The 522,220-nt window shown below is 40.9% G+C and overlaps 32 protein-coding genes and 1 non-coding gene across 40 annotated transcripts in view; 20 read left to right on the top strand and 13 right to left on the bottom strand.

The window, feature by feature from the left end:
* Positions 1 to 1,217: 1,217 nt before the first annotated feature.
* Positions 1,218 to 9,192, bottom strand: LOC139209582 (protein-glutamine gamma-glutamyltransferase 2-like). Its single transcript, XM_070839352.1, has 15 exons — positions 9,103 to 9,192; positions 8,616 to 8,801; positions 8,104 to 8,337; positions 7,816 to 7,934; positions 7,563 to 7,691; positions 6,863 to 7,031; positions 6,461 to 6,593; positions 6,183 to 6,286; positions 5,406 to 5,494; positions 4,911 to 5,064; positions 4,523 to 4,611; positions 4,169 to 4,352; positions 3,912 to 4,072; positions 2,456 to 2,592; positions 1,218 to 2,102 (listed from the first exon to the last, which is right to left on the bottom strand). Exons 1-15 carry the CDS (start codon positions 9,110 to 9,112, stop codon positions 1,955 to 1,957), a joined length of 2,046 nt encoding a protein of 681 aa, XP_070695453.1. The 5' UTR covers positions 9,113 to 9,192; the 3' UTR covers positions 1,218 to 1,954.
* Positions 9,193 to 11,719: 2,527 nt separating this feature from the next.
* Positions 11,720 to 34,909, bottom strand: LOC139209852 (pleckstrin homology domain-containing family G member 4B-like). The gene is made up of 24 exons (XM_070839725.1): positions 34,824 to 34,909; positions 25,416 to 25,613; positions 23,024 to 25,277; positions 22,734 to 22,928; positions 22,357 to 22,477; positions 22,125 to 22,218; positions 21,755 to 21,841; positions 21,264 to 21,380; positions 21,042 to 21,140; positions 20,618 to 20,769; positions 20,029 to 20,167; positions 19,245 to 19,367; positions 18,953 to 19,150; positions 18,125 to 18,786; positions 17,519 to 17,971; positions 16,440 to 16,689; positions 15,909 to 15,998; positions 15,410 to 15,736; positions 15,146 to 15,316; positions 14,856 to 15,033; positions 13,633 to 13,749; positions 12,670 to 12,954; positions 12,132 to 12,373; positions 11,720 to 11,819 (listed from the first exon to the last, which is right to left on the bottom strand). The coding sequence occupies exons 1-24, from the start codon at positions 34,824 to 34,826 to the stop codon at positions 11,781 to 11,783; spliced, it is 6,594 nt and encodes a 2,197-aa protein (XP_070695826.1). The 5' UTR covers positions 34,827 to 34,909; the 3' UTR covers positions 11,720 to 11,780.
* Positions 34,910 to 51,011: 16,102 nt separating this feature from the next.
* On the bottom strand, positions 51,012 to 69,482 carry LOC139209343 (kinesin heavy chain-like). The gene is made up of 29 exons (XM_070838993.1): positions 69,354 to 69,482; positions 65,434 to 65,521; positions 65,274 to 65,347; positions 64,730 to 64,834; positions 64,559 to 64,607; positions 64,394 to 64,449; positions 64,146 to 64,233; positions 60,621 to 60,745; positions 60,352 to 60,456; positions 59,604 to 59,752; positions 59,192 to 59,340; positions 58,854 to 59,032; positions 58,485 to 58,553; positions 58,082 to 58,288; positions 57,256 to 57,402; positions 56,890 to 57,078; positions 56,646 to 56,763; positions 56,368 to 56,429; positions 55,984 to 56,093; positions 55,656 to 55,757; positions 55,296 to 55,356; positions 55,113 to 55,184; positions 54,452 to 54,556; positions 53,768 to 53,984; positions 53,484 to 53,658; positions 53,184 to 53,263; positions 52,357 to 52,396; positions 51,971 to 52,056; positions 51,012 to 51,220 (listed from the first exon to the last, which is right to left on the bottom strand). Exons 1-28 carry the CDS (start codon positions 69,480 to 69,482, stop codon positions 51,978 to 51,980), a joined length of 3,129 nt encoding a protein of 1,042 aa, XP_070695094.1. The 3' UTR covers positions 51,012 to 51,220; positions 51,971 to 51,977.
* A 1,649-nt stretch (positions 69,483 to 71,131) lies between these two features.
* Positions 71,132 to 85,885, bottom strand: mbd6 (methyl-CpG binding domain protein 6). The gene is made up of 13 exons (XM_070839209.1): positions 85,707 to 85,885; positions 84,555 to 84,779; positions 83,729 to 83,868; positions 82,471 to 82,573; positions 81,739 to 81,910; positions 78,226 to 80,607; positions 76,788 to 77,800; positions 76,277 to 76,385; positions 75,993 to 76,138; positions 74,617 to 75,378; positions 74,374 to 74,426; positions 74,072 to 74,138; positions 71,132 to 72,958 (listed from the first exon to the last, which is right to left on the bottom strand). Exons 3-13 carry the CDS (start codon positions 83,842 to 83,844, stop codon positions 72,887 to 72,889), a joined length of 4,995 nt encoding a protein of 1,664 aa, XP_070695310.1. The 5' UTR covers positions 83,845 to 83,868; positions 84,555 to 84,779; positions 85,707 to 85,885; the 3' UTR covers positions 71,132 to 72,886.
* A 2,147-nt stretch (positions 85,886 to 88,032) lies between these two features.
* stac3 (SH3 and cysteine rich domain 3) lies at positions 88,033 to 93,942 on the top strand. Of its 2 annotated transcripts, none has more exons than XM_070839210.1 (13): positions 88,033 to 88,284; positions 89,222 to 89,262; positions 89,809 to 89,887; positions 90,451 to 90,604; positions 90,725 to 90,822; positions 90,971 to 91,031; positions 91,178 to 91,275; positions 91,481 to 91,550; positions 91,905 to 91,954; positions 92,080 to 92,162; positions 92,352 to 92,403; positions 92,560 to 92,697; positions 92,863 to 93,942. In XM_070839210.1, exons 2-13 carry the CDS (start codon positions 89,255 to 89,257, stop codon positions 92,968 to 92,970), a joined length of 999 nt encoding a protein of 332 aa, XP_070695311.1. In that variant the 5' UTR covers positions 88,033 to 88,284; positions 89,222 to 89,254; the 3' UTR covers positions 92,971 to 93,942. The 2 variants fall into 2 exon arrangements, with proteins under 2 accessions (XP_070695311.1, XP_070695312.1); XM_070839211.1 differs by having other exon boundaries at positions 88,275 to 88,357.
* Positions 93,943 to 96,377: 2,435 nt separating this feature from the next.
* Positions 96,378 to 96,493, bottom strand: LOC139210392 (U5 spliceosomal RNA). Its single transcript, XR_011585250.1, has one exon. It is a non-coding gene; the product is annotated as a U5 spliceosomal RNA (small nuclear RNA).
* Positions 96,494 to 100,611: 4,118 nt separating this feature from the next.
* LOC139210122 (neurexophilin-2-like) lies at positions 100,612 to 105,063 on the top strand. The gene is made up of 2 exons (XM_070840099.1): positions 100,612 to 100,689; positions 104,221 to 105,063. The coding sequence occupies exons 1-2, from the start codon at positions 100,612 to 100,614 to the stop codon at positions 105,061 to 105,063; spliced, it is 921 nt and encodes a 306-aa protein (XP_070696200.1).
* A 632-nt stretch (positions 105,064 to 105,695) lies between these two features.
* LOC139209361 (serine hydroxymethyltransferase, mitochondrial-like) lies at positions 105,696 to 114,525 on the top strand. Its single transcript, XM_070839022.1, has 12 exons — positions 105,696 to 105,770; positions 106,886 to 107,080; positions 110,108 to 110,187; positions 110,806 to 111,006; positions 111,482 to 111,563; positions 111,672 to 111,794; positions 112,042 to 112,181; positions 112,395 to 112,557; positions 112,751 to 112,850; positions 113,305 to 113,460; positions 113,777 to 113,884; positions 114,263 to 114,525. Exons 1-12 carry the CDS (start codon positions 105,738 to 105,740, stop codon positions 114,388 to 114,390), a joined length of 1,509 nt encoding a protein of 502 aa, XP_070695123.1. The 5' UTR covers positions 105,696 to 105,737; the 3' UTR covers positions 114,391 to 114,525.
* Positions 114,526 to 118,437: 3,912 nt separating this feature from the next.
* Positions 118,438 to 124,732, bottom strand: ndufa4l2a (NDUFA4 mitochondrial complex associated like 2a). The gene is made up of 4 exons (XM_070840225.1): positions 124,563 to 124,732; positions 119,703 to 119,788; positions 118,923 to 118,983; positions 118,438 to 118,758 (listed from the first exon to the last, which is right to left on the bottom strand). Exons 1-4 carry the CDS (start codon positions 124,605 to 124,607, stop codon positions 118,702 to 118,704), a joined length of 249 nt encoding a protein of 82 aa, XP_070696326.1. The 5' UTR covers positions 124,608 to 124,732; the 3' UTR covers positions 118,438 to 118,701.
* A 4,658-nt stretch (positions 124,733 to 129,390) lies between these two features.
* On the bottom strand, positions 129,391 to 134,244 carry actr5 (actin related protein 5). The gene is made up of 9 exons (XM_070839840.1): positions 133,861 to 134,244; positions 132,942 to 133,180; positions 132,627 to 132,796; positions 132,202 to 132,419; positions 131,887 to 132,051; positions 131,380 to 131,484; positions 131,015 to 131,154; positions 130,754 to 130,886; positions 129,391 to 129,905 (listed from the first exon to the last, which is right to left on the bottom strand). The coding sequence occupies exons 1-9, from the start codon at positions 134,242 to 134,244 to the stop codon at positions 129,573 to 129,575; spliced, it is 1,887 nt and encodes a 628-aa protein (XP_070695941.1). The 3' UTR covers positions 129,391 to 129,572.
* Positions 134,245 to 142,638: 8,394 nt separating this feature from the next.
* On the top strand, positions 142,639 to 144,961 carry LOC139210302 (vesicular inhibitory amino acid transporter-like). Its single transcript, XM_070840324.1, has 2 exons — positions 142,639 to 143,019; positions 143,774 to 144,961. The coding sequence occupies exons 1-2, from the start codon at positions 142,639 to 142,641 to the stop codon at positions 144,959 to 144,961; spliced, it is 1,569 nt and encodes a 522-aa protein (XP_070696425.1).
* A 1,641-nt stretch (positions 144,962 to 146,602) lies between these two features.
* bpifcl (BPI fold containing family C, like) lies at positions 146,603 to 153,197 on the top strand. The gene is made up of 16 exons (XM_070839489.1): positions 146,603 to 146,670; positions 146,771 to 146,902; positions 147,087 to 147,192; positions 147,425 to 147,556; positions 148,446 to 148,601; positions 148,688 to 148,751; positions 149,112 to 149,172; positions 149,325 to 149,416; positions 149,686 to 149,862; positions 150,034 to 150,093; positions 151,037 to 151,204; positions 151,749 to 151,816; positions 151,899 to 151,941; positions 152,020 to 152,080; positions 152,667 to 152,743; positions 152,828 to 153,197. Exons 2-16 carry the CDS (start codon positions 146,797 to 146,799, stop codon positions 152,882 to 152,884), a joined length of 1,428 nt encoding a protein of 475 aa, XP_070695590.1. The 5' UTR covers positions 146,603 to 146,670; positions 146,771 to 146,796; the 3' UTR covers positions 152,885 to 153,197.
* A 656-nt stretch (positions 153,198 to 153,853) lies between these two features.
* On the bottom strand, positions 153,854 to 158,531 carry LOC139210124 (PRELI domain containing protein 3B-like). The gene is made up of 6 exons (XM_070840101.1): positions 158,434 to 158,531; positions 157,093 to 157,261; positions 156,822 to 156,911; positions 156,375 to 156,445; positions 156,182 to 156,284; positions 153,854 to 156,073 (listed from the first exon to the last, which is right to left on the bottom strand). The coding sequence occupies exons 1-6, from the start codon at positions 158,463 to 158,465 to the stop codon at positions 155,957 to 155,959; spliced, it is 582 nt and encodes a 193-aa protein (XP_070696202.1). The 5' UTR covers positions 158,466 to 158,531; the 3' UTR covers positions 153,854 to 155,956.
* A 557-nt stretch (positions 158,532 to 159,088) lies between these two features.
* On the top strand, positions 159,089 to 160,713 carry atp5f1e (ATP synthase F1 subunit epsilon). The gene is made up of 3 exons (XM_070839914.1): positions 159,089 to 159,196; positions 159,566 to 159,693; positions 160,527 to 160,713. Coding segments are annotated over exons 1-3 (162 nt in total). The 5' UTR covers positions 159,089 to 159,164; the 3' UTR covers positions 160,529 to 160,713.
* An 864-nt stretch (positions 160,714 to 161,577) lies between these two features.
* On the bottom strand, positions 161,578 to 192,720 carry LOC139209360 (piezo-type mechanosensitive ion channel component 2). Its single transcript, XM_070839021.1, has 56 exons — positions 192,657 to 192,720; positions 190,353 to 190,448; positions 187,096 to 187,197; positions 186,800 to 186,845; positions 186,303 to 186,462; positions 185,998 to 186,211; positions 185,674 to 185,887; positions 185,266 to 185,437; positions 184,531 to 184,629; positions 184,267 to 184,308; positions 184,034 to 184,160; positions 183,722 to 183,876; positions 182,505 to 182,771; positions 181,540 to 181,648; positions 181,224 to 181,345; positions 180,719 to 180,778; positions 179,818 to 179,966; positions 179,240 to 179,404; positions 178,975 to 179,016; positions 178,236 to 178,268; positions 177,858 to 177,970; positions 177,550 to 177,725; positions 177,215 to 177,391; positions 176,845 to 177,009; positions 176,278 to 176,478; positions 175,989 to 176,193; positions 175,408 to 175,509; positions 175,143 to 175,308; positions 173,933 to 174,176; positions 173,705 to 173,801; positions 173,023 to 173,182; positions 172,294 to 172,383; positions 172,104 to 172,192; positions 171,422 to 171,487; positions 171,069 to 171,181; positions 170,775 to 170,895; positions 170,622 to 170,696; positions 170,266 to 170,432; positions 169,123 to 169,322; positions 168,824 to 168,985; positions 168,312 to 168,632; positions 167,925 to 168,183; positions 167,551 to 167,739; positions 167,225 to 167,432; positions 166,770 to 166,902; positions 165,873 to 166,020; positions 165,565 to 165,779; positions 165,234 to 165,392; positions 164,982 to 165,129; positions 164,531 to 164,719; positions 164,306 to 164,398; positions 163,879 to 164,048; positions 163,462 to 163,578; positions 163,073 to 163,152; positions 162,672 to 162,897; positions 161,578 to 161,833 (listed from the first exon to the last, which is right to left on the bottom strand). The coding sequence occupies exons 1-56, from the start codon at positions 192,718 to 192,720 to the stop codon at positions 161,578 to 161,580; spliced, it is 8,238 nt and encodes a 2,745-aa protein (XP_070695122.1).
* Positions 192,721 to 199,838: 7,118 nt separating this feature from the next.
* On the top strand, positions 199,839 to 227,007 carry gnas (GNAS complex locus). The gene is made up of 12 exons (XM_070839025.1): positions 199,839 to 200,202; positions 205,423 to 205,495; positions 209,710 to 209,764; positions 209,879 to 209,998; positions 214,393 to 214,490; positions 219,481 to 219,535; positions 220,048 to 220,121; positions 220,304 to 220,362; positions 220,466 to 220,586; positions 221,787 to 221,917; positions 222,725 to 222,792; positions 224,397 to 227,007. Exons 1-12 carry the CDS (start codon positions 200,064 to 200,066, stop codon positions 224,541 to 224,543), a joined length of 1,140 nt encoding a protein of 379 aa, XP_070695126.1. The 5' UTR covers positions 199,839 to 200,063; the 3' UTR covers positions 224,544 to 227,007.
* Positions 227,008 to 229,633: 2,626 nt separating this feature from the next.
* Positions 229,634 to 236,366, top strand: LOC139209364 (vesicle-associated membrane protein-associated protein B/C-like). Of its 2 annotated transcripts, none has more exons than XM_070839027.1 (6): positions 229,634 to 229,913; positions 231,188 to 231,340; positions 232,412 to 232,515; positions 233,143 to 233,223; positions 234,182 to 234,313; positions 235,072 to 236,366. In XM_070839027.1, exons 1-6 carry the CDS (start codon positions 229,856 to 229,858, stop codon positions 235,243 to 235,245), a joined length of 702 nt encoding a protein of 233 aa, XP_070695128.1. In that variant the 5' UTR covers positions 229,634 to 229,855; the 3' UTR covers positions 235,246 to 236,366. The 2 variants fall into 2 exon arrangements, with proteins under 2 accessions (XP_070695128.1, XP_070695127.1); XM_070839026.1 differs by having other exon boundaries at positions 234,131 to 234,313.
* Positions 236,367 to 239,614: 3,248 nt separating this feature from the next.
* On the top strand, positions 239,615 to 246,456 carry LOC139209365 (charged multivesicular body protein 4b). Its single transcript, XM_070839028.1, has 5 exons — positions 239,615 to 239,938; positions 241,714 to 241,891; positions 242,382 to 242,496; positions 243,729 to 243,855; positions 245,075 to 246,456. The coding sequence occupies exons 1-5, from the start codon at positions 239,755 to 239,757 to the stop codon at positions 245,137 to 245,139; spliced, it is 669 nt and encodes a 222-aa protein (XP_070695129.1). The 5' UTR covers positions 239,615 to 239,754; the 3' UTR covers positions 245,140 to 246,456.
* An 827-nt stretch (positions 246,457 to 247,283) lies between these two features.
* eif2s2 (eukaryotic translation initiation factor 2, subunit 2 beta) lies at positions 247,284 to 253,726 on the top strand. The gene is made up of 9 exons (XM_070839982.1): positions 247,284 to 247,384; positions 249,006 to 249,189; positions 249,314 to 249,414; positions 249,638 to 249,767; positions 249,853 to 249,953; positions 250,929 to 251,077; positions 251,198 to 251,254; positions 251,423 to 251,508; positions 252,408 to 253,726. Exons 1-9 carry the CDS (start codon positions 247,370 to 247,372, stop codon positions 252,581 to 252,583), a joined length of 999 nt encoding a protein of 332 aa, XP_070696083.1. The 5' UTR covers positions 247,284 to 247,369; the 3' UTR covers positions 252,584 to 253,726.
* A 983-nt stretch (positions 253,727 to 254,709) lies between these two features.
* Positions 254,710 to 259,675, top strand: LOC139209362 (serine/arginine-rich splicing factor 6-like). Its single transcript, XM_070839023.1, has 6 exons — positions 254,710 to 254,909; positions 255,300 to 255,460; positions 257,118 to 257,236; positions 257,322 to 257,524; positions 257,679 to 257,756; positions 257,970 to 259,675. The coding sequence occupies exons 1-6, from the start codon at positions 254,803 to 254,805 to the stop codon at positions 258,463 to 258,465; spliced, it is 1,164 nt and encodes a 387-aa protein (XP_070695124.1). The 5' UTR covers positions 254,710 to 254,802; the 3' UTR covers positions 258,466 to 259,675.
* Positions 259,676 to 261,312: 1,637 nt separating this feature from the next.
* Positions 261,313 to 276,052, top strand: l3mbtl1 (L3MBTL histone methyl-lysine binding protein 1). The gene is made up of 21 exons (XM_070839811.1): positions 261,313 to 261,478; positions 263,389 to 263,576; positions 264,946 to 265,075; positions 266,509 to 266,671; positions 267,817 to 267,955; positions 268,153 to 268,201; positions 268,482 to 268,570; positions 269,565 to 269,669; positions 269,841 to 269,976; positions 270,564 to 270,655; positions 270,969 to 271,120; positions 271,491 to 271,567; positions 271,909 to 271,994; positions 272,940 to 273,050; positions 273,319 to 273,460; positions 273,868 to 273,970; positions 274,092 to 274,280; positions 274,355 to 274,404; positions 274,936 to 275,093; positions 275,194 to 275,256; positions 275,918 to 276,052. The coding sequence occupies exons 1-21, from the start codon at positions 261,313 to 261,315 to the stop codon at positions 276,050 to 276,052; spliced, it is 2,523 nt and encodes an 840-aa protein (XP_070695912.1).
* Positions 276,053 to 278,750: 2,698 nt separating this feature from the next.
* Positions 278,751 to 289,947, top strand: sgk2a (serum/glucocorticoid regulated kinase 2a). Of its 3 annotated transcripts, none has more exons than XM_070839170.1 (14): positions 278,751 to 278,873; positions 280,575 to 280,642; positions 280,838 to 280,905; positions 281,674 to 281,732; positions 282,038 to 282,095; positions 282,844 to 282,927; positions 284,764 to 284,895; positions 286,056 to 286,168; positions 286,347 to 286,383; positions 286,517 to 286,603; positions 287,230 to 287,325; positions 287,964 to 288,119; positions 288,553 to 288,642; positions 289,411 to 289,947. In XM_070839170.1, the coding sequence occupies exons 3-14, from the start codon at positions 280,885 to 280,887 to the stop codon at positions 289,564 to 289,566; spliced, it is 1,089 nt and encodes a 362-aa protein (XP_070695271.1). In that variant the 5' UTR covers positions 278,751 to 278,873; positions 280,575 to 280,642; positions 280,838 to 280,884; the 3' UTR covers positions 289,567 to 289,947. The 3 variants fall into 3 exon arrangements, with proteins under 3 accessions (XP_070695271.1, XP_070695269.1, XP_070695270.1); XM_070839168.1 differs by having other exon boundaries at positions 278,752 to 278,873; positions 281,671 to 281,732; XM_070839169.1 differs by lacking the exon at positions 280,575 to 280,642 and having other exon boundaries at positions 278,752 to 278,873; positions 281,671 to 281,732.
* A 5,701-nt stretch (positions 289,948 to 295,648) lies between these two features.
* mybl2a (v-myb avian myeloblastosis viral oncogene homolog-like 2a) lies at positions 295,649 to 303,163 on the top strand. Of its 4 annotated transcripts, none has more exons than XM_070840171.1 (13): positions 295,649 to 295,884; positions 296,093 to 296,148; positions 297,494 to 297,593; positions 297,848 to 297,919; positions 298,124 to 298,216; positions 298,338 to 298,558; positions 298,732 to 298,852; positions 299,152 to 299,205; positions 299,470 to 299,708; positions 300,006 to 300,708; positions 301,037 to 301,279; positions 301,430 to 301,630; positions 301,869 to 303,163. In XM_070840171.1, the coding sequence occupies exons 3-13, from the start codon at positions 297,495 to 297,497 to the stop codon at positions 302,469 to 302,471; spliced, it is 2,649 nt and encodes an 882-aa protein (XP_070696272.1). In that variant the 5' UTR covers positions 295,649 to 295,884; positions 296,093 to 296,148; position 297,494; the 3' UTR covers positions 302,472 to 303,163. The 4 variants fall into 4 exon arrangements, with proteins under 4 accessions (XP_070696272.1, XP_070696270.1, XP_070696271.1 ...); XM_070840169.1 differs by having other exon boundaries at positions 296,093 to 296,152; XM_070840170.1 differs by lacking the exon at positions 296,093 to 296,148.
* A 762-nt stretch (positions 303,164 to 303,925) lies between these two features.
* Positions 303,926 to 306,456, top strand: nsun5 (NOP2/Sun RNA methyltransferase 5). The gene is made up of 4 exons (XM_070839680.1): positions 303,926 to 305,040; positions 305,125 to 305,335; positions 305,646 to 305,810; positions 306,157 to 306,456. The coding sequence occupies exons 1-4, from the start codon at positions 304,116 to 304,118 to the stop codon at positions 306,353 to 306,355; spliced, it is 1,500 nt and encodes a 499-aa protein (XP_070695781.1). The 5' UTR covers positions 303,926 to 304,115; the 3' UTR covers positions 306,356 to 306,456.
* Positions 306,457 to 306,840: 384 nt separating this feature from the next.
* On the top strand, positions 306,841 to 311,380 carry LOC139209982 (uncharacterized). The gene is made up of 7 exons (XM_070839923.1): positions 306,841 to 306,986; positions 307,449 to 307,549; positions 308,600 to 308,680; positions 309,374 to 309,521; positions 310,052 to 310,131; positions 310,233 to 310,326; positions 310,856 to 311,380. Exons 1-7 carry the CDS (start codon positions 306,881 to 306,883, stop codon positions 311,263 to 311,265), a joined length of 1,020 nt encoding a protein of 339 aa, XP_070696024.1. The 5' UTR covers positions 306,841 to 306,880; the 3' UTR covers positions 311,266 to 311,380.
* A 4,375-nt stretch (positions 311,381 to 315,755) lies between these two features.
* On the bottom strand, positions 315,756 to 330,589 carry LOC139209761 (transketolase-like). The gene is made up of 14 exons (XM_070839613.1): positions 330,483 to 330,589; positions 328,255 to 328,372; positions 327,400 to 327,513; positions 326,342 to 326,439; positions 323,356 to 323,547; positions 322,809 to 322,927; positions 321,772 to 321,968; positions 321,467 to 321,631; positions 320,466 to 320,622; positions 319,690 to 319,820; positions 319,185 to 319,268; positions 319,004 to 319,097; positions 318,766 to 318,888; positions 315,756 to 316,501 (listed from the first exon to the last, which is right to left on the bottom strand). The coding sequence occupies exons 1-14, from the start codon at positions 330,587 to 330,589 to the stop codon at positions 316,314 to 316,316; spliced, it is 1,887 nt and encodes a 628-aa protein (XP_070695714.1). The 3' UTR covers positions 315,756 to 316,313.
* Positions 330,590 to 332,672: 2,083 nt separating this feature from the next.
* On the bottom strand, positions 332,673 to 342,293 carry dcp1a (decapping mRNA 1A). Its single transcript, XM_070840255.1, has 9 exons — positions 342,154 to 342,293; positions 341,766 to 341,806; positions 340,913 to 341,040; positions 338,903 to 338,969; positions 338,654 to 338,792; positions 338,019 to 338,099; positions 336,472 to 337,089; positions 336,080 to 336,301; positions 332,673 to 335,184 (listed from the first exon to the last, which is right to left on the bottom strand). The coding sequence occupies exons 1-9, from the start codon at positions 342,283 to 342,285 to the stop codon at positions 335,104 to 335,106; spliced, it is 1,509 nt and encodes a 502-aa protein (XP_070696356.1). The 5' UTR covers positions 342,286 to 342,293; the 3' UTR covers positions 332,673 to 335,103.
* Positions 342,294 to 343,544: 1,251 nt separating this feature from the next.
* cacna1db (calcium channel, voltage-dependent, L type, alpha 1D subunit, b) lies at positions 343,545 to 420,185 on the top strand. Its single transcript, XM_070839846.1, has 51 exons — positions 343,545 to 343,578; positions 346,435 to 346,906; positions 347,447 to 347,552; positions 377,417 to 377,556; positions 378,085 to 378,227; positions 380,053 to 380,205; positions 381,810 to 382,006; positions 383,785 to 383,888; positions 384,246 to 384,415; positions 388,008 to 388,082; positions 389,659 to 389,743; positions 390,516 to 390,676; positions 390,807 to 391,032; positions 391,301 to 391,508; positions 391,983 to 392,103; positions 392,306 to 392,420; positions 392,571 to 392,631; positions 392,740 to 392,800; positions 393,599 to 393,746; positions 393,923 to 394,052; positions 394,741 to 394,800; positions 394,887 to 394,946; positions 396,354 to 396,460; positions 396,644 to 396,731; positions 396,901 to 397,008; positions 397,152 to 397,204; positions 397,303 to 397,449; positions 397,648 to 397,849; positions 398,011 to 398,169; positions 398,603 to 398,713; positions 399,204 to 399,281; positions 399,973 to 400,056; positions 402,856 to 402,897; positions 403,705 to 403,833; positions 404,296 to 404,361; positions 404,553 to 404,644; positions 404,766 to 404,925; positions 405,053 to 405,180; positions 405,416 to 405,512; positions 405,613 to 405,715; positions 406,323 to 406,424; positions 412,176 to 412,312; positions 414,363 to 414,473; positions 415,151 to 415,602; positions 417,035 to 417,061; positions 417,330 to 417,470; positions 418,240 to 418,388; positions 418,665 to 418,777; positions 418,919 to 419,053; positions 419,315 to 419,500; positions 419,880 to 420,185. The coding sequence occupies exons 1-51, from the start codon at positions 343,545 to 343,547 to the stop codon at positions 420,183 to 420,185; spliced, it is 6,843 nt and encodes a 2,280-aa protein (XP_070695947.1).
* A 5,698-nt stretch (positions 420,186 to 425,883) lies between these two features.
* On the bottom strand, positions 425,884 to 433,871 carry chdh (choline dehydrogenase). Its single transcript, XM_070839576.1, has 10 exons — positions 433,791 to 433,871; positions 432,050 to 432,503; positions 431,129 to 431,359; positions 430,321 to 430,487; positions 430,013 to 430,164; positions 429,444 to 429,573; positions 428,549 to 428,683; positions 428,016 to 428,158; positions 426,906 to 427,008; positions 425,884 to 426,572 (listed from the first exon to the last, which is right to left on the bottom strand). The coding sequence occupies exons 2-10, from the start codon at positions 432,481 to 432,483 to the stop codon at positions 426,154 to 426,156; spliced, it is 1,914 nt and encodes a 637-aa protein (XP_070695677.1). The 5' UTR covers positions 432,484 to 432,503; positions 433,791 to 433,871; the 3' UTR covers positions 425,884 to 426,153.
* Positions 433,872 to 434,005: 134 nt separating this feature from the next.
* On the top strand, positions 434,006 to 438,627 carry LOC139209979 (interleukin-17 receptor B). The gene is made up of 8 exons (XM_070839920.1): positions 434,006 to 434,097; positions 434,199 to 434,223; positions 434,744 to 434,857; positions 435,062 to 435,174; positions 435,294 to 435,426; positions 435,870 to 436,016; positions 436,536 to 436,810; positions 436,958 to 438,627. Exons 1-8 carry the CDS (start codon positions 434,032 to 434,034, stop codon positions 437,390 to 437,392), a joined length of 1,308 nt encoding a protein of 435 aa, XP_070696021.1. The 5' UTR covers positions 434,006 to 434,031; the 3' UTR covers positions 437,393 to 438,627.
* Positions 438,628 to 439,098: 471 nt separating this feature from the next.
* On the top strand, positions 439,099 to 444,101 carry actr8 (actin related protein 8). The gene is made up of 13 exons (XM_070840122.1): positions 439,099 to 439,256; positions 440,216 to 440,386; positions 440,505 to 440,615; positions 440,839 to 440,943; positions 441,094 to 441,267; positions 441,685 to 441,778; positions 441,925 to 442,057; positions 442,204 to 442,357; positions 442,550 to 442,645; positions 442,805 to 442,945; positions 443,052 to 443,361; positions 443,465 to 443,628; positions 443,810 to 444,101. The coding sequence occupies exons 1-13, from the start codon at positions 439,122 to 439,124 to the stop codon at positions 443,951 to 443,953; spliced, it is 1,932 nt and encodes a 643-aa protein (XP_070696223.1). The 5' UTR covers positions 439,099 to 439,121; the 3' UTR covers positions 443,954 to 444,101.
* Positions 444,102 to 444,936: 835 nt separating this feature from the next.
* Positions 444,937 to 446,635, bottom strand: selenok (selenoprotein K). Its single transcript, XM_070840123.1, has 4 exons — positions 446,563 to 446,635; positions 445,981 to 446,071; positions 445,335 to 445,409; positions 444,937 to 445,036 (listed from the first exon to the last, which is right to left on the bottom strand). The coding sequence occupies exons 1-4, from the start codon at positions 446,579 to 446,581 to the stop codon at positions 444,937 to 444,939; spliced, it is 285 nt and encodes a 94-aa protein (XP_070696224.1). The 5' UTR covers positions 446,582 to 446,635.
* Positions 446,636 to 502,693: 56,058 nt separating this feature from the next.
* The window catches only part of sema3bl (sema domain, immunoglobulin domain (Ig), short basic domain, secreted, (semaphorin) 3bl), a 63,005-nt gene continuing 43,478 nt past the window's right edge, over positions 502,694 to 522,220 (top strand). Inside the window, exons 1-2 of the mRNA XM_070839046.1 lie at positions 502,694 to 502,799; positions 519,160 to 519,320. Of these exons, the coding sequence (XP_070695147.1) occupies positions 502,694 to 502,799; positions 519,160 to 519,320 (267 nt within the window). The remainder of the gene's footprint in view (positions 502,800 to 519,159; positions 519,321 to 522,220) is intronic.

Here is a 522,220-nt window from a genome sequence, read left to right as displayed (position 1 = left end):
CATAAGGCTCAGTATTAAAGGATAACTGTGGCATTTTTAAACCTGGGCTCCCCCCCTTTTTTTTAAAACATATTTTTGGTTCGAGGTGACTCATTCAGTAACTAAAGACAAAATTTGGAAAATAAAATTTTAGGTGATGTACAAAAACATTTGGAAGCGGTCCAGTAGATCGCCGTCACCAGTAACCAGGCTGTTTAAGTGCTTGTTTTCACCACTGACAGGCTCAGATTGTTATTCAAAGTGTCTGACAACATTACAGAGAGGATCCCTGTAAGATCCTGGTTGTTGAACCAAAAATAGCCATTATATCCCTCAGGTCAAAGCTACCAGACTCCATTGAAAAAAAACAGCAATTTTACCCACGAATTACTGGTCTATCGTTGTCTTCATCGTTTTGTTTGTGTTATTGTGTGACTTTGGTGTTTTAAAGGGTTAGTTTGGACACAATAACACAAATAAACTAACTGACTGAGGCTGCTGTAAGTAAACCAAGGAAGGAAAGGAAAAATTACCAATGTTGTCAATGGAGTCTGGTGTGTTTAAATAGATACAGCAGCTCCAAAACGTTTTGTACCAATCAAACCCCATAATATGTTAAAATGTTTAAAAACATGAGTAGTACTTTATCGGGCTTTACTCACAAGAACTGCACCATGTTTTCCCTACACGAACATGCACATTCACAAATCACAGACACAGACTGAAAAAAAAAGAGATCTTACCTTAACTTTTAAGTAGATCTCACTCTGTTGGCTGTGTTGGTTCCTCAGATCTATAAGATTTCCTTCCTGTTGTTTTGTCCTCGTTTTTCACGTCATGTCCTGAAGTGAACGTTGTAATTTAACGCTGTGATTTAACAAACAAACAATCTGAGAAAAAATTCAAATCGCGTCTAAAACTTTCTGCAGCAGCTGCACACCGGTGAACTCAGACTTTTGACCTTCACTCCGGATGCAGCAGCCTCCTCTTCCTCAGTTTTAGCAGCACGAGTTTAAACACTAGAGGCTGATTTAGGGACCATCAATAAATTACTGTTTAATTGACGCAAACAATGTTTTTTTCAGTACCTTCATGCTTACTTGATAATATTGGTGAAAAAATTCTACTAAATTCTGGTATTTCATGTAGCACATTTATTTTTTCTTGGTAAAGTGTAATTTATTTTAATAGATTTTTTAATGAAAAATTCAATTTTTTTCTGGACTTCAATGCTTCTTCTAATTGATATTTTTTATGTAACATGTATGTTTTTTCAATAGCATTGATATAATGTGAGTCAGCGACTTTATATCAATACCAGAAATGAAACTTGCCGAATATGACACACCTTTTCACACTGTTTCAGTGCTTCTCACTGGCCCTGCTTTGTACTTTCTGTAGGCAGTTTTGGTGCATTATTGTCCTGTCCCTTTGATGATGCTGATATTGTGTAAAAAGATAAATGTGAAATTAATGTTTTTCCAAAATGAAAAAAAAAAAAAAAGAAAGACGAAGAAAAAGAAAAAAGACACATTTGTCATGAATTTTCAATAAAATAGAAGAAGTGCTGAAATCCAACACATGGCCCGTTTAGTTTAGTTTAGTTTAATCCAAATTTATTTTCCCGTGAATGGGATTTTTTAGTGGCTTTATTGTCACATTTAAATGTAATTAAATCAAAATGCATACACCCTTATTACTCATTCAAGTAAAATAAGTATGTGTTTGTTAGTATCTTTTTCTCTTGCAACCAATAATAGCACTGTGGCGATACATAATGGTTAGTGGATGTGGATCATTGTGATTTATAGTAAATTTACTTAAAAACATGAATGTGGATTGCGTAATAGTATAGTATATTCTATTAAAAACATGTATAGAAATAACAAGTGCATTAAAAAAGTCCTGTCATATCCGCCTGCTGCAGTCCAATTAAACAACAAAATACAAAAGCAGTCACTGTTGTTAGATGGGCTCATTTCTTCACAACAACATTGATGGAGCTCTTGATGTTCTTGAGTTTGTCGCTGTCAAAGTTCACCAGCAGCATGCTGGAGCCGACACTGGAGGGACTGAACTCAACACCTGCCTTGGCTTCCTGTCCGGGGCCCACAGCTCCGATCCTGCAATATATCAAGAGCATCATCAGCCAAAAACATCAGAGATGAGGCTTCTGTTTTAGAACTGTAAATAGCATTTATCAATTTATAGAAATAGAAATTATTGAGTAGCTGTGGCAGGGAAAAGGTCATTGGGATTTCAGGTGCGTTTAAGCTTTGAATGGCTTTTCCATAAACTTTCATCACAATCAATTACAGTTCAAACACCATCCTGGATATGAAACTAAATGAACTGTTGTTAAAATTGGGTGACAAGTCAAACCACATAAGAGACAAGAGAAGGAAATCATAGAAATGCTAAACTAAATAACTAACGCATAGATGTACTGATAACAGTTGGGATGGAGATGACGTACTTTGCTGTTATGGGTTTGCCGTCAGTGAGGCCGACCCCCTCTACGGTGTAGCTGCAGTCCTGCAGCGGCTCTGGTAAAGGGTTCACCAAGGTCAGCTCTGCTGCCACAGACTGGTTCACCGTGACTTCTCCCACCAGCTGCACATAAACAGGTTTCATCATGTGACAGGCTTTATAATGTAATTTTTATATATATGAAACAAGAATAATGTCATTACAAACCTGTAAAATTAGATAAAGGATGCAAATTATCAAATAAAGTAAACATTTCAAACATGTAACACTGTTGGGGCACATCATGGTTCAACCCAGAAAAATTAAAGTTTGGGTATTTTAGTTATTATTAGATATGTATGTATGTATGTATATTTGGATTAATTGTTTATTTGCTGTAATTCTCCTTTTGAACACTTGCTTATGTATGGGTTTATTTGGTGAGCTCACCAGTACGGGTTCATGTGACTATGCAGCCATGTCCACATGGTTATTTGTTTGTTGAATTATTATCGGAAGAAACACTATATTGCAAACTACAGAAATTGTTTGTAATGGAGTTCATACATCTATTAGTTTCTACCCAGTTTAGCGATCACTCAGTTGGTTGCACACAGTAAAACTCTCCACAGAAACGTTTTCGTAAAGAACATAAGGACATTGTTCATCTCTCCTTTCTGCAATTTTGACAGAATTTTGGAAAGAGAAAAAAAATGCTTTTACCTTTCATTTACTTTTCCATTACAAACTTTTTAATGCCATTTTTTGTCTTGGACGCACAAACAGATAACTGTTTGATTTAATGCACTTCCCAAATATTTACGTGCTAAATCTCACTTTTTGCATCGTCACCAAAGCGTTCAAAAAGTCTGACAATGATATATTAGATATATTAGCAGACATGTAAACAAACATTTTTCGTTATGTAGAGACAGACAGACAAATGCTGTTTCTAAATTTCATTATACTATAAATGGTATGTTGTGTCCCTGTCTCTCAACTCATCTGGCGGTCCAGTTAAAACATCTCTTAAATGACATTCTTCTGTCTTCATTTATTCATGTTTGCACTGATACAACATTTATTTCAGCGGATAACATAGAACATATCTAACAATATAAATGTGTTTATATTTCCCCCCATGTATATGTTTCTATTTTTTATGCTTACTCTACTCTAAACTGTACATATTTTTTATATCTCCTCCTGTTTATATCACTGTCCACTAGTTTATTATTTACTGATTGATTGTACTGTACTGAACGCTCTATTTTTGTTACCCACTGCTGCTGTAATGCTGTAAATTTCGCCATTGTGGAACTAATAAATGAATATCTTATTTTACCTTATGTGGAGTGATTTCTTGCTACTTGACTTCTGTTTCAACCAGGATGTAAAAATGTAGCACTAAAGGACGTTTATTGCTCATGAATACATTTCTTTCACCTGCCCATTGCCCATACCTCGACCTCTATATCTGGCTCGTCCAGCACAATGGTCTTCTCAGCCTTATGGTAATGTGTGATCTGCTTGTCAATGGTGATGGCTGACAGCTGGATCAGCCTGTCAGGGGTGATCACGGATCCATAACGGTTATACTCCAGCCTGAGGGGTAGGCGCTTCTCTGAAATACAAAGCACATTGAATTCATACTAATTAGGTTATTAAAACTATTTCTCTGCGATTTCAGCAGCTGAGTATAATTGAGACCAGAGCTAACCTCCTCCAGAGGGCACCTCCACTTTGTCTGAGAAGAATCCACAGCTGTCCCCTTGCTTTCCATTGTAACCAACAGCTCTGGCAAAGAACAGGAAGGAGCAGGTCCTTGTCTCCATGCAGTTGTTAGTGAGGATGGCAGCCACCTCAAAGTCTGAACCCACGATCATGTTATCAGCCAGCTTGATCTTAATGCAGAATTAAAAGAAGATTTGTTTATTTCAACTCACGGACAATATTTAAACCCATTATCTAATCCCAGTGTATCTAATTCCTTTCGGTGTGTTCTCTTTTATAGCTCGAACAAGTACTCCCTTAAGTCCTTTCCCCCTGTATATGTGTGTGAATAAACACACACCTTGATATGGAGCCCTGGTTCTTCTCCTCGCTGCTGCAGCTTATTGTGGTGTTGGGCCTTCTCATACACCTGCCTCTCCTCCTTGGAGCCTGAAAACCATCAAAATCACATACAACATAATGTTTAAGCTCCTGTGTTAAAATACAGACAGTCCCGTTTAAAGCCTTTGTGATACAAATTTGATTGACACTGATCCACGTAAGAAGACCACATCTTTAGATTGAGATAATCCATGTCCATGTTTATACAGTGTATGTATGTAGATGAATGTAACACCTGCACACTGACACCAAAACACAAATCTGTTTAAATGAACATTAAAGATCCAACTAGGATTCATTTAAATGCATTTACATAAGTTTGTGAAGTGGTTTGGTTTCTGCAGTACCTTCTGGGTATTTGTACTGGTGTGTGATGTCGTGTCTCTCATCTGAGCCCACAGCTTTGGTGCTGATGAAGCGTCCAACAGACTTAGTTGATCCACTGAACTTGACAAACTTTCCATTTGACAGGCGCACCAAGTCCACAACATCTGCATTAACCTGACATGAAATACTATTATATTACTATTATACTACTATATTATCATAACAACATTTCAGTCAAAAGTCATCATGCCGTAAGAAAAACAGACATGACAAGCACTGGAACAGCAGAAAGAGACGATTTTACACATATGCACAAACACAGAAGTAAACACTATTAAAATATGTGTCAAAATGCAAAATGAATCCGTCTCTATTTGGTGGTTTAGTTTGACTCCTTGAAACTCTGACATGGATGCTAATGAAAACTACTGCAATCAGGGTGAACACAGTCTAGCATATGTACTCTTTCTGTGATATCTTCCTTAAAATGAGACACTAAAAGGTTAAAAACTCACCTCAGCAAAAATAAAGGGGGCGTCATACTTCTTGGTCAGCTCTCCTTCCTTGATGGCACTCAGTGATGCCGGCCCGCAACAGAAAATACCTGACAGCATCACAAGCCCAGAGACGGGGTGCAAAATAAGATAAAATAAAATAAAATACAACATTCATTCTAAATATTTTTGGTCATGAGTAATATATCACTTCCAGAGCGAATGGGCAGGTCAGGTATTTAAAAACTACAACTGTTGTACCCAAAATTATGTAAACATCTGTAGTAGTAAAAGGCTTATATAAAATTATAATTACATAAAATTATAAAACACTGCGGCAAAGTTGAGCTATATCAAGTGAATGCCAGCAATGAGCATTTGGCAACAAAAGAAGTTTACATGACAACATGCTTTTCAAAAAACAGGTCTCCAAAAATGCCAAATTATGTGTGTCAAGTGTATCAGTAAAAACTGAAGTGTTAGATGTTGGGTGGTGCATGTAACACTTTTTCTACTCTCAAGATGAGTCATGAGAAAATGCCAAGCAGCTGCCACAAGTTCATGAAAGGCCATAACCATACATGAAACCTGTGAATGTTGTCGCAGGCACAAACTAACCACCGTGGTTAAACTGTGACTGTTACAGTTACAGTCTGTACTCATGAGGTGTTTACATTCATGCTGCAGAGGCATCTATAAAATAGTTCCCAGCCTTACATGTATCGCTTACTCATGGAAAACCAAACTCTTTGAAGGGTTTGGGGGGACAAACAACAGGACATTCAAATGAAAGTTTACCTTCACTTGTCTCCTGTGGGGTCGGGTCACTGGTTTGCCACCCATTAAACTCAGACCCCAAGTCAGGACGAGCCATCCAGCTGTCCACCCAAACATGGAAGTTCCTGGTAAAATGAATCAAAAAAAGGACAATAACCATTTTGCTTCAATCAATAAAATAATGAAGAAATAAGGTTCATGTTGGAATAATACAAGATGTAACAAATGATGTATTTAAAAAGACAACTGTGCTTATGCATATAGTTTATGTAGTAACCTGGTAATAATGACACACTCACCATATTGAATCACCCTCAGAGATTCTATTCCCCTCTTCATCATACAGGTTTTCTATCATCAGGTTGGCATCAGTGTCGTGAGCCGATCCAAAGTTAGTAACCACTCGACACGGGATGCCCAGAGCACGGGACACTGGAGGAGGAAGGAGAGCCACATTTGATCACACTGGCTAACTAAAGCACATGTTTGAGATAACGTCTGTCATCAAAGACTAACAATAAAGACGTCACATAGTCATAGTCATGAGATTAGAAGCTAAATTTAGGGTTTTGATAAAAAGGTTGGAGGAGGACAGAGGAATATAACTGGGAGGAAGATGACAGATGGCGAGTTTTAAAAGAGAAATGCACCAGTAAATTTACATAGAATTGACTCTCATGCACTCCATACTGAGCTCCAACCTGTGCATGCCACAGCAGCAAAGACCCAACACTGGCCGTAGCAGACGGGCCCACTTTCTGCCCACTGGCGCAAAATGTCCCCGCTGCCGATCCACATCCCTGGATGAACCCCGTTTGAAAACTCATCCCAGCTTCCCACCAGCACACCACTGTCATCATTACTGTTGATCTGAGGGCAGAGAGAGAGAGAGAATTCTGTCGGCAACACAAATACATCTTACATAGTCAGGAGGAAATACGAGTTATAATTAGTGTATAAATTTAGGGTGAGAAAGAGAGTCATTTATAACAATATGTCTGAAATGTTGGATTTGCATGAGTGCATCCTCAGTATGTCCTATAACCAGCAGTGACAACTACTGGCCCAGTAGAAATAGCCCTGGATTTCTCGTTAAGCTATTTTGACCTGCAGCAGGAAAAAAGTGCTGGCACATTTTCTGCTTGGCTCTGCCACCTGCTTGGATTCAGGGCCCCATATGTTAAAAGCTCTTGTCTTTCCAGCATCTTGCTACCACAAAAGTTGCCTGGGAAGAAGAGAAAGCTTCAGAGGAATGAGAGAGGTTGCCCTGCTGAACAATATAACACTCAGAATGTGAAGGCATAAGCAGAGGGGTATCCCGGTGCACCATGGTAATTGCTGCCCGCAGAGCTAAAATATCAACTGTTCACAGGCTTAAACAAAGCCTGGACACAGACCTACCATGGCACTCAGCACTCTGGTCACGTAGATGGGATTTCTCCGGCCAGAGCAGTCCTTGTCGGCATCAGACACAAACTTGGGGTTCATATCCAGGATCTTCAGACAGATGTCCAGTATCCCTGATTCAAACTGCAGACAGACAAACAAACAGAGAAGAGAGAAAGGCATCAGTGGAGCAGCATGTAAAGATTTTCAGTCACAGTGACGAAGCATGTAGGGATTAGTTAAGTTAAATGTTTGACATTTAGTGTACCTGTCCGAAGTTCCAGGGTGTCCCTTTGATTCGTTTATATGTTCCTCTGTAGACAAGGCCATGCTGTGCTAAAACGTACTCCTGCCTCTTTGTCTCACTGCGCATGTAAACAGCATCTCCTGTGAGTGAGCGCAGCAGCAACACACAACACATTCAGACCAGCATCCTACAGAACATCCCAAAACTGGTAACATCTAGAAATTTCATGGTTGTTGTGGCAGGTGGAATATGAATTATTTTACTTTTTATACTTAAATTGGGTTGTGCAAATTAATAATTTGTACTCACTGGAGCACCAAGCATTAAAGAGCAAGGTGAACTGTCCCAAACTGGTCTTCTGCCCATCCTGGTCCAGAGTCAGAGAATAAACCCCTATGGGCGCGTTGGCCGAGGAGCTGATGGATACAAACACTCTGTTCCCAGAGGGGTCATTAGTGGCAGATGCGCTCCACTCAGCGTCCACTGTGGAGTCACTTAGACCAAAGCAAACCTTCGTGTCTGATTCTTTTCTGGGTAATGGACCTGGAGAGACAGAGACAAATATGAGTATCAAATCTAAATCCAGATGAGAGAAACACAAATCCTTGTGCACACACTGGTGATGCACTCATGCTTATGCAATCCCTCCAAACATTTCTGTCCCCTTGAGCTGCTGTAACAGCAAACTTTCCCCACTGAGGGATCAATAAACATTATCTTATCTTATCTTTCTTACACACATTATGTGTGATGTGTGTGTTATGTTTCTATATATATGTGACACATACATAAACATGCTAACTTTATCACTAGGAGCTCACCAGTTTCAACGATGAGGGTGAAGCTTATTTCACTCGGTTTGAATTCTTTGCTGCCAGATTTCAGCTGTAAAATTATTTTGAAGGGCTGTCCCCTTCTGACAATCAAACGCTCCTCTCCATACAGCTCTGTATGATGGCTGCTGCTGTTGCTCTTAATGTCCAGATCACAGCACTCAATGTCCAGGACTGCATGTAGGAGATGGAAACACAGACCATTTATCACATTCGTTTCAAAACAATTTGACTTGGTAACTTCCTTGATCCTCGTCTCAAATTTTCTTTACTGGCGACAAATCACGGATCTAATGTCATGCACCATTCCTGCTCATCACATTTCACAGCTGACTCTCAACATGATACTTCTTCAAAACAGTCTGACTCTGTAAAGTCCCACAGAGAGAAACTGCTCCTTCACTTGAAGAAAATACACTCGACAAAAGACATTTAAACCTCTGTTCTACAATATGACACAAAAAACGTTACTTACCGTTACTCATGTCTGCAGTGCAAGTTCTTCTCCTTTAACTTCTGTGTGCAGAGGTAGACTTCAGCTGCAGCCTGTGCTTATTGGTCAATGACTCGCAGTGTGAGGGTCGTTCACACTGGGAGGGATATTTGTAGCTTGTGAAACCTGATCTTGACAAACCCATCTCTCTCTTCGTTACATCACTAATTCTGTTTTTAGTGAGCCAAATAGGCCCTCCTGCTTTTTTCTTCTTCAAATTGTTCACGTTCTTCAAATGGTCTTTTATTGGGAAAGGTTTCTGCTAGAAACAAAAGCTTTGAACTCAAACACCATAAAATCATGTTACCAAAACTGGTCCTTAGATTTTAAATTTGTAATGCACAATTTGTATTGTGCATTACATTTTGTGTATGTGTCTCTTTGTCACATAATAAATATACAACTAACATTAAACTATCTACATGTAGCAGATGCTTTATAGCATAAATTAAAAATACAAACTGAAAAGTTATATTCATAAATTATTTATTTAGCTGCAACATTCTGTATATTGATATATCACACATATCAATTCAACATAAACAACATATCATAGTTCAAAATAAATCAAAAACTGATCAATTAACTTACATAAAGAACACAAGAGATTATACATACAGTGAAAATTGTTACGCAACTATGCAGTTTTTTCTTTTGTAAGGCAGTTAAATACTTCACACACTTTCACTCTGGAAGCTGTAAGTAGTTCATAAAACTGTAGTGTAGCCAAACTGTTTGCTATAGGCTGAGCAGTCTATGAAAGTCTACGTTTGACCACACAGTGTACTGATTAAAAATGCATTTCTAGCCGTGATGAATACCTCTGAAACAGAAATTAAAGAACTGAAAAAAGCTTTCTACTACAATGCTACTGCACAGGGCAATTACAGCTTTTGCAATAAGTGTCTGCAGTCCTGCTGAGGAGTCATTGTGTCTGTGGAATAAAGAAGTGAAGCATCAACACAGTCTGGTGCCATATCCTCATTTTACTGCAATCTGTCTGGTCAATGTAGCACTGAGTTCAGAGGTAAGAAACCATACAAAATGAAAATTCAGTCTTCTCTTACAAGAAAGAAAGAAAGAAACAACCACGCTGACCCCACATTATGGGAATATTCTAATAAGTGAATGAATGAACACATTAACGAAGGAAAAAGTTTAGAAGAGGAAAAGTAAGCAATAAAAAAGTGATAGAAAACAGAACAAAACAGAACATGGATCTGCCATGTCATAAAAAGTTAGTGGCTTTAAAAGAAAATAAACAAAGGTCGTCATTGTGACCTCAAATTTTTCAAGATCCCGTCATGATTTGTTTAGTCACACAGACAATACAATCACAGAGCAACACTTTTCATCAATAACTTGGTAAGAAAATAAAAATGCATTAAAAGGCATTTAAAATAACCTGAAAAATACTTTTCTGTAATGGTCATGTTCATAAGAGTGAAGCTGGACCATCGATCAGTATTGAACCACTAGTGGACCCTAAATAACAGTAAGTGGTTTGTGCCTGTGAGCTTGTAGTCACATACTGTGTCTGTTAGTATGCAGCAGCTGTGTCATTACGATTATGAAAACAACCCTTTTCTCTCTGTAATAAATGCATGGGTTACAGAGTAATTCAGTAATCCAAATGTGAGAATGCACAAGTGGTCTGTCCCTTCTGATAAATTATTAAATACAGGACTACTGTAAGAATCAGACAGATAAAAACAAACACCAGCAGTATAAAAATACCCCAAAAGAAATAAAATGGAACCCTTAACGTGTAGGAAAAAAGAAATATCCCTATACATTACTATATATTCATCACTACAACATTGTATAATTTTAGTATTTTCATATCTGCACTTGTCCACATGTTTCTCCATTTATGGTCACCAACATTCAGTGTGGTTCTCTAGCTAGTCTGGGCTTAAGGCCAGCAGATACCTCTGGAGCTCTGGACTCCTAGATTCCTCTTGTAATCCTGTAACCAAACAATGTAGTCCAGATCTCAAGAGAATAATGATACACCATGATACACCACTACTTGGTTCACTACAGATGCTGGTCCGGTGTGTTTGTTCCACAGAAGCTGATGTTTAGTTCTGTATTAATATAAAAGCGTGGTTGGGGATGAAGATGATTCTGCTAAAAGGACCAAAACACATACTGAGAGTTTTTGGGTTGAGTGAAATACGACCAAACCACATCACCCCTGTAGTCTCTTTCTAGCATGTTTGTTAGCAGCCCATGTCTGGATGTGAGAACAACCTCATCTAAACGACTGACATAAATCATTTCATATTTCATCATTAAGAACAAAACCTTGTCACCAGACAAAGCCGACTGCCTTGTGACTGTGTAATCACACAAAATATAATAAAAATTTCTGTCTGCATGTCGGCCAGAAGATCTCCAACAGGACTGAACAGCTTCAGTAGACCCACGATCTGCAACGATATTTAAGGCACAAATTGTCCTTAATACAGCAGCAGCAGCAGCGGCAACAACAACAACAACTAAGATTATAATAATAATATTAATAATAATAACAATAACAATAATAATTGTTCCACTTTTTACAGGGAAACATTCAAAATTAAGGTTATTATAGAATAAGCCATATATCTTCAGTTTAACTGTATGTTAATTTACCTTCTGCAGGGAATCCAGGGTTAAACTTCTGTTGATTTTCCGATTATAATGTCATCACCCTGCAATGCAAGATGTCAAATATTATACTATACTTCAATAAAATGGTTAAAAAAACACAACCTCATTGCATAAATTCTTGGTTCATGGTACCGACTCTTTATACTGATAGAATACTGATAGAATTTAGGATTTTATTTGACAATAACACACATCCAGACCTTTTACAAACCTTGAAAACTGCTATGATTCAAGAACCATGACACCAGTTTGAGTGCTGACCCATTGGCATGTATCATATGTATGAGCTGAGAGTGAGCTCATACATATGATACATGCATACAGTCCAGCAGGTCACACTATTACACCTTCACCTGTACCTGAGAATTGGCCAGGTGTGGTGGTTTGGGGCCGACATCTGGTTTCTTTCTGGTAACCGCTGGAGAACCGTTTCTCCTCAGGCTGGGGGTCCGACTAAGTGGTGGATGGTGCTTTGAACTCTGGGATACAAACGAGGAGGAGTCGTCCACTACCTCTCCACCAATGGCAGACAGGCAGCTGCGGTCCAAGCTGCTGAAGAGGTTGCTGCATTCCCCAGATGATTCTGTGGTGTCCACTAAAGCAGGAACACAACAAAAAGACAAAATGTGTTACATCATATGTCATACATACAAAAAATTGGTTCAAATTCCATAATGTGAATAAATCCTTGAAGAAAACATGATAACATCATTCATATCGGAAGTAATGTGAGCATTACTGTCTGCTGCAGTGACATTCTCGATGTTACCACCAGATGAAGCCAAAAATTGTCAAATCTGCACTGGCTTTAAAAAAAAAAACCTTTTCATTGGATTTGAGTGGATTTCCCTGAGAGAGGTCAACAGCAAACAGACCTAAAAACAAACTCACACAGAGGATGAGGAGTTTTCCATTGTTCACAGTTACAGTGAAGATGATGCTGGTGAAGATGATGATTGTTGAGTTCATTTTCAGTTACAGCCTCAGGTGAGGAGCACATGGCGGGGCCGGCCTCCACCCCCTGCGACTGGTTCCCGGGATAACCGGCAGGGGGCAGCGAGCCGCGGCCAGAGGAGGAAGACGATTGGCTGATGGTGGTGGAGGCGGTGCTGCCAGAGCCGATGGAGTGTGGTCGTGGATATTCTAAGCCCCTGTGTGAACAACACGCCACAGGGACTGACGACAGACATAGATAGTTGTCGTCAATGAGAACATAATGGGTTGGGTCAGTGAGCAGTGAGGGCACGAGCATGACTGATGCAGTTACTGCAGAATTTATTTAGCTTTGTGATATTTAGTGACTGTGTTAGCATACAAAATGTAAAAGATGGAGAATAAATACATGAATAAATAAATAATAAATATGTACAACTGGAGACATGGAGTTTGTAGCCATGCTAGTGAGGCTGTGTCTTGGCACAGCAGTGTTTTAAGCTAAATGCTAACATGTTGAATGTTAACATATGTTAATCATTTTAGTTTAGCATGTCAGCATGCTAGGATTCACTATAAAAAACAGCAGGTACAGATGAGGATTTGTATTAGTTTTGTGGGTATTTGGTCATGAAAGAGATTTTAACCTTTTGATGACACTTAGTGAAAAGTGAGGTTTTCAACAAAGTTATTGCAATTATTCCTGAGGGGGTCATGGATGGATTGAGATGAAATTTGGTCCTGACATATTTCACTAAAAACCAAAAATGTGAACCACATACTGACACTGTAATGAATAAAGTGGTTCTGTGCTTGGTTTAAAGTGTACAATTACAACGTATGTCTTAGCTAGTCTGAAGATGTTCAGAAACTTCACAAAGCTCTGTTTAAAGATTCACTTTGCGCGTGCTGCTGACTTACTTCTCCCAGGCAGGACACAGTTGACGGCTCGGTCACAGATGGCAGCATCACTGGGCTGAATGTCCATGAAGGGTTTGCGGCCCATTCCCATGAAGACTCTCTCCTGCATACGAAGCTCTGGAACATATAATATATTCACAACATATTGTTTAAAATCTGTAAAGCACTTTGTAAACTCTATTCTCACTGAAGTGCACCACAAATAGGATATGTTATAAATATGATATCAAGAGACAGGATTTTTTTCGCTATTTACAAGTGAGAGACTATGTTCGGAGGAAAACGTCAATACTTGCAGATCAATCTATCTCTGACTTTGAAAGACAGTTATTTTTGCCCAGGTTTAAGACAACAGTTATTTTTCTCTATAAAGTCCTCCTACACTTTACTAAAAGAACATGCCAGCACCAGCACTATTCATTTAAGAGGGCTATGGGAGGAAGAATTGGAGATGGAAATAAAGGATGAGGATTGGGACAATATCTGGAGAAATGCAAACTCTTTAAGTGTTTGTAATCGGGTAAAAGCTTTACAACTTAAAATCTTACATCGAGCGCATATTTCCCCCTCTCAACGTCACAAATTTAATCCAGACCTTTCTCCGTTATGCCCCAAGTGTAAAATTGAAGTGGGCACTCTTACTCATTGCTACTGGTCCTGTAGAAAAATACAATACTTTTGGTATGTCGTGAAATGTGAACTGGATAAAATATTCTCAGTTTCTGTTACTACAGAATGTAACCCATTGACCATGTTGCTTGGAATAACAGATGTCAATATCACTGGAAAACATGAAAGGCAACTCTATAGGATGCTTACATTTTGTGCAAGGAAATGTATTCTTCTGAACTGGATTACGGACAAAGTACCATCTAAAACCCAGTGGCATCGGACAGTATTTGAATTTGTGTCCTTGGATTATTTAACCAGCAAGTTACACAGCAGAGATCGTGTGTTTCACAAAACATGGAACCCTTTTATGTCATATATTGGTCTGGACATTTTTGCTATCTTGCATGGAGGTGTAATGTGAACTTATTTATATGACGATATTACAGCCTTATATTGACTGACTCTGTGTTGTCCACCTGTTTTTGATCTGAGCCAGAATGTTCTGTTTTCTTTGTTTTGTTCTTTTTCTTTTCTATAAACAAAAAACCAATAAACATATATTGAAAAAAAAAAAAAAATAGGATATATTGTTGTGTTGTTGTTGCTGCGACCTCTACTGTGAGCAGCCTGATCCCACAGAATCCTCTCCAGGTCGGTGGTCCAGGCTTTCTTCACCTCCATGCTGGAGGCCTTCAGCGTGTACGTGTCCTCACTTTTTCTCCTGCGGTACCAAATCTCGAAACACAAACTGCTCAGACTTGAGTTGTGGGTCATCCCGAGGTCGCTCGTCTGGGAGAGAACACAAAGATGGAAATAATCATATGTGGCTAAAATCGACCCGTGGAAAAAAAACATAGTGTATTCACTGACAGCCACTTCATAAACATGGCTGTGTGCAGACCTTAAATGACTGCTTGTAGATGTAAACATCGTTGCCAACATCCGTCTTCTTGGTCTTGCTGAAGAGGACGAGATCTTCAAAGAGGAAGATACGGCGGACACATTTCTTCTTCCTAAAGAAAACTGTGAACTCGTCCTGGCGAACCAGCTGCCCCTGCTCTTTTAAATTCACCTGATAGAGCAGAGAGAAGCACAGCTGAGCGACTGTTAATCTCATTTAACTACTGTGTGTCAGGTATAACGTATCCATCATTAAAGATCTTACATCACACTCCTGGATGGCGTCCATGGTGAGCAAATCATTGCCGTGACGCATCTGAAACCGAACCAGGTCTGCAGCAGCTTGGATCTCAGCTCTCTCCCGCTCCCTCTCATTGCTCGTCAGATCAGGCACAAATGCACCTGGGCCACACACACTCTGTGCACACACACTAGATGCGAGCAGTGTATCCTGGATCATGTCCTTTGGCCTGTATGAGCCAGCCAGAGACAGCATGTCCTGCAGCAGGAGGCTGTACTTGCTGATCCTCTGGATGGGCCTCAGCAGGTAGGATGAAAGGTCCATCATGTCCCCCAGCTCCTGCTGCTTCTTCTGCAGTTGGAGACAAAGTGAAACTATAAAGCTGAGAAGGTAAAGCTTGGCAGTAATACTCGCAGGGTTAGGACTGTGATGACTACTGCAGCCAATCAAACTATGTCCTCAGACGGAAATTTCCGTGGCTGTGAACACAAAACATTTGATATGACAGGACACATAAACTGACCTTGAAGATGTCATGTCGACGGTGTAGGATCAGGGCATCTGACTGAGGTTTGTTCTTGCTGTACAGAGCGTACAGGCCAAAACTCTCACTCTGTGGAAAGAGCCCAAGTTAAACCATATTAGAAAATGTTATTAATAAGCAAACTTTAACTCTTTATATCCACATATCTCCAATAATAACACAATAATATTATTAATCTGTCATGATCATATGAGTAACTTTTGTTACTGTACACATCCACCTCTGGTCTCCTCACATCCGGAGAAGCAGAGTGGGACTATTTAGAGTTCTGTATATAACAAGTAGACAATTTTCCATCACTAATCATAATTTTTAAGAATTATATCAATTATACAGTAACAATACAAATACAAATAACATTCAGATATAAGCTAAGATAGAAAATAAACATTTTGCTTCACATGAACAAAATATTTCAAACATTTTATACAAACATGATGTCTGATTCTGATTCTGATTCTGATACTTCATATATAATTCTATTCATTACATTATACAGTCACTACTCACATGTCTGAGGAAGCAGCGGGCCACCATGGCGGGCTCTCTCTGGCAGGCCTCCAGCTCTGGCAGGAAGTAGTGGCTGTGGAAGTCGTAAAGCTTCTCCAGGTTGCCGAAGATGACGCCTCGCTTGCCCCTGAGGTCCTGGGGGATGTCTGGTCTGTCCAGCAGGGGGAGGTAGTGGGTCAGGATGTAGCCCAGTGAGCGGACGTACTCCCTCTCTGTGATCACCAGCTCCTCCAGGACACGCTGCAGCCTCCTGGTGACACACACACACACACACACACACACACACACACACTGTTACTGTTACTTAGTACTCTACAGAACATAAATGCACTTCAATTCTATTAGCTAGTTGTATTTGTATTTAATCTCTACATCTTTTGAATGCCTAATTGGTGGCTGCATCTGTGATACTAGGAATACTAGGTTCAGGGTAGACTTGGGCAGTTACAAAGCTTTTATACTGTTATCACTCTCCACCATGTTACTATGTGTTCTATTTTTTCATTTGGCTTTTTTCATTTGCTGAATAATGCTGAATTGCTTGATTTCCTGTTGTGCTGTACTTGTTTATTGAATAGTTAGAGTGACATCAGCAGTTTGTCTTTTGAATCATACTGAGCTTACTGAGTCTTAAGTAAGTCTGGGCAGCTGTATTGTGTCCTAAAAAACATGTACAATAACTGGGTTGCATTCAGGATCAACAGATTCTCATTATTAAAGGATGCAAATCCAGGATCCAAAGAATGTGATTGGGAGATTCCCTGTTATTACTGAGCCCATTAACTTTCCAATGAGACACGTAGATCTCATAATTAACAGTTACTGTAAGGGAAAAGACGGTCTGAATCTGGTAGGCCTGTTCAGAAATCCATTATGAGTGAAGAGAATCAGAAGAAACAATACCTGTAGTGCTTCATTGTAAGCTTAGAGACAGAAAAGAGTGCATGAAATCTCATTAAGACTCACAAGACTAGTAAAATTAAAGGCATGTTACTGATTTATCTTAAAATGTCTGATAGTTTCGATTTTTTTTTAATTCAGTCTTGCAAGCAAATTTCACCCGCATGTAGTGAACTTACAGGGCATTGCTGGCCCTCTCCTGAGGACTTGCCAAACAAAACGCCCCCTCATATCCCCCGACAGGCAGACTGGAGTGTTTGCAGCATAAAGTCCCATCACCCCCTGTGGCTCCCCGGTCACTCATACAGGAGCTCTCTGAGCAGAAGCTCCCGTGGCGGGAGATCTGGAACTTCTGAGCCTCCTGGAGGATCCGACAAGACGGCTGACCGTGGTGGGAGCAGGATGACGGGGGTCGAACTTGCTGCTCTGGCGGAGAGGATGACCCCGCCGTCCCCACTGCTGTGGCGCACGACTCCTGGCTCACTGACCTCACTCCAAGACTTCGTCCCCATGGAAACCACTGACAGCCGACAGTGTGGGACTGAGACAGAGCTGCGGCATCTCTCTCACTCCTCGCTCTGCTCGTCTGTCTCCTCCTCGTCTCTCTGTCAATTCTCCTTCCTGACCTATTGTCAAACAAAGCAAAAGCACCAATACAGAGTCGGAATCTGTAAGGGGTCTCAAGAACAAGGCTTAAGATGAAGGAGATCAAGCCTTTGCTGTTAGGCTTGATAATAACTGTCCAACATTTGTTGAGTGAAAGGATAAATGGACCAACAAATTACCTGTGGGGTGACTGTGGAGTGGCCTTTGACCCCTGGCTGGTTCCAGTACCCTGATCCTCAGGTTTGTCAGTGATGTTGCAGCAGGCCACTGATGTTGAATTAGTGTTGTTGTTGCCCAGCATCGGTCTTCTTTTCCCTAAATCCACCGCTCCTGATATGATGCCCTCCCACTGTGGGTGCCGAGGCCCAGGCGTCGATTGCACCACCAGACTCTGGCCACCAGGGGTCGGTGTCTGAACATTAGTGCTCACCACGTCAACATAATGACGCTCACAGTAGCTGCTGGTATCTGGTTGTTGGTGGGACATCTCATCCACAGCCTGCATCCTCTCCTGAAGCTGCTGCCTGGCCTCCTGGCATCTCAGCCAGGCTACGTTCCAGACCCGCATCCCCCTGGAGCCCCGCAGGGCGCTGGCCTGGGCCTTAACCTCCTGAAATCTCTCTGGGCTGAACTGGAGGAACCTGTCATGGAAAGTCTGGATGATGGAGCTGTCACTGGCTGACAGTAAAGCACTGGTGCTGGCTGGGCCTGAGCTGGAGTCTTGGTTTTGACTGTTTGTTTGACTGACAGGTGCAGTAGACTGGTTATGGTCTTGCATTGTGTGGATTCTGGATTGACTCTCGTCCAGGTGTTCAATGCATTCGCTGGCCAGAGCTGTCGCCTGTTTACAGATTGGAGAGAGTTTTTTTTAGTGCATGCTGTTATTTTTGTTTTACAAACTTACATCATTTTGAGTGCAGGGTGTATAGTTAATAAAAATGCGTAAGAGCACTAGTTGAATACTGATCTTGAATTTTTTCATGTGTGAATACTGATTTCACACCAACCTGCTCACAAAAATCACACACATTGACCATGATCTGGAGCTCCCTGCCACACGCCTCTGCTCTGCACAGAAAGTCCTCCAGGCCTATCTTGAAGGTGTTGACTAAAGTCCCAAACTCCTCCGTCTCTGGATAGGAGAGCCCACACTGCTGGAGTCGCTCTGCCTCTGACACTAAGGTCATGGCATGGTGCCTTCGGTCCTGCAGGATGAGGAGGAGCGACAGAGAGGGATTCAGATGGGGTGGAACTCAAACACAGAGGCGGAATGACAGCCACAAGAAAACATAGACTGACATTAGCTTCAATAAGGAAGCCAGTGAAGCTGTTGAGGACGTGCTCCATTCTGTCTCCAGAGTCCTCAACTGATTCAGCCTCTAGCAGGTGGCGCTCTCCCTCTGTAAGAAACCACTGTTGCATCTGCAGAGACAACAGATGTAAAACAATATTGTGTTTGTTAGTATGCAAATGTATGCATTTAACCCTTTAACGTCCTCACCAAGAAAAAAGCAATGAAAAAGTTTATTCTTTATATATTTTATTTCCTTGGGGCACTAATTACAAAAATCAATGTTTTTTTATGAACAGACCCCACATTTTTTTAAATATTGGCCTCTACCAAACGGTTGAGATGTCGTAAGTAAAACATGTTTTCAATAAGATATAGTGAGTCAAAATGTGCTCTACCATATGGTTGAGCAGAAGGTTAAAGGGTTAAGGATCTGTTATACATGTTCAGATTCATTTCTTTTTATAGTCCTGTATCTAATGTTACTTATTTCATGTCGTATTTTATATACAGTCTCCCACTTTGTTTTAAGTCACTATGTTAGATATCTTATACGCGTATGCACGAGTACCAGTGTGCTCAAGTGAGATAAGTTTGACTGCATGTGTTTGTGGTTGTTGCACTCTTAATGTAGCTTATACTGTAGAGAGTGTGTGAGGTGAATGGGCTGGGCTTTCATTAACTCAGGGACTGTAAGGTCTATTACTGTCCATTGGGTCCATTTCTGTAATTAGGGAGTTCATTCAACTCAACATCAGTAGACAGATTTAATGGTGAACTATTCTAATTCACCTGCATGAAGTGTCCCTCCATCTCTCTGAGTTGCAGAAGATACTCCAGGTGTTCCAGTGACATGTTGGACCTCTGCACGAGGACATGAGCCTGCTCCTCCACGTGGTTGTACAGGCTGGTCACAGAGTCCACTGCATCACTGCATGTAAGAAAAAGACAGGTCATTGGTTTACAAGATACAATTAATAACTGGAGGGAGATTTGACCAGAGGATGGATAGAGTGTAGGCCCATACAAGGTCTGTAAACAACTGGGTTAAGAAAGTTAACTGTGGCACAGAAACATTTAACTACTCTTTTGCTCCACTTTAGCTTTTCACCTTGTGCACAAAGTCAGATGTTGTTATAACTATATTTCAAAAATATGATGGTGTGTCCTCCTCACTTGGACAACAGGCTACTACTGGAACATTTATTTCTGCCTGTGTGTATCTGAAATCACCTGCTACTACTACTACTGCTACAAATAACGAGGCCAAAATAATAACGTTTGTCAATGGACTGTTAATTTAGGTGTGCTGGTTGGTTTAGAGCCAGCATCTACATCTAAATATAACTTGTGAGAGGAGAGGAGAGGATTCTGTATTTGCCTGAGGTCCTCGTAGTGGGGGTATTTGAGGTCACTCTCCTTCCTCAGCCTAGCCAGGATGGCCCCGCCCTCCCTTTGCAGGCTGACCAATCGGCTGTCCTCCAGTACATCCCTCATCAGAGTCCTCTGGTCCATCATGCACTGCTGCACAGTCTGGAAGACAAAATTTTAAATTATACAATAACTTTGTCATATTTTGGGAGGATAATCATGAAAGATTTTCTATCGTTTTCCATGTGCATTCATCAATACTTTTATATCACTACAGATGATATTATCCTCTTAACACACACCGTATGTACTGTTTTGTACATACAGTACGCAGTACATTTACAGTATTGTATGTAGTAAAGACACAGTTACATAACTCAGGATAAATCCAACTTTCAAGGCCCAAATAACAACATGGGAAAGAACTACAGTACCTGCACAGTGCCTGTCCTGTGGGGCTCCTCTAACTTGCAGATGGCCCTCAGAAGAAGGCTGGACGCAACATGAAGATCAGACACAAATGGGAAGAGTTTCTAGAAAGACGTGGACATGAGCAAATCATAAGGAGCAAAGAAACAACTAGTGCACTACCTGAGGGACAGGAAGAGGAAGAGAGAGAGAGAGAGACAGGTAAGGCACCGATGTGACTGTCTCACCTGGTGCAGCTCAATCCAGTCACAGTGGCTGTGAGACAGTGTGCCATCCAGACGGGAGCTCAGCTGACTCATCTCCACCAGCTTGAACAAGGCTTTCAACGATGTCACCACGTCAGTCTGTTTTGAGGTAACAAGAGTCAAAGTAAGACACATTTTCGGAGCAACACGGTGAACAACAGGAAGATTGTTACATCATCATTTTTGGTTACATAATCCTCTCTGCATCAGTTGCGTATGGATTGCTATTACTAAACATATTATACATTTTCATGGTAATCCATGCGTCCTCAACATATTTCAGTCTGGACCAAAGTCATGAGCCAACCAGGCAGCAAAGCCGTCACTAGAGCCATGGTTAAAAACACACTTTGATTAAAGTCAATGAAGCTTATATCCTCCACAGATGAATTACCATTTATAGGAAACCAAACAGGGGTGTTATATACATGTAGTGTTATATAATATGGACTGTAAAGAGTAAAACAGTGGACCTGGATGCCGGGACAGCGCTCTGGACGATGGCTGCTCTCCTTGTCCACCAGCAGCACGAAACTATTCACTGCCTGGGGAATCTGCTCCTGCAACAGTTTTTCACGCCATAATAAGTAAAAACCATCCTATATATTATACATTATATTGTAGCTTTATCGGCAAATAAAAAAACACATCACAGATAACTAATTAATAAACTGGAGGACATCTGCGTATGCTGTCTATGCTCAAGAGCTGATACATTATTCATTGACATTTCACTCAGAATTCATCGTCTGTGAACAACAGCCAGGAATAAACACCCAAACAACAGTTAACTCTGATCTGATGCAGTCTGCTGTAAAGCATAGGTTTCTGGGCTTCTTATACCTGAAACGTCATCAAGGCCTTATAGAGCTGTGGTGGAGGATTGGTCTTCCTTGCATCGAACACGAGCGTCATACCAGCTTCTCTGATTTCTCTCCTGGATACAGAGATGAAAAGACAGATTACTACACAGATGTGACCACAATTAAACAGACCATGAAGACGCTAAGACGTCTTTCCAGTATAACTTTAAATCTACAGCTTCCAGTCTGACTGACTGGCGTACAGATGTTACCTGATAATAGAGTGGAAGTAGAGCAGCATCTGGAAGAGCTCCTGGCTTGTTACAGCTGACCTCCATCCCTGATGGTCCCCATAGAGCTCTACTATTGCCCTGCCTGTCCTGTCTCTGCCACCTGAAGGAAAGATTAGTCAAAATATTAAGCACAAGTTTCAGTAAAATCAGTGTTCTGTATGTTTAGAACTAGATAGTTTTCATTGTTTTCAAAGCACTGCGAACAAAAGGCTAATTTCTTTAATTATTTGATATGTTGTGCTTTTAAGAATTCAGAAGAGCTCTGCTTATATAAAGCTTCCGAACAATATATGTGGGTTATTGTGATTATCGTGGTTGTTCTTTAGTGTTATTTACTGTGTCTCATGCCACCTTACCTGTGAGCGATGCTACTCCTAAATAGAGGGGGTGGTCTCTGGGGTCTGGGGATCCCAGAGGAAGGTGGTCTGGTCTGGGACGAGCAGACGCAGGCTGGGGGATCTTCTGTGTCTCTGCTGCTGGAGGCTCTGACAGGTTCTCAGTCTGATGGCCATTTCTACTGGTTATGGACGTACTGCAAGGCTGAGTGCCTTCTGTCAAAAGTGGATACATTTTGTTGTAGGGAAGCTGATATAATAAAACCTTCATGCCTAAGAATAGATTATGTAACAAAAGCATTACTCTGTACCTGGAATAGCCATCTTCCTCCTGTTGATCTTGGGTGAAACCAGTCGAAAAGCTGTGCTGTTTTTACATTTGACCACATGCAGCTGGGGAATCTCTGCACGGGAGTTAATATTTTCTCTTCTCCGAACATTTTGACCTTCAACAATGACCAACTCACACTTCTCTGAGGTGTCCACAACAGCTGTGGAGAGGGATGAACACCTTCCATCCGACACAGATTCCCGTCTGTCCTGTGGTCCTACAGGAGACTTAAAAATGTTTGTACTCACTCCTGTGGAGTTGGTTCTCCTTTGTAGCATTTCATGAGGTTTGAGGGTCATGTGCATCGATGACATTTCATTTGAATCTTGACTTGGTAATCTGTGGTGTCTGGCAGAGATCACATCTGAGTGTTTAGGATCATCCAAGTTTGACAAAGCTCTATTAGCGTCTATCCTCATTCCTGCTGTTAAATCAGTCCCATTCATTTTGTGCGAATTGCCATATGTTTGGGCAGAGTGAGCATCCCTTGGTTCCCTAAATGGGAGAGTGGTCCTTTCAGTTGTCCCACTTAATTTTAAAGCATTGGCTCCCCTATAATCCATACAGGGGGCAGTGTTTGTATCTCCTGGTTTCCAATATGGAACAGTGTTCTTTTCTCCTGACTCCTTACAGATGGCGCCACTGGCAGAAGAATGAGTCTGATGTTGCGTCCCAGGATCAAACCACATTTCTTGAACATTACACCATGGATTCCCTGTTTCAGTCTGTGGTGGTCTGGCAGCACATTGAGAGAAATCACCATCCTCATCCACCACAGCTAATATGTTTCTCCTCTCTTTCTCTTGTCCGAAGGCGACAGGGTTTTGTATAGCAGCCTGATAGGAGTCCCTGTATCGACACCTCAGCTCCTGAGCTCTGGAAACCTTCCCGCCTTGTCTTCGCTTCATGCACGGGGTGCAGGGTTTCTCTGAAAACCGGACAGTGCGGACACACTGAGAAGGTTCTAGGGAGTCCGGGTGAGGGTGATGAGATTGGAAATGGTGGAGAGCAGATTGAGGTCCTGCTTCTGCTGACATGTTGGGGCTTATTGATACAGCGGCCTCTGATCTTGAATGTGTTTGTGGTTTTGCAGGTAACTGCACCTGTGGTTGTGCTTGAGGTGGTATCTGTGTGTTTGGCTGCCTTTGTGTTTGCCAGTACGACTCCATTTGGGCATGTGGTTGCTTTTGTCTGTGAGGATATCTTTGCATTTGTGGTTGAACTTGTGTGTGTTGCTGCATATGCACTTGTTCTTCAGCTGCTGACTGGGTCCTACCAAAAAGCATAGCTGCCTGCAGAATATCAATATATTCCCCTTCTGCAGCAGCGTGGCCTGCAGGACGACTCCTGTTCGTATCTTTAATGTTTGTATCTTTGTGTTTATCTTTCCCTATATTTTCAGAAACAACTACACCCTTATCCTCACCTTTGCATGTATTTGTGTTGCCCGTTTTTGTAGCTGTATTTAGATCTGTCCCAGTAAAGCAGTTGTCCCACGTATTAGGAGACACCCAGCCAACAGGCTTAGGCTCAGGTTCAGTCTCTTTTGCTTTGACCAGCCTAGATGAAGAAGCAGTCCTAGTATCCACCAGACAGAGCGACACAGCAATGCCGTGCTTCGCTGGACATATTCTGGTCTCCACAGAGAAGGCAGAGGGATGTGAAGAAGATGCTAAAATTGAATTTTGAATGGTTACAGGATATTGTTTGGGTTCAGATTCCTTTGAAGGAGAAAGAGGAAATGGATGATTTGAGGAAGAATTCTCAGGAAAACGAGAAAGAGGAGAAGGATGAGGAAGTGGTAAAGGAGGATTTGATGAAGGAGCAGAGGCCATACTACTCCCAGCACACGATGGCACATCCACAAAATCAGGCACGGCCACCCGCTCCCATGGTAACCTCACCACGCCCTGCTCAGTGGCGAGCAGGCATTGGCTGAGAGCCGTTCCATGGCGACCCTGGTTGATCTCCTCTAACCAGTCACTGCTGAATATACAAGGATAGGAAGTTTCAGGTATCGGCGTCTCCTCCACTACCTCCACACTAAGCCCCTCCTCTTCCAGGAGGCTGCAGACCAGGATGCGAGCCGATTGGTCGCAGAATGGTGCCACCTGAAGGTAAAAGTCGCCAGGCTGAAGTAGCAGGGGGTTGATAGGAGCGAGGTGGATGACAACTTGGTCATGCAAACACAGAGGCCAGCCCTCACACAGGAAAAGTACATCAGAGAACTGAGCCTGAAAAGGGATAAGAACAATGACAGTATAGGGTTTCAGAAGTATATCAACGTTTTACATATTGACAAATGTAGAGAAAATGTCTCTTTAGACTCACACACTTAACATGACACTGTGATATACAAGGCAGTGACTTACACATGCAGCCTGCTGCACAGTGTCTAGGATGTGCGTGGCTGGGACCAGAAAGTCCAGCAGGCATCGCAGGGCGTCTCCCTGATAACGACTGTCAATGATTTGGAAGAGCTGGCTGAGAAGAGTGGGGGCAGTGGCCTCGAAGGGCGGGTACAGTGCTGACAGCAGGTTCTGGATCGAGCCCTCCAGGGAGTCAAGGTTCTGGAAACACGAAAGAGAGTAAAGTAGAGGTTTGGGAAAAGCTTTACTTGAGGTTTTTCTGGTTCATTATCAGTCCCAACTACTTCAGTTACAAGGTAGGCAGACCGTGATCTGAGGACGCTTTATAGACGTGTGTGACTTCTCATTTGTATCATGACTAAAGAAGAAGATGATGATATGAAACGAGCCACTGCACTCATCCACAATTCAAAAAGCAAATGATGAAGCTCTATTATTACCCACAGTAAGTGGTTTGCTTTTATGCATTTTGAATTAAATGTTTATACTGAATCCCTGCTAGGGCTGCAACTAACAGATTCTGTTTTCGATTAATCAATTAGTATATTACCGATTATTATAAAGAAAATTGCGACAATTGCCCATTATAATTTCCAAAAGCAGACGGAACACCCTTTAGATTGGTTGTTTTGCTTGACTAAAAGTCCAAAACCTTGAGATGTTTCATTTACAACCATCAGAGAAAAGCAGAAGCTGGGACAAACAAATGTTAAGCATTTTTTTTTGATAAATGAATTATTAAAATGGTTGATTAATTTTCTGGCATTCGATTTATTGAGTCTCCTCTATTGACATTATAACTCTAATTTATGTGAATTAGGAAGGCTAACAAAAACCATTGAATCCCCTGTAAGGTACAGTAATGTTAAACAACACAAAAACCTGGAGTGACTTTCATCTCTCTGGCGTCTCAAAGTAAATTACATGGGCCTCGTCCTCAACCTCATGACCTGAGAGAATATCTACACAAACTGAAACACTCTGTACTCATCATTAAACATATAGTCTGCCAGCCTGACAGCAAACATCCAAGTAAACACAATGTGTGATGGCTGGTCTCATGGCTAGCAAGCTTCCTGGTTTATGGTTTCACATTCCCTTTGACCTGAACTCATGGCCCACTACCCACTTTTAGGTCCTGCTTTATTTAGCCCAGCAAAGGCCACGGCAGCAGACCTCGGGGGTTATTGTATGTACATGCATGGCTGCTGCTCTGTGGGGAGATATATGGCATCAGGAAGGGTGATGTGTGAATGTTACTGCCCTTTTTTCCCTCAGGCATGTGTTCAGTGTCGTTTACTGTGCGAGACTGCATCAACATCAGCATGGGAGAAAGAAACAGCAAAGATACATGAAAATGCTTCTTAGCCCCCAAAAACTTCCTGTATTCAGTATAATGAATCATTTAGGTTGGAGGAATAGTTCGACATCGTGGGAAAAACATTTGTTCACCTTCTGGTGGACAGTTAAATGAGAAGATCGAAACCAGTCTAATATCTGTTAAAATCATCCTACTGAACTCAAAGGCTTCCAGTCGTGGTGATGAAGAAAGGCAGAAATGAATGTAGGGAGATGGAAACAGAGAAGGGTGTTTTCGGGTGTGACGAATTATATCTCCTCAGACTACTACAGGCACACTGCCTCTGCAAATCTGCTATCTGTTGTGCATCTCTTTCTCTGCACTTCTGAAAAAGGGAAAATGTAGCACTCTGTCTTCAAATGGCCTTAAGACTTGCAGATTCGGCACCTTCTCATTGAATTCTCTTCCCTATTCTGTGTAGACATGTCTGTAGTTTCTTATATATGTGCCTCTGCCTGTTCTCATGTTTGTCTCTTAAGCAACAATGGCCATGCACCCTCTCTGTCTTATCCTCTTACATTATGATCTACAAATGCTAGACTCTCAGCCCCCACAGCTCCAGAAACAACAGCGTGACTCAGAGCTTTCTGGTCAGCCCTGCCACACCCCGCTGGGACAAAACACAGTTGATGGTCATCGTGATAACATGAAGGAGAAGGAGGAGGAGGAGGAGTGCAGCAGTAATAGAGGCAATGGTAGTGGCTATCAGACAAGAGAGGGATGAGAATGGTGGCAGGCTCAGAAGCACAATATGTACTTTAAGTGAATTCATTTCACAGCTCATAAAATCTAAATCAAATGCTTACTCATCCTGAAGACTATGAGCACCTCCCTCATCAATCAAATAACGTCAGTGAGTTTCTTTGCCTCGTTGTCGGTGAGGGAGGTCTGGGATTCTTGGCAAAGGGCATCTTGGAAATTGCTGAAAATTAAATGAGTGTGACCTTAAAGAAGATACCGAAGCAGTGATGTTGGGTTGGGACTTCTGGCAACGCTGATAAATGAATAAACATGTAAAGGCTAGAAAGCCTTTGGAGTGCTTATAAAATGAGGGTGAATTTAAACTTGGATTGTACACTGTAAGTCAGCTGTGAGAAGCGAGACACATCACCAGTTACTGTATGTCTGTTTACACGAATACATATATAATGTTTCCTGCACAAATTTCCTGCTTTCTTGAGTGTGTGTGTGTGTGTTTTTCTGGTTCATGTGTTTATCTGTGTGTCTGTCTCCAGTCTGTGGGGTGTACGTGGGCTGTGGGGACCTGTCTTTCTGCCTGAGCCGACATACTGTTGCTGCAGATTCACACGGCTCTATATAAACACTCAGATCTCTCTCACTCAGCCACTGAAATAAATGGCGACGCTCACATTACTGTGGATAAGATGTCCCAGTAGGGGAGCCGAAGACAGTTTGAATATCTCTGTCCAGTATCATTATGACACAGAAATAGTCTTTGCACATTCCTGACGTCAAGCATGTTCCTGCCTGGACAAGAACAAAATATTAAACAATGAAAAAAGGGAGAGCATGCAGGGTGACTTCATACATTCCTGATACAGTATGTCTTTGACTATTACATCATATTTATAATGTGTTTTGGACATTTTGTCTTTTTTATTTGCTAGTATCTCTTACAGAGACAGGAAATGTGGGGAGAGAGAGAGATGATGACATGCAGCAAAGGTCCACGGCCCGATTTGAATGGAGGATGTTGAGATGACACAGTGTCTCCGTGAAACCAGGCCACCAGGATGACCCCCACTGTGCCACGGGGCTGCGACTGGATTTTAAAGGTCCCATATTCTGCTCATTTTAAGATTCATACTTGTATTTGGAGGTCCTGCTAAAACAGGTTTGTGTGGTTTAATGTTCAAAAAACAATATTTTTCTCCTACAGACAGGAGGATCTATTTTTCTCTGTTTTTCTATATTTCCATTCTCCTTCTGCTGCAGCTGTTTACAACCTCAGTCTGAACGCTCCGTTTTAGAGGAACAGAAACAATTTGCCGCTTCGCTCTCGCCTTCAACTTGCTCAAAGATGGAGCTGGAGAAATGAGAGAGGATGATCTTTTCTGATAATTTTGCAGTCTCAAGGCACAACGAAGACACATTCATGTTGAGAAGACATTAAAACGTGCATTTTGCATAGTATGGGACCATTAACTATCAACAAATAGCTTCCAAAACAATTCATGAATTTCAATCTTGGTAATGCAGAAAAATGTCATCCTGGAAAGACTGAAGAATTGGAAAGAATATTGTATTAAAAAGAGAGAAACTACTCTGTATTAGGTGTTTTTAAGAGTTTAGAAATAGAAAAACAAACAAACTGGATAATTATTGAAAGTATTTGGTTTCAAATATAACAGTTTTCATGTACACTATCCTCATTAGCAAATTCATTTTGACTTTACCTCTTACTATTTACAGAACTACTGTATCGTACCTCCCCTCAGTTTATGAGTCCAATGAAGTATCCTCACAAACATTCACTTTGTGTGTTTTTATGCTTACAAAATGCCTGAGAAATATGCAAAGTACAATAAGCACAACTGATCTGATTTGGCCAAGCTTCAAAGTCTCTCAATAAGCATGAAAAGAATCCATTTCCTGTGTTTACGTCTGCAGTTTTTCATCATTAAAAAAAGAGAAAAAAAGAGCTGATCTACACAGATTCCCTACTGGATCACACAAACTACTTCAGATGATTTTCTTGCTGAAAGACGAGCTGACGGACAGACAAGTATCTAGGCGAGGAAGGAGTTATCTCTCCCCAATTCATTATCACCACGTCTGCAAGCGTTCTCAAATTATCTTCCAGACAATCTTGACTTTTCAGGAACTTAATCAATTATTTTATTCTTTATTCTTCATTAGACATGGGCACAAGAATTTAAGTGAAGCAATCTTTTGGTAATGTAGATCTTAAATCGCAGGCTCTCTCTAAGAATGCTCCAAGATGTACAACAATATAAATAAGAGAAGAATATAACATGTATAAAATAAAATAGAATAGAGTATAAAATACTCTGTGGTAAGAAGGTTGTGTAGGAACGTATGTACACAATGAGAACTGAATGAAACAATGACGAACAAAAGTGAAAAAATATATAAAGGGAGATACAAAGGTAAGTGCAGCATGTGTCAGTAGAACACACTTTGAACAGTCTATGTTTTTGGGGTGACAATATAATAATATATTCTTTTCGTTCGGATTTTGTTAAAATTAAATGCATCTGCTAGGTTCCTATTGACTCCAGGGGCACTGCTCTGTATCCGACCTCTGACCTTCCCGTCGGGGGAGGGAAAAGAAAAGAAAGATTTCTTATAATATTTAAGTTTCTACTACCATTCTGGTCAGTTTACGTGACCATAAAAATGTACAAGTTTCCAGAGTCAAACTTTCCATCTCACTATTCTCAAGTGTAAGTGCACTCTTTTTCAGTCATCGCTATGTGCCGTTCTGAGATTTCCTCTCTCCAAACCACAGCTTAACATGTTTGCTTTGACGCTGAACTATTCCACTAAAACTCCTTCCCCTCAATTTACTGAGTGTTGTCATTCCAGCCACTGCTAAACACAAATGCCAGTAGAAAAGGCAGTCCCATTTATTTCAGCGCACCTAAGAAGCGCTCTGAAATAAATTAGATCTGTATACTATAGAATACAAATCTCTGCTCTACTCAGGTTTATAGTGATAAATAGTGATAAAGAGTCTCATTGTTAAAACAGACAGATGCCTGTAGAAGTTGAGATTCTTGAGCGACATGTCAAAACTATTCACATTTTCGAATCACATCTGCAAATCTGTGATTATAACTTTAAGCATTATTTTGAGCAACTAAAACGGTTATTCTAAAATTGCCTTTATTCAGTCATTTTCTTCACTGTAAACCTGTTAAAAACCACTCAGGTTTTTGGTCCTGGTCTGTATTTGCCACTTGGTTCATACTTAATACTTAAAAAGCCACTGAATGCCATTTATTAATCTTGACGATGTGGCCACATAACAAGAAAAGCAGGTTTTTGAGTCATGTGAGTGCAGATTACCTTCTTCATTTTTCTATGTAGTGGTTTAAAAGTTTTGTGTTAAATTATTTTGGCATATAACTGAAATGTACAACAAATCGACTGTATATGAAAACTAAAAATGTGAGTTACTAGATGTTTTTCCTTGTGGTATATTCAGTTTTTTCAAATCCTTCCTGTTTTACAATTTGTGGGATTTTGACACTTCTTGTAAAACTAAATCATCCCAGAGAGACTTTTTGCATCCACACTCAGCAGGAAGGACTCACATCTACGTCACGGCTCTCTGATGAGCTGCTGTTCTCAGCCTGCTGCTCTGTCGAGCCATTCTCTAAAAATGACAACTTTCTGAATGTGACCAGGAAACACCGATAGTGACAGACAATCTTAACTATTTCGTAATTTGAGGAAAATTCAATTGTGCAGATTAGGGCGGAGTTGCGCTGTGACAAACCACAGAATCATGGATAGCACAGGAGTGCCTCACACCAGACGATGAAGAGTCTCATTGTTAAAACAGACAGACGCTTGTAGTTGAGATTCTTTAATGGTGAAGAAGCAACACGTCAAAACTATTCACCACATTTTCAGACGTTTTTCCTTCAGTTACGAATCCCTCAAGCATCATTTTAAGACACTACAAATAAATTCAAATGACTAATCAGCAACATGGAAACAATCGATTCTACGACTTTGTTAATGTTTATGTCTTTTTTGTGTCTAAGGACCTGTTTTAAAAGGATATGGTTCATTGCAGTTTACCATTCAGTGTTGTTAAATGTCTATTGCTTTTTAGTTCATTGAATTCTTATCTTAAAATAACCTTTATTCTATCTTTTTCTTCACTGTTGCTATAGAAAATATTATAGTTTGACATTACAAATGAGCATTAATCTGATTAAATTAGGACAACGTCCTTGCTTCATCAATTTTGCTTTGAATTTTCATAAATTCAACCAATTTTTTGGATGTTTAATGCTACTTTCTTGGCTCATTGGATTGCTGCTGTCTTATTCAGCAGCCCACACAGAGATTTGAGATGAAAATACACACAATATTAGATCTTTTCAGGTTGCCCAAAACATCCGGTGCTTCTTTTGAGCATTTTTGTGAGTAAATAATTTACTATTCCATGCTATTTACAGCTTGAAATCTGCAGCAGGAAAAGATATTGCTCAGAGAAAAGGTACCGCATTCCTTTTTTTTGTTGAGGGGAGCTTTACTTAGAAAATGGATGCACCTAATAGATACAACGGTGTACCTTTTAGTCTAAAAGCTGCACCTTTACACTAAAAGGTACAAAGAGAGTTGCTCTCTCTATTTTTCTAGTATAACATCTTGCGGCTCTCTACCTCAACACCTGAGCAAAGACACAAACCAACTTATACTGAGGTTGGACATAAATATAGGCTGAGTAGAGCTACTGTACATGACCACTGAGGCACCGAAACGGCCAGACGGTATATTTAGTAGCTTCACAGGGATCAGCAAATCGAAGCTTGCGGAAGGCAAACACTAATCATGATGGCCTTGATCAGCAGGACGGTTTGAAGGTGGCTGTAAAGTGGCAGTCAGGAGGCAGCGAGGCCTGTGTTTAAGTCGTTAAAAACACGTCAGGGAATTATGAATGAGCCGAGATTTTAAGCACGTCTTTAAACTCATCGTGAGTGAGTTGACGTGCCTGCACTGTATGCATGTGTGTGTGAGTATGTGTGTGTGCGTGAGTATGAGGCGTGTTATTATATCAAAGTGTGGCTTAGCTTTCACTGACACACTCATCTCATCTGTAATTAGCCCACAGCTGTGCTTAATGTAACTCACACCGGCAGATTTCATAACAAACAACCAGAAACTATCACTTAGATACAGGAAAACACAGATGAACTACATCAGGTCTTTAAATGTATCACGTTGAATCCTAAAAATGTGCAGACACATACAGATCAAATTATGATTGCACTAATTGGGCCTTTATATATCATAAAATTTTATCCGATGTTTGATTTGTTCATATGATGAGCAGCTCTGCAAAAACCTTGGCCAGTAAAGATGATTAGAAAACCTGAATCTCAAAACTAGGCAGGGAAACCATCAGCGTATACTTTGCACAGAAAGTAAAAATGAACACTTTGCAGTTGTCCAGAGCCATCGGAGTTCGACACTTTGAAGAGCTCCCACATCAGCTCAGTCAACGCATCAACTCAAAGCTACTGTCACTGAATATACAAATATGTCGCTGAAACCAGATGCTGCCTAGTTCCAAGCCAACGCAGCATAAAGGAGCGGGCTCTAGGTGAAGGTGAGGTGATGATTTGTAGTTTTGCAAACCGAGCTGTTGAGCTGACTGTTGTGTATTTCCATTGAATCACCCGGACGGGACAAGACGTCTTTCTGCTGAGAGAAAAAGGATGCTCTGTGTAACCTGGTCAACACAGGAACAAATACCCAAACATTGAGGTCACTCCCAAAACAGGAATAGTCGGGTTAATGAACCCTGGCTTCAACGACATGGCAAATATGCAGGAAACAGGGCGAGAAAAAAGCAGTACACACAGACACAGGCACACACACACACACATTCAGTATCCTGCCAAATCAAACCTACAGGAGAGCTGGGCGGGCATTTTTAAAATTCAGCTCCCTACATAACATCCTCCCAGTCGGTGAGTGCCAGACAAAATCTACTTTATGTACAACCAGACACACCCTCTCTGCAGCCGCGGAAGGCACAACAACACATAAAAAACACACACATTCAGAAATGTCCACATCAGGACGAGCAGGCTGAGACCCTCAACAGGCCAAAACAGAGGAAAGCGTTGAGCTCTCAAAATTCAAATTCATCCATCCGACAACACTGATCACCTCCCTGTTGCTGTACGAAAGTTTTTCATCACACCAGGTCTGTTTTAGCTCCTGCATGACTAACATGCCAGTAAATGGGGATCCAGGAAGGAGGCAGATACAGTGGCTGGTTTGTGAAATCTGCCGTAACCTGAGACCTTCACCTTGAGTCAAAACACTCCAGCAGCCAGTGTCAGCTATGGGAGCTATGCTGTACGTTGCACACAGTCAGAGAACATACATGTTTTAACATAAAAGGCCTTGACGTAAATTACTGTAGTACTATTTAAAAAGGAGACGGTGCTGTAACTGTCATGTCATACATGTTACAAGGAAATTCTACGTCAATGAATCATTTAAGATTTGTTAAAAGAGACAGTTTGAGTATTATAAGATATTTACGATTGCTATTAATACTATTAATAACTGATTAACCATTTATCAGAAAATAGTGAAAAACACACTTTATATTTTCTCTGAGTGCGAGGTGGTGTCTTTAAATTATCTGTTAGGTCCAACCAACAGTTAAAAACCCAAAGATATTTAACATCAAAACAGAGAAAAGCAGCAAATTTGAGTCTTGAGTGAACTAACGTTCAGCATTTTTTCTTGATAGATGACAAAGAATTATTCATTTAACAAAATTGTTGTCAATTAGTTTTCAGTGGATACATTTATCCATTAATCAACTTGTTGCTTCAACACTAAAGATGTTATTTCTGACTTTTGAGTCACCTTGCATAGTATGAGTAACAACAAGCACCTTGTTCTCTGCTGTCATATGACAGGAAAATTATGGATTATGTGTTGAGCACAGAGAAGCTGAAACTCCCCCGGATAGCCAACACCTTTAGACTGGTTGGTATAATACTGTAATACAAATAGAAGCTCTGCCAAAACTTTATATTAGCAAAATAAAACAGCTTGTATCCTGTTAGTAACAGCCTCTGTACAACAATAGCCAGAGGGGAGAAAAGATTTAAGAGTCAATCAGTTCTGCAATGCTCCTTGGTAACTGCACATTCTCACAGAGTAGTAAAGTTAAATTATGATTCATGGGTGACAGTTATCACATCATAACCCAAAGAAAAAAGACAAACTCCTGCCCTCACTCTGATCAAAGACTGAGTAGGATGAGAGTAAAAGCATCTCACAGGAAAAACAGATCATATTACCATATTCCTTTCTGCAAGCGGTCATTCCCAGTCATCACAACAGCGGCAATCTCTGAAATAATCCAAACGGAGAAACAATAATCTACAGAGCTGCTGCTCCTGCTGGGTGGCTGTCGGACCAAAATGAAATCCATTCTGCCCAGACACTCGTTCACAGCTGAGTGAGTGAGGACAACCTTAAGCCAGCTGGATGAGCATTCGTCAAGTCCTCAGCCGCACTGAGTCTTTGGTTTGTCTTGTTTCCTCTACCTCTCTCTCCCCCTCTCTCTGCTTTCTGTCTCTGTCTCTCTGTGTTTAATCTCTGCCTCTCGCAGCACCTCAAGAGCCGGGCGCTATGTTTGACCGAGAGAGGCAGCGTGACCAAACATGAGGAGAGGTTAGAGGGGGAGGGAGGGAGGGAGGGAGAAACGAGCCTTGCAGTAAATCCAAGTAAATGCAAGTGCAAATTCTTAGGTTTTTCTCTGTGGCATCTTCTTACACTCACACATACACACACAAACACACACTTCACAGGCTCAATAACACCGTCATAATTAACCTATAATGACAACAAGGAACAACAAGTCTCTGCCAGCCAACACAAAATTATACACTGATTCAGACAGTGTGTGTGCGCTTGTGTTACTCATGTTGTGGGGATATAAATCTGGTCAAACTGTCACATTATGAAAACATCTGGTGACAAAAAACTGTTCCCCACAAGGTCAAGCATTATATTTTAGAGTGCCCTCAGGTTTGTCAGGTAGTGCTTATGGTTATTTTTTGAATTTATCTAAGCTGATGTAATGTCCTGCGACAAAAGTTACAAAAACAAGTTTGTGTGTGTGTGTGTGTGTGTGTGTGTGTTTGTCAAACCTAAGAGAGATGAAGAGTAAGACAGAGGGACCTGAAAGTAGGCAACTAATGCAAGCAATTTTGTTTTCGTTTGATTTTTGAAATTGCGCTTGTGACGATGACATGCATTTGTATTTCTTAGTTCAAAACACAAACATTAACCCACATATAGTTAAAGCTTATCAAAAAGCAAAGCTACAGACTTTCAGTGTTGTCAAATAAATCCATTGGCTTTGTTTTGATGAGAAGAGTTGAAATGCCCACATTGGATACGTAGAGGTGAGAGTAAAAATGTTAAAATACATGTATGTCATGAGTCAAGCTTTTTAATATTTATTTCTTTATGTTGATGGACTCACTGAAGGTTTTGGTAAATTATAATTATATACTACAGACTGGTCATAAAGTACATTTAAAGTAAAATTAGACACTCTTATATTTTACTTTCATGCTCAATTTTACTTTATTTTCTTTGTATTTTCTACTAATTTCGTAATCAGTACAATGTGTTGCACTGTTTGGGCACGTATTAGACCAAGAACCACATTTCACTATTATTCCCAAACTCTTTAATCATGAGGGAATCAGTCAGCTTCCCAGAGGGCTAACAAGCTAAAAGGATCAAAGCTGCAGCAGCACAGTTACAGATTGTTTGAAATGCTTAATGTGGTCACAGAGGCAGCAAAACCACCATCCACCACTGCTTCATTCATCAGGTCACAAGACAAACAAACAGAACGTGGATCTGACAATGGCAGAAAGTGAAAAGTGAAAAGAGAGAAGAATCCATTAATTCAAAATTTCATATTATTCAGACATGAACTGCTCAAATACAGATAAAAGACAAACAGAATACGAACATCAGAAGAAGCACTTGAGCCAAAAAAAACACGAAAACATGAACCAAAAGCAAAACTGCTTCACTATATGATCATATTTGTTATGGAGACCTGAAGATCTTCGTCCTGACCAAAGTTTTGAGATATTTTGGTGGCTGGAGCTGAAACTAGAGAGCAGACAGAAAAGTACATGACTAGAGGAGGAGGAGAGGTGAAGACGTGCGAGGGGAAGAAAAAGTGTTCAAGCGGAAGAGGCTGACACATGATACTGACAGAAGCAGTTGTGAAAAAGCAGCCAGAATATCTTGGCTCTGTACGTTTGACCTGTTCATGTCAAAGTGGAGACAAAATCTCTCTCTCTCTCTCTCTCTCTCTCTCTCTCTCTCTCTCTCTCTCTGATGCAGGCAGAATCCACGCAGCTAAAGAGATTTTTCACCTCTCAGCTCAGTTTGTCAAAACAGCTGTAATAATGACATATTTCATCACCTGGTAAAGTTGATGTGGTGAAACAGTCGTCTAATTACACATTCAGCAGTTATGGAGCAGCATTAGAATTCGTTTGGACTCGTGTTTCTTGCCACCTGGTGAATTGCTTTTTCACTCTTTCCTATTAGCTCAGGTTTTGATCTCCACCAGCTCCCGGAAGAAATATGTGACTTTAGTTGCTAAATGCATCACCATTCACCAGCTAGTCCCTAACCTTGTCTACCATTTGGTGCCAAGCAGGTAGCGTGCAGTGGGCTGCTGCTGAAAACAAAGCTATGAGAGCGGTGAGAGTGAAACAAAACTGTGAAGCTAAAGGGAAGTAAAACCAAAACAATGAGCTGAAAGATGCCGAGACGCTCAGTAGAGCTGGTGGAAGCTGATTCCATGCTACTATAGTATGTATGCTTTCATCGTACATTACAATACTTGCATTTAGTATATCAGAAATCCATGTACGTCTACTAAAGAAACCACAGACAGCAGATTGTTTGTCCAAACATTAAACCCTTTTTGTCTGTAATTAGTTTTAATGCAGACTACTGTAAGAAGACTCCTCTGTTTTTTTGTGCATTGCATTGTAGAAGTACAGTGACCATCAATGGTGCACTTAAAAATCAATACACATACTGACATCTTTGATCCCTTTCCAGTATAAAACACAATATATTAAAAACTGGGTAATTATTAGCATTCAGAACCGAGTTATGTTTATTGAAGTTATTTTAAGCTCTTACAAGGGGCAGCAGGTGGTGCGGTGGTTAGCACTGTTGGCTCACCACAGACACTGCAACTACAGACCTACCTCACTGCACAGTTCACTTTATAACCTGGCCAGCTGCATTTTGCACACGTGCTTATTTATCATATTTATTCTATAGGGTTTTTGTTTCTTTTATAGTGCTCTTGTGTGTTTTCTAATGCACTTGTTTATAGTTTATTCATTGAGGCATTGACAACAACTTTAACTATTGAAACAAGTGCTTTTGTCTGTGCTATGGCTGCAACTAACAGCAATTGTCTATCAATCTGTCCATTGCTGTATATTTATGATTAACCAACTGTTAGGCTTCTGCATTGAAAATAGTGAAACATGGCAGTCACAGGTTTGCTTGTGTTGTCCGACCAACAGTCCAAAACCCAAAGACATTCAATTTTCCGTTACATAAAACAGAGAAAAACTACAAAACCTCACGTTTATTTTTCACGATTTATTTTAACTTGATAAATGGTTTTGAAAAAATTCCCATTAATTGATTTTTGGAACTGACACTAATGGGTACCGAAACGAGGGTTATCACATCACCATATTAAACGACACCTCTCCCTAACTGTGTGCAGGTGACGGCTGATATGATGCACCGATAAGATCAGTTGTAAATCAGCGATTTCTTACGAACAAAACAACTTATTCATCATACTGTATCTGAGACTAGCGTGCCCTCTGCCTCGACTTCTGCAGTTGAGAACAAGCCTGAAGACAAACGTGTGTTGTTGTTGTTGTTGTCATACTGGAGCTATCATTGTTGTCCTCATGTTCCTCCCCCTTCACTCTGCCTCCCCCTCTCCTCCGCCCCCCCTCTCTGGAGCTCCCCCAGGCTCTGTTAATGCACTGACTCTACTGGGTGGCGAGGCAAATGTGCAGAAGTCACAAAGGGACATAGAAAGAGTGGCAGGGAGGGGGAGTGTGCATGTGTGTGTGTGTGTGTGTGTGTGTGTGTGTGTGTGTGTGTGTGTGTGTGTGACAGCATGTCTCTGGTATTAGGTTTGAGTAGTGCAAGCGTGTCCTCGCCAGAGGAGAGATGCTGTTGATTCAACTGGTTGCAGCTAAGGCCTTGTCGCCCTTGTCCTCATCGCTCTGTCTCTCTCTCTCTCTCAAAATCCCTTTCTTACCCAGGCTCGCTCTCCCTCCCCCTCTCTCCATTTCACTCATACATATTATAAACAGGACATTTCACTTAATCCCAAATCTCTGCCCCTCCTCCTTTGCTTCTTTGTCAGGTCATCGTTCTGAATTACAATCTGCACAATACCAGCTTGCCTGGTTAAAAATAAATGTTTAACAAAAATAAATCCAATCCAAAGACTGTGTGTGTGTGTGTGTGTGTGTGTGTGTGTGTGTGTGTGTGTGTGTGTGAGTGTCCTTGGAATCGGACTATTCACCCTCACAGAGGATGACAACCACTCCACTGTATCACACATGGAGGTGGCTATATGAGGTGCAGACGAGGATCTTAATTCAGGCCTCTAAATTTCTCCAAATCAGAGTTTTACAGTCAGATTGGAGATACCTTGCAAATGACAAGCAATTCAGACATTTAAACTTGACTAGAAAACCAGGGTGAAGTTTAGGAAAATCATTGTTACTTAAATGGTCAAAATCTAAGAGCTGAGTCTGAAATAATTTTGTTTTGTGAGTGTTACAAATTTCCGGCACTCACTGCACTGCAAGGGAAACCCGCAATTTAGCCTGTCATGTTGTGGTCTGGATAGTTTGAATGCCAAACATTTCTTGGTTTCTCAAATTTCTTTGTCTGAAGTGGAGATTTAAAAAAAACATCTTTGTTTCGTCTCGCAGCCGTAATATACAATTTAATAATAAAATTATATATTTTGGTTTTGGAGTATTGGTTGGATCAAACAGGCAAATCAATGAGGCCACCTTGTCTTTAGGAAAATGTGATGCAAAACAAATAATCAAAAAATGCATGAACTTTGCCCTGCTGGTTTTTGCATTTGCAATCATACTTAATCTACAACAGACCTACTAAATCTTGATGGATGTTAATATGGTTAACATTAAACAGGAGTTTAAGAGGTGTTATATGATTATGTGGCCAAAAGTCTGCCTATTCTCAGCAGAGTTAAATATTCTACATTCATTTACTCTTCATTTGGCAGACTTAAACCTTATATTTATACTAAGCTTGGAAAATGTTGCCTGGGTTTTCAAGGCTAACTGTTGACATGGGATAAAACACCCATTTTTGGGTAGTATTTGGTTTGAATCAGTGATGGACAGTCAGTCATCTTTCTATTTATCCTCACTGTGAATGTCTGTGCAACACTAACCGCTCAGGACACATAAAAACAACCAATAAAACAGGCCTGTCACTCTGAATATAACACTGGCTTTACTGCATTTGGAAGCAGTGCCATCAATGTTAGACGGTGTTACAGAGGATTTAAAAAGGTGTGTGTGTGTGTGTTTGGTGTACTTTGATACAAAAGTCTTAATGGAACAGTGTGTTTAGAAGCTGCTAATCCCTGCCAGTGATGGAAACAAACGCACCTCGAGCCTTGGCCTTCTATTTTTGCCTCCAGCATCCTCAGCACTTCAAGCATGCATCGTCCCGAACTCTGGCTTAGGCAGCTAGCACCTCATTACCATTCTGTATAGCAGTTAACATAGCTGAGGATGCATTTCCTCCAGTGGGAGTCAGAGCAGGCTGTTCATGTAATTGACAGTTTTATGAGTAACTGGCTGCTTCAGTGTTTCTTTAAGTTTCTATGGAGTCCTTCGGATGCAGCATGTTTCTAGTGGTAAACAAAACCGGTATATTGTCAGAAAGCTATTGAATCAAGTTTATACATTCCCATTCCCAGGTCAGTAATACAATAATGATAATAATAAAATGTATTTATAGCCAAACTCATCAGTGATGCCACTGAAATTACAATCCTGATATTTTTAAGACTTTGATGGTACAAATATATATATATTTATATTGGTGCATTTATGCATAAGAAGCACTTACTATACACTAACCAATATTTTATGAATTCAATAAAAAGTATTATTTTATAAGAACATCTGACTATTATGAGCTACCCTGTCAAATTTCTAGAAAAAAATTTAAATTGAACTGTAGTTGCTAATTTCATATGTGCGTTACTAATACATTTTGCTATAACTAACTTTTATCTAACCTCTGGATGAAGATAAAGATCAAGTTTTATTCTCACAGATCTCATTGAACAGCTCAGCGTCTGCTGGTGGAGAACAGCTGTGACCCAATCTTGGCAAACTGCAAGTTATCTGGTTCATGGTGTCTTGTTTGCTTTTGCAGCCATGGATCTATTTTCTGCCCAGATTTATGGTATACAGTGTTGGACAAAACTGGGAAGCATCATTAGATACAGGACTACTACCATATCAGTAAAGCTGGAAGCTCAAATCAGTAACCTGGTGCAGACACGGTCAAACCATCTGGAGAACAGAAAAGAATAGTAAAGATTTCAAAAGAAATTGGCTCTAACTCGATCTGAAAATACAGATCGCATGCCTTTCATTACTGGCTGTTTATGTGACTCCTGATCTGTAATCAGAGGTCAGTGGACAAGGAAAAAAAACTGGCGAACAACCCTTTGGTTTCTCTGCTGCAGGGGTGCACTTAACTGTATCCACATTGGTTTTCAACCCAGCAGCACCACAGCTGGACCAACGTCAGGCCAATGTGTGTGTGTGTGTGTGTGTGTGTGTGTGTGTGTGTGTGTGTGTGTGTGTGTGTGCGTGTGTATGCGTGCGCGCGTGCCTTTAAGATGCAGTACCAGTAATAACCACTAGATGCTGGCTCCAAAAAGATCACTGTTTGGAGGTCAAAGGTCAAATTATATTTCTATAATATAGTTCCTTGGTCCCCTTTTTCTATTTTTGTGGGGTTTTCTGCAGTTTTAGAGTAACTGCTCCATCAAGGCTTTAAGGGGAGCATATTTTGGTGTGTCTTTATATTGACTGACAGGCGTCCGAACTCTCAGTTGTGGTGACCACCAGCTGCTCGTCCCACCTCACCTCCACTCAGCCTCCACACTGTTCCACTTCAGTCAAATTTCCAGCTCCAAATGAGTAAATCCCACTCCTGTCCGGTAACACTGTAAGTGTGCTGGTGAAGAACCCACTGTAGGCACATACTGACCCACTTTGCAAAGGTGCAGACAGTAGCAGGAATGTTGTCATTACAGTCGTGACGCCCATGTGACACACAAAACTGTTCAGTATTCCATTGGGTGCTAATATTAAACCACACCAACGCTAACCCCTGTATGGGCACAACAGAGAGAGAGCCACTGAAAAACTCAGTCGAGGTCTTCTAACAGACTGGCCCAGGAGATCTAGGCCGTGTGATCCAACACTTGCTTCACAGCGACAGCTCAGGGCTGAGAGAGACAAATTGACCCAGTGGGGGAGTGAAGGAGAGGCGTCTATTTTGGCCGCCCAACCGACTGTGTGACCCCTCACAAGCATCCTCTGGAGCTGACCCTGTCGGTCATAAATCACCATGAGCTGTTTGGGTCACTCAGACTGAGCTGTGAGGCTGACTGGAATTTTTTTAAACATATTGTCCTCACAGAGATGTGTGTGCGTGTGTGTGTGTGTGTGTGTGTGTGTGTGTGTGTGTGTGACTGACTGACTGAAATATGACACCTACAGTAGCCAGATGGACAAACAAAACAGACAGATAACCTACAGTGACCAAGAAGGCCATAAATTTTGTAAAACAGTGAGCATACAAGTGAAGATATGTCTGTTCCTATTGTTATTCCTCTGTGCTACGGTAAATTAATGACGACCTAACTATGATCTTCCCTTAAGAAGTAGTCCGTCTGTTGCAGTGACCCAGATCTGGCCTGCTGGTGAGGTCTTATGGACCTTTATGTTAGACTCATGCAGTGCATTTTCCTTAAGCTGCTTCTAATGCCATGACTCCCATATGATTCATGAGCAGCCCTGGCCTTGAATGTCAAGTCACAGCAGGCCTGGAGAAAAAGCTGTTAATCACATCACCAACAAACTGCAGTGGTGCGGATGCACATTTTCCTGCAGTGCATTTTTCTTTAATTTCTGTAAATATACAAGACTTAAAGTTTACAGCCATGCTAGAGGCTCTGTGAGAGTGTACTTTGGTACAGCAGTGCTTTGAGCTAAATGCTAACAATCAACTATCAACTAAACTAACTAGCAGCATGCTAACATGCGCACAACGACAATGCTTATATGCTAATGTTTAGCATATTCAACTGTGTCCTGATAATTGTGCTGGATGAAAAATCTGAGCACCACCAAAGTTATTACAATTCATCCTGACAGACACATGAATGTCGTGGAGACCCGTCCAATGGTTGTGACGACATTTCACTCAAAAAACAAAACCAGAGACCATGAATTCCTGAACAAAATTTCATGGCAATTCATCCAGTAGTTGTTGGGATATTTCAGTCTGGACCAAAGTTGCAGACACATCAAGCATTAGACAAGTCATTTCCATCCGTCGAGCCTTGCTGCTAATTAGCTGAGACACACTCAGTGAGGCTGTGCACAGCTTCTACTGCTGAAGTTCATCTCACTCTTATCACACAAGTCTGGCTTGACTTAGAGTAATAAACAAGATGGTGAAATTGGTGTGATTATGGACATTCCTCCAGCCTAAACCCCAGAGGGAGGAAACAGCCTTTGCTAAGACGTCTTGACAGGAGGAGAATTGTTTTAAACTGGAAATAATCTGCCACTCCTTGTAGACAGCGGGTTACAGATTTTTTAGCCTCTTTGGGTCTCGAGAAAATCTGCCTCTTACTTAGAGGTAAACCTCACCTCTCTGCTAAGATGAGGGATGTTAATGAAATACTGTTTGGAGACCAGGTTCTGTTTTATACTGCGGATATCAAGCTGTCAATATTAGATACTATATACTATGAGTGACCATCACTGTTGGTGGTCTGCCCTGCAAAGTTGGGGCCACTTTCCCATGCTCCTCTCACTCTAGACGAGAACACACACACACACACACACACACACATCTAAAGTCTATAATTTATCTTAGGGAAGCCGTTCAAAGATCAGAAATAGCATAAAAACCTCAAAATATAGGTTCCTAACATTTTTCTCCGCTCTAAGTATTCACAGCAAATCCTCTCTCACAGTTTTCACTGAAGAGGAAATCTTCTCAAACTCTCAAGTCAAAAAAAGATTCCTGGAGATCATCCTAATGATTTTTTAGCCTTGGTGAAAAAAGAACCCTATTATGACCCTTTGACATCCCTTATATTGAATATCACCAATCAAACTACATGAGAGTCATGTGTCCTGCTTCTATATACACATCTAAGTACCTTGTTTTAGAGAAATAACTGCTGACATACGACAGGAAAATATTTAATGTATTTTTGGACAAATTCTGGACAATAAATGTCAAGAAGTCACACACGTACACACACAGGAGACAGGTGATGCTGACCTAATGGAAACAGACTCAAACCCTTGAGGTAAAAGCAGGGTGGTAAGCACTGGCCGGTTGGGGGGCTTAAAACAGGCCCCGAGAACAGCATCTAGAGGCCAACAAGTACACCTGCACTCAGAGTAGACAAACAAACCTCTCCAGCAGCTGGTTAAACAACACACACACAAAAACCTCCAGTCTCTTATTTATAACCTTGCCCACACAGCAGAGAAGAAGCCCCGGAGTGGAGAAGACGCAGCCACGCAGACAGACAGTAACAGCTGGTTACAGGAGTGAAGCTGCAGGGTTCAGGTCACACAGGAGGAACACTGAACATTAGGTTTGGAATAACATGGACAGAGCAGTTTAGGTTTTTCCATTCCTGGTTATCTATCAAGTACTTCTTCGACTTATTGTGTAGAAATCTAAAAATGACGAATGTCCGGCACAAGTTTCCAGAGCGCAGAGTTAATAAAACATATGGAGCGTTATCAAAACTCAAAAATGCAATGTATTCAGTTTACAATTTAAATATATTTCTTTTAGAATAAGAAAATGAATTTCTCGTAGTTGTGAAGTTGAAACTAAAAATTCTTCAGTTCAATTCAGCTGATGTGCAACTGAAACAATTAACAGATCTACCTTAATCAAATATGTTGATAATAAGTGAAGATAAAATGTGCATCACTTAATCTTCTGTCAGTTAATTAATCTAATTCAATTAATTGATCCATGACTACTTATCTTCTTTATATCAAGGGGATTATGATATTTAAGTAAGAAAATCTATAAATAAATAAACAGAAAATACAAATTAAATTGGAAATATTCCCTCTGGTGTTCATTTAACTGTAAGTTATATAAGCAACTTATTTTAAAGTTGAGTGTTATGTTGCATCTGTAGGCTTCACAAACTCATGAACATCAAGCAGGAGAAAAAAGACGTAAAACAGTCTGATGAAACATGCAATTGTGTCTAAAACAGCAAAAGCTTGCAGAGGTTTGGGTTTAAGAGTAAGTGGAATAACTGGAGGTGCAGTGATGATTATCAGATATCAGCCCTTTGAAGAGGAGTCACATCTTCAATCAGGACAACTTTGATTCAGATGAGTGACACTCGAGCACAGTGTGAGTGTGTGAGTGTGTGTGTGTGTGTGTCACCACATCATCAGTCTTACATTTATGTAACTGACCTCCAGCAGAGCAAATAGTTGGGAAGATTATCACCTCCTCGTTGGCTCCTGGTTAAAAGAATATCTGCATGGATTAATTAATCCTCTTGATATCGATTCTATTGGTGGATTGAAACGCGATCCTCTGGGTGCTGATGTGCGTTTGGAAAAGACGACATAAATTAAGACACACTATTAATTAAGATACCCTCTGGCGTACAGACCTGTAGGTGATATGATGTAGCAGTGTTGTGTTAGAAGCCATAAGGACATTTGGCTGCATTATGTTGTTAGTTTGGATCTGATAATATTGATTAAAACAAATCAAATAAAGCCACAGTTAAATAAAGGTTGTGCTTTTTATCCAATGACAAAAGGAAGACATTCATTCATAATCATGAAGTGGACTTTAGAGGCTTGTGCAGCCTCTGTTTCAGCACTGTGTCAGTATAAACACTACAGGCCTCTTTTCTACAGTTGTGTAGTGATCTGGGCACATTTACGCACAGAATTTCCCATCATGACATTATAAATCCACCAATCTGTGACCTGCACATTAAAATCGGTTTCGTTCTGCGACAAAATCTTAATTTCAGCTTCACACCATCATGATACAACGCGTTTAATTGAAGCATTAGTTTGACAACTCTGTCTGTGGTTTCACACGTTAAGAAGAACTGCAGTTGATCGGTTGTGCCCTTTAACAGATTCACGCACCATCAGGACATCCCTGACAAACTTCATGAGTGGGTGCTCTCTACCTTGCGTGTCGCTCCTCGTGTCCACGCTGCAGCGGCGCTGCCGTCTGTCCGTGTCCGTGTGTCCACCTGGAGGTGTGGAGGGTCTCCTGTGGAGCCCCGTTGGCTCGGCGGTGCCGCGTGCTCCCGGTGCTGCAGAGTGTCCGGTGTCTGATCCACGGGGCCGCGGGAGCGCGCAGCGGGGATGCGCGCGGAGTGAGTGGAAATCAATGGGCAGCTTCTAGAGGGTGGTGGAGAAAACTAAGCAGGGGGATAATAAAAAAAAAAAAAAAACACTCACATCTCTGGGATACTGCGCATCACGTGTCCACCAGACATTATAGACCCCTATAGAAGGATCAATGACACAATCAATTACACTTTACATTGCAGCTTTGATACACACTTACTAAAGAATTTCACCTGGTTATGATCCTACATTGGTGACTTGATGTTTTCTTTTCTTTTTTCTGCTTTGTGGTATGAACTGTATCTATACAAAATTATACAAAATACAAATAATAATACATCTAAATAATATTAAAAATCTAATGTTAAAAACAAGTAGAGAAGATAATAACTGATAATTCAAACATTAGAGCACATTTTTCAGATCACATATTAACAGTGTAGATTAAGTCTCTGATCTATCCCAGTCTGTAGCATCTCTCTCTCTCTCTCTCTCTCTCACACACACACACACACACACACACACACACTCACCACATTACAGCGTGATGACACTTGACATGCCACTGCTGTTTACATCACTGCTTCCTTTCTCGTGGGAACGATGAGGAGCAGCTTATTATGATTTAAGAGGGCACAGAGGAGGCTCCTTTGCAGACAGACATTTTCATCACTTCAGCAGGATTTGAGAGATGTGTATGTGGTGATAATGTTCATTAATGTACTATTACTGCACATCTTTAATAATGCAACAGTGCAGTGATTAGTGTGTTCAACATTCCCGTCAGAGACTTTCAGGGCTTTAATTCCCACTCTCCAGCATAGGCTTGTTAAGCAAACTGTCTATTTGTTTGAAATATAGAGTAAAATGCTTCTCCATTATCAAGTGAAATAAACCCACTGTGGTGGTTAAATGGCTTAAAGAGTCGGCCAACAGTGCACCATGACACCCTGACGTCTCCACACAGTTATACTGTCTGTGGGCAAATAGGAGATACAACATCTGCACAGCACTGTTTGATTCTGTTCTTGATTTCTTTATCATCCGAAGCTAACTTGCTTTTCATGTCATATTTTTTCGTTCCTTGCATAACATAGTTTGAAAATTCATTTCCTGTTTAGGTCAGAGGCTGCAATAACAACAGAGAGCACCCAACATACCAGCAGGAACAGACAGCAATCAAATGATAGTTTTAGAGGAGCTGCAGTTAAAAATACAACTAGAAAACCAACAGCTGGAGCGTATTAAAGTGGAGATATTTTAAAAGTTCAACTCTACATGTAGATGAAAAAACTCTATAAAGGGTGTGTTGTGCTTCTTTTAAATGCCTTTATTCCATCTGTAGGTTGAGCTGAAAGCAGTTTTAACTGGACTGAAAAATGAGATCAGCTAATAAAGAGACTTCACATTCAAATAAATCAGTATCAATACAATTTTATTTTCCAGCCACTAGATGGAGCCAATTTCAGCCTCTTTGTTAAACCATTCACTTTTCTCTGTTTTCTGAAACATCAACTATGACATTGAAACAATCCTTTGGACCCAAATGACTCCCTTCCACAAACTCCTTTCTACAAGTTTATTGAACTTTTTACTACAACACAATGGTTCACATACAATACAGCATAGTGATGAGTCTATATATACAGAAAGTTTTGCACGGTGATTCTTCACATAATCATGTTGACGCTACAGTATAGGCATACAGAAATAAATAAAACAAACATTTCTCTGAACAAAGTTAGCGTGTACCTTTCTTTTGCATTTTTACTATGTCATGGCACGCTAGTTTACTTACAAGATTAACAATATATAGCACATGTATTTTAGATATGTTGAAATCAGACAGTGGGACAGCAGGTGACAATATAGTACACATTCCCCCCTCCTTCAAATTCATTGATTATATCTAAAACATGATGTCAAATAGAGGGTCTGCTTGGACACATACAGTAGGGTCTGACCAGGTGAGGCAGAGGGATTTTTCTATTTTGGATGATATGTGCTAGAATGGAGATGTTTTACATTTCCGCTTTAAATGATTTTATTTGTTTACTATTCAATGCACCATCCTGTTCATCTGCTAAGCCTCAGAGAACACACACTGACCTGACTGTTCATCAGCGATCACATGGATTTAAGTCTATGAGGAAGACAGTGGTGGCTGTGGCTGTGAGTGTGAAGCCCTGAGATGTTGTTAATGCCAGTAAGAGTGTGAGACGGAGCGGTGACGTCATGAATGAGGATCAGACGACCGGGGAGGGTCACTCACTGTACATACAGGGGTCCAGTTTGGACTAATTTACGTGTAGAACAAGTCCAGTCATGCCATGTAATACACTGCACTTTACATAAGGGAACATTTTTCAATACAAAATAGAAGATTTTGTTATGCAGATACTAATAGATACTCAATGATACTTTAAATAGCTGTTGTCGTGTGTGTTGCCTCTAAGAACGACACACGTCTGGTCTGTAATTCAGTGACTCAGCTCAGTCCAAACACATCTATGTCTTCGTCACACTGCTTTCCTCTATCCTGATTGGCTGGTCAGGATTTTCTAACGGAGGAGTAACAGCACGACCTGACAACCAGCTACAACAACAAGCTTCAGTCGAACAATACGACTACCTCAGACTGGTGGCTGCTCAGCTGGGCACTCGCTTGCAGACACTCCCTAATCAGTGGACTGAATCACTGAATAACTTCTATACAGTCTTAAAGAGGTTAAAATCAAAGTTTTAAAATTAAAATGAACACAGGGGAAATATGTCAATATATATAACAATATACGGTCAGAATTCCAGCCTTATAGGTGCCAAATAGGAAAATGCACCTGAACGTTTAGGCAAATATTTGAATCAATGTCCGTTTCTTTTGACAGTGAACGTGACACTGTCTGACCAGCACTGATCCTGTCATATGATGGAGAAGGAATCTGTGCATGAACAAGGTTGGGTTGTAACGGATTACGTATAATCTGGATTATGTAATCATCTATCCATCCATTGTCTATACTGCTTATCGTTAAGGGTCGCAGGGCTGGACCCAATCCCAGCTGACAGTGGGCGAGAGGAGGGGTACACCCAGAACTGGTTGCCAGCCTATCACATAGAGACAGACAACCATTCACACTCACACCTATGGGCCATTTAGAGTTACCAATTAACCTGCATGTCTTTGGATTGTGGGAGGAAGCCGGAGAACCGTAGAGAACCCACGTAAGCACGGGGAAAAGATGCTGCCCATTATGTAATCAAACTACAGATAGTAAGTAACAATTATCAGCCCAAATAACATTTGGGAAAAAAGTGCAATTAGATTATAGTTTTAAATTGTCGAGGATTAATTGATTACATTTATGAATATGCCTTTAAAATACAGGCTATTTTAAATTTGATCATTTGAAATTAACATTTAAATGACTAATGAACTCAAATTTTTGTGGCTGCGTCCATTACTTTAGTAAAAGGTGCAATACTTTCAATGTTTGATTTTGAAGTAATCCAGAATTTTTCAGATTACATTAAATTTTTTTGTTACTCAATAAATTACATTACTAATTACCAAAGTCACCACCTATTTTGTATTCAGTGACTGATTACATGTCAAAGTAATCTGACCCAACCCTGTGTATGAATGAGCTTCAGGAGAATGTAACTACTGCTCTGATTAGAGCATTTAAATCTACTTGCAGCTATTTTTGTACTAAAGTTGTAACTTTCTCCAGAAACACTAAGATCTGCTCTGATCTTGAGTTGGAAAGGAGATGATATCTTAGTCTACTACAATAAATGTATAACGAGTAGGTCTAGAGGTAGTAATTACAAATGTATGCACATGACAGCGTGTTAGTTTAATGATGAGAAATCAGCTCTTGTTAAGGCTCGGTATGAAGACTCACCAGGTGTGGGCGCAATGCATGACGGAGCCACATTAAATGGATCTGAAATGTACAATGGCGTCATACAGCTGCAACATCAAAGTATCAAAGCAATTACAAAAGGTTTCCTCGATTCAGACTGAAAGTCAGGGCTGATTTTCCGATCTCATGTCCTCTTCTATTAAATTAAAACCAGACCCAGATGTGTTATTGTTGTTTATCCAGTGTTTAAGCCACATTAACACAACAGCCCAGTTTTAGTTTAAAATAGAAAATCTAAAGCATTAAGATCAGGATTAAGGGAAACCAGCTCTCTCTTTTTTTTTCCCTGTGTGTGTGTGTGTGTGTGTGACATCTGTCGAAGTCGATCAGACGGTTCTCTCGCAGCATACCGGCTCCTGACTGGAATCAGGATGCATGCAAAGATTTGAAAGCTAACCCGCTAAGCGACATGCATGCAGAGTGTGGGTCTTCTGTTACAAGCTGGCATTACACACTATACTCTTATTTACGACAGAGAAAAAGGTCATGTCTGCCCACAGTATGTCATCTACATGATGCCCTTAAGAAGATGTGTGCAGGGGACGGTGAAGGCTGTGCATTCACACAAACAGTTGCTGGTCAAAAACCTCTACTGGAGTATACAGCACTATTATTTACAACATGTGTGTACTAAGTAATCAGGGATGGGGCCCAGGTTCAGTTCAACCACCTCAGGAGGTAATCAGCATCAGTGGGATCTGGTGACAAATTGATTGATTGAGAGATCACAGCGGAAATTCTGTATTTAAAAAAAAAAAAAAAAGAAGCTGATTCTGTTTTAATTTGCTTCCTGCGCTGATTGAACTGAAAGAGACTGGACCCCAAACCTGAGGGTGAGAGAGTTCACCATAGGAGCAGGTGGGGCTTCATCTAGTTAGAAGACTACAGGGGCTACAGATCTTCATCATCCTCATCGGTGATGCAGTGGCGGGACGGGGAGAGACAGGCTGCATGCAGATGGGAGGCGAGGGTCCTTGGACAGGTACAGTGTTTGGTCATCTTCTGGAGAGAGACAACAAAAGAAAGTGATTGCCTGAGAAATACAGAATTCTGTTAAAAGTTCTTTTCAAAGATTATACATTAATGATTATTAAAGATTATATATGACCTTTCTGTTTTTTCTCATTAAAGGATCATACAAGTGGTTTTGTTTATTTTAACTAATCAAACTGATATACTTTTCATTTATTGACATCCATTTTCCAAAGGATACCATAAGCCTGTACACTGTACACCCAATTTTCTTCCAGACAGCCACTGGTTTCCAGTTCATGGCAATGTGTTAGGAAAGTGAAGTTTCAGTTCTCCCCCCCCCCCCCCCCCCCCCCCCCCCCACCCACACACTCCATCTTGCATGGCAGTTTTTATTTATTTATTTATGTGTTTCAAATTTGTGTTACCACTTCAGTTACAAAAAATATTTCCCCCAATTCTCTGATATAAAATTTAGAGAACAATGAGCTAACTTGGACACCGTGAAAAGGATCATGTGATTTTTGTTCTTTTTGTTTATATACGATTTTGCTGATGAGCTGCCTCAGGTGCAAAATGAATGCGAAAAGAGAAAGAGATATTTCAAAATAGTCCCTTAACAAGATAAGATAAATTAAAATCGTAAGCTTCAACTCTGTGAGTTCATTTTCATAATGCACTCAGACAAGTTCAAAGACAGACTTTGGCCTGAAATGTTCTCAGCATTTGTATTGTGTGTGTGTGTGTGTGTGTATGAGTCAGTGCACTTATGATAATTACCATGGCATTAACTTGCAGTGGTTTCCTGCTGAATGACGTAGTGCCTGTTTGAATCATCCACCTCACTGCCACAGTGAACATCGCTCCTGTTAATTTAGATACACAAACACAAACAGTCAGACAAACAACAGCATAATCAGAATTATTTACTGTACATCACTCGTACTAGAAACCACATTTAATAACGGCCCCATAATGTGTAGGAGCCATAATGACAAGAAAACTAACAACAATATGAAAAGAATCCCAATTCAAAGGCTCCAACACAAATGTATTCATTCTTCCTTTATCTTACAGAACTAAAAATACTGTTCAATGTTTAACATGGATTTATCCTCATCTAGTCTTACTGCTGTTTTACTGTGAACTGAAACTGAAATCCTCACCTGTTGTCATTAATGTCTCTCGTTTCACTGATGCTGTTACCTGTTGGTAACAAAACAATAGTGTAATTTCATTGATTTGATAGAAGAGGAAGAATTAATTTGTTAATCCTGTTTTTTCACTCCATTGTACACTTTTACACACACACGCACACACACACACAGGCCCAAAATACAGATGCACATACACAGGACCAAGAGACAAACAACTGTGGGGAGAGACGGTAGAGTGATGTGCTACCACATAACGGCTCCCCCGGAGCAGTTAGAGGTTCGGTGCCTTGCTGAAGGGCACCTTAGCGGTACCCAGGAGGTGAACTGGATGAGCATGAGCAATATTAATACAACTTTTACTTTATTTAAACTCATTATTAATCAATCAATTAATTGACCCTATATATATATATATATATATATATATATATATATATACATATATATATAAAATTGATGCTCATGTTTTTATTGTCTTTTAAATGCATTTTCTCTTAAGCTTTAACTTTTTATTTGCTTGTGCTGGTTTTTATCTTTTACATGCAATTATCAAATAATGTTTCTGTCTTGTTTTTATTGCGTTTCATGTCCCTGCAAGGCACTTTGAATTGCGCTGTCTGAATGGTGCTATATAAATATATTTTCCTTGCCTTTGCCTCGCTTTTAATATAATAATGTATCTGCATTGATATAAAAACAGTTCCTGACAAACAATAACTATCAAGGTTCTCATGATAAAAACAGATTTGATGCTAAACTATGTTAACACGTGCACACACATACACACAGACATTCACTGTACGTGAATATTAGTTTGTGTGTGCTCTTGTACATACCATTGTCAATGTTGAGTGGGTAGGACTCCAGTGTGTCTCCATTATATCTGCCTGCTCTGTAGCCCAGTGCTGTGGAAACTCTGTGTAAAACATCACAGAGGACACAGAAAACAAACACAGCGATAGTTAATATCAAAAAGAGACACTTGACAGTAGAAGGTTATAGTCAAATGTTTGGATGAATGGAAACAACACAGAATGATCAATCTTATTAGTGCAGACTCTTCTGGACAGAAGTATCAGTGACTATGGACAGACCTGACTTTAAAAAAAAAGTTGGAAGAGAAGATTTAATCTCACGTGTTGTTCTGGACAGAGTTGGGGTTGCAGTTGACGCCTGCGGAGGTCGGCTGTGTCAGGCTGCTCTGGAAGAGGGCGTTGCTGTAGGTGTTGGCTTGTTCAGCGGTGCGGAGGTAAGTGTAGAACGGGTTGGTGGGAGAGCAGACGGGCAGCTGCTTCGGTCTCACTGGCTTGGCTGTTGGGTTGATAAAGTTACTGTTACTGCAGCCCAAAGACGTTAAACAAAAGAAAAAGCCAGTTTAAAATATCAGAATTGCTGTAATGATTAATTTTCCGTGCTGTACCGATCTGTGCAGCGTGGGGGCGCCTCATGGTGCTCTTTGCCCTCATGGCGTCCTTGATGCGGTCAACCTCCTGCTGGTAGCGCCTGCGGTCTATCATGGCACCCTCCTTAGCATCCCTCAGTGCAGTCTCCAGGGCCTTAACTCTCTCAGCAGTAGACCGAAGACGTTTTTCCAGCTTTGGAAGCTCACAACGCAGATCTGCATTGTCACGAACCAGCTGGAGGCGAAGGGAGAGAGAGAAGGAGGGGTGAGAGATGGCAGAGTGGAAAATTAGGATAGTTTTAAAATTACTCCAAGAGGTAAAAATACACAAAAGCCACTCAATGACAGGAATATGATGCAATATAATTTGGTCGCTTCCAATTTGCTCTTCACCTCCACCTAGAAGAAAGACATTTAGGGGAGCAAGCTGCAAAATGTCTTTATGTCAAAAACAATCTGTGGAGTTTCACCATACGGTAATTACTCTACTTATGGTGTGTTCAAAATGTCAACAGACCATTTTTCTGGTGTGAGGGGAAGTGTACTTTGTGCAAGAAACAGTAAACATCCCCCCAAAATGGCTGCATGTCGTAGAATGAAAATGCCAGAATTACTCTCCTGATCTAATACAATCTAAACTGCAGACTGTGGTTACATTACCAAAAGCTGCAGTTCCTCTCATTCTTTCTGTGTGTTTCTCACCTGTTTGTGAACCTTTGTAAGTTGGTCCAGGTTATTCTCAAGAAAGGAAATCTTCTGCTTCTGGGTGCAAGACCCCCCGCTATCATCAGGTTCCATTTCGGAACTCTGCAGAGAGGACGATGAAGAGGGACAGAGAGAAAATAAATAGAAAGCAAAGTAGAGGAAGAGGTTTTTTTCTATTGTCGCCTGGCAAAAAATTACTGTGACACCTGATGGGGGCTGCCGGAAGTGTTTTTAAATTCCAGTGACTCACTGATTACCACGAGAAGACCTGTGACTTCTACTTTTAAAATTCACTTTGGAGCCTTTGTGGAGCACAACCATCCACATGTCACTTACAATCAATATACAGTACAATGTGCCGAAAAGGAAAAATACAAGAGTTGTTCATCCATTATTTTTCATATTGACATGTGACCTCCATGCAAGGCCTTTCTGTTGGATCTTTAATCCATGAGTCTACACAAAAAGTGAATTTCTTGTGTCACATATATTATATCAAAAGGTCAAGGGGATTAGAGGGATGGGGGATGTTGTTGCTATTCCTGCTGAGATTTATCAGGGTATTCAGGTCACAGATTCATTAATATCCCCCTTAACATGATTAAAAAACAAAATTTCCTAAGGAACTGCCTTCTCTCATCATCTTTGAGCTGCTTACTTTTTTAACCCGCGACGTGAGGTCTTGAACAAACAGCTTGCGCAGGTTGTGGAGGGTCTGGAGTTCGCGGGCCTGGAGGACAGACAGATGGAGGTTAGGAAGACATGTCTGGATACAAAAGAAAGGAGAGCTGAGACACAGCATGGGACAATGTTTCATTATAGTGGTGAATGTTTTACTCACGACAGTCTCCTCCAGACCCTTCAAGTCCTGTTTGGTCTGTTCGTGGCGCTCATGCAAGAATCTGACAGAAACAGCAAAAAACAAATAATATAATATTTCTGTGTACTTCAGGGCAATGTAATATCACTGTTGTTGTTTAGAGTGCCCTCTGCTGGTAGGGAAGGGAGACTGGACTCTATCAAATCTATCCTCGTTCTTATATTCTCCATTCAAATGACGATAAAAACACCACCAGAAATCATCAACTTGGGAAGTTGGGATGACATTTTCATCCTACACATGAAGTATTTTACAGTGAGGCCTTTGTTTCAACCACACGGAGAAGTTGAGTGTGAGGAAATGGACCTCCCGAACACTTACGAGAGCTCCTCCAGGCGCTCGCTCTTGGTGCTGTCCTGACTCTTCAGGCGTTCATAGTCAGCACGAACCTGAGCCAGCTCCAGCTCCAGCTTGGAGTTACGACTGGAGGTGTGAAATAACAGCACACATGTTCCCGAAAGAGAAAGACAAAGAGAAAGAGAAAGGGAAGAGTTTAGATTTAAATTAATATACCGCATAAGTGTTTATGTAACCGATTACAGAACACAGTATGAAAACAGGCATGCATATAATGACTGATAATAACAAATCATAGTATCTACAGTTTCTTTGTGTAATTAGAAAGAACAAATTAAGATGAGTCACGGACTCAGTGAGCTCATCAATGATCCTCTGCTTCTCATTGATCTCATCCCGCAGACGGGCCAGCTGCTTGTGATGGAGGCCACGGTGAGACTCCCCCTGCTGACGAATTGTCTTCTGGAAATTAAAAGAGCAAAAGTACAACGTCTCTCCAAAGATGCCGTCTTCAACAGTGACAACTAACATAAGTAAATAAATACATTTAAAACAAAATGAGGGCTCAGGTCATCATGCAGCACCATAGAGTGTAAAAATACAGATCTGGAATGAAATGGAGCAAAAGAGTGAGATCTAAATAATGAGTGCTTTGCTTCTGTCCTGTTCAGGGGTGACAGGACGCCCATCAGAACACTCAGATGTCAGGCTTGTAATGAATAATAATAAAAATTACCTTCACATTTCCATCCTCAATCTCACCCTTCTCTCCCTCCTTCTCCTCAAGCATGGAGTTATCTGGTAGAAGACAAAGAGGAGGATAGCATTCACCACAGAGCAAACACCTAACAACACCTTCAGAATACCTAAGAATTTCTTTAAAATAGGTTTATGTTGTGTGAAGAGGATAGATCATCTCCTACTTCCTTTGGTTTGCACATTAATTCAGTAACTGTGCTAATAATTCTGCAGCACTATTTTGGTGTATGTGTACACATGTGGTGTGTGTGTTACCCCGATCCTGCAGCTTAGCCAGCTCTTCGCTCAGGGAGTCGTGGCTCTCTTCCAGCAGCCTCTTCTTCTGCTCCACGCTCTGCATGTACTCCGTCAGAGAGCGAATCTTGGCCTCATGCTGGGACATTTTAAAAAGACATAAAAACCCAGCCATGAGAAACTACAATAAGTGATTAATTCACGCAGCCTTCCTTCAGTTCCACCTCTTCCCCTCCCATTCTGTTCCTCTGCCTCCGTCCCACACCTGAGAGATGAGGAGCTGGCAGGAGGAGAGCTCCCTCCCGGTTTCCTCCATCTTGCGGTGGCACTCCAGCTGCATGTTCTCCAGCTGGCGGCAGCGCTTCACCATGCTCTTCACCTCCGACTTGATCTTGCTGATGTAGAGGCGAGCCACTGTGAACTCCTCCTCAATCGCACCGCTGATCTCCACCGGCTGAGGATTGGAGAACAAAATTATTTTCACTTCCACAATTTCCCCGCCAGTAGTGAGCACCAGAACAGGATATAGAGGAAACTCAATGAGATCACACACTGAGTTGTTTAGTGAACCTACCAAATGTGTACAGTTTGACCTCTAATTCAAACCACAATACAGTGATTCAGCTCTTACCAGCTTGATCTCCCCGTTGCCCACGATGGTGCTGAACTCGCTGAGGTCCCTCATCAGACCATTGAGGACGTCAGCGATGCGTTTCCTCTGCTGACCGCTCACTTCCTGCATACGAGACAGCTCTGCCTCCAGCTCCATCAGACTGGCCTGTTACAGACAGAAAGAGAAAAAGAGATGCAGTGAGGGTTTACAACCATTTTCCAACAGAAAGCATCCTGAGACCACATACCTCTGTTTAATGTACATCCAGAAACCAGGAGATCCACACATTTTTAAAACATATAGTTTATAAGTATGAGTCACTCAAAAAAAGGGAACGGAGGCTTTGTTGTTGGAGGTCATTATGGTCAAGATCTAAAACCTGTCCAGGAACATTAGGACGAGAAACAAGAATGAATTGTCGAAAACATGAGTCGAAACTGAGTTAGCCTAAATGATCAGGATGCTAACACCACCTATAGGTGAAATGCCATAAGTAATAAGTTTCATTTAAATGGCAAAGTTGTTGTGGTGATTTCTTTTAGGTCCTGGGAGAAGAAATTGACCACCAATTACGAGACAATGACATTCAGTCATGTCAGTGTTTATGTATCACAATAAACATAATAGGACTGACAACGTCCTTAGAAGAGGCAATAAGCTAAACACCAGTGTGAAAAGGATTTAACACTTTTTCTCCATGCAATTGCCTTATAATTCCTGCAGTATTTTCCACTCATTGTCTCTGTAGAGCAGCGAGTGAGTGAGTCCTTCTGTTCCACCTCCTGTCTCTGATTCATCTCTCCATCCGTCAATCTCACACTCACACCATTCCTTTGAAACGTACCATTTTCTGGGACAGTTGGTCAGCCAGCAGCTGGTTCTGCAGGCCTTTCTCCTCCACCTCTTGGCTCTTCTGGTCGTAGTTGATGGCCAGCTCCTCCAGAGCCTGCAGCACCTCCTTCACCTCAGCCTTGGCACAGTCGCTCTCCACCTGCAGCCTGCCAAGTTCAGCCTGGACCTTGTCCCCATCGCCCTTAGATGAGGCCAGGAGCTGGAGGGAGGAGAGAAAACAGCAGGAGAGAGTGGGACAGGTTCAGTTAAGACATTTTGGTTTTAAAAATGACAACATTTTATCCTGTCAAAAATTCTTTAAGGGGCTGTTTAAAAGCTGGAGCTTGATTATAAGCTTATATTAACATAGTCTGTGTGCATACAGTGTGCATTTGTGTGACTTTTTGTGTACTGACCTCATCCTGGTCCAGCATCTGCTGCTTCAGTTTCTCAACCAACTGACACTGCAGGTTGATCTCATCATCCTGCATAAACATGACAGTATGATGAACACCAACTTCATTACAATCCAGACTCATCACTTCAAAGTGTGGATGAAAGTTGTGTAGGCTGGATTTATAAATGGGTTTTCCGTTTATAAATCCATAATTACATATCAGTGTATAACATTTTGCAAGTGTTAAATACTGAGAAGGACACTAGAAATATCCCTATATATCTTTGATTATAAAAACAACATCTGCATTTACACGTTATATATATATATATGGAGGTGGAATTAAAGTGGAGCAGAAGTAGAAGTGTTTGTGTTTTTGTGTCTGGACCTTGTCATCCAGCTGCTTGTACAGCTTGCGTATCTCCTCCTCGTACTTCTGACGCTCCTCCTCAGAAATGCGGACCACAATGGAGGAGGTGTCATTGTCCAAAATGGGGCGCTCCTCCACAGGCTCGATACGGGTCACTATGTCGGACGTGGTACGCTCAGTCTCAGGCACGTCCTCTCCTAAGGGGAGGGGCGATGGGTCAAAGAGGACAGAGACACAAATACATGAGAATAATACGGTTTTGTTTGTATTGTAAGCGCAGAAGAGTTTAAGTTATACAGCTGAAACAAAGCTCCTGCTGGAAGTCAGTCAGTCAGAAATCATTTAATGTGTCTCACCATTTCTCCAGCGGTTGACCTCAGCCTCCAGCCTCTGGATGGTCTCCTTCAGGGTCTTGTTCTTCTCCTTCTCCTTCTCGTACTTCCTCTTCCACTGCTCCGCCGTCAGCTCCAGGTTGACAGAGGCGGTGTTCCTGATGGTCTTGGCACTGTGACAGAAGCAGACAAAGAGAAAGAGAAAGACACAGGGGGAAATGTGAATTAGCTTTCTAGGCGATTAAAGAAAGGACTGATGATGTCAATGGCATAAATATAATAATTTTGTTCCCTGCTAAAAATGTGGAAGCATGTGAAAAAGCTGAAAACGTATTTAGGTTTTTTTGGTTTTCATTCTCAGTGTAGCGGTTGATATTTTTTAAAAAGTATTATTTCTTTCCAAAGAGGCCTTGGCTGTATCCACAGATGTATCTACCGTTGTCCAAACATCAGAGTCGACTTGGTCTCAGCCTCGTTGTAGCTGGATGGAGAGCAACAGATGAACATGGTGGTGCGACAGTTCCCACCGAGGGAGTCCTGCAGGATGCGGGTCATTTTGCTGTCACGGTACGGCACGTGAGTTTTCTGCAAGAAAGAGAAAAGGAGGAGAGAGGAAGGAAAGACGGAGGGAGGGAAGATGAAAGAAGGAAGGAGCACAGACAAGAGGATAATTAAAGAGGAAGAGAGAGGGAAAATCAAGTTTAAGAGAGTGGAAAAGAATGAAAGAAATGCCAAATATCCTGATTTTCTCACTTTTGTGCCATGTTCAGCAAACAGGATTTTCATTTCTCTATTTTGGATTCTAACAAACCCAAAATCTGCTGTCAAAAGTGTCAGATTGATTGTGCTGCATCAAACTAATCTTATAATTGGCAGGGAGAGGTTTGGCATTTCACTGCCAAACCTGTTGAGTTGGCAGAAAGAAAAGAAGGTTGCGGGTACTGGGCAGGATGCATTTCATTAACAAGTCGACAGGACGGTCTGACGGTGGCAACACATCAGTGTTAGTGAAGCCTAAGTTGTGTAAAGCATGAGTAAGCTTCATACTATTTTGCTGATCTACTCACTTTGATCCAAATCTATATGTCTGCCAATGCATTTGACTGTAAATCTTGAGGCACAGAGTCTCAATTGTTCCTGTACTGTTCAAACAAAAAGAGGAAGGTAGGGTGAATGTGGCTCACCGTGCCCTCAGCCAAGGCAGAGATGACATTGCCCAGAGCAGAAAGAGACTTGTTGATGTTTTTAGCTTCATCCAGGACGGCTCCTGCAGCTCCAGTCTTACTGACCTGGAATAAAGAAAGAGGCAGAGCAAGTGAAGACAAACGTGTGCGATGAACAGCTGAAGAAAAGCGCAGAAACAATCATTATGAAGTGATTCATTTGAAGCAGCCGAAGAGCAGGCAGGGAGCCGGTGATTTAAAAACAATCTTTCTTCCTCAATGTCTCCTACCTTCTCACTGCCAGCCAGATCCACAAGGTACAGTTTTCCACAGAGTTTCTGCTCAGTCTCTACATGCTCCTGCTTGATGTTGATCAGGAAGATACTGTGGCTGCGGGAACTGTGTTCATTCATGTCTGCACGGAGACAGAAGCAACATAGCAGTCAGGGGAAGACAAAAAGCAAAGAGGTTTCCCTGCAGCCCTAAAACTTCTGATACAAAATTCTTCAAAACTGGTGCTTAAATCCTTTTTGGTGGGATAAAGAACCCACAAATGAGATCTGATCAAATTTTTTAAATCATGTCATGCTTTTATTTTCTTACAAAAGTTGCAGGTGTACCAGGAACAGATTATTTTTACTACTGACGTCAAAATGAAAAAGAGTAGACTATGACAAACCATGTCTGGTCGTGGTAATTTTGACCTTGTTATTAAAAACATACAAATTATTATTCACATTTCTTTGCAGTTCTTAGGATCATGTCCACTTTAATGCAGTGAGACTACTGACAGATTAATTTGCCATTCGTTTGTGCATTTGCATCTTCCATGTCTCTGTTTTGTCACCCAGAGCAAGTCATTACTGCATCAGAATGATATCATCATTTCACAGAGTGCAGATCTCTTCATCGGACCTCCTCACAGATGGTGAGTTCAGGTTTCTCTGCAGATGATATCTGAGGGCATCAGCTCGGTGTCTGCAGAGCGTCACCCCCATTAATCTGCTATCAGCACGCAGCCCTGCAGCACAGTGAGTCAGCAGGCCTCAACCAGGAAAAGACTGTGCTGCTCGGGAGCGCAGCCCTAAGCAAATCTGATCTGCTGCTGCTGACACTCAGTCGATTTTCAAAGCTAGATTGTTGTATTTGATTGTTGATCATATTATTACAATTTCTCTGGTGTGGAGACTTTTATGGGTTATTTCTAAATGTCTTTTTTTAAAAGAGATTCTTCAAAAGAAATTTGTCTTGGCATCCAGTCAACATACATCATCTCCGTTACAAGTAGATAAAATCCATAAAATACAAAGCCCACACATTTTTTTAGCTCATACTTTCTATTCATGGCTGTTATACAACCCCATTACAATAACGCTGTTTACTTAGAGTCTTAACACATAGGCAGCAATGAATATTTATAATGATTTTACATGCAAAGAAGGACCTTGTATGCTCTGCCAAAGCACAAGCTACAGCTCAGTGTGAAGAGCATGAGTTGCGTCAGACAGTATTTTATTGTCCTGCTCGGGGAGAGACCACTCATAGATCTGCTCAGTGGATGGATGAATTAAACACCCATGTTCCTTTATAGTGGTCTGTGCCAGACGAGCAACCTTTGCTTTCATCTTTACAGACAAGCAGCACTCAAAACTCTCACAGCCAATAACTCAACGGCTGGGTAAGTGCCTGCATGTCTGCATAGAAAATCCATCCATCCATCCATTATCTATACCACTTATCTGTCAGGGTCGTGGGGGGGCTGGAGCCAATCCCAGCTGACTTTGGGCAAATAATTTTATTCAAATTCTGCTGAGCATAAATATTTATCATTGATATGAGCATTTTGGTTTTGTCCAACTTACGTAAGAGACAAAAAGCTTTGGAGAGAATATAAACCACTATAATTAAGCCCCAAGGTGCATACACATCTTTTATCATATATAAATCAAGATTAAGCATCTTTCTGCCTCTCAACTCTTCATAACTACATATATAAGCGAGCTATATTCGTGTGTATAACAAAGTTAAACGCATTTTGAACAGCACTGGAGAATGATAACTGAGGTTAAGATGTTGTCTGTTTTTGGTCTTCAGCTTGAAATTATTTAAAAGTGATAAAATAAGTTTTGAATTTTTGCTCTTTTTTCATTTCTTTTTCCATCATTCTTACACCATCTGGTGTATCTAATCTAGTGTATTTTGAATGTGAGTGTCTCTCTGACGAGTAATTCATCTCTCTGGCTTATTACTTGCATGCTGGGGTCAGATTATCATTGTCAGGAAGCTGCAGTGATTCAGTTTAAGGTGATTAACGACTCGTCGCAGGGAATGTCAATGTACGAGCCATTCAGCATTTGGAACTGCAGCTCAAAATGTAATTTGCAAAATGCCCTGACATGATGAATTAACTGCACCAGATAAATAGCATTTGAATTACTCTACTATTGAGAGTCCACGATATGCTGTGTTGATTTGATGGTGGTGTTGACTCATGTTGCTCAATTTTATGTTTTTCAGGGTGAATTTTACTTTTTTCACTGGATTAATATCATTATAGAAATGAATGTATTTAACATCAATAAGATAGCCACATACTTAGATGACTGCTTTAATCAGTAATTTATTAGAGTTTCTAGTATTGTAATATATTGTTCAATTTACCTCTAACATAGTGTCAGTCACATTGATCCTCTTAAATAAGAATGCATACAGGTCTAATCGCTTTACAGAAAATGGCAAAATAAAATCACTGATTTCTTGAAAATGTCACAGAAAGTCTTATGTATGGACGAAAAAACACACAGAGGCACAAAATGCATTAACCCTGAAGACGGGACAACTAGACAGGTTGAGATTTATTACAGTGAAGCAGTCCTGGTGTTTTTGTTGAGCACTGAATCCCAAAGCTCATCTGGTCTTAACTTCAGTCGACTTCAGCTCAGCCCTGTGAGTCAGCATAAGACTCCACAGAACAAGTAACTGACTAAACTTCAGTCAGCCGGGTACCATAATTGTTAAAAATAATCAGAAATAATTAATTATTAAAAACAATAAGTTATGAAGGGTAATCTGGTCATTTTTGGCAGTTTTTTTCACACTGCAAAGACATCTTGCACAATGAAGCTAAGGTATCACTCTGACCAGTAAACCTGCAGTGTTGGAGCCATTAGTCAGATAATATTACTGGACCTTCGGGCAGTGAGTCAGCAGCACAGGTGCTGGAATCACAGATCTGAGAGCCGTTATTTCTTGTGTTTTGAAGGTTTTGCGACATCAAATTAAAGATAAGCATACTGAATACTGTAATAAACTGCAGATAGAAACCATCTTATTAGACGCGCAAGGAGTAGGAGCTGTTTGTGTTTGTTACTAGGAATGACTTAAATGAGATAATGGCTCCGGGCAGAGACGCTGTGACCACACGAAAAAACTGTCCATTGCTGCCAATTACTGTACAGTGAATTCCATCTGACAGGATCCTGTTTCTTTTCTCTATAAGAATGAATGAAGCTTGAACATTATAGTGGGCTGTCACACGAAGATTACATAACAAGACACAATAACAGGCCACATGACTTCAGCTGTCACATCACGCGTCAGTAACGAGATGTGAGCGCTGCTGCCGGCACTGAAGAGGAGCTAGATCTCGTGCTCAAACATGGACGCAGAGGAAGAAGAGAACTTACTTTGTTCTCAAGATGGAGGACTGCAAAATGCTCCACTGTAAGCATTAATATATGTGCATGTATTTGTGCTGTGATGTGCCTACTGTATAGCCTGTGTTGGAAAAACAATATCATAAGATAAAGACTCACTGGTCACAGCAACATGGCGGTTAGCTTTGCCCTCGTCGATCACATCCATAACCTCATCTGGGCTGGAGACAAAACGCTCAGTGCATCCCTGCAGGGGGGGGGGGCAAGAACAAACGAGAGGAGAGGAAATGAGAGGAGAGAACAAAAGAGAAACAGAATATTAGACAGGCTTAGTGCCGTGAATGTGATGCAGCACACAGACAGATTTTCTCCTAAAAAAAGACGACACAGAAAACACGTTCACAAACCTTGACATATGGCACCCTGTTCTTATCCTCGTGGACAGACAGGTTGGTCTTTGTCACTGAAAGCAGGGAAACATTTTAAATGAGTGCTTTTAAACATTTTAGAGCAAAGTACGACAAATCAAAATACTGCCGCAGGTGATTCATGCAGAGCTCATTTGCACTAACCATCCAGAAGATCACGGATTTTGTCCATGTAGATTTCAAAGTATGAAACCTGGACGAGAGAGAAAAAAAATGGGGAATCAAATTATCTCTGTTTCAGTAAAACTAAATGCTTTAAGAAGAAACATATCACATCTCAGCACAATAACACGTGTGACTCATCAAATAAAGCACCTTGATGTGGAATTCAAGGTTTTCATCCATGGCAAAGATGTGGTTGAAAATGTCCTCAGCGATGCGAGGAATGATACCCATCTGGTGAGGGTCGTGCAGCTTGCCCTGAAACAGGAAGTCACAGATAGGTAAGGTATAACTAGGAGTGAGATGGTGATGGCTGTCCAGGGTCAGAGGTTAATGGAGACTTCATGCAATCATGCCTTTCAATTCTCATAACATGTCTGTTAAATTGAATCTGAGGACAGGAAACGCTATCCTGGTAGAACCAAGAGAAGTAGAAAAAGAAGGGAGACAGACTGGTGGTGCAGTTTCTAGTGACATTAACATGAATCTTAGAAATGCAAATCATGACATTCTGCTTTCTTGATTAATTGTTTTGACCAAAAAAAAATAAAAAATCCCCAAAATAACCACTGAATCTATGAAAAACTTAACCATGGTTGAACACATTGGAACTAGCGGTATACAGCTTTCTAAATCGGACTGGTTGGATGATATTGATGTTCACTTATTCAGCACTTTAATGCTCTGAATACTGTACCTCCATGGTGTGTGTCTTTCCGGAGGAGGTTTGTCCATATGCGAAGATAGTGCCATTGTATCCATAGAGGACATCTATGAGAAAAACAGAACAACAAATGAGAACACAGCACATGCATGTCTAATGTCAGACATATCTCAACGTGACTAATCGTCCATACCTTTGACAATCTGCTTGGCACAGGTGTTGTACACCTGCTCCTGGGTGGTGTTGGTCGGAAAGACCCGATCAAACGAGAAGTTCTTCCCCTGTGAGCAAAAAAAATAAGAGATATAAGATTGTTTATCTCCAAATTCTAATATTTTCCTGTTATGTGGTAGGAGTCGTTTTTTCTTGTAGCCAGACATCAGTCTCAGCTTTGGGAGATAATGTCAGCCCTGTGAGGTGGTCACAGCGCCGGACTGAGGTATCTGATTTGACCTCAGTTTGCATGTTCACTCACACATGTAAAATGAGTGTGCACCGTTTTAAACCTTTAAATGTCAAAACACACATTCATTTTACAGTCCTACAGAAACATATTGCTTGTTGTCGTGTGAAAACTTCTAAATGCCAATTCTGATGGCATGTAGTTACATATTATTCACATAAAAAAAAAACCGAAATGCTATCTTTGCAGTTTTTTGCATTTTTGTGGCTGGTTTGTACAACGCTGCTTTTTTCTCCCCAACAGCAAGTAGACATCAAAAGAAGATGATATCAGCAGAGAGTGAGAAAGCCAGCTCTGCAGTACTTCTTTTTCCCAGCTAGTCAGAGCCATATTTCATGCAGGACCTGGCATCTTCAGATAACAGAACCAGGCTGTTAAAAAAACTGCTCTTTTTCCATTGCTGGTGTTATATCTAACATGGGAACAAAGTCATATGAAAGGCAATGCGGGCCTTTCATTAACAGCTCTGTATACAGCTATTAATGCTATTAGCAGCTTTTCTGCAGCACCCCCGGGTGCAGCTCATCAGTCTTTACAAGCTTCTGTTACTCCAGCATCTGTAAATATATAAATGTGGCTCGTCTCATTCTCACATGCTTTCTGTTCATATTCTAAGATAAATTCATATCTATTGCTTTACTGGATTCAAAGATTTGAACAATTGTTTTGTTAGTATGTTAGAACTACATCTCCCATGAGGCTGTGACAGTGTACCAAGATTCATGTTGTGGTTGTTTTTGCTGAATGCTAAAATAATAAGACATTTATCTTTGTTAAAGTCATATTTTGATTTTGAATATTTTGATTAACATGAAGCTACAGCCTGAAGACCGTTAGCTTAGCTTAGCTTAGCTTAGCTTAGCAACAAAGGCTGGAAACAGGGAAACAGCTGCCAAACAACACCTCTAAAGCTCAGTACTTCAATCAATAATTAATTCAATCTAGTTTGGTTAATATGCACAAAAGCTGAGGTGTAAAAATGAAAAGTTGTGCTTTTAAGGAGGTTGTGTGCCAGACTATTTCTGTCTGTCTGTCTTTGTGCTAAGCTAATTAGCTCCTCATTTAGCTACCTTTGTGCTTTGTAAGCTAGCTAAAGTTTCTCGACAAGAGCGTGATTAAGCAGTTTTCCCAACATGTTGAAACAGTCCTATAAATGATAAATGCTCATATTTACTGTCCAGTAAAGCTGTAAATACCCATTTGTGTAGAGTTTGAATGAAGACTCAGCTGATTAAATGAACACCTGATAAAAAAAATACATTAATTTACAGATGTTAGTCTATCTAGTTTATAAAAAAAGAATTTCAATAGTATATATATAATCTTGCATGAGACTTGTGCAAACTACAAGGAAGTAGGTCAACGAATACAAAAAAATAAAACTCTTGCACTGTTTACAGAATTTTAATTACTGCAAAGCTCAGTAGAAAATGAAAGAGGACTAAAATACACACTGATGTCTGCTTTCTTTCTGTAACAGCATTTTATTTTTTGGGCCACTTCTAATCAAATGGTGGAGGATAACTGATCAGGAATGTATTTTGTTCATTTCAAAATTTGTCCCCAACATAAACCAGGTCCTTGACAAAAGAAAAAACCTTTGTTGGGTGACACATAGACGAGTGACTCAGCCCTGACAACTCTTACTGCAGGAACCAGGTTATAAACCCCTGAATGTCACCGTCCCATCTGATACAGAGGCCACAATGCAACACAATAACGTGAGCTGCCAGAACACGAGGCGTATTAAATGTCATTAACAAATTGACTCATCTGCAGACCGCCCCCATGACGGAGTGATTTACCAGAGAGAGACATCCACTCCCAGGACGAGGGAGGCACAAAAAGAGACATAAAAATGGAGATGGATGCGCAAAGGAGAGACAAGGGTGAGGGAGAAAGACGGCGCTGCAAAATAGAGAGAGAAGGATGAGGGAAAAAAACAGGGAAACATTCAAAGAGTCAAAGAGAGACAGGCAGACAGACAGATGGAGCCAAAGACAAGAGAAAGCAGGTCAGTGAATGATGCACGAGCTCACTGGATGATTATTGATCCTCTCTTTAGGCAATTAGAGAGATCAGTTTCTAGCTCTACTGTCCAGCGTCATGCTGAGAGGAGGGAGGAAGGTCAGGTCGAGATGTTTCCATTACCTCTGGAGAAAGTTTCAGCGTGACTCCTCCCTTTGCATCAGCCAGAGGTGAACCACAGCTAACTATTTCTCTACTTTCAGAACTCATGTACTCTTTAACGTTTCTTTTAACGTTCCTCAGACATGAGTTACTTGGCCGAAAATAAAACACCAAAGAAGCCCATCCGACATATACGAGCAACTGAAACTGATAAAATCACGACAGTTCTGCAGAGCCACAGTTCATATGAATAGTTGAATAGTTCATATGAATGTGTGAACACTCCCAATAATTCAATGAAACTGATCAATAAGCCTATAGCGTTTGGCCCTCACACTGGTAATGTTTGGAATGATTTGGGTTTCCAGCGACAGGATCAATGTCAATGAATTTCACTGAATTTCTAGAGTAAATGTGAACTACAAGAATGATCAAATCAGTCTCAAGTCTCAAAGACTTCTATGCAGCAAAATCATCAAACCTGTTTTGTCGATATTAAAGTACTAAAATGGCACAACTGTATTTAAAAAAGAACAATAACAACAATAAGGCAAACACTGCCCTAAAAAAACTGAAAAAATTCCTTAATTCCATAAAATTCTTAAGATAATTTGATCTGTTTTAGAAAACAATGAAATAAGGCTACACTGGAAGCTTTTTTCTCCTGGAATAATATTTCTATGATTCAGTTATACCCAAAAATGTAATAAGATGCTAATTCAAACTAATGAAAACGTCTTTTTTTTGTTAAAAATCTAATTCAGTGAGGATACGCTCTCCTGCAATTAAAAATTAGAATTAAAAGAGACTCAATTAGGTATTTTGTTGCATAGCATTGGTGTGCTTACACACATAACGTAAACAAAACACAAGTACAGCATCTTCAGATTTTGCTCCACCAGCCCCCAAATCTCCAAACATATACATCCACCACAAACACCATCACCAGACTTCACCCCTGCACCACAATATCTGAATATATAATGCTGAGTAATGAGCCCAGCCCACCCTGGCAGCATTAAGGAAAGGTTAATGAGTCTAATTAACCAGCCAGGATTAATGAATCTACGTCATACACCTATATTTGACTGTGACGAGTGTATTAGTTGTGTATTACTATTACTAAACTATGGGGTTATATTGGGGATAAAGACCTACATACAGAAATAAAGCACCTCCCAGTTGTAAATGTTATGTTACTGCCTCTCTGTCTTCAGAAAAGTGTTTAATGACTGCCAGGCTGGCCATGTTTCATTCATAGGCTTCACAGTGCAGACCACATCAGCTGATGCAGGAGGCCAGTTTGCGCACTTTAACATCACCACATGTATCAAATGTGTTTTGTAGCTTTCAGGGACAGACAGATTTTTTATTTATTTTTTTTTTTTGGGTGGTAAGGTGTGATATTTCCCTGAGCTGCACCGACCATCATGTTTTCCCACCACCCAAACAGATGGGTCGAGCTGATGATTTATTGATGAAGGGCCTGGGTGCACAACAAAGCGCCTCCCTTCACTTACCCCGACGATGACAGAGTCGTCTCCTTGGAATTTGGGGATGAACTGGTCTCCGCGTATTATCTCCGACTGGTTCAGGGGGCGAAAGCGACACAGCACTTTTATGTTGCACTCCGCTGGGACATCGGCCATTGCGCAGATTGGAGGAGCAGGAAGGATGCTGCTTTATGTTGCTGAGGCTGGATGAAGGGGCGACGAGGGGCCTGATCTGACCGTCAGAATAAACGACGAGGGATGCGCTGTGGCTTCGTCCTTCTTCGCCGGGAGGACCGTGGAGAGGCTGCTCGCTTTTATCCTGACAAACTGAGGCAGGCTGCAGTTTATTTATGCGCAGCTGGACTGTGCTTCCTTGTCGCAGTGAGGCGCGCAGGCTAAATTAGATGTCAAAGCGCAAAACGATCCCCTACATCATTAAAACAGCCCACTAGGATGATGCTCGGTTTCCTGTACAGGTTTACTTGACGCTGCGTCTCTCTCGTGTGTTTCTTCTTTTCCCTTTCGGGTGCGGCGGCGGAGGATGCGCGTCTGGCCGGTTGAAGGTGAGATGCTGCTGGAAGGGCAGTGAGGTAAAGCTGCTCTTATTCGGCCGGCTTTGGTCGCCACAGCGCCCCCTATCGGTGGATACGGGAAGGGCGTGGTCTGCATCCGTCTCTTTAAAGTGGTACCCATCAGCTCAGCATCCTCACAGGCAGGCGGAAACAGGCTGCAGCGTCACATCCGAGCAAAGCAACGAAGGGAAACATCACTGCTGTCTGATGCAGTGACTAGTCATCACAGGCTTTTGGCTCCTCTCCGATGCATGACTGTGTTTCTTGAAAGGCATAAGGAACCACCAGCCTTGCAGTTATTGATCAAAAGATGAGTTTGGGCCTTTGATTCATATTATTGACTATAATATGAGTTAAGGCCTCACCTTGACGGAGCATTACAGTGTCTTCTGACTCTGGGATGATGCAGCACAATGTTAAAACTGACAAATCATCATCGGGCCTGTTTAGAGAAAATACACATTGTACTTATTTAGAGGGAACACTAAACAATACTCACCTAATTTGACTAATAAAAATATCAAACAAAATTCTGGGAATGTATCTGATGTATCAAATTAACTAAAACAGAATTGTGGGAAAAATTTTAAACTTAAGGAAAATAGTTCAGTGTAAAACATGACCATTCTTACAATGTCAAAAGATCCTAAAAATCCCAGATCAGATCTGGAACCACGATTAAAATCAGGAAAATGTATCAAAGGCCTAATATTGATCATATTTCCAATTAAATCAGTTTTTAAGACATCTTGATAAAAGACAAATACACTGCCTACATTAACAGGGTATAAACACAACTTCCTTCACTGAGGTGCTAAACTGGTATTTTGCTCCCTAAAAGCCAATAACTCTGCTCTAATAATACCTTTAACCATGTTTTCAGAAGATTACCTGTCCATGGATTTTATTGTTGGCAGGGAGACGGACCCAACACTAACCACACCTGTTAACAGGGTGGATCTCAGTGAAACTACAAAGAACTTTTGTTACTGTAACTCAGTTCTTTTGAATAGGTTCTCCTCTTTTTGAATGAGTAAATTTACAGTAGTTTAACCAGGGTGCGGGTTTAATACTTCTTTTTAAAGTTATCAAACAAATGTCTTGATTCTTTTTGTTCTGAAAGCTAACGACGTTACGCTCACGTTCAATACAATCCTTATTTATCCATGTGTGACTTAAAACCAAACCTCTAAACTGCCACACAAAGGTGCAAACAGAAATCAACACAAGGTACATTTTTTGTAAATAGTTTAATATTAAATAAAAAAGACTCCCATATAAAAAAGAAAGCTACAGTCCACAATTTAATCGTATTTTTAAACATAAGTATTGAAAGCAAGGGGTAGAATGAGAAAAATACTTAATTACAATTCTCAGAAAAATTCACAATTCATTGTTTTCTCTCTTGTCTCTTTCTCTAACAATATAAAATCAAAATAAAACACATTAACTGTACATATGTACAAATCTCCAAGTGTAGAAATTGCATAATCTGCTTTCTTTTTCACTTTTCTTTATTCTTTTTTTTTTCTTCTTTTTTTTTTGTTAAATACAGCTAGAGATGCCAGTACTCTTGGGGCGGGGCAGTGTGTGGAGGAGAGCTCAAACAGTGATATGAGGAGACAGAGGGAGGATATTACTCCAAATCCACAGTAACACACGGACTCAACAGATGCATGTAAGACATCATCGCTCTCTGGGTTTAACTTTTCCAGCCATTCGTTCAACCAATCAAAAGGACATACTGTACTGTACTTACTGTAAATTGCTGCAAACCTTTAATTTCAAAAGTCAATACTTTTTTCCCCAGATACTTCCAGAAAGTTTGAGTGGGCGTAAAGTCAACAGATATTTAACAGTCTTTGTCAAACCACAGCTAATCGCAATTCTTCATAGCAACAAAGGACACAGCATGTTAAACTTAAGTGGCTTTCAAAAATCTGACAAATTATGCTTGAAGGTTGTTTTTTTGTTTTTTGTTTCAGATTTGTAGTGGACCTGGTGTACATTAGAAACTGGACGTTGTCAGATTCACTTATTTTTCTGCTCTTACACTGGCGCGTTGTGACGTGATTCAAAGAGTTGTACAAAAGAGCTTCACTTTAAATGAAAGTTTTCTCAGTTCATAAAATTATTAGTGATGTACAAACCATTAAGGAACACCTCACAGGACATGTGGAGTCATGATAACAAGTTATTAGAGCGTGAAGAAACCTGATACGGTGAACCACATTACTTCCTGGGCTTGTCCCACATAAAGGTTATTTCGTACTGTGAATGAAAATAACTCAAGTCTGTTCCTTCTTATATTCTCTTGCAGCGCTCTCTGAAACCGCTGCAAAGAGCCCTTTATCAGACAGACAGACGGACAGAGAGGGTGTCGTTTAATAAAATGAAAATAACTAACGGTCGGACAGTGAGGGGCTCAGCTATAGCACTGTTGTCCAACACACACACTCGGACACATAAAAAGACACTCACATCCACACACGTACAGACACACGTTCAAAAGAGAGCATCGTTCAAGTAGATGGGCTTTATCCTGACTCACAGTTACACACTGATGAGAAGAAAACAGTACTTTGTTTTTTTTTGTGTTTTGTCATTGATATAATTCTAACACCGAGCATAATTAACAGATCTCTGATCACAATGTCAAGCAACCATTATTTTGTGAACTAGACCTAAGAGAAGACCTAAGAGTGAAAAAGTATCCACAAAATTTGTCTTTTTTTTTTTCTCACTTTTTATAAATTAACTTTTCAGACTAGATCTCTCTCCTATGTGTTTTTTTACATAGTGGTTGCCATAACAATGGTTGACATGACAACGGCATAATATTAGTGCAGTTGAATTTAAAAAAAAAAATAGAAAGGTCTTAACAGTGGTGATGATGGTGGAGAGATGGAGGGGTGGGGTGGGGGGGGAGAGAGGCGTCTGGCCGCCTTTGATTGGTGGACCGCTCTGACTTACAGCTCCCTCCACCAATCACTGCCTCTGAGACCTGGCACCTCGCCGCCTCCTGCCGCGGACCGACCTCTCAGGCTTCAGCAGTGCTGTCTGGAACGAGAGACATTACAGTCACATCAGCCTCATCTCTTTTCCAGCCTCTCAGTGGTGGAGTGATTTCACCACCGCAGTCGGAACTGAATTATTCCCTGATTACCACCAAGAAGCAAACAGACTCTTCCCATCCAGCATTTGTTTTCACCTTTCAGAGGATTTTTTTTGTTTGAATAAAAATGATTAAAAGTACTTGACCTCAAAAACAACAGGAAATAGACTATAATTTCACAGAAAGGCCCCATTGATGGATATTTATAAAGATCAAGAATAAACTTTGAACCTCAATGAGAAACCTTATAACAGTTTTCATGTTTTATCTTCTGAAAAGATTCTCTATAAATCAGTCTGATTCGCTGTGATGTTGCTGCACCTCGGGGTGATTAACTTAAAACACTTTTATTCACTGTTAAGACACAATTATGACATAAACTATCAGACAGGATTAGACTAACTTGTAGCTCTTGGTACTCTACAGCAATACTAGCAGCTCTGTGAGATTGTACTGAGCTAAATGCAAACATCAGCATGCCAACAGGCTCACAATAACAATGTTAACATGCTGATGCTACACAGGCATGTTTACCATGTTCACTATCTTAGTATAGCCTGTTAGCAGGCAAACATTTTCTAATTCCTCCTACAAACAATAGAGCTGAGGCTGATGGAAACTGCTTCAGTTTTGCAGGCATTTGGTCATAAACCAGAGTATTGGAAAATGTCATTTTTGACCTGATGATGGCGCTAGATGAGAAGTTAAGGGATCACCAAAGTGATAACAATCAATTCTGGCAGGGAACATACATTTCTTCAAATGTCACGATAATTCACTAAATGGTTCTGGAGGCATTTCACTCAAAACTATAAATATGAACCTCCAGGTAGAGCTGGAGGAAAAGCCAGAGGATCAGCTGCCAGCATGGCAAAAAAATTCCAAGCTGCTGGAGAGTAACAGCAGCACATGAAAACAGGCTGTGCTTTGAAGTAAGAGGTTTGTAAATGTCTGAGTCAAAACAGTTCAATGGTACTCATGAAAGGTAATAAACAACCAGTGCTGCTGATAATTAAACCAACAGATCTGTGAGTCACTGAGGGGGAGCTGGTTCTTACCGTAGCCTTGGATTCTTCTAGTGCTGTAGCATCCATGTCTCTGAAATCTTCTAACACATTCTGTAGCCTAATACAAAAAAAGGGAAGAAACACCTTAATATTCAATACAGCACGCTGCAGTCAAATAAGCCTGATAGGTCAGTTGTTATGAAAGATCAGAAAAGGCAGGTTTAGTGCATTAATGGATTACTGTGCAAGGTCTTATGACGGAGCCACTTTGACTTTTACTGGAAATTGATTTTTCCAGGTGATTCCCTGCCTACAGCATGTGGGAGAAATTAACTGCTGACAAGACGACTTACGTTTGTTTCCTTTTCCTTCCTCTTCTGGCTACACCTGCTGCTCCTGCTTGATCCTGGGGAGGTAGAGTCAGGAAATCACATTAAAAAGCATCATGATGAAATTAACTACAGGTATCAGGGGCATACAAATGCAGCCATTCAAGTCAATCACATTCCTCTTTGGTCGCAGCAGGATGATTATACGGTTTCCCTTTGTGATATGAAACTTTGCCTTTAAGGCTGAAGGTAACAGGAGACACTCACCCTTCCCTGTTCGGTGTGCAGCAATGTCCCAGCTGTCTCCTCATTAGGCCTCCCACTGCATCCATCCCTGGGACTGAGGTACCCTACATGGGGAAGATGCCCCTGCCTATCCACCCCTGCTTCCACATATGGGCACACAGCCGCAGCAGGCCCAGTACAGTCTGTCTTAGCCTCTTCCAAGTATATGGGTGGCAGAGGAGGCTCTGGGTGAGTATGTCCTTCTACCATTACTGGTTTCCTTTGCAAGGGTGACGTAGACCCATCCTCAGTGGGCTTGGGCGTTCCCTGGGCTGGGGAATGGGCTGCCGCTTCCAGGCTGAGTCGGGATAAGTCTGGGTTACGGAGGGAACAGGCCCGACGTGGGCTAAGGGAGACTGGGGCACTTGCCTGGGGTAGAGTTGGGACAGAGGTGGACGGGGTATGGTGCTCCACTGGGAAAGAAACCGGCGGTAAGGCACAGAAGGGTGACGTGGGGTCAGATGGCCCCAAGTGGGCCCTGTCTTCCTGCTCTTTAGCACTGACTTGAAGGAAGGAGGTATAAATCGTGTCCATGAAAGACGTGTAAGGATCGATAACAGACCTGCCCTCAGACACTCGCTGTGGGGGTGGAGTGGGTTCTTGGGCAGGGGCAAGGGCTGGAGCAGGACTGGGAACCACTTCCGGAGCGGTCTGACTAGCTGGAATGTCTTCCTGTGGGGCAGGGCTTTGTGTCTCCTGCAATGAGACTGGCTTCTCTCCTTCTGAGTGTGGTGCAAGGTTTAGCTGGAGGAAAAAAATTAAAAAGTGGAGGCAATCAATAAAAGTCAAAAATCCCACAGAAAATGTTAGAAAATTAACGATGTGTTTTCTCGTTGATGCAAAAGGATCCAAAAGCAAGTGAAAAAAAGAACATTATGGCTCAGATCCTAATTCTTCAGAATAAGGTTTCTGCTGATTTAGACCCCAACCTGATAGTCAGATTCACCTAAATGATTAAATATGTATGTGAGACATTAAAATAACAGCTGCTGATGTGTAATGATCCACTGGACAGGACATCTCACTCTGTTGGACAAACAAACTGCCGTTACACAGCAGTGTAACACAGCTCTTCCCTCGCAAAGTGTCTTTGACTGAGTGAAGACACGGGTTGCAGACAACACTTTAAAAAAAAAAGTTAGCTATCGTCAGGTTTGGTAAAGAACAAACATACATTTGCAACAGCTGATATGACTATGATGTGCTGCCAGCAACATTTGCTATTTTAATCAGCTAAAGCGAGAGTCAGCTGCAACCTGAATGTTTGTAAATTGTTATTTGCCAACAAATACATCCACATATTCTTAATTTATACAGTGGATATGCTTTATCCACAATGTTACATGCCAGTTCACTACCTGTATGTTGTTGAGCAAGTTGATGGCTCCATCAGGACCGTGCAGCAGAGGCATGCCCAAAGCGGAGGTCTGGACTGGGGGTAGGAGGATGGAACCTGCTCCAATTCCCAACATGCTATGGAGGCCTGCGATGCCAGAAAGATCTCCTACAAAGACACATTTAGCATAACTGTTATAATGGCTGAGTTTTAATACTGAGAATAGTTGGTCAGTTTTGCTGGTATCATTTCATTTATTGCCAACATAATACATTTTATCTTAGGAAAGAAGTACTCCGGATTCACCTAGTACAGCGTGGTTAAGCAAAGTGGGCAGTAGCTGTTGGAGGATGGGGTTGTCCTTGCCTTGGAGAGAAAGGGGGATGAGGGTGTCAACACCAGCATCAGTAGATACCTGGGGAGTAGAGTAGAGAACTGGATTTAAGTTTCAGAAATGATCATTGAAACTAAACGATCAAAGAAAAAAAGGCAGCAATGGAACTGGACATACAGAGTACAGAGAGACAAGACTCTGTATTTTAATTTTAAGTGAAAATTAATCTCTCCAAAAACATATGCATTCACACCTGAACTAAATCAAGATAGACAGCTGGAATCACCCCCAACAAACTATGTAGTTTGATGGCTTCATCTGAAATAGTTGAGACTGCACTCATATTTTAGGAAAACCGTTGAGGAAAATAACAACTAACGCAGGAGAAGATAATGACGCAGTTGAGGAAGTGAGCCTACAGATTATTCTAGGGAAAATAGGAAGAGCTAAGAGGAAATAGCTATAGGAGACAGGGGAGCCTACCTGAGGTTGGGTATGTTGGGTTTGCTGGGCAGGAGCTAAATGGGTGTGGGGAGGCGGGTGGAGCTCAGCAGAGCTCAGGGCAGCAGTGAGCAAGGCAGGGCTGAGGGGCAGGAAGGCTGCAGGGGGAGGAGGAAGAGCGGCAGGAAGGAGCAGAGACTGCAGGGCTTGGATAGAGCCCTCAGCTCCTGGAGGAATGGGGAGAAGGCCCTGGGCAACCTCCAAGAGCCCTGGGCCCGAAAGGGTTGATGGGTCCAGGAGGCCGGAGGTCTTATCCAGGGTGAGGCCCTCCAGTGTGGTGGGGATCTGCTGTGGTTGCTGGAGAGGAACTTCCAAGCTGACCTGACTCAACTGACTCAGCCCAGACAGAGGTAACAAATGTGTCTGCTGTTGCCCGAGCAACAAGGATGCCATGAGAAGAGCCTGAAGGCTAGGTTTTTCTGTTAGCCCTAAATCAGCTTCAGTTCCTGGGGTAGGGGTTGAGGCTGCAGCTGGGAGAGGGTTCAGCGGACCCAAAAGGTTCAGTGGCAGCTCCCCATGAGCACCACTCAACAAGGGCAACAAGGGAAAGAGAGGATTGTTGTTTATATGTTGTTGCTTCTGTTGTTGATCCTGGTTTTGCTGCTGTTGCTCTTGCAGCAGTAACTGTTGATGCTCCGATTGCTGCTGCTCTGAAAGATTATGTGGTGGTTGTGGTGTAGCATTGGCAGGGGGCATCTGTGCATGCTGCCCTCCCAACCACACTCCCCCAAGGGGCAATGAAGCCAGTACTGTCGGGTCTAGGAGGGATGGTAGCCCTCCCGTGGATGACAACAGCTGAAGCAGCTGCTCTTGGTTCATGAAGGGGAAAGCCTCTGCCAGAGGTAAGGGAGTGGTTGAGTCGCTCACAGCTGAAGGTGTATGAGGACTGGGGTTATCGCCAAGACGAGAGGGGACAGTGGGCCCAGGGCTGGTGGCTGCTGGAGGTTTGGTCATTATGGAGAACTTCGAGTACACACATCTTGGCTCCTCTGGCACTGTGGGAGAGACAAGAATCATTCACATCTGTTCGGGCTGACACAATCAGTAAACAAATTTTAAACAAGGGTCTTCAGCTGGGCTGTTTTCAGGGTTTCACATAGGTACGTGCAAAACAGGGTTAAATTTAAAAGCTATGACAGCCTAACACCCTAAAGGGAACAATCATGAGAAAACATTTGCACTTCTTGCCCTCAACCATCCTAAAATACAATCGTCTGTAAAGTCTGATTTAAAAAGGCAGAGATCATGACCGCACTTAGCTCATATTAAATCAGACTTAAGTTTGTAACAGAATAGTTCATATGGGTACATTTTCAGCATAATGCAAAGCTCTAGAAACCATATTACTTCAATATGCATTTAAAAGTTATGGTTATATCTTACAGATGAACGACAACTTCAGACTGAAAAATATCCTCACCTGCAGAGGGATTTTCTTGGGAAGACATCACAACATCAGTGGTACGATCGGAGGAGCAGCCGTCCCCCTGGGGCACAGTGGAAGATGCTGCTAAAAGGGCCAAGACATGGTTGCTAAGATCGAGAGGCTTCGGGGAGCTGGAAATCGCCATAGAAACACTGCCTTGAGAATGACTCAGGTCCACTGATGTAGATATGCTGTTACTACCAATCTCTGTCACCACGGCGTCCTGTGGCGAGGCTTCCTGCAATGGTGCCTGGGAAGCAGAGTCTATTGTAGGAATGTGATTCTCAGTTTGTTGATGCTTGTCTGAGGGCATATGCTGAGACGGGCTGGTGTCGTTGTGTAAAGCTAAATTTGAGTTGAGAACTGTAGAAGGAGAATGTCTTTGTAGAGGACTTGATTTATTAAACTGAGGATGTGAGGGAGACTGCACTGATCTGAACTGAGAGTGGGAGGGGGGAGAAAGCGGCTGTGAAATCGAGGGTAGAGCATTAGTGTTACTGGTTTGGCACGGTGACGGAGTCTGTGAGTGCCTGACGTTAGAATGAGGGGTGGGAGAAGAGGGTGACAGTTTGGGGCTCTGTTTATTAGTGTGTCTACCTCCTTCAACAGACGCAGATTCTGACTGAGCTGGAGCAGAGTTGGATGTGGAGGCTGTTGCCTGTGCATTCTGCACACTGAGCAGGTGTAACAGAGCAGAAAGAGGCTGGGTTGGAGGATCCAAGCCAAGAGGACATGGTGTCGGGCCTGTAGTGAAATCCAGAGCCTCATTTTGTCTAGAAGGCCTGGAAAGGTGTGCTATCTGTCGAGGAGCAAGGGGCCTCGTCGTTTGCCCGGGGAGGAGATGATGGTTTTCTAATATGACAGCATTCTGGTTCTGCACAGCTGAGGTAGAGGAAGAGTGCAAGGGGGAGGGCAAGGAAGAGGAAGAGCAGGATAGGTTGATAACTGTAGCAGAAATGGCGTCTCCTGGTGGGGTCTTCAGCGGCCCATTAGCCAGCTGTTGGGGGTCTCTGAGCATGCTGAGCACTGTGGGAGATCGTCGCTGCCTTTTCCTGTGTGATGCATTGCGCTCTGCTGTTGGAGGCAGGTGGGGCAAGGAGGAAGCCAGGGACTGGGCCAGAGGGTGGGATGGAGGAAAAAGGACGGAGGAGGCTGCTGCAAGGGAGGGAGGGTGGCTGTTATGTAAAGTGCTGTTTGTTACCTTTGATGACTGTTGCTGCTGTGCCTCTTTCAAGACCTCCAGAGAAGAGGGCAAGCTCACCATGTTGCTAGCCACATTTGAGCTCTGGCCCTGGGTTATCTGGCTAGCCAGTTGAGCCTTGGCAGCCGCAGACAGCAGGCTACTCGCAGGGAAAGAAGCTGGATGTGGCAGCCTGCTCTGATGGCTGTGGTGGTGGTTCAGAAATGGCCCCAGAGGTAAACTAGAAGGCCCTGCAGAGTTCAACCCAAAACTTGGTGGTCCTGAGTTGGGAGTTTGACTCATTGTACTCTTTGAGGGCTTCGAGGAGAGAGCAAGAGGGTTGCTACTGCTTTGGTTGGTCAGTAAGGAGGGGTTAGTAGGGTTAAGGAGGTGGTTATTATTAGTGCTGCTGTTGCCTGAGTTCTTAAACTGCTCCAAGATGTCTTCCAGCTTGTATTTGGGGAAGTGGGGGCTGGGGTTTGGAGAGCTACTGGACAGAGGGGAGTGTGGAGAGGAAGAGGTGGATTTCCTCCTCTGAGTTAAGTTACTTCCCATCAGTCCGCCTGCTGATGTAGAGCCTCCTCCCTGATCCGAGAGAGGGGAAGGAGAGGCTGAAGGGTGGCGCGACCGCTGGTGAGGAGACACACAGTTCATGGTTTGGACAGAGGGAGAGAGGGAGGGAGACGGAGAGAGGGGGGAGCCTCCCACAATGACACCATGAGGATGATGAGCTTGAGTCTGTGGTCCTCTTCCTCCTCCACCCATGGTCATGGGGGAAGAGGGAGGAGCTGAAGAGAGGGGCCCTAGCCGAGGAGAACCTGGAGCCTCTGGGGTTTTGGGAGTTCTTTGACCTTGACTGACGTTCTGGGGTGTGGGGGTGCGGGGTGACCTTTGGGCAGCGCTGTACGCTGCGAATGAGGAGCTGGAGGAAGAGCAGGAGGAAGCAGGGATGGTAGAAGGATGGTGAAGCCTTCTCAAAGCCTCTAGGGGATGGTGAGAGTTTGCGCCTGTGTGAAGGACTGGGGAAGAACCATTGTAAGGGTAAATAAACTGGTGGGAGGCTTTGGGGCTGGCAGAGGGGTTTGGGTGGATGTTGCTGTGGGGTCGTGCTGGGAGTGAATGGAGTTTTGGATGATAAATGCCATGGTCCTCTTCTTCCCGCTTTGGATCACGGCTGTCCACTCCACTGCTCATCTCTGAAAGCAGACACACACACAAAACTACTTACTAAACTGTTGTTGCTTTATTATGACAGAATTAAGTGCTCCTATAAAAAGGTCTTGTGTGAAATCTAATAATATAAACTAATTAGCCTACTGGGAATGAAAATTCTGCCATATTTGAGTGCACAGGAGGAGCATTATGATTTTGAGGCATGAGGTGACTTGTGGTGTATAATCTTTCGGCCATGCTTAGGCCAAAGGACCCTCTCACGAAAATACTACCAAGCATGAGCAAGGAAGCTGAAACCTTCTACTTCTATTGGCTATTAGTTTTAGAAAATATGCTGCATCTGTGGAAGATGAATGCATATCAAAGAAAGTAACTAGGAATGTTACTAATTCACTGTTTACCAACAATAAGAATTTTGACCAATTAATATCACTGTGTATGTCAGTGCTTATACAATGTTCTGCTACACTGACCAGCACTCGTTTTTCAATCCCACACCCTCCTGCTCCCTCAAGATTTCCGACCATCATTGCCTTCTCTGACAGACAGCCCATCCCATTCCCTCCCTGTGGCAATTCTACACATTTAGCTGTTTTATGCCGTTTGTTTGCGGTAGTGGGAACTAAAAGTGTGTCTAAACATGGATAAGGATCATGATACGGTTTCTCTGACAGCCAATGTTGAGGGAAGAGAGCGAGGGAGAAACTAAATAGAAACATCTGATTATGCATTTTTGAAGTATATGGCTGACTGGAAGACGTGGTCTTGTTATGCCCAATAATAAACCTCAAACTTTCATAAATTAAATTTCAGCTTTATTTCTTCCCAACATGATGATGATGACGATAGTGACAAAGTGCTCCCACACACAGAGCACATTTGTGTTTGATCCTGCAGAGATCACAGTCCCTCTGCAGTCCTCTACATGAGGTTAGTACTGCGCACAAAGCACGCTCAACTCCAATATCAAAAGATTTGGTGGAAAAAGATTCCGTTACAATCTAAAAGACATGAACTGGAGACAACTTCCAGAGAGACTCCATCCCACTAAATTAAAATAAAAGTTTCCAACATGATGCCGATCAGCATCTGTTTAGTAAATCTGGATAGTCCACAGGTACAGGAATAGTATGCCTCATTGCTTCAGAATTTACCTGGATGATGAAGGTTGGCAAAGGGCAGCTGTGATGCCTGCATACTCCGACACAGAGCCGCCATCGCTACCACTTTCCTGCGGTGGTTACACAGTTTGGTCATGTCCTGCTCTGCTTTGCCTAATGGCTGGCTGTGCTGCTCCACCTTCACTCCCACAATGAAGTTGAAAACCTGCAGGACACCAGATAAAAGAGGATTAGGCAGAACTCTTTGCATAACAGTTCATCAAATTTAGGACAGTTATGGGCACCAGCAGGGGTATTTTACACTGATAATCTCCACAGTCACATAAGGATCACAGCTTACGGCAGACTGTGTGCACTCATATTTTTATGAAGAAAAAGGCAAGTTATGATTCCACACAGTCAGATAAACATCTTTCAAGAAGTTAATCATAGATAATTAATTCACCTCATGAGGATGTCACATGCCTGCATCTCCTTCATAATAGAAACATTCCAGAACTGCCAAGAATTCAAATTTCTTTATGCGGACTCAATGCCTGATGTTAGAAGCTATTTGAAATCTTTTTTCCCCAACATGATGACAACATCAAGGTCAGTGATGTCATTGCCATGCTGTTAAAGTATGTGTGTAAGTGCACATCCAAGTGTTCCCAGTTACTAAATCTGAAAACTAAAAAGACCAGATAATGAGGATGTGCTGTATATACTGTATGTGTTGCCAACCTATATCACACACGCGATTTAAAACTTATAGACTGACTTCACCTTGTGGATGATGAGTGGACACTCAAGTCCACATTTGCAGGTGCCATCGGTCAACAGGTAGGTCTTGACCTCGTCCAGAGAGGACAGGGCAGTGCCACTGGGACTACAGAAGGAAGGAAGGGACAAACTGTAACAGCAAACTCAAGGCAAACTGAAATAATTTGACCAAAGATACATTTAGAGCATGTTAAATGTTTTTCATACATGTTATATGAGCATTGTTTGAGGCAATGAAGACTGTCATTGTTAATGATTGCCTCACTGTAATTGGTGGGAATATGAATAATAAAGAATTTGAATCCTGAAGATATCCACAAGTAAAATCTCAATGAGATTTGAGAATTTGAAGACCTCATAACAATTGGGTTTTATGTGGCTGCTTTGCAAAATCCTGCTGTGTAGAGAAATCCCATTTTAGCCCAAATGATTACTAATGTAGATTTAAAAAAAGAAATAAAACAAAAACATATAAAACCCTCTTAGATTTAGGAAATCTTAATAAAGAACAGATTCTCTAATACAGTCCCAAAACTTTCAACATGCATAAAGTAGAAAAAAAAAAAAAAGAGTGAACAACAAGTCAAGTAAAAAGAACAGATTCTGCAAAGCCCGCATGATATTTGTGGTGATTGAAAATTAGACTCAGCATACTTATATTATTGCTTAGGAGTTAATTTTAATATGATCTCAGCTTCCTGTCAACTCCTTTTAATGGCTTGTTGAAGAATCTGTTACTTGGCCTGCTAGTTAAAGTCAGTGACTTAACCGGTCATAAATCTAAGGTAGCCTGTGAATGAGTAAGCTGCTGTTACATTTTAATGTCAAGCTCATTGCTTCTTACAGAGCAGTCAAGCTTCTTTCCATTTGATTGGCCTGAAAATTACTCTTAACTTTCTCCTAATTTTTTTTTTACACACTCTCAGTATGACTGTTAGGTGGAATATCTGTACTAAAATTAAAATATGCTATTCTGCTCTGAGCCAAGAAAAATAAGGAAAACGGAATTCATCATTGGAAACAAAAAGATACTGCATCTTTATTCAAATTTCTAGAGCAAATCTGCAGAGGCCACACATTTTTCTGGGTAATATCCGTCTAAATATGTTGACAAAACCAGCAGAATAAATGATTCAGCTCATATATACAAAGTCATAGATGTATACATTGATATACCTTCACATCAACATCCTTTGTCCACATATAAATAAACATCAGCAATAAGTTTGTATATGCTTTCTGTTAAACTGAACCAACCCACCTGACATAGATCACCTGCCCGCCCTCCACTCTCCTCTGCCAGCCGATGGGGACGTGTATTGCAGTGGTGTGGACCCCATCCTTGTCTCCACTTACAGTCTCACTGCCTCCCATCATTTTGTAGCTGCGACCTGCCAGCACCTTGGAAAAGCAGCAAAGTGTTAATAAATATTTTTTAGTCTGTATTACATTTGATTGGCAATTTGAATGACATTTTACAAAACATTTAAAATAGTTAAGTTTATTTTTATGGCCCAAAATCTGCAAGGGCCCAGATGAACTTCTTTTTAATATGTATGTGTACGTGTAACTATAGTTTGCTGCATGTATCAGTTTGTTGTGTCTCTGTGAGTCACTAAATAAGTAAACACATGTGTGCATAAAATGGATGAACGAATGTCTCTGAAGGGAAGTCTTCAGGATATCAAAGATCTAATTAAAGCAACCTGCATGCCAAATATGTGGGCCACATTCATCCGATTACACAATACCAAATGTTAACGTCAGACGTGGCACCATGATGACATCAGCCTTGGTTTAAAGAATTGAATATATACAATGTTTCAATGTCACTTCATGAGAATTTACTTTCCAGCTGTCTTCCACCTCCCAAAAAAAGGCCTGGCCAAGTGCCAAACATTTACTTTCTTTATGTCAGTGCTCTTGACAATGCAGGCCTCTAGAGAATGTACTCTCTGACCTTTAAAACCCAAAATATGATGTGAACTTCTCGCCAGTAGGTGTGGCCACAGCAAAAGAAAAAAGGTTTTGTTTTACTGTCAAGGTAAAATCATAAAAATGTAACGACTGAGGCACATTTTGCATACCTTGTCATCTTTGGGAAGCCAGGATCTGTTTTGGCTAAGGTATCCACTGTCCAATGTACATGCTGGTGGGTGAGAAGCACACAGACTGCCAGTAAAACCTGACTTGATGCCTAAACACCTGGACTTTCCTCAGCTATGAGGCAGATCCTCAACTTAGAGGATGACTCCTGCAGATGTATTTGTTCAGTTCACATCAGAGTAGGGTCTTGGATGAAGATGGACAGCCTGTAAAGAAAGGTGGAGGCGGATTATGTAATCTGACAGGGTTAACAACTCATGCGAGGTTATATACGATTTCCTGCAACTAATGTGATCAAAGCCCACTTGAAAAAATGATTACTCTCTCAAAAAGGATACAACTTCAGAGCATGCCGTGGCTACTTTGAAGTGGGAGGGTGTGTTAGAATAGGCCCACGGTTCACTGGATGTTTAGCCACAATATAAACTGCTACCTTTCCAACAAGCAACTTACAAGCTAACAAGCAAGCAACCTGAAAGGAGCTTGAAATAAAATCCTGATGCAAGTCGTAGTTGAGCTACAGTCGACATCTCTGCAGTGTGCAGACATGGAACAATATCTCACCAACTACACGGCTGATACACGGCAGGCTAGCAGCTAGGCTAACAGCTAAGCTAGCAAGCTACTTTGTACTATGTTGTCGTGACAGCTGTCAGGCGCACAAAACACTCCCGATGCAAAACTCTTGCGTGTTAGCTACGGTAACAAGAAACGAGCAGGACACAATGCTGCTTCGACAGTCGATCACCAGGTTGCACTAAGTTACTGTCAGCCGCTAGCTAACGTTAGTGTTAGCGGGACCTATCGACCTTTCTCTGCGTCAGGCTCTCCGTGTTGGCGAAGTTTGGGAGTCTTCGCTTTTCTGGCTCGCGGGAGAATCAAGAGTTAGCTAGCTAGCTAACGGACAAGCCAGAGAATGTTTTGAAAACCGCTGATAGTTTAATAAATACCCGTAAAATAAACAATACCGTTATTCAAACCATGCATCAGCACGATCAATCAGCTCTCGGCGTTTGTGCAGCGTCTGCCAGTCCGTTTTAAAAACAAAGGGCAATAACGCTTCATTTTACTGCGCCTGGGATCTCGGGGCTAACGCTAGCAGCTAGGCTAGCAGAGCTAACTGACTGATTTACTTGATTCTGTGGTGTCCCAACAAGACTGAAGGATGTCCCGCTCCCGGCGCACTGTTATCCAGCCGTGGCTCTGCTCTCCGCTCTGCTAAACCGTGTGGCGTTCACATGTATTCCGAAAACCATCACGATCCATGTAATCCCAAATTCACAGTTTCCCACTGTTTTTTTTTCTTACAGATTCCGAGCAAAAAAAATAATGGAGTTTTCTGTCGGGCATGCGCAGTGGGCGCTCAGGGAGTATTGTACCCGACATGCAACGGGACCTTTGTAGTGCTCCAGACAGACATCAGTGCGGAGCTCCTTGATAGAGGACATGATAATAACAAGAGTAACAGGCCCGGGATGCATGTCTGCACCTCACTATCAGGGAGTAATGTCTGCATTGAGATTAACCCCAGATAACACATCATTTATCAAAACACATGCATTAAGTCTGACACATTACCACTTATATAATACATGAGATGTATCTATTTATTATTTATATCCTATACTGCTTCTCCCTTTCAGTCCTCGTTAGCCCCAGATGATTCTTACCTGCCTATCTTAATGTTTTATAGATAGAAATGTCTGTTACAGCACTAAAGTAATTGCCTTGTTTGTATGTGTTTGGTTCTTGTATAAACACACATCAGAGACTCTGTCTGACTGAATTAGACAATGTAGTAAAGCGGGCAACTGTTCTGGGGCTTAAAGGTCCCGGTTTACTGTATTACTGTGGTGGTAACTAGATTAATTACAAATTTGCTCGGTAATACTGTATGCATCATTAAAAAACAGCAAACAAAAAAGACTAGGGTGTTAAAGTGACACCTCAATTATTACATAAACTAAAATGTAGCCTTCATTAATTCAATTTATGCTGAGCTTACATGGTGCAAATTCCCAACCATATGTGTGTCTTATTAAATAACCAAATTACCATTGCTAACAAATACATACACAATGGACAGAAAACGAGGAAAAGAGGTGGTCAGTGGAGGCCTGCAGCTGGTTTTGTTGACCTGATGATGATACAGCTCTAGCACCACCACCAGGTCAAACCTTCAATTCTCAGGAGCACCATTAGTTTAGTAAGTGAACATTTGCAGCGCACAGTCAAGCTAGTAATGTGAAAAAGAAAAAATGATTTTAGTGCCTTTGTGATCCACCTCCTAAAACCACCATCAGGGTCACTGTGACTTTGGTCAACTATTCTGTCATCTACCCACAGCGACTCCTCCTATTAGAGTAACACGAGTGTGAATCTATACATATCTAATGCCAGGTCTGCAACAATTAGTGTTTAAGAGTTTTAGAGAAATTACAAAAGACTGTAAAAACTCTCCTTCTGTCACCAAAAAGACAATTAAAACATTTCATATTTGATTTACTCATTTACCTTTTCTTTCTTTTTTTCCTTATTTAATAGTTGTTTTTTTTTTCAGAAATAGAAAAAAAAAACAAATAATGTCAATACTGACATACCAGTGAAGTTGGTTACAAAAGATTTTTTAAAAAAGTGAACAAAAAATAGTAAAATTGTAATGGAGAAACTATATATACATAAATCTAACAGATACGAAGAAATCGTGGTTATAGTTGTAGGAAATTAAGATTCATAATATTGAGGCACTTTAAGACATGGCATGTGTGTTGTTAGTGGAACCCCTCAAAGAAAACTTTATCCTCTCTAATTTAATGAAGAACAGTAAATCATGAATCCATTGTGTAAAACTGGGTTCAAATTTATTTCTCCCCTTAAAAGAAGAAACATACCACCTGCCTGTTTTTATTCACCTTTTCATTATGTCTTCGCCATATCTCTATACATGATGGCGTAAATGCGGTTTCATTAAATTACATTTTAAGATTTTTAGTCTAAAAAATACCACAAGCAGATTTAATACAAGTCTAATGAGTGAGTAATTATATGTAAACTCAGCAGCAGATGTTAACACCCACTAAATAACCAGCTACAATACTGAAGACCTCTGAAATGTAGCTGTAGACCTGCTTACAATGAAGCACAACCATAATAATTAATATACATACATTTAGTGCAGCATGAACATGAATTATCAGATAAAATGTTTAATAAAAAGGTGACACACAGGTTTGTGCACTTTTCTTAGTATCCAAGGGACAAACGGACAAGGACAGTGTGACTGTGTGTGTGTGTGTGTGCTTCCGCTGTCTGTGAACAAGTGGGACAGGGGGGAAGAGATGTGTATATGTGTGTGTAACGAAGACAGAGGGAGGGAAAGTATCTGATTTCCCCTCGTCATCGTCACCAAGTCTGAGGTGCCCAGCTGTTGCAAACAGTCAGCTTGACGTGTGTGTTGAGCCTAGCACGCACACAAACACACATACAAATACACACACAAAATCATAGATAAGTTCACAAATACAGACATACGCTCACAACCGGGCACTTTGGAACTCACCTAAAGAGACAATAGAGGGGGTAAAGAGAGGGCCCAGACTGTGCGAGTGTTGACCCAGAATCCTGAGGGCCTGAAGTGAGGAAGCAGGCTGGTCGGCTGGTTTGTTAGACTCAGATCCACTGGCCGTACAACGCTCCAGTCATCGGCAGCAGGTGAGTTCAGAGATTTCACTCACATGCTGGATTTTGTTGTCTCTCCTCTGATCTGCGTGATTTTTGACAAGAGGTACGTTCCAGTTTAAGTTTGAAGCTTTGAGTTATTCCACAACAAAACATAATGTCTGCATGAGGAAACCATGTCAGTTCACCAAATTTAATTTCCGTTACGCAGCCACATAAAGCTATAAAATACTGGCTGAATAACTGACATATTGAAAATGTTTTTACCAATTAAAAGACTGATTTTTATTGCGGTTACACCGTCTAAAATTTTGCTCTTCTCTTCCTGACTGGCCCAAATTTAGCTGTGATGAGATTGAATTTCACAACCCTAGAATAGTTTGGGTCAAGTGCACTCCTAAAGTATTTGTGTGTGTGTGTGTGTGTGTGTGTGTGTGTGTGTGTGTGCGCACGAGTAGCTACATGTAACTTTTTTTGTTAAGTGTTCATACAGACACAAGAATATATCCTGTACTTTTGTTTGTGTTGCCACATCTTAAACATGTGGTTGTGCTCATGTCGTTTCCACATCACAAATATCCGAATGTAATTCTGCTGTGTATGTTTTTTTTTAGTCCTTGTCCTCTCATAGAAGATAAATGATGCTAAAGCACTGAGCCAAAACCTAGTAAATACATTCTGACAGGATGTTTTTTGAAGCCCAACATACATACATGACAAATATCTAAATATCATCTAATTCAATCAGGTCTGTTGTTAGGAAAACTTAGAAATATGCTCATATGGATTGTGGTTCTTTTTTAAACACTGTATTTGATATTTGAGGTTTAAGAGACACAACATGAGATGAAACCCTCGAAATGTATCCTGATAATATAATTTGCATATAATTCGCATTCCTTCACATCATAATTATTGACTTCAGGTAAAACTAATTAAAATACATATATCTATGTGTGTATCTTTGTAGGTGGGGCAGCATTGATATTATCCACTAAACACCATGGACCAGTAAGTATATTTATTGAAATCAGTTCAATTACCTCTGCAATACCAATATGTTGCTTGCCCTGCATTCCCTGCCTGCACCCTCTTCACCTTCTCCTCAAGCCTCCATTCAAATTCTAGCGAGCTAAATGCTGCAACAGAGCAGACTGACATGCAACAAAAGCCTCCTAACCAATGTAGTTTCCATCCATGTCTATATTCAATTATGATAAAGCAGCTCATGTTCATCAGAGAAAACGTGTCATAGCAGTCTCCCAGAATAAATAATCAACACTCAACTATTTTGAGGTGGAATGGCAATTTGATATCAGCACAAAGCATGTCAGCTACATCAGGCCACTCCATGAGTTTATCCTGTTTCAACCTCATAACCCTCAATGTTTACGTTCACCTGTCCTGTTTAAGTGTTACATGCTCACCCACTGGAAAACACGAGGTCAACTTTGAAAATAAAAGTTTCAAGAGACAAACTTTTTGCATGAAAGTGATAGCTGTGTGATTTGATCTTACTGACTTTGTCTTTTCTTTGTGTGTGTGTGTGTGCGTCAGGGAGGATGACAAAAACTCTGTGGATATTCATGACAACCCCCCAGCTCCTGAAAACGTAGTGAAAGAGGACGGAGAAACTGTGAGTGACAGGACCATGTCAACCCCCCCCCACCCCCACCCCCACCCCCCACCCCCCACTGTTAGCAGTGCCATTCCTGGGCTGTTTAAAATAGCCACCAGCTAGGACAGGAACACATGGCAGCGTCAATTGGAAAAATATGTGCCTTGACTTTAGCGTTTCTGTCTTTTATCGTCAGTGGGATAAAGTAACAGTGCTGGATGATCTGTGATCACTGCAGGTTTTAATAAAGTGACTCTTTAGATGCTAAAAAAACAGAAGATGGATCAGAACAACTAAACGCAAATCTTGTCAAACATCAACATCAAATGATGAAAATTAGATTCAAAAAGATGTCATACAAATTGGTACTTAAATACTATCTGTTTTTAATGACCATGATGAAATGTAGGCAATTTAGGCCAGCAGTTTAAGATTCTAACAGTGCTTTATAAACATTCAGTCATTCATATGACTGTAGTCCACGTTATAAAGTTCTTTACCCCCTGCAGGCAGTGCTTCCCTGCACGTTGCCCACGTATTGTGGTTCTTAAAAGACTGAGATCTGCCCTTTATATGTCCAGGTCTATTTCATATATGAGGAGGAGGTAGAGGTGGAGGAGAAGGAACCGGAACCTCCACCGCCTGTTGTCCGAGTCAACGACAAACCCCACAAGTTCAAGGACCACTACTGCAAGAAACCCAAGTTCTGTGACGTCTGCGCTCGCATGATAGTCCGTATGTGTCGGAAACGATGCGAGATGTCAAGAAAACATGCACAAACGTCAGCAACATTATGTTATCTTTCAATCTTGGTTTGTGACTGACCCAACTGCTGCTCCTTTGTTTGTTTTTCAGTGAACAACAAGTTTGCTCTGAGGTGTAAAAACTGCAAGACCAACATCCACCATTCATGTCAGTCCTACGTCGAGTTCCAGAGGTGCTTTGGCAAAATTGTGAGTCCTCTTCTTTCTGCAACAATAAACAACAATACAGTACATTAGGCCACTGAAGTGTATACAGATCCCCACTCGTGAGACAGATATTCAGAACTAAAATGGTCGGAGAAACTGAGGCATGATATTCTCTATTTGTTTCCTGTAGCCACCTGGCTTCAGAAGGGCCTACAGCTCCCCCCTGTACGGCAGCGACCAACCAGATCCCAGTGAGTCCCCTGAGTGATGATATGTCCTGTTTGCATCTAGGTTTCTTAACCTTTTTATCTATCAATTTATTGTCTCTGAAAGAATGCAGCCTATTTGTGAAAATGTATAATTGAATTATCTGGCAAACTACTGCGTCCTTACCCAGACAACCCAAACCGGAACGACCCAGTCTTTGATACCCTGCGGGTCGGTGTCATCATGGCGAACAAGGAGCGCAAAAAGAATGAAAATGACAAGAAAAATGTGAGCCTACATTGCACTTTTAATCAAGCTGTAAAGCCTGAAAGACGTCTTTCACTCATTCATTAAATTCTGCCTGAATACCTGTAGAGGAAACTGTTCAAGCATGAATCCTGACGTCACAACATTAAAGCAAGCACAATGTTTTGCAAGGACATGAAATATGAAATTTGCATACAGATTTGATTTAACAAAGTTTTTCCACTAGATGATGATGATGATGGAGGAAGAAGAAGAGGAGAACCAACAGCCCAAAGAGAATGAGGAGGGAGGAGAAGGTACAAAGGAATCCTTATGATGCTTAGATGTTCTCTGTGGTATATATACTATATTTACTAAACTAGTTGTCGTCCTAAAAATAAGAATTTGTGCATATTTCTATACCCAACATGGAATTAACCAAAATTAAAACACTTCAGAAAACGACATTGAAAAATCAATGAAATGACAAACACTGAATGAAAAGAAAAGACATAAAAAAGTCACAAAAGCAGCAGAGATTCTACATACCGGAGTAGTGATGATAACATGAGATGATTTGTTTTTAGTTCCATTTTTCAAGGTACTGGATTTAAATCCTTCATCAAAGGTAAGAAACTCAGTGATGACTCTGATGTCTGATGTCCACACAGGGAAGCCTGATGATAAGAAGGACAAGGGAGGAGACAAAGCAGATGACAAGGTAAGAAAAAAGTTCAAGAAATACCTTTGCACACAGTCTGCAACTGCCCCGTTGCACCTGCTATAATACTGCATTTTATGCATCAGCTGTCACATTCAGTAGCGTCTGTGCTGTTTTGTCAACAGAGTAAGGGCACATTCTCCCATTCCCACTATTACATGGCTCTCTACCGCTTCAAGGCCATAGAGAAAGACGACCTCGACTTCCAGTATGTTTGAAAGACACAAATAATTACCTACATGCACTAATTACATACAGTATAAAGCATGTATTTGTTTATTTATTCAGTTAAACCTACCTTATGTTATACTAAGTGAGCACTGCATTGTTTGATTCAGAAAAGTTGAAAAAAGGCAGTGATTATGGAGGTTGACCCGTGCATGTGTTTGTGTGATAGCCCTGGTGATCGGATCACAGTGCTGGATGACTCCAATGAAGAGTGGTGGAGGGTGAGTTTAACTTCATAATGTGTTAAATCATTTAGCTTTTGTTGATTCTTATATGTTTGTTTGCAGGAAACCTGTGTCAGTTGTGTCCTTTTCTGTTCTCGTTCTCTAAAGTTTCTGTGAGGAATGAACTCAGTCTGTTCACACTCTTTTTTTCAGGGAAAGATGGGGGAGAAGACCGGCTACTTTCCCACCAACTACCTCATAAAAGTGCGCGCAGCAGAAAGAGCTTTCAAAGTGACACGCTCCTTTGTTGGGAATAGAGAGATGGGACAAATCACACTGAAGAAAGATCAGGTAACTACACTAATGTGTGTGAATGTCATCTCTCACATCAGGTTTTGCACGGTTGTACCCTCAGTATATTAAGGATTGGTGGTGTTTCAATCACTCTGTAGAGGCCTTAGTGAGAATGCATCGTGTTGACACTGATAGTTGTGCTGATGTCACTCTGCGTTTCAGATTGTGGTGAAGAAAGGAGATGAGAAAGGCGGTTACTTGAAGGTCAGCACTGGACGCAAGCTGGGCTACTTCCCTGCTGATCTGCTGGAGGAGCTCACTGTGACATAAAAACCACGACCAGCAATGAAAAAGCCTGCAAGAAGGCACTGAGTGGGAAAAAAACTAAATTCATTCATCATGTCAGTCACAGCAGAGAAACTTTAGCTGTGATGTGTTTTACACAAGGTGAAGCATGAGAAAAGATTATGGACATTAATGATTTGAATGTCTGAGGAACTATTTCAATCATACGTACATAAATAAGTTGGTAAGAAACAACTGGGTGATGTTCTGGCTTTGCTGTGAATAGCACGGTAATACAAATAGTCAGATGCTTTAAGTTACTACCTGCTGATTATAGCTAGCTTTGAGGAGAGTTAGAGAAAACCTTGAGAGCTTTGCATAAGGTCATAAATCAGTTCGTCAATTGATATGAAGGCAGACAATTAACAAAGGCTTGATAAAAGATTCACACGAACACCAACATGTTTCTGAATCGCTGTGACGACACAGTTTTGAAATAAGTGGACAATGGGAGCTCCTGTTACATCTCACAGCAGAGTTAAAGTGTATCCACAACAAAGCCTCTGAATGCCAGATAAATGGTAATAATAGGTGGCAAATGGGAAACTGATAGTAAATCAAAATGCAAACATAAGGAAGCACACATTAAACTTTCGGATATTTTTACTGGACTATATTGTTAAAAACATGAATCTTGATATTAATATATCTGTAATGATCACTGTCTAATAAAACATCTAATGACTAACATTGCAAGGCTGCAAGGCTCTCTGGGTCCCTTAGAGATATGTAAATATAGGTTTCAAAGCCATTTTAATAGGAACATAGCTTTATATTAACAAAGGAAGTACACAGTGCAAAGAAAATATCCTAGATTGGGCTTTTACTTCATATCATGCGGCCCTGACAAGCTGAAGAAAAGCTATGTGAAAATGTTTGCACTAATTGCTGCTGATAAAAATGACCCACGGCTTTCAGTATAAATGTTTCAGATATTAAACCTGAAGTGCACTTAAACTGTGTGTGAAACGTTCTTTAAAAAGGCATCATTGTATTTATAACAAAAAGGGAGACACACAGAGATGCACAGGGGCCTGACTTGACGGGGTTTAATGCACTGAGCAATATTTACAGTACAGCACCACTTAGTACTGTTGTTGTTTAATTATTCACGATCAAAACTGGAGTTAAACTTCACATTAAGTTCAAGTTCCTGTGTTCATGTTGAGACTGGCAGCTGCAATCCAGTTTCAAATCGAGGTTGAAATTGGAGTGATGTTATCACCGCTGGGAGGAAAGAAGTGTAATGCAAAATCTTCTCTATTTTATTGCAAAACAACTATCAAAATGTACAAATTAAAATATAAGAGGCTACACGGTGTGGTGAGACGGTGGTGAGACTTCAGTGCCCTCAGGGTCAATTAAAATACTTTGGGGAGCATGTAGAAGATCATTTTCTCTTCATATTCTAGAGACACTTCACATAGACACGTTCGCCACCTTGTTGGCTGCTGGTGTCGTCTGATTCTAGCACCACACCTGACTGATGAAGAGCCAGTGTCACTTGCTGATGGCTCACTTTCCTGCTCCAACAACTCCTCAACCTCCACTGCCACAGCAGCTTTCAACCTTTCAAAACCCAGCTTGGTGAGCAGGGCCATGGGCATGATCTTGAATCTGGGGTCCAGCGTGGCTTTAATGCAGCTGTTCATGGGCGTTTCAAACTCATGTTGACAGTGTACCTCGAGGTGACGGCAGCAAGCCGACTAGCTGGCTGGTCTCTGACTGATCACTCACATCCTAATTTCTTACTATTTTTACTTTAGCTTTTACTCTTTGGTAAAGCTGTGGTACAATTTTATTGCTGAGGTGAATCCCTGCAGGAAGTGTGTAAGTGTGAGATGCCACCACATTCATAAGTTTAGAGAAGCCTTCTCCACAAATGAACATGGCAAAAGATCCATGCAAATCATTTTGCCTACACTTTCAGTTATTGTCTCATTCATCAGTTATTTTGGTTGATCAAGTGCTTCAGATTGGGGATTCGGGCAAACACGTGGTGCAAAGGGTAGTAAGGCAGAAAGAGAAGGGGTTGATTGTGGCCTCCTCCCACTCACAGTGCTGTGGATGCATATGGTTGTGCACAGTACTGGTGGTTGCATGTCCTGAATCCTTGCCTCTGCTCACAACTCTCTTGCATATGTTGGTCACATCATCATCACAGGAGGTAAAATAATACCTCCTTTGCTGGTAGTGTGTCACCCACTTGTTGCAGATCACTGGCAGCAGCATCGTCACAGCCTTCAAACTTTACAGTCTCACCTGCATCCTTGACTGATCTAAATTGTCTGCAATTGTCTATCTTATTGTCTGCAACAATAACCAGCAGTTATTCATATTTTCATATATCTAAACATTCATATTTATCACACGGACCTTTCTCAGCCGGGTGGACACACACACAAGCTCTTCCTCTGATCCCTGTGTATCAGCCGTGTGAGCGCTCCTCCTCTATCGCCTGCTGCTGCACTGGACGAAAGGCGGCGGTGCGACTGTGAGTGATGTTCACATTGAATCTGTGAACACAATGAAAAGTGACTTCTGTCTTTCTGCCAGAGACTCAATGTTCTGGTATTTAAACTGAGTTCGACATTTTGTTTTTCTTTCCTCCGTTTTGCTTCTTCTTCTTCTTTTCCTCTATTCTTCCTCCTGAGTGTTCCTGCAGATTTTGCTCCACTGGTGTATTACCGCCCCTCAAAGGCGTCCTGACGAAGTGCAGCTGCCTCCGTGTTTCACATGTCTAATTCTTCTGAAGTTACTTTAGGACCTTTTTTTCAGGGCAGACATTTTGATATGCACAGGCGTGATCAATAACATTAACGACGGCTGTATTCAGTTTAGGAGAACCACTCCCAGGGTTTGTTATCATACACACTCACTTACAGGAAAGGCTTCTTAATGTGCTTTTCCTGCAACAAACTATCTGCTGTGAAAAAGGCCTATTAAAGCACCTTTTTTTTTTTTTTTTTTAATCTTGGCGATTCACAAAACTAAGTCCTCAGCTAGTGCAGGTTTCTGCTGCCCCGGAAATGAGATGATGCAGTTAGTTCTTAAATAACGTTTTAAATACTTGATTATTTGTTATTGAAGACTGAAGCAGGATAGTTCAAGGTAATTAAAAAAGAGAGATGCAAACGTGTCACTGAAACTGAAAGTTTGAGTGTCTGCAAGCGAGAATTCACCTTATATAAATGTATGAAGAATGAATCACTACAGTGTGAAAGTGTCTCATAAGACGTTAATAAGTATAAAGTTATTCACTTAAGTATAATGTACTTCTGTTCTGAATACATGCTCAACACATTTAAGAATAATGCCATGTTAAAGAAGTATGACAGTATTGATCAAAGAGTAAATTCATTTGAATGATTTGATATTGAACAGAGAAAGGAAGCCCCGCAGTGAAGCAGGGCATCAAAAAATTAGTTGAAACTCTTGTTGTTCCTCTCCACGGAAATCTTTAGTAAAAGGCGAAAGATTTATACGATCTGAAGAGAAACAAGAGTGTACTGACCCTACAGAGGTAGAGAGGCCGAAGCCATTCTCCGCCACACGATCCTCACTTACGTTTCACTGTGTAAAAGTACCATTAATGGAGTTTGTTAGAATTTAGAAACACAAACCATCTACAATGAACAAATCAAATAGCCGCACTGAAACGACATGTGAGAGAGATAAACGCAAACAGTTTAACTTTTAACTGTCGTAACTGCGCGATGCATTGTGGGAACATGGCGAAAATAAACACGCCTCCATTTTTTGAAAAATCGTCTCTAAAATTGAAAAAAACACATTTCTTACTTTTTCCAAACGATCGCATGGCTCTTCGATACACTCAAGGGTGTGAAATGTTTTAACCATAAACTGAGTGGTGTTGCTGTTCGTTTGTTTTTACGTATCTACTCGTACGCATGCGCAGAGAGGACTAGAGATTGAGTTTCAGGCGAGGTGGCAGTGTAAAGGCATCAGTAATGTGAGAGGACCCGGTATTTATCTGTCACGTAAAGTGGTGGAGGTACTTTATAGCAACATGTTTTATCAACATGTTTACAGCAACAGTTTTTTACGTGTTCTTCTAGTCTTTAATGTAGCAATAGTGTCCATATGCATTAGTGTTTATATGCTGTACATAGTATGTTCTATTGTATATATATATATATTTCTCCTCCTCTTTTTTCCTCCTCTTTTCTCCCCAAGCCAGTTTTTGTTCTTGAGTACTTGAAATCTGGTATTTGCACAAGATATTTTTTTTATTTTTTGATATTGTATACTAGTCTTATGTTATATTATTCTATTTTAGATTGTGCATATTCTATATTTTCCCCTTTTTTACTACTGTTTTTGTGCCTTAAGTGTTGGTTGTCTTCTGGTGGCTGTTTGTTGTCTTGTGGGGTGTCTGTCTGTATTGCTGCCGTAACATAGCAATTTCCTGTGAAGGATTAATAAAGGAACTATTCTATTGTATTTACTTACAAACAAATGCAGTTACAATGAGCTCAAACTTAAACATTGTACAACAGCAGAATGCGACGTACATATTAATGCAACACTGTATTATTATTGATCCAAAAATATCATATATGATTGTAAACCAGTGACAGGAACCATTTCTCTACAGAAGGAGTATCTTTACTTTTGCTACTGTCAGTACATTTTAATGATAATACTCATACAGTTTTACGAAAGGATTTGAATGCATGACTTTAATGTAGGAGCCATTTATGTTTATGGTTGGCATGTTACAATATTTTCCTTTTAATACTTGCTGCATTATTATTTTGGACACTGGGTGGCGGTAATTAGATGCACATGGCTGTATATGTAGGGGCAAGGGTCACAGGAAGAAGAGGGCCTGGACACAGGGCACACCGTTCTCACTTTTGTATAATGGACATTTTTTTTCATCTTGTGCTCTTATGCTGAGCAAAAAACTGATTTTCCAGACATTGATAGCAGATTAGTTTTGCGGCTTATTGAACAGGTTGAACAATGATAAACATACATCCAATTCTGTAGCTGCAGCGTTTCTTTGTTCCTGACTGGCTGGCTGGCTTTATGTTTATCATTGTTCAACCTATTCAATTTTTTTTTTGAACACTCTCACCCCACCTGTGCAGTAATGGCAAAAAGAAAGAACATTGGAAAAACAGGAGAAAATTTCCATTGCATTTCACTTATACTGGAGTATTTTCACAGTGTTGTATTGTTACTTATTGCTAAGTAAAATCTTATCTGAATTCTTCCTCCACCCCTGCATTTCCATTAAACACTGAAACTGTCCTTCCCTAGCACACTAGGCCTGGAGGTGGTGCAGTTTGTTAGGTCTTCCTCTAGCAGTGTAACTCAACCACTGTCTCCTGTGCACAACCTAAACCTGTGCACCCTTAATACAGCTGTCTCACAAGACATATACAGCAAAAATAATAATTTGCTTTATGAATGTTACGCAGGGTTAATTATTGCTTTTCAGACTAGCAGCCATCCACAGTGAGAGTTATTTATCACAAAACTTCACCATGTAATGTTCAAGTCCAGTCTATGACCTGTAATTTCCAATAGATTGAGTTATTATAATAGTTATTAACTTATTATCATTCTTTTTATTATACTATTCTTATAACACATCCAAGGTAAGACTCTGAACACCAGTTGTTAGCATCCCACAGGAGAGGGATGCTAACAAAGTGCCTGCAGCTAGCTAACAACATTAGATTTCAGCATGTCAAGTGATTATTTTAGCGCCCAATGTCTCCCAGAGAGGAAAAACTACACCGACAACCTCAATATTGTCCCATGTTTATCACAGATTATCCCACTGAATGGCAACGAGTGAATACGTTTCTGTCTCTCATACTGTAACGTTATCATTTTCCTTATCTACTGAAAAGAATAAGAAAGCAAAAGTAGCATCAGTTAACTGGCTCAGAACAAAAGTATTTCACCATGTTAGCGCTAAAGTCTGTAATAATCACTTCAAAACAGCAACATTTACCTCCGAATCAGTACAGAGATTAGCTAGTTAGCTAGCTAACAACATCACTAATAGACACTAATAATTATATAATTATACGCACCTTGTATTTATAGTCAGTACACAAGCCACACTTTGTATGTACAGTGAGTATGTTTTTAAAATGTTAGCATGAATATGATGATCTGCCTCTGGTTACTCTCAAGTCTGTAACATTAGACACTCATGTCTTCTTAAAAGCTCATTTTGCTCATATAAACTTAGTTCTGGTACTTAACCCTGTTCGTAGTGCAGTCAACCCGCCTCAAAGCAGCTTTTAGGCGTTTTTACTCTGTTGTTTGTTTGCAACCAACAACAGACGAGGATGTTCTGGCAATTCAAAGTCAACACAGAGCAAAGTTTTCCCCTCAAGCTTTGGTAGGACCTTGATTTGCTGGGTCTATAATTAAGCTAGTTAGCTTTACAGCTAACGCACTAGCCTATCAATTTAATTATACCTTAAAATAACTTTATGTGTCTCAGACGAGCCCCAAATTCACACCTAGAAGACAAACTTTGAAAACATCAGCAGATACTACTGGAGATATTTCAGACAGCATATCCCCATATAAAAAATGTTATGACCTTACCTCATTTTGAAAAGCTGTCCACAATATCCAACAGACTGTCCTCTTCTGCTGGCGAAACAAAAGGTCCCCAAAATGTCCAGAAAAACTAAAATAATACAACCTGTTTTCAAAAAGGCGAGTCTTCACTCAGTGTAACTATCAAAGATGGCGGCCTTCATCTCTGGATACAATTATGAGATTTAAAAAGAAAAAATCAATGTAATCATACATTTGAATGATTTTCTCACAGGGAATGACAGGATAGGTTTTCCTCAAAGTAGTGGTGTAATTTGAAGACTCTCCTGAGGGTTTAACGATGTTATATTATTACATTTTGAGGCATGCTAATAAGCTAGCAGCTATCTTTAAGTGTTATGGCTCTTCCACGTTTTAAGTATTTAGGCAGAGTCTCATTCTTTAGTAAAGACAGCTTGTCTGGTTGGTTTGTACTCGGGGTGATTTGTCGGCTTGAAATTCCGCTGATAGGCTGAGGCAGTGGCAGATTTTCACCAGACTTGTCAGTGATTTTTACATTTCCCGGAGAGAGCCCTTGTCATTTTGTCAGCCTCCCTGTGGCTAAAGTATGCGGGGACAGCGGGGAGGGCTGTCAAACTGTGCCCGCCTGAGAGCGCCTTTCCCCGGGTTGATGAGCCATAATAAGGGCCGGCCAGGTGGTGAAAATGAGCAGGGAGGCAAGTGAGGTGTGTGTGTGTGTGTGTGTGTGTGTGTGTGGTAGAGAGAGGAAGACAAGATACTTAGAGAGAGAGAGAGAGAGAGAGAGAGAGAGTGTGTGTGTGTGTGTGTGTGGGGTAGAGAGAGGAAGACAAGATATTTAGGGTGTGTGTGTGAGAGAGAGAGAGAGAGAGAGAGGGGTAGTGGGGGGAGAGAGGGAGAGCAGAGCCGTGTATTCACTCCATATCTTGGGGATTTTTGAGTCTCTTACTGCGGAATGTCTTCTCCACTTTTGAAGTGAATGTAAGCTTTGACTCAGTAAACCAGCACTTATTCAGCCGGGCAGATTTCCTCCGAGACCCCCCAGATCTCTGGATGGAGAGACGCTGCTGCAAAATGAGGGCGCTGTGTTTGAACTTTGCCATCACCTGTCTGTGGCTTCTCCCTTCAACGGTGAGTGAGACCAGCCGCCCTTTGCATTGCTCCCGAGGACGCGTAGCTCGTTATTAAGGCAAGATGTTGCTGCAGTGGCAATGGGTAGTGTTGCTCCTCTGCACATTTACTTAAATGCACTGCTAATGTGTGCAACAAATAGGTCAAAATGTATTTCTCCCCAAGGAATTCATCCCATGCTCCGATTGTGCCACTGTTCATCATATTGCAGCATTGTTGCACAATCAAGCAGTGGTCTTGTTTTTTTTTATTTCAACTGTTTCCAATGTTTTTTGTTTTGTTTTTAAAGGAGGGGTGTGTTGGGTTTATGTGTGACAGAGGGAATCTACCAACATCATTAATTTTGAAAGATTTTAAGGTATTTTGCCACAAAACTCTCATACTCTCAAACTCAGAAATTATTCATAGCTCAAAATAGAATCAGTTTTATGGATGGCATTTTTAGAGGATAAGAGGTAAGTTGACATGGTGGCGTTGAGCAAAGGTGAGAACTACAGTTAATTGACAGGTGCTCAGGTGTGACTCCAGTGGGAATTTTATTGGCTCTTGCTTGAGATCCCACTTGGATTTCTGCTGGTTTGAGATGCAACTTTTCATATCTTGAAAATATTCCATCCATTGAGAGCTGCTGTTTTATCCAAGGAGTGACATTTGATTTGCCTGATTTGGTTTTGCATCTCATGATGTGAGACTGTCCCACGACTTGATCAAACTCTTCTATTAGATGGTGAAGTTCAGCCAAAATGGATACGAACCATCCTCAGAGTTTTAATTTGTTCCAGTCCTGTGGTCTGTAATTCCCTTTCAGGCGTTATTGTAATTGAATCTGCTCCCTTGTCTTTAATTTAACTTCCTTAACTTTGCTGCATGAGCAGCCAGCTGCAGCACCTGCAACTTTAACACTGAAGTTGTCTAATTTTGTGCTTTATTACTTGAATTAAATGATTGCACAGTCTTTGTGAGTTTGAAGAAGTTTTATGACCACAGGGTTTAGGAAACATTGTCATTTCCTTTTTCTGTTTAATCGTGGAAAACTGACACATGACGGACCTTTCAGCCAATGGCAGGAATGTTTCCTCTGTCCTCAAAATGCAATTGCTGCTATTTTTTTTTTTTGCCTCAGCAGGTGCTTTTGCACAGGTGTTTTTGCACAGGTGTTTTGCTTGCATCCACTCCACCGCTGTTGCTCAGTTGCAGTTTCTGTGCTGGCATCTTGACACGGAGCCAATGACACGGCTGTCACACAGTGGGCTCCAATTAGGGGAGGTGAGAACAGCACATGGCTGGAAATTTAGACTTGTAACAATGGGCACAGCTGGAGCTCACTTGGTTACCGCAGAGATTGGCACACACAGGGCTGGGGTGGTTAGGGGTGACATGAATCCCACTTGTTGGTGAGAAATAATGATATCCTACGAGCTGTTTATTCAAAAATCAGGGGGAGAATAGCCCTAAACCTGCTTCTGCCTTCTACACATTATAAAATAGAACTCAAATCCTAAACTTAACTTTTTGCCCAACTCATGTCTCATGATTCACTTGGTCCTATTAGTTTTTACACTTAACTCGCAGAGTCTTGTTAACATTCGTCTTTTATGTCTGTAGACTTGTTAAATTCAAATACACCACAGTCTGGCTTTGTCGACTGCAGTGAATCTCAGAAATGTCACTCACACAAACAGCCTCACTAATGACTGGATTTATCTGGACTGGAGCATTTTAATAGACACGACAGCGGGCGGCTGCCGGGCTTATAATAAGCTGCTTCATTAATCTGAGAATCCACTTCATTGTCACACTCACTGTTTTTACGTAGTGCTATTTTGTAACCAAGAGGGACGGTCAGGTGGAATTAACTATATTTGTGTGCATTACTGATGTATTCTGTTCTGTGAGAGCTATTAAAACCAAAGTATTACTGATGTCACCACAACAAAAACAACTACTACAACTTGTCACGTTATTTGAACAATTTAAGCAACAAAGGCCGTCCTTTCTATGCACATATTATAAAGTTTGTTTGTCTACATTTAGTGTTTCTTAGAGGAATAAATTATTATATTTGGTAGGCAATTTGTTTTGAGGGAAAGCAGCATGTGGCTTTTGCAAATAATCTACAAACTCCTCACCCATAGCAAGCTTAAATATATGTGTGTGTGATGCCTTTATGCAGTGTATGTACATAAATATGAGGGACAGTAATTGGAAGGAGGAGAACGTGTGTGGAGATGGAGAAATACAATGATACAGTGAGTGAATAAAACATGAACTGCGCTTCGTATGAAATAATAACCTGGCAAGGTGAATCCAGGTGAAGGCTTAATCTCTTATTAATTTCAAGTACGTAATCCAAATCAATTTAATAATGGAAACTGAGATATGGAAGTCGATGACGAGGAGGGAGGTAAAAAGGAGAAAGAGGGATTTTTGGTCTTTTTGAGACAGGAACTAAAAGATTTTCAGCCCTTTCATGCGTCTTGTACTGTAAATATATATTTTATTTTATCGATTCTCTGCAGTATATTCCACCACGGCCTGTGCTTTGACCATGTTCCTCTCTCTTCCAAGCATATTGATTAATAAGCCCATAGATTCAGTCCATTATCAAGGTCGCACTGAAAGAGGAATGGGAGTTTGAACAAGGGAGCGAGAGTGAGCGTGAGGGAGGGCAGCCAAATTAAAACTTGTTAATGGCAATACAAATGCTCCTTGTCACTGTAGTCCTTGCCTGAAGGAGCTGACCTATTGATCACAGTCAATTTCAAGTTGCTCTCATTCAGAGGACCAGACACATCAAAGCGTAATTATTTAAATTGATTATCTGCTAGCTTACACTGTAGCTACAGTGAAACTGTCCTTCATCTGTAGTCGTCCTGGTGGTTTAAAGGCCTTCCTCTCCTGCGTCTTTCCCGTCACCTTCTACGTAGTTGGCAGTTATTGATTGAAGAGTTTCCTGCTCTGTCAGAGAGTTGATATCAGTGTGAATGAGCTCTTAATAACTGTCTACAAATATTAAAGTACCTGACAAATGTGGAATTATATAAACGCAGCTCTCGTGTTGCTCTCAGTTATAAAAAGCTGTGGACTGTTAACATGACCAATGACGCTGCACCTGGCTCTCTGTGAATTACCTGGACATATCAAACCTCATACTCTGTTTAAAATGGATGATACGAATTATGCTCTGGATAATCCAAAGAACAAATGGTCAGTGTTTTTCTAATATAGACTGTTTCTCTGGCAGATCCAGAGTAACAAAGCTACTGTTTCTGGAGGTACAATGTTTTGTGTCAATGTAATTTTTAAATGCTGTCAGCACCACAAAACAAAGTCCATTTTCCTACATTGTTTTTATGTAGAAGATGAAATCTCAAAAAGAGATATCTCCAAACTTGAAAATAAAACCATCAGCAGGGATACAGGTAAGTGATAGAATGTGCTCTTTATTAATTTGGGTGAACTTACTCTTTTAGAAAAAATGGAGCAAGAGAGTTTTTGAGCCGTCCTTAATTAACGTTTTGTTGTCCACAGGTTCAGGAAACAGCCAGGCCCTTGAACTTTCAGAGCCAGCAGTGGAGAGCGGAGGAAGGAGGAAGAGGAGACGCTGTGGGAGCTGCTTTGAAGGTTAAACATATCTCCAAAGACTTACAGATCATCTCCACCAAACACAAAACGCCTGCTTACGGCTCCCTCGGCCCGTACGGATGGCCTCAGAACTTCTCCCAAGCCCTGGATCAGTATCTGTACCGCCCCCCTCCCAAATCCAAACCTCCCGCAAAAACATCCCCAAAGGCCAAGAAGATCCTCGGCTGGGGCGATTTTTACTTCAACGTGAAAACAGTGAAGTTCAGCCTCCTGGTGACGGGGAAAATCGTGGACCACATCAACGGCACGTTCAGCGTCTACTTCCGCCACAACTCGTCCCGTCTGGGGAACATTTCCGTCAGCATCGTCCCACCCTCCAAAGCTGTGGGATGGGAGGTTTTGGATCCGGCGGTTCAGAGTGTTCACACCAAAAATGCCGTCCTGGTTCCAGATCTGACGCCCCAGTTCCAGAGCCCGCCTCAGTCCACCAGCCCGACCCCTCCAGACCCGCAGAAGCAGCAGCAGGACATGATGATGGTGACTGAACTCAACTGCCGGATCGAATACCAGAGAACCAACCGGTCCAAGAAGACCAAGCCCTGCATGTATGACCCGGGGCAGACCTGCTACTCAGAAAACACTCAGTCCCAGGCTGCCTGGATCTGCGCTAAACCCTTCAAGGTTATATGCATCTTCATTGCCTTCACCGGCACCGATTACAGGCTGGTGCAGAAAGTCTGCCCAGACCACAACTTTCAGACGGAGCAGAACCAGCAGCACTTCGGATGACGGGTTGTGAGCCGCAGAAACGGAGAAATAAAACACAGACTTTTCATACATCCTCCAAAATCATGTGTTCAGTTTTCATAATAGGTTCAAGATCGACTGTTTTTATACGGCGTTAAACACACATTTCCAACATGTCACTGAATGCCGTTTGAGCCAAAAGTTGTGTTAATGTATTACGAGCTGCACTTGTTAATGATGAGATCTATAACGTGACCATTCTGTTGTCTGAAACTACACTCGCCTGCCATAAGCGCCACATCATCTTTTAAAGAAGTAGTGACTTGACCCATGATGTTTCTTTCTGTTTTATGAAGTTTGTTGTATGAATATGCATCAATAGAAGTGAGGACTTTAAATCCAAAGTTGATTTTGAAAAATGTGATTTCTTAGCTCATTAATAATACAAAAAGACACATCTTTACAATCCTCTGTAATAACATGCACTGACTTCAAGTGCTTTTTTGCTACAGAATTAATTCCTTGCCTGTTTATTGTACAGTGACTATGGTTCCTTCTTTAAAGAACTGAGATGAAACAGTTGATTTACTGCTGTTGTCCCTTTTATCAGTGACACAAAGTCCGCATGTCCTTGGCTTCGCTCCAGTACTGATTTTACTTTCACCCTTTGCACCTTGAAAAGTTTTCTGGTTTCCCAGCCCTCGGTGGTCACAAACATGCTTTCTCTGTCATTACGGCAAACACTACGGGTGAGTTCATTTGTTTTTGTAGTTAATTTGTTATGTGATTTTTAAAAAATATATAAACACAAATCCACGTGTATCTGCACCCCTCTTAAGAGTAATTGTAACTTACTCACTTTTTACTGCAAACTGGGTCAGCCTGTCACCCCAGGTCACCTCAAACAGAAAACAGAAACATCTGGTTTTTAGATTCAAATTGCATGTACGACTTTGTATTTCCAATTTTTCAGTCCAGTTGCATAAGTGTCACCACGTTTGTCTGATAACTGTGATTATCTCAGGTCATCAGAGGAGAAAAGAGCGCTACTGTTTGTCCCAGAATATGTTTTGTTGTTGAGGGAAAATCGACTGTACACCCTTTATGCAAGACTAGGCTATACTCAAGGCTTAGAAAACATAATGAACACAAAAGATGAAAGGAGGCTTGCTTCAACATTTATTTATGCTTGAACAATAATCTGTCTATTAGGCCAAAGTAACACATAGTTACATAACTATCATACACCTACAAGCTGCCTTCAACAAACAAGACCCTGATAAATAAGTCACTGCGTGTGTGGCCAGCCCTCATTACACTTTTCATGTCCAAGGTTTTCCATAACTGCTCCACTGAATAACACGTTTGCTTTTTCACTGCCTTTTATTTAATGGATTGTTTAGAACATCAAAAGACACATTATTCTAACTCCCTTGTTTCCGAACCCCCGGTGCAAAGTATTACAATTTTGAGTGATGAAAGTGTTTTACACTGGCTCACTCTTCCTGAGGTTTTCAAAAGACACCAAAGGAGCAATCTTGGACAACAACAGCTAAAAAAAGAGCCCCCCAGAAACTTTTTTTTAAACTCTATACACAGTTTATAGCACAATGGAGAGTTGCATCAAATCCTGTGACTCAGTATTTGTCTCCTCATTAAGGTTTTATTAACTACACTGTGTTGTTCAATAGAACAGACTCATAAGAAATACAGCAGCATCTCTCCAAGGTCTTCCCACACGACTTCCATATTTTCTTGCATATTATTTGCATTGACAGAAAACAGTTTTACAACTTTTGTTTAAAAAGTGGATGCTTTGTTGTTGACTGAAATGATTCTTTTGTGTTCATCCACCTCCGTGCAGCCCCTCTTCCTCAGGGTGTCAGGATGTTTGGGCCGAGAGGGGCAGGTCACAGCGGAGTCGCGCAGGCGGGACCTCAGCAGCACTGGCAGGTGGACGGGACAGGAGAGCCTGGCTGAGGACGACTCGGAGATGTGGAGCCTCCTGCAGCAGGAGAAGGACAGACAGTGTCGGGGACTGGAGCTCATCGCATCAGAGGTGAGACACATATGAAGAGGAGAGAGACGGACGCAGTGGAGAAGAGATGTGTTTCATGATCAGTTTAATTCACATTCATTTATACTTTTCTTTTAATATTTGTCACATTTATTACTAACTCTTGGTACATTTGTTAGCTTAGTTACATTTAGACTCTTTGGTCTCACCAGTGAAGCTTATTCACTCTGAAAATTAAAATTAAAAGAAAGGTGTTGGGCAATTGTAAGTAATAAAACAATAATGGAGAGTCAGAGTCGGATCCCTTGGATTATTTTTATCCAGCCCGGATATAGTACACACACAGGACAACAGACCTCAGATTAATTTTAAAGGTCCCATATTATGCAAGGTGCACTGTTAAAGTTCTTTTCAGAATAAATGTGTGTCGCCAGTGTATCTGCAGATTGCCAAACTTTCTCTTTTGCAGCTGCTCCATCTTTGAGTAAATGTGTGTGAAAACATGCGATCTAGATTTGGCTCCCCTTATGATGTCATAAGGCGATCTGTTGATCATGTGACCTCCTCCAGTCCTCCCGCAGGCCAACTGTCCCCGTCCACTGAAAATCTCCTGAATCCACCTCACTGTCCTTCATTGTTTTTCCTCACTAACTCCCTGTAACATGAAGATGCGGCAGCGAAGCAGCTGATTGATAAACATTAAACCATGTACACCTGCCCTAGTGGGACCTCCAAATATAAGTATGAGTTTTAGATGCACAATGCAACAAGATTTATCACCCTAAAGAAATGACTCAGGAAAAGCGTTTGTTTGCCGTCACTGAATGGATAAACTCTGGATGTTCAACCCAGCTTTTAATGCATGTTTTATGAAGGAATAAATATATTTCATTATATTACAGTTTATACCGTGGTCTGGGTGAATATTTGATTCTGAATCTTGGTAGCATTACGTTACCTTTCTGGCTAACAGTTGAGCCAAATTGATCTATGAACTGAGCGGAGTTTCTTCTTTGGCAAATGACCATGGTATAAGTGGGATAATGCCTTTCAGAGTTTCCATTATCAGGAATCAATTTAGTCCGTGGAGGCAGAGAACTGTCTGATGCGCAGCGGAGGGCTTTATCGTTGTGCATTATCCTTTATATATAGCATAGTCAGAGAGCCACTGTACTGTTATAGTATGTTTACACTGCTGTCCCTTTTCTTCAAGCGACCACACGGAGGGAAAAAAAGCTTACAAAGTTGCACTAGACGCTTTACAACCTCTTCTATGTATAATCTTCATTGTAAAGACACCATTCAGATGCAGGTTGTATGTAAACTGTGATGACCCATGACCACCAGGCTAGTGAAGGGGATCAAAAGCGACTGTTCAAATGTTTATTCAGTGTCTTGCGTCATAGAGTCTGTGTGAAAGCGGTACAGGAAAAAAAACAGGTGCGTTTTGACACATAAACGCTGCCTCACCTGCTTCTTCCATTCATATTGTTGGTGTTTGAAGTTGTGCCTGAACATAAATTCACAGCAGGGCGATGCATGTCATTCTGCAAACAGATTTTAATTGTCAGGCAAGGTGGAAATTGGTCTTGGCTCTTTGTGCTGACACATTTCATGGGAGACCTTCACAGATCGCTCACAGTCAAAGAATATATTTAAATATCAAAACCATCTTTGCAGTGAGTAAAGACAGTATGTGCAAATGAAGAGCCAAACAGTGAGCCTCAAGGCTCAGTTCATTACCTGCATGGTGTTGGGTCTGCTTTGTATCTTCTGCAGGATATTAACTGTTCAGGCTGTGACTACAGGCGATTAGGAGAAATTGTTCTTTGTGCTGTCTTATAGACAGAGGCGTTGATGACAGTATGTGAGACAGAAAGCAAGAAAAACAGCTTAAACTCCAGAGCAGTGTAATCACAAGTCACCAGAGTTATAGTGTTGTAGGATTTGTTGGAACTGTTTTCTTCAGAGATCTCACTCAGATTTCCTTCACATTTTCTCCCTTGCAAGTCACTGATTTGATCTAAGTGGAAGCTGTGGGAAAAGAAACGAGCTTTCATTCTCCTATTCTCCAGCAATTATGAATCCACAGCACCATCAGTCACAATGGCATCTGAAAGATTTTCATCTTCGTGTGCATGTGCTGTCAGTCGCCGCTGAAGGCTGATTCCCAATGGAGACCCCTTTGTTTTTTTTTTTCTCCAGGAACGTAGTCAAATGATCCCATTAGGTTCCCCCACTGATTTCTACCATTGATCTCCACATTTTAAGTTGAGACAGAGGAGGAGGGGCGATCGTTTATGCGTGTGTGTGTTTGTGTGTGTGTGTGTGTGTGTGTGTGGAGATAGTGTTTTGAAATGTCATAGAGAGAGATTTGTGTCACATGGGGGACTGGTTTTAAATCCCACTGGAATGATTGAGGGATCCCTGAGCAGTGACAGGTTTGGTATAATAACAAGGCAGAGGGGGCGGCTGAGGAGGACAGGGAGAGAGAGAGAAGATGAGCAGAAGTAAGAGTGAGAGGAGGCTGAGACAGGGAGAAAAAATTAATTCACAGTTCATTTCCTTTTCTGCAGCTCCATCTCTCCTCTGACTCTCAAGTGTCTTTGGGAGACTTGACACTGTGCTGAACCTCACAGGGATCCAGTATTAGATTTCTATAGTTATTCCTTCATTTGATTATAGCACCTCTAACATTTTAATATTTTTTGATGATTTAATTCATTTTTGCAGCCTCCTGAAAAGGCTGTGATGACCCTTTTGTAAGATTTAACTTTAATTTGATTATCCTTCTCTGACTGTGAAACTAGTCTTATTGTTTTTGTATAATTTGTTGTTGCAAGAGAAATTAAATGCTGTACTGAGTAACTCAAGTTCAGACTGTGGGCGTTCTGTGTAGCTGGGTCTTGCTAAAAAAAAAAAAAAGAGCAGATGTGTTCAGTCGCCTTTTTCCAGGTAAATAAAGGTTATATTTGGATGGTGACAGTGTTCTGAATGTATGAGCATGATAAAAAAAAATGTACCGTGTGTGGCTCTGCATTGTGACACTGTGTTTGTTTGTCCTGTCAGAACTTCTGCAGCCGTGCAGCTCTTGAGGCCCAGGGATCCTGTCTGAACAACAAATACTCTGAGGGATACCCGGGACAAAGGTAGCTACACCGATACTCCACTCTCCAGAATATACTGTTATGCCTGCAGAACTCTGACACATTTTCACAACTGCAATTCTGTGAAATTTAATTTTTAAAAGTGAGGGAAGAAGGCTTGAGATAACAGTGATGGCCATCTAGAATGTATATGATGTAATTCAGCATAAGATGATACAATACTGTACAATATAATACACTATTATATGATACGACGTGAACCGATACATTACGATACGATGCGATACGACACGACACAATATGGCACAATACGATACAACACGAACACTGCGGTACAATGACAATTTGATATGATATAATATGATGTCATACGATACAATACAAAATGCTATGGTACAATGACAATAAGATAAGATACAATACAACATGATGAAATACTATATGACATGACACCATAGTGTAATATGAAATGATACAATACAAGTCATATGATATTATACATTACAATGTGATTTGATCCAATACAATACGATACGATTAGATACAGTATAAAACAATACAAAACGATAGAATACGATATGATACAATATAACATGAAACAATGACTATGACTGCATATGTTATGGTCTTAATCACCGCCTTCTGTCGTTTTATCGTCAGGTATTATGGTGGTGCAGAGATCGTAGACCAGATTGAGCTGCTGTGTCAGAAACGAGCGCTCACCGTCTTCGGTCTGGACCCAAATCTGTGGGGCGTCAACGTCCAGCCATACTCCGGATCCCCCGCTAACTTTGCAGCCTACACATCCGTACTGCAGCCTCATGACCGCATCATGGGCCTGGATCTGCCCGACGGAGGACAGTGAGAGAACATGTTCAAGCCAGAAACACTTATTTAATCTGTACAGAAAAAGATGTAATAAGTAATTTTTATGATTCTTACAGGGTATTGTTTTACATACTAATAATGCAACTATTAACTATCAACTATTAAATATACCTATTACCTATATACCTATACCTATATAAACCTTATTCACTGCATTTAGATTTGACTTGTTATTGCATTATCTGACAGTTATTGCAGTTATGTAACATTAGGAGCATCTAGTATTTACATGACCAGATGAATTCAGGATCAGGCTACAGCAACTGAAGAGTATCTGTAGATCAGAGGAAGGAGGCAGGGAGAAGAAGGTTTTTGAAGCACCAAAACTACTGAAGTCAGTCTCACAGAAAAACTTGCATAACCCCTCACCTGCTGAATGTCTGGCATGCACACTCTGCTAAAATTTAATTTCAAAACCTACTTTTTTCTTTATTCCACCACATTTCAGCCTCACCCACGGCTACATGACAGACACCAAGAGAATCTCAGCCACCTCCATCTACTTTGAATCGATGCCTTACAAGCTGGATGTGAGTAATTCGGTTGAGTCACTAAAGAGAGACTTGCTCCAGCTGTTTATTATGAGGTGCTTTTGACCAGTGTCTTCCCTCTCTCTCTGTCTACCTGTGTCATCTCAGCCCAAAACTGGCCTGATAGATTATGACGAGCTGGAGAAGACGGCCCGACTCTTTAGACCCAGACTCATTATTGCAGGAACCAGCGCCTACGCTCGCCTCATCGACTACTCCCGCATGAAGAAGGTACTTCTATTGTCAGGAATCGTGTCCATTATGTTGTATTCTAAAGAGGTAGTGGTACAAGTAGTGGTAAAAAGCATTTTCATAGACCTTAATTGTATCAAGAAGCCATTTATTAAGTTCCTAAAACAAGAATAGCAACAAAAATAGGAAACACAAACAGGAAAAAACAAGTTAAAAAGTGATCAATGAGTATGTACAATAAGATTATAAAAATTACACTCATTGTGTTGTGCTGTGTGTGTTTCAGCTGTGTGTGGAGCTTAATGCCTACCTGCTTGCAGACATGGCTCATATCAGCGGCCTGGTGGCAGCAGCAGCTGTTCCCTCTCCTTTCCAGCATGCTGACCTGGTCACCTCCACTACCCATAAGTCCCTGCGTGGAGCAAGGTGAGGGCCTGGAGGTTGTGTGCAGATCATTTTTTGTCAAAGAATAAGAAATAACAGAAAAAATACAGTTTAATGTCTTCAATAAAGTGTGGTGTTACATGAAACTATTGTACAATGCAACATGCACATGATAAGCCATGCAAAAAAAAAGTTAAAAAAAAAGATTAAAAGGACATTTCAAAGTACATTTGGCTTCGTGGCTTCACTCTGCAGAGCTGGGCTTATCTTCTACCGGAGAGGTGTGCGGTCTGTGGATAAGAAAGGTCGGGAGGTGACCTATGACCTCCAGGACAGGGTGAACTTTGCTGTGTTCCCATCACTTCAGGGAGGACCCCACAACCACGCCATTGCTGGGGTGGCCGTCGCCCTCAAACAGGTCCAGATATCAACTTTAATTACTGACATCCAACAATAGCCAACAAAAACAAACAAGAGAGAGAAAATCCTTTGGGAAAACAGTCCGCAGAACATTTTGAACACCAGCTTAATTTCAGTAACTCATGTATTAAACATCTGGAGTGTCCTGATATGGTCTCTCTCTTTACACAGCATCATTTCTGTCTCTGCAGGCTTCCACTCCCATGTTCAAACAGTACATCGCTCAAGTGCTGCTGAATGCCAAGTCCATGGCTAACGCTCTGCTGAAGAAAGGCTTCACCCTGGTGTCAGGTACTGAGGGAGCTGTTTTATGATAAAGATGCATTTGTAAAAAAAAACACATATACATATACATTAGTTATTTATTTATGTTTCTGTGTTTTTTTCACTGACTGTGGAATTAGATTCAGCATCTAAAGGAATATTGCATTTCTACCACTCAAAGTACCTGATGCAATTGCTTTTGGGTTGTTTCTTTTTCTTTTTTTGCTCCAACCTAATTTGCATTCTGTTTTCATGACTTTGGAAAAGTTCACTTTACCTTCACTTGACTTCAGTTGAATGGAGGGAAAAAAAAGCCAATATTAAGAGGAACTGTCTGCATGAAGGTTTGAGTGGAGAGTAAAGGGAAATGCCAATTTATCTCACCGTCAGACACATTTTCCCACCAAGCTGCTCTGAAATTAATTCTACCAAAAAGTCAAACAAACAGCAAACCTCCTCCTCCTCCTCCTCCTCCTCTCAGGTGGAACTGACAACCACCTGGTCTTGGTTGACCTTCGTCCTCGCGGGATGGATGGGGCTCGAGCCGAGAGGGTCCTGGAGCTGGTGTCCATCACCGCCAACAAGAACACCTGCCCCGGAGACAAAAGCGCTCTGACTCCTGGAGGACTCAGGCTCGGTAGCCAAATTATTTCAAGCTTGAGTGGGATGTGCCGGTTAACTGATTATTTTTGAGAGCTGCAGAAGTGAAGGTTGTTTGGGCAGAATCTGTCAACCAGCCATCCTGCTCATATGCCTCTGGACCCTTTCTTCTCTCTCCGTGTGATGTGTCTCTGTTTGCCTTCGTCTGCCTGTATGTCTGTCGGCCTGTCAGTCAGTCTGTCTGTCAGCTTGTGTCTCTCACCAGTCTAAATCTCCTTATTGAATTTATCAACAGTGATCACCCTCACACTGCCATCATTTTAATTCTTACCTTCCTTTTTTATGTCTTTCAGGAACTCCGGCTCTGACATCCCGACAGTTCAAGGAGGCAGACTTTGAAAAGGTTGTGGGGTTTATTGATGAAGGGATTCAGATCGCACTGGATGTGAAGAAGAAGACCGGTGAGAGAGGAAGAAGTTTCTCTGTTTTGAGTTGACATCTGATTTATCCAGTTTGGGGCTGTATAAGCTAGTCGACCCGCTGTGGGGAAATACTGTTTGTTGAGAGGGCTTTCTAATTCTTTATGACCAAGATTAAGTATTGATCATGTGTTTAAAACATGACAATATGAGTGCATCAAAGGAAATTTTTACATTTTAAAAAAATGTTTATTCATACAAATAAACACTCAGTTTTCAGTTCATTGACACACTGAGTTAAAGTTACTGCAGCCTAATATAACTCAATAACCTAATATTTATGTTTAGAAGATATTTTTAGGCAGATTTATAAAATTAAAACCTCACACTTGCTGTTTTGATTCTTCTGTCCCTCAACAGGAAATCTGGCCACCTTCAAGTCCTTCCTGCTGGAGGACTCAGAGACAGTGTCGCGCATCGCTGAGCTCCGCCAGCGGGTGGAGCTATTCGCCAGGCCCTTCCCCATGCCTGGATTCACTGACCACTAACCTTTTCTCCAGAAACGAAATGTGGAAATGGGTCTGATCACGTATAATACCACACACAGAGAGGCGGTTTCCCCACCACATCATGGACATATCCTTTATCCCTTACAACTCCTTTAATCTAATAGATTCTCTCTGTTTTTTAATTAATGTTGTCATGGAAATAAACATCGTTTCAAACCACCATCAGGCTCATGTCTGCTTGGTCAGTCAGCGATAACATCTGCACACAGTCACATTTCCAAATTCACTAATGACACTATATTTGCAAAATAACATTAAAAATGTACTTTAAGTCAAGGCTCCCTATGTAACATCTATAAACACTATATAAGCATTGAATAAATGGTGTATAAGACACTACAAAGTAGCTGTAATCACCTATAAGTCTTAATAATGTATTTGTCAGGAACTATAACTCCTCCTGTGTGGCACCCCTAACTGGAGGCTGGTGTATAAACAGATAATAAATGGCAATATAGTAAAACACAGTTATAATCTCATGTCTTCATTAGAGAAGTTCGACTTGTTGACAGATATTGTACACTAATAAATACTTTAAAATGTTCTTACAACTGCGTACATCTACATTCTGGTGTGATATTAGCATTCATTAAAGGTTTATTTACAGCTTATGTCAAAGTTTAACCTAAATGTGTTATGCTCTGTATGAAGTGATACCACATTTAATGGGATGATGTTGAATTATCAGAACTGTGTCACATTAGCAGGTTTCAGTGTATTAGCAGCCCAGTTTATTAAGCTTCAACAATGTATCACAGTTCTGTGCAAAATTCCTGGGAAATTATGTTTGAACATACTAGATGATGTAAAATAATTAGTTTTATGATGAGGTTAATAATGATTTACAAAATATTGCACAGTCACATGCATTATCTTGCAGTTACCAGCCTACATCAACAGCTGCTGCTCTTATACGTCTTCTCCTTCTCAGACAGGACTGTTCTTTCCTGCCCTAAACCGAGAAGCACCGTGAGCGTTTTAGGTATTTGGCTTTTTGTCACTAAGCTCTTTTAAGAGCCCTTATCAACGTCAGGATTTGTCCCAGGCCCTGGGAAACTCACAGCAGCTGTGCTGGGAATTGAACACATGCTCAACTAACACCCACTAAACCACAAACCAAGAGGGGGAAACAGTTTAACAGCACACAGTGTTTTTGGTATAACACACTAATGTCACCGTGTATATCTTCATTTTGATTTTGATTTGAATTTGAATTGTTAAGGAGTTGTGAAGAATGTGCAATGTAAATACAATAGATCCTTATTGCAATAAAAACTCATGTTGAATGTTTAATTTTGTTGAAACTTGTTTGCGCACACATGCGTTTGTGAGAGTTATGTTCACAGTCGAAAGAGGGAGGAGACTGCAGAGTTTATAAACACTGATCCATGTTGAGCTGCTGGCATTTCCTCTGGTCATTTCCTCTCATTGTCAACATCAGAGAACGGTCCAGAAAAAGAAAAAGAGAAGCTGATCTGCAGACAGTGACAGAGACCTGACAGGGAGACAGTCAAAACCAGAGCTGCACAAAACCCATTTGATGTGTTTTCAGTGGGCATCAGGCGCCCGATTTGTCTAATGTAGACGTCTTATCTCCACTGGACAGCTGGTATTGTTTTATATGTGAGCGAATTCTTTCATGACTTCCATTGAGATGAACTTCTCTGCATGACGACTAATAACCAGCCTTTATCTGTCATGAACAAACAGAAACAAGCAGGAGGTCGAGGTGGCGCCATCATCACTCAGCTCAGTTTGCTGAAGCTCACACTTCCTTTAATACCAGTTTTGTCTTTGTGATACTGCCTCTTTATGTCAACCCCACATATTACATAATGCAAATGAATACAGACAGTTCATTATATCCATGAGAAGATGAGAGCGTTATGTAACACCAGCGTCCTTCACTGTCCTCACAAAGCCTTCACAACATTTCTATTTATTTCTTTATTTAACGTTCCTCTCCTACTGTTTCTCAAATTGCTGCAGTCAGATCTTCAGACTTCCAGACAGGCAGAAAAAGAGACGGCCTCCTCTTTCTCTCACTTTGGAATATAATTATGAACTTTGTCATGAATTTATTTTGATGTATTTATTTCTTATTCAGAAAAGAGAGCGTCCTCTGAAGTCTTTTGTAAAGCAGCACTGAACAAGCTTTGCACCATGAAACGCTGCTGTTGCACCACTGGAGCGCTTGTATTTATTTCACTGAAGAACTGAATGGACTTTTGCTTTGTGTCAGATGTCTTTGTGTCCCGCTCAACTTCTAATTTTTCGGTTGAAGGTTATTGCTGCGGTGTCTGCCAGAGGAATGTGTCCCCTCCGCAGAGACCGGCCAGCTGAATCACAGGTCAAATGTCACAGAAGCTCTCAGCTCTGTGGTCACAAAAACACACACAAGCAGACACACACGCAGCATCACAACACAAATAAGGACTCATCCGCTGTGACTGTTTCTCATGACCTGACAACTCCTTTGACGCACTGCGTGTGTTAGTGTGTGTGCGTGTACGAGGGAGAGTTTAAAAGCTTTTAAATATCCTTTTGGGAAATCATAAGATCCCTCATGTTCCATCATTCTAGGTCTCTATCCCCACAACAATCCCTGTGGTGTTTAAAAGTAGGATAATCTTTTGATGTTCGCTCTTCATTCTCCTCTTTTCATTCGCTCTTTCTTGTTGCCTTGCGTGGAGGAAATGAGATGAAGACGAGCTCAGAGCGCGGAGAGAGGATGAAACATGAGTCTCACCTTCACCGAACAAAGCCAAGATCCTGTAAAAGTTTAAGGATTTGTTTTTAATTTATTCTTAAGGTGTAACAAGGGCGCTGCTGAGGAATTTATGAAATACTGTATGTTGGTACAATGGGTGTAGCCTCAAAAAAAGACAATATGTGTCATCCAGGCACAAGCTAGGGATTTACTAATGTCACCAGAGAGCTCCTGGAAATGCATATTTATTCTACACATCACTCCCCTTACAGTATATTCATAGTATTTATCATCTTTAAAAGATTAAAGCAAGACTGGAGGAAGAGGAGGTGAATATGAAGCCAGCATCTTCCTAGAAAACACTGTCTGATTTAGATGTTAAAGTCAGTCAGAGAGAGAGTCAGTACGCAGTTTACTCTGTGTATGTGCTTATGTTTGCAGTGTGTGTGTGCGTGTTCGCGCGCTTGTGTGTGTGTGTGTGTGTGTGTGCATACTGTGCTCTGCTGTCTTACATCAACGCCATACTGGGGGACTGCTCAGCATCCTGCCACTGCTGTAGTTGATCAAAGCCTCAGGGCTGCTGTCACACACACACTGATTCTTACAGACACACACACAGACACACACACAGACACACACAGACACACACACAGACACAGACACACTAAAAGTGGTCATGGAAGCAGTAATCAGGCTGCATAGAGACAACTGCACTGCCAACAGATGGATTTGTTCCATCAGAGTTCCTCATTGTGTATTTTTATCTTAGGATGTGGAAAACGATCTTTATCTGACTCAGATCCATGCAGGTGTTCAAAGAAAGTCACCTGTCTGCCTGTCTGCCTGCCTGTCTGTCTGTCTGCCTGTGGGTGAGACGCTGCAGAACAAACACTCTCTCAAACATGGATCAAACTGTTTATTTATTGAAACAATCCGCCCAGTTTATTCATCGTTGACTGATGAATTTAGTGACTAAACCTACAATCATGAACCGAAGCAGAAATACATGCAGTAGATTTTCAGCTGCAGAAGAAGACGACATTTTGTTAATTTTAACCATCAGACACAGAAAATAAACCCCGAAGAAGGACAGCAAAGTGTCTTTTGGATGTTTGCCATACAGTTTTAGATTTTAAAATGTATTTTTTACTCTGTTCCAGGCAGCTATTTGTCTCCATTTATGTCTATGTATTGTAAAAATCAATTAGCAGACTCCTGAATCTGCTACAAGTCTTGAGAGTGTCGTAGTTGATTTTCACATCTTACTGAAGTGAACAGAAACCTGAAACATTCGAGATGATACATTTAAATTTCTAAAACACAGCAGGATGGTGAACAAAAATGATGTATGACTGTAGTAATACATTCAATTAGCTGGTGCTTTAACAAGTAATATAAAGAAACCAAATCTCGTTGCTTTCTCCACAGTTCATCAATATACAAGTGAAAGGGACCAGGAAGGTTCAGACAAAAGGAGACCGTTTGCATATGAGTGTCACGCAGTGCGGACATCAATAGGTAGAGGAAGGAGTGAATCTGACCCCAGATCAGGTTTTTGTGAGAGAAGGCCAGTGGGAGATTCAGAACTCAGGTCCCTCCTTCTTCAGGTTTTTGTAGTTTGTGCCGATGGCCACAAACTGGGAAAGAAGAAGAAGAAAACTGAACTGAATAGAAGCTTGATGCTGATTTTCTGTATAAATCTCATATGAAAACAGAGATGCATTCATTAAATTACAGTGAAAATGTCATCCCAGTTTCCTAACACCGAATACTTGTGTGCATGTGTGATGTGCTGCTTCACCTTGAGCTGGTATGTGGGGTCAAGATTATTCCACGGCTCAGGGTTTTTGCTTTTGTTCCAACTAAACACACAAACAGATACAGACAGAAGTGGGAAAAGTCCGACCTTAAAATATAAATCTTAAATTTCAGACAAGCCAGTCATAAGTCATAAGTGATCTGATACCCCTGGGAGCTGCTTTATTTCATCCCTGCTTTGAAGATGATGAAAGACCTACAAAGAGGCAGGACCGTGCACCATCCTTTTACCTCTTAGCTGTGTCTGCTGTTGTCGGAGTATCATTAAGGGTAAATCAACAGTTTGGATGACAGCAGAAGGAGAGGAAGTCCAGGCAAGAGGCGGTTCGAGGGGGAAATGAAAGCAAACAGGGGATCCCTGTCGTCAGTAACAATCATGAAACAGATCTCTGCTTAATTAGAGTTTAAAAAGCCTTCATCTGCCCTCCAAATGCCTCGTTAAACTTTTAGTAAATATGCGTTTAAGGATGAAATTATAAAAGGAAGGAAGTCTGCCTTTAATTAGTCTAAAATCCATCATTTCCTGTAGGGGGGCATTGATTCTTCTCTGGTAATTGCAGTTTGAATAATATGAAAAACTGAACTAAGCAGATGTCTATATCAGAGAAAACACACCTGTTAACAAGCTAATAAGCAGATTCCTTGTGCAAATTGATGCATTTGATTAGAAAATGATGATGAAAGTAGGTTTTTTGTAGTACCAAATATGATACAGATATATCTCATATCATCAGAGGTCAAAGGGAAATGCGAGAGTCCTTACATGACATGGGGTCCTCTGGCCAACCGGATCAGATACAGAGATGCCCCACCTATTCCCAAACATATGAAGAAGAACTGGGAGATGAGCTGAAGACACACAGAGAAAAATAATCCAAAAATTAGTCCTCTTCAAAGTTATTTTATTTAAGAGTGTCTCTGAAATTGATTGGTGATTCTGTGCTTGACAACACACCCTGATGTTTCACAATAAGACTCTAAGACACTGTGTGAGAGCGCTTGACAGTATTATTCTGTTGCCTATAGTGCAAATAATGTTTCTGGCTCATAGAGAAGTTAAAACTGTCAGCAGGAAAACATCTTTTTGACTGACTTGACTGACTGGGGCCTGCAGGATCAGAACGACAGACAGCTGAGACTCGAGTCAATCCTAAATATAGGCCTACTCAGGATTCAAATTCTGGCTTATAGTACAGAAGAAGTACTTCAGTGTCAGTGTTTACTGATGTATTGTTCTGAGAGAAGCTCTTCAGTGTTTTAAGTTGTATAATTAGCTCACATCACCAGCAGGTGATTAGCCAAACTTGGCATAAAGACTGGAAGCAAGCGTTGGCCTGGTTTATCCCCAATGTCACCTGTTAAATTCACATAATTAACACGTTGTTTCTTGTTTCTTGTTTCTTGTTTTCTTGTGTCTTGCATGGTCTTAGCATCCAGGACGTCACTGTGTAAAAGTTGCGGCTTTTGGACCGAGTCAAGCTCGGTAGTTCCCTGCTTCTAGTTTTTATGCTAAGCTAGGCTAATTACTAGTTCCAGCTTAATACAGTATTAAGTCTATAGATATGAGAGAATCAATCTTGTGAAGCTTATATCTAAAAAAAATGTCTAAAATATATCCATAAAATTTACTATTGAATATAATATAAATACTATAAATGTATTTGAGCAAAAATGTAAACTGCCATGTCTCAGTACAGTTAACTAGCTGATCTCCACCTCCCAAATATGGCGGCTGTGCAGACCCACGCACCAACGCCATATATATGTTTCTATATCTATGCTCTGCAGCACAGCTGGATAAAGGAGGCTATTTTTGTTCAATAAAGGAGAGGAAGTTTTTTCTTTTCCACAGAAAGAGCAATAAACTCAGGAAAGTTGATGATACACACTTCACAGGGATGTTTTGCAAACCACCATGAAAAAAAAAGATGAATGCACAGGGGACTGTCATATCCAGTGTTGATTTAGAAAATATCTTGGGATTATTTTAATGAAGTTGGTCATTATTCTGCTACCAGCACCTGGTTTCTGTCGGGTGCTCTTTTGCTAGTTGCAGCTTGTCTGTTCTGCTGCTGACGTTCTTTTGTCGTCACCACGACGTCACAAGTCACATTTTAAAGGCAGTATAATGGTCAAGGTTCACGTAAAATGAGGTAAAATCTGTTATAAATACTATAGTAATCTCAGCATACTCAGTATACATGGGTGTATACTTCAGTGCTAGAGAACAATAACAGATAGAACAAAGACAGTTAGGACAAACACAGTAAAGTGACTGTAGTTTGAAGCTGAGTAAAGCAAAATGCGATGAATCAATGTGCTGCTAATATATATGTGTGTGTGTATTATTGGTTGAATTAATTAATTGCTGTCCTCAACCTTTATTGGAAGCATATTTAACTCACTGCATATCTGTGTACCAACATGCACAATGAGGACAGGAGAGTTAAAGTCCACCACTTGTGCGCTTGAAAACATTAAGAAAAGCCTGATTTGCTGGTCATAAGAACCAAAGTTATGCTTGCAGAGGAATAAGCCTGCATGCAGCAGGGTGTTGAGCAGCTGTTATCACGATGGAGAGCAGTAACTCTTTTTCTACGTTGCATCAGCCTCCATTAGTTTCAACCTCATGACTCCTGACACTATGTTAGCGGAGTGTCTCAGTGAATATGCAAATATAAAAGCACCCTCTCAGATTAAAAAAGGGAAGATGCAGCATTTTTTTTTTCGAAGTCAACCCACTTATTAAACTGTGAGAAACTCTCCTAAAATCACATACCAACCACCAACAGTAACACCAGGAGAAATATTAACTCTTTCCCAGTTCTTATTAGTGATTTTAAATTACAGGCTACTACTATTATACATGCATACGTACAGACTATAGGCCTATGTGGTCGGAAATGTCTCTGCTAAAGTGTTTGACCTTTGCTGCAGGCTGCAGGCTGCTGTTGGACCAAACACACAATTTATTTGAAACTTCCTGCCTACAGATTATAGCAGCAGTAACAGTGCTGGTCTGATTAACTACTGGCCTGCTTTTACTCAGTCAACCTTGATGAACCTGCTGTATGTACAGTTTATACATACATATATGTGTGTGTGTGTGTGTGTGTGTGTGCGTGTGTGTGTGTGTGTGTGTGTGCGTGTGGGTGGTGGAAACTAACTAAAAGCTAATTTACGTACACTTTTAAACTCATTTAATTCTTCTTTATTCTTCTACTCCACTACATTTCAAAGTAATATACTGTGCTTTTTACTCCACTACAGATATCTGACAGCAGTAGTTACCAGTTACATTTCAGATTAAGATTTCACAGAAAAAACAAACAGCATAATTAATGCTTTTAAAATACACATCACTTCAGCATTTAAATAACTGTTTGAGCCCCAAAAAGGTTAAATCAATCAATATTTCACAAAGAAGGCAAACTGATTATGAATTTGTGTTGTGGAAATGTTTGTTTTCTTATTTCCTCTTCCAACGTGACCCTTTAGATTTATGTTGTGACCCTTCGGAGGAGCCTGACCCAAAGGTTGGGAACCACTGGACAAGAACAGTAAAATGGTTCTTAAGCATGAATGCATCAATGTTAACAATCTAAACTTATAATATACAATGTAATATATAATAATGTATCAGTCAGCATCAGTCATATTGCTGATTATACTACTTTTATGTTTTCACTATTAAGCATGACTTTTATCGTAAATGTTTTACTTGTACTTTGACGAGCCCATCGACCGTTTACCAAACTTAAAAACACTTTTCACTGTCAGGTTCTGATCTACAGCAACACGACTGAACGATCATCACGTCTGCCTGTCAAACTCTTCATGTGCCCGCCTGACTCTGTGTTTCCATCTGCTCAGCTGTCTCACTCCCAGTCAGACTTCTTCTCACACCTTTTGTCTGTCGATGCCTGTCTATTGTGTGACTCTGTCTATCTGTGCACACTGAAAACAGTCAATTATTCTAATCACTGCTTACTTTATGAGGAATTCTGCTGTATTTGAAAGTAACTAAGTACATTTACCCAAGTAGTTTACTTAAGCACAGTTTACAGTATTAAGGTAACCTGTGCATTATTTGAGTATTTTACTTTGAATATCTTACTTTATACTTCCACTGCACTACAGTTCTTTGACAGTGATAGTAACTACTTACTTTGCAAATTTAAGTTTCACATGCAAAACACATGATGGGCTTGCTTATTTAATACAATTATAAGTATTTAAAATTAGCTTCACCAACACAAACACTTTTACTTTTCATACTTTAAGTACATTTTGCTTAGACTCTTTCTTCAGTGACACTTTGCAAGACTTTTGAAAAACTTTTAGTTGTAGCAGATCACAACATTTTGAGCACTACTCAATTATCTAAATGTACCATTTCTGTCTTAGAGTGCTGTCTGTCTACTATCTACTGTCTGCCCATCTGTCTGGCTGAATGTCTCTGTCTTAGACTCCCTCCAACAGCCTGTCTGTCTCTCCATCTGTCTGTCAGACTGTTGTAATTTGATCTAGGAGGCTTGTAGAGTCTCACAGGGATTTGCTCCCTGCAGCTTCTCGCTCTCTCTCTCTCTCAGCCTGCCTGTCTGTCTCTCAGCTTGTCTATCTGTCTGTCTGTCTGTCTGTCTGTCTGTCTGTCTGTCAGGATGATAAACCATATCAAGGAGCTCTGGTAGAGTCTCATAGGGATTTCCTCCCTGCAGCTTCTCTCTCTCTCTTTCTCTCTCTCCAGGGAGTCCGATGATATGAAGTTAAAACTCTGTCACTTCGCTCTCTGACAGCAGAGCCGGTTAAAAGCGCAGAAATAATCCCGTCCCCTGTAGGAACAACTCATATTTTTAAATGTATTTTATTCCCACTACTCAGATCCCCAGATGCTTGTATGTTGTCTGTTTAGATTTAGGAGGCGTGTAAAGGTCAGGAGTATGTTTTAAGCACATCTCTCTTGATTTTGAATGATCAACTGGAGCAATATAATCCACTGAATTAGAGTTAAAATAAGATTAGATGAGACAAAACTGGACTCCTGATCTCCTGCTTTGACTAATTCACCAGCACTCTACAATCATCGAGTGGTCTTATTGCCTAAAACCAGAACTTAATCAATAGTTAAGTCTAACTTTTTAGTATGCAGTATGTTAGGCTAAATTCTTTTTTCTTTAAATTGTCCGTAGGGATATTCGATGAATCAAGGCTGATGTGATACTACTCATATTATGGTGACATCATAAAACGCAGAAATATATATATACGTACATTACAGTGCATTTACATTGACATTAATGTGGTGTTAATGTTGAATAATGTGCTTTGGTTTTGCAGAATAAATAAATATTTAAAAAAAAGAAGAAGAAGAAAGAAGAACTTTATAGGACTTTTTTTCTGACTCACTATTACAGACATTGGAGCTGTCCAAATGCTGACTCCACTATGTGAAGCACGTCTACATTTGAATGATTTACATGTTAAGTTTCTACAAGCAAAACCAAGCAAAATGAATAATGAAAAGAGTTTGTTGTTCATCTCAGTTCAAACATTTTGGATATGAAAACAGGTTGCTGCCACTGACATTTAAGAACCAAAAAAGAAACAAACAAAGATTACTTACGCCAGGGTGCCTCTTAGCATGCTCCATTGCTCTCCGAAATATCATAGCTTCAGTTTAAAGAAATTTAGGAGCAATGCAAGAAATGAAATTATTCGGAGTCAGTGTTTCAGGCCCCTTGTTATGAACAAACAAAGGGTTTGCTCAGCCGTGCACAGACAGGACCTGTTGCTTTCTGCATGCGGAGAGAGGAGGGGATGAGGAGGAGGAGAAAGTGGTCGTTCACATTAGATTACAGCTACTTCTGCTCCCTCATTGGGGGTGATTACACTGTGTAACAGTTTGTACTCAAATGATAAGGTTTCCTCCTTGACTGTGTTGGTTAAATATCCAGTTCAGAGACATTTAATGCTCATATCAGGGCGTTCAATCAGACCACATTGTGTAAGCTCCTGCAGAGAGCTGAGAGCCTGCAGTTTGAAGACATTTCGGCCCTTCGGGAGCCGACTGGAGGAAACGGAAAAGCATACAAACACTGTGTCCTCTTTAAGGCCATCTGGGAATATTGTGTCTATGGACCACTTGAGTTGCCCAAATCATCCCAAAAAACACACCAGCAAAATGAAGATCCTCATCTGAAAGAATCAAATCTGATAACTAAAGAAAACATGAAAAAATAAATAATCTTTTTGAGTTTTCGGGCGTTGCACGGGATGTTTTTTCCCCTTTTTTAACAGCTCGGTTTTTATCCTTGTTGCACAATCTCTCTCTTAAGAAATACGTATTTAAACTAAACCAACAGAGGTGCAGACAATGTTTTTCTGCAATAAAAGATTTACATTTTATAGTTTTTGTGCTGGATTGGATACTGGTTGATTACTGTCAATAGGAAACACACAGATGTACATTATTCTCATGTTAAAACACATTTCCCCTCATTCATTGAACTGCATCTCTGATTCATTGCACTCCAGTTTAATTTGGAAGTTAAAACGAACACAACTCAATAACCTCACTTTCAACTTCACAGCCCTCTCATTACCTCCCAGGAACCAAACGTGTGTCCTCATGTAATAAAGCAGCACTGTTAGGGTCACATGATCTTTCTAAGAAAAACACGCATCCTTTTTACATTCAGCTTTCAGGAGGCTTCTTGCACATGAAAATATGTATGAAATATCATCCTATTATGACCAAATGACTAAATGATTATTTGCAAAACTAGTGCGAGGAGGTTTTTCATCAGGCAGCACAGATTCATTTTAATGACCTCATCAGCATCAGACGAGGTGTCTGCAGACGGTAATTAGTCCCAGTGTTACAGGGCCATAGTTCTACCAACCTGTCAGTGCAATATGGGTGTGTGTGTGTGTGTGTGTGTGTGTGTGGTAGTCAGATCTTTTGCAAATGAGCTGCTGGAACTGTCTTGTAAGTCCACCATGATCGAGACTCACTTACATGGAGAGGTACTCTGGTTGGACAACAGCCAACATTTCTGCTGAAGAAAACCGAAGACGTGAGAAAAGTGGGAAATGATTTCACATACAAAATCTATGATCAGTAAAATATATATGTTGTTTTGGATTAAAAGACCCAAAAGTTATTCTAAATTAGCTCCACTTTCACCAGCACCAACAATTAAAATACTGCTTACATTCTAATAATAATAAGCACTTTCAATGTTAACGTTTGATACTTCAGTCGTACATTGTTGATAAAAGTTCTGCACTTTTACATTTTCAAAATGCAGAACTTTTACTAGTAAATGAGTAGTATTACAGTCTGATATCGCTACTTTAACTGAAGTAAATTATATGAAACCTTCCTCCATCACTGCTGGCTTTAGGCTGCATTATCGCACAGCAATAGCACAAACTGAAAGTTGCATCAAGCATTTTTTTTGTCTAGAATCGTATGGGCACCATGACAGGCACCTCCCCGCTGTGCAGGAGCCCTGATCAACCGGGAGTCGCTAAAAACAAGGACATGATCCCTCACAGGCTTCCCACCCTCAAAAACAAACCATCTATGTTCACGGTGGTCTGCAAAATGTTGAGGACACACAGGAAGCACTGAGGGAAATAGCTGGGTTGTCTGCAACTAAGTTTCTGTTGGACTTCAACTTGTCTTCACCTTATGTAACAATACCAACAGGACGTTCTGTGAACAGGCTTATTTTAAACTCCGTAACCATCAAGACTGAAAAAAAAAAAGGATCATATTGTTGCTACCAGAATTATTTAGAATTTATGACAGGCTCAAGTTTCACATAGGAAAAATAAAATAAAATAAGATTGTCCAACTATTAATAGACCTCATTGTGCATCTGTCACACCTCCAGCTCTGGTCCTTATTTTCTCCCCTCACACAGGACTGTGTGACACGAGCTCAGTCCTGCCTGCTCGTCCCGCTGACCTGCAAATCAGCAGCTCACGGATAAATCCTCCTAATTGGACACTAGCCAACACTATTGTACCGACAGGCTCCAACACAACACAGCACTTGTTAATAAAAACACACAAGATCTTCATGGTCTACCTACAGCATCTCTTGAGTTGTAGAGAATTAATTCAGAAACCCCACCTGATGAAGGCCTTTGTAGGTGCCAGCAGTAAATTTGACTTGTAGATCGCTGACTATGGCAAGGTGGTGACAGTGAACACAACACAGAGCAAGAGGGAGGTGAGAACAGGTATGAACATGGAAAAAAAGTGGGCCCCATCCATCACATCTGTTTTTCTTGTTGAATTTGAGCTATGACAAATCATGAAGAGGAGCCAGGCCACTATCATCACAGCTCATGACCACATAGTACCATTAATATCAAACATGGCTTTCAGAAACGTCCCATATTCTGCTCTTTTTCAAGTTCATGTGTCATGATGCCATTGGGCCCAAATAGACGTTTTTCCATAGACTTGCATTGTGAAAGAGACGCCAGTAATTCCGCAAATAATTTTTTTTGAGATCACAACCCCCCAAGAAATGACTAATTTCACCATCAGAATTTGATCCATTCAGTCCAATGACATTTGGGAAGTCTAGAAGAGCAGCATGATTAAATCATTGTATTTGCATTCATTATAGCAGAGGCCTGGTCGGTTTGACCGTGGACCCAACACTGAGGAGGATCTGGGCACTTTTATACCTGGGAAGTTGAACTTTTTTGACTTCATGCGCCACTGAGCAACTTTCATAGGAATTAACGGAGCTCCGCCTCCAACACTGCACCCTGTTGTCTTTATACATCCATGGTGGACTGACAGTGGACAGACGGTCAGCTGAAGGGTTGGAGGAGGTCACATGGTCAACAGATCCCCTTATGACATCATAAAGGGAACCAAATCTATCTGTGTTTTCACAAACATTTACTGAAAGATGGAGCTGAGGGAGGACGGTCTTTTCTCTGAGGACCTCTGAACACACCGGGGACACACATATATGTTAAAAAGTGCATTTTGCATAATGTGGGACATTTGAAAACTAAGCCCTCGGGGGTTCTTCGCCTCCTTGGTTACACCTTATAGCAAACCAAAAGCAACATAATGGCAGCCCCATTAGCCAAACCCAATGACTATGTATGGAAATGAAAAGGTTTATTCATTATCTTTTTTTGAGTTGCACCTGCAGTTTCCTAAATATCATTAAGAAAGCCTTACTGAAATGCTGTGTAGCCATAGAAATAAATCCTGTTTACTTGTTTTCCCTTTTTAATCCCTCTTGCTAAAGTCGAGCCAATCACTCTTCAGTCGCAGGCCTGTTTGGGCTCTGATTAGCCCCACTCTGCCCTGCTGTGGAAGCTGTGGAAACCAGCGTGGTGTGTTTGTGTCTGCTGCTGCTGCTTGAGGAGAAGCAGAACAGGCTGACAGAGCGTTTGAACCTTGTGCTGTTGTATAGTTCAACACCAAATAATACTATTAGATCACAGAGGTCTGCTTGGTTAATAATGTGGACCAACCAATGAAGGTATGCCAGTATAGAGGTCAGTCTAATTATATTATATTACAGATTTGCTATTGAATTGAAGTGAATATGCTGATTAAAACATGAGCTCAGTTGCTGCTGTAAGGTCTGAAAAAAGAACTAATTTTGAGTTATTCTGCGCCATCTAGTGGTGTGATACTGTAGTGCAACACCTGATCATATGTTCTGTATGTCGGTTCAACAAAACTGCAGGAAATTTGGGAATAAATTACTGTGACTGCTGCCTCTGTTTATTTATTACATTTATTTGTGTCGTTGGTGTGGTATTTGTGGTTGAACAGTCCGGTAAGTTAAGAGTGGAGCCACACAGTCTCTTGACCTCTTTGGAAAAGGACAATTTTTCTGCACCACAAATTACTTTGTGTCAAAGTAAACAGTTGAACTTTACAGAATGGTCTCGTGTTTTTTTGTGCCAGTTATGACGAGTGGAATCATTAAAGCATCAAGCTAAGGATTCATTCATTGAAAAAACCTACCAAAAACAATATTTCTCACTCGTCTCTGGTGTAATTTGAGATTTGTCCTCATGTGACTGCATGTTTTTGGATTATCCAGAATGAAGTGATAATAATTTATATCATTGCCAATCATTTTTTAGATTAATAACTAATCTTCCAGGCAGTCGGCAGATGATAGAAAATGGACGATTAGACTTATTGGGCCAATTTGACCTATCAAGCAAAAATATCAAACTGTCTCCAATTGCTGCTTCTTAAATGTGAGAATTTGTTTCATATCACTGTAAGTTAAATATCATTAGGGTGATACTTGAACTGTTGGTCAGACAAAAACACTTCTTCTTAACTTGTTATTAAATAAAAAGCAAACAGCTGTTTTAATCAGTGAAAATATTTTTTTAAAAAACATACAAATAACAAATTCTATGTATTTACAAAGTAATACATTCAATATTTCCACCAGACCTTTTAAGATCATTAATTAGGCGACCATTTCAATATGAATGATCTGAGCGAAACAAAAATAAAACAAAACTGTGTTTCCACAGCAGTTCCAGTCACAAAGTCACACTGAAGGCCACAGGAGGCCTAAACCAGGACGACGGAGACTCGTGACATCTGAGACCCCAGTTTAGGAGGTAACCATAGAAACATCAGCTGCAGCGGAAGAACAGGAGGATGCCAGGGCAGACGTAACCGTGGTGACGGCAGAAGAAACACCTGTTGAGGTCTGTGTGGTAACAGAGGGCTCAGTGGGGCGAGCAGGAGCTGGTTTGGCGATTTTCATGGGAATGAAGACGTTAGAGGCACAGTGCTCGCTCAGGTACTCGCCCCCTTTCTCCTCGTACTCCTGTCGGCTGATCCATCCCTCCGCTGCTCCTCCCTCTCCTTCAGGGGGATGCGTCAGGGCCCAGTCTCTTGCTCCGTGCCAGGCGTCCAGGGCGAGCTGCGATGCCATCGTCACCTGGGAAGGAGTCAGTCAGAGGTCATAGTTCTGGATTATCTACATCAGTGGTTCTCAACCTTTTTGGTATCGAGAACCCCAAAATCAATACCCATTTATACATGACTGAGTATAAAATAGAGACAACGAAGGATGTTAAGTCTAATTCTATTACTGACTCTGGTTTGTTTGTTGGTGTGTCTGAAAAAGGCAATAAACTCTTTAAACTTTTTGCACCTGATTCCTCCCATCTCCAAAAGGAGATGTGTGTGTTTTCATGACTCCAAGATTTATTAAGAGAAGCATTTTCATTTTAGTGTTGGTTTGGGCCTATTTCTGGCTCAGGCCATGGACCTATATTTGATAAAACATCTAAGGGATCTCTGTCTGATGAGATTAAGTTATTTCATAACTGTCATAACAGTGAAGAGTGTGAAACCTACGAGCAGAACAGTTGTTCTTATATATTCACTCACTGGACGAACTTCTAGTCAATTAAATAACAGTGAAATTAAAATATTCTACAAATTTCTGGGGGCTCCCTGGAACCCACTGAAGGACTTTCGGAGATCTCCAGACTCCAGTTTAAAAGCCACTGATCTAAACCACCATCTGAGGTCTTTTTACTTCACTTCCTTTTCATTCCTCTTATTCTCTCTCTCTTACATGTAAAACAGTATATGTACTACATATGGATCTACAGTTTTAACGAACTGTGGCTGAATAGCTGAGTCATTGTGGAATAACATCCACGTCATTTAGGAACAATAATGGATCATTTATGTTCTGTGCTCTGGTTTGGCTCTCCAGTCAGTGTGTGATGATTAATGAAATTCATGATATTTTAAACAGGATGTAGGCCCTTGTACCTTAAAGTGTGACTGGAAAGGCCTCATAGCCAGCAGTTCTCTCTCCACCCTCTCCTTCATCCCCGGGTACTGCATGTTCCCCCCTGTCAGGAACACATTGCTCACCAGCGCCCCCTGCTGCTCCGGAGTGTACCTGCACATGAGAGACACTGATTCGTGAGTCTCACATTTCATTTTCTACTACGACAACAACTAAAGTTAATATGAATGAAATGTTTAAGATGCTAAAAGTGATTCATATGCATGTTTGCCTTTCTTTACCTGGCCAGGACGTACTGCAGCGTCTCCATCAGTCCCATCTGGTCCTCTCCGGTCGGCGATGGCTGGAACAGGATCTCCGGACACCGCAGACGCTCCGTCCCTACAAACAGCTGGTGGTACTCCGCCATGTTGAACACAGGCTGGAGACAAGATCACAGTTATTCTTCGCTGACAATAATGTGTGACACAAAACGTTTCTGCTTGTGGGCAAAGTTAGCTAGTTTCATTAGAAAAGCATGACACAGGACAAAAAGTTTTCTCACGCATCCCGCCACATATTACACTGGCAGATAATTGCCTGCACAGGTTTAATGAGGATCTAAATATCAGTCTGGGGTGTTCCAGTGTCTCCAGCGTGCCACTACCTGAACCACATTAGTAGGTTTTTCTGGCAGCGTGTCCTCGGGGAAGTCAGGATCCATCAGCGCCACTCCGTCTCCCTCGTCCATCGGCTGCTCCAGCTCAGACACCTGGCAGAGAGCAACAGAACAGCCTCAGGCTTCATGTCAGCTACAGCAGATCGGCTGCAGCAAACAAGAGCGGATCCTGTAGAGCCCCGCAGCACATTTGCAATAATGGCAAGAAGACCTCATTAATTAGTGGCTCCTAAGTTGATCAGCTACTGCCATTAGTTTTGTGGAGAATACAGTTTAGTTTGACAACTTTGCTTCCCTGTTACTAAACTGACGTATATACCGAACTTATAGCCAAGTTCTAGCGTTCATTAATAAAATACTAGAGCATGTATTTTTTGTTTTTAACTTCACCACTGTTCATTTGTTTCTTTGGGTTGCCTAATATAAACTACTAAAACCATAACTAATTAGGTTTCCCAACTCTGTGTTCCTTTTATTTGGTGAAGTAACACACACCTCCATCTTTCCCTCTGCTCCGTCGCTGTGCAGCAGTTTCTGTCTGCCCTGCTCCACAGCCAGCTGCAGCTTGTTGATGTACGACTGCAGCTCCTCGGCCGAGTCCATGTTGAGCTCCACCAGGCTCTTATGAAACTGATCCACCAGGCCGTCCTCCAGCAGCTCCTGCACACATTAAAACTCCACGGTCACATCAGACATCCAATCAGAAATGTGGTCAGAGCTTCTTTGGGCCTCTTTCCTACTGTATATCATATACTTGCACATATAAATGCCATTTATATATAGAATAAACTGGTATAATAGGTCCCTTACCTGTACAGACAGAAGTCTGTCTAGCCGCTCTTGGTCCTGCAGGAGCTTTTCCTCCCGTCGGCGAGCGTTGATCTCCTGAAGCCGTCGCAGCTGCTGAGCTCGCCTCTCCTGCCTCTCCTCCACGCTCACACAGCCGCCCGGTGCCTTCCCGGAAAAGGGAAGCTGCATACGGTGAACCTCCCGCTCATAAAACTCTGGGCTGCGCCACTTTTCCAGCTCTGTGGAGAACACAATATAGAGGGAATGGAAAGTAAGTTAAGAAGAAGGGATCTGAATACATCTCCATGCTGCTGTAGCTCTTTCAGTCTAGGACCACCTGCCACAAGCTGTGTGGCAGGCTGTTCATGTTTGATATATTCAACGTGCCCAGAGAAGCTCTACGTAAACCAATATAGTGTATATTTGTTTGCACTGACGTACTACACCTTCATGATAATCCACAGCGGTGTAACTGTGTTCGTGCAGCAGCTCCTCCACACGGCTGAGTGTGATGGCGGCAACGTGGCCAGGGTACTTGAGCTGGAGGAGGCGCTGCAGGTAGGACGCTGCCTGACTCCCAGCCACGTTCACACGCTTACAGTTCACTGCATCGAACCTCAAATCAAACACCATTTTAATGTTAGACTCTATAGAACAAACTGTGCACAAAAGGGAGTCACACAGAGATATAATGCAAGTAAGATTGTATGAAATGAACTTCGAAGAGTAAATACAGCACAGAAGCAGCTGTGAATGCTCACCTGCCGTTGATGACCGGCAGGATGTGTGAACAGTGGTATCCTGAGGACAGAACGATGCCCGTGTGCGGTGGCTGAATGTTCCTCTGAAGGTTATTGTGGTAGAAACTGTACAAGCTGTCCACGCCGTAGGAGACGTACGGGACGCGGTAGCACTCGAACAGCAACTCTGACATCATCTGCCGACAGTGCAGCGGGTTGCAGGGCGCCTCTGTCAGCACAACGGGGTGTGTCACGCTGCCCTGCAGTGGCATGGGGAAAGTAATACTGACTGACCATCTGGTTATCGTGATGAGTTAGTTTGATGCTGCATATTAAACAGAAATGGCAAAATAATACCAGTCTGCATTACAGTGATGCCTAAAAAACATTTAATGATGATTCCTGTGGTGGCTACAGACACAAAACCCTTTGCCCCCTAAAATATCGTTTTTGTATTCTTAGTATGAGTTCATATATTTACAGATTTTTTTAGTATTATCATGATTGCTCAGGCATTTTGGCTTCTCCAATTAAAAATATGGTGGCTTTCCTTTCAACAGTAACACAGTCTATCATTAATGGTATTTTAACGTACTTTTATGTTTTGTGTGCACTTTCTGTATTTCATTGCGCTTTGTTTTTTGTGCATTTATTCATAAGTGTAGAGATGGAATCAACAATATGCCAAATAGCCTTTTAACAAACATGTAATTTTCCCACTCTTTTTTGAAAGACATTAGGTTCTGGGAAACTGTGATGGGCATAGTTTTAAAACTATTTTCTGACATAATATAGAGTAAACAATTAATGACTTTAATATGATCTTCACGAATACATTTTACTAATAACTGGGAATTATGTCTGTGTCTAAAAAATAAATGGCATTGCTAAATAAGTGCACAGAGCAGGGATGTGTGTGTCACTGACTGTCCCCACAGACCTCTGAGGGGATGCCCAGGTGTGTGAACACATAGTCGAAGATCAGCTCCTGGATCTCGAAGTTGACCACCACGTTCCGGTCAAACTGGCTCTTCAGCAGCCACCGCAGCGGCTCCAGGTTGGGGATGTCGTTACCGATCTGGGTCTCGCTCCGGGCGGCCCCTCTGCTGCGCGCCGCCACCGACCTGAACACCAGCCGCGGGGAGGCAAACTCCGCGGCCGGGGCCGCCCAGCCGGCCCGGGTCTGGAAGGAGCCGTTATCTATCACTACCGGGGTCGCTGCGGGGCTCCCACACTGGGCCGGGAGCTCAAAAACCGGGTCGGGAGATGTTTTACAGTCCTGAAATGAGAAAATCTGGTAGACCGATTCCTGTTTGGCGGCCATTTTGGAAATACGTCACCGTAAATATCAGCCGTGTGGAGGCCTTGAGTCTCTCACTTAAGGTTCCGCTTTAGATAACAAATAATATAAAAATATCCTGAATAAATCTAAAATAAAATCAAGTAAACTAAAAATGATTTGTTTTTACTGTTTCAATGGATTTACTGGTTTTGTTTATTTTACTTCAGCTTTTTTTTTTACTTAACAGCAATCTATCTATCTATCTATCTATCTATCTATCTATCTATCTATCTATCTATCTATCTATCTATCTATCTATCTGTCTATCTATCTATCTATCTATCTATCTATCTACAAATCCAAATGTGGCAGACACGAGTTGTCCACATTTTATGAATTATTTTTTCATCTTCAGCTAAACATTCTCTGTTCATCAGTGCACACAAACAGTGGTGTTTCTCTACTGGTTCTTCAGCTTAGTTTAGTTTGGTTGAATAAAGGTTTTCATTAGACAAAGATGCTATGTGGCACCTTAAAAGATATATAACACCAAAAGTGGTGCTATTTAGCATTTTAGCTGTTTAATATTATTTTTGTTTAGTGTGTAATGTTCGCTAGTCTGTTTGTTCGCTTACACTTCTTGTTTATTTCAGTGAACTTTGTAAAGCGCTGTGAGACAACTCTGTTGTGATATTGGGCTATACAAAATAAATTGTTTTGGGTTGGATACTCATACAGTGTGTATCCACATATACAATAAATGTTGGATTTTTAAAAATATGCCTATATTTGACCACCAGGGGTCGTACTACACTCTATGTTGGCATAAATTCCTGCAGGATCAGACATATTGATTCATCCTTGGTGGATTATTGGCAAACTCTCGGATGGGGCCTGTTTATTATTTAAGTTACACTGTATATAAGCATCATAAATGTGTAGCTCCTGATAAAATATTTCAAGAATTTTGCTGCTGTGTAGAAAATTGAAATAGCCTTTTACAGACGCTAGGAATTTGACTGTACCTCTTAAATTTCACTGACTCATTGTTTAGCTTGTGAACACACACTTTGTTCCTCAGCCCAAAGAGCTTGATTTTAAATTGTAGCAGAGCCTTCAGAGTTTTCCTCTGCTGGAATGATGATGTTCTAAAATGTATTTACGCAGCCATTTCCTATATGTAACCAAACTAAAAGAGCTGTTTTAAGTCTTACTGTCATTTCTTTATCGTCACTCATCACCTCAGATTTGGGCTGAACTGAATATATTCGCTAATATTGGATGATCCCAGTTTGACGCTACGTTTAAACCGTGTGAAGAGACATGTTTTCCCTCAGGCCCTGAGATCCCTCATCTCTTTCTGTCTGCCATCCTGTTACTCTCAGTTGACCGAGTGAAGCCTCAGCTGGTGATGTGGGACACCTGCACATGAGAGCGACTGTACGTCCCAGCTGGCTTCAGTTCAGAAACATTCAGGCAATAAAAACACGTACATGTGGGGAAATCTCACATCCTGAATTGTGTGAACTTTTACCCATGTGGCTCTCCCTTTCTGTTGTCACTGGAACAATTTCCATAAATAGGTAGATGAATGACTGTCACTGCAGGATTTCATTCATACCCTCACTCACCAATCCATTAATTAACCTTTACTATGTATTTAAGGAAAAGTTAACCTACATTATTTTCACATCACAGAAGTTTTAAATTCTTTATGTGACCTCATTTCTGTGAATCAGGCACCAACTGCATTTGTTATTTCTTTTTTTAACAGAATATATAAAAATATATTGTGGTTGAAATACCATAATTAAAATAGATTGGACACAAACTTGCACTGGTAATTTCTGTACATAAAGAATGTTTTTATAGTCACATATAATGATATAATTGTTCAGCCATTCACAATGTCTTTTTCAGGATTGAATGTTTCACTCACTCTGCAATATTGAAATATGGCAGCATGTCCTATACATTTGGGTACATTTAATTTCTGCTGCTCTAATCCCTGATTTGATTTAATTTGGGTTTATGATATTGTCATTGTTGTGAGTCTTAGACAGAAGAATATGCAATTTAACAGCAGAGAAAGTGTGTTTTCTGGATTGAGTGCATTTATTTCATGGAAAATGCAATGGAGGAAGGATGGACAGTGTGCATGTGTGTGTGTGTGTGTGTGTGTGGGAGGGGTGCTACTGTATGAAGCTTGATGGTGTGCCACTGAAGCACAAGCACAGTTCACTGCTCAGGCACAAAGCTCTAAGTGACTGCCGTCCCCCTCCTCCTGATGCTAATAAGCAGATCTGGGTCAGCTCACCCTCTCAAACACACACGCACACACACACACACATCATTACATACCTACTGGTAAGACACACACACGCACACAAACACACACATATCTGCATATAACCACCCACACACACGCACGCACATACGGTCACAAACTCATACAAATACACCCCCATCTCTCCTCTTAAACACACACACACACACAGACTTGGGCATCCATTCCTCCCAGGATGCAAGACGTGACATTGTGTCGCTGTCCGTGCACGATGCTCGCAGCCCTCTGCTTGTTGTGCTTGTCATCCAAGCAGCGGTGATGAGGCGCAGAGGAACTAATAGGCTACAAGCACTCTGGGACTGGCACGCGTGATGCCAAGCAGCCTCCATTTTGTGGAGGAGTAAAGTAGCTGTTGTTTCCCACTGTCAGGGAGGGGAAGGAGGGGGAAAGAAAGATAGAGTCAGTCACGTTTAGTTTTTATGAGCAGTAGAATGATAGTGTCTTAAATCATCTTTAGTTTTTCTTTTTTCAATTATTTATTTTGATTTTATTCTTGGGCAGTTCACATGGACTGTGATGTGAAATCCTAAATATGCTGCATTCACAGTATATTTAGGATTTCTAAATGATAATGCACTAATTACATCATTTACTTATCCTATTTTTTGTTTATTAAAACATTTTTGATTTTTTTTAAACCTTATTTATGCCCTTTTAGTATTTCTATAGTATCTCTTCACTTCTCTTTTTGACTTAGAAACATGTTCACTGATTTCTTAGTGAGAATATTGTCGCTCCGAGGGGGAAAAAACATCTGTCAGTCATGATTATGACTCACAGCATTCCAGAATGCTTCCCATTCCGTTGTAATAACATCAGTATGTATTCTAGAATCTGATTATGTTTACATTGTATGTTTAGCTGTCTTATGTCATTATGATGTCAGAACCAGACCAATTAAATTTTTTGGAATAACCATAACTGCAGTACAAAATTTGTGCGAATTAACAAATTATCCTGTGAAGGTGGACGTGCCTGAAATAGACAAAGAAAAGAGGTAGTAAAAGAAATATCTGTGCATGTGTGTGTGTGTGTGTGTGTGTGTGTGTGTGTGAGTGAAGGAATGACGGACGGAGGAAGAGAGCCCAGTTTATGTAATGACCCTGACTCTGAGCACTTCTGATATATCAGAGCCACACTGCAGACAAAACCCCCTGCAACCTCCATGACTCTCCTCCACACCCTGTCACGCCTGCACACACACACACACACACACACACACACACGTTATTCCTCTTTGAGACACTGTACACATACATACACTCTATCTCTTTGTCTTTCTCTCACATACAGAAACACACACACACACACACACACACACAGAGTCTGTCACTATCGCTCTCTTCACTCTCTGGCCCTGTAAGCCCAGCAGATCTTTTTGGGCCATGGAGTGATTAATGTGTTTGTGCACCTGTCACTATTCATGCCTTCATATGTGTGTGTGTGTGTGTGTGTGTGTGTGGTAGGAATATTTCTAAAAAACAAATATTCAAATGTATTTGTGTGTGTGTGTGTGTGTGTGTGTGTATATTTCATGTTAGCAATATGTCTTGTTTAGTGGATATGATGAATATGATGTCTGTTTCGATATATTCATTATTGTCTTTAGAAAACAAGAACTGATTGGTTGATTGGACCTCTGGTCAGGTTGACGTTGGGTGGAGCCATGCCAGCTAATTGTCCAATCACAGCTACAGCGACCAGGCAGGCCGGGCCTGTTCGGCTTTTCCTGCACACACTAATGTGCATAATCTTTACTTGCTTTGAAAGACATTGGAGGGTTGATTCTTTGAGCCTGTACAAAACCAAGACACAACAGCAGGGGTGTAAAGGATGACTTAAACTATGTGTTTATGCTAAAGTCTATAACATTAGTTGAGTATACTGATTTTGAGGTTAATTTACAGGTTGTATTAAAAAAAGGCACCATTCAGTACTGGGATAATGCACCCCATGGGAGAATAATGATAGCTGCTTTGACCTGCTCTTCTTTATGAGGTTAATTAAAAGTCCTTTTGATCATTTAGTGGAGGCCACGCCCATTTCCACCATAACAGATGTTAACCTTTTTATTTTTATTCTTTTAATAAATAGTTTTTCACCACTCCTACACTTTTTTATCTAATCTTCACCACATATCCCACGGTAAGTGTCTGAAACATATTCTAATGAGACGTGAAAAAAAAAAAAATCATTTGGTTGTGTTTGTGCCATCTTGGTTTCCTCATCACTGTCAGCTTTTTTCACAGTAGACATTTGTAACAGTAAGAAAAGCATTACTGATGGCTCTGCTCTAGTCAAGTGTCCCAGTAAGCCATGACGGTGTAACAGTGTGCCAATATGCACAGTAACGGGACCCTGAAACTGAAGCAGCTAAATGGGATGCAGCCGTACTTATTTCCCAATTGACCCTTGTGTTTTTTTGTCACAAATGAAAACATTGCTGTGACAAAAAATGATTTATTTGCAGGCATTTCAAATTCAGCAGACATGTGCATGTATTAATCAGATTCTGTTTAACCTATTGGTGGTGGAGCAACAACATGATACATTTGAATGACCATAAATCAGTGGCCAGGTGTCTGACTCACCTGTGGCCTCATTCTCTACAATTCATCCTTGTCCAAAGCCCTAATATTCACAGTGTTTGGCTATTCTCCAAACACCAGGGACACCATCAGAAAATTATAATTTCCTGATGTACATCTGGGTGGAGAATTTTGATTTTCTATCACAAAAAAATAAATCTACACTCCCTTGGTGGAGGCAAGTGTTACACCTGACTATTATTTTCCTTTTTCTTTATAGGTTTAGGATTGTCTTAAATGTTAATCTTAATTTTTTTTTTCTTCCATCTGGGCTTCCAGACACAAAAGAAATCCAAACCTGTGCTGAAAAAAAAATCTCTTTTCTGTAAAATCTCAACACACACACACACACACACACACACACACACACACACACACACACACTGTCCAATTACTGTGGCCATGGTAACTATCAGAGATTATTGCTTCCAGTCAGCACTGCACGGCTGTTAGACGAGGCTATAAGCCCCTCCGTATCTCAGGCCTACACACACACACACACACACACACACTCTCACTGTGTTTGCAGGTCTACGCTCCCCTCTCTGAGTGTCTCTATCTTGCTGTCTCGCTCTCTCTCGCACACACACACACACACACACACACGTCGAGCCTGAATTAATCCGTCTCTTTGTAGCCTTAGAAGCTAAATTGGTCGCCCCAGCAACCAATCTTAAAGCCCTTTCAAAGAAAAAAGCACACTGAAAATCCATTTTGTCACGAGGAAGTGGTTTAGAAATTCATCTATCGTGCTGCAGAGAATTTATTGCGACCTGCTGTATTTTCCCCAATTATATTCCACGTGCAATTATTTGTGTGATCGTGCTTTGTGTTTCTGCAGCATTATTATTATTATTATTTTTTACCTATGCTGCTTTATTCTATATTTCTACACAGATGTAGAAGCAGTGTCGTTTTTGCAGATTTAGGGTGAGGCAGCGTGTGTGTGTGTGTGTGTGTGTGTGTGTGTGTGTGTGTGTGTGTGTGCGCGTGTGTGTGTGACATTTGCAGCCGATCCTGTGTCCCGGCGTTTGCCCGAGGATCGTGTGCATGTGATGGGGGAGGGAGAGATGCCTCAAGGACTCTCCCTGTTTCCTCACTGCCCTACACACACACACACACACACACACACACACACACACACACACATACCCCCAGACATGAATGACACACACTCACTAACAAACACTATGTTGGCCTGAACACAAATAGCAGCTGGCAAAGCAGCCCAAGCCGAGCATGAAAATATGCGGAACTTTCTCTGTCCTCTGGCTGCTTTCTAAATTTAGACCTCCTCCTCGTCCGTGTTGCGTTTTTGTCTCACAAAGCTTCTCGTAAAATATTGTCTCGCATCTCTCAATGATTTTATTCTGTTAGAAAAAATAAATCTCAATTTGTTTGCTGTTCTTAATTAACAGACATTTGCAGTGTTTCGGGTTTTTTTTTTTGGAATAACTGAGAGAAATGCTTTGATTTTTTTTTAAGCCTTTCTGCCACATTTCTGCACGCAGGCTGCAAAAATTTGATGACAGTTTTGCTCAGCCGTGTCACAGCAGATTACGGTGGCAAAGACGAGGTGCTTCGTATTCCCGAGGATTAGAGCTGAGGTGGAGAAGAAATAACCCCCCACCCACCCTATGATTTTTTGTCCTCTGTGCATGTTTAATAAACGCATCCCAATAAAAGACGACAGTTAATACAGCTGTGTTAAATGGCCGGACTCTTTTTTTTTTGTCTTTAATTGTGTGTGAAAGAAAAAAAAAACGTGAGGATGAGTGTGTTTTTTCTTTCTCTGTGTGTTGCAGGAGCTGTCCGTGGTGCTGTCGGTGCTCTGCAGCGGTCCAGCTGCAGGATGTTCATCATATCAGCAACGAGTTGCTTCGGTTCACAGCCCGCTGAACATGCTCATCTGGAGACAAGCTGTGAAATGAGCAGGAAACCTAAAGTCTGCAGACGCGTGTATTCATGGGAAATTCAAACAGGAAGACGAACAATTAAATGATTTTAGATTTTATATGGAAATACCTGAATAGTCTTTTTGATAAATATATAATATAATAATGAAAAAACGTGATTGGAAAATGCCTTAAATATATTCTGATAGCAAATACGCCGTGTGTCTGATTTAAAAACACAATTTCATCATTTCTAAGATAAAGTTAAGGCCTTTACAGAAAATAACCAAGAGATGAGACTGTGACTGCGCTTCTCAGAGCAGAATATTAAGGATATATTCATACATTTAAGATTCATTTCTCATGTCGAAATAAAGCAAAATAAAACTGAGCAGGTCAGCTGTTGAAATTGTTTCTAACGAAAAAAAGAGATAGGCCAATCCTTGTACTACTTTATATGTTTCATTTACATGTGGAGCTGATTGCAGATCAGTGTAAGATGATTTATTTTAGGTCAGTAGCTGTACACAGGTCTGCTCCTGTTGGACACTCAGACTGAGTGCTGACGGCAGCACCAGCGGACCTGTTGGAGCAGGTGAAGAGTTTGAGCTCCGCGTTCATCCGTCCGAGTCCCACTGTGACAGTAACGAGCCTTTAGAGAGTCAGAGAGTTAACCCCTCTGTCTGCCTGTCTGTCTGCCTGTCTGTCTGTCTGCCTGTCTGTCTGCCTGTCTGTCTGTCTGTCTGTCTGTCTCTCTCTCCTCTCGCTCTCTCTCTTTCTCTGTCTCCCCCTCTCTCTCTCTCTCTCTCCTCTCCCTCTCCCTCTCTCTCTCTCCTCTCTCCCTCTCTCTCTCTCCTCTCCCTCTCCTTCTCTCTCTCTCTCTCCTCTCCCTCTCTCTCTCTCCCTCTCTCTCTCTCTCCTCTCCCTCTCCCTCTCTCTCTCTCCCTCTCTCCCTCCCTCTCTCTCTCCCTCTCCCTCTCTCTCTCCCTCTCTCTCTCTCTCTCTCTCTCTCTCTCTCCCTCTCCCTCCCTCTCTCTCTCTCTCTCTCTCTCTCTCTGTCTCCTCTCCCTCTCGCTCCCTCTCCCTCTCTCTCTCTCTCTCTCTCTCTCTCCTCTCCATCTCTCTCTCTCTCTCTCTGACATTCTAAGCGGACACGTGCGCGCTCCTCGCGCTCTCTCCTCTCCTTTGGTGACGCACTCAGAGATTCCATCGCTCGTGCCGTCACCACCCGGACCCCCAGCTGAGACCCGCTCGGAAAAACTGCTTCAAAAAAAAATGCTAAATTGTCTTTTTTAACGACAAATGAGGACATATTTTGGTTTTCGCCTGTGTTTAGGGCCGTTTCTTCGCGGGGGCAGATACCACGGAGGGTTCGGGGTGTTTCTGAGGGGGTACTATGGATGAGCAAGTGAGGAAAAGCGGCTGAGGAAACGGGTAGGCTGCCGTCAGAGGGCTGGTCAGCTCACAGACACATCTAAGAGGCAACAGGCATGAATTTACAGTAGCAGATCAACAAGCAAATACATCACCCTGCATGCACCTGCCTCTCTGCTTTTTACTCGGTAATATCACTTCCAGCTGAAGAACGCATTTTATTCGGATAAAGATGGCTCACTTAATACGACACAAGCTCACCAACAAGCTGACCAATGCGGCCCACACGGTGTCCAACAAATCTCAGGCCAAGGTCAGCGGGGTGTTCGCCCGGCTGGGCTTCCAGGCCGCGACGGACGAGGAGGGCTTGGGATTCGCCGAGTGCGACGACTTGGACTATGACTACAGGCAAGGGATGCAGATGGACGTCCTTCAGGGAGAAGACGAGGGGGGAACCGTAGAGGGAGAGGGGGGGCTGGAGGGAGACAGCCACTACCAGAGGGACGGCACCGGCCGGAGGCCCTCGTCCCTGAAGACGGCAGGCTCTCTGGAGGAGGATAAACCCAGAATCACCACATGGGAGGCGGGCTGGAACGTCACCAACGCCATCCAGGTACCACCACCACTAAAAAAGAGCACATGCTGCATGGATCGGGCCTGCAGCTGGACAAAAAGTCACCTTGAAGATTTTCATTTTTTGATTTTAAAGATTTATGCAAGCAGAAAGAGAGTGATGTGGGGAAAATTCCACACATCAGAATAAAGCAGATTAAAGTAGATTAAAATGATTTTTTCGTTAAATGCAGCCTGATTGAAGTGCTAAATTATAATAAATAAGTGCAGGCTTCAATTTAACATTTAATTCACGGTTTGTGGGTGAATTCAGAGCAGTGATTGGGTTTTAGAATTTATTTATTCAAATCTTTTTATCAGTGGAGCTGCAGGCAGGGCCTGTTTGACTTCGATAGCCCCGAGGCTGAATGGCACCCACGTGCTTATCGGCGTCTCCATCAAATTGAAATTGAATTAAAATGAATTTGAAAATTCGTTTTTAAATGGTCGTTTTTTTTAAAGCCTTTAATTCAATGCAGCGTGCAGCCGATGGAAAGGCCTGGTTCTTCCAGGGCGAGCACGAATGAGAAAACAACTGTGTGATGCAGACATCGGAAATGAATCAGCTGCGATGAATTACACATTTTCTCCCGTGCCTTGTTATTTTAATGCACACAATGTGATTTTTATTTGTCACTGTTATTATGTAAGATGTGAGCTGTGTGAGCCAGTCATCGCATGCCTGGGCTGGCTCGGCCTGTCACTGCGATGTGGGCCTCGTCCATTACCACTCATCTGCGCTTCTCTGTCTGCAGGGCATGTTCGTCCTCGGCCTGCCGTACGCCATCCTCCACGGCGGATACCTCGGTCTCTTCCTCATTATCTTCGCGGCTGTGGTGTGCTGCTACACCGGAAAAATCCTCATCGCGTGTCTGTACGAGGAGAACGAGGACGGCATAAAAGTGCGCGTGAGGGACTCCTACGTGGACATCGCCAATGCCTGCTGCATGCCCCGCTTCCCGGCGCTGGGGGGGCACGTGGTGAACGTGGCTCAGATTATCGAGCTGGTCATGACCTGTATTCTTTACGTGGTGGTCAGCGGCAACCTGATGTACAACAGCTTCCCGGGGTTCCCCGTCTCCCAGAAAGCCTGGTCCGTGGTGGCCACGGTCGCGCTCCTGCCGTGCGCGTTCCTGAAGAACCTCAAGGCCGTGTCCAAGTTCAGCCTGCTGTGCACTGTGGCGCACTGCATCATCAACGTCCTCGTGATCGCCTACTGCCTCTCCAGGGCGCGCGAGTGGGCCTGGGAGAAGGTCAAGTTTTATATCGATGTGAAGAAATTCCCCATTTCGATCGGCATCATCGTGTTCAGCTACACCTCCCAGATCTTCCTCCCCTCCCTGGAGGGAAACATGCAGAAGCCCAGCGAGTTCCACTGCATGATGGAGTGGTCTCACATCGCAGCCTGCGTCCTCAAGGGCCTCTTCGCCCTGGTGGCCTACTTGACTTGGGCAGACGCCACCAAAGAGGTCATCACGGATAACCTGCCTTCAACCATCCGGGCTGTGGTGAACCTCTTCCTCGTGGCCAAGGCGCTGTTGTCCTACCCGCTGCCGTTCTTTGCCGCAGTCGAGGTCCTGGAGAAATCCTTTTTCCAGGACGGCGGCAGAGCCATCTTCCCAGACTGCTACGGCCCCAACGGGCAGTTGAAATCCTGGGGTCTGGGCCTCCGGATCGCCCTGGTAGTCTTCACCCTGCTCATGGCCGTCTTCGTCCCCCATTTCGCCCTCCTTATGGGTTTAACTGGGAGCCTCACCGGCGCCGGCCTGTGCTTCCTCCTGCCGAGCCTCTTCCACCTGAAGCTGCAGTGGAGGAATCTGCTGTGGCACCACGTCTTCTTCGACGTTGCCATTTTCGTTATTGGAGGCATATGCGCCATATCTGGCTTCATTCACTCTATTGAAGGTCTCATAGAGGCGTTCAAGTACAATATCCACGACTGAGAGCTGCAGAGATGACCTTTATTGAATGGCGATGTCCTGAAATGCCGCACTCCTGCAGGCTGTCATGACTCAGACCTTATCAAAACATCATGTTGACCACTTGACATAGAAGCTCGTCAGGAGGATTGTTTATGTGAAATGTACATCTTTTTATTTTGCCTTCGTGATAATGTGCAATAATAAACTCTACAATCATAGTGTAAAGTAGTCTACTCATTCCAGAAAACATGTTTTATTAACTGGACAGAGGAACACAACCTCCGCATGACAGGGGGCGATTAAACATGCGGGCATTAACTCGCCTGTCCAGGTATCAGTCTTCATGCAAACTTGTCAAAGATCCAGTGAAAATGTCCGCCATGGGTCTAACTGTGAGTGTGTACGTGTTTATATCCGGGGAATGAAATATGTGAAAAACAATGGAGTGAATATGTTATTATTGGTTTTTGAGCTGCTAGATATACCATTAATCCCACTGAAGAGAAAATATGAGACCAAGGCACCCATCAGATCAGATGGTGCTCTTTGAATTATAATAAACCACGAATAACTTATGTGTAGTTGTTTGAACAGAATTATTCTTTTTTTCAGTTTGTTTCGTTTTGTGTTTTATTTTCCATCTTATGCCTATAGTAGTCCTCATTGGCTCGTTTGTTTTCTTGGTGTTTCAAGTGTCATTCTGGATGAAAAGTGAACTCAAAGTGCAAGCAAGTGGGTCCTAATTGTGTTATATGAAAACAATGTCTGTCTGCTAATATTCTCTTCCTATTGAACTTGTTAATTGTGATTTAATGGAACTTATCATGGTGTGTGAGACAAAGAGTAGCCTATTTGTTGAATTAAGAGATAAATAAATCAAATATTTTATGGCTGGTGATTCTAATGTTTCCTTGTACTGTAGATACAACTTTTTTACTTTCTCTTTGATTTCAATTTTTTATCTGTTGCTCTTCCTCTTCAAAAAGGTCGATCAGGCTTCCTCTTTCTTTAAATAACATTCAAGACAAGACTGTGGTTTGCAGCTATGATGCATGTCTGATGGCATGCAGGTAGACTTGAAGGTTTAAATGATATCTGACAGGATGCAGAAGCCTCCAAACCAGACTGTAAACCAGACTGTAAACCAGATTGGCACCTTCAAACCAACTCACCTCTGATTTGAGAAAACACAAAACAGGATCACAGTATTTTTAGCCGAGATTTCACATCACTTTTTTGTAGTTTTTTTTTAGAAATGTTAAAAGCCAGTGGTTGCTTGGCTAAAATATTACAGACTATAAAGCAGAATATAAAACTCAGCAGGAGATCATTTACATCAAATGTTACATGTTAGTCGACCATGACCAGGCTCTTATTCTAAAAAGGAGGATGTTCAAAACGTTTCTGATAAAGATGGACTTAGATGAGCCCTCCTTCAAAAACACTGATCATTGCCATTGTGCTTTATTCATATAAATGTGTATGAATATTTCTTTCCACTGTTTAGCTCTTACAGAACTGATTTTCACACACACACACACACACACACACACACACACACACACACACACACACACAGCAGTGCAGCAGCCCCCTCCCTGTCTAGTGTCAGTTTCACTTCTCAGTAAATGAGGAAGAAAAAAGCTGACTGACTGAAAGTCAGAGTAAACGGTGAACACCAGGAACTGGCTTTAAACTCGGCAAACACATTTAATTCTGCAGGAATTCGGGTATGCGACGTAATATCACCCAACAGGTCCGCCCTGAATAGCACATTTGATTTTTTTAGGATTGATGTTTCATGTTAAAAATGGTTCTTGGACTGTGCAGCAGCTGTTTAAACACCGCAGGAGAACATGCTGCCATCCGGGATAGTGGTGCTGCTGCTGTTCCTCGTCGCTGACACCTGTGGAGAAAATCCTGCAATACAGCTCATCCTGAACAACAAGGGACTTCAGTACGGTAAGGCAGTGTCAGTCAATCACTTCATTTAAACACAGATGAATGACTTCACAGCGCATTGGGTCGCGTTGTAGCAGCAGGAGCTTTTCTCAAAGAACCCCAACAAACTGGAAAGACAGAATTCATCTGTGACTTTTTTTTTTTTTTTATAAATAAAACTTCATACATGTGCTGTTTGTCCCAGGAAAACATGTCGGTGCAGGATGGATTCAGGACAAGTTGGAGCTCGTCACCCTCCCTGACATCAGCGGTGACACCATGTTTGGCACCTTACACTACACACTAACAGGGTTTGGTGATCTTGAATGTCTTTTTTTTTTTTTTTTGCTTCCAACTTAGCCACTAAGTTTACATTCCTGGTTTAAGAATACCTGATCCTGTTGCTGTCCTGTTATATGGTGTGAAAACCGTTTGCAGAGTATATGGATATCCATGATTTATGTCTTTAGACCTATTGACATCAGTCAGATCTGTGCCCTCACTCCTGTTTACCCCTGTCTTTGCTCTCCACATGTGCACTAGCATCAACATAACAAAGTGTGACTTCCCAGAGCCCTCTGTTCAGTTCTACCAGGACGCCACAGGATTCAAGACCTCCGTCTCAGGCTTCAATATTGCAGTAACCGGAGGGTGGATGGCACGCCTTGGCTTAATGTGAGTTTTCCCAAATCTCTGCCCTACATGCAAACGCCTCCATCGTGAAGCCAGTAGGCCCACAGCTGCTCGGTTTGTGGTGACATTTCTCAGGTTTCTCAAGACTTTTACCACATTATAGAAGTGTATGTAAAGAGTGATGCATGTACATGTAAATCATTTAAATGAGTAAATTCTGCTCTTCAGTTTGAAATGTTGAAAGAGAAATGAATCCATAATGAGGAAGCGACATTAAGGCTCAAGTTCAAAAGAGCCTTTTTTGTTTTTAGTTCATCAGAGGCATTTTAGAAAAGGAAATGTCTCATGTTCCTGTTTCCAACGCTGCATTGTTTTATGTCCTGTGCTTTAGTGTCACACTGGTGACCTCCTGATCTTCCCTTTAGTGTCATCACATCACTTTGAGTATTAGTGTGTGAAGACACTTTCATCTAGTTAGTAAATGTTGAGTGTGAAAGTTACAGCTAACTGGGGATATTAATGGGGATATTAGTGGAGGTCTGCAGTCTGTACTCCACTCAGATGTTTTTTAACATGCCATTTATATCAAAGTATAAAGAAAGTGACCGGGAATCTGTCTATGAACCACATGACTATGATTATTAATATTATTAGTTCACTTTTTTCAGACTCCAGATTTATTATTTGGTCACTAATGCTTGGATTGTTAGCAAACTAATGAGCCAATAATGATACATTGCCATTTAAATGTGCAAGGAAAGGAAAACAAAGAATAAAAACTGAATATATTGCTTTAATGATTAAGATTATTATTTACGCTACATAAACACAGACTGCAGAGGCCTGGTGTGGCTCTGCAGGTGTCTGTTGCATGAATGAATGCTGACCAACACCAGCGTGCACTGGCTTTGTTTGTACTGTGTTTTTTCAGACATGACAGGGGATCATTCGACATGGCTATATTTAAAGTGGACGTGACGTCTGTAATGGGGCTGGGGGAAGATCCTGACAGGCATCTGTCCGTCACCGATGTCAGCTGTGAAGCTCATGTTGGAGATGTGGACGTACAGTTTCATGGTGGAGCCAGGTATGGTAGAGCAGAGGGAGGGAGAGCGATGGGAGGGGCGACACTGATGATGAAGATATGAGCTCTGCATTTTCATTTGTCAACAGTTGGATCTTCAAGATTTTTGTGAACCACATTAAGGGGCGTATCAGAGGTGTAATAGAGGACAAAGTGAGTGTTTCTCTTTGTGTTTGTCACACATATAAGATAAGATAAGAGATAAGACGCAAGAGAGACTATATTTATCCCACACCGGGGAAATTCACTTGTTACGGCAGCAGAGGAGACAGAAAGGGTGCAGAAACAAAGTGTCAGTAACAGAAGTAGTGCAAAAACAAGGGATATAACAAATATAAACTACAACTATGAAAATATAGAAATAAAATATATACATGTGTGTATTGCACAGGATTTTGCACAGTAGCAAAGTGTAGGCTGGTCTGTATGATCATCACATGACACTCAGGTGAAACCTTCTGTAAGGATTTTCAGTGGGGAGCACTGCAGGATGTTTGTCTTGTTTCCTCATAGATCTGCCCCTATGTGGAGGAGTCCATTGGAAACCTGGAGCACCACCTACAGGCCGTGAATGGTATTGCAGCAGGCTACATCTTCTTAAAGACCATATAATTACCAAAGAAATGTACACCTTGATACCAGTTACCCAACAGTGACTTTACGTTTCAGTTGAATAAGAGTCAGGACAAAATAATTCAGTCTTCAAATGATTTCTTGTCTCATCAGTGTCCTTTGATGTGAATCAAGACGTTACTCTTGACCTCCCTCTCACCGGCTCACCTGTCGTTAACGTTTCGTGTCTGAATCTGGGTCTTAAGGTAAAGATTCACACATACGAGTAGTTTCAGGTAAACTACTATCATAATGTGGATGTCCACAGACTTTTGGCCACATCATTTCAGCCAGTTCTTCAAAATATATTATATATATATTCAAAATAATATAATATAAGCACACACCTGTAGATATACTGTATGTCCCACATGGTCTGGCAACTATAATTTATAATGAGTGCTTGTGCAAAAAATCTAACAACAAATAAGTGATCAATAGCTGTGATTGATCCCACACCTCTCTTTCTTTAAAGGGACAGTTCTACAGTATTAAAAATCATTCAGACCCTCCATTCAAGGCCCAGCCGTTCACCGTGCCCGAGCAGCCGGGCTACATGTTGTCAATGGGCCTGTCTGAATTCACCCTGAACTCTGCCCTGTATGGATACTACTCAGCCGGACTGTTTCAGGCCCTCATCAATGACAGCATGGTAAGAGCACCTGACAAGATGCATGGACGGACGGATGGAGAGGACCAAAGATAGACAGTTTAAGTTCGGTTTAAGGTCTCGGACAGCTGTTACATCAGAACAATCCATTCATTTATGTAACGCATTGATCAGGATGTCTGTGGTTAAAAGATTGTTCTTTCTTCATCTCAGATCCCTCCAAGCTTGCCTGTGCACCTAAATACCAGCTCAATGGGGCCTTTCGTTCCTCAGGTAAGCTTCACCTGTATCTGGGTTACATTTGGCAACACTGAAGTGTTTAATTAACTCACTGTATGGATGTTTTTATGCCTGCATGCACCTACTGTAGTATCACAGATATGAGGTCAAGAAAACAGCCTTTAAAAGGAGCATTTCTCTAAAAATGCTTGGGAAGAACCAGACTGCATGATGGTATTGTGATTCACACTGCAGTGTTTGATCTTCTGAACGTCTTTAATGTCAAAAAATATCCGAGTCAGGCCACAGCAAATATATAAGTAGATTTTTTAGCCTCAGTTTTCTTTACCTCAGCTGCTCTTGAACTTTCTTTTCCGAGAGCAATGAGATACCCAGAGCATCAAGGTGAAAAGGACGTCACAGGGCAGCCGTGCTCACGTGATGCCGACACACATAATCACAATATGAAGTCATGACATGGGGATACAAACACTGTATACAGATGTGGGACCTCTTTTAACTGAAGTCAGGAAGATATGAAAAGTTGAAATGTTGGAGCCAACTCAAGTAATTAGAAAAAATGTGCCTCTTTGAAAAAGATTGCAAGGAAAACAAAGAGTAGTGGCGTGTTTTTCTATGAGGACAACTTCAGCTTGGACTGGCGAAGGCTCATTTTGATAAACACACTCACCAGGTTAGTTATACTCACACTGCCAAGTATACTCTGGCAAACAGCACTGATACACATGTTCATAAACATATACAACATGACAGCCTTATAGACAGTTAAAATACATAGCAGACAGTATGTGTCTGTTTGATATAAAATCACAAAGTGGATCAGATTCCAACACAGACAAGAAAACATGAGGATCTAATTTTAAATGATCAATTTAAAGTTGTTGTCTTAATCCTATTTTCCTTTTCATGTCCCTAAAGTTGCCAAAATATCCCAGAATTCACCATGTTCACCATCCACTGTTTTCCCTCTCTGCAGCTTCCCAAGATGTTTCCAGATCTGCTGATGAATCTGCAGGTTTATGCCACAGAGGTTCCACTGTTTTCCCTCCAGCCTGGTGCTGTTGGACTGAGCGTCCAGGGCACAGTCAAGGCCTCCGCCATCCAGAAAAATGCAACCGAGACCCCCCTGTTCCAGCTCAATGTTGTGAGTACTTCTGTTTTCTGGCCTGTCAACATAACCCAGAGTGAATCCATGCAAGGTTTTGTGTCTTTTTCCTCTTTCTTTCCTTTTATCTTCTCTTTATATCAACAACACAGCATAGCAGTTATACTTTGGATATTTACAGCAGTACATTCACAGCCTGTTGCTTCACAGCATGGTGCTGTAATTGTGCCTCAATCCTGAGCAGCCCATGAGGTACTTGGAGCACAGAAAAGTAATACTTTACTAATAATAGAAATTATAATTTGAGCAAACAAAACTGCAGCCAAAATGAACTCGTGCAGCTGTTTGTGTCTCCTGTGTTGTGGACAAGGTTCATAGTAGATACATACTATAAACTACAGCTAAAAGGATTTGTCAGTATAAGAATGAGTTAATCAAGTTAATGGACAACTATTTTGATTATTGATTAATAGTTTTAAGTCCTTTATCAAGCATAAATACAAGACAAACAGGTATATACAAATCACAGGTTAATCTTAAATAATCATTGGCTTCAGCTGTAATTCAATCTTCTGTCTGTCAGGACTCAAAGTTCAGCGGTAAAGTGTGGATTGCTGCTGGAAGACTGAAGGGCTCGATGGCGATGAACAAGTGAGCATCACCGTGTTTTAAAACACACACCTGAGTCCACAAACGCAAGCTTAAAGTAATGATTCTGCTTTCCTTCAAACAGTCTCTCAGTGACGCTGCAGGGGAGTGAAGTGGGACCAGTTAAGGTACATAAACTACATCACTTTTTATATATAATCATTTATATTACAGAGCTGTAAAGAATCACACGTTTCTATTTGCAGACTGAGGCTATAGAACAATTCATGAAGATAGGAGCGACGGCAGTCATGATTAAAGTGAACGGTGAGTCTCAGTTACATCTTTTTGTGTTCAGTTTTTACTTCATGGCTGTAAGAAAATGAAAGATTAGGATCTTATATATAGTCGTACTCCAAACACAGATCTGTCTGCTCGAGGACATTTGGACAAATTGGCAGAGTAGGAAATGTGTCTCATTTTATTTTTCCACCCTTTGGAAGTTTTTCTAGAAAAATAATACCAACCTTAACAGTAAAGTAGAGCAACATACAAAGCATTTTTCCTTCAGCATATGACCACAGAATAAGGCAAAGCAAGTGGAATTTGTACAGCAGATTTCAACAAAAAAGCTATTCAAAGTGCCTCACATAAAACATTAAAATCATTGATAATGTGCAGAAGAGATACACTATAAAAGGACATTTAAATATGATGAAATAGCAGAGACAATAGAAAATGAAATAAGAGGTATTAAATTACTCTAATTAAAGTTACAATGCAGTGCAGCAGATGAATAAAAGAATTTGATTCAATGAAACAGACCTGTCTTCAGGCTTGATTTATGAGATACAGGAAGGTAACAAGATGAAGATAAGATAAGATGATGTTGAGATGTACTTTTCTGCTTCAGAGAAACTGGGAGATGGTGTGGCTTTACCCCGAATGAAACAAGCACAGCTGGTCAACACAGTTCTGCAGGTGGAGGAGGTCGGTGTTGGTAAAACATGTATGTTTGACTTGTAGAGGAGCAAAGACTGTCGTCAGGCTGACTGTTGTCTTTATTCCTAACAGGGATTCATAGCCATGTCCTCAGATGCTCAGGTGTTTCTGGCAGACATCTTCAACTGACAAACTGGACTGTTTAACGTGGACGCTCTTCTGCTGCTTCTCACTTCATATTCTCAAACTTAACCCGGCAAACAAACTGGATTTATTGATATATGACAAAAGCACCAGTGTGTTTAAAAGCTAAAAGCAACATCTGCCCCAGTCTGGACTGTAAATCACCAAGCATCGCTTCACAGAACATAATCAGTATTTCTGTTTTCATGATCTTCACAAACCCACAGTGGTTCTGCAGTTCAACATGTTTATGAATGTGGAGGTTTGCAGGCTAAAATCTCATCTTTTTACACAAAATGCTGTATGAAAATTAAATATATTTTTAAATGCATTCAAACTGTCTCATTAATATAAAGGTGGTAAGACGTAGCTGAGTAAATGGCTGTAGGACTTTTCTTTTTTTATTTAAAAAAAAAAAAAATCTCAGCACGCTGCGTGCCACTATTTATACTACTGCTAGAAGGATTACATTTAAAAAAATATATACGCAAATATATAAAAATCCAAAGAGATGGAGGGGAAGAGGACTTATCTTAGACAGTTATAGGGGGACCTGATTTAATCTTTTACTCAACACCGTCTCTGGCTGAGGAATATAACCATCTTGATTTATCTACAGTAATAATCTACTTTAATGGTATTAGATAAATGAAACATACATTTGTTGTTTGGTTCTGATTAATTTCATATATATTTACCTGTTATGTGCAGTTGACATGAGTCCTGAGTCATAGTAGACTGTCAGGAGCCAAGCCATTTTTTAAAATTTTTTTTTAAATGAAAGCCAAAAACATGGAGGCAAAAACACTTATATGAAACACCAGAGGCAACACTATGACAAACACTTCACATTAATAAAAATAATATTGATTGAGCTTAACGCTTCTCTTTGAACATCGGTCGATTACGAGGGAGAATAAACCTCAAGAGTTCAAGTGGAAGTCGAGACATTTCAGTGAAAACGTCAGCACCATGTTCATGAAACAATGACATCTCTTTATTTTGAAACATTTCAGTGTGCACTCTTTAGACTCTGTTACATGTTCACATTCTTGGAATGTAACACCACCAAAAATATAAATACAAGCCTATTTACAGCCACTGTTCCTAAAATGTTCCCCGTAGAAAAATGACACACGTCAGTCATGAGAGGAGACACTGTGAGGACACCGATTGGCCGACGGGTCAGTGAGGCAGCAGACTGGACTTCAAACAGAACGGTCCTGAGGCGGAACGACACATGATCAGATGGAGCAACAGATAGTCGGTTATGAACAAGGTTTTAAAGAGAAACCTCAGCTGAACTGGAAGCAGGTGTTGAAAAGATCTGAGACCACAATAGCAGAGCAAGACACTGACTGGGGAGCATCTTGGAAGACTTGTAACACTAAAATAGCTTCAGCTGTGCCACAAACCCCTTTAATGTAAACTTTTATTTGTAGAGCTGTCCTTATTAAAATGTCTACAGTCACCTTCATCTCAATGTGGTCTTAATGAAAGAAGCAAACAGGGAAACAAAGGTCAACTATGTAGCACCTGAGAATCTGCGGTAAGATAAGAGAGAAATGGAGTATAAAAACACCACGAGCCAACAGCTTTTAAAACTGATCAATTTAACAGCCTATGTTAATGTTCACTGATACACATCTACTATAAATAACATCTATAGACAGTGTGAAGCATAGGGTGGGTTTGCTCATGATCATAAATAATGTTTGGAAGTGTCCTGGAGTATTAAATCAGTACAGTTATTTCAGTATTCACATTAAAAGTTGGCACACTCAGTGACCTGAACGTAACCCTGTTGAGCTCCCCTGACGACGTTCACGACGAGCGCTCACGCACTCGTCTTGCAGCTCCGCAAGTGCCGATTACGTCCTGCCACTTCAAGTGCATTTAAGTACAAATGCTGAAAATAAGTTACACATTCAAGTATGCACATTCCGATACTGTAACGCTGACAAATACACAGTGTAAGAGGAAATACTAACAAAGACGAGAGAGACTTTGTTGCCCAGAACGAGACCAGAGTGACCCTAAAAAAAAAAAACAACCAGTCCACCCTGCAGACGTCTTCAGACAGACCCTAACTTCTTCAAAAGGTAAGTTAAGCAAAACACGGCATCTCAAACTTTGTTTAAATGCTTTGAGACTTAAGTCTTGTAAAAAACCTTCTCATCACCACCCTCAGCTCAACTCTGTATTCTGGACTGAAAAAAACTCACTCAGAAAACTGGTAGACTTCAGTCTGATGGCACAAGACTTTTAAAAAATCTAAAAATCTAAGTGTACCGGACCTGCGAGCACACCGACAAACTGGCTTTCCTGTTTGGCCTCCGCACGCAGATCTGCATCCTCTGAGCTCACTGCTCAGACTGTCTTCAGCTAGCTACAGATCCATGTGTGATAAAAAAAAAAAAAAAATCTCTGTCCAGGAGGAGAAATAAAAAAAAAAAAAACTCACAGGACAGAGGGGAATAGAAGCCTGGAGCTTCGATATTTCCGTGTCTTTTCTAAGTTGTTACAGCCGGTTTGTTCTGGTGGGCTGTTGGTGTTCAGATGTTTTGGTCAGTTCTGCTGTAAGATCAGCCGGTCCAGAAAAAGTTAGTGAAGGTGGCTTCATTTCAGCTGTTAGCAGTAGTCAATAAAAAGGAGAACGTTAGAGAGAGATGAGACATATAACATGAAGGGGAGAAAGACAGAAAAGAGGACATAGATGAAATGTGGAGGCACAGTGTGAATTTAAAAAAAAAAAAAAAAAGAGCTTTAACATCACAAGACAAAGTCCTATGAGCTTCAAGTGCAGTCCAATTCAACCCTGTTTGCTTTTGTCTGTCATTATTTTCAACTGTCATCAGCTCAACACTCCCCGTCACTCCCCGCGGCGGTGACTTTCAAACTCGCCGGCGCAAACTGCTGAGGCGGGGAGTTCTTGTGACATTCACACACAGACAAACATACGCAGGGCCAAAGGATGGGGCTGTGGTTAATAGGCTGTGCTGGCAGGTGAGGTGAGAGAAAATGTCCGAGAGATCCATCGGTTCATGATGGTGGAGGACGCAGCGGGGAAGGCCGGGATCATTTGTCTGCTACAGCTGCTGCCATGGGAACACGTATAGTACCGCGAGCGGTTGCCGCCAACTCTTCGATTTCTGTGTTTAATCGTCTGATGACCCACTCCATCGCCTCCCGACCCTGAGACACAGAAAGGAAGAGCGTTACAAAACATACCTCGCAGTGACTGGTGGTTATGTTTATACATTATCATGACGACTTATTGGGAGGTTTTAAAGATGGCGTCACCTTCCCGGCGTTGACGGAGATGGTCTTGGCCATGAGACCCTCGAGGTAGCTGCTCAGACTGATACCTTTCACACTGATCAGAGCCTCCTGCGTCAGCACCGTCCTGAGCACATGATCACACGCACAAAACGGTCACAAACACACTGAAACAACCCACACAGTGTAGAAGAAGAAGAATTATTGAGTCATTTACTTTTCAGGATCCTGCGGATGTGGCTTGTATGTCAACTTCTCGTCCACAGATACCAGGTTGGTGAAGGAGATCTGGATGGACGAAACAAACTAGGCATTAGTCTTTTTCACATGCAATATTTAAATGTATTTCAGTTCATTTACAGCAGCTACAGTGTGGAGCAGAGCCATAGTGACTGATCCTCTTGCTATAAAAAGACCTTTCTCATGGTGAACATGTAACAGCAGGAAAAACACAGGAATAAATAAAGCAATTCACCGTCACTCCTGGCATGACATTGATCAAAATTAGATCAGGATGCAATAAGTCTTCAACGTGGCTATGACTACTTAATGAAAGTCAAGAGTCAAGGATGAAGGAGGAAACGAATACGGTTTAGAGGGACTTAATTTAGACGTTTCTTAATGACACATATAATCAACAATAATCTGTATTAGTGCCACTTACATTTGTAGATTTCAGTTCAAAGGTCTTCTCTTTGGGGTCGACCACTGAATGTTCCTGAACGTAAGTGCATGTCCTTGTTACTCCAATGATCTGCCGGAAAAGGACACAACTCAGGTTTGGTAGATAGATAGATAGATAGATAGATAGATAGATAGATAGATACTTTCGTCAGTCAGAGAGGCTGCTCTCATCCGCTTCCTACTCCCCAATACTAGCTGTCAAAATTAAAGCATCATTGCAGCTCCAGAGTTTCTCTCATCATCGGACTTACAGACTTGGCCATGGCGGGGAGCCCCCACTCAGTGCTGAGCAGTCTGGTGCTGTGTAACCGCCCCTCTGTGTCCACGCGTCTGTCCAGGACATCCACACCAAACACACCGGGGTTCATGGGGTTGGGGTATTTCTGCATCGCCGCCTTGGTCACCGTCTCCCATGGATGGCTGTTAAAAACAATATCAAAACATTAGAAACCGCAAATTTCTAAAGGTTAAAATATGATGTGTCAGTGCCTTCGTTGTTTTTATATGGAATTTCCTTAAAATCAAATGCATTCAGCACTTTTCAGCACTGATGCAGGTAAAAACAGCAGGAACAGTAAACACAGCTGGTTGCAGAGGAGGAATATAATTTGGTATTTTAGTAGAAAATGTGTCAAACTTGTTGTGTATGTTGATCTGTGTAGAGGTACAACAACATCTCTCATGGTTGGTAGACTTCGTTCATTGGATTTCACAAGGTTAATTTAAATGATCAATGGAAAAAAAAGGCGAAAATGATCAGACATCCGTTTCCTAAACACGTCCTGATTAGATCTGATATTGTCAATAAGAAGCACTGGAGCAGAATCAAAATGGAGGAATGACCAGTAAATATGTGAGGACTGTCGGCCACAGACAGGCAGGAGGAGGAACGCCCCCTCGGGACTGTCAACACCATAGATCCATCTAGAAAATACTGGAAATACACTAAATGACCCCGACTACTAATACACACTATTCCTGTCTGATGATGAGTAGATACATCCAGGAAATAGACGCGTCCTTGTGTTTTCATCTCAGTGACTCTGGACAGACCGTTATGTAACACTCACGATGGCGGTACATTGTGTCAAATTCGCGAGATTAATTCAGGACACATTTCAAACACGGGAATCCCTTCATTTTATATTAACTTGTAGCTGAAACTGAACTGCAATAACCTTTAAAAGTGACACTGACGTAAACGGCTAACTAAGGTTACAGCATCTGACAGCCAGAGTTAGCTTAGAGGCTAACAGGAAAAAGCAAGTTAACTCAGCTACAAGTTAACTCAGCCAGCAAAGTGTTTACTTCTAGCGCATTAAGTCCAACAAATACTATTTAACCAAATAGTTAAGAAGAATTGAGGTCACATTTATTAAATGCGGTGATTAGACGGACGACAAAGCGGTTATGTAAGTTACCGGTAGGCTCTTTGTGCTAAGTTACCTAACTTACAGTACGGGCAACGCTAGCTGCTAAGGAGGCTAGCAGCTGTGCTCCGGACACTGTGAAAAACTAGTTAAAGGCGAAGAAACCGGTCACTTAACAGACACATTTGTATGAGACATCTTCATGGTGAGAACAATACTCACTTAAAAATGTGCTCTGACGCCCAGATCTTCATTTTATCAGGTCTTTCTGTCAGGGCTCGGGGAGCCGGCGACTAATGTCAGCGTGATCAACGTGAGGAAGGAGGAGGGGGCCGAAGGAGAGAGCGCTTATGCGGCCTCAGCCGTGGAGACGCCCCCCGGTGGTAGAACCGGACATCCAGAACAACTCATTGATATCATACATTTAATTCCTCAGATATTTTACTTAAGTTAAATTGTAGAACCACACTACAGAAACACTGTATTACAAGAAAAAATCCGCAAGTAAAAATACAAAAGTATTAACACCAAAATATATGTAAAGCAATAAGAGCACCCACGTACAACGGCCGATTTGAGAAAAATGTATTATTAATCAATTTATTTTAATTACTGATGCATGCGCATTAGTGTAATGTTGCAGCTGGCAAAGGCTTACTTCCGGTTATATGACTTTCCAATCAATAATCTACAACATTTTTTCAGTTTTAACCTGTAATGCTACATAATAATGTATTTTTGATTATATTTCGTATTATTATCCAAATATTTTGTTGCACTTCTGAATCATTTTATTTTCTTCTCACTTAAATGTGGGGGCGGGACAAGTGGCCGTCAGAGCTGTCAATCATCACCGAGAACTGTTCTTATTGGGTGAGGGAAAGACCAGCGTTGCTGAAAATACGTCATCACGCACCAACACGACCTGTCCTTGAAGCCACAAAACAGGCAAGATGGTCGCTTATTGGAGACAGGCAGGCTTAAGGTAAGAAATATATATATATATAAATGTTTATCTGCAGTGGTGGCCAGTGCTGACCATGTAATTTTATTACACTTATTTGTTATTATTACTAAATACTTTCTCTCAGTCCTTGTTGTTATTCTGTTAACGAAGTCCTTCTGAGAGCTAGCTAGCTAGCTAGTTAGCTAACTATGAAGCTAGCTTTTTTTCCACCCATGCGTTTAATTTACGGCACTAACGTTGGCTAATTGCCGTGCAAGATGTGACTTTTTCCGTTAATGCTCCAGTTACGTTATTCATCAACATTAAAATCGCATGTTTTTCTTGAGCGATCAGTGTCGGTACCCGTTGCCCTTCATCGTGCGGCTAACAAGTGTGTCCTCTCTGCAGCTACATCCGCTTCTCAGCTATCTGCGCTAGCGCGGTTCGGGCTGCGATGAAGCCGCAGTTCAAAGTAGAGGCAATGAAGGCCGCAGAGTCCAACGTCAAAGTCCTCAAACCCAAAACAGCAGCATCATGTAAGTTAATTACACACTACAATTAACCAGCGCAGAGGAAATGAAGAGATTGTGATGTATTGTGTGCACATGAGTCCATTACGGCTCCTGACAGGCTGTGCAGGTCAAGGAGAGGCAGCAGTGACATTGAGTGGAGACAGGTTTTCATTTCACACACAGTGGTGGAAGAATTCACACACGTTAGATAGTCCTGCATCCTAAATTTTATAAGAGTTGTCAAAAGTGAAATTACTAGTTGTATTGTTTATAGTTGATGCACCGTCATTCATCAACAAATGCATCGTACCAGAGTTTTCTGGTGACAAGGTTGGAATGAAATCTTGCACACCCACAGCTGTCTTCGGTACATGGTTACCTGTCATTGGTCTGCCCAGACTTCATTCATTCATTCATTCATTCATTCAGTGTACTCTGGTTAAATTATACTTTTTCCATATGTAGTGAACAATATTCAGCAGACCTCTTTGTTAGTTTTTGAGCAGCCTCTCACAAAATTTCTTAACCAAACGATTCAGTGTAGAATCACATCAGCAAGCTGAATTTTCTGAACGTGAGGGGATTCCAGTAGTCGGTCGCATTAGATTTGTCCTTCTCATACTCAAATTGTCCAACGGCCATCGTCCATATCAGAGAGGTGATGTTTTATGGTGCTGCACCTCAGGGTGTGTCTGCCCATTACTGCTCTTAAATTATTTTTTCACCGCTTCTGTGCAAGTTGAAAGTGTTCACTGTTCAACTAGACTAACCTACAGTCACAGATAATAGTTATTCTTTTGTTCCGCATGGGATGCAAAACATAATGTTTCAAATCTTCTGTCTTGTTCTCTGTCCAGGATTGGAGACCGTGATGTAGATAGTTTTACCCTGAGATGTGAGATCCAGTCACTGTCCTGTACGGAGAAGGGGAAAAAAAGATGGATGACCTCAAGACAACCTGTGGGAGATTGGGAACCTTCATGAAATTGCTCTTTCTTCCTTTTCATTTGTAATTAAAATTGTATTAAAGATATCGGGACTACATTGTGCCTCCTTGTGTTCTTGCCTTGTTGGTGATAATGGTATCAGACACTGAAACATTTTTCTCTGTAAGAATTTATTTGGTATAAATAAATAAATCAGTGCACTAAGTTTACAGTCATATACAGAAAGATGGTATCTACAGAGGTATGTGTGTGTGTTGATCCAAGAATATGTCAATTGTTTGTTGATGGAGTAGCATGTGTGTAATGCACTCCAGTGAAAACCTGAGTCCAAAATCATTAGAAGTGCATGCTTTTTCCATTGGGCTCAAAATCAAATAAGCCAAATCAAATAACTGACAGGCACCTTTTGATTCATTTAACTGTAGTTCAGATTAATTCACATTATGATTTAGTACCTTCTATATTATTCTAACATGTTACTGTTGATTTTCTGTCCTGTATTTAGTCATTTGAAGACATTTTGTTTTTTGTCAGGAATTAACGTGTCAGTAATCAAGCAAATCTCAGATGAGTGAAACTTGAATGAGTGACCTTTGAAACTAAATTCAAACTGTTTTTGACAGTATGAACACTATGTAACGGTATCATGAAAACCATTTGAGTCATCTTTATACAAGTGCAGATTTGGTTTAGAAAAAAATTCAATGAGGGTCAGAGACAGACTCAAAATCTTGCTCAGGGGCACTTCAGCAGGGTTCTTGGTTACAGCTGGATCACATGTTCCTCCTGCTGCTCCATTTACCAAAACTGACTGCTTGAAATCAGAATGAAATGACAACTGAACCACATTTTATTTGCTCTAATACTTCCATTTGGATTGAAGGGACTTCGGCGTGGACTCATCCACAGATGGCGTTTCACCGATGAGGTTCCATACTAACAGATGGTGTGCTACCAAATCCTAGCTGTCATTCTTCTCTCTGGTCATCTTGATCATGGTCTCCGGCGATCTGTACAGGAAAATGAGTTTCTCAAACAGCGTCTCCTCCAGCTCCATCTCTCCCGTCTCCCGGACCACGAAAATGTCCGTGCAGAGCTTCAGGACCCGGTCCACACACGGCAGCTCCTCGAACATGATGGACCTGGAGATCCCATTGAAGAACTCTCTAACAAACTTTCCGATGACTAGCACCACTGACATGTACAGGCCGACGATGCTGTGGTGAACAGAAGAGGAGCAGAGGGAAATAAGTATCTGTCATTAAAGGATAACTCAGACAATTTTAACCTGGGCTCTATTTTTACATATTTTGGGTTCAAAATAACTGACTAGTAGCCATGAAAAGTGCTCGTTCTTGCCACTCACAGGAAGATTGCTATTCAGAGTGTCTGACAACATGACAGAGAGGATCCCTACAGAGATAGACCTGTAAGATCTTTAATCAAAGAACCTCACACAGCCGTGACATCACTCAGTTTATAGCAACCAGACTCCATTGACAAAAATAGTAATTTTACATGGGAGTTGCAGGTCTACCGCTGTCTGGATCAGTTAACTTTGTTTGTGTTACTGTGTAACTTTGGTGTTTTAAAGGGTTAGTTCAGATACAACACAATGTTTGTGTAACACACAATAACAAACAAACTAACCCATTGAAACAGCAGTAGACCAGCCATTCCTGTGTTCTCTGAGGTAAAATCACTTCAATTTGTCAATGGAATCTGGTGGCTTTGAATAGCACAATACAGTGGCTGTTTCTGGTAAAACAAAGAGGATCTTACAGGTCTGTCTCTGCAGAGATTATTTCTGTAATGTTGTCAGACACTTTTAAGAACAACCACAAGGATTACATTGCAGCCATTACAGCCCGTTCTTGGCTGCTGGCAGAGGCGCTCTGATGGACCCTTTCCAAAAATTTTGCAGCCTGGAGTGTGAAATGCCACTTTAAAATGAAATAATAAAGGGAAGCTGGGCTTGAAGGAATGAAGCAGACACTTCCACAATCATGAGAGGGACTTTCTGACAACATGAGGGTGAGATGTCTTGTTACCTACCCGTGTCCAGCCAGAAAGCCCAGACTGGAGGGGCTGACTTTATCACTGATCACCACTATCTCTATGCTTTGACACTCGCGGTCGGAGGAGGTGACTAGTATGGAGCATTCCTCCACCACCCACCACTGGTCTGCATCTGCCTCTGATGTCCCAAGTACCTGCTGAAGTTTGACCGACATGGGCTTGAAGAAAGCCAGCGCCTGGAGCTCTGGGCGGTCAGAGTGCTCTGAGGGAAGACATGCTGGAGTTAAAGTGCATGTTTTTAACCAGAGATCAGTACAAGACTGGTTTCTTATCCTTTATTGAGCCCAGAAACCAAAATGTGGCCTGATATACCCAAACAGAAAGAGAGCACACAGAGTTGAATCTGTATGGTCAACGTATAATAAACCATAACTAACCTACGTTCATCCTGGTCGCCATTTTGGACTCCGGCCCTTTGGGACCTCTGAGAAACTTGGGCAGCAGAGAATGAATGATCCTACAGGGCAGAATAACACAGTTTAACACATTCTGAGCTCAAGTCATAACAGAGAAAATACTTACTGATGTTGCTGAAGCAGTAAAAGTGTTAAAAAACAGCAGATAACATACAGCATTTCAACTCATTTAGTGCCATACTTATTAACGGATTTTTAGGTATGAATTGGTCTTAATCATAGTCATCACTAATATGTTTGTTTGATGTAACTGAGCCAGTAAGTCTGAAAACTGCATTTCAACACCTGAAGAAGACAAACAGTGACAGTACAGCCAAGTAAAAGCCAACTGTCTGTTGACTGAGACTCACACAGGTTTGCTGCTGTTGCCTTTGAGCATGTTCACTATCCCTTCCATCAAGGCCTTGTCCTCAAACTTCACAGTGTGCTCTCCCACTGTCTCTGCGTTCATTGATATGGACGCGTTCCTGAGAAGAGCAGGAGAGGAGCGTTTGGTTTGGTTGATGTTACGATCATATACAATCCCACTGCTCTAAAACAAGAGGAGAAAATCTTACTTCTCTTTTATTGACTACTTGACTACAAACTCAGGAGGTTTTCAGTGGACGTCAGTCTGCTGAAGGGCTGGACATCATAAAATGGGCCAAATCTAAATGGCATTAAAACCTTAAAACCAAATCTTACCTGCCCTTTAAAACCCAAATTTGTTTTCATAACTATACAAACACACACTCAGACACAGTGCAAGCAGGGACACACACACTGACCTGAGCAGCGTCCAGCGTAGGGTCATGTATATATGAGAGGAGTTGCTGAGCTCCTGTATCATGGCCTTTCGACTGGCCGGGCTGATGCTCCACAGCAGACTGGCATCACTCTTGATCTTAGCAGCCACAATGTCGTCCGCCCCGTAGTTCATTATGAACTGCATAGCAGACTGAGAGAGAGAAGGGGGCTTAGATTTAGTCACCACAGTGCTCTGAAATTAATTCAATCCTCATTCACATGAACAGGAGTGCTGCCCTGCAGTTAAGATTTAAAAGCCAGAAGTTACATGATACAAGACATTTGCACCATTTGTATCATCTACATATGTGATGCTCCCCCTCATGGCTGTGAGCATACACAGTAGATACACTATACAATTACATTAATAATTGAATGAATAAATGAATAAAACAAAGTGCGTCTCACTGGGTTAGTTGCGTAGACTCTGGTGAGTCTGTTGAAATCAGCCTCCTTGTACGGGATCAAGTTCTGCTCCTGGGCGCTCATGGTGAACAGAGGCTGTGGAAACACAATCAGACACACTGAAGAGTTAAAGCACACTGACGGACAATGACCTATGCCTGAACTACACAGCTGGACAAACAGCTAAAGTTGAAAGTTAGTGCTAAGTTTACGTGTTTCCATCCTGACCTCATATCCTGCGATGCTGAGCTGGATGGAGACGTCCACCGGCTGGTTGGTCACTCCGGCCGCTGACTGGACAAGAGACATGAAGAGGAGCGGGAACCAGATGATGCTGATAAGAGCGAAGATGATGAATCCTCCCATCCCGTACTTCACCACCTTCTTCTTCTTCTGCCCTGGAGGGTGGGGGTATTTCTGGAAGAATTACAATCAAATTACTGTAGTTCTCACCAATCATTGTTCAGTCTACGAGAAAAAAGAGAAACGCCACAATTTATAAGGAACAACCCTGCTGATATAAATCTTATGGTCATTTTAAAGCACAAGGCAGGGAATCATGTATTCAACACACCTTCCGGGTTGTTTAATAACTTTGAGTGTGTGTGGTGTTGTAGTAACAGCCGTCTATACATAATGACGATGGTGAGTAGTACATGTACTGCAAGTAATCAATTACTTTCTCTGACTCCCTCCAGCACTTGAGGACAAATATGTTAGCATAGATGTCTTCAACACAAATCCAACTGGACAGAGACAGAGTGGTGTCGGTCCAAACCCAATCCATCACCGCCCTCAACTCCGTCAGGAAGGGAACCATACGGAACCTAGAGGAGGAAGAACGTGAAGAAATTGGGACATTTATGTCGTTTATCTAAAATGTGCTTTACAAACTATTTTTAAACAAATCACAAACACTCTCAACACTTACCCTTGGAAGAGGAAGAGGTTCAGGTAGTTGTAGTTCTTGGTGAGGAAGTTACCCAGGATGCGGTTTGGGTAGCCACACTTGATCTGGTAAGCAGACAGGCCGAAGTAGATACACTTTACAAAGTACCAGAGCTGTGCAATAGGGTTCCTATTAAACCTCCTGTGGATCAAAACAAGCAGCAGACAACAAAAAATATCTAAGATTAATTTTTGTTTTTTTTAATGCGTCTTTTTCCTTTCTACGATTTTTAAATCAAAAATTCAAATTCTACAAGTAGAGCCTCGAGGAGGTGGATTTAGGGATCAGTTGAATAATAAATTCAGTTGATGACCTCTCTGTGACCCCGGGGAGGATGAAGAACATCCAGAAGTGTATGCCAAATACCAGCACCACCTGGAAAACACACTTTCCCAGCAGGGACTTCTTCAGGTAGAGGGCACGGTCCACTATCATGGTGCCAAACTGCATGAGCAGCATGACCAGGAAGGCCTCAGGAACCTGGTCCTCCGACAAAGACTCCGTGATGTCGGCCACTGCAGAGTATTTCTACAGAAAGACAAATATCAGCCGGAGTGTGTCAAACTGTGCGTGATGTATATTATATGTGAGGGTTTGATGAGAGGCAGGGCAGACTCTTACCCCAAAAGCCCAGTACCCATAAATAGTGACGATGAAGTTGACCACATCGATGACGAACATGAGGGCGTAGACGTCACACACAGGACTGTATTCTGGGTGGATGATGTCGTAGAAAAACTGCCTTATGGGTAAGTAAATGTGAAGGGCTCTGTAGGAAAAAGAATAAACAGCGTCAGAACACACTTTACTACAAGATGTCAGAGCCACAAACTCTGTGTCATGTCTCCTGTTTCCTTAACAGACAGACAAACTGGTGTCAGTGCTACAATACTGATTGATTAGCTGGAATCTGATGTGTTTTTAATGAACAAAATGCATAAATATGCCGACCTCCTGGTTTTAAATCAAAGTTACATTATGCAAAACTAAATCCCTCTTTTCTGCATAAATCTACAGCTGTGATTAATTAATGGTTACTGGTGACATAAAGATTACAGACCATCAAACATGATGTCCAACAGGTTTTATATGTTGCATGTTGTTCTCCATCTCTACTGTTGACTTTCTAATAAAGGCATAAAATACCCCAAATAATGTTGATAAGGAGTAATTAATTATTTAGATTATTTTGTGATTTATTTCTAATGTCAAAATAAATGAAGTTCAATCTTACTGACACCTGTCAGATCAAACTAAAAAAAGAAACATATAATTGAAAAATGTTACGGCTTTAGTCTAGCTAAACACATTACAACCTTTTCACTGTGTCGAGCTTGAATTAGATTTTAGTCTTAAGTTAACACTGTGATAATTGTTGTATATATTAGCTTTGTTAATAACACCCACCCCTAAATTAGAAAATGTGTCTCAAAATGGTGTCTAGTCCTGCCTGAGAACAGACAGAGTAGTCGATGCTGATTTAAGACATCAAATGTGGACCTAAACAGAACAACGCACACTTCTATGATGGCAGCTTTGGCCTGCAGCATCCTCTCTCTGATCTGCTGTCGGATCCTCTGCTTCCTGGTCAGCGGAGCCTTGTGTCGCTGATGTCTCTTCTTCTTGCTGCGCTGCTTCTTGGGCTTCACCTCTCCAGTAAAAAAAAAAAAATGCAACGAGAAATAGAGTAATGTTAGACATAAATTGTCTCAGAAACAACAGTCAGATTTAGATTTAAAAAGTCCAGTCTAACTCCTGGCAACAAGCCAAAACCTTGTTTCGTGTTGACTTTTGTAGTTTTAACCTCCAACAATTTAATCCTCCATTTTGTAAATCCAACAGCAAACTGCCCGGTGCAGCTTTTGAATTTATCATGTATCATGTTATTTGGATATGACATGACCAATATATGAGGATATGAGATTTTGGTCAGAACTGGATCAAAATATCTCAAACTTCTTCTGAATATTCACCTTCAGATTCTACTGAGTTGCCTTTTCTTCGTCTGCAGAACATGGAGGTGGTGGAGGCCTGGAGAGGGAGGAACTTCAGCCGCCGTTGAGGTTTGTCTTTGCCGCCCGTCTTGTCTCCTCCTGTCATCTTCTTCTTATCCACTTTCTTCTTCATCTTCTTGAAAAAATCAGGCATCTCGACCTCCTTGTTGTCCCACAGCCCGTGGCACTGTACAGTCATGGACACAAACAGAATTTGACTAAGGTGTCCGTGGTGTCTTGTAAGACGTACAGCAGCAGATTACTTTTTGAGCAGATGAATTTCGGTGGTTCTGTTTCATGGTTACCTTGAGAATAGACCGGTGAAAGAACAGAGCGAGCAGCTGAATGAGGTCAAAGAGGACGTAGCCGTCTTTCTTCTCCACCCCGATGATGTTGGGCAGGGCGAAGGGCCGCTCGGCGTTGATGCCTCGGTAAGCAGACGTGGTCCAGGGGAAGAAACCAAACTGGAAAAAGTACTTCACCACAACAGTCAGCTGAGAGAAACAGAGACGAGTGTTAAACATGTTTCAGCTTAAATGATGGATATTATCACCAAATAAGACACAGTGAGAAATGTCAGTCCTTATATCAAACATCAGATAATGTTCTTTTCTCTGTGCTTTATGTTCACATATGAAATATTATGTGAAACCTGCCACACGATGTCGAAACCACTTACCTCTGTGTAGATTATGGCGGTCATCCAGAAGCGTTTGGTGGGCCGGGGCACAGACAGCATGGCCCAGAGGAAGATGAGGATGGGCAGGATGAGGGAGAGGAACGAAGCCGACACGATGTGGTTTAGGATGATGACAAAGTAGCACAGCATTTCTGATTTGGACACCATGGTGTTATAGAGGGCAAACAGCAGTTTCAGTGGACTCGGCAAAATCATGAAGAATTTATCGGAGTCTGAGATCTCGTCGTTTTCAAACATGCTACAGAAATGGACAGAGGGAAGGCAGGAAAAGAGAAGGAGTCAGATGTTAGAAAGTCATAATGTCACACAGCAGCTTGCCTCTCTAATCTTGTTTTTGTGAGGAATAACTTTGTTGTGACGACTGACTTGTTAAGCAGCAGCTCACTGGCAGTGAGGTTCCTCGTTTCCTCACTCAGAGGTCTGGGAGATCCTGCGCAGTCGAGGCTCTTCTCCCCATCGCTCTCCCTGAAGCTTAACGAGGTGCATTCTGGGTAATCACCACATTCATCTTCATCTCTCCGCTGCGTTTCCTCGTTCATCTCCTCATGATCCTCCTCTCTGTGTTCCTGTTCCTCCTCTTCCTCCGCCTCTCCTTGTTCTTGTTCACATTTCGCCTCACCCTTCGTGTCCTCCTCATCGTCCTCTTTTTGTTCGTGGTCTTCCTTTTGAAGGTCGCCATCTTCACAGCTTTTAAAGACACGTATAGAGACGGGGGGTAACTTTGCACAACAAATAAAATAAAATATTATCATATTATTATCAAAAACAAACAGCTTCTGTCGGTGTGGTGATATACTGTGATCCAGTCCTGGATTCTCTCCACAACCCGATAGCAAATCTGTACATGTTCTTTTTATAAATAAAGATTTCTCCCTCACCTTGGTGAAAGTTCATCAATCTCAACGGAGGTCAAGTCGACGTTGGCTGTTCTCAGGAGCCTCCGTCTGAGCTTTTCAGCAGCAGGAGACACAGCGAGAGGCTCATCCAGCTCTTCCTGGGTCGGCTGCCGGGAACCGAGCATCGTCTCATCTGTCATACAGCTGAAGGTGAGGAGGAGAGAGACAGCAGGTGAGCTCTGGCACTGAGCGTCGGCGGTTCTAACTTCACACATACAGCACATGCACGCACACATAGGAAGAAGGTAAGAGGATGAGAACATTATAGTTCAGTAACCAGCCTGGAAATGCTGCTGCCCCAGGACAACTTGGAGGCTTGGTTCTTCAGCTTAGCATAGGCGTGGTGTGAGGAGGAGACAGCGGGCGGGGAGGACGGGGGAGGCAGGGGCTCGTCGAGGTCATCTTGAGATGAAAGTGTGTTCTGACGGGACATCCAGTTTTCATAAAACTGCTTCACACTCTCCTGGCTCACGTCTTTGCCCTGCACAGTGAGGGATGGTATGTACGTGGATGTGGGAACAATATACTGTACTACATGTTTGTGTTTAGGATCACACGATGTAAATACACTCTGTCATTTACTACTTGTGTTTTAAGTGGCTGGACTTGACTGATTTGGCTTTTGAAAGGTGACATATTTTTAAACAGAACCTGCAGACAGTACATATTGTTCGAAGTACATCATACAAATCTTAAAGACTTAGTGTCTTATATTTCAATTCAAAATTTAGTTGGTCTTGTTTATAGTATAAATGTTTTATCTACTACTTCCTAAGGAAGATCCTTTGACTTAATTTGAGTAAATGTCACTTGTCTTGATCACCTGTCTTGACTTTGTCCTTATTTGAGTCATTTTTAACTAGACCCAAGGGACATGTCTGTAAAACATCCACACAAGGCTTAACTAGATTATCTGAAATGAATGTTTTTTTAAAATCTTATCTTAATGCTATAATGCCAATAGTCTTATTTTAAGACATCTTATCATGTAAAATTCACTTCATGAACTGGCAGCCAAATGTGTTTGTTTAAAGCACAAACATGCTCAGATCAAGTTTGGCCTTAAATTTAACAGCAGTTAAATGCAGTGAACAGACAGAGCCTCACTTTCCTTTTAGTTTTGTAGCCTCTTTAGCCAACCGAATATTTATAGTTATTCATCAAAATGATACTGGAAAACAAACTTTGACTAGGTCTGGAAAAAAAAGTGCTGTTACTTTTCAGTTTCTATATATTAGCTGATATCAGTTTGTCACAAAGATACATTAAAGTCATAATGAAACAAAAATGTTTGCTGGGGTTGAATTTACTTACTGTCATATTCAATACACCACATCACATTAATCAGATATGGAAGGATTTAAGGTTTTTTTTTTTAAATGTTGCACCTCACCAATCATCAGTTTTGAATCCTTTCCTCTCACCTTCTTCTGCTGCTGGCTGAGTAACGCTCGCTCGAAGCGCAGCACCTTGGAAATGTCCAGGTTGTCTTTGCAGAACGAGTTCAGACCCTCCGTCATGTCGTCGAGAAGGGACTGAAAGAACACCAAGCTGAACTTCAAGGTGCTCACAACACGCTGCAGAATGTTTTCTGTAAGAGGGCGAGTGCAGAAGTGAGTTAACTCAAGCGTGGATGTGTCCGAATATTAGAGGTTTTGCTCCTGAGTTTCAGATTTTCACTGCTGTTTGTTAATATTACAACAACAACAAACAGAAAGTGAGAAGGCCGTAGAATCCAGTGGTTTATAGTAAAGTGTAATGCATTGAACAGTTCGTTTACCTTTTTCCTCCTCTCCCTCCTCCTCCACAGTGCTTTCATCCAGTTCATCCTCACTAGAGTCCGTTCTGTCAATGCCTGGAAAAAAGATCATACAGTTTAGACTGATGTGATTGAAATTAGAGTGATTATACATTAACATCACATGTCTCTCACCCTGCTGTTTCTGCAGCTCTCTCTTTGCTCTCTTCTTTTCCTCTTTCTTTATTTGTTTCTTGTCTTTCTTGAGGTCTTTCAGAGCTGATTTAGGGCTGGTGACCCAGGCGTTGTAGGCCAGCTGAGGTATCAAACACAGCAGATACACATATCAATTGATGTGTGAAGAAAGCGATATCCAATGTACTGATATCAAATTGTCTTTGTTCGCTTTTAAAGGAGCAAGAAAGTGTTACATGTGACCCTTTCATTCGACATCGGTTATTGTGCTTCAGGAGTTTTTCTTGTTCTCACCTGGAAAGCAGATTTCTTCTTTGTTGGTTGCTCTTCTTCTTTCTTTTCGGCCACCTCCTCCTCTTCCTCCTCACTGTCACTCTCAAACAGGTGGTAGCCACAGTTGTTTTCCACTGCATAAAACAGAGCAGTGCCAAAACTAAATCAAACTGCATCTGCTCAAGTACAGCAACTCAGTGGGCAACGACAGAAGGCTGTATTTACTGTTTTAATGTATAACCTGGAATACAAACGTCTCTCTTGTAGGAAGCACTAATTAAAGGAATAAAAAATAAATCTTCTTGGTTGCTTGTTTTCTTCCTTTGACCTTTGAGCACAGAGCAGCGTTTAGGTCGTGTGATGTTACTGCTCACCTCCAGGCTGAGACACCCACGGCTTCCACCATTTTCCTGCATCTCTCTTCGCCTTCTCCTCATCGCCTGGAAAACAAAGAGCTATCAGTTTAGTTATCTCTGATATTTCCTGGTCTTCTCTCTTCTAATAATGGAGAAGTAAAAAAAAAAAAGTTAACACTCACACAAGTACAAACAGTGCATGATAAAACTGGATCATACAACCCATGCTGACAGAACATAATCATTCGTCATTACAGAAAAATGAATTTAGCTTAAATGTACAAGGATAGGAACATGAGGTGTTTTATCAAAAATATAAGATCTCTCTTGTATGAAAAGAGTTATTAGACATGCCTATAAAATTGTGACTGCCTGCTCACTCTTTGCTGGGTTGTTACAGAAATAGAAAATAGATTCATTTGCCTTCAGGATTACAATTTTCACATTACAAGGAATTTACCTTGGTATATTGGTGCATAATCAAGAAATAATAATAATAACTAACATAAGATCTAAAATAGAGATATTTACGATGCAGAATGTGAGAAAAAAATTATCATAAAAATATGTGCAACATAGCGGTTTTTAAAATGAAAGAACTTGACAGTTTGTGCAGGAAACCAGAGATAAAGTGGTGCAGTGAGCATGGACAAACCAATAAAAGGTACCTAGTATTATAGTCAAATGAGTCAAATATTACCCAGTGTCACCTGCTGCTGATCAGCAGGAAGAGCTGGTTTGTCTGCTGCTGCAGGTTGACTCTTCTGTTTAGATTTGATCTTCTCCATCCTACAGAAAGAGGGTGGAAATGCATGTTAGCAATAAATGGGAGACTGAGAGGGGAAACTCTGCTGGACATGTACTTTATGCTGACTCTACACGTGTCTTACTGTTTCTTCAGAGTCTCGACAGATTTCTTCTCCATCTCCAGTCGGGCTGCTATCAGCTTCTTCACTTTGGCCTCAAACAGCTCAGCACCCCTTAGATGAAGAGAGAGACAGAGGAAAAGACCTGTTTGTGCTGTTTGTTCACTCACTTTTAGATTTTGACATATATTCTTTTTCATTGTCTGGTGCTTTGTAAAACACTTTCTGCTTTCTTTGGGGTCTCTCTACTACTGTACTGTAACACTTTTTTCCTAGTTTCCTAATTGTCAAGCTGTGTCCTGGAAGTTTATTAATTTAAAAAAAAAAAAAATCAGATAATTTATTTCCAAACTAATTGCTAGCATAACCTAAAGAATCTTTTAGTCAGTTCGCAGCAAGTCAGCCAAACATGTCAAACTGTGTATGGAGTATGGAAATGGAGTGCATGCTTCATACATAAATAAAGTTTCCAATAATACATTGATAGTAAATGAATATTTACTGTGTTTAAATTCAGCTTCTTCTTACTATTTTCCTTATAATTAGTACCAAATTAAGTAGCCAAAATACTTAATTAGTCCATTTGGTTTCCGTTTATGAACTACATACAGAGAAGTTAAGTTCGGTTTAGTTTATTTAGCCAAATTTAAGTCTCAGTTCAAACATTTACTCCTGGCTATCACAGCAGAGTTCACTTGTGCTGCTTTAAAAGTATGTGAACAGCAGGTGGTTGAGCGTGTGTGGAGTTCGGACCTGGAGGCCAATATCTTAGAAGACTTGAGGTCAGACACCACGTAGAGGAAGTAGTAGCTGAGGAAGACCCTCCTCTGTGCCAGGAGGACGGTGAAACAGATTGCATCCCAGACGATGCCGGCCTCGCCCTCCGGCAGCTCACACTCATCGTCAGGAGCAGCTGAAACACAGACGGGAGAGAAGAAACATGTTATACTCTGTTTAAACAATCAACTGATAACTCAACTAACATCAACTGTTAAGGGACATCAACAGACGCTTGATAAAGTCTCATGACTTCAGTCTAAAATGAACTCTAACACTATATGTAAACATATGACATCATGTTGGAAAATATATTGTGAAAAGGTATTCTTAATTGTTGTTGCTAAAATGTTAAAAAGAAAAAGACATGTATATTACTATATACATGTGTTTAGCATATAGTTTAATGTATGAATGTATGAATATACAGTGTGTGGTACTAAAATAGCAAATTCAAAGTGATACTGTGTAAAACTGTGACACTATTCATGTGATACAAATTACAAAAGCACAGCAAAAATACAAAGTTTATATACAGAAGATGTTTTAAGATCAACAATTTTTTACTAAATCATTTATTTCTAATTATTTATGTCTAACACACACACAAGAATGTACTGAGATTTAAGATTTATCATCATCAGTTACAGACACTTACGGACGTCGTAGCCTTTGATGGTGCAGAACATGCTGAAGGCCTGAATTAACCAGCAGCCGTTCTTCAACAGGCTGTCCAGGTAGGCACAAGAGCCGAGCTGCTCACCATAAACACAGAAATAGAAAGAGAGAGAGAGGCCTGAACTGACAGCATTGACTGCTAGAAAAGCCAAACACATTAACTGGTGTGTGCACAGCTACAGAGCCTCTTTACTGCGTGGTAACTCACTGACAGCAGGTTCTTCATGGCGATCACAAAGCAGGTGTATCCAATGAGCCTGTCCCACAGTCGCAGGATGTATCGGACAGGCTGCATCAACACGCTGCCTCCAAACAGCATGAAGTAGAAACAGGCCACCAGGTAGCCCAGACAGAAGATGTTGACCCGTGTGGTGCCGGTGATGAAGATGAGGCACAGCACCAGCCAGAAGAAATAGCTGAACACAAACACCTTCACCATGTCAAGGTAGCACCTGAGGAGCAGACAGAGGTGGACGTTTTAGCACTGAAAAAAAGAGGAATGTGACAGAAAAAATATGCTGCCAGAACTGATGAAAACAGAAAAGAGTCCTGAATTATTGTGAAAAACATTTACAGCTTCCAATAATTACGTCAGATTACATCTTTCTCTGTAATCACAGAAAGAGATGTAAAGAGGGGAGAGGAAAATGCTGTAAGTTAACAGTTCAGCTTTTTTGAATCAAATGCCACCAGCAGCATATCGACATATATCAAAGGTATAAATGTTGAAAATGTATTTTCTATTACAAATTAAATGTAGCATAAAGACAGGGTGCAGGGGAACAAACTAGTTTTAAAAGAGAATTGGAATTGGAAAAAAGCGTAACACCCACAAGTTATTACAAGGGGTTACAGTAACTATTTCTTGTAGTCATTATGCAATAGACCAAACTGATCCATTGTTACGACCAAAAGCACACACAGGGGGATGGACTCAAAAGCTCGACACAAGGCAAAACATTTATTGATAAAAACAATCTACTGTCAAATTCAAACACCAACTTCATCAACTTGTGATTTGTGTTATTTCAGTAAAATATTTTCCGTCAGCAGCAGGGTGGAAAATCTGATGAGGTTTTGCAGCACAAAGTCGAATGATGCCCATAATTGAAGGCACTAGTCTATCATGGAAATGGGAGCTGTCCATTAGTGCTTATACAGCAGTTTCAGTTTACCAGAACAGCTTTCCTGACTTTGAGTTTGATCTGCCTCGACCCATTAATGCTCCTAAAACAACCACAAACCAGCGTGGTCGGCTCCCAATCTTCTACCTACAGCTCAACAGAGCAAGAAGCTGTTTGAAGAGATTAACTAAATGCTGGATTATGAAGCTAGTTCCTCTTCCTCCTTACATATGTACATACATCAAACATTTAACTAAATAAAAAGATCTGAAGCGCGAGGCTGGTATTTCTGACCTGCAGTGAAGGAAGTTATCGACAGGTATGAACTGGTTGAAGGAGCAAGGGTCCAGACTACGACTGATCTCCACGTTGTCTCCAGCCAGCAGTCGCACCGCCGCCCGGTTCTCCTCCTCAAACACCTGCCACTGCAGAGACGAGCAGAGCAACAGGAGGTGGTCATCTGCAGAGAGCAGGAGAGAGAGGAGACATGCGGGTTAAAGACTGATGAAGAAAAGAGAAGAGAAGAGAAGAGAAGAGAAGAGAAGAGAAATAAACTCACAGAATATGAATGAGGGATTGGGTGCCATGGCAAAGTCAGGCAGGTAAAACCACTTAATAACATTAGAAGTCAAAGGTTGAATTGCAGTTCTCCAGGGGTAATCTGATAAGAAAAGAGAGCACAAAGTAGAAAGCACAGAATGAGATTTATATGTACAACGTTTGCAAACAGTAATATTTTTAATGTCTTATCAAACAACACTGAATTAAGATTTTTGTGGCGTTAATGTAATTTGGTCCCATACTTTTCGTACCCATATATTATAGGTATTAGGATCCTCCCACCCAGACCCTCAGGTCTTACTCCCAGTAGAGCTTCTGCAGCATCTTGTGGGATATCTCATTGGAACACCACGTGAAGGACATTACCTTGGACTTTTCACTATTTTCTGACATTTTATAGACTAAACAATTAATGGATTAATCGAGGCAATAATCATCACATTAATCTATAATAAAAATTGGTTGCAGCCCCACTATTAGCTGACAATTAATTGCCAATTATGTTGCGATTTAATAATATATAATTACATCGGTAGTTTATTTATACAAAAATATCAGTGATTCTTAAAAAGTCCATACCAGCACAGAAAGCAGGAGGGATGCCAATGCAGAACAGGTACTGCAGCACCATGAGCCCTGCAGTAAAGCAACAATATTTAGGCCACACCTCCCCGATAGCCTTCCTGCGACGCCGGGACAGGACAAACATTAAGGCGCAGGAATGGAGCAGGGCATAGAAATCCATCCGCTGACCGATCACGTTGACCGCCACGATTAAACTGATCTAAGAAGAAGTGAGTGCATGTTAGGAAGTCAGCGTCAGACATGTTAAAACGTAGACAAACACACTTCAGCCACTAAAAAGTACCTCCAGTCCAAATTTGTAGAAGAAGAAGTTGATGAAGTACTTGATGCAGGGCAGGATGCCGTGATCCAGGTGCTGCCTCGTGATGCCCTGAAAGATGATGCTGAAGGGCGGGGCCTTCAGGTTGTTATGGAGACGGAAGTAGAGCTGGTGCCGGTGGACAGTCGCCTCGAACACCAGCAATCCCAAGACCATGAGATGGTTCTACAACACAGAAAACAGTCTGTAGAGAAGAGCTGATCTGGGACACAATCCTAAGGTGGGTCTGTAGTAGGTCAGTGAGCAAGTTAGCAATTTTTTTCATATGTCTCTGGGGTCTGAATTGCTTGATTCAGGACCTGTGAGATCTTCAGCGTCTTTCTTTTTCTGGATTTAAAAAGCTGTTAAAAGGATTTCAACTACAGTTTTATTAGAAGTAACTGCATAGTTGAGTGAGTTAGAGCCTAAAACTGGTTGAGTTGACTTGATATTATATGATCGAATGCAAAAGCAGTTTTGTTGGATGGTTGTGATTTCATAGAGATGTCAAAGATATCATGTTTTTAGACTTTGGCAGGTGTGTCCTCATACCCTGAGACAAGGGAGGATCCTCCCCTCACATTTAAGCAGCGCTCCGCACCAGTAGACAGGGTCTACAGGCTCGATGTAGAGAATAGACCTCCTGAGCAGCTCCATCATGTTCCCCCTCAGCTCTGCTACATCTTCCAAGCCCGTGCTGTTGGAAGGTATCAGGCCCTGAGATACAAACGACAATAATGCGGAAATAGGAAGTTGTGTGAGCTATCTCCAAGAAATGCTTATGGCTGATAATAAAGGATGACGTCTGGATGACATGACAAAAGCTTTTAAGGGTTTGTCCAAATAGATATTAAAGTTGATCCCACTAAAGACGGACTATATACGTTTTAGATACGTGTTACATACAGTTGTGGACACTCACAGTTGTGCAGTTGGAGGAGTAATCGAGTGGTTTGATGACTTTGAGCTGGTAAAACATTTTGCACACCACCATGACGCAGGCCCACACAGCAGAGGTGCTGGATGCCAAAGGTCGCATCCGTGGAAATGGGAGTGCAAACACCCACAGAACCAGGAAGAGCCAGTTCATGAGAGCAACCTGTGAAAATCATAATGTTTCACTTTTTATTTCCTGGAGTACGTGAGTGAGCACAGACCTCCACATTTAATCGGAGTGAAATAATCATTGATTAAAGTGGTTCTTTCCACAGAATACAACAAAAAAAAGGTATTAATGGCACAGATTGAACTTCCCACCTCTTGCAGTGACACCCAGATGATGCCAGACGACACGATTTTGAGGCTGTGGAGCTCCAGCAGTCTCCAGCTCTGCTCCTGGAGCCTGTGGACAGCTGACAGAGCCTGAATGAGCAGCAGGCTCGCCCGATCCACAATCACAGTCCACTTGTCCTCAGGACTGCTGAGGTCAGACTCTAGGAGGCAGGGAAGGTTGCAAGAGTAGGGAAGGACATCACACTCAATTTGAACATCATATCCACACACACACACACACGTATTTGTATGCATATGATGGGTGAGAATGATGGATCTTAAGCTGTAGTTACTCTCTCCTGTGTTCTCCTCCTGCTCCTCAGCTCCTTGCTCAGAGGAGCTTTGCAGTCCAACGCTGTCAAGAGTCTCCTGACTTTTCGCGTTTCCCATTTGCTCCTTCACAAGCCTGGAGGACACCAGGAAATATTCTAAATGTTTATACATTTACTGGAAAGAAGGAGTCCTGTATGACGTTCAGGACCAGATTTACAGGTTAACATGTATCCTCACATTGGCTGTCACAAGGATTTTGTTTTCAATTCCCTTCTCCAAAACACACAAAGTATGTATGAATGTGAACCATATTCCAAATAAGTTATTAAATGTACTGTAGACATACACTGGCCTGTTAAACTAAACAACCAGAATCAAGAATTGAACAACAGTCTTACCTTTTCTGAAACTTTTCAATGTTTTCTTTAATGCTGGGAATCAAAACAAAGAGAGTATTACTGATATAGTAAAGTATAGTATTACTGCAAAGGGCACAGAAAGAAAGATCAATAATCATGTCACGTTCACCTTTCTAATTAACATAAGCAGGATTTACTGTTCTCCTTATGAGATTCACAGGCAATACATTTCCACCAAATGTGGCCAACTCTCCCCGGTTCAAACAATGATTTTTATCCACAGGCAATACATTCACAGTTAATTGCAGAGTTTGTACAAAGCCTTGAGAGTCTGGAAAATGCCTAATTTTAACCATAATTTTTAGGTTAAAAATATGTTTGAATTTGAACATATATTCCTAAAAAAGTGTTTAATTTTCAACACCATGTGGTAATTTATCGAAACAATCACTCATGTAAACCAAAAACCTTTTAATTTTTCTTTGGATAATATTATTGCCATCTCACAATCGATAATGATCCTCGTAAAAACATAAGAACAGAAATTAAAGAGACACTATACATTGATTGCTGTGGGCATAAAGGAATTCTTTAAACTATATTTTAGCAGTTGCATTTGTAGTAACGATTTAGATGTGATGATAAAGGCTTTGACAGTCTGGATTTTTGGTTAAGGTACCTTGAAAGTGCTTGAAAATGTATGAACTCTGTAATTGAAACGCCTTAAATATGAGTGCAACAAAACATTGATGGATGGGGGAGTAAATACAACTCTTACATTTCAGATATCACACCGACTGAACTCCTGAGCTCTTCCGCTCTGCGTGGAGAGAAAGACGTATTAGACAAATGAGGCAAACTGAGAAATGCAACACGTTTAGCTGTCGTTAAAGTACATACAAAAACAACAGTACATGCTTGTTTTAACGTTGAAGAAAAAAAGGCACTTCCATTCATTAGTGGCACTGGCTTACACGAAACAGGCACTATTTTATTTGAGTAGGACATTCTCTCCCTTCCTCCACATATTCTTGCTGTCTCACCTGGAGCCCTGTCTGACTGGTACGTTGTCGAGGTCGGTGAGAGTCAGGAAGTCTGAGTTGAAGTAGTGCAGTTGGAGGATACAAGCCAGTAGGAAGGCTGCAGGAAGGAGGATACGTGCAAACAGCTCCACTGTGTCGAACTGCTCCAAACCCAGATCACGAAGACTGAAAAGTCAGACAAGTGCGATGACATGATGACTAAAACTACAGCACACGATCCACTAACTACTTAACCTTAGATATCCTTCATGTTTGCACTAATGTTGCAGAGCAGATTTCAGGTACTATGCACCTTTCGAATGGAATAAAGTGCAAGCTGCTCTAAAACTTGAGTTTTGACAGCCTTATTATGTTTTCTATGATTCTTGTAACTGTTTCATCTAACTATTTCCCTAACTCTGTCTGTTTTGTGTTTTTATGAATGCTGCTTGTTCTCAGGTCAATTTTGCAAAATAGATCTTTATCTCACTGAGACCGCCTGATTAAATAAAGATTAAATAAAATAAATAAATACATAAAAACACTAAATTCCCCATCAAACACAATTAATTTTGTTGTGTAGACACACAGAAACTCACCCTTCCTCCGACATGCCCATGATCTGTCTGAACAGCCCAGACACACTTCTGAACTGGTACATGTAGATGACTATCAACACCACCATGGAGTAACCGACCACCACCGCCCAGAACGTCTTCAGGAGCCGACGCCACACATCGTAACGGATCTGAGGAAGAGGGAAAACAGACGGAGTGACATGGTACCTGTACTCCAAAGCTAAAGATCTTGATGTCATTATTGACCCGAATAGACAGTGACAGGAAACAAAAGGACTCAGCCTTAATGGTACACAGTCTACCAGGTGAGCAACTGGGACGCCCGCTAAGTTCCATCTATACATCGGTGATAACAGCGTTGCCTGTATCCTTTAATCACAGTACGTAAAACACAAAGGTTTGTTGCTGATGTCGACCAAACAGACAAATGGTGGTGTCTTGTCTTATGTCACTTCCGCACCCATTAAGCTTTCCTGTAAGTGTCTACCGTGTTTCTAAAAGGTCAGCAGAAACATGAGATGAGGGAGGGAAAAAAGGAAAAACAGCAGCAAAAAATGGCTCAGTACGTGTTTATGAGTCATAATCAATACTTTTAACTGTAAAATTGTATGGATGAGCATAATATATTATGTTTGTGTGTGCGTTCACAGAGTTTATATAAAAGCTGGAACCATTCTGAATGTTTTTATGCACAAACAGCTGAATAGTACCAACTATTAAAGCAGATGCCCTTGATACTTACTGGCAATCACAATACCCAATTTCCATCCATCATCTACTCTTTTATGTGTAAAGTTATACAAATGTACAACAAATGTGAAAAGCTTAAAACAATGCAGGGTGTCCTATAAGTTACCGCTTCACTGGAGAAGCTGAATAACTGAATAAATGTCGGCTGTATATCACCAGTCAGATCACTAACCTGGTAAAGGACAACACAGAAGAGGAAGAGGACAATGTAGAGGATCTTGTAGACAACAACCTAAGCAAGAGAAACGTGGGTGAAAGTGGGTAAATTTGATGCACAGCTATTTTTTATTTGCTGGACATGCAGGAAATCTGCAGAAGATTACACCAACATTAAGGTGTCCAAAATACAACATGCCGTAATGAAGCAGAAACAAAAAACATTTTGGTTGCTTCATTCTTGGTTCACAGATGTATTTACATATATAGAGAATATATTTATCACTTTCCTAATTGAATAGATTATAGAGTGTATCTATCTACATGCTTTTACTGCCGACCTCAGCAGAATAATTCAAGCGTGGACCTTAAATTATGCTATTTCTGCATTTCTATAATAGTAAATTTCACTGTACTGGACTACAAGCCCTCATTACTGCTATGAGATTTCCTCCAAAAACCATCCCAGAATCATGAACAGGACTTGCTTAGTTTTTTTTTTAAAGTCTGTTGATAGATACCTTTCCAGAGAAGCTGATGACAAAGAACATGGAGCAGCAGCAGAGGATCCAGTATTTGACCAGCACCCCTTTCACCCCTGAGATCAGCATCGCTACCAGAGGTGAAGGCTGATTTTCCTCCGCTGATATGGAGGAAACCAATAAGAGAAGGATGGAGAGGAAAGAAGTGAAAGACGAAAGGAGAATAAGATGAAAAGAAGAGGAAGGGAATAGAGGGAGAGCAGGGGCGGACATTTTTAACTTCTCATCAACTCAGTCATATGGCCCTGGCTACATGTGACGTCCTACTTTACGCCAAACTAAACCTTATTCTTACGTGGCACGACTTTGACTTCATCTAAAAGTTCCTCCTTCAAGCGCTGCTCCTCCTGTCTCTCTTTCAGCTGCTGACGAAACATCAACCAAAAGCTGAAGGTGTAGAAAGCCTGCAGCACACACAGTGTATCATGAGTACAACATGCAACGTGTAGTTTGTGTAACAACTAGTGAGCAAAAAAAGTTCTTCCTGTCCCGTCTGCTTTAAAGGTCCTGAGAACTAATTGGCTATTATTATACTATTATTTGATCAAGGGACTGAGTGGGATGTATGTTTGTGCTGACACACCTACACAGTCCAGATAAAACAGATTAGTCGTGTTAAACTATTAGTAGTTTATAGTTCTGAAGGAAGTAGTCAGATCCTTTACTTAAATAAACTACACCTACCTCTATTGTACATACCGTTGTTAAAGAGTTCTATACTGTTTATATTGTCCTGTTCTTTTCCTATTGTTGTAGTTTATTTCTATTATTCTCCTCACTGTACATAGAGAGTCAAGTTTCACTGAGTCAAATTCCTTGTTTGCCTGTTCAAACTTGGCCAATAAAGCTGATTCTGATTCTGATAAAATTAGTAATATCACACTTTAAAAATACTCCTACAGGTAAAAGTCCTGCATTAAAAGTGTTGTAAGTATGTAAGTATATTGAGGAAAACGTATCAAAAGTTAGTAGAAAATCAATGCAAATGCAGTTGAGGAAGAAGGTAGGCTACTCAAATTGTCAAGGAATGTTTTTGCGACAGTGAATCTGGTGTGACATGTTTTACGGCAGTGGTGTTACGACAACGGTGCGGGGTTAGGTTTGGTGGTTTTTTTGGTGGAGACCATGGTTAAGGAAATGTCGCAAAGAACAAAAACTTCAAATTAGTACATTACAGTACACACATAAAATAAGCGTTTATGTGCTCTTATGTGAGAAGTGTACGTGAGTTTTCTCAGTAAGAAGAACAGAGTACCTCACCTTCGCTCCCAGGTGGACACAGGGCGCAGGGTGGTAGCTGCTCAGGTCGAAGTCCCCTATGACTGCCGGGGGCAGGCCGGGGTACAGCTCGGCTCGGCTCAGCCGCAGGCCGCTGATGTAGCCCAGCACCAGCAGCACGGTGCCGTACAGAGCCAGGAACGGGGCGGACATCATGGCGTAGCGGCGCCGGTCTCTCATCATCCAAATTATACATGACCACACCAGCAGGGCGAAAGTCAGCCAGCTGTTGTAGGTGATACTCCACACCTAATAACACATATTGATAATATGATTGATGATATGGTGACATTTTAAAGCCAAACAGCCGTTGGCTAATGTCTTTATCATCACACGGAAATTGCAAACAGTAAAGGTTACGTTAGCTAGCTAGCTAGCTAACGTTACTAGCTAATGTTCTTACGATTTTTACCCCCACTAGTGTACTTTTTTTACACCTAATTTATTGGATTTTTGTTTAGATGATATCAACTGATTAGCTAAATTAGCATGTCAAAATAACAATTACATTGTTTTAAAGCTGCTCAACTGCTAACGTTGCTAATCCTACCATAATGTGTTGAATTAGCCGAGATAGCTTAGCTAACATTTGCACACTCAAAACATACATTCATGACTGAAAACAGTGTTTTATAGTTAACTGTTACCAATTAATCAATCAGTCAGTCAAAGAAAAAGAAAAAAAGAATCACCAACTACTGTGATTATTGTTTTTTTGTTTTTTTTGTCTTGTCATTTATCAATAACTTTTTAATCTTTCTACTCTTGTATCACACTGTGAGCTGAATATCTTCCGGGTTTTGGACTGTTGTTCAGACAAATTTATTAATTTGAAGACATCATCTTGAGCTCTGGGACATTGTATCACCATTATCATTATAAAAGATAATTGATAAATAATTGGCAGATCAGTCAATAATGAAAACAGTCACCTAAATGTATAAACCAATTTAGCCACACCATACAGCGGTCTAAGGTATTGCAGTATGTGCTGCTTTTTTAATAGTATTTTTTATTTGTCTGAATCCTCCTTTAAAAATAATATTATCTTATCGGGATTTGCTTGTAACATGACTGAGCTAACCACCTGAACCAAAATTTCCCTCTCAGATACTCCTCTCCTGTCGACTAGTGATGGTTGATAAAAGACTCTCCCCGCGAACTCAAAACCTTCATCCATCAGTGCGAGTGTAGTTTACCATCATGATGATGAGGGCGCTGACATAGCTGTGTTTTTGCACCAGCTGGCCAAAGATGACGAGGCCACTCGGGCCCGAGGCAGGAGTTGAGATCTCCTCAGGAGTCCTCAGGTCCTCTTCGCTCATCTCCCCCACTTCTCCCTCACTTTCTGTCTCTAGCACAAGGGAGGGAAAAAGTTCAGGATGAAAAAAAAGACTTAGACCCACAAGAAAACGCCACCTAAAGTAGCTCTGTACGAATTAATGAAAGCAGTGAAGTCATTGTTGCTGAGGTCATGTATTTAGACATTTGAGTGTAATGATAATAATTACCATGTGATGGTGAGTCTTTGCCTTCATACTGTGGTGGAGGGTAACAGTTTGTGTATCCTGCCCCTCCCAATAGAGATCCCAGCTCGTTTCTGTCTGGCCAGGAGCTCCCCGTCATCAAAATCATTGGCTAAAAAAAGAGAGAGCATCTCACTGTAAATTTAGACCAGTATTCTCATGTCTCATCTCATTATCAGTCATCCTTGAAAACAATATTGAGCATTAAAATGACTAACCTCATCAGGTAGATAGGTTTCATCATCCGTGCTGCTTAAAAGCTGCAAAGAGAGAGAATCTTAGGTTGCTTATGTGTTTGAAATATTGTAGGATACCAGTTTTGACATGCTGACTTGTGTAGACTATAAATGAAATAACTTCTGTGTCTAAATTTTATTGAGCTGATACTATTATCCAAATTAGCTAGCAATGAGCACAACATGTAGAACTATTCCTGTGTCCCAATAATACAATTAAGGACAAAATGATGTTTTCTAGGTTACCTCGTGCTTATCTCCTGTGACGTAGAGGACCCTGGAGAAACTTGGAGGAGCCTCTGGACTGTCTACTGGACTCTCAGACTCATCACCATCGACAGTATCCTGAGAAACATAACAAGTAAGCTAAGATCACCTGAGTAGTGTGTGAATTTTATGTGCCTGCATGTTCAGTGTGTAGAACTATTGATAGTGGTAGAAGTAGTAGCAATAAAAGCAGCAGCAGGAGTAGCAGTAGAAGTCACACAATAGTTGTAGTAAATTTTCCACTTGTCTAAGTGGTAGTAGCAGTGGCAGTAGTAGTAAAATATGCATTAGCTACACGACTGGAAATTAGCCTCCTTCACGTTAGGACAAAAAATGCTTCAGTGGACCTTTCTGATTTCCTACACATCTATAAAAAATATTAAAAGAATTTTAAATTTCAGCATGTGGGTTCTGCAGGGTTATGTATTTATTGTGTGACCCCCTCCACTCACTCATGAATAAGAAAATATTTGGAAAATCTGTCACATTGAGAAGGCAGCCCAGCAGTGGATCCTGGAGCAGAGGCTGCAGTTTCATGGTATCAGTAAACGTAGCTACAAGTAGCAGCAGCGTTTCATATTTTCACTAGTCGCTGCAACACTATTAGTATTATAGTATAAGTGATAGCAAAAATTATAGCAGCAGCAGTAGATTAGTGACTACCCCATGTACGTATAACCCTATGTATGTGTAGTTCCCCTAAAACATACACACACAAACCTCCTCCGTGATGTGGACCCATTTGTGCAGCAGAGCCACCAGTGTGTAGTAGAGCAGGAGTAGAACCAGAGGGTTGATGAAGTCAGGCCAGCTGACATGTGGGTGCAGGCCGAGAGTGTGCCGGTCTGAACTGTTGGTTCTGATCACTCCCGTCATACCAAACAGCCTGGGACAGGCCGAGAGGAAGGAGTGTGGGAGGAAGACAGAAAAGGGAGGTTGAGGGGGAGAGGGAAACAAGAATAAATATGACCTTGTATATAGTGAAACCTTAAAGATAGTGCACAGGTCTTGGGGTGGCATAAGACTGACACCAACATGAAATTGCTAATGGCTGATGTTTAATAAAAGCACCAGATTAGTCTATTATATTGGTCTAATCCTACTTTCTAATCATTCCTGTACCTGGCATAGACATCCTCTGGTGGCACCAGCTGCTGGGACAGGGGCAGCTGGTAGAGGTACAGCGCCAGCAGGTGTCCGCCGCTGAAGATAGTCATCATCACACACAGGGAGCTGAAGAGCAACATACTGATGGAGCGGCTGAACACCCACCACCAAACCAGCCCGATAAACACCCCGAAATACACACCTGAGGTGAGGGAAGGCAGCGTGATACCTGTACACACATATGCACAATATGACAAGCCAAAAGAAAAAAAAAAGTTAAATAGAGAAAACTTATCAACATTTTAAAACATTACACACACAGCAGCTGCTGTATTGTACCTGCGAGCCCCAGCAGTAAAGCCACCACCACTTTCCCTGCTGTGTTCATGATTGCTGACAGCAGCAGCCTCAGGCCTGCTGCAAACACTATCAGCTTCTGGACAAACTGTGGCGGGCCCGACTGAACCGGCGCCGTAGTAATATCTGAGCTGTCAAAGGACGAGCCCTCTGTGTCACTTCCTTCCTCAGATTCTGATTCAGAGGTTTCCACTTCCTGCCAGACCCAAGAAACATTCAGACTGATATAACTGTTCATTCATAGCGTAATGTAAAGTTATGACAGTTGACTAGTGCGCAATGGTTACCTCAGGGTCGGACGGCGGTATTCCGTTTTCATGGAGATTGATTTGGGGCAGGGGGCGCAGTAGCTTTCTGCACAGCCTCAGTACAAAGAGGGAGGAGAAGAGGAGGCCCACGTCTGGGGCCAGGAGACGCACAATGTTCCCAGGGTCAACCGAGCTGAATCTGGACACGCACAACACACACACACACACACACATACGTCAAGGGTTTGATCTCCGCTGATCTCCAATCATACCAGACAGGTATGAAAATCAATTTCCTGACACTTATTATGGTAATAAAGATGTAGCTGCTATTTGTCAGCATTACTTTATCGGTAAAAGATGTTTCAAGTTTCAGTAAGTTGATTTTTATACTGAACGGAAGTCAGCTGAACTAGGTTATCTAGAACGTAGGACAGCATACTCAAATGTTTAGTAGTAATCTAGTTTTTGGACATAAGATTGCATAAACACTGATATGTTCCTCGAGACTATGAATGTTAAATATGCTCCCATACCTTACAATGCCCAAATGGTACAGGACATCTTCCCAGTGGCCGCTAACTGTTAAAAAAAAACCACAGCAATCAAGTTAGGAACAAAGCTGTTTTTCTTCTTTCTGAAAGTTTTCATTTTTACGTGACAAATGTGATTTGTTAGACATTAGAATATACTGCATGTATTCGCTTGTCATTTTCCACAATCAATTCAACTACTTTTTCTATTCTATTCTAAGTCAACTCACATCACTGGTGACATTTTAGATTAAAAAAACACTTTGTTATTCTGAGAAACGTCTTGAGTTTGTCATTACCATGCAGAGGGATGTAGGCGAAGGGGATCTGCATGAAGCACTGCAGGGTCAGTAGGGTCAGACTGGTACAGATGATCACTAGCAAGAACTGACCCGTTTTACCTGAATAGATCACCAAATCAGGAGGAAAAAAGTCTTTGATCAGAGCAAATTATATTAATGCAGTAATCACAATGTGCTAGGGTAGACGTACACTGTATGTCAAAGGAACATCCTATGAGCTGAAAATGATCAACTAATGTTATCTCTAAATCGGAGCACACTTTTGAGTTGGACTGAATAATAAGTATTTTAAGCATTTCAAAAGTTGTCACTGTGACACATGCGTGTGGTCTCCTATTCTACTCAGTGATACTGTACACACACACACACACACACACACACACACACACACACACACACACACACACACACAGCACTGTAACTGATGGACCTGGTACTGTCAGTATTTTAAATTGAAGTGGTTGTTTTCTCTTTGTGAGCTCTCTTATTGATCAGTAAGCCAGCCAAAGTGAGGTATGTGGTTCTGGGTATCAAGTGTGCTCTAGTTTTGCAGGTTGAGTGTTCAACCTGAAGCTTCTTGCAAAGATGCTGCTTCTTTAAAATGTTTTTTTAAGGGTCACTCAATGATCCTGAAATGTCAGACATGATGCTCAGACACACTCACACAAAAACAGGTACTGAATGTTAGCTGATTGTTGTAGCAACTGCTGAGGCGTCTATCATGCAGTTCTTCTAGTGGCCACTAGAGTGTCCTGGACACTGTGTGCAGCAGTGACTGCATGGAAACAAACACATCACTTCAACATTTGATGCAGCAGCCTCACTGTTTATGGCGAGACACAGCAGGGGAAATATTGTTTGAGATTTTGGGGTATTTGCCTTCATAACATGTCTTCTTTCAGAAGTTGAAGTGGAAAGAAAATGTCCAAGATACATATTTAGGTGTTTCTTTTACTACTCTGTACATTAATCCTAAATTCATATCTGTAAACGTAATTTTCTCTAAATTAGTTTTTTCCTGTTGTGTTCCTAATAACTTGTAATAATAACTAATAACTCATATTAGTTTATTTGTGGCTGTTGAGAATGTCTTGTGATTTATAGAAGTATCCCTCCGTAAAAGCACTTGGCTCAATGCATCAACAAACTGAAACAAGTATTTTTAACCACGCTTATGCAAATTAGTGTATATTTGTTTAGACAATGCATCATTTGCATATTTAAACATACAATTTTAGAAAACTTCTAACAAATAATAAATGTCTTGATTTTAGTTATCAACTGTGGACGTTTCATAGTGATATCTATTATCTATTCTCTATAATCTATTATTAGTAACTTGTTGGTAGGCAGGCTTACAGGCTAATAAGCCTACAAAGTCAGTGCTAACATGTTGATGTTAAGCAGGATTAGTTTAATGTAGTTTCTAAGTTTGATGTTTTAGCACTTTAACATTTTCTTATGATACTTATAGTTATAGAAAGTTAGTTTTAGTTAAGTAGAATCCATGGTTCACAAAGAACCACATGATTGTATCATTGTATCACACCTGACCTTGGTGAGTGTTGCCCTCAACTCCTGATAATTTGGTTGATTTTATCATTACTCCTGTAGAGGAAGTACATAGAAACCTAGTTCTGCATATATTAAAGTTATATACTTTACTTGCTTGGTCTTTACGAGCAAAGACAGTCCTTTACTTACTGAGAACGTAGGAAGGACTTCACACAAACTTTGTCATGGATTTGTGAATGGCTGGTGCAACCCAGTCCATAAGTGTTATATTTTAGTCTTTAAAACAACTACCCAGTGTATATGTAACGTTAAACCTTAAAATTTGATTTTGTGAAAATAATAAACAAGATCAGTCTTTGATACACTGCACCCATTCAGACAAAACAACAACAAGTGTGTGAGGAAGCAGAAGCAAAAAATCAGTTTCATTAATGATGATAATGAAATACTGGAAACTGGAATCAGTATAATGAATCTGTTAGGTTTCAAACAACTGCACCAGTTCATAATCACAGTTTAGAGTTTGACAGGGAAGCATTAATAGCTGATGTGGTTCAACTTTAGCTGAACCAGCAAATGTGCTGTTGATGTTCGGGATTTTTACTAAAAGCTTTGTTTCACTTAAACCTCTCTGCTTCCCAATAAGGGAGTTACACACACACACACACACACACACACTCATATAGGTGGATACACAAAAACCCATGCAAATGCACACAGGATGTACACACACGCTTGACCACTTAGTCCAAGGAGAGCAAGCTCATATTAGGGAGATGAAGATAACTGGGATCTATGAAGCTTTCAGAGAAAGGCTGAAAGGCAAACCGATTTTAGATGGTGAAATGTAAAGTGTAAGACAGAAAGAAAGAAAAAAATGCTGTCAAAATGCTGACATCACATCTTTTAATTCCTCACTGTAATTACCAGGCTATGTATAATTGATTTGACCGTTCCAACCGCATCCCCTTTACAAAGTACTTTGAGGGAGGGGCACCAATACTTTAATTCATCTGAATGCAATGATCGATGCAGAGAAAGCACACACTCATACACACACACAACACACTTTTTGTCTTACTCAATACAATATCTCCTTTATTTCCACTACTCTCACTCTTTGGGTTCACATCAAACTTTTATAGAACTGTCCTCCTTTGTGAAGTAATGAAAGGGCAGCAAGATAACACACGTTCGGTGAATTTGGGTGTTTCTACAGGTTGTGTGCATACAGAGCTCATGTGTGCATACATGCATGTAACCTTCACCCATCAGATCCAAAAACTGGCAACAGTGGAAGAAAAATGCAAAGATAATGCACTTGGCTCAATTTTCACCACTACGTTCACAGTTCATTGAAGTTACCATATTAAAAATCTATTCAAATTAGTTTTCAGTGGGTTTTATGGACACAGATGCACAACCCTGAATCACAGGAAATCTTACTATATATAATTTATATATAAATAAATATATATAAGATTAATGCTTTTGTTCTATTCTGCCTTATTAATTAAGGGAATTACCACTGCCCTCTATTTGAATGAGAATTATTAGTTACACGGAGGAATTATCTCATTTTATTTTGATCATTAGAAATTGGAGACGCAGAGTGACTGAAACTTGGAATTAAAACATCAACTGAATTCCAGCCCAAAAGATGTAGAAGTTCATCAAGCCTTTTACATTTTGTTACAGGGTCAGAGCAAAAAATAAACATAAAATCATAAATCTCTCACCTTTCATGGTGACCAGAGTGGGGTTCGGCAGCAGCGGCAAGGTGAGCAAGAACAGGAAATACACCACTGACAGGCCATTGTAGCGGAACGAAGAAGCTGAGGTGCAGAGGAAATAGCACACAATAACTTCTTTATATATGATAAATTTGGTCTTTATTAATTCACTTTTCAGAGAAAACTGAATTTTGTATTTGTTATCTATTCTATACATCACAAAAAAGCCACATAATCATTCAAATAAACTGTAATGGAAAACAAAAAAAGCAAGAGACCTGTGTAGGTTTAACCTGCCTCCTGCCTAATTTTGAATGTTTTACTGTAAATTAATAAAAATACATGTTAAAATGAAATTACCACAACTCATCCAAGCCACAAAGTGCTGTGTCATAATATTTAAACTGAAAAACATGGAGGGACTTTTCAGATGTTTATTAGTTAGTTTTCAGTTTAAATTCAGCATTTTTAAAATTTTAGATGTTTTAAATGTGAGCAACTTAATGTAATCCAGCCTCTATTTGGCAATGAGCGGTTGGTGTGTTTAAAAGTTAACAGAAAACCCTCACACTGTTTTTATCGTAAATACAGTAAGGTAAAGGAAAATTATCTATCTATTTAATCATTAGATGACAGGAACTTGGAACTTGTCGGACTTATCTAAAAACATTTCCCCCATCAGCAAATCAAATACAACATCTTTTAACACTTAAACAAAACTTCCATCACCGACTACAATTAATATGAGCAGCATGAACTTGTGAGGTTAAGGTTGCAGCACATAGTGATACAAACATAAAACCTCACATAGTATTTAAGACAACAGTACACTATTCAAATCACAGTAGATACAAAAGTACGGCTCACTTAAGGTCATTAAGTGAGGTCATTGTTCTCTGTCTCAGTCCTGAACAGACACACTGCCTCTTCTGATCACAAGATATGAATGCACCTGAAAACATTATTATTCCCGGAGACTGAACCAGTGTTGCTCGATATTATTCTGCAAAAGGCACACATTCACTAGCTTTTACTACAAAAACTCCAATTCATCAATACACCACCACCAATTCTATGAATGGCTCCCTACCACATGAACTAAGGTCTACTACGGCAGTGTCTTCTTTCAAAAACAGACCAAAAACATATCGCTAGCTTTTAGTTAGGTTTAAGTGTGGTTAACAGGGTTATTGCCATTTTTGATAATAATGATAATAACAGTCCCTTCTTATCTTATTCCATTTTGATTGCAATATCTTCTCATATGTTCTTATCTTATATGTTTTTGTCATGCCTGATCTTTGCCTATTTTTTGACACACATTACTACATCTGTTCTTTGAAATGTGCTGTACAAATAAACTTGACTTGATCTCAAATGTCACCTGTTTAAACCAAGGAGAGAAATCATTATTATCAATATATTGGTATTAAAGCAATGCTGATACCAAACAGAAATAAAAGCCACCACATATCAGTTAATGTACAGAAGAAACGGTAGTGGTCAAATATATAAAAGGTCTACAGGTATTCAGACCTCAGCTGCTGTCTATTTAGAATATAAAACATTTTAAAATCAAGCTGTAGCGACTACTGGAGTTAAGAGGCTGAGGTTGGGCTGTTTGCTGCTTGTCCGACACGCTTTCAAAAAGGATTCACTGAGATAAAAAATAAGTTTAACAAAGTTTATTAAAGAAATAGAGCAACTTATTATAACATGCATAAAATATTAACAACAATCACGGCCATCAGGCTGATAAAAACAACAAAAAATATGCCGACCCAGCAACGCTCTTCTCTCTTTGTTACCCATGGCGCCGTGCAGGTGAAGGGATGAATATAATAATGAGCTGTCCCTGACCATATCTGTGTGACCTAATTATCACCATGATTGCGAGATACCAAATAATATGAATTCATTCATTCATGGCTCCAACACAAGCATTTTCTCAAGTATTTTGAGCGTCAATAGAAACAGGCCAACCAGATTAAGAGGTACTATAATATACAAACACGTGTTATGTGGATTATTTTCTCTTATGTCTTTTTTCTCCTGAGCAGTTTTAGCTGTATGCAAAAAAAAGTCCAATACAGCTTATTTGATTTTGTAGGATTCATCAGCAAGCAGCATCTCCATTTCACACATGATCTCTACTCTGGTCTGAACCAGCGGCAGTGATACCATTTGTACATTTATTGTACACATGAACACATTTCCTCTCTAACTGAACTCTGGAGAGGTACACACCATAAATGTATTTTCTGTCACCAAAAAAAACACATACGAATAAAATAATCAAACTCAACTCACCAGCCAGCAGGAGCAGTGGTAGTAATAAGTTATAGAGCATCCCAACCACGAGGTCCCCTGCCATTTCTCCTTCTCTGTGTCAGAGACACCCACACAGCTCCTGTAGATGCTACCACCCTCTAGATTTCCACACAAATCGGTAAATGTCTTAATGGCAAAGTGGAGGGAAACCTGCTCACACATTTGTCAGGAGAACATTTATGGAGCCTCTGTCAAAGCATCCTCCAATACAGCCGTGAAAACACAGGAAACATTTCAGTTTGAGTCCCAACACGACAGACCAGTCCAGTGAGAAGCAGCACTGAGAAGAAAATTAGAGTAGAGAGATCGGAGAATCTTGATTTAAAACTGTGTGAAGATAGTGACTCCCTCTGCTTTTTGCTTCTGTCACACCCTCCTTTCCCCTCTCTCACCCCCCTCTCTCTCTCTCTCTCTCTCTCTCTCTCTCTCTCTCAGACATAATGGGTTGTATCCCATCACCTCTGTTACTATGCTCATATTGAGGCTAATCTCACTCAGGAGAATATCCACTATCATTACATGACTGAACAACATGATTCCATTAATACATAAAACCAGCCCAACAGACAGCAACAGCAGAGAGAAACTGACTTTTCACACACAGTATTATGACAGCTTTGGCAGGGATTGCTCTTAAAAGTCTTTTTTGAGAGTAGCGTATGTTTCTGCATGTACATTCTTTGCATCCGTTCACATAATATGTGGAACCCACAGTGTATTTTTTGGTTTTGGTTCTGAAACCCAGACAGATACTCATACATCACTGTGTTTGTTTCCATACAGGCGCGTTAGGCTGGCTCATCATATTTGCACTATGGGGTTGAGGGAAGTGTATCTAATATTCATGGCTGTGAGGCCATTAAGAGCTGGTGTGACTACAGAGGAATGATCAATGCAAGGACTGAGACTGGCAAAAACTTGTAACTTTACTCCAAAATGAACGACATTGCTGCTGAGTCTGTGTCTGTACAAGACAGGACAGTGGCAGAAGTTTAAACAAGTTTTGATTAATAGCTATTTCGGGCAGTGAATTTAAGCATTGGATGATGTAAAGTCTATCATTTTTAAGATAAGGAACTGCTGATTAATCTGCGTTGTAGTGTTTAGTGTTACTGTAATTACAGAGTTTGGGGCACATTGGTACAGGGTGAGTGTGGAACAGTACAATACAAGACCAAACACTGCTGAGAAGAAGCTATCAATCAGGTGTAGTGAGGTGCATTGCATCCTCCCTATTTTTTTTATGTGAAGCACTTAATGAAGATGATTTAAAAAAAACACAACTTAATCTTATTTTTTTAATTCTCTATTTTCTTTAGTGATTCTTTTCACTAAAGTTTGAATTCAAACTCATTCAGTGTTTCAGTAAAGTGTCGCAGGTCTAACCAGCTGAATTGCTAGTATGAATATTTACTGTATAAGCTTCGATAAAGTACAGGAATATTTCTCTGCAGAAATAACACTTGGAATTTACTTAGCCATGATCGACTGAAGAATAATGAGAAACTATTATGATAATCAATTAATCCTCAAGTATTGAAGCATAAACACCAAACTTTGCAAAGTTTCAGCCTGTTCTGTATGAGGATTTTCTGCTTTTCTTTAGTCTCGTGATGGAATATTGAATATTTTGGATTTTGGAGTATTCTTTGAAAAAAACAAGCTATTTGGTGACATCACCTTGGGTTTTAGGCAATGATGATGGTCATTTTTCACTATTTTCTGACATTTTATAGACCAAATGATGAATCAATTAATTGTAAAAATAATCAGCAAGTTAATTGATCATGAAAATAAGTGCTTGTCACAAGTCTAACTTGTGACAACTATATTTGGTAATAAACTATTTTGTGAACAGAGCGGTGTTGAAAAGAAGCTACTTTGCGTTTACACAGCTCAAACCAGATAAGAGGAAAACCAGATAAGAGGAAAGGAGGGGGCAAAGAAACAAGCTTCAGTTGTTTTCTTCACAGCAGTTTGACAAAATACTCAGAATACCATAACATCTGATTTATTAATCTCCATTTAATCACCTTAATACTCAAATAATCCAGACGATCCTAACCTTGTTAACTAAGACCAAACTAAACTAATAAATTCCTTGTGTGTGTTTGTCTGTAGATTATCACAGATGAGGCTCCTCTGTGGGCAGATAAACCCTCTGACTCAATGAGAGGAAAACACACACTCAATTACTCCTCAGCAGTAAATCTAAATTGATTATGATGAGAATGAGTGCTGAGTCGGCAGCTAACAATTCATGACAGTGCAGTTAAAAAGAGCTGCTAGCAGACGTGCTGGAAAAGGGTCCTGGGGAGTGACGGATGGAAAGAAAGTGTGTTTGTGTGTGTTTGGCTATTTATGGGACCAAAGGTCGAAATATGGCGGAAAATACTTTTTGGGAAGTTCTCACTTATCTCAGGTCTGGTTTAGTTTTAAGATCAAAATTAGGTGTAGATGTAGGTTACAATGAGTCAACGCTTTTAGGAAGTGAGGTGTTTACCTCTGAATGTAATCAGCTTTATTTAAGCAAAAACTGGCACACAGATGTACAATTGGGACATTTTTGCTCATTTTTAGTGCCCTGGTTTTGATGAGTGCTGAGTCTTATTATCTGTTGCCGGTAACAGTCTCACATCAGCTCCTCTAACATTTACAAACAGTTTGGTCATTTTCCAGCCTTCATCACTGTTGCACTTCTCACCAAACTGTGTCCAAACTGTCAACACAACACACTCACAGTATGCAAATTTAAGTATGTGCACTGTTAGCATGCAAATGGTGACGAGTGAAAAGTCTGAGAATTCAAAGGGCACAGAAGAAAAGGGGGAAGAGCAGTGGCTAGTGTGTGGAAATTTACATTCAAATGCATGTTTTGTCTTAGCTTTATCAGTTTCGTGATAAAGTGTGTGTTTACCACAACAAAAAGCTACATAGGAAACAACAAAGTCCTGCAAAGGGGCACTGTAATTTGTAGTTTCACGTGGTATGCTGAATCTACTAATAATACAGACCATAGACTGTTTATATAAGCACAGTGACATGCAGCAACTAATGTTTACAAAGCAAGCACAGAAGTGGAGGACTGTTGATGGGAAGACAATTAACACCAAATCTGATTCAAATCTTGAAGTTATGAGTTAAAGAAAGGTTATTAGGTCTATTTGTGTGTTATATCAGTCTGTCCATTAATAATTCCTTTGTATAGTGGATGTACAGAATTCATAGACTGCATGGTGTGAAAACTAAACTGGAGAAAGGAGGCGAGGCAGTAATGTGTTTCATGATGAACAGATGGGAGGCTCCTCCCTAGAGATTTGGACCGATGTGGCCACAGAGCACCAGGTCAGCACAACGCTCACTACCAAAACCCACCGCAAAACCCAGAGGACTGGCAGCCGGGGCGTTCAAACACAGAGCTTTTAGTCCGCTCACAGATGCATTTCACTGTTAATGTTCCCAGGCGACACCATGCTAAGCTGGGCCTGTGTATCTGTGAGGAGTGTGAAGGTTTAGCTGCAGGATGTTGGGTTTTTTCATAAATCATAAAAGTGACGGAAACACATCAGCTACTTTTCACTGGAGGAAAAGTGATGCATTATGGTTTACAGAAAATTTTGTTTCCCTCAAGAAACAGCAGATTTGTCTGTAAATTAAGGCATATTGTTTTTGTTTAACAAGCGTCCACTTAATTGCTTAAATATCACATGTACACTGATATGGGCATAGCACTGCTGAGTAATTGTTTTGTGGTGGTAGTGAAAGGCTAAACGGTATCATATACAATCAATCTACATAATAACAACATGGCAGGAATGAAAGATAAGTTGGTATAAGTTATGCATTAGCCGATCATGTATTACTTAATGATCAATTTCATTTCATTCACGGCAGAACATTTAAGACTATTTAAACTACATGTTTAAAAGCCAATCAGGTTGTACTTTATTAATTACAACCTTATACATATTCCTTAAAATATGAAATTGATATACAGTTATTTGGGTTGACTTGACAGCAAAGAATTAAAACCCAAAGTCTGGTACTCAGAGTTAGAAGACTGCTGCCACCTAGTGTTTAATAGACCCAACAGCAGTAGAGCCGACAGCCTGCCCCTGTTACTATTATGATCCTTTTATTTAATAGCATAATGAATTACATAATTATTTTGAGCCCAGAAAATCTACTGAAGCCCCTTTAATATTTACATGTGCATTTTATTGCTTCATAAGATAATCTTAGTATTTTAACAGTGTTATGTTTAGATATGTTACATTTTGAAAACAGTTATGCATTTGTTCATTTAAATTACAATATTGCCTCCTATAGGACCTGAGGGAACATAAACTTAAACAGTTTAAGGCCGGTATACATGAGAACTGTTAGATTAACCCCCTGATACTTTGTGATATATAGAAACATCAAGAACAACAAACAAACAAGGTGTAGTAATTCAAACTTCTGACCTTTGCCCCAGTCTTCAGTGTCAACAGTTTCTGTTATTTTAGCATGCGCCGTGATGCCTTTAAGTGCCCATACAACATGAAGCTCCTAGATTCAGCTTCTTAGTGAGCGAAGTTTAAAGACATGCAGGTTAGATGAACTGTAAACTTGTGAAGTACACACCTTGGAGGACTAGGTGGATATGTGTTTATCTGATTGTGCTGCCCTGTGATAGACGGGCCCTGGGTGGAGTGAAGGAAAGATGGATGGACGGATGCTGAAACGTGGCCCCATGATATTTACCCATGTGTCCTGTTACTAGTTTAGACATAAACGACACCAACTTCTGCCCCAAGGTTTGTTTTAAAAGTATCTGTGATTAATGTGATGTAATAATAATAATAATTCATGTAGCACTTTTTGAAAACAAAGTTACAAAGTGTTTTACATGGTTAAAAAAACAGTCCAGGAAACAAGATTAATTAAATCAGACGCAACAAAAATGAAACAATAAGATATTCTATAATGAAAATAAGAGGAGCAACAGTAATGAAAGACCCATTAGAAATGAAACAGAGGCTGCAGCATTAAAAAAAAGCTCTTTATTAAAAAAGAAAAGTTTTAAGTCTAACTGTCAAATGAATTATCATTAATGTTAATGTTCATTAATGTTGTATTATGATATGGTGTATAAAATACGCTTCAAGCAAACATAAGTATTGCTACCATAACTGGAATTCACATTGTACATTGTACATCACATTATATCAGTGATCTTTATAAACACAGCAAAACAGACTTGTGCTTTAAATCACGATCACTTGGGAAATACAGAAGAACATTTATCACCAGTAAGTTACCACGTTATTGTATAACATATAATATATAATATATCATATTTAGCCATGCATTTAAGTGTGTAAAGGTATGTTAGATAATGAAAAAGATACATTTGTCACCATTAAGTTGCTACATTATTATATAATATAGAATATCTAGTCATGTGTTTAAGTATGTAAAGTCATAAATATGTGTAGTTTATGTTTCTGTGTTTATTGGGATGGGTGTTGGAGGGCCGTCCTGTGTGACAGGCAATGTACCCGGCTGTGGGAGCCCCTGGCCGGGCGGCTCCTGTCCGTGTCCCCCTCCCTCCGGACCGTGCGCGGTGGTTTCCTTTGAAGAGGGCGCCGTTTTCTCCGCAGCGCCGCGCCGCTGACGCCGCTCCGCGCCCGGGCCACGTGACGACGCGAGGCGGCCTCTCCTCTCCTCCTCTCTCGGTCTTTCCTTCCCAGGGTTCAATGAGCGCCGTGTGGCCCCACCCCGTCTCTCTTCAGCGCTGTCTATCTCCTCAATGTAGGCTACTATTCTCGGAGAGAGAGAAAGCGAGAGAGAGAGAGAGAAAGGGAGAAAATAATAACCTCCAAGAATTGGTTATTCCTGTCTTTCACCTTCCACGACCAGCGGCCAGGAGGGGAGCGGCCTTCGCGGTGGGAATGTGCTGCTACAACAACCCCGCGTCCTATTTTTTGTGAATGTTAATGCACATGTAGTCTCAAGCCTTTAGCCTATTTACTCACCTCGGATTCAAGAGGAATATATATATGAATATAGGTGTATGTTTGTGTGAGAGTGTGTATGTGTGTGTACACATATTTAGGCCTTATGTAGGCTATAAAAACTGAGCCTGGCAGCGGGGGTTGCTTTTTCACCTGCAAGAAACGTGGATACATTTCGAGGGATTTTCACATCTTGGTCACGTTTTCTTTTTTCTTTTTTTCCCCTCTTTTTTAAAATATATTTTTTCTTGAGGGGATTCATCGGAGCCGAGCTGGGATTTTTTTTAGTTTTTTTTTTTTAAAGAAAGTGTATCGGTGCGCAGTTTTGGAGGCTCGGTGGTGATGTGAGGGGCTGATAACACATTTCAGCAACAAAAGCGAGGGGCAGGGAGAGAGAGAAGGCCCTTTGGAGGAGAAAACACAGCAAGGAACAGCCATCACAAATAAGGAGGACAAATCGGGGGGATATCGGATCGTGTCGGAGTCGGAGGAGGTGGGGGATCCAGCCGAAAAGACAACCGCAGTGAGTTTGGAGCTGTTTTGGGTTGATTTGATGCAGCGAGTGAAAAGGAGCCGGATGACGACGGAAGCGGCGAGAATATCACACATGTAGCTCGTTTGGGTGTAAATATTATTTGGCTTCCTCCTGACCTGCTGGGCCCCCCGACGAAGACAGCCTTCGGGGAGACGGAGGAATAGATAGAGACTGTAAGTGTTCACCTATGGAAGTGTTTATCATGAAAGGAGACGTGGAAACGAGCCGCGCCACAGCACGGGCGAGGTTTTCGGACACGCCGAGTTCGGCTCCTTGTCACGGGCAGCAGTGAGACGCAAGACCCGGGCTTTTGGAGATGCAAATTAGGCTGTTTATTCTGCCTCCGTTTGAGGTGAAACCCAGATTTTTGGTGTCCTAACAGACATTGTGGATTACAGCTCTTATCGCTACGCAGCTGGCCGGGTGGAGAAGAAGGAGAGAGAGAAACAAAACAAAAACTACACTGCATGTGAAGGAGGAAAAAGCCCGAGCAGGATTCAGCAAACGGAGAAGGCGGCCTCGGTGTCGTCAGCAACAGTATCCTGCCCTTTCTCTGACAGCAAAATACGCGTTATGGACACATAATTTCTACGGGGCTGCACCACGGACAGTTTTTGGAGCAGGCCGGGGACGTTAAAGGGTGTGAATGTGGGTGACATTGCTGCCAAATCCGCATGTCAAAGGAGGGATCTAGACTAGTTTAGTTTATTTATTTATTTTTCTTTCTACATACACCCTCTCCACCTCCACTTCGTCTTCTTCTTCTTCTTCTTCTTCAACCACCACCACCTCCTCCTCCTCCTCCTCCTCCTCCTCCCCTGGACCCCCTTTTTTCTTTTTTCTTGCGGGAAGATGGGTTGTTTGAGCAACAGTAAGACCGAAGACCAGAGAAATGAGGAGAAGGCACAAAGAGAAGCAAACAAAAAGATAGAGAAGCAGCTCCAAAAAGACAAACAGATATACAGAGCAACACACAGACTACTACTTTTAGGTGAGTTTTTTTATTTATTTATTTTTTATTTTATTTACAATTTTTGTTTTCTATGCTGGCTGCTTTACAGGCATGTCCTCAGTCTGCACAGTTGAGGCTCTGCTTCCTCCCTGCATAACCTTCTGGGATGTTGTTTTGGGAAACATTGTCAACAGTGTGACTTTGCCATTGCATAAGGCTAAAAATGCAGCACTGTGCTGGGTTTTCAGCATATTGCTGTCAAATTGACAGTCCACCACTAACAACAGCACAACACGCTGAAGGCAGAGTCCATAGGTTGGTTTGAGAGTATACAGTGATGTAGGGGTAAATATATAAAGAGGGTAAACTACTGTCAGTGGTCATCACAGGATAAACAACCACTCACATCAATCGAAACTGATTTTTATTGTGATTTAAAGTCTTTTTTAACAGAACATGGCCATTTGCAGCAGTAGAAGTTTGGGGCTACATAGCATGCTAACACAGTATTCATTTTAGTCTTGATCATGCATGTAGGCCTGAAAAGTTGGCTTGACTAACACTAGTTTGACATTACATGCACATTTGTGGATGTGAGGCCCAAACAGTGTCTGAAGATGATGTGAATGTAAGAAAAAAAAAAACACACTGAAACCTACTCAATGGAGAAACGAGCATGTGTGAGACTCAACATGTGGTTGTGTGTGTCAGTGAAGTGAAGGTGGGCTGGGTCTCCGCATTACATAAGAGACAAATAAGAGCGTCTAACTTTCCCTGCCGTGCTCTCCTCTGTACCCTCCTCGTATGTCCATTCGCTGGCTTACCACTTCTAGGAAGCTGTGGTGTTCTTTGTAAAAATCATAATATCTGATTACAGAAATGCCAGTGAGGGTGTGTATTGTACGACACGCCTGTATTTATGTTGGGGAGGAAGTTGTGGTGACTTTAGGAAAGCAGAAGGACAGGACCCACATGAAAACCAAAACAAAGATGTCTGCTGTAAAGTTAGCTGCCTTTCCATTATATGATTTATTAGTTTGACTTTATCGCAGACCTGTTGACCTGCAGGCTGTTATTTGCGATTCTGCATTTTTTGGAGGATATGTTTAAACAGTGAACAAAGCCAAATGAAGCATGAAAGGGTCACTCTCATTTCAAACCAAGTGCAGCTGGAAAAAGGTATGCTAAGCTTTGTGCTTGTTTTCTATCCATGTTAGGAAAAGATTGTGTCTGAAGTTGTACAATCCATATTATTACTATAAAGAATCCTGCGAAGCTGGTGAATGTTACAACCAGGAACCAAAACGTTCAACATTTGTGATGTCAATCTTTGTGTTAAGTGCAGGTCACACACAAATGTTGCAATGGCCATCTGTTTGCAAAACTCTTAGCAGGCTGGAGATGTTGATCACTGGATTATGTCACTCAGTAAACCTGTAACCTGCAGCAAGACAGCACTGATCACTGAATTAACTAGATCACCTAATTCATGTGTGAATGGGTCTGTGAACCATGTTAGCACAGTGTGTTTCACTTTGAACGCTGACACCTACGAGACAAAGTGTGGGCCGTATTGAGCGGTAGAAGTTTTTTAAAGTTGATAAAGTAACATTTTTACAGACTTGACCCTCTACAGTGAAGATATGATGAACTTCAGGAAGCATTATTTTAACCAAAATGTATTTACTATTTATCAGTGTAACATTTCTGAAATTAACTAAAACAAATAAACAACCTAAACTTATGCTTCTGCACCATGCATGAGGATACTTGGTGGATCCTATAAACCTCCCAGACTTCCTATTGCATTAATCCAACAAATGACACACAAATCCAGGTATAGCAAAAAAAAAAATGACAAGACAATAATCTTAAAAGGATTTAATGACCATGGGTTTGGCAAAAAAACAAAGCACAATTTGTAAGAGCAATTTATTTATCTTTATTTTTAACTAATATGACCCAAGATTCATTCAAACTTTTTATTAGCTGCAAAAATGCATGTTACAGAAATCCACGGACGAAGGGAACTTGTTGCCAAATCATTGCTCGTATTTGAATGAGTGTGCAATACTAATGCAAAATCACCACAATATTTTCAAATCGAAGGCGTGATGGGGTGTGCACAAAGTTCTGCAAATGTACTTCTACAGGTATTTAGCTGCAGTAAATGTAAAACTGACAAACCGCATTGTATCCTACCTCAGAGATCGTTGTAGTTTACATCTGTGTATGCATTACATTAGCCACTTTTGTCCGTGTATTTCATTGTCTCGGGTTCGGATTGTATAGATTTACAAATTTGTCATTCAGCCTCTGCCGTAGGTCCCTCGGAGCAGACTAGATCTACCAGCAGCCATGCTAGCTGTTTACATGATAACACTTGAGATTTCTGATATCTGTTTCATATTGTCTCTCCCCAAACTACTTTCATTGACTCGTCGATCATAGTATCATCCCCAACTTACTCTTCTCCTGACCGCTGAATCTTGTCCGATCAGAGTTGCACACACTTTTGACATTTTTGGTTCCTTACAAAAGTCTCCCAGCATGAGTTCATTAATGTACTTTTACAACATAAGCATTTAATTTATGTTATTTTGGAGATATGACTGAGATAGAGTTAATATTTCCTGTTGTATGTGCCACTGATGGCCAGGATCTTCAAAATTTGTGCATCAGTGTTTAATGCTGACTTAACAGACTGATTCAACAACTTTGCATGAATAAAAAAAGTATTTAGAAGGGAGAATGTATAATCTAGCCCAGTAATTAATAAATAGGACTAAGAATCTGGTGAAACCTTTAGTGCCAATTTGTTGTACTTACCAGTTGTCAATGCTTTGTACTATGGATACAGTTGTACTAGTTCTCAAAAAGATTCAGGTTCAATACCACACTTGACTGGGTGTATTTTTTCCAAAAATACTTGTGTACTAGAAACCAAAATAGTTTCTCCAACACCCCAAAATCACCACTACATGTCCATGACTATTTAATGTAGTTGTTTTGAAAGATGTTATAGCATTTCTGCTTCATCAGACAATGTGGAGTGGGAAGAGACGGGGAGATGGGAGAGAAAGAGGAGAGGAGACATTGTGACATGAGGTCATCAGTCAGATTTGAGAGCATGATGTTACGAGTTCATGGTATGTGCTGTAGCTTGCTGAGCCACCAAAATGCCCAAGTACCAGACTCTTCTGTGGCCTGTCTGATAATGTGCCTGGCCACCACAAGGAGGTGTCATTGGTGGGAAACGCTGGCTACAACATTCTAAGGTCCCAAACTTATGCAAACTGTCAGTCAGACCACTTTACGTGAGGACTGTCATTAGATGGGATCTCCAACATAGCCAAGTATAAAGTCTCACCCATGTCTTCTCATTAAAGATATTATTCGATAGAACTGTCAGTACAAACATTTATCACTACTACCAAAATTACTAAAAGCTCATGAAGGGCTTCAGCTCACCTCTGAGGAACTTTAACCACAGCATGTCCCTCCGAACACGTCCACTTAGTCACACACTGAAGCTGAAATGTTTTTACAGGTTCAGGTAGACACAACCAACACAGTCTGGAAATGAGACACCCGGGCGTATGTGTATTATGTGCGATAGTTTAGACAAACTGCTTTGAAAATAGGAAACATTTCTAATTTTACTTTTAATTTCTTGTTTTACTTAACAGGGACACTACATTAATACATAAATCAGCCTCATCCCTGGAGCTGTTAAAGGCCATTTTCCATCTGTTTACCCTGGACAGATGTTAGATAATTGAAGAATTGTATAAAAGAATTGTACAAAGCTTCACCTTCTGACTTTTAATGACTTCACATGGTTCACATGGTGTGCACAAAGTGTTTGGATCTCTTGCTTAAGGCATGAAATTAAGTTAATACAGGGAAAGTTGTTATTTTGTGATCTTAAAGATTATATAGTGTTAATTCCTGATCTTCATTTCATTTGTAAAGATAAAGTAAAGAAGAGGAGACAGCTGAATGAGGGTCTGAGACGGGAAAGGCGTCGCTCTGTGTGAAAGAGCTGAGACTTTGAAATGTTGAACTTGAAGCCGTTCACTCCTCATGCAGTTGTACAGAGTACAGGTGTGGCTTTACAGAGCAACATATGTGAGTTTCATTTTGACAGCAGATGCACACAGGCCATCCAGGGGCCTGCAGCGTACAGATGACTGGACAGCAACACAAAATGCAACCAGTCTCTCATGTCTTTTAGCAGCATCAGTTAAATCATTCGTGCAGCTTTACTGCTTGTTGACAGCAAAATACCACAGACGAGCACAGAGATCACATTTTCCTCACAGGACATAAAGGCATATGATGAGACTCTGAAGTAGTTGTTTATTAGAGGGAAGTTGTTGCGTCAGTGGAGGGATGGGACTCAAAAATGTGAAGAGGGCAGCATTTGGTAAAGTGTGAGGTTAAAAAGGCAGGGCCCTGAAATGGATGACAGGCAGTATATTCTAGACTAAAGTGAATTTGGCGAGGTGTCAGACTGCGGTTAAATACAGCTTAACACCTAGAAATGTGCACCAGCTCTGTGCATTTAGAGGAGTTTGTTTTAATGGTTTGAGTTTCAAATATAAACTTAAACTAGTATAACTAGTACAACAAACAAAAATACACATCGCGTCAAATACAGGCGCATCATGTCTTGTCCACAATTGTTTATTGGAGGTGATCACCATGGCAGTGGGAACATTATTAAAAGTTTGAATGACCCATTATAACAGCCAAATAGAAGGCTTTGTTTGGAGTGTGTTGCCTGTTTTGTTTTTTTTTTTTAACTTAATGCTATAACACCTACGTTTGAAAGTAAATGTGGAAAAGAGCTTTTTATGGAAAAGTCTAAAGGCAGTTATGTTTAAGTCTAAAAATGTAATATTGTGATTGTGATCGCAGTATCCAGTGGAATTACCCAGTTTATTATTTCGGCCATGACCATGCAGCACTGTCCTTGCCTCTACTCCCAGTTTTCCCAAATAAAGTCATAGTCATGGCTGAAATTTGCTGTTGAAACAGTTAAAGAAGTTCCACACTAAAATACTTTTAGTCGGGTAGATTTTACCCAAAAACAGGAAAAAGAGCTACTGTACAGATACTGTGAAGTTGCATTTCAGACAAATGTGTAAGGTCTATATCCCAACACTGTGTGTGTGTGTGTGTCTTGTGGTCTTGTTTCACATGTCAACAGATCCGTAATATCTCTCTCTCTCTCTCTCTCTCTCTCTCTCTCAGGAGCTGGAGAGTCAGGAAAGAGCACGATAGTCAAGCAGATGAGGATCCTTCATGTCAACGGCTTCAATGCAGAGTAAGTATGATATGAGGAAATAAGCATATATCCAAAGTCGGTTTAGGCAGCGTGTGCTGAGAGCACCAGACGACACTGACAGTACTGCCATTCTGGTTCTGCACCCTGTCCTCTGAATCTTCACGTCCTCTCAGACCCTTACAGACACCAACATTTTGTGATCCTCATCATTTCATGGACTCTGGAATTGGCATTATTACTTCAGTGAAGCTGCCCCGAAAAGTCTAACGTGGTTAACCGGGGCAGATTCCATGATGCCTCATTTCAAAGCAACACATGATAAACAACTTTCTCTGTAAGACTTGTGTCCTTAACAACATATCCAAGCTGATAACAAACACAGGGATGCTTTTGTCTTCCTTCTATTATTTTCATCTTGTTGCGGCTCTTTCATTGGTCAGCTTCACGTGTCGTGTCTTCACCAGTGGCCGATGTCCACTTGAATGCAAATAACTGGGTAATATGTTGTTAGCTATAGCTGCTTTTTGGATCAAACAGTGCTGGTCAGCCAAAGTAATACGAATTTAGTCTAAAATAATTTGGCTAAGTATTCTCCCACCAGAGAAAGACCTGTGTGTTTTCATGTATCCAGTGCTTTTATTTTGAAAGGATATGTGGTAGTCTGGTCTGACTGCTTTACAAAAACGGAAGTTCAACCTTCTGCAAAAGAATCTCAAGCCTGGAGCTTTGAAGTTATATATGTATAATAGGTCAACATTGGCAAGTAGAGATGACACCTGATCATTCTGAACCAAAGGGACTAGTGAGCTAACGTGCCTGCTGCTAGCTGGCTAGCAGCTCCATATCAAGTGAATATAGATGCTAACTAACGAAGTCAATGCTGTCTAACCTCATTAAGGACAATATTGAATACTGAATTATAATATATAAATATTTGTATAGTTTTCAAACATTTAGCTCCATGGTGTCAGGAATTATATCTCCCTGTTAGCTTTGTTGAAGGCATGCAAAGCCTTATGGGAACTGTAGTTGTAAATGCTAAAGATTGTTTATGTATCTTTTTTTAAAATAACAATGTTTAGTAATGTTTAGTAGATGACCATTCAGTTCAGTGAAGAACTGAGAGTCATGTCGCAAAGTTTCCGAAAAATCAGCCTAACAAAGCTTTACAAATACGTTGTGTCACAGAGTTGTGCCCATGTCAGTAGAAGACACACAGCATCTGCCCTGTATTCTCTAAGGTAAACGTTCTTCTGCTTTTGCGGGTGTAAATTTTATCGATTTGTCGATTTGGTTTTGGCATTCTTTCATTTTCAGTTCCTTAATTTAGTATCTAGACACACAAGTTTCTTTTTCTTGCTTTTTGGTTTGTGGATCACATCCTTGACTTGTGCTTGTTTCGATAAGCAAAATGGAAACTTTCATCTGTTTGTGTGTGTGTTTTCTGTGTGTCGGTGACTTGGAATGTATTGGTCTGGTGGTTGTGATAGGGATGGAAGCATCTTTGCAAGGTTCGACTAGAAAATCAGCACCTAAGGCGGACAAGAGCGTATGACCCAGCGTGTGACTCCACAACACTAAAGTGTGTGTGTGTGTGTGTGTGTGTGAGTGTGTGTGCTAATATACTGTATGTGTGTGGTTTAAAGGAGGGGGGGGCACAAATCTGTGACATTGCTTGGGTCCTGTTTACTAAGCCATACATGGCTCCCTTCCTCCTGGTTTCTTTATGTATAGCAGTACTGGAGTCCTCCCATACAGGTTGCTCCATGTGTTTGACTGCTTTATTTTAAATGTGCAGTCAGATGTCGTCTTTTAAGTATCTAATCAGTGAACCAAAACAACGGTCTTGCAGGCCAGTTGCTTGTGGGTCTCCACATGACAAGCATAGTAATGTGTTTTAATAAGCCTGGTTCCTGAGGCAGGACATAAATTTACTGATTTGGGGCTGAAAGGGTTCAATAACGCCTGTGATGAAAGAGTTTGGGTGAATGGATTGAGTGTTGTGGTAACCTAAAGGTCAGAGTAATTGGCTTGTGACCGGAAGACTGCTGGTTCCAATTGCTGGCCTGATTTGGAAAAGAAATGAATGAGTGACTCAGATCTCTTTTTTTTTTCTTCTCAACTATGACTGAGCTACCCTTGGGCAAGGCATGGAACCGCCAGCCTCATCACTGGAGCCGTTAAGTGGCCAACAGCTAACTGCAGATGTGTGGGACAGTTGTTAATTTGTCATCTGACTGTTAATTCTCTCTATTTATTCAACTTAACATATCGCTAGATGTCGTCACTGTAACGTTGTTGTGTCATGTTTTCTTGTCTTCTTCCCCTAACCACACACAGGCATGCAGTCGTACTCCCAACATGAACAGCGCGCGCACACACACACACACACCACCATGTGATTTTTAATGACTATCAGGTTGAAAATGTAAACAAGGCCTTCTCAATCTCCCTCCTAACCCAATAAACTCTGTCTTACCCCTCTTTTCTCTCTCTTTCTCTGGAGTTTCTTGGTGCACAGTGACCTCACAGGTTTCTCAGGCTCTGTTACCATTTGTCAATGAGTTTCACACAAATTGTATGCAAGTTGGCGTGTGTTATTCAGCCCAATACATACCAGAATTTTAGTGGGAATGTAAGAACACATGATTTAATTCAAGCCTCTCTGAGCAGGAATTATGAACCAAACACGTCAAAAATTGTGGATTTTGTTTGAAGCTTTCCTTACTTGTCAAAGGGACAGTTTCTAATAATTTTTTTTAACTTTTTTTTTAAGTTCATAATATTGATGCTTCTGCAAGAGACCAAGTGTTTGGCCAACATATGCTTTTAATAGCATTGCAAAAGCATGGTGACTAGGCCCCAGAAAGTGTCCGCTCCTGCGTATGTATTTTGTATAAGAGCTTGTGTGTAGTTTGAGTTGTAGCGTGGTGTGAGAGAACACCCTCTCAGTATTGACCTGTTCGTGTTCAGTTGGATGTAAATTTAAGATCCTATGTGCTTCCTGTGATATTCACCTGTGTCTTAGCTGAAGTTAGCGCCTCTTGCTATTGAGCAAATATGCATTTTGACACACAGTTTCTACTGTTTTTGACTGCAGGTGGTGACATATCTGTATGTCCAAACTGGTATTGCAATTACTGTCCGTGTGTGTGTATATATGAGGCATAAATTAGCATGTGTAGAAGTAGTGGGTGCGTTTGTGAGTTAAAAACCACTTCTGTTATGGTGCTTGACTTCTAAAAATGTGATGCATCATGCAGCCCTGACCTGGACTGTTACACTAATAGATTATATAATAGGTTTTACATATTGGGTGACATTGTGAAGGATTTGTCTTGCTTTTGTTTTTGGTAACCAAATGAGTTGAACTCTAAAATGTAAATTGCACTGGTCTAAAGAAACCGATGAACCTTTGCATCGATTTGGTCTAGTGCAGCAGCGTTCCCAGTTCAAAAGTAAAACTGGTACAGACCGAAGAGGTCCATCTCACCCTTTGTCACTGACAAAGAACTATTGTAAACACAATGCGTTGTTGTCCTGGCAGGCTCAAGGTGAAAGATAGGCTAACTGGCTCTCTGGTTTCCGTTATTAGAAACATTTCTGTCACAGAGAGTCCAGCCGTCTTATACAAACAGCTATCCTTCACAGCAGACAGACATAATTCCTCTACCGTGCGTGCCTATGAAGGTCTGTTTACCCTGTCGAGATCAAAAATAAACTTAGTTTAGCACACCGTAGTGCACCATGTCACGGTAACATGGAACACTCTCCCTGTACTTCAGTAAAACTTCACTAATGATGATAATAATGATAATAATTCCTAACAAAATCATATTTTGTGCTCAAAAAAGGGCTGTACCATATATGATAGCTAGTTTTCTGTGATGAATGTCAAAGTGCTCAGTTTTAGTTTCAGTTGTGCCTCCTATTTTTGACCAACAATTAGATGCTGAGTGGAAGTTACAGACATTTCATGTAATTCATTACAATTACACACATTTGGACCATTTTACATTTGGACGTAATCGTATGTCAAATTATTTTATATTTCAATGTGTTTTTATTATCAAATACATTTTAATGTCTAATGTTTGTATTATAATTATTGTAGTTGTCTGTCCAGTCATGATATAAAAGTACCATTGCATTGCTTTCTTTCTTTGTATTTCTTATTCTTTTCGTTATGTTACTGCCATACAGCAATGATAATCCCTAGCATGATTGTCACTGAACCTGTTTGTCTGTTTCAGAGAGAAGAAGCAGAAAATTCAGGACATCAAGAATAATATTAAAGAAGCTATTGAGGTGAGTGTCTCTCATCATTGTTGTTTATAGTAGAGGAAATCACCAAAACTGCTTTAGATCTTCTCTCTCTCTCTCTCTCTTTTTCACACTTTAAACATTTTGTTTTTGTGACAGACCATAGTAACAGCTATGAGCACCCTGACTCCGCCGGTGCAGCTGGCATGCCCACAGAACCGGTACCGGATCGAATACATTCTCAACCTTGTCAACCAGAAGGACTTTGAGTTTCCATCTGTGAGTAGTGCAGTACCAGACACCTCCCACACCCACACCCTTTTCATTTCAAACCTCCAAACACGAGGCTAGATGTCTATTGGTTTAATAAGCTGTCTGATCACCATCACACTCGCCTCGTTTGACTGGTGTAACGCTGTGGTCGATATAATAGATTTACAACAGGTGCAGGTATCCTCAGCTGTGTGTTCGTGTCAGTGGATGATAGCAGGTAATAGTCCCAACATCCCAGGTGATAATCCCTTGACACGGGTAGCAAACGCTGAGGTTTACTAATGACCTGATGGGTAATGCCTGTGTTGGTTCAGTATTCTCAGTGGGACATTCCCATTAACTAATTGTCCAAGCCAAGAGACTAAACCTGGAAGTGTGGGAGTCTCACTGTTCGTCAGCCTGTGGGCCAGGCTTAATTTACTTCTCAGTCCATTTTTCAGCGATTGGAATTCATTTAGTTTGGTTTTAATTCAAAAGTCATTGAATTTGTGAACACCCAGTTCAGCCTATCTTAGTCTGATAAATGCACTTGCACATTGATCTTTTATTTTCACTTATGTATTTGTTATATTTACTTCTTTTTAACATAATATGCCTTTTGATGTTTGATGCTGTTGGACAGCTATGGATTGGCCACTGTTATTAATTCTTGTGTATGCCGTTCTAACATATTTGTCGTATTCATATTTTTGGACTGGATTTTGTGTGTGTCGGTGAATTGTTTGTGAAATTTGAATTTGTCTGTGTAACACTTTGTTGTGGGAAACTTGACAAGTGGCAGCTGAGCAGTGTTACGTTCATAACTTTTTTTTTAAAGAACAGTTAAATCTGTGCTTGAACTACATGTCCACATGATGCCCATTTTAATTTTAGATTTGTTTTGTAATCTGATGTTCACACTGCTGATAGGAAATCGACTTTCATATCACTACAAACGAATGGAAGCAATGACCTCACATATGAAATCTCACATATTCAAAAGTCAGACAAAAAAAACTCCAGATGCTGTACTCAGTAGTAAATGAACTCAAACACATGAAAACACTAGACTGGTCCTTTTAATGCTTTGGGGCACAGAGTTCATGTTAATAGCATCCATGTGTTATGGGAAGACGAGTGTTTTGACTTGCCTGCTAATTAATGCATTCATTGGCGTAATGACCCAATTAGCACAACTGCTTGTGTTTAATGTATGATGGTGATTATGGAGGAACATTAGGCAGCTAAAGCGCCTCTTGTTTCTTTCCATACAGTTAAAGATGACGACCTTCAGCAATCAGGGTCAGCTGTCCTACCAACGAGCACACGTGCACACACACACACACACACACACACACACACACACACACACACACACACACACACACACACACACACACACACACACACAGCCCTGCTGAAGTGTCCTTGAGCAAGACACTTGTTTCTTACCAGGTAAAGAGGACCAGGAAGCATTACAACAGCAGTGTTCATACAAAGTCTTGAAAGTTTGGAAATAGCTTAATTGTAACAGTTATGTTTTCAAGGTTTGCTTGAATTCGAATTTACATCTTGAAAAATGCTTGATTTTCAACAGAATCAGGTGTTTCATCCATACAATCACTCATGTGAACCAAAAAATCTTTTAATATTTGAAATCCTATCGTCATATTTGTTGTTTCCTGGCGTCTCACACCAGATGATAATCCTTATCATAACATGCAATTAAAATGAATATGAAAAGCTGGTAAAATAAAGATTTTGAATCTCTAAACTGTATTTTTCCCACAATTTAGATTTTTTCTTTTTTTTTTTAATTTTTGGTTTAGGTACATTGAAAATACTTGAATTTTCCCCTTAAAATGCTATAAAAACCCTGCATCAAGAAAGGAAGAGTGAGATGTTTTTGTTTTATTGTTTTCTTGAAGCACATGACTGATAATAAAAGAGCTCTCTGTTTGTAAACACATGATGAGTTTAGTCTCATGGAGATCTGCATGATGAAAGGATTTTTATTACATGTCAGGGATGATGAGGCTGACAAGATTCCCTCCGCCAAGAGGTCGTAGACGTTGAAATTAATTACACTTTTTCCATTTTTAGTGGTTATTTGAAGCAACTGAGGCTGACAAGGATGTAGAACTGCAGCGATAAGTTGAATCAGTTGGTTAATCAACACAAAATGAACTACTTAAGTGATACTTGTTTTTGTTTTTTTAAATATGTATTTATTCATTTTGGAGGCACAGTGAAATACAGTCCCACTGTCAATCCCACCTGTGGTCCTATGTTAAATTTCTACCAATGCAATTAAGAGAAAAAAAGAAAAATACATGTATATATTCATGTACAAAAATATTAAATAACCATAATTTCCTTCTTAACATATTAGTCAACTTAATCATAATGTAAAACGGTAACAGAGAGGAAAATTAGACTTATACAACCAACCATACACAGTTTTATTATAATGGAGTGGATTATATACAGAGGTTATCTTTTAGGTTGCCTTCACCTTCATTTTCACTTCCAAATAACTCTTGGATTTTGTTAACTACAGAAGTAAATAAGAGCCAGGTTGAGAAAAAAACCCTTTTTCAGAAAAGCACATGTATGTTGAAGTCGAGTGGCTATCTTCACCAGAAACATTAATTTATTTATTCATATGGTGGCACAAAGCTTATTCAGAGTGGTTTTTAGGATGTGAGCGGACAGCAAACCAAGGTCTTACTCAACAACAACATTAAGACACATCAGCCGTTTTTCAGGAATCAAATCCATGGGTTTTCCTATGCTGGACGCTCTCTTTAACCACTGAATTACCCTGCTGCTCCAGGAATTCCACTCACGCTGAGCTGTTGGGAAGCAATTATTTGTTTGCAGTTGGTGTTTGGCTTTACTTGTTTGGTTGGTTAACTTGTTTATGACGAGCACAGCATAGTTTCCAAGTTATGAAACGGGATGGCGAAAGTGTATTCTGCCTTTCATAGGGATCTGCATGAGAGGTGGAGGGACAGCGTTGATACCAGTTGTGTGTGCACACATCCTCACTTCCAGTCAGGACTGTGACATAGTAAATTTATCCGGTTGTATAATTAAAAGTGTGTGTTTGTTTGTGTGTAACAGGTGTCAGTGTTTTGCCACTTTGGAAAAAGGAAGTAGTCTGTGTTTGATCTGAATTACGACAGTTCACGGATAGATCAACCACAGAGTTCCTGCTAATTCACTTAAACAGCCCCACAAATGCAAAACACACTGCTGGGTCATTCAAGCTCAGCCACATCTGATCTGTATCTGCGCTTTTTACATCAACATATCAGGAACTAATGATTATTAACACTTAACTAGGCTACTGATCTACAATCAAAAACAAAGAAAAGCAGCAAATCCTCGTGTTTGAGAAACTAGCAAATGTTTTGCAACTTTGTTTGATAAATGGCCCAAATGTTAAATCATCTATATGGAAACACTCGATTTATTCATGGATTAATCGACTAATCTTTTCATTATTAATTCATTGAGTTCAGGTTTAATACACACAATGAGCAATAAACATGCTTATTGCTGTCCATTGATGCTAACTCATTGCCATGGAGGAGGTTTTGACTTGTAGTTGTGAGGTTGTTGAGTAAGGTAATATGTGCTGTATTATTGAAAAGCCAAGGTCTCAACTCAAAGTTTGTGGATTGATAAAGTTAATCTAAGTGAAATTACATTGCATAAATGCTCCAAACTTATGGCCCAAAGAACTCCTTCTGTTATCCAGGACTTGGTATCAAACTCTTTTAACCCTTTTATTTCTGACACATATGTTGTCATATGTGGCACATAGTGTGCACATACTGTGTCGTTGTAAGTTACCAGCTTGTGTACAGTTTCAGGAACTTTCCGACATCCTTGTTGTTGAGCCAGTACAAAGAATGCATGGAGAAGTGGTTAATTCATGCTGAGTCCCAGCATGAGAGTGAGTCCGTCTATAGAGTCTGGATATAGCGAGGTGTCTCTCTTTCCCTCCACCACTATTTACCTTTACAGACATGTACACAGGCATCGCCCAGGCACAGCGTACACTGCATGTGGTGTCAACAAAAACGCTGAGCGCCCGTGCCCTCAGACACACAACCCTGTCCTCTCTTCACTCTTTTGTCGTATCTTTTGTCATATTTGGTGTAAGATGCACAGTAAATAATGCAGAAAGTCTCCTGCTTGCAGAACATTTTCCATCTTTAATTCAGCAGATGAACTGTTGGTTGACACTTTTTAATCAAGCAAAGGACACAGAATTTTGTACTCAGAAAGTGTGTAATCAAACATTTCCATTAGATTCGACTAAATAAATTACTCCAGTTATCCTAATGAGCAGAGGTGAGGATAGTCTTTTTCTGTCATTCAAGCATCTCTGTTCCCTCATTTCTCCGCAGGAGTTTTACGAGCATGCAAAGACACTGTGGCAGGACGAGGGGGTCCGGGCGTGCTACGAGAGATCCAACGAGTACCAGCTAATTGACTGCGCTCAATAGTAAGTAACCATCTGCCGGCCCAGATTCGTGGTGACATTATCTCTAATAAGCTAATAATGTGGCATACCAGGTTATCAGCAGCACCAGTACAATATACTGTCATACAACACAACAGCTTTGCAAAGTACTAGTGTATTTGTGAAGCTTGTAACATTTAGTTTTTATTGGCACTGTGTGCGATAGGTGTTCAACTTTTCTTCATTTAGTAATTTGCTGATCATTTTATCAAGTTATTAATGTATTGTTTTGTCTACACTTGAGTTGGTTTGTTTTGATTCATTCTGCCAGATTACACAGTCACATGGGCTTAAGCAGTGTTTCTTTTGTAACAAGAGGCCTCCTCTCTTTCCTCTCCTCACCTGTCCCTCTCTGATTCCTCCTGCTCTCTTCCATCACTGTTCAAACCACTTTTCCTCTCTGTCTATCAAGGTACACCAACAGTTACATGAATTAATATAGTTATTTTTCAGTGACGGAGATAACTGTTATTTAACAAGCTAGGTTAGCGCACCCTCAGCCTAACTGCACCTGTGTAGCCTGTGGTTGTGAGTCTCTTTCGGTGTGTGAGAGAAGCACCAGCACGTTGCTGCAGCCATAAGGTGTGGACGTAAGCTCAGGTTGCAGTACAATAGTTACTGAGAGGCTTATGGTGTGTTTGCTGCCACAGAAGAGAAATAAAAGTCAGTGAAAAAACTTTTCAATGATTGTGACAAGTTAGTTACCAGCTTAAAAAGTTAATTAAAATAGCCTAAAGCCAGAAGTCCTTGATCTGTGAAAGTAACGTACAGTATAGAATCACTTAAATTTAGGCTACATAAGTTTATTTGTCTTGATATTATACACATATGCACATATGTAGATACTCTGGCTACCTAAATGCCTGTTTTGTTTACCCATCTCTTCTGCTTTTCCTTTACTTTGGAAAATACCAGAGTAAACTGATTTTTCTTCAAATTTTCTTAAATTAGAGCCATTGTGAACCAACTAGATTCTTTAATGCATGTATGAGGGGCAGGAATAAGTCTTCCCAGGTGAGTCACCAAGGTGTTGGATTAGATGATCATGGAGAATTAGTTTGCCATGGCGGCAAAAGGCTAAAATACTACTAGAGGAAACACTTGGGTTACGACATCCTGGTGGTTCTGTGGTGTTGGAGTATTTGCATTCCAGCACAAACACATACCACAGAGTATGCTCTATGTTTATATATTTTGTGATAGGATAATTCTTTAAATTACTCAAACTGCAGCCATCACACCCATCCTGACTCCAGGCTCTTTCACTTTATCTAACCTTGATGGACTTCATGTCACAGACTGGGTTTTCCATTCTTGAATATCGTCTGGCTATCACATGTCAGCATCCCTATGTGTCCTTACATCCATGAAATCCTGCATTTTAGGGTTTTTCCTGTGGTTAAAAAAGGACAACTGAGGACAGCAGGGTCTCCTCAGGGAAATAGGTCAGCATGGGTTTGGTGTCTGAGGTTTTCCCTCACATGTCAGCACCTGATTGTGACCGACTGGCTGTATGTCTCCACTGTACTTTTCCCAACTCCTAAAAATTCAGGTTTTCTTATTTCCTGGCACTACGACGTGCTGCAAAGCGATTGTATGACTTGATCATCAATTAATGTAGTTACAAGATAATAGTCTGAATAATCCCCTCAGCTGTGATGCTGATGTGATGCAGTACCTCAGGTCAGTTTCCCTGAAGCTTAATAAGCCTAATGTTATATTTTATAAAAATGTAGGAGTTTCCTCTGGCATTAGTGGAGGCTGTCATTAGTTCAGGCAAGGCGGTGTGCCCTCATTTAACAGTAGAAAACACCGCCTGAAACTCAGGACCAGATTTTACCATGTCTGTGTTATTGCTGTTTGTAAACAATAAAACAACTTAATGAAAAAGGAAAAATCATCCTACAGGTTGAATGGATGCTCAGACATGCCCGGTGTAAACTTTAGACAGCTTTACTGTAATGAGTCGTGTATCTGTCAAGATGTATTCTTAGAAGTACAAGTTCATGTACAGTGATAAAGATGCCGTAGAATTTGGCTCCTCGGAAACGTGTAGTGGCAGCTGTAGGACATCACCACAAGGTTTGAGCTCATCAGGTAACATTGGAGAAATTACTGGAGCCTTCATGTATACAAAACAGATGTTATTCCATCTATGCTGGCGTACAGTGAAAATTGATTCAGATCAGATAGTTCAGTCTAGAAGTTCTTTGTTTTATTTTTTTTCTTTAGGTATAAACTGAGAGATGGATGTTAAATCAATGGACACATAGCTCCAACATTAGCAGCATCTTTGCTTTTCCATCCAGTGTTTTGCACCAAATTAGTTTGCGTCAGTAGATATTTTTGGATGTTTTCGTCTGTGGACATTTGGAGAAATCTCCAAATCTCCTGCAGGGCCAAACATTTGTGAGTCTCAGACGGCTCTTATGTCTCTGTTATGTGCAACAGCCATTGAACTGTTTCTTAGTAGATGAACATGTTCTGCATCTCTTACTCAAATTATGTCAGAGTTTCAAAAATGTGCAGCTGACAGTATGTTGTGCCCTCTGATTATCCAAGCTCAGCACTGCCACCTGTCTTTAAGACTTTTGTTTTTTTACCTCTTCACCAAGCAGCTTTCCTCATTTATATCAGCCTTTTCATTCTCATATCTGAATGATACAGATGTATTTATGTAAGAATTCTCAGGGGCGTCTTCAGTTTGTTTTTAACACCTCAGAGTGGATTGCAGTTGTCTAGTTATCATCTCCTAAGCAAACGTAGATAAAAGCATAGAGAGGTGAAAAATAATAGTGAAATAGTTTTCATGTAACAGCAGCAGTTTGCAGTGTTTAGGAGCAAACATGGCTGAGGCTGAGTCATCCACAGATCAGAGGATGTTTAAAGGAGGAGAAGGGGTGATGTGTGAGGAGGATGCGTTCGCTGCTCAGCTGTAGACTACGAGCTTGTAGCCTGAACTGCTTTTTACTAGTAAAACTTTCGGTGAATATAACATGCTTTTTAAATTCGGCACTTAATGTCGGTTTGGTGTTTTAAAAATATACACAAGGAGAAATTAACCACCCTGTTTCTCCCTCAGGTGGTGGAGATGGTACAGTCCACTCTTTTGTTTCCTCCCTCTTCTCAGTCACACATCCAGCACGAAAACACGAGTTCATCCCGTTCCTGTTTTCTTGCGTTCATCTGTCATCCTTCACTCCATCTCCATTTGTCTGTCTGTCCCTCTGTCTGCCTGTCTTCTTTCTGGAGCTACTCCAGCCGCACTAGATTGGGAGCTGATAGACTATTAATAGCGCCTGTGGTTGGGTCTCCATGGAAACCGTGCTGGAGGCCAGGGCGCTGGGGAGCTATTTTTGAAATCTGCTCTGTAATGTCAGACAGACGCCACTACGCTCTCACTCTCCGTCTCTCTCTCTCTGCTTCTGTTTCTTCTCCTCTTTCACGTTCACTTTCACGTGCACTCCCATCCCTCATTTTCTCCATCTCTGCATGTGCACCATCACTCTCTCCTTCAGTTTCCTAGTTTTTCAGGAAAACACTGATTTGTGGCAAAGAAACCCTCTTGGCTGCTCTGACATGAGAGGCTCCTGTTACCTTGTTCTCCAGTAGTGCTGAGTGTGATTTAGTCACGTGTCTGTTTAGTGGATGTATATGATGTATGTTTAGTTTATTAGGATGCCAACTAACTAACTAATTAAACCAGCACAGGGCAGCTTAGCGAATTCATAGCTATGCACAGTAACTTTATGAACCAGATTAATCTTGCACACCCAGAGGATACTTTATTAAAATTATATTTACAACACTAAATTGCACATATCAAGATTATTTTAACCAGCCTGTGATGTTTTAGGATATTTAGAGGTGAAACAGGAAATAGAGCTAATGTTAGTGAGTTCATCTTTCTCTGGACATGAAGACAATTTGTATTTTGCTTCACAAACCTTAGTTAGTCTGTGACAGAGTTTAAAAAAGGGTCACTAAAGTTTTTGCTTGGTTGAGAACTTGATAAAGGTCATTTTTAGATGATAACACGTGAATGTCTCACTCACGTTCGGGGTTTCAAACTTTTATCTCTGCCGACCAACTGTGGACTGAGCCGATTGTGACTGCATCAAATCACACTATAGCACTCCACCATCTCTGTATTAAGATATATATGGATAGTTTTCTGATCAGATTATCAGAATGTTTGAGAGTGAATGTGTTTGTTTTGCACAGGAACTGTTTGTGTGAGCCAGTTTGATTTTGTAGAAATCATGAGGGTGACAAATGTTCACCCACATGTATATTATATTTAGTCTCTTCCAGGAGATTAGAGATCATGGCAGATGCGGCAGGTGGCCCACCTTCTCCCACTTGATAACTGCATATCAATAAAACCGTTTTGCCAGTAGAAAATATAGCACTGAATAACATCAATAAATGAATAACAAGCCCTGAAACTTGAAACAAGCAATATTTAGACATAAATGAAAAAATTGTCTGGGTTTTTTTGGACGCATTTATCCTCTGCTTTTTTTGTCGATCACTTCTAGGTGCGTTTATTTCCTTCTGGTACACGTGCTGATATATGGTGACGTCTTCGACTTAGCTATTGAATGAACTGGGAGGATGCCACTGCCTTGAAGGTCCCCTGCCAAGAAAAACACAATATCACTTATGAATAAGTCACATTGTCAGAAGTTTGTGTTAAAGGTCTTTCCGTGCCATGTGGAACCCACGAGGGAAAACAACTGCTCTAGTTCATGATATCTCGGCTGGGGTGTTTTATACGAGTGGAACTTTTACTCAAACACACATGATGCCTTTTACATGTTGGAACAGCAGGTTTCAAAGCAGGTTCACACTGTTCATTTAGTGTCTTGGTAGTGATTGTGGTGCCTGAACACATCTGTGCTTTAACAATGAAGCCACCATCTGATCAGTAACAACAGTTTTCTCTCTTGTTGTTCTCTTTTCTCTTCAGCTTTCTAGACAAGATCGACATTGTGAAACAGAGTGACTACACTCCGACAGATCAGGTAGGTGAATCTGTGCCACCACAAGGTTATTTACCACATTATCTACACTTCATTATACATGGATTTCTACTTTTCTCATGGAGGTTTTTCAAGGATGAAGTGTGTTTAATAAGTGTGACCTATATTAAACATTAATAAGCAGTCTATTAGTGTTTGGCATCCCTAATGACCCTAAATTTAAGTTTAATAGTGCACACCCATTTGAGAGTAAGAAGGAGCAGTGACAGAAGTCTTCTTCACACTCTTATTTATTTGCACTTTTAAAATCGGGCATAATTTTCCAAACAAAAGTGGACCATATATAGTTGTTTTACCCAGGTTGTCCTATGAAAGCCAAGAAATGGGGGCAGAAAATAAAAACATCTCGTGTCCCAGTTTCTCCAAGTTTTTCACCTGATCTAGAAAAAATAAGTCCAGAACACAGAGGCAGTTTGTAGAGTGTGCAGTGTCATCATTCAAAATCCTGTGTCTTTATGACCTTTTTGTAACAGTTTTCTGTTATTTTTAACCAGGATTTGCTGCGGTGCAGAGTACTGACTTCAGGAATCTTCGAGACAAGATTCCAAGTGGACAAAGTTAATTTCCAGTGAGTGAAAACATTAAAGAGAAAGGAAGTGAAATTACAGTGTATATTAAATTACTCATAGCCTCAGTATTTATCTCGTGCTATGACTCCGGATATAAACAGACAAACTTGGAGTCTAAGATGTACAGAGTCTCCACATGATGGCAGTATTTCACCTAATGTCTCTTGTTCGATTTACACAGTATGTTCGATGTTGGTGGTCAAAGAGACGAACGCCGGAAATGGATTCAGTGCTTTAACGGTAAGTTAGTTCTGCTTCCTCTCACGTCCCTCAGCTCACATCTTTTATCTCACTGCGTCCGATTTGATTCATCCCTGTATCTCCGCCCCTCTCTCGTCCTCAGACGTAACGGCCATCATCTTCGTGGTGGCCAGTAGCAGCTACAACATGGTGATCAGAGAGGACAATCAGACCAACCGTTTACAGGAGGCCCTCAACCTCTTCAAGAACATCTGGAACAACAGGTGAAGAGAGACTGCGTCTGTCTGTCGGAGTAAAGATGGCGGAAAATGGGCCTCTGTAAATGTGTGATTACATGGGTTCACAATGTTCCGCAATGACAAGGAACTCTGTCAGTAGTATTCAAAATAGGAAATCCTTCTCTGATTATTTATTCAGTTTTTGGCTTCTTGTAGCTGCGGTCAGATAATGTTGAAACTTTTTACGAGCTGGCTTGCTTTCTCTATGAATGATTGCATAACCAACTGTGGTGGTTCCCTGTAAACAAACACAGCGTAACACAAATGAAGGATAGACCACGTACTGTATTTACATCCTCCAGTATGTGAGATAATTGAAGTTGCAGAACGGCGGAAAAGCACAAAGATATTTGGCAGCATGTCTCACATCATAGCAGACATGGTGGCCACTGAGTTTAAAGCCTCTGTTAAGATGTAATTGTCCCAGTCGTGGACCAGTCATAGACTAGAACAAATACGTCACAGACCGCCATTTTAGAAGCCTCGAGTTTAGCATTTTGGCTGTAGCCATCTTAGTTCTGAAACCGGAAGAGAGATTTAGAGAGTTAGTTTTAGGCATGACCTGCCTCTGATTGGTTAGTCACAAGGTAGTCCCGCCTTAAAACACACCCCACTTTATCATCTGTTTTACTCTAAATGAGACCATAAATTACTAAATGAACATCATGCTGTGTTGAAGAAGACTTAAAACTAGCGAGGTAATAAATCAAGTGAGAAGTAGGGTCATTTTCTCATAGACTTCCATCCATAATTTCTTGTTGGAGCCAGTGGAGTTGCCCCCTGCTGGCCATGAGAAAGAATGCAGGTTTAAGGCACTGAAGCATTGGCTCCACTTATCAGGCCCACAAGTCAAACCCGCTTCTTTTATACAGTCTGCAGTTTTAGTATTGAGTCCACAACGTGAAAATTTACTCCGTTCGTTATGTTGCAGGTTTCAGTTGTAGAAATTTTCTGAACTGTTTAGAATTTTCAGGTTACTAGTTTTTTTGCAGTTTGGGACACTTGTTGGGATAATTAGTATTTCCACTTCATATGCCATTTGTTGCTAGAGCTGTCTCACCTACTTATTGTAGTAATCTGACCAACTCTAAGCAGTGATTCCTTCTTGTTTCTCTCTTCACACTCAGACACACAGTCTGATGGTTCATTGTGTGACGCTGATTCAAAGTGTTTTGTTCCCTTCAGGTGGCTGCGGACCATTTCTGTCATCTTGTTCCTAAATAAACAGGACCTGCTGGCAGAGAAGGTGCTGGCAGGAAAATCCAAAATCGAGGAATACTTTCCTGAATTTGCTCGCTACACCACACCTGATGATGGTGAGCAGTTTCATCAACTTACAGACACGTTTGACCTCATACGGCCATTTATTTACACAAGAGGATGTGAATGTAGTTCAGAAATCCACCATTAATTCTCAGGAACACTGTCCATATTAGTAGCTGTACAAATACAGCTGGTCTTTTTCAGCTTGTAAATATTATCTTTAGAAAGAGCGCCTTTATTTTAGGAAATAATCTAATCATTGTTTGTAAAGTAGGGTGACCAGACACCCCAAACTGCCTCAAAGAGTCCCAGCTGGAAACTGGCCTCTGAAAAATACCACGATGTCCCAGTTTTCCACCACCTGTGCCAAATATGTCCCAGTTTTTAAAAATCCCTTGCTTGTCACTGTAAAAGTTTTCTAAGCATGCAGGAACATCCCAGGACTTTCACAGGGATACACCAAGACATGCAGTGTTATTTCTGCTTTTAGTGTAAAGTCACTTTTTTCCTATCAAGCTCTTCATTACAACAGCTGTATAAATACATGCACAAACTCTCTGCTTGCTAATCCCTTTAGCATTCCTTGCTAAAAAGCTGCATGTAGTGTCTTTGACCACAAGAGGTCATCCTTGACGTACACCTGTGAGCTCGTCCTGTTCACACACTTGATCACAACGATGAAGAAAATTATTTTATCAACTGTAAACGTAATTACTCACATCATAATGTGTGACTCCTTACTCATAAATGCCAATAAAAGACCCTGGTCATTGTATGATCTGTTCATGTTTGAATCGTCCCCGCCTGAAAATATTAGTCATTAGTTGTTTGGTCTCATGTCCCTCTCTCCCCTCTTCCAGCAACACCAGAGCCTGGAGAAGACCCACGTGTTACAAGGGCAAAGTACTTCATCAGAGATGAATTCCTGGTAAGTACTTCTGTGCTTTATAATATGCAGAATTTAAAGGGTAAGTCTGTAAATAGTCTCTGTTGTTGTTTTTGTTAACAAATCCTGTGATAAGACCAGAGCCAACAATGAAAACTGATACCAATAACGAGTATTGTCTGATACAGTTTATTTTTCTGTCATACACATTGTTGTCCAAAAACTATTAAAACACACAGATGAGCCACTGACTGGGTGATGTGTTCCTTCAGTCCTTCCTTAATGCGTTTTAATCCACCGCTTTAAGAAGTTATTTGGCCTTTTTCTAAAAAAATAAAAGCATATATTTTTGTTAAGAGTGCTCTGATCAGGATTTTTGTGGCCGATCACTAGAAGCAGTATACACAGATACTGATCACTTAGTCTATTTGAAGCCTTCTATTTATTGTGTAGCATTATTTGTTTTGTTTATAAGAGATGAGCAAGTATCGTGACTGATACATGAACCGTTTTTTTTATTGGCAGGCACCATGTGCAACATATTAGGCACATAACTTCAACCATAAGATGAGATAAGACAGACTTTATTTATCCCACACTGGGGAAACAGCAACAGAGGAGACAGTGAAAGACAGTAAAAGAATTAGTGCAAAAACAAGAGGTATAACAAAATATAGAAATCAATGCAAATATAAAGATATGACAGAAAAAATAGTATAATTATATTAATTATAATATGATTGGAGCCTGTGTTTGGTTAGTGGGAGCGACTTAGAGAAAAGCAAATACAACTTTTGTGCAGCATAAAAGATTAGACCAATGGGAGAATGTGTAAGAAGAACTATTCTGTTCATAGATTTCACTCTTCACAGCTAGTCTGCTGGTCTACACTGACCACTTAATGACTAAGTATTATCAGACATCTTATCAAATATGGGTTCACAAGCTGAAGTGTATCAGTTTGAGGTCCTTGACACAAAATAGGTTGAGAACCACTGATTTAGGCCAAAGCCAGATATGCATGCAGTATGACTTTGGGGAGCCTGCTAGTGTTATCAGAAATATTGATTGTTCAAGACATATCGATGCTGAATTGAAACGTCCTCAGCACTCATTTGTCTGCTTTCTCGCTCGCTGTTTAATTTGCTCGCAGACACACACACACAGCAAAGAGAATAATGTGTGAATGAAGTTTTCTCACCTCTGATCGAGGACTGTAGCGATGGTATACAGGCGCTCAGATTCACTGTCACAGAATGGTGGTGTTTAATTATTTTTGGTTGTGTGCCCTCACGAGGGATTTCCTTGGAACACACCTCGCAAATTGCAAATGTATCTTTGTCAGACACCTGGTAGAAACACCTTACCGGTGAAACCATTTTAGCAGCATGTAGAGAAATTGTCTCGCATGATTACATCATCTGATCAGCCATTACAGAGGCCACAGATCAAACTATGTAGACCAAATATCGGCCAATTGACCGGAGTGCCTTCGTATTTATGACTTTACATTGGCTTTCCGTTAAAAACTAAAAATTGGAGAAACCTTTGCCAGAAAAAAACAGAACAGTTGATCAGCAACTGTTCTAGTTTATAAGATACATATAGTGAAATATTTTTTCACCTTTTCCTTTTTCCATCTCCAGAGGATCAGCACAGCAAGCGGGGACGGGAGGCACTACTGTTACCCGCACTTCACCTGCGCCGTCGACACGGAAAACATCCGCCGCGTCTTCAACGACTGTCGAGACATCATCCAGAGGATGCACCTGCGGCAGTACGAGCTGTTGTGATGGGAGAGGAAAGGTGTTCGGCCAAAAACACATCGGACTATGAAAAACCCTGAACCCTGAGTCTCTGAACTCCTCTCTTCCACTGAAGTGTGTGAGCTCTTGTGAAGAAACGGGGGCCAAAACACACACACACACACGCACGTACACACACACACACACGTACACACTCATAGTAAACACACCCTGAACTTCCCCTAATGCAAACTCCCACAATAGACAGAGCTATTTTAATGGAAGGGTTTGAGGGGCTATAACACGTAAACGGACTCTGATCTCCGCCTTCAGCCATACTCCCAGCTCTTCACCTCTTGACATCATATATCGTCCCCATACACGTTACCTTCGCCTCTCTAGAAACCCCTGAGTGGCCCAGTCTGGACTGTATTTGCTGCAGCGAGGAGGGTTTGAGCCGGGATGAAAACTTATGCCGGGATGAGAGCTACTAAAGAGAGAAAACAAACTGTTGAATTACTGCGAACAGAGAATAAACATGCCACAATAGATCAGCTGAACACTGTATCTAACAAAAACATAAGCACTGTGCTCAGGACTTGACTCAAACTGTGTACACCAATCCTTCCTATCTCTTACACACATCCATAAATCCAACCACAGGATCTGCTTGCACACACAAACGTATCACACCTGCTTTCTACTGGACCGCACAGCCGGGGTGGATCCGGAAAAACATACCAATCTACCGACAAGCCACGCTGAGTTGTCGGCTCCGCGCTTTGAGATTAAACAGACTGAGCGACTGGCTGCGCGGCCAAGCCCCGAGGAGCAGCGTTACCACGGACTAACCGGACCAGGGGGGTGTTGTGATCAGTCAGGCTGCGGGGACGGGCGTGGGGGGGTTCACAAAGGACAGGACAGGACAGAGCCGGCTACGATGTGTGACTCTGATGGAGTCTAGACATGTTTGACTGGGGAAAGGCGGCCACAGTCCCTCGGCCTCTCCACAGAACTGTTTTGCCACCTGACTTTGCCTTGTTGGTAGTGGAGCAAAACGTGAGGAGGATATATTGAGTTTAAAACAAAAAGAAACAACAAAAAAAAATGCCAACTTTTATGGAACTTAACTAACGGAGGGCAGAAAGCATCCTTCTACAGTACAGTTACCATATAAGTTAAAGAGAACTCTCATCTTGTCATGATTGACCCTGTTTTACTGTCTCCACAGCTGTTTTTGTCTGTGTAGACTTTTGTGCCATTGTGCCCTGTGCGCTCTCTTTCTTTATCTTTACTCTTTCTGTCTCTGTCATTCTCTCCTCTCTTCACCCCTCGTTCTCGCTCTCCTATGACGATTTCACTCACTCTCCACCGTCACTCCCCCTCCTCCTCCCCATCGCCACCGTCCCCATCTGCACTTTTACCTTCCTGGCAGTGCTCTTCTGTTTTTAAGAGAAAATAAAATACGATAATCCTGGAATATTAAAAAAAAAAAAAAAAAAAGAAAGAAAGAAGATGACGACAACAAACGGACACTAATTTTCGTTTTTACTCGTGGTCAAACAGCCTGCTCGCACCTCCCTCTGTCATCCCTCCATCTTTCCTCCTCCCTCCCAGACCTCCTGCTCCTTTGTACGTCTGTCTTTACTTTACTGCTGAACTATTATTCTTGTACAGACTGTAAAATGTATTATTTTGTACAACTTTATTGAAAAAAATAACTTTTAGAAGATCCCTGTGCCTTGATCACGACTGTACGTGTGTAATGAGCTAAAGTGGGTGTCATACTTGCGCTGTATAGCTTGGCCAATCCCCCCCTAACTCCCCGCCTCCCTCGCCACTTCCTTCTCTCTCTCTCTCTTTCTTTATCCCTCTCTCTGTCTCTTGCTCTCTCTCTCTCTCTCTCTCTCCTCGGTCCTCTCTCACTCTCTCTCTCTCTCTCCTCGGGGACAGAGGACAACCATTCGTAGCTTTTGTAGTTTTATTTCTCTCCCCTATCCTCCCATTCTCTTTATGATTTAAATGTCTATTTTTGGATCCATATACCCCAAAAAGATAAATATATGAAATGTATATGGGTTTTAAAAAAAGTATTTTATTAGAATCAAATGAACCTTGACAAATTGTACACTTGATAGTGTGCGTATTGCTATAACTTAAATCCTTTCAACTGAAGTTGTGTTCAGGTTTCTTTTGTTTTCTTACGTTGACATCTGCAAAGGACATTTTGAAGGGTTAAGATGAGATGACAGATGCAAAACATTGCTTGTTTCTACATATCTTATTCTTTTGCTAAAAAAGGCCAAAAAATGACAAAAAAGAAAGTAATTTCAGTTTATTTTCTGATGAGGGGGGAGGAGGGTCTCTCCTTCCCAGCCTTGCACAGCAGAGGCGGCCTGTACAGTATTAGCATCTCTCTCATTTCAGTGCCCTAGTCTTCATTTAATGTGTACATCAAATATGGGTCTCTACTTTCTGAACAGAAGCTCTAAGAAATAAAGGTTTTTTTGGTGCAGACACCAACAGGTCTGTCATTACACATATACAAGCACTCACAGGCAACACATCTTTGTCACATGAGCTGCATTTTTGCAGATCTTATCCCAAAATTTTCATCAGCCAGAGCGGCGGTTGTAAATCCACACCAGAGGAAGTGGAGTTTCCTGTTCGTTTACCAGTCGTTTCCTCTTCAGATACGCAGTCTGTATTTACTGGGAAGACCATGACGAGTGTGAAGTTTCTAACACAGTGCCCGCTGGTTTTGAAGCTCAACAATGTGGAAATTCAGGTTGAATGTGAAATAACAAACTCACCTCACCACCCGTAGAAGTGTAACTGATGTGCCTTTGTCCTACAGTTAGTCCCTAAAGGTAGAAACATACTAAATATTTATATTATTTGTTTTCTGGGAAATTCATAAGTGTGTTTTCATGTTCTGGCTGTGTTGCCATAACTGCAGCGAGACATGAATGAGTCATTCTACCCAAATTCGGCAATAATTGACTCAGCCCCTGTAGTTTGTGTTAACCCCAGACCAACAAACACACAGTGAGTTAACCCCATAGTTCAGTCACAATCTGTTCTATGCCTCCAACGCAAGACAAAACTTCACTGACCCCAAGAGGAACTCGTTGTGCCTGAGAAGCTCCATATACTTGGTGGATATACAAGTCTGTAATTTATAAACGTTCACCTTTTACTAAAATGTTCTACTTAACCTTAACCTCAAACGCTGCGCGCGGCCAAACAATCGGTGTTCCTGTCCTACCAACTTCACTTTCAGCTGATGTGGAGGTGAATGATGACCCATGTGGAGTGTGACGGGATCAAGATTAGCAAGTGAAGGCAGCAGCGTTATTTTCTCTAAGCTGGAGAAGTTTGTAGTCCAAAGTCAGTGAAGCTGAACTGTGACCTGGAAGCAGTGGAAATGCACGACATAACTATAACTGATATCTATCGGTGTATTTGATATGAATAAACATCCTATTATTTACTGCTGATGCAACACTCATTACAGATGTAGTTGATTCATTATTGTTTAAGGCGTCAGCAGCATGTATAGTAAATATGAAATTCATCAGACATTCCTGACTCTAATGAGGCAGCGCCAAAGGGACTAAAGAATGAAAACACTGTGGGAAACAGAAGTCAACATAAACTGGCACAAAACAATATATGTGGTTAAATTCACACCTGTGGAAATTCCACAAAACTGCTGTTTTTGTTTAGAAACTGGAAAAAGGTTTAATTCTGGTGATTCTGAAAGTAATCCTGAATCATGACTTCTGTGTAGGAGTCTAAAGAAACTAACCCACAGCACATTTTGTACACTGACTCAGCTCTGTCATGATTCCTGTGATTGTTGGGAAGATGGCGTTAGCAAGAGTTGCTCCATTAAAAACAAACATGGATGCATAAATATAAAGAATAAAAAATGGGTTTCAAGGTATCATTCATGTCTCGAAGCAACTAGTAACGACATTTTGGGGGAAATTTGGGGGCAACAATCAAAAACCCATAAATAGTGGATATTTTTGAGATGATTCCAGTATTTGTTAGACTCTAAATTTTAGGCCAACAAAATAAATAAAGGCATGAACAAAGAGTTACTATATGCAAGTGTTGAGTTAGAATTTAATATGACCATAGAATGTTTCAGGCCTTCTCAAATAAAGTTACTCTCTCCTCATGAGAGTGAACAGAATATGTCAATCTGACCTCCATAGACGTGGCTTCTCCTGTATTGTTTAGTGAAGCAGATAGACAGAATGTACCAGACAGACCTTGATTGTAGTGCTTTTGTTGTGCAAAACATATTCTGAAGTTAGATTATAGATACACGCCTTGCAACCAACATCCAACTGTTAGATTACCATAACATCACTACAGGAACGTGCTCTCTGTGACGCACCAACCTAAACAGTTAATCAGAAATGGTTACGTACTTTATGATATCCAACAAGCATTTAAACATGAGATGTTTGGAAACGAAACAGAAACAGAAACAGAAACAGGACAGGACACACCAGAGGGACACACACACGAGAGGGGGCTCCTCTGACCGGCCCCTCGGGGTCCGTCATGAGCCCAGCGCTGCGAGTACTTTACCTGTGACCAGAATAAACTGCTTGTGAGACCAGACTGAAAACCTCCGTTGAGTTCTTGAGCTGTCAATATAAGAACCGGACGAAAAAAACATCTAACACAAGGGTGCATGTTACTATAGAGCCTTGCAGTGTGGAGAAGGCTTTGACATGTCAGGAAATCAAGTTTACAAAAAAAACCCACATTGAGCCTGATGGTGCATTTAGGGGATAGCTATGAGCTCGGCATTTCTATAACATATTTACGACCCGTGATTCATAGTCTTCCGTATTTTATCTTTGTAATATTTTAAAGTGCCAACATATCTCTGTCTTAATAATGTAGCTATCAACTGTAAATTAAGTTTTCTTCGTGATAGATTATGTGTGTAAATATAAAATTTAGCGTTGAAATCATACTTTCTATGGTTAAAACAGGGGAATTTTCTTTTTGTAACGGTCAGGAACACCACATGACAGCCCCACCGGTCCCGCCCCTCGCATGACGTCGCCGCCTTCCTTCCCGTCTCTCCCTCCGCTGCTAGCACAGTTAGCATTAGCAAGTTAGCCTCCAGCAGCTGTCGGTGGCAGTCAGTCCGTCAGTCAGTCCGTGTGGTGGTGCATTTGTAATCATCCTCCTCCTTCCCTCCTGTAGTAAAGGAAAAAAACCGTGGACGGCCGGGTTGTTTCTTCGAGATCCAGCTGCTTCACCTCTCCGGGCTACCTGCGGTAAAATACAGTTGTCCTCGCCGTCACGACAGGAAGAAGCCCCGGGACATGGCCAGAGCGGAACAAGTCCTGGTGCTAGAGCCACAACACGAACTGAAATTCAGAGGTAACGGTGGAGCAGAGGGCAGGGCCGGGGGGCTAGCTGGCTAACCAAGACGCCCTTAATGATATCTGCTGTATTGATTCCCTCATTAACCAGCTAACGTATGCTCATGTGTCGTTGTCTGTTGTTGCTAAATTAGACGGATGTAGCGAGCTGTAGTGAACATCCAGTGTACGACAGCAGAGGCGATGACAGGTGAACAGTGTGCGACGATGCTAGCTAGCTAGCATTCAGCTAACCTAGCTAGCAAGGCAAACTAGCTAGCTGTCATTGCAGCGTCAGGGCAGGCCCGCTGTCCCATTTCTCCAATTCACTCATCTGCTCCCTGTGTTTTATTCTCCTTTGCCCTCTGACAACATCTGAAAGTGAAACAGTGAGGTGTGATCTAATACTTTCCCTTTCTCTCGGTGTTGTTGCAAACAACCGGCTGCCTGGAAGTGACTATTCTAGCATTTTCCACGATCAGGGTGTCATTGCTTCGCCTTATTACCAAGCTTGTTTCACAATATTATAAGCTAGCAGGCTGCGATTGAGAGATTTGTCGTTTACTCTCACTGTGCAACCCGAATTCCTTTCCAGCTTTTCTACGTCCAGGCACAATCATTGTGTAAATGCAGACTGAGCTGGTGTGCCAGGGATAATGGCTATATTCTGGGTTAATTACCTCTGGGTGTGATATTGCTGTAGAAGTGATGGCCGAAGGTGATGGGATCAGCCTGTAGTGGGCTGGTGTCTGATTGATTATTGCAGAGCTTTGAATCCAAAGATAAGCCAGGAGAAGATACATACGCCCACTCAGGTACTGATGCACTGTGTGTCTTATTAGCACAGGGAGGTTGTCCAACACACATTTCCAAAAAACATGGTGCAGTTGTCACAAGAGATTGAACATGACAGCCTGGAGTCATTGAATGTGGGTAGGCTGTATTATAAAGGTGATCTACATGCTTCACTAGCACCAAGACAATATTGGCACATGTATGTCACAAAGATGCCCATCTAGTAAGTAAGCATCCAGTTTTTGGTCGAGGGCGGGGCATGAATAATAAAGTGAACACTTGCGCACTTTGCAGCTCTTTCCACTGTTTCAATGTTTAATGTGAAAATGTTTGGAGCAGGCCCCGTGGAGTCCCTCACACACACTACTCCAACATCAATCCTTGCAGAGACGCACTGTGTGTATGCACTCAATCAAACAAGTTGAAATGTCAACTCACGTGTTAAGATTCACACACACGCTTAAAGTCACTGTACTGTTTCTCTGTGTCCTCCTCCAGGTCCGTTTACAGATGTCGTCACTGCCACTCTGAAGCTCACCAACCCCACAGATAGAAATGTGTGTTTCAAAGTCAAGACAACCGCGCCTCGCAGATACTGTGTGCGCCCCAACAGTGGCATCATTGACTCTGGAACCTCCATTAATGTTTCTGGTTTGTACAAATGTTTTGCATCCTTTGGCGACATAGAGAGCTGGGTGACACAGATACAATCAGAAATCTTTATTTTTGACTTAGTGCCTTAACAATGTGATGTAGTTGCTTTCAGACAATATGTCTGATTTAGAGGGGGAAAAAATCACTACAATTGTGGCTCTAATGGCCGAGACATTTATTGATCATTTCAGCCAGCAGCAACACTAAAATATGTTCAGAAAATTGTATCATTTTACTTTAATGCAGGCTGTAACACAAGGAGAAGACAGTGTTAAAGCTACATCAACCCATTACAATAATCAGAATCCTATATGAAATCTAGTTTCACATGACGAAATTGACGTAATTCCAGAAATAGAACAAGAAATGCTTAAGTACCAGCCAGCATGTCTAGTGTTTCAGCACCAAAATAAGTCTTCCAGTCTCAGTTCTAACGGCCATTATGTTCACACAGCACTGAGGCTAAAAGTGTTGTTGGGAACTCACCAGGAGGCATGTCTGTAAAATCTTTGGGTAACTAATCGCACAAAAAGATGGAGAAAATACCCACACAGTGTTATTATGTCCCTAATGGTTGTAGAATAAAAGAAGAATGGGGAGCAACAGAATTATAGTTGGATTCGTATATCTAATCATTAAATCAAATAAATAATCACACCTATTATGACAATATGAAATCAAACACCATGAGAATTGGTATTTGTGTTGAAGTTAAAATGATCTATTACGTATATCAGTTTGTTAATATTTATTTATGCCACATACCACACACCAGGTGATTTCTGGTGGAAGCCTTCACATCTCAGTAAGGTCATGTGGGGCAGGAACACGTGAAGGCTTTAAAAGACATCAATAGACTGAATTTCTATCATTCATTACTACCAGAATCATTGTGTCCTTCAGTGATCTGCTCAGTTCATGAGAAGTGGGACCCAGTGGAGCCCAAACCATAAACCTTACTGACTCATTCGTTTGCAGGTTGTGTAATAATTGTTATGAAGCAATTCAGGAAGTTAGTTTTTCACTAATGTTCTGGCTTTCCATTCTGTTCTTTGTTTTTGTCCACAGTTATGCTACAGCCTTTTGACTACGACCCCAATGAAAAGAGTAAACACAAATTCATGGTGCAGTCCATGCTGGCTCCATACGACATGACTGACATGGAAGGAGTTGTGAGTACAAGTACAGCAGTAAACATGGTTTATACTCTCATCGAGCACAAGAATATACAGGGTGGCTATGGGTCCTTAAAAAGCCTTAAAATGTCTTAAATTCACATTTACAAATAATAAAAGTTAATGTATTAAATAATCTCAAATTAATGTCTGCAACTCTGCCTGTAGCGTTCTTTAACTGAACCAGTTATTGTTGTTTTGCTTCTTCTAGTTTTGAACTGACAGCATGTATTTGTACAACTAGAATTTCATTTTTATTCCAAAATTGGCCTTAAATTCAATTAAAGTGTGGTATTAAGTCTTGTAGACACCCTGGTACATAAGGATTTAGTCTTTAGATTATATGACTGTTGACCCTGAGTTTTTCTCACTGTAGGCAGCTGAACGTCCACACAACATCCAGCTGAACTCTTGAATATTGCATTTAACATCTGTCTGTGTCAGTGTGCACAAACTATTCTGAAACATGGGACTTACATTTATAATGCACGTCCCAAATCCTGGAAATTGTAATTACACCAACGACAAACCGATCTGAAGCTAAAGGACTCTGCATTAACGTTAACTGTGTTTTCTTCTCGTCTCGTCTCGTCTCTTGTTCTCTTTTGATGTTCTCGTCCACAGTGGAAGGAGGCAAAGCCTGAAGAGCTGATGGATTCAAAGTTGAGATGTGCATTTGAGATGCCTCTAGAAAATGACAAAACTGTAAGTCTGCCTCTTTGGTTTAAGTGCGTTTGTCGTGCTGCTCTAAGCGTTCAGTCTTTAATGGCACGTTTCCACTAGTACCTACTCAGCTCAGCTCGACTCGACTTGACTCGGTGTGGTTGCGTTTCCACTAGCGATAGTATCTGGTACCAGGTATTATTTTAGTACCTCCTCTGCCGGGGTTCCAAGCGAGCTGAGTCGAGCTGACAATGCGACGTCACCAGACTGCAGGCCACTGATTGGCCAGGGAGCGGCATCACTTGATGAGTCACGAGAGCGACTCGTTCACAAGAATCAAACCCGCCGTTTTTAAAACCCTGGAAACAGCAACCGGGCGTTTTTATTATTTCTGTGAACGACGTAAACGGCTACACACAAACCAAACACTCCATGTCCTTAGTTGTGTTGTGTTTGTGCCGTATACAAATTACCTGCCTTGCTATGACGACCCCGCCCACTTTGAGGTGGTACGCTACTGTAATGGTAATGCAACCAAACCGAGTCGAGTCAAGTAGAGCTGAGTAGGTACGAGTGGAAACGCGCCACAAGTGTCGGGTGTAGAGGCACCAAAAAGTCACTTTTCCCCATCAGATCTACAAATGTTGCACCATGTTTTCAGAGATTGGAATAAATGCAGACTTATAACAGGCATTTATATCGTAAAGAATAAAATCACCCTGAAACATTCACATTGCATGTTTCCTTAGTTTATTTTTCCTTTATTCTCAGTATTTTCTCCTGTCCATCAGCAACACATCACTGTATCACCCATTACATGCTTATTTATTCATTTATGACTTTATTGTACTCTCATCTCACTCCCTGCCATGTCTCTGCATGTCTCCTCACCCCCTTCCTTCCTCTCCCTCTACTCTCACCCCGCCGCCCTCACCCCCTCTCTCCACAGCATGAGAGTGAAAGCAACAAAACTGTGTCTCCCTCTGCCTCCTCTGTTAAGACTGAGCTCTCCGCAATGCCCAAGTCAGCCAGCGCCTCGCTGGATGACGGAGAGGTGAAGAAGATCATGGAGGAGTGCAAGCGGCTGCAGATGGAGGTGCAGAGGCTACGGGAAGAAAACAAACAAATCAGGGTGAGACGCACAAAAACTAGAAAAAAAGACCGTTGTGTTCTCCACCCAAGCTCGTCCTCTGTCATACACAAGAAGTTTCAAAAGTTCTCAAAAGTGTTGTCTGAAATAAAATGACAGGGCGAATGATTTTGAAAATGTATATTATTTTAATGACGACCGTGACAAAACTCCAAGCAAACATTTATTTAGTAGGAGACCTACCCAGAAAACTGAACAGCTGTCCCAAGTTTTCCTAAAATTATCCCAATCATTGCCTGAGTTAAAAGCTGCACATATCAGGTGGCATTATATAGCTTTTCAAAATATTAGAAATGAAAGTCTCCCTGTTGTTATGCTTGTGATATCTTGAAAGCTGTAACAAATGTAGCACCTGTAGCAGGAGGGACTTTGCCTCTCTATTCATTTATTACAGGTTCCAAACAGGCAAAGTTATCACTCAAACAAATATGGCAGGAAAATCGTTGCTTGTCTATTGACGTGTCAGCCAATAGTAAGTTAAAATTTGTGGTGGGATCCTTTTATGAAAGATGTGCAGTGATTGGAAACATTTACAGGTAAAGAGTGAATTTCTCTCTGGTGGTTAAACTATGTAATGATGACACTGTTTCTTCTTGCATATACATAAACCCATAAAAGCACAACAATCACTGACAAACAGTAAAAGTGAGTCTTAAGAGGATACTGAGTGAGGCATTTGATTGAATGACCTCAATCAAATTATATCGACTGTGTCTCTGGTCCTCATCTCTTCTTCGCAGGAGGACGACGGGCTGCGGAAGAGGAAGGTGACCTCAGTGGCCGCTTCTCACTCTTCTTCCTCCTCCGCCATGGCGACCTCGGCCATGAGGGACGAAGGCCTAAGCACCCGCGTCCTGGCGCTCTGCGTGCTCTTCTTTGTCATTGGAGTCATCATTGGCAAGCTGGCCCTGTAGAGACACAGACAGACAGAGCACAGTGACAGACGGGTGGACGGACGGATGGCGTGCTCGGGAGGACACGTGTCAGTGACGGCAACGGGGATGTCTTCTGGGTTCATGTTGATTTCTCTTTCTTTTTTTTCTTTTTTTTTTTAAACATTTAAGGCAATATCGTGATGGTTTGTCTGGATGGAAAATAATTTAATGTGTAAAAAGAAAACGAAAGAAGGCGATCCCAAGTTACACAGTGAGTGCGAGCGTCTTTGTCAAAGTTCTTGCCTTGTTATTTCTTTTTTTTTTTTTTTTGTTTGTGAAATAATCACCACCTCTGATCTGTTCTTTCCGTCCATCCCTCCTTCCCAAATGATCTTCCGCAACTTGCACAGGTTATCAGTTAGTGGTGTGTGTGTGTGTGTGTGTGTGTGTGTGTAAGTGGCTTCACACTGGCTGAATGTCTGAAGTCTTTCATTGATTCTTTATTGATTCTTAAGTCTTCATCTTCCTCGCCCACGTTGTCTATAAGAAAGATCTAACGCTCCTCTTCTGATAATCTCTCTTCCACTTATTACTGATAATCTGCTCAGAGAGGTGAACACAAGTGATCAGTGAAAGACTTTTCTAGACTCAAACTGTATTGTCTTCTAAACAGTGTGTGGTGAAAATGTGAGCCAGTAGAAGTCGTGTGTGTGTGTGTTCTTGATTTTCGCCTCCTGCAGGAGGGCTGACGTGACTGCGTGTGGATGTTTTTATGTGAGGAGACCACAAACGGTGAAATCACAGGCTGTTTCAGAGCAACGGAAGAGGGCTGGTTTGAAAAGAAAACTGTCATCTGAACATATTTCCTGTATACCACAACAACAACACAAAAATGGGGGCGTTTGTTGAAAATCACATTAAAATTTTTGATCAGTTTAGCTGCTGACCAGACCCAAAGAATCAGTAGATATTAAATAAATCTAAATTTGAGTCTTTGTTTAAAATAACTCAGTAAAATCCGGATCATGGTGAACTGATGCTGCTCAGTGATCTAGTTGTAGCTGTCATTTAGTCCCAGACATCAGATTTTCTAAGTAAACACCTAAAGTTTCTTGATAAATCCTCAGGTTGAGAGAGAGGCACTGAACTAAAAAAAAATACTCCCCCCTTAAAGCCGTGACCTTGTCATGTAAAGCCAACTCTGACATTTTCAATCTATAACACACAGTATGTAACAGTAGTTTTGGCCACCTTGTTTAATTTTGCCCATGGAGTATTGTATTTGCGTCCTGTAGTGTATTACAGCAGATGTTTGCTTTTTTTTTTTCTTATATTATCATGTAGCCACGATGCTTCTGTTGTTTATAATATTCAAATGCACTATACTCAAGTGTCCACTCTGCAGTCTGCATGAAATGACCTGGATTTATTATGATTATTATTATTTTTTTTGAGTGTTGAAGTTATATTAGCAAAACAAAAAAAATGACTGTCTTCTCAAAGGGACCATCTCGAGTCTGGTTTTATCAGTTTGTGTGTGTTTTTGTTTCCCTTCGATTATCTTTTTCTTTTGTTTCCTGTCGGGCTCTGGTGGTTGTGAGATGACTGAGACAACACAGCTGTATTATCTCAACTATCACGTGACCATCTAGGCAGGTTGTTTAAAAAAAAAAAAAAAAAAGAAGGAAAGGAAAGGAAAAGAATAAATATCTGAGTTTTTCGTTGCCTGAGGGAGCTCGGGGAGCAGAGAAGTGGGAGTGTGGGCGGCTGGGAGGAGGACTGACCTGTGAATACACACTACATTAAAGAAGGAAAAGAAAAAAAAAAGGCATCAGCGCTTCAGACCACACATGCAAAGATACAGTCACACAACAATGTAACCACACAGTAATTGGATACTCTTTTGTATGTACATAAAAATAAAAAAAAGACTTCTAACAGATAACTGGCAAAGTTATTAACATACTGTAGTAAAGGAAGAAAATAATTGAACAACCACCATGGATCATGTAGCATCATAATGAATTAAAATACATAAACCCCCAACTGTCTGCCTCTGTGAGAAGTTTATGGTTTTTTTCTCGTTTAGTTTTCAGTCTTTGAAACAAGACTATTAAGTGTGTGTCAGTGTGTGTGTGTGTGTGTGTAGGAGTATATTTAAAAAAAACTCCTGGGTGCAGAAACACGAAGCCAGTGCTCTTATTTAGGGGGTTACTCAGCGGCAGAGGAAAAAAACACTAAACTGCTTTTAATAGATTAAAGGAGCACTCCACTGATTTTACACATAATGATCTGTTTAAGCACACGTCCTGTGAAAACATTTGTAAAATGGCTTCTGTGGCTCTGGAGGGGGCTTATCACAGTCTTCATTATCTTCAGTCATCATGATCAGGGGCCAGTGAGAGGTCTCAAGGATACGAACATTTAACAGGTACAGAAGGTCTGAAGGAATTAATGATATTAGTCGTGGTGATTATAGGATGCAGAGATTTGGGAATATGACCCATAATAGGGACTAAAAGTCAGGATGTAATTAGATGATCCTTCTTTATATAAACTCTCTGTTGCAAGTGACCCAACTTTATTTATAAATGATATTATAAACTGTTGGAGTTCCCCTTTAAAACTAGGCTTAAAGGAAGTAATTTGAGTGATTTGATTTGAGTCTAAAAAATTATTTCCCAAACAATTGAATTCTATAACAGTCACATCTACTCCCTCTCTTCAAGTCAGGCTTCAAGTCTCCACATCACACTAGTTTAAGATGAGTATTGGACCATGATTGGCTTTCAAACCAGCTGTAATGCCACAAATCCAGCTCGTATGTACACGTTTCATACATCAACGAATGTGAAAACAACTTCCAATCATCAAACTCCGCACATACGTACGTCATTCTGCACAGTGATGCTCAGACATTCAAGTGAAGTAACAGTAAGCAAAACATGTTTTTGAGTGTAGGGACAGTGGGGGACTTAAGTGCTTCACAGGGTAACTATAAACACAGACATAAAACACAATGACAGCATAAAACAGGATAATTACAAAAACAGAAAAGAATTAAACAAAGGCCGGACTAAACAAATGGGTCTTTAGCTTCTTTTTAAAAGTGTCCACAGATCTGAAGTCCAAAGGGAGAGAGCTCCAAAGTTTAGGAGCCATGACCACAAAAAACACTGCCTCCTTTTGAAGAAAACTAAACTTAACACATTGGACCAAAACCAATGTTTCCAAATTTTCATTCATGCATGTAAAGGCTAAATAAATAAATCCAATGTTCTTGCCTACATGCATACTTCAAGGTTTCAGAAAGAGCATTTTTCTGTGACGCATGCCTGGATTTGTAGATGTTGTCATGAAGAGACAGACATGCATAGTTGTGAGCTGAATGAGCAGCGACAGAACCAGCTCTGTAGAAAACAAGCCTTGTGGTATGTTTGCCTTTGTGTGCCTGGATACGTCGTCTCGGACAGGTGATGGAAAACACCTGCCAACCACCTGACGTCAGAGGTTTTGGGTGCGGCTGTCAGGTTCACCTGGAGCCCAGCAGGACATCAGTGCACCTGCAGGACACTGTTAAGATGTTGAGATGACACTGTTCAGTCTCATCAGAGATATTCTTCATTGAATTAAATTTTTTACAAGCCCGAGAGCAACACGCACACAGAAAGTATCATGATACCGTGACTTTTAGGGCTCCAGTTGTCCAGAAGATGGTGACAGAAAGCAGCAAGGAGCACTTTTTTTTTTATTACTGAAGAAAACAAAAATACAAAATATATAAACCAATCAGCTGATTATCAGTACATTTTGAAAGTGTAACAAAAGATAATGAAGTAATATGAACTGAAACACAATAAGGCAACAACCTATAGAAGTATAGGAATAATATAAACATTAAAATATGACACCAGTAAAGATGAAGACATCTTAGATAGAGGCAAGATTAAACAGGAATTTAAAACATAGCAGTGTGTATTCACTTTTTTTGTATTTTATATTCAACAAGAAAAACATTCAAACATTGAAAAAGGACATAGAAAACCTTGCCTCACCCATGTGAAACTGACCAGTGACAAGAATAAGGTTAATCACGGAGCAAAAAGGCCTGTAATTACATTCAAATTTAGTAATAATTCCTTTTGGCATAATTGTCACATCATGTTATGTGTCTTTTTACACACAAACCTCCTTTCCAAAACACAGACGTGGAGCAAAATAGATGTAGAAATGTCTCACAGAAGGTGCAACTAACATCAGTGTCAGTAAAGTTGGAAAATATTGCGTTATATGTGTAAATGTTATGCTGTATTTTAAAATTAATTTCTCTGATCTTGCTGAGCAACTAGAAACACCCCCGTCACCGGGCAACATGACGTCATTGGGCCTTATCCAGGAAGTAGAAAAACATCAACAATCCCTCCAGGTTCCCGGATAGGGCGAAGTGTCAGTGTAGCCTAGCACCGAGGTAGCTGAGCTTGATTTTCTCGGGTATTTCGCAGATTTGTTTTTATTTTTTTATAATTAGTGTGTTGTAGCATCCCAGATATGTCGTTGTTTGGTAAGATATTTGGAGGAGGAGGAAAAGGGGGAAAGGGACCGAGCCCACAGGAGGCGATCCAGAAACTCCGAGAGACGGAGGAGATGCTAACGAAGAAACAGGAATTTCTAGAGAAAAAGATCGAGCAGGAACTGCAAATCGCCAAGAAAAACGGCACGAAAAACAAAAGAGGTGAGATATCAGGGCGTGTTTCCGCGTAGTTTTCACTCTTTCTCCTCGTATCGCCTGGTCAACAACCGGGAGCTAAATGTTAGCATGTTAGCTAAGTTGGCTAACTTTCCCGAGCTGTCATAACTGTTGGCAGCCTCACCTACCATCGTTATTACGGCCGTGGTGGCCACCAGAGATATGTGGACGTTTTAGCGAGTGTGTGTGAGGTTTCTCTTCTTTTCACTGAGGTAAAGCTAGCCTCGACTTTGCCCACCATATGGCTGGTGCGGGTGTTTTCGTCTGGTTGATCAGTGGCCATTTTAACAGACGAAAGACTTAATTAAAGGTGTGGCAAACGAAACGGCCACAGGACGAAATGCTGCTGCAGAGAGAGTGACAACAAGGATATTTACTGTGTGTGTCGGGACGTGGGTTGAGGACTGGAGTGGCTCCTGTTAAAAGGACGTGATATCAGTGTGAGAGAGGTGGGCGTGTTTGCACCTTGGTCAAAAGTTCAGAGGCTCCTACAGCTGCCTGATAGATTATTATATGAGTTAATAATGTCAGAAAACAAATGCAACGACCCATAAACTTAAAGCTGTTTACCACCAGTAATGCTGTGCAATACTGGATCAAAAATATGCCATCAATCAGAAGACTAGCACTGATAGAGGAGGCATGGCACAGGCATTGTAAGGATAAAGGTGTGGTCAGACACCTGTTAGTTGTTCTCATTGATGTCAAGTGCGTTTGACATCAACTGGAGCAAAGAAGCCAAGCTGTAATGTCTTTATCCGAGTGTGAGGATGACATCGGAGGAAAGAGCAGCAAAAATGTAAGTGAAATGGATGCAGATGATGGGTTGTGTGCAAGTGGACATTTTGGACAGATGATGGTGTTAGAGTAAAAAATCAAGAGGTCCTCTGGGACCATGAGTATCCATAGTGTATAATGTGGATGTCTGGGCAGTAGTTTTGAAGACTGCTTGTCATGCATGAAAGTGTTGATTAAAGGTAAAACTTTGACCTGACAGCGCAGCTTTACTATGGGTCACCAAATCAGTTGTGATCATCTTCTGCTGAGCACAAATATCCAAACCAGATTTCAGTGGCTGTTGAGATAAGTTGCTCTCGACTAATGTGTTGGACAAAGTGAAAAATTGATGGGCATGACTGACTAATGGATTTATGTCACCACAAGTGAGGCAAACAATATCTTTGTTGTTACAATGATAGGATATAAATCTATATTGCCCTGCCCCACCTTAAACTTTAGGTTATCCATTAAATGACGATCGGTACTTGGCTTGAATGCTTTGCGTACATTGCCCTTACTGTAATAATTTCCTTCTTTGACTTCACAAAGGTTGACAGAATGAGTCAACTCTGACAGCTTCCCTGATCCTTATCTGGTGTGAGTTAGTGGCTGTCGTCATGTGACTACTGTGGCTGATTCATGTCTACTTTCCAGCTTTTCCATCTCATCAGCCAAGTGTCACCAGCCATGTCTAATTTTCCACCTTGTTGATCTTACTGTCACTAATAGGGCAGATTGATGTGTTAGGATTCCACTCAGTGGTGGATTACTGTAATTTCACAGACTTAAAGATGCATGGCTGACTAACACTGCATATATTTAACCACTTATTCAGACTCTTGTCCCTGTTTGAGGGCAAAACTATCACCATGATGCACAGTTTTCCTTCTCTGTCACTGAATCGCATTTCTACGAAATCAGACTTTTGTTTTGTAATACTCCATTCATCCTCTCTCTCCTCTCTGTGTCGCTCTCCTCAGCGGCTCTGCAGGCTTTGAAAAGAAAGAAGCGGTATGAGAAGCAGCTCGCCCAGATCGACGGCACGCTGTCGACCATTGAGTTCCAGAGAGAGGCTCTGGAGAACGCCAACACCAACACTGAAGTGCTCAAGAACATGGGCTTTGCTGCCAAGGCCATGAAGTCTGCCCATGAAAACATGTAAGAGCAGGGACCCAGTCACTGATTAAGCTCTTTGTAATTCAGACTGAAATGAAGCCTGTTTTTAAAAAATATCAAATTTGTCACCTCTTAATTGCCTTCATTTGACTCTAGGCAGAGTAAAAAAACAGTCCAGTGCTCTAAATCAATAGAAAGCAGCAGAGGAATCAAGAGGAATATGTTTTGCTCATAACAAAATACAGAGGATTTGACCCATATGCAGTAATACCTCCCTAATCCAAACCCATCAGCACCAGGTGTTATTTGAATTAGCGACAAGCTCAAATGACAGAAAAAATAATACAAAGAATATTTACCAAAAGTAAATGTGTATTTATATATATATATATATTTCCCTGCAAAAATACTCATAATTTATATATTTAATGGCCAATATCAGTAGTTGTACATGTGACGTACGTGTGTGTAGGTAAATGTTGGTTAAAAGGTATAATAGTGAAATCTGCTCTACTCCTTTTTCTCATTTTAGGGACATTGACAAGGTGGACGACCTAATGCAGGACATTACAGAGCAGCAGGAGCTGGCCCAGGAAATCTCTGACGCCATCTCTAAACCCGTTGGCTTTGGAGAGGAGTTTGATGAGGTGGGCGACGCTTATCAGATGTTTAATCTTTACATGAACGAAGTTTCTCTTTTAAGTTTTTATCGTGTGAAATAATGTGACAAAAATAAAAGAGTGACACAGGAGAGAAACAAGAAACATAATGCACAAACAAACAGACAAAAATACAGCGCAGTTGCAGCGTCTATGTGATGATAGAGATCAGATTAGATGAGGGTATTTGTGGGTAATGGTGTGTGTGCAATGTGTGGATGTTTGTCTGAGAGTAAGTGAAATCCAAGTTTATTGATCCCGGAGGCGTAAATGTAAGAAGTAAGGAGTGTGGTTTATGTGGCGGGGAGAAATATGGTGTTTCATTATTATTATTATTATTATTATTAATAATGACAATAATATGACAATAGTTTTATAATCATCTTTGTATTCATTGAAATAAGAAATAATAATATCTGACGCAACAATTGACATTTGGCTACATCCACACGGGGCCATCAGAGGGGCGAGCAAAGGGAAGTTTCTTTTTGAGATTGTCTAAATGCGCAGTGTGATTCTGAACTGATTCCTACTTTAAAGCGGCTGGCTGTGTATGTATGTATGTATGTATGTATGCTCGGGACGGATTTATTTTAAGATTTACGTATTGATTATTACAAACCTTTCCCACGTATTACCCAGAAATATTATTATTGGTCCTTCAGTACACATTTTTTGTGTTTAACATACAGTAATGTATGGTGGGCCAATGATAATACAGAATTAGTCCAGAAGAGGAAAGTCCAGATCCTTCTTGATGCTACCCATTGTTGTTTTGTCACCCACCAGGATAAACACAGCTTGTTGACCTTTGTGTCTCTTGCGTCATCGCTCTGGCATTAAGGCTGCTGAATCAGCTGTATTTTTGAATTGTCTTATTCACAGACCAACCTCACCACAATGGATAGTATGCAGTCCTCCTGGCATAATACAGCAGAAAGAATGAATACGCTCTTTCTCAAATTCTCAGTCAACTGACTTGAAATATTTTAATTCAACTCTCAGCAGGACGATTCACTTACCAAGTGTTCAGACACACAAGATTAGGACCAGATTATACCACCCCGCACTAATATATACTTATATAAAAATATAGAATAGCACATTTTATGTAATCTTTATGGTCTTTTTTTGGTTTTTTTTTTAGGATCAGGCGTTGGTGCTGCGTGCATTAGTGTGTGTTTATCCTCATTTTAAGTGTTGGTCGCTGTCTTTCTCAGGATGAGCTGCTGGCGGAGCTGGATGAGCTGGAACAGGAGGAGCTGGACAAAAACCTGCTGGAGATCGGGGGACCAGAGAACGTCCCCCTCCCCAACGTGCCTTCTACTTCATTACCTTCCAGACCTGGTAAGAGCCTTTTGGAAAACTCATACAACATCTCTGTGAGCCTGACTGTGGCATCTTTTGTTCTTAATTGAAGAAATAATTAAGCATTAGGACTATTTTTCTTCGCTGTGCACAGTTGCCCGGTAACCAGTGGAGACTCTAGGAAGTTATAGATCTGATACATAATCCTCTATTAAACTGCAAGTTGTTTTTATTCTGCTGCATTAGTATCGATTAAACCAAATAGATTCATCACGTGTAAATTAGAAGTGCTGGATTAATAGTCTTAACGTCAAAATAAGGTCATTGACGTCCGTTTGTTGCCTTATATTTGCACCAATTTCAGAGCGATAACAGTGATTAATGTTTGTTGTGGCTGATATCGACACGATAACAGATTTTATTTTTCTAATACAACATCAATATTTCAAGTGCCTTCACTGTCCGTAGAATAAAGAATACATTTATTTATCATAAACTTGTTTCTAATAACATTAGCTATGAACTACATACTTTCAAGGACTTTTTTTTCCTGTTTGCATTCTCACCACCAAAAAGAAGGCTGAGGTCACATGACCCGCCGGCTGTTGTCATGCTTTAACAAGTCAAAATCGCGCTGTATTTCCCCCGTCACATATACGCCCAGTAAAGTCCGGACTTTACTGTTGTTACGTTCCCTCACGTTTTCTTTCATTTTTATTTTGTTACAAGCTGATGTTTGTGCTTTCTGTTCACACTGTTAATGTTTTTAAACATACAGTAACTTAACATGCTACTTTATAGTTACCTAAAGTTATTGAACTCCACTGTTTAGACAGGCTACAATCCTTTTAGAATAAACTGGTTAACAATCCCGAGACATCGTTCTCCTCTGTCCTCCTTCTGCGTCTGCTGATGTGAACAGGCACCGACACAGAGAGCAGAGCAGAGGAGGATCGTCTTTCTCATCGGCCAATAATACACTAGTCACCCATCTATCCTGCAACCGAAGTACAGACCGCAAAGTGGTATCAGTCTTCTTATCTAGCTCACCAGCAAAAAGCAAGCAAGGGTGTATCTCAAAATGTTGACACTTTTGCTTTAAACTCAGCTCTTAAAGTAGAAATCTGTCAGTCCAGAGTTCCCAGGCTCTGATCTTGGTTCAGGATGACGTCTGGAAACCAGCTGAATTCAGCTTAACATATTTGTACGGTTCATTCATTCATTCATTCTTTTATTTCTGTCTTTTTCGCCCTCAAAGCCAAGAAAGAGGAGGAGGAGGACGACATGGAGGATCTGCAGCGCTGGGCGATGGAAGCCATGTAAACACTGCATCAACCACATCATACCTGCATCAGAGAGGGAAAAGGAAGGAGCAATGATGGAATGAATGGACTGACCGGATGTTGCGTATGAGTGTTTTTGTGTGTCTGAGGAGAGCTGACCGTCTTCTTCATATAACACTGCGAAAAAGCAAAAATGCTGTAGTCTTTCTCTTCCCGACCCTTTCACGAATATAGAGACCCCTGGGTGCCAGTCAGGGGCTTTTATATTGAAGCTCTATCACTGAAAGTCACCTAATACGTTCTCCTAGAATATCCTCAATTTTAATACTATACTAGCACTTGGTGGCCCTTGTATTGGGTAGGGCTATCCCAGCGCCCACTGAGTTCATATTGACGTGTAATATTATGAGCTCTATGGTGCAATAAAGGAGTTGTTGTCAGATTGGCGTTACAGTCTGTGTGGCGTTGTTAACGTCACTTGATGACAGGGGAGTTTTCGTGGGAGCTCAATCCTCGAAGATCTGTTTCCGACTCACATATTTACCTGTACTTGTGGCGTTAAACTCGCTGGATGTTTGTTTTTTGAATCTTCTTGACAAAAATAACAATCGTTTGCTCTCTTGTTTCTTTTTTTTTTGTTTGTTTTTTTGTTTTTTTTTTGGTTAACTGCTCTTGAAAATAGGAGAACAGCTGAGCATGAGCTGGGTGAAGAAGCTATGAGCTGTGTGTTTGCCAGGATCTGAACCTGCTCTTTTGTTTCAGGCTGCGTGCTTTGTCCCCCCCCCCCTTCGCCTCCTGTCGCCACTTCAGCGACGTCCCCCCCTCCCTCAAAGGCGTTCTCACCAGTGGTTCTTGTTATTTGGTGTAAATATCCCAAATGTGTCTTTTTATATACGTATTTCTGCCGTCACCGAGGTTCTGTTGAGGCTGTGTGAAGCATGCAACAAAGGGGAAATCACAATACAGATCACAATGCACGGCTAGAGAGAGAGAGATGTTAAACCTAACACTTTCATCCTGCTCTGTCTGTCTCAGTCCTTCTCATAAGGGTTTTTGTTTCAAATTGTATAATGTTAAAAAAAAACAATAATAATAATAAACTATGTCACTTATTAACTGCATTTTGAAGGAGCTGGTGGCTTATAAAAGATTAGATTACAGTCAATCTACAACATCAGCGTGTTGGAATTTAAAGAGTTAATTCCTTTAGTTTTTCAAAGTCATGATGTACATTTTTTACATAGAAAGAAAAAAAACATAACACAAGGATGGGTGGACAAGCATGTTTGCATTTCTATGTTTTATTTATCCAGATGAGAATATTATTTGCAAAATCATTAAAGGTTTTCAATTCTTTTATTGTAGTGGAGGCTTTATCTTTTCACTTGGTCATCGTGTGATATCATAATATTCAGTGTCTTTGTTTATCAACTACTTTTCAGCCATGCTGGACACTGCTGTAATATGATGAGTGAATGGCACAGCAGGCGAGGTGTCCAGCTGCCTGAAACCCAAAGATATTGAGCTTACTATCAAATATGTAGTATTTTAGCTTGAAAACTGACTTAAATTAATTTTATTCTTTTGGCTGATCAACTAATCAATTAATAGGCAAATCATTTTATTTCAAATTAACACAGCAAGACACAAAAAGATGAAGGCCATCTTCACACGTTTTGGACACTAGCATTTTCCGATAACTCTCAACATGAGTAAATACGGTGTTAAGTAGTTCACTAAAATTAGCAGTGACTATATTTGTCCTGGCAGTGCAGGATTTAGATTCAGACCTTTTCCAATGCCTTTTGATTTGATCATAGTGTTTATATGTTGTGTAACACACTGTTTCTCCATCACCAGGTGATAATTTAACTTCTGACTCAGTTATAGTTTGCTCAAAATGTTATTAACACACCTTCATATTCTTATCAGACAGACAGGAGGAAAATCAGGAGAAAATAGCAGAAAAAATGTGATTATCCTGAACATTTAGCTGATATATATGCACAATAGTAGAAACGATCCGTTAGTTTAATAGTGTGCCTCAGTAACTATATGTAAACATTTAGCAACAGTTTTGGTTTTGTACTTGCTTTTGAACACACCTCAACTGGGATGCGCCGTCGCGAAGCAATGACGTCAGGATCAGGCGACTTCACGCATGCGTACAGCGGATCTATCGCTGATGCAAGACATCTTCGGCGCAGCAGTGTGGGGCAGCTCGAGGAACGAAAAGTAGCCAGATTTCGGTCACTTTTAAGCCCACAAACATGTCAGGAGACGAGGTGAGTCATCTCGGGTTATCCACTGTCTGGTCTATGCCGATGCGTAGACTTGTTGGGGTAAATTAGGGGAATTATCGGGTGATTTCGGTGTTGAGGATGACTTTGGGCCTTGGCACTGCTGCTCCCCGCCTTGTCCGCACCAGCTCTCACATGGCTGCAGGCGAGCTAACAGCGGCCCGAAACGACCGGAAAAGATCCACCACACCGCTGTATCACGGTCTATCACACCGTGCAGAGTATTAATACTCACACCGGCTCACCAATCCGCCCTGTCACGGCCGCTGGATAGCTCGAAAAGAGTGGTGAAGTTAGCTAGCTAGCTAGCATTAGCTGGCCGTTAACTAAGCTGCGGCGTTAGCGGTTGACGTTTGTGTTCCCAACCAGAAACAAAAAGCTACCGAGGTTCAACTGTTAGCTCGGTTTAGCCCGCAAGGACTGCTGGCTTTACTTTAGGGCAGAAATAACCCTTACAATCATATTAGTCAATGGGATCAAAATTGCACTGTAAACGTGTCTAACTCAATTCAAAGCTGTGGCTACAATTTATGGTCGGCAGTCAGCAGTTTTCGTCTGTATCGAAGGTTTTTTAAATTTTCCTCCATTGTCATTAGAAGCTAGTGTCTATGACATTGCAGTAAGGTGCATTCACAGTGTGTCATTCAGCTACAGCTGTTACAGAGTGATTGCATCTGTTCATCTGAGATAACGTTCACATTCAAGATCTATATTCATGATATAAATTGTATTATACAGTTGTCTCACGCAATACTCGTTTCTGAGTGGCTGGCAGGTGTCTGTTGTGGGGCTCCAACTTGATTATTTACATTATCGATTCATCGGTTATTTTCTTGATCATTTTTACTCCATAATATCATAGATTATCAGTGAAAAATGTCAAGACTACAGGTCGACATATTCAGGTTGCTTGTTTAGTCCGATAAACAGTTTAAAACCTGAATATATGTGCAATCATTCACAATAGGATGAAATAGTTTTTGCTTAACATTACATGAACGGACTAATCTTGCAAATTAATTGAGTTTTCTAACTTTCTGTTAGAGGACAGTTGGTACTGGTCAGCGGTTCAGTCACTTTTTTTCCCTTCTAAAAACTGCAGGATGCTACAGTATCTGCACTTAACTTTTATTTAATGTTACCAGCTGGACTTTTGTTGGTCAAACAATCCATGGGTTCAATTTGATGACAGACACGCTGAAAGTGTTAACTAACCTTGGTATGAGGATGAAAACACAGTCTGAGGTGACCTGATGTAATGAAAATAATCAAACCAGTAGAGGAGATGTTCCTCCCCTCTGCCTCATCTTGTACACATCATCCAGTAACTGATAGAAACACAGTGAAAATGATCTGCATTGACCTTATGCAACTTATTTGAAGACATTTTAATGAAAACTAAGTTTTAATATGCTAACACCCATGAAAAACATCAATAATCACATACGTCAAAGCTAGAAAAAGATTTTATTAGTTGCTAAGTGATAAAGATGAACAACCACTCACTCTCACTGTGACCATAACTTTACTGCAGTTGCCAGAGGTATCGGTGTTTAAACCATCACTTGTAAAACGTAATTTCCTCTGTTCTTTTCTTCTCCTTCAGATGATTTTCGATCCCAACATGACCAAGAAGAAGAAGAAAAAGAAGAAGCCCTTCATGCTGGATGAGGACGGAGGAGACGGAGTGGGAGGAGAAGAGGCTAAAGAGGTGGAGGCGAAGGAGGCCGAGCCAGAAGCTGGAGACGACAAGGAGTTTGATCTAGACGAAGATGAAGGCAGGAAGAAAGGTTGGAATGAATACAGAGATGCTAGTGTGCATATTGTTCTTGACGGATGTTATACTGTACATTTAACCTGCCAGCCTGGTTGAAGCTGGAATTAAGGTGGGTTTGTTTGTTTCATCTTCTCTAGAGCCGTCGGATGATTTGAACGACCTGAACTTCTTCAACCAGAAGAAAAAGAAGAAGAAACCCAAGAAAGTATTTGATAATGAAATCGAGGAGGGACTCAAGGTCAGTCACTGCCAAACCACAACCATTTTTTTCTTTCTGTCATCTTTTCAGCACCTGTAGTCTATGTCACCCTCTGTCTCTGATCATTTTACATCAGAACTCACCGTGCAACTTCTACCACTGCTTTCCCTGTCACTCTTATCTTTTCTTGTGTTAACCACATGCACACAGACATTGCTCACCATCTCCTCGCTGAATTCCTCTTCTCATTGGTCCAAATCAGGAGCTGAAAATTGAAGGCGAGCAGACAGAGGCTCTGGAGGAGGACAACCTGGACCTGATGCTTCCTGCCAAAAAGAAGAAGTCAAAGAAAGTGGAATTCGATGAGGGAGAGATGCTGGAGAAGGATGACGGTAAGAATAAACCACCTCATTTTGTAAAGTAGAGAGCTCAAAGAAGGCACGTGTCTGATAATATGTTTGCATGACGTGTTTCCAGCATTGGAGGACGACGAGGGGAAGAATAACGATGGAATCTCATTTAGCTCATCCACAGGACCGGCCTGGGCCGGCTCTGAAAGAGATTACACTTATGAAGAGGTAAGAGAGCTATAAACACACAGAAACAGTCAAGACGGCGCCATAAACCGACAACCGATTCTACATGAGGAGCGACGGCTTGTTTATGTTCAGGGAAATTTGATGGTGTAAAATTAAAAAATTCTGTGATTCAGAGGAGGAGCCTTTACATCCACCCACATGTCACGCTTCCATGTTGTGTATTCACAAGTGGGAAAAGAAAGTTGCTACATAGAAGAATGTAGCACGGGGAGAAAAAAAGAGGAAGGTATCTCAGTTCTCACTGTCTATATCCTGGAACAGACACAAGACTCTTGTGTCGCCTACTAAGTTGTGCTGTTACACAACGTTTCAAAGTGTGGGAAGAGTGTGATCAATGCTGGGCACACGAATGATGCACAAATCTTTAGATATGTACATTTATGTCAGTGGAAAAAAATATCCATAACTCTGCTTGGATATCACAGAAAAAAGAACCTGCTGGGAACCATCACTTTACATCATTTTGAAGACTTCTTCAGTATCAAAGTACTCCAGGGCTCGTTGTCTGTGCACGCATTGGTACGCTACAAACAGAAACTGTTAATAGTTAATTCAGCATAATATTAATGGCCAAAATGTAACCAGCACAGGCTAAAAAACAAAGAGGGCTCAAGTTGTAGCACACAGCTAATTCACTGACTTCATGGAAACAATGCAATTTTTGTTTACATCCACCACAATAATCTACTAAATAGAAGGACGCCAAAGAATAATAGGAGTTGCAAATCCTTCCATATGAACTTTTAATACTTATATTTCTTGACGTTGCAAAGGCTCAGAATGTCCCATCGACATGGTTGTATTCTTGGGATACGGACACACTCATCCATCCATTTTCAATACAGATATTTAACATGTAGACAAAGAAAGCCATCAATTTAGATTTTTTTTAAAGGTTTAATCCTGATGTAAGTGCAGTTCTTGTCGTAACTCCTTGCGCCATCTCTGTCTCAGCTCCTGAACCGAGTCTTTAACATCATGAGAGAGAAGAACCCGGACATGGTGGCCGGAGAGAAGAGGAAGTTTGTGATGAAGCCTCCTCAAGTGGTTCGAGTTGGAACTAAGAAAACCTCCTTCGTCAACTTCACAGACATCTGCAAACTGTGAGCCTCGTGCACACTGACCTCTCACCCCGTTTTTCTGTCCATCCCGCTTCAACTTGATACTCGCCTTAAGTTCTAAAGTGTCGTCTACAAACTGACCTTTCATGTGCTTCATCACAGGTTGCATCGTCAGCCGAAACATCTCCTCGCTTTCCTGTTGGCTGAACTGGGAACAAGGTATGTTTCTGTAATCACACTAATGAATTTCATGAATGTACATTTGTGGGAGTTTGTGTAAATTCTAAGCAGCTCTAGCTGTCAAATAAAAGTAAAGTAAAGAAACATTTGTGTGTGCACTGAATGTTTGCTTTATGTTTTTGTTTTGCTCCCTTTTTCTGTTAACAGCGGTTCTATAGACGGAAATAACCAGCTCGTCATCAAAGGCAGATTTCAACAGAAACAGATAGAAAACGTGTTGAGAAGATATATCAGTAAGTAGCAGTTTAACCTTTTATGGTGTATTTATAGTAGACAGAAGCCTAATTTGCCTTTTGTCAAATTAAGACTGAATTAGTCTGTTTTCTGCCATATTCACTCAGTGTCTGTATTCAGCTTTGATTATGAATTTAATTACATTTTATTTTAAGAGTGATTTATTGAAAGCACACTTACAATCTGGACTGGTATCAAGTTTTTATTAAAGGAATTCATACATCATACAAATATGCAACAATACTTTAATTCTGAAACTAAGAGGAAACTGATGTAAACAGATAAAAATCTAATTGAAATGATTCGTTTTCTCATACTTTTTTTTTTACTTGTTTTGATAAAGAACGCAATGATATATACGTTAAAGTTAGAGCTACCATTTAACAAAATAGACATTGATCACAACTATCCAGACTACATCATTCAAGTCTGCACTCGGTCTCGTTCATTCTACAAATCTGAAAATGAACAAACCTAGGGGTGTAGATTTAGGAAAAAAAAGTTTCCAGACCTCTGCAGCTCGCTCCGCCTCTCTGCTTGAGGATAGCAGCTTGTTTTAGTTGGTCAAGCTGCTCCAAGCGTAGCACAGCTGAACCTCTGGCTGGGATTTAAGTTGCATTGTGGCGCCAGGTTTTTACATGGAAGAGGAATAAGATTAAGAAGATGACCGTTGTTCTGCTGCACTGTTTTTTTAAACTGTTCGTCGTGAGACTAACGATGTTAAAGAGCGTGGTTCTCATCCAGTGGAGTACTTTGTCTGTCAACTCTGATATCCTCATTTAATTTATGAGTTGCACACCTTGTACTATGTAACTGAGAACAAAAGAACTCCTGTAGCAGTCCATGGTTAACTGCTGTGTGTACCGCTGTGCTAACGGCTGTCTTCTCACCCCTGCAGAGGAATACGTGACGTGTCACACCTGCCGCTCCCCAGAGACCATCCTGCAGAAGGACACTCGCCTCTATTTCCTGCAGTGTGAAACGTGCCACTCCCGCTGCTCCGTCGCCAGCATCAAGACCGGCTTCCAGGCTGTGACGGGCAAGAGGGCGCAGCTCCGCGCCAAAGCCAACTAAAGACCACCGAAACTGGGCTCCCCCTCTGCTTTCGGCCTCCCCTTTTCCCCTCAGAAGGGCCGAAGCTGGGGTCGGACGCCCCCTTGATTCGCTAAAAGGACTCTCTGTCTCGAACTGCGGGAGGGTTTGGCTGTTGTTTAGTTGTGTCGTGGCCTGACCAGGCAGGGAGTGAGAGAGTATCTAAAGCTGAAAGATGGGCTTCGGGCACTGTAAGCAGATGAAGTGTACCACATACACTGGTGGATGCATTTGATTTGATGTCTGGCTGATGAACCCTCCACCTCCATAGGTTTTTTTCATTTGCTGTGATTCTTGATTCCTGCAAGGAGACTTTGATTTAATATGGCTTGAATGCTTCCTCTTTCATTCTTCTCCCACCTTACATACACCAGACATGAATACTTTTTTGAATAAGGAATGCATTTCTCCACGCAGCCAAATTGTTAAGCTAAGTTGATTCACAATAACAGAGCTTAGTTGTTTATTCTTGAATTCCTCTTTAACTGAAGCTGTGATCTTGTTTCTGGTCTGGCCCAAAATCACATCCTGTCAGTCCAGAATTTTCTTCCCTAACTTTTCAAAGAAAAAGATTCAACATCACCATTGAAAGATCACATCACTCTGTGACGGGTGCCTAACACACCTCCACAAAGTCAAACAGTTAGGGGCTGATAAAGGGCAGGGCGCCTCCTCACTGAAGACTTTAATAGAGAAGGTTGTGTGTGAGACCGACATGGAAATTATACAGTGTGTTTGTGAGTGCTTTTATGGCATTAATGAGCAGTTGTATAGTTTATTTCTTCCTTTGACATCTGGAGTGAGGACCAACACGTTTTATCAAACACTTGATTAGAAGGACGTGAAAATGAATAATATTCTTTTTGTCAAGAAGAGCAGGTTTCTTGAACTAATGCCAGTCCACGAACACAGACACCAGCTGCTTCCCCCTAAAAACAGCTTCTGAGCGGGCACCTCAGATCAGTCTAGCCAGGCTAGGAGGAGTTTCAGTGCAATGAACGATGATACTGAATACATGATATTGGTTCTGTTCTTGTTTGAGAAGAGTGTGGATAAGAAGGTCTCGCTTGAATCATTTTAAAACCTGGTTTTTACAAAAATAAAATATTCTACTCTCTCTCTCCATTACTGCTCTCTCTGTGCTTACATCCACGCTGCCTCAATTTCTTTAGTACAGAAAGATAATTGAATCTCAATCTAGTATACCTTTTTATGCTTCTTGTTGATTATACTATTGTAACTATGAATTGCTAAGGAAATCTAATCATAGTGAGCTGAAAGGGTTTGCTCTTTGTGGTCAATGATTGCTGATTACCCAGCAGCAGGTCTGTTTCTCACTTCACAGCTCTTGGATGCCTCAGATCTTAACATGGATGCAATGTCGCTGCCTCTCCGTGTCTGCTGACACTTAATACTATATATATATATATATAGGTTACATCTACCACAAAGTGGTAGAGACACTGAGTAGCTTCATTGTGTGTAACTTTGGACCTCTCATTTTAGCTTGTATTTTTTAGACTTTAACGGTTGTACTTGACACTCAAATGGATCATATTTTACATGCAAAGCTCGAATACAATACAGTATTGTGCTAAATGCATAGTACCAGTCTGTGTCTACTACTAAGTACAACACAGAAATAGTGCAGAAATAGTGCAGAAATAATGCTCATTAAACTAAATCAAACACTAAAACCAGTAGCTTGTCCACTTGAATCACCTGCTAGCGTTTATAAAAATAATAATCTTTTTAAACTGTTTTCAGCAAAGTATTTTGCTGGATACATGACTTATTTTCAGTCACATTTTCCTCATGTGAGAAAATAGAAGATAAACAGACATTTTTTCCCCACACTTTTTATTGAAGAAAACAAAATATAAACTTTCAGCTGATAAACATTCAGAATGCGTAGCAAAATATAAAAAGTCATGAACTGAAATTCAACCAAATATATATAACCAAAACATAAAAATGATATAAATGATAATTCTGATATTATAAATCATAAAATAATAATGAGCGGGGGCATTTATTTTGAAGGTCAGTGCCGGAAGTGTCCCATCGTTAGCTGGGCGTTGATTGGCTGGTTTGACGCCGCTCGCTGGTAGAGAAGCACGTAGCCTTAACTGCCGCTCCACTGGTAGCAGCGATCAGTCCGGTAACGGCCCGGTGAGAAGAGCAACGCCAGGAGAGAAACCATGCCTCGTGTTTATATTGGACGATTGAGCTATCATGTCCGCGAAAAAGACATCCAGCGCTTTTTCAGCGGATACGGAAAGCTTATGGAAGTCGACTTGAAAAACGGGTGAGTTGAAGCTATCGTTTGCTAGCTCGCATCGATGCTAACTATTAATGTTAACGTCGCCAGAGAATGCACAGCATCGTTTCCCGCTTTTAAACAAAATATGTTTATCTCTGCAGTCAAGTCAGCTTTTAACGCTGACCCTGTGAGTTTGTTTTAATTTAGTATTACATTTATTACTTTTCTTCCCAACTTCTCGTCTTGCTTGTGTGGCAAATGTCGCATGGCCAACATGGCGTCTTTGTGTTTGCTACAACGAGGAGCTAGCAGGCCATGCTAACGACGGCTAGCTAGTTCACTGTGAATGAGCACACCGCTCTGCATGAATGGAGCTCGATTAAGTACTTTATCATGTGATTTATGTGAATTTAAATGCCGCCTTTCTCCCTCCAGCTATGGATTCGTGGAGTTTGAGGATAACCGGGACGCTGATGACGCGGTGTACGAGCTGAACGGGAAGGAGCTGTGCGGGGAGCGGGTGATCGTCGAGCATGCCCGCGGGCCGCGGCGAGATCGAGATGGCTACGGTGGGGGTTACGGGGGAGGTGGGCGCAGTAAGTGCCGTTTATTACAAGATACCCCCTCTTCCCCTTCCCCTTGGAGTGAGGTGTCGATGTGGATTGCACACAGAGCGGGTTTCTTTCATATTGCTGCTAATTAACTTAGAATAAGTTTGGTTTTCAGGCACACTGTAGTGGGTCATAAAAGTCTTGAACTCCTTGCTAATTTGTTACGTTGCCTCAAGTTTATTATGGCTCTATGCATGATAGTACTGATAGTTTTAATAACACAAGTAATGGTTTTAGGCTTTTATGATCTTATTAAGTAGCACGACCACATGGAGAAGTTCCTATGTAACCAGGACTGGTCATTGTTCTTGTTCAGGGAATCCAGTTTAACCTTTCTATGTGTACGATCTCATCCTACTGATCAGTTGTTCTCAGTTACGACCAGCAAGGGTTGGTGGCCTACAGGTTGTTGCTCCTCCCTAGTGATCACAGCCCCTCCTTGATTGGTCTGTGGTTCAGTATCAGGAAGGAATGACAATCTGCAAGCCAGAGCCCTCAAATAGCAGAACACAAGACTCTAGGTTGTTGAGTTGGTTTTAGCTAAAATAATCTGAGAGCAGGGCTTTCTTATCACGGATTGCAAAGTTCTCTTGGATAATTGTTAACTCGGTGAGCCATGTTTTGAGAGTGTGAATTTTCAAATTAGTTTGCACCACAGAAGCAAGCTATTCACAAATGATGACCACAAACTTAGTTAGTGTAGTTCTAGCTTAAGCATTAGGACTAGACTAACATTTTCATGTGAAATGTGTATTTTATTTTTATTTTTTTTACGTTGGTATATATTTTTATATTCAACATTAACAAAAGTCCTTGATGTTTCAATTTGAAAGAGTCCAGTTGCGGGCTGAGGCTGAGAGTCCATTGAGGCTAAAGATGACTGGCTAAGATGACTGCCTGTCCCGTTTGGCCTTGGCTTTCACCTTACAATGTGTGTGTGACCTTTGCCCCCCCTTGATCCTTGGCTGACCTAACCGGAAGCCATGATGACAGCAGCCTTTTGCCAATAGACCAGGGGCGATGGTGAGGATTGCCATTGGTTTCTATGTTGACAGCAAACATAAGTGGAGCGGCTCTAGTAAAGAACTTGCAATCAAAAGAAATGTTGTAAGTGAGAGAACTGGAAAACAAAATTTCAGACTGACATCCGACAAATACTAAAAGATTGGTGTATGTTTCTTTACACCATTTTCAGTTAATTTGACTGAACAGTGGCCTGGACAGCAACCTATGCGGATACCTCCTTTTTGTTTTTGTTGCAGGGTTCAGAGGTCTTGAAAGAACATCACTGTTCATTTGTTTATGCAGCTAAAGCATCACAGTGTGATGTACGGCAGTAAGATGGGCTTTGCATTGCTGGAAACAGATGCAGTGGTGTTCTTTGCACCACAGAACAACTCCAAAATGCTGAGCAGTACAGACAATACACAGAGCCCATGCAGTGGCTTGTAGATCACTTATCTGAAGCTTTGTGTTTGAAAATGGGATCAGAGGGACTCCTTTCTTTAAGTTCAAATTTATACCCCCTTGGACTTTTATCTGGCACATCACTGCCTTGTGTAATAACCCAGGTCAGTAGCTCTTTGTGTCAAGGCCATTTTAGTTGTTTCTAACTTTTTTTCATGTGCTGTTGTTTTTAAAGGTAGTGGCTACAGCAGCCGGAGCCGAACTGGCAGGGATAAGTATGGACCTCCAGTCCGTACTGAGTACCGCCTCGTCGTGGAGAACTTGTCCAGCCGCTGCAGTTGGCAGGACCTCAAGGTACTTGTCCAAACACAAACCATAGTTTTTCCAGTTTAGACAGAACTTTAGACAGGTTTTTCTCACCGCACTTTGCGTCCTCCAGGACTTCATGCGTCAGGCAGGAGAGGTGACTTATGCAGATGCCCACAAGGAACGCACAAACGAGGGAGTGATCGAGTTTCGGTCCCACTCGGACATGAAGAGGGCTATAGAAAAACTGGATGGCACAGACATCAACGGACGGAAGATTCGTCTGGTGGAGGACAGGTCTCGCAAGCGAAGGTCTTACTCTGGCAGCCGTTCCAGGTGGGACTTGTCATGTCTTTTATGAGCTTTGTAGGAGAGAAACTCTCTCCTACAAAGCTCCTCTTTCATTACTTATTGCTAACAAAGTGGTAACACTGTCTTGTACAATACCTGGCTGTACTTTTGGATTTGACCATTGTGCTGTCATCTTCAGATCTCGCAGTCGCCGTCGCTCCCGCAGCAGGAGCCGCAGAAGCAGGAGCTCCAGGAGTCGCTCCAGATCCCGTTCCAGGTGAGATTGGGTATATTATCTTTTGGAGCTGTGTGTAACAAAAAGCAATTTCCCCCTGGGGATTATTAAAGTAATTCTGATTTTATATATATATTTGGGGAAAAAACAACTTGGATTTAAACAGGTTGGGGGTCTAGTTTAGGTAAACGAGGTATAATGGTAACATTTCATTAACTTGTTTTGACATTGGTGCATTTCTTCTATTCCTTACAGGTCTCGTTCCCGCAGCAACAAGAGGCGTCATTCCCGCTCCAGATCTGGAAGGAAGTCTCGCTCCAAGTCAGGAGACAGCAAATCACGTTCTCGCAACCGCAGGTCCCGTTCTCGCTCCCGCAAATCAAAGTCTCGCTCCCGTTCCCGCAAATCTCGCTCCCGCTCAGTTGACCGGAAATCCAAGTCCCGTTCAAAGAGCCGTTCAAAGGTGAAGTCTGAGCGGGATTCTCGCAGTCGGTCTAAGGAGATGTCTGTTGGCAAGAAGTCCCGCAGTCGTTCAGCTTCCCCGGTGGAGAACGGGAAGGAGGAGCGCTCTGCCAAATCTGCCTCCCGCTCCCCTTCCCCACAGGAGGATGACCGCCGCTCCAAGTCGCGGGAAAAGCGGTCAGCCTCCCGCTCAAAGTCTCGCTCCATGTCGAGGGAAAAGCAGTCAGCCTCCCGCTCAAAGTCTCGCTCACGGTCTCGTTCACGATCTAGATCAGCTTCTCAGGATTAGGGACGTTAGTAAACGGAGGCGTCTCTCTCATCGTTGAGCTCGACCCCTGTGCTGTACATAACGAGCAGTGTTGTCATACTTGCTTATGCTTCCTGACTTCTACTTTTCTCCTTCAAGTGTGCACTTGTCCTAAACATGTCTTAGATGCTGTTTTATCAGAGGATGCACCACATCTGCTGGGATATGTTTTGGAATCCCTTTTGTTCTCGACTAGAAAAAAAATCTGCAACCTGAAGTGGTTTAAGTCGGTCTCAAAAGTTTCAACTGGTTAATTAGGTTTGTTACACTGGCCAGTTGAATTAAAAGCTGTTCAGTAGAAGGTTGTCCATCACAATTGAATCATGCCTTTTCTTTGTTCGCAGCAAATCTTGTTCTGTTTTTAATTTGATAGTTTCCTAGTGTCGTCAGTGTCCTCAGTCCTAAAGTGTGGAGCATCCAAGAGGCATTGTTTGATCTCCACACTCATTCAAACTGCATGATTGTGGGAGAAAAGTAGCATTTGGTTACAGCATTGGGGCAGTTTTCCCCTTTTGAGCTGCAGTCTCAATTATTGCTTTCTCAAGGAATCAGTCGTTCTCAGTGTCGCAGCACAAAACTGAGATGCAAGAACTTGAACTGCATATTTACAGGAAAATGGCGAGGGTTTGTATTTCACGTTTGAACAACTACATCGTAGGTGGACTATTGTGATCCCTTTTTAAACTCTTGTACATAGACTGATCAGCATCGCACTGATTTACTCTGTTGCTACCGATGTTTTGTAACCTTGAGCGGGTAATCTGTCAAAGGCCTCTTTACTTTCTGGGTTTTGGTTTGGCTTGAGCTTCAATGCCTCAAATGCAGTGTCCAATTTTTTTTTTTTTTTTTTTCTGCTCTTGATCTGATTGCTGCCCTGATACATTTCATTTTCAATTTGTACTTCATCTTCTGTTTTCCTGCGGGTTTAATCCAGGGGTTGAGGCTTTCGTCAAGCCTCTGCTTATTTAAAGTGTGCAGCTCGTGCTGGAGTATCTGTATGGGAAGAGTACATCAGTTTCAGATATCTAAAGGGGCTGCTTGCGGGTTTATGAACACGAACATCATGCACCCCTTTTTCTCTTTTCTGGAACAGATTCTTTTTTTTTTTTTTTCCTCCATGCGATTGAGATCTAACAGAAAATGTCTCTTTTGTTTTTTATTGTATGTTCAATTAAAGATCTTATTAAAATTCTTTGCCTTGTTATGTGCGCTTTGTGTCAGGATAACAAAAACCTTGATTGCAGTCAAGACATGACCTAAATCCCGCTAATTATATAATAAATCCTATTTCATTGAGGAGGGGGGGCAAACGGAGCAGCATCAGCGTTTCTCTGCAGCCGTTTCTTAAATTTGAAGCGGAAAAAAAACCCAACGCAGCAGCTGCTTTTGAGCTGCCCCCGGATGAATCGATAGTCCACTACATTATTTTCACATATCGACCATTGCTGAAAGTGGAGCGACTGCGCTGGAAGTCTTTTGGTGTTTCATTATAAGCGGCGAGCGGTGACTATACTGGAGGGGGGCTTGCGCATGCGCAATCGGAGCCCCGGAGCCGCAGGAGATCAGAGCTGGTGAGACAAATTTCAGTTCCGAATTGATCCGCAACCACCAATTTATTTCATATTTATATATTTCCTCTAATGGTAGCGGACGGGGGCATCTGTAAACCGCCTGGCTTTAAAGAGAGAAGTGTTAGTATGTGGGGTTTTCTTTATCTGAAGCGTTTTGGCGTAATGGATAGTATCAATCACAAAAGCTTTTCGGCTTAAAAATATCTTTATTTGACAATGGCACGTGTTTAATTAACCTAATCGAGTCAAATAGTTTAAAATAATGGAGGCGGTGGCGCCGATGTTACTAAAATATCAAACATGCTTGACGTTGTTGTGAGATGAAAATGTTGCTCATTCATTTGAGGTGCTGCCGGAATGGGTGACAGGGTTCATTTTTCACTAAATGGGATTTTCACAGGATTTGAGACAGTGCTTTTACACATTTTTTTTGCCTCTAGGATTTCAGATGCTCCGCCATTTTAACTGAAATGTTGTATTTTGCGTGTGTGTGTGTGTGTTGTGTGTATTTGGAAGCTTATGCGTGAAAATCATGGCTTTTTTTTATTGGAGGTAATGGATGGCTGTTAAAAAGTCACACGGGGTCATAGCTGTTGATGGAGGAAGACATGTCTGCTCTGCCTTTATTCTGCAAAATGGCAGTCTTGTTTTATTTTTATTTATGTTGGGGGGGGGAATATCAAATAAAAAGTCTTCCTCCTGTAGTTTTACATTCAGTGAATCTTAATCCATCTGTTTCAGAGCCATTTTAGGAAAATTTAGAGGCAGGAAATGTATCTAACTGGAAAAAAAGAGTCTCTGGTCACATAATGTGAACATGATGGTTTTATATTATACATTTAACACCAAAGTGTGCTCACATGTATTTTCCTGCTTTTATGGATACTTTTCTCTGTATTTTATTATAATCCTCATGATTAATTTATAAAATGGTACACTTAACGGCTGCAGGACAGAGGAGCTATAATAACTGGAGATTTTTAGTCATGTCAGTTTTATTTTTATATATAAAAATCATAATTACAATCTGTCCGACATGCAGCACCCTCTATCCTTAGACCCTTGTTCAGATAAGGAGAAACTCCACAAAAACCTTTAAATGGAGAAAAATAACACCTCCTCCAGGGCAGGTTTATATCAGACCTGGACCACAAACACATGCTGGCTAGTGCTGTAAACCTGTCACCAGAAAACATTGCTTTGTTCTCCCCACTCATCCTTCCTGCCTTCCAGCGCTCCGGAGTACAGGGACACCGTTATGAGTGCCAAAGGGAATATGGAGCCTCCACCCAAAGACCCCGATCACGCCCCTTTGGACCCGTCCTCCTCGTCCCCCAGCGAGGCCGTCCTCATCTGTGGGAGCGAGGCTGTGTCCAAGAAGGCTCGGCCCCAGGCCCACACCACCACGGCTTTCCTCCTACCAGGTGAGCTTAGGCACCGCTCAATAGCACAAACATTTATCTTTTCTCATTTCTTGGTTATGTATCTGTGACGATGCTTCGTACATGTATTGCACCAGATGTAGCTAAAAGTTCATTTTTATCTGTAGTGCCTGGGTGGAGGCCGCTAATGCCACGAAGGTTGCAGAGATAAAAGATCAGTAGTAGTAAATCAAAACGTTACACAGTTTTACACAATAAAACACCATCTGAAAAACTAAGAAACAAACCACTAGTGAAAAAAACACCTCAAAATAACCACAGCTGAACAATACTTAAGTCCCTCTAAGGAGCAAATCATCCCAACACCATTAGAAACAGACATCCGTACAAGAAAGTACCAACGAAACACTGAGCACCAATGCCGACCACATCCAGTGCCTTTTGTTTGTCAGTGTCTGTGTGTCTTCAGATCTAATATCCAGTCAGCAACTAAGCATTTAAGCATTCAGACATGGTAAAGACGACGGTCCTGAAGTTCAAAACGAGCATCAGAATGAGGAAGATGGATGACTTTAGTGTCTTTGAATGCAGCATGGTTGTTGAAGCCAGACGGGCTGGTATGAGTGCAAGCTGCTGATCTTCTGGGATTTTTACACACTAGAGTTTACAAAGAATTGTTGAAGAGGAGAAATTATCCAGTGATCTCTGGGTGGAAATGCCTTGTGGTTGGCGAGATTAGAGGAGAGTGGCCAGACTGGAAGATAGAAAAGGCAACAATAACTCAAATACCTGTTTGTTAGTTCACACGCCGAACCTCGAAGCAGCAGCAGAAAACCACACCGGCCACTTTATCAGGTCACATTACAGACACCGACACAATCCTAAATCCCACATAAAGGATCCTTATAAAATATGTAAATTGTCTAAAATAGAGCCAACTGATCGTGCAAAGTCAGGATATTTCAAAAGGGTCAGGTAAATTTCCTTTAGAGATAATAAACTGAAATGCCAACGATGCAACGTGACGAGCTGGTGCCTTTAGTGTTATTTAAGACGCTACATGTGGCATCAGTAAAATTTGTTGGCACTAAAGCTGTAACTAATAGTTGAAAAATCGTTTAATCGAGCAACAGGAGAATAATGAGCAAATATTTTGATAATTGATGAGTCGTCGAATCATTTTTGAAGCAAAAAAAGTGAATATAAAATAAGTGAAAATAACAGTAAACTGAATATTCTGGGTTTTGGACTTTTGGCTGGACCAAACAAGACATGTGAAGACATCAGCTCAGGTTCTCCATTTTTGACATTTCCTATATAAAACGATAAATCGATTGATGAATTGAGCATTAGTTACAGCTGTACTTAGAGCAGTCACTGTCCCTCCGCTCTGCCCTCATATGTTCCTGTGGCTGAGGACGACCTCCTTTAGCACCGTATTGTGGTTTTTTATCACTATTATTCCTGCTGGCATGATACACTGTGTATGTAAAATTCAGTGTGGAGGGCGTTAGTGGCTGTTACAATTACTCTGTGTCTCAATATTTACATAATCATTATTTATTGATGTGAAAGTGCAGCACGTACGCGCCACCTTTAAAATGTGATGCTGGCTCCACATTGTTCTGCTGGCTGTGAGTCAGTATTCAGATGTGATGATGATCCTGTCGTTCTATTGCCTATTGGCCTGATTAACATGGCAATAAAGTGTTTAACTGGAACGTCCAACTTAAAGTTAAGTCTGATTAATAACTTAAGTTTGAAACTGAAAAAAGTCTGTAATATTAATAACAATAATAATAATCGATTATCATATTTGGTTTTCTTTTGCGGTTTATGTTGAGTTAAACAAAATCAAATCAAATGATTAATTAAAATGAAAGCATGAGTTTATCTCTCTTGGGTTAGCTCTGGCAGACCGTTACTGAGTTTCAAGGCGTCTCTCTCCTCAGCTCCTGCTACCAGCCATCAGAAGATAGAGGTCACTCCTGCTGTTGCCATGGGAGACCCGGGGAAAGGAGGCAGGGCCAATGAGGCGGTCACGCCCACCCTGACAGCGCAGGTGGGCGGGGCTTGTAGCATCGTCCACGTCTTGGAGTGGAAGGAGGGGATGGCCATCCTGCCCAGCAGCAACCTCAAGGTAAAGTGATCTTACTGACTTCAACATGTGCCCTGAAGAAGATTTGTTCTTATAGGTGTAGCAGCCCGAAACAATACTTTTGTCTCACTCACGTCTCTCTTTTTAATAGGATAGCAAAGGTAAGTCCTGCCCATAGACTGCCTCTGATTGGCCTGGCCCTGATATTCTTCCCCTAACCTGCCTAAACCTGACCAATCAGAGCTCTCCATGCTTAAACCTAACCAATCAGTGGTTTGATGGGTGAGACTTTCCTTCGCTTGATTGAATGATTTTTCAGTCAAGTAGAAGTAAAATAATTTAGCTTCAAGCTATTTTTCTGGTGATTGTTTTCACCTTAAAGAGCTTTATAAATTGTCCTGGTGGCTCACTTGGTAGAGTGAGCCACATCACTGGAAACCTCTGTTGACAAGATGAACTGCAGCAACATAACATAACGAGGTGTCAGGCATCAGTCAAACACCAGCAATAAAAAATGTAAGTAATTAAAATAAAATTAATGAGTTCACAGATTCCCCAATGAAAGACACTTTAGATCAATTAGGCAGTCAATTCATCTGTGATAACTGATACATACATGAGTTCATTTATCCATTAGAATACTAAATATAAATGTCAAATGTTTGTTTCATATTTTAGTAACTGTGTCTGGTATTTGGACTGCTGGTCACTTATATAAACTAGTAAATGCTGTGTTTATCATGTGTCACGACCTTTGACATTTTATAGAATAAACATTCAATTGAATAATCAGTCAAGACTCTGATGTACATGTCTGTATAATATATTTTGAGGTGGTTCCATCTAATCTGACAGATCATCGATCTTTAAAGCTTAAGCTGAGTTTTCTCTTTCTGCGCTCAATGATTTACCAACTAACACATGGAAACAATGTGATACCTGTTACATCTTGGACTGAACGTAAGGGAGGACATTTTTTTCTTTTTACAAAAATGCCATTAACAATGTGAATACTTACAGCTTTGTTGCTGATTGGCGTAAACCCAGCCCCAGTGCATTCAATTATTTTCTGGATTGTGAATTGAGCTTGTGATCAGAAAACACTGCTCTGAGTTAGTATGAAGGAGGCCACAGTAACAAAGCCAAAGTACCGGACAAACTAAATGTGATGCACATTTTCTCACGTTAAAAAGAGGGCATGTTCATCACAATAATATCTCATGAAAATCTTGAATCATTAAAAGTATCACATGTGTTTGTGAACTGGAGCAGGCCAGGAACATGGCAACAGCAGGCAACTTGTTTTGAGGAGAAAAAGGGTTGGATGGTAAAACATCAAAACACATTTTAACAGATGGATCCGTCTGTGTGTGTGTGTGTGTGTGTGTGTGTGTGTGTGTGTGTGTTGTAGTTCTGCGTGAGTGACGTCGGTACACTGAGCACACTCATCACCCCAGGGACCACCAGCAGCACCACTGAAGCAGCAGCCGGGACTTCTGGGAGATCCGCTGACGCAGAGAGTGCTCCAGCAGACAAGCCAGGTAGAGTCATGTTACATAAGGCTGAGGAAACATCAGCGACTGAACACAAAATACTGCAGCTCAGTGGAAACATTCTCACACTGAAAACATTTCTGAACCAGTAGATGCCATTTTTAAAGGGTAACTCTGGTATTTTTAAACCGGGGCCCAGCTTTTACATAATTTGGCTTTGAAATGACTGGAAGATACAAAAACATGTTATGATCCTGTAGATCACCTCCATCAGCAGCTGAGAACAGGCAGCGAACAAGCGACAATGCCTGCAATGTACTCCCATATCAGAGTACGTCCACTAAAAATTCTTGTTTTTGTGTCTGATGACATTATAGAAATGATCCCTACAGAGATAAGATCCTTTTTTGTTGAACCAGAAACAGATGTTGTATCACGCTGTTCAAACCCACCAGACTCCATTGACAAAAACAGCAATTTTACGCCTCAGAACACAGGAGTGACTGGTGTACTGCTGCCTTGATCATTTAGTTTGTCTTTCTGTTGTTGGCTATTTGTGTTGCGTGTTACACAAATAATGTGTTGGATTCAAACTGATTATCTAAAACACTAAGTCACAAAGAAACTAACTGATTAAAGCAGCTGTAAAGTTATCGGCCAACCACTCCTGTGTTCTGTGAGGTAAAATTACTGTTGTTGTCTGTTGAATCTGGTGGGTTTGGATAATGTGATAAGATGGCTATTTTTATTTAAACAAAAATGATCTTACAGGTCTGTCTCTCTAGGGGTTGCTCTGTTATGTTGTCAGATAACAAGCTGTGCCTGTCAGTGGCAAAAACAAGCACTTTTAGAGGACGTACAAACAAGCACACCTGGTAAACGTACTTGTATGGCTGGTAGATACAAAAACTTTTGGAACATTTCGTACCCAAAATTTGTCAAAGTAGGGCTCATGTTTAAAAATACCAAAGTTATCCTTAACAAATACACCGAAATACTACTTTGCTTTGGGTTAAGATGCCCCATGTGTGTGGCTCCTATATTATAGCACATATTTGATAATAAAGCTTTTGTATATCATGAATACAAAATCGGAGTGTATTTGCTCATGTTGCAGGTGCCATGCTGGTGGCGCACTCTTACTGTCTATACACAGCTGCTCTGTTATTTGAAGTATCTTACAGCATGCCCTTTTCAATGATCACTAGTGTGTGTTAAGCTGAAATGAGCAATAATTACATCAGCTGCAGCAGAGCTCCTCTCGACAAGTGAAGCGAGTGCAGCTGCAAAAATATCAAGCCGGCATCAACTGGAGAAATCAAGCAGCTGAAAAATGGATACATGTCATCAATAAGCAAATAAAGGAAATAAAAATAAACCAAAGGCAGTGGAGAGCAGCAGAGGATATGATTTACATCTGAAATTTTAACGCATCATCGCAGTTCACCTTTTAATAACTTTTCTCGTTCTCTACACGTCAGATGTTATGGCTCCGGTCATCTCTGTCAGAGGTGCAGCTGCAGAGCCAGAGAGGTTTACGCCCATCAAACCTGAAGTCCAAGTTGGACCAGGACAACAGAGCCATGATCCCAGAGCTCAGAGGACCTACACAGAGGAGCTGCGCAGAGAGCCAATCACTGACAAGTATGTTGATAATGGCTGCAACTCTATAAACTCACGTGGACACTAACACAGTAATTAAAGCACAAGGACCTTTACGGTGTGATGGTGGCTGTGTAGACCAGTGGTTTCAGTGGTTCCAGTCCTGTCAGACGAACTCAAGTACCCCTTAACTGACACCACTCGTCATTTTCCAATGTTCATTTGAACATATTAAACTGGGTTTAGCCAGTAATGATAAAGAAGTGGATATTGATATAATACTTTTCAATTGGCAAATGTTAAGGATGGTTTGGTCAAGTTTGCATTCACACAAAACAACCACTTGGAGAGGCAGATTAAGATGCATGTTTCAACCTTTTATCCGACATGTTTAGGTAACTGTTTCATTTCCTCATCTTGCCTCCTAAAAGCGCTCTTAAGATCTCATTCAAGCACTCTTAATCTCAATTTTTGGTATTCAGGTGTTATTTTTGTTTAAATCAAATTGTTAACTCTATGTTGTTTTTTAATTAGGATGCACATTTTTCCATGTACCCCCCGGCACTTGTACTATAACATAAAGGTCACTAGTCCATTGAGTTTTTACTCAATGAGTGAATTTTACCAACACACCCACCAAACAGAAACAACTGCACTCAAAGTGTAATTGCAGAACGTGTGAAATGCATTACAGACTCATCCCGGCTCTGATTGGTTGTTTTTCTTCAGGCGTGGTGGATATTTGGAAATTCCATTAGATGCATTAGGAGACGCCAGAGAAACCTAATTTTTTTTCACAAACTGCCTTTCTCATGTTCTAGTGTCAGGATATAGGGACAGTTTTATGATAAGTTATTTTTGTAAAAGTTACCAGGTGAACCTATGAGATGAAACAGAACCAGGAACCAAAGCTGTGAACAAAAGTTCAAAACATTTTCACTCTGAGTGAATTCATAATGCATTGAATGTTTGGGGCTGCAGTCTTAGATGTGCCGCCTGTTTGCACTAACTGATTAACTACAATCTCATATTCCTGTGTTTGAATAAGAGCAACAACCTCACAAACTATGACTGCACCGGAGGTTGTCTAAAGGCATTCTGGGAAAACAAACAAAACTAAATAATAAATAAGGAACCAAGATTATAGTGACTATAGGGACACCGTTTCTGTCCTCTCTGCACCACAGGAGGACTGCCGGGGTAGAGAAGGTGCCAGCAGGCGGGAGGGTCTCCTCCCTTAACCCTGATCACCTGAAACCCATGAGGAAGAGGAAGAGGAAGGAATACCTGAGTCCCTCTGAGGAAGACTCTGACATCGAAGGCACGGTGGGACAGCATCGTTATTTCCATTTTACATCCAGAGATAAATTAACAGATGCTCTCATGTCTGATGAGATTAGTCAGATGCGTGCAAATGTGTTTTGAGTGACGCGGCTGATAAAGCTACAGATAGTACAAAATGTTTGTTTGTTTACCCAGAATCCGCTCTAATTCAGTGACTACATTGTCCTTTTCTATTACAGGATGAGAAAATGGATGACTCCAAAGCAGACTGCAGACAGATCAGAGGAGGTTGGGCTAATTCCCAGTTTTTCACATTTGTCTTACTAGTGTCTCACGTCATCTTTCATCCTTTTGTTTTTAGCTTGTTTTCTCAGTTGTTTGCTGTACAGTACATCTGTACTGTGTCAGCTGATGCAATTCCACTCAACAGCACCACATATTATGGCCTGAACATTAACATTTTACTTTACATGAACATTTACACTCAGAACCTTTGTGTAAACTTGCAGGCAACTTTTTCAAGCAACTAAATGTTTGATTTGTATTTTTTTTTTTTGTGTGTGTGAAGCTGGAGACAGTAAGACAGAGCAGTGGACATGGGCTCTGTATGCGGAGGAAAGTAAAGCTGTTCTTGCACCCAACAAGCTTTTCCAAGAGGTAAGTTTGACTTTAATATTCAGCCTGTAGTGATGTTTTACTATTTTTTTTTACTACACAGGGACAAATCTATCACCCTGAGCAAAAAATAGTGCAGAACTATCAAAAGGAGATAATGAAAAATGTACATTTACCTGTGAGAAAGTGATGTGTGCAGGGGAAGGCATACTTTAATATTTCTATTCTGTTACAGAAGACGTTGAGTGAGTTCAAGTGTGGTTTCATTTTAAAGTTATTAATTTCTCTAATAATCTAAACATTTTTGCTACATCAGCTTTGTCTTGAAGAAACTTTCGGTTCTGGTCAGAAATAGAATAAAAATAAAAACATAAGTAGTATGAGTGATAAAAACACTGCAGTCTCCACTTGTTTATTACCTGTGTTTGTATCATTTCGTTTTCATTCATTTTCGTTTTTTGTCCTGATTCAATTTCCAGAGTTATAAAAGTTTTGTTTTCTATTTTAGTTTTTTATTATATTTCATTTAAAGTTTTTGTGTTCAATTCAGTTTAATTTCAGTAACTTTTCAGAGTGGGTTTGCTGGTTTCAGCATTTTTATTGTTTAGAAATGTTTTTTATGGTAATATTGTATAGGGGGTATTTGTCAGGGGCAAGATTTAAGTTCAGAATTGGTACAACAGTGTAAATACACTTTGTGAAGGCAGTAGACATCCCAGTCTCTATAAAAAGATGCACCAGTGCCTCCTCATGTGAGCTGTGTGGACGAATTTGACCAAACTGACAAAGACTACTAAAACTATAGACATTTCCTGTATATTTTTACACAATATTATTTCAGTTATTTTGGGTTTTTTTTTCTAAAGTCTTGTTTCTATTTTTATTTCAGTTTAGTTAAAAAGTTTTTTCACACCAAGTTTAAATTTTTTTAATTGTAGTTTCAGTTAACTATAAAAACCTGGCCTATTTCCTGCCACTTCATTTGATCTTAATCTCAGTAGTCTGAAATATTTGCCCTTTCATCCCATGCGTCCAGTCCCAGCGAGTGCCAACAGTGAAGAACGGCTTCAAACAGGGGATGAAGCTGGAGGGTATCGACCCGCAGCATCCGTCCATGTACTTCGTCCTCACTGTGGCCGAGGTGAGCCAGACGTCCATTAACACTGTCGGTGGATCTTAATGGCTGCGCTGATTATTCATAATTAAAAATCACCATTCACTCACAGGCCGCTTTGCATGCAGGATGAGTTCAGCCGGGTGTCGCCGTCTCCAGCCTGCTTTTATTTCTCTAATGTACCATGTCGTCACTCAGGTCTGCGGTTACCGGCTGCGGCTCCATTTTGACGGCTACTCTGACTGCCACGACTTCTGGGTGAATGCCAACTCCCCCGACATCCACGCTGCAGGCTGGTGTGAGAGCACAGGACACAAGCTGCACACTCCCAAAGGTCAGAGATGACAACACTCTGGACTCCATTAAAGGCCGAAAGGCAAATAGAATTAAATTAGACGATAAAAGGACAAAAAAAAATGTATCTTACCTTTCACAGGATAAATTAATAATAGTTTAACGTTTTGGGAAATAGACACGTTCACTGTCTTTTCAAGGGTTACATGAGAAGATCGATACCACTGTCGTGTCTGTACAGTGAATATTAAAGCTAACCCCAGCAGTCAGTTAGCTTAGCTTAGCATAAGCTTAGCATAAGCTTAGCTAGTTTGGCTGCTTCCAAAGGTGAGAAAAATCAACTGGCACCTCTAAAAGTCACAAATTAGCACACAGGCTAACTGTTTTCACCTGTTTCCAGTCTTTATGCTAAGCTAGGCTAACCATCTCCTAGCTGTAGCTTCATATTTAACATGCAGATATTTATATATATATATATAAAATATATAATATAAGTGGTATCAATCCTCTTTTGGCAAGAAAGAAAAGAGAAAAGGCATATTTCTTAAAATGTTGAAATGCCTTGAAATGTTGTGTTTACTATAAATCTTTTTTAACCCTCTCTCTGTATTTCTGTCATTGCTGCAGGTTGTAAAGAGGAAGAGTTTACCTGGACCAACTACCTGAGAATGACTAAAGCACAAGTGGCTCCCAAAGAGCTCTTTGCCAGTCCTGGGAGGGTAACTGCCACTATATAATATACGGTAGTTGTATTATCTACAAGCATGAATGGATGAGGTGAATGATTTAGGGTTGCCAGCTCAAATGAGAAGCAGTTATAATAAAAGCAGTTTCTTTTAAACGTCTCTCTCAGAAAACATTCAGACTTTGAGTAGATAGACAGTCAAAGACCAGAATTGCCAAAATAGAAATTGTGATGATGTCCATAAGTATTTATAGCTGCTACCTGCATTAATTTATCAAAGTCAGGCCTGATGTCCTGTCTGATATTTGTTTTTTATGTCATTTCTAATTTTTCCACTTTCTGTGTAGACCGATGTGAAGTGCGGTTTCGATATAGGAATGAAGCTGGAGGCTGTCGACCGCATGAACCCCTCCCTCATCTGTGTAGCAACCGTCACCGACGTGGTGGATGACCGTTTCCTGGTTCATTTTGACAACTGGGATGACACATACGACTACTGGTGAGCCTCAAAAACACTGTGTGGGCTCTGAGAAATGATCTAGAATAAATATGATACTGAGCAGCTGTGGAGAGACTGGTGACTTTGTAAGAAGGAATAGATTGAGAATCATGAAAAGAGTTTGTCTTTCATTTAGTTAAAAAAATGGTGACATTGTGTGGTTTCCAACAGCTCTAAAACTTTATTATTATTAGTTTTTGAAGCTGCTGGTCCAAGACTGGCTAACTTCAGACACACACCTTTTTCTTCAAACTGCAGCATTGCTCGTTTATTATCTTTCATATTATCTCTACCGTTATTGATTTTGCCGTAAATTCTCAGAATTTTCTGTTATAGCTGAACGATGGATGTTGTTTGTCGAAATATGCAGGTGTGATTCCAGCAGTCCGTACATTCACCCTATTGGTTGGTGCCAGGAGAGGAACCTCCCGCTCACACCTCCTCAAGGTGACCAGCGTGTTCCCTGTTAATCATTAATTGAATCATGTTCATAGTCATACTGCGGGTCATTAACTTTAAAAACAACTCTTCCCAACTCTCCCTCTTGTTCTACTGTTCCCTTCAGCTCTATTTAAGAGAACATTTACAGTGTGCACAATATAGTATATACATGTCAATGATGTTTTCCATGTGATTTACAGCATTTACTTTAAGACAATCATAGAAATGATCAAATAAGGGGGACCTGTGAGGGAGCCAAGCAGAAAGGTGCAAGGTGGCATGTAGGGGATGAATGTGTTTGTTTGTATTTACTGACTGATATGAATTTATTTTATGTGTTGCACCAGATTACCCAGACCAGGGCAAGTTCTCCTGGTCTCATTACTTGGAGGAGACTGGTGCCAAGGCAGTGGCCGCTGACGCCTTTAAAGTGGTGAGAACAAAGAATAAATGTACTATTTTTGATTCACTTCACAGCATGATATGAAATGACTGCACTTGGGGCTCTAGTTTATCTGTGCTGTAGTTCTGTGATATTGGCTGGAGGAAAACAGCAGCGACGGCGCAGACAAAGCCAGAGTTCAGTGGCTGAAAATGTCAGCATTATTAAAAATGATCAGATGGTTTGTTACAGTTCCTGACATGTCAGTAACTTACAATATTTCATCAGAGCTGCTGGATCTTTTAAGAGTTACTTAAACGATTTAAAACCTGGTTTGTATCATTACACTGTGGGTGGTGTAACTTTCCCCCGTGTCGCCTGCAGCATGCGCTTGTTGTTTCTTGTCATGTCTCTCTAGGGATGTTATTCAATTCATATCATGTTATTCATATTCAATATCTGACTTATCAGTGATAGTAACAGTAATAATTTTATCATGAAATCAGTTATTTAATCAATCAAAAGCCCTAAAGCTGGTAAATGCAGACAACACGCTGGATGATGAGCAGAGAGCTGCATTTGGTACATTAGGCACAGTTTAGTTGTGACTTTTATATATAACAGATGCTAATGCATATGTTCAATTCAACTGGCTTTATTATCATGACTGCTCTGGAAACAACATTGCCAAAGCATCAAAAAAACAAAATGAAATAAAAAGCAAACTAATGTGAACAGTACACAACATTATGAACATTAATATGACATTAATATGCATAATATTACATATACAGTATATACAGCAGGTCCTATATTTATATATCCCATGTTTATCCTGATGCTGATTGAATTTCCTGTCATCCCTCATGGTATAAAGACATAGCAATTAAATATTGAAATGAGGCTTTACGGTAAGCATGTCTGAAATGTTTGGTTGTTTAACTGAATGCATAAGTTAGTGTGTTTTTCCCATCACCTTCTGCTCTGTCTCTCCAGCGTGCTCCTCACAGCTTCCAGCCTCAGATGAAACTGGAGGCCGTAGACAAGAGAAGTCCTGGTCTGATCAGAGTGGCTACAGTGGAGGAGGTCGACACTCATCGCATTAAGGTAATAAAACACATATGTGTGTGTGTGTGTGAGAGTGTGAGTGTGTGTGTAAAATGTCTGAGGTAATGAGGGTTATGATCTTGAATGTGTGTGAAATTGTTTCTCCGGCTCCCTCGGGTCCATTAAACAAGAGTCAAATGGGGTCTCTGGCTAATATTACGTGAATTATTGAATATAAATCATCTCTGGACCCATTATACATGATGTGTGCATTGAATGTGTACAGTATTTTTTATGTGTTATAGCTCCATCTCTGTTCCTCCTCCAGGTCCATTATGACGGCTGGAGTCATGTCTACGATGAGTGGATGGACTCAGATCACCCTGACATCCACCCAGCGGGATGGTGTGAGGCGACCGGTCACCCGCTCAAAGTTCCCCCGCGGGACACCAAAATACTGCAGCCACACGGTAGCAACCAACACTCCCCTCTGCCTGTACTTCGGTCAAAAGTTTTCTTCCAAATTCAAATCAAATTTCTGTATTTTTAGACCTGTTTGTTAGCAGGTAAATTCTGTGAATACACCAATTTATTTCACTGTTAAAACTATCTTGCCATTGATTTATAAATTCCACCATTTACTCCACTGCCACTATTGAACGTTTTATTCATTCATTTATCTTGTTATTTATAATCATTTTTTAGATGTAGATGTGTGTATTTTGGGATTAACATTAAGTTTTCACATGCTTTATTAATTCCTCTATTTTCTGCCAGTTTCTCCAAACTATATTTCATGTTCGCTGCTGATGGACAGTATATGTGCTGTATCACAGTGTACTGCTGTAAAAATGTTCTGTCATTTGATTGTATGTAGGTGTGAGGGAGCCCCCTGCTACTGGACAGTCCACCTACTCCTCCTCTGTTCCCTGTAAACCCATCAGCCACCCCAGAGCCAACAAGTACAGCTTCCACAACAGGTCAGCACTGAGCTCGGTCAGGTTATCAAGTCATTTAATGGAGGCTTTATTCATCAGGGTCAAACATCTGGATCTTAACACCTTCGTAAAATGCACTGCCCGGGCTGTGTCCTTGAAACAGGAAGTGTCCAACTCCTGGTTGTGATGGCTCAGGCCATGTGACCGGTCGTTTCACTGCCCATCACTGCATATCCGGCTGCCCATTGGCTGAGCGTAACCAGGGCAGGTTGAAGGCCGAGCTGTCAGACTCCGAGTGCAAGAGGAGCCTCTTCTTCGGCCAGAGGACCAAGAAAACCCATTACCGTGGCAGGTAAAAAGTGTGTGTGTGTGTGTGAACATGCATGTTTTCTTTTGTTTCACATTAATCTTTTCGGCTGTTTTCAGGATTGGTCGTCCTCCGAAATACAGGAAGAACCAGCAGAGAGACTACCAAAGTGAGTTTTCTAGATTACCTCATATATACATATTACATATCCAACTTTTATTGACAGGAGTGTGAGCCTGTCAAACCTGTAGCCTTATGCTGCCTTAAGGATCTTCTTATGGATTTCACTGGAAGTGCTGTCATGTCACCTGCAGGTGTGAACAAAGTACGACCACTAAAAGTTACTGTTTTTGCCACAGACTGACTCAGATTGTTATTTTAAACCGTTATATTGCGCTACTCAGACTCCAGTGACAAAAAGTGTAATTTTACGTCACAGAACACAGGAGCGGCTGGTCTACTGCTGCCTCGATTGATTAGATTGTCTTAGCAATCTACTTGTCTTAGTGGAGAAACCCCAGGTCTCCCAATAAGCCAGGCCATCTAAATCAAATATGACCATCAGTTATTTACATCTTCCTGCTACGATGTGTCAAAATGTCTGCTGTGAAAAAGTCATGTCAGCCGTTTCAGTGTGAAAAGTTTATTAATCCACAACAGTTGAACCTAAGCATGTTTCTGTGTGTGTATTTGTCCACAGACATGTCCTCGGAGGGTGTGTACCCGTCACTGTTCATGTCGGCTCTGAGCAATCAGTCAGACAGGACTCTGTCTTTGTGCTGGGAGCAGCACTGTAAGCTGCTGCCCGGCGTTCAGGGCATTCATGCCAGCCAGGTAGCGGCATGGAGCGTCGAAGAGGTGAACAAACCTTATTACTGACTTACATATTTATTTATTCTCTTTATCCTGCTTTTCTGACTATTTCGATTGTCTGTAATCTGATGCGTTTGTATGACAGGTCTTCAGGTTTGTCCAGAATCTGATCGGCTGTGAAGAACAGGCTCGTCTCTTCAAAGAAGAGGTGAGACCACCAAGTGTATGTGAATGAAATATTTGATTTATTCACACATTTGATCTCTCTCTAGACAGTCCTTTGCAGTCTTTACTGTCATGTCACTCTGAAGATGTGAGAAAACAGTCTGTTAACCTCTGCCCCTCTGTATTTTCGACTTAAACATTGTAATTTTACCTCTTTTTTTACTTTTACAGATGAAATTACAAGTTACTCCATACAAAACATTGTTAAATAATAACTTCTGTGACCTGATTGAGGCCCCTTGTCACATATCAGACGTCTATGTCTAGACGTGTTAGCAATTCCACTTAAGAGACAATTCCCTTGTTTCTTCTTGTGCCAAATAATAAGAATTATCCTCCATTTATCACAACACAAAATGGTATTCTTCCTCTTTCTTCTTTGTCTTCCAACCGTTGCACTCCACTGCTACTATATTACTGCCACTCTAACATAAAAACGTGAAAGTCCTTTGTTTGTCCGTTCTGGGCTGCTGTAGAAACATGATGATGGAACATGGCGGACTCCATGTTTCAGTTTAAGTTTAATAAAAACTATTATCTGCAGTAAAATCTGGCCTCCCTCCTTCGAGTGCTCATGGCAGACAAAACAAACCTTTTCCTCGCGCCCAGTTACATCACCACTGTTGTGTCTGCGTCTCCCCCAGATGATTGACGGGGAGGCCTTCCTGCTGCTGACCCAGACCGACATTGTGAAGATCATGAGCATCAAGCTAGGCCCCGCCCTCAAGATCTCCAACGCCATTCTCATGTTCAAGAACACAGACGAGGGACTCAAGTGATCCCGTCCTCACTCAACGGGGGCGCTGAGCCGTCGATCATCATGTGCCAAATTCATTCTGTTGCAGGGAAAAGACCCTGACCCCAATTTCATGTGTTTGGTGTCCTGTACCCATCAGAGAGAGGGAGGGAGGGAGGGAAGGGGGGATGGGGGGTGGGGGGAGGTCTGATCAGGGTAAACTGGGGAAAAAAAGGAGAGGCTGGAAGAAGAAGATATTTTTTGGGAATAACGGAGTAAAGATGATGGACAAATTGGTGTGGAGGGTGGATAGAAGGAGGCTGAAGAAGGGGGAACATCACAAGTTACAGTTTGATGTCAACAGTCAACAAAAGCAAAACAGTGGCAGGCAAAAGCCCCGACATGGCCGGAGAAATCATCAAAATAGGGTAAAATGCTGAAACTAATGCACCAATATCAATCGAGGAAAATATGCGATTTAACTAAAAGGGAAGAGAGGGGGGTGGGGGCTAAAAAGTAAGAGGGGTTAAATGCAGTAGACAAGGCTGGTCAGTGAGGCTCCTACAAGCCTCACATTTTGTGCAATAAAACATTTGAGACAGAAGTACTGTATTCAGTAAGAGTTAATATTACAGTTCCTTTATGTTAGCAGACTAATTCTTATCACTGTAACAGAAAAAAAGTTTAAAAAAATTGAAGTTATAAGCTGCTGTTTTGGTCCAGATTGTTGGGAAAAGGTTTAGCTTTGTGGCAGATAAAACAGAGAGAAAGCCTATGCTCAGTTTTCAGATTATTTTGAAGTGTTGGTTAATTGTATTCATTGCCTGGAAGTTCTCTGCACTGTGTTCACTGCACCGTTAATGTGAGAACTCAGATGAAGCAGGAGCTGTACTTTAAAATGTTACCCTCTTATATAGAATCTGAGTCAGAGAACAGAAACAATATGGTGTTTTGCGCTTTTATATCTATATGCAAAAGATCTGAAATTATTATTTTTGCAGTTCTTAATACACGAGAAGGACAGTTTGCATTAGTGTTTTAGCACAACTGTGAAACCCAAATGATTTACCCACTTTTGGTCACTAGAGAGTGCAAAAATCCACATTTTAGCACTATAAACATGGATTTGGTGTCTAGTCTCTCTGCAGTTTACATGTGATGGAAACTCCAGAGAGTGTTCTTCAAAATGTTTACATTTTGTGTCAGAATTGGTGAAAAAATACAGTTTGGATTTGAAATTGTGAGATAAAAATTATTTTCTGGACTGATTTAAGGGCTCTTGGAAACGTACTTCTTTGTGTGTCTCTCTGGTGGGATTTGTGCGTGTGTGTGTGTGTGTGTGTGCGTATGTGTGTGTGTGCGTGCGAGCGTGTTTGTGTGTGCGTCAAGATAATCTTGGGTCACAAACATCATTCAATCCATACGAATTAATAAACGTCCAAAGCCGTCTTGTCTGATTAAAACCGCTGCCTCTTGTCTTATTTGAGGGTTCACACACTCACTCACACACACACACACATACATACACACACACACACTGCATCCTGTGCTTGTGCAGGTGTGTCGTGTGTTTGACTATTGACTATAAACTTACTTTGCTTATATCTCACCCCCTGTTGACCGTCAGCAGTCAGCTGTGGTGGTGACAACTCCTTTCACGCCTTTTCTGCTTTTGCTGCTTATCTTGAAAACAGCTGAAAACCTGCTTCTGCAGCCAGAAAGCCAAACGAAGCAGTTGACTGTTGGCTGATAAATATTTCATGCAAGACGGAACAGCAGGTCAAAATAAAAGCATGCTGATATGCAGGACTGAAAATGTCCTCCTTCTCTCCAAAAGAGTGGTTTACCTGTTGTTTCTTCTAAAAGAATCAAGCCAAGCATTTAAAAGCATTTATTATTAATTATCATTCATCTGCTGGAGGGGTGGGAAAGTTTATATGGTCACTTTAAAATGATCTGAAGATGTATACGTAGGAGATAATTTTGTTACACAACTAGTTTGAAAGCCAGTTATAGATTAATATGTAATTTACACAAGTTTGAAATTAAAAACTGAAACTTTCAGCAGTTAAACTTATGAAATGAAAAATATTTACTCATTCACAGCTTTTTTTTAATGAGGCAAAGGGAGATTTTAAGTATTTTCAATCAGTTAAAACCACCATTATTCAAGCAAGTGTACTTTAATATATTTTATAACATGTCTGGAGGCGTGTCTTCAAGTAAAATTACTCCAGTAACAGGAAAGAGTCTAATTAAGTAGAAGATTAAATACATAGAAATGGTTTTATAAAAACAGGTTACATGTGTATTATGTTGATCCAAGAATTAGATGTGAAGATCGATACTGTGCTCCTGACTGTGCAGGAAACAAGTAGCCAAGCATTTAAAAACATTTATTACTAACTCTAATGTTCACTAAATAAGCTGTATCGTGCTTGTTTGAAGTGACAACAACTACTTATTCTGTTTTATTCCTCTGTGCAAAAGATACAATTTCTACAAAAACTTCCTAATTTCTTTTCATCTAATCATAGATGAAAGTTAAAAATCAAAATGTCTGCTTATTTTATTTTGAAAGTGAAGAGCAGAGCCAGGAAGTTAAATTCTTTTGCAGTTTGGACAGCCAATCCTCCACACACACACACACACACACAGTCTGTGTCTGAGGCCATGCTCCGCCTCATGCTGAAGCTCAGGGAGTTTTCATCAATGATTCATTCTCCTGAGGTCGACCTTCCCTCATGTGTAAAATAAAAATAAAGAGCTGACCTCAGAGCAGCTCCAGCCTCCTGCAGTTCTGCTGTCAGTCTCCTCAGTGTCCTGATCAGAGCGCACTCACCCTCCTCATCCTCCACTTACAGGTGAGCAAACCAGACTGATTTCACACCGATAACCAGGCTTATCTGTTTATTCTTAAATTACACGGATCATTTTCTATTCTGGGGGATGAAATGTGACTCTGAGATATTTGCAGTTCTCACTTTTCTCCTCATCAGTGCTGCTCTTAGAAGGTTCAGATAATCAGCTTATGGTATAAAGACAATATTTGATTTATTCCAACTTGGGCCTGATATCTGTGATACTTATTGAGTTTATAGTGCCCCCAGGTTACTGATCTCCTCCTGATATCTCTAACGCCTCTGCACACTTTAGGCTGTGATAAGTTCTTGCAGGATTGTGGTCATATTTTTTTGGTCTCTGACTCTTTGCTGCTTAAAATTCAAAACAGCTTAACATTTGTTTCCTCTGGTCATATCAGAAGGCTCTTTAGTTACTAAACAATCTAGCTCTGTTTGATTGTTGGTCTCACATAGGACTTATTTTGAGAATATTCTTCAAAAAGCCTAAAGGATTGTGTTTCAAGTTAATGAAAGAGACCTTCTCTTGTCTGAAGCACTGTGGCTCATTGCTGGATTTCAGGGTGATTTGGTGATTCAGAGAATAAACCTTTTGAATGGAGAGCAGGACATTTTCCCTGAATGTTGTTATGAAAATGGCAGTGTGACTTGCCAGTAAAAGATTATTATGATTTAAAAAAATCAAATGAATATATATATAATTGTGAAGAGCTTCATCATTTTAACCTGCAGACTCCCTCTGTGTCTTTCTTTATTAATAATGATTTGCTGTGACGTCTCGTTTTAATTTACCTCGACTTCAGTCTATTCAGGTGGTGTATTTTATTTCTTTTTATCTTGCAGTAAAACTGTTAAAGTGTGAGTACTTTGCATATGTATCACATTTTTGCTGATTGAATTACGTGTAATTTGAGTCCATCTTTGTTTCCTATTTCGTTTGTTAGTCAAGTGTTTCCTGCCAAGAACACTGTTAAACATGGATACAACTTTTTTTTTTAAATTTGATCATATAAATGTTGCACGGCAGACTGTAAGGCCTTACTTCATGGGGTATTTTCTTAGGAAACAGAAAGAAGTCGGCACTAACATGTAGATTAATTTACATTAGAGACACATTGAAAACACAAGAAATCAAGTGTGATTAAGCTTTTTTGCCCAGGAGTTATATTTGTTTTTAAAATCTGCTATTTTAACATTAAGTTCCTCATGAGATTAGTGTGTGTGATCTTTTCTTGCTTTATGTAATCTTTAATCTTTAAATCTTCAATCTTTAATTGCTGCAGGATATCGTTGTTGGTCCAGCTGGATTGATTTAATCCAGTCTTGAGCATCAAGACTTTATAAAATTACAGTAAATGTAATCTGATGAAAAAGAAACTGACAGTAAACTTAAATGTCAAATGTCACAACTGTCGTCTTCATGCCTACAAATAGAGAGACAGACATGGAGGCGAGAATAACTGGGACTGATGTTTCATGTGTGCGTGTGTGTGTGTGTGTGTGCGTGTGTGTGGGTATGAAAGACCTTGGTTCATCCTGTATGTTTTTACAGATATGTGAATGACACATCAATATTTACCGTGTAAACGTGTTCTCTGATACAGTCCTGCACACGCACGCACACACACACACACACACACACACACACACACACACACACAAAATATAGACACAATGTCCTTCATTGTGTTTCTGTTGTTCCAGCATCTCTTCCTCCTTACAAACCAGAACTACCAGCTCCTCTGGATCCTCGGGCAGGTTGTCAGACTGAGGTCAGCAGCTGATTAGGAAATACACACGCAGACACACACACACACACACACACACACACACACACACATACACACACACACACACACACACACACACGCTGACCCTTAACTCCTCCTCTTCTCCTCTCCTCCTCTCCTCCTCTCTTCTCCTCTCCTCCTCTCCTCTCCTCCTTTCCTCCTCTCCTCCTCTCACAGCTCGGTCACACACTGATGCTCGTCCTCCAGTGGGAGTGGAATGGATAATGGCCATGGCAAACTGTAATGTGAGTCTATTTCAGCCTTTCTCACTCTTCTATGGCTGCCTGATGCTTTTTCTTCGTCTCATTTTAACCATGTGACAGTGGATCTGCCCACAGCCCCGTTTAAATTCCATTTGTAAGAAAAGGTTGTTTGTTTAACACATGTCTGTGAGCAAACTCTTATTAGCAGTATGCATCTCCACCACAGCCAGTGGGATCGAGTTAGGAACTTAAGTGATATATCAAACAGATGGGATATTTTTATTGGATGGTCAGTAATCTAACAGTAATCATAAAATATGACTCTGATCCTCATGTTTTTGTCTTAAGGTTGGATGTTCTTCTCATTTTCATTTCCACTGTTCCCATGTTACCAGATTATCAATGACTGTTTTTCTCTCAGCTCCGTAAAACCAGTTTAACTGAGGCCAAGTTCACACAACGAGAAGAGATTTTCACAGTTTGATTTTCCTGCAAAGGTTAAACTGATATTTAACCTGCTTAGACTTCTCCCCATATGATCATTGTAATGCTCAATATTGTTGTTTTCCTACCAAAACAGGGGATTTCAAGGATTACCTTTTAAAATCAGTGCAGACACGATGTCACATTTTCACCTGAAAATACCATCCATGACTAAATCTGCTTTACTGTGAACAAGGCCTCTGTTGAGCGATGCTGACGCTGAACTTTTTAAATATCACTTATTCATGGCTTATGTGTGTAATCAGGCAAATAAATATTGTTTTGTGTACTTCTCTGTCTTTTTTGTGTTTATTTGTCCTGCAGCAGCGGTCCCCATCCTCCTCTCCTCATGATGATGTCAACCTGGGACCTTCAGCAAACCCACAGTCAGTAGATCTCTTTCATCTCACACACAGAGGAGGTTTTTCTTCGCTAAGCTGAAAATCTAGAAAAAGGTGCAGCTAAAAGTGTATTTTCGGTGGCTTGGATCTGATATTTTCAGAACATCTTACGACTTAATTCAGTATAAGTCCCCTAAACAGCAGCTTTAATAAATCTTTATACTATACTCTGTACTGTTTGTAGTTTTGCTGTCGACCATTTGTAAGCTATTGCTTCAAAGGGTTATTGCATAATTTTGTCTCCCAAACAGCACAATACATTTAATAGATTACTCTGTGTCTTATTTCAGTGCCAGGCCCACTGACTTTGACTTCCTGGCCGTCATTGGCAAGGGGACCTTTGGAAAGGTGACATAGAAACAATTACTTATTTATCCATCTGTCTGTTTATTGTTGAATCCAACATGTGGTTTTTTTCTTTCAGCAGTTTCCTTATTGTAACTCGTTCAGGTCGCATACTGTCCAGCAGGGACCTCTCAGTGAAAGTGGTTTAAATGAGTCTGTGTGATATGAGGGGCTGCTATCGTATGACCGACCCTGATTATTATAGATTTGTGTAGATCGCTCTCTGTGGATCCAGTGAGCAGTATTTTTATTGTCCAGACCTTGTTAGACAGAAGAGAAGGAATAAGATAGTGAGCTGTTGCTGACCTTGCAGACAGGGTCAGAGAGAGTCTACCTGCTGACTGCTGTCTGATCAAAATGTGCTGCCTGCTTCATGAATTATTAACTTTACAGTCCACCGAAGCCTCTTAAGGTTACCTGAACATCATGCAGTCAATGGAACAGCAACGTACTAGAGAACAAAACGCCAGCAGAGGCCTGTTTAACATAAATTATACAATAAACTCTTAATGTGATTACTGTCTCTTGTCTGCAAGATTGTATTTCTACATAAAAGTCCTGTTGAGACCTTTTTTTTTTTTGTATCAACACACTTCTCAGATTTCTCAGTATCATCTGTTTCCACAGATCACATATCTGTGTTGTGCGCTGTTCTCAGAGGGGTTTCATGTAATGTCCTGACAGCAGTGTGTCGAGATGGTGGCGCTGACTGTTTACCAAGCAAACTGCTAACAAACAAACCTTCATGCAGGTCCTGCTCGCCAAGCTCAAAGCCGACAACAAATTCTACGCCGTCAAAGTGCTGCAGAAGAAAGTCATCCTGAAGAAAAAAGAGGTATTAAAGTTTTTGATGGTCCATTTTTAATGACAGCTGCTCCTCCTTGGCTTCATCATTTTCCTCTACGAAGACTGTTATGAGCCACACTAACACAAACCAAACCTCAATCAAGCTCTAGTGGTTGAAACTTTAATCTGAACACGATGAAGGAGAGTTTTGAGTTTCACAGACACAGGCATGACCCAAAAATCTAACTTTTTATTTAAATCCCCTCATAGCAAAATATTTTAATAACTGCAAATAAAATGCTGTGTTTATTAAGGGATTTAGCAGACATCATCTTTAGAGAAACACAGTACATGTAAATTTAAACTACACAGTACTCTGATGTGCCAAACAGAAGCAGATGAAGGTGGAAAATATCTCAAAGCAAGCCAAGTGGAAAATGTGCGCAAGTATCTCTGAGTGTTATTAGTAAACAGCGTTTTGACCCAGCAACACGATCTGAATCTTATCTAATCTACAGGTTGTTCTGTACAAAGGACAGATTTTACAACTCCCAGAAAATAAACCACTTCTGTGTTTATGTGACAACACTATGAAACTATCCGATCAAACACGCCTTGTGTGTGTGCTTCTGCTGAAGTGGAAGTGTTAAGTGGTGTTTTATGGAAGAGACCATTTTATTATCACATTAGATACTCTGAAACTTTCTGAAACTTCACTGTGGGTGTAGTTTCTCACCTCCTTCTGTTATTATCCATCGAGTTGCATGGCATTACTCACCAGCTAATAATTATTAGAATTAAGACAAGCATTTAGACACACTAAAACTCTCAGACAAATGTTTTCAACTATGATAGTGGTGAACATGTTACCTCTGAACCAAAAATTTATAAAAATAAAAAAAGTTTTTGGAAAAAGTTTTTATGTAGTGTGGATCCTCCTCATTTGTGTTGCCCAATTTTATCACATCATTATTTTAATTTATATCTTAAATTATAAATAATTATATATAAATTACAGTGTTTTCACAGAAAGTGATACTAAGTAATGATTTTTTTTCTTTCAAAAACCTAGAAATAAAAATAGAAATAAAATAATATTAACTGGACACATGAGAGTGTGCACATCTCTTCTCACACAGCCTGGAGGGGATGCCACCATGGAGAGAGACAGACGTAGTTTTCTCTTCAGGTCATCCTCTTCAATACCTCTTTGTCTCCTCTTCCTCCCCACAGACTCCCTCGTGATTCGACTCGTCTCCTCTCATTTCCCTTGTGACTCTCCGACTCCTCTAAAAAACGTCTTTACACCGCCTTCTCACTACATCTTACTTCTTACTTACACTGTCTTTTTTTTTTTCGTGGGCTTTTCGCCTTTATTTGACAGAGAAAAGAAATAGATGAGAGAAAAGGATGGAATTGAACAGGTGATGGCATGTGCTGTAACCACTTGGTTCATTTCACTCCAGATAAACAGAGGACACACAGATTTTGCATTTTCTTTATCTATATTAGATACAGAAAGAAACAAGGAAAGACAAGGAGCACGCAGCATCAAAACAACTCTGTGAACTGCAGGTAGCGTCGGGAAAGATCCAGGAAATCAACGATAGAAAGGAAATCAAAAAATTCCTGAACACTTCCTCTCTTTTACTCATTGTTTATTGCTCCTGGGACCCACAGTTTGAATGTATTCTGTGAAAACAACACGTCCATATGCACATGCCTCATTTTCACCACATAAAAGGCCTCATTTACGGTTGTTTAGTTACCTTAAATTAAAGTTTCTTTGCTTGTGTCAGTGTCCGAATAGACCAGCCCTCCAAGCGGACCCCTCTCTCCCCCACACTACCTGTTTGTGATTTATTTTTCTCTTTTCTTTCTTTAGCAAAAGAACATAATGGCAGAGAGAAATGTGCTGCTGAAGAGTCTGAAACATCCATTTCTGGTCCGGCTCCACTACTCCTTCCAGACCCCAGAGAAGCTCTACTTTGTCCTTGACTATGTGAATGGGGGAGAGGTATGTGTCTTCAACTAAATCAATAAATAACTTAACAGAGATACATGTTTTGAAGGCATAAAGGTGATGTGTTGTTTTGGTGGATATTGTTGAGGCCTTTCTGGACAGACTGGAGCTGTCAGGACACATTTAGTGGCCAAATTAAAGGCGCAACACTCAACATCAATAACTTGCAACCATGGCAACTTTTAGATAGTAGATGTTTCCTACAATAAAGACTATTGTCAGTGCGATTACGACCTTGTAGACATAATAACGGGTGTGTGTTTTTACTGCACATAATAACATCCTGGTAGACAGGAAGCAACAGGATTTGTTATTAAAAGCAATACTGCTTTCATCAGACCTGTCACTAAATCTCTCACTTATGCTCTCATTTGTGTCCGTGAATAATTGTACCAGACTGCCATTAATAATTGGACAGAGCCAGGCTGGATGTTTCCCTTTGCTTCCTGTCTTTATATTTACACAGGCTGACTAGCTGTAGCTTTATATTTACGCACAGATATGAGGGTGATATCAATCCTCTCGTCTAACTCTTGACAAGAAAAAAAAGAGGCTTATTTCCCACAGTATCAAGCTATTGCTTTACACAAAAACACCACACATCTCCAAGCAATATCAACACAATGAATAGTATTTGATTTTATGGATTTTGCCAGGGTTGTAAAGGTTTTTAAGACTGTCGTAGTCAGTCTATGCTGCGAATGAACTGAACTAAACACTTGTTTAAACATCATATGATTTCCTTGCCGTTCAACTGGGACACAGTAGGCTGTAACAAAGTCCTAATAAGTAATCCTTTATTTGCGCATGCCAAATGAATTCAGGCACAGCTTGTCGTGTGCAGCCAGCAGACCTGTTTCCAAACTTTAAATTTTACCCCAGACCCTCCTTGAAAAAATATATATATATTTTTAAAAATATTTTATTTATCATGTTTTGTGTGTAACCATTGGAACCACTGGTCTCTGGAAAATAACCCCCCTTTTATTCTGTCACTTTGTCTCTTCATCCTTCAATTATCTCAATTATCTATTATTTTTATTATTACTTTTCTAACAACCCTGTTTTAATGTCCTTTTAATTTTTCCCTCCACTCTTTTGATGCTCTCTCCATCCATCCTCTAATCTTTCTCTCCTTTTCTGTCTTTCTGTAGTTGTTCTTCCACCTGCAAAGAGAGAGGTGTTTCTCTGAACCCAGAGCGAGGTTCTACACAGCCGAGGTAGCAAGCGCTATCGGCTATCTTCACTCTCTTAACATCGTTTACAGGTCAGACGGACAGACTCACACTTAAACACACACTTTTATTTATTAAAATACCCTCTGATTTGACCTGGATCATAATCTATTCTACCTTATCTGCAGAGACTTGGGGTTTTTACTGTAAAACACGAACTGTTTATTTTACTTTCTCTCATGATAATCTGATCGTTCTTGTCTGTTTCAGAGATCTGAAGCCTGAGAATATTCTCTTAGACTGTCAGGTGAGACAAGTTTGATTCTGTAAACTTCAGCTCCTCCTGTTTTAGTCTCTATTGTGGTCATTGTAATTATACTTAAGTAACTGAAACTTAAATACACAACATATACATTCCTGCTTGTATTTTGTGTGTGCAGGGCCATGTGGTGCTGACAGATTTTGGGCTGTGCAAAGAAGGTGTCGAGCCGGAGGGAACTACGTCGACGTTCTGTGGGACTCCAGAAGTGAGCAAGAAAATATACTTAAGAACTGTGAAAAGGACTTTACATTACTGAACTAAAAAGTGGTTTGTAGACAACAGTTTTGAAGCCTTGAGTTTGGCATTTTAGTCGTCGCCATCTTGGTTTTGGAGCCAGAAGTGATGTCTGGTCACCACTTGGTTTGTCACAAGGTAGTCCTGCCCTAAAGCATACCCCGCTAAATGGGACCATAATTTACTAAATGAACAGCACGCTGTATTGAAGAAGACTTGAAAGTACCGACAAACTCATCAGGAAACTGTTTACTGAGGTAATACATCTTGTGAGAAGTGAGGTCATTTTCTTATAGACTTCCATTCATTCTGACTTCTTTTTGCAACCAGAGGAGTTGCCATTTGTTATGTCCACTTCTTTTATACAAATGTCACAACAGAAAAACCATCATGATACATCCTAAGTCAGTTTTTATCCCCTCAGTCTATCTATAGGCGAGGTAGGTTTTTTTTTTTTACGTGTCCGTGCCCAGGGGCCCATTGTCCCATAATCCACCTCTGGTGACGTAAATATCAACCTTCTTACTGAGTACGAAGTGTTGACCGGCAGGATTTGCCTGTGACGTCTACGGTCTTTGTCCGTCTCTCTGTCTGCAGTACTTGGCACCAGAGGTTCTTCGTAAGGAACCATATGACCGAACAGTGGACTGGTGGTGTCTGGGAGCAGTGCTCTATGAGATGATCTACAGCCTGGTATGTGAACATCTTCATATCAGACGACACTACTGTGTATCCTGTTTTCACCAAAAGATATCAAACAGATTCAGCCTCAAGGGATCATGAATGTTCTTTTATGGCAATGTGCCTCTCACATGTTGAATATGCTGTGTTTATTTTACATTTATGTATTTGTTTATGAATTGATGATCTTAAGAACAGTGAACATACATTTTCTGCTTTATTACAAATGGACACATCTGAAGAAACCTCAGAAGGTTTCAGGATTCACATCATTTAAAAACACAACATGTTATGACGTGAAATGAAGAAGAAATGTTTAAGATTCTGCACTATGTCTAGTAATCAGTTTTAAGCAAATTTGAGGCCAACTCCTTTTGTACAAAAGGGGAAATAGATCAAATCCACCTTTGAGATGGGACTCAAATCTGAACTTTTGTACAAGGGAGCTAGGTTGGTCAGTGTCATACATTTGCATACATGCTTATAACGTCTTGCTTTTCTAATGCTCCTGAATCCTAAAACTTTCTGATTATGTCCAGGTTTACATGCAAATATTAGAGATTTTCAATCTGGTCTCACACTTTTGAAAGCCACTGTGAGTTAAATTTCACTGCATCATTTCATAATAATAATGTTTCCCTCCGCTTCAGCCTCCTTTCTACAGCCGTGACGTTGGTGAAATGTATGATGGGATCCTCCACAAGCCGCTACTGCTGCCTCCAGGGAAGTCTGATGCCGTCAGCTCTCTGCTGGTGGGTCTTCTGCAGAAGGACCAGCACAGACGCCTCGGGGCCATCGCCGACTTTGTGAGTGTGTTATGTTAAAAACAAGGTCTCCCAACTGCTGCTACACACTGAAACAGATGGTTTCCCAGACAAGAAATAAGCCTAGTCTTAGACAAAAGATGTTTTTCAAAGGACTACTTCATTAAATCTTGCTTTATGCGAAGATTAGGCTTATTCCATGTTTCGGAAACTAGCCCCTAAGAATATAAAACATCTTCAAAGGGGTTTGGACCATTTCTGAGAACAGATCCGTCTACAGCCTCTCTGAGACAATTTAAACGATGATCAAAATGACACCACCTTCATGCTTTCTCTCATAGTTTAAAACAGCATAATAATCATACAAACCTCTGTTGGAGTGCTAGTTTATCCTCGTAATTCTTGATAAGAGGGAAGAAAATCTCAGTGACGATACACAGTGCACATCTATGACCTCTCCTTCTTTCACTTATAGTTAGAAATAAAGAACCACATCTTCTTCTCTCCAATCAACTGGGACGACCTTTACCACAAGAGAATCACTCCTCCTTACAACCCCAACGTGGTGAGTTCTTTCAGGCTGTCTGTGATCTGTAACCACTCATGTCTCTTAAGCTTTTACACATCAAGTGTATTCATAAGTGTATTCTGTCGTTTGTCACCTTGCATGTGCCCATTATTTATCTTCTGTTGAAGTTTTGTCACCCACAACACTTTTTTCCAGTGAAATCCAGCCAATAAAACTCCCCCAGAAACACTGAATTCTCTCTAAATCTCAGGCACTTTACACATTTTCTTGAATCCCTTTATCTTCCCTCCCAGGCGACAACAGTTCAACCTATTTCTAATGTTATTTATTCTAATTTTAATCCTTTGACTTGTTAATTTTTTCAAAATTTGTCCCTCACTTCTTGTGATCTTACTCATAAAGGCCTTACAGAGACGTATTTACAGTTTTAAGATGAAGGCTTGAAATATTTTCTTTGTTGTTCAGCCATAGAGGTTTCTAAGAGGTTTTTGTGTGTATTTTTCGTATTCATTTAAAACGAGGATGACCTTCACATATGCTTTGTATTTGGAAAGCACCTAACTCTTGGCTTAGTCACTATTAAATACAGGACCATGGCAACAGAACATATTTGCTCCTAAATCAGTGTGCACAATATGTGAACCTGTATGTAACCATAGCAAAAATACTAATATTTGAATACAGACTACTTTTTTTTGTCTCTTAAGTTACCATGGAATAAAAATCATTCATCCTTGTCCATTATTTTCATACATAGAGACACCTTGTATTTTGTAACTTCACATAAATTGTTTCATCTTTCAGAGAGGCCCAGCCGACACTCAGCATATTGATCCAGAGTTCACCAGAGAAATGGTTCCTAACTCGGTGAGCCGGACCCCAGAGTTCAACGCCAGCACCAGCTCCAACAACGCCTTCAACGGGTTCTCCTTTGTGGCCACAGAGGACAGCTTTCTGTGAGGCAGGAGTTCACTGTGTGAACACGGTGACTGATTCAATGCAGCGATCACACCTCTTCTGAGTTAAAATCTCATGAAAATAAGAGCTCCACGTGTGCCGTTGCAGAAATCAAACACAGGTCTGTGTTTAGAGACACGGCGAGGATAGCGGCATGAACGTGTTACCAAATATAGAGAGCTTCAAGACAAATAGGAGCATCTCTAAGTGCAAATTACCTTTATTCCATTCCTGTGCACTGGAATCAGGAGCACAGCTGGATTTACACAAAATACTATTTTATGCACAGACATTATCAAACTATATTGTGTCTGACTCAAGCATAATCTCTGGGCACAAACACAAACAAGCTTTTTTGTGTTTTTGCAATTTTTTTGGTAACGACAGGTGTTGGCACAAAAAAGACCAAACCATAAAAGACTTTACACCTGCAGGAAAAAAGAGCCTTTAGTATTGTCTGTCTCACTGATCTTATTTTAACAGAAAACAGAGTGAATGGACAGATTTCTTAAGTAAACAAGAAGATAATAACCTCCTTTGAAAGAGGGAAAACATCTCACATACATCCACCAGACACAAAAACCTACTGCTTTAACAGTGCAGTGTGAGTTGCCTCTACTGGCTGACAGATTTCAGGTAAACTGCTGCTTTTCTGGCACAAAGACAGATTCATTCCTGCAGCATCAGTCTCCAAAACTGCACTTTAAACTAAAACAAGGTGGTCCCAGTGCTTCCAATGAAAGAGACTCTTCATTAAAGACTAAAAGGAAAAACATATCGATAAAAACAGCTAAAGATAGTATTAACAGTAATATAATGTATCACATTCACAACAGTGGCCTTTATGGAAATGATGCCAAAATGATGCACTGATGGTAAAAAAATGCTCGGCCACAGAGCAGTGTGCACATTATGTTTATTCTGCTGACTGTAGTTTTGTCTGTAACTGGGAAACTTTGTTTGTCTGGAGATTATTTTAGCCTGTAGATAGCAGACAGTGACACTGATTAGTTTCATGACTCATGCTAAAGTTCAGTTAATGTCATAATGAAAATACTGTCTGAAACAATTGTAAATACACCTTAGCAGCTTTGCATAATGAATATGTACTGTAGTAACGTGATTATATCAGTGTAAACCATGAAGTTCCTCTCTGCCTTAGAAATGAAACTGATGGTGCTTAATGTTGGCAGTGATGGGTTCTGTTGGTTTTGTTTTTTCAAAGTTTTAAATTCACAAAATACTGTATCAGGTACATTTCTATGAAGCCAAAGACACTGTATGGGAAATAACTGTTTATTTCCTTGAATTTTAATGTCTTCTAAATGGTCTAAATCATTAAGCAGCTAATGGAAAACGACTGCTGCTCGGACCCAGCTTGTTTGCCGTTTGCCCTGTAGCCGTGTGCGCCAGGCTGATCTCTGACTGATCCTGTTAACAGAGAAACTGATGTTAAAGACTGACGGCTCACTCTGCCAGCAGCAGCGTCATACTGGACTGAACGGGCAACCGAGCAAAAACGTCTGTGTGTGCGTGTGTGTACATAGAAAACGTTATAATAAATCAAACAGCTGTCAAAACATGTACATGTTCCTTTGGATGAGCCATTAAGCATGTGTGCATAACAGAGAGAGTGTTTCTGGACATCAGCCAATCAGTGACCAGCTTGTATGTATGTGTGTATGTTGCATCAAATCACTCCATCCTAGTGGTGACCTGAGTGTTGGGAAGGTCACTTTTCAAATGTTACAGGTTACAGATTCTCAGCTAAATATGTAATAAGAAATATAATTACGTGAATTACTACATCAGAGTAATGTAATTTATTATATCCGGTTACTCTCTGATTACTTTTATAACAAATGTTTTTAGATTAGATTAGATTAGATTAGATTAGCCTTTATTCATCCCACGGTGGGGAAATTCACAGTGTCAGCAGCAGCAGTTCACGCATACACATACACACACACTGGATAAAAGTATAAAGATATATAGAAATATAAAAAAATAAAAGATATAAAAAAGGAGAATATATATATATATATATATATATATACAGTATATACAAAAAGCAGTGTACATTGCATGATAAAAAAGGCTATTGCACATGATTTGGTTATAAAAATAAAAAAATAAAAAAGGAAATATTGCACTTTTTGTTTTTTCTTCATGATGGTCTACTGAGAGCAGGCTAGATTGTAAAGTCTGACAGCAGCAGGGAGGAAGGACCGGCGATGCCTTTCCTTGACTCATGGTGGGTGACGAAGCCTGTCACTGATGGAGCTTTCCAGGGCTCTTACAGTCTCATGTAGGGGGTGGGAGACATTGTCCATAATCGATGACAGCTTCGCCACCATCCTCCTGTCACCCACCACCTCCACAGGATCGAGGCTGCAGCCCAGGACAGAGCTGGCTGAGTATTGACAGTCCAGTCCAGCTTCTTGTTCAGATGAACAGCCAGGTACTTGTAAGAGTCCACAATCTCTATATCCGTTCCTTATCTGTTTTTAAAGGGGCTGGTGGCATGGCAGACTGCTTAGTAAGTTACAATTTTTCCTGTTGTTCTGATCCTTTTCCCTGTCGCCATTACCTCACCTGTGAGCGCTCTAATGCAGATAAAGACATTGAGAGCAGTTTAGCTTGTGGTTTATTGAAGAAAATGAACATACTTTTTAATGCTTTAGTGTCAGTATTTCTTTGTTCCTGTTTGTCTATCAGTCACTCCCATCCCTGCCCCTACACACACACACACACACACACACACACACACACACACACTGTTCAATACCCCCAATTTTGTTAAAGCCTGAATACACAGTTTGCAACGGTTAATTGTGGTTTAAATTTCACTGTAATATGTTTGGAAGAGTTTGATCAATAAAGTTGAGAAGATATACACTTTATTTATCAAGAATAAATCACATTGTCACAATCGTTTCATGAGAAGAGGTAAAAAACATTTTATTCCAACTTTATGGGCAACAGTGTGTATATAAACTCTGATTTAATTGGCAGATGAGAGGCGGTGCAAAGCACACACTGCCAAATGAATGCAGCCTCAATGTCTGCAGGCAGAGACAGCTCCGTGTGAGCCACCTTAACCCTCACGGCGTTATTGATAACAGTATATAAAGTAGTTTGAATCAATTCCACCATGATCAACTAAACACAAATTCTGCAGTGCACCAACAGTAATGCACAACGATAATCTAAAAATATACCGTAACATGTAACACTGTGAAAGACGTCTATTGACGCAATGGTCATCCAACCATGTAATGTGTGTGTGTGTGTGTGTGTGTGTTACCAAGGCTGTCATAACACTGAATTCATCCGTGGATGGCACCAACAGAATTTAGAGGGATTACTGAGCCCAAAACAAACAAATACACACTGAACAGATAACAGTGTTGTTGATTTTATGTAAAAGAAAACAGCAGCTCAACACTTTGATGCTTACACAGGTGTGTGTGTGTGTGTGTGACGTATTTACAGCATCTTTCGGCATGGGATAATGATAATGTAGCTAAATCTGTGTCAGCAATGTGTGCCTGTGCTTTAATTCAAAAACAACGTCTGGGCACTACTACGTACAATTTCAAAACACATTTTAACTTGAACAAAGTTTCTGAACAGACGAAACAGGAAAGTGACACTCAGGTCAGATTCAGACAGTGAATATTGTGCAACTTGAGGAACGTGCAGACTAGAGCACACAATCGCTCAAAGTCCTTTTGGCACCAAACCTGAGTCATTACACAAACACACACATTGAGTTTTCACACTCCAGCTCTGCACGTATCATATTATTAACGCCTGTCATCACTCATAAGTGTTTGCCTGCTCTGATTCATCAGCAAGGAACACAGCAGCTCAAACACTTCAAAACCACAATAAACAAACTATCTCACATCTATTGGATACATGACAGATCATAGTGACTTATAGCCAAATGCTTCTGTATGAAAAAGTGAACTAAAGTTTAAATGTTGTCCAAAACAACACAAACTAAGAGCTTAAACATTATCAATAGTGTGGACCAACAATATTTCAACATTGAAAAATGTTGTATCGAATATATCTGGAATAAATACGAGAGAAAAATACATGAAAAGGTGAAAGACAGAGTCCACTGAGGGTTGCACAGAGGAATTAAATTTTAAATTCAAAAATCAAAATCAAAACTCCCTCTTTGAGACAGGAGGATGTGACTGACAACATCCTGTATGTCTGAACATATGCACAGAGCTATTTCTTTCCTATTGTTAGTCTCCAATATGTTGTATGTGTTTATTGTTCTGTGATAAAATCTAGATAGTAATGACATGAGTGAGTAAAAAAATCAAAAAGTAAATAAATGAATGATATAAACACAGCAAGGCAATGATCAGAGGTGGTTGTATCAGAGGTGATAATAGTGAAACAAATAAAATAAATTAAAATTAAGAAGTAAAATAGTTTAAAAGAGCAAAGGGATAATTCTTGGAAAATGTTCTTTCATTCAATATATGAAAGAGTCTATAATTTTATTATTATATTACATATTATTGGTTTGCCTTCTTTTTTATCATGGCTGTTTTGTCTCTACCTCATCACAGTAATTTATCTGTTTCTATCACTTCTCCTCTATGTTGTATTTCTGCACAAACTCAGTTAACCAAATAAAAACTCTACTGCAGCTGACATCTTAACCAGCAGAGATGCATTCAATAAAGTGATCAACAAGTTGAACAAACTTGATCGCCTGTGGGAAGAAACAGACAGGTAAGGAGATGGATCTTTCTTAACTGCTCAGTATTAGTGTACAACTGCCCCACTTAGTGGCAACAATGAGAAACACAACATGTGATCAGGGCGGCTGACTCATGGAAGGATTTTAATGCCAAACGACACAAACAAAAGTCAAGGATGTGTAGTACACACACACGCAGAACTGTGTGCAGCAGACATACATTGTCATGACCATTATGTGGACAACAGAAGTGAACTCGTTTTGGATAAAGATGACAGCTTTAATGTGACGTTAAGGTGCAATTGTTGTGTCAGGTATATATGTGGAAAGTGGTCATAAATGTGTGTTGGAGATATATTGTCAGGAGCCAACGGTTGCCTAGCAACACTGCTGAGGAGAGCAGGAGTGATGCTGAAACAGTCGAAGTACAGGAGACTGGAGCTTAAATCTATGACCACATTAACAGTGCGCACAGGCATGGAAAAACATGCCACAGTACGGACACTGAGCCAGGCCTACATGTGAGAATATAAATGAGTATATAAAAAGAAATACAGTTATGCTTATATAAGATCAGATTAAAACTATCACGACTTTGTTGTTATTATGGCACTGTGTTGTTGTTATAGTAACTTCAGCGTCACCATTGATGAAAATATGGTAACAATTCAATGTTACAGTGTTTAAAAACAGATACAAGCTATTTTACATATGTTTTATTCATTTTTCTTCAACCGAAGTCTGTGTGTGTGTGTGTTAAACCTGAAACCAAACACTTTTAAAATTTGGAAAAACAACCAAATCTACCGCACAATTAACATATGCCAATACATAATGTGTCTAAAGGTGAGTTCACAGGCATCTCTGAATACCCATTTAAGGGCTTGACGATTTAAAAAAAATATGTACTATTGCACAATAATAACAAGACAAACCTTGTTCACAAGGAACCTGAAGTCAGAGGAAAAGCATCTGTCTCAGTGAAGACATTAATCAAGCATCTGTTATAGCCTCCAACAAGAGACCTTCATTAAAATTCAAAATAAGGTTAAATGGGTTTGAGCAATGGTTAGCTGCTAACAGTTAGCCTAGCTGCAATACATTTGTCAAGAGTTTAATTAACTTAAATGTTTCTGATGCTGAACTAGTCCTGCACATACACACCAGTGAGTGCAGCGTTCGTGAATGTTCCCCCAAACTTGTTATTTAATAACATTTGTTGATGTTGGTGTTAAAAAATAAAATGGCTGACAGCAGAGCGACCAGCAGCCGTTAGCCGTTAGCCGTTAGCGGCGTCGGTTAAAACCGTCACTCTCAGTGGTCGTTTCCGGGGAGTGTGTGTGTGTAGCCCTGTGGCCGTGGTGCTCCTGAACAGACCGCTGGTGTGCAGCTCCCGGGTGAATTTCCACCGCTACGGAGAGTTCCTCCACCGTCTCTGGCATAAGACATTCAACACAGGTCTAATTCAGCTTATGCTAGCCGAGCCCTCATCTCGGCCTGAGCGGACCGTTTGTCCCGGTAACGTTAGCGGTTGAACGGCTGCGGTTAGCCTCCAGAGATCAGAGAGACAGAGGAGGGATGTCCCGTGGGTAAGTGTGGGAAACAATAGCAGTACTGGATGTTTCCTTGTTTAAAAACACGTTTCGTATTATCGCTGTGAGAATTAAACTATAATGGTCGTTACAGCTGTGAATGAAGTGGTTTCTCTCCTATTTCTGTGTGTATCACTGTGAAAGTGAGACGGCCATTGCTTCCTCCTCATGTTAAAAGAGCCGCTGTTCTCTTGTCTCATGGCAGTGAGCTGGAAAAGCTGGACCCGGCTGTTTTCCAGAAGCAGTTGCATAATCTGCCGTGTAGGTAGGCTGTGTTCTCCCACTGCCATGCCAGCTAGCTTGAAACCGTCTCTGTTTCAATCATTAGCGTCAAAATAACACCAACACCGATTTGAATATTGTAAGGTGGGCAGGCAACATACACACGCCACTAGAGGCGCTTTACTGTCTGAACTTATAGTCAACGTTTCCTCAGGCGTGTTCGTTGGTTCCTGCTAGCAAAGTTAGCTAGCCTGAAGTTACAGTCCAGTTTGAATGTAAGTTAGTTCGTTTGTTTCTCAGTTTTGACTAATTAACCGCATTAAATTTGTCTTGAGAGTTGCCCAGTACTGTTTTAGATATATAGCTGAACGCTTCTAATTCGTGTCGAGGTGAATAGTTTAGTTTGCAGCAGCTAATGTTAGCCACTAAGCTATTTTAGCTATTCTGTGGACAGTTAAGCTAACGTTAGCTCTTGCTGTGTAGCACAAGAGACATGCTAGTTGAATAGGCTGTGCACACAGACCGTGTGAAGTGAAATACACAGGCTTTGTACACAAGGAAACGGTTACAAGCTAGCTAAGTGACAGTGGAGTTATATTTTGTTTATCCTTTATCTTGAACATGCAGTTGTTATGGTCTTACTAGCTGTGCGCAAAACAGCTGTGGCAACTTTGTTCCCCATGGCTTCAACAGGTACCAAGTTAAAAGGCAGGAGAGTAAAATTGGACTTCATTTGTTTCTAATAGTAAAAGAATAGAAACACAACTCTCAGTATACTGCAAGCTACAGCATATTTAATTAAAAATATAGTTAAATTCATACCTCTGAACTGAATATTATCATCATTGTAAAGATAGTGTTTATGGCAGACATGCTGTGTACGATTGCATTAGATTTTACTATACCCTATGTATCAGTCGATATTTGTGCACTTCAGTCTCGGTACCCTCTGCATTTCTTTTGCTTGTCCATAGATATTGATGCTAACATGCAGGTGATTTAAAATGCCAGCAGTGACAGCATTAGCTAGCAGTGTCTCAATCTTGGTCACGTTAAATGTAGCAGAGTAATATAAGTAATATAAAACTAAAGAGTAATATGCTTGCTGATGTTTTAAGGGGATAACTAAATGTGGCTTAGACATGTCTTTGCATCTATGCAATAAGAAATGAAAGACATTTAATTTAAATTATTAAAAATCACATTCTAATACTCAACAGCACGATTATAGAGTGCATATCAACCCCAATATATGTTCAATCAACACTATGTTTTGTGTGCCAAGTGCTCTAATTACTATCTAGCCTGTCCTCTCACTGTTTATATTCCCTATATGTTTAAATCCAGTGATATGTGTTTATTCTAATCATCTGTGTGGTTGCAGCATGGAAGAAGAAGGGGATGGTACTCTGTGCATTGATACTGACTCAGACACAGAGAAGCTGGATGGTACTCAGTGTAAAGTCAAATGGACTCGGGAAGAGGTAAGTGAAGACAAAACTGTCAACTGATTTGTATTTTTGAGACATTACACCCACTATAATTTCAAGTTTTTTATGTCATTGTCTAAAGTGTAATTCTGCACATGATTCTTGTTAAAAAATTATGTTCTGTTGAATGGCTGGTTCATTAGCTAATTTCACAAGTAACGGTTTTCCTGATATGTTTTACCTGAAAGCTGACCTTAAAGCTCACATAAAACCATACTGTTTCTGAACCTGTTTTTTGTTGTATGCAGGATGAAAATCTCAAAATCCTCATCACCAACTTTGGGAAAAAAAATTGGAAAACCATTGCCAGTTTTCTACCAGTAAGTACTAAGCAGGAGCAAAATCAGTCGAGTTAAGGCCTTTACACACTAGGGCCGACTCGTTAGAAATTTGGCCAACACAAATGTTGGCATAGCAGTGGAATAATCAAAAATACTAAGTGTAGTGGCCTGTTTTAAAAAAAAAAAAAAAAAAAAAAAAACAGAAACAAACAACACAAAAACTCTCTCTGATTGCTCTGATAGGGTCGGTCTGAATTCCAGTGTATGCACCGCTGGAAAAAGCACCTGGATCCTGACATAGTTAAGGGCTACTGGTCCAGAGACGAAGATGAAAAGGTGGAACAGTTACACAGAACATCTGATACTGATTTACTTTAAATGGAGTTTGTAGTTTATCCAGTATTGACCTGTCTCCTCTTGAATTCTTGTGTTTATGTATGTGTTTGCTCTGACACAGATAGTAGAGCTGGTGGCCAAGTACGGCACCAAGCACTGGTCTTTGATTGCCATGCACCTGAAGGGACGGGTGGGGAAACAGTGTCGTGAGCGCTGGCACAACCACCTCAACCCACTGGTGAAAAAGAGCTCCTGGACCAAGGAAGAAGACCTCATCATCTACAAAGCCCACTCCATTTTGGGGAACCGGTGGGCTGAGATCGCCAAGCTGCTTCCTGGAAGGTTGGTCGGTCAGCGTTGATTGATTTACTGAAATTTACCTAGTTGGATGACAGGCAGTCAAAAGCATCATTTGGTTGTTCTTAAAATAAGGGGGTGAATTTAACGACATATCAACCTGCTTTGGTCGGGGACGACAGAGAGACTTTAAAGTACATTTTTGATTCCTTTTGCAGGACAGACAATTCTGTGAAAAATCACTGGAATGCTACTATCAAACGTAAAGCAGAGTTGGGCTTGTACAAAGACGATGCTGACAGCATTTCCCTTGATATTCAACAGTTTGTAGAAGGAGAGGTACAGTATTTACTGAGTTTTAGCACACACAGTGTACGGCTCATTGTTTTCAGCTTTTACAGATTCTTTCAGATGTTCATTCAGATGTTTTTTTTTCTCAAAGATTTCTCAGTGAGCAAATTTGAAAAGATTATAAATAAATGAATAAATGCTTGATAGACATTAACATACCATCTAATCATTATGTGGGCTGTTGGTTAGACTGAAAAAAAGAAAAGCTTTGGTGCTGATTATAATATTATTATGATAATATTTGGCAGCAAAACACCATTGTGCACTGACATTATATGTTGTTTCAGGTTGACTTCAAGTGTGACGTCGTATTAGACTCTGAACCAGTAACCCCTAAAGTGGTAAGCTTGCTATAAATTTTCTCTTATGATTCAGATGTTTTAAATCTTTTACCCAAGGAGACACTTAAATTTTTCAGAGCTACATCAGTCAGATTACCAGTAGGGACCTCCCTAAGTTAATGTAATAATCATCAGTGTCATTTGGTTTTTAGAGGTGGTCTTGGATGCAAAACCATCAGTGAAATCGTCCTAAATGTTTTTATATTTTCCTCCATGATGTTTCTGGCTGGCAATTTGGTTTCATGCTCCTATTCTTTGCTGCAGGTCAGGCTGGAGAGTGACAAAAAGCAGAAGGAACATCAGAAAGTCAAGCAGAAGACTGCAGTTCCGCCTCCACAGACTTCAGCATCCTGGAGAGAGTTCTCCTCCCCAAGTCCCTCCTTGCCCCCTAGTTCGAGTTCCAGTCCCAGCTCCAGCTCAGGTGCTGCAACGGCGCCGGTGGAGCAGAAAAAGTTTGCAGATGCAACACTGAGGATGATTGCTGAAGATATGCTGCCACTCAGGTGAGATGTACTGTTAGTATCCTTGTTAGTTTGTTGTGCAAAGTTGTCAAAATGCCTAACTTTATTAATCCCAAAGTCAAAGATATGCTCTCATGAGTATTTCGTCCCTAGGTAATGTCTTTGAAGCAACTATTTTTGTGAATTTGTCAATTTACTGCAGTACAAAGCTAGTTGTCTATTTTGTATGCCTTTCAATGGACATCCAAATAGACATCCAGTCACCAGTGTAAATCATACACGCACACACACCATTTGAAAATACACAACACTAATGTACCTTCACTTTGTTCCCCACAGTTTTGTTGAAGGAGCAGGCTTCAGGTCATTCATGAGCACCATCAGCCCTGAATACCACAAGCTTTCCCAGCGTACCATGTGTCTACAACTCTATGATGATGTGGAGAGAACCGTCAAGCCTCAGCTCATCCGTGACCTTAAAGCCTGTCTTGCCAAAACCAAAGATGGTGAGAGTGCCATTCATGTCACCTTTGACCTCTGGGCCGGGAATCAATCCCATCCAGTGGAGGACCCCATCTGCATTGTGCAGCTCCACTTTATCAGTGATTCCTGGCAGATCCGCCGTCCCATTGTGGCCTTCCGTCACCTCACTCACAGAAACCTCATCACTGCCGTGGCCAGGGAGCTTGAGGGTGTGCTGTTGAGCTACGGCCTCTTTCCCCACAGCATCGGCTACGTGCTCGCCAACCAGGCCAAAGAAGTTGTGGCTGGGAACAACTTGTTCTGCGACTACAAGATCATGTGCTCCTCCAACAGGGGAGAACCGGATGGAGATGAGATGGTGGCATTTCTGTCAGACCAGATGTCTGACTCGGAGTCCCCCTTTTCAGAGCTGCAGATTGGGACCAGGACCAGCTGTGTGGCCAACACATTGCAGTTTGTGATTAAGGAGGCACTGAAGAACTCCAGGGTTGTGGAAAACCTGCTCTCGCAGGTCCACAACGTAGTGGCTTTTTTTAGAAACAGCGCCTATTGGAGCGAGGTAGGAGAGACAGAATTAAACAGATTTTTTTTAAGTGTATAATCCAGGTCAGCAACTCTGTTTTCTATTACAGATTTGATTTTACATCCAAAGTGTCTCATTCTTCTTATGACTTCATTAGATCTTCTTATTGACCCTTTCAAATTCAGTGTCCTGAAACATCAAGATTTGGTCAGAATGTTTTATGATAAAGTGTCCAAGCTTCCACATGAGAGAAATGTGCCTATTTTTCATGTGCAGGCACACACCAGACTGTATTAAGAGGAGATTCATTGAGATCAGAGATTTGTTTCCTGACTGGACAATTTCATTTCATTTTCTCATTTAGGTTTTGTTGAAAGAGTGCAACGTGTCGCTGTGCCCCTCCTCCAGCAACTGTCGCTGGAACTCCATGATTCTGTCTTTACGCCGTATGGTGCAGGAGTCCGCCTGGAGCGCCATCATGACTCTCCTCGCTCAGGCTCGAATAGAGGCTAACGATACAGCCAGTGCCCCGCCTTTGGTCATGGTCAAGAGGGAACAAGTGATTGACATCCTGGGTCTCCTCGAGCCCTTTGGGGAGGCCTTGCAGGTAAAGGAGAAAGTTTCTGAGTTGTGCTTCATGTATTATGAATGTAGCAGATTATAGTGTTTTTTTAAAAAAATCACATGTAAGACTCTTAAATATTACATTACTCGGGGATAAAAGAAGTATGGAAAAGTATTTCCTTCTTGTGTCCAGGTCCTGCAAGGAAATGGAGTGACCATCTCATTCATCATACCTTCCCTCATTGGCCTTGATAAGACCCTGGAGAGCCTCGTCACCAACTACGCCCACTTCAGCAAGGCTCTGCGCACAGGACTCCACACACACTTCCAGTCACTGATTCACCAGAAGGACATGATTCTAGCGGCTGTGCTCGACCCCAGGATCAAACTGCAGGTACTGAATTCTGACAGAAGCACTGCTGTTACTACTTTGCCATTTTGCAACCACAGCACAAATTAACTGTTACGTTGGGGTGCAGATTTGCATTAAATGATATCTTATACCCATTTTAATATTCTCTGTTTATATTGAGCTCTGTTACATATTTATGAATGCAATAAAGATAATACATATCATACCTACCTATACTCAGAATCACAATTCTCACCCTGGTTTGCTTTTTTCCCCCCAGCCGTTTTCTGATTCAAAACTGGAGGACCAATCAGGCATCCTAACATTCCCATCAAAGTGTCAGGCTCGCACCATTGTGGAGGCCACCTTAGGAAGCATGGAGGCCTCAGCATCTCCCTCTGTAGAGGCAGATAAAGAACAGACAAGTGAGGAGTTGAAATATGAGCAGGAAGATGAAGAGGAGGCCCAAACCAACATGTTAATGGAGACATCTGGCGGCAGCTCAGACGACGACACCTGCGACAGGGTCAGCGGAAATGACCTCAAGCGCAAGTCCATCTTTAACTTCCTCCAGCCGCCTGCAAAGACCATGAAGATGTCAGAGCTTGACACCTACCTATCAGAGCCACTGTTGGAGAGCAGCTCCAGTTTGTTGTACTGGAAATCTGCTACTCGGTTTCCCCAGCTCCAGGCCATCGCCAAGAAGCTGCTGGCAGTCCCGGCCACCTCAGGGGGCTTCGACCGGCTGTGTCCGATGGCAGCGTGTATAGTGAAAGCCAAGAGGAACCGCCTGCCACCTCACACCACAGAGAGACTGCTTCTATACAAAAACTCTTTAAAGACAAAGACTGGTAAAAAGCCCAGCGGGGTGGTTAAACACTGATGACAATTGGGTCTGTTCCATCCTCCATCCAAAGAACCTCCACACCTGCTTCTGCTTACTTCTCATATAGGATTTAACAGAAACTCTGCACCATAAATTGTGCTTGCACACCACTCAATTATGTTTCTTCACAAGCATCATGTTGTAGTGAACAGCAACAAAATAATCAAAGTTACATTGAAAATTGGGGAAATCTACTCAATATCTCAACAAGATGCTGCACAGTGGCTGAACTGCATTCCAAGAACAATATATAATAAATATCAGCATAAATAAAGCATAGCATAATTCAACACTGTGAAAATCTAATCTGAAAGTGTGAATTAAGATTCCTTTAAAAATGAAGTCCAGGGAAGTGAACAGGAACTTGACGTCACTCATTCAGACTTCAAACTAAAACGAGCTCCTCTGACGGCGACGTGCTGCTGCCTTCTTGCAGACAAAGGTCAAAGTCATCATGCGTAGGAATTATGTGTTTCTGTTGATGCAGAAATCAGACATTTATTGCTGTGCTGCTTGGCAGGTAAATTGCAATGAGTCCACAGATTCAGTGCCTGAAAAGTTTTAGTAAAACTTGGAGTTCCAGAAAGCTTACCGTCAGTTTCTGTAAGCTACTTTTTTTTCCCTTTCTTGTAATTTATTTGTTTTGTATACAGACAGACTGTGCATTAAAATTGAATTAGACTTTTCAACTCTTTGCAGAAGCCATGCTTATTTTATCAGTCTTTTTTTACAATTTTTAATTGGTCAGTGATGCTTTAAAGTTGTGGCAACGAACCTCAAGAGCCTTGATGACTTAACTGAATTGTTATGACAGATGGGAGTTGGTGTTGATGGGTTGAAGGTCTTTCTGTGCCATTCACCAGGTAGGCTTTTAAACAAACTTGAAGTTCATATTGAATGACCGCTAACTGATTTTATTACAGTGATGATTACTCATATTATGGAAATAAATGCCAGCATGAACTTGAATCTTCTGACCTCCTGTGTCTCCACATGGAAATATCCAGAATGTACTTCTATTAAAGAATAAAAACTGTTTCTCTACAGCTTCCACCTGTTCAAATCAATTTCTGAATACAACTAATACTGTAGTCAGGTGGGAACAGTAAGTGACTAAAGGGTGGAAGGATGGCCAATTAAGCATACAGAGTGATTTATCCTGAGAGCTCCAGACAAACGATTAGGAAAAATAAAATGAAAATAAATCAAAGACTTATTTTGATACAAGACATATCAGACATTAATTAAGTATTTGACTGAAATGCCAAACATTTGCGTGGTGTTACTGTAATGTTTTCGTTCATACACCTGTATGATGTGTCTTAAGGAGACTTTTAAGTGAAAAGTGCTTCCGTATTATTTCTCAGTGCTCATCAGTGATTGGCTGGACAGACCGTTACGTCAGAGGAAAACAATGCGTCAGCTTCTACTTCCGGAGTCACGACCCCTCCTCTGCCATGTGCAATGGTGGAAAAGTAACCATGAAGCTGCTTTAATGGAAACCTAAATAAGAAAACTAACGCCGCTCAGAGAGGAAGAAGCTTCGACAGGTTGAGGAATGTGTCAGACCAGCTGTCACAACTAAATCATAAAGTAGTGAAGTAGTCCGGCAGGTTACCTAGCTAAACGTTAGCTTTCGCTATGGCTCTGTACTTAAAAGCAGCTGAGATCCTGGAGAACGCCGAGAAGAAGCAGGGCGCTTTGAAAACTCTGGTTTACGACAGCAAATTTGCGAACATCAAGCAGCTGTTTGCTCTGGTTTGTGAGACTCAGAAGTTTTCTTCCATCCTGGAGGAGATCATTGAGTCCGCCAAGCTGCTCAAACAGACCAAGCTGAGGATGCCCCTGGCCAAGGTGCTGGTGTACGACCTGCTCATTGGCCGGGGAGTGAAGTGCGGCGGCTCCTGGAAGACCATGATGCAGAAGCACCGGCCCAGGCTGCAGGCGGTGCTGGCCCGCATGAAGGTGAAGCAGAAGGTCACCAAGAATGAAGACCTACTCCCGGCCAGCGTCAAGCGGCCCACCGGGGACTCGCTGCCCAGGTATGTGCGTGTGAACACCCTGAAGACCACCGTGGAGGATGCTGTGGACTACCTGAAGAGGGATGGCTTCCCCTACCTGGGACAGGCCTGCAGGCTAGATGACTTCACCCTGAAGGGGAAAGTCTTTGTCAAGGACCTGCATCTGCCTGAGCTGCTGGTCTTCTCTCCTAAAACTGACTTCCATGACCACTTCCTGTACAAAGCCGGCCACATCATCCTGCAGGACAAAGCCAGCTGCCTCCCCGCCTACCTCCTCAACCCCACACCCGGTAGCCATGTCATCGACGCCTGCGCCGCCCCCGGTAACAAAACCAGCCACCTGGCAGCCATCATGAAGAACAAGGGCAAGCTGTTTGCTTTTGATCTGGATGCCAAGCGTCTGGCCACCATGTCGACTCTCCTGCTCCGAGCTGGGGTCACCTGCCAGCAGCTGGCCAACCAGGACTTCCTGAAGGTGGACCCTGACAGCCCAGTGTATAAAGATGTAGAGTATGTCCTGCTGGATCCATCCTGCAGCGGATCAGGTAGGTGAAGTCACCAGAAACCAGAACACAAGTGTGTCTATACAGGATTAAACATAACTCCTATAATCTTTGTGTGGGGCTCAGGTATGGTGTGTCTCCGGGATGGTGCGTCCTCTGCTGACCAGGAGAATATTCAGGCCCGTCTGGCCTCCTTGGCCTCCTTCCAGCTGCGGTGCCTGAACCACGCCCTCAGGTTCCCTCGTCTGAAGCGCCTGGCCTACTCCACCTGCTCCATCCACAGCCAGGAGAACGAGGAAGTCGTAGCGGCCTGTCTGCAGCAGAACCCCGGCTTCAGGTAGCAACAACCCACTTTCTCAAACTCAAAAAAAAACTTGATGATGTGCATGTGATGAGCATGTGCGCTTCCTGCTATTCTCTTACATTGGCTGTCTGGGTCATGCATCTTGGAGCGTTTGCATCCATCCCTTGATTTAAATTTCTTTTCAGACTCTCTGCTTTGCCTTTCAATATAATTCTGAGTGGAACAGTGGGCCAGAGTGAAGATGTGGAATCAGATATCAGTCTGTGAACGTGTGGATTTTACTGTTGGACTTGATAAAAATCAGTGTTCAGCTCCCTGAATGCGTCTGCGTTTCCTCCTCCAGGTTGGTTCCCCTGCTGGCTCAGTGGCCTGAACGAGGCCTGGAGCCGCTCACTCAGTGTCTGCGTGCCAGCACCACCAAGACCCGCACGCACGGCTTCTTCGTGGCTCTGCTGGAGAAACACAGTGAGGCTGGGCAAACGACGCAGGAGCCAGCGGTGCAGATAAGGTAAATACTGGGGTGACTTATAAAGTTTTGATATATAATAAAACAGTATGCAAAGTTATCAATCCTATTGAATGTATTAAATAAAGTTTGAAATCTTATTGAATGTGTCTTTTAAAAAAAAAAAAAAAAAAATGTTTTTGTAAAATCTTGAGCTTGAAATGGAATTTGGGATATTGTTCATTAATTCAAAGGTTCCCACACAGCACTAGTCTTCTGCCACAGGACTGTAGTTGACAAATATAGCAAAACTTTATGAGAATATTTTACAGGTTGTAATGCAGACAAGCAGTCGTTTAATTTTGAAATTAGATGAGCAGTTTGACTTTTGCCGTCTGCTCTGTCGCAGCAAGCCGGAGGCGACGCCACGCGACCCGTCCTCCTGTGAGAAGAGACCTGCAGCCTCTGAAGACGAGTCTGAAGCCTCAGAGACGGAGGACACACCAGCGCCTGCACCAGGACAGTCTGATGGTACTCCAGGCAAGAAGAGGAAGAGGAGGAAGAAGAAGAAGAAGAAGAAGACTGCAGCAGCAACAACAGTGGAGTGATAATATTAAAACTTGGTCTGCTTACTGCATGTTGTCTGGAGGGACCGGTTTGTAATATGGAGGAATGTATCTGAAAAGTAAAGATTATTAATTTTTTTTTACTCTATTGAGTCTCTGTGCGTCTTTATTGCCAGATGTTCTCTTGGTTTCTGTTCTGTCCAGAGAAGTGACAGGTTTTGTCCAGCAGGGGGCAGCAAACCAGCAGCCAACCTGCCGAAGAAGAAGTTTACATCCGGCCAAACAGAGCTGCTTATTGGTTGGCGTTTGTGACACGCTTATGCAAAACATTTTGTAACTGTGTTTTGGAGACCCGGTGGTTTATGTGTGTGTGTTGTCCAAAACGTAAAGTAAGTAAATGTCACTGTTCATATCCTGCAGCAGTAAACAGATTAATGCATCGAGTTGATCGACAGTTCTGCACTGATGCGACTAGAAGAATAAACTGTTTTTGCTCTTCATCAACCATGCAGGAAGGACAGTCACTGTGTGGCTGTGATCAAACCAAACTCCGGTCCTGAAAGCAGGATGGTGCCCAAAGTGAGGCTGTCCGGAGGTCTGGAGGTGTGCCGCGTCCTGAACGGGATGTGGCAGGTGTCCGGGGCGCACGGAGCGGTGGATAAAGCCAAAGCAGGTAAACACTGACCCAGATATCATGGAGATATGGCAGATTGTGCCAGTTCATAAAAGCAGTCGTGAAAACACAGGTGGCTGTTGGGAAAGTGGTGGATAATTAGGCTACACTCAGTCTGTCCACAGTTTATTTGTTGTCAAAGCAGATCAACTACAAATACGCTCTCAGGGCGTCATGGTTTTAATCTTAGTTGCAGCAGTATGGGGTTAAACTGTGTCTCACGTTGTAACAGAAGACTGAGAAAGTTTGAGCAATTAAAGGAAAATGTAAAAAGTGCTCAAATGTAGATGAAAACAGATTCTGTAAATAATTTGTTAATGTTTGTGATGCAGCATTGTGAAAACTACCCTCTTAAACTACCTGTTGCATAGCCTAACTGTACTCCAAATAATAATAATAATGATAATAATAATGATTAGAATAAACCATTTTACCTCAAGTGTTTCCTTCCTGTCTCTCCAGTTGAAGACATGCAGGCCTACGTAGACGCTGGTCTGACCACATTTGATATGGCAGACATTTATGGGCCTGCAGAGGAAATATTTGGACTCTTCAACAGCCAGGTACTCAAAACACACACGCACAAACACACACACACACACACGTTTAAAGACAGGACTTCTCTCACCAGATGTGATTAGATAAACTCACTCATGCATGCAGTGTTACCTGTTTTCAGTGCTTGACTTCATCATCAGGGGTGTAATGACACGACTGAAGGGGCGACAATATGGCAAAATGTTGCAGTAACAATCAGATGAAAGCTTTTAAACCGGTAATTTTGTTATTACAACCAGATAAGCCGAAGGTTAATTGTAATTTAGACGCCTTTTTGAAGAATGTACTTAATTTGGTTAGTATTTGTTATACTTCAGCCATGCTGTCGTTTTCCTATTACTGTATGTTCTCTGCTTGTGCTCCATACCATGTGATCATCCTGAGTCACATAAAAATAAATGACATAAAAGACTTTATTTAGTTTTTTACTGAAGCACACACTTGTCATTCATACTGTATTTTTGCTGTAAGCTCAGTCCTGCCAGTTATTGATTCTTTTTTTTCTGTGATCTCCACAGAGCTGCAGATACTCGACACACACATTAAGAAATGCTCTTGCACACACAAGTATTCACAGTAGCTAATGCTTTGTCTGCATGTCTTGTACACTCTCACACACACACACACACACACACACACACACACACAAACATGCCCGTGCACTCAGAGGGGTCCCAGTGTGGCTCCGATCAGAGCTGCAGCGGCTGATGTGCTGTGACAGTCTAATGGTATCGACCATGGTTTCAGCCGTTCACCTGGAATAATGTGCAGAGACACAGAGAGCTCTTCTCCTATAAAACCTCTTTTTACTCCCTGTTTCACATTTTATATATTGTTACAGATGCTTTTCAGGCTGTTATAATTAAACAACACACATTTCTTAGTACTGCAGCCCTTTAAAATTGCTTTTCACTATTGTTGGCAGCGAAAAACAGTAAAAAACTATGCAGTAGTTAATAATTTACAAGATATTTAGCATGATAATATTAGACTATAAATGGAAGCTACAGAGACAAGACATAGCTCAATTCAAATTTTCTTTGTCTGATCTGTAGCTGAAGTCCTCTGGGAATGACCCGCCTGCTCTGCAGAGTCTGACCAAATATGTGCCAAGACCAGGACCAATGGACCGCAAGGTGAGCCACTGACAACTCTGTCGACGCGCTCACCCTCCGTCTGTCGTGTTTTATAGTGAGAATAGTTTTATCCACTAGAGAGCAGTGTGTCTCTTTTATAAAGACCTGGAAGGTCTTCTTACTGGTCCACTGAACTAATGTAAAACCACACAGAAAAGCCTTTGTCCGTGTTGAGTCCTCTTCAATGATTCCCTCTAGGTCCTTTGTTTTACGAGGTCCTTACGTTACGGAAGTATCAACTTTAGATTTATTCATGGTTGTATGTGTACTAAAACATGATTGTTAGGAAAACGCAGTATCCACGCAATATGTTGCAGTTGAAAACAATTTAGAGGATTTATTTGCACCATTGCATGCAAATAAATAAACTGTAAACAAAGAGAGCACACACAAGTTGATTTTTCAACAGTGAAAAGTCCTGATTAGCATATAAGCAATAACAACAATAGAAATACAGAACCTAAAAGATTAATTACCATCAGCTGATATATCTGTATTAGATTTTAAACAAAGATTGATATCAGCCTCTAAAGTCCAGTATCGGTCTGTGCTGTGGTATTGTCTCACACTGTATGTTCGTGTTGATGGATGCAGACAGACAGAATCTGGACCTTCCCGGCAGAATGAAACTCTGCTCATTACATTTTATATGAGTAGAAACAGGTGCTAAAGTGTCTCACTGTGTGTGTGCAGGTGGTGGAGAAGGCGCTGCAGCGCTCCATGACCCGGATGCAGGTGGACAGTCTGGACTGTGTTCAGTTCCACTGGTGGGACTACAGAGACAAAAGATACCTGGACGCACTGGGACACCTGTCCGACCTGCAGCAGGAGGGACTCATACGTACGTAAGAAGAGACAACAATAGCAGAACATACCTGGATACTTTTTATACACGCAAAAATATTTAAGTCTGACCGATATATCATCATAGATATCAGTATTCGTACAGTATGATGGCAAATTGCAAAATACTAATGTTTTATAGGCTGCATTTGATGTAGATTTCAGTTGAAATGGTAATTTGACAAAATAACATTAACCCAAAGTCCACTTACTAACTTTTTTTTTAGGATCTTTCAAATGCATCTTATGGTCTTCATCAGCTCCTGGAGTTTTTATTAATCTTAACACAAAACCAAAAGTTTGATGAATTTCTTTAAAACTTATTATTTGATTATTTTAGCTCTACAATATCAACATTTTCTTTTTTAAAAATTGGGCTCTAGCGCTGATCACACATGGGTAAGGCAGTATAGTATGTCTATTTCTGGTTGCTCTCTCCTGTTAAACAGAGATCATTCCAGAGATCATTCTTTTTAAAATTTTGAGAAGACTTCAAGGTCTCACCCGTTTTTCCCCTTTTCCCCTCAGGAGAGCTCGCCCTCACTAACTTTGACACACAGAGGCTGCAGGAGATCACCGACAGAGGCATCCGCATCTCCAGTAACCAGGTATCACTTCTACCATCCGTCAGACTGTCAGGGTTTCTCTCTCCTGCTCCGTCAGCGTGTCTGTTAACCATATTTTTGTATTTTATGTATCTGTCGTGCAGGTTCAGTACTCTGTGATCGATCACCGACCTGCAGTGAAGATGGAGCAGTTCTGTTTGGCTAACAACATTCTGCTCCTCACTTATGGCACTCTGGGTGAGAGACAACACACGTCTTTAAATCCAGTCATGATATATATATATATATATATATATATATTTTATCATTTGCAGTACTTAAACGCATCATTCCAGTGGAGAGTTACAAAGCTGTACATTTTTAATGATAGAAGCAGCACATTTTCCATCATGGTGTAAGGATGTAAAATGGTGGTTTTCTAAAATGGAGTCAGTTGTCGTGATGACACATCCTCTGCCCTCCGCCTCCATCACCTTCTCTCCTTCCTCTCTGCATCACGTCCTCCTCCTGACCTCAATGGTCTTCATCTCTACCCTATTTTTTTTCTCCACTGCTTCTCCCCTCCCTTCTCATGTTTTCTCGCTACCTTCTCACGCTTCACCCCCTTCCTCCTCTCCGCTCCATCTCCTTATTCCTGTCACCTCGTCTTCCCACTCCTCCCTCCACGCCATCCTGTAATTCCTCCTCTTATCCTCTCTCGCCAACCTCCCCGACTGCTTTAACTCCTCCATCCCTCTTTTTTTTCTCCGTCACTGTCCTCTCTTAGCTGGTGGTCTGCTCTCAGAGCGTTATCTGGGGAAGGTGGAGCCTCATTCCAAGGCGGAGCTCTACACCGCCTCCCTCTCTAAGTACAAGAACATGATCGACTCTTGGGGTGGCTGGAGCCTTTTCCAGGACCTCCTTGTCACCTTGGAGATGGCTGCCAAGAGACATGACTGCTCAGTGGCCAGCGTGGCAACACGTTACGTGCTGGATCGCCCTGCAGTGGGCGGGGTCATCGTAGGCTGTCGGCTGGGCGTTGCAGGGGCGGGGCAACACATCAGCGACAGTCTGCGTAGCTGCAGCCCTGACCTGAAGCTGACGGCAGAAGATCTCGACGCCATAGAAGCAGTGACGCGCCGCTCCAGGGACCTCGTGGCGCTCATCGGGGACTGCGGTGATGAGTACAGGAGCTAAAGGGGGGGCATTAACTGAGGGGATGTGACAGATGGGGTGAGGAGTAAGAGAGGAGAAACATCTCAAGACAAAACAACCCCATACTGGAAAAAAATAAAATACAACTGCTGATCAATTCAATCCTCCATTAAACTATATGCCACTTTTGCTGATTTTGATCCGTAGTTATATGGATATATAATAATTTAGTTTCTGTGCACAAAGACTGAAGCTGCTTTTTTGTTTTATGCATTATAAAGGCCATCCAGTAAGGTTTTAACTCCCCTCTTCCTTTTTAGACGGCCTCTGAGGATTATGTGCTTCAATACAAGGTGCAGTTATTTTACCATCTGAATATTTGATGCCATTGAACACTTTTCTCCTACAGCGCATGCTCACACTGCCTAAGTGGCTTTTAATGTGGGAGAGAAGCTTCTCATTCAGGCTTGAATACAGTTGCACTGAGAGGCACAAACACACAGTATTAAGTGTTTACATTCAAGAGTCTTTTTAGTCTTTAAATTACAGAATTAGGATAATTAAGCATCTCTTCCTTAGTTGTTCAAACTATCATTTTAATAATATATTTTTATGTGCATAATACAGAGTTATATCAGGTTAATAATGGGATTCTGAACTAGTGTTTCTGCTGGTAAAGGTAAATAAATTTCTTAGCAGTACTTACCAGTACAGTAGTGCTTAATTTAAGGATCATTTCACCTAAATCATTAAACACATTTTCTCACAAAACAGTATCTAACCATGCAGATGGTTCACAGCGAGCTCTGGATTATCCTGACTAAATTGGAAAGAGGCATAATTTTTTTTTTTTTGGAGAATCAGAAATTCAAATCTGAATGCTCCTGTATTGTCTCTGTATCGCTTTGGTCCCAAATGTGGATGTTTCTCAAAATGTATATATATATTTTTATTGTAATTTAGGGGCACTGACCCATTAAAATGATACAATGAGACAATGTACTGTACATTGATATTCCTTTGTGTCTGAGAAACTGGCCATGAGGTAGACAGTTAGCGCGTGTGTGTGTGTGTGTCCGGGGGGGGTGGGGGCTCAGTGACTTGGAAGGAAGTGGGGAACCCTGTAGCACTGTCTGACCCTATATGCATGACGACAAAGTACATACACACACAAATGCTGATGAAATGTTAGACTTCAATCATCCTTTAAAATTTCACTTAAATGCTAGAAGCGTGTCCTGCCCTGTATGAATGGTGAGGAGGTGTGACGGCCTGGACTGTGCGTGTTCTTGCGGTTTCAGTGGATGAGCGCTTAATAAGTGTTTATCATGTACAGGCTGTATGTATTTAAAGCATCTGTGAGTTTTGAAGGTGCTGAAGTGGCAGCAATTTAGTTTGACAGGAGGTGTGTGAGCCACCCCACATGTGTTCATATGTACGTGTGTGTGTGTGTCTGTGCATTAGTGGAGAAGAATCCATACGACAGATTGACAGATATAAGGACAGATGCTTAGACGGCTGTCGGGCCGAAACGCCCAGCCTGTCGGCGCTCCCAGCACCTACAGCATGAACCGTACGAACATACACACACAATCTGTCAGGCCATTTTACTTTCCTCCTTCACGCACAGCTGACACGCTCGTCCACCTCAAAGACCAGACAGACTCCTGCTGCGCTATAGGAGCGAGGTCAAAGGTCGTCCCAAACATCACATCCAATCTTCTGTGGTCCTTCTCACCAGCTGGAGTTCAGTCAGTACAGTGTACAGAGGACTGTGAGGCACAACAGGACAGCACTGTTAGTTACAAACAAACACACATTTAGAAACAATTTAAAACAACTACTTACACTTGACTGAAGCTTTGTGCAGCATCAGTAGAGTTTTTTCAACTTCTGCATAAAAAAACAATTAAAAAAATCAGCAAGAATTCTCAAATCAACAAGGAGATGACAGAAAAAAGAAGTCTGCTGACCTGAGAATAAACATTGGTTAAATGCTAAAACTGATCATTTACTTCAGTTAAAGTAGTTAAGAGAGTGCATGAATATTTTATCAGTGCAAAGATTACATATTCCCACCTTCATATTTGGAAGTAAAATATGAAATCATTTCCATGCACTGGGTTTATGAAATCTCTCTGGAAAATCTGGAAATATATTAAAAAAAAAAATCTAAAGTTGATCTTGAGCTTTGAAGATAGAAGGGTTTGACAACAACTAAAGACAAGTTAGCAATTATACAGGAAAACTACATCAAAGTGAAATCAAATTGTAATTTTGGTAGGAGTTTTTTTTGCATTTGTATCCGTAAAATATAGTATCACTTTCAATGTATTTAAATTATTGTATTGACAGGTCATAAATGTTGACTTTGAGTTATTGCTGAACCCTAAATCTGAATCTCGGGCAGAAATATTAAAATAATTCCGTAGATCACCCGTATACCTTCTCTCACGTCTCATATGCTCACACACGTACACATGCTGCAGCCCGTGTGAATCTTTCAATAGGCTTTTCAATTATTAACACACATTAAATATGCACACCACTTGGTGGATGTGGGCCTGTAGGAGCCTACAGACTCCTGCCAGTCGCCAGGGCACTTAAACCAAACCAATACACAGACTGCATAAGGTGGGGCTGAGCTCTACATACACAACTGTACATGCTTACATAAGAGGACATCAAAGTCTAAAGGGAGTCATTTTCTGCTGAGTGCTAGTCCCTAAAGATCGGACAGGGATGTCTTCAGGATTTCTGCTCCTGAATGGAAAACCTGATTTAAAGCTAAAGGACCAATTATTCGTCGATCCAGACTGAAGTGTGCTCTGAAAATCACTATTGTTTCATTTTCATTGAGTCAGTCATTTTGTACGATTACAAGTCAAATATTGGGGGACAGTTATCTTATTTAGTATTAAAAAATCAGCAATCATTTCCTGATGGTGGCAGTGATTTGATGTTCTCTGATTGAAACTGGATGATTAGACAGGACATGACAGAGAGACTGTTAAAGCAGCATTTTACATTTTTAAAGGACAAATACCACTCTTCCTCTTAGAAATGAAAGCTTGAATATATATATATATAAATATATAAATTAAAGTTAAATAAATAATGGCACGGTTAAGTCATGCAAGTCATGAGACATTGTGACAGTGAGTGGTCATGAACACCACCAGCCACCATTATTTTATAATTTACAGAATGCTAACAAGGCTAATTTGATGTGTCAATACTAATATCAGCAAAACTAATTACAGCAATTAGCCATAGCCAGTTAGCATTCATACTGTTAGCACAGTAACATGCTAATGCTTTACCTGCTAGACTATGCTGTGTTACATGCTGAAGATAATTAGCATGTTGACGAGAACAGTTAGCATGGCGATAAGAAAATGGTCTTTTTACTTTGAGGTAAATTGCGATGAACTCAAGTTTTCAGTAGGTGTGAATTTGGACTTGGCGATGCCACTAGAGTAAACCATTGAACAGTTTTTCTCCACTTTTGTGATCACGATTTTTTGTGCAGGGCTGAAATGGTTAGCACTATGTAAAACAGCACTTCCGTATTGTGAGCCCAGCATGACCAGCTTAGTCTTTTCATCGCAATCAACTCAACCACGATGGCTTGTGCTTACTGGTCTGCTGGTTTTCTTTTCTAGAAAGCAACGAGTTAAACAACATCTTTTTATTAGCATTAGCATATTAAGTTATCACGGGCACTTCAGGTAGTTTTAGCCACAGGCTTGTTAGCAGGCCTGCTAGCACTACTGCAGTCACCCCTCATAAGGTCTCACAAGACTGGGCCAGTGGTGCTAGAAGGTCTGCTAACAAGCCTGGAGCTGGAGTGCCTGTGATATCTAATGTGGTCTGCAACAGCGGATTAGCCATTACGATGGCTTGTGTTGGCTAAACTGGAAATGCTAAACTAGGCTAGATTAAGCTAACAAGGATAACCCCAACACCGAGATCTGTTTCAAATAGACACATCAAGTCTAATGTGACTTTATAAAGCTGGATAGACTGAGCAGCTTAAAGTGAACACCGGTAAAGTGCCAGTGAAACATTGAAAGAATCAGTGAACGAACAGATTAAAACAGACAAAAGAGGGAGGGAGGCACTAAATTAAGATCATGGCTGGCGTGGTTTCAAGAGTCTTCACCGTTTTGGAGCAGAGAATACTGCTTGTTTTTTTTCACAATTTTGAAACCTAATTTAATATAGTTTGTGATATTTTTGATCATTCAAATTTGGCTCAGTAGTTAATACACATTTTTCTGTGACAGACTCAGAGCTAATATTTATAATTGCTTTATATGGACTTTAATAAATCCTGGCCCACTGTCATGAAAAACACACAGTTTCCCAGGATGTGATGTGTGCTAATATGAACAAAAAACAAATACAGCAGCTTCTAGATAATGTCTCGCTCACTGTGACAATTGACCCTTGACCCATGCAACCACAAGCCACAAGAAAGACCTCAGACACAAGTGTTGTGAAGAAACCATCCCTTTATTGGTGTGAAGCAGTCCCATCCAAGTCGGGATCAAGAGGGTTAAAAACAGTCAGTGCTCAAACAGACCAAACCAGAGTTTCTCAACTCCCTGCTGGATCTAGTGGGGATTTACAAAGTCGTACCGGGTGCAGACGTACGAAACGCCGCGCCGAAGTAGTGAGAGGGGTTCCACAGAAAATATAAAAAGACTTCACTTTACTCCAAACCACGTTCACTGCTTTTACTGAAACACTACAGCAGTACCAGAACTTTCTCTGGGAGGTAGGAAGGGTTAGAGGGTGGATGTGTGTTGGTGTGTGTGAAGGGGAGGAGTGTGTTTACTGAACTCACAAACTGATGGGGGCAAAAATCTGGGGTCTCTAAACCACATTGATGACAGTTAAAGAGAAAAATGTTATTTTTTTCAAACGAATGCTTCAGATTGTTTTATGAGGAGGAGGGCGCGAGTGGGCCAGAAGTGCTTCCCCTCCTGTGTTGGTTTATTTGTTTGCCGTCTCCATGGTGATCACCGGATAACCACGGAGTCCTTTACCATAGTGTTTCCGCTGCAGTCACTGCTGCAACGTTCTTACTTGGCGTTGGCGGAGTTGCTGAGCACCTTACGGACCGCCTGAGTGATGGCGTCGCGGTCGATGCCAAAGACCCGGAGCAGCTCTTGGGGCTTGCCGCTGCGGGGCACCTGGGAAACTGCCAGGCGGTGGACGGTGAAGCCGGTCTCGTTCACGACCGCCGAGCACACCGCCTCACCGAGACCACCTGAGGAATCAGAGTACAGAGCAGTCAGGACTATTGATTAAAGGGTCAGTTCACCCAAAATCACGCACACATGAATCTGAATATTTGGAGACATTTATACTTTTATTCTTAAATTCCTTTTGATTTCCACCCTCCTGTCACATTAGATCTCGTCACACCTCTGTGGGCGACGTAGCTCTGCATCGATGTGATGTGGACTGACAGGACAGACACCGCCCTCCCTTGACTTTCTCACTCCTCCTCTGTTTCACTTTCACCGCCTTAAGCCTCTGTCTTTTTTTTTTTTTTTTTTACTTCAAACTGTCTCATACATGCTGAAGAATGAAATGAGAAAAAGTGAAGGTAATTATATGTTCTTGGTCCTTCACTTTTCCCTCTATATTTTTCTCAGCTCTTAATCAGCTGCTGTGCAACTTCGATCTATGGTTTCTATTGGATCTATTCATATCGGAAAAATGACAAAATAATACCTAAAAATGGCTGCATGTATAAGATGAGATAAGATTTCTTCATTAGTCTCCCGGTGGGGAAATTTACAGTGTTACAGCAGCAAAAGTGAGTAACAACAATGTTAAATAAAACAATATATAATCAACTAGTGGACATGAGGAGATATAAAAAATATGACATATGAAATATATGACAGTTTCTTAGATTGTGTGTGTGTGTTGTTGGAATATAGAAGTGTAAAAGGTGGTATGATGGCTCTGGAGAAAGTTCGGAAAAGTTAAATTCCTTGAAATGACATGTTTTGTTATATGTGAAGGTTTAAAATTTGAGCTAGGTTTTACTTATGAGTGTAATTTCTCATGGGGGACTTGTTTAAATGTCTTTTCTGAAAAATGGCACTGTGGTTTTCTGTTCATATTCTCACACAATCTGGCGCCCTTTATTTTACTAGAGAGTAAAACCTGAACGTAATCAGAATTTTATGAAAGATTAAAGACGGATTATGTTGTAAATATTCATCTAAAGCCCCCGGGAGGTTTTGACATCTCCTCTGTGGCTCCATTTGTGACTCAATTCATATTCAATAATATTAAATAATCTTGACTAAAATAACAATATAAAATTTTACTATCCAAATACTATGGGGGAAAAAAACAGTATTATATTTATGTTATGTTTCATACACCACATACGTTTCCATGTTCATGGGCAGCTTTCCTTTTACATCTGCAGCCTTCACATTCATGGACAAATCCTGCAGAGCTTTTATATTTTCACACATGTAATTACCAACTCATGTGAATCTGGTGTGAATACAGGTGTGTGTTTGTGTCTATCAAGGCAAACAGACAGACGCGATCTCAACCGGCAGGAAAGCAGCGACATGCGCGTCGACAAAAACGAACATAAAAGGAGAGAGAAGGGGGGAGAGAGAGAAAGCAAATTCTGGACACTCGTTTTTGTCCTGCTGGTCCTGTATGTAGGTCAGGGAGGGCCCACAAGCTGCAGCTGAAATTAAGAAACACTGACAGGCTCTCCCAGCTCCTCCTCTTCCACCCTCACGCGCCTCCCCCCCCTCCACTACGTTTCTTTTAAAATCTATTTCACCTTTTCTACACCCTCCATCTCTCTCTTCACACCCACACCCTTCACCCAAATTCTCTGACACGTAACAGCATCCCTATACTTTTGTCCTCTTCCTCTCTCTCCTCCCTGCTCAGACTCCAGCCTCCTCAGAGCTTCTCTATCTGCAGACGGACCTTTGTCCTCTGCTGCTGCGGGCATTTTTATTCATGAGTTGATACACAAGCAGCACAAACACGCAAGCAGCTGCATAATAATCCTAATGTGTGCTCGTTATAGCTCTCCTGTTAATACCACAGACTCCACACAGATGTGACCTGATTTTAACTGGGCATGATCATAAAATCCAGTACATTTATGCAGCACAGTTGCACTTTATATCACTCTGTATTATTTGGACCTGTAGCAAAGTACACTGTTTTTACTACAGACTGATTACAGAACATTATTGTATGTAACATGTTGCAATGTTCTGTGTCCAGAAATTGAATTTTTGGTGAATTGAGATTATTTATTTAATTTATCATTTTTTACCATGCATTTCTGGCCTTGTGATGTGTTGTGATGTGATAATAGTTTATTTATCAGTGGAGCAGTAGGAGTCAAAATAATAAGAAATCTTACTTTCAGGAATATACAGTAGGAAACAAATAGGGGTTAAAATAATATTGTTTTTTTTTTCATAATTTGTTTTCCTTTTTGGAGGTTATTTGTGATTCCAGTCTCATCACCTTCATAGTAGTGGTCCTCCACTGTGATGATGCGTCCTCTGGTGGCCCTGGCGTTGTCGATGATGGTCTTGGAGTCCAGGGGTTTGATGGTGAATGGGTCAATCACACGGATGTTAATTCTTTCTAAAGGGTGGAGAGAGGAAGGTGGAGGATGCGTCTCAGTCTCAGTCTCACTGACGGTTTACATTTAAGACAGTGTACAGTTATGCTGTTTCCTATTTCTTGTTTTCTTTTGTACCTTTCTTCAGCTGCTCAGCAGCAGCGAGAGCCTCGTGGAGGGTCACTCCTGCTCCAATCACAGTCACATGGTCGTCATTGGTTTTGTACACAACCTGAGTGGGAAGGGAAGTTATACTCTACAACTATACTTTTGGGAGTTTAGATCATACAATAAAATGGGGGATCGTGGTGGGACAAACCTTAGCCTGACCAACATGGAAGTCCTCATTGCAGTTGTAGATGATATTGTTCTCTGGGCGGCTTGTTCGGATGAAACATAATCCCTGAAACGAACCAGAAGTAACCTAAATGAATCTTAAACACAATAAAATTCAAGATTTTTATTGTCACTCCGATTGTATCAGTACAGTTATGTGAAACTCTTTGGCAACGAGCTCTGTTACACAAGGATGTATATACAGAGAAAAAAAACGTGTGTACTATATATAGATATATAAAGATCTATATAGAGAGCATATAAATATAAAACAAAACATAACATACAAGTAAATAAAACACAAGACAGAATATGACAGCAATGGGAGGTATAAATGCAATAAAGCTACATATATGTATTAATGTCCTATAAATATAAAGATATTGTGTTTATGTAGTGAATAACTGTGCAAGATCAGATCCAGTACAATTCAATATGATATCTAGCTTTCACTCTGCTCTAAACCTGTAAAAGCTGACTCTTGGTACCTTTGTGTTGGCGGCCAGCTCCACAGCTTTCTCAGTGGAGACACCGTCGCTGGGGTAGAAGACGGTTGCCGTGGGAATGGCTCTAAACATGGCCAGATCCTCCAGACCCATCTGAGAGGGTCCGTCCTCACCTAAACAAGGCACACACATCAGCACCAAATAGGCAGAGGTCAGGTACAGTAACACTCACAGTGTCTGCTGAAGACTGGAAAATAAATTCTGGTAGACTGGCATACACTCTCCAGGGTGGAGAGGTGGGCATGTAGTGTAGGAGGCGGAGGAGGTGATAGAGAATCAGGCTGCTCTGTCATCACCTCCATAACACAAGAGAGCGCCGATACTGATGCTGAAGATGGTTACAGTGACGGCCATAATGAGTGCAGCTGCTTTAGTCTAAGGGTGATAGCTGTGATAATTTGGAAGCCCAGTAGAGCATCTCATTTCAATATTGACAGAGTGTGTGAATTAGTAATACGCTATAATATCAGTTACAGAGGTTAGAGAACACGATCGCTCCACTGTCTAAAAGCTTCAAGGCAGCACAGCTTATAACAGCAGCAAAATGTTGATTACCCTACTTTGTACTCGTAAAATCATCATAATAATGTCATTATAGTATCCTCATACTCATAAAATACCATCTACTGTTAGCATAAATACATTGTATAGCAACGATAAATCAGAGGGGGTAAAAGGACTTTTAAATGAACCACTTAAAGGTCAAAGGTCAGTTTTTTTTCACATCATGATCAGTGAAACGAGAGGCAGGAACTGACCTATGGAGACACCACAGTGGGAGCCGCAGAGGTTGATGTTGCTGTCAGAGATGGCGGCCATGCGGAGCTGGTCATAGGCCCGGGTGAAGAACGTGGCGAAGGTGCTGGCGAACACCACGTTACGGTCCCGCACAGCGCAGCCAATCGCCACGCTCACCTGCACGAGAGAGGAGAATGAAAGAGAGAAGGCTTATGTGTGTTTTCATTTCTTCATCGAGGAAAGAAGCAGGTAAAGTGGGATGAACACTGGTGTCAGACGCCTTCAGCTTTGTACGGATGTTGAGCAGAATTTAGTTTATGTTTATGCTTTTTTTTTTCCCCAATCACAGAGAAGACTGCAGAGAAAGGAAACATAATCTGAAGTTAAGATATTGCATCCGTAGCTCATTAGTGACACTTGGCACATTTATACAGCTATTAGTTTCTGTTAGTCATCAAAATGTAGCAACTACAGCTCATTTTACTGCTCTTCATACTGCAGCTTTGAACTAAATCGTCAATATTGAGACATTTTATCATTCTACTACTAGCAAGAGAATGATAAAGCTCCCGTACGCTGTCCTGTTTATTAAAAAAAAAAAAACAACAGCCTTTGGTCCCTAGACACTTTCTCCTACACAGTCTACAAGAAACTGTCAAATTGTTCTACTACTGTAATGGACTGTAAAACCTAAACACCTCAATATTTTAATAAAGTTCAAAGAATTCTCTTGTAGTTTGTACTTTGTTGTTCAGTCTACCACTTTGATCCAGGCTGAAATATCCCAACTATTTGTGGACAAGCTGTCATAAACATAAGCATAAACATGAAAAGATTTTTATGCTCACAACACTCACAACTGCAACAACACCTGAAGTCAGTTGTGACACAGCCGAGGAATAAAGATCAGAGGGAAATATTTATATTATATTTATGTAAATACTTTAACCTGTTTTAGCGACACTTATCTTAACAGTTTGGGTTGTGGCATCTAACCGGAGAGTCAACATCTCTGTCTTACCATGTTCTGCTCTGCGATGTAGCACTCCACGTAGCGGTTGGGGTGTTCGTTCTTAAAGAGCTCGGAGAAGGTGGAGTTCTTGGTGTCTCCGTCCAGAGCCACCACCTGGTCATTGTAACGGCCCAGCTTGGCCAGAGCCATGCCGTACGCCTTCCTCGTAGCCATCTGATAACGTATATAATAGATTATATTATAATTTTTCCATTTAGTCAGATTCATTTATTTATCACATCCGATTTAAAAACCCAAATGATTGAGAATTTAAGATTATTCAGAACATCTGCGGTCCTCTGCCCTGATCATACCTTGTCTCCAGGTTTGTAGCTGGGTGCGCTCGGCATGCGGATGTTGCGGAGGCTGACAGGTGACGTGTCCTCATTGGGCGGAGCAGGATACAGGCGCTTGCTACAGCTGATGATGCGGCTCTGCAGATCCTTGATCACGCCGTCAGCCATGTCTTTGGGCAGGGGTTTACCATGCCAGCCCATCTTATCCTCAGCCGCTGAAAGACACACATAAACTATAAAGTACACACTCAACAAAGCAAAGTCCCCCCCTGACATCCTTGCATACTTATCTCCCCCACATTCATGCATGTGCAACTGCAAACGCACGTAAAATAAACCGTGGCCAGGTGTCGCCCTCATAACAGTCGTCCACTTCAGTGAGTCACAACAGGCGAGTTAAAAGGGTCAGAAGGTTAGAAACAAGGGGCCGCAGGCTTATCACAACACTCACGACTTCTCATGTATGCAAAGACATGCTCCTCTCTTAGACACAACCTCACACAGACACACTCCTTGCTGTTATAACAACCTCTCTTTGTGTCCCCTTTGCTCTCAGAAACACACGTGGTCACACACACTCCCCCTCACCGTTATCACAACACGAGCACAATGGGCTGTTGCTGCGAGTCTATCCTACACATTCTGAGGGATTGTTGAGCTGCGGCAGCTAAAGCACTAAAGCGCTGCCTGGATTACGGCGAGTTAGGGCCCCTCTGCACTGACGGTGTGTCCCCGGGGCAGTTAAGAAAACTTCTGACAAATATTATCCTCAGTTCTCTTGTCACCATTTTACCTCGTCATCATTTAGAAACAGGTTTGTGGAGCAGGTTAGCAATAAAGGCTCGATGTCATGGTGGTGGAACATGGTGTGCTGTAATTACTTTGATTTTGTTCTATTGAAATATGTCACTCAGAGTTTGATATCCAAATCTGATGAGACATCTAGACACTAGCGTCATTGCACACATAACATGTTAGACTTTTACTTACACATTACAAGATAAAACTGTACCTCACACACTGTGTATCGCTGTGTGTGTGACTGATTATTGTACCTGGGACACCCTTGCCCTTGATAGTCTTGGCGATGATGGCAAGTGGCTGGTGGCGGGGCTGACTCAGCACCTTACACAGCTCCTCCACACTGTGGCCGTCCACGATGATGGCATGCCAGCTGGGAAAAACAGAGGAGATCATACATCAAATACAGTGTGTCGCTATGATTTCTGGGCTCCTGAATAAATCTAACACTGACCGCTGTGTTTTTTTTGATTGATTGATTAGTCACTTGGTCTATTAAACAGTCAGTAAATAGTGAGAAATGCCCATCTCAATTTCCCACCGAGCACAAAATTCTTCATCTGAAAAATGGCTTGTTTTGTCCAACCATCAATTTAAAACACACACACAGACAGATTCACTGATCAAAGTTAATGTTGATTAATTATCTTGATATTTATTACTTGAGTAATTGTCTAATAATTTCAGCCCTAAAGGACAAACACTGTGTGATTCAGATGCACAAATACTTTTAATTTACCATCACATCTCCCATCCACCCTCCTGCGCACACTGCCACCCTCTGACTCTCCCCCCGCTCACCCAAATGCCTCACAGCGTCGCTGGTACTTCTCCACGTGGTGCTGCAGTGGAGCCGGGTCGCTCTGACCCAGACGGTTGATGTCCAAGATGGCCACCAGGTTATCCAGCTGGTAGTATGAGGCAAAAGCCATGGCCTCCCACACTGAGCCCTCGGACAGCTCTCCATCACCCAGCAGGCAGAACACCCGATAGCTACAGACAGAGAGAGAGGTTTCATGGTTTTATGTATATTTAGAGCTCATACAGACAGATTGTTAGAAAGACGGGAATAAATAGTGGAGAGAGGTAATTTTTTTTCCATCCTCTGATTCCTCCTGCAGGGCTCAGTGTGACAGCTGACCCTCACACTTCAACACACACACAAACAGACACACAAACACACCCCCCACCCCCTGCTGTGCTCTGATCATCCTCACTCGTTGCCCTCACGGCATAACGACTCCTGACAGCTTTCCGGTCAAATAGACACATTCTCATTAAAGCTGGAAGATAGGCCGAGACGTGCCGCATTACACCACGCATTCCAACCCCGAGTGCAAAGACAAAACACACGGCACAGAGAGAAAAGGGAGGAGGAGGAAGGGAAGAAAGAGAAGAGAGGAATTCCACTGAGGTGGAGATGGAGAGAGGGAAAGAAAAGAGGTAGAGAGATTACAGAGAATACTCAAGTTCATTATGAATGCATTCACCCGTGTGTTCGTCTAAAGAAACAAAAGAGTCAAGAGGGAAACGCTCCTGTTTGTTTGCTGATAATTATCAAGGAATTATTCAGTCCCAGCAATGTTCTGTAATCATTTTTAGTTGCTTTCAGATCACTTTACTTTTTTTTTTTTTAGGACCTACAATATAAAAACACCCTAAAAGTCACAGTGGAAAACGACAAAGTTCAGGTAATATTCAGGTTTGATGTATAGAAACTGGCATTTCTACCATGTCACATTTTTACTAAGATATGGAAAACCTGCGTTACATTTTCACATGCATATGAACAGTCACTGTTTTCAACAACTGAGGTGTCAGAGGTCAAAGTTGCAGGTTGATTAACTGTTCTACCAAAGATGATGCTATAATGGTAGATCAAGATCAAGGTCAAGAATAAAGTGATGCTACTGAGAAACACACACACACAGACACACAGACCTCTGAAGGGCATCCAGTACAACTATAGCAGGTCAAAGGAGTAAAGTAATCCCTCAGGAGGTGAGAGGAGTGTGCGTATGTGTTTCTGTGTGTTCTCTTTCATCCTGTCTTTGCAGAGTGAGAATAACTGATCACGACAAGGTGATATGTCTCCTTGAAAACAGCTCAAACCTGCCCAACTGGCACTCACACACAGATTTTGTGTCACCCACCCCATCACACCTTCACCCTGCAAGACCAAACCAAGCAAGAAGAAACTTCCAGTCAATACACTCCTCGATGAGTTGCACCATCTCTCGAGTTTGGTGCGAAACCTGGACGAGCAAGAGGAGGAACGCTGCATGCGTTTGATCCAATAATCTCATATTTACAACTGCAGATCGTTGAACCAGAGTCACATAAGCATGAAGCAATTTACACTGTCAAGTGCTCATTTTCATGATAAGTTTATTTGATGGGTTCATTCATGTATCATATTTTAATAAAACACCCTCAGAGAAGCTGTTTGGTTGTTTGTAGGATCCATTTCCTGCTACATTTTGAAAAGAAACAACATGAAATTAAATCCCATTAAACTCTGCAGTACCTTAACACACTTGCTGATCCTGTGGTGGGAGTTATATTATGTGTGTGTCCACAAGGGGTTGACATAGATGCCATTCAGCAGTTTTACTCTTAGATTATGTTATAAAAGCAGTGATGCAGCCTTTCAACTGAGCCGTTGTGTTGCAGCAAATTAGCTCGACAAGCTGCAGGGGAAAGGCATGCACGGCTGGCATGCAGCCTGCACAACCACATGCATGGTGTATACAGCATGATCTACTGTGGTGTATGCATAGTTGCAGCAGAAGCACAGCATGGGATTTAGCCACTTTTTGCAGGGAAGATGAGGGTAAAGGGTGAAGCAGAGAAACGAGGGGGAACTGTGCATGTGTGATTATTAGAGCAGAAACAATTGAGTGCACACAGACTGCAGAGTGAGAGATATCAAGAGCAGCCAACTCAGGCTGCAAGTACGGCATTCCCTGACCGCCTGTTTTAGTCTGTCGTGTGTAAAAAAAAAAAAAACTAAATTGCTTTTGAGACCGTCTCCCTACCTGTTCTGTCTACAGTGAAATGTGTAAAATGTGTTCCTGAAATTCGGCTCAGCTGTGTTTGTGTCCTATCCATGTTCTATGAAAATGTGAGTGGAATGTGTTTGATAGCAGGAAACAACGATCTCGCTCTTTCCATTGTAGGCTGAGCACCACATGGCTCTTTCGAGATCACACTAGAACAAAGGAAACACACGAGGACCGATCTGCAGCCCTACTAACATTCAGCTGAGTTGTGGATGACCACTGTGCATTTCAGGCCTGTTTACCTATTGTGTTGAAAATGTGTTTCAAACCGTTACCACTAAATATCAAAGAAACAGCTGCAGAAATATGCACAAAAAAAAACCTCAATCTCTGAATTTGAAATTCATTTTTGTGAAATTTCTTTTATTGCTAGATTTCCTCCTGGATTCATTTCTGATCTCAGATTAGTGAGCAGATGCCCTCATTCAAGGTAGAACTGATCAGAGGTCAGCTCTCGTGCCTCTCTGAGCGGCTGCCTAAATGTCAGCCCAGACCACCCCTGTCAGGTACGGTTTGATGCAAAGCTGCAGGCTGAAATGTCACATGTCAGCATGGCTCGCTGCAGCGTACATTATGTCATGCATAATTTCATACCGTCTACCTTAATATGTGCAGATGCAAACTGGGCTGCTGTGCGTGTCGGAGAGCCTCCGTGTGAGGTCGTTTTCTTTTCCAGGACAATGTGTGTGCGCACGGGTGTCTGTGTGTGTTTTTGTGTATGTTACCTGGCCTTGTCAAAGTATTTTCCAGTGTAGGCCATTCCACAGGCAGCTCCCAGCCCCTGACCCAGAGATCCAGTGGCCACATCCACAAACTGCTGCTTCTGTTAGCATGCACACACACACAAAACATGCATCTTACTCCACAGACTGCAGGAGAGTCAAGTTTGCAAACAAGGAAAGCATGAAACACAGCAGATGAATTGTGGATGCAAAAAAAGAATGAAATAAATAAGTGCACACAGTGAGCACAGTGTGTTATTAATGTCTGCAGCAGAGGAGAAAGGAGACGAGGACGGAGCATCTCTGTCACACAAGAACATCTTTGTCTCTATGTCCCTGCCTGCATACAGTTTGTCTGTTATCTGTGTCAGTGTGTTCATGTATTTAGCTTGCAAACCCCTGAGATGGTCTCAACCCCCCAGTTTGAAAACTCATTGTGTCTGTATTTTTTAGTGCAATGTGAGAAACATTCTGTTTTTGGCAGGAAGAATGAAGCTATATAAACTGCTGAAGGGGACATTTTAAAAGGCTGCACATTTGAAAGCTTCATGTATGGCTACATCCAGTGACATATATTTCCTTGGTCATGTCCTATAAATATTTTAAGATTCTTAGACGCTGTCAAAAGGTTTGCCAAAGGACCCAAATAAGCTTCAAGCAAGCAGAGTTTGACACAAGACTACAGGCAGGAGGGTCATCCAAAAAAAGAAGTCAAACCTGACCTTAAGCGCAAAACGTTTGCAGTATCATCATTTCAGTTGATACAAGATATCATGAAACAGCTCATGTACAGTTTCAGAGTCAAATCAGAAAGATTCTGATGTAATAAACCCACGTGGTTGCAGAGCAGGCTATGAGCAATGCCTCAGTGCTCATTTACTACTACATAATAATTCATATTTACATGTCCATGTCCATCTATTTACTGTCAAAATACCAGTAAAATACCACAGATTAACAGAATACTTGTTTAAGGGTGTTAATATATTCATATGTATTGGTGGGTTGGGATGAATGGCTTTCAGCCCCAGAACCTCCTGCAGGTCCGAACACCACCTCACCGGCACTGGGTGTCCCTCCAGGATGGAGTCCACCTTGCGGAGGTTGAGGAGCTCGTTCTCCTTCAGGTAGCCGGTCTCCGCCCACGCGGCGTACAGCACAGGGGCAGCATGACCCTAAGGAGGCAGAGGTGAACAATCGAAGCTTAGCGTGAAAGATCACATACTGTATAAGTGATTTGCTGGTGGAGGAGCTACAGCTGCTAGCACAGTCTATAAAACTCTCACCAATCTTAAGGAGGTATAAGATACTGTTTTTAGGTCTCAAATTTATATTTCTCTTCCTCTGGTGGTACAAAGTTTTTATTTTATTGTGAAGTGTATGTGCGTCAAATGAGGCATGACATTTGACACATCCCAGTCTTGGATTTGCCACTGGCACCTTATGGACATCAAATGTTTAATAACACAGTTAAACAAAGGTGAAGAATTCAATACGATCACAGGTTGTGTCGTAACCCTGAAAAAAGAAGTGAGTTTATTAATACAGTTGCAGAGAAAGCTGAATAAAAAAAAAAATACACACAACCACACAGTTCAGACCTGCACAGAGTAACCCCCCCCCCCCCCAACCCCAACCCCCACCACACACACAATTTCACACATTAATGCACTACTCATTACTCTCTTTCCGCCTGTCTGCGTGGTGTGTTGGAGCTGCTTAATTCAACTTTCTAGTAAAGTTTGAAACTTGTTTCGCAACTCATTTATCAGAACCTGGTAGCAGGAAATCCATCAACTGCACAACTTTAATTCTAATTTAGTCTTAAAGTAATAACAGCACTACATTAATAAGTAGATCTGCTGTTGTGTCTGTGCATGCATCAGAATATAACAGCTGTGAGATGTGTGCGTTACCTTAGAGAGGATGAAGCGGTCGTTGTTGGGGTTACGGGGTTCTTCAGGTCGGTACTTCATGGTATGAAAGAACAGCACAGACATGATCTCTGCCACGCTGCAACATGATGTGGGATGACTGCAATGAAATGACGGCGAGAGAGGAGTTAGACACACAGTAATCAAATTAAAAATGTGATGCGTTTAGATCTAAAAGCACGTTCAGAGCGTTCTGCGCACACACAGATGAAGAAGTTAGAGAGACAAAGTGGAGCCAGACTCTGCCACCTTCAATATGGGTTAATTCATGCCGGTCCAAATGTAGTCAGAGGGTTATGTAAGACAGTCAGTGCAGAGAACAGACCAACTTCATCAGGGTCAGACAGTCACTAAGTACATATTCAGTACTCCCTCTCAAACACACACACACACACACACACACACAAAGAAGTGCAGATGTGTATGGAGGATCTCCCTTTCACTCCCTCTCATACATGTAGTCACATGGTACAAAGACATCGTTCAATGTGTGGTCCCAAACTGTTAAAGTCAAGACGATTTCACACAAAAATAGGTTGTGATGAGGTTTTATGGCTTCTCTTCATTTCCAAACCACATGCCGATAATACCTCAATCAGGCCTCCTCCATGAGGGCCTCTTTCTTACTCTCCTGCAAAGGAAAATGTGATCAAACAATCAAAACGACCAAAAGCAAAAACAAGTAGGAGATGATGAATAAGCATGAAGTTATGTGGGATGAACGGTGCTCTATGAAAGTGTGGCTGATGTTTTGTTTACGGATGATTTTGTCCCCTCTGGCTATCATAAAAGAGTGGAATTATTAAAACCCTGGGATTAACAGAAAAATGTGGGAGCAGTCTGTTTATTCAGCGCACGTTTCAGCTTCACACACCAACTGTCCGACATCTCAACACACCTCAGATCAGAGCTTTTCTTGTTCATTTCATTGACAAATTAAAAGAAATACAGATGAGAATTAATGGATGTCCAGAAAGAAGAAAAAATTAATAATTCAAATGTATTTCGTGTTAGAATTTTAATGTAATACGAGTTTATAAAGGCTTTTTCTACACAGCACACATTATTCTGCATTTGGTTTATGTTTGGAGGTTCAAATGGTAATTGTATTGCTTAATGGATAATAGGAGCAGTATGTGCTTCAGGTTTCAGTCCCCTCATTCATGCAACTGTTCACTGGCAGCAGTGAAGAAAAACAAATAACTCTAATGCCAAGGGAAGCAAAACAAAAGGTGATTTATAGGCTATAGAACATGTCTAATGTAACTACTCTAGCCTGCTAAGTGTGTAAACTGTGTGTAGCCTTTGGCAAGTGGGATAGCTGGAAAATGCAGTCTGTCGTTCTCTATAACACCAAAAACGTTCCTGCGCGTTTGTCAATACGAGTTTTATTTTGAAATTCCTCACCGGATGTATTTTTCCCCCTATCTATTTATAAATACTTGACGTTTGTCCAGGACAGGCTGCACTGGCGCACGCAGGCACGGCGGCGCGGCAGAGGCGCGTCCGTGCGTCCTCGGTTCCATCCCGCCACGCTACACGGGATCATGCGCCGATCCGGTCTGTGCTGGTCCTCTGTTACATAACCGATCACAGAGTCCGCATGAGGTTAAAGGGGAGCGGAAAACTGATGCACTTGCACCATTCCGGATCCGACACAATTTAATAAATGGTTTATGACTTTATTTGTGCAAAGCGAACAGTTAATGAAACTGCACTGAGCTCCGTTCCTCTCAGACACTTAACACGCTCCTAAACTGAAATCCAGATGCCAAAATGACAAATAAATGAACTCTGACCCTCTAAACCTAACAAGTCCCCTCTCTGGAGAAGTGCGTAATTTGCGCATAACGCATGTTGGCACAGAAGAGAGCAGTTAGATAAGAGAAGAGATGAGAAAAGAAAAAAATCTAAATTTAAAGTTTACTCCTTCAGTTTTGATGCACCAAACACAAATATTTTGATAACTGCAATATAATGAACCCATTCACTAGTTTTATTCTGCTGGTCTGCTGCAGAGTTATTAGAAAAATCATCTTCCATCCTCACAAATTCAAGCCCGCGTTTCTACTTTATAATGATACAAATCAATTTTCCTTTAGGCTCGAATTTCACAGTAACTGGTCCAGGACAGTAACTCGTTTTTTCCCCTCTGTCGAACTACTTTATCTCTCCAGCTCGGTGTCATCCCTCCATATTCCTCCTCTTACCCGCTGCCCGCTGCAGTTGTCGCCTTGATGGAGTTGATCCGGAGCCGGGTGGCGATGTTCCTGAGCGCCTGCACCGTCTGCTGGTCCGGTTTATGGTAGTCCTCCATCTGGCCGATGCACCGAAGAAGAGCACACACACCCACACACAAGCCGGTTAAATGGAGTGAAGAGTTAAAAGTCCCCGGTCTGCTGTCCCGAGAATAAAGGCGATGAGTGTGCAGCGCACGATGGCAGGGGTTAAAAAGAGACGGTGCTGTTGAACCTGACAGAGACACAGAGGGAGGGAGGGATGGAGGGGGCGTGTTTGCGAGCAAAGCCTGCGAATATGGCTAATCTGAGGCTGAAAGGAACCCACAGTTACTCCAAACTGTCACGCATGAACACAGCCAATAGTAGGAGGGCTTTGGGCTCGAGACCAAGGCCACACGCACAGTCGCACACGCAGCTGCACTCTCTGGTCAGGTTGAACCTCAGCAGCTCCACGTTGCACCTGCTGACGTTTTTCACGGCAGGGAAACAAATGTGTGCAGAGATGTGACCATTTCAGGATGAATTCATTATAAACAATAACAAATTAAACCAAAGTAACAGATTGCAACTAAATTCAGATCATTTCCCCTGTATTTTAGTTCATCCTCACATTAAACACATTTCTCCTGTTGCCTACCTCCATCACCACATGTGACCACATATATAAATAAAACCTGTAGGCTTTCCATGCGGCTGTAAGGATGTTAAACTGATATAAATCTGTACCAATGTCACCAAGACGCCTCCTCTACACTTAATACACACAAAATTATATTTATAAAAAGGGGAGGCTGGGGGTTTTCACCCTGTCCACCATTACATAGTAGGTTTTTTTTTTTACAATTTAAGGACGATCAAAAGGCATCTTCAGAACAAAACTCAAATCTGCGCTTTTTCAAATGTATTCTGGTGTGACTGACATGAAAGACCAAAGAACAGACATACACATCAGGACACAGATGAGTGTAGTTTCTTAAACAGTTAAGTGTACCTGTCCTGCAAAGCTACATCGTTTAGATGGAGCCAGGACAGGAAGGATGTCGTGCAAAAGGAAGGATCCCATTGACAGTAATCTTTCCTTAATGACATTTTCTACTGAGGCTGACCCGATTAGCAGCAGTACAAATCAACTTCAACTGCAACAAGCACTTTCAGTACCTGTCATTTACCCTCTGACTGACAGACGGTGGTGGATAGAGTTTTATATTCCAAATAGTCATCTTTCCTCTCTGCTGCAAGTTTGATTTCACACATATAAAAAGGTTAATTCTAGGAGATGAACCTTTTCTCTTGTGACTTTGAGAAATCTAAAGGCTTCGGGAGGTTAACTTCCACATTTGACCAGCAGGGGCCTTTGGGAGGGAGGCTCAAAGGGGAAATGATTAAATTCTCCTGCCCCGTCTCGTTATTTAAGATCTCCCTGCTGAGAGACATTAGTTATGTCACTTTAACCCAAAACCACTTCCAGATCAAGTTCTGATGGAAGAAATCCTTCCTTGGGCCTGAAACCAACTGATTACAATTTAATGCTGACAGAGTCAGAGACACAGGCTGTTGAGTCCAACAGATTAACAGTGAACACTTGGTGCCATCTGGTGGCCAAACTGCAACAAATCTGCTCCTGTAATTCTGAAAACGAAGGAAATGTCACACATTGACGAAACATAAACAAACACACACGACAGTATCATGTTGTTAGAGTTTCTCTAAATTCATGCGGGCAGATGATCTTCAAAGCTCAGCCTGTGGGCCAATATTAGCCTTCATTAACATCTTGTGTGGCCCTGAACATGACATGAAATGCATTCATTATGTTTTAGTCACCCACGGTCCATCCCAGTACTTTCACTTAAACAGCCTGCATAATAATATACTCCTCTGCTACTGCGTCAAACCAGTAACTTTATAAATAATTGGTTTTTAAATTATTTTTGTGACCATTTTTTTCCCCTCTACTGCCGTCAATCAAAATGGTCAGGAATAAAAAGCGAATAAGGAACTTTCTGTAGAAAATGCCAATTGAGTCACAAAACACACAAAAGTAAAAAAAAAATAAAATAAAATACCATTCTCATTTAATCCTTAAATCTTATTTTCACAGCTGATAGAAACACAGCAGCTCCTCCCAGCAGCAAACAAAAACAGACAACCCTATTTTCAAATCTTTAATATCACAAAATAGTCATAATAAACCAAATTATGCACAGTGACAACAATCTTAGAAAATTAATGTAATTTGCAAAGACTTTCCCCCAAATCAGATCTCTGGCCAATAAGATAAATTATACCAAAGCATAAAATAACCTTAAAATCTTAAATATGTGACCGGGATTAAAAAACTCTTCATTTCAATCATTCTTCCTGTGCGCGTTTATTTAACCAACACATGCCAGAAGTGTTGGCAAGATGACCTCTGAAATGAAGCAAAGTGTACAAATGATTTGCTTTGCTCCCTGACGGACACAACCTTTTTGCTTGATAAATCAAAATTTTGGCAAAATTAAAAATAAGAAATAAAAATGATTGACAGCTCACGTGAATCTTGAATTGAACTTAAATATGCAAAACAGAAAAGAAAAACAAGACTGGCACATACTTTGAGTAAACATCAAATACATTCAAAGATGCTAAGTTGTGGTATCACAATCAAGAGAGGCAGGAATTCATGTCACTGCTTCTGTCATTATTGATCACGTGATTTCCTGCATGATCCACAAGTGACATGAACATTTTTCGAGCCGCCATCTCTGCAATTCATGTTGTTTACAAAACACGAAGAACATCTAGCGCCAACGTTTATGTCCATCTGGAATGACTTGGTACACTGACTGCTCAGAGAACTATAGCGTCTGCATTTTAACATGTGGAAAAGCAGCCTGATCATCCATGAGAGTCAAACATCACTGCACGTCCGTAACAAAATCTCACAACTTACATTATGCTTTTATATTATTTTTAGACTGTTTTAATGGCTTTCTGTGCACTTATTCATAACCTGATGCCACATCATTGACTTTTTTTTTCTCTAGATGTTTAAAAGCTTTTCAAATAATTGAAATTTTTGATGTACATTTAATCAATTTGATCATCAACAGCCATTCAGGTCTGCAGGGTTTACGCTTCTGTGCTGCAGTAGCATTTTACTGCAAAAAAACAAAAACAAAAACCCACCAAATTACCACAAAAGCAACATTTTGTCTGTAAGTCTTTGTGACTTGAGACTCAAAAGTTACCTGGCAAAATAAATTTAAAGACAGGAATGGAGGTAGCTTATATTTTTTCATCATTAGTTTGGATCACTGGTATGAACTGATGCCATCAAAAGCACATCAGCCATCAGTTCCCCCTTACTTTTTTTAATAATCCAAAAAGAATTGCAATTTTTTGTTTTTTTGCTCAAATCTAAATTATAGATAAGTTGCAGAACCAGACCCCAGAGGTTCAGATAAAGCTCAGCTCTACTGTACCATCCTAACATATCCCAAAATGCTGGTATCCCTAAAGACATTGCGACTGTCGTCTACTGCGAGCTCGGCTGGTGGAGGAGAGAAGAAAACAAGGACGAAGAGGAAAACAAAGAGAGAAAGACCAAGCAGAAATACAGGAGACGGGAAAGTGGCGCAGGAGCCGGTTTGTGCATTCATCTGTGTCTTTATGAACACGTCATAGTCTCTAAATAAAGTTTAAAAAAAAGCAGGCGAGAGGAACTGACTCTTAGTTTGAGCTCTAAGCTGCAAGTGCTTCTTCAAACAATAAGGGAGGTTCTTTATCCTCCTTGGACAAAGGTTGAAAAAATTCCTCAACGATCTCATTAAGAGACACTGACAAACACAAAATGCCACAAAAACTGTAACGGCTGTTCGGTGGCTCTGTGGTGTTTCCAAAAATATACAGACCTCAGCATTACTTGGAGGGAGAGGGTTCAATAAGTGAAGAGAGAATAATGAGCAGTCCCTTTTTTAATGCTGCCGTGGGACAGTTTTTATCTGCAAAGACCCTAAAAACAGTTCTGAGGCCTTTTTCTTAATAAGCAGGTGGAGTGGGAGTGTGTGATCAATGTTCCCGTACTCTTGCACTGCAAGAACTCCAAAGACGTGAGATGAGCAAGAGAAGCAGCGTCTGCAGTTCCCATAATAATGTTCAAGCTGCAAGATCGTCCGAGATCACAGAAGCTCCGCTCTGGTCCCGCCCTCAAGTGAATCAAACTAGCAACAGCCAAACTTAACCAGTATGAGGCCGACGGTTTCATCATATTTCTGAAGTAAAACTGAAAACTCGAGGCCGCACTGCAAAGTTTTGTCTCATCCTTCTCTCCTGTGGTAGTTCTGGTTTGCCATAAGCAGACAAAAAGTTGATCCAAGGTAACACAAGTATCCAGGACAGGATCTGTGTTCAGGTGAGAACTCAAAAAACAAGTTCTGAGTCCGGGATTATGGGGTTAAATGGCGCAGTGCATGCTAGAACAACCCTCAGAACACAGACTAGTCTTGAAGAGCTGTGGTGTAGAGTGTGTCAAAAACCTGTTTTAACTCCCCTTAACGTCTGGATGTTTCACAGGTTACAAAGTACCGGTGGCGATGGCTGAAGTCCACTATGGCTTCATGTTGCTAAAGTCCTTGGACAAACTCTGCAGGTAAGCATCATGAATGGCGCTGAGGAAGTCCGAGTCGTTCTAGATGGGGAGGAAACAAACGAGAGAGGAGTCAACAAAGTCCACCTGAAAGTGTGCGTCTCAGACTTTTCACTGGGATTCAACCTCTTAAGTGGATCATTTATTCTGATTGAAACGCTCAAAACTCAACAGGAGCATCTCCTCTCAGAATCGGGTTCTCTTTTACTCTGGATTACTCACACAACACAGTGTCAATTGAGTTGAGTCAAATGAGTTCCACTGAAACCACTCTGACTCTGATGTAAGTGCATGAAATGAATGAATGAGAAGGGAAAATGCAGATACGGGAGGAGACGTGAAAACTTTGGAAAATTGGTCTCCAACAGTAGATCTGTTGTACTTGAGCTTTACAATGTAACCACCATGAAACGATCAGCAAATAAAGCTTTATTTCTCTCCTATACTCACATTGTCACTCTCTAGCTCTCTCTCACCCCGTATGTGATCTCTCTTTATGCTTTCATATTTTTATTAATTAGTTGGGAAGACGAAAACAAAAAACTAACATTGTTTTATGATTTAACAACATCAAGAAATGTCTGTCCCTCCCTCCCAACATTGACACTAGTCACTGTACACAAGCTATACTTGCAACCTGAAGTGTATTTGACTGATCATCAACTGTTGGTGCCTAAAACCAGGAGGTAAATTTAGTCTCTGGTACTTCTGACTGAAGGGCAGTTTTAATTCTTAAGTTCCTCAAAAGGTTCTTGGCTCTCTGAGGAAGATCCTGTGGTGAAAACAACCTTTAATTTAACCAACACTACCTGCTTACTAAGCAGGTAGCTTCATTTTTAAATTTTAACAGTATGGCAATGGAGAACAGCTAGCTTAGGTGTTTACTACTCCTGCCTGCCAGCTATACTGCTTTCATGTCTTTACACCCCCGGTGTACCTTAATGAGGTGTATCAGAGTCTCCTGTAGTTGTGTTTTGCTGCAGGTCACTTGTGGAGGCTCCACAGCTCCTACAGAGGTGGAGGTGGCCTCGGAGAGGGCAGGAGGGACCACTGATGCTGCTGCTGTTGTCATATTGATGGACTGCTGGAAGGCGCTGGGGGAGAGGAGAACAGAAACCGCCGACCCTGGAACAGCAAGAGCTGGACTCATGGGTACAGCCTGAGAACAGAAAAGGAAAGACGAAGTGAGACAAAGAAGAAACGACACTAGAATGACCAACATGCTGGATCATAATCTAATCTGTTGTGGCAGAACTGTGAAAGAAAAGACACCGCTGAGGTCGTGAACAGATCCACAAAAACAGCTGCCGAGAAAAGTGTTGAACTCACAGACATCGGTTTGATCAAGTTTGGAGGCTGAGAGAAAACATCCATCTCCTTGCTGTGCTGGAGAAGAGGTTTCCCCATGGGGTCTTGGAAGCTATGGGGTGGGAACAGCGTGCTTGGCAGGAAGTTGGGTGCAAGGATTGGTTTGTGGATGTCCGAATTTACAGATGGCACTGTTGCTTTGAGTGTGCTGAGTATCTCCTGTCCCAAATAGGTTGTAGGAGCTGCTGACGATGCTGCAGGTCCAGCGGGAGGAGCCCGAGGCTCTGAGCCAGCTGGAGGCATCATGAGAGGGGAGACTGAGCACCGAGGTTGGGGGTCTGACCTGGGGCCTACTGACTGGAATACAGGGCTAGGGTGTAGCGCGTACGGAGCTGGGAGCAGGCCAGGGGTTTGGTGTCGCAGGTTTGACCCAGGGTCTGGGGCTGCAAGATGGGGAGGGAGAAGTGGGTTTTGGTGGGGTGGAGTGGGATAAGACTGGTTCTGGAGATAAGCAGTGGACGGGTCACCGGAAGCAGTGGTGGTACGCTGTGCAGGCATGGTGGGTAGAGAGGGGTCCTTAGGGAGAGACGAGCCAAAAAGTTCCTCAACTGTGATCTGCTTCACCATTGTATGAGAGCTCTGGTGGGTCAAAAGAAGAAATCTGTGAGCTGGGTGGAAATCAAAACACATAAGAGCACATACAAGCAGCACTTCAATCAGCAGAAAAATCACTAAAGCAGTTTCTTAAATGTGGGGATTTCCTGCTTTTCTCTCTTTGATATTACTGTAAATAGAGTATCCCTTGCTCTGCAATATGAAGACGCCATAATGGACTCTGGGAACTTGTGATGGGCATTGTTCAGTGTTTTCTGATACTTGTATACATATATACAACAATTAATTGACTCATCAGAAAAAGGACCACAAAGGGGCGGCACGGTGGTTAGCACTGTTCCCTCAAATCTGCCAGCCGGCAATAATGTGGTTTGCAATTTGAACCTGGTGCCTTTCTGTGTGGAGTTTGCATGTTCTACCAGTGTTTGCGTGGGGTTTCTGTGGGTACTCCAGCCTCCTCCCACAAAGAGATGCAGGTTAGGTTAATTGATGGCTCTAAATTGCCCGTAGGTGTGAGTGTGAATGGCTGGCACCAGTCCAGGGTGTACTCTGAACCAATGGAAACCCAACTTTAAAGTAGGTAAAATCAGCATTGTCTGTAAAAATGAACACAAGTAGTATGCCCATATATTGGATTCTTAAACTCCGACTCATAAACCCTGGAGGTGTAACAACTTGCACCAGTGGCAGTGACATGGACTGGATGACTGCATTTGGCTGCCTGTTTGAAACATAACCAACATTATTAGCAGCTGCCAAATGTTTAACCATATATGAGGCGACAATGACACCTGAGGTACAAAACCTGCAGCTTGTCTTAGTTCTCCTCCGCAGTCTCTGCATGTAGGAGTTAACAGAATGACAGTGCTCTCAAAATATAATGATGTAGATGAATGAATTAATGTCAGACCATAAAAGACTTTTTTGCATACATGTTTGTGTAATGTATGTACCTTCTCAGGTTGTGGTGTGCTGGGGCTGACAGCTGCTTTCATGTTGGACTCTGGAGACACATCTGTTTCACCTGCCTGAGCCTGCATCTCACACGCGAGCGTGCGCACACACACACACACACACACACACACAGAAATTACAGTTCATTTTCAATTCATCAAGCCGAGCCAGAAGATAAATATATAGACTAAATGCAGGGGTTCAGGAACTGGAATAAACATAAATTCTGACTTTGCCTCTAGATGCTTAACCAGACGCCCCCACACTTGAAATAATCCCGGATTTAGTGACACTGTAATCTCAGACATGCATGTGTATGACTCATGAGTGCATATCTGAGTCAGACCTGTGAAAGTGTTTCATTCAATGTTTGTGAGGTTTGGATGGACTAAAAATAAAAGATAAAAGACAAAAAACATTCTGAATTTCTTCCTGTTGGTTGTTGGACTTGGCTGTTGGCTTTGAACAGCCTGTGTAAATTCATGTTTTTGTACGTGCTATCAGCAATGAAAAGAAATGGTCTCATACAGGTAACAAATACCAATAATTCTTAAAAAAGCAAAACATATTTGCTCATCTAAGAACATAAAAACATGTTATGTTTGCATCTGCATGTGTGTGTCTGTCTCCTCACTCTCTGGTATTCCTCCTTGGCTTTGCTGAGCAGTTCCAGGATGTCAATGGGGCGTGGTTCTGCCACACCATTAGTCCTCCGTGGCTCTGCCCTGTCTGGCGACTCCCTGTGGACGTGGTCTGCTTCTTGTTTCACAATCCTGAGCGAAGAGTTAAAGCGTGAGATGTGGACACAAATACTGTTAGGATGAGTTAGAAGCAGCTCTTCTTTCATCACAAGTACAGTATATACACATGTTGAGATATTTACTTGACCATCAGCTGAGCAATGCGTTGACAGTCCTTCTTGTCATAGAACCAAATACTGTAGATACCCACTGCAAGAAAAAAACAAATCCATATATTTAAATTTCTTTGGAATCATTTAGTCTACAGAGATTTGTAAAAACCACCTGCCAAGGTGCTGCATGATGCTGTTTAATTGATTAGGTTAAAAGAAGTAATCATAGCATAGTACAAAAAACAAAATCAATCAATGCAGCTATAGCGCAGAGTGTCTGTGCTCATTGGAATCACAGTATGTCCTGCCCCAGAAGAAACTGAAAGGAGAAAATTTTCAATCCCTCCTTGATAATCAAGTAGCTGTTTAACATTTAATTGTGAAATGCTGAAAGTACGAGATGCTTTTTGATTGAAGTAATAAATAATAACAATAATAGGTTATGGTCAAGAAGCCGACTACTTATTGCACAAGAAAATGTAAACAAAAAACAAACTATTTATCAGCAGTTATTACTAAATCAATAGCCACTGACTTTCCTTGTGTGTCATTTGTGTGTGATGAAACACTGGCGTATTCAAGGTCCCTCAAGGGGCTGCGGTAACCTAGCAACCTGAGTGTTTGCCTCCCTGCAGCATCTACCGCTACCAGGGGAAATATGCAGAGATGTAAACAGGTGTCTGTGTGTGTGTGTCTAAGTGCACTGGTCTCTCTGAAAAGCACTCTAAGTTTGAGCACACTTCACACCCTCACCCAGTACTCAAAAAGGCTTGGAGCAAGAGACACACAACCATTAACTATCAACATCTCCCTGTGTTGGACTTTTGGCTCTTCACACTCCCATCTTGCCTGAGTGAGAGAACAACACAAGCAGCCAAGACTAACGGACGGAATAAAAACCTGGAGAGGAATATTGTCAGCCAGTATTTTACTTAACAACTGTACCCAGCTGCAAGTCGACCCACTCTGAGGAATTACAAATGGCAACAATACTCGGGCTCAAGTGAAGGTACTGGAGAAGCTGCTCTGGCCTGAATACCAACAAGAAATCACACCATGTCTTCCATACCAGCCAGGCTGATGGGCAAACCAAGTCCAAAAGGGGAGCAGTCTACGTTGACGTTGACCCTGGCCATGTTATTTTTTCTTATAAGCAAACAAATGGGAAAAGAGTCAAACTCCTTATTCATTGCCTTGATGAAACTGCTGTTCAGACTTTTAATAGATTACCTCGGTGGAAGTGCTGTCAGCTACCTTCTGAGAGAGATCTGAGGATTTCATACACTCTGCTGAACTCTTTCCATACAACAAGAGGAGTCTGACAATGGATAAAGCCATCAGCAAATGGACAATTTGAGTAATTATAAATATATATAAAGAAGCAGCCAAATTCATAATCAAATCCATAGGCCTTTTTGGCTCTGGCTCCAACGCAGAAGAATATCAACTCAATTGTGGCTAAACCAGGCTGAAACTGTTGCCTTGAGGTTGGCCTGCATGAGGTCATGAGTGGAAAAAGCTCTTCAGAAGTTTTCATACTAAAGGCGACCTCAAGACACCAAAATGACTTCAAGCAAAAGGGGAAAAAGATGTTCCAGACAGCGTTGGGGAGGTGTTTGTCCGGCCTTTTCAGAGGTACCATTATGGTGTTTTCTATTTAATGTGTGATAGACAGACACTGATTCTCTAGCTACAGAACAATCATTCATTCTGCACAACATCTGTAATGGTGTGATGACAAAAGCTACGATAAGCACTTCCTGTGGGAGAATCTCTCACATTTCACATTGCAAACACTGAATACTCATTGATTTGGATTGGTTTTGGGTTGGTGCTCACTCACAACTCCTCCTGTATACTGGACCATCATGATGTGCTGCATTTAACTTGTCAAGCTGTGTTCTCAAAATATTGGATCCTTGACACTGGATCACAACAATCTCTACTTACATCTAATTTAAGCCTGCACTGGCACAGAGATAAGTCTGTACTGTGTATGATATCGACTATTTTGGAGCTTCTACATGACAAAATACTCACAGTTGCCGTTCCTGTAAAGCAGAAAAGGATCCTGCAGCTGGAACTCCAGGTCTTTGTTGATCGGCTCCACCAAATTCTCCGTGCTCAGACGGTTCATAATGGTGAAGCCATGGCGAGGCGAGGCAGACCTTAGGAGTGCAAAGATTACAGATACTAAAATAATACTCTGGCAGCGCAAAATATAACCATCACCTTGAAGGAGACACATGAAATCATCTTGAGCACTATATTAAGTAAAAACTTTAAAAACTTACTTTGACTTCACTAACATTAATTTTTCATGGCCAAAAACTAGAAGACTTTTTGACTTTCATTACTCTGAAATATATGAACTAAAATGATAAACTGAAAAATAATCTGATGCATTATTTGATTCAAACACTGACATATGGCCATCATAAGCTACCACTGCCAAGGGTGATGTTTTCTTGTTTGTTTAGTTGACCAAGAACCAAAAAACTTAACTGTAAGCAAAATGCAAATGTAATGCAAAAATAAAAAGCTAATTTGTCTCATACATTTAATGTTTAATGTAGCAAACGACTGAAACAACTGATCAATCAGCACATTGAATTGTTCTTTCCTCTCTAAAAGTCAGTTTCTTTCAGTGTTTATGGACATAAACAGTGACATAAAGTCTAATAAAGAATCACTGTGTGCACAAATCTATAAGTAAAGGAAACAAGCAGGAGGAAATGAGGCATGTCTCCAAGCGAACCGCAGTTTATGTTTGTTTACATAGACTGCGGCCTACACACGTGCGGAAAATACGTCAGCGCAAACAAACGCCAACTACAGTAAACAACCTCCATGGCTGTCGAGTTAAATGATCAAAAACACGCCGCGTACTCACCTCGCATAAACAAACAGGGTGCCCTCGATTTCGGTCTTCTCCTGAAATAATAAGAAACGTTATGTGTCAATAACAGCAACACCTGCTAATCCAAACTGTGCTAAATAATAGCAACGGACGCTGACTACTAGCGTTACTAGACAACATCTGACTAACTTATAATCGAGTCACCAAAAGTCACCATAAACACTAACGGAACGACACTGGTATCAAGACAACATGTTTGTGAACATATCTGATTAAGCCACAGTAGGTAAAGACGAACACAGTTCTGAGTTTCTGGGTGTTTTCAATGTTTTTATCGAGGAGCTAACATTAGCATGCTAAGTGGGTAACGTACTTTTAATGGTTATCAGCTAGTTGTTTCCGGTATTTTTGACAAACTTACCCATTCGTTCACTCTGGAGTTGAAGTTGTAAAGAGCCACCTGGCCGGTAACATCGAGCAGTTTGTTTATGTATGGGTCCTGTCTCTGTAGAGCTGCTAAGCTCATCATATGTCCTGCATTCGCGTTCTCCATCTTGGATGTGATTGTTGCTCCCGCACGGACGGATTTCTGGAGACACTTTTAACTTCCGGTGTCCCCGAAAACAGCTGCCCTGAAAAAAGTTTCCGACAGATTTTTTTATTCCGCAGAGATTCATCTGAAACCTTTATTCGGTCACTTCTGATTTGTTAGAGTGCCACTTAAAACGAAATGTTTGTAGGAAATGATGGTTTCTAAAGTTATAAAGAGGTTGTAGGCCATAATGAAAATAATTACACAGATAAATTAACATAAAGACATTAAATTAAGGGGCAAAAGCCTTCATGTAATAACAAAAAAATATCTGTTTTAAGGTGAAAGCCATGCAACAATGGACAACAATTTAGCCAAATAGGTTGTTGACTGCTATGTCAGTCAAATTAAATCAAACAAATCAAATTAAACTGAACTAAATTAAACCGATACAAATAGCTACACAATTTATTGAGTTTAGCTTTATCGTAAAGGTTAATTAAACACGAAGGAGACAAAAATCATATTACTAAAGGGAACATTTATGGTACAGTAGTCGATGATGAATACTAGACACATTTGACTTTCTCAATAATGAATTTGACCAAAGATTGATATCATTTTTAGAACAGGAATGAAAAACCATGTGCACAAAAGCACTGATGTTCATGTTACATAAACACCACAGGGCCGCGCTGCAACACTTTTCTTTGGTTTTATTTTTGTCATATTTTACATGAGGTCTTTAATCTGGGAATTTAAGGGTAGTATGGACCAGTGAAGTGAATATTATTAACATGCTGACATGTCTCACTAAATTTAGGTTTCACTCACACAGTGAACCAGATGTTTGGAGTTTAAGTGAACTGACAAGGTTTCATCCTGACTTTTTAGTTTTACGCAACCTTCTGTAAACACAATTCAAAATCAGTCAGATTATGTTGGAAGCCCCCCCATTGACATATTGGATTATTTATTGTAATTCTATAGATAGAATACTTAAAAGCCATCAAATTTAGAAAAACAATCAGAAAATGATATTATTTGGTCCAGTGGGGCTGCAGCTGCCTCACCTGCCTCTGCAGGGGGAACATTGGGGCAGGGATTATAATCGGAGGATTACGCGCTACTGTGAAACTCTTATCCTCCATAGAGGCGCAGGTAATCCAATCACTGGTAACCTTCCAGCACAGCTCCGACGACTCATTTCCTCTCGAATCGGCGCGGAGTGAGGGCAGAAAACGGCGCTATGAGGCCCCAGAGAAGAGCCAGGTGACAGAATGCCGTTCATTATAAGGGGAAGAGCCCTGAGGGGTAAGTCCAAGGACCCGGAACACAGTCACTCTTTTGGGGTTTAACCGCATGGGAAGGCATGTTGTTTATCCTCCTATCCAGAAAAACGATCCTGACAGTCAGTGTCACCCACAGAGACTGCGTTTAACTACTGATCTGAATGACGCTTTTGCTTTATAAGGATTCATAGACTGTGATGTGACTGCGTTTTAAGCGCTGCTTTGAAATATGGACACATATATAGAGCAGATCAGGGAGACTGAACGTAAACTGTTGGCTTGCATGTGTCCAAATGGTGTTTTAGTCGCTTTTTTATGTAAGACAAACAGCCCTATAAGGCTACACATTAAGACCAGCCAAGCTTTGGGAGACTGGGCCTTAATTCATGGGCATCCTTCTGTGTGTTTGTGTGTCACATGCTACAAACATTAATGCAATTTATACAACCAGATCTAATTAGCAGCAGACTGGCCTCTTGCTGTGTTCACTGTGCTGTTTGCTGTCATCCTCACAGTTTTATAAAGATTTCTCCACTGTCTCCATTCACATAGTTTACACACGTCTGTCGTTTTGATGTCTTTAAATAATAAATCACCAGCTTCTGATGCCTCTTACAGTCTACATGAAAACATCTAATAATCCCCGCACACTTCATTTTGGTTCATTTTTGGTTTAATGCGCGCTTTTAATGCGCAGCAACAGGTGCACATCCGCCGTGGATGTGACCCCAGCGCACCGCCGCCTGCGACCATCCTCAGCCTCAGTGAGAATAATTGACAGCAGCGGATTGACTGCTGCTGTCAGCGCGTCCTCTCGGATCCGCCGTGAATCTGCAGGCAGGCACCCGGATGTGGCGAAAATGTTTGGCGCTCCTCTCAGGGTTTGCGCTCGGAAAACATTTTATAATTCAGGTTAACTGCTCGCTCCGGGCTCGCGCGTCGACACCCCTGCGTGGTTTTTCCAACGATGAGTTGGATTTAAAACGGATCTTTTCGATGTGGATTCGAGGATGCAAGGAGCAGATGAACAGTCTGAAGGTAAAGACAAACCCAGTGCGTGGAGCGCAGGAGGAGAGTTGGAGCGCTGCGAGGAGAGGGGGCGAGAGCGCTGGTTTGGTCTATTCTCTGGATGTCTGCTTATTCTGTGTGATTATACGCTCCGAGTCGTGTCTGCTTCTAGGATTTATCCCAACTTATTTTAGTCTACAGTTTGAGTATTAACATTGTAAGCGCTTGTTCTTGGCTGCATGGTTGTGATGACAGCAGACATCAAATCCACTGGGAAACGAGTTGTTCTCAGAAAAATGGTTGACTATGTTTGGTGTATTGTGGTCAAGTGGTCGTTTCGGAACCATGTGACAGCTTGTGGAGGATGCTTCGGATTTGGAGACGCTGAATCAACTTTTCAAGAATATCCAGTTCAGTTTTTAATCAGTTTCCACTGTTGAGAAGTGCCCCAAACAAACGCTTACTGTCAACAGTTGTTATCCAGCAGCCTGTGACAGATGTGTCCAGCAGAACCGCTGGGATAATTCCTGTTTCAACCCAAAAATGTCAGGCAGCCTGTGATCCTCATTAAATAACAGGCAACACTTGTTATTTTGCACCTGTAGTGATGCTATGTCTGCTGTTCTGCAGTTATTATCCTCCTCATTCAGATTAGAAACGGTGACTCTGTGTCAAAATATCTGTTCTGAGCTTATCTCGCCTGTTTGATCACACTGACTTCAGAGTAAATCCAAAGGAAGCTGGGTGTGCTGAGACTGATAATGCTGTGGGTGCCTTACTTTGCTCAGTGCATACTCCTTTATCTTTCAAAAACACACTCAGTATTGTCCTCTTAACAAAAGCTATGAGCTTTTATAGAATACAGTAAAATTGAATAAATCACTGTAATTCAGCAAACAGGTCATAAACTAAAGATGAAGAATCTTGCTTTGTTCTCTTGGCCCATTTATTCATCCTTTCCACCAGCTGTTTGATCATCTTTCTCTCCGTGCGTCTTCCTCTTTCTCTCGCTGCCTGAAGAGTTATGATGCCTCTCAGGTACATTTCTGATGAATGATCGGCGTTCTTGATTTTTGACCATCTCAGTGTGAGAGCTGGTTTAGATGGACAGCATGACATGTTGGTTAGCTGATGTGATTCTGCTGTAGAGTTGCAGTGAACCAAAGTGACTGTTTCAAGGGCACTGTCTTTTTCACTCGTGGTTTGCATTGATTTTAATGACTCTCTGTCTCTCTCATTCATGCAGGCTGTCCTGCTCTCTCTCTCTCTCTCTATACTCCCTTTAAACCAACCTCCTCCTCCTTGTTCTTCTTTCACTCTCCGCTCCCTTTGTCCTGGTGGACAGTTACATATATTTTACAGCAAGTATTAAAGTTGTACAAGGCTGGATTTTAATGTGAAATTACACATTTTACACCATAAATATCTCCAGTCCCCTAATCAAAACTTTTTCTATTTTTCCATTTTGCACAAACTAAATTCTGTCACTTCTGTGCTCACAGAAATGGAAAACTTGCCATTTTAAACTGAGATACTGACCATCCCTTAATTCACAACATGTGAGCACTCTGTATTGAGAAAGTCAGACACAGCGATGTGTGTTTCTTCGCCTCTCTCTCCACTTTGTTGTAAGAAACACCAGCTGTATGAATGCGCTACTTGATAAAAAGCTGCTATGTGTAGAATTTGAAAAAGCCCAGTTTTTGGTGCCGTCAGTAGCTGAAAACGACACAGAGAACACAGACATAGACAGCAGCGTGGCCTACATAGCAATGACTTGGAGACTGGGCTGAGAGCAACACATCAACATATGTTTGCAGGTGTTTTTGTTATATATTATATCAGATTTGTCTCTGTTTCCCACCTTCAGGGGCACAGTATGCCAGCAACAGAAAGACCACTCCCTCCGCTGACGCCTCAGCTCTCTGGTCAGAAAGCCACACCCACCTGCACCAGATCCACGCACCAGAGCCCCTGCAGGCCCCGCCCAGCACCGGCAAGCCCGTTGGCTCCTCTTATGGCCTCCTTGGGGCCAACAGTGGCATTCAGGGCTCCGGTGGCACTGGTTCTGGTGTCAGCCCGGTCCTGGCTTGGCATGCCGCCATTAGCGCCGCTCGCCAAGCACAGGGCGATGATGACACAAAGCCCAACATGAGTTCACGGCCCTCAGTTTGCACCACTGGACCACCTCCTGCGGGCTCATTGGCGCAGAGGAAGAGGCAGCAGTACGCCAAAAGCAAAAAGCAGGGCGGCTCCACCAACAGCAGACCACCCAGAGCTCTGTTCTGCCTCACCCTCAACAACCCGATCCGCAGGGCCTGCATCAGCCTGGTGGAGTGGAAGTATCCTTTAACCCAGAGACAGAGCGACTGAATGGATGGATGGCAGATGTCTAGGGTATCTGAATGGATTATATTTGTTTGTATGGATAGATTGCTTCACAGATTAGTGGATGGATGGTTGAGGCGTTAATGAATGACTTGAAATAATGAACCATAATTTTAATCTTACAATGGAAATGGCTGCAAGTGGTGGATTTTGAATACATAGAGGGAATGAAATGTTGGCTTATAGGTTTTGGTTGATCAGTGAATGATTTCATGAGATAGTTTGGCTGAATGGGGAAATGAATAAATAATGGAACAAAGATTCCTTTGCTTTTTACTATTAGCTGAATTTAGATTTCTTTTTAGAATTGGCCTCATGGGCTTCAAGCCCTTTTAAATAGAAGTAGTTACATAATCATCTTAATCAACTTAAACGTTGAAAAAAACAAAGTCCTGCAATGTCCAAGCATTCACTAACTTCCAAAACCCTGATACCCTGATAGCTTTTTTAAATTCCATTTTGTGTGTTCCTTAACAGTTTGTGTCTCTTTCCAGACCATTTGATATCTTTATACTGCTGTCTATTTTTGCCAACTGTGTGGCCTTAGCCATCTACATCCCCTTCCCCGGAGATGACTCCAACTCTACCAACCAAGAACTGGTGAGTGGCACTGGAAAATGTAGAAATAAGGCTGTGTGATGTAATGAAGACACTGGGACTTGCTGAAATATATCGTACATCTGTCAGTACACCGTACTGTCATGTATACATCCCTGTTGTTTCAAAATGCATGCGATGGTATAGATAACGTCATAGAAGGATTTCAAGGGTTTGGTTAGGGGTCAGAGGTCACACATTGGCCAAAAAAGTGAATTTTCTGTAACTGGAACGTGTGTTTTTAACTTTTAGAACGCATTGTGATAATGTTTTTAGAATAGGTGTAAGTGCACTTTACAGCTGGTATGTAGGGGTTTGAAGAGAAAAGACACATGTAAAAAAGAGGTAGAAATACCTAAACAAAACTTTAACAAAAAAACATTTTAGTTGACTTTTTAAGTTTACTGGTATGTAACACAATGCACGTAGAAGCAGAACAGGCTTGGTGTTGCACCAGAATTAGTTTGTATAAAAGAGATACAGTCATATAAAGTTTGACTTTTTTCTCTGCATTAAAATCAGGAAAATTTCCCTCGACTAGTCATTGAGTGTCAGTTTGTCAGTGTCAACTTATCGACGTCCCTGCAATTCTGGAAAACCTGCAGACCTCACAGTCAGCAGGTTTCATTAAAGCTTCTTTCTCCTTCTGTGTTACCACTACTGGTTAATGAGGAGGAGACTCGGCCTTTAAAAATACCTTGGATGGTTTATTTAAAGGGATGAAGCAGTCTAATACTAAGGTGGCTTTAATTCGTCCTTGGGTTTACATATTTCTTTGCTCTGTATGTGGTTCTGCGCATGCTTCCTGAATGTGCCGCAAAGGTTACTGAAGTTTTTTCACACATGCACTGTGCTGCTAGCTGCTCGTGCCACTATTTGTCATCAGCCAGATTACACACAAAGGCCAGACACAACACCTTTGCAAGAGTGTGATTGGCTTGACGTGTGGGTTGCGTCAGAGGGCTTTCCCGGCAATATTTGGATGGATGTGTCTGGTTTCATTGTCTTGTTCTCACACACACACACACACACACACACACACACATCCAGCGGGTCGTCCCTTTTTGTATCACAGCAGCTCCCTGTGGTGCAAAAGCAGCAGAGGGGAAAATGCAGAGAGGCAGTGAGAGATGAAAGCCATGGTGCTTCCATAATTACAGACAGCATCAGTCTATAAACAAAATAATGATTATCACTATTCAATACAAGACAATGTATGACTATGACTCAGATCTGATAAAGTATGACACTAAAATGATATTCTAGGTGAAATCTAGAGAAAAGCAGCAGTTTAACATTTTTATTTAGACTATTACTGTGTTCTATTTTAAGAGGAAAGAAAATTATTATGTGTTTGTGCTACTGTGCCCAGACCACTACCTGGCAGCAGGCAGATTTGGTTTTGAACATTTTAGGATACAATGCTGTCTAAGTGACACCAGAGAGGGTCAGTAACAAGGTGAAAGAGTGCAGATAGACAGGTGCATCATGCTCGGCTGAAGTTCTGGTTGATGTTTAACCTCCCACTCCCATCCTCCATCTTCTCCCAAATCTGTCAAAATGATGTTTAATCAATTTCGAACGGCAGACAACTGGGCTTCGCACACTCTGTCTGACTCGTTCTGATGTGATAAACCTCAGGCATCTGGCTGTTCAAACAACTTATCAACAAAATGCTGATATGGTTTTACAAGTTCGATAAGAGCACAGATGGAATTTCTGGATCTTTGAAATCCTCTCAAGAAGAAACAACAGCATCAGTCATTGCAGCAAATGGCCAAACACGTCAAGTTCAAGCTCCCTAGTGTGACCGCAGTGTCTCTGGGAGAAAAGACGACTGATGTCAGATGATGTAAGTCCAGGTTAGTCCTAACCCTAACCCTGACCCTGACCCAAAGTCTACAGAGGAAGGAGGTCGGGGTCAACAGAAAGCGGGAATCTGTTGTCTGCTGTTTGTTTCCTGTTTCTTACTGACAGTCAACATAGGTGTCTTTTAACCATGTCTGGAATCATTCCCTATGGTTAACCCTGTGGTCTTTATTGTAACTGTGACGACAAAGGTCCCCTAACCTTAACGCAGTAGCAACTTTAACAGGAAAAGTTGGCTTTGATTTCTTACTAGAGCTATAATTTTAGTCTTAATAAATTATATGTATGATCAGTGATCACTGGTAACACCAGCCCAGAATTGTGTTTCCTCTCTTGCTAATTTGTGTGTTCATTCATTTCATGTCACCAAAAATCATTTTACCCCAGATTTTATTTCCAAATGAGCAATATGATTTTTTGGTAGTAGTTTAATCAGTCAAGTGTAGTGATGTCCTCAAATGTCTTTGTCATGCAGTGCAAACATTTGCTTTTCTCTCTGAGACTGGCAAGGGACCTTCTTAGCTTCATAGCGGATTGTGTGTGTGTGCGTGTGTTTTTGTGTGCATGTGGAGTGATCGAGTGAGAGACGGACACAGAGAAACGTAGCATGCTCCCTCAACAGATGGGGATTATTCACGCTGTCCAAGTCTACGCTCATCACTTTCTGCACAATGTACAGTGTGTGTGTGTGTGTGTGTGTGTTTGTGAAGGAGAAAGTATGAATGCTTGTGCAGCTTTTTGTGTCTCTGTTCTGTCAGAGAGAGTAAAGGAGTCACGTCACACTGCTCATTTCTACTTTCAGAGATGAGATCACCTTTAATTTGTCATTAATTGAGATTTTGTCTTTACTAACAATTTGTTTTTTATCAGTTTTTCATCAGTGGTGTGTTTAACAGAGTTGTTAAAAAATTATTTTATGTCAGCACACTGTAATAATTGAACTGAAACAAGGGTTGCATACACTTTGATATGACTGCTCTCGGTTCATTAGGGTTCTAGCTGTTGATATACTGGCGTTTTTTCTACAATTGGTACTTATTGAGGCAGGTGCTTTTAGGAAATGTATGTAATAGTGTGGTGTTCTTGATCTTTCATATGATTTTTTGTATTAAGGCTGTTAGGGACCAAGCAGCATGAGCAGGGACACGAGTAATTTTCAGACGTTGAGGCTTTATTTAGTCAAATTAAATAATCAATAGGCCAATCAAGGTTGAAAATGATTAAAATACATAAGCATGAAAAAAGTATCAACAGAAAGTCTAACTATGGGGCCCTTAAATAAACTGAGGTCAACAAACCCATATCGCAACAGAAATCCAACTCCTTACCATTAAACACTCAAAATAAACCCAACTGCCATTTAAAGATATAACCCAAATAATACCAATATATACTAAAACTACCCACAACCCAAAGAAACATCCATACTACATAAAACAATACAATAACATGCTACTTTCTGGAAACCTCTGCAACTCAGAGCACCCCTGCCCAGCACTGGGAGTTGACACCTTCCACTTCCTGTGTTCCAGCATAAAATGGTGCCTTAAACTCCACCTCCCCCTTTTGCCAGGAACTCAACAGCATGTGGAGAACCAAAGAGAAGGTAAAATGTATTAACAACTCAAAACCAGCTTGATAAACTTATGATAACTAAATGTTAACCAAAATGCGTGCACTCAAATTGGAGAACAATATCATAATGTAAATCAAAGAAAAAATAAACACTTAAACCAAAAATTGTGTTGTGACTATTTGAAATGAAAGGGAACATTACTACATGGTGCCAAATGTTGATGGGTCCATCACAAAGGCCACAATTTGATCTCATATGAAGTTTTGTCCAGTCCTCAAATTCACTCTCTGGCAGAGTTAATTTAGAGCATGAGACTTAAATTGGAAAGATATGTTACTTTAAAATGCAACTCTAAAAGCCTCCTCACCAAGTGTTGGACAAGAATAAACAGTTGGGACACTTGTGTTGTATGTATTTGTATGTATATGTGTATATAACAGATAACCTGGGCCATATTTTAACATATTTTTGGTTTGAAACAACGTAGGTAGAAAATGTTGAAATTGGTCCAGTAGATCCTCTGCTGGCAGGCGAATATTCAGAGGGGAGGAATACTCCAAACCAGTATTTCAATTTTAGTACATCATCCATATCACATATCAACTTCTTAAGCCACTTCTGGAGCATAATCCATTTCTCCTCTGACCACCCATATATACCGAAAAATCTATATTTGAGCTAAAATCCAGCCAAATACAGCTAAATGCACTACTAACGTCACACTATTCATTGCTATTTGAGCAAATATAGTTGGAATTATGAATTTGCATAACATATATTAGTGGTCCATTGCAAATACCAGTGTTTTTTTTTATTCATTCAAGTTCTGGGGATCACGGGTCATCTCTCTCACCTCAGTAGTATTTCCACAACTACTGCTTTATCCTTTTTTAGAGATCGTGTAGGTGTTGTTTGATCGGCTCCTTCCCAGCAAAGGCTGGGAAGGAGGAAGAGAAATAGACAGCTGGGGGACTGTGCTACTGCAGCTTAAATAAGTTTCACCAGAACATGGCTGTAAAAATGAGTTAAAAGTGGTTACTTACTTGTTGTTTTTTATTTGTATACTTATTCATTTGTTCAGCTCATATGAACCATGAGCCCCTCAGTGATTCTCCAGATTATTAAGTCAGTTGTGGATTCAGCTGTTTCCTGCTGGGCTCATTAGATTTCATGCTACAGTTGTTAAATTGCCTTCAGAGTGGAGCCTTTGTATGTTTTAAGCCAGGTATACATACACTACAGGAGTTTGAGGCAGATTTATCCCTGATTCACTCATCCTAAGGATCGAAGGAGAAATCTGGTCTGGTAGCTCAGTCAATCCTGATGCTCGGCCCATTTTATCTGATAATGTGAAGGTTGACGGATGCAATCTTAAACCTCCAGATCTGCTCATACACTGGTAGTTTCAAACACATTTGATATTTAGGATTTAAAATAAACTGTCACTACTCTCCAGGCTGGACTAAACTAGCCGAAAGAAGAGGGTGACGTCTACTTAGAGTCTGAAATCTCAGATCAGCAACATCCTACTTGTTGAAGCTAATATTAGCTAGCATAATTACTGTTGACAGATATAAAAACTGGCAGTTCAAATCATATGCCATCATGGTCTCCGCCTTCATTTCTACGCCAAAGACATCCAGCTCTACATCTCCACCAAATCCTTCACCACTGCCACTCACTCTACCCTGACTGCCTTACTGAAATTTAAATCCTGGATGCAAGACAATTTCCTCAAACTCAACTGTGACAAAACTATGATCTCCATTGGTCCCACATCCCTCACCAAGACTCAGGGCGTCTGTCTCACCATCAATAACTCCACTCTGTCCTCCTTCCCACACACCCACAACCTCTCCTTTCAGCAACATATCAACCAAATCACCATAACTGCCTTTTTCATCTCAAGACCGTAGCTCACCTCCGCCTATCATCCAAACTCCTCAATAAACTCCAGTACATCCAGATTTCACTGATCGCTGCTTGTTCAAAAAACGTATAAAAACTCACCACCTCAGAACTGCTTTTAACCTGTAATTTAATGTTTTATTGTTTTCATGCTTTTGACGTGTATTTTTAACCTTTTGTAAAGTGTCTTTCAGTTTCTGTAAAAGCGCTTTATAAATAAAATGTATTATTATCATTATTATTATAAAATGTTATCTCCAGGTTTCGCCAAAGAACAGATAGCCCATATTTTCTGCATCCCCTCGACCATTTTTTGTTTTTTCTGACTGCAAAGCCGTAGCAAGTTGCACAATGTCAGTCTTAGTTTTGTTTACATCTTCTTCCCCATGAGATCATGTGAGATCACGGGACATGGTCTATTGCTCTATCGCTCTATCTTAATCATATGCTGCAGTGTGCGATGTGCCATTGTTTTCAGATCTTGTAGTGTGTGTGTGTGTAGTTAAGATGAGATAGAGAAACATCTGAAGATTCTCTTTGTGTGTGTGATGCAACCTGATTTCAAAAAAGCAGTGTAGAAGTCCTTTAGTGCGGGCCTGGCTTAAGCCTATTAAACATGAGTTGTGTATACTTTATATTACTTAGCTCCCAACAGGATTACCACAAAAGAAAATGTTACTTAAACTATGACATGATAAAAATAACAAATTTATCAAGGTTTGAATTTAACTGTTTTAATTCTCAAGATGAACCCAACCCCTCTATGAATAATCTAAAAAAATTATGGAAAGATTTGGAAAAAGGTCAGCAGTAATGTAAAATATGTTTGACCTCTTGTTGGTAAAATATAACCAACTGTGACCTGCACCTGTTTGCTAAACACCAGCTCTGTTTTTTCAGTGAGGAAATGTAGCTGCGCATAGTGAGTTTGTTAGATCTGTGCTGTCGCGCGTTTGTGTTGTAGTTTATATAAGAGAATGTGTGCGACTGTGCAGGAGGAGAAAGTGTGCATGTGTACCAGTTGTGCGTGTGTGTGTGTGTGTGAGGGGAGGCTGAGGGATTAAGCTGGGTAGTGGATTAGTCGTTAGTAAATGAGTAGAGGTTGCAGAGATAGAGATGGGGAGAGAGAGAGAGATGGATGGATATAGGGCGGGAGCTTATAAGAGGGTGGGTCTACTGACAGGAGTACTGTCATGTGACTGACTCAGTATAGTAAAGTTGCATTTTACTTGTTTTTGTTTCCAATTGATTTTCACTAAAATAATTCATAAAATAGATTTTCATCTCACATTTGATGTACAAACTAGTTCTGGTTACAGTACCGTAATACAGCTCAGACTAGCAATCCAGTTAATCTAAATGAAAATAAATATATATATATTTTTTCAAATTATTTAAAAAATAAATTGTTAGAATTAAACTATTGTGCCTAATTGCGTGCTATTCCCTTCCACCATTTTGTTTCCCAGCACTTAATCTGAGCCAGAGTTAGCATGGTGACTCCCTAGTTCAGACTCTCAGACCGCAACCGAAATGTGTTGAATAAAACAGGAGAAATTTATGAAATAATTTGATGTGTATTTTTATTCTGTGCGTGTTTCTGACATCGCTGTCAGCTCGCAGTGATACTGCACATGAATTAGGTATCAGAAGTCATCGCAAATATAACGTGCAAGTAGCAATTTGAAATTGATCCTGAAGGCCTGGAGTGTGAATCTTTTCCCGTTTGTGACCTTTTGTTTTCTTTGTCGCTCACACTCTTGTGTCCTGCTCTATCTACATCTCTCCATTACTCTCAGATTACCAACTCTGTCTTTCTTTCTACTGAACCGCCTCAGTCGCTTCTTACGCTTTCCCCTCTTGTTTCCCTCTCTGTTTTCTCTCCTCTGTCAGTTCATCTTTTCTTTATTGAACCCTCCCCACCTCCTTTTTCTCTCCTCTCTCCTCACCACGTCCTCTTCCTGTGCAGAGTGGAGAATGATTAATATCCTGTTAAGCCGGTTAGTGATTTAGCAGACTTATGACGGCCCCTTTGACCGCTAGCTGACTAACATACACTGCTGATCAGCTCATAATCCCATAAGAGTCCTATATGAATCTGCTGTATGAGCGTAAGAGTAAAAGGCGGAGCGTATTTGTGAGTGTGGGCACGTGTGTCTCATGAATGGCTTGAAGGCATGTATTTATCTTAAAGTAAACATGCTCAGTCACATTACTGAAAAGTGACTAGGATGATATAATCATCATGTAAAGTCTTTATGTGCTTGAGGGTATAGTTTTTTTTTGAGAGTACCAAGCTGTTGGATAAAACGTGAAAAAACTATAGCAATAACCACAAACGTCTGCTCAATGAAAATGAATTTCCTCTCATTACGTTGAAGTATTTATTCTCAGTTTAAAAACTCAGTGTTATTCTCTGTATAGGTTTGGTTTGTTGCAAAGAATCACCTTTACAATCTCATATGTTTCAGATTTCCACCAAATGGCAGTATGCTAGATGTCTTGTGCAAGATTTCATACAGACTTCCCAAAATGTCAGCCCGACATATTTGGTATCTTTCTCTGTCTTTTTCTAGACTTTAAAACAAAGTTCTGTGAGTTTAAGATTACTTTTTTTTCCTATTTTTATGCTTTATAAGATAGGATATGAAAAACAGTAGGTGAAAGCAAGTGAGAGAGATGATTTCATGCAGCAAAGGGCCCAGGCCACATTGACACCGGGCCGCAGCAGTAATGGCTTAGCCTTTATGGCACGTGTGATACCAGGCGAGCTACCGGGGCACCCCAAGATCTGTGAGTGTGAACAGAGTCTGGCTACCCATCATGAGCTTGTAATGTCAGACCCACCTGCAGGCTGCTGCTCGATGCTGCTTGAGTGTTTAAATCTGAAACCTAACCTAACTTTCATATTTAAATTTCAGATCAGTTTAAGCTTGAATAACAGACACATTCACATATGCTATGTTTATCCGTAAGAAGGGGCCATTTGATCAGGGATCATCTCCAGGCATCCATGGTTTCACTGTCAGTAAAACTGCATTCTGTTCGGCTACACCACTGCAGTAACAACGGCATCATTGGTGCCAGATTAGTATATAAGCTGAATTATATATTATATTATAAAGTCATGCTGGTAAGAGTAAAGCTGATCAGTGCAGAGTGTGTGTCTGTGTTTTAGGACCAGTTGTTGTGCCATTGGTTAAGCATTTATGATGACCCAGATTGGTATGATTTATGATGAGGTATGATGTAAAGTGGATGATAATGGACAAAAAGGCAACATGCTGTGATTATCTCTGTATAATTATGGTGCAATATTAACTAAAATACATAAAACAACGTAATTCAGTATGTCAGTATTATCAGCAGGATACGATCCTATAATTTTGCAGAAATTATATGTTCTGAGGCATTTTATGTCTCATACTGTGATGTTTAGATCTTTGAATCACAATGAATAATGTGATCATTTTGCTTATATGGAAGAAGATGTTGACTCATTGCTTCACTCCATCTGAGCGGCTCCTGTGTAAAGAAACCTGGCATGAAGTGAGGAGAGAAGGTGTGATAGTCAGTACTAGAGAGAATGTATTGTATGTGCTATAGTGCATGGGCAGTCTGGGGGTATTTTAAGTTGAGATATATGATATACAGTATCTCTGCATGATAAACAACGCAATGACAAGAAGTGGACAACGTGAATGTGACTAAAATGAAGTCTCCACTGTGCTGGCCCAGTTCACCTGGCTGGTTGTGAATGTATTCAGTCCATTTTAACTGCATGTGGGTGAATCTTCCCATGAACAGCATGAGTCAGAGATCAAAGGGTAAATAATCTTTTGGCTAATGCAGGGGTTGGATATCGGAGCTGAAAGCGCAGTAACAAGCCACATCATTTTCTGATTAAAACCACAGGCAGACTCTGCGGCAGGGGTGTTTCACTGCGCTTCAGCTCAATCATGACATCCAGCCAAAGCACACAGCAGAAAAAAATCTTCAGACTTCATCCTAATTTCACTCCCTTCAAATGTAAAATCATTAAACTGCCTGTGAAAATCTTCACTATATTTCTTTCCGGTTAAGCCCCATTTCAGCCCCGGCTTTGTGATTTTTTTTTAAAAATATTTTTCCTGTAGTCCTTGTGGGTTTTAAGGTCTTATTCTGTTTTTACATCAATTTGCAGATAAGTCGAGGTGACAACATATTAAATCTGGATGGCTGTCAAGCAGAGTGCCTTTTGTTTTTTCATTAGTTGTAAGCAATAGTCCTGTCTGGGCTTTAGTCTCGATGGGATTTATTTTACAGGAAAAAGTGTAGAAATGTACTTTTTGAGTATTTGCCCATGGAAAGTCAGAAAAGCAGTTCTAAAGCAGAGCACTTACTGTGCTTTTACCTACTGTGCTTCATACACGCAATGGCTATTTTTCTAATGATATGAGCAGGAATATGTTCTTCATATAGGTTATATATCGTGGGTTTGGAAGGGCTAAAGTCAGGTATGGAGCAGTGGTATGTCACATAGGATGAAGTGATTCTTTTGTCCGCACATTTCTCCTCACTGTGATTCTGAAAGACGTTTGAGTTGGTTGTATAACAGCAATCAGAAAACCTGAATGCTTTAAGGTGGGCAGGTTAATACAAAACAGCAGTTGAGGAGTGGGTTCATTCAGCTGTACGAGTGTATGTGTGTGTGTGAGAGAGAGCGAGAGAGAGAGCGTGTTCACATGTATGTTATTTTTCATTCAGATGGCCAAAGCACAGATTGTATGTTTGTGACCTCAGCGGATGAAAACATTCCCCGCAGAAACATCTACCATGTGTGTTTCTGTACATTTACGCACTACAGTATGCCTGTTTGTGTGTATGATGTGCACACACATTATGTGTGTGTGTTGCAATCATGTAAGATATGTACTTTTTTTTTTAAATTCCGTGTGTTTGCGTTCGCCTCCATGCTTGTGTGTGTAATTCGGAGAACAGAATATCAGGTTGCGTCATTTTTCTCTCAGTCAGGGATTAAAGGTTTAGAGAGGAAGGGAAATGAGAGTCACACTAAGCAGCACACTCTCCATCATGCACGTGAGTGTGTGTGTGTGCGTGTGTGTGGGCGTGTCTTTACATGTGTTGGAAAAAAAAAAGACAAAGAGAGAAAGATGCAGACAGACCTTGCCTCAGAATTCAAAGGTTGTGCTTTGCAGTTAGGTCTGGGCAATAATTTGATATTATAAACTTTCAGTGAAATGGTATTGAGATAACATTTTAAAAACTCACAGTAGAAGACAAACAATTTTATGATTATTTTATGTGATTCTGCTTATGTTTGCCATATAGTTTTGTCTAATAGGAAACAGTACAGTACTGGGTATCAAGGGTAAAGAGAGAGATCAATTGCTTGTATTGGTGATCAGACTAGGGCAGCTTGTGACTAGTTGTTGACCTAACAAGTTATCAGCCTTCAGGGCAGCATTTTGATCCAAATGTACACAGTCCAACACACTACATTTGCATCCTCACACACATTCTGCACTTCCAGCTGTTTGTCAGTTTGTGATCATTTGTGTCTACAGTCCGCTTCTATATGTGTGTGCATGTATATACTGTGTAGGTGGATGTAAAGAAGAATGTAGGTGTCTTTATGTGAGTGTGCAGTGTGCAAGGTGAAGCACACAACCAGGTACAGGAAAGCATGGCGTGTGTGTTGTGTGTGTGTGGTACATGTTTGGATATTGAGATGGATTTTATTAAAAGATGTCCCAGGGGACAGTGAAGGCAGCAATGCCACACCTGTGAATCACAAAACACATCCCAACACATTAATTTAATTCAGTGGTCATTTTTTGCTGTATTATTCAAAGTCAAGTATTATATTCCAACCAAAAGTCAATTGTTTAGGGATGGACACACATTCAGACCATTTGGCCATTTTTAATAATGACTGATGACTGAGCAGACCATGTTGGAGCGTTCCTGTCTGAGTCAGTTGGTGCTGACACTCAGGAGATAAAATCATATAGTGTGTGGTGCTAAATGATTCGAATCTCTTTCAGATTATTATGAATACTCGAACATTTTTACTTCAGGCTTGAGAGAGGTCTGCCTTCCAACAGGTCTGACTGGATGGTTGTGCTCGTAACTTTGTCGCTTGTAACGTCTCTCAGACTTTGTGAAACCTCTATGTTTTTAAATGTGCAAATTTTATCAGTGTGAACAAAACTTTCCCAGACATGCACATACACATAATATACTAATATAAAAGCACACACAGGCTCACCATTGTTTTTTTGTGGTGTAAAAAAACCTACTCTACAGGCCAAAGTCAGAGTGAGGGAACAGAGTGGTTCATAAACTTTTTAATCAAGTCTTCACATTGTTCATCCAGATATCCACCAAATGGCGCTTAGTGAGACAACAGGCTGTCATCAGATAATAAGTGATCACACTGCCCACACACTGGCCTTCGACAGTAATAGAACAAGTCCTAAAATTAGTTCATTGTGCAGTTAGTTTAAGTGTAAAATAAGTTTTTGTTGACACTTGAGGATAATAGTGGATGATAAAAATGGGGCTGTATGTTTTTTGCTGTTTCTTTGCCGTTGCTATGTGATTATCTTTCAATAACTCTATCTACTGGAGACTTTTGAGCATTTGATCAGCATCTCAATGTTGTCAGATTGGCAGAAACCTGCAGCATTAAGGTTCTGATAGCAGCATGTATGTATGGATGGATGGAGAGAGAAAGTGATGAAGATCGGGCGGGATAGTGTGAAGAAGACCAATGTTCTTAAAGCTTCATTTACCCTGTTGGTTTACACTCTGCTGAGTCTCACTCACTTTCCCTGTGTCAGGTCTGTGCGTGTTTCCCTGTGTGTGAGTGTCTTATGAAATGTCAACAGCAGTTTCAGGCTTGTGTGTGTGTGTGTGTGTGTGTGTGTGTGTGTGTGTGTGTGTGTGTGTGTGTGTGTGTGTGTGTGTGTGTGTGTGTGTGTGTGTGTGTGTGTGTGTGTGTGTGTGTGTGTGTGTGTGTGTGTGTGTGTGTGTGTGTGTGTGTGTGTGTTTTGGATGGGTGGACAGCCATGCGTATAGACAGTGTTGTTTACTGGGCTGCCCACCATGAGCAGGAGAAGGCTCATGCATGAAGTCTAAACGTATTTGTTAACCTTGTGTGTTTTTAGCGACAGAAGTGCAATAAGTTCAGTGTGTGTGTGTGTGTGTGTGTGTTAGTCCTGAAGTTCTTAGTCAGTTAACCAATAAGCAGGGACAAAACACTGATTGATGAGTATGCTGATAATAGAGGAATCTGTTAGTCTTTAATAAGGGAAAAATAAAACATTTTGTTGTTATAGCATCTGAAATGTGACCATTTGCTGCTTTTCTCCATTTGAAATCGATGTTAATTGAGTGTTGTTAATTTAATTGAGAAGCATGCGTGTGTGAGTGTAGGCTGAAGTGTCTGGGAGCAGCACTCTAAACTGAATTAATTCATGATAGTAGATGAGTTTGCTGTCTGTAAAAGAGAAAAAAAAAACACCCATAATTCACGGTTTAGAGATTTTGGTAAATTGTTTATACTGTAGTGAAACTTGTCTGGATTATATTGGATATAACATTGGATTTTTATTGACTTTTGCATCATTGTGATGAAGTATCTTTATCAGAATCAAAATCCGCTTTATCTGGCTATTTTATCATTTGGTGGTGTCTCAGCTGACTTTCTAGATAATGTATTATAGCACAAATACATATTGATACTGTGTTTTAAAATCACATATAGCCTACTGTGATAAAGCGCTTTATCCATGTCACCCACTCCTATAGACCTTTTTCACAGCGGACATTTTGACCTGCCACAACAGGTGCAATCAGTAATATTAACAATGGCTCCGTTCCATTTAGTGACGGGGCGAACCAGCATGCACGGTGCCAAGTGCTGGCCCCGGCTCCCCTGAGTGGAATAAACCCACTATTACTGACATGTCAAAACATCTGCTCTGAAAAGTGTCTATTGATTAGTCATTAAGAAACCCTGAGCCTTCGCTTCAGGCTGAGTGAGTGTCTGTGATGCTTGTGTGTGTGTGTTCACTAACCTGACCTAAAAGAACATTTTGAGCATGGTCTTTGACAGCTGAGTATTTTGTAATGTCTGACTTTATTTTAGAATGGCTGTATTTCTGTGTGTGTGTGTGTGTGTGTGTGTGTGTGTGCTCGCAGTCAGTGTTGAAGTAGCCTGAGGACTGTGATGATACAGCTTTATTAGCGTGCAGTCCCATCATTGTGAGTCATTTCCTTCCTTCTCTGAGCTGTCACTCCTCTTCATCATTATCATGTGTTAAATATAGACTCTGTAAAACTGCAGCAAACATGCTCACAAATATTCTGTCTGTTAAATTCAAACGAGCACAAACTCTAATTTCAGAAGACTGAAATATTGGCATCTATCCATTTTTTTGAAAATAAAAAATATATATTACTTATATTACTTTTGAATTATGTTCTATAAAACTGGACACAACAAAACATGCGTGCATGTTGGAGTGTTGTGCAAGTGTTTCAAATGGAGCCCAGGGGCTTTGCAGGTTTTTAGGCCGTTGGGTGACAGATGCCCAGATGTCAGGAGGCCTGTTGGACCGACTGCTTAGCGCCAAAAGACCCAGGGACACAACAGACACAACAGGGAATGTGGGACACCAAACACAATAAGCACGCACACACTCTCTCTCTTACTCTCTGTCTCACACACACACACACTAACACGCACACACTGTAAATTCAAAGCTTTGTATCCCAAAACTACACTTTGTTCAGACATTAGCCACAGAGCAGAGCACATTTAATGAATGCAGTGTTAAGCCTTGTACACCAGACCCAGGAAACTAGAAACACAGTGTTCTGCTGGACGTGACCCAAATCGCTGTCTGCTGAGTAGAAGCTCATTAAATTGAATTTCAATGAAAAGACGAGAAGCAAAAGCAAATGATATTCAGTTTATACGCATTTAAGCACAAAGAGACACACAGGTTAGTATGCCACATTCCATGTGAACCTGCCTTTGATGGGCTTGATGTGACGAAGCAGAAAAAAAGCATATTTTGTCTCAATGTGTCTAGAAATGTGCAGTAAATTAGTTTTTTAAGGTGTTTACTTCAGCTATGTTTATAAGATGAAACACAGACATTAAAACACGAAGGCTTCTGCTTTATAATGTTGCCTAAGAAACTCATAAGTGTGGATGTATTAGTTGTTGTTGTCTGCAAACATTTTGGTACAGCTGTGTTTCAAATGACAAATGTATATCATCCAAGCCAAACTATGCCAAAATGAATAATTTAAGTGGCAGTACACTGAATGACCAGGAAATGTGATGGGGAGAGTATCTGTTAAAGCTAAGCAGGTTTATGCATGTTGAATAAATGAGAACTTAAATCACTTTGTAGCGTGCAACAGTCTTCTCCTCTCTCCGAGCAGGATGCTTGGCTGTGCCAGTCAAGAAGTTTCACTGAACACTGTGATTGTTACCAGCTTGGACAATATTTTACAGGCCTGAGAAAGTTCACAGTGCCCACAGTGGGGATAGAACTGTAATTACTCTCTTTATTGTAAGTTTCAAAGTGACTCCAGCTTGTGATTGAATAACTTTTAATATGTTGTAATTTTATTTAATTTATTCGATTGATTTTTATTTATTTTAACTTTTAGTGATTTCCGTTTATCTCCAATATCTTACTCTCCTAACCCTTGACCTTTGGACAGTAGGAGCATCTGCAGGCAACTAGAAAGTCTCTTCATGTTCAGCTTTTTGAAGTGTTTTGTCTCATGTGACATCTGAGTTTGTGCGGTTGGAAGTTTTGTTTTATTTCTACTTCTTGTTTTCTTTCCCACCGCTCTGTGATTTAAGGAGGTAACAAAGACCGTATAATTAACACAAGCACCACCTGCTGCAGCATTCAGAGCTTTCGATCAGTAAAAGACATAAAAGAAGCCGCTACACAATCCCCGTCACCAACAAGTCACGACATAATGTGATAAAGTGATTGTTTGGTTTAAATTGTATAGTAGTGTTCCCAGAAACAAATGTTATTTTAAAAACTCCTCTTTATTTATGGATGATTACCAGGGTATAATTACTGCTTATGCTGTGATATAGATAGTAGACAGACCGCTATTGAGTTCCCAGATTTTCAGCAATTATTTTTGCATGTTAAAGTAAAGTAAGAGCAAGAAACTGCTGTTTTTTAAAACATATTCTAAAACATTTCCACTGTAACGTTTTCCCAACCATGATAAAGTAGTTCCTGTGCCAAACAGCCACATCAACAATTTTTGAAAGATTGTAATTTTTAATAGTTCTAAGAATTACACTTGAAAAAATGCTCTAAAGATCCAACTTGTTAAATTGGGCTTTAAACATATGTAATTTATGCCATGTACGTAATGGACTTGTATTTTAGCCCGATGGATGTTTATATTCATTGTGCTCCTTCTTCACTTCATTTTACATACATCACGACCTGCTGCCGTGACAACTGTGGCCATGGAGACTTGTGTGTGGACGTCTTAACAGGAGAGAGAAAAACCGGCGAGAAGAGAAGAGACTCAGACTGAGAGGAGAAAGAGAGGAACAGGAAATTGAGAAAAGAGCAGAGAGGACAGGAGAAAAGATGGAGGATGGAGGGTTGTGAGGAGATAAGAGGAAGAAAGAGAGAGGGTGACAGAAGGAGGGAAAGGTTAAGATTGTTGATGAGGAGCAGATGAGAGAGGAGGCCGAAGACAGGACAAGAGAGGGAAGACTTAAAGAGGTGGGGCGATGGACAGGTGAAATTAGAGTGGGAGGAAGAGAAAGAGAATGAATGAGGTGAGAAGATGGAAAAAGAGAGATGAACTTGGTTTCTTACTTTCTTTCCACTGTTGTGAAAGGGACCTGCTCTTTATACTATTAACATGTTTAAACACTCTTAGCTTAGAATTGAATGAATGCTGTTTTGATCAGCAACAATGAATTGTGTGTGTGTGTGTTCGGTTTATTTCTTTCATCACCTACTTACGGATGTAGACAGATGAAGCCACATCGCCCTACACATCACTGTTTATGTTTTATGGCGAGGCAGACCTCTGATGCTGCCGTGGTCGTCGATCTTAATGCCAACTCTGGATTAGTAAGTAGTTTTTGGTGGTCAGCCAGTACCAACGCTGGCTGTTTTGACTGTGTTTGTGGTCATGCGCGCTCTTTTGGCTTCAGGATTATGAATATCCACGACTAAAAATAGACACTAGCTAGAGTCGTACGAGCTTAATTGGAAAACCAGTAGAGACAACAGGAAGGCACTGAGGCCAAACTCAGCTGCTGCACCATCGATAAACGCTGTCTGCATTGATGCTGCCACAGAAGTAGAAGAGATAGAAAGGATAAAAATAGGCATGAACATGGATTCAAATACAGATAGTTTTGTGAGTCTGGCGTTCTTTTTGTTATTCACTTTTAAATAAACAAGAAATTGTTACAAAACCTGTTTCCCTTTTGCATTCTGATGAAAACTTAAGTAAGGTGATAAAATAGTTTGTTACAGACAGCTGTTTTCCCATCAGTCTCCATCAGTGGTAAAGCAAGTTAACTATAGCAACAGTGCTTCATGTTTGTGACCTCCGCTCACTCTGATTCGGTCAAAGGGTTCCCTGCACAAACCTTAGGGGACAATAAATGAGTTATTTTCTGATCTTACTTGTTATTCAGCAGAGGTTTGAATCTTCAATGATGATCCCAAAAATGTCTCCTGACTGTTTAGAAAGATAAAAAGATTGGTGAAAATAACAAATTAACGTTAAAGTCCAATATCTTCTCAGCCCTTCCTCAAACACTGCCTCTGTGGACTAACAGCCTGTTTCAGGAAAGAAGAAGAGCAGAATGGAGCAGTGCAGTCTGTAGAAATTTCAGATGGAAATGCAGCTTTGGACATCATTTTAAGTCCATTGTTGCATCAGTGACTCAGATCCTTCAAGGAATGCATATGATCTACATATAAGCCTTGTTTTAATCATATACATACGTCATTTTTTATTTGTTTTCATCACAGTGTACCAGATCCAAATCTGTTGTTTTCTGACAACTCGTTAAATGTTGTCATCCTTAACGTCCTCTAAGTGGTGGTGCAGGTGTAGTGGAAAAGTTCATCCATTGCCGATGGGTCAAACTTTCTCTTTTGGAGTGTTTGCTTCCTGCTGCTTGGGCCAAAGATTTGTGCCATGGCTAAAAGGGAAAAGATAGGTAGTCTTATTTAGACAATTTACCCTACTGTCATACGACATCGTCTATAAAGATGATGCCCTCTCTTGAGAAGTTTATACACATTTACACAACCTTTGTACCGTAAGCAAAAAGGGTACTTAATTTCTTTTCTAAGTAGGTTCCATTGAGGTTATTACTTAAAGTGAGTCTACAGTCAGTAATAAGTATATTTGTGAATATTGTAGAGTATATGACTATATCCTTTCTTTGACCACATGTACTGTACCGATTAAATGAATGACTGCAAGATTTATCAATTTAATAATTAGCAAGCCGCTATTACAGTGTTCTCCTCCGTCTACATCAAACATGGTATCACAAGACGGACTTCTCTATCCGTAGAGGACAGAGATGTGGAGAGAGAGAGAGAGAGAGAGAGAGAGAGAGAGAGGAAAAAAACTGGAAGACAAAGAGAAACACAGGCAGGCAGAGGAATAGGGGCGCCCAAAAGGGAGAGACATGAGGGAAGCAGACATGCTGTGGAAGAGAGGCGGGAGACTGACAATATGAATCACATCTCTGTGTTTCTCTACTCCTGTCCTACTGTGTGCTACAGGAAGTAGGATTATTGATAGTCTTCCTTTCTTCCCCTCATTAAACAGAAGGTAACATGGAGAAAGTCAACAGCAGGCTGCATGTGGGTTCAACATCAAGCCAAATGAACGCATACTTTTTACGCAGCTTACAGCAGCTTTGGAAACTTTTTCTTTGGTGATTTTGTAATACAGTGCAGGTAGCAGCCAAGTGGGAAGACAGATGATTCATAGTAGATTCTCATTTCTTTTTTCTGTCCTTGCATTCTGTACATCCAGTCCTGAGAGTCACAGAATCTGCTTCTGGATTAGACCAGGTTTCTTTTTTCAGTATTTCACATAACCTCTCAAGTCCATTGTTTTGGAAGAATCATCTAATCTAACCATCTAATCAGACTGTTCTTCAAAACCATTAACCATGCAGCTCTAAGCTGCAGTTGATAGAATTGAGAGGTAAAGATAATTAATGTCCCACTGAAGCATCAATAATGTAAGCACTTCAGATTTTCTCATGAATATAACATGCACAGAGGGAGATGGACAGTCAAGCAAAGGAGACCTAATTCCCCTGTATGTGTGTTTAAGTGTGTGTCTGTGTGATGGTAATCCTACCTACGTTTTGAAATTGTGCATTTCCAAAGAGGCCTAGAATATATTATAGGTTTAGGTGGGTATAAAAGGGCATCAGATGACAGATGTTGCAGGTTTAAGAAAACCACTCCATTAGTCTTCTTGTAAGAATAAGAGGAGCACTAACAATAGTGATATTGGTGGCTGTGTTGCTGAGCTTGTGGTCGTGCTCCGAAGCAATGAGCAGCACATCTTCAGCCTCTGTGGCCCTCATTAATCTTATTAAGACCAATGGGAACACGGGCTAATAGGAGCTGATTAGCCTGCTTCTGGCCGCCTGGCTGATTCACCTCCATGCACCCATTCACATTCACAAAGCCTCAAACACATTAGCGCACCGTCAGAATCGCACTGACACACTCGCACTCTCTTATGAGCTCACAAATACATCCACAAAATATTTATTCAGACATAAACTCATGCACAGTTTCTCTGAGAGAGTTGGTCAGCAGAGGCCACTGAATGTTCCAGTCAAACTCATCATATCAACTCAAATGTATGTTGTGGATGAAATATAAGTGTAGCTGGCAAATATCAGACTAACTATATCTCAGTGCTTGACCATCAAAGCTGCTGGTTTGCTCCTGTGTGCTGAGTTTTTACTCACACTGCTTATTATAACATATTGAGTCATTTCCCTACAGTATTACCCGACTGGAAGAAAACCTCTTATTGGTCCTATTACAATCATGTAAATGTCGGAAGTTGAATCCGTTAGTCACTGAATTTATGAGTAATATTTATGAGTAAATGGCTTTTGCTCTCTCACATAGTGTGTGTGCTCTTTTTTTTTATACTAGCAGCATAGCTAAGGGATGGGAATCCCCCCCCAAAGTGTGACTGCACTGGTGCCCTACCAGATGTAGCTGGTGCCCTTTTTTATTTTTTCACCCCTGTCGCTTAGACAGCCTTAGCCCACCTCTGCTATTAACTACATTTTACAACTTAATGAAAGTGAAAAGAAGTGCAACATTCTCACAGCAGATATATTGACACCTCAAGGAGAGCTGCAAAATTTCACATAACCACAATCCCCATCACAGACTTTGCTGACAGCATGTGAGACCCAATGATTATGTTTATTATGTTTTATCATTTGTTCTTCTAAACTTTTTTTTGCCTGAAAGTGCACAGAGGTAAGCAGAGAACACGGGGAAATGCATGTGAATGACACGCGTGGTATATGTCTTTAGTACAGGACACCCAATATGTTTAGTGATGTACTCTGAAGGCTGTGCTAAAAGATTAGTGTATACTGGCTAGTGTGTAGCTTGGCTGTACAAGTTTCAAGTAACTGTATGGCAAACTAAACAATAAAATGTTGTATACACTTGTGAGAACATGCCGTGTGGGGGAGTGTGAAGGATTCACAGAGGACAATGTACCAGGCAAGGCTGCAGGTCAGCAATCAGAGTTCACCATCCTGATGGCCTCTGGAAAGATAGAAGCTTTTCTTTTCATTCTCTGTGTAGAAAATAGAAAAGTTTACTGCTGTTTACTGGTAAGGCTCCTTCATAATCCTACTCGGTCTGGTTCTGCACCTTCTGGTGTGTGAGTCCTCCAGGGCGAGGTTATTAGAAAAACTAAACTAAAAACTAAAACAGGGTGTGAAAAAACACTTATTTAACTGAAATCAAAATACACACAAGACACAAGACTAAAATGAACAGGACATGTCTTTTAGATTTAGTCTTTTGGTCGAATTTGTCAATGTGTCATGCAGGATGTCAGCATGAGGAGGTATTAGTGCATATGTGTATTGGGATGTCAGCATTACTGGGAGTTAACTGTGTTTGTATTGTTATACCAACTCTGAACTTCTTAAATTTTGCCTCTGACAAATACCCCCATAATATAATGAAAAAATAACTAGAACTAATTCTGAAACTACTAAAAACTAAACTAAGATTAAACATTTCTAACTATAAAAACTGAAGTGAAGCAAACAAACACACTCTGGAAACTAACTAAAGCTAAACTGAATTGACACAAAAAATATAGTTAAAATTAATCTGATTAAAAACTAATGAAAAACACAAAACTATTATAACCGTACTAACTTTTAAAGTGCTGCAGGGTTTTTTCATGCTTAGGAATTTATTTCATTTAGTTTCTGATCATTTTGCATTTAAAAAAAAAAAACCAACTTCCTGTTTACATCATGTGACTGAGGCTGACATCATCCTCTCTGTCACAGACAGAGTATTATGGCATGCTGCAGTACCTGTTGGGTTGGGTCGGGGATGACCAGGGTTAGACTGAATGCCCAAACACACACACACACACACACACACACTGGCCTGAGCCACATGGCATTGAGCGTTATGTCAGCTCGTGTTATCGTCACTGAGGGTAGTGGCATTGAGTGAACCTGCATCTGCTCTGTGCGTGAGTGTGTGTGTGTGTGTGTGTGTGTGTGTGTGTGTGTGTGTGTGTGTATGTGTGTGTGTGTGTGTGTGTGTGTGTGTGTGTGTGTGTGTGTGTGTGTGTGTGTGTGTGTGTGTGTGTGTGTGTGTGTGTGTGTGTGTGTGTGTGTGTGTGTGTGTGTGTGTGTGTGTGTGTGTGTGTGTATGTGTATGTGTATTCCGAACTGATCTATTAGGCAGGTCAGGCATGATGGGGGTGCCGGGCCAGCCCTTGTCTCTGCTCAATTTAAGCTCTCTCTCTCTCTCTGTCTCTGTCTCTGTCTCTGTCTCTGTCTCTGTCTCGCTCTGTCTGTCTCTCTCTGTCTCTCTCTGTCTCTCTGTCTCTCTCTCTCTCTCTCTCTCTCTCTCTCTCTCTCTCTGGAAACAGGGGAATACGTTCACCTGACAAAAAAGTTACGCATATCTATTATAGAGAGACCTTAAACTCAGTGTTTTAAGTTACTGTGAGTGGATTTTCTAATCAAATTTAGTGTCCTTTATCAAACATTTAAATCAAATATTTAAGTTGAGAAAACTCAAGACAGGGAAGCTGATTTCTGCTGATCCAGGATGGAATCTCATTATTACAATATAATATATATACTATTATTATTCATTCTACTGTGGTGAACCAGATAGTAAAAGTGAATATCTGTCTAACAGTAAATGACTTTCCTCCCTCTGCAAAGTCCTGCGAGCTGTATGCAGTGGTCACTTTCCGTGCATGAATAGCGTGTAGAACAACAGCAGAGGTCAGTCCACAACATAAACATAAACGGATGATGCGGACCGACTTCAGTACCTTCATGAGTCACAAACCGTGGCAACAGTGTTTCTGCATTTGTATGCGTTTGGTGACGTGCTGCATGCACGTTTATTGCTAAATCTTGCACGTGTCATCAAACTGATGAAGATGTTTTCTTAATTTTCTTGTATTTTGTCTATTTACACGTTTTCTTAAATTCAGTGTGTTGAGCTCTTCGCCATGTGGTCCTGGTCAATGCACCAAGACTTAGACGTGTTTGTACTTCGATACTTGTGAGGACCTTCTCCATAATATCATATTTGTGAGGAGTTGATGTTTCTGTTTGACTATGGACACCTACTCAAACATTTCAACACATTGCATTGTTGTCCAAGTGGTGCCTTTATGCATGTGCTATATCCTGTGTTTTCTAGATTCCTGTGTTATAAACTACTGTACAAAAACATCACTGCAGTACCCATGAAAGAGATTAGAAAAACTAATCCTGGATGAGACCGATATAATCACATTCAGATCATTAATTAGGTGGTCATGTGTGGTGGGACAGCGCAAAAAAAATTAACTTGTTAGTATAACTGCAAAGATTCACACAACATAATGTGGCACTTGCAGAGAACAGCCAAATCAACACTGCTGCTACCATTTTCTCTTATTGGAGTAATAAATTCTGACCATGGTGTCTGATCGAGCATGCAAGCATTACCACTTTGTTAACCAAGGGCTTCAGTTAATGACTTAATTACAGTTCAGAGATGCCATAATTTGTTTAATTTTTGTTTTAGCAGCCTATTTTGTTGAGTTGTTGTCGCCTGGTGTTTTTAATTGTTCTCAGTTTAAGCACTGCTTGGCTTATACCACCCAAAGTTAATAAAGGTGACCTATTAATTCAAAATGGCTGGCAAAACAAAGCCAAACTGCTGACAGTCAGTACTGAATGTACATAATTAGGGACAGAGCTTCTTTACATGGATAACAGCAGTTTGTGCATGTGGAGCTGAAATGAAAGCTTGATTTCATGAGAAGAACAGTATTATTTAATGAGGGAAAGTCACTGATGCAGCAGTGTTACACTGAGTCATCTTATGACAAATACTAACACAGACACATGTATGGGCGGAGGGGGGGGTTAGCGTTTTGTTTTCTTCTTGCTGTTGAAGACTGCAGTGGGATATCCTTACACAGCATGATACCACCTGGGAAGCTCCGTTTTCACTACAAGACTTTTGTCTGGAAACAACCAGTGGAGTTTTGATTCAGCTTGGTCAGACACTTATCAATCAATCTGGAAATGTTAATGTGACTCGCCTCCTCTCTAAACTCCTGAATTCCAGCAACAATTACTGTATTGAAGTAAAACCAGCCATTTATTCTTTCTGACAAATAATTTTAGAGTTTAGGAGACGTTCCCAGTCTGTGGTGATCAGGGTTTAGCCAGGCTAATAGGTTAATCAATAAAGCCATAATAATAGAGAGGTTAAGACTCAGTGGCATGTGGCAGAACCCTAAATCTCTTCACATTCATGGCACAAATGTATTTTTTAACCAAACTATACAGACAGTTATTGACTCATGGCTGACTGAAAACATGCTCCACAGTCTCTCTGTATCCAAAAACATTCAGGACATCTTGTTCATCCTCTGGACAGATACTGTGAACTCTCTTGGCTTCAGCAACCAAAATGTCTTGTCCAGCTCCCAAAACAGGGGATTTAGGAGCTTACAGGATGCACTGCCTCTCCTTAAATCAATTAAACTGCTTCGTTTAGTCTCCTTTGTGAGCCTGGGCCTGTGTAGTGCTGCGGTTAGTGGAGAGTAAACATAACTTGAAAAAATGAAAGGTAAAGTTTAATAGAAAGGAGGACAATGTAAACTTGTAAACTGTGAGGCAAAGAGGCCTTGTCAATTGAAGTAAACACACGTCCAAACATTAAAGCTAAATATTGTTTTAAAATGTGTTATAATTTGCAGTGTATTATTTTATCTAGATAAAGGACTGAGCATTCACTACAGTGCATCAGAAAAAACTCCTGTTTATCTGCTGCACCCGGGGCAATTGTCTTGAGTGTCCCAACTTCAAGTCTCATTTTCTGCCCACACATGAAACAAGCCTGATTTCCATGGCAACGTTATCCCAATCACAGCTGTACTACAAACATAGAAGGTTACAACAATGCACTAGTACGGCTTTCATCGCTGGGCTTGGACCCAAAAAAAAAAGAACAGTTGGACCCAATAACTGTTTAATTTATCATTTTGAGATGCAGTTTACATGAAACTAAACCAAACCAAACACGGCAGCTTTCTAGCTCCTCAGTATACTAGTATGTGCACTGCATTTCCCAGCCTCCTCCCCAGCTCCGACAGAACAAAGCGTTGCCCAGAGAAGAGGGCTGACAGGGTTCGGGTGCCACCTGTTCTCTCTCTCTCTCTCTCTCTCTCTCTCTCTCTCTCTCACTCACTCACTCTCTCTCTCTCTCTCTCTCTCTCTCTCTCTCTCTCTCTCTCTCTCTCTCTCTCTCTCTCTCTCTCTCTCTCTCCCCCCCTCCCTCTACCTCTACCTCCTGGTCAGCGCTCAACCCCTCTCTAATTCTGTCACACAGGAACGACTTTGGGCCTGCGCCACGTGTCACTCTTACACTCTCACTTACTATCCAGAAAAGTAAAAGGGATTTAATATTTGTTACATAACATCGTGCCATGTGTATTATAGATATTGTGAGGTATGTAACAGGGCAGAGGGCAACTAATACTTTTCTGTCTATACTTATTAAATCCACTCCTGTGCAGAGAGGAGGGGAGAAGAAGTTACATGAGCACAGCATGTCTCCTCATATTTTTATTTAGTTTCCTTAACTATGGCCTTCAGTCTAAAATGGGTTTCTGATGGGTCTCCGTTTAATTAGAAACAGAGAAAAGGCAGGACTGAAACCCTTGGTGACCCAGGGCAAAGCAATATTTTATATTTTGAAAATATAAAGGTTTTTTGAAGAATAGTTTAGAACAGTCGAGCTCTTCTTTTTCTACCAGTTAAATTAGTGTATTTATAAAATAAGATAAGATATCTAATCCTGCATTGGAGACATTCACTCGTCACAGCAGCTCAATAGTCAGACAAATGTGAAAAGAGAGCACAAAAACTAGACATAAAAATATAAGACATAAATGACATTAATACATAATAAAAATAAATATACTATACACATCCTCTATATGTACAGATATAACTACCCATAGATTATCAGTTTTTATTTACCTGCTGAGACAAGTTTTTAATGTCTTTATACTTAAAATGTTGAACTATGTTGTGCTTACTCAATAAAAGCTAAAATAAGCCAGACTGAGCCACCAACAGTGATTACAGCTCTTCCTGCAGCTGCCTCACAGTAAAGCCATAATCCAGTCCTTTCACTGGAAAGCTTTTAATGTGAAGCAGCTGCAGGAAGTGTTTTGTTTGTGTTTTGCATTGCACACATGCACCTGCCCTGTGAAAACTGCTGTCTGATGCACTTGTTCTTGCAGCGGTCATATATGAGGGATTTTCTTTTTCATTTTGGTTTAAGTGGTTGGAAAAAAAACCCCCAACAAAATATAGTGAACTTTAGGAAGATGTCCACTAATGTTACAAGTACATGATATTTGAAGACCAACGCACCATCTCAATGTAATAAAGTTTGGGTCAACTATATCTTTCAAATTCAAACTTCTTTTATTCCTCTTTCTGTTGATTTTGTTTTTGAACACCTGACAATTTTGTTGGGTGTAGAAGAGTAAGCAATTATTACTGCTTACTCTTCCCTGTGCTTTGTTTCTACTGTGTGTGTGCCTTTCTGTGTGTGTACATGTGTGAATTCAGTATGTATGACCATGAGATTGCTCCATTTGTTGTCTCCATTGTCCAGCAGTAACCTCCATTCTTCAGACGCAGCCCTGTTGATTATCAGACTTACTCCTGTGCCACAACTTCAATGCAGCTGATTGAATGTTACGCAGACAGATACGCACACACACACACACACACACACATACGCACACACACTTTGTCAGTAATTCACTAAGCAAAGGAGCGGACATTTCAGACCTATGTAAACAACAAGAGGATGGAGGAAGAATGTTAAATTGGATGGAGGCAGGTGTGTGTTCATGTGCGCCTTGAATGCTCTTATCAGTGCGAAACAGCTTTGAGTCATGGAGCTTGTTGACCTTAACGGGTCATCACACAGCTACTGTAATGGCACACCACTCAGTTTACACCAGTTAACAATTAGGAGCCAGACAAAGACACGGCCATTGTAGAAAAATCAATATTTATCCATCAGCTGAGTTCTTCATCTGAAGCATTTGGACCACTCTGCTGTTTAAAGGACCACAGCAGTGATTTTGATCCATTCATTGTGAATCATTATGAGTTTAAAATGACTCTTGATTGTTTTGCAAACTGCTCTGCAATATTTAAGATTTGTGAATGCGTTGAAATGTTTCACATTTGTGAATGTGTTTTTCTGATCTACAAGGAAAGTCTGTAAGGTAGGAAAATCAAATGGCCGATATAGTACCTTTGATGTGTCTGAAAATAGAGTGAGGCTTTTGAGATCATGAGCTTTGATAATTTTTGTGTTATTGAATATTTTTAGATATTCTACTATGTGAAAGTGGTCCGATCTACATGTCAAAGCCACTGAAGTGCTACAGACCACAACCTAGAAAGTTTTTACCCCAACTTTGCCCTTGTTTTTACTTGATGTTTTGATGTTGTTTAACCTAAAAAAACAAAAACATTGACTTCTGGACTCACATCAGGATTGCGTCCAGCGTTGATTGTTTTAAGGATAAAAAGCGTAGTGTTTTTTAAAATCATTCTAAATTTTATCTTCATTACCTCACAACAATAACAGAGCTAAACAAAAGTCTACAATCATGTTGGTGGCTCTGTGTTGCTGTACTCGCCCCAGGCACACTGGTGATTTGAGAACAGAGCTAACCTCAACTAACATGCTGACGTTCAGCAGGTATAATTCTTAATGTTCTAGCAGGCTAACAGCTGAGACTGAGAGGAGCTTTACGAGTTTTGCAGGTATTTCATTATAAACCAAAAGTACTTGACAAATTAAAATTTTGACTTGATGAGTAACGTGTCTTAATGAGTGCTGAAAAAAGTTCATCAGTATCATTAGTATCATCCGGAGGGCGACATGAATGTGTGTACCAAATTGCATGGCAATCCAACCAATAGTTGTTGCGATGCTTCATTAAACACTGCAAATTTCAACCTGCTGGTGGTGCTACATGAAAGGTCAGCGGATCACCAAAGTCAGCAGGATTCATCCTGTGGGGACCATGAGTGTCTGAACAAAATATCATGACGTCAGTAGTTTGATATTTCACTTTACCAGAGATATTTCAGTCTGGACCAAAGTTGCTAACAAGCGTTGCCATCTTTAGAACCATACTGTGATGGATTTTCTTTACTTTACAGAAATAAATCAAAGCCAGTAGCTGCCTGAAAAGAAGAAGACATGCAATTAGACTCATTGCACTGAAAAATAGTCATGCAGTTATGGAGTTCAAACTTGCACCAACAAACTGGTGTTAGCTGTGGTGTTTCTATAGTGGCTTCTGTTTAAGTACACGTCCTAACTGTGGCTGTGTCAGCATCACCAGGAGCATCCATGATCCCAGTGTGAAACGGTTTGTCTGGCTGGCTTGCTGCCTTTCAGAAGTGTGTGTACTACTGCAGGTCTGTCTGCCCGCGTGCGTGGGTGTGAAGTCTGAGTGCGTGTGCTACTGTTGTCGCCAGTGTCTCTATGTGCGCACATTTCCGCGTGCATTTTGTGTGGTTGTATCCTTTAAATCAACAAGAGAAGTGCTTAGCTTAATGGGCCTTAAAGCCTGCCGACTCACTAACCTTTTGCTTTGAGAGACAGACAGAGAGACGTACGCCGAGAGAATGAGGGAGAGTTTTTGTGTGGGAGAGACAGAGAGAGAAAAGTGAGATACGTAGGAGAGGACAGTGTCTCTGTGAGAGAGAAAGAAAATGGAGGTGAGAAAGTGAAATAATGTGTAAGCACAATAAATAGATGTGTGTGTGTGTGTGTGTGTGTTGAAGTGTCCAAATTCAGTGGCCTGCTTCCTTTACCAGACACATTGTTACCATGGAAACATGCTGATGATGCAGGACATACAGTATGACTGACGAGTTATCATTTTAGGGATGATGCTCTTTTGGCACTGAAATATAATTTTTGGCAACATCTTTGTTGCTTAAGCGGTCATTGCTTCGGTGTTTCTGCGCTGAGATCGTCAAACAGTGCCGATAATACTGTGGCATCTTTTACCTTCGATTTTATTCTGATGAGTTTCTTTGTCTGTTTTTTGATTGTTTTATACCAAACCACCAGTGTAAAATGTATCACTTCCTATGCTGTTTATGAGGGTCACTGTTATGCATAATAATATGGGCTATAATTCCATACAGGTCTTCTCCTCCCACATCCCTCCATAAAAGGCCAGTGTTAAATGTTTCACAGTGTTGCTGTTCAAAAGATTTCTTATGAATTTTAATTTTGTAAAGAAAAGTTGTTGTATGAGGTTTGAATAAGAAACTGAAACTTGTTCAAAAAATGAAAAAAAAAAAGTTTTATATCAAGAAAAAATGTGAGAAATATAAATTTTTTTGTCCTTCCAGCATAAGTGAAGAACTAAATTCTTGGACTTTAGAAGACACGCATGGCATGATAATGTATTTAACAACATAATGGGTTGAATTATATATATATATGAAATATATGGATATTTTCATGTTCTTCCTTTTTTCAAATAAAATAGCTCCTGTTTTTGAATCTTGAGTCTCAGAAACCTCCAGTGACCCATGAGTGTCATCAGTGTCATGTTAAGGCTCCTGCTCAGAAAATGGGACATGACACACACAAACCCACAGCCACACATTTACTCCACTCATTCATGAGATTCACATCCTCCCTTGCATGCAGATTTCAGATCTGATGAATTCATCTTTTATTTCTGTTCCCTTCGCTCCCTCATGTCTGTGCCATTATGAAAACTGGATTAATGAGTTCAGCCCTGCGTTACTCCTGCTATGGCATTAAACATTATCATGCAAATGAAGGATACACTAACATATTCATGCACAGCAATACATACGAATGTATTTTACCTGCCTGCATTGGCTCACAAAGACCCACAAATATGCACCTCAGACACCAGTCAGCTCTATCTCTATAATTCCTTATTATAACATTAAATGTCTCTGAGCTGACAGTTTTGTCAATCAGTCAATGTAGATAATTCTATTTTAAAGTGTTGTGTTTTTTAATGCACTCATGTTACTATTGTTTGTTTTTGTAAGCAGAACAAATCGTTATTTCTGCTCTCATTTATCACCCAGCTGATGAAGTCTGAGGCTCAGTTTAAGACATGGCGGGCTTGTTTTTCACACACAGTCTCAGTCTAGTTTCACTGCCGACTTTTTATTTCAAATTTTTCAGTATTCAGGAGGAGGAACTCAAATCTGAGGGTTGCAGGGGACATTTCCTGCAGGCGTCACACCAGGCTTACGTTTTATATTAAATTGAAGGGTTTTGCAACAGGAGCATTGAAACTGTGAGTGCCGTGGCAAACCTGAGTCTGAGTGTGTTATTACAATGAACAGTAATTCATTCTCAGACTCTTTGTTGGAGACCTGATTTTAAGTCAGCAGGAGTTATGAGTCCGTGGATCAGATCAAAATCATGGGAAAATCTAAAAGAAAGTGGTTGCCATACCAACTGTTGTTGTAACCTGCGTTAATGTTTCCTTTGTTATTATTCTGTATACTTGGATGAATAAACTTTTCTCTTTTTTATTTTCTCCCTCTCTCCCTTCCTTCCTGTCCTTTTGCTCTACACAGGAAACAGTAGAATATGCCTTCCTCATCATTTTCACTATAGAGACATTTCTGAAGATTATTGCCTATGGCCTGGTCATGCACCAAAACTCCTATGTCAGAAACGGCTGGAACATGCTTGACTTTGTCATCGTCATAGTGGGGTGAGTTCATAGGTAGCACATAAAGTACGAGCAAACACACAGTCAAAGGCATGAATACACACACAGATGTACACACTACTGCTCATACAGTCCTTTATGTACTTTGACACACAAACACACACATCACATAAACTTCGTAACTCAACATTTAGCTGTCTATCATTTGCTTGGATCACCAGCTTATCATTCTCATCATGTCTGGTGGAAAGATGACAGTGGTGTTTCGGCACATGCACACAGGAATACACACACACACACACACACACACACACACACATGAATGGCCTTGTTCAGAGTGACGGTTTATCAGTAGACCACCTGGCCCCAGTCGCACTTCAATGTAAACTGGGATGAGGTGTGAAAAGCTAAAGGTAAACACACACAGACATAAAGGACACACACATAAAGCATGTATATAAGCACACGTTTGGACACACACAGACCAGTACAAAGGGGACAAGGAGCTTTTTAGATTTTTTTTTTTGCTCTGTTTTCATGAAATCTCTGTCATTGCTCTCTTCCCTCCAGGTTGTTCAGTGTGGTTCTGGAGATGATAACCAAAGACGCTGACTCTGGTGGCCAGTCTGGGGGCAAACCTGGGGGGTTTGATGTCAAGGCCCTCCGAGCCTTTCGCGTGCTTCGACCCCTTCGCCTTGTCTCTGGAGTTCCCAGTGAGTTAACACAAGTCATTTGTCCTCATTTTATTTTCTTTAAAACCCTGCACACCCACACAAGTACCTCCAATTACACTGGCTATTTAGACCTTTAATCAGGGTGATGTTGGGTAGAGCTATTCTGGGATTACCCCATTAACACTTGGCACATTAGGCAGATTTGTTATCCAGCTCTTGGAGACGCATATACATATGTGACTTAATATGGATATGAAACGCTTGAAATGACAAGTCCAAATGGAGCCAGGCCATCAAAGTCTGTGTACCAATAACAACAATAGTGATGTAAATAAAGGTGAGAGTAATATAACCAATCACAGCGTGTACACACCCTTATAATCTTGAGAAAGAAGGAACATGTGAAAACACCCATGTGTGTGGTTTGTTGATGTGTTGGGGTTTTAAGGTGGACTTGAGTCCATGTCGATAGTCTAAATGATTCTTCTCTGGCAGGTGGATTTAACAGATGACAGGATTTTAAAACTCCTTCATACATATCTGGCACAACATGGTCACCGTATCGGTCAGTCTGTAATATACTAGAAATACCAAATGCATAAGAGTGGCCGAACATGCGTGATTGTACAGTATATCCATTGAATGATGTGAGAAGAAAACTGGATTTCATGTGGACAAAAAAGACAATTTATGGTAGAGTCTTAGTTGGAAATATGGGATGCTCCTCTCTGTTGCTGTCCTGCTTTGTGATTTACTGTACTCAGTTTTTCAAGGTCTTGCCTAGTGCATATTAAACTGCACATACAGATACAACAAATTCTGAATAAATTCTTCCCTTCCTGCAAAGAAAACATCTGCGTAGGCCCTGCTGCTCTGCCCAACTTCTTTATCACCGAGGAATTACTGCTTCCTTCACTGTTTCTGTTTTCAGCACACATTTGACCTTACATGAAGTTGCCCTGACGTCTGCATTCTTTGAGTTGCTATAGCAACGCCTCATTCACCGGTCTCGGGGAAGAACGGACCTCTGGGAAAGAACTGAGTTGAACTGAGCTGAGACGACATTTTCAGTTCTATTCTAGTGTAACATGTCTTTGTTGGATGATATATGCAGTTTAATTAAGCTCTGATATTTGGGCTTGTTTGCTGATGCCACAGAGGCTGGTTTGTTGGCTTTCATGCCTGTTCAGTGCTGTCATAAGGCTTTGCAGTATACACACAGCGATGCCCAAGTGCCAGCTGCCAGCTAAACAACTGTCTGTTCAACTCTGACTGGCCTGTTAGAGCTGAAACGATTAGACGATTAATTGATGAGTCGCTGAAAAAAGAAATCTGCAACTGTACTGATAATCAACTAATGTAATTGACTGAAATACCAAACATTTCACTGTTTCTCTTTCAATATTGTGAGCATTTGCTGCTTTTCTTTGTCTAAAGTAATTATGTCTAAAATTTGGTCTGTTGTCTGTTGATCGGACAAAACAAGCAATTTAGTGACATCCATGTGGGCTAAACAGGAAAGATTACTTGGTTATGAAAATAACTGAAAATCGCAGCCTTCTTTATTTATATTTTGTATGTCTTTTAATTTATGGACTCAGAGGGGAAATTCTTTGATGCTCTTACAAGGCTGGTGACTGAATAACTCATTGTGAGTTTTAACGACCCATTCTGCTCTCACAACACAACATATATGATTGGGTGGAGCTACTTTTTAGAGGTTTATGAGGCATTGGGTGTAAATGTCTGTTGATGCTGACATAAACACATATATAAGGTGCGTTCATTGGTTCAGATAATCTGTGCATCTTTGTATGTCTTTATATTTCTTCCCTCTGACCTTGGCTTCCATGTCTGTCTGCAGGTTTACAGGTGGTTTTAAACTCCATTATTAAAGCCATGGTTCCCCTGCTTCACATCGCCCTGCTGGTCCTTTTCGTCATTATCATCTATGCCATCATCGGCCTGGAGCTCTTCATCGGCAAAATGCATGCCACATGTTACGTGATACAAACAGGTATGATATTTCAGGCATTTTACATGTTTGTTTTAATTCTATTTTTGTCCCGTTCTGTTTTTTTATTGAGTTTTTTTTTTTCAGTTGTAGCCTTGCTTGCCTTATGCAGTTCATTCTCGGTATTACCCTCTAAACCCTTTTTAAATTGATTCCCACATCTAACCTACAGTACGACAGGCATGTACAGCTCATTTAAGGATATATACAGCATTTAATCCCAGGGAATGAATGGACACATGCACCTTGTATGTGAATGGTGGCAAGCTGCTGAAAACAGGACAGAACAACAGATGGAGGATTAAATCCAGTGATTAAATGACTAATATCTGCTGTTATGTAAACAGGCTTGACCTTTACTCTAGCATTGCTTCCAGCGTGGCAGAATTATTCAAGAAGTAAGGATGAATTGATGGATGGCTGTCAGTCAGAAATGTAAAGTAGGATTTATATACTGTACAGATACGCATGCATAAATCATGGCAGTATCATAGCAATAAACCGTAGCAGTGGTGAGCGACAGCAACTTTCAATGATTTCCTCTCTCTCAGACACCTTTGAACTACCACCCCCCCCTTTGCTTTGATATATTTTCATATGTTTGCTTGTCGACGTCAGCAGAGGCATTGTGAACTTAAGTCGAGAGATCATGACAGAGCGAGACGGAAGCTCCCTTTAATCCCCCCTCGTTAGTGTCGATTCTCTTGGCCCAGAGAAAGGCACTCAACTTGTGGTTTTTATGTGTGTGTTGAATGTGTGTGTGATACTGTTTACAGTATCATCGTTTTCTGCACTGGTTATATAATGATCGTATGGGGACAGAACATCTAGTAATAAAGTATAAACTGGAGGACTGTATGGTGAGGTATATGGACCGCTGATCTCTATGTGCTCTGTGATGTAGCTTAACTAATAATGCATGTATGTAATGTTTCTTAGAGAGATCAAAGGAAAATGTGCTTATAGGACACTGGAGTAAAGGAGTAAGAAAAGCAGAGTTATGAAAAAACATAATATATGACAAAATAATGATGTTAGTGTAAAAAGAGGCTAAAACAAGTTATGGGGATCACCAGTAAAAGGAGATGATAAAACAATATGATTAATCTGTGTCAAAATTGCAACGCTGTAACATGTACTGTCGGTAGCGAAAGACATTCAGCAGAGACATTAAAAGCAGAGAAAGGAATCATTTTAAATTGAAGGCTGTTACACATCGGAGACATCAGTGCAGCTGCTCAGACAGCCAAAAGACCTAAATAGGCCTGTGGAGACTCTGAAGACAGTAGGGAGTCAGATGTTAAATAATAGCCACGCCACATAAATCCTTATTTGTAACAGAGATGCTGTAAAGAGACTCTAAAATCAATGGACAACCAATGCCAAGATGCAAAGACGTTTTGAAGGCTTTTATATTGTGAATATCTGTCAGTTTTTCCACTATAGAGTCAGTTCATCTTACATAACATTATGCTTACTATGGAGGGATTGTGAAGTGTTTCTTACCACGGGGGCTTTGATGTCAATGGTTTCAATTCAGATTTTTGACTTTTTGTTAACTTTTATCATCCACCAGTAGATTCATCCGTCTAACTCTGTGCTCTCAGGTGCCCTCGCCGAAGAGGAGCCCACGCCATGTGCGGTATCAGGGCACGGCCGTCATTGCCTGCTCAATGGTACAGTTTGCAGAGAGAGCTGGCAAGGCCCCAACAATGGCATCACCAACTTTGACAACTTCCTGTTTGCCATGCTCACTGTGTTCCAGTGCATCACCATGGAGGGCTGGACCGATGTGCTGTACTGGGTAATCTGCCTCTCAATCAAAATTTAGCCCAAACGGGACACCACATGTTTGGCTTATCAATCCATATGTCTCGCTTATAATATTTTTGATTTTGACAGAATTTTGTAAAATTGTGTTACTTCCAGCGTGCTTGAAACCATGTTGATTCTGGGAATTGTAAGATTATAGATGACATATTCATCATGCCATAATTGAATTTAAATTTTTGCTTTTCTTTTTCCATTTTATGTAAGATGTTTTATGTTATATTTCAAAAATATTCATTACACAAAGGTAGCATTTGTGAAAAAAGTGGCATGAAGTTGACACGATTAAGTTGGTGTGCAACATATAATCAACGTTTATTTCTATAGAACATTCAGCAATAAGACACATGAAGGTGCTTTAGTTCAGACATTACCCTTGTATTATTATATAAACATAATTTGGACAAAACTGAGGAAAATCTAAAGATGAATTAGGAGGTTTTACTGATAATATGTGGAGTAAAAGAAACATAGTGTTTGAAACCTGTAATATATAAAATCTCAAATGACATTCTGTTACTGTCTGTCCTCACTCAAGCATCATATTTTTACCTCCTATTTTATTAAGACCTGTGGCCTGAGACTGAACCATCATTCGTCTTTTACTTGATATATATATATATATTTTAATATTTTAAAAGTGAAAAAAAACTCACTTCAAATCCTCAGCTTCTCATTAGCAGAAATCACCAACAGCTTTTAATTAGCCAAAACACTCAGCATTAAAGCTCAACTCATAATGAATTTTCATCACAGTCCACCCACATCCTTTTATTGATGGAGACCCTCATCTATGAAATAATGAACCTCTCTTCCTCCTTCTCTTTCTCTGTCGTCCTCTCTGCCTTTCTCCCTCCCTCACGCGCTCTTTACTTCTCTTGTGCATGTATGTGTTTCCATGGCAATCCCATCCGAATACTGCTGTTAAAGTGATGACAGAAGGAGACTCGGCAAACCTAAAAGAAGGATAGATAGAAGGATAGATAGATGGATAGATTAAGTCCGATTTATGACCTTTCCTACAGAAATCAATCAAGTATCGCCACAGGACGTGTTGTCTGTGTTTTCGCCATGGTCGAAGGCAGAGTCGGGACTTTGTGTTGTCTCTGCCATGCCAGCCAGGGTGGTTATTAGAGGATATATGAGTGTTTAAGTAGAACTACATGCAGCATGTGCATATTGCAAGGTTTGCCAAGTGTGTGGAGATTATTGGGACTGTGTAAAAATCCAGTTGTGTGGTCATAAATGGACTCCAATTATGAACTCTAAGTGTTTCTTTACCGAACGGCTCTATTAAACGACACTTAAGCTCTGTAGTGTTGCTTTTTGCCACAACCACATCACTAATAGACATCTGATCTTCTAACAGCTCCTCCAGTCGTCTCTCATATGGCGCCCTCTAGTGGTCGTGGGCCCTTCTCCAGCTTTAGTTGCAGCTTGAGTGAGATGAGTTGAAGATATTTGTGTATGATGTAGTCATTGATACTTGAACGAACACAAAGCTGTCGGAGCAAACACGTAGTAGAATTACACCACATACTCAGTTACACAGATTTTTTCAAATGAATACAAAGAAAAAATATGAGAATTTTAAGACTTTCTTCTTCTCGTCTCTTATTTTTCTGTCCTGTAATTTTCTGTGTTTTCATGAGTCTCTTGTATATGTGCAGAATTATAATACATAAAACGTGAATAAACCAGGTCAAATATGTGTAATCCTATTTCATCTTTTCTGTTTGTGTTCCTGTTTAGATGAATGATGCGATGGGCTTTGAGCTGCCGTGGGTCTACTTTGTCAGTCTGGTCATCTTTGGATCCTTCTTTGTTCTCAACTTGGTTTTGGGTGTTTTGAGCGGGTACGTTTTAAATGTTCCTACTTTAGCTTTGTGCTGTTTTTTGCCTATATGTTGTATTATGTATCTTATTTCCTTTTCTCTAACTGATAACTTTTATGACTTGTTTTAATGTGTAAAACTCTTTTTTTTAAATTTCCAGTTACAAACACTAAGAGCATTTTCAGAAAATCGGAAATGGTTCAATGCTTTTTAATCTTTCAAAAATAATGAACTATGTGATGAGTACTGTGATCCTGAACAGGACAAGCAGGTTTAGAAAATGGATTGATTGATTGATTGATTGTGTGATTCCTGCTCTGATCCTGTAAAATATTAACTGACTCAGGTTTGACTGTCATCATGCTCTATCCCGTCCAGAGAGTTTTCCAAAGAGCGAGAGAAGGCCAAAGCTCGGGGAGATTTCCAGAAGCTGCGAGAGAAGCAGCAGTTAGAGGAGGACCTGAAAGGCTACCTGGACTGGATCACCCAGGCTGAGGACATCGACCCCGAGAACGATGAGGATGGAGACGAGGAAGGCAAGCGAAACCGTGAGTCACCTGGATTTTATTAATTTTGTCTTTTCATCCTTGAATAAAGCAGGGAAATGAAGGATGCAAACAGATCTGTGAGCTACCGAGCCTTAACATCCTTTTGCCTTTGAATAATTTTCACATCTCTGCGCGCTATTGATAGTGAAAGGAGGCAGGTGAAGAGGGCAAACCATTACCATCATCTATCTATTGTCATACCACTCTGACAAGCTCACTAATGCTTTGCCTTTAAGGTGTCATAAATGAAATGTTTTATGTATCTAGAACAAATTGCCCTGGGTCCGCTGTATGACTGTAAAAAAAAAAAACACTGATACACACATAATAAATGTCACCTTACAAAGAGACATTCAACATTCAATAAAAAATAAATATCTCTCCTTAGGCGTCATCTTCAACAGAGCAGAGTGAATCACAGTTACATAAACGAGACATTCATCAGAAAAATCTGAACTGAGAAATTCTTACTCTTTCTCTGGCTAAATGATTGTTATTGAATGATGCAGGTAATGGGTTAGTATAATGGACTCCTTTTGCCTGGAAGGGATCATGCGTTTGGTTGTATGTGTCCGTGTGAAAATAGACTGTATGCATTTTACACCCTTAATCACTGTATGTATGTACTTATATTAGTCTTCTCATCCTCACATCTTTGTCACTGATAGTAGTAATTCTGTATAGTAAAGTGATTTAATCTTAAGTAAAATCTTAAGTACTAGAGTTTTAAAACTCTTTTTTGCAGTATAATTCATCTACTTTGCCTCATCTTTTCATTGTAAAAGACCTTAGTAGTATAACTTTCAATACAGGAGATGTGGGGCATGTGGTGTCAGAAAATCTGCTGTGGTTCTGTTTTAGCGCCACCCTACAAAACCTGGTTTAGAGCACTAAGTTTGATTAGATGGAGGGAGCAGACGTGTGCTGCCTTGCTGTGCAGTCTACAGTCTCTCACTTCAGGTTTCTACATGATGCAAGCATTTGCTGTTGCAGACTACAGGCTCTTCCTATGATACAGCAATAGCAGTTTTATTGTACATTGCTAGTTTTAGTCTTCAGTCTAATCGACTATATGCCCGCAAATTAAGCCTGTAAATTGTCTCTTTTGAATTTTGCAAGGCCGTTTGATGTCTACCAACAGATGGAGGGGGAGCAGCAGTTTGGAGAGATGGCATACTTTTGTGTTATGTAATTTACAGTTCAAATATTTTACTTGTATTTGTCTGATCTTTCAATTACCTACTTGAGTTGTGCATCAGTTCATGGGCTAAAAGCAGCACAAACTGTTATCTGTAGTAGTTTTCACTTAAAAATGCCCCATTGATTTTACATTAGAATAATTTTGCTAACATCACAAGAAAATCTATCTACCTGGAATGCTCTATCCTTACTGACCACATTCACGTTAAGTCAAGAAAATCTGTGATCAATGATCATTATTTATTATAAGGGAGTGATGTCTCATTTAGCTAACCCACCCAAAGCTTACATAACAAAGGAGGGGCACAGCACAGGAGTGGGAACAAAATAGTTAGATTTTAATTAGATGATATAAATGCAGTTTTTCAGACATTTAACACATTTTTTAAGGCGGATAACGAGCACACGCGCAGATTAATTATTAAGTTAATTCAACAAGTTAACATGTACTACTACAGCCTTTATTTGCTTTGGTCTCATTCGTGTCATGGCCATCGCATCTTTACTATGTTTTATTTTACTTTGCTTAAACAACTCCCCTCTAGTGGATCATTATAGTTTCAACTATTGTGGTCTAATCAAATGTTTTTCTTTGTACTTTGACTCTAGAATAAATAGATATGTAAACCATGTTTACAGCAGTTTAGCAGTAATGTAATGATTTACATTAGATTTGCCTGATGCAGCCAGGATGCTCAGCAAGACTGTCTCCATCATTGCTGCTCACTGTCTCTGTTGAAGAAGTGTACATCCGTAACCTCACTTTGATGCCATCAGACTGATGTGTTTTTATATGTCGCTACGTAACTTTGAATCATGTCTGTGGTACAAGGGAACTTTCATCTTAAAATGCACACTGATTATTGGTTTTAAGGCAGTTTAATGCTTGACTTTACATCATTATCATACATCATTCCCCCTGATAGAGCTATTGATAAAACAGTGCCAGTCTAGGATTCACCTCCAATAATAAAATGAATAGATCTTGTGGAGTGTGGAGTAAGGCATGCTCCCCCAAACCCAAGTCTGCTTGGGTTTGGGGGAGCGTGAGGTGAAGGCAGGTGATTTGCGTGTGGATTTGAAAGTGAGCGTGACTGCATTTGTCTGTTTGGTAGTCGGATTACAGAATGCCAGCCACTCCAGGATATATCCCATCGATTTTGATCCTTTCGATCTTTTTGGTTTTTTTTATTCTCCATCCTGAGTCCAATGCTGAATCGGTGGAGTACCTTTAAAAATCCATAACAGCAAAAAGGAAATACTTGTATTTATATGATTTCAATAATTCAATTAAAACAATGAAATTGACTTGTGGGACAGAATCCGCATGATGATTATTTCCACTATTACTGAATGCCTGGACTAAAGCCTTTTTGTGTAATTATCATAATCAATTTTAATGTGCAGGGACATGAAATGCGACTGTAAATCATTTGAGCCTTGTTGAGAGCCTTAGTTATAATAAAAGTGTGCGAATAAGTTCACTGTTTTGGCCTGCGGTGCTGTTGCCTGCAGCCTTGCCTCTTGACTTAATACGACCACAGTGCCTTTAAACCATCCAGTAACTGCCCTGCTTTACCTCTGCTGTTATTGTTGTAGCCACCCAAGACAACGCACTGACTTTCTCTCCTTGACTCCTGCGGTGTCTGTGTGCCTTGTAAAATCTGTAGATTTCTGCTAACATTAGTTTTTTTCCCCCTTTGTCTCGTTTTTCCTCTTTTTATTTCTTCATATGTTCTTCTCTGCCAACAGTTGTTCTCTTCTCTGCCTTCTACCTTCTGTTTTCATACTGAAGTCTTGTTTATTGCTAATCCTTTCCAGTCTAATATTGCATTCATAGTTACTCTGTCCAGAATCCACAGACCAAAACTCCTGATATCGTTGAGAGCTGAGTATGGTTACTGTGATAAGAAATATGAGTAATATGCATTAAGCAAGATTTTTTTTTACAGTCAGTGCTCTCCGGTGGACAATGTAATGAAGACACTGTTTCAAAACTACCTCAAGCATGTCATTGGCATGTCTGTACTGCTATTTGTTGTTATTTATTGGTTGACATGAAAACCATTACTGTATTGTCTCAGGGCATCTTTGCCCTTCTCCTTCCTGTTATGTGCCAGGCCACTTTCATGCTAGAAAATGAATTTTACCGTAGTGGGACAACATAGTCCATGCAGAGATTCTGCAGTCAGTCTGTTATGCCAAGAGGACATTACTCTACGTCCTGTAATCGTTTTGTAGTTTTTTTCTGGACATGGTAGCTGTGCCTGTACTGTAGTTTGTATTGCAGCTGTCTCTTGCCGTGCCTCCCTTTCTCTCTTGTTCTGCCGCGTACTGACTCACTGCTTCCTCTGCTGTCTGGCTGTGTGAACTGCATGTTGGTAACACCAAGGGGTCACGCTGGCTGACCTCACTGAGAAGAAGAGAGGAAAGTTTGGCTGGTTCACTCAGTCCACAGAGACACAGGGTAAATGTGTGTGCGTATGAGCATCTGGGAGTGTGTGCTTTTTTTTTTTTTTTTTACGCATGCTCATGAGAACAGTTCACATTTGTCCCGGAGGTTTCCCTCTGCTTGCATGAGCTTTGCTTATGCTTTTGTTTTTGCTTTTGTGTTTGCATGCCCTTTGTTTCATCAGTCAGTGTCCAATCCATCTCATCTAACGCATACACCAATATCATCACACTGTTCTCTTATCAACACTTTGTACTGTTAACAGGCTGAAGGGGGAAAATATGTGCCAGCCAAATGTCACAATGTAGAGGTTGGGTGTATTCGCAGGAAGTTAATGGAGAAATGTAGCTTTCAATTTACAAATAAACACTCACACAACAGAGATTGTCATTCATCTTGAACATAATTTCATTTTTTTTGCATTTTAATGACACAGAAGCACCCTCAGTGTTTTAATGACTGTTTACTGTATTTTGTGTCGGAAGTAAAGAGAACTGTCAAAGTATTTGTGTTCAGACTCCTCATCCAATCATAATCATTTTGAATTCCCCTCATTTGTCATTTATAAAGACAGTGTTTTATGCATGTACAGTATATATGATTTCCAATATACTGTATGGTGTAACCCTGTGACTATGTAACTAATAGTTGTTGCAGCGTACAGACCTGGACCAAATAGTTTGATCAAATATTTCAACTGAACAATGTAATCGGAACTGAAAAAGATTCAGCATTCAACACAAGCACATTCTTGAAACTGAGAAACAATATTGTATTCTGGTGGTGTTTCTAATTGATAAATGGTTTTTAAAAAAATGATGAGATTTATTTACAAAGTCCAGTTTGACTCAGGTCTGGCAGCATGTACTCACCGTGACTCGACCTTTGTAGAAACGTTCAAATTCATCTGCAACATGCAGTTTTCACAAAACGGGACAGTCGGTTTCACATGGTGCAACTCCGAGATCCTGTCGTCAAACCCTAATTGGAAATCTCTGTCTTTGAGAACAAAAAATGTGCAATTAAGGAAAAACCTGGTAGCATTTCTTATCATTCATGCCAGACTTTGAGAAGGAGTCACCACGGCATTTTCTATTTTCACCTGCATTTCTTTGTTTTTGTTTTCCGGTGGTTTGGCTTGGCCTTTAAGCTATATGATGCATGAAAGAAAGATAAAATTTCAGCTGACACATCTACAAGCAGAAAAGGAAAAATTGTGTGAGTACTCATAATCATCAGCTAAGATCTAAAAATATGATTTTATTGCATCGTGAAGGCTTATATTACACTTCATGTACTAGTTTCAGCCTAATGTGTGTATCTCCTTACAGCAGATTCAAAGAAATGCTTCTGGCATTCAATATATTTTTCTTTTTGTATTCAAAAAAGCATTTAACACATTTCATCACCCTTAAACCAAGCCAAACCAAAAATGCATGGGTGTCAATAGGAAAATTTATGATAATGTGAACGTTAGTGGTGAAATCTGTTTCCATCAGGACCCAATTTTTACGTCCTAAACATCATTTTTAACTCTGTACCTTATCATCTCCCTTTACGTTTGTCTGTTTATGTGTGTGTGATACCACAGCGAGCATGCCTAGTGAGACAGAGTCGGTGAACACAGATCATCACACTGGAGTGGAGGACAAATCACCCTGCTGCGGACCGCTGTGGTAAGTGTGACATATTATTACAATGATGATGAGCTAATAAAAACAATTTGACCCCTTGTTATTGACCAGATAAAAGACCGTGCATGTTTTACTTGTTTAAAAATGTGATTCAAGCACAGAGCACACAGTTGCACATGTTGTCACCCTTTATTTAAAGTTGCCTCATCTTTTATTCTCTCCAGTCAAAAAATTACTAAGTCAAAGTGCAGGTTAGTACCTTGGTACTGTATGACACTGCATGGCAGATGCCTTCAGCATTCATTTACTTAATTCAACTCCTCCTGCATGCCTCATTCTTACCTCGTATTTGAGTGTCTCAAATCCACAGTGTTTTTATCCAATGTTTCGCAGTTGATTCAATGTCCGTCATGTTTTATTTCTGACCAACCAGTCAAATATATCCTGATTGCAAAAAAAACTTCATCGTTCCGTGTTTTTCCCTGTTAACTCACCCAAAACACATCCCAGTCCTCTTCATAATCTGTTTTTGTCTACTTTTAGTCAGTTAAAGCGTATAATTTATTTCACTGCATGTATAACATATGTGACAAATTAAATGTTACAATCAAATACAAATAACTGAAGACTAAAGTCAGAAGAGTTCATTCCAAAATGTGTTAAATTCAATAAAACTTTCCACTCTTTGTGAAAGAAATGTTATTTTTTATCATGGCTTATTAAATCTCATGAAAGTTTTCGGACCTAAACTCTTCTGAACATGGCCGCCTGTATCCTGACCACTCATCCTAAAGTGGATTTATTTGTCTGTCAGTCGTCAGTGGCGACGGTGGAACCGCTTCTGCCGCAGGAAGTGTCGTGCAGCCGTGAAATCTGTGACGTTTTATTGGCTGGTCATCATCTTGGTGTTCCTCAACACCCTCACCATCGCCTCAGAGCACTACAACCAGCCAGACTGGCTGACTGAAGTACAGGGTATCTATTTTGCTTTCTTCTCTTCTGTTTGGTTGTAAAACATATATTCAGGTCAGGTTTCTTCACTTTGTTCAACTATGTGATTTTTTTTGACGATTTCAAGTCTGCTCAAGTCTCTCTCCATGTCCAGATGTAGCCAACAAAGTTCTCCTGGCGATGTTCACCCTGGAGATGCTGGTGAAGATGTACAGCTTGGGTCTGCAGGCCTACTTTGTGTCCCTGTTTAACCGCTTTGACTGCTTTGTGGTGTGTGGAGGCATCATAGAGACCATCCTGGTGGAGCTGGCCATCATGTCTCCGCTCGGCATCTCTGTTTTCCGCTGCGTACGACTCCTCAGGATCTTCAAGGTTACGCGGTGAGCAGAAGGTCACGTTTGTTGTCTGAATGGCACAGAGACGACTTAAAGGTTTTAGGTCATATTCAATCTTTCATTCTTTTAAATCAAATTGGGAAAAATATGTTTTTATTAGGTATTTCATTAAAGGGGTTTTTGTTTTTAAATTTTCATTACTATTCAGACTTATGCAATAAGCAAGTTATAACAGTGGCAAAAGCCCTCTGTTACCCCCACAGGCGTTTGTGTGTCCCGCCTCTAACTTGTTTCATAATTTTTTCCCCTCCAGTCACTGGGCATCTCTTAGCAACCTGGTCGCCTCTCTGCTCAACTCCATGAAGTCCATCGCCTCCCTGTTGCTGCTGCTCTTCCTCTTCATCATCATTTTCTCATTGCTCGGCATGCAGCTTTTTGGGGGCAAGTTCAACTTTGACGAGACTGTGACCAAAAGGAGCACGTTTGATAACTTCCCACAGGCCCTGCTCACTGTGTTCCAGGTGAGACTTTTATTTGGTTTGATTCACTTGATTAACATTTGAACTAATTCATCACCCACAGTATCCTCTGCTCTCTGGGCAGATATGATCGCATCGATCGGCCCTATTTTAATCTTAAACAGTCTAAATGGACCACAAGGAACACATTTCTGAACTTATTTTTGAGATACTACCCAAGATCTATATGTAGATATGTAAATATACGTCACAGCATTATTTTTCGAAGTTGTTTCATATCAACTGTTTCATAAAATGTGGTCGGGACAGGTTAATTGTAATCTAGGACAGTGTTAGAATTGTTAAATTGTTTGGAAATGTTAAATTTCCAGAATATTTAAAAGGTCTGTGACGCGGTGGGTTCTTATGGGTTAATTCTACTCTGTTTAACTTTGAAAATTATGGCAGATATTTTCTTCACATCAGTCCTAGAATAAAATGATTTACGATGCTTCCACTGTAAATCGTGTTTGCCAGATCTTGACAGGAGAAGACTGGAATACGGTGATGTATGACGGTATCATGGCGTACGGTGGTCCTGCCTCCTCTGGAATGGTGGTGTGCATTTACTTCATCATCCTGTTCATCTGTGGAAACTGTATCCTACTGCCCTCTCAAACACACACAAGTGCTCACACACTTGTCGTACATAAAACACACAAAAACCACATTTTCACACATGCATGTGTGAGAACGTTGTGCTTTGATATTTAGACAGTTGATGTTGTTCCATTTTCTTAAAGCCCAGGTGGGTTTTTTTTCATGTTGGTCAGTCTTTTCTCCTTAAGTCACATGACCAGACATCCTGCTAAACGTGTTCTTGGCCATCGCTGTCGACAACCTGGCAGACGCAGAGAGCCTCAACACAGCACAGAAGGAGGAAGAAGAGGCCAAGAAGAGGAAAAATAGTGCCAAGTACAGCTTAGGACACCTCATCATTTCACATTTTAATTTCTGTTCACATTTTTTGTGTAATTTTTTTAATTGTCACAAGCACTTTTTTTTGGCATGAAGAATAAGCCTTCTGCCTCGTTAGTTACTCCGTGTTTTGTCTGCTTGTAACAGGGATACAAGCACAGACAAGAAGAGAGTTGAAATAACAGAAGGCAAAGATGGAGAGACCAAGGTCAGAGAATAGCTCTTATTGTATTATTAACAGAATGTAACACTGCTTTAAAGTGCTTTATTTGTATAGTTTTCATCTCAGTAATCACTGTGCGATCACTGTGTGTAGGTGCCAGCAGAGGTCTTGTTGGAGGAAGACAAAGAGTCGTATCCTGCCATCGATTCTCCAGGTATTCTCCAGGTTTTGTGATTGACTGGAAATTGGAAGAATGTCAATATTTTTGCACCAACTACACTCGAGTTGAGTGAGGATTGTGGCACAAACTCCAGCTTTAATTATTGACAAGATGCAGAGAGAAGTGAGGCCGTAATTGCATTTTTTTTTATTTTAATGCAGTGTAGACAGGCAGCAAAACCTACTGAGGTAGACGTTTATGGGGGATTTATTTATTCTAACAACACTGGGTTATATAGAAAGTAAATCTAGGTAAAGATATGAAGTAACATTTTGATGTTAGAAACGACGGTCAGTGGGTGATCACTTTGATTATAGCTGACCAAAACCTAATATAGGAATCTAATAGAGGAACACTGTATTTTTTTCCATATTTTATCATGCAGCACCCATTTTTGTGATTATGTAAATATACCATTGTTCACCATCCTTTAATTGAAAAATTATGCATCCAAGTGATCCTGTAATTAGAAATTATTCTGCGTGATTCATCAAGGTACCAATAATAACATAATTACCATAAAAACAAACAATAAAGCAAAAAAAAATAAAGAAATGTTGATCAAATCAAAATATGAGGAGTAGACAAAACATAACCTCGTAGTTTAACATGACACATTTATCAAAAGCTTTTCCATGAGTGAACAGTTTAAAGCAGTGAATGTAAAAATGATATGCACTGACTTTGGCTCCTATAGTTTCATTTGCCAGCAGTAACGACCCCACAAACACAACTGAGAGATTGTTTTTGTATTAAAAAGGTGATTTAGATAACTCTAGTTCTGTTTCCCAGTGCGTGATGACGACGACGACCATAATAGCGACCTCCCAGAAATCCCAACAGGGCCCCGCCCTCAGAGACTTTCTGAACTCAGCATCAAAGAGAAGGTTCCACCCATTCCGGTGGGCAGCGCCTTCTTCATCTTCAGCAGCACTAACCCGTGAGTCCCGGACACGCTGTTTGGTGAAATCGATACTGAGGCAAAGGAACCAGTCCTACCTGTTCAGTGTGACAGACGTAATAACTCCATAATTAGCAATAGCAGAGGCAAAAAGCTCAAATCAAAGATGTGTTGCAAAGCCAGACTTTCCCTCTTTGTTGTTCTCTCTGCTGCAGGTTTCGTGTACTCTGCCATAAGCTGATCAACCATCAGATCTTCACCAACCTCATCCTGGTCTTCATCATGCTCAGCTCGGTCTCTCTGGCTGCCGAGGACCCAATACGCAACTTCTCCGCTCGCAATATTGTAAGTAAACAACAACCACTGAGACTGTTGTCTTGTTGACTGTTGTCCTAAAAGGCTACCCTGTGATTCGTAGCTTATTTGTCACACTGCAGCCGATCTGCAGGTCATTTTGTCATGTCACAGTATGAAAAGCACAGGTGCAAATAATAAATAAAAATATGTCTGAATTCCAGTTAGCAGTTTCAGGGTCCTGGTACCATCAGTGTCAGGGTCTGTGGCTTAGTGGGACACCAGAATAGAGCAGAGACATCATCAGTGGTATTAGTAACACTAATTCAAATGAATTACTCAGGAGTGATGTCATACGACGACAAATGACTGTAAACACAATTGTTGCGCTAACTGTGGGCAAAAGGTATAACTTTTGGCGAGTCGATCTCTTTCTGGTTTTATTTCACTTTAAAATCTTGATTCCTCTCATTCTTTGCTCAGAAAAGACCAAACTTAAGAATTACACATGTAAATCTCTCAATGTAGGGATTAGACACTTTTTTTTGTTACTTTGTCACTTTGATAACGTCATTTTTACATTATAGTCTTACCTCATGCAGCTTTTATATACACTAGCAGTAACTTTTGATCTGTGTTTGACTCTTACTGTATCTTTTATTCATCTATTTACTGTATCTCACTGTGCTGTTATCCTGGAATGACTTGATGACTTGAACTTGTGCATTGCCTCTTGCAGATACTTGGTTATTTTGACTATGCTTTCACCGCAATCTTTACTGTTGAGATCCTGTTGAAGGTAAATGACCTGTGTGCTGTGTTGTGCTGTGCTGGGTAGAGCTTCAGTAACCCTGCGTGCTTATGTCACTCTGATTGCCTCCTCAGATCCTAGGCTATGCAGACTATGTCTTCACTAGTATGTTTACATTTGAGATCCTTATTAAGGTAAACAATAAAAACTGTACAATAAAACCTCTGCAACAACTCACCACTTCCAAGCTTGCTGCACACGTCCTCCCTCCCCTCATTTTTCGTCTCTATGATTTTTGGTCAAAATGGCCGCCTGCTTGTCTTGTTGTCGTGGCGCCGATCCGTCAACATGGAGATTCATGCGTTTTTGTCAATTTTTTTTTTTTTTTTTGTCTGTCAGTCACTTTTCCATCATGGCCCACTTCCCCTCTTCATCCTCAACCAGTTTATGGACCAGTGGCTCTCCAGAGTACAACTACTTGTTTGGCTGTTCCCAAATAGTAACAATGCTTTTTTAATTTTTCTTTTTTTAACTTCCTGAAGATTAAACATATATGGTCCATTGGCGCTATGACTCTGGTGGCATTTTAAAACCTTCCACCAACCAACTATTATCATTTTTTAAATCTTTGAATATTCACCAACACCATTGTCTAATAGATTCCCACATTTTAAACAACAAAAATTTTTGATTTTTAATTAGAAGGTTGTTTGAAATGTTCTCGACTGTGGAGAGATGAACTTGAACTTGAACTAACATCAAGCTTGATCCCACTTCCTGATTGCATACTGTACACACAGATATGCCCCCTTCCTTAATTTTTTCATGTCTGTTTTGGCCAATGCACTCCCAAGTAAAGTGCTTGAAGAAACCCAAAAATATCAGGAACAATTGTCTTATTTGTGTTAAAATGAAGTCCTCTGCCATACCCCTTTGCTCGCTGCATGCCTGCACCAGGTAAATCTTATGTATTATGGCTTAAGCCTGAAACTCGATCAGGAGACAATTAGAGGCCCTTTTTCATGGAAAGTCTTTATGGTACCATCCCTGACCTAATTTGCACCGGCAATGAGTGTAGTAGCTTTTGGATAACGTTACCCACGTCTTGTCTGAACATTTTGCATTGTTTATGATCTGTCTATTTGTGTGTGTGTGTGTGTGTGTGTGTGTGTGTTTTCTCTCTTTATTCTTTAGATATTGAACCAAACATATTAAAAATGTTGCTTGAAACTATTGTTTCTTACACGTAATTAGCAGAATTAATCTGTCTCTGTGTGTGTGCTTGCTCTCATTACCGTAATCACATAACATATTGACATTCAGCTATATTTCAGTGCAGCACCACCAACTGGGAAACTGGAAATCCATTTACATTCTGCATTGTTTTCATTAACACAAAATCTATGTGGATGTAAGGGGATATAAGAAAGTCAACTTTTTGAGTACACACACAAAATGCTGTAAATTGTTTTTAGTGAGAAATCATTTAAATAGTAAAAACAGTCACTTAAATCCTATTTGACTTCAAGGTGTCCTCCTGTGTGTGTTTGTGTGTGTGATGGCAGATCTTTAGTCCTGATTGTTGTCTCTCTTGTGTCCAGATGACTGCGTTTGGAGCGTTTCTTCATAAAGGGGCATTCTGTAGAAACTACTTCAACCTTTTAGACCTGCTGGTTGTTGGTGTGTCTCTGGTCTCCTTTGGCATTCAGTATGTATCATTTCATTGTTTTTTTTAATGTCTTAGTTGAAATTTATCATGTTGCAACTACCATGATATTTAAACGCTGCTCTTTCCTCTGCTAGTGGCAGGGATTAAAGGAATTCCTCCATGACAGCGTGCCCTCGAAACTTCTCAGATGAATCCACTGGTGTGTTTTTCTGTCTTCCATAGGTCGTCTGCTATCTCGGTGGTGAAGATTCTTCGTGTTTTGAGAGTCCTCCGTCCACTCAGGGCCATCAACAGAGCCAAGGGACTGAAGGTCAGAATAACAATAGCACAACAGTGTAACACGAGTGTATGTGTGTGTCTAGTTTCCCATGAATATGTATCCCCAGGAATGCCTGCACGCATGCATTCACCTCTTGTCACTGTGTTTGACGGTGCTGTGTGTTCCTACTAACAGTATTTAACTGTGTGTCCTTTTCCAGCACGTGGTCCAGTGTGTGTTTGTGGCCATCAGGACCATCGGCAACATCATGATCGTCACCACGCTGCTGCAGTTCATGTTCGCTTGTATCGGAGTGCAGCTCTTCAAGGTACAGTGAAAAGAGGGAAAGAGAGATAGAGCGTAATGGGGTCACAACCAAATCAACAAGCTCCTCTAGTGTAAAACAACTAATAGTTGGACAGGTTTTAACCAAAGACCACCTCTGACTTTCTCTGTTGTTTTTTTGCAAAGGGGAAATTTTACCGCTGCACAGATGACGCTAAGTCCAGTCCAATGGAGTGCAAGTGAGTTTTTTTTTTGTTTTGTTTTGGACATAGACCTGCATGAGTGTCGCTGTGCATGTGCTTGTAAATGTAGTTAATATTTGATCTTTAAATTACAGAGGTACCTACATTCTCTACTCCAATGGGGACACAGCGCTGCCCATGGTCAAGGAGAGGATTTGGTACAACAGCGACTTCAACTTTGACAACGTCCTCATGGCCATGATGGCTCTTTTTACTGTCTCCACCTTCGAGGGATGGCCCACGTAAGTACTGCTTTGCATCTGGGACAGAATTCAGACATGACAATTAGGATTCTGGATTTGTTTAATATTCAGTGATCATTGATCTTTATCTCTGTCTAACCAAAAGTAAAGAAATACAGCCATGTGACATGAATGAGTTTAAATCACTAATTACTGTTCATTGTCTCGACTTTCTCTGTGTTTCGTTTGACCCTGCAGCCTACTGTACAAGGCCATCGACTCTAACAGAGAGAACATGGGTCCCATCTACAACTACCGCATCGAGATCTCCATCTTCTTCATCATCTACATCATCATCATCGCATTCTTCATGATGAACATCTTTGTCGGTTTTGTTATCGTCACCTTTCAGGAGCAGGGGGAGAAGGAGTACAAAAACTGCGAGCTGGATAAGAACCAGGTAGGAAGGGACATGGGTGTGCTAAAAGAGTCCATTTGTGGTCAAACCTGATGAAACATAGAGTGGCTGAATCTTTTACAGAAGGAGGCATGTTACACTGTTTAATGAGTCTGTCTTTCTGTTTCTCTACTTGCACTCGTGTACCCTGACCACCACTACAGCGTCAGTGTGTGGAATATGCTCTTAAAGCTCGTCCTCTTCGGCGCTACATCCCCAAAAACCCCTACCAGTACAAGTTCTGGTATGTGGTCAACTCTACTGGCTTTGAGTACGTCATGTTTGTCCTGATCATCCTCAACACCCTGTGTCTGGCCATTCAGGTAAGTGCTCTTTATTCAGTCCTTCCGGTAAAATTGACATAAGATAGCAACTGAATGTACCATCACACTGACAAGGATTAATGCATTTATCTGGGAGTGTAAAACATTATTTCCTTGATGCTTCACGAAGTTAAACTGATCTAACTTCCGCGTCTCATGTTTTCTTCAATAAGCATCAAAATATAACTACTAATAATATGTTTTTTTTTCATTTAATCCAACCTATGTAGTAACAGCTTATGTATTTTGTTTGTAATATTTCATTGCATCCTAAAGAACTGGGTTATTCAGCAAAAAGAGTATAAGAGGATTTATCCCTTACCTTATCATTATGTTATCATGTGAATGGCAGGTACTTAAAATACAGTACATGTATTATTAATAAATGTTTGTTTTATGTCACTGAACAGTCTGTCTGCCTGTCTCTTTCCAGCATCATGGTCAGTCTCATCTGTTTAACTATGCCATGGACATCCTCAACATGGTCTTCACTGGGGTTTTCACTGTGGAGATGATCCTCAAGCTCATCGCCTTCAAACCCAGAGTAAGTCTCTCCTCTCCTCTCCTCTCCTCTCCTCTCCTCTCCTCTCCTCTCCTCTCCTCTCCTCTCCTCTCCTCTCCTCTCGATTTTGTCTTTAGATAATTGCAGATGCTGCAATATTTGCAATGTTTAAGCAAATTACATGCAAATATATGCAACAATACCATCAGTTCCTCAATTCATCTTGTTTAGAATTTTTCCTTGTATATCTCCTTATAGATATCTTATCCCAAAAAAGGCTGATGTTTTTTAGTTTTTTATCTGAAAAAAAATCCCCTTTTTCTTTTAACCCAGCCCTCACACACTCTCCCTGTCCCCCTTAACTCCCCTCTTGGTGCTCCTTGCCCTCTGGCTGTGACTCCTCTCCCTTTTGATTCTTCATCACCCTCCATTACTCCTCATCATAACCTCTCCACCTCTTATACTTCCCTGCATCCCCTCCTCTCCTGCCCTCCCCTCTCCTCCTGCTGGCTGTGCATGCTGCTACATTCAGGGCTATGTTGGGGACGCCTGGAACGTCTTCGATGCTCTGGTGGTGATTGGCAGTGTAGTCGACATCATACTCAGCCAGGTAGAAAGACGTCAGTATGTTCAACTCTGTCATTCCCTCTTCCTGCTCTCCCACTGCTGCCGCCATTCTCCTTTTTTTCCTTCCTTCACACCTTTCCTCCTTTCCTTCCTTCCTGTCTTAATTTTATGTTATGTTTTTAGGTTGGCTTGAGCCAATTTCTGCTCATGAAGCAAGTCTGTTGAATCTGTTGTGGACTCAATAATTGATGAGCACCATAGACCCAATACATACTGATGGGCTGGGAAAATGTCCATCAGGCAAACTAAACAGTGTTAATGCCAGCATATGCTTTACATTAAGCCACGGCTCCATACTGATTGGATCTTGTGAAAATGTTTAGTTTTAAGTCTATGGTGGCCATTTTTTTTAGCCTGCCACTATACCAGTGAGAGTAAAACATGACGTTCAAAATGGACCATTAGTGACAGACCGTTAATATCTATTGTAGAAAAGTTTTTAAATGAATATTTCTAAAAATGAAACAAATTAGAACTCTCACACACTCAGTGGCAGGACGGATTTGACTTTCGACCACACTCTCTTATATCAAATCACAACTTTTTGATGTTCTCCTCTTTCTATCTTTCATAATTCTCTTCTTTTGTACCTCTTCTTCTCCTTCCTCTTCTTTGTTGCCCTGTTGTCTCTCTCTTTCTTCTTTTCTGTGTGTCTTTGTTGCTTGTGCTTGCAGAACTATTTTGCTGATGCATGGAACACGTTTGATGCCTTAATTGTTGTGGGTAGCGTGGTTGACATTGCCATCACTGAGATCAATGTAAGTAGCCATTTATCACACATACACGCCTGCTGTCCTCTCGGATCAGAGTTGCATTCAAGATCACAGCTTTTGTCCTCGTACATAAAATAATGTTCTGGCATAAAACCACTGTTTGATGGTGCAGAAACATTGTGATAACATTACTCAATAAATACTGTTTGATGCCAGCTTTTAAGTGTATATTTTAGTTTAACAGCTCTATGTTGACAACCATGACACATTTTTTTCACATTAAATAATTCCGTAATTGAACAGAAATGAAGGAACAATGTGTTTTTTTATTACAATTAATTGCTAGTGAAATATATTTTAAAAAGCTTTTAAATTGTTTTTGGGGACTGTTCTTTTTGAATGCAGCTCGATTATCATTTAAAAATCTTGGGTGTGATCATTTTGTGCCAAATTCTTTTGCTTATAATGTCTTTGAATCTGCTGCGCTGCTACTTTAAGGCCACTGTGTGTCCTGGTTTGCAGCTGCTGTTGAGACCTACTTTATATGAAGATGTTTGTTTGTCCTGTCAATCTCTTGTTTTGAAGTAAAGAACATACGACACACACAGCATACAATGTAAAGTACAAAATAAACAGTGCACACAGAAAGCCTGGATATTACCTGAGTAATTACCTGAGTGAGTCAGAGAAACAGGCAAATAAGAGAATTAGCCATTATATGCCCATTATATGCTGTTTGGTTTACTTTTTTAAAGCATTTTTTAATGTTAACGACCATCATACCACTTCTCCTTTTCCTCTAAATATAATCTTTTTCTGCATACAGCCTCAAAAGAAAGCCTCCCATTAGTTTGTATACATTATAAAAACAACTTACAACTTCCTCAATTTAAAGGTCATAAAGTCAGTGAATCCATATTGCTTTGTGTTTTCTTCAGTGTGCTCTATATTATTACATTATATTCATTTGGCAGAAGCTTTAAGACTTACACTAGGTTACAATTTAGAGTGTGTGCCTTTTAAACAAATAACTAAAAGTGGTGGTACAGTTAGTAACACGACAAAAGTAAGAGCTAGCAAGCGTTGCTGAGATGTAGTTTGTGGCGTACGATGGGCAGTGACTCCGCTGCCCTGACTTCAGTGTGGAGCTCATTCCACCAGCGTGGAGCCAGAACAGAGAAGAATCTTGACGCAGATGAGAGACCACTGGGTGACTGGATGGCTAAATGTCCAGAGGAGTACAATGGTCTGGCCCGGGGTGTGGGGTTTTACCACGGCTTAGAGGTTGGAAGGAGCAGTTCCCTTCCACTGCTGTTCCTCTGAATTCAAGCAGCAACGGAGAGCCACCGTAGTGAATGGAGAAGAGGAGTGATGTGGGAAAAATTGGCTGAAGGTTGAATACCAGGCAGGTAGCAGCATACTGGATTACCTGCAGAGGTCTGATGGACCTCTCCTCAAGAATCCAGGTGGGAGATGATAAGCATCCAGATGAGCACATGGCCTGGATGTATGGGGTGAATCCTCCAGATGTTGTAAAGGACGAATCTGAAAGAGTCTGCAGCTCCTGTGATGTTTGCAGAGAATGATTAGTCTACCATCTAGCGTCCCTCCCTCAAGTCTGTCACTGTATGGGTTTGTACCACTGCAGTGTTTTCCATGGTGGCAGTGGTGCATAGGCCTCTGTGAGGGGACCCTTTCCCTTAGACCAGCACAAGCTCACACTTTTCAGGCTGAGCTTAATTTGATGCCCCGACATTCACTTTGAGTTGTCATCTAAGCAAGAAGCAATGTCTGCTTCCACTTGAGTGTCAGATGGTTTTGAAGAATCTATGTGAGTGTATGGAAGGGCCCAGGACGGAGCTTTGTGGAACTCTTGTTGTCCAGCTGCATAGATCAGACATGGATCCTTTCTATGTCACCTATTAGGACGGACCTGTCAAGTAGGATCTAAACAGAGAGAGTGCACTCGATACTTTGAAGGTTGATACACTTTGTCAAGTGTAGCAGGAGTATTTCCAGTGGACAGAGGAGAGTGTGTTCACTCAAGCAGCATGGTGCGATTCTGTCACCAAAGGGTTGTGTTGCTTGGTTTGAAATCAGATTGGTGGGGGTCAAGGAGGTTGTTCTTTATGGGGTAAGCAGACGGTTAGAAATACAACGTTCTGGTTTTTTGAAAAGAAATGGAAATAAAAATACAGTAAATGTCAACAGGAAGAGATTTATGTCCCTGCCAGATAAAGAATCTATAAAAAAACATTTCTAGTCACATGACTATCTTTTCTTTTATTTATGATGTCAGTGTTTGTCAGGACACCAGTCAATTTAAATCATGCTTGATATTGAAAGGTCATATAATTTAAAAACAAAGGGGAACACTGTTTTAAAGATGTTATTGCATCCATGAATCACAAAATCATTAGGAGGGATGTAAAATATATTTATAAGTACAAAACAAAACAAACAATATCAGCATTTTTCTTTAAGACTGTAATCAGTGCTTTCTCCATCCTGTCGCTGACAACAGTTAAACTATTTTGTATTTTAATAAAGAACAAACTTTCCTTCTGCACTGAGTGTTTGCTTCTCATGTCTGGTGTCACTGCTGAGAATATGTGGTTAACCTCACATGCTTGCATGACATGTTTTACGTTTTCCAATGACAGTGTTCTGTTCGTGGTATAAATTGTGACGCTGTGCTGTGGTTTTTCAAGTGAAGGTGCTTCTGAGCGAAATGAAAGATAATGATGATATGTGATGTTTGCAGCAGCACCGACATGTGAACGGTTTTGTGCTGTACAGCTGGTTTTGTGTAACTCAGATTAACCTTAGTCTTTTGGTTTCAAGTCGGCAGCCATTCCTGTCGTCAAGGTGATAGTGGAGCCAGGGGTAAGAAGAAGCCCCTCCTTTTTATATTAAAGCCCCTCACCCCTCTGTGATTAAGCATCAGGATCTTTTTGTCGTCACTCTCTGTCGTTCACTTACTGATGAAACATTGAGATCCTTCCTGGTCTCACTTATTCAATAAAGTGTGATGGTTTGTGATTGAACTCTCATGTTTGTCTTGTTACGAATCCACCTGGTTTGTTGCATTTTGCTCCAGTTTCATGGTACAGCTGACTTTTTTGTGTGGAGACATTGTCCTGTCTGGGTGCATGGCATGACACGGGAACAGATAACATCATTTGATTTTTTTTTTGTCTCATTTCTTCATTTCAACATAGCTTGCCTCAGTGTTTGTATCAGTAATCGGTAATCAGTTTAGCCAGTGCAGTGTTTGGAATTGACATTTCTTGTTAGAGGTCTTGTGTGATCGCACTGTCACAAGACAGTTAAAGGATCCATTTTGATGTTTGTATCAGTTGTAAAAAGTCAATTACAGTTTGTCTTTTGGTTTGTTTGTCTTTGAACTGTAGATTATCTCTGTTGCCTGTATGTGTAAGTCCTCCAGGTCTGTTCATGGCACAATTACTCTGCATGCACATTGACTGTTGTGATTGCAAAGATGCAGAAAGATCACAAATGGGGAGACGGCGTCATAACGATTTTCATCAACTGTTACGTTGCTTGTTAGCTAATATGACTGAAACATAATATCTTGTAGAACGCATGTGTTTCTGAGTGCATGATTGAATTTTTATCACTATCTGTGTCACACCTCCTGTTGTTCTTCGTTCTCCACGTGCTCCACCACAGAACACGGAGGACAGTGCTCGAATCTCAATCACCTTCTTCCGCCTGTTCAGAGTGATGCGATTGGTCAAACTGCTGAGCAGGGGGGAGGGCATCAGGACTCTGCTGTGGACGTTCATCAAGTCCTTCCAGGTGAGACTGCAACATATGCAGCCAATGAACATCCGTCTTGAATCTGAAATATTACAAAGCAATGAGATGAGAGGTTATTCCTGGCATACTCCTGGCATTTTGAAATATGTAATTCTTCACTTTTAAGATATGTAAACATTTAAGAAAACACTGAGCCGTAAGTCAGACAAGGTGCTGTATTACTGTGAGTATGTTGGTACAGGTGAGTCTGATCCATGAGTCTTACCTGAGGGCTTACCTGACACTAAAACACTGTGCACCAGTTTATAATCACCAATCATCATCATCATCAATAACCAAGCTTGATGTGTGCAAGGAAACAGAAACTTGTGTAATAATTTTGAAACAGGGTGGGGCTTTAAATAAGGCCTGGTGGTGTACCTGTGGTTCAACAATACATCAAATACTCACTCAGTGTTTAAGTGGTAAATAACAGTGTCTCACCCTTTTTTTCCCACCCAGGCGCTTCCCTATGTTGCACTCCTCATAGCCATGCTGTTCTTCATCTATGCTGTAATTGGAATGCAGGTAATATGGTTTTTATTCTTGAAAATCTAAACTCGAATATGACGGGAACCTGTCAGACATCCTGCAGGTTATGTATTGCCTTCAGTCGCTGTGTTTATTGTGTAAAGTCTCATTTAGTTATTTTTGTGTTGTCCAGAGTTTGAGAGCGGGCTGGCTGATTCTTTGGATGATGTTTCGTTTTCTGTTTTTAGGTGTTCGGGAAAATAGCCATGGTGGATGGAACACAAATCAACCGCAACAATAACTTTCAAACTTTTCCTCAAGCTGTCCTGATGCTCTTCAGGTGTTTGCGTAGCATAATCTGTTGGATAAAGCCATCATAAGCCACCATACATGCATAAATACATGTGGGGAAAATCCCTCTTTCTGTGCCTGTGTTAATGTTTTTTCTTCTTCAATGTTAGGTGTGCCACAGGCGAGGCCTGGCAGGAGATCATGCTGGCCTGCCTGCCAGGGAAGCTTTGCGATTCAGAGTCAGACTACAACCCCGGAGAGGAGAGAACCTGCGGCAGTGGCTTTGCCATTATCTACTTCATCAGCTTTTACATGCTCTGTGCTTTCCTGGTAATCTTCAGACATTCACTATGTTCACTGTCGATAACATTTGAGCACAGACTAGAGCATGCTCATTCCTTTATGTGAAATAAGATTTAAAAAAATGTGAACAAAATGTTGCATGTCCTGGTTTCAGATCATCAACCTATTTGTAGCTGTCATCATGGATAACTTTGACTATCTGACCCGTGATTGGTCCATTCTTGGGCCACATCACCTGGATGAGTTTAAAAGGATCTGGTCTGAATACGATCCTGAAGCCAAGTGAGTACTCAGGTCCCTTTTTTGGAGAGAACAGTCAACAAAAGAAAACATTTTTATCTTGTTATATGTTCTGTATACTACTCCTAAACAATATGTGTGTCAGTACACATGTGGTGGTGAATGTAACAGTCATAATACACTTGACGGCTCTCTGAAGTGCTCTAATTGATTTTTGGTTACTTATGAAGAGCTGTGGTGGTAGTGACAGCTATATGTGTCCTGTTCCTGTCGTCAGGGGCAGGATAAAGCACCTTGATGTTGTGACTCTGCTGCGGAGGATCCAGCCTCCGCTGGGCTTCGGCAAGCTCTGCCCTCACAGAGTGGCCTGTAAGGTGGGTTTCCACAACTCAATGACACAATCACACCTTTACAGAATCAGTGAAATCACGTTTGATGGATCCTTGCTAATCTGTGCTTTGAATTCTGCTGCAGCGTCTGGTGGCGATGAACATGCCCCTGAACAGTGATGGGACCGTCATGTTTAACGCCACCTTGTTTGCTTTGGTCCGCACTGCGCTCAAGATAAAGACTGAGGGTGAGTCTGATCCCTTCAAGCCAACAGAGATCTGTGAAGTGATTGCTTATATTGTCATTCTTATTCTTGTGTGTCATATTTTTGACCTTTTTGGAGCTGCGGATCCCCACTCTTTACAAAAACAGATAGCCCTACAGTCTGAAATGCATTTAATTCTAAAACATATAATCATGAGGTGAGAAGACAGAGCACAAGTGAGCAACTGGGCCAGAAATCTACAATGAGCCTAATGTTTGTTCATGCAGTAAGTTTTTATTTAATGTCACCACATGCTACTTTTAGTATAGTAGCCCTCCATTTACAACTCTCTTGGCCTCCTGATGGTCAGGAGGCCCATGTGCTAGTTCTACATTGTGCCACAAGAGGGAGTTATAGATCTTACCACATGTAGTTTGTCCTCAGTTTCTACTTCATGACCAACAGGACTTTTTAACACTTGATATGTGACAAAGCAATTTTGTGTTTAATCCCATTTATTTAATGTCAAGATTTGTGTTGTGATCGTTGTGTGCAAAAGACAGATTTTTTTTTTTCAGCTAAGTATCACTTAATGCACCAATACAGTAACCTTACAGCTACATGGTCCACCCTTTCTGCCATCTTTAAGGTAACCTGGAGCAAGCCAATGAGGAGCTTAGAGCTGTGATCAAGAAGATCTGGAAGAGGACCAGCATGAAGCTGCTGGATCAAGTGGTGCCCCCTGCAGGCGGTCAGTGGTCCTCACACACCAGCACACACGGGCGACGCTCTGCATGAACAGTACAGATCTTCCTCTGCACTGTTCACTTCATTTGATTATATGCGGTCTCATTTGTATTTTCCAGGAATTAACTGCCTCACATGCGGGCTACGGTGTATAGGAAAGAACGCAGCTTCCATCAGATATAAATAGCCATGTGATACTCATTTACATCTGTTGGTGCAGATTTGCAATGACAGAAAAGGTCACAATGGAAGGAAAATTCTACGTCTGTGTAATGCAAATATATTATTTAATTTCAGTCAACAGAGGAAGTCAGTGGCTTTTAAACACTTTTCCTTTGCTGAACTACATTCACACATCAGGATGTGGTCTCACTTGTTTTTTTGCCACTATATACTGCACTGTACATCAACAAGGAATCAGGCCATTCTTCATTTCAAATACATTTTGGTGTGATAGAATCACTCTGGCTTCAGAGAAAGACTGATGCACAGCCCAAAATCACCTTGGACTTGAAAGGGGGCTGCAACCTGTCGGTTACCCTCCTCCACACTGAGACAGACGCTATGGCCATCTTGAGTTAATGTCACTTCCAATGACAAGTTTTCACAGCAGAGAAAATTAAACATTTACACCCATAGAGACCTTCTGACCTACTCCTGCAGCATGATCCACTTCTGTTCTGTCCATCCATACGCTCCAGTAGTCATCTTTTCACAGACATACAGATACATACAGTTGCAAGAAAAAGTATGTGAACCCTTTGGGATTACTTGGATTTCTGCATAAATTGGTCAGAAAATATGTTCTGATCTTCATCTAAGTCACATCACTAGACAAACACAGTCTGCTTAAACTAATACCGCACAAAAAAATTAAAAGTTTTCATGTTTTTATTGAACACAACATGTAAACATTCACAGTGCAGGGTGGAAAAAGTATGTGAACCTTTGGATTTAATAACTGGTTGACCCTCCTTTGGCAGCAATAACCTCAACCAAACGTTTCCTGTAGTTGCAGATCAGACCTGCACAACGGTCAGGAGGAATTTTGGACCATTCCTCTGTACAAAACTGTTTCAGTTCAGCAATATTCTTGGGATGTCTGGTGTGAATCGGTCTCTTGAGGTCATGCCACAGCATCTCAATCGGGTTGAGGTCAGGAATCTGACTGGGCCACTCCAGAAGGCGTATTTTCTTCTGTTGAAGCCATTCTGCTGTTGATTTACTTCTATGCTTTGGGTCGTTGTCCTGTTGCATCACCCATCCTCTGTTGAGCTTCAGTTGGCAGACAGATGGTCTTAAGTTTTCCTGCAAAATGTCTTGATAAACTTGGGAATTCATTTTTCCGTCGATGACAGCAATCCGTCCAGGCCCTGAGGCAGCAAAGCAGCCCCAAACCATGATGCCCCCTCCACCATATTTCACAGTTGGGATGAGGTTTTGATGTTGGTGTGCTGTGCAATAATGTTAGCATGTGCCAGAGATTTCTGTAAGTCTTTAACTGACACTCTAGGATTCTTCTTCACCTCATTGAGCATTCTTGCGCTGTGCTCTCACAGTCATCTTTACAGGACGACCACACCTAGGGAGAGTAGCAACAGTGCTGAACTTTCTCCATTTGTAGACAGTCTGTCTTACCGTGGACACGTGGACATCAAGGCTTTTAGAGATACTTTTGTAACCCTTTCCAGCTTCATGCAAGTCAACAATTCTTGATCGTAGATCTTCTGAGAGCTCTTTTGTGCGAGGCACGGTTCACATCAGGCAATGCCTCTTGAGAACAGCAAACTCAAACCTGGTGTGTGTTTTTTATAGGGCAGGGCAGCTTTAACCAACACATCCAATCTCATCACATTGATTGGACTCCAGGTTGGCTGACTCCTGGCTCCAATTAGCTCTTGGAGAAGTCATTAGCCTAGGGGTTCACATACTTTTTCCACCCTGCACTGTGAATGTTTACATGTTGTGTTCAATAAAAACATGAAAACTTATAATTTTTTGTGCGGTATTAGTTTAAGCAGACTGTGTTTGTCTAGTGATGTGACTTAGATGAAGATCAGAACATATTTTCTGACCAATTTATGCAGAAATCCAAGTAATCCCAAAGGGTTCACATACTTTTTCTTGCAACTGTATATTGCAAGAGCCCAGAGAAAAGTGTTAACACACAATTTGAGTGTCTTAGTGTTTGGAACACACTGTGCATACAGATGGACAGCACAGAAGTGGGTTACACTACCGGATAGACCTTTTCCACAGACGTTTTGACTTGAAAACAGAGGTGTAAACTAATTAATAACGTTTTTTGTTTCATTCAAGTGTCCCAGTGAGTCATGACGGTGCGACAGTGAGCCAGCATGCACAATACCAGGACACTGCAAACGACGCAGCTAAATGGAATTCAGCCATCATGAATTCTATTACTTTCACCTGTGTTTTTTTTCTGCAGTGAAAGTGCCCACTGCAAAGCAGACCACCTCTCAAGTCTACACAGTGGTATTGTTCAAAACACAAAGGCTAGACTTTGGGAGACGTATCACCTTAAGATAGAGGTGTTGAGCGGTAATCCACCAGAGGATTTCAGCGGTGTTACCACGTACAGTACTTTCTCTGGAGTTCACAGAAACTCTCCTTATCGCCCTCAGCCACTCACAGTTCAAGTGCTGTCTCTGTCATTTTTTTTTATCATTAATCTTCCTTTTGCTGGTTCTGCACGCTCTCTTCCTCTTGCTCGCCCTTTCTCTTCCTCTTGCTCGCCCTTTTTTGTATCGAGCATATATATCAGATAAAACACAACAAAAGCTGAAATGAAATGCTGATGCTTTTACAAGTTGTATATGTTTTGTGTTTGGCTGCTGATGCAGGCCTAACCTAAGCACGTGTGCTGTTATTTTTCATTGCTGAGGATTCATTCTTAAAATCTTCTTACAATAATCTTTACAGACACCTTGAATAGAAACCCACTGACTGTTAGTTCTAATGACTTTGTGTGGTCTCTAATTGTGTCTTATATTTGCAAATATTAAGTCATTTATGGCTGCTCTGACATTATATCCAACTGTTAAGAGCAGTTCCAGAAGAGAAGACATTTTCAGAGTTTGCAGAGATACTGCAGAGATAGTTTCCAGATACCATTATCAGATGTCAACCTCCACATCCTTCTCTCTGTACCTATGAAACTGCAGGGAGTTTAGTCATTTGTGGTTGCTGCTGTACATTGTGTTTTCACCTTAAACATACAATTATTATTAATACAAGACTGAGAACAGGCACACCTCAGTTGCGAAATAGGTATGAATACATCTTCAGCCTAGCATGTCCACACAGCTTCCTCCAGTTGTGTCCATGTAGTTTTCCACTGTCTTTGTGTGCTCACGTTGCTTCAGCTCTGTTCCGTTTTAGTCAAACTGAATTCAACTGCATGTCTTTGTGTGCATTAGTCTGCTAACCCCTCTTCTTGTTTTCTCTGTCATCTTCTTTGCTAAGCCTCTCTCTTCCACAGCTTCCTCTGCTTTCTGTAGAGTGCTCAGTCAGTCGCTGGCCTTCTCTTCTCTTTCTGCCGTCCTGAGCTCTTTGGGGCAGTTCTGTTTTAGTCTGGTGGCATGAAACTACTGATACCTCATTCTTAAAAACAATCATAAAGGCTCTGCCCAGAAAGAGAACCTGCTGTCTCCTGTGGGCACAATTATTTTCTTCTCACTGAAAATATGTCAAAGGAGGCAGATCACTTGCTTCAAAACATTCCAAATTAATTCCAAATTAAAGTGTGTTAAAATCTAATAAATACTGTGCAAGATAGAAGTTCTTTCCATGTTATGCAGGTTTGTGAGGAAGATAAACATCAAGTTCTAATTTTGACAAAATTGAAATTTTACAACCTTGATTATGCTTTTAGTCACAGGTTTTCTTTCTGAACAGAGCCTTTCATAGTTTATCTCTGGCTGTGTCGGGTGATGTAGAGAAACGTGTCTGCTTTAAGGTGGATCATCAGTTTAGACCCATCATCCTTTTTGAAAAAAAATGTTTTGATGGAATGGCGCTTCCATCTTAAAGCATTCATACCACAGATGTTCGTCACCTTTATTCAGTTCCTCTCAAGCTAAAAGGGTGAAGGGAAGGTGACGATAAAAAAAGAAACCCACATTTCCTACACAACGTGATTCAGCCTCGTGCTCTGTGTCCCCAGTCTGCTTCTGCAACTTCTTCACTGAGTAGATCAGACCCATGCCTGATTAGCCTCCCTGCATGGCAGACAGTGTGCAGTCTCAGCTTCCTCTCTGGCTAAATGCAGTTCGTGTGCTCTCCCTCAAAAGCGGAGGTGTAGATTTGACCCTGGCTGCTTCTCTAAACTCTTTATTTTGCTGCCTCTTTGCATGTGCTTCTCGCTACAGGCCGTCTTGTTTTTCTGGGATATATAGAAGTGTGTTGGTGGATGTTAAATGTAGTAAATTCTGCAGTCACCAAATGATGTAGCACTGGTATGTGTGGTAGTAACTAGTTAGACTTTAGCCTGTCTCTTTGTCCTCAGTGCTCAATGTCACAAATGACTTTGATTTAAATGTATTACTAGCTAAAGTCTGATTTTGGTACGTTATGATTATGTGCACTTATTTGCACGAGAAATTATGTGTGTGTGTGTGTGTTTCTTTGTGTGGGTGAGAGCAGTGTTTCATAATCACACATATTTTCGGTGGTGAAGCAAGATGATAGCTACAGGCATAGATGTTATCTGTTGTTGGATTATACCCTGCTGCACACCCTGTTTTCAATAAATGTCATTTGCAGTCTTAAAGATTCTCACAGATTTTAACCCTTTCATGCATAGAAGTCACTACAGTGTACAGCTAATCACAAGCTGTGCCAAGCCATTGCAAGTGAAAGAAAAAAAAAGAGTGAAACCAAGATGGTGGACAGACAGCCAGAAACACCAAGTTGCTCATTTTTTTCTGTTCAAACCTTCTATAAAAAGAGACCCTTGCTGGTAAGAAAAATATGGGGACATCAAGTAACATCCAAGGAGTCATGCAATTTGCATCAGTAGCTATATTTCAACTACTGGACATGTAAATATATCTTTATAAAATTTGGGTTGAAAAAAAAAAAAGTTCAAATCTTGTTTTTCATGCCTAAAGATGAATAAAAACACTTAGTAAAAATAAATCCTGACTGAGGTTATCATAATTAATGCATGAAAGGGTTAAAATGACATCCGGTTTCGTCATTGGAGCTCCTGAAGCCCCCTCACACACATTCGGCTCAGATACTTAAACTGTGCCAAGAATAACATTTAGACCAGTTTCTTTGATGTGTTCCTGGAAAAACTAGTTTATGCTGCAGAGCTGTCTGTGTTGGTCTGTTTCCAGTCCAGGAAATGGTGTGACCTGGACTGGACAGTTACTGTAATGCTTAAGCAGTGAGGATTTATGGCATTTCATGAACATGTCTTGGTATTCTTGGTTTATGTGTTGTTACAGGCGTCTTGTTTCACTGTCAAGAAATTGTCTTTTCATGGAGCCTTCTGCTACAGTGACGTGTCATCACTGTAGTGTTTTTTGTGAATGGACTTCGATACTTTTAGTGCAGTCTGACTTTCATGCCATGCTGTGTCTCTGTTCTGTTAATGGTGAGATAGTAGTGGGCGAGATCTGCGTTGTTGGCTTTCTCTTTCATATGCTATGGTTACAAACAGAATTTCAGTGTTGAGGATTTTGGCGTTAATGTGGGAGGCTTTGGTGTGTCTGGTCTGTTTACTCAGATGACGAGGTAACAGTGGGGAAGTTCTATGCCACCTTCCTGATACAGGACTACTTCAGGAAGTTCAAGAGGCGCAAAGAGCAAGGTCTTGTGGGAAGGCGCTCTTGGGAGAAGCTGAACACCACCATGGCTCTACAAGTGAGTAAATGTATGATGCTTGTAATGATGGGAGTCCAACCCCCATAGATTTGCTCCACCAGTGTATTATACACATCAGTAGTTGAATGCAACTAAACATCCATCTAAATAAGAGCCAGTCCGGACATAATTGTCTGTGTTGCTAAAGCTCAGCACTCATGTCAACTCTGTCTCTGAAAACCAAAGTTAGAAATATTAGTTTTTAATAGCCACAGCCACAGCTCATCTTCTAACACATTGACTATTAGAGGATTCATGTCCAGGCAAGAAAAAGTCTTTTCTTTTCCAGTCTTTTCTCAGGTCTCTCTTAAAATCCCCTCCAAGCATCTTCAGCTTTAAGAGTTTTATTGTTAGAGATCCAACACAAACATGACACCAAACTGAGGCACGGTCCACTGACTATCTGTGGGTCATTGAAAGTGCAGTTCCATCCAAATATATTTACTCTCTTACTACAAGCGATATTAAGCCATGCAGGCGGTGCTGATGCTGTGAGATATCTGTCTCTGAGATTTCTATCTCTATCCGAGTACAGTGAGGGTTTGTAGTTCTCACAGTGTTGAAAAATCACATTAGAAACACGACTCTCATTCATTTTTATCAAGTTTTCACTGGAGCTACTTTCTACAGAAGTACTAGTTCCTATGAAATCGTTTGCCAGTGTATCTTGTGGATGATCCAGAGTAATGAAGTAAACTGGATAGGGGTCGGTATCACCATAAGGTGCTTTTGAGACTTCCCAATTTCCCCCCAAAAAAGCTGAGATTTTCCATTTAACATCACATTTATTGTATTAAGTAGATGTTATGCTGTTAGAAATGCATGTTGGTCAAGCTCCCACACTTTTTTTTATAAATTAACTGCAAGCAGACAATGTACACGCAAACAGCAACATATGTCAACCCTGTCAGGGACAATTTCAAAGTAGAATAAATACATTGTAATTACATAGTGATTATAAAATGTATATTTTCAGAAAGCTATTTAGTCCCTTTCTCAACACTATGTTTTAGTTAATGGGAAAAGTATTTGGATAGTAATGAAATTAGGGCAACCATGTCCACCCTGTCATGGAAGGCTTGCTGACAGGGTGGACATTTTTGAATAATGTTAGCATTTAATGAGCACATGGTGGACCTTCACTTAGCAACATGATTCAGTTAGCAAGCGGACTGTGTACTGTTTAACACATATATTTCGAATTTCTGAAAGGTTTTTATATTAATTGATATTTCACTATGACAGAGTGGACATGTTAAGCTTGACAACATCTAACTACACACCTAATATGATGAAAATTACGAAACACAAGTGTAAATGCAACTAGCCACTGTTTCAGTCTCCACTGAAGAAAGACAAAACGCTGGTTGTGATCTCACTGAAAACATCAGCGGGTTTCTTAAAGGGGCATTTAGCCCAAAATGACAGGGTGGACAGCAATCTCAGGGACACATGCAAAATGTTCAATACTATTATGAAAATAGAATATACATGATCAAAATGAATTTTGATTTAGTATCATTTAACCACTTATTACACACACTGAAGTTAGCAGAACAGTGTGTGGGACATGCCAAAATCACGTACATCCAAAGAAAAAAATGAAGGAAACACATTTTAAGAGACATATTATTGTACTGATATGTGTGCAAATCTTTGGTCACTTATAATAAGACCTCAGAGTTTAATTATTCTGCTACATTTTCATGATGACTGAGTGATTCTGATGGGGACACCAAAGGCACTTTATAGTGATATTGACCCATAAGTAAAACCCAAACTATCTGCATGGTGGGTATCACAATACATGGAAAAAAAGCGTTTCTTTTGGGTGAAGGGACCTTTCAAAAGTAGCAGTGCTTGTCTTGCTTTAATGCTTCACTGAGTTGAGAACCATCTTAACAGCGTTGCTTATTCACCGCTGTGTCAATAGAGCTGTAACAGTCTGGGCACTGACATGTTTTACATGTCTGGAAAAAGTGCAACGTTCTGCAACATTAACACACTGTCATGACTGGTAGGTTTGGTATTATAGCTTCTCTCTTTGCAGGCCGGCCTGCGCACGCTGCATGACATTGGACCAGAGATCCGCCGAGCCATATCATGTGACCTGCAACAGGAGGGACTTGTAGATGGAGAGGAAGAGGAGGAAATCTACAGGGTAAACATCCATGAAGATCCATATAAACAAAACATATAAAATACTCTTTGAATAACTATTTATATCTGGTATGGGTTTTCCACAGAAAAAGTCAAAGTACTTTAAATGTTTGAAGGTTACATACATACGCCTCCTCCCTAATTGAAAGATACAGAATCTATGAATATGTAGTATTTCTTAATTTATTTGATGTTTTTTTGTCATCAAAGGGACACTTTGCCTAACAGCGAAAGCTGTAACTGGACCATTTCCCTTTTCAATTAAAATCTCATTAAAAAAAAAACTGTTTGCATACAAGCAGAGAAATTAAGATAAAAAAAAATTTTGTTGTAATGCAAACTTTACCAAACCTGCTAAAACAAAAGAAAGACAAGACAAACATCTACAATTCCAGGACCACTGTGTTGTTTGAAAAGCCATTGTAACAATATCCACTTAAGAAAAATTAATAGTGTTAAATAACCTGTTTAAAATCTTAAAAACACAACAAAAGTGTCGCTGAGGGTTTCCTGAGCTCATCTGCTAAGGAGGTGACACTATGTGACAAATAAAGGTTGGGAACAACTGCTTTAAATGAATCAACACGTCATTGTATATTGATGCAACTTGTCAAGCAAACAGCTTAATGTGTTCATTATGATGTTTCGTCCTCACCGGTTTCTGGCGTCTCTCTGCAGCGTAATGGCGGCCTTTTTGGGAACCATGTCAACCACGTCAGTGCAGATCAGCAAGGTTACCCCCACCCGACCACTGTCACCCAGCGGCCGCTACAGATCCTGCCCTTCTCCTGCAGTGCCTCAGTTGAACCCACCCAAACAGGCGGGAGAGCCAGCGATGATGACAGAAGGGAGACAGAGATGAACTCCTCACCCATCCAGTATAATCATCACTACCACTCCCCTCATCCATATAATTATCCTAACTATACTTCCGCTTGCCATCAATCGCCAATACCCTCCAATGCCAACCTCAACAACGCCAACGTGCCCTCACTTCTGTCCGTGACCAATGGGAGGCAGCAGAAATGTTTGTTAAGGCGAGACCGACCGTCCTCTACCAAAAATGGATCATCTGTGTCCACTTACAACAAAGGACTACATGACAAGCCTTGGAGGTCACACTCCACAAGGTCAGTGGATTTAACAGAGACTGTATCATATTATTGCTGTTAGAATGGATGTAACCAGCATGAGGTTAGAGAAGTGGTGAGTCTGGTCTGTTAGAACAGTTCTCCATTGATTTAGCATTGCACTCCTATCAAAAGACCGTACTCCTGGACAGTTTGGAAAAGGGTCAGATGAATGCAACAGGAACGGAGAGATCATCTTTTGTGTGACATCACTTGAGGCAATTTATCAGATTTTGCGCAGCTCTCTCTAGAGTCACAAAAGGCTGAATGCATATATTAAAACAGCATGATACAACTTTTCACAAATGCAGTAGAGCTCAAAGACCTTGATCAAAGCTCAAAGACTTTGATATGGAGCTCCTCTTTTAACCCTTTAGAGTGTGTTTCCCATTAAAACTGCTTAGCTTGCCTTTCTTTGTGTCTTTCTTTTCAGCACAACCTCACCACAGTGTACACACTGTATGTAAAAGTGCAAAAGAAACACAAAATCCGAGTAGGAACTAGTTGGATCTTTGGAGGAGCGGGGGTCTGCGCGGACACCTCCTCTCGTTCATCTTCACGCGCAGCTTCCACTTCATCCTCTGAAAGGAGTCTTCCTCAGAATCAGAACGTTCTTCCCCAGATTCAGCATCTTCTAACTCGTAGAAGAGCTGCTGTAGTGCGCGACTTCGGCTCTTCATAAATTTAGTCTTAATAGGCCGATCGACAAAATTCAAACACTTGTAAAAAGTTTGAAGTGTCCGCTTTCCAACAGTCTTTGAATTGAGCACCTGCGTGCTTGTGTCACAGCTTTACGTTTTCAAACGTGCGACATGTGACTTTGATGCCGTGTGGTGGTCCTAGACTCCGAAGGGTTAAGGCACATTTTGTTTTGCCTAAAGCTAAACAGGAGCACCTTGTATGATAGCTTCAGACACATAAGTTCATTGTTCATGCTCACATTTTTACTGACCTTTTACTTTAAAGGTTTGACAAGCATTAAGTAGTTTAGAAGAGCCAAACTGTTATACTGCACTGCAGGGCTAGGTGATAACTAATTCAATTTTACTTTTATTGGATTTTTATTGTAATTATATGATCATATTGTGTGACCAGTTATTTTCTTATGTTTTGTTTTCTTTTTTTATGTGCAGCAGTTTTTATACATCAACCGCATCAGCTTGATACAAGGAATAAATGATTCATTTGTAGGAAGCAAAGTTCTGTTTCAGAAACAACATCCCAGTTAACAGTGTTCACTGCAACCAGTTTCAGAGAAAACATTTAGAAACCATGAGAGCATTTACATCGATTCCCCGCCTGCACAGAAATCTATTTTTATAAGTCTTTTAATTTGTGTCTTCTTGTCTTTGGTCACTGCATGATTTCCTGCTGCTCTTCTGTTGCAAATGAACCTGTTTGTCTGACCGACCACTTCCTCTCCTGGGAGCAGGGCACGCTACTATGAGGCCTACATTAGGTACGTGCATGAGTTTCCACTTCACACAGCTTCATTTCACAACATGCTGTTTTTGGTTGTGACAACAAACTGTGCTGTGAAAGCTTCTGACAAAAAGAGACAATTAGTGTTTCAACGTGTGTTAAAGAATCAGTACGGTGGGAAAATAAATCTGCATAACAAACAGCAACTGAAAAGAAATGTTACGTATGCAAAAAAAAAAAATGGAATAAACAAATTCGCATGGATCAATATTGGACTCATTGTGTCTTTGACGCTGCGATGGCAGGTCAGAAAGCGGCGGTGGGTTCTTCCCAACCATTCGTCGAGAGGAGCCAGGGGGCGGGGACAGCGATGAGGAGCGAGGCTCTGGAGAATACTTCAGTGGAGAGGAGTTTCACGAAGACGACATCATGCTAACGAAGGACAGGTAATGTGACGGCACTAACAACTGTCAGTCTGTCAGACTGACAGGAAGATTGTTTTACACACTAAACATTTAGACATATTCTGCTTATTTTCAGGTTCACACCTGTATTTGGGGGTCCTATTACAATATTTTTACTTGCTGTACCTGTGCAGACTGTGGACTCTGCTCTGTTCACCCCCCCCGCTCTGATTGGCTGCCTCTGCACACCAACTTTTCAAAGGGAAACCACATTAGCCGCGTAATGTGTTAATGCCAAGTTCATTAGACTGAAGACTCCACGTCTGAAGTCGGGTCACGAACAGCCGGCACTGATCCAGTTTTGCAGTAGCTGTGAGCTGTGTGAGTTTTTGGAGCCAACAGCAGAACAATTTGAGTGCTTCGTTCTCACCCTCCGCATCGTAGTTTTACCAGAGTGAGCGTTAGCGACACAACACTGGTGACAGTGAGGTGGATTCAGGTTTTCAGTGTGGGCAGGACCGTCAGCCTGCTGAAGTGCTGAAGGAGGTCACATGGTCAACAGTTCCCTGCATGTGACATCACACGTGTGGCCAAATCTGAACGGATCGTTTTCACATAGATTTACTGAAAGATGGAGCAGGAAAAAACAGAGGATGGTCTTTTCTCATAGTTTGAGGGTCTCAAAGGTCTTGTTTCCAACGTTCCCCTCAAAATATTTGTATTAATAATTTTTTTTTTTTTTACACAACACTGAAGAGAATTATTTTGGCTACATCCCTGTAATAAAAAAGCCCGTCTTTTCATCACGCAGGTTGTCCAACAAGGACCGCCATGATGCAGAGGAAGACTTTGACTTTGAGGTTCCCAGGGACGACCATCAGCCTGATGACGATGACCAGCAGCCAATTTACCAAGATGGCAGGCGGTCGCCAAGGAGATGGTTTTTACCCTCACCTCAAGGTGATATTGTATTTATGGATAACCTGGGCTGATTTATCCAATGTTGAACTAACCAAGTAGTGTTGCTATCATGAATCAGTTTACTGTAATTGCACAGTGCTGGTACTAATGTAACAAAAAGGTAAATGTGTTATTAATGCATTATTACATATGTTAGAATTCCGCATAAGACATCAAGCTTTTGTTGTGTTTGACCTAAATTTGTTCTTGAATAATTAAGTAACCAGAGTTGGAGTCCATTGAGTGTTAAGTTTTGGTTCTCGTTTGTTCTCTCAGCCTCCAACAGACCAACATTCACGTTTGAGTGTCTACGTAGAAGAAGCAGTCAGGATGAGTCTCCTCCTTCTCCATCCTGCACAGCTCTCCCACTACACCTGGTGCAGCAACAGGTGCGCACACACACACAGACACACACACACTTGCACTGGTAGAGGAAGCACCTGTAGGAGAACAGTCTCCACTTCCTGCCCCAAAACATCAGCCTTCATCGATTCTCCCTCATAATCTCAACCTGTGAACTCCAACCTCAGGTGATGGCGGTGGCCGGTCTTGATGCCAGCAGAATTCAACACCTGTCTCCTGCACGGTCACTGCGCTCTTGGGCCACGCCTCCCGCCTCACCCATCAGCCGTGACTGCTCGCCCTGCTACACGCCACTCATACAGGTATGGTGCACAGCATGATAAACAACCAAATTTTAAGATTAACCACAGGTCCTCTGGCACTTCACTAGGCGTAGGTAAAAATTTGATGTGAAAGTAAATGTTAACAGCAGTTGCCCGAGTCTCAAGGTCGTTCGCAGCAGTGTTGGTGAGATTTGGTTACATAAAATTAGCATCTCAATCCATGTTAAGTGATAAAACATGTAGTTTAAGAATGCACACCTGTGTGTGTGTGTGTGTGTGTGTGTGTGTGTGTGTACTTAGGTGGATTGGCGCAGTTCTGGCAGCGTCGGCAGCATCCCCGCAGCAGTGAAGAGGAGTTCGTGGTATACTGATGCCCTGGACGGTCCTCCCAGCCGCAGCCACTCTCCATCACATCTGCAGTTACCTGCAGAAAGCCGCTCGCACTTCCTGCAAAAGAGAGGCAGCGCCAACAGTCTGGTGGAGGCTGTGAGTATAAAACAACAGCTCTCGAGTTGTTGTTTGTTTCTGTGGACCCTCAAAATTAGGACTATTTGTGGAGACAAAAATACATAAAAACCACAGCCATTCTCTCATTTGTACATTTCTTTGTGGATTATGGGGATGCAATGATTATTTTTCTATATCAAAAAACCTCCTGATAATTGTTTTGTTATTTATTTCTACACCCTGTGTGTACAAACTATCTCAAGCACACACACACACCTACATGCACACACGTCAGACAGCTACAAATGTTCCTGAGATGTCCAGAATATGACATTTAATGCAAATTCTGATGTGAAAAAAATTATTTTCTTACGTCACCAGTTTTCACTTTGGATTATTTTTGACTTCTTGTTCTCAGGTGTTGATCTCTGAGGGTCTTGGGAAATACGCCAGGGACCCCAAATTTGTGTCAGCGACCAAACATGAAATTGCAGACGCCTGTGAGATGACCATTGATGAGATGGACAGCGCTGCCAGTAACCTGCTGAATGGGAGTATGGATAATAGCAACACTGGGGGAATGGGGAACGTTAGCTCGGACCCACACGCCACCGCACATCTTAGAGACCGCAGTATCCGTGACTACAGCGACGAGGAGCCGTATGTGGCCGTGAAATGTGAGGAGGACCTAACGGACGAGATGATATGCATCACGTCGCTATAGCAGCGGCTCACACGGGATTATTTAGGTTTTTTCAATTGAATTTCTACAACTATTCCGCAGTGAGGGGATGTCTCTATTGAAGTGCATCCCACGAAAGACAGAAAATGTAAAACATGGATGGATAAGAGAACAAAGTGCCTTGTTTTCTCTGTCTGTGGAGTGGACAATGGAAACGGGTGGATTTATGGAAGAACCGAGATACATTCAGCAAATATTAAAATCAGAAGGAATAGATCCACCTGCCAGCCGGCCTGTCATTTGGCAGGTATTCACGATATTCCCCGGAGGTTGTTTTCTATTTCCTGTATTATTAATAGTGGTTTGATACAGTAGAATAACCTGGCAGCCTCGCGGAGCCAGCCCACAGCGTGTGAAGTTAGGTTGTCCGGACAAAATATGTGGAGTTGATACACATTAATTAAGTGATATGTGAAGTCTGTACGTACTTGGTTATACATTTTTAGTGTTTTGGCTCTTTACTGCAGCACAGTGGATTTGAAATGACACCTCAACTTTAATGGCTTTAATATGAGCATGTTTGCATCCATACTGGGTGAACAATGTCGGGACTGTGGGCCTGTCATTGTTCCGCCCTACGCTGTTCACTCAGTATAAAGAGCAAATAAAACAGAAAATGTGTTGCCGTGGCAAACGTACAGACTGCACTGTACGAAATGTGTCTTGTATCACATTTATCCAGAAAGAAAAATCACTACGAAATTTGACATTTGCACAAGAACAGGGTGGATCCCTGTTCTCCAGTTTAAATGTCAGGAGTAAACACCAGTGAGTCCAGAGGGGGTGACACTGATGCCTCAAAGAGTGAAGCTGGCTTTGCAAAGCTGCATTGGTCCTGCTGCAAAATGTCTATGGCTGTCCGATGATTCTAAGATTCCCTGTATTCAGCTGCGTTTCATTTCATGTATTTACGATGTGTGATTTTAACCTTTTTAGATGTCATGATAACACACGGCATCTTGATTTGCCGCTGGTTATTTACATTACATTTTGGCCTCCGTGACTCAAACAACACAAAAAAAAGTGATACAAACGTACATATAATATTTTTTTTGTTTATGCATTTCAGCTAATCTCAGTGCAGAGTGACGAGTAGGCTGATCCAAAGCCATCACAGCCGCCAGGCATGAATCTGGGAGCTGCTCTGGTTTCAGGGTTTCAGGGTTAAACGTTACTTGTCTCACTACTTGACTTGAAAAGGAAATCACATATCAATCAAAAAAGACTTTGTCCTCAGGCATATCCTTCTGTTTCATGTTCACGCTGACGTGACACAGAGAGAAACATACCCCCCTTTACACCAACAATAGAAACACTAAGCGTACACTATTTTTACTAACTTTATTACTTTAAACGTCCTGAAAATAAAGCAACATTTAGGATGATACTAGATGCGTTTCCATAGTGATCCTTCATTTTTATCAAAGCCCCAGGAAAACTGTGAGGAGAGACCGTTTCATTGTTACAGACTCGCTCAGAATATGCAATGAGTCACTTTACTCCGACCTTGTTTAGACTATTTGAACGTGAAGTTATGAAAATAAGAAACCGGAAGTGTGGAAGTGTTCCTCTTTCTGTAGGACACAAACAGCAACACATTAGACTCACCAAGCTGGTGTGTGTCATCTCTGCGTCAAATCTGCGACCATTCCTGGGGGAAAGAAAAGACAAGAAAACAAAGATTTCTGCCTCGGAGACAGTATTATCTGTCTCCCATTAGTCCCACCTATTTGACTCGACCTTTTACTGCCTCGACAAACTGTTCCCCAACATCCCCAACATCTGAAACTGCTTTCAGATGTTTCATCTGCTGAGCAGTAATTGAATGCAGTGGAATTCCTCTCACGCATCTATGTGCTTGTTTCATGAGTGAGATGTAGATCCTGACCACAAAGGTCTGACAGATATTTGCTGTCAAAGTCTCAATACTGTATATTTAAAATGCCACAACAGAAAGGGAAACTATATTTTTTGAATTTCCTATACCAAATTCCTACACCAAATTCCCTATGTTGTCGTTTGGTGTATATAATGTGTTTTTGGAATGAAATGGTTGATGTTAGCTGTTGCCTTTAATGTGTAGGATTTCTTTTTGTTCCAACACCAGTTTGCTGGTGCTGCTGTCTGTGATGGGAGAACTTCACAACCTGCTCGTGGATAAAAACACTGAAGAGGCAACGTTCATCACCTGCTGTTCGTCACACGCGCTCCACCACTAACCAGCGTTTGTCTACCACTGCCAACCGTAACAATGTCTTCAGGTCAACTTTACAAACCAACGCTGGGTCATGGCAGGGCAATCCTCTTTTTCCTCGATCCAAACACTGTTGTCAGGGCAACACATTTTGTTCTGTGCGGTTAAAGGGCTCCTTCAGATAGAAAACCAAAACAAGGGATCATTAAGTGCATTTACACGCACATCAATATTCAAATATTATTCCAGATACATCGATTTTCTTTACATTTTTAAGTTTTTGTGAAAGTGTACACTATCTCGAGTACAATAATGACAAAACGTTGATGCCAATATTGATCAGACAGTTTGCTCGTTGTTTTACTTCTGTTTTTGTTTTCTTTTTGCATACAGATTAAACAGATATAGAGGTTAATTTAACCTACAGCAGGATATGAGCTCTGGTATCTGGAATACATGACTTATGCATTTTCTAACTGCATGAAAATTGTGTTTTATTAAGACTTTTAAGAAACCTCTGTAACTAACCGGGTGAGTTGGTCAACGGGTCAGGGAAACTGTGGCAAAGGCTGCATCTGCACAAAATGGAAAACAGATATTTTAAGTGCAACAATGTGAAACATTTTCATGTAAATTTCCACGATTCACCCAATTGGTTTAAATTCTAAGTTCTGATTGGTTCATGGTGATCTGAGACTCCGATTGACAGATATTACCGGGAATGTGTAGCACTGAAATCTGAACAAACATTAGAAGAGAGTCAAGAATCTCACAAATACTACTTCAAGATCTCATTGTTTTGTGTAAATACAGCCAGGCATCCTGTTTTACTGCTTTGGATACTACTGACCTTTTAAAACAATATTGTAGAGTAATGAAGGACACTGGAAAAGCCATATTACACTCACGCTGTGAACAGAAATTTGTGTATTTGCTGCAAATCCCTCTGAAACACATTTCTGAGCAGACGAGCAGCTGCAGCTTCCTGTGATTGTCTCTCCAAACACCAGGACCTCTGGCTAACGAGTTGGCCATGTTTTCCCTCAGCTCCTGAAGCAGCTTCTGTCTGATGTGAATTATAACATTTACACGTTGAGAACAGTGAAAAACAAAGACCGATTCCTAGATCCAAACCACTTTTTAAATGAAAAGTCAGTTTAGCATTGATTGGTTTTACTACAATCTAAATTGACTGGCTGCAGGACTTTGTATTGTCCGGATTACTTTGAGTCCTTGTGGATCACATGTCAGAAACTCAGTGACAGCCAATAGCACCAGAAACAATAATTAATAATGCTGTTTATTCATAGTATAACTGTCCAAATACATTTATTTTATCAAAAGAAACATACTGATAAAAAACAAAAACAACACAAAGCTTTGTTGTGCAGTTGACAGCTTTATTTTTTTGTACTGGTCCACTGCTTCACAGATGTCTATGAAATGACAAATGTATGAAATCTGTACAATGTTTGTAAAAAGTAAGTGATGAACTTGAAATTTTCTGCTTTCTACCTATTTGTTGTATGGAAATTAAAAAATTATATAGCTCTATCTACTTTGTAGCATAAGTACTTGTACCTTATAGATTTTGTACCAAACTGAAAACAAAAACCCTGTTTTGTACATTGAATTCTTGCCTGAAATGACAATGAACCTGCTGAGGATTTTTGTAAGGATCACTGAATAAAGTCAAGAGGACAAGGTCAGGACGGCCTCTAGTGTTTGTTTACATCGAAGAAAAAACACAACAAGAAAAATGTAATATACAAACATAAAAGCAGCGAGAATTTTCACAAGAATTTTCCCTTTATATGTTACTTCCTCTTCTGTACAACACTGCATATAATGTAGACAATAAATGGCACAGTAATGCTGATACTTCATAGTGTAGTGCAAAGCCCATTAAGGCAATTAAAATTCATTCTAGCACTTGGCTGTTTCCATTAGAGATAGATAACGATTGAATGTGAATTAAATCGAAATCAATACTTCATCTAAAATAGCTTAACACCATTATGTGGTAACCCTCGCCGAACTAAACAGGATCACATCGACATGAGAACATGATCTTAAAGCACCAGTGGTGTAATACAATGTTTGTAGTTCAGCCAGCTTCTTTGTAAACATCAATAATACATCTAGGAGTAGTGTTTAGACACATGAGCTACACTTAACATTTTAGTTTTTAGTGTGTATTTTACATTAAGACTATTTAGAGCATTTGAACAGATTGTTCCTTTAACTGCTTCAAGTTCAAATCCTTTTTATTTGGGGCATTGCGAAGTTTTTTCATAAATAATATGCACCTGTTCTTCACAGTTGCCAGAAAACAAGACTGGTGTTTACTAAGATGTGGGGCAAATACTGAAACAATTTGAGGTGATGTTCCTTGGAATCATTTTGTTTTCTTGTTAATGTTCTGCTGAACATTAAACTGCTGAGATTCTTTCCACCATCTAAATTTAAACCTCATCTGTTTGTTGTTGTGTCTGCAGAACGATGTGGCTCCTACAAACTTTTTGTAAAACAAGACAAAAGGCTAAATTACTCTCTTTCATCTGATTTTTATCTACATCTCGCCTATTTAAAATGTCTGCAACAAACCAACCAAACCAATATTTTGTCTGTTAAATCTGCACGTTTTCAGGAGGGATGTGGATTTGTCACCTCGGTGATAACTGATCTGAACAGATAAAACAAAAACTGCTGCTGAGACTGTTTGGGTTAACTGTGTGTATGACACCCACGTTGCAAATCAACAGTCAGACAACAAGAGCAACAATCACTCAGGAAAGTTTGGCTAATGACTTGAATGCAGCTGGGAACAGAGATACAACCTTCAAAAGAAAGAGGAAAAGCATCTAATCCTGGTTAATTGTGACTATACTTAAATCAAATTCAGCAAATGAACATGAGTCACAGTAAACGTGACACTAGAGACATTTAGTGCACAGTGGAATTTAACTGAAATCCTCACTGCGGAGGAGGAAATGTTATCTTAGCAGTGTTCGTTTCAATGTGAAGCCGATGCCTATGCTCATATTCAAAAAGGTAATGCCATGCAAATTTGAGTCAAATTTTCTGAGGCACAGTTTTCCGTTACATTCACTGTGACATTTTCTTCAGGAAGAGTCAGCACACAGCTGACTTTATAAATGTCTAAATGTAGAGCAATGACGCTGGAATTTTTGTTTTGATGTGGTTCAAAGTCAGGTTGAGTCAAATTCTGAGGGAAATCAAGAGACTGTTAGATTAACCTGCTTGACTGTAGCAGACTGCACCAGCCAGTTCTGAGGATGAACAAATTTGATCACTGAAAGCTCACTAATCAGGCAGGACAGGAAACTGTGGTCAGGCTGCCGGCAAGTGTCATTAAGCATTAAGCACTGGAAACATTTAGAATGGAAAATGATATCAACATTACCAATGGAATAAGACATTTCCATTATTTCTTAATCAGAAGACAGTCGGGATGCCAAACTAAATATCTGCAAAACTCACATTAAACTGCTAAAATCAGCTGTGTTCAACACCATCATGGGCTTGAATTTAGATGCTGTACATCAGCTCTTCACAATATTAACTTACGACATCACATACAACACTGATGTGCTTGCGCATGTGCCCATTATTAATTTTGAATATGAGATCGCAAGAAGCCGTTCACTGCTGTTGTTGCCTTAAAGCTGATTGTGATGTGAACGTTTCCTGGCGCACGCGTACCCTTTAATCGCGTGCCGTTACTCCTCTCCTTCATCTCTGTGTGTCGAGTGTCGGTGGTCGATAAACTGGAACCCCTGGGTCGACGAGAGAAGTGCGACCTCTGATGATGTCAGCCGCCTTCTCCGCAATCATGATGGTCGGGGCGTTCAGGTTGCCGCTAACGATGCTGGGCATGATGGAGGCGTCGACCACGCGCAGGTGCTCCAGACCAAGGACGCGCGTATTCGAGTCAACGACCGACATGGGGTCAGACGGCGAGCCCATCTTGCAAGTGCAGGACGGGTGGTAGGCACTGTCAGCTTTTTGGCGGACAAAAGCGTCAATGTCCGCATCGGACTGGACCTGAAGGCCGGGCTGGACCTCTAGACCACGGAAAGCATCGAAGGCCTTCTGGGAAAAAATCTCCCTGGAGAGTTTGACACACTCTCTGAACTCCCACACGTCGATATCTGACAGGAGGAGATGGAGAGTTTTCACCCCTTGCTTGTACTCATTCAAGTCATCTTAATGGACATGAATATTTATTCCTATGTTTATGTTAAGTCACAGCACAAATCTTTCAAATTACACGCACAACAATCCTTCCAAATCGGGGCAAAATGTCAAGCTAAGCACATCCAGAACTAAGCAGGGCACAGACTGGTAGCTCTCGTGCTGCACAAGAAGACTAACAATGTTTTACAGAGTGTATTCTCATGGGAGATAGAAAGAGTGAAGTTTCAAAAGCTGTGATGGATTTGGATGGCATTTGGCACTGGTTTAGCTCAGTGACTGAATCTTACCGGAGGAGAGGTAGTTTGGCTGGAGAATCGGGTGATCCAAAGGGTTGGTGCTCTTCAGCTTCATCCAGCCGATACTGGTGCTTCTCATTGGTCCAACATGAACCTGCAGCACAAAGAAACACTCAGTTCTCAGGTATGTTTTACTGAATATTCACACTTACATGTCAGGTTTTTAACCAGTTTTTTAAGTTGCCACTGTATTTCACATCCATGCCAGTATTGTACTGAAATAGACTTGCAAAAATCCCCAACATATAAACTTTTTCTTTGTGCAATAAAATCCCCTGCAACAAGAGCTACAGATATGAGTTTCTTCAGGAACGTATTCCTGCAAAAGCCCACAACTCATACTCTGTACTCTGTGTTGTTGATTTCATTCAGTTAACCCTTTATCGGGCAAGGGACCATATTTGGTAACTTAAGTGGGAGTTCAAAATGCCGCCCCTTGCCTCACCGTGAGGAAGTAGAACTACGAGATTCCTCCAAGCCAATCAGCAATCAGGCTACATGACAGACCAGCAAGAAACCATATATGGTAACTTCATTGACCTTGATTTTCACCATAACATTACATTTTTTTTTGAAAAACTCACAAAAGAAAAAGTCTTGTAATGACCACCAGTAATGGTCTAGGGTTGAAATTTTGAATTTCTAAGTATTTCAATGAGTGGCCTATAAAGGGTTAACACTTTAAAAAAAACACAGGCTTACTGTCTTCTAGTTCTGCTGATATCACCCATTTCCAATGTTTTGACACTTGCGCACTTTAATTAATGGAACAAACCTTCTTTAACCGCAAATACCTCAATGATAGTTTTGTTGAAGCCAACATTGCATCACTACACCACTCAGGAAATTTCTTGGAGATACTAGTGGCTTTCCATGGAATGGCACATCCAAGCACAACCACAGTGTTCTATTTAATCAATGATGACTAACAGTGGATAGTATAGTCCTTGTATATAGGAGTTTGGTTTCAGTGAGAAACGAAACAAAACAAAGTGAAATTAAACGGAACCATTATCATTTATCCTGAAAGCTGACAAACACACAGGTCTCCCACCTGCATAAAACACAGCCACAGTTAAACCACTAAACAGCCGCACACACCTGATATGCTTCTATCTTGGAGGCAACTCTCCCATGGTCGATCACTTGGGAGGGCAGGAAGTGAAACTGGATGTCTGGGTGTGTGACGTGTGGTCGACTGCGGATGAACCCTCCGCTCTCCAGGTGGGCTGTTGCTCCATAACCTAGGGGAAGATTGCCATGGTGAGATAGTGGAAAATATAGTTGTTCATTTGGGGTGGAAAACAACTGAGATACTTTTAATGGGCAAATGTCTACGGAACTAATTATCTGATTAGACTGTTGAAATCCGTGCTGCGAATATCTGCATGTTAATGAGGCAAAGCAGTTTTCAAACTTATTGACATATTAACCCATACCTGTCCAAAACTGATATTTCCAGTGTTAATAACAGACAAAGAGTAGGTGAATCTCCCTTAAAGTAAGGGGACTTTTAACACATTTTTAGGAATAATATCTGTTAAGTGACATAAACCCGCAGACATGCACTGTTTTGTAGAACATTTGGGTAAATGTGTGGGTTCCCATATGCATGTGTAGGTGCCTTTGATTACCAGTGAACAGTGTGAGCCACTCCAGGCCTATCTTGACCATGTGGAAAGGCTTCTGGGCCTTGTACAAGGTGATGGGCTGAGTGCACTGCTGCTGGACATACAGCTCCAAATGATCCTGCAGGTTACTGCCAACACCTGAGAAACAACAGAGAGGAGAGGAAGACAAAGAGAGGCATGAATGCCAGTCATTCTAACACAGGCATGGTCTCTGTCAGTGTGAAACAGGTGACAATAAAATCACTCTAAAAGGTGAGGTGTTACTGTGTTCACACGGTTAAATTACGTTAAATAAACTTTATAGAACCTGCATCTTCAGTCAAGTCAAGTCAAATATTTTTTACTATTTCAGTTTGTTGAAATGAATCTTTTTAAATGCTTTCATGGCGACAAAAACATCCTTAATGGCACTAATGGCGCTTTTCCATTACACAGTTTTAGCTCTACTCGCCTCGGTTGGTTTTCCATTACAGTAGCGTACCACCTCAAAGTGGGCGGGGTCGTCATAGCAAGGCGGCCCGAAACTCCGGTCGCGTAATTTGTATGCGGCACAAACACAACACAACTAAGGACATGGAGTGTTTGGTTTGTGTGTCGCCGTTTACCTCATTCACAGAAATAATAAAAACGCCCGGTTGCTGTTTCCAGGGTTTTAAAAACAGCGGGTTTGATTTTTGTGAACGAGTCGCTCTCGTGACTCATCCAGTGGCGTCACTCCCTGGCCAATCAGTGGCCTGAGGCATGGTGATGTCACATTTTCGGCTTGACTCAGCTCGCTTGGAACCCCGGCAGAGGAGGTACTAAAATAGTACCTGGTACCAGATACTATCGCTAGTGGAAAACCAAAAAGACAGAGTCGAGTCGAGTTGGTAATTGTGGAAAAGCACCATAAATGTACCTGGTAAGTGCTGAATCACAGGTATGTTGAGTTGTTTCAGGTCATCTGCGTTTCCCACCCCAGACAGCATGAGAAGCTGAGGCGAGTTGATGGCTCCTCCACTCAATATCACCTCTTTATCTGCAAACACCTGAAGAGACACCAGAAAAACTGATGAATCATTGAACAAGATTAAGAATCTACAGTCACGTTAATAGCTCTGTGATTAGTAACAGCGGGGCAGTCAACTTCATGGTGCGTGAGGAAGTCAATTATATCAACTTGGACCCATGAAGGTTTGAACAATGAATGTTGGTTTTCCCTGGATAGCGAACATTTTGACCTGCTAAAATCATTAGGGTTCACCTTCTGGGCAATATTGAAATCTGTACCAAATTTAGTAGCAATTCATTCAAAAGTTTTCAAGATAGTTAACTTAAAAGCAAAAACAGGGACAGTGAAAAGAAGCATTGGTTAAGAAAGATCACCTAAATTTTGTGCTATTCAGGATCTTCTCCTTAATATAACAGTACCACTCACAAAATAATTTTCCCATCTTTTAAAATGATGGAATGGTGACTCCATCTTACCCTTTTCGTTTGTCCATTTTGTGTGTATTCTACACCCACAGCGCGGTTGCCATCAAACAGGATCTTGGTGGTCAGGCAGCGCACCTCCGTCTTCAGATTGGGTCGACCCAGTATGGGTCTCAGGTAGGCGCTGGCTGTGCTCCACCTCTTCCCTGGACAGGTTTGAGCAGCGAGATGTAGAGAATATTACAGGTTTGGTTGAGCAAAAGATGTACTGTTATTGTTATTCTACAAGTGATCTAAAATTTTTTATGTTAATCTTTTGTAGATTCTCAAGTTATAGATATCAAGTTCCCCTTTTCTTGAACCTTTATGAACAGTCATGTCCATCCAGCCCAGCCCCTCCTGTTGGTATCCGTTCATGTCATCAGTGAAGGGGTATCCTGCCTGCTGTCCCGCCTCTATAAAAGCCTTGTGAAGGGGATGGCTGGTCTTCCCTCTAGACACATGTAGAGGTCCACTGCCTCCCCGGTACCTACAGTACACACAAGAAACACAAATTTAATGTGTCCCAAAGAAAACAGCACTTATTTTAAAAATGCAACACATCTATCTGTGGGAATCATGTATTGGTAATCAGTGATCAATTTTACAAATATTGAAGCTGGGGTAGGCAAGTTGGCAAGTCTATATCTGTGAAGCATTTCAAAGATGAGTCAAACTTTGCAATGAGGCTGCTAAGTTCATTTTCTGTAATATCTAAATGTGCTGAAGTGGTTTATTAGATTGTGTATGCAGATTTACAATGCAAGCAGGTGACGAGTGGCTATGTTGAATGTATGTTGCAAGTTCATGTTTATATAACGTCACGCAACGGCATCAGGATCTATCCATGCTGCCATCTACCGTCTTCATCTGCATGTGCGTTCTCGTTTTCCACTGCATTTAACCTGTGATGCTCATGTGGCCAGGATCTGCATGATAACAGCTTCATTGCATCACTGCACATTGTTAAATGGAAATATGACCACAAGGGATGTGGGTGAAGTCTGATGAATCTGAGGCTCTGCCAGAGGTAGGGTTCCCCTCAAACTCCGTCCATGCATGAAACTATTTGGAGAAAAGTAAAAAGGTACTCAAAGATCCTTCGTATACAAAAATGTTTTTGTTAGGTACCTGTTTTCTCCCAGCTCATGACACTGAGCCTTCCTGAAGTAAGGCAGACAGTGTTCATAATCCCAGCCCTCTGCCCCCTCTCTCTGCCAGCGGTTGTAGTCTTCAGCGTGTCCGCGGATGTACACCATGGCGTTGAGCGAAGAGGACCCGCCCCAGACGCGGCCCCTCGGCCAGTACAGCACCCGGTTATCCAAGTGGGCCTGAGGTAAAGTGTGGTAGTACCAGTTATACCTGAGGGGATATGACAGGAGATACAGCATAATGGAACCGATATCTGTCTGCTTATTGGTTCTGGACATCTACAGCTTAATGATGTTATTATACTAGTAATCTGTGCACACACCATGGATGTATAAAGAGAAATGGATACAGTATTGGAGTCAGGTCTTCCACAAAATTTGCCCAGTAGTGCAATAAGCAAAAAAAGTTTGACTTCCCAGGTGTAAGAGTACCCAGATCATCCACGTTGTTGGGTCCATAGAGCATGCGTTCTAGCGTCTCAGGCCTGCTGAGCTGGCTAGCCCTCCACTAATTTAAATCGGGATAAAATTATTTAATTGTGCGACCCTTCAAGATTTCAAATGGAAAATGGCCAAATTATTCAAATTCTGATGGTGAACGGAGACATTTTGCGGGGGTTATGACTCTCAAAAAAATTCCTTCTGTGATTTACAAACATCTATTTCACTATGTTAATCTATGGAAATATATCCTTCTGGGCCCAGTGACATCATGTGGCAGACGCAATTGAAGTAATTACAGTCTGGCTACTATGAAAAACTGGCCTCAAAGCTCGGAATACTTCCTGGGGGGTTGGTGTGCATGCTTGTAAACGGTGCAGTGTGTAGTAAATGAATGGTAGCCACTATGGAAAGTAAAATAGTTTTATACATCTGTACTGCAATAATGTAAGTACTGTACTTGTCATCACAGAGGTTGTAGGTCAGCGCAGCTGGCATGTGGATCTTCCATGATAGCCGTACATTGCCTAGCAGCATGTCCTTAGGCCCAGCCTCCAGGAGCAGCACAGACTCATGGGCATCCTCACTGAGGCGGTTGGCAAGAACGCATCCCGCTGACCCCGCCCCAACAATGATATAACTGTAGGAAGGCGTCTTCTGACTGGCTGGAGGAGATGACGAAGAGTTCCAGTGAGCAGCTGTGGCACTGAAGTATCTGTGATAGCTGACGGAAGAGGAGCAGGAGAAAGATGGGCCCGTGTTTCTGGTCCTGGGGACAAACTGACATTCTGGCAAACAGGTGAACTGGCACCTGACATCCGTCATAAATCTCCCTCGAGCCGCGGTCACAACTCGCCTGGCGCCAGTTTGGCCAAATGTGGCCAAAGACAACATCTCGGTTCCGGGAGGGTTCCCTTCAGTCAATGTAAAGCACAACAAGACACATAAAAGGATGCAATGCAGGGGGCCAGCTGGAACTGGAGCTGAAAGTAGTATATCTGATGGTGCTGAGTAAAATGTAAAAGTCAAATAATAACACTAATTTCCAGTACTGTCCTGCTAAGTGTAGCATGCAAACGGTTTGTAACAGACTTTTAACATTTTATCAATTATTACTTGAGCCACACCTTGGCCTTGTGACGGTCTAAACAAGTAGAAATGCCTGATCTAGAGCCCTTGACTTTTGTCACAGTTCACCTACTGCTTTGATGTTTAGATTTAACTTGATTCCCTTGACCTTTGATTTATCAGTGTTTGTATTTTATTTATACCAGTGTTCAGTCAGAATGACTTTCTGATTCAGCCTGATAACAACAAGATCACAGAGTCAGTTTGAAAGGAAATGTGATAATTTTGTGCAGATGAGCAACAGAAATGGGGGAATCTGAATCTGACATTGTGTGTGTGTGTGTGTGTGTGTGTGTGTGTGTGTGTGTGTGTGTGTATCATGTCCATTCAGTGCAAAAGGTTACAAAACAATGGCTGCAATAAACTGAGTGATCTTGCAAATATTTATTTAGAGTGCTATTCCGTAGTGCGTTTTCTCCAGAGAGATAAAGTGTATGTTAGACCTCTCAGTCAGGACAAGGAAGAGTTATCTAGGTTAGCAACAAGTAGGTCAGGACTGACCATAAACTTTCCACAAACCAGACACTCATTAGCAGTTTTACTGTTTTAGTGAGCTCTGCCTTAAACAACCTGTCTTCTAATAACGTGAGACACTCAAATATTCACGAAAAGTGCATTTTCCGCAACGTTCAGACGTATCTTTTCAAGCTAAAAATTGATCTTATGTGAATGATTATGTTACGATGAAAGGCCAATTTCGCAACGCTGGCTAAACAGTGTAAACAGTGTGGGGTCCTTGGGGCTGCTGCAGTAACAAGCCACAGTTATAAACAACTTTCTGCTCGATTTAAACACCTTTCAGATGCTTCAAACGCAATAAAAGTTATGTGAAATGTTATTTTTAGGGTTATATTGATGTTAACACGTCGAGACTTCTTTTAGGACCGTTAGTAGCGGTTTGTTTAGATTTACGTTACTGTTCATGTCCGAGGCAGGTTAGTTAGCTAAACATAACTTTATGCTAACAAACTACGGTTTATTTAAGCCGAGGCGGTACGGGAGGAATCAAAAACCAGCACAGGTAAAAGACAGGTTTAACAGTTTAACTAGCAGCATGAAAAAGTTGATCTTACCTTTCTTTTAATGAGTGAAATTGGACACCCGGAACCCGAGGCGAGGACGCTGTCACCGGCGAAGGAGGAGTTAAAGTTAACGGAGCAAAGTCGGTGAGTTACTGAGGGCTTATTTCACCAGTGCACCGCAGGGAGGAGGTCCATCCTTATAAAGACACCGTATACTGTAAAAGTGTTCCTATTCCTCATTTACTATTTATCTATTTTGATCTCTTTTTAATTTCAGGCCAGCTAGGTGTTGATGATGTGGGGAATCACTCTCATTTTTCTCTCCTTTGTCGCGGCCCAGGGGACATCAAGTGAAATTGTAAGTTACCAACTTCAAAATAAATTTGTTGTTTTTTTGTTGTTAGAATTTAAAGTCATTGAACTTATTTTAAACGATCCGTTTCTGGGGTTTCCCTGCAGAAAATGGAGTGTCGTGAAAGTCATGGTATGTTGACGTTTATTATCCTTACTCTGGCTGTGAACCTCCACTGTCAATAATACTGTATAATGTTGGTGGAAAAGATGACGCCACCATTCAAGCCTCTATAGGGTTTATCCAAAAATCCCAAAATGTACAGTTCAAAGCAGAGTCCAGCCTTTTAAGGTCATGGCCATTATTTCCTACTGTTAGATGTATTTTTAGCCTCCAGTTATTCCTCTTTTGTTTCATTTATATGCAGCCAGGATGACACAAGTGGAAATTAAATTACCACCAAAGAAAGACAGATGAATGTAAAGAGAAATTGATTTGCATTACAGTTTGATATTTTTTTTCATAGTCTGCTGAGTTTCAACACGTTTTATAACTCTGGAGTTCCAGATTCTAGTGAACATTATATGAATATAATGTTTTTACATTGAACAGTCTATAACAGAAAGTAGGTAGTAGTACAATAGGCTTCTCTTTTGAATTACCATCAATGAACATCTGATTAAATATCTATCTATCTGATATCTTGTCCCAGATTTCCCTCCTTCCGGTACTCCCTCTCCATCTTTCCTGGCCGACTTGAAAGTGCAGCTGGTCACGGTGGGAGGAACAGAAATGCTGAACATTAGCTGGGCAATCAACATCGATGGTAGGAGACAACACTTTGCATTATTTCCACATTTATTTCCTAAAACAACAGGTGTTGCTACACTTACAATATTTATCCAGTAACAGAGAAGTCTGGTTGATTTGACACTGCATGAGGCAGAAGATAAAAGCACATCTGAAGGCCAACGCCAGCCAACTTATATTTTAAACTCTATAAACCTTGACATGTTCTGTCTCTCTCCAGCCAGTATAAAATATCTGACGGACACTCGAGTCTGCATTTCGGGGGAAACGGATCGACACTGTGAATACAGCCCACGTCTGGCCGAGCTAAACCTCACAGGGTTATCAAAGCAGGTATCACAGACTAGAAGTGATCATAACACAGCATGACTTTGAAATGAAGGAAAGCCGAATGGTATGTGAGGTTGAAAAGATTACACTCAATGCAATGTTTGTCATCTTTTCAAACCTAGAAATGGTTTCATTATTTGGTAAAAGCAAGCTATGGCTTCTACAGCATCGAAGCTGCCAATCTCCCCTTGCCTCCTCTGGGGAGCGGCTTAGCCTACAAATTTACCAATATCAACGTACCTCGTCCAAAACCACGTAAGTTCATTTTTACATCCACCACTTTTTGTATACTCCACAATGCTGAAATAATGTTTTGCTCTATTAAAATTTTCACTCGAGTATTTATGGTTGGTTTGTCATCCACACTGTGGGGCATCCAAATATGTGATTGGTTCAAGATATGTCAGATATTTATGATGTGATAAGTAATAAAATGTTTAAACCTTCTCTGTTTTCTTATTAGCTGCTGAATCAAAAACTACTCAAGTTCCTGTAGGTGCGCAATTGTATTTCCTTGTACATGTTTGTATGTGCATATAATACTTTGTGACAAAAATGTTGAGTATTCTATCTTTAACAATTCCTTTTTCAATACTTCTTTCCAGTTGAGCCGATGACTTTAGGTAAGACTTCACACTTACTTATAGCACTGTCTTAACATACACATACACATTGAATGTCAATATAATTTCATGTAGTAAACAAGGAATGTGTGCCTGTGTTTGTATGTGCAGATTTCAGAGTTAAAAGTAATGAAGATGTACCTGCCAAGACCAATTTCTCTATAGTGGCCATTTTTGGAGGACTGGCTGGTTTGATGATCCTGACTTCCTGCTACATAACCTGTAAATGCAACACTTTTTAATCGTATATCTAGTGTGAGGAGCACCTACACACCAAAATTGTGGATGATGAATGTGAATAGATGCTGAACTTAATGCAGTCATTATACCTGGTGCTGGATTCAAGATTCAAAGATTCAAAGCGTTTATTGTCATGTGTACAGTGCAGAAACGGGTTTCCCTGTACAATGAAAATCTTACTTTGCCATCCACACTGAATGCCAAAGAGTAAAATAAAGAAGAGGATAGAATAAAATATAAAAACATATAAATATAAACTACTATTGCTAAATAAACTGCTATTGCTTGACATAAATATATTTACAAAATGTGCAACTTAACATAAAGTACAGTCAATGTGCAGATGAATGTGCAGATTAGAGGTAGTTGTGACTCCTATTGGCTGTTAAGGAGCCTGATGGCGGAGGGAAAGAAGGAGTTCCTGAGTCTGGACGTCCTGCATTAAATAATTTAATAATAATAAACTAATCTCTATTTGCCAATGCTTTCTTCACTCCCCAGATAAATACTGTGGAGTCAAGTTCGCCACATCATTGGGCTTCAAAAAGCTGCCTTCATCTCCCACTGTGCCCCTCCCTGTCCTTGTGGTGTACCCTGCTGAGAATTCATCCTTCCAGCAGGCTGTGGTGGCCCTGGCAGAGTTCCTCCAGCAACACGGCGGCTGCAGCGTGGCTGTCGACATGTGGCAGCAGGGGAAGATCGCAGAGCTGGGGCCAATGCGCTGGCTGGCACAACAGAGCAAGGCTGCAGACCGAGTGCTCATTGTCTGCCCGCAGGTAGAGATTGTTAGTTGTAGTCATCATGCATTTCTTGTTGTTTGAGCAGGAGTGATTTCAGCGATGATCATTTTTATTATATTGTTGGTAATATGTCACCTACTCACCATGACTCCTGTGTCTGTATCATCTCCTCTCTCCTCTCAGCCCTCTTCACAGCCCAGCCACTCTCCTCCCAACCACAACTTCCCAGAGCCCTCCGTCCCAGCTGCAGCTCATGACCTTTACCCCCTGATTCTCAACATGGTGGCAAGCCACGCAAAGAGTGCCAGTGCCTTGGCTAAGTTCTGGGTGGTGCAGCTGGGCAAGAAGGATGCCAAGAGGCCTAGTGAACTGGAGCTGGAACTGAGGGCCTGCAAGACTTTTTGTTTGATGGAGGACTTGAATGAGCTGTGCAGGAGCCTTCATCCTCAGAGGCAGGATGAGAATAAGATCTCACATCTGATCTTCAAACCCAGGACTGTTTATGATGAAAAGGGTGCAGTGAAGTTAAGGGAAGCTGTGGAAAAGCTAGTAGGACATCAGCCTTTGAGCATTTTCAGAGAGGTGGATCCATTGAAATCTGTGATCACCACTATTTGAACATCTGTAATGAAAATGTTTGGATTGATGGATAAAGAGGATTGGTCAGAATAGTTCATTAGTCAATAGCATACTCTTTCCCTTTACACTTGTTTTTTTTTTTGAATGCATTTATTTTTGCGGATGACATAGATCTGGGCTTATTTTAAATGCCAAAATACTATTGTGTACCCTGCAGGGTAGATGCATGTCTCTGTCATTATTTCATGTGTGGTTTGCAGCACTGCATACTGTAGCCTATCCATCTATTTTAATGATATAGAAGTTTTCCTTTTTTTGTTTTCTGTGGAAACATGCTCTGTTAGTGATTTGATCTGTTGTTATCATCATGTCGAGATTATAAACTGCTTCAAGGCGCAACAATGGAAGAAACAGGCCATACCCCAGTATTTTCCCTTGCGTTTCTGTGTGGTTTCCCCTTCCCCTGTCCTCCCCCATCTGTCTCTGAGTATCTGTTGGTGTGGGAGTTTGTATGACGCTCCCTCTCTCATTCTCCTGGCTCCTAGATACCTTCTCTACCTGCCATGAAACATGTCATTACTCTCCGCTATATCAACCCCCCGCCTACACTTAGTCAGATCGTTATCTCAGTTTCAGATGTAGTCACGTGTGTCAGGCCTCTCTAGTTTAGTGATTTGTTCTTAGTCTGGACCCCCAACCTGTCATTACCTGTCTTTCTTTTGTGCCTGTGCCTGTTGTGTCTGTGTCCTGTGCTTGGGTCTGTCTGTACACCATAACAAAGCATCTTTGTGTAATCATTCTTGTTTATTTTACGACATATTATTTGATGGGAAATACATCCATACATGTTAGGACTTGACAGCTTGTTTGTTTCCATACAGTAGGTTCTATTCATCCAAAAATTGAATGGTGGCCAGATGGCGTTTTCCAACACACCTGGTTCAAATGAATGGGTTTTTGTGGAGCGCGATGATGAGATGATCATTAGAATCAGTTTTGTTGGAGCAAGGAAGCGTGTTAAAATATTCACATTTTTAGAAATTGTTGCCATTTTTTAAAACACAATACTCCATCTCTAGAACTGTTACAACCAGTGGCATATGGTGACTAATATTATTCCACTTTCGATCGATATTGCTGTGAAACTGCCATTTCTGTATCAGTCTGGTGACTTTATATGACTCTTCTCTATTGTTATGCAACATCATAACAATTACTTATACTGTAGGTGCATTTGCAATTTGTAACTGCTGTTAAGCAAAAGTTAAATAATCAATAATCTTGCTTTAGCATTGAGAATCTGAGTAGAGAAAGTTTACATTTTTAGTTTTTCCCTCGATGTAGATCGAGGGAAAAAAGTCCTCAAGAAATGTAGATGTTCTTGGCTTAGTAAAATATTACAATATGACCTGTACCGCGGGTTTCATTTCATGGTTTCCTGTAATATTTGATGTAATGTTTGTGTGTCAGAAATACGTAAAAGGCCCGTATTTCTCATTCTTAAATCATCATTGCATTTGTCACAGTTTGCCTCGCACCGCCTGCACGAATCTCAGACAAGCGGCAAGAAGAAAAACTGTTACTATCAAATAGAATCCGCTGTTTTGTACCACGTGATCAAACGCGGAAGTGGAATCTGCCGCTGCCACAACTTTCCACTCACACGGAGGTCCTTGCTTTGTACTCGCCCTTTCAAACAATGCATTAGCACTACAAGGCCGCGACTCAGTATTTCTGACTTTTTAATCGACTGAATTTATGAGTTAGCATGACTCAAGCTGAGAAAGAGCAGGACAACGGGAAGGAGAAAGAAAAGGAGCGAGACAAGGAGAAAGAGAGGGAGCAACAGCGTGGGGTGAAAAGACCCATCGCTCCTCCGGCCATCCCGGAGCCCTTACAGGAGGTAAGAGGAGAAGTTCATGCTCCTGTTTCTACAATGTAGCTGTCACTGTCAGTCGTTGCCTGGATCTCCATAATTAAGCCTGTTTAGCTTTCACTGGCACAGTCAGCTCCTGTTCTGGACTGAGAGGTGCGTTAAATGACATATTTGAACTCCTCTGTTACCTGAAGTGGACACACTTCATTTAGTGGCTTATTCCCATTAGTTGTTAAACTGTTGAACTGTTTGATTTTTCCCAGCTAAGTGTGTAAGGTTCTGCCAAAGCCTCTTAACAAGTCGCAATAGCCCCAAAATGATATCTTCAGATACTTTATCTGGCCACCGACTGAGAATCTTAAGTGTTCAGTTCATTGATATGAAATGCAAGACAATCTTTATGAGAAATTCAGCACTAGACAAACATTAGAGATGCCTTATAAAATGCTTAAATGTTGGCAGGTTTAAAGCTCTCTCCATGATCTACTCTCTTGGAGGTCAACAGCTTTGATGTTTGTATAACCAGATCATGCACTATGCAGACATTCTGCTTCGTGGTTTGAGTTGAATCTAAATGCTACAGGATAAAATACTATTTCAGACATTAATGTGTGTCCAACATCGGCAGCAGTTTGGGGGAAGATCCAATGCGACTATGTCCCTGTGCACAGTCTAAGGGTCCACAGCGAAATGTTGGCTGGCCTGCACAGAGCCCTGATCTCCACCCCATTCAACACCTTTGGGATTAATCTCTGCAACCAAATTTTAAAATAATGTTGAAAGCCTTTACAGAAGAGTGGAGGCTGCTGTTTTTAAGTATTTAATGCCCATGTCCCATGTCATGCATTGAGATGTCCAGCAACCACATATGAGCATAATGCTCTTTTTGGCTATGCATTGTATTCCCTCTCCTGTTGTGCCTGACATGGCCTTGCTTGTGCTGATCATGTTAAAATAATAATAAAAAAAATATTCCTCTTTCACAGCAAATCCAGAGCAATTTTGTAGTCGTCATCCACCCTGGTTCAAGGTCACTCCGCATCGGCAGAGCAACGGACACCCTCCCAGTGACAATCCCACATGTGATCGCACGCAGACATAAGCAAAGTGGACAACCCAGATACGAAGACGCCTGGCTGCTGAGAGAGGGTCTCAATGTAAGTCACTCATGACCAGATGCACCTTTTATTCTGTGTGTTACTCCACTGCTCTCACTGTACACATTAATTCCTAAGATTTGTTTCATTTTTTTTGTTGCTTCTTCCTGCTCGACAGAAACCTGAGAGTAACGAGCAGAGGCAAAATGGACTTAAAATGGTCGACCAGGCCATCTGGTCCAAGAAGATGTCAAATGGAGTGCGAAGGACACCTGTGTCTGCTGAACAGGTGTGTGTTATGATGCCATGCTCACGGGAAAAAGAAAGTAAAATGACTTCATGTGCCAGTGAACTCCCATAAATTGCTGACATTTACAAACGCCTTTATTTGCTCTAAAATTGTTTTATGTAAGTGACATTTCTCCCCCTTGCAGCAGTAAAGAGGGTTGATTTTAAAGTATTATGAATGACTATAGTTACAGTGTCTAATATGTGTGTGTGTGTGTTCTAAGGCTAGAGCTTATAACTGTCAGATCCGTCCGGCAGTACTAGACAGCAGCTCCAGGGTGAAGTGGACCAACACAGCCCATCAACCTCCTTATCTGGTGGGAGAGGAGGTCAGTGCATTTGTCTGAGTTTATAGCTTTCATGAAATAAAACACTGAAAACTGCATTACCTAAACTCTTTGTCCGTTTTATCAATTTTTTCTGCATCTTGCTTTGTCTCGCTCTCTCTGTCGCCACCCTTCCATCCTGCCTCCATTCAGGCTCTTCACGTGAATCCATCTGACTGTTACAACATCCACTGGCCAATAGTCAGAGGTCAGCTTAACTTGCACGCCGGACCCGGAGGCTCTCTGACCGCCGTCCTGGCTGACCTCGAGACGATCTGGAGTCACATCATTCAAAAGCAGCTGGAGATTCCCCTCAAAGACTTAAAGGTAGGAGAAACCTGCTCAGCTCTTCATATCACTTATTTCTGTGCGGCCAATTACGCTGTAAACTAGAAAATAATGAATGTTAAAAGCCACTGAAATAAGACGGATGAAGAAAGGCTCATTGAGCGCATATGTTTTTTTTAATGTCATCAATTAAAAGGCACAACAGTAAGGAACATCTTCATCATTAAAAATGCAAGTACAAGATTAATGCCTGCAAAATCTTCAGCATTACCTAGAAGTATATGCAAAGGTAGGAGAATTTGTTGAAGTTGAAACATAAAGATGAATCTACAAGACTCTTGCAGCTCCAAATTTGAAGGGAAAACAAAAGTTTCACTCAGTTGATGAGATCAAACTACGCTAACAGTGGAAATGCTTTTCTGACACTAATGCTTTGCTTTTGTGACTGGTTGCCAGTATTACAGATGCATCCTATTGGTCCCAGACATCTACAACCGACAGCATGTCAAAGAAGTTGTCAACATGCTGCTGCTTAATATGGGCTTCTCAGGTATCACATGCATATATATTGAACAGGAATGGAATTGTACATGGGATATTCTGCCTTAGCTCATTCACTACAGGCTTAGAAACGTTCCATTCTGTCTGTCTTGCCATCAACTTACCCTCTGTGTGATTGTATGTGTGTATGTGAAGCGATCATCGTGCACCAGGAGTCTGTGTGCGCTACATTTGGCAGCGGGTTGAGCAGTGCTTGTGTCGTGGACGTGGGAGACCAGAAGACCAGTCTTTGCTGTGTTGAGGATGGAGTGTCCCACCGGAACTCCAGGTGGGGACGAAAACGACAATGTTTAATATATGTCTGTGAAACAGCACAACATTTATTGCAAAAAGTGTTTCAGGAAAGAAATTCCCACCGTGACCTTTTGAGAACTGTGCAGTGTTACATCGTATGTTCTATCTTGGACTTCGCAGGCTGTGTTTGGCGTACGGTGGCTCAGATGTGACCCGCACTTTCTTCTGGCTCCTGCAGAGGGCAGGCTTTCCCTACAGAGACTGTCAGCTGTCTGTCAGACTGGACTGTCAGCTCCTGCAGCATCTGAAGGAGACCTTCTGCCATCTAGATCAGGTGTGTGTTGGTCAGGGGATTTCTGTTTAGAGGCCATATTGGGGAACTGCAGCTTGTACGTTGATCAGCTTCCCTAAAGTGTTTGCACCCTTTTTTCTTACTAGTTCACCATAGTTGTTTTCACAGAGAGAGAAATCTGCAGTTATTCAAATTGGTTCCAAAATGTATCTTTCCTCTGCTCACTCTCAACAGGACATATCAGGACTACAAGATCATGAATTCCAGACACGTTTCCCAGAAGCCCCAGCCCTTCTCTTCCAGGTTCGACTTGGAGATGAGAAACTAGAGGTACTTAGTTCAAACAGTAATGAAATAAGATTGGTTCTGAAAAACCTTTTACATTATTCTGTCTCCAACTTGTGTCCTAGAATTACTTTTCATCTAAGCCTTTGTTTGTGTCCCTCTCCCTCATTTTTTCTGGCTTGTATGTGTGCATGCATACATTAGGCACCCATGGGTCTTTTCTACCCGACCACATTTGGCATCGTAGGTCAGAAAATGACATCACTCCCGTGCCGTTCCCAAGGCGACTCAGAGGATCCTCATGATGAACACTACCTGCTGGCCACACAGAGCAAACAGGACCAGGTAACACACTCGTACATAGACATGCACACACAACAAATTAAATCAACTTTCTTCAGATAGAAGCTCTGTAGCCATTTTTTGACTAGTCTCCCATTTTCTTCACCAGTCGTCCAAATCTGCTGCTGACCGGAAAGCTATTTCCAGGCCAGGTGGAGGTTTGGATGGTGAAATGAGCGGTCAGGGAGGGATGGGGGAACTCTCTGACCTGCCCAGGGGCTGTGGGAGTGGTGGTGGTGGAGGAGGGATGAAGGGCGAGATGGAGCTCGGGCCTTCCCAGGGAGAGTGCCTGATGGGAGCAGGAGAGGTGGAAGAGCCTCTGTCTGCTCACCTCTCCAGGAAGACTGCTATCATGAGCCAGTTTGAGAGCAAAGCACTGGGCCTGGATAAGGCCGTCCTACATAGCATCGACTGCTGTGGTAAGAACAATGAAATAGGGAGAAAATTTGTATCTTGTTTTATTTACAAGGAAGGGCGGGCAGATGTTTTGCATTGCTTACTTTCTTTTTTTTTTTTTTGCAGCTTCAGATGAAACCAAACGCAAAATGTACAGCTCCATCCTCGTAGTGGGAGGAGGACTCATGTTTCACAGTGCTCAAGAATTTCTGCTTCACCGCATCATCAACAAGATGCCGCCCTCATTCAGAAGGCTGGTAGACAATGTGGAAGTTATCACACGGCCAAAGGTAACCTGGGATATATTGCACATTGTCATAGAATAGGATACAGATCTGCAATGCATGCAAAGTAGCATCAGCGGCCCTCATTTTTAAATATTTTGATGTGTCTAAGGTTGGATGTTAATAAGATGAGAGCCAGACACACAGCACCTCTAATGTACTGTAAATTGATGTGCATGTGCTCTAGGACATGGACCCTCGGCTCATATCATGGAAGGGGGGAGCAGTGCTGGCGTGCCTGGACACCACTCAGGAGATGTGGATCCACCAGAGGGAGTGGCAGCGCTTTGGTGTCCGAATGCTCCGTGAGAGAGCTGCCTTTGTCTGGTGAAACCAAACTGATTTTACTTGAAGCTAACAGTGCGTCTACACAGGAGGTGTAGCAGCAGCAGCAGCAGCTTCACTGCTGTTTGTGTTAATAGTCTGTAAATACTGCAGTGTTTCTGGAAGTTCAGATCTGTGTAAATAAACTTGTTACGCTCAGATATGCAACAGTTGTATTTTATTGGAACAGACAAAATACACCGTTCTTGGAATTATGAACATATTGAATTTAAACACAAAGTTGCCTCCAGTGCAACTCAAACCCTGTAACTTAGTGGTTTTGCTGTTGCAGCTGAGTTAAAAACCATTCTCCACAACCTTTCAGACACAATCACTCTTTGCGTATTTAATATTTTATAATCTTTTCACATAATCAGTATTGAAGTACAGTCACATGTATGGCATCTCACTTTGAGTACTGCTCAGCTCCACATCATGGTGTGTCAATTTGTGTCATCACCACGTGACACCAATGGAACAAGACAAACTCTGCAGTAAAATGTTTTAACAGGGAAAACCTTTATTCCAACAGAAGGGTATAAAACAAAGACAACTGACATTATGGTTTCCCTGGAGGGATGATCTTAACAGATGTCATTGACACATCTCTATGAGATGGCGTGACAGGAAAGTGTAAGGGCAGAAGCAGGGAAAAGGGAAGAAATGATGCAGGTGGCTGCCGTATCGGCCATTCTGGCCCCTACATGTAGGATTTCCCAGAGAGGCGTCAAGAAACTGCTTGTAGCAGCGGCAGCTGATGAAGAGGGGCTTCAGCGCTGTGACGTCACCATCCTTCTTTAGGTTCTCAGCACACGGACACTGCACCAGGCCCCATGCCTACACATCCAGTGTAGGCGTTTACCTAAAGAGAAGTGAAGGTTATGCAATAGAGGTAGTGTTTTCTTCATGTCCAAATATCTGTTGGGCAGGTACGAGATAACAACAAGGGTTGATCAGATGGGAAATGCTTAATTCAGAAAAAAGCGTTCCTCACCTTCCTCATCCTCCTCCACCCATTGGTGGAGGGCTGGGACCTCCACCGTGAATTATTCTTCCCATCCGTCTTCTGCCACCAGGAGGACCAGGAGGGCTGCAAAAGCAAGAGAGGGAACAGTGGTGTAAAATGAGGCTAAAGAAAAATCTGAACAAAACGTAACTATTCTTTATTGTGGTTTTTGTCATTTTCCTGCTTGTATCACATATTCGAAGCTGCATAACACAAACTGTGTAAAACAACAAATAAATTACCGCTGTTTTGTGCAACAGCATAAGATCATGGTTAAACTCTGCAGCTCTAGACAAGGACTTTCTCTGGATTATGAACATTTTTAAAATGTTGTAGTTACCAGTTTAGGACAGAGGGACATGACTGTGCCCAAGGGACCTACCTTCTGCCATCACTGATGCGTGACAAACTGTCTTTTCCATCCTTTGTCATGTCAGGATGAATGATTGTCTTAAAACTGGTAGAGGACAAGGAAGATCAGAGTGAACAGGAGTGATACGTGGTGGTACAAAAACATGGTCCCTGTTTTTCTGAATTTAGTAAGCACAGGGCAGTCCCATCCACATCATTAGCACATACCAGTTAATGTTATGCTATAAACAGTATACCTGCTACATATCAGTATGCTAATGTTGCCATTGTTAGGATGCTATCATTGAAATATAACTCAAAAGCACTGCTTAGCACAGCCTCATTATTCCACCACCTTCCATCAGTTTTACAAGCAACAGATTAAGCACCTTTAGAAATCAGAAAAACACACAATACTTGATGAACATCATAAAAAAATTAAAATTAAATACAGAGAGCATTGTTTAAAAAGGTCAAACATTCATTGTAGATAATAAATATTTTGGTTTCCTTGATTCAGTGATAGCCCTGTGATTAACTGGTAACCAGACCAGAGTGTACCCGCCTCTCGCCCAGTGTCAGTTGGGATTGGCTCCAGCCCCCCACCCTAAAGGATAAGCAGTATGGACAATGGATGGATGGACGATTCAATGATTGGTTGTGTGTGACTGACTTACAACAGGCCGATAAACTCCACCGCTCCCCAGAAGAGATCGACCAGTAAGGACAGTCTCCATGGTGACTGGCTCCTGCTGTCCAAGACCTGACCTGATGGCAGACAGAGTAACTTCTAAGATTATTCACATTCAAAATCCAGATGATGTGTTTACTTTACTCCTCAGTTAGCCAGGCTCTTGGTGACCTCAGTCCCACTATAAATCTGAGGGCTAAGATTATCTTAGCTTTATGAGGCTTTTGATAAAGTGGGCCCATGTTTGCTACATCATCTAATGTTCATCATAGCGCACACAACGAACTACTGATCTTAATACTGAAAAATATGCTGAGCAATGCAGGAAGCACTAGTAGATACTCTCTTCTCGCTTGATTAACTCCACAGCTCTCACCTCTGCGCAGTTCCAGGCTAAGCTTGCTAACAAGCTAATTAGCCAATTTTAACCTAATGGTGCTAACACTGCACATTCCTGTTGAAGTGCTTGCACTAAAAATATTCGACAGAGAAAACATTATCAACAAAGGAGCTATACCCTCGTTCTGAAGATGAGAAAACTACTGAAAACATAAGACAAAGCACTCACCGTTGGACACGTACACCATCTTTTACAGAGTAACACCACCTCAGCTGTGTTTACGATTGGCGCTGCACTTCCGGTTCCGTTGTTGCGTCATTGTTAGCTGCGCATGTGCAGTAGCGGCTGTGCTGCTTTCTTTGGCAGCCTTTGAGTACATTACCGCCACCTACTGCTCTAGCTGATCGACCTACTCTGAAAGCCGTATTCTTTGTGTGTTGTAGACCACAAAACATCATTTTTTTGTAAATCTCCAGGGTCCCAGAGTGAAATGGTGGTTCAGGAACAAGTTTGTGGAACATAGAGACTCAAAAGCAACCAGCTTCATACTGCTAATCCTAACTGGATCCTAACATTTTTATTCTTATGAATAATTGCACCACTATTAATGATACTAATTATATTTGAGCATATCATCAATTAGGTTTTCAATTTGCATTTTGTATACAGCATACATCACATGGTATTTGTGTTTTTATTGCCATTACTTCTTAGAATAGAACATGTCAGATGATAATTTTTTTAGTGCTTGTTACTATGTCTAAAGGAATTTAACACAATTGGAGCAGAGCATGACTCTGTTATCATGTTTATCCTGAAAAATCCTAAAAATCAGACTTGCTGAGAAGGTTTTAACATACAAGGAATTCCACCAGTGGTGAATTGTAATGTGTTATACTGCAAGATGATTCTAATATATTTTCTACCCTCTTTGGTATAAATAGGATGTATAAAACTTTTAAAACATCACGAAGACCACAATCACACCAGTACATCTGATAGGCCTCCAATTTACAGAATAACATTGATTATGTACATTTTGATATACATAAACATGGAGTTTTTGAACAGATGACAGGGTGTTTGAATGGCACGCCAGTTTTTAACCCGTTAGATGACAGCACATGACCAGGGGAGAGTTTTATGTTACTAATACAAAGTACAGACAACTTTTATATTTGGCTTTTTTAATATGCAGCACAAAGATTACAGATGTTTTGTCTGATGTCCCTCTCCCATCCTTGCCACAGCAATGCACATGCAGGTAACGTGAAGTTTAGTCTATAAAAGCAAATGTAGCATGGGAGGGATTTGATTATTCAGATTCAATACCTTATAGTGGGCTCAAATATAGTAGTAAGTAGTGCTGGTGAATGTGCATTTTATTGTATCATTCTACATTTTATAAAAGTAAACAAATGCATTTTATCTGCACCATCCCATGAATTGCTGAAGGGATGCTTTGAAAATTGGAGCCTGGGTGTAGCTGAGATGAAATAATCAGGCAGCAACCACTGTGGCTGAGCATGATAGCCTCAAGAACTTCTTATTTCTTAAATCACCACCAAGACAAGTTAGAAGACACACATTATAGAGATCTACAATTAAGAACCTCTAATGTCTTGAGAATTAAACACTGACTGGGATTGTACTTGCTGCTTAGTTTCATATCTTATCCACCAGAGGTTTTTCCCCCCCCATAAGTTCAACATAAAAAAAAAACCAGATAAGGTGTAAAACAGCAGATATCTCCTCAGCAGGGCATTGGTCTATATGTTAGGAGGAAACTGTTTCAGTGTTATCATTCTTATTTGATCATCTGTATTGAATCGAGGGTTTGGCGTTGAAAAATATCATATACCGTTGAATATCAACATTATGGATGTTTTCAACTATTAAGGCTAATTCTCAACAGTACATTTGCTTGCAAAGCAAAAAAAAAAAAGCTTAAGAAAAGCTTTACTATTGCACCATGATGCATTCATGCAAAATAAATAATTTAAAATCAATGGGTAACTTAAGCTAGCTGCATTATGTGTGAAGGCCTTACACTGTTTCTTTTAACATGACCAATATGCATGTATTTGAAAAGCTGAGCTACGAGACCATCTTATTCCTTTTCACTTGTCTGGGATTCAGGTCCTGTGCTCTCTTCGCCGGGCATTTGCGTGCTGTACTCCTCTTCTCTGATGAGGGGTTCAGATATTGTTTTATCTTCCACAGGCTTTTGTGTGGCACACTCTTTGTCATATGTTTGTATTTCAGCTCTTGTGCTCTCTTCACTGGGGTTTTGAGAGTCACAGTCTGTGTCAGGTTCAGGTTTGGAGTTCTTTCCATCCAGCTTTTCTGTGTCAGTCTCGGTCTCTGGCTTCCGAGTGGCTGCTCCTCTAAAAATACCAGCTTTGTGAAGCTCGCGCCGAATAGTTTTTACTGACACAGCGTGAGAGAGGTGTCTGTTCAGCTCTGTGGTTATTTTTGAGGCTGTATATTCAGGATGTTCATCAACCATCCTGATAAGCGTCTGTCTGTCCTTTTCGGTGAGCTTTGACTTGCGCCCACTGTTCTTCTTGGCTGATGCTGTGCGTCCATGTTTGATGTACACAGTCATGACTCTGGAGACTGTTCCTCTCGCCACATTAAACAGCTGTGCAGTTTTTGTGACAGATGCACCCGACAGCCGCGCAGCAACTATCTGGCATCTTTCAAACTCTGTTAGGTCACTCATGCTGCTTTGAACACCCCTATCAAAGGGTCTCCTTTGGGGCCAACAGACAATCCCGGCTGATAGGCAGGCAGAAAGCTCTGTATTTGCTAGTTAGGTGCTCCTAAGCCCTCTGTCGTACGGCGTTCCATTACTTTTTAGACTGGAGCAGACATCCAGGGTAAGAGAAGATCTACTGGTGATGGGCTGTTGAGGCACACTGTCTCTAAATAGATGAAAGGGGGATAATAAAAACAAAAAGTTACAATCTTAAAAACATTACATGTGTTGGCACCAACACTCAACTTTATGCACAGGCATGCTAGCTGTATTTCAGTAACGTTATCAGGACTCACTCAGCCACCGTGAGGGAGCTAACATTACCTGAGGGGTTCAAAGAGCACCTACAGGAGCTGGACAACACAAAGCGAACACTTTACAGCACAGTACAAGCAGCTAAACACAACCAGAGAAGCTTATTAGCGGCAGTTTGGTTTTAGTTGACAGTCAAAGGCGTTCAATCAACTCGATGTTAAGGTTCAATTTCGATGCTGTGACGTTTATTTAGGCTAACCAGGTAACCTAGCCAGCTACCAGTTTAGCTAGCTTCCACCAACAGAGTACGTTATCAGAATGTAGTTTGATCATTTTAAAGCAACTTACAGGCAAATAAATACACACTAGCACGTGTATTGACTATGCGGGTTGTACTTACAACTAAAATTGTCTAAGGTATCAGTCAGTCCACCGACACTTGATCACCGAGCTGCTTGTTTCACCAGAGATAGCCGGTACTTCCGGTCAAGCGTTTCAGAATAAAAGCGTCATGACTGCAACTTCATGTTGCTCATTAAAAAAAAAAAAAAAAAAAGAACAGCAGTAAACACCAGTGCAACAAAATGCTCTTTATAATACGGTCTGTGGCACTATCCATATAAAGCATTTTCTAAAGTTTGGCTCTAATGTTGATTACACAGGGGCCAAACTAGTGTAAATTCTACCTAAAAATGACTTACTTAGAGTTAACCAAACTAGGGCTGCAACTAATGGCTATTTTCAGTAGCGTTTAATCTCCACCGGTGAAGGCAGTTTGTCATCAGCCATTCTGTTCATCTACTGCTGTTTCTGATGGTCATGACACAGACTGACAAAACAAATGAATTTCTCAGGGGGGCGACAGTGCAAACACAACTAGTGGTCAGAACAGCGATCCAATTCAGCAAAGAGAGGGAGTCTGGCAGAAGAGCATAGATGTATTTTCTCTTTATGTACAGTATGGATGCATTGGTGATGAAACAGGAAAGAGACAGCACATTTTTGTGAATTTAAATGAACAAAACAGGTCCACTTCAACACCATATCTTCGCTGCAAATGCAGCTGGTGCACCTGATACTCACATTCTTTGCACTGCCATTTTAAAAACATAAATAAATATTAATTAATCCCCAAAACTTTAATGTAAATATTCAGCAAGTGAGCAAAACTATGGGTTAAATGAAGGCATCCTGTGGCTTTATGCAAACATTAACCAGTCTAAATGTAACATAGAGTCTGACATACAGCACGTCAGACCATGTTACTCCTTGTCTTTGGTCTGGGACTCAGGTCTTTTGCTCTCTTCATCGAGATTCAGTGGGTCGACCTTTTGTGAGTCTGACGCTGGTTTCCCATTGGCAGCTCCTCCATTAGCACCAGCTTTGGTCCGTCTTGTCTGTGGATCGTGTGTACTGTTCTTCTTTGCTGGTGCAGTATGCCCGTGTTTGTTATACACACTCATGACTTTGAGGACAGTTCGACTTGATACACCACATAACTGGGCAGTTTTTCTGACTGACAGACCTGCGATTTGGGCTCCAACTATTTGGCCTCTGTCAAAGTCTGTTAACTCACTCATAGTGGAGGTGCAGGCGAAGCTGGCAGATGATCCCAACTGTCTGGCAAGCAGCTGCCTCTGTAGCTGTGATCCAGCTGAAGAAGTGTTTCATGTGGTGTTTCCCTTATTCCGTCCAATGAAGTGCAGAGTTCAGAGGGAGATCATTAGCGACAGTCTGTCCATGTCGGTCTATACATGGATGGAAAAAAGGGATAACGAGAGAAAACATGACTTAACATCTCAAACATCACATCATGACAGTGCTAACATTACCTGAGGCAGGTACCTCCCACTACAGGGGCTGGACAAACTAAATAATAAAACACTTAACAGCACAAGTACCACACATCAGCAGCTGAAACACATTTAGAGAAGCCCAGGAGCTTCACTTGGGTTTTTGTTGAAAGTCAAAGGTGTTCAATCAACTTGTCATGTAGGCTAACCAGGTAACAAGCTAACAGACTAGCTAGCTTCTATCAACAAAATACGTCTTCACGTTAAGATATTATGTTTTCAACACTATTAAAATACAAATGAATCAGATGCTGCTGTACTTTGACTATGTTGTATTGTACTTACAACTAGAAAAGTATAATGTAGTCAGTCTGTCCACCGTCATTTTAACACCGAGTTGTTTGTGTTTTACCGGGAAGTAAACCAGAACATCCGGTTGGAGCTTTTCAGAATAACAGCGTAATGACTGCTCCACAACACTCAGACCTGTTATGGGTTAATTAATACAGACATACCAAAGCAGACAGGTAGAAGATGTGATGTCAGTTCCACATGAAAAGTAATTTATTCCAAAGCAACTCAATGTAGACTGCATCTAAGGTTTATTTTTTATTATAACAATATTTTCAAAGATAAGAACAAGGAAATTTACAATGTCACAGCAGACACAAGGAGATATAAAAATAAATTCAGCTATGGTAGAGGAAGTATAAAAAAAGAAACAATATAATATATATAGGGGGAATATAAAACAATATGTTTTTTTAAAAAAAAGGAGATATCAGAAAGTATTGCACATTGTGAAGTGGGGTAAAAACAGTTGTGTTTTTATGGTTGAAATTACAAACTTGAGTTTGTATACTAAATATAAACTAAACTTCTCAGAGTGAAAAGTACAATATTTCCCTCTGAAAGTGTAGTGTTGTTGCTCATGTTGATAAAAAATGTCAGAAAATCTGTCAGGAAAACAAACTGATGTAAAATACTATTCTTGAGTGAATTACACAATAAATGTTGTGTTCTGTGGATAGTAAAGTCCAATTTATGTTTAATGAAAGAATCAGCAGTATTTTGTAATGATTCCTTGACATTTAGGAATAGTGTTTCCACCTTAGAGCCACCAGAGAGCAGCAGAGACAGTAGAATGATTTAAAAAAGAGAGGACTAACATATTTACAGTGCGTCTGGCTGCACTACCCTCTCATTAGCAAACCAACAATGATAATATACGACATCTTATTTTGATAGGGACCTCTCTGACCCCTTGAGGAGTCATTTAGGTTCCCAGACCTCCCTTTGGGAAAGACTAATGGCTTAAAAAGAAACAGCTCTACAACGTGGAAGGCTGAGCGTCTTTGAAGCAGCTTGTAACCACAGTTTTGTTCCTTTGCTGCTGCTTCTGATGGCCATGACCCCACACTGAAGGTCAAAGGTCAGAAGTTCAGACAAAACAGGGCTGCACTACTGAGGGCTGACCCATGCAGAGGGGTCAAAGTTTATCCCTAACAGTCAGGCCAACAGAGCAGTGATCCCACAAAGTAACACCAGGAGCAAGAGAGATGATCAGGAGAGCATTAATGAAGCGTATTTTTCCTCATTAATATGTGTATTTATATGAATTTGTCAAATCATTCAACTGACATTTAAAGTATAAACACAGTGAAATGAATTTGTGGCCTGCAGCTGGATAAATACCTTCTCTTCTTTCCATTATCTCTTTTTTAGCCTATGGTCAGCACTTCTTTTTCCCTCTTCAGTCCTTTTCCAAATTTTCTCTCTGAATCTACATCAGCTCCCCTCGTTCCTTTACCCCACATGATCAAGAATTTGCCCTCTTCAGACACACCCATGAACAGATACAGGAAGACGTGATGGACTGCAGCCAGTGTGCAGTTGTCAGCTTATTGTATATAATGACAGTAAAGCTCCACGGGGAAACACTTGCTGAAACACTGTGCTGTGTGGATTTCAATTCTTTTCTCTTTATCTTTTCACTTGGATCAAATGTCATTTACAAGCTTCAATGTTTTGTTTTGCAGTGTGTTAATGTGTGTAAGCAAAGAGTTGTTTTACTTGAAAGCTAAACGAAAAATCCACCCCACATTTTTCACAAAGTATGGTACTTTTATGTTGTTGTTTTTAAAATGTATTTATTAGTGTTTGCTTGTGCAACAAGTAGAAGAAGATGAATGATTTGACTCGATCCCCCTTTTTTTCCCTACATTTGAATGGCAGTATGATGACACGGACACATCCCTTAAAGATTACTGCCTTACAGGCCTCACAGTTTTGAAGTTGTCATGGGAATGACGAATAGGAAATTAGAGTGGGATGGAGAAACATTACAATGCTCCCCAAATACATAATGGACCATCTCTGTCTTTCACACACACACACACACACACACACACACAAACATCAGCCATGCTTGAATCAGAATCAGATTTATTCCTTCCATTGTTTTTTTTGTGTGTTTTTGAGATTACGTTTTGAACTGTGGAGAATTAAAGTAGAAAAATCAGTCAAATAATGAATATATAACTGAGCTCAGAGAGTTACTGATTCGATCATTATGTTGAAATGCCCACATTTTACTTTCCTTTCAAATATCTCACAAACAGATCAGTAACATAACACTTTCTTTATCTCACTGGAGTAAAAGAAATACTGAAAATATGTTTCTTTTACTAAAAAATACAGAAAACAACAAAAACCCCTCTGTAAATAAACGTGGACCAAACACAAGCATTCACTAGAATGATACATGGCAGAAAAATAATGAAAAAGTAAAAAAAAAGTGAAATCAAGATAAATACAACTACAAAATAGAAAATAAGCAACAACAACAAAATAAAGGCAGTCAGGGGAAACAATTACATTTCCTTCCTGCACATCGTTAGCACCTGTATGGAGAGCTATTTACCACAAACTCAAAGTTTGTTAAAATCTAGATTTGCATATAAGTTTTTGGTGCTTTTTGAAGCCAGGGGATCAATTTGAAGCATTACCGGTGAGTAATGAATTTCATTAAAGCTCCGACAAAGCTTAGCGAAGGGCTCTGAAAACAGTGCAGCGCCCATCTATGCAGTGAAATAGTGAGCGACATCGAGGTAAAATAAAACCCAGACTGTGGTTTCTGGTTGTTTCCTTAACTTATTTTGTGACTGTGGCGTTGTGATTGGCCCATTTGTTCCCCAACTGTTAATTAATCACTCATTTTACATTTCTCAAAATAAGTCTCAATAAGTCAAAGAGTTAGGATGACATTTTCCTTTTCACCTCAGTCCCTCATCTCAGTCTCTTTTTATTTCACTTCCCTTTTTAACAAACATGCACACACATACACCCATATACATATACACACTTAACACACGTGTGCATGCGTGCAAACACTCGTCCATCATTTTGACATTAATTTGCTGGTCTCACACACACACACACACACACACACACACACACACACACACACACACACACAGGAGCAGACCCCTGTTGCTAATGTTCCTTCACTTAGGCTGTGTTTTCTGAAGACTGTAATAGATGAGTCCATTAGTGTTGAAGAGCGGGGTCGACTATTTTTCACACCCTCACTTGACCAGTTGTGGGCCGGCCTTCTCACAATAAGAAGCCGTCACTTCACATGATGAAATATATAGAAACAAGCTCACACGCTCTGCTGATGACACACTGCTCCTCACTCTCTCATCTCATCCTTTCATCCTTTCAGTTCTGTCATCATGCATTTGAATTTGAATTTTTGATATCTTTTTAATCTTAATTTGACCAAATTGAAATGAAAAAGACTTGTGGTTTCCTATATGCAATCTAAATTAAGAAAAAGGCAAATACAAGTCAAATTTCAGAGTCTGAGATGTTAAAATGCACTTCTCTTCTGAAAACATTTTTCCACCACAGACATACGACCTTTCCTTTCAACATCTGAGTGTTAAGTAATAGTAGGTGATGACAGTGAGGCATTAGTCTGAGAAAGTAGTAGAGAGCTGAGAGTATATGAGAGAGTGCATGTGTTAGCATTTACACTTCTACCTGTAACCTAATCATGTGTCCAGACATGGGAAACACAAGTATGTGTGTGAGCATGTGTAGGTGAGAGTTTGTGCATTCTGGGATTTATTTAGAAGGCCTGAGTGTAATTATGGACAGAACAGATTATTTATCTAGTCCACATTTCAATAGTGGTCTCACAGGCCTGCTGGAGACATATGGATGGGGTTCGGGATAAGAGGAAGATGACAGAGAGGAAGGGGGAGGAGGAATTAGGATGGAAAAATGAGCAACAAGTAGAAAATGGTGAGAGAGGAGGAGCATGGAAGAATGTCAGCAGGCTGTTGAGCTTCTTTTCTTTCACCCTTTATATTTCCCTCTCTCCCCTCCCTACTTACTGCAGCTAAACCGGTCTCAGCTGTTAATGGTTATTGGAGATTAGATATGGGACTGCGCTTGGCTGGCAATCTGTGTATCCAGACTCAATATTTGGCTCCAGCTGTTAGGGACAAGAAAGGAAATTGCCTGCAGGGATTGGGACCAGTCTGTGTGTATATGTAAGGATGGATAATGATAGCCAATAGGAAATGGTGGACAAATTACATAATTACAAATTAGGAGGAGATTAGAAGGAGAGAAGACAGTTAGAAACAGATTGACGAGCAGAAAAGAAGAAGCAGGAACCAGAGGGAGGTGGAATGGAAAGTAAGGTTTTTAATACAGCTATGAAGTGTGAGAAGCTCTATATGGAAATACTGACTACTACTGTGTAAAACGCTTCAAGCAGTTAGTCAGTGATCAAACTGAACTGAAAGTTATGTTCAACCTATTTTATTTGTTTTCCTTTGAATAAAAGCTCCCGTAAATCTTGTCAAAGCCCCCAGAAACTTTGTGTTCTCCCTACTTATGTTTTCATCGCTGCTTCATGCATGTGCTTTGTCTCTCTTTAAACAGTTTCCCAATATGAAGTTAGAGAGGACCATAAACATGGAGAGGACAGTGGAGGAAGAAGTACTTACACCTTTTACTCAAGTGAAAGTAGCACTACTACAAGTTAAAGTACTACCCTAAAAATTCTATATGAGTAAAAGTACAGAAACATTATCAGCAAAATGAACTTAAAGTACTCACAAATCATAATGTGTGTCATATTATTGGTTTATTATCATATAACTAAGTAGCATTTCAATGTGGCAGCTTTTCGAGGTGAATCTAAGTTGTTTTCATATTTTATTATCATGAAATATCTAAAGGTGATTATAAAAAAATGTGAATCTGCATCTAGTACCTATAGCTGTAAATGATATGTAGTATAATGAGGAGTAAAAAGTAGGTATTTCCCTCTCAAAAATTGTGGAATATAACTATAATGTGGCACAAATACTGTAAAATAAAATGTACTTCAAAATTGTACCTAATTTGAGTAACTTGAGTAAATGTACTTATGTCACTACTGGGAAAGGATGAAGAAGAGAGAGAATCTACTTTATCATAATCGTCATTCCATACATTGTGTTTATGTTCAGTTCATCTATCAGGTCAGTCAACATAATAAAACAAGCAAATGCAGGAAATTACATGTTAACTTATTGAGTGGCCAAAAATTCCTGGAAGTCAAACTTAAGAACATCCCAGGAGCCCCTGATTCTTATCAGCTCTCTGTTTGGTATGCATCCTCTCTGAGTAGGTGGAGTGGCTGGGAGGAAAACGCCATGAAGAAATCTGGAGAAGGCAAAGAGGTAAAGGTGAGGAGAAGGTGAGGAGCGATGGATGGGACAAACTGAGGTGAAAGAAGAAGAGGACAGACGACTGTACGGATGTGACCTCTCTCAGGGGGAACTAAACTGCTTTTTACCACTGGAGGGGTCAAAGGTCAGAGTCGGGCCTTTAGGGAAATGATCACGCACCACGTTCTCATGAATCATCATGGCAGCTTATAGCTAAGTGTACGTGTGTGTAGTATTCCCATATGCACTTATTAGTGTGTTTGTTCATGACTGTATGTGTGTATGAGTGTGTGTCCAGTTCTTTACTGATGAATGAAAAGCACTTCACTTTGGAGTTCAGAGGTTAAATTCTTTCACTGGAAGCATTTAGACACTCAAACTTCTTTTAGGCACACCTGGGAACTCACACACACACACACACACACACACATGCACATGCACACACACACACACACGCGCGCGCACACACACACACACACACACACACACACACACACACACATACATGCACACACATATACACACACAAACAGCCATGCGTCACCATTTTAGTGGGGACTTCCCATAGATTAGACTCAACATACAGTCTAACTAAAGTATACTAACCTGTCCCTGATGCTGAACCTGACCTTAACCATCACCAAACAAATGTTTTGACACTTTTTCTTTTATCAGAAACTTTTTTAAACTCTTTTATCTTTTTATGTTGAGCAAAATGTCCCCACAAGACACTGTGGGCCCCAAACTGTGAGTGTGCTCCCAGTTTGTGGGCTGGAAAAGGCTGAGTGCAGCAGCCCTCTAACACACCATCCAGCTGAATAATGTGCTGGACATTCAACAGTGTTGGTGGGGCCACTTGATTGGCCAAGAGCTGGATTGTGTTGCATTGCTGCAAAAGTTGAACAAAGCTCAACTTTGAGCTTTTTTCCATACATTTGAACTGCATGTGGACTATTAAAGTATATTATCACCCTTGGCACGCTCTGTTGAGGACTTTTTACCCAAACTTGTCAGCAGAAGCCGTAAAGCTGTAAAGTATAAAGTTTTTGTTGCTTTGACTTTAGCAGAGCTGCCAGTTAGAATGAATGCATGTGAATGCATAACGTTAACATGAATATGTCCAGGGGCAAAAACAAAGCTGTGACCATACTCTTGGATAAAAAGAGCTGAATTTTATCTGTCAAAAAAAAAAAAAAATCAGACAATCTGCTCAGCATGAGGTACAATTCTATTCCTGTTCTGGTAAATCTGCAAAAAATTGTTTTTTTTTAGTAAAAAACTCTCCTCCTCCTCATGTGCCTCAAATTTTGTGCATGACAGGAATCGGGCAACATGCTGACTCTGCAGTAACACCTTTTTTCGGTGCCCACAGACCAAGATGGCGCTACTTCAGTCTGTGAAATGTCCTTTAAAGAAAACAGGATTTAGTTAATTGTTTACACTCCTCTCTCTCTTTCGAGAACGATAACCTTCTGGTTCTCTTAAAACGTCCTTATCTGGAGTTAGTAACACACACATTATCACACACTCTTATTGTACACACACACACTGGTCGACTCTCCAAAACACGTGAGAGCTGTGTCACTCATTATGCTAAATACATTCAGACAATTTGTAATCTTATTAATACATTACAATTTCAGAATTATGTAAGAAATATATTCAGAAATGCCTTTTTTCAAAAGGAAGAGATGGACAGGTTTACTCTGGTTTTCATGAGGATTTCATGTGTTTCCTGCTGCAAGAAGTCAATGTCCAGTTTTCTGTAAATTAATTGTGTAATTTTCCTTTATAACATTTTTTTTTTTTTTTTGTTTTCAAAATAATTTAGAAAAATGTTGTCCTTCATTTTACTGTGTTGCTTATGACAAATTTGGACTCATTATGGTGTAACGAATGCTGATAAAACGAACACTTATTTATGACTTTTTATGGGTTATGACAAAGGTTAAAGCTAAGTAAAGGGATAAGTTAGGGCTAAGGGTAGACATGTCATTCTGATGGTCCAGGTTCGGAAAAGGGGGCTAGGGACAGTCTTTATAAGGGTACCAAAGACTGTGTGTGTGTGTGTGTGTGTTTCCAGTTTCCAGGTCACCACCACCTAATAACATGCTCCTCTCCTCTAACAGCATCTGACAGGTGAGGAGTGAAGCGTCTCTAACAGCTATCGACCACGTTAACTGGGACAGATCACCTCAGCCTCTCTCTCTCTCTCTCTCTCTCTCTCTCTCTCTCTCCGCTTTTTCACTTTCATCTCTATCATGTCTCTCGCTTTCTCTCTGTCTTTTCCATCTTGCGTATGTCTTTACTGGGGCAGTATTTCCTTCACCTTTTCCAAAGACTTCCAAAACATCTGCAGAACAAAATGTGACTCGGTGTGTGTGCTTTCGCCAGCTACCGTGTCTTGAAAATTTGGTTTGTCAGAGAGGAAGGATGCAACAGGATTTCATGAACTGTTTTGTGACCTGACTCAACCTTCATCATAGCATTTCTTCCTTCTACAATCCATTATCTGAATGGCACAAGGCCAGGTAGAGGGAATCTACTGCTGATGTGTGTGCACCGGCAAATAAAAGCAAAAGAAAGCTCTTGATTGAAAGTTGGAAGAGGAAAGTGACCAAGGTATCAACAGAATAATCCTCTTTAAGAAGTTTGAGGACACTCTTTTTGCTTTTTTAAAATTTTAAACTGAAATATTCACCTCATTGTGGTTTATTCCTAATTTAAATCTACATTTTCTGCAGCTGAACTACAGAACCAGACAAGCCAGGATGAATGTTTACACTAGATTCAGGCAAATGTAGAGAATCTATGGGGTGGAATTCCTTTTGGGTGACATTTGATGCACAGTTATTCCAGCACCGCTCACATAGGTCAGGTTGATGTTTCCACACCAAGCCCATGAGTCTTTGTGGAATGTCAGGCTCATGTGCCGTCTGATACTGATCCCACAGAGAAGGCCTTCTTTGTTCCTGAATATTCATATCATCTCCATCAGTCTGCCAGCACACACACACACACACACACACACACACACACACACACACCATACTAGTAGTCACCCAGGAGAAGATAACAGCAGGCCAATCACTCCAATGGCTGCCAGGTCATCTGTCACTGCCGGAGGGTGAAGGGTTGCTAACTGGCGATGAAAGAGAGACAAGAGGAGGGGTTATTAACAAGTATGAGGGAAAAAAAACAGACGGAGACATGAATGCAAGTGGAACACAAAGGTGCATGGCAGGGAGAAAGGGAGGCTGAGGGAGTGAGTGATGTGAGCAGAGATATAATGTAATTACACTTCTGGCTAAAATAAATAAACTTCAGTCGCCCACAGTCTGACTGTCCTGTGAACTAATTCTGACCTCACCTGTCTCTCTCACACAGACTTTAAACTAAACGAACCCCCGTGCATCTCTCCAGCAGGCTGCATAGTATCAGCTATCATCCCATCATGTCGGTATTAACATTTTAAATGTTATCATACAAAATCTCAGTATTTTATTCACTCAGTCCATCCTCTTGTCCAGACTGTGCCTCCGCCTCTGCTTTAAGCTTAACAGTCTGGATTACACTACATCAAAGTCTCACAGCGGGAGAAAACGTGCTCAAGGTTACAAACCAGTCTTCTATAAATCAGACCGAAAATAACAACAATATTAATAAGTCTATGTTTATAGCACACAAAATGATTAAAAAGCAAGCAAAGTGTAGAAAGGGAGATCAGGTAACAAGAGTTAAATGTGGAATATAAGCATTTATCAATTAAATGAAAACTTCATTGATTCCTGGTTGATACCTGTTGATCAATCTGGACTGAGAGTTCAAACACGATCAAAAGAAGTCTGTCTAAAGTTAAATCTTCCCCTCTTAAATCCTTGGTAATTCATCACTCTTAATCCTTTAAAGCCCTCTCTCACCTCAGAGTCAAGACATGAGCAGCAAAATATCACACATCACCGTATTTCACAGCACATGGGGTTTAACTCTCTGATGAGCTTAGTGCTGTCAGCGTCTCGGCTGTGAAACTGTCCAGTTAGTTTGTTCTGCAGATGGGCCCTTAAACAATATTTCAACTCAAACTGACTGTAAACTGATTACGGTTTTCTTTTCGATGTTAGAGAATAAACTAATAAATGCTAAGTGGTGTAAAGATGATGGTTTAGTGGTTAAGTATTGGCTACTTGAGTATTGGTTGGTTAAGTATTTTTGTCCTGCTGTGGTGTACACAATGGGCTTACAAACTGACCTTCCTGCCAAGTATGAACTTTATTTTTTATTAACCACATTCTGCTATCAGTGCCACAGTTAAATTATACCACAGTCAAATGCAGCTGCATCACATGACTAAATGTTCCACAGTTGAAAGTACACATAATAACCTTGCTTTGGCTGAGCAACACACATTGTGACGTCTTCATCTTTATTGTTTTCTATCACCTCACACACATGTTTCTGCATCTGGAACTCGGGTACTCAAACTTCTTAAAAGAGAAGTGAACACAGAAGAGAACAATTTGTTTATCTCTCTCTCCTTGTATTTTTCCCCAGGTCTTGTTCCAACAGCCTGATCACATATGTTATCTGTAATCTGGAGGCTGCCACTGTAGACTTAATTAGTATCTAATCATAATTACTTCAGAAATGAATTAATTTAAAAAAGAATGACATGGTTTTCATCGAAACATTGAAAAAAATACTATGCCAATTAATAATTCATATTTTGTCTTTAACTCATTTAATTAAAAAATGAAATCAAAAAATATTTTTACAAAACCTTTTCATTTTCACTTTTTTATTCCATTTTTGTAGTGAGTCTGTGTATCATTTTCCATCTGATAAGTCATTTGTCCCATGTTCCATGTTCGTAATGTGGGCATTTTGGAGCTTGACCCAATGATACTGTAAAAGCCAATATATCCATCCTCTGCTGTACTGATTTGATTGAACCATCCTTCTTTTAATGTCAACTTTAAGGAAGTGCAATACAAAACTACTTTCTAATGATACTTTCAAATGGGTGGTAGGCAGAATGGTTGAGGCCAGTTAACAGATATAAAGAGATGTGGAGAGCGAGGCGGGAGCAGGAAGGGTTGAGTCTGGGTGGAAGGTTAATGAGGGTTCAATGAGCTGCATGGGTGATAAAAAAGACATGGAGGGGAGCAGTGAACAGGTGCTGACCATGTGTGCACAGCGTAAAAGGCAGTGGAATCACACACATACTGAATCTCTGCCTCTCCCACACGCACACTTTTGGACAAAACACAGTGCAGGTCTGCAGGGTCATGTGCGTGTCTGTCATTTTGTATGTTTGCATTGTGTGTATGCCGAGCTCACGAGTGGCGATGCGTGTCGGAGTGAGATTGAGGAGGTTCTAAATTCCTGTATTTCTATGGGGGGGGGGGGGGGGGGGGGGGGGGGGTCCTCTCAATTATTTACCTTCCTTGCCTCATGCTTTTCTCCTGAAACACACACACAGACAGAGTCTCAACTTCCTGACACACACACAAAGCGAAACAGATCTAGGAAAGATCAGGACTGGAAACATACAGATGTGTGTGTGTGTGTGTGTGTGTGTGTGTGTGTGTGTGTGTGTGCCTGTAATGGGTGGGCATCATGTTGGGGTCAGTGAGGATGAATCCCTCCTTTACAGCAAGGACATTCATCACTAAGACCGCAACTCCGCACACACACAGACACACAAACATGTTCGTACTCCCATACTGACGACCAGCATTTCCCTACTGCACACCCACACACAAACCCTCAGCCTAAAGTTAACCTTAACTAAACTTTCTACTCAAAACTTACTTATCTCATGAAGGTCTAATCCCAGCTCACGTTCTTTATTTGTGGCAAACAATCCAACGCTTGGTGAATTCAGCTTCGCAATGATAGGAAGAGCTGAACGTCGAAGGATGAAACAAAGACATGTGAATGTGCCCCCACTGATGTTCTGCAAACCGCTTTGAAGGTGCTTCTTTTTAGCTGTATTACATCATCCAGTTTTATATGTTTAACATACATCCCTCCACGAAAGAGCCAGTCAAGAGAGAGGAGTGGATGGTACAAATAGATTGCATTACTATCAATCACTTTATGGTCTGAGTGGGCACTAAAACACAAATTGGTCAACCCACACAAAAGATACACACACTACTAAGTTTAAAGTTAGATAAACAGTGTTACTACTACTGAAACCTATTTAAAAGCAGGTACTTGCATCGTTGTTTCTCTACACTGAACTTTTCAAATTTTTTCATTTGCACTTTCATCAACCGGAAAGATTTTAATATGTGTGTGTGTGGCCCAGAGGCAGTTCAACCAAAATGGGGCTGTCATTGGATATTGATGAAGAGGAACAGGCAAATGCTTTCATCCCAAAATACGGTGTGTGTCTGTGTATAAGTGTGCAACCTTTCATGAGGAAATACATGGTCATGTATCTGTGTGTCTGTGCAGCCCGTAGGCTACTACCACTATATTGGTGAGGCAATGTTAGATTATTAATGCACAGAATGAGCATTTCAGGAGGAATTTGGCTGCTTGTCACTGTGGCACCCAATCTCATGGCAGTCCATCCAGACCAACAGGCTGTCATAGCCATCCCTACAGTCATGCTGCTAGCATGGCTAAAAGTAAGACATCTTCCTAAGAGTGTAAATCACTGAAAGGAGTTATGTTTTTCAACAATATTCACTTTTGTGTATCTTCATCACAGTTAAAAGTTGTCTGCATTTTCTCAAACCTGACTGTTGTGTCAGTTACTGTCACTGAGAATCATTTCCACAGTATCCTGCTGCCGCTTTACTGATTTGCCGAAAGAGATGACATTATCCAGGTGACGAGCGGCAACTGGTTTTATTGCTAATTTCTCTTCACAGTAGTTTTGAAAAATAGTTTCCTAGAGGTAAGCTACAGGTAAGATATTACAAGTCAACACAAGCTCATATAGGAGCAAGGGGGGGGAATGATATGCAAGAAACCTCTGCTCTTCTGAATGAGATCTACCCAGATCTCTATAACATAGAGAGGTAATTATTCAGCATGACACCAGACAGGTTCAAGACGCAAAGTTCAAATCAGTGAGAGAAGAAAGATCTAAATATCATGACATCTTCATACCAAAATAAACCTATTAGAACTGTGGTAATGATATTTGCTACAATTAAGCTCATACTGGACTGGGCTGAGGATACGGCCAACAGCAACATGTTTCCAGAGGAACACAGCTTGGAAGAATTTCTTCATCATTTTTGCCCTGGTATGAAGACATCAGAAATAACAGACTATGACAAGTACAGAATTCTGATTGTCCTGGATGGTCTTAATGAATGTCACCATGGTCTTGACCTCACTGAAAGTAAATATTGGAAAGATGTGGGAGAGCCGACGTCAGTGAATGTACTGTTGACAAACCTCATCCAAGGAAAGCTGCATTATAAAGCTAAAATCTGGCTCCACTTCTGACCTGCAGCATCCAACGATATCCCTGCTGATAAGGTTGACTGGGTGATAAAAGTGGAAATATTCAGTGATGTGCAGAAGGAGGAAATTCGGAGATAAGGATTTGGCTGAGAAATTCTGGTTACATGTCAAGAAATCAAGGAGCTTTTAGAGAAAAAGCCTTTTTAGAGTGAAAAGGGGGCGAAGATTTCACTTGTTTGACACTTTGGTAGGATCACACTGAAGCCTTTAGTTTTCCCTGTATCTTCATTGCTCTGTGTCTTATTTCTGCCTTCTTCAAACTCCCTGTCTTCCTCACTTTTGTGTCAGTCCATCATGCGGATTGTCTCTCTCTTACTTCCTCTGTATTTCTTTCCCCTTTCTTCTCTTTCTTTCTCAGAACATAATTAGTCAGTCAAGCAGCTGTCAGATGATTTATTTACCTTTCCCTCCATCTGGATTAGAATGAAAAAGTGCTTTTGGTTTTGTTGCACTGTGTTACGTAGAGAGAAGCGGAGAGAAATAAATGGGTGAGTGAATGCAGCTGCTGTGTTCATTGACCAGATCCTGGACACCCCCACCCACTACACACATGCACACACACATTTACAGTACAATGATGTGATGTTGAAGCACACCGACCAATATAGTTATAGTCATGGCGACTTAGCTTGATGGGAGAAATTGTTCTCATTGACGTAGAAGAAAAAAGGCAAACTGAAATAAGACAAAAGACTTACTTTTTACATTTTCAAGATGATATTTCATAAGTCCACTTACTTTTGTATTTATGCTGTAGATTTACTGGTGTTTTCCAAAATTTCCTAAGCTTTTCAGTCTTCAAACTACATTTAATTTATTTCCTGCCCACTTTCATCTGCGGGACTGCTATGATTACACAACATAAACAATGATTTTGACACTGATTTCCTCAGAATAATTTGGGAACCAATTTTAGCCTTACCACAGCTAACTGTTCAGTCGCCAGACCAAACAATGAGAAACAACATGTCAATTATCCTGAATATTGTTTCATCATTTCAGGTCAAATAAAAACTCTGGGTCTCATCCTGGGGCCAGTTCACATACTACTGTAAACACGCAGGGTTGTGTACTGAAACAGGCACAGGACCAAGGCACAATTACATATCATAGATTACAAAAGCAGTGATAACTGTATATGACTCCTATAACACAGGCACACATGCACGCACAGACTTTTAACTGGTCATCAAGCACAGAAGACATGTGTAACACCAAATGTGTGTGCACTCTGGCATGTGTGTGCATGTCTGTGTGCATGTGTGTGAGCATCTGAATGTAATCGGTAATGAATTACGCCCGTGAAGGACAGGCTTGAATGAAAGCTGGAGCGAGAGATGGAGCACAGGGAGGGGAAAATGAGCGCTGAAAGGAAACGTCCGGAACAATGTAGCAACCAGCACACTGAAGGCCTCTTTCCACAAGCTGCTCCATTGTTTTTGGAAAACTAACTCTTGACCAAAGGAGACTGGAAAACTCACAATTTACCCACATTTAGTTCTGGGTCCACATCAGAGACCTCCTAAAAACAACAGACCTGTTTGATTCATTCAGGAGCTTTCCTGTTGTGGCGTCTTTCACTCGTACCATTGATCTGCTCCTGCTAATTGACAACACATTCGGAGCGCCTCACACTCTTTCTGTCTCGCTCTGCCTCTGTCTCTGAAGATTTGCTTTGATTTCAAAGCTGTCCTTGCAAGCTTTGAGTTGAATGAATGAGTGTTTGTATGTGTTCACTCAACGGAGAAAAGGGACTTTGTTTGTGTGAATGTCACTGCTTTAGACCTGAGAAACTTTTTCCTCCCGCAGTGATGAAAAAATGTACGTCTCAACACTTCACATGGTTCGTTAAACGGTTTCACTGTTGTTTTCAGTAATTTAAATCTCTCTGTCAGCTAATAGAGTCTTTAATCATACTTGATGAGCTGATTTAACAGAAGAAGAGATACTTGGTTACTCCTACATACAGTGAAACATACAATTTTAGATTTAGATGCATGTAAAATCTGTAGTATGTAGGCCATGTCTGCCACGTTAGGCAGTAAAGTAAGATATTTGAAAAAAAATGTGATGACTTAAATTGGTTTGACTTTTTACACCCACTACTGGAGCATGAACTGTAGATGCATTGTTTTCCAGAAAGTAGGAGTTTTCCAGGAAGTTCAAGGTTATGGGATCTTTAACCATCTACAACTATGTGCCAAACCTCAAACCCTTATCCTAACCCCAACCTGAACATAAATCATAATCTCAAACCATAAACCTAAGCTTAAATATATCCCTAAAACCAAGGTTTAATGGTCAAAAGACGTTGAGAGAGGTAAGAGCTGGCCAAAATGTCCTAACTTTTCCAGCTCTCAGTCTATAAACTTAAGACTCCTCACGAGGACAGAAGTGCAAGAGCAGCACACAGAGACAGACTCAGACATCTCACAAGGTGGCTGTAGAACTGTGATTTACTGTCCTTCACAGCTGACTGTCTCTGTGTGACTTCTCACCTCTTTACCTGTTTGAGTCAAAACTAAATATTTAAACTTTAACGTCTCTCTAAATATTAACCTAAACATTCATTCAGAGCAGTGATTTGTGACTTTACCGTCTGCTCATGTGTTTTAGGTTCCCCGACATAAACCCCATTCACTGGCGAGGTCAACTCTGTGAGGTGCGCTTGATTTACATTGCCAGGCACATCAGAACTGCTTTAACAGTTCAAAAGGAAGCTGTAAAGGTGCTGTGATTTAGTAAGCCGCAGTAAAGTGAGTGCAACTCAAGCATTTAAAATATTTCAACTCTGACATTGTGTGAATAAATGAAAATAGGGGCTTTCAACACCCTTCGCTTCCACCACTTCATACCTCTGCCCTGCAGCCTGGACAGACAAAGTGAATTAGACTCTGATAGCTGCTTTGCAGGTATCACATGTTTGTGTATTAATATCTGTGTGTGTGTGTGTGTGTTTGTGTGTGTGTGTGTGTGTGTTTTGCTGCAGGGTCCAAAGTGTTATGTCATTTAATACTTTGGCCTACAGAAGTAACATATTGTGAGTCCTGTGTGTCTGTGTGTGTTGTATTAGCAAAGTTTTGTAAATGTGAGTTTTCGGTGTGTGTATGTGTGTGTGTGTGTGTGTGTGTGTGTGTGTGTGTGTGTGTGTGTGTGTGTGTATGTGTGTGTGTGTGTGTGTGTGTATTCTAGCTGTCATTTAATCCATCCATCCTCAGGTTGCTCTGCTCCCACCCTGCGTGTCCACTCTGCCTCTCACAGACCAATCACATTCCACATTCCTCCATCTTCCCAGGGTCCCGAGGACCCAGGGTGCACGGCTGCGGGGCGTTACCATGGCGTTGGGGTGATGAGGTCACCCCCCTTTGGTACTTCAGTGATTAGATGAGAGCTGATGGGGTGAGATAGAAAGGGATAAACAGAGTCAAAAAGAGGGAGGGAGGAAGAGGATTAAAACATTTGTATGTTTTTTGAAGACACACACAAATACACACACTGATGCATCTATAATTGTGAGAACCCTCATCGACATAATGCATGTCAATGAGGGGAATTAATGGAAATAACATAATGCCTAACCTTAAACCTGAATTTTAACCCAAACCATAAAACCAAATCCTGACCCTTAAACAGCCCTTATGGGTGGTGAGATGTGTCCAGAAATGTCTTCACTCTTAAGGTCTAAAACTTGAGAAAAATGAGAAAGTCAGCCTGTCCTGTTTGGTTCTGAGGGGGTGTCCTTTTTAATCACCTGTCAAGCATAATGCAAACACACAGTTTAGCTCATCATTGTGTCCAGAATGCAGCACTGTGTTCTTTAAGACTGTCTAAAGGAGATCTATATCACTGCCACCATGTTTTCAATGCCCTGTTGAACAGGAGAGAACAGGTGTCAGGATCAAGGCAGCAAGACGTATTGCAGCCAGTGGCCACAGCCTCAGTTTGGACCCCCAGTGATACCAAAATTAAACTACCCGAATAACGGATGGTGAGCGATATAATATTAGCAGACTTTTTGTTAAATGTCTTGCAGTTTCAACATCTTTTTATACTCCAACCAGGTAGTCTTGTTGAGAGACCTGGCCAGGAGGGTCGCGTAGAACAATGTTACAACAATGAATTTAAACAACATAACCAAGCCAAGGCGGCTGTCACGCACTATAAAACATATAAAACATATGGTATACAGTACAGAAAGATTACTATTGTCTGATTGTTTTCCAGTAGACTTACATTCATGTGGTTTCTAATGTGTGTTTGCTGGAGTAGGATCATGTTCAACAGAAAAAACAAAGACAAACAGAGACATGATCCTCAATTATTTTATTGCTATAGTTTCTTTCAGATATCTGAGCTCCTCTTCCTGGTCTTTGACATATTATTGATGTTCAATATGCTGTAATGCAATTGCTGACTACGCATTTGCTTCAATCATTTAGCCAGAGCATCTGCATGTGTGTGTACTTGTGATATTGAGTTTAGGTTGAAGCCAGAGAAGCACTTAAAGGATCACAGAAGACTCAACAGTTGTTTTTAAAAAAAATAATCTATTGCATTGTACTGAATACTTCTGGTCTGATATGTCTTTATGTCGTCTTTTAACTCCTGTCAGACGCTCGGATGGGGAAGCCTGTCTGTGTCTGTTTGTTATATGACCGACTTGATTTCTTGCACCGGTGCATTTTAATAGGCCCATCACTCACATTTAATGTCTGGAAAGATGTAAATTATGATTGATTCATTACACAATAGCTTCATCTGTTTCTCTCATCTCACCTCAGTCGCCTTTCTCTTCCTCATGTTTGTCTTTGACGTTTTCTCTGTGACTTTATGACACAGGTTATCACAGAGCCAACATGTGTTTCCACGTATCAGCTCCCCCTTTCATGTGAAGTACATGCTAAGTACATACAGCAGAGACCTTTTATTTATGATCCACCACCGGCCTGTTTTCTCTCTCTTTGACTCTCCACACACACACACACACACACACACATCAGTACACACACATGCACTTGCTGAGAGACACAGTGCAGACAGTCAGGATAGAGAAGAGTGGCAAGACATGTTGAAGGATATACGACCGTATGTGGACACTATTTCATGTAATGGTTAAACCTGGTGTTGTGTATATATGACCCACACACCAAACATATCTCAATACATTCTATAAAGTGGGGAATTGAAAATGTTCTCCAAAATACATTTGAATAGCATTTCTGAAGGGCTTTTTTTACATTATATGGTTTCTAAAAATAAAATAAGTAAGTATTTTTGTTGTTTTCAACATGACAATGACAGTTCAAATTACATTTGACCAGTAATTAAGACCAAGAGATAAATAAATCTAAAGCAGTTTGACCCAGAAGAAATTAAACCATATGTACTTTTTAAGGCTTTGGGTTGACTAGAAGACATGTACAATCAGACAATCTTACTGACAGCTGGCAAAAATACACACGAAATACCAGGTTGGCCAGGAAAAGAGCAAAGGCAGGATCAGAGTATCAAGCTGCAGGGGTAATGAGGGGATGGGGAGCAGGTGAGTCAGGTGATCTGGGTGGTGACAGGAGGTACAGACTGTGGAATGAAAGGAGAGTCTAGTGGCGAGGGAAGGAACAACAGGAGTGTTAAGAATTATCAGACAATCTGACAAAAACAAGTCAATTAAATCATAATAAGATCTTCATTGTGTACATGAAGATAACAAAAACACGATGACTCTCAGGGAGGTTGTATTTGGGGGGAGAAGGATATTATGAAGCCTCATATCTGCGCAGCAGTGTCATATTTATACATATAGTTTGTGCTTAGCTCGTTTGATTCTCTTTGTTGTGACTGGGCTCATTTCATCCAGATATCTCTCACATGCGGCCGAGGCCTATCGATGACAAACTGACCCACGCCAATGTCTCTTGGGGAGAGATGCTGCGCACAGTCTTGCCAGGGACAGGAAGAGCTCATTTTAAAGTTATGTCTCTGTTACTGAGGAGAGAAGTGGTGAGGAAAGACATAGGCTGCATGTTTTTCCTAAACAACACAAATGTACAGTGAAAGCTTTGGAACAGGTTTAGCCCCAGTTATGTTGAGTCATACATTTTTATGTGGGGAGTTTTAAACCACAATAGCCTTTTTATCTTGATTAATAATGACATCCTTTAGGAAAGTTTATTTCCTCCTCCTGTCTGTAAGATCAGAGGGAGGCAGCCGCTCTGGAGGATGAAGCTTTCTGCTCATGACCATTTCAGCAGGGCTGCTGACCAGTGTTTCTGTTTGTTTCAGATGGTTTTTTTTCCAGTAATGAGTAGTTAATGCTATCTAATGCAGACAGGTGCATCAATGTGGTATCTGTGTGTTCACTGGAGAGACCATAGTCAGGTGCAGGGGCCGGATTCAAGGGGTGTAACCTTGTATCTTTTGTTTGGCTTTTGATTAAAAATGATTTGATTGTGGTGCCAAAGGTTTATATCATGTACATGCATATGTTATATTTGACTCCACATAAAAGAGACTGTATATCCCCCCCATTGGGTAGGCCATCAGTGTCCTCAATAGAGGAGAAATATGCCTTCGGGTAATTTCAAAGTTGTCTTCACTACATGTGGCGTGTTCTGAGATGACTGGTTAGCCACTATACATCTAGGGTTTGATCTGTCCTGGGCTATGCTAGGTGCTGATTGTCAGTAACTTCTCCCAAACTGTTGTTTTCCATTTTCTACATGTGTTGAATACAGAAGCTTAGACTTATGGCTGACATGATCTTTGAGTACTTTGGCAAGGCTGGACTGAGTAATACATAACTCATTACCTCTACGGTTGAGCAATGTCTAATTGATTTGCCTGACACTGCTGTTGACATTTGGCCTGTACCCAGGAGCTTTACTCCCCTCTCTGCTCCACCCAGACATGATGTGTCTGATCTTGAACTGTAATCACCTGATGCTGATGGCAAGATGGGCCAGTGTCATTTGTGGAGGTTGGTTTCCCGCTAAAACTAAAAGATACATGTCCCAGCCAAGCAAGAACAGGCCAAACATGAGTCAGTATCGACAGCAAAACCAAAATAGTCGGCGGTCAGTTTGTAAGTGCTTTTAAACCTGATATCAACTGTATTTTTTCAACAGAATGGAGACATCCCTTGTTTCTGATGCAATTCTTTGAGCTTATTTGTGTTAGCCTTTGGCCGTAATACAAATCTGGTCTGGACATGTTGGACTGGTGTCAGAGTCTCAGAGCGTGCATTCAGATTCGGTAATCTGTTTCATCTTCCTTGTGGTCGGTCATGATATCAACGTATTTACATAAGCGCGGCCATGTATTGTGGTGTTACGGTCAGGGCGTGTGTGTTTGTGCTGTGGGCAATCATCGCTTTCCACTTTGTGTGTGTCTGTGTTTCCTGCAGGTAGCTTACATCAGACTTAACAATTACAGTGTCTTTCCATGGCCACTGCTCTGTATCATGGAGACTCCTTCCACACACATGCACACACACACAAACGCAGGGTAGTGTTGATTACCCGTGTCCAAACACGACGTGTTCGATGAGGGTCGCCTGCAGCCTGCAGGTAAACAGTAATTGGTTGCAGATTTTATGTGTAAGTGTGTGTGTGTGTGTGTGTGTGTGTGTGTGAGGTGGGGGCCTGTCTGTGTCTGTGTCTGCTGGTCAAAAGTGCAACAACAGTCAGTGTTCTGTCTTTCCTTCTTATAATAATCTACTTTGCTTGGTTGTATTTGTGTATTTCCTACATTTTATGCAGTCTAGTCAACATCTGAGCAACTTACAATTCATATACATAAAAAACAATCTATCTATATATTATCTACATATTATGTTTATTTACTTCACATAACTACCACTACCTAACTAACTACCGCATAGCAGTCACTTCCCGTAATGTAATCGAACCCAAAAATCTTAACTGTGTTAATGCTTCACTTATCAACCCACACTGAACCTTACATTCAAATTCCAAACCTGTCACTTAGGGAATCATATTTGACTTGACCCAGACTTTAAACTGACCTTCGTTCCTTCTGTTAAACTGTGACCTTCGGGCCTGTGGATACACACGTGTCAAAACAACATTTATCACCTCTGAAACGGCTGCTGTTCCCCCAGCGCTGCCCTCATTTCTTTTCATGCCTCCCTCTGGCCTTCATCTCTTCCCTTGTGGACTGTTTTTTTTCTTTTCTGTCAATTTTTCCAATCTTCACCTCCAGTTTTGTCTCTTCCTTTCTTTACTCTGACCAACAAACTTCTTCTTCTCTCCTTTTATGTTTCCTTATTTCTTCTTCCTCTTCTGTTTTATTTCACTACCCCTCCCTTCATCTCCTCCTCTGCTGTGGAAAGATGGATGGTGTGGCGATAAATCAGAAGAAGTGAAGCGATGTGGAAGAGCAGTGTTGAGGGTCGGCGCCTTGGGATCCCTCCCCTCTATTAATCCCACTGGGACCTCTAGATTTAATATCCCATCGACAGCACTCTGTCTCAGTCTCTTCATCTGCCTCTTTTTTGTCTCTTTTTCACTCCCTTCAGCTGGTGTGATTAAACTATAGACATCTGTGGGATAAGGATTTTGTTTAGGCTCAGTTCATTTAAAGAGACTTTGAAGTGAAGTGCAAGAGGAGGCCAAAATCAGCACCTCACAGCTCATGTCAAACATTTTAAGAATTTGGCATAAAAGGATTGTAAAAGGTTCCTATATGGCAACTGGAAGGATGAGTACAGAACATCTTGTCATCTTTCGTGTTGCTGATCATCACATCATCAGAGACATTTCCACTGACGCCACTGAATTTGAAATAGTTTTGGGAAACCAGTTATTCATTAGTGACTGAGTTATTTCATGATGAGGTTTCCACAGACTATATGGAAGCAGACAGAAAAGCTGTGTGACATGACATTTTTGGATCTTTAGACTTTGACTCACTTTGGCAACACTGCTGTCCAAACTTAAAGTAATGCAAATGCACAGGTGACGCCTTAGATCTCTGTGACAGAGCGACTGAAATGTTGCAACATTACAAACAAATGGGAACTTTGGAAACAGTGCTGTACGAATAAAGTTATGAAAAGTAACGATGAAAGATAGGAACCAGTTAGTGTCTGTTTCCACTCAGCTTTGTTGGGAGATAATGGAGTATATCATCATAGTGCATCCTCAACCTCCTGCTTCTACCTCTACATACATGGAAATAAAATATGTGCTAAAATCCATCATGTCACAGTGTCAGGATCTGTAGTACAGACTTTCTGATGGTGTATTTTTACTGAAATACTCCAGTGTAGATTATTTTATTGAATAGAGCAGAAAAATAGGAGAATGCACATGATATAGTAAAGAGAGACTGACATGAGGTACTTATTTAATACCTTACGTCTTCAAGAGGAGTGACTTATCGTAAAAATGTCACAATATCAGTTCAAAATAAATCCTTAGATTTAAATGATGAGGGACTTTAAAATGGATGCATCATCAAGAGAGGATTTTCAAAAAGAGATCTCTTCAAAGGCTTGACGTGCTAGACATTGAAAACAATTCAAATTCTCAAAGGGAAAAGTGATGAGAAATACCTAAAGTTATTTAAAGGTGTGTGAATGGAGTGGTGAAAGAGAACTACACTTATTGAAATATAAATGAAGACATGTAAAGTAAATCATTAAGCCAGTAAATTCTGGCTATGTAATCTTTATTAATGTAGTAAATCACGATACAAAATAGAATCCTAAAAAGTTCAGGAAAGATGCAGAGATTTAAATCAAAGCTGACCGGCACAAAACCTCTGGAAACAAAAGAAATATGGAGCAGCAGCAGGTTCATGTGTCTAACATATCTATCTTTGACTCTTGGGACGTAAATCAGCTAACCTAATCATTGATTCGGTATGTGGGGCTGAAATCCCACAAAACGTTTTCCAAAGCTTTTACAAATTCTCCCGCAGGACAGACTAAAATACCCAGGGAAGGATTACCATGTTTCTGAAAGTGTGATTAAGTGTTCAAACTCACCCTGCAAATCACTCTGTGATTCACCGTCCGACATACCTGCAGGCTTAAAGCAGCACTGGGTGCTGTAGACGGTTGGGTTATAGCTAAGAGAGTGCGTCTCTGGAGTGTACAGTACAGTATATGCCTGCTAGGTGCAGCAGCAGGTCAGGTATTTTCATTTATAATCTAAAGAGAGAGAGAGAGAAAACATACAGAGTCTGACTCCTCTGTGCTGGACAGTGATGGAAAGGTTACGGTGAATAGCTTTTTCTGTTTTTGTGTAAAAACAGAACCTCAGCAGAGTCTACCGGGCTTACAAAGTGAGCTGTGAGACTATCCTGCTCCTCTCATACACAAATAAACTCTCGGGGAGGTTTTCTGCCCTTCTGCAGTGTTGTATATATAAATGCTGGTGAGAGCTTAAAGGCAAATACCAGCTGAACTTAGAGAGGCACATACCAGCTTTGAAATTTGTTATTCCAGGGTCTTTGGGACAGACCGTTCAGCCTCTGTGAACATGAAGGACAGTCTTCCAAAGCCACAAGGCAGAGGAGAAATGTAATGTCATTAAGATGTATAACCTGGAGCTGCTCCGTTGATACCAAACGGGAGATCGACTCTGTGGGAAACGCTTGTCTAAACTTTACATTCAGCGGGGCTTCTGACTACAGCTGTACTTTTAGTTTAGAGATTGATCCTCAGAGAATCCTCCTGTAGTCTGTCAGTCACCCTCTGCATAATTCATTTGTTCTGTGGGTGAAATTACAAATATTTGATTTGTTCAGAGATCATGCACAACCAAAGGTGAGCTCAAGTTGTTAACTAGTTGTTACGTTGTATTTTTTCCCATCTCCAAATAAATCACCTCACTCACATTTTGCCGCAGTCTCTTGGAGCCAGTCATCTCGTTCCTGTTCCTTTCTCCGCTGCACTGCAGCAGTCATTTAGGTGTCTGATGGATGTGGCCCACCTCCACCCCATTCACCTCCAGTTTTAATCTGAGCCAGCTGTCCAGTGGCTTCTCCCAGGGAGCTCATCAGGAATAGTATTCTGCTCCAGATCACATCCATCCAGACCTTCGCAGCTCTTCTTCACTCCTTCACCACTTCCATTCGCTGTGAAACAGAAGGCAACAAACCTCAATAAAAGTTTGCAGTAGTCTAACTAATTGAATATCTAAAGTTTAGGCTTTGAGTTTAGAATACTTAAAATTCTTAGTTCGTTTTAATCTAAGGTCGAGTAACATACATCATCACAAGTCTACATTTGAACTTCTGTCAAGTAAAGTCAAATAAAGTAACTTAAATCTGTGTGTTTAATCCACTTAGAATGCTTGACACAATTGACAATGATACAAGTTCTGGCAGTGAATATCATCATTTATGATTAGATATCAACAGCAATAACAATAAATCATAATCATTTTTTTCACAACTAAAAAGTTAAAATTCTTATTTTGTAGATTGAGATTCAAAGTTCACAGGACTCACTCACATTTTATTGTTTATTGTTTTTAATATACGATGCTTGACAACTTTAAAAAAGCACCAATTTCAGTTCTACAGAAATATAAACCGACATTAACGCAACCGTGAATGCGAAATGATCCCTTTCTGATGAACCGGGGCTTGTTCACTGAATGACTGAATGAATCACCTGCAAAAATATCAACCTAGAATAAAAATACATCAGCGTAGATTGGATGTGCTGAAATAAATCAACCATTTATAATATACAAATCCACAAACATGACCCATAGCTTTTGGCATAAGTTGTATCTTCTGAGCGTTTTCCCGCTCAGTGCCAGGCAGTATGTAAGGCTCAGTGTTCGGCCCTGTGCAAGACGGTGTGAAAGCAGTTTTTAGCTGGATTTTCCCTTTAAAGTCCAGCCATGGGAAACCTTACTGTGACAACAGACTCCCTGCTGAGCGGACCAAATCAGAGAACTCTGTTCCAACTATAGCATGTGTGTGTGTGTGTTAGCATGTGCAAGAGCATGTGTGTTTTACTGTGTGTGTACCTCTCCCTGTTAGTGTTTGTGAGTACAGCTGACACACACTTAGACATGACTCTGGCCTGGATCATTTTTAACACGCATTCCTGCTGTGATCTGTGTATCAGATGCAAGTTCGCACAAGAATTTGGGATGAGAATCAGTTTGGATTATCTGAGGCTACTGTGATATTCAATCTTCACAACATACAGTGGGCCTTTATGTGTGTGTGTGTGAGTGTATAGGCTTGACGGATTGCCTCTTTGGCAGAGAGATTTGTCACTCAGCAGGGGAGAGCATGGTTAAAACACACACACACTGAACAAAGTTGGGTTCAGTTCTGGAGGTGATGAGAGAGAGAGAGCGGGGGATGAAGAGTGTGTGTGTGCGTTGAAGGTTGCGATGGACCCTCACTCTGGACATACACATGTGTACCATGACATGACGGGCTGGGTGTCTGTGGATGTATTTAGTGAAAGTGTGAATGCTTGTTTTGAGATTATTGTACATGTAGGTGTGTGTGTGTGATGTGTATGCAGTGTCTGTGAGTATGTAGCTTGTAATGTGTAGTGACAGTAACACACGGTAGAGTGATGGGGGTGTAATGGTTGTTGTCACACTGCTGGACATGTAGGGAATCCTCTTCATGGAAGAGGCCATACACCACCCACCCACACACACACCCACCCACACACACACACACACACACACAAAGGCCTTCGGTTGGCATGAACGTGTAAGTGTTGTGTCCATAGATAGATAGATAGATAGATAGATATATAGATAGATAGATAGACAGATAGACAGATAGATAGATAGATAGATAGATAGATAGATAGATAGATAGATAGATAGATAGATAGATAATTGTGTGATTAAGGAGTTCAAATCATCCATAATCACTTTAGATAAAAACAAGCTAGTGTGGAAAATATGGATAATGTTCATCAACACAGCAAAAATCCTTTAACAATAAACATGTGTGTATGAATTTGTGTGTGCCTGTGTGTGTTTGTGTAGGATTGCACCTGAAGTGATGAGTCTGATTATCCTCGCTCTAAAGGTGGGGATTACCCCCACTGACCCCGCACACACACACACACACACACACACACACACACACACACACACACGCACACACACACTCAGAGAAGGTTTGTGTAGAGTCAACCTGTAGTTTGTCTCTGAAATCAGTCCTATGGTATAAACACTCTTAAATCATCACATGATCTCATCGGCACACATGGACACACATAAACATGAAGAAATATGTACACACATCCCAACTGGTGAGAGAGAGAGAGAGAGAGAGAGAGAGAGAGAGAGTCTATGGTCTAATCATCACCTGAGCAGCCCAAGAAGAAGAGAAAGGGTTAAGGCAGCAATGGAGAGGAGAGGAGAGGAGAGGAGGAAATGAGGCTTGGGGGATACTAGATGGAGGGGTATGGGGACCTGGTTTGGGCTGGTATAAACATTCAACCTGAAGAACTTCAGGCTAATGATCCTCTCTATGACCTGAGTTCATTGCCCATCATACTAAGTCATGTAAAAGGTGCGTCATTAATTCACAGCCTATTTTTCACCTCATTGTTTTGTTATCTGAACTGACAAAACAAAAAGCAACATAACTTTGTGTAAAATCAGAAGCCACTGGACCAAACCACTGCTACAAAGCTGCAAAGCTGTAATATCAGTGGACACTGGGCTAAAATCTAACAGAAGGCCGAAAAGGGAAGTTCACAAGGATGTCTACGCTGCTCTTTGGCTGAAGTTAAGCTATGAGTAGATTTTGACGACTTCCTGCCCCCTAGTGATCAAAATGTGTGTGTTTAAATCCATCCATCCATTATCTATACCGCTTATCCGACAGGGTCGCGGGCTGCTTTAAATCAAATAGTTGAATATCTCCTCCTCCTCCTCTTATCTTTCTTTCTTTCTCTTTCTTCTTCTTCTTTGTCTTCCTCTCTCGGAGCGGTCGGAGTGACATTTTTTTGTTTTTGTATATGCAGCTGAAAATGTATATAAATAAGATCAGTTATTATTGGAAATCCAAAACAGTGCATATGGAACAAATAAAGACCATGAATAATAAATAAAGGCCACATAAGGAAAAAAAAAACAACTGCTTTACGTTCCTCTAGAGAGGCACAGATATCTGCAAAACTAGTTTGTGTCACAGATTAGCTTTTTATTCATGACATTCCAGACAGGGGAGAGTCAGATGGCAGACATGTCAGTAATCACTGCTTAATCATTAATGGCCGTCTCGGATCTGCTCCATGAGGAATTTAAAAAAAAGAAAAAAGTCTTTTCCCTTCTTATGTAAATCAAGTTGAGATTACTTCATACATGCGCTGGTTGAGATAAAAGCAGGAGGGATTTTGGAAGAGAAAGGGGAGTTGGGTAAGAGGGGCACAGATGAAAACAACGGGGTGAGGAGAAGAAGAGGAGGGGTGGGATGAGAGACAAGGAGGAAGAGAGAGGGAGGAGAGTAGAAAAAAAGTGGGACACTTTCCTGGAGGCCCCATGTCATGAGATTCTCATTATTTACCTCCATGGATACCGAGAGCCCTCCCACCGTCTTTATATTCCCCTTCCTCGTCCTTCTTTTATCCTCTAGCATTATTCTTCTTTGTTCACTCTTTTGACTACATGCTCTTTCCCTTCACTTGTTCCCCTCCTCAGTCAGATCCCTGTTTTGTTTTGTAACTTTTCTTTTTGCTAGTTTTTACTTTCCATCATCATCTCGATGCAGAATGGTAATCGGTCATTGCAAAGGGTGCTGATATTAACCTTCTGAAGTGGTGTTGTTCCTTGCTTCTTCGTAGGATGGAGAGAAAAAGTAGAATCACACTTGTTTTTAAGGTTTTTGAGTTTATCAAATAAAAACACACTTTCCTGCTGCACTGACTATGATCAAAAATTAACACAATAAAGTCAAGTGCTAAACATGTTTATTCACTTGCTGAGAGTTGATGATCTGTGCAGTAAACATGAAGCTACGTCCAGAGGCGAGTTAGCTGCCTTTCACTTCCTGGAGTCTTGTCATGAGGTTACCAGGCAACCAAGTCACCACTGCCCACAACACCCTGTAAAAGTCCAATTAGAAGTTTTTTACACTTTGGTTTCTGTACAGTTTACTCGAATAAGATATAATGTGTCAGTGAAATAACAGACATTATAATTTCTGCAAGGTCTTCAGCAGGGGTGTCCAAACCATTCTATGTATTGTAATACGGCCCACACATGGAATTTGCGCTGGACTGTGTTGTACTTCTTAGTCTCACCACTAGGTGGAGTAACTGTCTTGAACGAGGCAGCTTCTCTATAAAATGAGTAACAGAAGAAGAAATGTGCTACAGGTGACCCAAAATGGCAGAATTAACGAAACGTAAGAGAAGTGAGTGTAGAAAGTTTCAGACGCGGTGTGCGATGAGAGCACAGCTAATAACTAATGATGATCACTTCTGCATTACGGAGGAGCTGCTTGATGTTAGCAGTCTAAAGAGCACCACGACGGGTGAGGATGTTTTTGAAGCTGTGCCAGGTGCAGTTGGCATGATGGGACTTAAATGGGACGAGCTGTGTGGAGGTACGACGGATGGAGCTCCAGCTGGGACAGGAGAGCGCAAAGGACTGGCCTCTACGGTGTCCGCCGAGGGGCAAGAAAGTGGAGGTAAGGCTGTTGATTCGAGCATCAGGGCTCTAGCACAGACTATTTCAGGCTTCCCTCTCTGATGCTGGTGCTGGTGCTGATGCTGGGGTGGGGGGCGCTGGCTGGCTGGCTGGCTAAGTCGTGGCTCTGTGCTCCAGCGGTTTTATTCCCTGATCAGAAATCGACCAGTTTTGAAGAGAGAAGGAGCTCTTCATGAGCTCAGTGACCCTCTCTGGTTGGCATTTTTAGTAGATCTCACTGATCACCTGAACAAGAGCCTACAAGGCAAAGACCAGCTTGTACCACTACTAATAAATGAAAGCCCTCTAATGGAAAGGCTGTTTTTTTTTCTTGAATCATATTCAGTTATCAAGCAGAATTTACCTACATTTGATTGATTTTGCCAACTTTAATCCACTAGAGGTGAGGCGATATACATCACCTCTAGTGGATTAAAGTTAGCAATATAGCTCACTTCCAGTGAGTGGCCCAGCCCTTTGTATGTTTTTCTGTATGTGGCCCTCAGTGAAAAAAGTTTGGACACCCCTGGTCTACAGTATCTGTAAAGGGGGGCTTACTCTGTGTGTGTTGTGTTGTGAAAGACTTTTGATGGGGTACGATTTACGTTCTATTTTACATGTTTTAAGTTGTTATTCTTTTAGTATGTTTCACTTACATTCAAACAGCAGTGTGGTTGAACTTTAGCGACATATTCATTGAAACAGCTGTTTACCTGTGTAATTTGACAGGTTGATATAACAATTTCTTGAGAGAGATTGTAACGGACTGGTTTTATAACGGACCACCAACAGGCCACCAAAGAGGTGTAATGCAGTGATAATCCTGAAACAAGATGCAAAGATTCTTGTTAGTAAACCCTAACCCACAAAGCAGAGTTTTTTTTCTTCTTCTTGGACATTGTCCATGTTTCAAGGCAGAAAGGTAATCCTTTAAAATTGGAAGGGTATCTCGTTCTTTCTTCAGGGGCTAAAACCAATAATCCTTTAAAAGTGGACCGGCTCTTGTTCTCTCTCTCTTCATCTTCCCGTTTTAAGATGGGAGTGTAATCTGCTTTTAGTTTGGTGCTGGATTTGAACCCCAACAGGCATCTGGGAATCTGAGAGCAGATCTAGATGATGGATTGAGTGCATAAGTGGTCAAACTGAAGAGCCTATTGTAAAGACATGAAAGCAACGGAGAAAGAGAGTGCAAGAAAGTAACAAATATAATGGAAGAAGAGAGAGAGAGAGAGGGAGAGAAAGGGAGAGCGAGACTGTGGAATGAAACATCTCACAAAAAAAACTAAGAACAGAGAAGAACAGTGAGGGATTGGTTGAAAAGTAATAAGAGACAAGTGAAGGAACGACAAACTAAACAAGGAAAATGTTTATGGATAAAAAAGCAAAGAAGAAGCAAACATCTCTGAACCAGCATCCTGAACCGCACAGGATATTGAGTTGGTGGTCAGCAGGAGGAGAGTGATTGTTACGATGTGTTGAAGTGGCTAAACACACACACACACACACACACACACACACACACACACCTTAAGAAACTGAATCTCCCAGTAGGAGCCAGTGTGGTTTTAACCTTTGACCTTGTGACCTCGTCTTAGTTACAGCGCAGTTAGCTTAGCTGCTGTGAAACCATCAGATACTTGTGGTAAAGTTGTAGCTGGGGAGTGATTATACGTTGCTGAACCACCTACATGAATTAAGTGCTGTTGAACGTAGTCAATTTTACACACTGCAGAAATATATCTATTGATATTGTGACTCTTTTGGAAATGGGGATTTGGGATTTGTTGGGTGAAGCTAGTCAGACTTTTGCAGCACATTTTAAAAGCAATTCATATCCTACCTTTTAACTAGCAGACAAAAGAGCAAATGCCTGATGTGTGGGTGTTCTTGGGGGGAATACAACCATATCAAGACATGTGATATTTTGTTGTAACTAACCAAATCTGCATACTATCTGTATACTGTTCTGCAAATAGAACATGACTTCAGACTTAAAATCTGGGCCTTATCTTCCAGTCCCATGCGTTCCTACAGAGCACTGGGAGGACATTAAAATATGAATCACTGATTTTGCTGACGCGCCGGACGCTAAAGAAATTCAGAAAGCATTTAAAGGTTTTCTTCTTTTCCTCACATGGGTTTTATTCAGATAGCAGAGCACAAAGGTTAAAGGTAGAGCAGAGTGGTTTCAGTAAACCCTCAGGAGACAAACCCCCTCACCTCTCTCCCTCTGTTTCCATCCCTCATTTCTTCTGTGTGTGTGTGTGTGTGTGTGTGTGTCAAAGACCACTCTGAAGTAGATCCCCCTCGCCTTTCAGTGACTTGTTTGAATGGGACTACATGTGGCCAGCACAGGGCAGAGGTTCTGACTGAGGCTCAGCTTGGTTCACTTTGTGTGGGTGTGTCTGTGTAGGCGTGAGTGTGTGTGTGTGTGTGTGTGAGTTTGTGTGTATGTGTGTAGGTGTGTGAGGGGGATTAGTGGCTCTGGCCTAAACTAATCTGCAAGTCCCCAGGGAGTCTGCAGCGCTCACCACTGGACTGAGTTTGTGGAATGAATTGTATGAATTGAGTGTGTGTGTGTGTGTGTGTGTCAGACCTACTACTGTGCACACCAAGCTGCCTCTCTCACTCTGACTGCTCCATTGAGTTGTGATTAAGACTTATCACATCAGGAAGTGAAAAACCAACTCTATGCATGCATGCGGTGTGTGTTTGTGTGTGTACAGCATGTGTGTGTGTTAGTTTTTGGATCTGTGGTCTTCATTCGGGCACATCATGAGCATCTCCGCTTAGCAACAGACAGCTTTTTACCCTTTGATGTGATAGGCCAAATCAAATCCATTGGATTTTTCTTTCTGTCACTGCTGAATGTGCGGAGTGGGCGATGTCACAATGAGGACCTGCTCACCCTTCTGCTTATGAAAGAATGTTATTTCTGTGGAGGCAGAGTTAAAAAAGAAATGCCAGGATATAGTGCTTCATTCAAACCATCTGTATCTGGTAAATGACTGGTGTTTTACACTGAACTACACGGGGCCAACCTGTCAGTTAATCATCCTGTAGATTGCATCTACCATTTTTCATAGATTTTTGTGAATGATGTGAAAGATTCTTTGTTCAGTCATGGTGTATCAACAACCACATCTTCTTATACTTATTTTACTCCTGGAAATGTAACATTTGTACCTTCTCTATTGTAAGGAAATATGTCAAAGACCTAAAATACTTAACACTGGGATGCATAAATGATTAGTTGCACATAAAAATTCAATGTGCCACTTTAGAACTTGAACTACATATCTGAGGCACTTGCCTCAAGAATTGAATGCCTAGTTGCAGATTTCCCTCATGCACACATTTATTTTCATTTATAGAAACATGATTCTTTCATGAGGAAATGAAAACTACTTCTGAATCCATACGATGAAATGTTCACAGACGTTAAGTTCGGCTTCAATATGACACCACTTAAAAGACTTATGCCTCAAATCATTCACTGGTGCACAACGGCTCCTTATAACAACACACTAATAAGAGTGTGTCAACATCTATAGGTAATCATGAGGTGGGTAAATATGATGATGTGTAAGTTGTGGATTCTTCCTTTCCTATGATATAGTGTGTCTTCAAAGTGATATAAACACCAATTTAAAAATTACAACGTTTAAAAAGCATGTGATCATTAATCAGTAACTGCCAAAGCAAAGTCCATGATAATATATACCCAAAATGACCTCACAACCTGCACACATCTGCATCTGTGAGCAGAGGTTGAACAGACCTTCAGGACTTCCTCAGGGCTGCTGCTGGGAAGGTTGCAGTCTTTGTGTGTGTTTGTGTGTGTATGGGTTAGCTTTGGGAGTCGTCTCAGCAGAGTCAAACCAAGGATTAGAACAAGGCGCCGTGTGGAAATAGGAAATTAGCCTGAGGGCTGAAGAGGGGTGTGTGTGTGTGTGTGTGTGTGTGTGTGTGTGTGTGTGTGCGCATGTGAACAAAAGCCACTGTAAGTTACCACTTAAAAAACAAAATAAAGTAAAAAATACAGACCCGTGCTCTTCTATTTCTCTACTGGACAGCGTATGTGGTGCATGTTAGTCACCTCACACAGGTTTTATTGAGGGGCTCAAGAAAGACGCTGCTAAAATTTGTTGAGTGTCCAGTTCGTTCTGCATCCAAAACAGACCTGGAGCCAGTTTTACAGCTGTAGTGTTCTGCAACTGATTTATCTTCAGTACTACACAAGAGCTACAGCTGATTTCTCTTTCTTAAGTGTGAATCAGCAGGTTTTCGTGGAGGTCCTGTTCTGCAGTTCATTAACAGTGGTTTCAGAGTTGTGATTTACAATTAAAAGAATAAGATTTAGTTATTTAGCATTATCAACATACATACTGTACAAATCACTGGGGGTATTTGTTTTTTAGCCATAGAATATTCATACAGAAAACACCTCCACTAATGTTCACCTCCCCACATCTGTGACCTTTTCATGATTACATAAACATTATTTTTTTACAAGTGTTTTTATGATTAACAATGCATCAAATGAAAATTGTGATCCTACAGTGAACCTACAGAGAATTATTGCCCAGCTCTCTATGTCTTTACAGTGAGTCTTTATAGTGAGTTTCAGCTAATTGTGTAGCTGTCTGGCCAGCAACTTTACTGTTTTGGATCACTCTGACTGCTCACATGACGTAGTTTTCACTGAAAAATCTCTGAAAACCCACTTTACACTATCTGCTTATCACCGAACTGTAGCCAGACACATTTAGAGACTAGCCGGTAAACACAGGGAAGCATTTAGCAGCTAATCAGTCAGATATTTTCCTCAAGTGTTGTTGGGGACCAAAAACAGAGCTAAAATAGAGTGAATATTCGACTCATTCATCAGGTTGTCAGACCTCGACTCATAATGTTGCCCTATAACTGCTGGATGTGCAAATAAGAAACTGTTTGCTAATACTTTCAGCAAATCAGCTAAAAAGGTGATAATCTACCATAATTTGCTTACATTGCTCTTAACTGGCCAAAAACCCCCAATATTTAATATTACACATTTAAAACTCCTTCGAGACCTTTTCAGATCTACAGTGCACACTGGAACAAAATGGTACTCCAGCAAAAGAAGAAGAAATGTGCTCCTGTCCACCATTATGCCAAATGATCACATAGAGTTTCAAAATGAAGCACCAAGACACTTTACATGCCACTTAACTGCTATCTGGCCTTAAACTGCACGACTGTGCAACGACAATAACGATCAAAAATAAAAAAGATGACCTGATGCTCACTGGATAACACAACTCTACACAACTCAAGTGAGTTCCAAGAGACTATATGATTTTCACAACAGAAATGAATGGGAACCAATAGCTGCCTCATTAAAATACGTAAAAAAATCTAAAAAGCTAAAACTTCCAAACACATGGAGCACTTACTGCTTGTGTCAAAGGTTAACTCTTAGATCCACCACCTGTTTTCACTGCTCCATAGGAACATCACCACTTCTAACCGAAATCACTAATGCAGAATAGCTGCATATAAACATAATAATAAGGCTGTGGGGTGTTTTTTTGTTGTGCATATGGAGAGCGTATGGCTTAGGTCTTTTATGGTTCAGCTACAACACATCACCTGATATTCTTTGGGACACTAACCTTGGGCTTCATTTACAGGAAGAAAACATTAAGTGTTCGGGGTTGTGAGTTATGTTTGCCGTACCATAAAAGCCAGACTTAAAGGTGAGGAGGTGGTGGTGGTGGTGGTGGTGGGGGTTTGTGAGGGATTAAAGGGGCAGTCTGTGCTTCATCAGGAGTGGCAGGATCAGAAGAAGTGTCAGAACCGCAAAACAAACAAACCCATATTTATATAGTTAAAACCTGCCATTAAAAACACATTTATGTTTATGCGGGTAATGCTGCTCATTAAATCACATCGCTCGTGTTTGGATGGGTAAAACCCTCATCATTATATATAACAGTGAAGCTTATTTTCTTAAAACCACCCATTAAAACACATTCATCTGTGTTTATGGGGGTTTAAAACCACCAATTAAGGTTTAAAAGCTACCCTTTATCAGAGCCTGCCATCAAAAGGACGAGGTCCCCAGATGTTTGTCCCAGTTGGTTTTTTTTTTTTAATGCAAGGTTTTTGCATGCATATTTTAGATTTTAACAACTTCCAGTCACATTATTACATTCCAGGAAATGCTGCTGTAGCCTACAGTTTTGATTTAAACATGCAGAGTACTGAAATAAAATTGAAAGATAAAGGTTACATCGTTTTATCTCATTGTAGAGGAGGAGATGAAGATCAGCAGGTGGAGAAGCGCAGACAAGTTTCACCAGGGACAGTAGATACATTTTCATAATGCACAAGTAATCAAATTACAAATCATTATTGATCAGTGTGCTATCTGTCACATTAGGAGAAAGAATGAGCAGAAATTGCTTTAAAATATTTGGTGTAATTCACCTTTGCTCGAGTTGTGTTGCTACACATTTTGTTACTGTAAAACGTCAGCGGTGGGAATCCTGTGGGATACAAATGGAAAATTCGAAAGCATCTCTCGACAACCAGCTTTTGCAGCGTCCTTGATAAGAAACATTTGATTTCTGAAAAGTGAAATGGAGTTAAAATGAAATGAAGTTTGAAGTTATTGAAAGAACAAGGACGAAAAGATAACTGTCAATAAAGCATTTTCTTTCTTTACTCTTTCTTATAGTATTCAGCCTGCTCTGTTATCAGCTCTGCACAGAGACAGATGGGATTGAAAAAGTTATGTCTGTTTAGTTTTATATGTATTCAGCCAAACACAGCAGGTTTGCCACTTACAGTATTTTATGTGTCTTGGAGAGCAAAAGAAAAATCACACTTCATGCCACTGCTTATATACATCCCACCTCCATTCCTCGCTGTGTTATCCTTCTCTCCATCTCTTCAGCTCCATTTCTTCTCATTTTCCTCAGTTCCTTAATTCTTATAAATGCCGCTCTCCCTCTTTCCCCTTCACCATTTTGCCTCCTGTCTCACATTTCTCCGTTGCTCCATCAATCCCTTTTAATCTCTTCTTTCAAAGTTCTCACTTTATACCTCCGTTCACCTTTCCTTCCCTGTCCCCCTGTTCTGTCATTCCTCTTGCTGCCCTTCTTTACCTTTAGCCATAAACCTTGTGACCTAGGTCTCTCAGGTGTAGTGAGGAGGCGCAATAAAGTTTGAGGAGTGTGTGTATGTATGTGCGTTCGCTTGTGTGAGTGAGAGGTGGAGAAAGACAAAGAGAGAGTGAAGTGAGCATATGGAAGAGGTAATTGGACTGGACACCTATTGTAAATCACTGAAAGCTTAGGTTCTCATAATAGGAGTGTATTTCTTTTTTACCGTCTCACTTTCAGAGTCCATATGTGTGAAAGAACACACACACACACACACACACACGCACTGGTGTAATGTATCTGAATGTTAAAATAGATTGATAACATGTGGTGCAAATGATTAGGTCAGGCGGTCAGGAGAGACAGCGGTACAAAGAGAAAAAGATCAGAGAAACGGATACAAAAAAATTAGATCTGACAAAAAATTAAATGTAAAAGTTAAAAGGAAAATATGACAAACCGAGGAAACTGTAAAATTATCAGCTAGTTCCCTTCTTAACTATTAATGCGTTTCATGTTTTTGACAGGAGACTGTAATGTATCCTATGCAGCTATAGAATTCTTCATTCTTCATTCATGTGGTTGCTCATCAAGATGTTTAGCGCAGTGAAAAGAACTATTTATGAAACTTTTTATAGATAGAAAGAGCTTCCACAAATGTGTGTGTGTGTGTGTGTTTGTATCCAGACAGGCAGACAGAGCTGGTGCACGTTAGATGGGGGAAGAGAAATGCTTTCAGACAGACTAATAAGAATTTAAAAAAAAAAAGAAAGTGGTGAGATAAAAGAACAAGGGAGGAAAGGGGGGGGGGGGCAGACAGAGGAAGGAAGGAAGTACTGAAGACATCAGTGACAGAGCTGGTTTGTGATGAAAGGAAAGAGGCAAGTTAGGGACGAATGGGGTCACAGAGAGGATGGAAGTGACAAAAAAGAAAAAAGATTGCCTTTGACAATTAAAAGGGAGATAAGGAAGAGATACTTTAGGTCTCAAAAAGAACAAATTACAGAAAGAGTGACATAAAAAAGGGAGAGAGTGAGTCAGATGAGTGGTAAAAAAGCTGGAAAAAGGAGCTCAAATTCAAAAGTGCTAAACGGAAGAGTTGTAAAAGCCAACATAGTAGGCCAAAACACACTCATTTTCCGATTCATCAGCTTTTGTGTGACACCAGTGGTACAACATCAGAGCTTCTCAAAATTAACACCACATTTCCCTAAAGCCTTTTGCCTTATGTTTACATGGTTACATTAACTTCAGCATTCTTGTCTTTGGCTTTTCTGACGAGGACGTTAGAAGTGGTGTTTTTACTCCACTGTTGCACAGTGCTGAATACCAGGCTGACTGGTCCCAGTTTATGTCCTGTCCTTCACGGCCTCTCTACCCTGTTGCCTGTACTGTTGTGTTCTGTCACTCCTTCTGGCCCAAGATCTCACCTTCTGGCTCTCTGTAAACTTAATGGTTTTGGCTCACAGTTTTAGTGAATGGGTTTGGCGTGTTTTGGTTACAGGGGAGCTGTCACAGAGCACTTAAGCTGCCAGACCTCTGAAGCCATATACTGTTCATACAGCATGGGGTCGATGATGTGGTCCCAGTACAGGTTAAACAGATGTTTCCATCGAGGTGATCATCGTTGAGTAAATTAACAAACAAGGTCATTGTCTTAATGGAAGTCGTATGTAAAAAATGCTACAGTTAGCGTTCAGCTCAAAGCGTAACTGAACCAAAGCACCAAGGTTACACTGATGACAGTTAAATCAAATTTGACAATGTGCTGAGTCTGACAAGATGAATCTGACTTGTTCTAAATGTGTTACTATACAGAGGATGATAATGAACTGCTAAATAGAACGAACTGTGCGTCTAAGACAACATTGTGTCTTGCCATCACACATTTACAACTAATATCAGTGCGATGGTTAGACACTAAACCACCAGTAGAAGAAGAAGCTGGCAACTGTAGTAGGAGCAGACATACAAGCTACCAGTTTATGTATAACTCTTTGAAAATAAACCAGAAGTAGTTCTGTTCACTTTAGGCTACGATCAACTTGGCCTCTCTTATAAATCTCTGTCACATAAGTGCATGAACACACTGATCAAAGCCAAACGTTTTGGTCTGAAATCTGTCAAATTCAGTTTTGGTTGGACAGTACTGCCAGCCTTTGGTACGGGTCACACTAAGTTTCCCTTCTGTGCTGCCACAACTTTCCCCCTGATGTATGAAGACATTTTTTCATTGTCAAGCAACATTTTGTTGTCAGTGAAAGAGAAACACTGAACATTTGCACTTTATTAACGTAAACATGTCTTTGATCGGGGTGCCACGGCTTTGACTGTTGGTTGCCCCTCGAATGTTGGCAACAGAGAAGCTTATTCGGTCGTCATAAAATGCCGAAAAAAGTGTTAAGTGAATGTTGGCAGGGAGCGAGATGACGACACTGAGCTGAGCTACAATGAGCTCAGCTTTAGAAACGGTTCTCATTTTAACGTTTTAGCGATGCTGTGATCTGCCAGGCAGAAACCATTGGGGGCTGTAATCGGGCTCCACCGGGCACGCTCTGCAGCATCCGCTGGCTCGGGCTGTCGACGGGGAAAAGCGGTGTGGGCTTTTAAGAGGAGAGGAAAGAGGAGGCGCTCGACTGAGTGTCAGCGAAGCATAGAGACTTTTATTCAAGTGTTTAGAACTGAGAAAAGGGGAGAGTCAGAGGAGGGTGGGAAAGTGAAACATGAAGAGATGGAATTTTATTTCTTCATTAGATCACCATCAGTAAACGCTATTCTCCAAAAGTATCCAAGTATCCAAGCCACCTGTGGAGCACGTCTCCGGACTGTTACATCTATTTAGTATTTACCTGATGCAGCAACAGCCCAGTTTCCTTAGTGGAAATATTTAAGTTTATTCTAATTTAATACAATGACTCCTTTTCTAATTATGTCTGGGTTGAGGGGGATATAACTGTTTCACATTATAATGAGGAATGTAAGAATTAGAGACAGATAAGGGGAACCAAAAGCTCATAGCATTACATGTTACAAAATATGCCATCTGCCACACACACACACACACACACACACACACACACACACACACACACACACACACACAGGGAGATTATAGAGCTATTAAAGCCTGTGATGATGGAAAAAGGTGGAGAACATTTTCACCTTTCTTTATTAAAAGGAAATACCTGGAAATGAGAGGGTAAAAGATAACCAACACACAGAACAAAGTATTATTTATTCCTTCCTCAAATGGAAAGAAAGTCGGAGGGTGACACGCACACACACACACACACATATGCTCACACACACTTCTTCCTTTCGCCTCAGCCAAAACACTAGTTAAGTTGTTTTACAGGCTTGGTGATTATTTTGATAAGCCTTAATGATGATGGATTGACTGAGATTTAATGGAGAGAAATTTAATGTCTCATAAATTTTAAGGTGGCACCATGCTTTTCCCTGTTTCAGAGGTTTGAAAACCATTACACGGCAAAGGGTTACGGGACATTAAACAGCCCACCTTTAAAGTCTGCGAGTGGGCCCGCAGCAGCACCACGGCTGGTGTTTATCATCTTCAGGCAAAATGATATATTTGAAAAGAAATGTTAGAAATTTGGCTCACAAATTTGATTTAATCGAAAGCGAAAAGTTTGTTCTAAATTCAATGTTTTCATTTGTCAATATGCTCAGCGCGTTTGATTTAGTTGGCCAGAAACCTGTGGCGGTGTGTTGCTTCCAGGGTGTCTGTTCAACGTTCGCAAGTTAAGCTTTGAAAAATGTGATTATGCAACCCAGGAAAATATTATCACAGTCAATCCACTTTACTTGTTAGTTTTGGATGCACGACTTCCAGACAGCCGGAAACACAGCAACGGGCTCGCAGGTGACATCCCTGCTCATTAACAGGGCCAGTGTGGTAGCAGACTTAGCAGACTGTTTAACAATCCCATAAAAACACAAGTACTTAAAATACCAAAATGAAATGTCAATTGAATAATGGACAAATTAATAGTTCTCAGCCGATGGTGATGAATGTGATAGAAGTGTTTTCTTCTTAAAGGACAAATACCCTCACAATTAACGCCATTAAAAACAACTATTTGTGGTGTACCTTGCATTATTTCTGTTGAGTGACAGAAATTGTACATGAAACCATTTGAGTTTTAAGAGTTGATGCTAATGTGTTTCAGTAGTCTTATGCCTAAACTGGTTTGAATGTGTCGATTTATAACATGCGAAGAAAGGGGGGCCTCTTTCAGGACTTTTGCACTGATCATTATCAACCACACAGGCTACCGAACAGATCATCGTTCTGCACGTTCATTGATCACATGCAGAAATCACTGCCTGGTTGAAGAGGCAGAGAGACCAACTTTTCCACCCATGCAGACAGAAGACATGTTCATTTAAGGGAACTTCTCATTCTTATAACTACAGTAATGCCTCTATTTTGTTCTTGGCTCCTACACATGAAACTATTAGCTGCGTGCTGAGGAGGTGGTGAAAGTAATTTTAGGTGATGCAGCAAATCACAGATTGAAGTCAATACACTGTAGGCACTGCAGAAACAGAGAATTACAATTAAAATGCAAAATACAACACAAAAGTATATAACAGTGTCGAGGGTGACCAAAAGTGCTGTTTTCTTAAACACGACATAAACACACATGACATGGTGTTTCTGTTTTTGTCCAGCATGTTTCGGTTTCTCAGTGTTTTTCATTAATCTTTGGGGAGCGTTAAAATTTTGTGAGGAGTGTATGTTTAGTCTTTTGGGAGTGCGTAGACTGTTTGTGTATGAATGCCTGCAAGGGAGTAGTAAAGGTGACACTGCAAAATAAGATTAAGACATATGTGTAGCCCATCTAGCTTACATACATGTACAAATACTCATTTGCACTTCTATTCTTGAGACAACCTTCATCACAAACTGACCCAAACTCTTATACAGTAATCATCTACCTGTGCCCGTGCACCGTCAGATGCATATCGAGATGTAAACTGTCTTTGTTTTAACCTAATATTTACCTAAAAATAAGTCCAACTTTAACCTCAAGATATGAGAAATGTCCTCACTTCAGGGCCAAAAACTTACATGTACACACCACGACCACCCATGTCATCTCTTAAAGTTTATTAGAGCTAAATATTGACACGCAGCATATCACTCAGCACCCATAATGCTACAGTCACACTCACACAAACACACACACACACACACACACACACAAACACACGCTCTCCTCCTCCGCTCTGACAGTGATGACGGATGTCTTTAAAGTTGGAGGGAATCAACAGATAAACATCTGGCACCGTGATCTACGGGTCACGAGGTTATACACCATGGCCAATGTCTTGTGTGTGGGTGTGTGTGTGTTAAGTGTTAATGACACCATCATACTGATCAACCACATTAAGGGACTGTAACCTTTGGTGCAGGGTCGTGACCTCGGCATGCTGCAGAAACCACACAACAGTCATCGCTTTGTCCTCGTAGAGTGGATGCACACGACCTGGCTGCTTGTTTTAATTTAATGATAATTGTTTAAATGTTTTCTGCTTGAATAGATAGTAAACAGTGATAAGAGACTGGAAGGACTGGATCCAGTGGGAGGAGGACATTCGGCATTTCTATGGCAGTAAAGAAAAATGTAAATATATTTGATGCTTCGTGCTGCAGCTCTTTCCCTTATCTAGAAATCTGATATGAAATACTGCTTTATTTCTACAGAATATTTGATAAAAGGCTACATTAATCACTCTGCTGCAGTAATTCTGTTATCAATTACTGTAATGCATAATGCATGTATATTATACTTACAATGCAGACTGGGGACAGAGTTTGAAATGCTTGCGTGCTACAGTAAGGAATGCTAAACTCATCCCAACAAGCTATTCAGACAATTTATGTTGGCATTTCTGTTGATAATGAAGTCACGCGCGGTTTTTCTGCTAACGGGCTGTTTTATACATTCGACTGGAAACCATCTGAGCGCTCACTGCGGGGGAGAGGAGAGAGGAGAGAGGTGGATGATTTAGATGAGGGAGAGGAGGGTGAAGACAGGAGTGGTTGCACAGTTGGGATTTAACCCAGGATAAAGCTATCTGTGTGCTTGTGCGTGTGTGTGTGTGTGTGTGTGTGTATTTCAAGAACTAAGTTTCCTAACAGAGATAGTAAGACATGGTTATTAAAGGGATAGTTCAGATTATTTGAAGTGTTGTTGTATAAGGTACATATCCATACTAAGTGCATTACTTACAGTACATTCCAGCAGCCACAGACACTAAGCAATGTTCTGCTGTGGATGGGGTCAGCAGAAAAACATACTTTAGCTACCCAAAAAAAGGCCCACTTAAAAAAATCAACATCAGTTTAAGTGTACATTATATTTTTTTATATTTTCATCATCACGAGACAGCCCTTTAGACAAGGAACTGAAACTGTTTTCTCTTTCTCTTTGCTCACTTCAAAGCCACCAGTTTCCATTCACAGAAACAGTAACTTTACCTCGCATTAGACTGGAGTTTGCTGGTTTGCCTCTGCCTCAATCAGTTAATTTGCTTGTACTTTTCTTTGACTTTGGTGTTTTAAATGGTTAGTTTGTTTCAAAACTAATATGTTTGTTGACCATCGATCATCCGAGTTCATTGATCGAGGCAGAGGTAGCGCAGCAAACTCCTGTGTTCTGCAAGGCAAAATTACTGTTTCAGTTCCCTGCTGAAAGGGTTGGCAATGTAAGCTGTGAAAATATTATAAATATAGCATACACTTAAACTGATGCTGATTTTTTTGGATGGTGGGACTTGCTCCTGCTCCTCCAAACTGGGGCGTGTTAACTGCAAACTACTGTGAATAACACACTAACAACAGATAAGTACATCATACAAGCCCATGTCAAATGATCTGTTCTATTCCTGTAAGTGAGAATATTTTTGCTAGTTCTCACTTTAAGGGGCTATTCAAGGCAGGATTAAATAAACGTGTTAGGGACAGAACATGTGTGAGTGTTTCTTTGTGTTTATATGTGTGTAGGTGCAGCAAAATAGAGACATTGTTCATCTTTGTTGACCTGACTTTGTTCCTCCCACCACAGGATACAACCATGGTTTTCTGGGAATCCTGGAGGGAACTATAAATTAAAAAAAGATAATTATCTCTCTTTGCAAAGGGGAGAGGCAGTTAACATTTTTTCCATTCTGTATGTGGAGAAACAATACAAGAACCAGAAAAACCTTACTGAAATGTATCGTATGCTCTTTTGAGAAATACGACCAACGATCCAAAGATTCTGTTGATAATAGGGCAACGAGCGGATATTACAACAATTTTGTGTGACAATTACAAATAAATTGTCTTGGTGTCCTAAATTACGGAAAATTTTTCATTTACAGCTGTTGGAGGATTTTTCACACATTTATTCTCAGATGTTGAGCAACAGTGGAGCTGCACATAATGCAGACACATGGGGAACTTCTATGGTGGTGAAATCTGTATGAAAACGTGAAAAAGAAACCTATAAAAAAAATACTACATGGAAAAGAGTGTGTTACAGGTTTGTACACATTAAAGTGAGGACTGTTGTGTAGTAATTTAAACATTAATGAAACTATGTTAGAACTGTTTTGAAGATGAAAACCGCTTGTTGACACTCGTGACAATAATTCAGAGCAAGTTTTATAACGGCACACATTTTGTCAATTTGAGTATCAAAGGTCAAACTGAAACTTTGAAATCCTCCCTGCTGCACTGAACTGAAATTAAGCTCAGTTTGAGCAGAACAAGGAGCTTTAAATGACTTCCTCATGCAGTTCCACAGCTTAGCTTCTTTCCTTTTTTTCTGCATAATGGAAGTCCCCATGTGGTCTCTCCAGTACGTCAGCTGGTCTGGGAGTGTTTAGTGTCCAGTGGTCAGTGGCAGGGTCACAGCTTAATCAGGACAGGCAGGAGACCTGTGTGTGTGTGTGTGTGTGTGTGTGTGTGTGTGTGTGTGTGTGTGTGAGTTCACTGCTAAGGTCAGGCTCTAATCAGTCTAAATTGAGACTTGAGGTGCACAGAGGCCCTAAAAGGACCCTGTAGAGAGAGAGAGAGAGAGAGAGAGAGTGTGTGTGTGTGTGTGTGTGTGCACAGTCACAGAAAGGTCCCAAACCAAATGCCCCTGTGTATACATACTTGTATTTATTCTTCCCCTCACTCTTTCCATTCTTTTTACCTTTCCTCTCCCTCCTTACTGTCATCTCTTACCCCCAGTTTTACATCCTTTGTCATTTGCCTTGCTCTGTCCTCCGTCCATTACTTATTGTTTTCTCTCTCACCTCCTTTCTCCTTCTTCACTTCCCGCTCCCTTCTTCCGCCTCCTCATCCCCTCTCCTCCCTTTACTTTAATTTCCCATTTCTCCGCCTTTCCCCCCTCTGTCTTGCTCGTCATCCCATCTCTCCCCTTTTCTCTCTTTTGCCCATTCTCTCTCCCTGCATTCCCTCCTTTGTGTTGTTCATTTCTACAGTTTCATTTCCTTATCTTTCATCCCTCTCTTTCTTTTCCTCCTCCCATCTCTCTAATACTTACATAACTCATGCAGCAGACGACAGTGAGTGTGCTACACTACAAAGACTCACTGAAAAGTTTTTTTCTCCGGGGAAACAAAACATCTGTTTTTTTCACTGCTCTTTTCTTCTTGTAATTCCACGCACTATCTGTATAACTCAGTTGATCTTATTCATCTTACTTTAGTCACATATCCACTTTTTTTTAATGAATATTATCCATGTATCTCTGACATAAAGTTTTATTAAGATACTGTAAAGTCCAACTCTGTCACTAGGGCTGGTAGAGATTGAAGGGGGCGTCCAGTAATTGGCAGTTTCCCAGCTCTCCCTCAAAGTATCTTCAGGCAAGATACTGAACCCAAGTTGCTCCCAAGTCTGTGCGTCAGTGTTTGAATGGTTAGTTCCCCCCTGACAACAGTGTGACAAAAAGTCTAGGGAGGCCCTATACAAGTACAGTCCATTTACCATTTCCTCATGTCTTTGTTACTGTAGGTACCAAATTCCAGCTCTGACATTCCCCTTGAAGACAGAAATTATTTTTAAGAGGCAATTATTTTTAATAACTGTCTGGAACACACAACAGAACAGAAAAAACACAACAGAAATAAACAAAACATTATGTTCACAAAGTAAAAAAAATACTACAGTGATGCTAGTTGATATATACAGTAAGACTATTTGCTATTGCTATTTGATATATTAGTTCAGCTGTCAGTATACTAACATTTGCAAGAGATGGGATGTCATCACAGATGAGAATATCATTCGTTCTGCAGGTACTTGGCTATAAACTAAAACAAACACTGAACAAACTCAAACAGGTTGACCCAGTGATAACACTAAAGATCTAGGATTCGTCCTCTGGGGACAACAAATGTCTGTACCAAAGTTCATGGCAAGCCATTCAATGTTTGTGGAGACAATCCAAGTTTACCATCTTGCACGTTATGACGGCGGTGATAACTGCAGCACATGGAGCTTGTAGAAAGTTCTGAAATTTTCCTGGAATAAAGTTATGACTTCTTTTTCGATTTCCTCAGCTTGGAAGAGAGAATTATTACAGCTGTGTTTGTGGTGGGATTTCTTAAATTTTATGACCCATCCCTAACAGCATATTAAGTTTCTGTAAAGCCAAATAATCCATGGAGGAAAAGTGATGGAGGTCGACGGTTGTTCTGGTGTGTAACTTTACCTACACATATGTGCAGTGGTGACATAAACTGTGGTCCAATATTTTAAAGAGAGTCATTGTTGGCTTGTTAGCCTCCCCGTTCCATCACATCCAAATCCACTCAGTTAGCTGGCTCGCTTAAGGAAAGCATCATTTCAAGAATTCGTTTTCCAGCCTATGATTTAGGCCAAATGAAATTGGGAACATAATAATACAGAACATGAGTGAATGTTTAAAATTATCATTATCATCACAGATGCTTGGCTCAAGAGAGATAGTGAAATACCGTGAGCGTAGCTATTCTCTGTATGCATTGGCTATTAGAGTGGAAAAAATATCACTATCCAAAAAAATACCCTTTTTAAAGGAGCTTCACAAACAAACAAATGGAAGCCATGAAAATAGGAGCACACAGTCTAAGATAGGCTGCTGTGTATGTGACCAAACATGTAAGGCTGTGTGGAAACTGGGTCAGTTCATTCCCCTGCTCGCAGAGGCAGCAGCTGTTGCAAAAGTATTTTTCTCAATTGATTTATTTTTTTTGCGATTGATGGAAAGCACTCTGTGTTTGATTGCTGTTCATGCTGTTCATGAGAGCCCCTTATCCGAGATGTGCATGCAGCTTGTTCCAAGTCAGCTGGCTCTTTGAAAAACGTTTAACTGAATTGGTGGAAAGCCAAACAATGGCCTTTGATTGGAACTATTCAAGTTATCTTCATTTGTCCTCACAACTGAGTTCGTAAAATATGAAAGCAAAAAGCAAAAGCTTCCAAGTATGCTTAACTAAGGAATTGTATATTCTTTTTCACTGAAGACATTTTGACCTGTCAACCCTGGAAATGATCAAATTAGTGACGGTGAAAATTCAATTTAGCAACTTCATTTTCAGGGTCCTGATATTGTCCATGCTGGCTCACTGACACTGACATGACTGACAGGGAAACTTCAATCAAACAGATTTTTGAATTTTGACCTTATTAGTCACACTTGTCCTTTTCCTAAGACAAGTCAAAATGTCTGCTGTCAAAAAGATCTGTACAACAACTGGCTCAAGATAATGTTGGCATGTTATGATAAAAGAAAATAAAAACATTGGGCTCACCCTCAGAGACCTAAAACACAGAAAGCCGTTACCCGAGGACAAATTAACAAAGTTAACGAATTTATTAACACAAATCACCAAGATTAACTAAAACTAAGGGAGTCTGGTCAAAAAGAACAGAAGAGCCGTAGAGCTTCCACCCCTAATCTAACAGCAGTGACAACTAAACTAAGAAATAAAACCACAGAAATGGGAAATGTAGAACAAAGTGACAGTTTCTCCAAATTGCCACTTAAGTAAGAGTTATACAGGCTTCCTTTAAATACTAGTTTGGTACAAACACTTTGATACCAATGTCCACTGAAACAGGTAAAAATGGTTGCATACTGAATCTCATAGTTCTTCATTTGATCTAATGTAGTCACCTTCCAAAAGGATTTATGACTGAATGACTAGTTTGTACTGTACATTTTCTTTGAGATTGATACATACTGGGTACTCGGTGCCATATTCTGCTACCAGTAAATACCTAAAACCACCCATTTAGAGTGGTCAATGGCTTTGTCTTCCCCTGCCTACTTATGGCTTCTGAAAAAGCTAATCCACCTTATTTTCAATGGAAATATGGATGAAACCTGGTTACATTTTTTTGGTGCCACTTCCAGCCATGTCCAGTGCCTCTTTCGAATTGCATAACGTGCAGCTGTTAGCAACTAAGTGAATTTCATCCATTAGGCCTATAGACAGCATTTCAACCATCAAAGTTCATTACTGGATCCAAGAAATTTCCAGAAGCCTATAACACTTCTTGTTGATTGCAATTACATTTTTTGTAACCAGTTTTAGCTGACCGTACATCCTCAGGTGTGTGTAATGTGTTTTATGTGTATTACATTCCTTCCTTGTTCTCTCTCTCCGCTCATTCTGACTTTCCTTAGTCGCTTTGTCCTTTACTGCATCTCTACTCATGTCAACTCCATTATCTAGTTTCTGCTCTTTTTGCCAAGAAAGATGAAACATTTATGAGCCCTTGGGCGCATACACAAACACACCAGCTGTCTGCTTGCCTTGCGCCTGAAAATTGTTCTCTGTCCGCTATTCTGCCCTTTACCTCCCACATTGTGAATTCATGAACTCCTGCCCTGCCATTCCCAATCACCACTCAAGGAGCACCAGTCTGATTTGTCAAAGTGACGCAATGTCAAGATGCTCGTAAGTGGTCTTACATTTCATCTCCACTGACAGCTTGAAGAGCATAATTCAGCCCTAGGAGGATTTTGTGAGGTGCAAAGAAGGTCCTTCACTCAGACGGTACAATTCAATCAGACAATGGACTGTAATTCTTCAGCGGAGGGGATTCTTGGACGCAAGGCGTTCCTTTCAGAGTGTATTACATTGTTCAACAGTTTGGATGGCGAGACTGAGACACAAAAAGATCCTTCCTGGGATTTTTAAAGGGTAAGTACCATGTTTGAAACCCTTTATGAGTGTTTCCTGTGATTGGTAATGACACTGAGGAATTTAGTTAGAGGCCGAAAGAGTAAAACAGAGCAAAGGAAATTCATTTTGTTTAATCACGGCGGCTCCTCATGTTCCTCTTGTGGTTGTGGTAAAGAGGCATTTCTTCTCTCATGCCATTTCCAGTTACCAATACAATACAAGGAACACTCATCTACAAGGCTGGTAAGATGTTTTTTTTTTTTGTTTTTTTTTACAAAGTAATTAATTCAGGTCCTGAACACTCACACTGCTTGTGGCCTTTCCTGCTGCTTTCCCACGTCTGTTTGTCCTTCAAAAAGAGCCTGCACCCGGACAAGTGTTGTCCAATCATGAGCCACTGAGGGCTGAGAGCTCTTCACTCCAACAAAAACATCAATCAGAACAACTTCAAATCACAGGGGGCCACGAACTTGTGAAATCAGTTGGTGTTTTGTTTGCTTTTGATAAAAAAAAAAAACCCAACTTAATTCTCTTTGTCTTTGGAATTCACTTGCATAGTTTGTATAAACTGTAGTTGCACGGCTAATTTGCAATGCGTTCATATTGCTGCATGTGTAAAGTTTTAGGAAATGATCCATTGGTTCAAATTACTAAAGAAACAATTAAGATTTTACTGTTGTAACATACTTTTGATCCATACTCTTTATAACAGAGACAAGAAAAAGCCACAATTGGTTTGGTAAATGATGCATCAATAGACAGATAATCAATAAAATGAATGCAACACAGATAATATTTTCAATGCAATGTTATACATTTGAAATAGTTTTTTTGACTTGAAACTATTAATTTCCAAGCATTTCAATGATTATTAAAAGAAATATGGGTTTATAACCATCCATATTCATCTTTTAATAATTGAAAACACCATGTGTGACATTAAATCAATGCCACATTAATAGTGTGACAAACTACCAGAAAAACCATAAATAATAATAAATAATAACCATAATAATCACCCTGACAGCCTCTGATGGCCTTCACACATCATTTCACATTATTCATGGTGTATTTGATTATGTTATAAATCTGCTATAATGCTTTATGGCAGAAAACAGTAAGAGTAATCATATTTCGGAGTCTCTGGCAATGGAATCATTGAAACCAGAGAATGGCAAATGAAAAAAAAACATGCGCCTGAAGACCCTCAGCATCTTTATTCCATCAGTAAGCATCAGTGTTTATTCGAAACATGAGCTTAATTTCAAGAAGCACAATACCGCTGGAATGAAGCGGAGGCTTTTCTTTGTCAGTGCTGTGGTCTCATTTGTCTACAATAATTACACACAAGTATTTTGATTATTGTCTATATTAATGTTTAAAATACTTCACGTTGCATTTTGAAGGCACTTATTAACATTTACATTTTCTCTTTACTTTCTACCAAAGTAGTGGAGACATATAAGAAAATTGGGAGAGACCACTGCACAAAAAGTCATGGCATGATTAGATATCTCTGTAATTCTCAAGAGAAAACATGCATTTCCAATTGCATATCTGAGGTTTTGTTGGCAGATGCCTTATCTATAATATAGCCAAAATATGCACTTTTAGTATATATATATCCATAAATAAGACATTTGATATGTTGTTGTTTGATGTAAGTGTGCGCTGAATTGCTAGGTTGAAAGTCTCCAAGATACTAAATATGTAAAGATACATTTAATCACCACCAAAAACATGAAACAATCATGCAAAGACGTCCAGCTCTAGGCCTTGTGATGATGTGGCAAAAGCTGAGAGGGGGAATCAAACCAACACTGTTGTGAGCACGCGGTTGTGATCTGAGGCACCCAGCATTCCTTCTATCACTTTAGTGCCCCTCTCCTTCCCCAATTTCTGCCTCTCAGCCCATATGAAACATGCATGAGAGCCTCTTTTTTGGTACAAACTTTGGTTCCCCAAAGACTCTGGGTTGCAGTAACACCTTGAATGGCTCTCCCTCACCCTGCCCTGACCCCTGGGCCTGTGTTCACATGTAGGCTTGCTTGTGAATAGATGCACATAGGAGGGGGTGTTGAGAAGGTACCCCACGCCTTAATTAAACTACCGAACAGTCCCATTGGCGCTGAAGGGGTTAAGGAAGGCCAAGTATGCAAAGTGCAGGGAGAGAAATGTGGGGATGGAGATGAGTGGTTTTTGTTTTGTTTATATTGTCTGTGGCAAGTCTTCCTCAGTCCTCACATGGATCTACATCCACAAGTTGCTTAAAAGGCCAGTTCGCCTAAAACAGAAAAAATAGTTTTCATAATTCACCTGAACTGAGCATGTAGCCACATTTATAAATCTGAAACAATATTATTTCTTTTGGAGCACAGCACTTTCCACATTCTTGAGTTTAGCTTAAACAACTTAACCTTAACAACACTTAACCTTGCTATCTTTCTGCTGAAGGACTTGTATCAGTAACAGATCCGTCCCATACCCCATACACCCTCATCTGGCCCACACACTGCATGGACTGATGACACTTGGGCGGGCTGGTCCTGTTTGCCAGATTTGGGCCACAAGTAAGCCGCAGCAATGGACCAAATAAACCAGAATTGGCCCAGATGTGGCCCACATTACATTCGCTCATCTGGCCCAAATACTGCATTAAATGACGGCCCTAACTTTAACTACATCGATGAACACTTGAAATGCTGTTAAATCTGCTTAAAAGCCCTTTAAAATGTACCACAAACTCTGTAGTTTGGGTTTATGTGCTGCTTAGAGATGATAAGGGGTGGGTGAAGTTAAGTGTTGCCCATCTATTGCAGCCTCTATTTCAAAGTTACTGGTACTGTGTGTTACTAAATGCGCTTAATGTTGAAATGGTGTAATGAATCAACCCCCAAGTGCGCCTTGTTTCCTTGTTTGAGGAGTCTGGTGTGCGTAAAGGCGGGGCAGGACAGCGCTACTGCTGTAAAGGCGTGCCGCTCTCTCTCTCTCTCTCTCTCTCTCTCTCTCTCTCTCTCTCTGGCTGAATCAGATTGGGTCTCTGCTGGAAGTGAACTGAAGGAGCCGCAGCCCTCAGAGCGGAGTCAGTGAATCACCTCATCAGCGCAGGCAGAGCGGCGCCCACTCTGCGCAGAGGACAGCCAGCTGCTCGGTCAAAGACCTCCTCACGCACCTGAAAACGAGCCACCTGAATACGCAAATGTTGGCATCGTGAGAGGACAGATCCAGCAGCCCCTCCCCTCTAATCTCCCCCCGGAATACTCAATAGTTTGATTGTTGGCGACACATTTGGAACCTGTCACTTAACAGCCGGAGGACTTGCAGCATGAAGGGATTTACACCTCTCCTCAACATGATCCTTGTTGCTCTACTTGTCGCCACCGTGTCAGCGACTAAGTTAAATGTACCGCGACTCAGACTGTCACACAAAGGTAATTAAGTGATCTATATATCAATCAATCAATAAATCTGTCAATCAATCAATCTATCTGTCCGCAGATGCCATTACGCCCTTTTCTGTGCGCACCCGTGTCCTACAGGTGACATTAAGTGTCTCTCCTTCTCTTCCTAACATAAATCTGTGTTTTGTGTGAATGTTTTAACAGGACACCCCACTGTTAATGAGGCTTAAAGGCTGGTTTTTTTTTTTAAATTTGCGCATTTATCTCAAACCACGGGTTCTCTTCGCGGTGGTCCGAGCCTCCTGGAAGCGCTAAATCCAGGTCGATGTTTTGGCTACTGTTTTGGGGGTTTATGTGTCTTGGGAAGCACACATACGTTAATTTGCCTGCTTCCAGGTTGCAGTGCTGGCGGGGTGTCCAGCCAGAGGAGATTTTGGCTGAGGTCCGTCGTTCTGCGGTGGGATGCACCAGGGTGCGACCGTCTCGTTATAAAAGTTTATTAGGAACGGCAACCGCAGCGAAATACCAGGGAAGGATGTTGCATAATTATCGCTTATACTGCGGCATGGTTATTAACATTATGTCAGTAGCTGTAGAAGACTTAAAAAACCCCAGCACATATCCTTGTAAAATACCACAAATGTCATACACACACATTGGACTGTCCAAACCTTTATAATGACTTTTCGCCTTTTAGACTCAAAAGACACTTGACTGCCCACATGCTGAGTGTCTGAATAGTTTAATATCTTCTATCCATATACTGCGTCTCTCCCTCTCTAATCTAAACCCTGTTGTTGGCCATGACTCACTCAGGTTCAATGATAACAAGGCAGTACAGGACATAGTGTGTGTGTGTGTGTGTGTGTGTGTGTGTGTGTTGCCATTGTTTCGCTCCACTCAGGCCGGAGTGGGTCTGTAATCATCATCAGAGATAGATATCGCACAGGATTTCCCCCCGTTTTCAGAAGAAAAGTCTCCCTCTTACTCTGTTCATAGGTCTTCCTGTTGGCTTGACTGGAAATACTGTGGAGCACGGTGGGGTGGGGGTGGGGGGGGATCCACATACTGTCAAGAAATACCAAATGTAATGGACAAATCGCCTTGACATTTTTTGAGCTCATTCATGCCCACCAAGGATGATCTTTTGTGCAAAATCTACACTCAGAATATTGGAAATTAACCCTTTTCATCTGATCGACCCCACACCACGTTGAGGGCTGAATAGCAAAAGTTTTAGAAAGTTACAACATTTCTGTAACAGTTTTGCTCACAGGGGTGTAATGTGCGGTAATGAACATCACGGGCTACAGTGAGGTGCCATATTTCTAGTGCCAAATTTGGATTTTAGTGTTTTGCAACTCTGTAATAGCTTCAAAGTCATTGTTTATTGCTTGATTTTGGCAGGTTTTAATAAGTTTTGCTGTAAAAGGATTTTAGATGCCATAGAGCTTACTGAATTACATTTTTGGTCTTTAAATGATAATATCTAGAAAACTCTGCAGCACAATTGAAGAGTAGATGCAGAGTGGAAGGACGCCCTTTTATTGAGCAAACAAAGTCATGCCCTGGGCAAACACGAAAAGTGGAAAAGAAACAAACAGTGCCCATGATTGTGAGTCACTGCGTTTTACTCACGAAGAGCCTCTTTTTCCAACATAGATCCATTTTCACTTTGGCCTAGCAGTAAACAGCACCACATAAAAGCAGTTTTCCTTCTTTACTTGCCACCAAAAAGCAGTCAAGTCTCATTTGGAGTGCTTTATGAGGAGTGTGGGAAGAAACTTTGCCTACAAGATTCTCATTAGTGTCCAACCAATTTCTCGCTTCCTGTCTATGACCTCACTTTTGACCCCAGTTTGCCCTGTTTTACATTATTTCCCACTTGACTCAAGTCTCTTTTTTCGTTGTTTGACTTTCAAAGGTAAATCATTCCATCCGTCGCTGTCCGTCTCATCTTCTTACTCTTTAGTCGAATTTCTCACTCTGTCTCACCTCCCTGTTCTTTGTTTCCCCATGTTTCCACCTCTTCCTCTATCACCCCCCCTTTCTCATTATAAGCCGGAGTGGCCCGGAGGGTGTTTGTACTCCCAGGAGGATGGAGAGGTAATTTAGCGACAGGAAAAGCTGTTATTATCTCATTTCAATCAATTAGTGGGTATGAGTTCAAGCAGGAAGAAGGCCATTTTTACCTCCAAACTATTAAAGTAGTTGTACGTTTCTCCTCTCTTTATGTTTACTTCAGACACCTCAGTTGGCAATGAAATAGTGATTTGCTGGTAAAATACTTAAAATAGTGAATCTGTTTTATACAACTATTTCATATACGAGTCTTTTTAATTACTTAATTTAATCATGAACTGAGTCCTAAATAAATGTTGAAATAGATTCATTCAAATGTAACCTAGACATCTGAAAAATTAGTTCTACCCAATTTATTTATCAGACATTAACATGTTTAGAGGAAATCCTCATAATTTATGAAAACCTAATTTGCAATTCAAACTCTCCTCAACAAAAGAAAGAATGTGTGTGTCTTACAAAGTGACACTGAAGTGTCGAGGTATTCGGTGTGTGTGTGTGTGTGTGTGTGCGCGTGGTTGGCTGGACTCCCAGCCCTCTGCCAAGCATCTATACCATCCTCCCATCATGCATCTCTCTCTGCCTTTCTCTGTCCGTCTCTGTATGTCTTTCATTTGTCTTCTCCTTTCTTCAGTCTGCCTGCTTCATTTATTCATTCGAATTCCCCGTGTGTATTTATGCGCTCAGACACACACAAACACACTCTGACTTTAGACATACACACTCTGTCTAATACAATATTCACTTTGTCTTGCCAAAGGCAGGGGGGCACTTGAAAGCACCAATGCACACACCAGTGTCCTATTTTGATCAGATTGCATTAGTTCTCAGAGTGAAGGGTTCTGTTTGTTTTCGCTTACAGCCTGTGAATTAATGAGTTTGTTTTCTCAGTTGCCGTTGCCCTGATGCATACATTCAGACGGGTGTTAGTTGTTCATAGGCGGAGAGGGGCAATCTGTCACCGGGAGTCTGTTGGAGACTCCGGAGCTGCTGGAATGCAGGGTGTCTCCCATCCTTTCATCTTTCAGCTTTTCCTTTCTTTTTCCATTCTGTTTCATCTTTCTTTCCATTTTGCAGGCATCACTCCCTCCCTGCTCCATGTAATAGCTCATTCATTGCAGTCTTCCTCTCTCCTGCTTTTCCAAAGTTCAGTTTAAGTGCTCCCAGGCCTCTGGACCGATCTAAAACCCAGCTAAGGAGAGGAAAAGAGGAAACAAAAGAGAGAAACTTGAAGGTTTAGTAGCCAAGCCAACTGGCTTGTCAGACACATGTTTTTTTTTTTTTACTAGGATGTATATAAGCTTCAGCTCAAAGAAATATTGGAAAGAAGAGAGCGTTTCAGAGATTTTACTGTTTAAGTAATGGTTGACATGTGTTTAAATTTCAAATGTTTGTGTAAGTTTTTAGAATATAGTCAAAGGGGTCTCAAGCCCGCAGGCTCAATAGCCAATATTTAAAGTTTACAGTATACGGGAAAAAAAGTCCAAATAGATTAATGAAAGAAAGAAAATGTGAAAATGACAAGAAACAGCTTGAAATGACGTCGTGCTCCAGGTGAAAGCTAGAGACCTTAATTGATTTCAGCTGTAAGATCCACTATAATTATAAAGAGATGAATTTATAGAAGTTGATAACAGTTAAATAGCATATTTAAACTCTCAAGCGAAGAAAGAAGGAGAAGGGCATTTTAGTGTTACAGTATGTTACATTCAGAGGGTGTTATCGCTCTGATATTGTGGCCACATGCGAACAAAATGTCACATGTAAATACATTTTTAAAATCCTAGGGTCCCAGGTGGTAGGGTATACCCCAGACAGGCCCACGACCACAGAGCTAACATTGGTTAACCATAGCCCTTGTGCCACTCATACATAGCTGCTGTATACCACTGAGCCCTGGGCTGAAAAACTATGTAATGTTCTTGAATCAATAATTCACCTATAACTTTATTCACAGAACACTTCACATCCATTAAGTAATATGTGCTTTGTCTGTATAATTGCAATGTAGCTCATGGGTTACTGCTTGGATGTCACTCCTATGAAAAGTGTACTAAACATACATTTAAGTGTCCAAAGTTCAACATTAACCAAAACATATCGACTGGGCATGATACTGTACTTCGGTATTGTGGTTTGAATATAAACCAAAAACCAAAAACCATCTTTTGTTTACTTAGTATTTTCATATATAATAACTGTATTTGAGCTTGGAGGCTACAGACACAGCACAGAGAGGTTTTCTGTCTGGTATGTGGACCTGTTGACAGAGGAAACACGCTACATGTTTCTGACACCGCGGGCATGATGTGAGGGGTGAAGAGTGAGTGTGTGTGTGTGAGAGGGAAGAGAAAGGCACAGTGAGTATGTTGGATGTAGATGTCTGTGTGTGCCGAGGTGTTAGTGTGTAGGCGTTTTTGATCTGTAAAGCATTTCTATGTGTGTGTGAGTAGGTGTTACTGTGTAGGAGTGTACGAAGTGCAAAATGTTCAAGAGACGTATTGCTTCTGATGTAGACATCTGTGTCTGCTGAAGTGTTTGTGTGTGTGTGTTTGAAGTCAGCTGTGTGTGCTTGAGCGTATCTGACGAAGAGAGAGAGAGAGAGAGAGAGAGAGAGAGAGAGAGAGAGCTATTGCATCTGATGTCGGCATCTGTTTGTCTCAAGGTGTCACTTGTGTGGCGAGTCAACAGCGTCACTCATGTGACAACTCTCAGCCTGGCTGGATCACAGGCAACACAGATGGAAGAATTAGGGGGAGAAAATTGACAGTGTGAGAGAAAAGGGGAGCTGGAAAAACGATTGAGATGAACACAGGGCCAGATCAGAGAGCACAGATGGAGAGGAAGCTGGCGTGAGAAGAGAAGAGGTGATGTTTGAGTGAAAAGAAAAAAAGTCAGTGTCAGCAAAAGGAAAAAAACAAGCAAAGGGACACAAAAGAGAGATTTCACACATCAGAGAGCCACATGGTGGTCAAAGATGAGACAACTTTTGTGTAAGAAATCCTTCATGAGCACTGTGGATGCTAATATCTATCCTTCGCTGTTTCTGTTGGCTGGGACTGAACCACAGCTTGTCATGAAGAAAACCCCACCGGTGACTGTTTCTATTGTTTCTCCTGCTAACGAAGGAAATTAGATTTTAGTGAGGTTGAGGCTCATTTCTTGGCAGAGCAGATTTGAAATGAACCTGGAAGGGGTGGGTAGTTCTGTAGATGTAGAACTGATTATGTAGATATAGAACTGTTTGATCTATATCTACATATCGCAGAAGTAGTTTTCTACGAGGCCAGTAAAGACAATTATGTTGTTATTCCTATCAACTATTATTTGATATATGAAAGAACGCTGCCAAAAAGTGAAGGTTGTTCTGAGTTAACAAATAATATTATACCAAGGCCATAGAAAGTAGGTTTCATTGCAGTAAGATAAACTAAGCAGGTAACCATAGCAACAGTAATTTTGCTTTGTGCCACAGTTAACTCTCCAAGGTGAACGTGATCTAATCATGGGTAAAAAACTCTGGATAATTATTTGATTATAACTTTTTGCCATATGGCCATGAGATGAGTATGATCACTAAGCCTAGTTATCAGTACTCAATAACTTTCAGGTATCAACTGAAGTAATGCAGTGCCAAGTAGTATCGAAATTTCTCAATTTCTTACCCCTAAAAAATGACTGTTTGTGTGGTTTTGCACACAGCAAATGAAAGTGATTGTTATATATGTGTTGCCTGCTATACTAGGAAAAACTGGGAGAATTAATATACCATGATAAAACACCTCATCAAGCATGGAGAAAATGTCTCCAATTAAATACTATCACTAATACTATTGGTGACTGGTATCACTTTAATAGTATGACTGTTGGTATTGGCATCATCATTTTTTAAATGATACTAGCCCTAGCTAACATGACATAAAGCATCCCTCTTGTATAATCAATTACATAAAGCATGAGTTTAGGGGAAAGTTTGCCACAGACAAGGTATTGAGTATTGAGACTGACTAGGACATTGTTGGTTTTTGTTTTTTCTTCATGTAATTTGTTGACAATGAAAAATATTAAGTTCTGCAATGTCCCTTAAGATGTTAAGCCATCACTTGTGACTCTGGGTATCTCTTGATGGAGTCAGAACTTACTAAAAGTTGTGTAGATTTATGCAGTCCAAATCCATTGCACAAAGTGTAAACTGTATGGCTGGACTGCCGCTTGGTAAACACCTGCCAACTACACCTGACAGATCTGACAGACAAATCTAACTCATTATGACTTTTAAAGTCAGAGGGTAGACTGATAAACCCCTGCTGGATTCAAAATGCTTAGATTTGCTGCATAACATGTCAAGATAAACACTGCATTGATGCCCCTTAAAGGTCAGTGCACACAGGCCTCTACTAGGCTGAACTGTGAATTAAAACATGTGCCCCGAATGCTGGCACGAATCAACGGGCTGAAAGATGAATGGAAGAGGGGAATGTCCATGAAAGAGAGGAAACATCAATGAATTTCAAAGAACAGAGTGAAATGAGGACAGAGGGTAAAGAGAGGGAAGTAATGAATGAAAGATCTGTGAATGGAAGAACTGTGGAGAGAAAACAAATGATGGATCCATGAAAGAGCGAATGTATAGAAAAAAGAGGAAGAGTGTGAATGAAGAGTGGAAAAGGAGAGCATTAGGTGATGGGGATGGAAATACCAGAGTAAGGCAGATAAAAAGAGGTCATGGTACCGTGGTGGAGAGAGAGACATGGATGAAAAATGGACAGACAAGCACTAAAATTAAAAGGAAAGGAAAAGAGATGAGGGAGATGGAGGAATGACAGATAGCTGGATAAAAGGAAGAGAGAGGCTAACCTGGAGGCTGAAAGACACTGGTCTCTTTGAGAAGCAAAGGTTGAGGATTCTAATCCCAACAATGTGGCTTTGACCATCTGTCATTTAGATTAGTAAGTACTCCATTTACACACAGGAGTTATGGGAGATGTGTGTGTGTGTGTCTGTGTGTGTGTGTTGTGCACATAGCAGGAGTATCCTGTATCTCTTTCCTTTGTGAAATCTTTGTCTATTCACTCTTGTTTGACTAGCATGTCCAAGTTAAAGAAAAGATAGTGTGTGTGTGTGTGTGTGTGTGTGTGTGTGTGTGTGTGTGTGTGTGTGTGTGTGTGTGTGTGTGTGTGTGTGTGTGTGTGAGTACGTATATGCTTAGAGGCCAGCCAAAACCAACCCCAGTGTCCACAGCGATGGCCGTTGTTTTAACATGAGCGCTACAAATCACAGCAGTGGATGTTCACAAGGGGGGTTCAAGCCCTGAAAATCTATTTCTCTAAACTTTCAACACTCTGACACACCCTGAAGACTGAACACACACACTGCAGATCCCCTCCCCGCTGTCCTCAAGAGGTCTAACCTCTGCTCTGGTACCAATCTGATCTATTGTTATCTACTCTGCTCTGTTTGGTCCTTTCTATTTGGTTTCTGTTATTTTTGCTCTGTTTCAGCTCTTAATATCAGCTAAAATATGCGATTTTGATTTCATTACGGGGTCTTTGAAATGAGCCTTAAGGCATATTTTGGTTTGCAGAAACATTAGACAGTTGTGATGAAAATGGGTGTGTGAAATCCGTTTTTTCGGAAAGTTAATGCCGTCTATATCATGATCAAAGCTAAAGTTTCTACCTACTTTCATACAGCAACCCTGCATGGAAATAAAAATATGATTTTGCTGTATGGAGAGTGGTTGATGTAGCCATGATGGCTGTTTGTGGTTAGCCTACTAGAACCACTTATAAAAGAACCATTAAAATCAGCTGGTTAAAGAGAGGTAGAAAGAGTAGGATTTTATGGTTACCATTTTTTAACACATTATTTAAAGTTGGCCCCTCCTCCCTGGCTCAACTGACTGTAGTTAGTGTAAAAGGCCAGTAGGTGAAAGCTAACGCCAGGTTCACTGTGTGAGTTTTGCCTCTCTACACACACACACCACCCAAATGTTGATGCCGATCCCGCAGATACAGACGTGGCTACACACATCTGGGGCGTCATAAATGATTCAAATGGATTATTTTCTATGAATGTACATTGTTTTCTCCTACTCATTCCACCTTTAATATACAGGAAAGATCATTACCATGATTAAGAATCCACTAGCACCTCTGTGAGATATAAAAAAAATTTGACCTGATGATGACACTAGATGAAGTTAAGGGATCACCAAATGTGCTACAACTCATCCTGAGGAATGAATGTTTTGCTTGAGTGTCTCTAACGTGCCAGCAAACATTTGGACGATACGACGGCTCCAGTATTGAAAACCAGTGCTATTAAGATGACAGTTAGTACAGCTTACATGGCCTCCCGCTGCACAAGCTTTTAATGCTTTCAACATATCGCAGTCTCATAATAACACCTTGTGAAAACTTTGCGCTCACTTGGACTAATGTTGAACTTGGCCTCCTCCCGTATGTCACCGTCCGCCAAGTGCATGCTGGGTCGTGGTGTTGCAATGACAGATGCCTTGCCAGCTTTTTATAGTTAGTCTTATTGTTCCAGCTTAAGAAAGAAACCTCCCTCCACCAGCCTCTCTCTATGAGATAGATAAACATCCTCAGCTCTGCTTGTGTATTTTTTCACTGGAGACATTAAAGGATTACCAGGCGTTACATATAGTGCAGCTGGATCTTCCTGCAGAGAACAGCAAGCAGGCAAAGAAAGCAAAACAGAAGGAAAAAATCTACTAGAATGATTACACACACACACACACACACACACACACACACACACACACACTGACACACACACACACACACTCAAAGACATAAAGGATTCTTCTTGTCTTCTCATGTCAGTTCAGTATCCTACCATTTGGCACTTTGGCTCAGAACCAATGCAAAGCAATAGAAAAACAGGCCAGAGGTGATGGGAACCCTCTTTTATGCAGGATGGGAGCCATTACATGTTACACACACTGACGTGCTGCGCCCCCTGCCACTGAAACAAACACACCCTCTCTTGAAGCAATCAATTAGTTCCACTGGAGCTGCTGACAAGATGAACGGAGTACAAGGGACTCCACTGTGGACTGATGTGTCTATTAGACAGCAGCTGATAAACACAAATACCACAGTCAGGCTACCTGTTACCAAAGAAAAGCTCTGCTCAGTTTGTGCATGTGTGCATACTTGGACGCATATGTGTGTTAAGAGCTGCCTTATGTATATTCTAACCAATTGTCTTACTTTCCTCTCATGTATTCACTTAATTTATTGCACAACAGAGAATCACACACATTGACACTGTGCTACATCCTGTACATCCAGATAATTTTTGCTCAAACAAATGTCATCAAACTTGTATAGAGAGTTGCAGGCCTCAGATACTCACACACACACACAGAATGAGGGAGAGAAATAACATTGGTCTGTCTTCAAGGAGAACTATGCTGCAGGACTGATGAAACAAAGTAAGGATGAGAAAGAAGTGAGGAGAGAGGAAGACAGACTGCAAAGATGTCTAAAGGGAGTGAGAGTGAAGTAAAGAAGCAGGGAAGAGGAGAAGAATGGAGGAAAGCTTGGGTTAAGAGAAGTGGAGTTTGTCATGGATCACTTTGGATGAGAGAGATAAAGTGGTGTGTGTGGTACGGGTGAGTAATGTAGTAAGAGTGGATTAAACATGGGGGGGGGGAAAGATGAAAGTGGACGACTGAGAAAGATGGATAGAGAGAAAGCAACTGGCTGTCAGGGAGGGAGGAAGATAAGGAGAAAAAGAAGGGAGGGAGAGAGATGATGAAATGAGGGAGGAAGGGGAGGCAGAGGAGGGTGAGGTTTGATGAGAATCGAGGGTGATGAGGTAACACCCTGCGCCATGTTTTGATTGGCCCGGTAGGGAAGATCGGGTGACAGGAACTCTGATGAGATGGCTGTGAGAGAAGAAGCCTTGAAAATGTCAGTGTGTGTGTGTGATAGAGAGAGACAGACAGACAGAATTACACTTTCTAACAAAATGTCAAAATACAGGAATATTAAGGATGAATTCTTTCCAAAACATTTGAAAAAAACTTGCCCTCGTTCTGGGGGAAAAGAAACAATGTGCAGTGACGGCTGCTAAATATGTCACCTTCTGCCATAACAAGAGAGACAACTGTAAGACAAACTGTAGATATATAGTACTCTATACATACTCTTACTCCTACTCATACCCTTACTGCCCCATGTCCTTTTATTTTCCTTTCATCTCTATATTTACTTTCACTTCTATTTATTGTACTTTACGATTTTATTTTGTCTGTTGTCATTTATTTAGTTCTCTATGTTGTTCTGTTGACTAGTATCGCTGTTCACTTTGTCTTTTTTGTTGATTTCATTCCTTGATGTTGTCCCTCATTGTGATGGTTGTGCTTTGGCAACGCATGAATGATGTTCTAACCGTAAAGCCAATTGAATCAAACTGAAACTGAATGACAGAAAGAGAATGAAAATGAAACCTAAAGAAAGAAACTGAATCAGGCTTACGGTAAATAGAGTTTTTGTGTGTGACCTCATGGTTTTATAACTTGATCAAGTGTGTTAAAAATGTGAGCCGTGCGGATAGAATGACATCTACAGTGAGGAGCAGTAACAGGTTGGCAGGAAATCCCAGGATTTATTCTGTCATGAGTTATCAGCCCTGTGGTATCTCTGCAGGAAAACCCAGATATCTGGAGGTGTAATAGCTGTGCATTATTGTTTTTATAAATAACTGAGCTTCACAAAGAAACCTGGAAACTTAGCTACTCTATAATAATTTTGTCAGTATATGTCAGTAATCTGACTAATTACATCTTGAATCAGAACTGTTCTCTGAGTTCTTCCGAAACGTTTATGAATACAGAAACATGAGAAATAAGAAAAACACACAGAGGATGCACTTGCAATATATTTCTGTAATGAACTAGAAACCAGAAAGAAATGCCAGAAAAGACAACAATGATCAACCCATAATAAAATGTATGTGAAAGTCTGAACTTTGCCTTTCTGTCACCATTACTCTGCTCTCTGAGAGGCCACAGCTGTGCCTCCCTTCATCTGCTGCTGCTGTCTTTTACAGCGAAGAGAGAGAGAGAGAAGAAGAGTTTTCATTTAGAAAAGTAATCCAGCCCCTATATATTAAATCCTGCCTGGTGACATAAATCACAATGGTCCTTTAACAAAAAAACAACAAAAAAACGAAAATTGTTTGGTGTCTTTGGTAAATATAATAACTGTATCCCTAACTCAGCTATAGAAGACTTACGCTTATAGAAGAGTTTAGAAAATGGAAGATTAACTTTAATACCATTAAGATGTGACATGGATTTAAATGTGATGTGCAGAAAAACTAGAGTCTACTGTCAAGCTACTGAAGCCGTGCTTAGGGACTCTTTACATACAGTATATACAGTAAAATGAGTAGATTTGGGTCAGAAAAAAAAATCCATTTAGGTAATTTGTCCAACCACGCGAGGAGGCAGAATTAAGGTTGAGAGAGAATATGAGCCCTGGGAGAGGAGGAGGAGGAGGAGGAGGAGGAGGAGAACTGTGAGATGACTTTTTGTGCATGCAGCAGATTCCAGAAATACTTGGCACACTGCAACAATATACAGGCGAGATCTAATGATACCCTGGGAAGTCTATCAGAGGTGTAATGAGTCTAATGGGTCTTTATTTGCTTGTGAGTGTGTGTGTTTGTGTGTCAGAGCTCATGAAAACAAAATGTCAAAGAGCAATATTTTGAGAGTGAGACTGGTAGATGAGAATAGGTGTGACTGAAGCAGGGACTCATGGTGGTGTGTGTGTGTGTGTGTGTGTGTGTGTGTGTGTGTGTGTGTGTGTGTGTTCCTGGCATACACTTTGTAGCACAGGGGGTGTAATAGGCTTCAGATGTGTCCCTCTCTCCCACTGAACCAACAGTAACATATTATTATTATTGTGTGTGTGTGTGTGTGTTTCTGCTTGGATACGCACATATACGTGTGTGTGTCTGCAGCTTAACATAGCTTACACTCGGCCTGTGCCCAATTTGTACATTAGAGATATCAGCATGAGATTTGGGAGTGAACTTTTACAGTCTTTTTCTATGTAAATCTCTTTCTCCTGTTACTCCTCTTGAACCCACTTTCTCTCATCTCCAGACCTTTCATTGCAAATCTTATTTTTTAACCACTTTATTGTACATCTGCCCTGTATCGCCTCATGCCTACAGTTTCATCACATTAGATCTTTTCTCTTCTTTTTTGTATCTTAAATCAGAAGCTTGATTATAGTCGTTAAACAGCAGCAGTGAATTAGATCGCACCGCCACATGCACCAGTGCAGGCCTCACCCTGACAAAGCAGAACACTGAAAGCGTACACAAATCCCAGAACAGATTATTGCATACATATCTTTGAAGCGGCCGAGACTGTGTGATGCCATAGCTGTGGTTTGGCACGTACAGTGAAACCAGATGCTGCGCTCGCGTGTCGCTATGGTTTGGCACGGCTGCTGTTTGTCAATACAGTGTCGGCTGGCTGCCCGTAGGGAGACACGACACATTGGAGACAGATGTAGAAGTTTCCCTATGGATGCTGTGTGGAATTTTGTAGATGCATAGGGTCTCCCGACACGAGACGGAGAAAACGAGAGACAAGGGAGAAAGATGTAGTAGCAAAGATGAGCCTGACAGGAAGACAGATGGACAGGCACGAGAGGTGAAATTAAAGACATATTTGAAAGTGACTTCAAGAGAGGAACAATTGCATCAGAGAGGAAGTGGAAGATGGATAAACAGAAAAGACAGAGTGGAGATAGGTTAAACGGATAGATGGAAAAGATAGATAGAAAGCAGGAGAGAGAGAAAGAGAGAGAGAGGTGAGACAGTGGTGTGGTTTCTACAGTGAGGCGATGAGCTGCTGGAGTGATAACAAGCGACAGATGGAAGCTGTTAGCTCACCTTTCCCCTCTGTTTGTGTGTGTGGCTGTGATAGCTATGTGCTTACATTCTTGTTGTTATTTGAGGGAGATTTGTGTATACGTCTGAGTGATTTATGAGATACAGAGGTACCCCACTATACCCCTGGAGTTGGTAAGTTTTTGAGGATTTGATCAGGATTTTACCTTGTCTGTTTTTTTTTTTTTGCTAATTTTTTCATTTTCACCCTGAAAATGATTTTGATGAGTAAGTATTTAGCTCTAATCTAGTGAACTTTGTGCTTGAGTTACATTTAAACACACATGGCTTACAGCGGTTTGACAACCGTGCCCTGGTAACCTGAGAGCGTCCATCTTCTGCAATCCTTCCTGTCCAAACAAGGAGGTGTGCAGTGAACATTAGATTTCCACCCACTACCTACAGTATCTGTTAAAGGCCTCAGCACACACCACGAGTTATTTTTCATCACTCACTCTCCAGCCTGAGGTCATCTCAGCGCTCACAGATACGTGGAAAAAAAAATCGTGGAGACAGTCAGTCATCAGCTGACGATGTGTAGAGCTGCCTGCGTGTTCTGCTGATAAACTGTGTTGAGAAAAGACATTTTACTGAAGTATCGGTGCCTGAGTGTTAAAGTTTGACTTGTGCGAGGCGGTGAACTTGCTCAAATCACATAAATACATGTAGTATTGTGACTTTATCAGCTTTTCACCAAGAAAATGCTAGAATCAGAAAAATGAAGTCAAAAGAATTAATATAATGACAAAAAATAAAACATTTGGTATGAATGCACATGTTATGTACAGATCATGAGTATCTAATGTAAAACAGTACTGAAGCTTATCTTCTTTTCTGTCTCCTCATCATATATTTCCTGCTTACCATGTCATTCCCAATAAATCCATCATACAGCTCTACGCTCTCTGTCTGTCTTGTGGCTTTCTCCGCCTGTCTCTCTTCCCGCTCATTATTTTGTTACTTTTACCAGCTGCTAAAAGCCACAATGCCCCCCCCCCTCTCTTCCCTCTCCAACTTTCTCTAACTTCCCCTCAGCCCCTCTCTCCCTATGGTGTATCCCTGATGTCTTCCTGCTTGTGTGTCTCCTTGTTATTTCTTTTTTGCCAGCAGCTTTAAAATTTTATATCCAGTCTTTCTAATAAGGCTATTCTCTTTATCGTTGTCTGTTAGAGGAACAACATTTAACAAGCTCCGACGCTGGTTGGCCTCAGCGGAGAAGAGTGTTTTGGCAGAGTTGTCGGTTCATCCTGGTTTTGATTTGACTGCTGTAAAACCCTATTAGTGAGCACATATACAGAGAAAAGGGTTAAAGTGTTGAAAGGGTTCTCTCACTGTGAAAGTTTTTCTGCACTGGTAATGAGGGTAAACTAGGGTGAATCTGTGTATATATCTGTGTGAGTGTGTGAGTGTGTGTGTGAGTGTGAGTGTGTGTAAGCTTATGAGTTTGAGAAACGGAGATTGCTAATAAAAACAGATCATCCGTAGGTGTTTGTCTGCGAGGCCCCAGTGATGGACAAGGTGTCACTGGTACAAGGGGCCCCTATGCTTCACTCAGTCAGTACGCTTGCTGAGTGGTGAGTGACTGGGCCTACTTTCTCACTCTGTGTGTGTGTGTGTGCAGGCAGGTTAGTGTGTGTGTGAAGTGAAAAAGCGAGAGAGGAATAACGAGTGCGACAGACGAGTGGTGAGAGGTAGACGGGAAGCCGATTTAGTCGAAAGTCTCCTCCACCGAGAGCTTGACATACCAAGGATGTCTTCTCACACACACATATTTCTCTCCTCGTCTTGTTACATAAAGACAGACAGACGGAGAGAGGTGACACAGAAGAAGAGTCAGGACAAAAAAGGAAAGGAAGGAGAGGCAGATTTAAGACCTGTTTGTGTGAGAAAAAAACTCCTACCTGTGTTAGGCTGAGAGGCTGGGAAGCACAGAGCTTGCTGACGTTTCTGTACTGGTGTACGCATATATATATATATATATTTTTGTGTATTTGTGTGTGTGACAGACACTCCATGTCTACATGAATTTGAATTCATCCCAGCCTCTAGAACTCCTGCAGAGTCATTGCATCAACCTTTTGCCTTTGAAGCTGTTGCCAGATCAGCAAGGAGAGCCAGGTGTAGACGGACTCCTGCTCCTCCACTGATACATGCTCACTTATACAGGAGTGAGCATCATGTGTGCGCTCTCACACCACCTCACCTAGAGGTTTTTTTTAGCATCACTGGATTCAAATACAGTAGTTACCAGGGTCAGACATATTGACTTTGAGTATGAAGTATTTCCTTAATTATTTTAGATTACAATTATTATTATAAAATTACAATTATTACATCATTGCTTGTTGTCTATTACAGATTTTTTTAAAAGCGTTCCCTCGTTTTACATTTAATGTTCTGGTTGGTACTGTTTCTTTTCTGGAAATCTTTTAATGTGTCGACTGCAGCAACAGGAGCAGATGTGGAGGCAAAGCTAGTGGAACAAAAGCCAGTGCTAAACCTGGATTCCCACAGGAGACGTGGGAGTTTTGCTGTACTAAAGAGACAATTAAAAATTCAGAAAATAAGGAGGATAATGGATTTTTATCTGCGCTGTGTGGTTTCAACATCAGCTGTTATCCTAGTGTCACCACAGAATCTCACCACCAGTTCATTTAAGGTATTAAATGATTGAACTTTGACTTGCCAAATAATATTAACCAATATCAAACTTCTACCATCTCATTTAAGAAACAAACATAGGAAATAGAGATTGCCCAGCATACATGCTTACTTTTTTTTTTTTTTTTTAACTAATTGCTGTTAGCAGGTAGATGAAGCCATCAATGTTATTCCATATTTGAAAATGGCTTCAAGCCCACCAGTTCTAATCTGATAACGATACCAGGGGGTTGGGTGCAGCTACAATGAGCGAGGCTGATTAGTCTTGTAAATCTTCTAAGACACCGTAAACTGCTTAAAGCTTTGATCATAAGCCTCTTTCCAAACACATACTAAACACCCCAGAGTAATTCTCCACAATGATAAAGATTTTATTGATATTCATAGTTTTGTCTCTTTCATCTGTTTTCTTTTCCTCTTTCTTGCTACGGACAGTTTAATCCTCACGTTTAGTCTTAATCTTGTCTTTTTGATGTGCATACTCTCCCTCTTGGATTTTATGCTTTTGTGGCTAAAAGGGAACTTCTTAAACTTCTGTGAAAAGTGCTGTGGAAATAAAACTCATTCATCTCTTTGCTCCCTCCTTCCATTATTATCTCCCTAACTGTCCTCTTCGACTCATCCTGCCTTCCTGTTCTATCTCATTTTCTCTCCTGTGGGTTTCTTTTGAATGCCACAGCTCATTCTTTTTCTCTCTCTGCAGACCTGCTGTCCACCAACAGATCGTCCATCTTCAGCGGCCATCATGGCCAGCTCTCTCTTACTGCCGTCTTCCTGGATGAGTACCGCGACCGCCTCTTCCTGGGAGGGAAAGATGTCCTGTACTCTCTCCTGCTGGGACCTACCAGCAGCGAGTCCAAAGAGGTGAGCTACTTGGAGTAAATAGTCACTTAAAGTTGAATAATGTAAGTATTGTAATGTATTTTGCCATGCCCTGATGATGGATGTTTTGTAAAAATGTAGTTACTCTACAGACTACACTACAGACTACATTCATCATTCCATTTTGATTTAGGTTGCAGTGACTCTGCAAGGGGTTTCAATCTGTAGAAGATGATGTATGACTTGAAGAGATAGGCGTAAGATTTTGTGTTTTTCCAGAATTCCCCCTTCACATAACATCTGTTAAAGCACTCTGTGTCATAAATCAGCATTGAAAGTAGTGACTCAAACCTGAAGAGCCATTTTATATTACTGCTATTGTACCATTACTGAAATGGTAACAGTGATGAAAATATGAAATAAAGCTTAACGCTGGAGTGTGGAACTACATACAGATGTAGTACATATAGACAAACGAACCAGGAAAAGTTTCTGATGCTCCACATAAAAAAGAAACTCATAATGAATAAATGAATAGATTATTAGATGACACTCATAAAACAGGCATATGTTTTAAGCCGCATCAACAGTGTTTCTGTTATTACTCTCTCGCTGCCAGAAGGGGGTGAGAAAAGTTTCACACTGCAGGTTTAAAGGAAGCTCAACTTAGTGAAAAAAACTAAATAAATGGATTACACATGCGTACTCTCTGAGGGTGTATTTGGACTATTCTGAACTACATACGTATGTAGTATCTGAAATTTGGGGGGCTTATTTGCACCTCTTGCTTCTGTTCTATAAACAGGGTTGTCTCAAACTAAACAATCAAATGCATGTCTTGCTTCCTTTGCCAAAACATTTCTCTCTCTTCTCTTCTTCTGATCTTCCAGATGCAGAAACACCTGTAAAAGTGCAGCTAGTTGTAAATCTTCTATACCACCTTTAATCTTACGTTAATTTGTCATTACAGCTTGTCAAACACAGCGGTGATACAGTGAGAGTTACAGTTTCTCTGGCTCACCAGAAAGACACAAGAGATGGATTATGATCTAGAAGTCAGATCTGTTAACTGTGCTGCAGATTCCCGTTGCCATCAAACACTGACATAGACAGAAAGGAGCAGAAAGAACGCCATCGTGCTATTATCATCATTTGAGATTTAAAGCTTTGTTTTCTTTTATCTACGAATATTGGATCCATGATTTTGAAACTTGAAACTGTTTTCAGTAAAGTTAATAATGCTGAGAATAATCACTGCGTTTATGTCACAGTGATGAAGTGCTTTTACGAGTCAGACACAGACCAGACACAGTATGTTAACAATTATGGAAAAATGTGCATCTCATATAAGAATGAAATTCATATTTAATGTAATTTATTCACTGCAACAGTAGACATCTTAATAAGTTTTGCTGTGATTTGTGGAGTTATCATACCTTTGAATGATATTTTCTAAGTTTTCATTGGAAGATGGCGACATCAGGGAAATGAGCAGATTTAAATTAAAACAGGATTTAATTTCCTCTCCGTGTGTATCTGTAGAAGATCGGTTTTGTGGGAAGATATGCAGGATATTTTTTATCATATTTTACTTCCCAGCAGGGTGCCCAGTATAATCTGTGTACCATTCGCAGCACAGAACAGAAATAACTCTTAAACAGAAAACCTTGCTGTCTGTGTGTATGTGTGTGTGCATGTGTGTCGATATCTGTGCTCATGCATGGGTCAAAGAGACTGATGACTCAAAGTGAATGGGTGAACGGGGTTTTTGCAGACACACAGAGCCAGATGTCGCCCACCTTATCCGCCCTTTAATGCGTCTTCATTCTCCTGTCAGCCTCACTGCCCTCTGTCTTCTTGGCAGGTGATCACACGTGAAGCTGGTTGATATTCTAGTTAACTGGAAGCTTTTAATGCTCATGCTTCTATCAGAGACAGCTGTTCTGAAACCTATCAGTGATGCTGGTTCAAAGAAACAAAGGTTTACAAGATGACACACAGCTGCCAAGTACTCCAAAAACCAGAGCTGCAAGAAGAGGCAAGAAAAAAAAACAACAAAATAACAAAAATGCAATGAATTTAGTGTTTGCCTTCACAAAAGAACTTGTGAACATGTTGAAAACTCAAAGGCCCCACAAACAGCATGGCTCACTTCTATGTTAAAGAATATGCCCACCATACTGTAAAACTCTCAGTAAACAACACAAATTGTTAATTGTGCATTTTACCATTTGTGTCCAGATTAAAAAGTCAAGATACAACGTGCTTTATGAGCTTTAAAGGTGCACTACAGGTTTTGGAACCTAGGACAGAGCTAGCTGTTTCCCCTGCTTTCACTCATTATTTAGTGTCTGCTGCAGTTCAATGTTTAATCATCATGAGATTCATCTTTCAATGAAAATGTATATCCCAGAGTGTTAAACTATTCCTTTGAATTAATTTGGGGAAAATCATGTGCATGTTTGGGTTAAACTCCAATGTGTTTGCTGGAGCTGTAGCAGCACACTTGTGCCTATGAGACTTGAATAAAATAGTTTATAGAATATAGAATAGAAGTTAAGTCTGACTGATAATGTTATGCAATTTATTATTTATGTTTCCAAAACATGTACACAGTGAAAAACATTGTCCTAATCATAATTAATTAATTAGTTAATAAAGTTATTAACTATCACATTAACCAGTAGCTTTACAACTCAAACTCTGCCTAACACAGCCTACAATATTTCTTTGGCATAAAAACCTAGTTTGCCACCCTTTCCACTATAACCCTGACCATCAGTGGAGTAAAATTTAATTCTAAACACAAGGTTTTGGTTGAGAACAAGTCAGATGGCATTAAATCAGTGCATCCAACGTGTTTCTGCCCACATGTGGTCTAGTTCTTACTGAATCAAAACTGGGAAGTGGAACAATTTGCTTCATGATACTTACCCAGGAAA

The sequence above is a fragment of the Pempheris klunzingeri genome, chromosome 11, assembly GCF_042242105.1.
Source record: "Pempheris klunzingeri isolate RE-2024b chromosome 11, fPemKlu1.hap1, whole genome shotgun sequence".
NCBI classification, from domain to species: domain Eukaryota; kingdom Metazoa; phylum Chordata; class Actinopteri; order Acropomatiformes; family Pempheridae; genus Pempheris; species Pempheris klunzingeri.
Note: the sequence above shows the minus strand (reverse complement) of the source record. Positions and strands in the feature narration are given on the sequence as shown.

What these genes read in the sequence shown, in the direction of transcription:
- LOC139209582 (XM_070839352.1), bottom strand. An exon ending in CCAGAGTGCTGAGTGCCATG is followed by an intron (nt 7,032 to 7,562) that starts GTAGGTCTGTGT and finishes CTCTGCCCTCAG; the next exon opens with ATCAACAGTAATGATGACAG. An exon ending in TCTGAGGGTGATTCAATATG is followed by an intron (nt 6,287 to 6,460) that starts GTGAGTGTGTCA and finishes TCATTTTACCAG; the next exon opens with GAACTTCCATGTTTGGGTGG.
- LOC139209852 (XM_070839725.1), bottom strand. An exon ending in CCCGCTGCTTCCTCAGACAT is followed by an intron (nt 15,999 to 16,439) that starts GTGAGTAGTGAC and finishes CTCTTTCCACAG; the next exon opens with AGTGAGAGTTTTGGCCTGTA. An exon ending in GAAAACTCCTCATCCTCTGT is followed by an intron (nt 12,374 to 12,669) that starts GTGAGTTTGTTT and finishes TTCCTGCTTTAG; the next exon opens with TGGACACCACAGAATCATCT.
- LOC139209343 (XM_070838993.1), bottom strand. Translation starts at nt 69,482, where the DNA reads ATGGCCGATGTCCCAGCGGAGTGCAACATAAAAGTGCTGTGTCGCTTT. An exon ending in ATCTGGCTGGCAGTGAGAAG is followed by an intron (nt 60,457 to 60,620) that starts GTAGGAGACATT and finishes TCTTTATTCCAG; the next exon opens with GTCAGTAAGACTGGAGCTGC. An exon ending in GGTCAACCGCTGGAGAAATG is followed by an intron (nt 59,033 to 59,191) that starts GTGAGACACATT and finishes CCCTCCCCTTAG; the next exon opens with GAGAGGACGTGCCTGAGACT.
- mbd6 (XM_070839209.1), bottom strand. Translation starts at nt 83,844, where the DNA reads ATGATGGGAGGCAGTGAGACTGTAAGTGGAGACAAGGATGGGGTCCAC. An exon ending in ACTTGCTCAACAACATACAG is followed by an intron (nt 75,379 to 75,992) that starts GTAGTGAACTGG and finishes TTTTTCCTCCAG; the next exon opens with CTAAACCTTGCACCACACTC. An exon ending in TGCACACCGAACAGGGAAGG is followed by an intron (nt 74,427 to 74,616) that starts GTGAGTGTCTCC and finishes CTACCTCCCCAG; the next exon opens with GATCAAGCAGGAGCAGCAGG.
- stac3 (XM_070839210.1), top strand. An exon ending in GAATGAGGAGGGAGGAGAAG is followed by an intron (nt 91,551 to 91,904) that starts GTACAAAGGAAT and finishes ATGTCCACACAG; the next exon opens with GGAAGCCTGATGATAAGAAG. An exon ending in AAAGACGACCTCGACTTCCA is followed by an intron (nt 92,163 to 92,351) that starts GTATGTTTGAAA and finishes TTTGTGTGATAG; the next exon opens with CCCTGGTGATCGGATCACAG.
- LOC139210122 (XM_070840099.1), top strand. Translation starts at nt 100,612, where the DNA reads ATGGAGAGACGCTGCTGCAAAATGAGGGCGCTGTGTTTGAACTTTGCC. An exon ending in TGTGGCTTCTCCCTTCAACG is followed by an intron (nt 100,690 to 104,220) that starts GTGAGTGAGACC and finishes TGTTGTCCACAG; the next exon opens with GTTCAGGAAACAGCCAGGCC.
- LOC139209361 (XM_070839022.1), top strand. Translation starts at nt 105,738, where the DNA reads ATGCTTTCTCTGTCATTACGGCAAACACTACGG. An exon ending in TGGCCGTCGCCCTCAAACAG is followed by an intron (nt 112,558 to 112,750) that starts GTCCAGATATCA and finishes CTGTCTCTGCAG; the next exon opens with GCTTCCACTCCCATGTTCAA. An exon ending in TCCTGGAGGACTCAGGCTCG is followed by an intron (nt 113,461 to 113,776) that starts GTAGCCAAATTA and finishes TATGTCTTTCAG; the next exon opens with GAACTCCGGCTCTGACATCC.
- ndufa4l2a (XM_070840225.1), bottom strand. Translation starts at nt 124,607, where the DNA reads ATGATATTTCGGAGAGCAATGGAGCATGCTAAGAGGCACCCTGGC. An exon ending in ATGCTAAGAGGCACCCTGGC is followed by an intron (nt 119,789 to 124,562) that starts GTAAGTAATCTT and finishes GTGTGTCTTCAG; the next exon opens with CTCATCTCCCAGTTCTTCTT. An exon ending in GCCAGAGGACCCCATGTCAT is followed by an intron (nt 118,984 to 119,702) that starts GTAAGGACTCTC and finishes TTGTGTGTTTAG; the next exon opens with TTGGAACAAAAGCAAAAACC.
- actr5 (XM_070839840.1), bottom strand. Translation starts at nt 134,244, where the DNA reads ATGGCCGCCAAACAGGAATCGGTCTACCAGATTTTCTCATTTCAGGAC. An exon ending in AACCTACTAATGTGGTTCAG is followed by an intron (nt 131,155 to 131,379) that starts GTAGTGGCACGC and finishes TCTTGTCTCCAG; the next exon opens with CCTGTGTTCAACATGGCGGA. An exon ending in CTTTCCAGTCACACTTTAAG is followed by an intron (nt 129,906 to 130,753) that starts GTACAAGGGCCT and finishes ACTCCTTCCCAG; the next exon opens with GTGACGATGGCATCGCAGCT.
- LOC139210302 (XM_070840324.1), top strand. Translation starts at nt 142,639, where the DNA reads ATGGCTCACTTAATACGACACAAGCTCACCAACAAGCTGACCAATGCG. An exon ending in ACGTCACCAACGCCATCCAG is followed by an intron (nt 143,020 to 143,773) that starts GTACCACCACCA and finishes CTCTGTCTGCAG; the next exon opens with GGCATGTTCGTCCTCGGCCT.
- bpifcl (XM_070839489.1), top strand. Translation starts at nt 146,797, where the DNA reads ATGCTGCCATCCGGGATAGTGGTGCTGCTGCTGTTCCTCGTCGCTGAC. An exon ending in CCACCTACAGGCCGTGAATG is followed by an intron (nt 149,173 to 149,324) that starts GTATTGCAGCAG and finishes TTGTCTCATCAG; the next exon opens with TGTCCTTTGATGTGAATCAA. An exon ending in CCCTGTTCCAGCTCAATGTT is followed by an intron (nt 151,205 to 151,748) that starts GTGAGTACTTCT and finishes TCTGTCTGTCAG; the next exon opens with GACTCAAAGTTCAGCGGTAA.
- LOC139210124 (XM_070840101.1), bottom strand. Translation starts at nt 158,465, where the DNA reads ATGAAGATCTGGGCGTCAGAGCACATTTTTAA. An exon ending in TCCCCGCCATGGCCAAGTCT is followed by an intron (nt 156,912 to 157,092) that starts GTAAGTCCGATG and finishes CTTTTCCGGCAG; the next exon opens with ATCATTGGAGTAACAAGGAC. An exon ending in CATCCGCAGGATCCTGAAAA is followed by an intron (nt 156,285 to 156,374) that starts GTAAATGACTCA and finishes TCATGTGCTCAG; the next exon opens with GACGGTGCTGACGCAGGAGG.
- atp5f1e (XM_070839914.1), top strand. Translation starts at nt 159,165, where the DNA reads ATGGTCGCTTATTGGAGACAGGCAGGCTTAAG. An exon ending in TGGAGACAGGCAGGCTTAAG is followed by an intron (nt 159,197 to 159,565) that starts GTAAGAAATATA and finishes TCCTCTCTGCAG; the next exon opens with CTACATCCGCTTCTCAGCTA.
- LOC139209360 (XM_070839021.1), bottom strand. Translation starts at nt 192,720, where the DNA reads ATGGCAGGGGACCTCGTGGTTGGGATGCTCTATAACTTATTACTACCA. An exon ending in GATAACTTCCTTCACTGCAG is followed by an intron (nt 174,177 to 175,142) that starts GTCAGAAATACC and finishes TCTGCTCCTCAG; the next exon opens with GTGCTACCTTGACATGGTGA. An exon ending in TCAGCCAGCAGCAGAAGAAG is followed by an intron (nt 169,323 to 170,265) that starts GTGAGAGGAAAG and finishes CTCACTGTGCAG; the next exon opens with GGCAAAGACGTGAGCCAGGA.
- gnas (XM_070839025.1), top strand. Translation starts at nt 200,064, where the DNA reads ATGGGTTGTTTGAGCAACAGTAAGACCGAAGACCAGAGAAATGAGGAG. An exon ending in GTCAACGGCTTCAATGCAGA is followed by an intron (nt 205,496 to 209,709) that starts GTAAGTATGATA and finishes TGTCTGTTTCAG; the next exon opens with AGAGAAGAAGCAGAAAATTC. An exon ending in GTGGACAAAGTTAATTTCCA is followed by an intron (nt 220,122 to 220,303) that starts GTGAGTGAAAAC and finishes CGATTTACACAG; the next exon opens with TATGTTCGATGTTGGTGGTC.
- LOC139209364 (XM_070839026.1), top strand. Translation starts at nt 229,856, where the DNA reads ATGGCCAGAGCGGAACAAGTCCTGGTGCTAGAGCCACAACACGAACTG. An exon ending in ACACGAACTGAAATTCAGAG is followed by an intron (nt 229,914 to 231,187) that starts GTAACGGTGGAG and finishes GTCCTCCTCCAG; the next exon opens with GTCCGTTTACAGATGTCGTC. An exon ending in CTCTAGAAAATGACAAAACT is followed by an intron (nt 233,224 to 234,130) that starts GTAAGTCTGCCT and finishes CTCTCTCCACAG; the next exon opens with CATGAGAGTGAAAGCAACAA.
- LOC139209365 (XM_070839028.1), top strand. Translation starts at nt 239,755, where the DNA reads ATGTCGTTGTTTGGTAAGATATTTGGAGGAGGAGGAAAAGGGGGAAAG. An exon ending in CGGCACGAAAAACAAAAGAG is followed by an intron (nt 239,939 to 241,713) that starts GTGAGATATCAG and finishes CGCTCTCCTCAG; the next exon opens with CGGCTCTGCAGGCTTTGAAA. An exon ending in AAGTCTGCCCATGAAAACAT is followed by an intron (nt 241,892 to 242,381) that starts GTAAGAGCAGGG and finishes TTCTCATTTTAG; the next exon opens with GGACATTGACAAGGTGGACG.
- eif2s2 (XM_070839982.1), top strand. An exon ending in GATGCTGGAGAAGGATGACG is followed by an intron (nt 249,768 to 249,852) that starts GTAAGAATAAAC and finishes ACGTGTTTCCAG; the next exon opens with CATTGGAGGACGACGAGGGG. An exon ending in TTGGCTGAACTGGGAACAAG is followed by an intron (nt 251,255 to 251,422) that starts GTATGTTTCTGT and finishes TTCTGTTAACAG; the next exon opens with CGGTTCTATAGACGGAAATA.
- LOC139209362 (XM_070839023.1), top strand. Translation starts at nt 254,803, where the DNA reads ATGCCTCGTGTTTATATTGGACGATTGAGCTATCATGTCCGCGAAAAA. An exon ending in GAAGTCGACTTGAAAAACGG is followed by an intron (nt 254,910 to 255,299) that starts GTGAGTTGAAGC and finishes TTCTCCCTCCAG; the next exon opens with CTATGGATTCGTGGAGTTTG. An exon ending in GCAGTTGGCAGGACCTCAAG is followed by an intron (nt 257,237 to 257,321) that starts GTACTTGTCCAA and finishes TGCGTCCTCCAG; the next exon opens with GACTTCATGCGTCAGGCAGG.
- l3mbtl1 (XM_070839811.1), top strand. Translation starts at nt 261,313, where the DNA reads ATGAGTGCCAAAGGGAATATGGAGCCTCCACCCAAAGACCCCGATCAC. An exon ending in TCGTCCTCACTGTGGCCGAG is followed by an intron (nt 269,670 to 269,840) that starts GTGAGCCAGACG and finishes GTCGTCACTCAG; the next exon opens with GTCTGCGGTTACCGGCTGCG. An exon ending in CCGCTGACGCCTTTAAAGTG is followed by an intron (nt 271,995 to 272,939) that starts GTGAGAACAAAG and finishes CTGTCTCTCCAG; the next exon opens with CGTGCTCCTCACAGCTTCCA.
- sgk2a (XM_070839169.1), top strand. Translation starts at nt 280,885, where the DNA reads ATGGCCATGGCAAACTGTAAT. An exon ending in TGGCCATGGCAAACTGTAAT is followed by an intron (nt 280,906 to 281,670) that starts GTGAGTCTATTT and finishes TTTGTCCTGCAG; the next exon opens with CAGCGGTCCCCATCCTCCTC. An exon ending in GGACCTTCAGCAAACCCACA is followed by an intron (nt 281,733 to 282,037) that starts GTCAGTAGATCT and finishes GTCTTATTTCAG; the next exon opens with TGCCAGGCCCACTGACTTTG.
- mybl2a (XM_070840169.1), top strand. An exon ending in GCCAAGCTGCTTCCTGGAAG is followed by an intron (nt 298,559 to 298,731) that starts GTTGGTCGGTCA and finishes TTCCTTTTGCAG; the next exon opens with GACAGACAATTCTGTGAAAA. An exon ending in GAAGATATGCTGCCACTCAG is followed by an intron (nt 299,709 to 300,005) that starts GTGAGATGTACT and finishes TGTTCCCCACAG; the next exon opens with TTTTGTTGAAGGAGCAGGCT.
- nsun5 (XM_070839680.1), top strand. Translation starts at nt 304,116, where the DNA reads ATGGCTCTGTACTTAAAAGCAGCTGAGATCCTGGAGAACGCCGAGAAG. An exon ending in TCCATCCTGCAGCGGATCAG is followed by an intron (nt 305,041 to 305,124) that starts GTAGGTGAAGTC and finishes TGTGGGGCTCAG; the next exon opens with GTATGGTGTGTCTCCGGGAT. An exon ending in GAGCCAGCGGTGCAGATAAG is followed by an intron (nt 305,811 to 306,156) that starts GTAAATACTGGG and finishes GCTCTGTCGCAG; the next exon opens with CAAGCCGGAGGCGACGCCAC.
- LOC139209982 (XM_070839923.1), top strand. Translation starts at nt 306,881, where the DNA reads ATGGTGCCCAAAGTGAGGCTGTCCGGAGGTCTGGAGGTGTGCCGCGTC. An exon ending in GGTGGATAAAGCCAAAGCAG is followed by an intron (nt 306,987 to 307,448) that starts GTAAACACTGAC and finishes CTGTCTCTCCAG; the next exon opens with TTGAAGACATGCAGGCCTAC. An exon ending in TTGGACTCTTCAACAGCCAG is followed by an intron (nt 307,550 to 308,599) that starts GTACTCAAAACA and finishes TCTGATCTGTAG; the next exon opens with CTGAAGTCCTCTGGGAATGA.
- LOC139209761 (XM_070839613.1), bottom strand. Translation starts at nt 330,589, where the DNA reads ATGGAGGACTACCATAAACCGGACCAGCAGACGGTGCAGGCGCTCAGG. An exon ending in AAATACTTTGACAAGGCCAG is followed by an intron (nt 323,548 to 326,341) that starts GTAACATACACA and finishes CTCTGTCTGTAG; the next exon opens with CTATCGGGTGTTCTGCCTGC. An exon ending in TGCTGAGCAGCTGAAGAAAG is followed by an intron (nt 318,889 to 319,003) that starts GTACAAAAGAAA and finishes TCCACCCTTTAG; the next exon opens with AAAGAATTAACATCCGTGTG.
- dcp1a (XM_070840255.1), bottom strand. Translation starts at nt 342,285, where the DNA reads ATGGAGAACGCGAATGCAGGACATATGATGAGCTTAGCAGCTCTACAG. An exon ending in GCTTTACAGGAACGGCAACT is followed by an intron (nt 338,970 to 340,912) that starts GTGAGTATTTTG and finishes TTTTTCTTGCAG; the next exon opens with TGGGTATCTACAGTATTTGG. An exon ending in CCAAGGAGGAATACCAGAGA is followed by an intron (nt 338,100 to 338,653) that starts GTGAGGAGACAG and finishes TGTGAGATGCAG; the next exon opens with GCTCAGGCAGGTGAAACAGA.
- cacna1db (XM_070839846.1), top strand. Translation starts at nt 343,545, where the DNA reads ATGCCGTTCATTATAAGGGGAAGAGCCCTGAGGG. An exon ending in GCAAAGATGGAGAGACCAAG is followed by an intron (nt 392,632 to 392,739) that starts GTCAGAGAATAG and finishes CACTGTGTGTAG; the next exon opens with GTGCCAGCAGAGGTCTTGTT. An exon ending in TCGGAGTGCAGCTCTTCAAG is followed by an intron (nt 397,009 to 397,151) that starts GTACAGTGAAAA and finishes TTTTTTGCAAAG; the next exon opens with GGGAAATTTTACCGCTGCAC.
- chdh (XM_070839576.1), bottom strand. Translation starts at nt 432,483, where the DNA reads ATGTTGTCTTTGGCCACATTTGGCCAAACTGGCGCCAGGCGAGTTGTG. An exon ending in CCAAGATAGAAGCATATCAG is followed by an intron (nt 427,009 to 428,015) that starts GTGTGTGCGGCT and finishes TTTGTGCTGCAG; the next exon opens with GTTCATGTTGGACCAATGAG. An exon ending in GCCAAACTACCTCTCCTCCG is followed by an intron (nt 426,573 to 426,905) that starts GTAAGATTCAGT and finishes TCCTCCTGTCAG; the next exon opens with ATATCGACGTGTGGGAGTTC.
- LOC139209979 (XM_070839920.1), top strand. Translation starts at nt 434,032, where the DNA reads ATGATGTGGGGAATCACTCTCATTTTTCTCTCCTTTGTCGCGGCCCAG. An exon ending in AGGGGACATCAAGTGAAATT is followed by an intron (nt 434,098 to 434,198) that starts GTAAGTTACCAA and finishes GTTTCCCTGCAG; the next exon opens with AAAATGGAGTGTCGTGAAAG. An exon ending in CTGGGCAATCAACATCGATG is followed by an intron (nt 434,858 to 435,061) that starts GTAGGAGACAAC and finishes GTCTCTCTCCAG; the next exon opens with CCAGTATAAAATATCTGACG.
- actr8 (XM_070840122.1), top strand. Translation starts at nt 439,122, where the DNA reads ATGACTCAAGCTGAGAAAGAGCAGGACAACGGGAAGGAGAAAGAAAAG. An exon ending in TTGGAGATGAGAAACTAGAG is followed by an intron (nt 442,646 to 442,804) that starts GTACTTAGTTCA and finishes TGCATACATTAG; the next exon opens with GCACCCATGGGTCTTTTCTA. An exon ending in CACAGAGCAAACAGGACCAG is followed by an intron (nt 442,946 to 443,051) that starts GTAACACACTCG and finishes TTTCTTCACCAG; the next exon opens with TCGTCCAAATCTGCTGCTGA.